Source organism: Dendropsophus ebraccatus, chromosome 2, assembly GCF_027789765.1.
Source record: "Dendropsophus ebraccatus isolate aDenEbr1 chromosome 2, aDenEbr1.pat, whole genome shotgun sequence".
NCBI classification, from domain to species: domain Eukaryota; kingdom Metazoa; phylum Chordata; class Amphibia; order Anura; family Hylidae; genus Dendropsophus; species Dendropsophus ebraccatus.
Window position 1 is genome coordinate 46,667,752 of NC_091455.1, and position 576,716 is coordinate 47,244,467.

A 576,716-nucleotide genomic window follows, 5' to 3' on the forward strand; every position below is an offset into this window, starting at 1 on the left:
TAAAATAAGTGGATGGCTGCCATTTTATGGCAAATAACGGACGTTGTTTTAAAATAACAGCAATTATTTGCCATTTAATGACGGCCATCCACTCAATTACAACAGTGTATGAACATAGCCTTTCTGTGTTTTCAATCTACTCCTGGTATTTTTGGTCAGTATTTTGCAACCAAAACCATGTATAAACATAGCCTAAGGGTATCTTCACAGCTACCGGATTCGCAGCGGATTTTACGCTGCGAGTTTGCAGCTAAATCCACTGCGAATCCATGCAGTGTGAAGTTGAATAAGGTTACATACTCGCAGCAGAACAACGTGACCAATGTTATAGTAATCCTATAAGAAAACAAACCCCTTACAAAAGTAATTTATTTTTCCTTAGAGGGAGGTTCTAGGTCATCTGGATTAAAAGTGAAGGGTCTATCGTAGCCCATAAGGTGTTGGTAATCACTGGAACTGGGAAATAACATTGGATTTATCAGCATAGACTTCTTTTTAGCATAGAAAGTTGTGAACATCTTGCTCACTCCGGGGACTTCAACATCCTGTGGCGAGAACTCAGTCCTTTTCTCTCGCAGAAAGACATCGTAAGTGACCGCAGTGTAAAGGTCTTTCTCCTTGTTGTAGTATAAGCGAGCTACATATCCCTTTGTCACATAATGCAACGTAACAGGAGTAACAAAGGTGAAGAAGCCAACCATGCCAAAGAAGGCTATTTTCAGTGGGAGACTGTCTATTCCGATGCCTGACTTTGTAAAGATCATCGGCAGGATAATCAGGCTGATCATGCTGGTGGAGTAGGAGAAGAACTTCACACCTGTACCAAACAGAAAGAGAGAGTTACCAAGATTAACCCTGACAACGCTCTCAAAGGCCACCTACTATGTTCTGTGCCGATACACAGGAAGATTAAAAAAAAAAAAAATGGTGCATTTACACAGACAGATTATCTGACAGATTTTTGAAGCCAAAGCCAGGAATGGATTTGAAAAGGAGAAATCCAGTCTTTCCTTTTTGACCTGTTCTCTTTTTATAGTCTGTTCCTGGCTTTGGCTTCAAAGATCTGTCAGATAAATCTCTCTGTGTAAACGCACCATATTAGTCTGGGATCACACACAGTATTTCGTCCAAAATCTCAGCTGGGACAGACGCAGAGGAAAACTATACAGTCTACAACATGGTCTGTGTTTCGGACCCACTCCTGATTTTGGCTAAAACACTAAACAAAATACTGGTCAAGGGCCATTCAGGCATTAATAAAATCAGTTGAGGGCCACACTCAATGTTAGCAGGGGCGTAACTACCACTATAGCAGCCATAGCGGCTGCTATGGGGCCCGCCGCATCAGGGGGCCCCATGGCCTGCTCCTGCAATACACTGGGCCCCCTGAGCCGTCATCATTTGCAGCATCGGGTGGCCCTGCTGGTCTCCTGGGTTTTGCAAATGTCCCTTTACCTGCGAGCACTCCTGACCAGAGCTAGCAGTTATGTAGTTATGACTTCACTTGACCGTTTAGTGGTCAGTCGGGGGGGAGGGGGGGCCCAATCAAAAGTTTGCTATGGGGCCAAGCCATTTCTAATTACGCCCCTGAATGTTAGACTGTGCGCGGCAGCGGGGTAGCGTGGGTGCACAACACCTGGGGCAAGGCAAAGTATTGTTCCCCATAGTGCCCCTGCTATTGTAGTTAACCCTCTGTGATGCCCTTTGTACGTGATGTGAATCCTAAGTGATGCCTGGTAGTCACAGTTAACTCCCAGTGATGCCACTGGTAACTGTAGTTAACACCTTATTGATGCCCCTGGTAGTCTAGTTAACCCCCCAGTGATTCCCCTGGTAGTTATAGTTAACCCCCAGTAATGCCCCTGCTAGTCATAGTTAACCCCCCAGTGATGTCCCTGCTGGTCATAGTTAACCCCCAATGATGCCCCTGCTAATCATAGTTAACCCCCCAGTGATGCCCCTGCTGGTTATAGTTAACCCCCCCAGTGATGTCCCTGCTGGTCATAGTTAACCCCCAATGATGCCCCTGCTAATCATAGTTAACCCCCCAGTGATGCCCCTGCTGGTTATAGTTAAACCCCCCAGTGATGTCCCTGCTGGTCATAATTAAACCCCCCAGTGATGCCCCTGCTAGTCATAGTTAACCCCCCAGTAATGTCTCTGCTGGTCATAGTTACCCCCCCAGTGATGGCCCCCCAGTCATGTCCCTGATAGCCTCCAGTGTCTGTCCCAAATAAAAAAATAAACATCCCACTCACCTTTCCTCCACTCCAATGCTGCCCAGGTCCTCCTCTCTTTCCTAGTCTGTGCCCGTCTTCTCCTGCTGGCAGCCATGATGAAATTATGTCATCGCGCACGGCCTGCAGGAGACAGAAGATGTGCACCGCTCTGGTGGGGAAGGAGCCGGCACAGACAGCCTCCTCCTGTGTCTGGCAGCCGTCACAGACACAGGAGGATACTATGTATGGCAGCTCCTTCCCCCACCAGAGCAGCACACATGACAGGAAAGCCGGGGGCCGCATCTGGAGGTCTCAGGGGCCCGATGTGGCCCGCGGGCCGAGGTTCCCCACCCCTGCTATATAAGAGATTTCTACAATTACTCTGCAGAATAAGAGAGATGTGTGTAGTATCACATGTCTGTATGGTATAAGAACGTACCAAGCACCGCTGTACCCAGGTTCCCAACATAAACCAGTCTGTCCTGCTCCTGGTCTTCTGGAGCGGAGGATGTGCTGACAAAACGAACAAACTTCACATCTGGTACAGAAACCTGTAGTAGAGACATGACCAAAAATAAATATATGGGCACAAAAACGGACACCATATGGGTGCAAAAGCTGGAAGATACATGAAGAATTGACATTGTTCCATATACAATCAGGAATGATTAGCTAAAGCTGCTCATAGACACCATCATAGCTGACATGTTTAGTGAACAGATATCAAGGCAAAACCCAAGATTTCATTAAGGCTAGGTTCACACTGCGTTTTCAGCATCCGTTTAACGCATCCGTTTTTTGAAAAAAACGCATGAAAAACGGATTGCAAAAAACGGATTCATTTGTGTGCATCCGTTTTTCCATTGACTTCCATTATAAAAAAAAACGGATCCGTTTTTTTTGGCGGACCAAAAAACGTTGCTGACTCTATTTTTCTGGACGTTAAAAAAAACGGATCCGTTAAACGGATGCTGAAAACGCAGTGTGAACCTAGCCTTAGGGGAGAGATACATGCTAGGAACCTGCTAGTATGAGCTAAACCCAAACCTGACAGAGCCTGATAGGAGAAGCCGGGGATTGTAAGCAGATCCCTTATAGCTTTACAGCTCAGTCCCATAGACTTTAATGAGTGTTAGCAAATATGGGCAACCTCTGCTCCAAACTCCGTTTCACCAAGGACATGTGATGGGCAGAAACAAGAGATCCAGAATCCTTATTCTAGTACTTCTGGGGGTCCCAGCTAGCATAAATATTGGTAATAAATGTATTTATTGGAGGAAACCGCTTGTGGTAAAGTTGGAATAAACTTTATTGTGACTAATTCGAAATAAAGAACAGATTCTTGGGCATTTTCTTGTGTTTAGAGACCCCAAGGTGCTGTGCGGCGGGGACCGGGTGTCATCAGCCAGGGAATCGGGGCCCGAAGCCGACCTGTCACTAATAAAAACATTTGACATGTCCTAGGGGTACAGCAAACATTTACATCCATCAGAACAAAGAGTAGAACCTGGGGAAAGACAGCTGCTGTAACATACCCTCCTCTCCCTGCTGTGAGTATATGCCACCTAGACAGGTGAGTGAGTATATGCCACCTGAACAGGTGAGTATGTGCCACCTAGACAGGTAAGTATGTGCCACCTAGACAGGTGAGTGAGTATATGCCACCTAGACTGGTGAGTGAGTATATGCCACCTAGACAGGTAAGTATATGCCACCTGAACAGGTGAGTGAGTATATGCCACCTAGACTGGTCAGTGAGTATATGCCACCTAGACAGGCCAGTGAGTATATGCCACCTAGACAGGCCAGTGAGTATATGCCACCTAGACAGGTCAGTGAGTATATGCCACCTAGACAGGTAAGTATATGCCACCTGAACAGGTGAGTAAACAGGTTAGGCGCATTCTTTCGATCCTGGTCCGAATACTGAGAGTCTGACCAATCAGAACCTTTATTGTCTCTGTGACCATGTTTTTCTTAAAGGGAACCAACCACCTAAAATACCGCCATTGAAATGTGCTGCAGCAGCCCCCAGCCCACTCCCCAGATGCGCTTTTTTAACTTTCCTCCCTGCAATGTATATTTCCCAAACTTACTTTATATTATTGGTGCGCTGTATGCAAATCCCCCGCAAGTAGTCATCTGGGCGTTACCCGTTGGCATCTAGTCTTGGTCCCCCCTCCACATCAATCACGCCCCTCTGGGTGTGATTCAAACTTAATAATTAGTCTGACGTCATTCAGGGACGCTGTACTGCGCAGGTGCAGGATAGCCTCTAACTCATTGCCAGATATCCAGCAACAAGTTCAAGGCTATTTTGCACCTGCGCAGTACAGCATGGATCGGGGCCGCTGTACTGTGCATGCCCGATGTAGCAAGAATGTGGGTGCACCCCTGAATGACATCAGCCTAATTGTTCAGTTTGAGCCACGCCCAGAGAGACATGATTGACGTAGAGGATGCTCTGGTGACCGTGACTAGATGCCGACGGCTCACCGCCCAGATGACTACTTGCGGGGGATTTGCATACAGTGCACCAAGAATATAATGTAAGTTTGGGGAATATACACTGCAGGGAGGGATGTCAATAAAGCACATCTGGGGAGTGCGCTGGGCGCTGCTGCAGCACATTTCAATAGCCTTATAGCGGTATTTTAGGCGATTGGTTCCCTTTAATGTCGGCTACACTTTGGGCCATGTTGCCTGGTGCTGCTGTATGATGGCAACCGGGCTGCTGCACAGCTCTTTGTGGTGGTCTCAAGAGACACAAGGAAATGCCCAGTGCCAGTCACTGCCTGAGGTGGCTCACTGCTGCCCCCAGTGGTTGGCCCACATCCTAGTACTGAGAGATCAGGCAGTGCTGGGCAGTGGGGACCAGGTGGTGTCAGAACAGCAGCAGCTGAGTACTGCTGACATTTCTTAGCCATCTTGGCCACTAATAAAAATGTTAAAGAAAATCCCCAAAAACCTGTAAATACTTGTTCTGTTCACACTGGATATAGCAGGGAGAAGAGTGTGGTTGAGCGCTTCTCTCCCCGGCTCTGTGATCTCCCTCCATTACACATCTATGTCTCCTGCCTCTTATACACCCCCCGGTCACACAGTGACAAGTGGCGCCCCCTATCATACACAGCCTGCAGCGCCCATCCCTCCAATGTCAGCGTCACCTGTCTCCCGGGCGGGCACCCAGCTCTGGGGTAGAGGACCGAGAGACCGGGGCACGTGCTCCCGACCCCCAGCCCCGCCGTCCTCCGCAGCCCCCAGCACACGGTCACCCGCAGCATGTTCGTCCTCTGCGCCGGTGACCCGGATGCGCTGTGTCTGTCATTCAGCGGCGCCACCCGGACACACTAGACATCCCCCGACTACACTACAGTGTGTGTGTGCCCCGGATGTAGTCACGTGCTGAGGAAGGCTTCTCTGCGGTCACGTGAGCGACCTAAGTCACGTTACCAGGGACGAAGCCGGGTAAAAGCTGAAAGAGGTTGGAGAAGCTGCGTATGTGCTGGGGAGTGAGGGGCTGCACAGGGAGCTAACATGGGGGAAGGCAGTCATGTGGTCGTGTATGTTGGGAAGCAGTGGAGTGATGTGATTTACATGGGACTGTAGGGAGGGAGTGATGTGATTTACATGGGGCTGTATGTTGGGAAGCTATGGAGTGATGTGATTTACATGGGACTGTATGTTGGTAAGCTATGGAGTGATTTACATGGGGCTGTATGTTGGGAAGCTATTGAGTGATGTGATTTACATGGGGCTGTATGTTGGGAAGCTATGGAGTGATTTACATGGGACTGTATGTTGGGAAGCTATGGAGTGATGTGACTTACATGGGACTGTATGTTGGAAGCTATGGAGTGATGTGACTTACATGGGGCTGTATGTTGGGAAGCTATGGAGTGATGTGATTTACATGGGACTGTATGTTGGTAAGCTATGGAGTGATTTACATGGGGCTGTATGTTGGGAAGCTATTGAGTGATGTGATTTACATGGGGCTGTATGTTGGGAAGCTATGGAGTGATTTACATGGGACTGTATGTTGGGAAGCTATGGAGTGATGTGACTTACATGGGACTGTATGTTGGAAGCTATGGAGTGATGTGACTTACATGGGGCTGTATGTTGGGAAGCTATGGAGTGATGTGATTTACATGGGGCTGTATGTTGGGAAGCTATTGAGTGGTGTGATTTACATGGGGCTGTATGTTGGGAAGCTATGGAGTGGTGTGATTTACATGGGGCTGTATGTTGGGAAGCTATGGAGTGATTTACATGGGACTGTATGTTGGGAAGCTATGGAGTGATGTGACTTACATGGGACTGTATGTTGGAAGCTATGGAGTGATGTGATTGACATGGGGCTGTATGTTGGGAAGCTATGGAGTGATGTGATTTACATGGGGCTGTATGTTGGGAAGCTATGGAGTGATGTGATTGACATGGGGCTGTATGTTGGAAAGCTATGGAGTGATGTGATTTACATGGGGCTGTATGTTGGGAAGCTATGGAGTGATGTGATTTACATGGGGCTGTATGTTGGGAAGCTATGGAGTGGTGTGATTTACATGGGGCTGTATGTTGGGAAGCTATGGAGTGATGTGATTTACATGGGGCTGTATGTTGGGAAGCTATGGAGTGATTTACATGGGACTGTATGTTCTTCTTGGTTGCTCTCTATTATAATCCTGTCTCTCAGCTGTCCTGCAGGCTCTGTTGTGTCCTGGAGTCGGTGATGTCACAGTTATCGGCCCCTTTTCTCCTCTCCTGGACGGGAATCTCAGCTGACGTATCACAGTGTTGCTGGAGCTCTGCGCAGGGCATTGGCCTATACCAGTTTAGCTGTAGCCCAGCTCTGGTGTAACCTCTGGGGCGCTGCCATTGTGCTGATGGGATCAGGCAGAAGGATCCTACACACAGTTTCCTAATTTCCCTGCTGCAGCTCACCTCACCAGCCTGACCCCTGCACTGTTACCCCTCGGGGTATGATTATGTAGGGAGGCCATTATGGATTCTGTGCAGTGTATTTAGCTGCTTGAAATCTATTGTAGATTTTCAACCATTGCCTTAGGGTGGGTTCAGACTACGGAATCCACGCTGATAAATTCCATCGCTAGTACCCGCTCACGGCCCCGCGTCTCTCCGCCGGCTCCATAAACACCATTCTAAGAAATGTCATGTCAATTCTTTCAGCGGAATCAGCCTGTGCATAAAATGGTGTCTATGGCACGGGTGGAGAGGCGAGCGGGTACTAGCGACGGAATCCGCTGGCATTTATCATTTGTTTATCATTTATCAAATAGCTGTCATAGTGACATGTCAGAGGTTTGTATTGGTGAGGGTCCGGGTGCTGGGACCCCTGGTGAACCCCTAGAAAAAAGGGACGGGCACTCTGCCTCTTCATCTCTGCTCTCACTGCTATAAAGCAGTGCTTGCTTCTGAGCGCTTCTGCCTTTTCATTCTAGCAATTGTCGGGAGACTCAGCACCCGGACCTTCACCAATACAAACCTCTGACATGTCAGAAGTTATGTTATATTGATAGGTGCACTTTAAATAGCAAATTTACCACTAACTTACACCAAACCTGCAGGTTCTATACATTGCTTTGCATTGTCTGTCCCACATTGCATAACAGTGATTGTACCAATTCACTACCTAAAATGTTTGGGTTTTTTTACATTATTTGCTCGGTGTCGGCACATAGATTGTGGTGGCACAGTACATTTTTCAAATAACCGCCTGGTTCATGCCATCTGCAACGGTTTCTTTATATATGCACATGGGGCTGCTCTATGCACTAAAGCAGGGGTGGGGAACCTCCGGCCCGCGGGCCGCATCCGGCCCCTGACACCTCCGGATGTGGCCCGCGGCTCCCCTGTGACATGCGCCGCTCTGGAGGAGAAGGAGCCGACACACACGGCATCCTCCTGTGTCTGTGACAGCTGCCAGGAGGATGCTGTGAGCGCCGGCTCCTTCCCCTCAGAGAGGTGCACATCTTCTGACTCCTGCCCTCCTGTGACGTGCGCCGCGCTGGTGAGGCAGGAGCTGGCACAGACACAGGAAGATGTGTTGTATGCCGGCTCCTGCCTCACCAGCGCGGCGCAGAGCAGCGCACGTCTTCTGACTCCTGCGGGCCGCGCGCGATGACGTCATTTCATTGCGCGCCCGCCTGCAGGAGAAGACCGGCACAGAAGAGAGGAGGGAGAAGAGGACCTGGACAGCGTGGGAGCGGAGGAAAGGTGAGTGGGATGTTTATTTTTTTCATTTGGGGCAGACACTGGGGGTTAACTAGGCCACCAGGGACATGACTGGGGGGTTAACTAGGCTACCAGGGACATGACTGAGGGGTTAACTAGGCTACCAGGGACATGACTGGGGGGGTTAACTAGGCCACCAGGGACATGACTGAGGGGTTAACTAGGCCACCAGGGACATGACTGAGGAGTTAACTAGGCCACCAGGGACATGACTGAGGAGTTAACTAGGCCACCAGGAACATGACTGAGGAGTTAACTAGGCCACCAGGGACATGACTGAGGAGTTAACTAGGCCACCAGGGACATGACTGAGGAGTTAACTAGGCCACCAGGGACATGACTGAGGAGTTAACTAGGCCACCAGGGACATGACTGAGGAGTTAACTAGGCCACCAGGGACATGACTGTGGAGTTAACTAGGCCACCCGGGACATGACTGAGGAGTTAACTAGGCCACCAGGGACATGACTGAGGAGTTAACTAGGCTACCAGGGACATGACTGGAGGGGTTAACTAGGCCACGAGGGACATGACTGAGGAGTTAACTAGGCTACCAGGGACATGACTGAGGGGTTAACTAGGCCACCAGGGACATGACTGAGGAGTTAACTAGGCTACCAGGGACATGACTGAGGAGTTAACTAGGCTACCAGGGACATGACTGAGGGGTTAACTAGGCCACCAGGGACATGACTGAGGGGTTAACTAGGCCACCAGGGACATGACTGAGGAGTTAACTAGGCTACCAGGGACATGACTGAGGAGTTAACTAGGCTACCAGGGACATGACTGGGGGGGTTAACTAGGCCACCAGGGACATGGCTGGGGGGTTAACTAGGCTACCAGGGACATGACTGAGGAGTTAACTAGGCTACCAGGGACATGACTGGGGGGGTTAACTAGGCCACCAGGGACATGGCTGGGGGGTTAACTAGGCTACCAGGGGCATCACTAAGGATTCAAATCAGGTACAAGGGGCATCACAGAGGGTTAACTACAATAGCAGGGGCATTAGGGGAACAATACTTTGCCTTGTTCGGGTGCTGCAAACCCCCGCTACTAACTGCCGCGCACGGTATAACATTGAGTGCGGCCCTCGAATGATTTTATTAAGGCCCGACCGGCCCTCGACATGGAAAAGGTTCCCCACCCCTGCACTAAAGGGTCCCGGCGCTACAAATACAGTGATATCCCTTCCCCATGATGACGCATTATTTTAGAATCAAGCCTTGCTGCATCACCAAGGGAAGGGGATATCGGTGTAGTGGGGGTGAGGGGCCCATCTCCAGTACATAGAATGTCAGGAACTGGGCAGTGATTTGATCTCTGTGCCGACCAGGTGATGTAAAAAAAAAATAATAATAATTAGGTAACGAATTGGTACATTCACTTTAAGTAGGGCCATATTTACCACTGGGCACTGGTTGTCCAGGACGGCACCGTTTCACAGATTTAAATGCCGAAATGCTGTTGATTTTTCACTGACAGAAATCGACCTTTTTTGGCCTATGGGAGCATAACCTAAAGGAGGCAAATTTTTTTCTGGTGCCTTGTGCAGCATGAGTGGTAAATACAGCCCTGGAGTTAAGGGATAATCTATAGCAGTGATTTTCAACCAGTGTGCCGTGGCACACTAGTGTGCCGCGACACATGGTCGGGTGTGCCGCGGGGAAAGTTCCCCAAACTATGGTGCCTTTGTGAAACAGGAGAAAACAATGGGGGAGAGAAACCTGGGGATGGGGGAGAAGCAGGGGGGAGAGAAGTTTGGTGGAGAGAAGCACAGGAGAGAAGCACGGGGGAGAGAAGCACAGGAGAGAAGCAGGGGAGAGAAGCACAGGAGAGAAGCAGGGGGGAGAAGTATGGTGGAGAGAAGCACAGGAGAGAAGCACGGGGGAGAGAAGCACAGGAGAGAAGCAGGGGGGATAAGTATGGTGGAAAGAAGCACAGGAGAGAAGCACAGGGGGGAGAAGAAAACAGGCCCAGGTTTCACACTGAGTTAATATAAATATATTTAGAATCTATATTATTAACTATATGTATAATATGTACTGTTTTAGTGCCATTTTGGTTGGTGGTGTGCCCCGGGATTTTTTAAGTATAAAAAGTGTGCCGCGGCTCAAAAAAGGTTGAAAATCACTGATCTATAGCAACATTACTTACCTCCCTGGGTTTTACAGAAAGGAGTGGTATATAGCGCACTCCTACTAACTGTATAGGAAATCCTGCACAGGGAAAGGGTTTCCTCAGGAGTAGAAGGTGAGCCGGACTTGTTAAAAAACACAATGTGAAAACACTTACAATCAGATATTGGTGTTGTTACTGGCTTATTCTGTATTTCTAACTATGTACAATGGCTGGACCATGGACAAATAAAGCACTTATGCCTGGTGTCAACCCAAGTTGTAGTCTGTAAGTTCCAACTAACAGGTCTCGTTTATACTTTGTATTATTATGTTATTTTTATTTATTCTAATTATTTAACTGTGTATTATGTACCTCTGTACTGTATGCATAGAAAATAGCGCTGCGGAATCTGTTGGCGCTATACAAATAAATATATTATTATTATTATTTTCTTTTAAAAGTACATTAAAAGTGATATAGGTTTGTCTATACAATGTATTTCCATATCTGTACAGTTCTGCCACACTGGGAGCTGATAGAAATCCAGGAAGTGAAGAAAAATGGCCTCTGTGCCAATTCACGTTGTCTCCTGCTCCTTCTGCTATCCCCCCCCCCCCCCCTAGGAGACAAATCTTCCATGCCTCTGTCTCACATTGTGTGTGTCTGCTGAGATCAGGCTGATGATGCAGACAGGGGGCAGGGTGTGATGTCACAGGAGGCTTGGCTGGATCCCCCAATCCCCTGAGTGATTCACCATCTCTGACCGGCCAGAAGCAGGTGCTGCAAGGACTGTGGACTGTGATGAAAAGCTGAGGGAAAGGATTGCATTCTGGAACCAGTACTGTATTCTGGGAACTGCTCAACCAGGAATTGCGGAAACAATACAGAACATCCCCCCCCCCCCAAACAAATGGATTTAGGGGGGTAGTTTCAAAACTGGGATAGATATATATTATAAGTAGTGTTATGCTTCTGCAGAAGTTTCATTTTTTTTTTAACCTCTACCTGGAGTTCCCCTTTAAATGCTGCAGAGCCAGGGGACTCCATCTGCTAAATGTCTATTATGCCATGCCAAAGGCACAACCTTGTACTTACCTGTCAGTGTACCAGATAGTATTCCAGAGCATTTTTATTGCCTTTAGGCTTCTATAGTGAATAAAAACATTAGAAACGTTATGTCTATATGCATATTGGTGTTTTTCTCCCAATGCTTAACCCCTTAACGACATCGGGCGTAAACTTACGCCCTGGCGCCCTGGTACTTAGCGCATCAGGGCGTAAATTTACGCCCGATGTTTCCCCGATCGCTGCGTGTTCACACACAGCGGTCGGGGAAGATGGCCTGCTATAAATCATAGCAGGCCATCATAGCTTCTCGGCACGGGGGGTGGTTAACACCCCCCGTGCTTACGATCGCTGCTATAGGCTGATCAATTCAGATCAGCCAATAGCGGCGATCGGAACCTTTCCGGGTCATCGGTGACCCGATGACCCGGAAAAAAATGGCGGTCGGTGCTGTCCGAGGACGGCACCGACCGCCATTACTGTAAAAAGTAATGTTGATCGCCGTGCCACCGGCCCGATCGCCGTGAACGGCCGGCCGGCCGTTCACGGCGATCGGGCCGGTGGCACGGCGATCAGAGTCCCACAAAATAGTAAATACCTGCCCTGGACCCCTCAGCTAGGTAGCCGAGGGGTCCAGAGCAGATATTTGTACATTACTCACCTGTCCCGGGCTCCTGATCGGCGGCTTCCGGGTTCGCGGCGTCCTCCGTCATTCCGTTCGGTCTTCGGGTCTTTCCGGCGGTCCTCGTCGTCTTCTTTCGGCTATTTTCGGCTCCAGCCTCGTCATTTTCCGGATTTTGCGCTCTGCTGCCCCCTAGCGGCTGATATGTGTAATACACTTATCAGCAGCTACAGGGATATTCAGAATATAGAAAAAGTGTTTTTTTTTTTTCCCCAATTTTTTTTTTCTATTTTCCGCACCCTATCGCCGCTGAGTGTTGATTAGCATCGCACGAAAGTGCGCTGCTAATCAGCAACTCCTCCTTTTTGGCGTAGGGTGTTTTTTTTCTATATTCTACTGCCACGGCCTGCTTATAAGTGCCGCACATAAGTGCGGCATTTATCAGCAACGCCTTTGTTGCCGTAGATTTTTTTTATACTTACTGTAAAAAAAACACGTAAAAAACACTACATTACACCACACTACATTGAATAAAGTTTGACACTACACCACTACATACCCCATATACTAGTCCCCATATAAAGATGGCCCCCAGGGTGTTTTCGGTGTCAGAGGGATACGTTATTATTGCCTCCGACACCGAAACAGCCAGTGAGGATGAATGGGGGGGATCGTTCTTTCCTCCATTCATCCTCATCATCCAGTGACGTGTCTGGGGGTAGCGTAGCGTACGCTGCCCCCCAGACACGTCTTTTCCGCCAGTACCGTCCCAATAAGAGATGACGGTATGGTGTGAAATTCTACAAACTCTGTGAGAGTACCTCTGGGTACACTGACAGATTTAGGGTACGTGCATTCCGCAGCTGGCACCCGCCGGCGGACTGATGGAGGCGCATGTCTCCACCCGTGTCATAGACTCCATGTTATGCACGGGCGGATTCCGTCGTCCATCCAAAGAATGAACACGTTGGACGGAGAGCGGAATCCGCCCGTGCATAGAATGGAGTCTATGACACGGACGGAGACGTGCGCCTGCATCAGTCCGCCGGCGGGTGCCAACTGCGGAATGCACGAAGGGTTATCTGTCGCGATTCCGCAGTGTGCATGTACCCTTAGAGTGTATGTAGGAAGGAACACCCGAATCCAGCCCCAGATGCCCCCCCCCCCCTCCCATCCTCGGAACAAGTGGGAAGATCGTCCGGGAACTGATCTTCCCACTGCTGGATAAAGGTCACCACCTGTACGGGGATAACATTTATACCAGCAGCCCCTCTTCCGGTCCCTCGCTGCCCGAGCTACTGTAGCTTGCGGCACGATCCGAACATATCAGAAGCAGTAATAGAGCCCTAATATTTAGCAGCCATGGAGCGGACCCAGCGCTTCTAGATATGAAAGACCCCGTATCGCACCAGGACAACATTTTCCAGGTGACGTCCCCCACACTGGAGAACAGGAGACCCCAGAAGAAGTGCAGAGTGTGGCGTAACAGGGGGATCAGGAAGGACACCATTTCCAGTGTGACGCCTGTCCTGATCCCCCCGGCCTCTGCATACTGGATCGCTCCAAGGCGTACCACACGTCACTGGGGTTCTACATTATCTAAATTCTGTCCCTTATTCCTATTTCAGGGGTCACGTTGGTCCGGGGATTATTCTGATCGCCATTATGGAGTCGGGAAGGAATTTTTCCCATTGATGAGGCTACTGTCGTCTGCCTCACGAGGGTTTTTTGCCTTCCTCTGGATCAACACAGGTTGAATTTGATGGACACCTGTCATTTTCAACCTTATAAACTAATAATTGGCCTAATACCCCCAAATAAATTAGAATTGTCCCTTTTTCCCAGCTAAATAGGTATGGCCGCCATTCCCATTAGAGGATGCCATGATGCAATTACAAAGCCTCTGTGCGGCCAGGACAGTAGAAACCCCCCACAAGTGACCCCATTCTGGAAACTACACCCGATAAGGAATCTAACAAGGGGGGCAGTGGGGATATGGCCCCCAAGTGACGGCCACATTTGGGACGTGAAAATGAAAAAAATGGTATTTTTTATTTTCTCGGCACATGTTCTACGTAAGTGCCTGTCACCAGTGGGGTCCATATGCTCACTGCACCCCTTGTTAGATTCCTTATGGGGTGTAGTTTCCAGAATGGGGTCACTTGTCGGGGGTTTCTACTGATCTGGCAGCACAGGAGCTTTGTAATTGCGACATGGCCTCCATCCTCCATTCCAGCCTCTAAATGGCGCTCTGTCCCTTTGGTGGCTTGCCCTGTGCCCATATGGCACATTATGCCCACATATGGGGTATTTTCGTAATCAGGGGAAACTACCCTACACGTTTTGTGTTAATTTTCTTTTTTAACCCCTTGTGGAAATGGAAAAAATCAAGGCTAGACCAACATTTAGTGTAATTTTTGTAAAATTTTTACTCTAAATCATTAATCTTGTCATGATTTTTTCATTTTCACAAGGGGCTAAAAGATAAAAAAAAACACTAAATGTGTAGAGCAATTTCCCCTGAGTACGGAAATACCCCACATGTGTACATAAAGCGCCATTCGGGTGCAGGGTAAGCCTCCGAAGGGAAGGAGCGCCATTTCGTTTTTGAAGGCTGGATTTGGATGGAATGGATTTTAAGGGGCCATGTTGCATTCAAAAGGCCTCTGTGTTGCCAAGACAGTTGAACCCCCCCACAAGTGACCCCATTATGGAAACTACACCCCTCAAGGAATGTAACAAGGGGTGTAGTGAGCATATGGACCCCACTGGTGACGGGCACAAATGTGGAACAATGTGGCGTGAAAATGAAATATTACATTTTTTACACTATAATGTTGGTTTAGCCTTGAATTTATCATTTTCACAAGGGGTTAAAAGAGAAAAAAACACACAATATGTGTAGAGCAATTTCCCCCGAGTCCGTAAATACCCCACATGTGGACATAAAGCGCCATGTGGGCGCAGGGCAAGCCTCCGAAGGGAAGGAGCGCCATTTGGATTTTGGAGGTTGAATTTGGCTAGAATGGATGATGAACGCCATGTCGCATTTACTGAGCCCTCGTGCTGCCAAAACACTGGAAACCCCCCACAAGTGACCCCATTCTGGAAACTGCACCCCTCAAGGAATCTAACAAGGGGTGCAGTGAGGATATGGACCCCTTGATGACGGGCACATTTGTGCCATGAAAGTGAAAAAATGAAATTTTTTACTTTTACGTCACATTGTTCCACATTTGTGCCCGTCACCAGTGGGGTCCATATGCTCACTGTGCCCCTTGTTAGATTCCTTGAGGGGTGTAGTTTCCAGAATGGAATCACTTGTGGGGGGTGTCCAGTGTCTTGGCAGCACGAGGGCTCTGTAAATGCGACATGGCCCTTGAAATCCTTTCCAGTGAAATTCAGCTTCCAAAAGCCAATTGGCGCTCCTTCCCTTTGGAGGCTCGTCCTGCGCCCCCTTGGCACTTTATCGCCACATGTGGGGTATTTCCGTACTCGGGAGAAACTGCGCTACACATTTTGTGTCTTTTTTTTCCTCTTATCCCTTTAAGAAAATGAAAAATTGAAGGCTAGAACAACGTTTTAGTGTAAAAAATAAATTTTTCTTTTTTCACACCATATTGTTCGGAAAATCTGTGAAGCACCTGTGGGGTCCAAATGCTCACCGCACCCCTTGTTACATTCCTTGAGGGGTGTAGTTTTCTAAATGGTGTCCCTTTAGGGGTGTTTTTTAGGTTTTGGCACCCCAAAGCCTCTGCAACCTGAAGTGGTATGGTCAAAAATGACCAAATATAACGGAGGCGTTGAAATTCACTAGGCGCTCCTTTGTATCTGAGGCTTGTGGTTGCGTCAAATAGCGCAATAGGGCCACATATGGGGTATTTCTATAAACTGCAGAAACGGGGCAATAATTATTGGGGTGCATTTCTCTGGTAATAGGTTTATAATTATGAAAAATATTGGATTACAATAAAATCTCTGCACAGAAAATTAAAATTTTCAAATTTCTTACACACTTAGCTTTTATTTCTGTGACTCCCCTAAAGGGTTAAAACACTTTCTGGATGTGCTTTGCAGAGTTTGGGGGGTGCAGTTTCTGAAATGGGGTGCTTTGTGGGGCTTTCTAACATACAGGCCCCTCAAATACACTTTTAACCTGAACAGGTCCCTAAAAATATCTGATTTTGAAATTTTACTGAAAATTTGGAAATTTGCTGCTAATGTTTTAAGCTTCCTATTGTCTAAAAAAAATTAAAGATCGTTTAATAAATGCTGCCAACATAAAGTAGACATGTTGCTAATGCTATTTAATATATAATTTATGTGGTATAACCACTTTCTGTATACGCAAAAAAGTTTCAAAGTTGGAAAAATGCAGTTTTTCACATTTTTTCACATTATTTGGGTTTTTTTCATAAAGATTTGTTATGATTATCGACTCCAATTTACCAGAAATGTAAAGTACAATATGTCACGAGAAAACAATCTCAGAATCAGCCGGATAGGTAAAAGCATCCCGAAGTTATTAATGACTAAAGTGACACTGGTCATATTCATAAAATTTGTCTCTGTCATTAAGGCCATTTCAGGCTCTGTCCTTAAGGGGTTAAAGTGTCACTGTCGTGAATTTTTTTTTTGCAGAAATCAATAGTCCAGGCGATTTTAAGAAACTTTGTAATTGGGTTTATTATCCGAAAAATGCATTTTTATCATGAAAAAGCAGTTTGAAGCTCTCCCCCCTGTCTTCATGGTTCTCCTATGGAGAGAGCTAAAGAAAAGACCAAAACAGGACAACAAAGAGTTAATCTACAAATCCCTCACCCGTTATCTGTTCTGACCATCACCAGTGACCTGTCTGAGCTCAGATTACAGCTGTCACCCAGCTCCGTGCCTGTAATCCTCTGTTATCTGCTTTCTGCTGCCGGCTAACTCCCTCCTTCCTCCTCCCCCCTCCGCTCTCCCTAGAACAGACAGGGGACGTCTCCTGCAACAAGTCACAATTTTCAGATTTTTCAGAGTGGATGAAAAAGAGGAAGGAGGGGGGGACCTGGGAAAAGGCTTTTTACATGCAGATAATGGCAGATTTGGCTAATAAACCCAATTACAAAGTTTCTTAAAATCGCCTGGACTATTGATTTCTGCAAAAAAAAAAAAAATACGACAGTGACTCTTTAAGTAGAAATCCCGGAATCACAAAGTGAAGAAAAAAAATCACATGACTACTGAAAAAACCCACTGTGCAAAAAAGAGAAACTTTATACCAGTGATCTAGGATGACAGAGCTACTAAAGTAGTGAAAATAATGTTTTCTAAAAGCCTACATTTCTGAAATCTGTGGTTTTATTTTCTAAAAGCGTAAAGAAAAAATAAAATCATATCACTTTATAGTATCGCTTTGATTGTAATGACGCAAAGAATATGGTTGGTTGTACAGCCCCTGGGGCACTGATCTGTGACCTGTCCTCCCCTCCTCATGGACATTCATCCAGTACTCTGCAGTGATGAGCAGCCGGAATGACATCACTGACGCCACCTCAATATTCATGGCAGCAGACATCTAGTGTCATCCCCTGCCCTGTGGGAAAATAACAGAAGGTTAGGTTCTTCTAGAGTTATTTTCTCTTTAGGGTGCGTTCACATGTACAGGATCCACAGCAGATTTTATGATGTGTGCAGTTATTTAGTTACATTGATCTCTGCTGCGCATCCTGTGTGAATGCACCCTCAGGTTAGGTTCACACTACAGAACCTAAGCGAAGAATTTCCAACAGATTCCGTAGCTCGTAACTGTTCACGGCCACGCGCCTCTCAGCCTGTGCCATAGACACCATTCCATGCATAGGCGGATTTTGCATTCCGCCGAAAGAACTGACATGTCAATTCTTTCTGCAGATAGCGGAATTGGGCCACCCATAGAATGGTGCCTATTGAGCCGGCAGAAAGATCCGGGTAGTATTCCTTCCGTGATGAGAGGGGCGTGAGGTGGATGCATGCTTTGTGTATGGATGAAGCTTCACGCGCACAGAACGTCCAATAGCTGCACTGTGTTGCCACAACACTGGTTCTATCAGACAGTTATTGGATATTGCATACAGGGTCCCCTCTCAGAAAGTATATGAGCCTCAGCAGTGTCAGTAATTTCTATAGAGTAGATCCTATTGTTCATAGTGACCCCATCAGTGCCAGGTCTCATCTGTGCATAAGTATAGGAGAAATACTTCACTGTGAATGTGCTAAATTCATCAGTTTAGCAGCTGGCCACTAGGGGGCGCAGCGATCCTTCCCAGTAACAGTCATAGTATTTTTAATAGCCTGACGATGAGGTCACGTGACGGCTAATTGCATCACTAATAAACGGCCGTAGACACAGCCCCCTATTATAATGCCCCGTTTTATTGTTATGACATGTAAAGCGTAGCCCACAGTCCTGACTATAATACAGCGAGCGCCGTATAGTACACTGCACGTTGCTGACAAGCCAGTCTCTCTAGCGTGAGGTAACCATGGAAACGCCAGAGCGGCCGCACGCGGGGTGACGTATTTCCGGATCCGTTGCGGTGACGAGACCTTCCGGAAGTGATTGTGCTGCCGTCCCTAGGTGGTCCGCGAGCCTGAGGTGGGAGAAGCGGCGGCCGGAGGGTGAGTGGCGGCCTTATAGCTCCGGGGCTGCGTTATATTGGGGGGGGGGTATAGCCGCCGCAGCTGTCTTACAGCAGAGCAGCCGGCACAGTGTGTCAGCCTCCTTTGTCTCCCAATACGCTGCTACCAGTATAATATGGAACTTATACTAAATCACTGCTACGTGTCCCATCAGCTACACCGGTATATACTATATGGAGAGGACTCCTATAGCATCCTCCCATGCAGAATCCATAGGGTGCCAATCCTTCTGTCTATATACTGGATATCAGCCCACAAGCTCAGGCTTTGCCCTATGTTGGGGTTTGAAGCTCAGCTAATACACTTATAATGTAACACCTGGAGTATTCCCAGCACATTACCCAAGAGGAAGGCACAAAATGCTGTGTGAACAGCGCAGAATGGATAATCAGTTTGATTATTGATTGATTCAGATTACGCAAGTACTTAAGTTCCCGCAGTTCCTGATATGAACACTAGTGGCAGCAGAGAGGCCCATGTCGCCCCTTAGGGTCTGTTCACATTACCGAATCAGCGCCGAATTCCAACTGGACTCCGCCCCATGGATGCTGCCTGTCTCATTCATTCAATAGGATGTCTCACGTGTCCGCCACTTGAAATTCCACTCTGATTCCCTATTGTGAATGTACCCTTACTGCCGCCACACAATGGATAATAAAAATGTAAGTCCAAAGAGAATCTATTCACCTGGCACCACCTGAGTCTATAGATTCTATAGGTGCTGGGGTGGGGTGCACACTTCCAATACGCTAAAGCCAAAGAGTCCAATTAAGCAAAATAGAAGAGGTGGCACTCACCAGTTTTCAGTTACAAATCTTTAATTACATGCTGTAAAGTCCATTACAAAAGCATGGGAGAGAGTGCAAACATAGTACACCTTGCAGTGATGGCCCGTTTCACGCCTATCCGGTGCTTCATCTGGCTGCGTCAATATATAAAAATGTATAGATCATAAAAGTAACAACTTTATTAAAGCAAAGTATAAAAACATTTCCTAAATTGTTACTGTTCATAGTAATCTTTAAAGGGGGACTGAGTAAAACATACTGGTAAGTTATCAACAAGATTGGTTAAAGCTAGACATGAGCGAATATCAAGCATGCTCGAGTCCATCCGAGCGTTCGGCATTTGATTAGCGGTGGCTGCTGAAGTTGGATAAAGCCCTAAGGCTATGTGGAAATCATGGATATAGTCATTGGCTGTATCCATGTTTTCCAGACAACCTTAGGGCTTTATCCAACTTCAGCAGCCCCAGCTAATCAAATGCTGAACAATCGGGTTCGGACGAATTCGAGCATGCTCAGGGTTTGCTCATCTCTAGTTATAAGTCACTGATGGGCTATTCAGCGCCCACATTACACAGTCGTCTCTGTTCACTGTGTAGTGGCTGGGCCTTGATACTGCTACTCAGCTGCTGTTGACTTTCCAGCTCTTCACAATGAAGAAGCCATCTGCTTCACACTGTACAGTACAGGTGTCATACATCCTATCCTGTGGAACACCCCTTTTAACTGTACATTCACAGGTAATTTATCTGCTGTGGATTTTAGCTATTTATATTAAATAAATCTGTACTTGGGAACATACCCTGAAGAGATGCTCAGGGCCCCACAAGTATTGGAAGTGAAGGGCCACATGAGCTTTCGCTGTATAGTTCATGCAGCCATTGACTTCTGTTATAGTCTCTAGCACATCCCCTGCTTACAGAGGAAGATATGCCACTAACTTTATTTAGTGGCACACAAAAGATGCAAATAAGCTAACACACGAGACTAATGGTGCGTTTACACGGAACGATTACTGTTCGAATTTTCGCAATAACGATCACATTTGAGCGATAATCTGCTCGTGGAAACACATCGAACGATCAAGCGACGAGCGAGAAATCGTTCATTGTGATCTTTCAACATGTTCTCAAATTGTTGTTGGTCGTTTGCAAAATATTTGCAGATCGCTTCATGTAATCACACTTTCAAAGATTCACTCTGTGTGAGATGGGCTTAAGCGATCTTAAAACGATCGCAATAACGATTTTTCTAACAATTTTTCTAACGGTTTATTCGTCTAAACACTGATCGTTATAAAAACCAAATCGTTGCTTTAAAATCGTTAAACGATTGGGCGAATTATCGATTTGTGTAAAGGTACCATTATGTTGCGTTTACACGGAACAATTATCATTCGAATTTCGCGATAACTATCGCATTTCAACGATCAAGCGACGAGCGAGAAATCGTTCATTTTTGTCTTTCAGCATGTTCTCAAATCGTTGTTGGTTGTTCACTAAAAATTTGACTTTCAAAGATTCACCCTATGTGTGAGATGGGCTTAACCCTTTGAGGACCAGGCCCAAAATGACCCAGTGGACCGCGCAAATTTTGATCTTTGCGCTTTCGTTTTTCCCTCCTCCCCTTCTAAGAGCTCTAGCTCTAGTTGTACTGTGTAATGGCGTCTTTCATTTTACCATAACATGTATGATGGAATCCCAAATATATTATTTATGAAGATATAAATAGGTGAAATCGTAAAAAAGAATGCAATATGGTAACGTTTGGGGGGTTCCTGTGTCTACGTAATGCACTATATGGTAACAGCGACATGATACTATTATTATATAGGTCAGCCCGAACACAACTATATGCAGGTTACTCTCTAATGTTAAATATTTTTTTTAAATGAAATCCTTTTTTTGGCAAATAATTATAAATAAAATAGCCCTATTGTGATGCTTATAACAGTTTTATTTTTTCACCTATGGGGCTGTATGGGGTGTCATTTTTTCCGCCATGATCTCTAGTTTTTATTAATACCATATTTGTGAAGATCGGACGTTTTGATCACTTTTTATAAAAAAAAAATTTAATATATAATGTAACATTAAATCGGTAATCCGCGCACTTTTTTCCCTCTATAGGCCATAGGCATAGCATTGATCAGTGTTATCGGCGATCTGCTCATTGAGCCTGCCTGTGCAGGCTTAGTGCAGCAGATCGCTGATCGGACCGCACGGAGGCAGGTGAGAGACCTCCGGCGGTCCGTTTTAACTATCGGGATCCCGCAGTCACACTGCGGGGGTTCCAATCGGTAAGTGACAGGGGACTCCCCCTGCCACTTACACTTAAATGCCGCACGATCGCTGCAGCGTGTCATTACCGGTGAGGTCCCGGCTGCTGACTGCTATGAAGCGCGCTCCGCTCCGGAGCGCGCTTCATAGCCGGAGAAACACCCAGGACGTATAGTTACGCCCTAGGTCGTCTGGGGACAGACTTCCATGGCGTAACTATACGCCCTGGGTCGTCTAAGGGTTAAAGAGGATGTACCACCAGGTACATCCTCTTGAATTTAACACACCGATAGGTCGGCGCCGTCATGGGGAAGCCTGTGCCATGGTGCTGTTCTATCCAGCGGTACCGTGGGAATTCCCTCCCCTCTATAACGCGGCTCCATTGATTCTAACAGCCGCGTCATAGAGGGGAGGGAATTCCCTTCCACTGAGGGTGGGCCGGCCTGCCTCCAGTGCTGGTGGTACATCCTCTTCAAGTGATCTTAAAACCGATCGCAAAAATGATTTTTCTCCGTCTAAACGCTGATCGTTATAAAAACCAAATTGTTGCTTCAAAATCGTTAAACGATCGATTGGGCGAATTATCGCTCCGTGTAAACACAGCATACCAGTGCTCACCAGCTGAATATTAGGCTTTTACACCTGAGAGTAATCAGCCCTGCAGTTTATTGGGCTTCCAGACTACTTAAATATCAGTGGAGTGAAGGTGAAAATCCCTGCAGCAATGTTAGATTCCTGTAAGGACATCTTCAGAAGCCGTGTCAGCAGTTTTAGATAGATCGATGTATTGTAGCGATAACATGCTAAAAGCAAAAATGGAATGAAACGTAACTGGTTTAACACTGAACTATTCTGAATAACAGTCAGTCTGTATGTAATGATAAAATAAAATTTAATCTCTTTGTAGAAGTATATACACAGAAGATACATCATCATCATCAGAATGGGTAGGTTCAGTATTTTCTGTACTTGTATTTTACTGTATACAGAATAAATGAAAATAATTTACTCATTTTACTCCATTTCAGCTGCTTCCTCTTCCTTTGAACCATAAAATAGGGGAATTATCTGAAGGGAAGCGACAAGTTCTTATTATTGGTGTCGTGGGCCGACAGATCCTCTGATGTCAGAGAAGGGCGAGTCCTACAATCTCTAAAGGAGTATTCGCTATTGCCAATAACCTATGATCTATGATGCTCATAGCACCTTGGACATATTTCTTGCAGACCACAGCCAAGAATTAAAGGGGTTTTCCAATTTAAAAATAATTGTCCGACCTTCATGCCCCCGGAGGATCTCTGTATTGGCCACCCAACGACTATGAATCAAGCTGTGGGTTTGCGCGTGACCCGCGGCTTCATTCACTCTCTGGAGCCTCCGGAGAGAGACAAGTACGGCACTCTGCTCTTTCCAGTGGCTCCATAGACAAGATGTTGTCCACGGCTAATAACAAAAGAGCCAGGTAGCAAACCCCTTTAATGCTTTTTTTATGGTAACTCGTGAAACAGACTTGTCAAAAGTTTTGCTAAGAAAGGGTCTGGGTGTTCAGATGACCTCTGCATTTTAGATAGCCATGAGATGTGCACTTCCCACCTTGCTGCCTTTTTCCATTATTTATGGGGCCTGTCCCCTGCAGAGAGCTGGGGAGCAAAGTGCACAGCCGCATGTCTCTTTTTTTTCTGAATCTAGCGATCAGTGGGGCTCTGAACACTCAGTGACCGAGCAAAACTTTTGACATGTCTGTGTGATGAGGACAATTCAGATACAAAAGCAAAACACAACCTGGCAATATACTATGTTGCGAGTACTGGGCATTATACTGTTGCCTTTGCAACTAGTCTGCTCAGCACTTGGATGCATATCTCCACAACTGAACTGAAGATGGGTTGGGAGAGAAACATTGGAGGGACATTTTAATGCTGCACCTACCCAATTGGGCCCAGTTTATATGGTATAGGCGATGATTACACAACGTCTTAAATAGAAGGCATCCAATTTTGATATTTAAAAATAACGTCCGTATTTGCCGCGATTTAGCTGACTGCAATGGCAATGCATTCAAGTCAAGGGGAAGACAGACTTCCAATGCGCACAATGTATTGAATAACGGACGTTTTTACCGCAGACATCAAAATAATGAACATGATCATTATTTTCGGATGTCTTTTGCAAACAGCTGCCTTTTTTTTTTTTTTTTTTTTAGTTCACAGTTTTTCTTTTGTCACTGTTCTTTCTCTGTTTTTACTATTAAATTTAATGGACTTTTCAATTAAGACACACCCAAAGGCCAATTAGTAACCAAACTAGAATAATGTACAAACACCCGTCATTGCACTAGGGGGAGGCTAGACAGCATAATGACGTCCGTTATTTTAGACTTAAAATAACAGACGTCATTTTAAACGGAGCTGCAAAAACGTTGTGTGAACATAGCCATACAGTGATTTTTATATGTTGTTTTGGGGAACTCATTCATGTCTTAGAAATTGATGACATTTCTAGGATACGCAGTTACTTTCTGATGTTGAGAATAAAAAGGCCACAACACTGGTTTAGCCCTGTGGCTCTATTACAGTTTTTACCTTCTTGGTGTTCATGAGTTGCAAGCTTCAAAAATTATTCATCACTAAATACCATGTTAGGGTGCCTTCACACCTACCGTATCGCAGCAGAAAATCCGCTGCGGATCCGCAGCAGATCCGCAGCAGATTTAACTAAATGAATGAACACAGCATTAAATACGCACTGTCAAATCCGCAGCGTATTTGTAAGTGCGGATTTGATGCTGTGTCCATTCATTTAGTTACATCTGCTGCGGATTTTCTGCTGCGATACGGTAGGTGTGAAGGCACCCTAAGGGTGCCTTCACACCTATCGTATCGCAGTAGAAAATCCGCTGCGGATCCGCAGCAGATCCGCAGCGGATTTAACTAAATGAATGAACACAGCACTAAATTCGCACTTACAAATCTGCTGCGGATCCGCAGCGGATTTGACAGTGCGTATTTAATGCTGTGTTCATTTATTTAGTTAAATCCGCTGCGGATCTGCTGCGGATCCGCAGCGGATTTTCTACTGCGATACGGTAGGTGTGAAGGCACCCTAAAGGCATATTCTAGTGTTAAAGTGGCTGTCTGACAAAGCAGTCCCTCCTGTATAGGATTTTCATAGCCCTTTAAATGATATGCAATAAATTGCCTTTCCAGACGGTGAAGAGAAGACCTATGGCGGCTGTGAAGGGCCTGATGCTATGTATGTAAAGCTTATTTCCTCTGATGGCCACGAATTCATTGTTAAAAGAGAACATGCTTTGACATCTGGAACAATAAAAGCCATGTTAAGCGGTCCAGGTATGTGCGATTGTGTCTACATTTAATGTTGTATCTTGTTTCTTCATTTGGATATTCTCAGATTCCCACACACTGTCAGGTTATGATTTATAGATTACCATCATATATTGCCTTTTGCTTACAGTGACATTCATAGGCTGATTTTTTTTTTTTTTACTGGATGCTTTTGGATTGTATTGCTTAGCCCAATAAATGCCTAAAGGACACACCTGTGGCCCCTATTTTGTGGCTTCCATACTTCAGCACATACAACGTGCAAACACAATACTATAAAAGACTCATAGAAGATTGTCGACAGAAATAGACCCCCTGTTCTATCTAGTCTGACCTGTTAGTATTTCCCTTATTATTATCTTAGGATAGATATGTTTATCACAGACAGGTTTACATTCACTTACTGTAGATTTACCTACCATATCTGCTGGAAGTTTGTTCTTGGAGGGATAAGCCAGCGCTAAAGCAGTATGGTTGCAGCTGACCCTTACCATAGAGAACATTTAATCATACCAAGTGTTCATGTATATAATGAAGTTTGGAGAGGGAATATATTTTTGGCAGAAGTAAGAGAGGATGACTGCATCAGTGGGGGTTAAAAACGTAACTTTATTCCTCCGTAATAAAATGTAAAACTCATAGCTGGTATTGTATTGGAGGATTTTTGCAGGATTCTTGACTGTTGTTGACCAGTTCTCTTTAAAGGAGAAGTCCGGCAAAAATCTTTATTTAAGTATTGTATTGCCACCCCAAAAGTTATACAAATCACCAATATATACTTATTAAAGGGGTAGTGCGGCGCTCAGAAATTATTCACAGAATAACACCCGTGTACCCGGAAGTGTTGGTGCATTATACATTACCTGATCCGTGTCAAGGGCCGTCCGCCATCTTGTGCCAAACATCATCTTCGGACGGACGGCCGAGTCGCTTCTTTACCGCCGCACTACCCCTTTAAGGGAAATGCACATAAATAGCTTTTTTTTCCCTGCACTTACTACTGCATCAAGGCTTTACTTCCTGGATAACATGGTGATGTCACGACCCGACTCCCAGAGCCAAGAGGGCTGTGGCTGTGGAGAGGATGATGGCAGGGGGACACTGAGGGACACAGGGCACTGGAGGGACACTGAGCACCCCCCTGCCATCATCCTCTCCAGCAGCCACAGCCTGCACAGCTCTGGGTGTCAGGTCGTGACATCACCATACCATGTTATCCAGGAAGTGACATCACCATTTATGGGAATGGAATTGTTCCCAGTGTTCCCCGGCAGGCCTTGCCCTTCTACTGGATATTAGGGCAGTGCTCTGTGCCGCACTTCTAATAAATAGGAGGGGCGGATCGGTGCACTAAGGGTTGTATCCCCACCTCCAGTGCACAGAAACACCTCATTTGCATATTAAATAAATTGCTAATATCCTGAAAACAGACCCGAGAATAAACTTACCTCTATCCTCTGCGCCCCTTTGTCTTGCAGGGACATATCAGCTGGTTAGATATTTAGATTACAGAGGAACGCTTTGCTAATTCTTTATTAATTTGTATTGCTTATTTTAGATACACATAATAAAGCATGAAATAAGCATATATAACTTAGGAATACTTAAGGGTGGTAGGATGACTGCAGGATCAGACAACATAGTTTGTAATTTGGAGACCTACAGTCATGTCAGCTAAGGTGAAAAAACCCAGTGCACATAACTGCACCAAACTGGATGGATTTTGGTGTGGAGTTTGTTAAAGGTAATTTAATAAAGCTGGATAATCCCTACAGTGTCTATAGAAAAAAATGGGTATATTTGATATCCACAGTTACGTTACCACAGCGAAACCCATAACAGCGAATTTTTTGCAAATTTTGACTTCCTTATTAAAATCGTGGGCTTATTCTTCTCCTTCCTGCTGGATCCATTTATATTTCCTCAGAGTTAACCCTACATTGAGTTGAGGTAGCAGCTATCTGTCACCTCAGTCATCTTCATATGGCAGGCTGCTCTCCACCCCTTCACCTGTTTGCAGTCTCTCTCCTACAATGACAGGTTTATTGCCTCTGGCTCTTACACTCTTCTCTGGTCTCCTGGTCTCAGTTTTTGATAGACGTGATTATTGTAGAAGCTTCTCACTCTGTCGTAAAGGGCACTCTTAAGGTCTTATTACACGGGTCAATTATCGTACAAAAAATCGTTATATCGTTCGAATTTAAACTATAATTGTTCTGTGTAATTGCAGGCAACGATTGAAAAATTGTTTGTATGTCCTTGATCGTTAATTTACATCTGAACCTAAAATTATTGTTAATCGTTCGCTGTAATTCCACATTCGTTCACTCAAGTTCCGCATTTTTTCACTAATCCTTTAGTGTAATTGCACACTGTTCATTGTTTTGCCGGGATCAGAAGGAATAAACGATCATAATAACAATCGTAGTAACGATCATATCTAATGACTATCGTTCTGTGTATGGTGAACGATTTCAGGTTAACGATAAACAATCTCGTTTTTCATTGTTAGTCATTAATCGTTAAAAATCGCTCCGTATAAAAGGACCCTTACTCTGAATCTCATCTTTTCATTCTTTAGATGTTGTTTTCTAAATTATTTTCCATTTTACATCCCACTTCCTGTGTTATCTCCTAAAGGCTGCAAAGGCTTCTGGGAAATGTAGTCTCCTGACCACTGGTTGGACCACATAATCTTTGTAACACTGACCAGTTTCACCTGTGACTATTGTAATTCTTACGTTGATATATGATTTATACCACTGATTAAATTAAGTATTTCTTACTCTTCTCTTTACAGGGCAATTTGCTGAAAATGAAACAAATGAAGTAAATTTTAGAGAGATCCCTTCTCACGTCCTGTCTAAAGTCTGCATGTATTTTACCTACAAAGTCCGGTACACAAACAGTTCAACGGAGATCCCAGAGTTCCCCATTGCACCGGAGATCGCGCTGGAGCTCCTGATGGCAGCCAACTTCCTAGATTGTTGAATAAAGTAAATTATGGGAAATTTACTATGTAAAATGTTTTCTTTTGTATTTAAATCCGCCTCCTGATAAAAAAAAAATTGGGGTCAGCTTAGCATGTTTGCACCTTTCTTTTTTTCCTGCGTGATGTACATTATGCAACAGTATCCCTATATTTCTCAGCAAAGCACTGAAATCTGCCTCTCTGCATACATTATTTTCCCACATAGAAATATGAATAAACCAGTATGAGAATTGGATATTGCAGTTATGGTCTACACTTTTTTTTTCTCACTTGTGGTGGTCAAGGTTATGTACTGTTAAAATATTAAATGTTGCCAGGGAGTTTAGTCTCCTTCTAAAAGTGTGAGGCCACAGCTGCTGTAGCACCTCATTTTAAAGGGAAAATATCAGCAGGTTAGAAAAATCTATCATGATAATATGTCCCTTTTATTTACGGAGGGCTGAGAATGAAAGTAAGTTTCTTACCCTCATCCTAATCACATTTTTTATGTAGTTTGTAGCCATGTCTACAGACTAATATGGGGGTTTGGAGCACTTGGGGCCAGACTACTGACCCTATGCACCAATCCGTCCCTGGCCATCCCACTTTATTGATAATTGTTAGGAAGAGTTGGCCGACCAGGGGCGGATTGATGCTCTGTTGGCGGTAGGTTAGAGTTGTCTAACCTGCTGATTGTTACCCTTTATAGAGTTAGGGTGCCTTTACACAGTGAGATTTATCTGACAGATTTGTGAAGCCTAAGGGCGGGTTCAGACTACGGAATTCTCGCGGATAAATTCTGTGGAATTCCGCCGCCTGTACGCGCTCACAGCCGCACGCCTTTCCGACGGCTCCATAGACACCATTCTATGGGCCGGCTGATTCCGCATTCCTCCGAAAGAATTGACGTGACAATTCTATCGGCGGAATGCGGAATCAACCGGCCCATAGAATGGTGTCTATGGGCCTGGCAGAAAGGCACGCAGCCTTGAGCGTGTACAGGTGACGGAATTCCTCTGAATTTATCCGCGAGAATTCCGTAGTCTGAACCCGCTCAAAGCCAGGAATGGATTTGAAAAGAGGAGAAATCTGAGTATTTCCTTTATGACCTGCTCTCTTTATAGTCTGTTTCTGGTCAGATAAATCTCTGTGTAAAGACACCCCAGCGGGGTAGGTTCCTGTCTACAACTCAGTGAAATTAAGGTCTGCAGCATCTGAACTGTGAAGTAAGTACACAATATTGTATAATAGACAACCTGGTTTGTCTATCAGGGTTTTGGTCAACTATTGGTTAATAAACTGGATACCAACACTAATAACTGAGGAGAATAATGGGGGTAGACAGAGGAGGCACATGGAAGGAAACATCTTTTAAGGGTTTTTCAGAAGATGAAACCTGTTTTCAACTGTCTAATAAATGAACATATACATATGGTGAAAGGGTTATTTTACTACCACTTTGGGTCTTTCATGCTTTCCATCTGCTGTAAAAAATTTGATGCGAAATAATGCTTGTCTTGTTTTTAATCCTATAACAGACTTTCTGGTCATGTTTATAGGGCACTCTAGTCCAGTGATTTTCAACCTTTTTTGAGCCGCGGCACACTTTTTATACTTAAAAAATCCCGGGGCACACCACCAACCAAAATGGCACAAAATGACACTAAAACAGGACATATTATACATATAGTTAATAATATAGATTCTAAATGTATTTATACTCACTCAGTGTGAAACCTGGGCCTGTTTTCTTCTACCCCCCCTGTGCTTCTCTCCACCATACTTCTCCCCCCTGCTTCTCTCCTGTGCTTCTCTCCACCATACTTCTCCCCCCTGCTTCTCTCCTGTGCTTCTCTCCACCATACTTCTCTCCACCATGCTTCTCCCCCCTGCTTCTCTCCTGTGCTTCTCTCCACCATACTTCTCCCCTGTGCTTCTCTCCACCATACTTCTCTCCACCATACTTCTCTCCCCCCTGCTTCTCTCCTGTGCTTCTCTCCACAATACTTCTCCCCCCTGCTTCTCTCCTGTGCTTCTCTCCACCATACTTCTCCCCCCTGCTTCTCTCCACCATACTTCTCCCCCCTGCTTCTCTCCTGTGCTTCTCTCCACCATACTTCTCCCCCCTGCTTCTCTCCACCATACTTCTCCCCCCTGCTTCTCTCCACCATACTTCTCCCCCCTGCTTCTCTCCACCATACTTCTCCCCCCTGCTTCTCTCCACCATACTTCTCCCCCCTGCTTCTCTCCCCCATCCCCATGTTTCTCTCCCCCATTGTTTTCTTCTGTTTCACAGGGGCACCATAGTTTGGGGAACTTTCCCCGCGGCACACCCGACCATGTATCGCGGCACACTAGTGTGCCACGGCTTACTGGTTGAAAATCACTGCTCTAGTCCATAATTTAACCAATTCTATCCCCCCTCTTACTGTCTGTCCTCTTGTCCATCCTGTATTAAACATTCACCAATATGTATTCATTTATTACACAGTTAAAAATAGGATTTACTGTGTGAAAATCCCTTTAAGGATAGTCACTGACTTTTGTATGTACATGGCCAGTGCACTATTTCCTTTCCTGTGCCTCTGTTTACTCCTTAAACTAAATCAAAATGTAGTAAGATTACCTTATTTACCTATATATCTTCATTTTTTTAGACAGTTGAAAACAGTTCATATTATCAGACAACCCCCTCTGTTTCCCAGACTCTCTCTATGGACTGAAGTGGACACAAGCTTTTCAAACAACTTGTGCTCATCGCAGGAGCGCTCAAAAGCACATTTACAAATCATTGTATGATTGTATGACAGTGTTTCTGTCATTTTTAACATTTTTAAATCTACTTATAAAACCGGTCTAGTTTTGTTAGATGAACCCTTCAAAGAGCCGACAGTGATTATAGTGTTGTCCTTGGTGCACAACTATTTCTCAGTCTCTCCATTTCAGGGGGTAAGCTGTATGCTAGTAGCGCGCACATTTTTTTTTTTCTGTAACCTTGTCACAGCACAGCATCTGCTCCTAACTAGAGATGAGCGAACCGGGTTCGAGTCGATCCGAACCCGAACGTTCGGTATTTGATTAGCGGTGGCTGCTGAACTTGGATAAAGCCCTAAGGCTATGTGGAAAACATGGATACAGCCAATGACTATATCCATGTTTTCCACATAGCCTTAGGGCTTTATCCAAATTCAGCAGCCACCGCTAATCAAATGCCGAAAGTTCGGGTTCGGATCGACTCGAGCATGCTGGAGGTTCGCTCATCTCTACTCCTAACTACTCTGCCTAGTAACATACTACTATAGATGACATGGGGGAGAAGGGGGTTACTTATTCATTTGTATAGCAAGGTAGTATTTGTGCAGAAATGAAAGAATTGGTAGCGGCCCAGCAAGTAAATAGTTATACTAAGCACTGAACTGCTCAGATGAGAAGGAAGCCTTGATTTATCTTTCGGGAAGAGTTCAGATCATCTAGAGGAAGCAGAGGTTTTTGTTAGGGTCCTTTCTCACTACGGAAATCGCACAGATAACTTGCCACGGATTCTGTGCACGCTCCCGCTTGAACATCTGCCCGTCCCTTAGGCTTCTTTCTAGGCTCTGGTGGATTCATCTGTCCGCCCAAAGAATTGGCAGTTGACTTCTTTGGGTGGACGACTGAATCCGCCTGACCATAGAATTTAGCCTATGGGATGTCAAGAGATCCGTGGCAAGCTATCAGTGCGATTTTCGTAGTGTGCAAGGGCCTTTACTTGAGATGCTATCACAAGGAGGGAAGTTAGAAATGACAATAACCATAGGGTGTTTTTTCAGCTTTCATGCCACCTAAAAATGTTCCAGCCACTAGGAGTCTCACTTACAGTAAATTTGCACTTCACTATCTCTAAGGGCAGGTTCAGACTACGTAATTTGCGCGGATAAATTCAGCCGAATTCCATTTCCTATGGGGCACTGCTTATCTCGTACTCTATTGGCTCATCTAACCTCTGCCTCAGCTTCAAGCTACAGGATCTCTGCTGCTGCTGTGGGTAGGTCACCTTACGATATGAAAATGACCCTTTGTGTTCTAGCTTTTTCAGCCAATTATTGCAGGTGAAAAGCCTGTGTAACACATACACTGCTGTGTGAGCTATAGGATCAAAGAGATACTGATTCTACTCAAGGAGAACGTCATGAAGATGCATGGAGACTCAAAGGCCACTCCTGCTCCACTGGGAATTGTGGGAACAAAGGATATGCAAAATAGCTCACACCAACCGGGAAGGTGGCGTTCCTTCAGTATTTTACTCCACCTAGAAGTCTTAGAACATTAACGCAGGATATATGCCGAGCCAAAATTGTTGTATATTTTGTTCCAGTATCTTGTGACTGATTTATTATAACGTAGCACTTCCTTAGTGAATGTATCTAAGGAAAAAGTCACAAAATTTGCGCAACCATATTCACCTGGTACTGGTATTCACCTGCTTGTGCGACGTTAAAAAGTTGCAAATGATAAATTGGGCGATAATTATCTCGGATTATACAAACTTTTTGGTGAATACTCAAAATAGGCAGATTAAAAAAAAAAGTTATAAATATCCGCCCGTCGAATACTGGTTCATAAATAGAACAAAAATGGGCAAAAAATCCAATTATTTAGGCGCAAAACCCTTGATAAATTTCCCCCAAAGTTTTTTTTTTTTTAATTACTATAAAGAGTATGACACCCCAACCAGCCCTGTAACTAAAAAAAAAAAAAAAAGCCCTATGGCAAGGAGGAACATTGCATTAATTTGGCACGAGTGACCTTGGTCTTAAAGGGGTTAAATTTGAAGTATCAAATCTGCAGCGTGTTTCCTATCTGCTCACATGGCTTTTTGCAAATCCAGAGCATCAGTAACCCTTTCTCCCCCACATGCCATCTAGTAGTCTACTATGCAAATAACCAGTCCAACACAGTGCAGCCTGTTCAGTCCAGTGCACGTTCTCCACAATAAGGGCGGGTTCAGACTGAGGAATTCTCGCGGAAAATGTCAGCGGAAATTCCGTCAGCTGTCCGCCCACACATCTGGGCGCTTTTCCGCCGGTCCCATAGACACCATTTTATGGGCCGGCGTATTCCACTATACGCTGAAAGAAGTGTCATGTCACTTCTTTCAGCAAATCGCGGAATACACCGGCCCATAGAATGGTGCCCGTGCGGGCGGACAGCTGACGGAATTCCGCTGACATTTTCCGCGAGAATTCTTCAGTCTGAACCCGCCCTAAGTCATGGAATAGCAGAGAGAAGAATGTGCCCATAGCTGAGAACAGCCTCCCTGCACCCCTGGTTCTCTTTCGGGAGTTACCACCTTTTTTGATTGGATATGGCGAATGGTGAGTGTCTGGGTGTGAAGCGTAGACGTTTCCTGGTCTGCTCTTGGCTTCGGCTGAGAGTGGACATCTGTCCTGGACCTTTGCACGTGCCTTTTGACCCAGAGGGGAAGGGAAAATTGGTGGATGGGGGGCCCATTCCGTCTCAGAATGGGCTTGCATAAGACCGCATCCTTGTGCTCTTTTATGTGTGGCATGCTACACTTTTTTTTTAGCGCACTCGGGTGATGAGAGCAAGTATCTCGACTCTCAAAAAGACAGCACCTTGTCACCACCCTATAGGGTTAATCTAACAAAATTATCAAGTTTTTAGGACACTTTAAAAAAAGAATTAGTGGTGTTTTTCCTCCTATAGTTGTCTATAGGAAGAAAAGAAAAAAACATACCAGAAAAAAACACCAAGGGGGACATGATGTAAAGTCAAACTGTCTCAGTTGCCCCTAGCAACCAATCAGATTCCACCTTTCATTTTCCAAAGAGTCTGTATAGAATGAAAGGTGGAATCTGATTGGTTGCTAGGGGCAACTGAGCCAGTTTCACTTTACACCATGTTTGATAAATCTCCCCCCATGTTTATATGCATATTGGCATTTTTATCCTCAACAGAAATGCTGGAATCACACAACTTCATCAACAATCACAAAACGCACACAAAAATAGTACAGAGATACACTAAAAGGAAAAAACGAAAGCTGCTTCTATTTTTTTTAATATTTCCTTTTTTGTATTTTTTCAGCCCAGAAAAATACATCATAAAAAGTTTGTGTCTGACAGAAGCTTAAAGGGACGCTGTCATCCCCTTTTTGCATTCTGACTTCTCTACACAAGTGTAAAGGATAAATGTAGCAGTTTTCATACCTTATTTTATATTATACGTCATGGTGCTTGTTCAAGTAAAAAGTCATCTTTTATCAACTGCAGATTGTGTTGAGTGGGCGGGGCTTCACAGCAACAGCGCCACTAAGCCCCACCCACTAAACCACCGCTGGCCCCCGCCCCCTCCAAGATGTCATAGGCCCCGCCGACCATTGGAACAGGCTGGCCTAAAGGTCTAGGTCCCACCCCCTCTAGGTCGAGGGGGCGGGGCCAATGTGCAGATGACATCACAGAGGGGTGGGAACACAATCTGCAATTAACCCCTTAACGACATCGGGCGTAAATTTACGCCCTCGCAGCCTGGTACTTAACGCACCAGGGCGTAAATTTACGCCCGATGTTTACCCGATCGCTGTTAACGACGATCGCTGCTATCGGCTGATCAATACAGATCAGCCGATAGCAGCTGAATACAGCTTTCCGGGTCATTGGTGACCCGGAAAGCAATGGCGATTGCAGCTGTCCGGGACAGCACCAATCGTCATTAGTGTCCCGAACAAAGATGGCGCCGGTGCCACCCCCATGATCGCAGTGATAGGCCGGCCAGTACCGGCCGGCCCATCACGGTGATCTAGCAGTTAAAAAGTGTCCAGCCGGGTTCTGCACCCCTCAGCTAGGTAGCTGAGGGGTGCAGAACAGGTGTGTGTGGTGCAGGTGTACCATACTCACCTGATCCTGGCCTCCGAAATGAAGATTCGCGGTCCCGCGCGTCCTCTTCTCCTCGTCGCCGCCACTTCCGGGTTCGTTCAGTCTTCGTTCGGTCTTCGTCGGGAATCTTCGGCTCTTCGGGCTTTTCCGTCGCCCCCATCTTCGGCCATCTCCGCCAGCTCCATTCTACTGCCCCCTAGCGGCTGATCATTGTATATTATACATTGATGATTTGCTTTGGGGTAAAAAGTTGTTTTTTTTCCAAATGTATTTTTTTCTTCTTATTCGCCCTAACGCCGCTGAGTGCTGATCAGCATCGCACGTAAGTGCGCCAATGATCAGCAACTCCTCCTTTTTGGCTTAGGGGTGTTTTCCCCCCCTATATCCTACCGCCACTGTCTGCTGATAAGTGCCGCACATAAGTGCGGCATTTATCAGCAGCTTCTTTTTTGCCGTAGGTATATTTTTTCTTACTGTCAAAAAAAACGTAAAAAAACACTACATTACACCACACTACACAAAATAAAGTTTTACACTACACCAGAACACAGTTACATCCCCCATATACTAGTCCCGGTATAAAGATGCCCCCCAGGGTGTTTTCGGCATCGGACGCATACGTTATTATTGCCTCAGACACTGAAACAGCCAGTGAGGATGAATGGGGGGGTCCTTCTTTCCTCCATTCATCCTCATCCTCCTCATCATCCAGTGACGTGTCTGGGGGTAGCGAAGCGTACACTCCCCCCCAGACACGTCTTTTCCGCCAGTACCGTCCCAATAAGAGATGACGGTATGGTGTTAAATTCTCCAAACGCTGTGAGTGTACCTCAGGGTACACTTACAGATTTAGGGTACGTGCACACTGCTGAATGGTGCAGGATAACCCTTTGTGCATTCCGCAGCTGGCACCTGCCGGCGGACTGATGTGGGCGCGCGTCTCCACTTGTGTCATAGACTCCATTCTATGCACGGGCGGATTCCATCGTCCATCCAAAGAATGAATACGTTGGTCGGAGAGCGGAATCCGTCCAGAGACGCACGCCTGCATCAGTCTGCCGGTGGGTGCCAGCTGCGGAATGCGTGAAGGGATATCTGTCGCGATTCCGCAGTGTGCATGTACCCTTAGAGTGTATGAAGGAAGGGACACCCGAATCCTGCATACCCCCCCCCCCCCCCTCCCATCCTCGGAGTTAGTGGGAAGATTGTTCGGGAATTGATCTTCCCACTGCTGGATAAAGGTTGCCACCCATACGGGGATAACCTTTATACCAGCACCCCCTCTACTGGTCCCTCGCTGCCCGAGCTACTATAGCTTGCGGCACGATCCGAACATATCAGAAGCAGTAATAAAGCCCTAATATTTAGCAGCCATGGAGCGGACCCAGCGCTTCTGGATATGAGGGACCCCGTATCGCACCAGGAAAACATTTTCCAGGTGACGTCCCCCACACTGGAAAACAGGAGACCCCAGAAGAAGTACAGAGTGTGGCGTAACAGGGGGATCAGGCAGGACACCATTTTCCAGTGTGACACCTGTCCTGATCCCCCCGGCCTCTGCATACTGGATCGCTCCAAGGCGCACCACACGTCACTGGGGTTCTACATTATCTAAATTCTGTCCCTTATTCCTATTTCAGGGGTCACGTTGATCCAGGGATTATTCTGATCGCCATTATGGAGTCAGGAAGGAATTTTTCCCCTGTGATGAGGCTACTGTCGTCTACCTCACGAGGGTTTTTTGCCTTCCTCTGGATCAACACAGGTTGAATTTGATGGCCACCTGTCATTTTCAACCTTAAAAACTAATAATTGGCCTAATACCCCCAAATAAATTAGAATTGTCCCTTTTCCCCAGCTAAATAGGTATGGCAGCCATTCCCATTAGAGGATGCCATGATGCAATTACAAAGCCTCTGTGCGGCCAGGACAGTAGAAACCCCCCACAAGTGACCCCATTCTGGAAACTACACCCCAAAAGGAATCTAAGAAGGGGGGCAGCGGGGATATGGCCCCCTGGTGACGGCCACATTTGGGACGTGAAAATGAAAAAAATTGTATTTTTTTATTTTCCTGGCACATGTTCGACAAATTTGCCCGTCACTAGTGGGGTCCATATGCTCACTGTAGCCCTTGTTAGATTCCTTATGGGGTGTAGTTTCCATAATGGGGTCACTTGTGGAGGGTTTCTACTGTTCTGGCAGCACAGGAGCTTTGTAATTCACTCGGGGCGGCCGCCTGAGGTTTGCCTCAGGCAGCAGAGACCCCAGAATCGGCCCTGGCTTGCCCTGTGCCCATATGGCACATAATGTCCACATGTGGGGTATTTTCGTACTCAGGGGAAGTTACTCTACACGTTTCGTGTTCATTTTCTTTTTTAACCTCTTGTGGAAAAGGGAAAAATCAAGGCTAGACCAACATTTAGAGTAAAAACTACACCCCTCAAGGAACCTAACAAGGGGTGCAATGAGGATATGGACCCCTTGATGAGGGGCACATTTGTGCCGTGAAAGTGAAAAAATGAAAAATTTCCCTTTCACGTAACATTGTTCCACATTTGTGCCCGTCACCAGTGGGGTCCATATGCTCACTGCACCCCTTGTTAGATTCCTTGAGGGGTGTAGAGAAGCAGGGGGGGAGAAGTATGGTGGAGAGAAGCACAGGAGAGAAGTAATTCTAATATGTACTGTTTTAGTGTCATTTTGTGCCATTTTGGTTGGTGGTGTGCCCCGGGAATTTTTTAAGTATAAAAAGTGTGCCGCGGCTCAAAAAAGGTTGAAAATCACTGGTATACAACATTCAGGAGGGAAAAGAATAACTCCTAACCATTAAGGGTCTCCGACAGGATTTGGCAGTCATGCCACATGGAATGTATCCACCAGATAACACATTTCAGAATTTCTGATATAAAAACATAGACGCTTTCTTTGAAAAAAGAGCGCCACCCCTGTCCATAGGTTGTGTGAGGTATTACAACTCAGCTCCAGTCACTTCAAGAGAATTGAACTGCACTACCACACACAGACTGAGGGTGAATTGTGGCGCTGTGTTGGGAAATAAGATGATGTTTTTCTAATCCTGGATACAGCAATGACCCGTAATAAACTCTTCACTAAATGTAACTTTACATGTTGCAATAACAAGTTTTAACAATATTTATTTTTTTCTATTTGTTTATTACACGATGGTTATTGCTCCTAGGGAAAGTTCTCAGGGTATGACGTAAGGACACCAAACCACCGCTGTTGTGTATAGTACCGCGCATGCGCAGAGCGCCGCAACCCATTACTTACGGAAGGTAACGCAGGCGCTCAGCTCGCGCTAACCATGCGCATGCGCGGAATGGCTTCAGGCGTCCAGGTCACGTGAGGCGTGACGTCACCGCAGGCGGGAGGGGGCGGGTTCCCATCATGGCGTCAATGCAGGTGAGTGCTGCGCGAATTTAACACCCGGCTGACCCGGATCCGCGCCCTTCCGGTGCCGCAGATTGTGAGGGGTCTGTTCTGGGTGGGGGGCCTGGGGTCACAGTCCGGGGGCTCTGCCGGTAGTTTCCTGTCAGATCTGTCTCTTCCGTGTTGTCAGCCTGTGAGAACGAGTGTGACTTATGACCTAATGGTTTCCCTACAGCTGTGTGCTGCTCAAAGTGACTTATAAGTGGCATGGGGCAGAGGCAGAACACTTGTCTTACTGTGTATACAGCCCCTACACCTGTCCTGTATATACAGTGTATACACCCCCTACACCTGCCCTGTATATACACTGTATACAGCCCCTACACCTGCCCTGTATATACACTGTATACAGCCCCTACACCTGCCCTGTATATACAGTGTATACACCCCCTACACCTGCCCTGTATATAGTGTATACAGCCCCTACACCTGCCCTGTATATACACTGTATACAGCCCCTACACCTGCCCTGTATATACACTGTATACAGCCCCTACACCTGCCCTGTATATACACTGTATACACCCCCTACACCTGCCCTGTATATACACTGTATACACCCCCTACACCTGCCCTGTATATACACTGTATACAGCCCCTACACCTGCCCTGTATATACACTGTATACACCCCCTACACCTGCCCTGTATATACACTGTATACACCCCCTACACCTGCCCTGTATATACACTGTATACACCCCCTACACCTGCCTTGTATATACACTGTATACACCCCCTACACCTGCCCTGTATATACACTGTATACACCCTCTACACCTGTCCTGTATATACACTGTATACAGCCCCTACACCTGTCCTGTATATACACTGTATACAGCCCCTACACCTGCCCTGTATATACAGTGTATACACCCCCTACACCTGTCCTGTATATACACTGTATACAGCCCCTACACCTGCCCTGTATATACACTGTATACATCCCCTACACCTGCCCTGTATATACAGTGTATACACCCCCTACACCTGCCCTGTATATACAGTGTATACACCCCCTACACCTGCTTTGTATATACAGTGTATACACCCCCTACACCTGCCCTGTATATACACTGTATACACCCCCTACACCTGCCCTGTATATACACTGTATACACCCCCTACACCTGCCCTGTATATACACTGTATATACCCCCTACACCTGCCCTGTATATACACTGTATACACCCCCTACACCTGCCCTGTATATACACTGTATACACCCCCTACACCTGCCCTGTATATACACTGTATACACCCCCTACACCTGCCCTGTATATACACTGTATACACCCCCTACACCTGCCCTGTATATACACTGTATACAGCCCCTACACCTGTCCTGTATATACAGTGTATACACCCCCTACACCTGTCCTGTATATACAGTGTATACACCCCCTACACCTGCCCTGTATATACAGTGTATACACCCCCTACACCTGCCCTGTATATACAGTGTATACACCCCCTACACCTGCCCTGTATATACAGTGTATACACCCCCTACACCTGTCCTGTATATACAGTGTATACACCCCCTACACCTGCCCTGTATATACACTGTATACACCCCCTACACCTGCCCTGTATATACACTGTATACACCCCCTACACCTGCCCTGTATATACAGTGTATACACCCCCTACACCTGCTTTGTATATACAGTGTATACACCCCCTACATCTGCCCTGTATATACACTGTATACACCCCCTACATCTGCCCTGTATATACACTGTATACACCCCCTACACCTGCCCTGTATATACACTGTATACACCCCCTACACCTGCCCTGTATATACACTGTATACACCCCCTACACCTGCCCTGTATATACACTGTATACAGCCCCTACACCTGCCCTGTATATACACTGTATACAGCCCCTACACCTGTCCTGTATATACAGTGTATACACCCCCTACACCTGTCCTGTATATACAGTGTATACACCCCCTACACCTGCCCTGTATATACAGTGTATACACCCCCTACACCTGCCCTGTATATACAGTGTATACACCCCCTACACCTGCCCTGTATATACAGTGTATACACCCCCTACACCTGTCCTGTATATACAGTGTATACACCCCCTACACCTGCCCTGTATATACACTGTATACACCCCCTACACCTGCCCTGTATATACACTGTATACACTCCCTACACCTGCCCTGTATATACACTGTATACACCCCCTACACCTGCCCTGTATATACACTGTATACACCCCCTACACCTGCCCTGTATATACACTGTATACACCCCCTACACCTGCCCTGTATATACACTGTATACACCCCCTACACCTGCCCTGTATATACACTGTATACACCCCCTACACCTGCCCTGTATATACACTGTATACACCCCCTACACCTGCCCTGTATATACACTGTATACACCCCCTACACCTGCCCTGTATACACATCCCCTGCACCTGCCCTGTATATACAGTGTATACAGCCCCTACACCTGCCCTGTATATACAATGTATACAGCCCCTACACCTGCCCTGTATACACACTGTATACACCCCCTACACCTGCCCTGTATATACACTGTATACAGCCCCTACACCTGTCCTGTATATACACTGTATACACACTGTATACATCCCCTACACCTGCCCTGTATATACACTGTATACAGCCCCTACACCTGTCCTGTATATACAGTGTATACACCCCCTACACCTGCCCTGTATATACAGTGTATACACCCCCTACACCTGTCCTGTATACACACTGTATACATCCCCTACACCTGCCCTGTATATACACTGTATACAGCCCCTACACCTGTCCTGTATATACACTGTATACAGCCCCTACACCTGCCCTGTATATACACTGTATACACCCCTACACCTGCCCTGTATATACACTGTATACAGCCCCTACACCTGCCCTGTATATACACTGTATACACCCCCTACACCTGTCCTGTATATACACTGTATACAGCCCCTACACCTGTCCTGTATATACACTGTATACAGCCCCTACACCTGTCCTGTATATACACTGTATACACCCCCTACACCTGCCCTGTATATACACTGTATACACCCCCTACACCTGTCCTGTATATACACTGTATACAGCCCCTACACCTGCCCTGTATATACACTGTATACATCCCCTACACCTGCCCTGTATATACAGTGTATACACCCCCTACACCTGCCCTGTATATACAGTGTATACACCCCCTACACCTGCTTTGTATATACAGTGTATACACCCCCTACACCTGCCCTGTATATACACTGTATACACCCCCTACACCTGCCCTGTATATACACTGTATACACCCCCTACACCTGCCCTGTATATACACTGTATACACCCCCTACACCTGCCCTGTATATACACTGTATACACACTGTATACATCCCCTACACCTGCCCTGTGTATACACTGTATACAGCCCCTACACCTGTCCTGTGTATACACCCCCTACACCTGCCCTGTATATACAGTGTATACACCCCCTACACCTGCCCTGTATATACAGTGTATACACCCCCTACACCTGCCCTGTATATACAGTGTATACACCCCCTACACCTGCCCTGTATATACACTGTATACACCCCCTACACCTGCCCTGTATATACACTGTATACACCCCCTACACCTGCCCTGTATATACACTGTATACACCCCCTACACCTGCCCTGTATATACACTGTATACACCCCCTACACCTGCCCTGTATATACACTGTATACACCCCCTACACCTGCCCTGTATATACACTGTATACACCCCCTACACCTGCCCTGTATATACACTGTATACAGCCCCTACACCTGCCCTGTATACACATCCCCTACACCTGCCCTGTATATACAGTGTATACAGCCCCTACACCTGCCCTGTATATACAATGTATACAGCCCCTACACCTGCCCTGTATATACACTGTATACACCCCCTACACCTGCCCTGTATATACACTGTATACAGCCCCTACACCTGTCCTGTATATACACTGTATACACACTGTATACATCCCCTACACCTGCCCTGTATATACACTGTATACAGCCCCTACACCTGTCCTGTATATACAGTGTATACACCCCCTACACCTGCCCTGTATATACAGTGTATACACCCCCTACACCTGCCCTGTATATACACTGTATACAGCCCCAACACCTCCCCTGTATATACACTGTATACAGCCCCAACACCTCCCCTGTATATACACTGTATACAGCCCCTACACCTGTCCTGTATATACACTGTATACAGCCCCTACACCTGCCCTGTATATACAGTGTATACACCCCCTACACCTGCCCTGTATATACAGTGTATACAGCCTCTACACCTGCCCTGTATATACACTGTATACAGCCCCTACACCTGCCCTGTATATACACTGTATACACCCCCTACACCTGCCCTGTATATACAGTGTTTACACCCCCTACACCTGCCCTCTATATACACTATATACAACCCCTTACACCTGTCCTGTATATACAGTGTATACACCCCCTACACCTGCCCTGTATATACAGCCCCTACACCTGTCCTGTATATACACTATATACACCCCCTACACCTGTCCTGTATATACACTGTATACAGCCCCTACACCTGTCCTGTATATACAGTGTATATACCCCTACACCTGTCCTATATATATATATATATATATATATATATATATATATACAGTGTATACACCCCCTACACCTGTCCTATATATACAGTATATACAGCCCCTACACCTGTCCTGTATATACACTGTATACACCCCCTACACCTGTCCTATATATATATATACAGTATATACACCCCCTACACCTGTCCTATATATATACAGTATATACAGCCCCTACACCTGCCCTGTATATACACTGTATACAGCCCCTACACCTGCCCTGTATATACAGTGTATACAGCCCCTACACCTGCACTGTATATACACTGTATACATCCCCTACACCTGCCCTGTATATACACTGTATACAGCCCCTACACCTGTCCTGTATATAAAGTGTATACACCCCCTACACCTGCCCTGTATATACAGTGTATACACCCCCTACACCTGCCCTGCATATACACTGTATACAGCCCCTACACCTGCCCTGTGTATACAGTGTATACGCCCCCTACACCTGTCCTGTATATACAGTGTATACACCCCCTACACCTGCCCTGTATATACAGTGTATACACCTCCTACACCTGCCCTGTATATACAGTGTATACATCTACTACACCTGTCCTGTATATACAGTGTATACACCCCCTACACCTGTCCTGTATATACACCCCCTACACCTGTCCTGTATATACAGCGTATACACCCCTACACCTGTCCTGTATATACAGTGTATACAGCCCCTACACCTGCCCTGTATATACACTGTATACACCCCGTACACCTGTCCTGTATATACAGTGTATACATTCCCTACACCTGTCCTGTATATATACAGTGTATACATTCCCTACACCTGTCCTGTATATACAGTGTATACAGCCCCTACACCTGTCCTGTATATACAGTGTATACAGCCCCTACACCTGTCCTGTATATATATACAGTATATACAGCCCCTACACCTGCCCTGTATATACAGTGTATAACCCCCTACACCTGTCCTGTATATACAGTGTATACAACCCCTACACCTGCCCTTTATATACAGTGTATACACATCCTACACCTGCCCTCTATATACAGTGTATACAGCCCCTACACCTGTCCTGTATATACAGTGTATACAGCCCCTACACCTGTCCTGTATATACAGTGTATACACCCACTACACCTGCCCTGTATATACACTGTATACAGCCCCTACACCTGTCCTGTATATACAGCCCCTACACCTGCCCTGTATATACACTGTATACAGCTCCTACACCTGCCCTGTATATACAATGTATACACCCCCTACACCTGTCCTGTATATACAGCATATACACCCCCTACACCTGTCCTGTATATACACTGTATACATCCCCTACACCTGCCTTGTATATACAGTATATACATCTCCTACACCTGCCCTGTATATACAGTGTATACAGCCCCTACACCTGCCCTATATATACATTGTATACACCCCCTACACCTGTCCTGTATATAGAGTGTATACAACCCCTACACCTGCCCAGTATATATAATGTATACATCCCCTACACCTGTCCTGTATATACAGCCCCTACGACTGCCCTGTATATATACAGTGTATACACCCCGTACACCTGCCCTGTATATACAGTGTATACAGCCCCTACACCTGCCCTCTATATACAGTATATACACCCACTACACCTGCCCTGTAAATACAGTGTATACACCCCCTACACCTGTCCTATATATACAGTGTATACACCCCCTACACCTGCCCTGTATATACAGTGTATACACCCCCTACACCTGTCCTATATATACAGTGTATACACCCCCTACACCTGCCCTGTATATACAGTGTATACACCCCCTACACCTGTCCTGTATACACATCCCCTACACCTGCCCTGTATATACAGTGTATACAGCTCCTACACCTGCCCTGTATATACAGCATATACATCCCCTACACCTGCTCTGTATATACAGTGTATACACCCCTTACACCTGCCCTGTATATACAGCATATACATCCCCTACACCTGCCTTGTATATACACCCCCTACACCTGCCCTGTATATACAGTGTATACACACCCTACACCTGTCCTGTATATACACTGTATACACCCTCTACACCTTTCCTGTGTATCCTGTATATACACCCCCTACACCTGCCCTGTATATACAGCATATACATCCCCTACACCTGTCCTGAATATACATGCCCTACACCTGCACTGTATATACAGTGCATACACCCCCTACACCTGCCCTGTATATACAGCATATACACCCCCTACACCTGTCTTGTATATACAGTGTATACACCCCCTACACCTGCCCTGTATATACAGTGTATACACCCCCTACACCTGCCCTGTATATACAGTGTATACACCTCCTACACCTGCCCTGTATATACAGTGTATACACCCCCTACACCTGCCCTGTGAATACAGTGTATACACCCCTACACCTGCCCTGTATATACAGTGTATACATCCCCTACACCTATCCTGTATATACACCCCCTACACCTGCCCTGTATATACAGTGTATACATCCCCTACACCTTTCCTGTATATCCTGTATATACATCCCCTACACCTGTCCTGTATATACATCCCCTATACCTGTTCTGTTATATCCTGTATATATATCCTCTACACCCGTCCTGTATAAACAGTATCTACATCTACATCTACATATCTACCAGTCATTTCTGTATAAACATCCATATACCTGTCCTGTTATATCCGGTATATACATCCCCTATACCTGTCCTGTTATATCCTGTATATACATTCCCTATACCTGTCCTGTATGTCCTGTATATATATATGCCCTAAACCTGTCCTGTGTATATATATATATATATATATATATATATATGCCCTATACCTGTCCTGTATATATATGCCCTATACCTGTCCTGTATGTCCTGTGTATATATATGCCCTATACCTGTCCTGTGTATATGTCCTCTATACCTGTCCTTTTATACTTTCTATATACATCTGTTATATCCTGTATATACCTCCCTTTTACCTGTCCCGTAATATCCTGTATATACATCTGCTACACCTGTCCTGTTATATCTTGTATATACATCTGCTACACCTTTCCTGTTATATCCTGTATGTACGTCCCTTTTACCTGTCCTGTTATATCCTGTATATACATCTGCTACACCTGTCCTGTTATATCCTGTATATACGTCCCCTTTACATATACTGTTATATGCTGTATATACATCCCCTACAGCTGTCCCATATATACACCCCCTATACCTGCCCTGTTATTCCTTGTATATACATACCTTACACCTGTCCTGTTATATTCTGTATATACATCTTCTGCACCTGCCCTGTTATCTCTCTCTCTATATAATGTCTCCTTTACCTGTCCTGTTTCCTGTATATACATCCCCATACCTATCCTGTTATATGTGTATACATGCCCTGTACCTGTCCTGTTATATCCTGTATATACATCCTCTACACCTTTCCTGCTATATCTGTATATACATGCCCTATACCTACCCTGTTGTGTCCTGTATAAGCACCCCCCATACCTGTCATTTTTTATTTGTATATACATCCCCCATATTTGTCCTTTATATACATCCCCTATACCTATCCTGTCTTCACATGCCCTGTATTTGTCCTGCTATATCGTTATATACATTCCCTACACCTGTCCTGTTATATCTTTATGTTTATTCTTTTCTATCGCCTGTTATATATCCCCCATTGCTGGTCTCTTATACACTGTTATCCCCCTGATGCTTCACCCCTTCCAGCTCCTCTTATATAGTAGTGAGTTATATCTTTGTAGCTGAATGCGGAGATATGTACATTGTAGACTGCAGAAACAGCTATGTGACTGTTCACACACGATTCATAGGCGAAATAACTCAAATAGGGGCCACAATGAAGCATTTCTAAGCGTTTACTGTATGTTTCCTCCTGTTTGTGGTTAATATATATATATATATATATATATATATAGTTAAAAAAAATAAAGGGAACACTTTAATGAGCAAATCCTAGATCTCACCGAACGAAATATTCCAGTTACCGATCTTTATTGATTACATAGTGGAATGTGTCGAGAACAATCTATATCATAAAAATCAAAGTCTGTCTGTCTGTCTGTCTGTCTGTCCTCTATAGACTTCCAAACGCCTGAACCGTTTGACCCCAAATTTGGCCCACAGATACATTGGGTGCCCGGGAAGGTTATTGCAAAGGTCCCGTCCCCGCCAGATGTACAGGAGGGGAGGGGGAGGGGGAAGAGCGGCGCCCCATAGAGATGAATGGGAAAATCTCCTCACTGCAAACACAGGTGATATAATTAGCTGCAGCAGACACGGCAGTTGGAGCCTTAGCAACCAATAGGATTACTGCTTTCATTTTCACAGGGAGCAATGGTTGCTAGGGAAGCTGCCTCACAACATCCACAGTAATAACTGGTAGGCCCCCTACTCCATCTATCTATACAGTACATGTATACAGGACCCCCTACTCCATCTATACAGTACATGTATATACAGGACCCCCTACTCCATCTATACAGTACATGTATATACAGGACCCCCTACTCCATCTATACAGTACATGTATATACAGGACCCCCTACTCCATCTATACAGTACATGTATATACAGGACCCCCTACTCCATCTATACAGTACATATATATACAGGGCCCCCTACTCCATCTATACAGTACATGTATATACAGGACCCCCTACTACATCTATACAGTACATGTATATACAGGACCCCCTACTCCATCTATACAGTATATGTATATACAGGGCCCCCTACTCCATCTATACAGTATATGTATATACAGGGCCCCCTACTCCATCTATACAGTACATGTATATACAGGACCCCCTACTCCATCTATACAGTACATGTATACAGGAGCCCCTACTCCATCTATATAGTACATGTATATACAGGGCCCCCTACTCCATCTATACAGTACATGTATATACAGGACCCCCTACTCCATCTATACAGTATATGTATATACAGGACCCCCTACTCCATCTATACAGTACATGTATACAGGAGCCCCTACTCCATCTATACAGTACATGTATATACAGGGCCCCCTACTCCATCTATACAGTACATGTATATACAGGACCCCCTACTCCATCTATACAGTACATGTATATACAGGACCCCCTACTCCATCTATACAGTACATGTATATACAGGACCCCCTACTCCATCTATACAGTACATGTATACAGGACCCCCTACTCCATCTATACAGTACATGTATACAGGGCCCCCTACTCCATCTATACAGTACATGTATATACAGGGCCCCCTACTCCATCTATACAGTACATGTATACAGGACCCCCTACTCCATCTATACAGTACATGTATATACAGGACCCCCTACTCCATCTATACAGTACATGTATACAGGAGCCCCTACTCCATCTATACAGTACATGTATATACAGGACCCCCTACTCCATCTATACAGGACATGTATATACAGGTCCCCCTACTCCATCCATACAGTACATGTATATACAGGGCACAACAGGTATACCAAACTGTGACTGGGTAACACTGCTACACCAGACCTTACCAATACCGCCATACTGTGCTGGATAACACTGCCAGACCTGACCAATACCTCCATACTGTGACTGGATAACACCTCCATACCAGATCTGACCAATACCGCCATACTGTGACTGGGTACCACCGCCACACCAGACCTGACCAATACCGCCATACTGTGACTGGATAACACTGCCACACCAGACCTGACCAATACCGCCATACTGTGACTGGATAACACTGCCACACCAGACCTGACCAATACCGCCATACTGTGACTGGATAACACTGCCACACCAGACCTGACCAATACCGCCATACTGTGACTGGATAACACTGTCATACCAGACCTGACCAATACCGCCATACTGTGACTGGATAACACTGCCATACCAGACCTGACCAATACCGGCAAACTGTGACTGGGTAACACCGCCACACCAGTCCTGACCAATACCACCATACTGTGACTGGATAACACCATCATATCAGACCTGACCAATACTGCCATACTGTGACTGGATAACACCGCTATACCAGACCTGACCGATACCACCATACCGTGACTGGATAACACCGCCACACCAGACCTGACCAATACCGACACACTGTGACTGAATAACACTGCCATACGGGTAAATACAACCCTGCAGGTATACAGGACACTACAGGTATACAGGACCCCAAAACTATACACTACAAGTGCACGGGACCTCCACAAAACTATATACTACAGGTATACAGGACCCCAAACTTTACACTACAGGTATACAGGACCCCCAAACTATATACTACAGGTATACAGGACCTCCACCAACTATATACTTCAGGTATACAGGACCTCCACCAACTATAAACTACAGGTATACAAGACCTCCACCAACTATACATTACAGGTATACAGCACCAACTATATACTACAGGTATACAGGACCCCCAAACTATACAGTACAGGTATACAGGACCTTCACCAACTGTACACTGCAGGTATACAGGACCTTCACCAACTGTACACTGCAGGTATACAGGACCTCCCTCAACTATACACTATAGGTATACAGCCCCCCCAACTATGCACTACAGATATGCGAGACCCCTAAAAACTATACATTGTGGGTATACAGAACCCCTCCAACTATGCACTACAGGTATACACTAATTCCACTGATTAACTCAGATGAAACAATACCTTTAGCTTGGACTCCTGGGCACCTTAGAACAAATCTAATTAACACACTGACACTTTATACCCGGGCAGCGCCGGGTACATTTTCTAGTAAAGCATAAAAATGGAATAATATCCCATGGAGGTCTGCATGTGGGATGATACTCGAAATCAAAGTGGAAAATCATATTACAGGCTGATCCAAGTTCAGTGGAAATGGCTCAAGATGAGGAAATGAGGCTCAGTAGTGTGTGTGTCCTCCACGCGCCTGTATATGACCTCCCTACAACGCCTGGCCATGCTCCCGATGAGGTGACGGATGTTCTCCGAGACCTGGATAAAAGCCCCGGTCACCTACTGGACAGTCTGTGGTGTTACATGATGTTGTGGAAGGAAGGAGACCTAATGTCCCAGATGTGCTTGATTGGATTCAGGTCTGGGGAACGAGCGGCCAGTCTATAGCTTCAATGCCTTCATCTTGCAGGAACTGCTGACACACATCTGCCACATGAGGTCTAGCATTGTCCTGCATTAGGAGGAACCCTGGGCCAACCGCAGTAGCATATGGTCTCTCAATGGGTTTGAGGATCTCATCCTGGTACCTAATGGCAGTCAGAGTACTTCCGACTAGCACACTGGGGGCTGTGCGGTCCTGCAAAGAAATGCCACCCCACACCATTACTGACCCACTGCCAAACCAGTCATGCTGATGGATGTTGCAGTCAGCAGAACATTCTTCATGATGTCTCCAGACTCTCATGTCTGTCATGTGCTCGGTGTGAGGACAGAGGTAGCGGTCCTGCTGCTGTTGGGTTGTTGCCCTACTACAGCCCCCTCCACGTCTCTGGTGTACTCACCTGGCTCCTGGTATTTGCTCCATGCTCTGGACAATACGCTGACAGACGCAGCTAACCGACCTGCCATAGCTCACATTGGTGTGCCATGCTGGATGAGCTGCACTGCCTGAGCACATTCTGCAGGTTGTAGACACCACCTTATGCACCTCTAGGGGTGAGACCAATGACAAAATGCAAAAGTGACTAAAACAAGAGCCAAAAGGGATGAGAACAGAGCAATGGTCTGTGGTCACCAGGACCGCTGCAGGACGGCGCCTTTATAGGGGCTGTGTTGCTTATTGCCAATCACTTCTACCTGTTGTCTGTTCCATTTACACAACAGCAGCAGAAATGTCTTCACAGTCAGTGTCACTTCATAACTGGACAGGTTGTTTTCACAGAAGTGTAATTGACTTGGAGTTACATTGTGTTGTGTGAGTGTTCTCTTTATGTCTTTCTGAGCAGTGTATATGGCGGAGTGATATTGTGCTTGTGTAGATTAGTGATGTCACGATACCAGAATTTTGAGTTCGATACCAATACCAACTTTTTTTTTTCAATGCTCGATACCAATTCGATACTTAATAAATTATATTTAAAAAAAACAAAACACAAGAGTAGAGATCCCCCCCGACTGTCAGGTCTGTACGAACCATATTACTTTATAAATAAAGTTTCCATTATTTAAAATAAATGTTCTTAAAAAAATAGCCCTATTCTGATTCTTAACATGGCTATGGGGCAATCTGTAGTTTTATTTAGTACCACGTTTTTATGTGGTACTGAATTTGGTGGTTTCTCCGCTTGCACCATTTACCGTGCGTCATCAGGAAGGTGATAATCTTATAATATGCACAATAACACTTCAGCTATCAGGGGGGATGATGGGAACTGTAGTCATGTGATACACTTCAGCTATCAGGGAGATGATGGGAACTGTAGTCATGTAACACACACTTCAGCTATCAGGGCGATGATGGGAACTGTAGTCATGTAACACACACTTCAGCTATCAGGGGGGATGATGGGAACTGTAGTCATGTAATACACTTCAGCTATCAGGGGGATGATGGGAACTGTAGTCATGTAACACACACTTCAGCTATCAGGGCGATGATGGGAACTGTAGTCATGTAACACACACTTCAGCTATCAGGGCGATGGTGGGGGTTGTAGTCATGTAACACACACTTCAGCTATCAGGGCGATGGTGGGGGTTGTAGTCATGTAACACACACTTCAGCTATCAGGGATGATGGGGGTTGTTGTCATGTAACACACACTTCAGCTATCAGGGGGATGATGGGAACTGTAGTCATGTAACACACTTCAGCTATCAGGGGGGATGATGGGGGTTGTAATTGCACTATTCCAGCTGGATTCAGGCGGCAGAGTAATGTGCAGGCTACCGCCCCCCTCCCACTTCCCTTCACAGTCGCAGCCAGGCCGACCTTTTGTTCACCCCCCACATTGCTGATGCCGGCCCCGGGGATGTCCTGACGGCCCGGCCTCACAGCTATCTCCTGTCAGATCTCCTCCCTCTCCTGCTGCCGTCCCTGTGCTGCCCCTCTGCCCTTGTCAGACACTCACCGGCCCAGCTGTGTCTCATGCTCGGTGCCTGTGGAGGGGGGGGAAGGTCCTCATCTTAGCCCATAGGACCCGCAGTGACACACACGTGTCCCGGGGCTGGCGATGTCAGAGGCAGGAGCGGCGACCTAAAATTTGCCGGCGGCAGCTGCATGGTAGGTGGATGATCTGGGCCCAGTGAGCGCGCAGGGTCCCGGGTCTGTGTTCGCAGGGGTGGCACAGAGAGAACATGACAGGCGCTCAGGTAGCCGCCTGTCATGTTCTCGGCACTATATGTTAAACTACGCTATTTTGTAGTTTAACATAAAGTATCGATACCAGGAAATCCTGGTATCGAACCGTTTTTTTGCCCCGAAAATCGATAGTAGTATCGATTTTTCAGTGCATCGTGCATCCCTAGTGTAGATGAGCAGGGACAGTCATTCTGTGGTGGGTGGTGAATCTGCGATGCTGTCAGACATCAGACTAACCTCGCTGACATTATGAGAGGAGAAGGCAGCAGCGGACATCTACAGTGACACTGGGTGGTGGTGCAGCATTGCTACACGGCTAATATCATATTACGTACATTTGCTTTTCGTGTAGATGAAGGTTTAGAAGGAAAAACATTACTTTGCATGCCGCTTAGTTCTGCCCCATGTAGCCCTGTCCTGGCTGCTCTTAGCACGGAAAGTCCATCACATTCACATACTGTACTTATTTTCTTTCTGAATGCAGAATTTCCAAAGTATTGATAGTGACAAACTATTGAGGAGATTTCACATAAATCAGGATCCTGCCATGTTACAATTGGCCTATATATTAGGGTGCACCAGCATTGTGAATGGGAATCGTAAGATCTCTCTTACATTGTGAAAACAAATCTGCATGTAATATGCTTTGCTGAGTGCATGGGGCATGTTATATCACAGATACTAAATATGTTGTGTATTTTCTATATTGGCTATAACCATGAAGCCTGTGGATCCACCACAACCAATTGGGGATTTTTTTCCACAGCCTTTTAAAATTTCCCATCATGAGTAATATTAGCTACTGATGGGGGGTTGTTTTACCTTCCTCTGGATCAACACTGCAGGAGAATTGGATGGACGGCTTCTCTTTCCTTACTTGTTTTACTGGCCCTAAGCAAAGGACACCCTTTATTCTCCATTTGGGCTGGGGGGGGGTTACTAACACAGGCATATCACATGCTGTTCTTAAGGTCCCCATACACTTTACAGTTTTTTTGGCCGCATGCAACCCTTCGGCTGTCAGTATAACACATATGGGATTTCCCCACTGTCCACCGACAGATGATGGGCAGAGATAGGGGGTCAAGCAAAATGGAAATCACCACCAGCCCCTTTGTTCTGGGAGAGATAAGACTCCTCTAGAGCTCTCTGGCTGCGTCTAACCCCTCTCCTTAGAGAACACATGATCGCTCAGCCATGTCGAACGCTCTTGCGTATGGGGAGGATGGGGACCAGACGAGAGAGATAACGGACGGAGGATTATTCGGCCTTCGGTTATTGAAGGTGTATGGCCAGCTTTAGGGGGCTATCACACAGGGAAGCTTTTTTGCAAAACTTTCACTGTCCTCCTTGACCCAAAGGCAGAAGTGGGTCCAGCAGGAAGCAGAAGTAGTAGTATACATCCTTCCTTTATATTTCCTAATCCTTTTGAATCAGTTCTAAGTTTCGGCATAAAAAACTGCAGTGGCAGGCTACCAAAAATCTGTGTGTGTGACAGCAGCTGTAAAGTGAGCCTGTCAACTCTGTATCAAGTATAGTGCTACATATCCTGGCAGAGAGGGGGATAAAATGAACCATACCTTTTAACTTTACCAATTGCTGTTTGTTCAGCACTTTATAAACCACCAAGAACCATTTGTTTTGGGGTTCTTATTCCTGTACTTCCTGGTTGAACAGTTACTCCGTACTACAATTACCAGAATGCATTACTTTCCATTAGCTCTTTATCATAGCCTACCCACCCTGCATACCCCCTCCCCCACCACACCTGCCATCATCCTATCTCACTGCAGACTGTTGCACATGAAGTGAAGTTGCAGCACCTGCTGCATTCATTCCCTGTTTGCTTTTATTTCCGTGGTGTTTCTCAGCACAAGGCAGCATGCTGGAAACACTGTATTAGTAAGTTATATTTTGGGGCAAGTTTTAGTCATGTGACACACATAACATACTTAGGGATAATAATTATTTTTCACAATTTACGGATTACATTTACACATTACAGAATTGAATGATTAAAATAAATGAAGATACGGTAGGAGTGAGGGAGCAGCTTGCAGAAGCTTACAGACTATGAGGACTGGGGGACACAAGGCAGGAAGTGCTTTATTTGCCGATGGTCCAGCCATTGTGCATATATGTCCTGTAAGCAGTCTATGTCCTATGAGACTACTGAACGTGACGCCTCAGCCATTACCATATCTTCAGAATTACATTCTCCTCCTTCCAATAACCTTGAGAAGTGTTCCCAGGCTGACGGATTGTAGATTATGCTGGTAGTCAGCCTGTGATGAGGGAAGCGTACCCTGGCAGGGTGTCGGCTTCTAACACAATAGCTTCCATACCAGACAGATCTGCTCCTTTAAATACAACCTTACCTGTGGGCTTGTGTGTCTACATCTCTCAGTATAAGGGCATCCATTACTAAGCCATTGCATGCTCTGAATGCCCCTCTGTACTCCTCTGCCGGGGGCGTAAAGTGTGAGCTGTATGTTGGCATATTTATGTAACAATGCAGTTTTCTATTGTCAGAGGCCGAGCACCATATCCATTAAGCCCCCCGCCATTTTTTCCACAGTGTGTGAATCATTTACTAAAGATTGCTGCCCCCGTGACCCCTGGGTGTGAGCTGCCCTGGAGAGCCTGCACTGTATTTCAGGCAATATGGGGGGCACTATAGTTCTTGGGAGAATCACTCACAGCTTTCTTTTCACTGGTTTCACATAATCCAGGTTTGGGGCACTTAGGCTGGGTTTACACCGCGTTTTTGCAAAAAAACTGATGGAAAAACAGATGCATTTGTGTGTATCCGTTTTTCTATTGAGTTCCATTATAACAAAAGCATCAAAACACATCCGTTTTTTTAACATACACAAAAACGTAGCTGACCTTATTTTTGAGTACGTTAAAAAAACGGATGCGTTTAGATCCGTTTTTTTTATATAATGGAAGTCAATAAAAAAACGGATCAAAGCGCATGCACACGGGACAAGGTCTTAGAAATCTACAAGTCATATTCTGGATAGACTGTTGTCAACTCTCCTCAATTAGCTTTGTTGTCCAAACTACCAGGCCCTCTTTCCAAGTCTAAAAAGGGAATCTTGCGGCACTTTTTAAAAGCTGCCCGCATGGTTATCCCCCGGCATTGGAAACCACCCCTTGTGCCTACCATTGCAGAGTGGATTGGTGAACTTGGGGATCTTGGCAGAATGGAGAAATAAGTTGCTGAGACCCATAGGTCTGACAAATTTGAGAAAGTATGGTTCCCTTGGCGCATGTTTATGGACTCTTTTATGGACTGGAGTTTCTTGCTCTTATTCGTTAGCTCCTGGCATCCTGAGCCTTTGAGCTTTTGGGCTTGTGAGCTGGGCTGGCTGCGGTGTCTGTCTCCCCTTTCCCCTCACCCTCCCCTTTCTCTCCGGTTTTTTCTTCATTCTTGGCTCTTTTCTTGTCTTTTCTCACCTTTTTCTCTATGCTTGCACATATATTGTTGCTACTTTTGATACTGTTTTCTTTTTGGTGCCTTTGGGCGCCTTTGGCACAATAGTTCTTATTACTAGTTGTTTCTACTTACTTTATTCTATTGTATAGATAAAATACCTGACACCGTGCGACTTGGAGGTGGCATATTATTGTGTAATATTTGATCTGTAATTGCTATTTTTTTTGCATGGCTGATTACACAAAAAAAACGCATGCACACAAATGCATCTGTTTTTTGCTAAAATGCAGTGTGAACTTTGGGGCATAAGTGCTTGTGGTTGGTTGTCGTTATGCATAAAACCTGAGGCCGCAGCAAGCTGTGTGATCCTTGGCCACGCGTCAAGCTTTCACTATGTTGATGCATTGTCCGCGCCCAGCCTTGTAGCCCGTGCTCAGGTGCTTGGTAAGTTTTTTGTAGCTAGCATTGTGCTGCTGAATACATAGAGGGAAGAGGTTAAGTACAATGAGAAATCCCCTAAGGCCCTATTCATTCTTACAGCTGAGGAGGAGAACGGCGACCTTCTCGGGGTCTGACGAAACCATTACATCTTGTGTCCTCACTTGGTTTTATTCCGAGGATCTTCTGCTGTATTAGGAGAATAGCGTCTGAAGGAAAAGCTATTGCACACCTCACAAACATGAATAAATAAGAGGGAAAAGAACTGAGTATACAGACCTGGTACTATAGTACAGTGGTGGCAGGATGCTGTTTCCCAGCCTGTGACTATCCAGACATAGGATACCATATAGGAATATCCCTCACCAGTAATATATATGACCAGGCAGGCCACATTTTAAGCCCTGGACATTTCACACACTGTCATTTGCGGCTGTCTTTTTGCACTGACGTAATTTTGATGATCCTGAGCATTATTTCCGGCTGTCATTCTCAAAGTGACAGCCACAAACAACCGTGTGACATTGTAACATACTAGACCCCTGCCGATCTTCTATTAATAGTCTACTGTGAGGGTAGACCCCCAGAATTTAAAGGCTTTATAACCCTTTATTATAAATACATATATATACACTACCGTTCAAAAGTTTGGGGGTCACCCAATTTTGTGTTTTCCATGAAAAGTCACACTTCTTCACCACCATACGTTGTGAAATGAATAGAAAATAGAGTCAAGACATTGACAAGGTTAGAAATAATGTTTTGTATTTGAAATAACATTGTTTTTACATCAAACTTTGCTTTCGTCAAAGAATCCTCCTTTTGCAGCAATTCCAGCATTGCACACCTTTGGCATTCTAGCTATTAACCTGTTGAGGTAAGCTGGAGAAATTGCACCCCACGCTTGTGGAAGCAGCTCCCACAGGTTGGATTGGTTGGATGGGCACTTCTGGCGTACCATACGGTCAAGCTGCTCCCACAACAGCTCAATGGGGTTCAGATCTGGTGACTGCGCTGGCCACTCCATTACCGATAGAATACCAGCTGCCTGCTTCTGCTGTAAATAGTTCTTGCACAATTTGAAGGTGTGTTTAGGGTCATTGTCCTGTTGTAGGATGAAAATGGCTCCAATCAATCGCTGTCCACTGGGTATGGCGTTGCAAAATTGAGTGAGAGCTTTCCTTATTCAGAATCCCTTTTACCCTGTACAAATCTCCCACCTTACCAGCACCAAAGCAACCCCAGACCATCACATTACCTCCACCATGCTTAACAGATGGCGTCAGGCATTCTTCCACCATCTTTTCATTTGTTCTGCGTCTCACGAACGTTCTTCTTTGTGATCCAAACACCTCAAACTTGGATTCATCCGTCCACAACACTTTTTTCCAGTCTTCCTCTGTCCAATGTCTGTGTTCTTTTGCCCATCTTAATCTTTTTCTTTTATTGGCCAGTCTCAGATATGGCTTTTTCTTTGCCACTCTGCCCTGAAGCCCAAAATCCCACAGCCGCCTCTTCACTATAGATGCTGACACTGGTGTTTTGCAGGTACTATTTAATGAAGATGCCAGTTAGGGACCTGTGAGGCGTCTGTTTCTCAAACTAGAGACTCTAATGTGCTTATCTTCTTGCTTAGTTGTGCAACGCGGCCTCCCACTTTTTCTACTCTGGTTAGAGCCTGTTTGTGCTGTCCTCTGAAGGGAGTAGTACATACCGTTGTAGGAAATCTTCAATTTCTTAGCAATTTCTCGCATGGAATGGCCTTAATTTCTAAGAACAAGAATAGACTGTCGAGTTTCAGATGAAAGTTCTCTTTTTCTGGCCATTTTGAGCGTTTAATTGACCCCACAAATGTGATGCTCCAGAAACTCAATCTGCTCAAAGGAAGGTCAGTTTTGTTGCTTCTGTAACGAGCTAGACTGTTTTCAGATGTGTGAACATGATTGCACAAGGGTTTTCTAATCATCAATTAGCCTTCTGAGCCAATGAGCAAACACATTGTACCATTAGAACACTGGAGTGATAGTTTCTGGAAATGGGCCTCTATACACCTATGTAGATATTGCACCAAAAACCAGACATTTGCAGCTAGAATAGTCATTTACTAAATTAGCAACGTATAGAGTGTATTTGTTTAAAATTAGGACTAGTTTAAAGTTATCTTCGTTGAAAAGTACAGTGCTTTTCCTTCAAAAATAAGGACATTTCAATGTGACCCCAAACTTTTGAACGGTAGTGTATGTATGTATATATATATATATATATATAAATATATAACTTTCTGTACTTGGCTCATTCCGATGCCGTCATGTCGGAGGCATTTATCTTCTGGTGCTGCCCTGCTGTATTTACCTTGTTTCCAGTCCTTTGCTTGCTAGCATTGTTACCATTCACATTTTATTGTGCTGCATGTGGAATGTTTGTAGTTTTTTGGAGATTTTTTTTAAAGGGATTTCTTAATCAGAAACTATATTGCTTATTTTTTTGTTAGTTTTGGGGGGACTTTTATTTCTTTTTGATGAGCCTGTTCTTTAGAGCTCACCTTTTATCTGTCATCCCTTTGCCATTGACAGAAAAGAATACACAATTGACCTCTACATAGGTCACAGCGCATGCCCACAACCCTCTTCCATAGAAGTCAAAGGGTTATCTCCAGACTACAGGCTTCTTTGGTCCTTGTGGTGGCTGTGAATGATTAAGTATCCGTATCAGTTTTTATAATATACACGTGATGCGTTCCTTTTAATGTCAGTAAATGTGCTTTTCTCTGTAGGATTGGTTGACGTAACTCAGGCCCTTGTAGTGATTAGCTATTATAATGTTTGTATAAGTTATAAAAAAAATACAGCTACGTCAATGCAAATGGCCTTATTAATGTGATGCTCTTTTCTGCCTTACAGAAGCGGCTGCAGAAAGAACTGTTGGCTTTGCAGAATGAGCCTCCACCGGGGATGACCCTAAATGAAAAGAGCGTTCAGAATTCCATTACACAGTAAGTGAAATGAAAAGGATCCCTAACCGCTGTATCTAAATGCATGGCTGGCATAAATAGCTTATGCTTTAATGGGCTTTTCATTACACATATGAAGTAGTTGGGGACGTCTGATCTGGGAATAGGCAAGCGTAGCGAGCACTGAAGGGGATTCAGCAGTGGTGAGGCTAGCAACCGAGAGGAGCCGTCACTCATGAATACCATTAGATTACAGATCTTGTTTGTTTAAAAAGATTGTGAACTTCATAAATGATAATGAATGTTGTCCCCCATCCTCTGTAGATGATGATACTTGCTCATACTAATATTATACAGGCTTTATGCATGACGTTTTTTATACATCAGTTAGGTGAGTCACTGACCCTTACTGTCAGAGCTCGGCACTCACTTCCTGCGCTGCTCTGTGTAAACCCAAGCTGCCCTATGAGGGATGGACGCTCTAGGTCAGTGCTTCTTAAAGTGTGACTGTAGTTTAAATTTTTTTTTTTGCAGAAATCAAGTCCAGGCAATTTTAAGAAACTTTGTAATTGAGTTTATTAGCCGAAAAATGCATTTTTATCATGAAAAAACAGTTTGAAACTCTTCCCCCCTGTCTTCATAATTTTCTATGGAGAGGGGAGGGGTGGAGGAAGATATGGCACCAAAACAGGACAACAAAGAGTTAATTTACAGCTACATCACAAGGCTATCTCCTCTGACAGTCAGCACTGACCTCTGAATACCGGCTTTAACACAGCTCCCACTGTATAACCCTTTGTTCTCTGCTCTCTGCTATCGACTAATCTCCCTCCTCCCCCTCCCCTCTCCTTAGGTTACACAGGGCTCATGTAAAAGAGTTGAGATTTCCTGATAATGAGCAGTGAATGAGAGAGATGAGGGGAGGGGGGGGGGGGGCGGGAAACCTGGGGAAAGTCTTTTTGAATGCAGATAATGGCATATTTGCCTAATAAACCAAATTACAAAGTTTCTTAAAATCGCCTGTACTATTGATTTCTGCAAAAAAAACTTTAAACTGGGAGGCGCCCCCTTGTTGCTCTTGAGGCATAGATTCGGGGGGGGGGGGGGAGTTCTTACAAAAGTGACTATAACCTGTACAGTCCTTCACAGTACTGGTGACAACAATCTCTGGTTTAGGAACATCATTAAATGTTATGCAGAGTTTAGGAGACAGATGAGGGGTAGACTGAGCAGTAGTTGTTATTTCTGTCTGGACTTCCCTGGCATCCTCTTGGTCACTCTGGTGAGGCCCAGGCAGCACTTTGCACTGGGTGAGGCTTTATATTCTTTTTTTGTGTAGTATTTGCTCATACTGATAAAGTGTATCTGTCATGACTGCCCTCTGCCAGATCAGCAGCAGGTTCCTCTGCTAATCCAGAAGTTGAGGTCTCTTTGGATACCAACACAATGAGACCCTCAAAGGATCCAGTATGTGTGTGTAATGCATTACCATCTCATTGTGTCTTGGTATCCAAGAAGACCTGAACTTCTGGATAAACAGAGGAACTTGCTGCTGATTTGGCAGTGGATTGGTGTGACAGATACACATCAACCTGTCCTTTCAGAAGATTTTGAAAAAACCTGCATGTTTAGTTGATTTTAGTGCGGTCTCTACTATTATTAAAGGGGTACTCCAGATAAAAAAAAAAATTAAATCAACTGCTGTCAGAAAGTTATACAGATTTCTAAATGCTTCTATTTAAAAAAAAAAGTCTTTCAGTTTTTATCAGCTGCTGTATGTCCTGCAAGAACTTAAAAAGAATTTTTTAAAGTAATTTACAAACTTTCTGCCACCGGTAGATTTAAGACATTTTTTCCTCCAGAGTACCCCTTTAAGTCCCTAAGAGCACAGCTTCTTCTTTTTTGAGGAGATTGAACCAGAGCTGGACTGTTTGCCAGTATTACATAGCCAGGCACTTCCCTTTCTGTTACCTGTATTACACAGCCAGGCACTTCCTCTCTGTTACCTGTATTACACAGCCAGGCACTTCCTCTCTGTTACCTGTCCAATCAGAGCACAGCACATTCCGTAAAACTCTGCATGCACACATTGTGGTTGTAAATTGTGGGATTTTTTTTTTTTTGCTGTTGTTTTGTGGTGAATGCTCACACTATTATAAGCCAACTTCTACTTCTGTGATCATTGACTGTTCACGCTCCCTAATGAATAAGTCTGACAAGCTCTATGCTCAGCCTAGCAACTAGCTACTTCAAGAGGAGGTGATACTGCTGGATGTCAGCGCTCCTATGGAGATCAGGATGACAGTCACTACACAGCAGAACAGCTGGCCGAGATACACATCTCCTCCCCAGTTATACTTATAATATGTCTGATCATATTTCTGTAGCCCTCTGTAAAAGCTACCAGCCATTCTCAGACCAAACTTTTAATACTAAGCTGCCCTGCAGGTATAGCCAGAATGTTAGTTCTATACAGTAATGTGGAGGCCGGTAATGTAATGCGATGTGTGTGTGAGCTGCTCTATTAGAGAGAGAGAGGCGGCTTATATATCACATTGTCAGGGTGGATATCGTAGTTGAACACGAGCCGAGTTCTACCTTCTAACATGAAGCTTAGTTTCGATGTTTTTCTGGAGGTTTTTTTTTTTCTTTATTAAAAGCTGGTTTGTCATTTCTTGAGGAAAGAAAGAAAACGTCCAGCCATGTTAGTGCAAGTCTTTGCCAGTCCTGCAGGAATTACATCCGTACATCACATGACACTGCAGCCAGTCACACTCTTACACCATAGAGGCCACTGCAGCTTCATGTGAGCGATGTATGTGATATCCTCACTGCAGGGACTCTACAGCTGGGGGATTTACAGGTGAGTAATAGAGGATATATATATATATATATATATATATATATATATATATATATATTTATTTATTATATATATACCCAGTGGTGCCTTGGATTACGAGCATAATTCGTTCCGGGACCGTGCTTGTAATCCAAATCCACTCTTAAACCAAAGCAAATTTCCCATAACAAATCATTCAAATGCAAACAATTGGTTCCACACCCCAAAAATAATGATTTATTATTCTGAATAACATGTAAAACAAATGAAACAAACATTCAGAAACAGCAGAATATGTGATATTATAAGTTACTGTACAGTAATGGAGAGGATGGGGCACACAAGGGCTGACAGAGACTGCAGGGAGTATGAAGGAATGAGCAGGGCAGATGTGGGCACAGTATAGCAGCACTCACTGTCCGGGGAGAGAGGGGTTACAGCTATGAAGAGATTACCTCCACAGTCCTGTCCCCTGATGCAAGCCCCAGCCTGAAGTTGATCTGCTATGATTTGGAAGGTGAGGGAGACTTCCTGGGTTAGAGTACAGAGCTGTAGACCCCGCTATGCAGACCATGTCCCTCCCCCACTTGCGCTCCCACCCAGTACAGGGAGCTCTTAAACCAAAGCAATGCTCTTTAACCAAGTCACAATTTTGAAAAACTGTGAGCTCTTAAACCAAAACGCTCTTAAACCAAGTTACTCTTAAACCAAGGTACCACTGTGTATATAATTTTTTTTTTTTTTTTTTATAACCTTTCCCAGTCTTTGGTTTTCAGAGACAAAGATCTTTTTTTGGCCTTTAAAGAACATACCTGCAGGCTGGCGGGTATACTCACCCATAACTATCACTTTTCCGCAATGTCATTCCAGTGCTCTGACGCTGTTCAGATCCCACTGGCTCCTACGCATCCAGAGAGGCTGGAAGTCAGTGTCTTTAATGGTGCAATGTAAGAACACTCCTATAGAGATGCATTACAAGACACTGATTTCCGGTCTTCAAAAGCCCTGAGGAAGAAGAGAGGTCAGAAGAGATGTGACGTAGGTGACAGCAGGATCCAAATGACACCGGAGCAGCAGATCAACGCTGTGCCGCGGGAAAGTGTTTATCATGGCTGAGTATACCTGCCAGCCTGCAGCCGGGGAGAAAATTTAAAAAAAGGAATGCTACTTTCAAAGTGACACTGTCACCCCCTTTTTGCATTATGACTTCTCTACACAGGTGTAAGGGGTAAATTTAGCAGTTTTCAGACCTTATTTTATATCATACGTCATGGTGCTTGTTCAAGTAAAAACTGATCTTTTATCAACTGCAGATTGTGCAACAGCGCCACTTAGCCCGCCCACAGCACAACTGTTGGCTCCGTCCCTCCACGACATCATCGGCACATGGGCCTTCAGGCCAGCCTGTTCCAATGGTCGGTGAGGGGGCTGGGCCTATGTGCCGATGACGTCACGGAGGGGCGGGGCCAACAGTTGTGGTGTGGGAGGGGCTAAGCGGAGCTGTTCCCGTGAAGCCCCACCCACTTAGCACAATCTGCAGTTGATAAAAGATCACTTTTTACTTGAACAATCACCATGACGCATGATATAAAATAAAGTATGAAAACTGCTACATTTACCCTTTACACCTGTGTAGCGAAGTCAGAATGCAAAAAGGGGTCGCGTCACTTTAAGACCACTTATAATTTATGCTAATTAGGAGAAAAAGCGCACAGGGTGTTTCCCTAGGCTACAAAAGCCCAGCAACATTCAGATTTTTGCAGTCCAAGGAAGTGCCCCATTATTCCTAATTTTTAGAAAACCTTATATCTCAGCACTAGAATGAAAAGTCATAAAGGGTAAGAAGCTCTATTCTACACTGCTGTTGTCTTGCCAAAACTTTGTGTGTTTTTTTTCCTATTCAAAGATAGATCATAAAAGTTTTGACAAGTTGTAGACCGATAACAAAAGTTTTGATGGCTCAGGAGACGCTGGAGATGATGGCCGAGACCCCCACTGATTTTCTATAAAGAGCAGGGGGAGGTGTTAAGCTAAGCACTTCACCTCCCCATCTATCTCCTTATGGATTCCATAGAAAGTCTAGGGAATATGTCTCCTTAATGGAAAAATAAAAGGCGCTTATGTGAGAGCTTCACTGACCATTTATAACCTTTGACTCTCTGTGACGTCAGATGAAAGTAGCACTTAGTTACTGGACCCTCCACTGTTTTGTTGAGCCATACCTATATACTCCTAGATCCTGGTGATGGTCAGTAAAGCAGAGGGTTCTGGCCATAAGTCTATAAACTTTTATGTGTTGGGATTCATATTTGTCATTTTCCTTTGCTCTTTATCTCTCTGAATTAACAGCGTGTTTAAGTCTGTCCAATCTGTACTTTGTGTAAGCGCTCGTCTGATCAGGTTTGTACCTTACCTATCAGTCTGATATCTGAATAGATCCTCTGTTTGGTACAATACTTGTCCTTGATGAACCACCAATCTAACAGGTTTTTGGTTCCCGTAAAGGTGCGTATACTACTACCCTGCAGTAACAGCATACAGGTGGCTTTATTACTATGTTGTACCATTTGTACAACCTGTTCTTTTTTTCTTGTACTACCTTGCTTACTGCATTATATAAGAGTAAATTGATAAAATTATTGGAGTTGGAGGGAGGCGTTAGTACCCTTTTGGGCCTCCTCTAGCCTGGATACAAGATGTGATATGGTTGGGGATGGAGGCATACAAGTTCCATATGGCATTCTGCGATACTTATACCCGCAGATGTTGTGGATGGGTCTGTACATTGTGTATGTAGATTTCTGACATTGGTTTCTCAGCTGGTCCCATAAATACTGGACTGATGATAAATCTGACAACCAGACAGGCCGGTAGCAATATGGCAGAGACATTCCTATGAAGCATTCTGTGGGCAACCATTATAATGCTGCCAAATTTTAGTTGGGTGCCATGAGAGACAATGCATGTGGCTGCAGGATGTCCTGTACATATCGCTGAGCTGTTAGTGTCCCTTGTAATCCTTCTAGGGGTGGCTGACTGTCATATACAATGGCTCCCCAGATCTTCCAGTGTGTTGTAGAAATGATTGTTTCTACTAGTGTCTGTCTGGGCTAGACAAACTAGAGTTTGTTCACAGTGTGCGTACCCTTATGTAATACGTGCCCAGGACCTCATAATGGCTTGGTCAGAATGGCTAGGTGGCATTTAGTTCTGTGAAACAACCATCATACTTCTCTTAAAGGGAATCTGGCACTAGATTTATGTTGCCTCAAATGAGGATAACATAAACTAGTGGCAGAAATGGGTGTATTACTTACATCATTCTGTTCAGCCGTTCTCCTGATATGCAGGAGAACGGGCTTTGTGCTGCGCCAATCCCCCCGCCCTCCAGCTGATGATTGACAGCTGTCTGCTTATTTACAATATAGATAGACAATTACCATTCAGCATCTGATGTGCTGGTGCTCATGAATATCCAGGACGACTGAGCACAAGCACATCATGAAGAGGAATAAGTTGCGATGCTGAGAGTCATTGTTCAGGGGGAATATGACTGAATCAGCTGCACAGAAGAATATGTGATACATCATTCTGTTCAGCTTCTCTGTCACTAGTTTATGCTTTCCTGAGATAGGGCAGCATAAACCTACTGACAGTCTCTTTAAGGATGTCAGCTGGATTGGCGCTCACAAACTGTGCCTATTACACGGCTTGATAATTGTTTGGACAGGGCTATAGGAAAATCCCTATTGAATGGGTAAAATAAAGATTATACTTGGCTCCTGCTCTCTCTCTGCGTTCCCCGCAGCCGCCACTGATACTTCTGAAGCAGTCTCTGCAGTAAGGGGTGCCGCTCAGCCAGTCTCTGCAGTGCTGGGGCCGCTCATGCCAGTCTCTGCAGTGCTGGGGCCGCTCAGCCAGTCTCTGCAGTGAGGGGGGCCGCTCAGCCAGTCTCTGCAGTGCTGGGGCCGCTCAGCCAGTCTCTGCAGTGAGGAGCCTCTCAGCCAGTCTCTGCAGTCAGGGGGCCACTCAGCCAGTCTCTGCAGTGCGGGGGCCGCTCAGCCAGTCTCTGCAGTGCGGGGGCCACTCAGCCAGTCTCTGCAGTGCGGGGGGCGCTCAGCCAGTCTCTGCAGTGAGGAGCCTCTCAGCCAGTGTCTGTAGTCAGGGGGCCGCTCAGCCAGTCTCTGCAGTCAGGGGGCCGCTCAGCCAGTCTCTGCAGTGAGGAGCCTCTCAGCCAGTCTCTGCAGTGAGGAGCCTCTCAGCCAGTCTCTGCAGTCAGGGGGCCGCTCAGCCAGTCTCTGCAGTCAGGGGGCCGCTCAGCCAGTCTCTGCAGTCAGGGGGGCCGCTCAGCCAGTCTCTGCAGTCAGGGGGCCGCTCAGCCAGTCTCTGCAGTCAGGGGGCCGCTCAGCCAGTCTCTGCAGTCAGGGGGCCGCTCAGCCAGTCTCTGCAGTCAGGGGGCCGCTCAGCCAGTCTCTGCAGTCAGGGGGCCGCTCAGCCAGTCTCTGCAGTCAGGGGGCCGCTCAGCCAGTCTCTGCAGTCAGGGGGCCGCTCAGCCAGTCTCTGCAGTCAGGGGGCCGCTCAGCCAGTCTCTGCAGTCAGGGGGCCGCTCAGCCAGTCTCTGCAGTCAGGGGGCCGCTCAGCCAGTCTCTGCAGTCAGGGGGCCGCTCAGCCAGTCTCTGCAGTCAGGGGGCCGCTCAGCCAGTCTCTGCAGTCAGGGGGCCGCTCAGCCAGTCTCTGCAGTCAGGGGGCCGCTCAGCCAGTCTCTGCAGTCAGGGGGCCGCTCAGCCAGTCACTGACCAAAACAGGACTGCGCCACTAGCTGTCACTGCAGAAATAGGATCAAAGGTGTCAGCATTAAACGAAGGAGGACGCTGGGGGAGGTGAGCATCATCCTAATTATTTTCTATCCACAGAGTACCGCTTTACCCAGCCGTCGGCCACACATCACCTATTACACAGTGCAGCCACACATCACCTATTACACAGAGCGGCCACCCATCACCTATTACACAGTGCGGCCACACATCACCTATTACACAGTGCGGCCACACATCACCTATTACACAGTGCGGCCACACATCACCTATTACACAGTGCGGCCACACATCACCTATTACACAGTGCGGCCACACATCACCTATTACACAGTGCGGCCACACATCACCTATTACACAGTGCGGCCACACATCACCTATTACACAGTGCGGCCACACATCACCTATTACACAGTGCGGCCACACATGACCTATTACACAGTGCGGCCACACATGACCTATTACACAGTGCGGCCACACATGACCTATTACACAGTGCGGCCACACATGACCTATTACACAGTGCGGCCACACATGACCTATTACACAGTGCGGCCACACATGACCTATTACACAGTGCGGCCACACATGACCTATTACACAGTGCGGCCACACATGACCTATTACACAGTGCGGCCACACATGACCTATTACACAGTGCGGCCACACATGACCTATTACACAGTGCGGCCACACATGACCTATTACACAGTGCGGCCACACATGAACTATTACACAGTGCGGCCACACATGACCTATTACACAGTGCGGCCACACATGACCTATTACACAGTGCGGCCACACATGAACTATTACACAGTGCGGCCACACATGACCTATTTCACAGAGCGACGTGCAGCCAGCAGCCGATGATTTTTTATTACACATTTTGAAAGACAGCATTCAGCTGACCATAGCTCGGTCCTTGGCTGATCATTGTCTTTATCACACAGAGAGATATGTGCCCAAATTGCCCCCATAACCGCTCTGTGTAATAGGGCCCTACAGAGTGTAATGGGGCCCTTTGTCCGCGATGTTAGCTAATCCAGCTTGAGTTGCTGTACCTAAATCAGTGGGTGCTGTGTAGAGAGACAACACAAAATTGTACATTTTATTTTCATATACTGAGTACACATTACTTTGGCCACTGACCCACCAATCATACAGATACGATACATACTGATGATGATGAGATATAGATATGTTATATGTCAGCAGAATACTGCACAGCAATGCTTTTTTTCTTTGGATAGCACATAGCTCGACATTACCATGTAACCGTTCCTATAGATTGGCTTCTTGGCTCCTGACGTCTGGACAGCATCGTCCATGTGCGTCAGAACCTCCTCCATTGATGCCTGTCAGACTGGATTTACAGTAATTGGCTGGTTGTCTGTGTAGGCTCTGGCAGCTCCAGGTTCTGTCCATAAAGAGCAACAAGGAACCAGCACGGCTTGTAGTTGTGAATATTTGTCCATAATTACAGCCCATACAGTCACCATAATAACATCTTAGGCCGATCTGCTCATAATAATTATAGCTGTGGTCTCGTGTAGGATGGTAACCTAGAATGTGCTGTTATTCTCTCTATTATGTCATAAATTATACTATACACTGATCAGCCAGAATATTCCTGAGCGGCAGATAAATATACGGCTATGAAACAAGGATTTTCTAACCCAGAAGATATCTCCATTTGCCATTTCTTACAAATGTTACTTGGCTGCTACCATGTATTGAGAAATTGCATGATCAATATTTGTTCTGTTGACTGTACAAGCACAAGTGAGTCATTACAAGTGGTACAATAAGTTTATACAATGAACGGGCTTATGGCAAAACACAGGAAACCTATTCTGTGCAATCACCATGTGGATGCTATGTGTGCGTCTGAAAAGGTCAGACTGGAGGAACCACACAAGGCTTCTGTGCAGGGAATAGAAGATTTCTCGTTTAATGTTATATGTTCTCAGTGTCCCTCGGAACTTACTTTTCTTTATACTCTTAGGTGGATTGTAGACATGGAAGGGGCACCGGGAACACTGTACGAAGGAGAAAAGTTTCAACTTTTATTTAAGTTCAGCAGTCGATACCCTTTTGATTCTCCTCAGGTAAGATACCAGGGACGTCATCATGGGTTAAGGGATGTATAGAGAGGGCTCACAAAGCGAGCGCCCCCGTATGCTATCAGCAGTGTGGCCTGATCAATGCACTGGCTAATTAACCATTTTAAATGCTGCTGTCAAATCGGACAGCAGCATTTAAATGGCTTGAAAAAGCCACCAACTGGGGTCTAGTGGCCCCAGCGCCCCATAGTAAACAAGCACTGATGTCAGAGATCAATGCAGAGATCAGTGAGAAATCAGTATAGTTAAGATAGAAGTGCCTCAAGGGGACTTCAAGTTACTGTACAAAAAAAAAAGTTGTTTAATAGATAAATAAATCCCATCCATATCAAAAATGTAAATAACCCCCCTCTTCCCATTTTATAAATAAACATATTTGCTATCTGCATGTTCATAATCGCCGGAACTATTAAATTATCAGATCCCTGACCTTGCACGGTAAACGGAAGAACTTCCTATCTTCGTGAAGTCATTACCCCTGGTCAGAATTAAAGCATTGCATCTATGGGGGAATACTCTGCAGTAGGGGGTCATATGACAAACATATCCAAAGACCCCTTTCATTTAACTTGGGACAGAAGCTTGTCACTTTAGAGCCTCCAATGTAGATATGAGCAGTTAACTTGCTCTCCGTCACACATCATCTTCAAAAGAGTTATAGTTATTTAGTCTTTTTTAGAGGATACTCTTTAAGTGTGCCTTTAAGTCTTAGAGACGTGTCAATCGGTTTAAACAATCAGTGTCTGGTTGTTCAGACTCTCACAGATTGCTAGATCCAGGAAAAGTGCTCAACTTACTGTTCCCTTTGGCTTGCAGTGATCCTCCAGCCCCTTATTCATATAGCATCTTTACCTTTTCCAGCCCCTGGCTACACTTTCTATGATCTGGTGCCCATAGCTTAACAGTATATTCCAGATTTTCCACATGCTTAGTTTGTGCAATCACTGGGTGAGTTGCTGCAGGACTCTTTGCTGGACTCATAACAGCCAACAACCTGTGTGTTAGGTCTGCCCCCTGACAGCCAACAACCTGGATGTTAGGTCTGCCCGTTGACAGCCAACAACCTGCGTGTTAGGTCTGCCTCCTGACAGCCAACAACCTGCGTGTTAGGTCTGCCTCCTGACAGCCAACAACCTGCGTGTTAGGTCTGCCTCCTGACAGCCAACAACCTGCGTGTTAGGTCTGCCTCCTGACAGCCAACAACCTGCGGGTTAGGTCTGCCTCCTGACAGCCAACAACCTGCGGGTTAGGTCTGCCCCATAATTCCTGCAGCCCACCTGAATGACGGCTGACCTTCACACATTGGACCAGGAGGTTACTGAGGGGTGGGGGTGCTGTTGTGGGTATTTAGTTTAGGTGACATTTTCTCTTGCTACCTTAAATACTAAACTTTGTGGTTCTTTTTGTTGCAGGTCATGTTCACTGGTGATAATATCCCTGTCCATCCTCATGTTTATAGCAACGGTCATATCTGTTTATCTATTTTAACGGAAGATTGGTCTCCTGCGCTGTCCGTGCAGTCCGTCTGTCTTAGTATAATCAGCATGCTGTCCAGCTGCAAAGAAAAGGTACGAGAGCCTGGATTCTGACCCTCACCAACATTACAGCGCTGCAGTAAAGCATTCTATTAGGGAAGTGCATATGCAACGATTGTGATTAATATAATCCCTTTCAGGATCAGCACAGTGTCCCATGCTTTACAAAATCTGCCTATACCGCCTGGCTCTTCTCAAAATTCACTTTAAACATATTGAAGATGTAAAAGCATCCCGCTGAGGACCGCTGCATGAGGATTGCAGGGAATATCTTTCTTGTACGGGGGAGATTCTAATAGATTGTAATAGACATTATGGAAGGAAATTGCTTGTTTTAGAATCACCTAATCGGTAACCTCCGGCAGAATTCAGCAGTTTAATTTTTAAGATCACTTTTATTTTTTATTTATTTATTTGTTTTTTTATGTGACTGTATGCAGACTTGTATATCGCAGGACAGGTTGTACTTTTTTTTTTAACAATTGTAATTTTTTTTTTTTTTTTTTTTCCAACAAAAAGGCAGACAGACATAAAATTGTACAAACTGGGTGATGCATATGTAGAGGCAGCAGAACATTGTTATAATGCATAACGTAAAATAAATGTCGATAAGACAGTTTAGCCCCTCCACAGGAGCAGGCAGGAAATTCAGAATAATAAACCGTAGCAAAACAGCAGCTACCAGATCCCGGTCAGGGTTCAGAGAGAACAACGTCTGCATGGGTAGGGTTCTGAGACCATACTAGTCCAGTAGCAAAAACAAGACAGGACAAGACATAGACGCGGGACAAGAAGGGAGCAAGAAATGATGGGGGGGGGGGGAGGGGGTGGAGGGGGAGACAAGGACAGGGGAAGACAACGACGGGAAGAGACGGACTAGGGAGGGAACCTAGGATGAACCAGTGGCAGATGCTGCCGGGGAGGAGTACAAGTCCCAAGGGGCCCAGATAGAGTCAAAGGCCTCCAGCCGATTGTTCAGGGATGCCGTAAGGCGCTCCAGGGAGCGTAGCTCCCTGACTCTAGCCTTAAAGTGTATAATGGAAGGGGAGGACGATTGCCTCCAACCTTTAGCGATTAGGGACTTGGCTGCAGTCAGGAGGACCAATAGCAATTTGGCTTGTTTTTTCCTGATAGTTTTAGGGAAAAGGTTAAGGAGGCAGAGGCCTGGGTCCCTATGGATTGTAACACTGAGGATAGTGGATGATATCTCGCACACCTCCCTCCAGAATGGTCGGATAAGCTCACATTCCCAGAATATATGGAACTGGGAGCCTAATTCTCTAGCACATCTCCAGCAGTGAGGGGATATTGAGGCATTGAACTTATGTAACACCTCCGGAGTGCGGTACCAGAACATCAGGACTTTATAGTGGGACTCCTTATAGGTAGTACATATGGAGGAGGTGGCAGCCCTGTCCCATATAGTGGCCCAGCACTCCGGAGGCAAAGTCCTCCCTAATAGCGTTTCCCATTTAGACATATAGGCATGCTGCACCAGGGTTCCTTCTACAGGGGAGCCAAGGATGCGATAGATGTCAGAGATAAGGCCCGAAGTGGAGGTCCCCATTCTGACTAGTTGCTCGAAAGCTGAAGGTTTAGAAACTGTGAGAGCCCCCAGACGTGTCATCATAAAGTGTCGGAGTTGGAGGTACATAAAGTGCGCCGAGGGAGGGAGAGCATATTTGTCAGTCAATTTATCATATGGGAGGAGTGTACGAGATATGGGATCAACGATGTCAGCAAACTGAAAGAGTGCCTTAGAACCCCAGAGCTTGACAGTATGGGACTGAAGACCAGGAGGGAAGTTCGGGAAGAGCAAAAAAGAGTTCAGGGGGGAAGCAGAAGAAGTGAGCTCAAACCTGGCAGAGCACGAGGACCATATGTGGAGGGTGAAACGGATAGGTCCCAGGAGTGAGAGATGTGAGGAGCTAGGCGGTGAGGAGTGCCACAGGAAAGAGTTAGGGTGGAAGGGAGCTAGCCATATTTTTTCAATTTCCGCCCACTTCTTATACGCCAAATATTTGGACCATGCCGTGATTTGGCGTAGGTGCGCCGCCCAATAATAGTGAAGAAAGTTAGGGACCCCCAGCCCTCCTCGAGATCTGCTACTCATCATTACCGAGTTGGGGATCCGGTGCCCCTTGGACGCCCAAATAAACTTAAATACTGCTCTTTGGACACCTCGCAGCTCTGAGAGAGGAATACGGACTGGGAGCGTCTCAAAGTAGTATAGAAGTTTAGGCAAAATGGTCATTTTTACTGCCGCCACACGGCCTAAGAGCGAAATGTAATGGGGGGACCATTTAGTTAGGAGGTTCCGTATATCTCGGAAGAGGGCTGGGTAGTTAGCTGAGTATAGGGACGGATAGGAGGGAGTAAGGCGGATACCCAAATATTTAATGGAGGTAGAGGTCCATTTAAATTTGAAATTTGAGCTAAGCTGGGCAATCAAGGGGGCCGGCAGATTGAGAGGCATAGCTTCAGATTTAGAGGTATTGACTTTGTACCCTGATAGGCGACCATATGTACCCAAGAGGGAATGCAGGTTCGGGAGGGAGATGAGCGGGTCTGACAGGGTGAGGAGGACATCATCTGCGAATAACATGATTTTAAACTCCTTGCCTCTGACCGACACACCTCTGATGTCCGGGCAGTTTCGAATCGCCGCCGCCAGGGGCTCAATGCAAAGGACAAAAAGAAGGGGTGACAGAGGGCAGCCCTGGCGGGTGCCATTCGAAAGGGAAAAGGTCTCAGACAACATATTAGGGAATTTAAGTGCTGCTGTGGGATTGGAGTATAAGGCCCTGACCGCTGTTAGGAAGGGCCCAGAGAAGCCATAGCATTGCAATGCCTCAAACATAAAAGGCCACCCAAGGCGGTCAAAGGCCTTTTCCGCATCCAGGCTCAGCACAAGGGCACTCTCCTCTTGTTGATTAACGACATCAATGAGGTCAATGGCCCTCCTCGTGTTGTCCCCACCCTGTCTCCCCGGCACAAACCCCACCTGGTCTGCATTAACAAGGGAAGGTAGCCAATACCCCAATCGAGTAGCCAGCAATTTAGTGAATATCTTAAAGTCTGAGTTTAGAAGGGCGATCGGCCGGTAGTTGGAGCAGTCCAGGGGGTCCTTGCCAGGTTTGGGGATAAGAGTGATGAAAGAGTGGGACATAGAAGTAGGGATAGGAGAACCCTGGAGAAAGGAGTTGTAGAGGGAAAGTAGTTTAGGGGACAGTTCAGAAGAGAAGGTTTTGTAGTAGAGGTAGGAAAAGCCATCCGGCCCAGGTGCCCGCCCCGATGGAAGGGCCTTAAAGACCTCTGTAAGTTCCTCCACTGTAATCGGTGCATTCAGTTCCTCGAGCGCAGTAGCGGTCAGGGAAGGCAGATTACACTCGCTCAGGAAATCAGAAAGGCATCGGGTTCGGGCCTCCGGGTCCGATGGTAGGGTTGAGGGGAGGGAGTAAAGTTTAGAATAGAATTGGTGGAAAATGGAGGAGATGTCTTTAGGGTGATAATGTAGGGTCCCCTTTCCATCCCTGAGAGCCTGCGGAGACTGTGCGGCAGCCCGGTCGTTGAGCATCCTTGCCAGGAGGGTATGAGCCTTATTGCCCTTTTCATAGAAGCGTTGCCTAGAGTAGAGGAGAAGCTTCTCCACCTTTTGCAGCAAAAGATCTTTGAGTTGTTCACGGGCCGCCACAAGCCTCCGCAGGACACCCAGGGAGGGTCGACGGGCCAGACGCTGTTCTAGGGAAGCTATGGCGGATTTAGCATTCTGAATGGCTAACATGGAGTCTTTTTTCTGGCGGGAACCTAGCGCTATGCAATGACCCCGCACAACTGCTTTGTGGGCCTCCCATAGAACCCCTTCAGAGGTTACAGACCCCTCGTTTTCCGAGAAGTAATTAGAGATACTAGTCTTGATAGAGTCTCTGGTGATCTGATTTTTTAAGAGGGTGTCATTCATACGCCAGTGACAGTGTCGCGTAGGGGAGAGAATGGCCTTGAGGTGAACTATCACAGGGCCATGATCAGACCAGGAAATGGGGTCAATGGTCGCACTCTGGAGCAGTCGGACAGTGGGAATGTTGCCAAAGAGGTAGTCAATACGAGAGTGGAGTTTGTGGGGGTGGGAAAAGAAAGTATACCCCCGCTCCGTAGGGTGGTCAAGCCGCCAAAGGTCATAGAGCTTATGAGCACGTATGAGCTTGCGGAATTCTGCTGATAGTTTAGCCTGTTCTGTAGGGGTAGGCCGGCCGTCTACGGTGTGCCTATCCATTATCTCAGAGAACGGTAAATTGAAATCTCCCCCAAGGATCCGTGGAGCCGGAGGGTACTTTGCCAATCGGTTGAGAACCCTACGGAGGAAGGGTATCTGGGAGCGGTTAGGGGCATAAACGTTGCAGAAGATAAATTGGCGGCCTTGTAGGGTGCCGTCTACAATAACATATCTCCCCCCCGGGTCAGAATAGGAGGAGGAAATCTGTATGGGGCACCTGTGAGAGAATAGGATGGCCACTCCCGCCGTCTTATTGCCTCTAGAGGCCGAAGCAACAGTGGGATAGGAATGGCGTGCAAACCTAAAAGTTGCCTCCTGATCAAAGTGCGTCTCCTGAAGGAAGGCAACGTCTGCATGTAGGTTGCGGAGTTCCCTCAGGAGAAGGCGTCTTTTGGTGTCAGAGTTTAGGCCCTTGACATTGAGGGATATACACTTAGCCATTGGGAGGGGATAAAAGAATACTAACGCAGATGAGGGTACTCACTCCGTCCCAGTGGGTGAAAGGAAGCAGTCTCCAGAGCAGCATCGGCCAACATGGAACCCTAGGGGGCAAAGGAGAAAAAAGGGGGGGGAGGAAACAAGAGGGAAAACACAGAGACACATATACACAACAAAAAACAGGAACGAGAAACCAAGAAAAGGAAGGGCGCAAGGCCCAAAAAACAAGCCTAAGCGGCCTGCAACGAGGCAGAAAAAAATGCCAAAACAGCACCATGGCTGTCAACTGGCAGCCCCATGGGGGAAGAGGGCGCCACCTGAGGGGAACAAAGAACATGGGAATACTCCGAAGAGGAGGGTCAAATACGACCACACAGCTACATATAACAAATGAGTAACGAAAAGAAGGGACCCAGAATATCAGCAACAATGTAAATCACTATAACAGATCATGGAGGGGGGGGGGGGATCCTCCCTCAGCCAGTAGGACCAGGGGGGGAGAGGGAACTCTCGGATCTGGGACGTCGCCTCTTCTGGCTAGCCGAGTGCCAGATGGATGGTGGGGGAGGGGGGGGGGGAGCCACCGTCCAGTCAGAGATTTTGGGGACTGGAAGGTCCAGGGTGTCACAAAACACAGGCAAATCCACCAGACTGCGGAGAACAGCAGAGCGTCCATCCCGTCTTGCAGTAAGGCCAAACGGGAAATTCCATCTGTAGGAAGCATCATGGTCCTTGAGGGTAGTCAGCAGAGGCCGCAGGAGCCGTCGCTTTTGGAGGGTAATCCAGGAGAGATCCGGGAAGAGCTGTATTTGGGCACCGTAGAAATCCAGCTCACGGAGGGAACGGGCCTTGGCCATGATGCTTTCCTTCAATGTATAATCATGCAAGCAGCAGATGACATCTCTAGGTGGGCCGGAAGAGTTCCTGGGTCGTAGGGCCCGGTGAGCTCTATCAAACTTAATTTTGTGGGTAGATGGCTCGCCCAGAAGCATATTGAAGAGGCCCTCCAGGGTAGATTCTAGGTCATTGTCCTGTGTCGCCTCTGGGAGACCCCTGACCCTGATATTATTGCGCCTGCCTCTGTTGTCGAGATCCTCAATGTGGCGCTGCATATCATCCAAAGCAGAAGCTTGTGAGGAGGCAGTGGAGTGCAGGCTAGAAATGTATGCCCGGGTAGAGTCATGGTCATCCTCCAGGGTTTCAACCCTTAGTGCAATGTGCTGAATGTCCTTCCGGACAGCGGCGATTTCAACCCTTAACGCATCTTTCACTTCAGTGATAAGGGTTAGTAGGTCACTCTTCGTAGGCAATTGTGAGAGCATGTCCCGAACACCCTGGGGGGATGCAGGCCCCAGTAGGGAAGCTTCAGAGTCCGAGTCAGAGTGCCGTCCCCCCTGATTACGCGGGACCCCAGATCGGGCGACAGATTGAGAGGTTCTAGGCAGGGTGACATCCTGGTTGTTATTGCCAGCCTTAGTTTTGTCCTTTTTAGGCGGTTTTGGGGTCGCCATCATGTAGGCAGAAATGCGTTGCTGGCCCTTTAAGAGCCCGTGAGATTTGGCTGTAAGGTCACTGGGGGGTGATGGAGGATGGTGGGGTTCTAAGGCACTGGGATGGAGAGTCTCGGGGGTGGGATGAAGCAGGGATATCTTCTGGCTGCTGGCAGGCCGCAGGGAAGGGGTTAACTCACCCACCAGGCCGGAGGCGCGCTCCGGAAAGCAAGATGGCGCCGCGGCCTCCTCAGGCTGCACAGAGGACTCTGCAGGGCAGCGTGGCTCCAGGGTCTGGATAGACAGCGCCTGCGGTTGTGGCTCAGCGGAAAGGCCGGCGAATGGGAGCGGGTCTCCAGGCCCCCGGTTCCCAGGTGAGTCTCGGGCCTCCGGAGCGGCGGGGAAAGATGGCCGCGGTCGCGGCGTGTTAGCAGCGGCGCCCCGTGTGAGGTACGGGGACGCCGACGGAGCCCCGGAATCCGGTCCCGCTGGAGGCGGCCGATGTCTGGGGGTCCCCCTCTTGCCCCTCCACATATGCTGGGGGTGCTGGGTCGGGTAAGGCAGGTCTGGGTCCCTGTAATGCAGCTGTGTGGCTGAGGAGCTCCCTCACTGCACGTCCATTCTCCTCAGCGGCTCGCCACGCCCCCCGAGGGTTGTACTTTTTAAGCTTTACTATTATAAAAATTTTTTTATTTTTTTTATGACACATTTTGAGCACACAATCAGCGAGATCGGTGGCTTGTTTGCGGGGCCTTTACATGGCAAGAGAAATCAAGCACATGGGCTGCATGAATTAACCTTGTATCGTTCATGCAGCCCTGGAAACTGACAGCACAGATATGTATATAACCGTGCTGTCAGTTACCAGATCACAAGCAGCAGTCTATACATGCCAGCCACACTGCTTGTGATCCAGTATCTGTCTCTCTGGTACTTGCGCCAGTTTTTTCTTCAGGCCCCAACTTCTCTGGTTATAAGGTATTCCAGAGAAGGTGGTGGACTGAAGTTACAGCAGTGACCGGAGGACCAGATGCCAGATCACAAGCAGCGCAATAGGTATATACTGACTGCGGGGATATATACATATCTGTGCTGTTAGTTTCCCTTTATCTTTCTCGACTGCACAAACTCTGTTTAAACAGGATCATGTGCGGCCGATAGATACATTTGAAAGCAAATGTACCACTAGGTACATCACTTTGTGTTTTTTAAACGAACATACTGGCGCTGGGATGCTGAACTACTCCCTGGTTCCCACGCACGGTGCTGGTCTCTTCCCAAGCACCGTCCCAGCATGAAGCTTTTGGGGCAGGCCCGCCCCTCCCCTCTGCGACGCAGCTCTATAAGAATCAATGGGGCCACTTCACAGAGGAGGGAAAGAGATTGTCACACTCGGGGCTGGCAGGCCTGCCCCTGTGCTTCATTCCGGTGCTCAGGAATAGACCGGCATCATGCACGGGAATTGAGCAGTGGTTCAAAAAAAGGATCGCTGCATCTGCACCGCTTGTCAGTGCCAATCTATTCATGTAAAGAACACAAAACGATGTACCTAGTGCTACATCCGCTTTATAGCAGACTCAAACGATGCAATCAGTCGATAATCGGGCCAATAACTCTGGCCGATTGTCTGCTGCAGGAGTGTTTCTAGCGATGCTCATGGTTCATAACCGGTCCTATGTAAAGGATCCTAAGGGTTATGGCAGATTGGTCCAAGCGATAAATGTGAGAATTTCACTTCAAACTCCCGTGAAAAACTTTTCCATTTATTGAAACACATTACAAAGTTAAATAACTTTGCAATGTGCTTCAATCACCTATCCCCATTTGACCCCCCCCCCCTCCCGGAAGTGTAGGAAACTCACACATACCTAATTACTGTCGACACCAGGCTGCTCTCTCAGCTCCATCTTGTGATGATGTCGTCATCAGGAGGAGGGCTGGGCTAGGTCCTGTTACACCAGCCTCCCACTCTCCTGCCTTGTCAGGTGACTCAGCTTGCTCAGCTCGGATTGGCTAAGCAACTGCAAGCCATCTGACCTTGTGCAGAAACAGAGAAGGCTGCAAGTGAATGATTTCTTCTGCTTCTCTTCACTGACTTCTACCAGCACATAAGCTACACAGACCCCCCTCTCCTCTCTCTCTCTCTCTCTCTCTCTCTCTCTCTCAGCCATGAGGACAGTCAGTGAGTTGCTTTGTTTGTTTATCTTTGTCCTCTGAGACTGTCTCCCAGCAAGCTGTTATCCCCCCTCTGAAACATAAAAACTCTGAAACTGAGCTGCTGTGCAGGCTGAGACCATGTGTGTTTTGGGGCATGATTGAATAAAGAGAGAGGGCAGTGTTTAGTGCACCAGGGGAAATGAATGAAGGGATAGGTACTTGCAAGAGGGGCGGGACTTAGACATCACAGGAGCCAAAGTGCATCATGGGAAGCCTTAACCAGGAAGTAAGGAAGAAATGAAGATGCAGACCTGAACTCATTGAGGCTATGAATGGTGGGAAATTCAAACAGAGACGGACTTAGGAGGAAAGGTAACTATGAAAACTGTGTTTGTAATAGTTTTTTTTTTTTTTTACTAAGCGCGGAAGTTGTCCTTTAAGTTAACTATACAATTGTAAAAGCCTGAAAATCTTCTAGTGTTAAAGCGACTCTGTATCCACAATCTGACCCCCCCAAACCACTTGTACCTTCTTATAGCTGCTTTTAATCCAAGATCTGTCCTAGGGGCCGTTCGGCAGGTGATGCAGTTATTGTCCTAAAAAACAACTTTTAAACTTGCAGCCCTGTGTCAAATTGGCATGGCCTAGAGTGTCTATGCATTAGGCTTGCACCGCTTCTCCGTTCCTCCTCCCCGCCCTCTTCATCATTAGGAATGCTCCAGGCAGATTGTCTCCCATTCATCAGCTGTGTGTAAACTTCACATGAGTTGGATAGTTAAGGCACCTGTGCAATGTTCAGACAGGTGAAGAATAGAAGAAATTCTGTCAGGGCCATTACTAATGGTAAGAGGGCGGGGAGGAGGGACGGAGGGGCGGTGCAATGTTAGGGCAAAGACACTCTTGGCCACACTAATTTGATACAGGGCTGCAAGTTTAAAAGTAGTTTTTTAGGACAATAACTGCATTCCCTGGTACAAGCGGTTTGGAAGGGTCAGATTGTGGGTACAGAGTCGCTTTAGTATGATATTTTAATTCACATTTAATTTAATAAAAATATTGCTAGCAAGGTGCAGATCAAAGCCCAGATAGTTATCCCATTACATACAGCTTATAAAGGCTCTGATCTTGTGAGGTCTTAGCATCTGTGCTCATAGCAGTGTCGAGTCAGCGCTTTTCTCTGTAGCCTGAGGATTGTCCGGTGCAGGGCAGTGTCTTTTATCTGTGTAAAGACTAAATAGGGTCATTTCATTTATAGCACCGGAATGTAACCTAGTTTTCCCTACTTACTCATATGATTGTTTCTCAGCATGAGACCTGTCCACTTGATAAGTAATCCCTTTGTACTCTGCAGGCATCACTTGGGTCAGTCCTGCCTGAGATCATAGCATTCCACTGACTTTCTATTAACAATGAGACATGAATAATTCTAGGTGCACCTCCTAGTTACAATGATAAATGAGTATGTTCAAGACTTGCCAAGATGTATAATTTCAGGCTTCATCTCTGTAGTTGCTTTTCCTGTCACCTTGTTCTATTATTGCAGCAAGAATCATTAAAGGGAACCAGGCACTTGGTTTGGGGCCTACACCACCACTGTGTTATACTGCCAGGGATTAGGACACCTGTTCACATTTATAAACTAATATTATAGAGTTTACATTGAGCAGATACACCACAGATTTTCTGTGTTCTCCAAATCCACAGCCTTAAAGTGACTCTGCACCCACAATCTGACCCCCCAAACCACTTATACCTTCGGATAGCTGCTTTTAATCCAAGATCTGTTGTGGGATCCGTTCGGCAGGTGATGCAGTTATTCTCATAAAAAACAACTTTTAAACTTTCAGTCCTGTGTCAAATTGGCGTGGCCTGGAGTGTCTATGCCCTAGGATTGCAACGCCCCTCCTTATTACTAGGAGCACCCCCGGGCAGGATTTTTCCTATTCCTCACCTGCCTGAACACTGCACAGGTGTCTTAACGATCCAGCTCGTGCAGTGTTCACACAGGTGAGGAATAGGAGAAATTGTTCTAGGGGCATTCCTAATGATAAGGAGGGCGGGGAGGAGGGACTGAGGGTTGTTGCAATCCTAGGACATGGGTATTCTAGGTCACGCCAATTTGACACAGGGCTGCAAGTTTAAAAGTGTTTTTTAGGACAATAATGGCATCACCTGCCGAAAGGACCCCAGGACAGATCTTAGATCAGAAGCAGCTATCGGAAGGTACAAGCGGTTTGGGGGGGTCAGATTGTGGGTACAGAGTTGCTTTAAAGTAGCAGTGAAGTTAGTGAGATATTAACAAATGTCCTTCAGGCTTTGGTACAAAATGTACAGCATGTCTTTGCACCATCCATGAACTAAAGGTGGGCATAAACCTTCAATAACGGTCATCATTATCTCTCCCATCCCCCCCATACACACATTCTCTCCACCCAGTGTTGCTGTTCTCTCTGTGGGGATGGATAACCTGCAGTCAGACGGCTCTGACGGCCTATCTTACCATGAACAAAGAGGTTGGGCGGTGATTTGCCATCATGCCTGACTCCCGTTTCCACCGTCCTCATCTGTCGGCTGAGTCTCGTAAGAGTCCACAAATTTTTATACCCCCGTCGATTGATATAACATACTGTTCAGACGTCAGTGTGAAGTGTATAGGGACCTTAAAGGTTCTCAGATGATCTCTACTGATACCATTATGAATATGTGAGGCTATTTCTACAGTTCCCAGATTTTGTATCAAGAACAGCCCCAAAATGCTTCTCTATTCATCAGGTCTGAATTGTTGTTTTTAGCTAATTATATTTTGTTTTTTGCAGAGACGACCTCCAGATAACTCATTTTATGTAAGAACATGCAACAAAAATCCAAAGAAAACAAAATGGTGGTATCATGGTAAGTGCACAAATATATCATCTATATAGCCAGTTATCTTAATTATGACAAATATATTCACATGTCTCCAGTTCTGATAACATCAGAAACATTTACAACTTGGCAAAAGTAGTAAGGCTGAGTTCACACCCATTCTGTTACTCTGTCATTAATTCAGGATGATGGGGGAAAAAAAATAGCTCTGGCAGATCTGTCACGCACCAGACACAAATGGTACCTGATGGCCCATGTTGACTTAGCATGGTGTTTGGTATTTTTGTGAGATCTTGAAAGGCATCCAGCGCAGACCCCTGTATTATGTATGGCATGCATGATTCAACTCTGAATTCAGCTACCCTTTACAAAGACAATCATTTAGTCCCCCCTCCCCCAGAACAAGATTAAACCAACAATTTAGGCTCATAGGATCAAGTTATCCACCAATAAAGTTACGTTTATAACAAGGACATCCTGTCATTCTGATCCCAGTAAAACATCCCCTCCCATTTAGGTGTACTGGGAGGGGGGGACTACTGCCCCCAGTGCACCGATCAGGCCCACTCTGCTGATATTCATTAGGAGTGACAGTGCACCAAAACGACTTACATGCATCTATTATCTGTCAGCTACAGCTTCTAGGCACTGAAAGGGATAGGCCACACGGAATTACTGAATGAGCAGTGAAGCATGGTGTATAGCGTGTGAAATGTGTCCTTTGGGAGCTCAAGTCTCTGCCTCAGGAGCATCACTGAGCGGTTTCCATGGCTGAGCAGCCGCACACACCCTAACATCAGGCATTGGCTGGAGGAGTGGGAACGTGTTATCGGGAGTTACGTTCTGCTTTACTGTTTGGCAGTCTGTCAGACTAAACTGGAATTGGCAAATGCTATAAAAATGCTTCTTGCTCAGAGTGAGGAATGAGGAAGGATGATGGTCTGAAGCTGTTCTTTGGGATTTGGCAGAGTCCCTTTGTTAAAGGAAAACTTAAACAGGCACTTTAAAAACCTTTTTGAAAAACTTTAAACTCATTAAAAAAACCTTTTCACATGTTACAGGGACAAATGAAAAGTTTTGATCAATCAGGGTCTGACAGCTGAGATCCTCACCAATGCAGAGAATGAGCCAGGAAAAGTATGGGGGACATTTATTAAGTCCGGCATTTACGCTGCGCTTACAAATGCCCCCGCGATGCTGGAGCTCTGAGGATTTAGGTAGAGGTGCTCTACTCCTAAAAAATATCAGTGCGATGTTATAATGTAGTGTACCTTGTATAGTTTGCTGTAAGCGATTCTAAAGGCTGTAACATGTAGGTTTCACATTCACTTCTCATTTGTCAGCCTCTGTATAATGTATAGAGCTGGATATGGGTTACCTACTAACAAAGTGTTTCTCTGCCTTTCAGTAAGCAAATCCTAGTCCCTGTGTGATGTAATGAAATATTATCATATACTTTGGGAGAAATAATCAAAAACTTCCTAAAAATTAGTGTAAACCTAAAGGCTTTTTACACTGGCCAATTATTGGCCAGGAGTGTTGCTAGAAACGCTTCTGCGGCCGATAATTGGCCTGTGTGAAAGTGACGGCAATCGGTTAAGGTTGGGGAAAACGCCAATCAGGTCTTTAGAGCAGGCTTTAAAATTTAAAAGTGACAACACAGATATTTATATAGGATACACTGTACATATAGGATATGTACTGTATATATCTGTGCTGTCATGCTGTCAGTTTAAAGATCACAAGCAGCAGTGTATACTTACATCCACACTGCTTGTGATCTGGCATGTCTCTCTTGTCCTCTGTCTGCTGGCTGTAATGTCAAGCCCCTCCTCCTCCAGAATGATTGAAAAGCGTAGTAGGCGGGGCCTAGAGATGCAGACAGGAGACCTGGATGCTGTATCACAAGCAACGCAGATGTACGTATAGACTGCTGCTACAGACAGCACATATACATATCTGTGCTGTCTCTTTCCTGGGCTGTACAAACGATGCAACGATCATTCGTGCAGACTGCGAACTTCGATTTGTTTTATGCCATGTAAAGGCCCCTTTACCCGAGTGCCAATCTCAAAGATCAGTACTTGTTTTTGCCCACTGCGCCCAACAGTTTGCCTGGTCTAAGTGTCCTTTTAGATTTAGCAATTATTACATTTTTATTAGTTGGTCAGGCTATTTGAATATCTGGTTCATCTTCAAACTGTCTAGTCTTAGTAGCCTGTCTATTAAAGCAGAAGTCCGGCGAAATCTTTTATAAAAGTATTGTATTGCCTCCCAAAAGTTATACAAATCCCCAATATACACTTATTACGGGAAATGCACATAAAGCGCTTTTTTCCCTGCACTTACTACTGCATCAAGGCTTCACTTCCTGGATAACATGGTGATGTCACTACCCAACTCCCAGAGCTGTGCGGCTGTGGCTGCTGGAGAGGATGATGGCAGAGGGACACTGAGGGACATAGGGCACTGGAGGGACACTGAGGGACACAGGGCACTGGAGGGACACTGAGCATCCCTCTGCCATCATCCTCTCCAGCAGCCACAGCCCGCACAGCTCTGGGAGTCAGGTCTTGACATCACTACGTTATGTACACAAGACTGATTTTTTTTTTATTTTTTTTTTTTAATGTGGCTTTCATGTTGCAATGTGTGTAAAATCTGTATCCCACTATTTTCTGTGCAAATCCACACTGTGGGTAAAATATAGTTAGTCCCATTGCACGAGGCCATGTTCTGCATTCCAGTACACAATGTGAAACTGCAGATCCATGGAAAGAATGTGTGGGCTCGCCTTTATGCACTGAACATTTTGACACATTTCTCAGACATATTTACTGCAGGAAAATATCCTAAGAGTGTATGATTTAAAGGGGTTGTCACTTGTCAGGGCATGAGAGTTTTTAACTCCCACTCAGTCGTAGTGTATTGCTCGGTCCCTATTGGTGCCTTTCTCAACCCATAACCAGATGCAGCGATAAGTCACCTTAGTCACCGATTGGTTGCTTGCAAATGTACACAGGAAAAAACGAACAATACATAAAGGATTATGCACACCATACCACCATGACAGAAAATATTAGAATATACAAATAATTTTGTATTAGAATTACCACCAGCAACGAATTTTAAAAACAATTAAAATAGGGCCAAACGGTCTGAACAAGCTGGAGAGCCCCTACAATACTCAGGGTCAAACCAAAACACCAGGAACAAATATGATAGGAGTGACTCACATGCAAATACTGGAAATAATCTAGACGAAACCAATGTAAAAAAATATATATAAGTATGAATAAAGAATATATGTAATCAGGTCCTGTCAATAGATGTAATAATTACCAAATATATACATATACATCCAAAACTAAACACATAAATAAATCATAACAAAAGAGCAGTGTGTCAACTCATCCTGGTGTAAACAAGCCAACTGATTGGTTGCTTGCGACATCGTGACCCCAGAATCCGGTAGTGAGACCACTGCAGGGACGTAATGGTACATTAGTGCCGGTGGCATGGGAGCCAGGGAGGTTAGTGCAGTTTGTTTTTAATTACTCCCTCCCTGGACGTATAGCTACAAAGTCTCTCTCCCTGCTCGGACAACACATTTAAAGTGGTTTGCCAGAAAGATTATTTTTCTTTATCCCAGTCAGGTTCAAACATAAAAAGAACTTATACTCACTTTAAGTGTTCCCACATCACTGCTATCTGGCAGTTGCCTGGTTACGAGCCAAATATATATTTTTTCAGCACTAAGATCCTTTAAGAAGAGTGCCCTCCATAGATACTTTCATGGCTTGTTTTCTTGTCTTTCTTGCAGATGATACATGTTGATGCCAGCCTCATGCCCCTCTAGAAAGAAGATTAATCCTGCTGAAAAACAAGCACTTTGATCCTTCGAGTCTTTGAACTTTTACCTTGATCGAGAGGTGACTGAATTAAAAGAAGACTACTTCCTTTTTACTGCATTTTTACTAGTGTGCATTGTGGCGCATGGTGGTAGCTGTCTGAGCACATGCAGCTGACATGCTTGGTTAGTCATACTGGATAAATGCAGGCGTCAGGACGAAATTCCATTTTACTTTCTCTTATGCTTTCCAAGATTTCCCAGGTCCTCATGTATTGTGCAATAACAATTCTAAATGCATGATAGGGCCTACTGGATGTGTTTACCAAATGCATTGGGATAAGAAGGAACACTTCCATTACATTGCCATCCATGACATCAGGATACTATGCACTGTGATTCTAAAAAAAAAAAAAATGGCAGCATGGCTCCACATGCTTGACCTGAAGGACTGCGAAACAGGAACTCTGTATATTTATTCTCTTGTTTCCTTTATGTCAGGTTGTTTCTGAATGTCTTCTGACGAGTGCAATGGACAGGTACAAAAAAAATCTCAAACCCAGGAGGTAACATGCATAAGTTGTATATAGCTATTGATAGTATAGAGAAGAGTGTGTGTGATACGCTAGGATATAGGCAAAGTGTACTTGCTGCCTATAGAAAACCGAGGCAGCCCTTTTGTTAGGATCTAGTTATGATTCCATAGGGCATTCTGCAATTTATTATCTGGACTAGTTACATTACTGAATGAGACAGACAGTGCCTCATATATCGGTGCAATGTCAGGAACCACCTGCAAAATGGCTGCCTCCGCTACACGTAAGTGGTGGATACACTTTGATCAGGGCTTTGTACCAGGAGGGGAGGTGATCTGAATGTGCTGCGGACTTTAGGTAGGCCTGAGTACCACATTATAGCTTTCTTTTCTCTCATTTGAAGCTCCTAGTTCTGTTTTCTAGCCATCGGCATGGGCCCTGCTTAGTCTCATGTATTTATGTTTGAAGAAAAACACATTTTGTCACTTTTTTTTGTTTATTTTGTTGTTGTGTTGTACGTCATGTTTAATTAATACAAAACTTAGACCAACAAACTTTGTCATTTGGTTTTTTTTTTTATTTCTTGGTTTATTTCTTGGTGCCTGCAACTATCACTAGAATATAAACTTTACTGTGCAGCCATGGGGGGGAAGGGGGAATATATTTTCTTAGGCCGCACTAAGTCTACAGTCCTCTTCATCCAGAGCTTAAAGGGGTAGTGCGGCGGTAAAGAATTATTCACAGAATAACACACATTACAAAGTTATACAACTTTGTAATGTATGTTATGTCTGTGAATGGCCCCCTTCCCCGTGTCCCACCACCCCCACCCGTGTACCCGGAAGTGTGGTGCGCTATACATACCTGTCACGTGCCGACCCCCGCCTCCGATCTTCAGTCAGTGACGTCTTCTTCGGCCGGCCGGCGAACAGCTCCTACTGTCCCAAATGCCGGCCACCCTCTGCAGCGTCATCCGATGCTCAGCAGCGATTGGCTGAGCATAACTGTGCTCAGCCAATCGCGGCTGTGCACAGTTATGACGCGGCAGAGGGGGGACCGCGGCAGAGATCCGGCCGGCCGAAGATGACATTTGGCACAAGATGGAGGACATGCGCGACACGGATCAGGTAATGTATAATGCACCAACACTTCCGGGTACACGGGTGGGGGTGGTGGGTCACGGGGAAGGGGGCCATTCACAGACAATAACATACATTACAAAGTTGTATAACTTTGTAATGTGTGTTATTCTGTAAATAATAATTTACCACCGCACTACCCCTTTAAAGAGAACCTGTCACTTTAAAATTACTTTCCAGTACTACTAGCTTCATCTTTTAGACCAGGTTGAGCTGCAATTAATATCTAGATTTTTTGAGAAAGATTTAGTAGAACTTGGAACGTATTGATTTAATTCCCTACTAAGTCTGGGTTTAGGCGTCCAGTGGGCGGTCCCACTTAATAACTGACAGCCTTCTTAGTACAAGCATGCACACAGCGGTAGCTGTCAATCATGAAATAGGACAGCCCACTGGACTCCTAAGCCAAGAATAAGCAGATAATTTATTTAGTCAGTTACAAGTTATACTGAATATTTCCCACAATAATCTATATCAGTCTGCTCGGCTCCCCCTGCTACATAGCATACTGTATGCAGATCAGCTTGCATATTCAGTCTGTGCAGATTTTGTCAGCAGTTTTTTTAAATAGGGCTTGGTTTACCTTTCTGATCTCATCAGTATTGCGATATGCCTTATATATGACTTTTTTTTGCCAGTATTGTGCAGGTTGATCTCTTAAGTGTCTGCTGGGTGTTTCTTTAACAGACAAGTGTCCTCTGATTTTAGCATCAATTGAGGGTTGGTCAATGTGTCTGTAGCCTTCTGTGTCATCTGCTGCCCCCAGGCCGAGATGAGAACAGTTGCAATGGGAAGAAATACCCAGTAGACACTTAAAGATTAATATGCATGTAGTGCAGAAGCTGTTTAGGGTGAATTCACCAAGATTTAATTCACATTAATTCACACACAGATGTGTTCTTCCAAAATATAGTGGGGTCAAAACTTCCTTTTTAATAATTCAGTAAAACAGTTCTCCCTTTTTTATTTTTATTGTAACTTTTTTTAAAGAGGTATTTATCGTATTGACATTTATTACCATCCACATAATAGGTGGTAATTGATTAAGTACAGGGGGCACCCATCACTGGGACCCTCAGCAATTATGAGAATAGGGGACATGTGTCCTTATTTTCTCCTTTATAAATGACTGTACTAATTCAGAGCGGTGGTCAAGCATGTACACCTCTGTTTTTTAAAAAACATGGTACTGACAGATGGTCAAGTGCTGTGGATAGGTGAAAAAGGTCTGTTCTGGGAAACCTAACTCTTAAAGGAGAACTCTGGGCTGAGATGATTTTTGGCAGAGTGCTGGGGAGGGGGATGATGAAAAAAGTAACTTGCTCTCAACTTCCCCACTCCAGCGCTGGTGCCTGTATACCACGACTCCAGTCCCCCGGTCCTGGATGCTTCTGGGACATGATGTGTTAGGCCTGCTCAGCCAGTCAGCAGCTGAGGCGGGACCCTGCTACGGCCGCTGACTGGCTAAGTGGGCCTGGCACGTCCACACTCTAGTGGGCCAGTCCAGCACTAGCCAGTATCCCCTTTCCCCAGCACTGTGCCAAAAATCGCAGCAGCCCGGAGTTCTCCTTCCATATTTTAAAACCGGACGTTCCAATATTTGCTCCAACAATTATATGAGGTCAGGTCCTTACTGATTATAATGCTATCACATTAATTAAAGCGACTCTGTACCCACAATCTGTCCCCCCCCCAAACCACTTGTACCTTCAGATAGCTGCTTTTAATCCACGATCTGTCCTGGGGTTTGTTCGGCAGGGGATGCAGTTATTGTCATAAAAACAACTTTTAATCCGGCAGCGCTGTGTCTAACGGCCGGGGCTTACATTTGTATATGCATTAGGCTGGCACCACCTCTCCGTCCTTCCTCCCCGCCCCCCTCATAATTAGGAATGATCCAGGAACATGTTTGAGCTTTGCACAGGTGTCTTAACGATCCAGCCCATATTCATTATGCACACAAGTGGAGAATAGGAATCAATCTGCCTGGAGCATTCCTAATGATGAGGAGGAGGAGGGACAGAGAGGTTGTGCCAGCCTAATGCATACACAATGTAAGCCCAGGCCGTTAGACACATGGCTGTAGGATTAAAAGTTGTTTTTAGGTCAATAACTGCATCATCTGCCTAACGGACCCCAGGACAGATCTTGGATTAAAAGCAGCCATCTGAATGTACAAGTGGTTTGGGGGGGTCAGATTGTTAGTATAGAGTCGCTTTAAGGTAAGCCCTTGCACCTGTGGGTTGCTGTTGCACCTTTTGTTTTTTTGTCTGTACTTAAGCCACAAGCAGCGTGTAACCTGCAGTGTGAACAGAGTGATAGATGTGCTGTCAAAATTTCCCCTTTTTTTCTGTTGATTGTGGGGGGTGTGGCTACCTCCTGTTTGCTTGCACTCCACCCATGTCCCAAGGCTGCTATAAAAGAGATCATTTGGTTCCTATCTGCCCAGTTGTAGGCTCATTCAGCCCAGGAAAGGCCATTGCTAGTGTTAAAATGCTAGAGTAGGGACCATGTCTCGAGGACGCCTTAACGTGGCAACATGGTACACTCTGTTTGATCAAATAGTTTGCTAAGATCCTCACTTTTCTAAAAAAAAAATATATATATATTTTAATTTTTAATATCTACAGAGCAGGTGTTTACCATGTGTTAGCTGGGAGGAGTATATACGGTAAGCCCTTGCACCTGTGGGTTGCTGTTGCACCTTTTGTTTTTTTTGTCTATAAATTAAGGTTATGTCATAACATTATCAGATGTGAATAACCATTTTAAAGTATTCCAATACTTTATTAAAAAGAAAAATAACTGCTATTGTTGGGGGGAGGGGGGCAGAGGTTGGGGTATTAAAGAAAAAGAGGAAAAAAAGGCATACTTTCCTAGCCCTGGTCCTCCGCAGTGCCCATTGTTTTTTTTCAAGTCCCTTAAACTTTCTGCTTACAAGATGAGCGTTTGGTGCAGGATGGTGTCTCATCTCGGCTAGTCATTGGCTGAGGTGGCAAGTCCTGCACTGAGCTCTCGTCTACCAGGAAGTAAAGAGAAGATTGGGGGATTAAAAAGAGAAAACTGAAGCAGCAGGGGGTCAAGGCCAGGTAAGTATGCCTTTCTTCTATTCTCCCTGCAGTTTCCCAGCTGTTGGGGTAATTTTTTACATTTAGTGATAAAAGGGGCTCTACTGATTTTATATGAATAAAGACATATGTATTCCCTGGGTATTGACACAACGGTCTTCATAGTTATGGTCCTTGAAATCTTATTTTGGAATTTTAGCAGGTAATTTGCTTATTCCACTCTAGGGGGTAGACTCATGGCAGTGGCTATTTTGAGGTGAAGACTTCTCTGCTCACAGTGTTCAGCTGTTATTACTGGGTTAAGTTGTCTCTAAGCCCTTTGAGTGGGCTCTGTAATCCTTGCACACCATAGTATCTTGTAGGGGGGGACCCTTTATGACACCCACAGCCATTAGCAGGGCAGTATTTCTCTTGATGCAAGTCTGTTGGGAGGCATAGACAACCTTTTAACTTAAACTCAGAGAACCCCTTTAAGGGTATATTCACACGGGCGGGCTCGCAGCGAGATTCTCGCTGCGAGCTCGGCAGGTCCTGGCAGTTCCCATACACTACATACTTGCTGCGGTCTAAACGACCGCAGCGAGTATGTAATTATACCGCCCTTAACCCCTTCTGCTCCCGGCCGGCTCCCCCGCTGTAAGCATACATTACCTGTCCTTGCTGCACGGGTCCGGCGTCCTGCTCTCCCGTCCGGCCAATTAGTGTGTCGCCCAGCCGCAGCCACTGATTGGCCGGACGGGAGAGCAGGACGCCGGACCCGTGCAGCAAGGACAGGTAATGTATACTTACAGCGGGGGAGCCGGGCGGGAGCAGAAGGGGTTAAGGGCGGTATAATTACATACTCGCTGCGGTCGTTTAGTATGTAGTGTATGGGAACTGCCAGGACCTGCCGGGCTCGCAGCGAGAATCTCGCTGCGAGCCCGCCCGTGTGAATATACCCTTAAAAGAAACCAAATGCTTACTTTGAGTCTAATATATTGTACAACTTATTTTTGTGTGTATAAGTTGGGATTTTAACATTGTGAGCTGTTCTTGAGTTGACCTTCAAAGTTACTGAGCACCAATAAACCTTTCCATGAAGGATATGGAGTCAGCATAAGAATTATTTCTTTTCCAACACGTCATACTGTTGCACTGAGTTTAATCGATTATTCTTGGTCAAATAAATCAGTTTTCCTTATCTAATTGTTTGTGTTATTAATATTTACTCATTCAATACATCGCTCAGATACAACTATTATATATTTTAGGACGGGCCTTGAAGTCTGTCATACAGAGGCTGAGATTCATGAACATCCATGTGTGCACTAGATTATTAGACATGTAGCACTCTCCATAGCAGCTCCTGAAGATTATGGAAAACTAATCACTTTAGCCGGTCACTGGGCATGTGAGTTTTCAGCAATGTAGTAAAGTGCAGAAAGTAAATATTAGACACCAGGGAATTTGAATCAAAGGCGTAGATGTGAAGGCAGCCTCACTTTTTTGAGTAGACTAGTAGTATTAGGCTAGGTTCACACACAGTATTTTTGCTCAGTATTTTGGTCAGTATTTTGCAACCAAAACCAGGAGTGGATTGCAAACACAGGCTATGTTTACACACTGTTGAAATGTGGTGGATGGCCGTAATTTTTGTAACAAATAATGTCCATTTTTTCATAACAACCGTCAATGTTTTAGGTTATGTTCACACACTGTGAGAGACCGGCCATTCCCTGACCCCGGCACTTAAATACCAACCGGATGACCTTTCCAGCCACAGGGTTCTGATGCGGGCGCATCAGCGCGCACCCCCATTAAAACCTCCCACAGCACACAATGAAACAAGCCGCTCGCTTCATTGTGTGAACTGACAGGTCTTTCTGCGGCCGCAATTTACTGAATTGCGGCCGCAGAAAACTGACATGTCAGTTATTTGCGGCCCCGTACAGAATCCCAGTCGGAGCATATACGATGTGTATTCTCCAGCCGGGAGCCCACAGAAGATAAGGCTATGTCCACTCTGCACAAAGTACAGCCGTTGTCGATGGCAACAACAGCCGTACTTTTACGTAGTGTGAACATAGCCTTAAAATAACCTCAATTATTTAGCCTTAAAATAACCTCAATTATTTGCCATCCACTACATTTCAACAGTGTATAAACAGAGCCTTTCTATGTTTTCAATCCACTCCTGGTTTTGGTTGCAATATGAGGACCAAAATACTGTGTGTGAACATAGCCTAAAGTGTAACTATCATTGGTAAAAACTTCCGTCCGGAAGTTCCATAGGCTCCCATTATAATTGTGTAGACTACTTGTATGAAGAGGCAGAGAGTGGAGTGTGCTGCTCATGCCCTTCTGCCTCTTCATTGTAGCGATCGGCAGTGGTCTCAGCCCCCACCGATACGCACTTCTGACATGTCGCTATGACATATCAGAGGTTTTTACAAATAATAGTTCTGCTTTAAGCTTAGGGCCCTGTTACACAGGATGATTATCGTGCGAAAAATCGTTTTATCGTTCAAATTTAAACTATTATCGTCCTGTGTAATTGCAGGCAATGATCAAAAAATTGTTCGTATTTTGTTGATCGTTTATTTAGATCTGAACCTAAGATTATCCTTAGGGTCCTATTACACTGAGCAATTTTTAACAATTAACAATAAACGATCGCAAACTAGATTGTTTATCGTTAACCTGAAATTGTTCACCATATTACACAGAACGAGAATCGTTAGTTACGATCGTTACTATGGTCGTTATTGCGATTGTTATTATGAACGTTTATTCCTTCTGATCCCAGAAAAACAATGAACAATGTGCAATTACACTGAACGATTAGTGAAAAAACACGGAACTTGAACGAACGTGGAATTACAGCGAACGATTAGCGATAATTTTAGGTTCAGATATAAATAAACGATTTTTCGATCGTTGCCTGCAATTACACAGAACGATTATCGTTTAAATTTGAACGATTTAATAATTTTTCTCACGATAATTGTCCCGTGCAATAGGGCCCTTACACTAATCCCAAAGGTGATATATATATATAATGTGTCAGATAGGCCAGTTTCTATTAATACCCAGTGTATGCGTGTTTTTATTGGGAAAAGCCTAGATTATCTTAAAAAATAGTCGGAGTACCCAATATCTCTGCCTTTTTATTTTGGCAACCATATCAGGCAGATATGTCCGTGTAATAGAGCATGGGAGGGGGAGCCTCCTTTATTGGGGCCTGGCAAAAATTTACTTTTAATGGTTAAAGTGTCACTGTCGTTAAAATTTTTATTGCAGAAATCAATAGTCTAGGCGATTTTAAGAAACTTTGTAATTGGTTTTATTAGCCGAAAAATGAATTTTTATCATGAAAAAGCAGTTTGAAGCTCTCCCCCCTGTCTTCATGGACCTCTCTGACCACTAATTAGGGCTCTGAATAGCTCCCCTGCTGAGCAATCCTTTGTTCTCTGCTCTCAGCTGCCCGCTAATCTTGCTCCTCCCCCCTCCCCTCTTCATAGACCAGACAGATCAGATTGATGAAAAAACAGTCGAGATTTCCTGATTCTGAGGAGTGGACAGCAGAAAGGAGAGGAGGGGGGGGGGGACCTGGGGAAACGGCCTTTTACATGCAGATAATGGCATATTTGGCTAACAAACCCAATTACAAAGTTTCTTAAAATCGGCTGGACTATTGATTTCTGCAAAAAAAAAACAAAAACATTTTAACGACAGTGACACTTTAATTTATCTTTAAAAAAAGTAGAGAAAAATGTATTAAAAACACAACAGAAATTAACCATTAAAAGTTTTATTTTAGCAAGGTCCCAATAAAGAGGGCTCCCCAGGCGGCTGATTGAAGGATTGGAATTGTATAGTAGTATGCAACCCTCCGGCCTGTGACTAGAGCATGGGTCTCAAACTCAATTTACCCGGGGGCCGCTGGAGGTAGATTCTGGGTGAGGCTGGGCCGCATCAGGTTTTCCACAACTGGGGACTGGGGGGAGCTGGGGGGTGACACAGGGGACTGGGGGGAGGAGAGGGTGACACAGGGGACTGGGGGGAGGAGAGGGTGACACAGGGGACTGGGGGGAGCAGGGGGGTGACAGGGGACTGGGGGGAGCAGGGGGGTGACACAGGGGACTGGGGGTCTCTGAGAGGGGACTGGGGGGTGACACAGGGGACTGGGGGGGAGCAGGGGTGACAGAGGGGAGCTGGGGTGTGACACGGGGGACTGGGGGGAGCAGGGGGTGACACAGGGGAGCTGGGGGTGACGCAGGGGGGTGACACAGGGGACTGGGGGTCTCTGAGAGGGGACTGGGGGTGACAAAGGGGACTGGGGGGGTCTGAGAGGGGACTTGGGGGAGCAGGGGGTGACACAGGGGACTGGGGGCAGCAGGGGGTGACACAGGGGACTGGGGGTCTCTGAGAGGGGACTGGGGGTGACAGGGGACTGGGGGTGACAAAGGGGACTGGGGGTCTCTGAGAGGGGACTGGGGGTGACAAAGGGGACTGGGGGTCTCTGAGAGGGGACTGGGGGTGACACAGGGGACTGGGAGTCTCTGAGAGGGGACTGGGGGATGACACAGGGGACTGGGGGGAGCTGGGGGGAGCTGGGGGTCACTGAGAGGGGACTGGGTTGAGCTGGGCAAACACCCCTCCTCCTCCTCCTCCTCCTCCTCCTCCTCCTCTCACCCCCATCACCGGCGCTCTCCTCTCAGCCGCACATGCAGCTCCTCAATCTTTGGAGGAGGAGGCCGCGGGGACTGCAGGGTGAGGTGATCGCATCGCTGCAAGTCCTGAGGCTGTAAAGCAGGATCAGGGGTCTGCACTGCATCCCCCGATCCTGCTGAAAAGCCCCAGGACTTGCAGCGATGCGATCACCTTGCAGTCCCCTACTTGCAGGCCGCCTTGCAGAGCCGCCGCCTCCTAGCATCCCTGCCGCACATGCAGCTCCCCGGTCTCTGGAGGAGGAGGCCGCGGCTCTGCTAGGCGGCTGTAGGCCCCTGCACCGCACACCTCCCCTCCCACCACCGCTGCCGCCCACCTCTCCGTCGTCTTCGGGAGGCCTGCCGTACAGCTGCAGCCGTCCCTGATGCCGGCCCCCCTCTGCCGCGTCATCAGCTGCTCAGCCGCGATTGGCTGAGCAAAAAGTTAAGCACAGCTAATCGCGGCTGAGCAGCTGATGAGGGCAGCACTTACAGGAAAGCTACCATTGAGGTGGGGGCCGCAAACTAGTGTCCCGAGGGCCACAGTTGGCCCGCGGGGCGCGAGTTTGAGACCCCTGGACTAGAGGGTCAAGTAGTTTTTGGTAATAGAGCGTGCAATCAGCCATGTAAGGCTCTGTAAGCGAGCACTGATCTAGGAGAACGGCACTCGTTTCCACTGCTGCTCTGCCTGTGTATTATGACCATTAGCCCTCATTCACACGTTTAGGGATTTATTTATTTTTTCCAGGTCTGCTATTTTTATTCTGTGATCCGTAAATAATGGTCTGTAATTGCATCCATAGTGCATCCACTTCTGCTAAAATTGTACGAACTGGTTACATTTTTTTTAATTTTTTTTTACCAAGCTTGCCTGTATGTGACATCCGGAAAAAAACATGGATCTTATAGACTTCTATTGGCTAATCCGTACCAGGATCACGATCCACACTAGGACATGTCCTATTTTATTATATGGTATGGTGAATAGCACAATAGAAATCAATGGGCAGTAACAGGATCTGTGATTGCGGATCCACAATAGCCGACAACTTTGCGGGACGTGTTAATAAGGCACAAACGGATGTGCAGATGGCTGCACAAACACGCCCCCCCCCACTCCCGTCACCACTCCCATCTCCCCTGCTCCCGTCATCCTTCCTCGCTCCTGTCACCGCTCCTGTCACAGCTCCCCCATCCCCCAACATCCAAACTGATGCAAGACTGTTTTTCATGGAGCAGACAAAATCACGCTCTGTGAAAAAGACTGGACATGTGAATGAGGCCTAAGGCAGCAGAAATGTTGTTGGATTAGACCAACAACAGATGTTATTAAAACCACTGCAATGAGGCAGATCGGATGCTAGAATATAGTTTTCCAACATGTGCTGTAATTCAGAACATATGGAATCCTATGAGACATGGAATTCTAAAGCAGCCCTTGTGAAACTAGTAAGCAAACAAGCAAAAAATTGGCTGCACCTCTATGCCTCTGTTCACACTGCAGGTTGCATGCTGCATGTGGCTTAAGTACTGCCAAAAAAAACAAAGTGCAACAGCAACCTACAGGTGCAAGTGCTTACTGTACATACTCCCCCTGGTGTACACATGATAAAAACCTGCTCTATAGATATTAAAAATTGAGGATCTTAGAAAAACTTTTTGATCAGAGTGTACCATGTCACCATGTTAAGGTGTCCTCAGAGACATGGTCCTACTCTAGCATTCTCACAGTAGCAATGGCCTCCTCTGGGCTGAATAAGGCTACAACCAAGCAGATAGGAGCCAAATCTCTATATGTAGCACTAAGCGTCCATTTACACAGCAAGATTATCTGACCGAATATCTTCCAAAGATTTGAAGCCAAAGCCAGGAACAAACTATAAACAGAGATCGGGTCATAAAGGAAAGCCTGAGATTTCTCCTCTTTGGCAGATAATCTTTCTGTGTAAATGGACCCTTACAAGACATGGGTGGAGTGCAAGTCAACAGAAGGTAGCCACATACCCCTTATACAACAGGGAAAAAAATGGCAGCACCTCTAAGCCTCTGTTCACACTTCAGGTTGCACGCTGCATGTGGCTTAAAGAGGATGTACCATCAGGTACACTCTCTTTAAAATCACACATGAATCAAACGGCAGGGGGTGCGGGGAAGCCAGTTCCGTGGTCCTTTTTTTGAACCGTGGCCCGGTTCCTGCGTACAGCGCCACTCTATTCATGGTTACCGGGACGGGGGTGAAGCACTGGAGGCGAATGAATATTTATGCAGTGATAAGCAGCAGAATGATGTCATTGCTGAGCGCCGCCTCTTTATTCAGGAGGGGAGGGCCAGCAGGTGGATTAGTGCACAGCGGGTGGTAGTCCCGCCTCCAGTGCACTAAACTGCCTCATTTACATATTGATTAAAGTGAAGATTTACTGAAACGCCATTGTGGATGAAGGTAAGAAAATGACCTTCCCTCTCAGCGTTCTGTGTGCTATGGGAACATAACAGCACGCTATCTATCTAATCTTCTAGGAGAACTGAGAGAGCACAATATCAGGAGAAATAAACAGGCACCATGACGGGCCAGAATGCCAGCAGCAGACTCTGCAAGATGAGTAAGCTGTATTTTATTATTTCACACCATTAGCAGGGCCATTGTTACTTAGTCACTAATGGCTATGTCAGAATATGCAGTGCATCACCCCTGAAAGCTCATGGGCATGTGATCATAACAACTGGACCATGGAGCAATGGAAGAAGGTGGCTTGGTGAAGACCAGTTGGTGAACCTTCTTTGCCTAGAGAAGAGATGGCTCTAGAATGCACTATGCAAAGAAGGTAAGCTAGTAGAGAAGGTAAGATGTGCTGGGCAATGTTGTACTAGGAAATTTTAGGTCTGGAATTTATGGGAATGTTACTTTGACACATAATACCCAACATAAAGGGGTGTTCTGTTATTTTGAAAAAAAAAAAAAAAAATACTACATGTATTATATATGTATATTTTTCTGGGACTATGGGAAAAATAGAAATAAAAGCTGTACTTACATACCCCTGATTCCCCATAGTTCCTATTTTGTCTGCTTTCAGTCCCAAGATTTATCTATATCTATAATCATTGTGCAGGACAGCCTGCACAGCCAATCATTGGCAGCAGCAAAGTCTATCTTGGACAGTGATTGGCTGAGCAGGCCAGTCCTGCCAGAAGCAGGAAGAAGAAGAAGACAGGAGTACTGGGGGAAGCTGCGGGAATTTGTAAATATAGCTCTTTCCCCCCTTTTTCTTCATGGCAATGGTATCCCCTGTTGTCTGTGATTTCATTCTGCAGAACAATGTGACCTGCCAACCTGCAAAAAGGTAAAGAAATAGTTCGAGGAACATGACAAAGAGATCAATGGCCTTCAGTTTTCAAGATTTCAGGCTGATTTAGCATGTAAAGTATGGGCTGGAAAAACAAGTCCTATCCATGTAGGCCTTACCCTGTAATATACACGTCCTAAATCAAGGGAAACCCACGGCCCTCCAGCTGTTGCAAAACTACAATTCCCATCATTCCTGGATAACCAAAGCCAAATAATCTACTGCTTATGTCTTGGTGGTAAATAGCACAGGACACCCTAGAGACCTTGTGGAGACCATGCTACTATGTGTTAGTTCGGAGCTGGCCACACAAAGGGGATCTACGTATTATTAGTCAGATGGTGTTATGTTATGGCTGACTTGTATACAGTATTCATATTGTCTTCACACATGACAGGCATCGCTAGCACCTAAACCTCCACCTGTTCTCTCTATGATTTATGACAATTGTCCTTGTGCTTCCAACAACTCACCGCTCACACTCTATTATTATCCCTTCAGCTTGGGATATTTTTGTCTCTCTCCTTTATTTTATCAGCTGTAACAGTTACTTGATCGTGGATTCACATGATGTAATGGATTATACAGTACTTTATAATAAGAGTGAGCACATTTATAGATATAGATTTGGTTATAGGTTAAATCTATAACATGACGACATTTTTATAGGGTATAAGACCATCAGACCATAATACAGTACCCCACCTTCATTTAAGGGGAACAACAGCAAAAAAAACAACAACCTTCAAGTCAACTGGTTATATACATTAGTAATTTACCTCTCTTTACAAATCTCAAGTCTTCCCATACTTATCAGCTGCTATATGTCCTTTCTCTTTCAGAAAGTGTACTTATCAACTGCTGTACGTCCTGTCTCTTTCAGAAAGTGTAAACAGCTGCAGCAAATGCCCATAGAAAACCTCTCATGCCCTAGACAGTTCCTTTCATGGTCAGAGTTGGCAGCAGAGAGCACTGGGTCAGACTGGAACGAATACACCACTTCCTGCGGGACATACAGCAGCTGATAAGTGCAGGAAAACTTGAGATTTTTGTCATACAAGAAAATTGCAAATCTCTAATCACCAATTGATTAGAAATATATTTTTTTTTTCTGGAGTAACACTTTAAGCTATACCTCTTTTATGTTGTTTGGTTTTAAGTCTATTGCAGGAAGTGGGAATTATTGCATTAGAGCTTAATAAACGTTGCTAGTACAGTTATTTGCAAAAAGTCTGTTGTATGCAGAATACCCTAATAGTCCTTTCTGCTGTATGCAGAATACCCTAATAGTCCTGTATGCTGTATGCAGAATACCCTAATAGTCCTGTATGCAGAATACCCTAATAGTCCTGTATGCTGTATGCAGAATACCCTAATAGTCCTGTATGCTGTATGCAGAATACCCTAATAGTCCTGTATGCTGTATGCAGAATACCCTAATAGTCCTGTATGCTGTATGCAGAATACCCTAATAGTCCTGTATGCTGTATGCAGAATACCCTAATAGTCCTGTATGCAGAATACCCTAATAGTCCTGTATGCTGTATGCAGAATACCCTAATAGTCCTGTATGCTGTATGCAGAATACCCTAATAGTCCTGTATGCTGTATGCAGAATACCCTAATAGTCCTGTATGCTGTATGCAGAATACCCTAATAGTCCTGTATGCTGTATGCAGAATACCCTAATAGTCCTGTATGCTGTATGCAGAATACCCTATAGTCCTGTATGCTGTATGCAGAATACCCTATAGTCCTGTATGCTGTATGCAGAATACCCTAATAGTCCTGTATGCTGTATGCAGAATACCCTAATAGTCCTGTATGCTGTATGCAGAATACCCTAATAGTCCTGTATGCTGTATGCTGTATGCAGAATACCCTAATAGTCCTGTATGCAGAATACCCTAATAGACCTTTCTGCTGTATGTAGAATACCCTAATAGTCCTGTATGCTGTATGCAGAATACCCTATAGTCCTGTATGCTGTATGCAGAATACCCTAATAGTCCTTTCTGCTGTATGCAGAATACCCTAATAGTCCTGTATGCAGAATACCCTAATAGTCCTGTATGCTGTATGCAGAATACCCTAATAGTTCTGTATGCTGTATGCAGAATACCCTAATAGTCCTGTATGCTGTATGCAGAATACCCTATAGTCCTGTATGCAGAATACCCTAATAGTCCTGTATGCTGTATGCAGAATACCCTAATAGTCCTGTATGCTGTATGCAGAATACCCTAATAGTCCTGTATGCTGTATGCAGAATACCCTATAGTCCTGTATGCAGAATACCCTAATAGTCCTGTATGCTGTATGCAGAATACCCTAATAGTCCTGTATGCTGTATGCAGAATACCCTAATAGTCCTGTATGCTGTATGCAGAATACCCTAATAGTCCTGTATGCTGTATGCAGAATACCCTAATAGTCCTGTATGCAGAATACCCTAATAGTCCTGTATGCTGTATGCAGAATACCCTAATAGTCCTGTATGCTGTATGCAGAATACCCTAATAGTCCTGTATGCAGAATACCCTAATAGTCCTGTATGCTGTATGCAGAATACCCTAATAGTCCTGTATGCTGTATGCAGAATACCCTAATAGTCTTGTATGCAGAATACCCTAATAGACCTGTATGCTGTATGCAGAATACCCTAATAGACCTTTTTGCTGTACACAGAATACCCTAATAGTCCTGTATGCTGTATGCAGAATACCCTAATAGTCCTGTATGCTGTATGCAGCATACCCTAATAGTCCTGTATGCAGAATACCCTAATAGTCCTGTATGCTGTATGCAGAATACCCTAATAGTCCTGTATGCTGTATGCAGAATACCCTAATAGACCTTTCTGCTGTATGCAGAATACCCTAATAGTCCTGTATGCTGTATGCAGAATACCCCATAGTCCTGTATGCTGTATGCAGAATACCCTAATAGTCCTGTATGCTGTATGCAGAATACCCTATAGTCCTTTCTGCTGTATGCAGAAAACCCTAATAGTCCTGTATGCTGTATGCAGAATACCCTAATAGTCCTGTATGCTGTATGCAGAATTCCCTAATAGTCCTGTATGCTGTATGCAGAATACCCTAATAGTCCTGTATGCTGTATGCAGAATACCCTAATAGTCCTGTATGCTGTATGCAGAATACCCTAATAGTCCTGTATGCTGTATGCAGAATACCCTATAGTCCTTTCTGCTGTATGCAGAATACCCTAATAGTCCTGTATGCTGTATGCAGAATACCCTAATAGTCCTGTATGCTGTATGCAGAATACCCTATAGTCCTTTCTGCTGTATGCAGAATACCCTAATAGTCCTGTATGCTGTATGCAGAATACCCTATAGTCCTTTCTGCTGTATGCAGAATACCCTAATAGTCCTGTATGCAGAATACCCTAATAGTCCTGTATGCTGTATGCAGAATACCCTAATAGTCCTGTATGCTGTATGCAGAATACCCTAATAGTCCTGTATGCTGTATGCAGAATACCCTATAGTCCTGTATGCTGTATGCAGAATACCCTATAGTCCTTTCTGCTGTATGCAGAATACCCTAATAGTCCTGTATGCTGTATGCTGTATGCTGTATGCAGAATACCCTAATAGTCCTGTATGCAGAATACCCTAATATTCCTGTATGCTGTATGCAGAATACCCTATAGTCCTTTCTGCTGTATGCAGAATACCCTATAGTCCTGTATGCTGTATGCAGAATACCCTAATAGTCCTGTATGCAGAATACCCTAATAGTCCTGTATGCTGTATGCAGAATACCCTAATAGTCCTGTATGCTGTATGCAGAATACCCTATAGTCCTTTCTGCTGTATGCAGAATACCCTAATAGTCCTGTATGCTGTATGCAGAATACCCTAATAGTCCTGTATGCTGTATGCAGAATACCCTATAGTCCTTTCTGCTGTATGCAGAATACCCTAATAGTCCTGTATGCTGTATGCAGAATACCCTAATAGTCCTGTATGCAGAATACCCTAATAGTCCTGTATGCTGTATGCAGAATACCCTAATAGTCCTGTATGCTGTATGCAGAATACCCTAATAGTCCTGTATGCTGTATGCAGAATACCCTATAGTCCTGTATGCTGTATGCAGAATACCCTATAGTCCTTTCTGCTGTATGCAGAATACCCTAATAGTCCTGTATGCTGTATGCTGTATGCAGAATACCCTAATAGTCCTGAATGCAGAATACCCTAATAGACCTTTCTGCTGTATGTAGAATACCCTAATAGTCCTGTATGCAGAATACCCTAATAGTCCTGTATGCTGTATGCAGAATACCCTATAGTCCTTTCTGCTGTATGCAGAATACCCTATAGTCCTGTATGCTGTATGCAGAATACCCTAATAGTCCTGTATGCAGAATACCCTAATAGTCCTGTATGCTGTATGCAGAATACCCTAATAGTCCTGTATGCTGTATGCAGAATACCCTAATAGTCCTGTATGCTGTATGCAGAATACCCTATAGTCCTGTATGCTGTATGCAGAATACCCTAATAGTCCTGTATGCTGTATGCAGAATACCCTTATAGACCTTTCTGCTTATGCCGAATACCATAATAGACCTTTCTGCTGTGTGCAGAATACCCTAATAGTCCTGTATGCAGAATACCCTTATAGTCCTGTATACTGTATGCAGAATACCCTATAGTCCTGTATGCTGTATGCAGAATACCCTAATAGTCCCGTATGCTGTATGCAGAATACCCTAATAGTCCTGTATGCTGTATGCAGAATACCCTATAGTCCTATATGCTGTATGCAGAATACCCTATAGTGCTTTCTGCTGTATGCAGAATACCCTAATAGACCTTTCTGCTGTATGCAGAATACCCTTATAGACCTGTATGCTGTATGCAGAATACCCTATAGTCCTGTATGCTGTATGCAGAATACCCTAATAGTCCTGTATGCTGTATGTAGAATACCCTAATAGTCATGTATGCAGAATACCCTATAGTCCTTTCTGCTGTATGCAGAATACCCTAATAGTCCTGTATGCTGTATGCAGAATACCCTAATAGACCTTTCTGCTGTATGCAGAATACCCTAATAGTCCTGTATGCTGTATGCAGAATACCCTAATAGACCTTTCTGCTGTATGCAGAATACCCTAATAGTCCTGTATGCTGTATGCAGAATACCCTAATAGTCCTGTATGCTGTATGCAGAATACCCTAATAGTCCTGTATGCTGTATGCAGAATACCCTTATAGACCTGTATGCTGTATGCAAAATACCCTAATAGTCCTGTATGCTGTATGCAGAATACCCTAATAGTCCTGTATGCTGTATGCAGAATACCCTATAGTCCTGTATGCTGTATGCAGAATACCCTATAGTCCTTTCTGCTGTATGCAGAATACCCTAATAGTCCTGTATGCTGTATGCTGTATGCAGAATACCCTAATAGTCCTGTATGCAGAATACCCTAATAGACCTTTCTGCTGTATGTAGAATACCCTAATAGTCCTGTATGCTGTATGCAGAATACCCTATAGTCCTTTCTGCTGTATGCAGAATACCCTATAGTCCTGTATGCTGTATGCAGAATACGCTAATAGTCCTGTATGCAGAATACCCTAATAGTCCTGTATGCTGTATGCAGAATACCCTAATAGTCCTGTATGCTGTGTGCAGAATACCCTAATAGTCCTGTATGCTGTATGCAGAATACCCTAATAGTCCCGTATGCTGTATGCAGAATACCCTAATAGTCCTGTATGCTGTATGCAGAATACCCTATAGTCCTGTATGCTGTATGCAGAAAACCCTAATAGTCCTGTATGCTGTATGCAGAATACCCTAATAGTCCTGTATGCTGTATGCAGAATACCCTATAGTCCTGTATGCTGTATGCAGAATACCCTAATAGTCCTGTATGCTGTATGCAGAATACCCTTATAGACCTTTCTGCTTATGCCGTATACCATAATAGACCTTTCTGCTGTGTGCAGAATACCCTAATAGTCCTGTATGCAGAATACCCTTATAGTCCTGTATACTGTATGCAGAATACCCTATAGTCCTGTATGCTGTATGCAGAATACCCTAATAGTCCCGTATGCTGTATGCAGAATACCCTAATAGTCCTGTATGCTGTATGCAGAATACCCTATAGTCCTGTATGCTGTATGCAGAATACCCTAATAGTCCTGTATGCTGTATGCAGAATACCCTAATAGTCCTGTATACTGTATGCAGAATACCCTATAGTTCTTTCTGCTGTATGCAGAATACCCATAATAGTCCCTGTATGCTGTATGCAGAATACCCTAATAGTCCTGTATGCTGTATGCAGAATACCCTAATAGTCCTGTTACTGTATGCAGAATACCCTTATAGTTCCTTTATGCTGTATGCAGAATACCCTAATAGTCCTGTCTGCTGTATGCAGAATACCCCTAATAGTCCCTGTATGCTGTATGCCGAATACCCTATAGTCCTATATGCTGTATGCAGAATACCCTATAGTGCTTTCTGCTGTATGCAGAATACCCTAATAGTCCTGTATGCTGTATGCAGAATACCCTAATAGACCTTTCTGCTGTATGCAGAATACCCTAATAGTCCTGTATGCTGTATGCAGACTACCCTATAGTCCTTTCTGCTGGTATGCAGAATACCCTAATAGACCTTCTGCTTATGCAGAATACCCTAATAGTCCTGTATGCTGTATGCAGAATACCCTTATAGACCTGTATGCTGTATGCAGAATACCCTATAGTCCTGTATGCTGTATGCAGAATACCCTAATAGTCCTGTATGCTGTATGCAGAATACCCTATAGTCCTTTCTGCTGTATGCAGAATACCCTAATAGACCTTTCTGCTGTATGCAGAATACCCTTATAGTCCTGTATGCTGTATGCAGAATACCCTTATAGACCTGTATGCTGTATGCAAAATACCCTAATAGTCCTGTATGCTGTATGCAGAATACCCTAATAGTCCTGTATGCTGTATGCAGAATACCCTAATAGTCCTGTATGCTGTATGCAGAATACCCTATAGTCCTGTATGCTGTATGCAGAATACCCTATAGTCCTTTCTGCTGTATGCAGAATACCCTAATAGTCCTGTATGCTGTATGCAGAATACCCTAATAGTCCTGTATGCAGAATACCCTAATAGACCTTTCTGCTGTATGTAGAATACCCTAATAGTCCTGTATGCTGTATGCAGAATACCCTATAGTCCTTTCTGCTGTATGCAGAATACCCTATAGTCCTGTATGCTGTATGCAGAATACCCTAATAGTCCTGTATGCAGAATACCCTAATAGTCCTGTATGCTGTATGCAGAATACCCTAATAGTCCTGTATGCTGTATGCAGAATACCCTAATAGTCCTGTATGCTGTATGCAGAATACCCTAATAGACCTGTATGCTGTATGCAGAATACCCTAATAGTCCTGTATGCTGTATGCAGAATACCCTAATAGTCCTGTATGCAGAATACCCTAATAGTCCTGTATGCTGTATGCAGAATACCCTAATAGTCCTGTATGCTGTATGCAGAATACCCTAATAGTCCCGTATGCTGTATGCAGAATACCCTAATAGTCCTGTATGCTGTATGCAGAATACCCTATAGTCCTGTATGCTGTATGCAGAATACCCTATAGTCCTGTATGCTGTATGCAGAATACCCTATAGTCCTGTATGCTGTATGCAGAATACCCTATAGTCCTGTATGCTGTATGCAGAATACCCTATAGTCCTGTATGCTGTATGCCGTATACCATAATAGACCTTTCTGCTGTGTGCAGAATACCCTAATAGTCCTGTATGCAGAATACCCTTATAGTCCTGTATACTGTATGCAGAATACCCTATAGTCCTGTATGCTGTATGCAGAATACCCTAATAGTCCCGTATGCTGTATGCAGAATACCCTAATAGTCCTGTATGCTGTATGCAGAATACCCTATAGTCCTGTATGCTGTATGCAGAATACCCTAATAGTCCTGTATACTGTATGCAGAATACCCTATAGTTCTTTCTGCTGTATGCAGAATACCCTAATAGTCCTATATGCTGTATGCAGAATACCCTAATAGTCCTTTCTGCTGTATGCAGAATACCCTAATAGACCTTTCTGCTGTATGCAGAATACCCTAATAGTCCTGTATGCTGTATGCAGAATACCCTATAGTCCTATATGCTGTATGCAGAATACCCTATAGTGCTTTCTGCTGTATGCAGAATACCCTAATAGTCTTGTATGCTGTATGCAGAATACCCTAATAGACCTTTCTGCTGTATGCAGAATACCCTAATAGTCCTGTATGCTGTATGCAGAATACCCTAATAGACCTTTCTGCTGTATGCAGAATACCCTAATAGTCCTGTATGCTGTATGCAGAATACCCTAATAGACCTTTCTGCTGTATGCAGAATACCCTAATAGTCCTGTATGCTGTATGCAGAATACCCTTATAGACCTGTATGCTGTATGCAAAATACCCTAATAGTCCTGTATGCTGTATGCAGAATACCCTAATAGTCCTGTATGCTGTATGCAGAATACCCTAATAGTCCTGTATGCTGTATGCAGAATACCCTATAGTCCTGTATGCTGTATGCAGAATACCCTATAGTCCTTTCTGCTGTATGCAGAATACCCTAATAGTCCTGTATGCTGTATGCAGAATACCCTAATAGTCCTGTATGCAGAATACCCTAATAGACCTTTCTGCTGTATGTAGAATACCCTAATAGTCCTGTATGCTGTATGCAGAATACCCTAATAGTCCTGTATGCAGAATACCCTAATAGTCCTGTATGCTGTATGCAGAATACCCTAATAGTCCTGTATGCAGAATACCCTATAGTCCTGTATGCTGTATGCAGAATACCCTAATAGTCCCGTATGCTGTATGCAGAATACCCTAATAGTCCTGTATGCTGTATGCAGAATACCCTATAGTCCTGTATGCTGTATGCAGAATACCCTAATAGTCCTGTATACTGTATGCAGAATACCCTATAGTTCTTTCTGCTGTATGCAGAATACCCTAATAGTCCTGTATGCTGTATGCAGAATACGCTAATAGTCCTGTATGCAGAATACCCTATAGTCCTGTATGCTGTATGCAGAATACCCTAATAGTCCTGTATGCTGTATGCAGAATACCCTAATAGTCCTGTATGCTGTATGCAGAATACCCTAATAGTCCTGTATACTGTATGCAGAATACCCTATAGTTCTTTCTGCTGTATGCAGAATACCCTAATAGTCCTGTATGCTGTATGCAGAATACCCTAATAGTCCTGTATGCTGTATGCAGAATACCCTATAGTCCTATATGCTGTATGCAGAATACCCTATAGTGCTTTCTGCTGTATGCAGAATACCCTAATAGTCCTGTATGCTGTATGCAGAATACCCTAATAGACCTTTCTGCTGTATGCAGAATACCCTATAGTCCTTTATGCTGTATGCAGAATACCCTATAGTCCTTCTGCTGTATGCAGAATACCCTAATAGACCTTTCTGCTGTATGCAGAATACCCTAATAGTCCTGTATGCTGTATGCAGAATACCCTTATAGACCTGTATGCTGTATGCAGAATACCCTATAGTCCTGTATGCTGTATGCAGAATACCCTAATAGTCCTGTATGCTGTATGCAGAATACCCTATAGTCCTTTCTGCTGTATGCAGAATACCCTAATAGACCTTTCTGCTGTATGCAGAATACCCTTATAGTCCCTGTATGCTGTATGCAGAATACCCTTATAGACCTGTATGCTGTATGCAAAATACCCTAATAGTCCTGTATGCTGTATGCAGAATACCCTAATAGTCCTGTATGCTGTATGCAGAATACCCTAATAGTCCTGTATGCTGTATGCAGAATACCCTATAGTCCTGTATGCTGTATGCAGAATACCCTATAGTCCTTTCTGCTGTATGCAGAATACCCTAATAGTCCTGTATGCTGTATGCAGAATACCCTAATAGTCCTGTATGCAGAATACCTAATAGACCTTTCTGCTGTATGTAGAATACCCTAATAGTCCTGTATGCTGTATGCAAGAATACCCTATAGTCCTTTCTGCTGTATGCAGAATACCCTATAGTCCCTGTATGCTGTATGCAGAATACCCTAATAGTCCTGTATGCAGAATACCCTAATAGTCCTGTATGCTGTATGCAGAATACCCTAATAGTCCTGTATGCTGTATGCAGAATACCCTAATAGTCCTGTATGCTGTATGCAGAATACCCTAATAGACCTGTATGCTGTATGCAGAATACCCTAATAGTCCTGTATGCTGTATGCAGAATACCCTAATAGTCCTGTATGCAGAATACCCTAATAGTCCTGTATGCTGTATGCAGAATACCCTAATAGTCCTGTATGCTGTATGCAGAATACCCTAATAGTCCCGTATGCTGTATGCAGAATACCCTAATAGTCCTGTATGCTGTATGCAGAATACCCTATAGTCCTGTATGCTGTATGCAGAATACCCTATAGTCCTGTATGCTGTATGCAGAATACCCTATAGTCCTGTATGCTGTATGCAGAATACCCTATAGTCCTGTATGCTGTATGCAGAATACCCTATAGTCCTGTATGCTGTATGCCGTATACCATAATAGACCTTTCTGCTGTGTGCAGAATACCCTAATAGTCCTGTATGCAGAATACCCTTATAGTCCTGTATACTGTATGCAGAATACCCTATAGTCCTGTATGCTGTATGCAGAATACCCTAATAGTTCCCGTATGCTGTATGCAGAATACCCTAATAGTCCTGTATGCTGTATGCAGAATACCCTATAGTCCTGTATGCTGTATGCAGAATACCCTAATAGTCCTGTATACTGTATGCAGAATACCCTATAGTTCTTTCTGCTGTATGCAGAATACCCTAATAGTCCTATATGCTGTATGCAGAATACCCTAATAGTCCTTTTCTGCTGTATGCAGAATACCCTAATAGACCTTTCTGCTGTATGCAGAATACCCTAATAGTCCTGTATGCTGTATGCAGAATACCCTATAGTCCTATATGCTGTATGCAGAATACCCTATAGTGCTTTCTGCTGTATGCAGAATACCCTATAGTCTTGTATGCTGTATGCAGAATACCCTAATAGACCTTTCTGCTGTATGCAGAATACCCTAATAGTCCTGTATGCTGTATGCAGAATACCCTAATAGACTCTTTCTGCTGTATGCAGAATACCCTAATAGTCCTGTATGCTGTATGCAGAATACCCTAATAGACCTTTCTGCTGTATGCAGAATACCCTAATAGTCCTGTATGCTGTATGCAGAATACCCTTATAGACCTGTATGCTGTATGCAAAATACCCTAATAGTCCTGTATGCTGTATGCAGAATACCCTAATAGTCCTGTATGCTGTATGCAGAATACCCAAATAGTCCTGTATGCTGTATGCAGAATACACCTATAGTCCTGTATGCTGTATGCAGAATACCCTATAGTCCTTTCTGCTGTATGCAGAATACCCTAATAGTCCTGTATGCTGTATGCAGAATACCCTAATAGTCCTGTATGCAGAATACCCTAATAGACCTTTCTGCTGTATGTAGAATACCCTAATAGTCCTGTATGCTGTATGCAGAATACCCTAATAGTCCTGTATGCAGAATACCCTAATAGTCCTGTATGCTGTATGCAGAATACCCTAATAGTCCTGTATGCAGAATACCCTATAGTCCTGTATTGCTGTATGCAGAATACCCTAATAGTCCCGTATGCTGTATGCAGAATACCCTAATAGTCCTGTATGCTGTATGCAGAATACCCTATAGTCCTGTATGCTGTATGCAGAATACCCTAATAGTCCTGTATACTGTATGCAGAATACCCTATAGTTCTTTCTGCTGTATGCAGAATACCCTAATAGTCCTGTATGCTGTATGCAGAATACGCTAATAGTCCTGTATGCAGAATACCCTATAGTCCTGTATGCTGTATGCAGAATACCCTAATAGTCCTGTATGCTGTATGCAGAATACCCTAATAGTCCTGTATACTGTATGCAGAATACCCTATAGTTCTTTCTGCTGTATGCAGAATACCCTAATAGTCCTGTATGCTGTATGCAGAATACCCTAATAGTCCTTTCTGCTGTATGCAGAATACCCTAATAGACCTTTCTGCTGTATGCAGAATACCCTAATAGTCCTGTATGCTGTATGCAGAATACCCTATAGTCCTATATGCTGTATGCAGAATACCCTATAGTGCTTTCTGCTGTATGCAGAATACCCTAATAGTCCTGTATGCTGTATGCAGAATACCCTAATAGACCTTTCTGCTGTATGCAGAATACCCTATAGTCCTTTATGCTGTATGCAGAATACCCTATAGTCCTTTCTGCTGTATGCAGAATACCCTAATAGACCTTTCTGCTGTATGCAGAATACCCTAATAGTCCTGTATGCTGTATGCAGAATACCCTTATAGACCTGTATGCTGTATGCAGAATACCCTATAGTCCTGTATGCTGTATGCAGAATACCCTAATAGTCCTGTATGCTGTATGCAGAATACCCTTATAGACCTGTATGCTGTATGCAGAATACCCTATAGTCCTGTATGCTGTATGCAGAATACCCTAATAGTCCTGTATGCTGTATGCAGAATACCCTATAGTCCTTTCTGCTGTATGCAGAATACCCTAATAGACCTTTCTGCTGTATGCAGAATACCCTAATAGTCCTGTATGCTGTATGCAGAATACCCTAATAGACCTTTCTGCTGTATGCAGAATACCCTAATAGTCCTGTATGCTGTATGCAGAATACCCTAATAGTCCTGTATGCTGTATGCAGAATACCCTATAGTCCTTTCTGCTGTATGCAGAATACCCTAATAGTCCTTTCTGCTGTATGCAGAATACCCTTATAGACCTGTATGCTGTATGCAAAATACCCTAATAGTCCTGTATGCTGTATGCAGAATACCCTAATAGTCCTGTATGCTGTATGCAGAATACCCTAATAGTCCTGTATGCTGTATGCAGAATACCCTAATAGTCATGTATGCAGAATACCCTAATAGTCCTTTCTGCTATATGCAGAATACCCTAATAGTCCTGTATGCTGTATGCAGAATACCCTAATAGTCCTTTCTGCTATATGCAGAATACCCTAATAGTCCTGTATGCTGTATGCAGAATACCCTAATAGTCCTGTATGCTGTATGCAGAATACCCTAATAGTCCTGTATGCTGTATGCAGCATACCCTAATAGTCCTGTATGCAGAATACCCTAATAGTCCTGTATGCTGTATGCAGAATACCCTAATAGTCCTGTATGCTGTATGCAGAATACCCTAATAGTCCTGTATGCTGTATGCAGAATACCCTATAGTTCTTTCTGCTGTATGCAGAATACCCTAATAGTCCTGTATGCTGTATGCAGAATACCCTAATAGTCCTTTCTGCTGTATGCAGAATACCCTAATAGACCTTTCTGCTGTATGCAGAATACCCTAATAGTCCTGTATGCTGTATGCAGAATACCCTAATAGTCCTGTATGCTGTATGCAGACTACCCTATAGTCCTGTATGCTGTATGCAGAATACCCTAATAGACCTTTCTGCGGTATTTTTTAGTACTCATCCAGCAGCCTTTATTGTTGAGGTCAGGTGCCTCCATATGGCATATTCATCATGAGGATGTTTCACTAGTGCAGTGGCAGACAGTCACTTTCCTTATGCTTTAGATAGATCTAAGTCCATACAGTGCTATGGAGCTGGAGAACTCACCCTAAAATTGTGACCCCAATACTGAAAGAAGCCAGTTTCTTCCTATAATACCCTAACAGTAAGGTGCTATATCATGTAAGGCTGTCTCCTTCTTGTGTTTAGTTTTAACAGACTGGCTGTGGAGATGGCAGGAGGACAAGATGTCAAGTCATCTTTCCACCTGCATCCTGAGTCAGCATAGCAGGCCATCTGCTTCCTCCCTGGGCCTCCACCTGAGCTCACAGTGACACCAGGAGCACTCTCCTTACCCTAGCAATATTAAAAGTGTTAAGTTTTTGGCATAATAGAACCACAATAGTGCAATAGATAATAAGTGCACCATGGCTTACTATTACAACCTGGCGATTCGGTGGTCATTGCTACTGTGCCCATTTAATCAACAGTAGATGCCACAGTCAGTGTAAGCTAACAGTTCACACCGATCCCCTGCTGATTATGGAACGAAGGAGGTATTTCTTTGGTGGGCAGATGTCTGGCTTTATGGGTGTACATTGAAATCAAAGAACACAAAGACACAACACATTGTAATCAGGTGTCACGTGGTCAAAATTTTTTTGAAATGACGTGACACTAAAAAGAACTACAGACCCCCGACTAACAAAGAGTCACCCTCCAGCACTCAGGCTAGGAAAAACCCCTGTGGAGGAAACCTCAAGGGAGCCATGGCTGGAGAGTTACCCCTCTCCTGGGCTTAGAGGGTAAAATCAATATTGCATGGTTTAATAATTTGTACATTTTTAGTGACCTCTGATGTACAAAGGTCATAAGAAGGGTAAATTCTCAATGCTCACACAAAACTTTTTTGATGTCTACATCATCCGCTAATAAGAAGATCATACTTTACTGGCAAACCTGGACTTCCTCATCCTTTGCAAAATGACTGTTTACTTTCATTGTAACATTAGATGTTTGGCTTGTATACAATATCTATGCTGCATTTACACGGAAGGATTATCGTGCGAATTCGCACAATAACAATCGAATTCGAACGACAATCGTACGTGTAAACGCTGTGAATGATCAAACGACAAACGAGAAATCATTCATTTTGATGTTACATGTTCTAAAATTGTCGTTCGTAAAAAAAAATCGCAGATTGTTCCGTGTAAACAGTCGTTTGCAGATTTAACCGTGTGAGATAGGCTTAAGCGATCGCAAAATGAATTTTTCGTACGATATATCATACCGTCTAAACGCTGACCGTTATGAAAAAAAAAATTGTTACTCCGACATCGTTAATCGTACAATCGGGCCAATTATCGTTTCGTGTAAACGCAGCATTACAGATCCACATCCAATTTTCATGAAGGTGGAGACTCAGTTAGAGGGGTAGTCTATGACTACCCCCTGCTAGAGCCTCCAAATGACATCAGGTGTAGGAGAGAGTAAAGTAGTGAAGCTCAAGGTCCTCTGGCTCATCCAAGATGGCGCTGATCCAGGCAGCGGGCCTTTCTTTTATGGAATCTTCTTGATGACATAAGTGATTGTCCTAATAGCTCACGGTTGCCATGGTAACTACAGGTGCACACAATGACATATTAACCCTTTAATAACTGGCGATGCACTTTACTGCAGAGGTCATAAAGTGACCAAGCGAACAGCTTATGGTTCGGGCACTGAGAACTTGGAGAAATAAAAAGCTTAGTGGTTACACAGGTAGCTGTAGATTTAATATACCTGAGACCGGCCCTGTAACCAGCACATAGCTCCTAACTTTTTGGATCACCAAAGAGCAGTGCTTCTCAATTCTAGTCCTCAGGCCTCAGCAACAGGTCATGTTTTGAGGATTTCCCATAAAAAGAATACCTGATGCACTGAGTATAATTATATCACCTGTGAAATACTAAGGAAATCCTCAAAACATGACCTGTTGCTGAGGCCTGAGGACTGGAATTGAGAAGCACTGCCAAAGAGGGGCACATAATAATAAAGCTTTTATTTGTATAGCGCCAACTAATTCCACAGCACTTTACATAGTTTGATAATTCTTGGTCCCTGTTCCCAAGGCTCACAGTCTAAATTTGTATGTTTTGGGTACACATATGGTCAGTACACTAACACAACCTGCTCACGTCCTACAACGGCCCTGTAACTGTCAGTGACTGCACTACATACAGCGTCTGTGGTTGTCATGGTGATGCTGCCATAACTAAACATGGCCGCTGTATGGGACCTTGTGCTGTTAGTGCTGCCCTTACATGAGATGGTGGATAGATAGGAGATACAGTCACAGAAGTCATTATACCCATCACATTTGTGTAAATGTTTTATTTTATGGGAAAGCACTGAAGATATAGATATAACACTGATACAATGTAAAGTAGTCAGTGTACAGCTTAGTGTAGATATGGTGTGCCCTCAAAATCACTCAACACACGGCCACTAATGTCTAAACCTGGCAATAAAAGTGAAAATAAGGCTGGGTTCACACTATGTTTATGCAATCCGTTTTGTTATGTTTTTTTATTGACTTCCATTATAAAAAAAAAGAAAAACGGATCAAAACCCCTCCTTTTTTCTTTTTTTTACGTACACAAAAATAAGGTCAGCTACGTTTTTGTGTATGTTAAAAAACAAACAGGTGCTTTTTGAACCTTTTTTTTTAATCATGGAAGTCAATGGAAAACGGATGCACACAAATGCATCTGTTTTTCAATCCGTTTTTTTGCAAAAATGGATGAGAAAAAAAAAAAACAGATTGCAAAAATGTAGTGTGAACTCAGCCTAAGGGTATAAACACACACACCGTATATGGAGCGTATTTACTGCTGCGATATGCAGCAAATACGCAACTAATACGCAGCAGATTAGATCAACTGAACACAGCATCAAATCTGCTGGGTATACGGTGTGTGTGTTTGTACCCAAATTCTGCCCAAATAGTTATTTTCCCTCCCTGGTGTCATGTGACTCATAAGTGTTACAAGGTCTCAGGTGTGAATGGGGAGCAGGTGTGTTACATTTGGTGTGATCACTCTCACACTCTGGTCACTGGAAGTTCATCATGGATCCTCATGGCAAAGAACTCTCTGAGGATCTGAGAGTTGGGAATTGATCTACATGGCCTAGGCTATAAGAAGCGTGTCAGCACCCTGAAACTGAGCTGCTGCATGGTTGCCAGGACCAGAGAAGATGATCGCACGTGCTTAGCGTCCTATCCAGAGGTGGTCTTATATGACTGCTGTCAGAATTGCTGCATAGGTTAAAGGTGGGGGGTTGGCCAGTGCTCAGCGTCAGACCGTATGCAGTTGTCACATAGGGGTGTACTCACTTTTGTGAGAATATCAGATTGACGGTAAGAGCAGAAACTGCAGACATAAGTAATGATAGGGCACCTGCTACAGTGGCATCAGGTCTCCTGCAGCTTTGCATTGCAAAACCTGCAAGAATAGCTGCATGCTGGGGTAAAACCTGCAGTGTATGTCATTGTGGGTTTTGGTTGTTTGCAGCACTAGGCAATATTCACACAACGTATGTTTTGTATAAATTACGTCCGCTGTTGTAACTTGCCGTAACGGCCATGATTTGTACAAAACATATGTTGTATGTGCATGAATGGAATCCCGGAAGCAGCATATACACAAAGTATGCGCTCCGGCCGCACTAAAAAGTGACATGTCAGTTTACACAATGGAGCAGTGAATTGGGATGCGGGCACACATGAGTGCGCCGCATGCAAATTCACCAGGAATGAAGATCATCCGGACGATGATCTTCAGTAACACCAGCCATTCTGTGACCCGGCCTGGTCACAGAAGGGGTGGAATAACATTACCATGAGCCCAGGGCTGTTCACCAAGCTTGGGCCTCCCCCAACCCACTGTAACTATGGCGGCACTAGCTTTAGTCTTTTTCTTCCATAATGCAGCCTGCGATGACATCATTGTCACATAAGGTCGTTCACTATGTTCTCTAATGTTGCTGCATTGTCTCCTGTCTGCAGTTTTGCCCTGATTTGTGCAAAAGTGCGGTACAAACCTGCAATATTTTTTTTTTTTTTTTTTTTTTTTGTTCTTGCAAATCATGGCTGAACTGTAGCCTGGAGATAATACACCACTGAAAGTATGCCTGTTTGGGGGGCCATGAGCCCCCCAGGAACTCACGGCCCCAGGCTGCCGCCCAAAATGGACCTATTATAATCCGCTACTGTGTGAACATGGCCCTACACTGCAACTGTAGATCAGGCTACGTTCACACTGAACGACTAGCAGCGAAAATCTTGCTGCAAGTTTTGCAGTGAGATTCGCTATGAGGTAAGGTCCTGGCAGGTCCTGTGCATACATATCCGCAGCGGTCTGTAATTCAGCCGTCCCCTTAACCCCTTCATCGGCTCCCACTCTCTGTATACATTACCTGTCTCCTTGCTGCACGGGGTCCCAGCTTCCTGCTCTCCCTCCCAGCCAATCAGTGGCTTCGGCTGGGCGACAGAGCAGGAAGCCGGGACCCTGTGCAGAAAGGCGACATGTAATGTATACAGAGAGTGGGGGCCAATGAAGGGGTTAAGGGGCGGCTGAATTACATTCTCGCAGCGGTCTTTAAGACCGCTGCGAGTAAGTATGCATAGAACCTGCCAGTACCTCGTAGCGGATCTTGCTGCAAAACTCGCAACGAGATTTCCGCTGCAAGTCGTTCCGTGTGAAGGCACCCTTACAGCGGATTAGGTATTACCAAAAAAAATAAACCACATTTCATCATAGAACTCAATGGCTATGTTAATGCAAATGTATTCATAACTTTTTTTTTTTTTAAGAGAAATGAAAGTATGAACCCAGCTTAGTGAAAGTTGTGAAGATGTCTGCTGTGAGTGCTCCACCCAGAGGCAGCTGCAGGTTAGCACTGTCATTGTGAGACAGAAAGCAGGGCTAAAAGTTTTATATGGTAGTTATACTACTGACTACTTACGTTCCCTAGTATGACAGTGTTTTCAGCCAATGTGTTAGACCTTGTAAACATGCATATGTATACCATATGAGAAGGCTTTGACCCCCAAAATGGATGCTGTACTGTTACACTTGGGGAATTAGTGGGTATAGAAACAGGCCATGCTGCAGGTGGTATGGATGGGAGCATGTGCCAGGTGGGCAGTATCTAAAGTAACCGGCCCAATAATCTATGGGGACGTGAACCACCCATTTACTAGCTGTTTTAAACTTGTGAAGTTAGGGTGCTGTGGTTGGTGGGCAGCTAAACAATCTTTTTCTTTGACGAAATTTTTTTTTTTTTAATAAACTGGTTTCAGAAAGTCTCCACTCTACCAGTATTTATCAGCTGCTGTATGTTCTGCAGGAAGTGGTGTATTCCTTCCAGTCTGACAAAGTGCTCTCTGCTGCCACCTCTGTCCCAGACAAGAACTATCCAAAGCAGTAGCAAATCCCCATAGAAAACCTCTCCTGATCGGGACAGTTCCTGTATCGGACAAAGATGTCAGCAGAGAGCGATATGTCAGACTGGAGAGAATACAGGACATAAAGCAGCTGGTAAGTATGGAAAGACTTTAGATTTTTAAATAGAAGTAAATTACAAATCTGTGTAACTTTCCTAAACCAGTTGACTTGAAAGAAAAATATTTTCACTGGGGTACCCTTTTAACCCCTTATTGACCAAGGGCGTAAATGTACGCCCTTGCGTCCTTAGGGGAGTTCAGAGGGGGGGCGTGCGGCGACCCTGCTCTGAACCACTGCGATCCCAGGAGCTGTCTGCAGCCCGGGACACTGGCAATTAGCAGGCACGGTCTGATTGTCGTGCCTGCTAATTAGCCTTTTAAATGCAGCTGTCAAAGTTGAAAAACAAGGGCTCATGTGGGTCTCTTGGTGAAAAAATGCAAGTGCTATGGTCTGTTAAGCACAAGGAAGAAAAAAAGCGCAAAAATGGAAATTCTCTGTCCTTAAGGGGTTAATGCCGTATTTATCTCCATAAGGCTAAATACACACTAGATGGATTTGCTGCAGACATTTTCTATGACATATCAGCTTGAAATTATGAGGATTCGGTGACTAAGGGTACTAACACACACACCGTATACGCAGCAGATTTGATGCTGTGTTCAGTTATTTAGATCTAATCTGCTGCCTATTGCAGCAGTAAATACGCAGCGTATATGCCGTGTGTGTGTTTGTACCCTTAGGGTACAAACACACGCAGCAGATTTGATGCTGTGTTCAGTTATTTAGATCTAATCTGCTGCGCATCTGCTGCGTATCGCAGCAGTAAATACGCTGCGTATACGGTGTGTGTGTTTGTACCCTAAATGGTATACAGTTGCTGAGAGCTTGCAGATTTACCTTCCCTATTAACTTCAATGGGGATAATGTGTTTGTTGCAGTTCTCTCCCTATTCAGAGCACATGGACACTCAACTGAGGGTGTATGTCTATTGGGGGGGATCCAGAGGGAAACTTGAGCATTCACTTCTGTGTATCCCAGCTACGCCGATAGGTTATCTTACAATAAAATGGGTAAAGACAGGTGTGTGACTATAACCTGTGTGCAACGCTGTGAAATGTGTTGCCGCTATTTAAAAAAAACTGGAAATAAATCAAAAGGCATGCTGGGAATTGTTGTCCATAACCAAGTTGCAGAGACCAGTGATGCCCTCACAGCTGCCTTCTATTTGACATCAGTGTCAGAACACTTGTCACCCATTCTCTACAGATTTCAGGAATGTTCCACCAAAGAAATGACCTCCATGTTTCCTCCTCATGCCCTGGCTGTCTTACATGTGGATGAAGGAAGTGGCTGGGTGTATTTATTCCAACTATTGTTTAATGCTGTGCCTGCTTTTCTGTGCTTCCAGCAACTTCTTCCCCCTCCTCCTCCTTCCCTTTATCCCACTGCTTCTGTGCTTTTTTGCTTCCTAGCTCTCCAGTAAGCAATTATTCTCTGCACTACCGGGCCTGGCCATCTGGTGTCGCTAGCGATGTGAATAATGGCTGCTTTTCAGTTGCCGACGAGCGTGAGGGCGGTGGACGATACCAACGTACAGACAGGGGGGAACAATTCCTTTATTTAATCGCAAATACCTATAAACATTTAATGTAAGAAGGTATAAAATAAATAAAACTTTAATAAATTATACTGAGTCGTCTTGTGCTTTCTGCTGAGTAGTAACGCCAGTGTTTCGGAAGTGCACTATACAGATGTGTTAGGGTGTCCCCTTTTTTGCGGCTTGGTCTGTGCCGCCGCTGTCAGGGGAGGGGGCGGTGCGTGGACGCTCATTCTCTTTAGTGTTTGTCAATGTTGGAGGTGTGAGCAGCCCGGCCCGGGACAGCCAGGTAACTGTGCAGCACGATAGCAGGGCTGCTGATAGTCGTGTCTGCAGCACCGCCGATAGCAGCTTCTACCCGGGTAGCAATGCACTTAGCAAGCTGGTGAATGCATCATGCCAGGGCATAGGTACCCAGTGCATCCCAGGGAACATGCATGGAAGGCAGGGTATACCATATACTGTAATGTCATGTGCACTGCTCTATATGTTTGTAGTATCTGCATGGGGAGCCCTGCAGCATCACCCTGCTGCATCATGTCATCTGATGTGTATGTATATACTGCATATATCTAGTAAGGGGCTGTATACAGGCATGCATCCTGTATACACAGGCGTGGGGTTATATATACAGACAGTATAGGTATGGCACAGTCTGTTTGCATGTGAACCTCTGCTATACTATAGCAGCGGATGCAGAACTACAATTCCCAGCATGCCTGGGCAGCTGGCATACAGAGAGTTGTAGTTTCGCAACAGCTGGAGAAGAGCAGGTTAAAGGGGCTGTCCATTTTAAATACCTTGCTTGTACCACCGTATAAGGTAATGTTTGTACCCCCTATTGGTCAGGATCAGCACCCTTACATCCTGGTCAAGGATTACAAAGAGTGTCTCTCATTCTGGAGGACCTGACCTGTGCTGTGTCACACAACCAGTTCATTGATTTGAATGGGAAATGTGATATTTAATTTCACCAGCGGTGGCGCTGCAGAGAAATCAAACCACCGTACTTTAGCAGACTGTTTGGCACAGAGACCTCCTTTAAAGGGGTTATCCAGCGCTTCCAAAACTTGGCCACTTTTCCCCCTTTCTTGTCTCCAGTTTAGGTGTGGTTTGCAATTAAGCTCCATTTACTTCAATGGAACAGAGTTCCCAATCTGGAGATGAAAGGGGGAAAAGTGGCTATGTTTTTGTAGCGCTGGATATCCCCTTTAAAGACCGCTGCTGTAGAGACAGGTCATGCAGTTGCTCGTAGGCCCCGAAGAAGGATAAGCCCCGTAGGTTGTGATGACACTGACATGAAAACGCCCTGAATTTCTATTTCTAGAACACACATCACTGGCCAAAACCCTGCTCCCATTGACTCAAGGGGAATGGGGAAACGTACTGGAAAGAAGTGACAAGCTTCTTTTAAGTGATGAAGTGCCAGCTGAAGTGCCAGCTGAAGTTATTGGGGGCTTCGGGGCCTCCCCCCATGTTACTCTGTCCAGTGGAGGCCTCACAAGTGCTTTACCTGCACTTACCTTGGGCCCATGTGACCAGACCCTTGAAGGAGTTTTCTTGGATGTTTTTTTTTCTTTTTATTGATAGGCTGACCTCAGATAGGGTCATCAGTATCAGATCAATAGGATGCCAACACCCAGATCGCCTGCCAATGAACTGTGCAGAGCTGAATCTCTGTATACTGGGGAGAATAAATAAAGCTTACTAATTCTCCGCTTAGACAAGACATTGGTCTAAAGTGATGCATTATATGAAATTAAACATTTCAAAGGTACAAGCACTTCCTAAATGTACTAATCCACCATGGGCCTGCATTGTTTTGATAATCTGCTGCGCCCCTTGGTTACAACCTCTTAAGGTGGACCAGGCATGCTCAGTTCAACTGCTGTGTTCAGGAAATGCTGGCAGTTGGTCTCCACTGAGCCTGCAAGCAAGGGGGATTGTGGGAAAGTTTGCACTAATACAAAACAGCAGCAGAGTCTAAGTTCAGAGAGGAAGCCAGAATAATGGCTCATCCATGGGGGAGAAAAACAGTACAGTGATGTTAGTTTGCTCATGTCTAGTGGTGACCCACCACAGCTACTATACTGAGGGAAAAGAAATGAGTTCTTTAAAGCAAGTGCACCAGTGGTACATTGCTTTTCTTTTTTACCATGAATAGACCGGTGTCGAACTGCGACTAGGCGCACGGCGGCGATCTATTACCAGCAACAGCCTGGCCTGAAGCACTAGAGACGGACCAGCCCGCATCCAGTGGGAGGAAACCCCCTCCTCTTTATGACGTTGATCCATTGATTCTAATGGAGCCGCGTCAGAGAGAAGGTGGTTTCGTCCCACTGGGGCAGGCAGGCCCATCTCCAGTGCTTCAGGCCAGGCTGTTGCTCGTAATAGATTGCCGCCATGCACGGTTCAAAGGAAGGACTGTGGCACCGGTATCCCTGTGCCGGCCTATTCATGGTAAAAACAGGAAAGCAATGTACCACTGGTACGTTCACTTTAAGGGTATGTTCACACTGAGTAAATACTGCAGAATTCCCCGGCGGATCTATCCGCTGCGGAATCCCGCTGTGCTCAGTGTCCCGATGTGAGTGAATGAGAGGGCGCGTGCTCCTCCGCTGCCGCCGCTCTCCGCTCCGCTCTGAATGACATGTTGCTTCTTTGGGGGTAGAGCCGCAGCTGCAGAGGAGCGTGCGCTCTCCCATATGGCACATGGAGACAGGCGGGATTCAGCGGCAGAAAGTTCTGCTGCGGGATTCCACCTATTTTACTCAGTGTGAACATACCCTTAGGAATAAGAGGGATGTAACCAATAACTAGCTGACTGGGCGAGGTGATGTAATGACACAGAGCCATCAAATAATAATAATAATAATAAATTTATTTGTATAGCGCCAACAGATTCCGCAGCATTATGAGTTTTGCTCTGCACACCCTGCACAGTAGAGGCTCATACTATGTTTTGGTGCAAACCAGGTATGTAGCTTCGTAGATGACAAGTGTCAGGCCATGTTATATACTGGTGTCTCAGCACAAGGAATGCCTCTATAATAGCAGACCAGTGGCTGTAGAAGCCCAATGAGGTGTTGTGTACAAGTGCAATCCTCTACTAGGCCTGACCCACATGGATACTTTATAGAGTTATGGTGCGTTTACACGGAAAGATCATCATGTGAAATTGTGCGATAACGATCGAATTCGAACGATAATCGTACGTGTAAACGCAGCGAACGATCAAACGACGAACGATAAATCGTTCATTTTGATCTTTCAACATCGTTATCAAATCGTTGTTCGCAAAAAATTCGCAGATCGTTCCGTGTGAACAGTCGTTCGCCGATTTAACCAATGTGTGAGATAGGATCGCAAAACGAATTTTCCATACGATATATCGTACCGTATAAACGCTGATCGTTATGAAAAAAATCGTTACTCCGACATCGTTAATCGTACGATTGGGCCAATTATCGTTTCGTATGAACGCACCATTACTCTATTGATTTAACTACTCGCAGCTACAGTCCACAGAATTTCAGACAAATTCCCCTATACAGCAACAGGGATGTGTTTAATTTTAATTTTAATTTTCAAGCACCTGTCTATCTGTATCTATCTACCTGTAGCTTAATAGGAGAAACTGAGAAGTCAGTTCTGCTTCTTGTAGCCCAGGCCGAACATGTCAGCCAATAGAAATCACAGCTGGTAGAAAGTCTTGTGTGATCTGACTTTGTTGCATGACACCAAAGTCAAAGGACATCGACCCTGGTGTGTGACGCTTTTGTTGGCTTCTGCAGGGACAACAAGAAATCTGAGCAGCTGTAATGGCAGATAGGTTGCATCATATCACACAAGGTGATCCAGTGTGGGATTCACAATATGCACTCGCATATTGCGTTCAATGATCATGATACTGTAGTCCTTTAAAGGTGGATATCAACTCATTTTGACCATATCTGCAGATTAGCTTACATAGAAGACGGTACACAAATAATTACGTGCCAGGGCCACAGTATCAGGTAAAAAGATGGCTTATATCAAAGCCTTTTCTGGTATATACTTTGCATGTGCTCTGTGCTCACATGGATCATACTTGCTGCTTTTGATGTAGAAACTGCTGTGATTTCGGTATCTAAAAGCCCTATTTCACAAAACTGTTATAGTCCTTACTTACCGGCCTGATTATCGGCCGTTCGTTTCGAGTAATGTTGAAAGGTCATGATAAGCCGATATGTACAATGTATGCTGATCGTGATCTTTCAACATACTAAAAGATCCCAGTTTTTACAGGGGCGGTTTGCTGCTCCTTGCAGCATGTTATAGGGTCAGCGGCAGCTGGCTTCAATGGGCAGCCCGAACGATCTAAGGATTGTTCAGGCAGCTCCTCCCTTATCGCTGTCAGTGCATGTAAAAGCACAGGCAGAGAGCGTGGAAAGAAGGGGAAGCAAGCGCTGAGCTGTCTGGTCACGCTCATTTCCCACTTCGCTCATTACATCGTGCCATGTAATATGGATTTAAAACCACACAGACCCACTGCACAACTTCCATCTCCCAATGACTTTAATAGGAAATGGGGAACCACATGGAAAAGATGTAACGTCACTATAGTGATGCATGATGCACCGAAATGTCGATACTACTATCGATATTTCGGGCAGAAAAACGGTTCGTACCAGGATTTCCTGGTATCGATACTTTATGTTAAGTTGCGTAATAGCGCAGCTTAACATGAAGTATAGTTCAGAGAACACAGCCGGCAGCTAGCTGAGCGCCGGCCATGTTCTCTGTGTGCCGCCCCCGGCCCCCTAGTGTCACCTCCTCCGCCCGCGCGCTCTCAGCTCCCGACGGCGCCAAATTCAAATAGCCGGCACACAGCGATCGCTAGTGTCTGCTATTTGTACAGGCCGCTGTCACACCTGACAGCGGCATTTAACCCCTCCCAAGCCGCTCCATATGCAGAGTCTGCTGCATATGGAGCGGCCACCACAGCTAATGACTGCGGGCCGCAGTCATTTAACGATTATCAATCTCCCCACCCCGGGACCCGTCAGTGCAGCGGGGTCCCCCACACCCTCCAGTTCCCCACCTTCCAGGAGACGCTGGTGCAGTGGGGGTCTCCCGCACCCTCCAGGACCCGCTGATACAGCGGGGTTCCCTGCACCCTCCAGCTCTCCTACCAGAACTTGCCGCTGCAGTGCGGTCCCTCCACAATCCTGTCATCGTCCCCCCTTCCCCCAGGGCCCGCTGGCACAGTGGAAAAACAACTCCCAGCATACCTTCTTGTGGGGAGTTGTGCACAAGGAGGGAGTTGTGTCAGGAGGCTGCTGCACTACAACTCCCAGCAGCATACTTCATTGTGCACTAGTACAACCCACAGCATACCTCTTTATGCACAAGGAGGTATGCTGGGAGTTGTAGTGCACAAGAAGGTATGCTGCTGGGAGTTGTTGTGCCAGGAGGCTGCTGCTGCACAACTGCAACTCCCAGCATACCTCCTTGTGCACTACAACTCCCCATAAGAAGGTATGCTGGGGGTTGCAGTTGTGCATTAACAGCCTCCTTGTGCACTACAAGTTCCAGCATACCTCTATGTCCACTACAACTCCCAGCATACCTTCTTGTGGGGAGTTGCAGTACACAAGGAGGTATGCTGGGGGTTTTAGTGCATAAGAAGGTATGCTGGGAGTTGTAGTGCACAAGGAGGTATGCTGGGAGTTGTAGTGCATAGGGAGGTATGCTGCGAGGTAGAGGGGAAATAAAAAGTGTTTTTTTTTAAAAAAATAATAATAATAAAGATTCCAATAATCCCCCCTTTTCCCTTTTTTTTTTTTCAAAATAAGTAAAAAAAAATAAAAAAAGGAACATACATGTATTTGGCATCCATTGCATACAAACATTTTAAGTTTTAGAAATGCAAATATACAAATCTTGTAACAGAAATGAGAAATAATTAAGAAAAAACAGAATATCATGTAAACTGACCATTTGTTTTATGACTAATCATATGGGGGTAAATTCTTTTGATCAAAGTATTTAAGTGAGTGAGTGAGTGATACCTTTTATTGGTCAACAAAAGATTGTTAGAATTGTGAGCTTTCAGGATTCTAAAGATCCCTTTGTCAGAATTACAGAAACAGCACAACATTCTAGGGATGTCTGACGAATGCATCTGTTAAATCCTAAAAGCTCACAATTCTAACAATTTTTGTTTAGTTGGCCAATCAAGGTATCACTCCTAAAATACTTTGATCAAAGGTATTTACCACCATATGGATTTTTCTGGCTAATGCTACGTTTACATGGAACGATAATTCGCCCGATCGTACGATTAACGATGTTGGAGTAACGTGTTTTTTTTCATAACGATCAGCGTTTAGATGGTACGATATATCGTACGGAAATTCGTTTTGCGATCGCTTAAAGCCTATCTCACACATTGGTTAAATCGGCGAACGACTGTTCACATGGAATGATCTGCAAATTTTTTGCGAACGATCAATGACGATTTGAGAACCTGTTGAAAGATCAATCGTTGATCGTTCGCTGCGTTTACACATATGATTATCGTTCGAATTTGACCGAATTCGCACAATAATCGTTCCGCGTAAACGCAGCATTACACGTTATCATACTATCTTCCCCCCCCCCCCCTATGATTAAACATAATAAGGCATTCAAAAAGACATAAAGTATAAAAGGGAAGAGAGAAGAGTAGGAAGAGAGGTATGAGAGGGTGGGAAAGATATTGGACAAGTTACAAACAAAAACACAGGGCCAGGAAGGATGTGGGAGCAGTACAAGACCAGGAGGTATAGTGAAGCAGATACAGGGACAGATAGCCCGCCAGCTCTCTGATTAAAAATCATCTGACTACAGCTAAGAATTCAGCTAAGCTAAGAGTCCATAAACAGATGCAAAAAAAAAACATATTAGATCATTTTTTTTCAGAGCAGTCATGAGCCTCTGCAAGAACTTCCTCCATTCTGCCAATTTAAAGGGAGGGAGATCCAAAGTTTTCCAGTGTTTGGGAATAACCATGTGTGCCATCATGAAAAAAGGTGTTTGTTTGTTTTTTTCCCTGTGGCAATCGATCCGGGAAGTAAAGACATGATTCTGGTCTGTAAATCCAAGATTTCCTACAGACCAGAATCACGGACCTCCTGCCATCATTAAAATAATCAGGTGGAAATTTTTATGTAAGTATTGTATTGCCCCCAAAAAGTTATACAAATTACCAATCTGGGAAATGCACATAAAGCGCTTTTTTCCCTGCACTTACTACTGCATCAAGGCTTCACTTCCTGGATAACATGGTGATGTCACTTCCTGGATAAAATGGTGATGTCACTTCCTGGATAAAATGGTGATGCCACTTCCTGGATGATGGCAGGGGGACACTGAGCATCCCTCTGCCATCATCCTCTCCAGCAGCCACAGCCCGCACAGCTCTGGAAGTCGGGTCGTGACATCACCATTTTATCCAGGAAGTGAAGCCTTGATGCAGTAGTAAGTGCAGGGAAAAAAGCACTTTATGCATTTCCTGTAATAAGTGTATATTGGGGATTTGTATAACTTTTGGGGGGCAATACAATACTTTAATAAAAACTTTTACCGGACTCTGCTTTAATTTCTTATGAATCGGTTTAAATCTTCGCACTACAGTACTGACACAGCTGCAGTACATCGTCTATATCAGTGCTTCTCAATTCCAGTCCTCAGGCCTCACCAATAGGTCATGTTTTGAGGATTTCCTTAGTATTTCACAGGTGATATAATTATACTCAGTGCATAAGGTATTATCACAGGTGATCTTTGTATGGGAAATCCTCAAAACATGACCTGTTGGTCTATACGGACCGTGTGAATGCCTCCTTATTTGTAAATTTTCAGCTTAGTTTTGTGTGGATTTGTGCAACATTTTGTATATTATCCACATTATAACATAGATATGGCTGATAATGCATACGCCACAAATGATAAATTTCCTCAATGCGTATTGGCTACTGGGAATAAGAACTTATAACTGCAATATACCAACTATTCAGCACAGATCGTGTTCGAAATTAAAATTCCTGTTTAAACATTCATTTACAAGTGGGATTTCTCAGTTCCGTGGCTATTGCTAAGCATCTGGTGTCTTACATCAGTGGGAGCCTTCACTTTAATGTGGTCACTGGTGGAGTGGCTGGTGTTTTCCCTGACCACATATATAAGCTCCTCATGTCAGCTGCACTGTCTGATGGTGCATGAAGTGTGCTGGGCTATTTCAGTATGGAGATGGGAATGAGCTGGGAGGATTCTTGATCTTTTTTCACATGTCCCAAAATTTTGGGGTAAGGCGGGATAGCGTTATACACATTTGATTGTTGGCTGATGGTTGCAGAATTCCAGGCTTCATCCCACTATAAATCAGATCTGTCAGCAAGTATTAGTGGTTTTGTATGGCTTGTTAGGATTTAAGCCATAAATTCTATTCGTACTCTGTCTCTGCACCAAGATATTCTTCTTAACATGCTAACTAGGCTCAAATGTAGGGCATAGGCAGGTTTAAATGGTATTCCTCCCCCCCTCCAAAAAAAAAAGGCAAAAAATGAAATGCTTCCAAACCTAGCCAGTCTTACTCATCAAGGCTATGTTCACACACAGTATTTTTGCTCAGTATTTTGGTCAGTATTTTGAAAGCAAAACCAGGAGTGGATTGAAAACACAGAAAGGCTATGTTCAAACACTGAAATTGAGTGGATGGCCGCCACCTAATGGCAAATAATTACTGTTATTTTAAAGCAACGGCCATTAAATGACAGCCACCCGCCCAATTTTCAACAGTGTTTCTATAGCCTTTCTACATTTTCAATCCACTCCTGGTTTGGCTCTCAAAATACTGAGCAAAAATAGTGTGTGTGAACATAGCCTTAAAAATAATAGAATAGTGAGAGAAAAAAAAAATAAAGACCTCTATTTAATTTTCATCAGGGGATTTGAACCAGAGAATGAACTGCTGGGAGGTCTCTAGACAGGAGAGTTACCCCTAGACCACAGCTCCAACAAATTTGGGCTGAGAGATTCAACTATATCTGAGTGTTTATTTTAGACATAAACTGCCTACAGAGGACTGATCTGCAATCAGACACTGGCTGACAGCTGAGCAAGCAGGAGGCCGGGCAGCATTGACTATTTGTGAAGGAGTGGTGAGGTGTGGCACAAACAACTCCTCTTTGCCTCTTCAGTACAGTAGGAAATGTGAGATGGATGTTGTAATATTAGTGTGAGCTGCAGGTTCCTGCTTGCTAGGGCAACATGATTCACTATAGCTGCAGGTGTAGCAGAAATAATATTGTAATAATAATTATTAAAGATTAGTAACTTAATTACATGTAATTACTGCAATAAAGAGTCAAAGAGGAGTTGTGCCTCATCGTTTGTGCCACACTCTGGCACACCTCACCACTCCTTCCTCCTCCCTCTCCTTCATGATTAATCAATGCTGCCCGGCCTCCTGCTTTTTTAGCTGTCAGTACCTGCTAACAGCATTCATCTGCAATCAGATATAGTTAAATTTCCTAACCTATTTATGAGCTGTGGTTCAGGTGTAAATCACTTGTCTAGAGACCACCATCAGGTCTTTCTTTGGTTTACATCCCCTGATGGATTTGAAAGAATTTCATTTAGCAAGAAAGGTATATATTATTATTATTTTTTTAAATAAAAGTAAATTATAAATCTTAAGTCTTCTAGTATCAGAATTTCTGTATTCTCTCCAGTTTGACACAATGCTCTCCGCTGCCACCTTTGTCCGTGACAGGAACTGTCCAGATCAGAAGAAGTTTTCTATGGGGAATTGCTAATGCTCTGGACAATTCCTAACATAGACAGAGGTGGCAGCAGAGAGCACTGTTTCAGAATGGAATGAACACACCACTTACTGCACCACATACAGCAGCTAAGTACTGGAAGGCAGAATAGGGAAATATTTTTTTTCACCTTTTGAAGTACATATTTAAACGTTGGCCACAATTAAGGCTATATTCACACGTCCGTTGTTCTGTCGCAATTGCGGGCAGAACATAGAACCTATGGTATTTAATAGCCCCGTTCACACGGCCGTACGTGTGTACGAGGTTGCAACCTATGCTGCCAAAAAAAGGACATGCTGTAATGCAGACAGCATTTTGTAGCACGGATCACTACGCTAATGAAGTGAGAATGTAGTGCTTCCTGGAGCACGGAGCACTACAGATGCACATTCGTAGTGCGGGCCGCGGGTTCGCAGTCACAGGCTGCACTATGGATGTGTGAATCCAGTCTTAGTTGTCTTTTTTTCATCCTGCTAAGCACTAGTAGTGACAGAGTGATCATGAACCTTGTTAGTGTGAGTAGATCCTTGTAGTACACGTTACATGCAATAATCCTGTGATACATTGTACACAAGCAACATTAGTGCAGATTATCACATCAATAAAATAAACTCTGCGTCTTCATGTAAGGACGCAGTGATTCAGCATTTGTCTTGCAGGTCTGAGCTCTGGATGGGATCTGTTTGCGGTCAGAGCAGCTGGTCCTCTGTGCCCGTATGTGCCTGGTTTGTCTGATGACTCAGTGTTATGACACTGCACTTGGTATTGTACTATTCCTAGCCTGCACAGAACTGACCAGGAAACATAGGAGGTGGTCTCTGTATATAAGCAAGGTGGTTTGAGGCAATAGTGTGCATATTACTGACCAACCAACTTTTTTTTTTTTTCCTTCCACTAAATGATAAAGCATAGCTGGGTTCACCACTTTGGACAATCTCCACCTTTTGGAAGAGTTTTGTGATAGAGAAGAAAGTGTCCTGGGACGTCCGGAAATCAGCTGTAAACTGTGTGAAAACCAGTCAGTCATGGTTTACCCTTCCTGCAGCGCCATCACAGGAAAAACTAAGCATTACACAATGTTCAGTGTTTTGGCCAGCTGTCATTTGGCGCCAAAACTTGACAGTGTTATGCAAATTACAACCATCATTTGCATAAAAACGGCTGCGGTTTGGCCCAAAAATGACGCCCATCCAAAAAAAACGGTTGTGAAACGGCCAGAAAAAAAATGTGTGAACACTGCCTCTAACTGGGCAACCACTATAAGGCTGTGTTCACACTACATAAAAAACATGGCCGTATTTGATAACAAAGCAAATATGGACGTGTTTTTTTACGTAGTGTGAACATTGCCTAATGGGGTATTCCACATAAATATATGTCTTACTTGGCTGTTTCTGTAATTTCCATAGAACAGAATAGGATCTGTGCACATGAACAGACAACTCTCCATTCTTATATTTATTTTTGATCATTTAGTAGGTTGGGGGACTCCATGGTAATGCCAAAATATTGTATTATTACTATAAAGCAGATTAATAGTAGATGCTGTGGAGAGCTAAGCTCCTCCTCTCCATTGCTGCACTGATCATATCTGTCACTAAGCATGCCCACAACACTCTAATGTAAGAGTCAATGCTCTGGAGCCTGCTGCAAAGTATATATTTGTGTCTAAACTGCTAATTGTGGGTTTACACCACATTTGTTCCCAACGAGGCACAGATACGTTGGCAGAATGTCAAATTTGGGCCCTGTTCTGATACGCTCAGGAAAGAACCAGAACATAGTCACTAGCTGACTATGTTCAGGCCATTGAAATGAACAAGGCCTGTCTCTCTCCTTGTTCAAATACCTCGGCACCCCATTTTGACATTTTGCTGACATATATTTGCCTCAAAAAAACGCAAAAAGTGGACTTGCAGAGGGAAAAGCTTTTTGACCGGTAGTGGTATTGCAGCTAGGGTCTATTCACTTCACTAGAGCTGGGCTGCAATACCTGACACAACCCAATTACAGGAGAGGTGCTGTTTCTGGAAGAAAGTAACCATATTGTTCACATCCTGTACAGCCTCTTTAAGGATGCTATTTACTATCTGGAAATATGTTTTCTAGTTCAATCTATAATACGTAGGCATCACTTTACTTTTAAGCCATTTAGCAAAGCGGCAGTGTTAACACAAGTCACTTACTATGTGCGCTTCGGCAGTGGGGATAGCCGCCTTCCTCTCTAGTTCAGGAGGAAGTGCCCTGCAATGGTGTCACCCACCGGCAGCTCCGTTTGTTGCTTGGCACCCGCTATAACCTGTGCTATACCATTAGACTATTATTTTCAAGAACCGATCTCGGAAATGATGGATTAGAGTGTTGTCGCTGTACAGAGTATAAAATGCTGAACTGTGGCAGCCGTTTTTCAGTAAAGCTTTTATATGTGTATTATCTGTCAAAACAGCAGGTCAGTCTTGTCGGAGTGATGTAATATACATAGTTTCCATGGTGATGCTGCATATAACCTCCTTAGGGAGGACTTGGATGCATCTCGCCTCAGAGTTAGACCTGTGGATTGAAAATAGTCCTATGTCACAATCACACCATAAGCATTTTTCTTATACCCATGGCCAATATTGCTTAAGGCGCAAAGCTATTGTATGTCACCAACAGATGGGCAAGCTGAAACCTAGAAACGTAGGCCTCATGTAATAACTGCAGCATGTGTCTTGTATACATGTATATCTGGAGGCACTTGTACACAGGGCGATCAAGTTTATAGGAACATTCCTGTTAAACCTCCATGTAAAATGTCCGGCTATACGCACCTTTTGTGCAGGGCCAAAAAAATTGTGGTTTGTTGGTGGTGCATCCCATGCTGCAAAGAGGTTGTGCTGCTGACATGTTCGTGCAGTGGTTCAGCGCCTATTCAGACCCTATTGACTTATAATATCGTCTGGTAAGGAGATACCTTAACAAGATCCCCCCCCCCCAATATATATTTAAAAAACTTATTGAGTATAAGTAAAAATAAGTGCGTTTATATAAATGTAACTTGCATGCATTCAACAGGCACTGTTCCAAAAAAACCTTTTGATATGTCCCATCAAAATGAGCACAGAGAAGTCTCCACGTTCTCTCCCGGCTTTGTGTCATGTGACTGAGATGGCCGCACTATGTATCTTTATGGTGCAGTCTCACTTACAGACACAGAGCACCGCCATGTGCCTCTCTACCGGCTTATTTTCCTGATTGGTTGCGGCCTGAACACCCATTTTTGTCATGTCTGTCATGTCTGTGCTGACCGTTAAGGCCCTTTCACACGTGTCAATTCTTTGAGGCGGGGAGAGCCCTCCCATTCAAACAGATAGCAGGTAGCATTCTGCACCGATTCCTTAGTGTAAACGGGCTCTTAAGCTCTAAAATTATGTGAGCGGTCCATTAAGTTGTCCCTGCCATTTAAAACTTTTGACATGTCACAAAGACTTATCAAAAGTTTTGATAAGTCGGGGTCTGAATATTCAAACCTCCAAGGATCACTAGCCGGAAGATACACCATTTTTCACCCGGCTGCAGGAGTGTGGCCCCAGTGTAAGGGCTGTATCATACAGCCCGCCACTCACCAATTCTTAGTGTTCTTTTATTTAGGTGTCACATAGTACAGGTACAAACAGTAGCTTGTGGCCTTCATCAGCCAAAACGCCACGTCCTCCTGTTTGTACCTGTACTATGTGACACTTTGAGGTTATGTTCACACTACGTAAATTACATGGAGCTATTTTTAACGACTAACGATAAACGATCGCAAACGGGATTGTTTATCGTTAACCTGAAGTCGTTCACCATATTACACAGAACGCTGGTCGTTATTGCGATCGTTTATTCCTTCTGATCTCAGGAAAACAATGGGCAATGTGCTATTACACTGAACGATTAGTGAAAAAATGCGGAACTTGAGCGAACGAACGTGGAATTACAGCGAACGATTAACGATCATTTTAGGTTTAGATCTAAATCAACGACATACGAACGATTTTTCGATTACACAGAACGATTATCATTCAAATTCGAACGATATAACGATTTTTCACACGATAATCGTCACATGTAATAGGGCCCTTAGTCTCCCTGACCCCTAAGTTGGACCTTGCCACTCTCGCCTTCCTTTCTACCACCCTATCGGTGTGATTCATACACAATAACCAATGTATTACTTATCTGTAGTGAAGCCCCGACGTCTGCAGAAATAGAGTACAGGGCCTTCCATAGCTTTACCTGATGCTTTTTTATTACTTTCCCTGCTTCACATCTTGTTTTTTTTTTCCTTGTTAAAGTCAATGGAAGCAAAAGTGGCCTTTACAGTCCATCAGATGGTGGCGCAGAACTCTGCTATTTTCAAGCCTTTCAATCAAGAAATAGTCTTGCACAAAGCTGTGAGCGGCCGTCAGTCTCTTATTATCCAGAAGAAACATTTTGTTCTTCTAACTATTGATCTAGGTGTAAGCAGGGATAATGTCACCACCGCAGTTTCATATTTTTTCAACGTTTTAGCAGGAATAACGGAGATGCCAGCTGGAGGGCCGCAGTTTGGAGACCCATGTGCTAGACAATGACCTTTGGTGTTAAGAGTTTAGGGCAAATTAATCAACATGGTGTTAAGCTATGGTTACTATACGTGTAGAGACTGTTTCATACAAGTGTTTTACATGTTATGGTCATGCTCATGGCCAGGCCAGGATTACGATCTGTGATACGAATGCAAAAACATGCATGTAAAATAGGCCTAGCATTGTATCTGTTTTGTAATATCAAATAACTCTACAGTGATGTAACCTATGGGGGATACTGGGAAATGAAAGCCATATGAACTGTATTTAACCAACTGGTCCTTATTTTACAGAGCTAGAGAATGGCACACATTAAGGCACCATCATCTGCATCCATGTGTGACTCTTCTTTTTCTTCTGTGCTACCCGCTCCTACTACAACTGGCAGTCAGCTGAGTGTTCAAAGCTCCCTGAATGGATCCGCAACAGAAACAACCACAGAAAGCCCCTCTGAAAGTCTGGTGGATTCATCCTCCTCTGTTAGCTCGCCAGGAGTGGCCGCTGATGAAGGGCAAGCCAAATTCTTGGAAGGTACAGTACCACCCCTATTCACTGCTTACTGTCACCTCCTCATACTAATATGCTGCAAAAATAAACAATTCTAGTAAAGCTGACAGAAGTGCCACAAGGTGCGCTTTCACAGATGTGATGTAGACGCTCCTCAATAAAATGTCTGTGTCTGTGAAATGTGCCAAGTGGTGCGAGAGGCATTGTTGATAATCGGTGGATGTGGTTTAAAGAGGATGTACCACCAGGTACATCCTCTTTAAGCTGAACCCACGGATAGATTGGCACGTGCACGGGAACCGGGCCGCGGTCCGAAAAAAAAAAGGAATTCCCTCCCCTGTATGACACGGCTCCATTCATTCTAACGGAGCCGCGTCATACAGGGGAGGGAATTCCCTCCCACTGGGGGCGGCCCGGCCTACCTCCAGTGCTTGAGCACCGGCCGATTCCGGTGAATAGAACAGCGCCATGCTCGGGAACCGGGCCGCGGTCCGAAAAACTAACCGCGGCTCCGGCTTCCCCGTGACGGCGCCGTTCGATCCGTGGGTTCAGCTTAAAGAGGATATACCTGGGGGTACATCCTCTTTAAGGGAATCTATCAGCTGCAATTCATGCTCCAAATTGCTGATACTGTTAGCTAGCTGTTAGGACAAAGAGACAAATACCTTTCATATATATGTCTGTGCTTCCAGAATGTAGAAAAATGCTTTTATTCAATAGAATGAGAGTCAGTCTTTCCTGAGCCACCAGGCTGTAACAACTTCACTCGCCCCTCCCATACCTGACCCTACTTTGGGCTCAGGTTCCAGGTGTCAATCATGCAGGGAGGAGGGCGAGGGGATGCATTGCAGCTTGCAGCAGATCAGGAGCTTGGAAAAGCCTCTTTGAGTCTTTCTACATCCTAGAAGCATAGCTGCATATATGGAAGCTACTGTGTTTCTCCTTCACCTAATAGCTGTCTAATGCTGCGTTTACAAGGAACGATTATCGTTCCAATTTTCGCAATAACGATCGCATTTGAGCGATAATCATACCATGTAAACACAGCAAACGATCAAGCAACGAGCGAGAAATCGTTCATTTTGATCTTTAATGTTCTCAAATCGTCGTTCGCTGAAAATTCGCTGATCGCTTTGTGTAAAGATTACCCTATGTAAAAGATGGGCTTAAGCGATCTTAAAAGCAATCGCAATAACGATTTTTCTTACGAATTTTCAAACTATGTTTCTAACGATTTATTCGTCTAAACGCTGATCGTTATATAAAAACCAAATTGTTGCTTCAAAATCGTTAAACGATCGATTGGGCGAATTATCGCTCCATGTAAACGTAGCATAAGTGTCGACAATTTGGAAAGTGAACGGCAGTTGACGGATTCCCTTTAAAAATGTGGTAATTGATTGAACTTCTTTATCTGCCACTATGGTTAGAAATTCCTTTATATGGGTAGCAGCGGGCATAAGAAAGCTGACAAGTTCTGGGTTGTCTCACAAAGAAAACTAAATTGAAAAGTCAAAAGCTGATATAGGGTATGTTCACATCTCGTTTTTCTCCACACGTCGGGCTACACGCCAGGAATCAGGGAAAAAAGGATGCGGACGTACAGCCCAACATGCAGCCGACAGCCACATTGACTTTGATGAGCAGGACGGAGTCACTATGTGACTGTGTTCTGCTCATTTGCGGGACGTACACGGCTTTTGTGCAGGACTCAAAAGCGTGGTCGACTACGCTTTTGAGTCCTGCACAAAAGCAGTGTACGTCCCGCAAATGAGCAGAACACAGTCACATGACTCCGTCCTGCTCATTAAAGTCCATGTGGCCGTCGGATGCACGTCCGCATCCTTTTTTCTATGATTCCCGACGTGTGGAGAAAAACGAGATGTGAACATACCCATACATGGCAAAAACATCATGCAAGTATTCTGTTTCATTTTTCCCCATTGACTCTTAGCTAACATCTGTTCACAGCGTTTTTGAATCCCTCCAAAAAAGCCATGCTCCAATTTTGGTGTTTTTAATATCTTATCTTCACTGATGATTTCTAGCATCTTCCGGTGTGTTCCAGTGTCTATAAGATATGTTTGCTTTTATAATCAAATGAATAATGAAATGTTTGATAATCATCTTGTAACCAACTTGTCTCTCTGTTTAGTGCCTCTCCATGAAAACATGACAAACCCCAAAGAGAAAACGCCAATGTGTTTGGTGAATGAGTTAGCCCGCTTTAATAGGATTCAGCCACAATATAAACTTCTAGATGAAAGAGGACCAGCGCACTGCAAGGTAAGGAGACTGCATCTGCTTAAACGTATCATAAGCGTACTTGCTACTTCTACTGGATTTATAAAATGTTATAATTTTTCTTATGTCTACCAGCCTCCTCAGTCACCATAGGCTTCCTCTTAAGCTATACAGTTTAAGGGGTTATCCAAGGTTTGAAAAAGCACAGCTGCTGTCTTGCACAAACAGCCACATCCCTGTCCCATGTTGTGTGTGGTATTGCAATTCAACTCCATTCACTTCAGAGGAACTGTGCTGAAAACCCCAAACCCAAACTGAGGACAGTAGAGTGGCTGTTTCCGCAGGAAAGTGGCCATGTTTCTCTAAGCCTGGGTAGCTACTTTAATAGTAGGAGGGGGTGCACAAAGTGTAGTAGTGTTGAGCAGACTTGCAGAACTGTTTGGAGAAGTTGGATGCCACCCTAGGGTTTACAGGAAAACATGCCTACAGCTTATGGCTGTACCCATTTTTTCCAGGACTCCCTAGGGCTGCATCCAGCTTCTACAGACTCCAGAAGTCAAATACCTAGCGTTTGGATTCGGAGAATGTTGCTGAACCCAAAAAATTCTTCAAGTCCGCTCAACATTATTTGTATGTCCTCCTTTTGCTATAGAAGTGAATTAAGGCAATTTTGATATGTGGGGGAAAATGAGAAGCAACAAAATATTACTTTAGTGAAAGATTAGTAGATTCCACAAAATTAGTAGATTCCACAAACTTCAACAAACTTTCAGCAGATGGGGTTGGTAAACCTGCAGTTACTAAATTTACACAAGCATATATCTATCCTAAGTATTGATCTTGTCTGCATTCAACCGACAGGCAAACAATTGTCAGGTGCCGCCAGCATGGGCCATGGTAACTAATACAAATATATTTTCATATAGAAACTAGTAAACCAGGCCAGTGGTCTCAGGTTGTCAGGCCTAGCTCTGCGGCACCACAGGACCTATATGCAGCTTTGATAATTCACCTAGCAGAAACTGAAAAAGTTTAATGAAGCCAAAAGGGCACAATGATCTGCCAAGCGCCTCTGTTCCTTCTGTCTAGCGATCTGTAGGAGGTCTCGCCATTCCCACGATCAAGTCTCTTAAAATTACAGTACACTTTAATACATTGGCCACATTTTTCTCATTTCTAATATATTTTGTTTGTGTGACTTACTAGTAGTGTATTGTTTGTTTCTTTACATTTTTTTTCTTCTTTTCAAGTTATTCACAGTTCAGCTGACACTAGGCGATCAATCATGGGAAGCCGAGAGCACTAGCATTAAGAAGGCGCAACATGCTGCAGCCAGTCTAGCATTATCTGAGACCACGCTCCCCAAACCTGCTGCGAGACAGACAAAAAATCTTATTAACAATAACCCAAGTAAGTGTATCTTGACTTAACGTAAAACCTTTTGTCCATTGGTACTATATATACTGGTTAAGACACTTGATGGGGCTTAGAGTAAATCAATCCATTTGGATGCAGCCATATAGTGGCCTGACCAATACATATATGAAGAATATTAAGCTTATTCTATCATTCAGTAAGGATCGATGGTAATTGTTTTTATCTGCCGCTACACAGAAGCTGCTCATCTGCATCGAATTAAATATTCTCCAGCAAGACTCTCTGCTAAAGGTAAATAGAATTGGTTTGCTATGGGATATACTTTGTCATCCATGCTGTAGTACATGCACATATGGTCTTAGGCCTCATCCACACCTCAGTTTTTTTTTCTGTCCATAAATCAGGATCCTGATTCACAGATTGGTTGATTTGAATGTGGTCAGCCACACATGCGTTTTTGAAAACAGATCCGTTTTTTGACGTCCATTTTGCAAATAATTAGGACCTGCACTTACATGGTCTTTTTTTTTAGACAATATGTCCAATAAAAGTCAATTTAAAGCCATTTATGTGCTACCTGTTTTGACTAAAACATTGACTGGTAACCCTTGGACAGGCTCCACCCAGTGACTATTTATTACTCTTCTATCCTTTTTTGTAGATCCACAAAACGGATCCATCACTAATGGGCTATTCACACATTCGCAAAATACTGTCTGTGTACGGACTGTATTCTGTGGGCTGCATCTCTGAGCTCCTGGCAACAGCATTCATTATAATGCCGGGAGCTGCACAACAGCATGTCAGTTCAGTAGTGGGAATATTCAAACAGTTGTGGAGCTCCTGGTACGGACAGTATTTTACAGACATGACAATAGCCCCTTATGCCACTGTTTTCATGTTGGTCTCTTGCTAAACTGCACTTCCTTGTGTCTGTCACAGAAGGAACTACCTGCTCGGCCAGTCAAAGGCTGCTATGGTGCCCTGCCATCCACCTTTGTGGCTAAGCTTGAATGTCCTTGTGCGACACAGACACAAGGACGATAGGCTATCAGTAACTGATTGTTGTGGTGCCAACATCTGCTACCCCTCACTATTCGGGCAGTCCACAGTGCACAAAGCTGCCAGACTCAACTCTGTGAGTCCTATGCCCCTGATATGTAATGTTTATTTCACAACCTTTGGTCATAGATTTCCTTGAAAGGTGCAGGACAGTCCAGGAGCTTCGTATGATTATAAACCCTACATCACAGCTCCAGTGTCCCTTCCCCATACCCATTCTCCTAAATACAGGCTTTCCAATACTTTATTTAAGCAGTGCAAACATTGTATTAGCTATTTTAAAGACATAGGCAGGAGAAACATACTGTACAAACCAGGTGCAGGTTACTAAAATCTAATGTCTATTAGTCCACAAACACTGAGATTTATTAAGTTTGTTTATATGAAAAAATTCTTTATTTGTGTGCACCAAATGTATTAAAAGGCACATGCTGGTTAGGGCCCTATTACATAGAGCAATTATTTGCTGGATCAGGCGAACTCACATATCACTCAGTGTAGTAAACACATTGATCAGCCGAGGAGCTGATCTTTTGCTGATTGCTGTCTTTCAGCATTTTTAAAAATCATCGGCCCCCATTTGCACATCGCTATGTGCAATAGCAATACACAGTCGACGGCTGATGACAGTGTAAAGAAAATAGTTAACATGTCTACTTACCTCTCAAGGTTCCTTTGGTGCTCTGCTGCTTTTTCCCCACTTACCACAGCTGCCACTGAAGCTCCTAAAGTGCTGACCTCACAGGTCGGTGCTCGCTTGCTCCTCATATCTGGCTACGTAATAGGGTCTTAGGCTATGTTCACACTACGTGAACAACCGGCCGTTCCGTGACCCCGGCCGGTCTCAGCCCGCATCATCCCGGCCGGTGTGTGCGCCCGCATCAGAGCTTCCCATAGCCCACAGTGAAGCAAGCGGCCGGAGCTGCACGGTTTTTCCGGCGCTGCACGGGATCCCGGCCGGAGTGTATACGATGTGTGTATGCTCCGGCCGGGATCCCATTAAAAATAAAGCTATGTCCCACCCTGCAAAACTACGGCCGTAGTTTTACGTAGTGTGAACATAGCCTTAATAAGGATGTATTTTTATATCTTTATTAGGGCTACAAGTTTCAACAGTCAGGCAATGATTAGCAGCCATTATATAGATTTAAAAATATGTCTGCATATGTATATGTTATACACAGTGGGGTAGATTTTTTAAACATGGTGTAAAGTAGAACTGGCTCAGTTGCCCCTAGGAACCAATCAGATTTCACCTTTTATTTCTCACAGACTCTTTGGAAAATTGAAAAGTGGAATCTGATTGGTTGCTAGGGGCAACTGAGCCAGTTTCACTTTACACCATGTTTCATAAATCTCCTCCAGTATTTGAATAGTTTTTGGTTTTTTTAGGAAATGTTCCAGAATAACTAGTAATTTTGTCATGTAATTCCCTCCTCCTTGTGGGCTTAGTAGTCATGTGGGTTGTTCTACTCAGTGACTGACAGCTGTCTGGATAAGTGTGCATATAGAGAGCTGTCGGTCACTAAGTACCTGACTACTCAGCACAGAATGAGCAGAGAATTGCATAAATAAATTACTAGTTATTCTGGACCTTTCCCCCCCAAAAAAGATTTATCAATCTGTTCATCAACTGCTGTATATCATGCTACCTGCAGACTAGAATGCATTTTTAATGCAGCAGGTTCCCTTTACAATGTATTGGGATAAAGGGTTGGAAGGGTTGATGAAGACGTTTGGATATCCATGATGATAACCATGCCAAGCGACCCAAATTGCTTCAGAATAGGGAGTCACAAGTATTACCGTCACAGCATGGTCTTCTCCTTAGATAGCTAAACTTCTAGCTGCCGAGTGGAATCCGTTCCTGATCAGGTCAGCAGACATGGTAACAGGTATGCTTTAAAGCAACTCTGTACCCACAATCTGTCTCCCCTAAACCACTTGTACCTTCGGATAGCTGCTTTTAATCCAAGATCTGTCCTGGGGGCTGTTCGGCAGGGGATGCAGTTATTGTCATAAAAACAACTTTTAATCCTACAGCGCTGTGTCTAACTGCCGGGGCTTACATTTGTATATGCATTAGGCTGGCACCACCTCTCCGTCCTTCCTTCCCACCCTCCTCATCATTAGGAATGATCCAGGAACATTTACTGCTGTTTGAGCTTTGCATTAACGATCCAGCCCATGTGTCGGGCTGCCACAGGTGGGGAATAAAAAACAATCTGCCTGGAGCATTCCTAATGATGAGGAGGGTGGGGAGGAAGGACAGAGAGGTTGTGCCAGCCTAATGCATATACTAATGTAAGCCCCGGCTGAAAAGAGTGATTTATATAGTTTTGTGGAAAAAGTTTCAGGATAATTTTGTCTTTTGTCATTTGTCATTTTGTCATTGTCATTTACCTTTGTAAATCTCTGCTTATGTGGGCGGTCCTAGTCGGTAATTGACAGCTATATGTATGTATATGTGCATATAGAGATAGGTAGGACCATCCACTTGATTACTTTGCTCATTCACTGCCAAGTGGGTGACCATACTCTGTAGGTGACACCTCTCTGTATGCACACTAATCTGTCAGTCTTGGAGGAGAACCTCCCATATGGCTATTTAGCTAAGAATAAAAAGATTTTTACGTGAATAAATGACAAGTTATCCTGAAACTTTTCCCACAATACTATGTATCAATCTGCCTAGCTTCTCTTGCTCAATAACAAGTTGTCTGAAGATTGGACCGTTCTGTCAATGTGACTGGTCCCCTTTAAACAGAAGACCTGTATGGGACAAATCCTATCTGTTGAATTTTTTCTTTTCTTTCCGTGACCAGGTAGTAGTCCTAAGATAGACATTGTTGCTAGAACCTGCTGAAATAATTTCGATGCGCCTACAACAGTGTAATGTCATTGAGCAGTGATAAAGTATATGGCCACCAATGTAACCTATAATTACTGTAGTTGTCCCCAGCTTGTGGCAACCACCTTGTGAGAGTCTCGGCTGTGTGATTTGCATTTAGTACCTTAGACTAGAATGAGATTTCCACATTGACTGCATTTTATTTTCCACTTAAGACTAGTGATATGGATTATACCATTTCTTCACTTCAACCAGACATAGAAAGTTAAAACCTGAAGCTCACGGGGCTGAGAAATGTGCTGAGCACCGAGTCCTGTGTTAGAATATTTACCTGCAGATTTCAATTGTGACTCATAAGGCAGAAAAACTTAGCGTCCTCTGTAAAAGCCCCATTCACATCACGTTTTGGAACTCTCTTGCAGGTGTACATTACAATGCTGTAAGGTCTCTCTTGTTTTTATTCCCTGCAAATAAGTCATTTACTGTCTGAAGCAAACCAAGTGTAGTCACAAATTACATTTGATTAATTTAACCTTAAGGGTAGCTTCACACGTACCTGATCCGCAGTGGATTTCACGCTGCGAGTTTGCAGCAAAATCCACTGCGGATCCTGTACTGTGCAGCTGAATGGGATCCGCTGCGTGTATGGGACCCGGCCCCTTTAAACCCCCCCCCCCGCCACTAGCCGCCCGCAGCCCTGGCCCCAAGCATACATTACCTGCTTGGCGCCGCGACTGTGTGTGACGCTAAAGCGTCCTCTTGCACCCCATCAGCTGATGATTGGCTTATGAGGAGCGAAGGGAGCCAGGTAATGTATACTCGGGGCTGCAGCCGGCCGGCGGCAGGGGGGGTTAAGAGGGCCGGGCTCTATACACCCATCTTAACGTATTGTATTATGCACAAGACACCGAATTAAGTCTGCATGGCAGCACAAAGAGGTCATATGGCTGTGCAATAGGGAGCTATAAAGGGCACACAGCTCTGAAGCCTAATGGAGCCTTCATGCACAGCCATTTCACTACTGGGGACCTGGCATCCCATTTACAGGATGGAGGAAGAGTGCCAGAAGGTCAGACAGTTATGGCATATGAAGTCATTAAAGGGGTATTCCCATCTCAACATACATGGTTAAGCTTGTAGGACACGTCAAGTGAAATAATTTTACAAATACATTTATTTAGCGAACATGTCTCCTCCTAATATGCTGCCCTTTCCCTCTCATTTTTGACAGCTTGTTTCCTAGGTCACAACAGACCACCTCTCTGCTCTAGAAGCAGTGGTCTGGCTTGTGTGTGTGTGTGAGATATACAGTATATATATATATATATATATATATATATATATATATATATATATGTGTGTGTGTGTTTATTAGTTGAGAAAAAGAAGTATTTGATACACTGCCGATTCTGCAGCAGTGAGAATCTATAAAAAAAAATACAGAAAATCATAAAGTGTGATTTTAAAATAATTATTTTATTCATTTGATACAGTACAAAAACAGAACTTAATATTTGATACAGAAACCTTTGTTTGCAATTACAGGGGTCAGACATTTCTTGTAGTTGTTGACCATCTTTGCACACACACTGTAGCAGGGATTTTGTCCCACCCATTTATTATTCTTTTAGGTTTTGGGGCAACATTGAGTTACGGCTCCCTCCAAAGATTTTCTATTGGGTTCAAGACTAAAAACTGGCTGGGCCACCCCAGGACCTTGAAATGTTTCTTACAGAGCTACTCCTTTGTTGCCCTGGCTGTGTGTTTCGGGTCATTGTCTTGCTGGAAGACCCAGTCACGGCCCATCTTCAGTGCTCTTACATGGGCCCCAGTTATGTCCCCTTTGCAGAAATGTACCCCCAAAGTGGAATGATTCCACCCTCATTCTTCACAGGACTGTGGGACTGTATTCTTGGAGTTGTACATATCCTTCTTCCTTCAAACATGATGAGTGGAGTTGATACCAAAAATTTGTATTTTGGTCTCATCTGACCACATGACCTTCCATCATGCCTTATTTGGATCATCCAGATGGTCATTGGCAAACTTCAAATGGGCCTGGACATGTGCTGGCTTGAGCAAGGGGACCTTTTGTGCACTTCAGGATTAATTAAAGCGACTCTGTACCCACAATCTGACTCCCCCAAACCACTTCAGATAGCTGATTTTAGTCCAAGATCTGTCCTGGGGTCCGTTCAGCAGGGGATGCAGTTATTGTCATAAAAACAACTTTTAATCCGGAAGCGCTGTGTCTAACGGCCGGGGCTTACATTTGTATATGCATTAGGCGGGCACACCCTCTCCGTCCTTCCTTTCCACCCTCCTCAACATTTACTGCTATTTGAGCTTTGCACAGGTGTATTAACGATCCAGCCCATTTTCATTATACAAACAGGTGGGGAATAGGAAGCAATCTGCCTGGAGCATTCCTAATGCTGAGGAGGGTGGGGAGGAGGGACAGAGAGGTGGTGCCAGCCTAATGCATATACAAATGTAAGCCCCGGCCGTTAGACACAGCGCTGCTGGATTAAAAGTTATTTTTATGACAATAACTGCATCCCCTGCTGAACGGAGCTCAGGACAGATCTTGGCTTAAAAGCAGCTGGAGGGGTCAGATTGTGGGTACAGAGTCGCTTTAATCCTTGGCTGTGTTGTGTGTCCCTGACAGTAATCTTTGAGACTGTGGTCCCAGCTCTCTTTGGGTCCTCCTGTGTAGTTTTGTTCTGATTCCTGACCTTTTTCACGATCATCCTTACCCTTTGAGACAAGAACTTTGATTGAGCCCCACACAGAGAAGGATTGACAGTCCTCTTGTGTTTCTTTAATTTTCTAATAATTTTGCCAACAGTTGTTGCCAAGCTGCTTGCCTTTTGTCCTGTAGCCCATCCCAACCTTGTGCAGGTCTTCAATTCTATCTCTGGTGTCCTTTGACAGCTCCTCTTCTTGGACTGTTATTTAGTGTGTGGACAGATGGTTGTTTTTTCTTTTTCTCTCTCTTTTTTTTTTTTTTTTTTTTTAAATACCGGTAACAAGTTCAAACAGATGCAATTATTACAGGTAATTGTGACACTGTCACCCCCTTTTGTGCATTCTGACATCTCTACACAGGTGTAAAGGATAAATTTAGCGGTTTTCATACCTTATTTTATATCATACGTCATGGTGCTTGTTCAAGTAAAAAGTCATCTTTTATCAACTGCAGATAATGTTAAGTAGGTGGGGCCTTGCGGCATTGGCGCCCCCCACCCCCCCTCACCAGCCATTGGAACAGGCTGGCCTAAAGGTCTAGATTCCACCCCCTCTATGTTGGCCCACCAATGGCCGCCAAGGGGGCGAGTCCAACTGTGGTGTTGTGGGCGGGGTTAAGTGGCGCTCATGCCATGAGGCCCCGCCCACTTAACACAATCTGCAGTTCATAAAAGATCACTTTTTACTTGAACAAGCACCATGACGTATGATACAAAATAAGGTATGAAAACTGCTAAATTTACCCTTTACACCTGTGTAGAGATGTCAGAATGCACAAAGGGTGTGACAGTGTCACTTTAAGAACAGGGCCAATTGTCACTTTTGCGGGGTTTTTTTGCGTTTTTTCCTCCTCGCCTTCTAAGACCCATAACTCTTTCATTTTTCCACCTACTGGGCCATGTGAGGGCTTGTTTTTTTAAGGTTAACTTTGTAGTGGCATCTTTCAGTCTGCCATAAAATGAATGACTGAACCCCCAAAATATTATTATGGGGTGAACTTGGGTCAAAAAATGCGATTCCACATATTTTGGGGGGCTTCAATGTTTATGTAATGCACTTTACGGTAAAACTGGAATTTTTCTTTTTTCTATAGGTCAGTCTGAACACAGCAATATGCATGTTTACTAGGTTTTTCTAATGTTTTACTATTTTTATTAGCAGAAAACTTTTTTTTTTTTTTTGCAAATAGGCATATTTAAAATGGCCTTATTGTAACTCCTATATCGCATTTATTTTTTCACCTACGGGGTCGTACGTTCTAGATCAAACGTATTGATCACTTTTTATTAATTCTTTTTATACATAAAATTTTATTTAAAAAAAGCAATCTCTTCGTTTTTTTTTACCACTTTTTGTTCACACTGTTTACCGTGTGGGAATAATATTGTTTTATTTTAATAGATTGGACGATTACGCACGCTACGGTATATAATATGTTAATTAACTTTTTTATTTTTATGTGTTGTATGTATAAATTGGGAAGGGGGGGGGGAAATTCACTTTTATTGGGGAAGGGGCTTTGGGGCATTTTGTAAAACATATTTTTATTTACACTTTTATAGTCCCCTTAGGGAACTATTACATTCATACATTGCATTGTATACACTGATCCCTGCTATGCCATAGCATAGCAGGGATCAGTGTTATCTGCGATCTTCTGATAGAAGAGTGAAGACCTGACTGCTTGGAGGAAGGTAAGAGACCTCCGGCAGTCAGGCCATGCGATCCGATCACTTATATTTAAATGCTGCGATCACATTGTTTAAGGAATTAATGGCGGCCCGCCATTGAGGGTGAGGGCCTGGCTGCAGATAGGAGATAGCGGCTATGGAGCGAGCTCGGCTCGTGAGTCCCCTCCACAGCACAGGACCCCGGCAGGACGTACATTAACGCCATCCTGCGTTAAGGCACAGGCAGTGGGGGCGTTAATGTACACCTATGGTCGTTAAGGGGTTAAAGAAAAACTAACAGGTATGTGGGAGACGGAATTCTTGTTGGTTGGTAGGTGAGCAGATGCAGTCATACGTCTGTTCTCGAACTTAATCTGTTCGGGTAGGCGGTTCCAGATCCGAGCAATTTGAGAACCAATGCAGAATTTTTCCATAGGAAATGATGTAAATCTATTTAATTGTTTTTTACTTTCCATGGGTCAGGTGCAAAGATCCTGGCCCATGGAGTGTAAAGCATTAAGTGGTAATGCAATAGCATCACCATTTACCTCCTATGCGCACACAGTAAGCAGCAGTGCATTGCACACTGCTCCTTACTGCAAGAGGGGGCATCCCAGTACAAACAGGGTTCCCCAGTCTAGTGCAGAAAACTTCTGTACTGCTGCTAAGACAGCTCAGTTTGCTAGCTGAGCAGGGGTTGTGATGCTGTTCACAGAATCACCTCTTAACCCCCTAAAGGAGCAGAAAACCAAAATGATGGCTACTGTGCTCCTCTTTGGAAAGGATTCACTTACTGTTCCTGCTTCCTCAGGTGTTTACCAGTGATGAACTATATTGGCCTATTGGTTGGGTCAATGTATATTAGAGTAAGGACACATAAAGTAATCAAATGACGATATATTTAGATCAATAATAAAAACATACACTACATAGTGTTATATATAAATCATGATGGATACAATATAGAAAATAGCGGTATTAAAAAAGGAAAAAAAGAGGAAAATGTGAAAAAAAATATATAAAAGACGGAAAAAATACAATAAAAAATACAATAAAAAATACAATAAAAAATCTCCTGTGGATAAAAAGAAAGTCTTAGTTCATATATGTAGTTAATCACATCCAAATGATCCCACTTATTAGTAACGATCCTTAATTGGTTGAAATGATAGACTCATTAGTATAGTGCCAGTTAGTACATGGTTATAGATATAGTAAACAACGTAGAATATTGTCGTGATTGAGCCGTAATTGCTGTATTGCTGGAATGTCTTAACAGTCTTATTCTAAAGCTCAGTTTAGGGTGCTGTTTTGCCGGATCGATTCAGTACCGTTCATACACAATTCACAGTGGTTAGTTGAACTGTTTTACTGATTGGACTCATTGGTATACGTTAATTAGATGCATAGTTATAATATATTGCATACTTTAGTTGGTATCCATAGAGTAAGGTTATTGTTAAGATATCTCAATAGGCGCTAACTGTATTCAGTAGCGATACCTCCGGTACTTTACAAGCCGCCTGATAGCTGTGACAGCATGAGTTGTGATAAACACGGCAAATGTAATAGTGTTGTGTCGTCTGACACTTCTCACCCGTCCGGCGGTAGTTGGATCTCGGTCGTTGAGAGGGGACCGTTCCGGCAGCAGTGGTTCTTGCGTCCTGGCTGTCAAGCGCTGGACGCGCTGGTGGGTGCTCAATAAATAGGTGAGCTGGCTTGCGCTTGCGCAGATGGGCTTGTTGCCCGCGGGACCTCGTGTGTTTTTTTGGCGCCAAAATTCAAGTGAGGAATGATGCCTATACTGGACACTTGTATTGGATCAGATGGATGCTGATGATATAAAAATGGATTATGTGCAAGAAAAAAAGGAGTTTAAAATAGCTGGACGCGTTTCAAAGCCTTCATTGGCTTTTTCTTCAGCAGCAAAATGAATGTCCATGTAACATATGTCCAGTCTTTTATAGGCTTTTGTGCAAGTAGTTAATTGATGAGTGGGTTGCCTCTAAGATCAGGAATGGACTCGTACACCGATCTGATATGAAAATATGCGATATATACAAATTCTCTATATATATATATATATACATTACTAGAAACCAAGAGAAATAATGAGAAATGAATAATAAATACATAAAAAGGAATCAGAATAGAGATATAATTACATAAGTATACAGAATAAATTACAGTACTCATAAGTATTGTTTTTTTAGTGTTTTTATGTTGCAATGAAGTTTTCTTAGGGTGTTCTTCAGTATAAGAATGGTGTGCTTGTATCTGCTAGGATGTGTTTTGTGCTGCGGATTTGTTTTGGACTGCCTTTATAAAGTAGATGTTAGAAAGCCATGGGGAGACGGATCTCGGGGTCCGTCATGGCGCTAATATAACAGCCAGGCACATGACGGGCCGCGAAAAAGGTCCACCCAGGCAGGTGTCTAAATGAAGCCAAATACCTCTAGTTCATCATTCAATCCTGCTGGTGCAATGGTCTCAAAATCATAGATTAATCTAGCTTCCGCCCTAGACATAGCTGCTATGTAGTCTCCTCCTCTCCAGTTGGTCTTCACTGTATGTAATGCTGTATATACGATACCCTCAGTTTTCATGTTGTGGAACTTCTTGAAGTGTAGGGATAGGGGATGGTTCTCATTTCCCTTCCTGATGTTGTACAGATGTTCACTAATTCTGGTTTTCAGTTCCCTTTTTGTGCGTCCTATATATTGTTTGTTGCATGGACACTGTAGGATATAGATAACGCCTTTAGTATGGCAGGTCAATAGTTCTGAAATTGTCCATTTGAAGTCATTACTCGTTGACTGGACTTCAATTGTTTTTTTTGGGAAATGTGTGCATTTACAGCAGGAACAGGTTCCACAGCGATAAAAGCCCTTGGTTGTAAGCCAAGTGGGGTTCTCTTGTTTATGTGAGGGATTCCTGATTGTCGGAGCTACTTTGATGGCTAGATTGGGAGCTCGTGTGAATACAATGGGGGGTCTTACTGGTAGAAGTGGGGCTAGGACTTTGTCCTGACAAAGTAAGGGCCAATGTTTGGCAAAGATTTTTTCTATTTTTTTGTGTTGGGTATTGAACGGTATTATGATTTTGGATGTTTCTGATGTAGTGTGTTGGTTTGGGATGCCTCGCTCTGTGTGCTGAAAGAATTGGGTTCTGTCTAGTTGCTGAACTGATTGTAGGGATTTTTGTATTATTGGTTCAGGGTATTTTTTTGCTCTGAATTGATCAGAGAGATCTTCAGCTTCTATAAGGAATTGGTCATTAAAGGTGCAGTTTCTTTTCAGTCTACGGAATTGACTAGTGGGTATGTTGATGAGCCATCTAGGGAGATGGCAGCTGGAAAAGAGTATATAGCTATTTTTGGAGGTAGGTTTTGTGTAGGTGTGACATGTTAGTTTATTGTCCCTAACGGTAAGGTTGAGATCGAGAAATTCAACTTGTTCATGGCTGATGTGAGGGGTAAATTTGAGATTGCGGTCATTAGTATTGAGTTGGAAAAGGAACTGTTCTAGTTGAGTTTGAGTGCCTTTCCAAATTAAGATGATGTCATCTATATATCTTTTCCAAAAGAGAATGTTATTACCTACATGTGGCATGATGGCTAATTCTTCCCAGTGGGCCATGAAAAGGTTAGCATAACTTGGAGCAAAACGAGTTCCCATAGCTGTACCTGTAATTTGTTGGTAGTATGAATCATGAAAGTAGAAATAGTTATGAGATAGGATGAAAGAAATGGCTTCAGTTATGAATATAATTTGGTCTGGTGGAATGTTGGTTTTTTGTAGATGGTGTTTTGTGGCTTCTACTCCTTGCTGATGGTCAATGATGGTGTATAGGGATTGTACATCTAATGTAGCTAAGAGGTAATCGGGTTGCCAACTGAAAAATTCTAATTCTTTAATGACTTGGGTGGTATCTTTAAGGTAAGTAGGGGTAGACTGAACCAGAGGTTGGAGAATTTTGTCAATATACTGTGAAAGGTTAGCTGTAAGGGATCCAATGCCAGAAATGATGGGACGGCCTGGTGGGTTGTTCGGATCTTTGTGGATTTTTGGAATAGTGTAGAACACTGGAAGTCTACGTTTATCGGCCATGATGAACTCATATTCTTTTGTATTTAATATGTCGGATTCTAAAGCTGGTTCGCATAGGAATTTCAGTTCTTTTTCATATTTTTCCCCTGGGTCAGATGTAAGTTTGATGTAGGTGGAGGTGTCTTCTAATTGTCTATTGCATTCTAAAATATATTTAGAGGTGTCTTGAACTACAATGCCTCCACCTTTATCCGCAGGACGAATGGTTATGTCGAGGTTATCTTGCAGTTGCTTAATAGCGTTTCTCTCTTTGTTTGTTAAATTGTGAGTAGGTTTTTTAGTAGTTTGTAATTTCCTTAGATCTATTTCTACCGATTTTTTGAAGGATGTGATGTCAGGGCCTGCTTCATGGCGTGGGTAGAATTTGGACTTAGGGGCACAACTAGTGTGGTGATATTGGTCCTTAGATGTTTGAGTTTTCTCTAGTGGCTTTTTCAGAAAATATTTAGATAAACATAGTTTGCGAATATACTTTTCTAAACCTATATACGTATCAAATCTATTGAGGGAGTTGCTTGGGGCAAATTTCAGACCTTTTTCAAGGAGAGATTTTTGTGATGTAGTAAGTTCAGTAGAGCTGAGGTTGATAATTGAGGTAGCTAGTATGTTTTCCCTTGTTTGGGTTTGGGTTGTAGACTTTCGTGATCTTCTTCTCCTGATTCTCTTATGTGAGGTCTTTTCCGGGGGGTGTTGGTTATTGAGTTGGTTCGGTTGTGGGTTGAGTGGTGGTGATTGATAGTGGAGGGGCCGGGTACTGGGGATCTTGGAACGGGATGTGGTGGGTGTCTGGGGGATGGGTTGTGGGATGGGGGGTGAAAGTGAGTAGGATGGTGTCTGTGATTGGTTGAATAGTTGGTGTTGTGGTAGTGTGGTCGTTGCGTGTTGTGGTGTTTGTGGTGTTGGTATTGGCTTGGGTAAGGAGGTTGGTGGTTGTTGTGGCGTGCTTCTAAAAAATGGTTGGTTGTGTTTCTAGGAGATGTATGGTGTTGTAATGGAGTGTATCTGTTCTTGGTAGTTATGTTGAACATCAAGAACAATCCTTCAACATAACTACCAAGAACAGATACACTCCATTACAACACCATACATCTCCTAGAAACACAACCAACCATTTTTTAGAAGCACGCCACAACAACCACCAACCTCCTTACCCAAGCCAATACCAACACCACAAACACCACAACACGCAACGACCACACTACCACAACACCAACTATTCAACCAATCACAGACACCATCCTACTCACTTTCACCCCCCATCCCACAACCCATCCCCCAGACACCCACCACATCCCGTTCCAAGATCCCCAGTACCCGGCCCCTCCACTATCAATCACCACCACTCAACCCACAACCGAACCAACTCAATAACCAACACCCCCCGGAAAAGACCTCACATAAGAGAATCAGGAGAAGAAGATCACGAAAGTCTACAACCCAAACCCAAACAAGGGAAAACATACTAGCTACCTCAATTATCAACCTCAGCTCTACTGAACTTACTACATCACAAAAATCTCTCCTTGAAAAAGGTCTGAAATTTGCCCCAAGCAACTCCCTCAATAGATTTGATACGTATATAGGTTTAGAAAAGTATATTCGCAAACTATGTTTATCTAAATATTTTCTGAAAAAGCCACTAGAGAAAACTCAAACATCTAAGGACCAATATCACCACACTAGTTGTGCCCCTAAGTCCAAATTCTACCCACGCCATGAAGCAGGCCCTGACATCACATCCTTCAAAAAATCGGTAGAAATAGATCTAAGGAAATTACAAACTACTAAAAAACCTACTCACAATTTAACAAACAAAGAGAGAAACGCTATTAAGCAACTGCAAGATAACCTCGACATAACCATTCGTCCTGCGGATAAAGGTGGAGGCATTGTAGTTCAAGACACCTCTAAATATATTTTAGAATGCAATAGACAATTAGAAGACACCTCCACCTACATCAAACTTACATCTGACCCAGGGGAAAAATATGAAAAAGAACTGAAATTCCTATGCGAACCAGCTTTAGAATCCGACATATTAAATACAAAAGAATATGAGTTCATCATGGCCAATAAACGTAGACTTCCAGTGTTCTACACTATTCCAAAAATCCACAAAGATCCGAACAACCCACCAGGCCGTCCCATCATTTCTGGCATTGGATCCCTTACAGCTAACCTTTCACAGTATATTGACAAAATTCTCCAACCTCTGGTTCAGTCTACCCCTACTTACCTTAAAGATACCACCCAAGTCATTAAAGAATTAGAATTTTTCAGTTGGCAACCCGATTACCTCTTAGCTACATTAGATGTACAATCCCTATACACCATCATTGACCATCAGCAAGGAGTAGAAGCCACAAAACACCATCTACAAAAAACCAACATTCCACCAGACCAAATTATATTCATAACTGAAGCCATTTCTTTCATCCTATCTCATAACTATTTCTACTTTCATGATTCATACTACCAACAAATTACAGGTACAGCTATGGGAACTCGTTTTGCTCCAAGTTATGCTAACCTTTTCATGGCCCACTGGGAAGAATTAGCCATCATGCCACATGTAGGTAATAACATTCTCTTTTGGAAAAGATATATAGATGACATCATCTTAATTTGGAAAGGCACTCAAACTCAACTAGAACAGTTCCTTTTCCAACTCAATACTAATGACCGCAATCTCAAATTTACCCCTCACATCAGCCATGAACAAGTTGAATTTCTCGATCTCAACCTTACCGTTAGGGACAATAAACTAACATGTCACACCTACACAAAACCTACCTCCAAAAATAGCTATATACTCTTTTCCAGCTGCCATCTCCCTAGATGGCTCATCAACATACCCACTAGTCAATTCCGTAGACTGAAAAGAAACTGCACCTTTAATGACCAATTCCTTATAGAAGCTGAAGATCTCTCTGATCAATTCAGAGCAAAAAAATACCCTGAACCAATAATACAAAAATCCCTACAATCAGTTCAGCAACTAGACAGAACCCAATTCTTTCAGCACACAGAGCGAGGCATCCCAAACCAACACACTACATCAGAAACATCCAAAATCATAATACCGTTCAATACCCAACACAAAAAAATAGAAAAAATCTTTGCCAAACATTGGCCCTTACTTTGTCAGGACAAAGTCCTAGCCCCACTTCTACCAGTAAGACCCCCCATTGTATTCACACGAGCTCCCAATCTAGCCATCAAAGTAGCTCCGACAATCAGGAATCCCTCACATAAACAAGAGAACCCCACTTGGCTTACAACCAAGGGCTTTTATCGCTGTGGAACCTGTTCCTGCTGTAAATGCACACATTTCCCAAAAAAAACAATTGAAGTCCAGTCAACGAGTAATGACTTCAAATGGACAATTTCAGAACTATTGACCTGCCATACTAAAGGCGTTATCTATATCCTACAGTGTCCATGCAACAAACAATATATAGGACGCACAAAAAGGGAACTGAAAACCAGAATTAGTGAACATCTGTACAACATCAGGAAGGGAAATGAGAACCATCCCCTATCCCTACACTTCAAGAAGTTCCACAACATGAAAACTGAGGGTATCGTATATACAGCATTACATACAGTGAAGACCAACTGGAGAGGAGGAGACTACATAGCAGCTATGTCTAGGGCGGAAGCTAGATTAATCTATGATTTTGAGACCATTGCACCAGCAGGATTGAATGATGAACTAGAGGTATTTGGCTTCATTTAGACACCTGCCTGGGTGGACCTTTTTCGCGGCCCGTCATGTGCCTGGCTGTTATATTAGCGCCATGACGGACCCCGAGATCCGTCTCCCCATGGCTTTCTAACATCTACTTTATAAAGGCAGTCCAAAACAAATCCGCAGCACAAAACACATCCTAGCAGATACAAGCACACCATTCTTATACTGAAGAACACCCTAAGAAAACTTCATTGCAACATAAAAACACTAAAAAAACAATACTTATGAGTACTGTAATTTATTCTGTATACTTATGTAATTATATCTCTATTCTGATTCCTTTTTATGTATTTATTATTCATTTCTCATTATTTCTCTTGGTTTCTAGTAATGTATATATATATATATAGAGAGAATTTGTATATATCGCATATTTTCATATCAGATCGGTGTACGAGTCCATTCCTGATCTTAGAGGCAACCCACTCATCAATTAACTACTTGCACAAAAGCCTATAAAAGACTGGACATATGTTACATGGACATTCATTTTGCTGCTGAAGAAAAAGCCAATGAAGGCTTTGAAACGCGTCCAGCTATTTTAAACTCCTTTTTTTCTTGCACATAATCCATTTTTATATCATCAGCATCCATCTGATCCAATACAAGTGTCCAGTATAGGCATCATTCCTCACTTGAATTTTGGCGCCAAAAAAACACACGAGGTCCCGCGGGCAACAAGCCCATCTGCGCAAGCGCAAGCCAGCTCACCTATTTATTGAGCACCCACCAGCGCGTCCAGCGCTTGACAGCCAGGACGCAAGAACCACTGCTGCCGGAACGGTCCCCTCTCAACGACCGAGATCCAACTACCGCCGGACGGGTGAGAAGTGTCAGACGACACAACACTATTACATTTGCCGTGTTTATCACAACTCATGCTGTCACAGCTATCAGGCGGCTTGTAAAGTACCGGAGGTATCGCTACTGAATACAGTTAGCGCCTATTGAGATATCTTAACAATAACCTTACTCTATGGATACCAACTAAAGTATGCAATATATTATAACTATGCATCTAATTAACGTATACCAATGAGTCCAATCAGTAAAACAGTTCAACTAACCACTGTGAATTGTGTATGAACGGTACTGAATCGATCCGGCAAAACAGCACCCTAAACTGAGCTTTAGAATAAGACTGTTAAGACATTCCAGCAATACAGCAATTACGGCTCAATCACGACAATATTCTACGTTGTTTACTATATCTATAACCATGTACTAACTGGCACTATACTAATGAGTCTATCATTTCAACCAATTAAGGATCGTTACTAATAAGTGGGATCATTTGGATGTGATTAACTACATATATGAACTAAGACTTTCTTTTTATCCACAGGAGATTTTTTATTGTATTTTTTATTGTATTTTTTATTGTATTTTTTCCGTCTTTTATATATTTTTTTTCACATTTTCCTCTTTTTTTCCTTTTTTAATACCGCTATTTTCTATATTGTATCCATCATGATTTATATATAACACTATGTAGTGTATGTTTTTATTATTGATCTAAATATATCGTCATTTGATTACTTTATGTGTCCTTACTCTAATATACATTGACCCAACCAATAGGCCAATATAGTTCATCACTGGTAAACACCTGAGGACCCCATCACCAATTCCAATTCTTTGCATACTTCTTTTCCCTCTGGTATAAGGGTAGGGGGTTAACCTCGGCAAAAACCAGTTGCAGTCGATCTCGTGCTATTGCCCTATTTGTTCCTGCTTCCTGTCTATGTATTCATGTGCACAGCAGCCTCTAGTAGCGATCATGTGACCCTCACTGGAAGCTACTGTGCACATGAATACACAGACAAAAGCCAGTAACAGTAAGTGAACCCTTTCCAAAGAGGAGCACAGCTGGCATCATTTTGATGATCTGCTCCTCCTAGGGGTGATTCTGTGCACAGCATCACAACTTAACCCCTGCCCGGCTGGCAGACTGAGTCTGCCCAGCCGCAGTACAAACAGGGCTCCCTGCAGGGCAGAAGTTTTCTGCTTCTGGCCGGGAAACTCCATTTAGAGGCACAAGGAATCTCTTCATAATAAATGGGATTCTGTGCTTTAAACAGCTGTACCCAAACACCTCTGATAACCATTGGTTGTGCAATAGTTCAGCAGACAGTTATCTCCCCCAGTTTTGTTCGAAAACTGAGTAAAGTTTAAATACCGAACAAAACTTTGGGGGAAATTGTGTGTTAGAAATGTTTGAACGCAGAGCTGTTTGAGAACCAAGATACCACTGTACTTATCTAATGGAATAAAATGCTAATATTTAAAAAATCATGCAATATGATTTTCTGGTATTTTTTTAAATAGTTTCTGTCTGTCACAGGTGATATGTACCTACGATACCTATATTTGTGTATAGAGAGAGTATGTGTGTGTGTGTGTATACTGTATAATATGATATGTATACTAAATAAAATAAGCCTTTATTTTTAAAGGGAATCTGTCAGCACCTTTTCGGCTTCTAAGGTGCTGACATTGTGAGAAAGGTGTGTGTGTGTGTATTACCTTTCTTTTTCTAGTAGCTGCTGTACTTTTTCCATAATCTGTTCTATAACTTGCGGCACAAGTGCCAAAGAGGAGTCTTCGTCCCGCCTCCAACATGCGTGCTTCTGATGAAAAATATGCGCATGCGCCGTAGAGCATCAACTGAGGGCATAGGCTCCGGTCCTCAGCGCAACTGCGCCTCTACGCCGCATGCGCACATTGTTCGTCGGGAGCGAGAGCTGCACAGAGCCGGGCACATGTGCGAACTGGCAAGTGTGCGCGGGGCCTTTGCCGTCAGATGACGTCGCTAGGTAGGCCGCAGCCAGCCCCCAATGAATATTCAGGTGAAGCTGGGAAGAGGAGGTAGTTGGAGGCGGGACGAAGTGCGGCACGAACGCGGCACCAAGACTCTTCTTTGGCACTTGTGCCGCAAGTTACAGAACAGATTATGGAAAAAGTACAGCAGCTACCAGAAAAAGAAAGGTAACACATACACACCTTCCTCACAATGTCAGCACCTCAGAAGCCGAAAAGGTGCTGACAGATTCCCTTTAAGTATTTTTTTTTGAACCGTAATATTTGTGTCTTGTACTATGCACTTACATCATAGTGTTCTGTTCTTACAGGTAGCATAACACCAACAGTTGAGCTGAATGGTCTGGCAATGAAGCGTGGTGAGCCGGCCATCTACAGGCCCTTAGATCCAAAACCACTACCAAATCACCGAACTAACTACAACTACAGGGGGATGTACAACCAGAGGTTAGTGCGAGCTATCATTTATTATAATATATATATATATGTGTGTGTTGTTGATAATTCTGCTATCACGCTACAGTAACTGCCTGTATGCAATGTCATTGTCATAAAAAAATCAGACCGCCATCTCTTGTATATTGTCTTGGGTTTCAGGGAAGGGAATTGGGAACTTATTGGAAAGATAATGGTCATTAAAAACTGTGGCGGTCAAGCTGCATAGCTAGGTATTGGGTATATTAGATGATGCTGATCTGATTGATTCTACTATGCTAGTGATTTAGCGAGTGCTTTATCAGGTACATAAAGCCATTGGGGAAATTTATTGAACAATGTCCTAAAATGTAAGAATGTCCTGGAATGTTCTCAAACGCTGGAGAAAAAAAATGGCAAAATTGTCCCCACTTTGTGGCTAGTTTAAAGGGAACCAATCAGCACGATTGTGCTGATATGGTTCCCTGCTGCACAGTAGTGTTGTAACTAGAAAGGGCTGGGCCCCACAGCAAATTTTTTTTTTTTTTGGGACCCCCCCTACTCCCCCATCCATATATACTTACACCCCCCTGCTTGTTAGCCCTCTGCCCAGTAGATAGGGTATGTTAGGCCTCTCCCCTTATACCCCTCCCCCCCAGTACATGGTGCCCCCATAGTAGGCATCTCTCCTTGTATCCCCCCATAGATAGTGTCCCCAAACTAGACATCACCCCTAGTATCCTCTCTCCCCATTCCCCCCAGTACATAGTGTCCCCTGTGGTAGGCATCTCCCTTGTTACTATGATGACAGCTCAGGAGGCCCAGTGTATTGCAGGGATGGGCCCCATAGCTGCCGCTATGGCTGCTACAGTGGTAGTTACTAGAGATGAGCGAACCGGGTTCGGGTTCGAGTCGATCCGAACCCGAACGTTCAGTATTTGATTAACGGGGGCTGCTGAACTCGGATAAAGCTCTAAGGTTGTCTGGAAAACATGGATACAGCCAATGACTATATCCATGATTTCCACATAGCCTTAGGGCTTTATCCAACTTCAGCAGCCACCGCTAATCAAATGCCGAAAGTTCGGGTTCGGATCGACTCGAGCATGCTCGAGGTTCGCTCATCTCTAGTAGTTACGCACCTGCAGCACCTAACTGTTTTGTCTGCAGTACCATCTCTCGCCATTAGGGGTTGCCCTTTGCCTGTGTATTTCACAGTACATTGCAGCCTAGATATGCGAGTTAGGCTTGCTTCCCTCACACATGCAGGTTTTGAAGGGGAGATCTCCTAAATTTGTCAGTAGCATTCATGAAAAAATTTGTTTTCTATAGATTATATTAAAGTAACCTTTGTTTCATATATTAGCCTATACGTTTATCTGTGGGTGTGTATATAATGTATGTGTGTGTAAGTGTATATATATATATATATATATACACACAGACACACACACACATAAATTACTGTACACTATAGCAATCAGCATGTGGAGTATGATGTATAGTAAGTGCATAAACCTGGGGGGGGGGAAACAGTAGCAGTTTGTACACACAGGATGGAGCTGCAGATCCCCATAATGCAGTAGCAAAGAACAATAGGCTAGAATACAGAAGCAGGGCTGCTTTCAGAGGTCTGTGTGGTCACATGACAGCAATGGGGAAGGGGTGTGTGTTGAGTATGGACCAATCAGGAAGTGAGAATCACAGAGCTGTGCAGGAGGACAGTGACAGAAACTTTTCTATACAGCAGTGTGAATAGCTGAGTGTGAGTGCAGGCACATTATGGCAGCAGTGTGTATAGCTGAGTGTAAGTGCAAGCACATTATAGCATGAATGGAGAGGCTGGGAAACATCATATGCCTTGTGCTTGTGATGTCATCATAACTGACACGGTTTATATATCAAGCTTACAATCAGTGATAAGTGTGTATGTATGTGTATACATATGTTAATCAATTGTACATATTTATGGGGTGTAAACTGATTATTCATTTATTCATTCATGAATGTCAAAGGGGTTATCCAGCGCTACAAAAACATGGCCACTTACCCCCTACTGTTGTCTCCAGTTTGGGTGGGGTTTTGAAACTCGGTTCCATTGAAGTAAATGGAGCTTAAAGTGACTGTACCACCAGGCCCAGGCTGAAGCACTGGAGGTGGGCCGACCCACCCTTAGTGGGAGAAAACCCCGCCCCTCTATGATAGGGTTCCATTGATTCTAATGGAGTCACGTCATGGAGGGGCTGGGGTTTTTTCCCACTGGGGTTGGGTCGGCCCACCTCCAGTGCTTCAGCCTGGGCCTGGTGGTACAGTCACTTTAATTGCAAACCACACCAGAACTGGAGACAACAGTAGGGGGAAAAGTGGCCATGTTTTTGTAGCACTGGATAACCCCTTTAAAGTGCTAACAATGCATAGAAATCACACACAAACACACAAACACACACACACACACATATATACACACACACACACACACACATATTTATATATATATATAATATCTCAGTGCCTATATAAACTTTGAGACATTATTAATGATTGTTCAAAATATGCACTGATTTGAAGAATAAAACCAATGAGTCCACCGAATGAACCAATAAGGATGTTGGCAGATCTGAAACACTCACCACTTCCACAGGTATAGTAACAACTTAGAGCAACATTTTTCAACCTGCGGTATGCGTACCACAGGGGGTACACGGCTCAGGTTGAGGGGAACTTGGGGACATACCGGGTATCGAGGCATAAGTCACTGCAGGGGCCATACTTAGCAGAAAGGGTCATATTCATGTACAGGTGGCATATCTGACTCCAGGGCTTGGAGTATATCCGGTTTCAGGGGGCATACCTGGCTAGGTGAACATCTGGCTGTGGGGGACATATTCTGCTGCAAGGGGCATATATGGCTGCAGGGGACATACCTGGCTAGGGACTTATTCTGCTGCTGGGGGGCATATCCAGCTCCATGGGACCTATGGCTGCAAGGGGCATATGTAACGGCAGGGGCATATCTGGCTGCAGTGGGCATACTTGTCAACAAGGGGCATATCTTGCTGCAGTGGGCATACCTCTCAATAAGGTCATATCAGGCCGCAGTGGCATGATTGGTTGTATGTGTCACACTTGGCTGAAGGAGGCATAGTTGGCTGCAAGAGGCGTACATGGCATATGGGGCCTTTCTGTCTAAAGGGGGCATTTCATCTGGCTACAAAAAGCATTTATTCTAGCTACAGGGTGGCCTTTATTACTGGCCACAGGGGTGCATTATTACTAAGGAGGGTGGATTTATTATTGTGGAAGGGGGCATCATTATTTAACATTACTTGAGCATTATTACAGGGTCCTACAGATCAGTCACATTGTTATGGGAGGATCTAATCTGGGAATCAGTTGCTGACAGAGATTTCATACAGAGCCTATGGTGGCAGTGTGATCTCTGTCTTATTAAAGCGACGCTTCTAACTGGGGTACCTTGGGGGTACTTGGCTGAAGCATCTCATCACATGGGGGTACTTGACTTGAAAAGGTTGAGAAGCACTGCTCTCCAGTACACCAAGAGACGGTATAGCTTCTGTTATTTTTTTTAAGGGTTTGTTCACACATGGTGTGAACCCCACACCCCCCACCGAATTCTGCTTGCTATTTGTTCGAATGGGAGGGCTCGCCGGTCTGTCTATTCTTTGAGCTGAAAGGAGCGGAGGCACGCTAGCCCTCCCATTCAAACAGCAGGAAGGTTTTGCCACAGAGTCCCCGCACAGGGGTTCCGCACAGAATTTTGTCCCCGATTCCGTAGTGTGAATGGAGCCTTATAGGAAAACAAGTTTTTGCCATAATTTTATAATACAGGGAGATGACAATCTGATTCTAGAAAGAAGTCCAGCTGTTCGGCATTTTGAATACTAGCGGGTGAAGAGGTTGGATGCAGCCCTAGGGAGTCCTGGAAAACAGTGATACAAAGGGGCTTCGTCCTATGGCTGTATCCAACTCAAGTTGCACTAATCTCTAGTTGATTCCCTTGTTCTCTGGGAGATATTAGCTGATGAAAAAGCTGATTTTTGTAAGGGGTTATTCTGCTAGAGTAGGACACCACTGCATGTAAAATGTCAGAGGTGTTTTTTGAATGCCCATTATTTTGAGAAGCAAATATGTCCGTATTTTAATAGATACGTCCGTAATTATCAAAATACAGCCTTTTTTTCCCTCAAAATGACAGCCGGCTGAAAATAGACATTGTGTGATCAAACCTTTAAAAGTAATCTACATTAAATAATAATACTACTTATAATTTGAGGTTTCCCAGGAGGTAATGGGTTCTCTTTAAAATCTACAGATGTGGGTTTTCCGTATAATTATTGCAGATTTATCTATAGACCTTGCTGTGGATAAAAAAAAACAAAAAACAAAACATGTGATCTTTCAGATAGGGTTGAAGGGATTTCTGCAATATATCTTTGCTTTGTTATTACTGTAAATTCCCTCATCTTTAGTGAGTATACCCTTGTATTTACACACAGAAAATACCTTCATCATAATAGCCAACAGTGTCTGCAGTTACTTAATTACCCACTTGGTGGCGCTAGACACCGTTCAGTTAAATCACCTACAGAGTTATGTAACTTTCTTTCCTGTGTACGGACACTATTAGGCTATAGAAGTAAATGCATACTGCAGGTTTCCAGGAATAGCTATGAATAGTTTAGCTGTGATATTGACAGTGTACTTGTCTTCATTTGTATTGCAATTTTACTAGTAATTTCAGATTAAAGAGTTTTATTCTTGGGTATTAAAACTTTGCCTTAATATCATCTGTTACAGTCCTGCCATATGGTTATATAAAGTGGCATATAGATGGAGGTCTCCGAGACTCCTCTATATTCCCAAATAGAGCAGGTGTTGTCTTCTTGAAGTAACCAATTCAATACAATACTCATGTCTGTGCAGCCTTTGGAAAGGTGCCATCTTGTTTATAGCAGCAAGTAAAAACCTCCTGTACAGAATGGCAGGACAGTTTTGTGCCGGCCGTCACGTCTCTCTCTGTTCTGTGGGTGAAATAACATTACAGTCAAGTGATTTTATAACCAGTCCTTGAAGAGGCCTTCCATAATCTGCCGTAGATCAGACAGATGGTGGCTATTCCTGAAAGACCTTGGCTTTGTTCACGACAAACAGCTTCAGTTTATGGCTTTTATCCGGATTGGCACAGGAGGACTGTAATCCTGTCTCTGCTCATCTTGATGCCTTTAGCAGCTATTTTTCTGGATGCGGTCCAGCATGGTTTTGAGTAGACCGTGCCAAAACCGTCCATTCTCCTCTGTGTTGTAGCGCTGGCTGAGAAGAAGATTGTGCTTCTACGGGAAGAGATTTCCCTCCACCACTCCGCAGATAGGGTGCTGACATGAAACTTGGACATTGTATAGCGAGATGCCCATCTCTGACTTCTATGTTGTTCCTAACACTTGTTCAGCCAAGACAACTAAGACTTTGACAAGCTTTGAGGCCTTCAGTTCTAGAGATGTCATAAGATCAAAGGTGGATACACTATTGTAGACTTTGGGATCCAGATAGAGCACACCAGGAGCTAATAAAGGGACAGCAATGTGGATATGTGGTCTTAGAGTGCTTCATTAAAGGGGTTATCCAGGATTAGAAAAAGCACAACTACTTTTTTAAAAAACAGCACCACCCCTGACCTGTGGTATTACATTTTAGATCCATTCACTTCAATAAAAATGAGCTGCAAAACTACACCTAAACTGAGGACAAGAGAGGTGCTGTTTCTGGAAGAAAGCGGCCATGTTTTTTTTAACCCCAGTCACCACACATCCTCCCCTATAAGTATCTCAATGTGGAGTCAAACTCTTGCTACTGTATGTAGAGACGGGGAGTTTGTAGCCCTCAAGCTGTTGCAAAACTACAATTCCCATCATGTCTGGCAAGCCAAAGCTTTGGCTGGATGGCTGCAGGTTCATTGTCTTTACGGCAGTAGGATTGTGATCCCAATTAACAGGTTCTCCATCCCTGTGCAGAACGACCTCTATAAAGGTCACTGAACACTCTCGGAAGCCGTTCTCTGTAATCTGAATGGGAAAGTTCCTGTTTTTTGAGTCCTATGGTCCATGGATCTTGCTGTACAGCTTATCTTTAAATGCTGTTAAAATAGCTGAGACAAGATTATTAACAGTCTCCATAATAATGTATAAAGAAAATAGACCCAGAGAACATGTAATAGTAACTGGCTCTAATCATGAACAATAATTTGGGGCACAGTATAGAATGTGTTTTTAGTGTAACTGCCCTTTTTATAAAAAAATTTTTGCACAAAATAATTAAAGGTATTACACCCAAAATCTTTTTTGCATTGTTAAATAGTCCACCCACCGCTCCATATATTGCTCAAAGCAAGTCATTCCCTTTTCTGAGATGTTTTGGTGTTATTTCTCCCAACTTACCCCCTCTGGATACAAAAAATGAGCTAAATGGAGTCCACTCCGACACGCTCCTTCTTCCTGGACCCAGCCTTCGCAGTTGGGATCATGTGTCCTCCTTGAATGGGCTGGGTTAGCGATTATAACCCTGCCCTCTGAAAAGATGGAGGATAGGTATGACACAGTCGACAGTCTCCTTCAGCTCTCCTTGGTGCTGTAACCCCCCCCCCCTCATTCCCTGTCAAACACCTGACCGTGTTAACACAGCCGCTAGCACCCTCCTGTTCTGCGAACCCCCGACACACAGCTGACCTTGACAGCATAGTGCCTGATAGTCTCTCCTCTCTCTCCCCTCTCACCCTTACCTCTCCCTCCATAGTCCTGCAGCTGAATTGGCCCCCAAGCACGTAGTTGACATTGGTGGTGATTGAGTGCATCTAAAGCATTAGTCACTACCAATGTTTATTATAGTGGGCTTTGTCAGTAGTATTGCCATGAGGGGTTTAATGGCTTTAAAGGTATATAATAATATGTTTTATTTCTTTATGTCATTGTTTACTATTGTCAGCGATTGGCCTCTGTCAAGGCTGCTTTCTTTCAGTTGCACGTAGTAATGGTGAGCAGTGGGCAGGAAAGAAAGCTAAGGGGCGGTTATGCAAATGGACCAATCAGGGAGAAGCGGTGCATGATGGAAAATGTAGTTACCTGGCTGGCGCCATCTTGGACATAGACCAGCTTTTAACGTGTAACTCAGGAATGGCGGAAGCTAGAAGGACAGGAGAGTGCTTAAAATACTTGGTAAGACCAGCCAGGTTTGGGACAATTACATTTTTTTAGATCTTGGGCGGAATACCCATTTAACAACTGTACTTACTTCTGCCATAATAAAATACTGCATTCAGAATGATGGTCCTAACAAGAGGCATTTAGGAATGGTCTATAAAAATTTCTGAGAACCGTGAATAGTTTTAAAAAAGTCATGTTGCTGTTTAACTTTCAGAGAAGTTGGAATGTGGGTGCTGTGTGCAGCTACTGCAGTTACCCTCACGCCGTCTTTCATAAATCTCCCTCTTCTGTATACACTTGGAATTTGTTACATAGATTTAATTCCAAAGTGCTGATTTACCCAATGCTAATGTTATATCATTTTTTCATTTAATTTCATTTTATCATTTTTATACAGTACATTTTTTTGACAGCATCATTCCAAAAATGGAAATAAAATCTTGCATCTGAATTGTCCCTCTTAGCACTTGGCCCATATAATAGCTGACCTAGTTGCCACAGCTGTATTTGCACCCACATTTTGTCATTGACACTTAACACTTTTGGAGACAGAGTCTGAGAGACATTAAACAAAGGAAAGAAGATGGTCAAGGATTAAAGTCCCTATTCCACGGCCCGACTCTGAGGAGCAAACGAACGCTTTCAGCGCTTGTTTGCTCCTCGTTCCCCGCTCGCTGCCACCGCTATTCCGCACAGCAGCAGTGAGCGGGTGAGTGTGTGAGGGGCCGTGGGGAGCTGCAGGGGGGCTGCCCATAACATACAGCAGCAGTCTCCTGCCGCCGCTTCTATTCCACGGGGTGACGGCAGCAGATCGTTGCTGTATAAGTCGTTTGTCTTTCAACATGTTTGAAAGACAAACAACGCAACGATCAGCCGACATGAACGATGTTGACTGATCGTTGCCTTCTATTCCACGGGAATACGGCCGATAATAGTTCCGTGGAATAGGGCGTTAAGGAGGAGGGCAGGCTTGCTGATATGGAGAGTAAAGAGCAGAGGGACACTTAGCCTTTCTTCTGGCCAAGGTGAGCACAATATAGGGCAGGGATGTCGGACAGAGAATTTTTTCACTAAATAACACACATTACAAAGTTATCAGCATTGTAATGTGTGTTATTTAAGTGAATGGCCCCCGACCGTGGACCCGGAAGTGTGATACAGTATACTCACGGGAATCACTGTCTTCCCTGGCTGCCATCTTGGGACGATCATGTCATGTTCAGGAGGCTGGCCTGACTGCTCCAGCCCTCCCTCATGCCGGCCCCCCTCCAGCGCGTCATCAGCTGCTCAGACGCCATTGGCTGAACATAACAGAAGACGTCTGGGCCTCAAATGCTGCTACATTTCCTATGAAACCTCTGTCAAAGGGGTAATAACTCTCCTTAAGGGTCCATTCACACAGAAAGATTATCTGACAGATTATCTGCCAAAGATTTGAAGCCATAGCCAGAAACATACTATAAACAAAGATCAGGTAATATAGAAAAACCTTAGATTTCTCCTCTTTTCAAATCCATTCCAGGCTTTGGCTTCAAATCTTTGGCAGATAATCTGTCAGATAATCTTTCTGTGTAAATGGACCCTTATGGTGTGTTTACACAGGCAGATTTATCTGACAGATTTTTGAAGCCAAAGCCAGGAACAGACCATAAATGAAAGACTGGAATCTCGCCTCTTTTCAAATCCATTCCTGGTTTTGGCTTCCAAAATCTGTCAGATAAATCTGCCTGTGTAAACGCACCTTTACAGGCCATTGCTGCTGCACTAAGAAATCTGGGAAGAAACAATATCAAAGTGGTTCTCACACCTGTTAAGCAAAGAGATGTCCCTTCTGTGAAACCTCTGTCTTTGTACATAGCAGTGGTGGAGTCGCATCAAGAGATCGGATAAGGGCCCTATTCCACGGGACGATTATCGTTCGCATAATCGTTAACGATAAACGATCCAAACGACCACTATTGCAAAAGACCTGAAATCGTTCACTCATTTACATGGAACGATAATCGTTACTTATGATCGTTCTTGCGGTCGTCTTGTTGTCGCTATTGCGTTTGTCATTACTGCAAATGACCGAACGACATCTTATTCAATGCGAACGATTTGTGAACGAGCAACGATAAAAATACTGTAGGTCCAGGTTTTAATAAACCAGGGGTGGGGAACCTCCGGCCCGCGGGCCGCATCCGGCCCTGAGACCTCCCGATGCGGCCCGCGGCCCGCGGCTCCCCTGTGACACGCGCTGCTCTGGAGGAAGGAAGGAGCCGGCGCACACAGCATCCTCTGTGACAGCTGCCGTGCTGTCTGTGTCGGCTCCTTCCTCCTCCAAAGCGGCGCGTGTCTTCAGTCTCCTGCGGGCTGCGCGCGATGACGTCATTTCATTGCGCGCCGCCTGCAGGAGAAGACCGGCACAGAGGACCTGGGAGAGAAGAGGACCTGGACAGCGTGGGAACGGAGGAAAGGTGAGAGGGATGTTTATTTTTTTTTATTTGGGGGTTAAATAGGCTACCAGGGACATGACTGATGGGGGGGGATAACTAGGCTACCAGGGACATGACTGATGGGGGGGGGGGGATAACTAGGCTACCAGGGACATGACTGATGGGGGTTAACTAGTCCACCAGGGACATGAGTGATGGGGGGGGGAGATAACTAGGCTACTAGGGACAAGACTGTTGGGGGTTAACTGGTCCACCAGGGACATGACTGTTGGGTGTTTACTGGTCCACCAGGCATATGACTGTTGGGGGTTAACTGGTCCACCAGGGACATGACTGTTGGGGGGGGATAACTAGGCCACCAGGGACAAGACTGTTGGGGGTTAACTGGTCCACCAGGGACATGACTGTTGGGGGTTAACTGGTCCACCAGGGACATGACTGTTGGGTGTTTACTGGTCCACCAGGCATATGACTGTTGGGGGTTAACTGGTCCACCAGGGACATGACTGTTGGGGGTTAACTAGGCTACCAGGGACATGACTGTTGGGGGTTAACTAGGCTACCAGGGACATGACTGTTGGGGGTTAACTAGGCCACCAGGGACATGACTGTTGGGGGTTAACTAGGCCACCAGGGACATGACTAATGGGGGTTAACTAGGCCACCAGGGACAGGCCTGATGGGGGGTTAACTAGGCCACCAGGGACAGGCCTGATGGGGGGTTAACTAGGCTACCAGGGACATGCCTGATGGGGGGTTAACTAGGCTACCAGGGACATGACTGAGGGATTAACTAGGCTACCAGGGACATGACTGATGTGGGTTAACTAGGCTATCAGGGATATGCCTGATGGGGGTTAAATAGGCCACCAGGGACATGCCTGATGAGGGTTAACTAGGCTACCAGGGACATGACTGATGTGGGTTAACTAGGCTACCAGGGACATGCCTGATGGGGGTTAACTGGTCCACCAGGGACAGGCCTGATGGGGGTTAGCTAGGCCACCAGGGACATGACTGTTGGGGGTTAACTAGGCCACCAGGGACATGACTAATGGGGGTTAACTAGGCTACCAGGGACAGGCCTGATGGGGGGTTAACTAGGCTACCAGGGACATGACTGATGTGGGTTAATTAGGCTACCAGGGACATGCCTGATGGGGGTTAACTAGGCCACCAGGGACATGCCTGATGGGGGTTAACTAGGCTACCAGGGACATGCCTGATGGGGGGTAACTAGGCTACCAGGGACAAGACTGATGGGGGTTAACTAGGCTACCAGGGACATGCCTGATGGGGGTTAACTAGGCTACCAGGGACATGCCTGATGGGGGTTAACTAGTCCACCAGGGACAAGACTGATGCGGGTTAACTAGGCCACCAGGGACATGACTGATGGGGGTTAACTAGTCCACCAGGGACATGACTGATGGGGGTTAACTAGGCTACCAGGGGCATGACTGTTGGGGGTTAACTAGGCCACCAGGGACATGACTGTTGGGGGTTAACTAGGCCACCAGGGACATGACTAATGGGGGTTAACTAGGCCACCAGGGACAGGCCTGATGGGGGGTTAACTAGGCTACCAGGGACATGCCTGATGGAGGGTTAACTAGGCTACCAGGGACATGACTGAGGGATTAACTAGGCTACCAGGGACATGACTGAGGGATTAACTAGGCTACCAGGGACATGACTGATGTGGGTTAACTAGGCTATCAGGGATATGCCTGATGGGGGTTAAATAGGCTACCAGGGACATGCCTGATGAGGGTTAACTAGGCTACCAGGGACATGACTGATGTGGGTTAACTAGGCTACCAGGGACATGCCTGATGGGGGTTAACTGGTCCACCAGGGACAGGCCTGATGGGGGTTAGCTAGGCCACCAGGGACATGACTGTTGGGGGTTAACTAGGCCACCAGGGACATGACTAATGGGGGTTAACTAGGCTACCAGGGACAGGCCTGATGGGGGGGTTAACTAGGCTACCAGGGACATGACTGATGTGGGTTAATTAGGCTACCAGGGACATGCCTGATGGGGGTTAACTAGGCCACCAGGGACATGCCTGATGGGGGTTAACTAGGCTACCAGGGACATGCCTGATGGGGGGTAACTAGGCTACCAGGGACAAGACTGATGGGGGTTAACTAGGCTACCAGGGACATGCCTGATGGGGGTTAACTAGGCTACCAGGGACATGCCTGATGGGGGTTAACTAGTCCACCAGGGACAAGACTGATGCGGGTTAACTAGGCTACCAGGGACATGACTGATGGGGGTTAACTAGTCCACCAGGGACATGACTGATGGGGGTTAACTAGGCTACCAGGGGCATGACTGATGGGGGTTAACTAGGCTACCAGGGACATGCCTGATGGGGGTTAACTAGGCTACCAGGGACATGGCTGGGGGGGTTAACTAGGCTACCAGGGACATGGCTGGGGGTTAACTACAATAGCAGGGGCACTAGGCGAACAATACCTTGCCTTGCCCTGGGTGCTGCAAACCCCCGCTACTAACTGCCGCGCACGGTATGCGGCCCTCGAATTATTTTATTAATGCCCGACCGGCCCTCGACATGGAAAAGGTTCCCCACCCCTGTAATAAACGATCATGATTTCTCGTTCGGGCATTAATCGTTAACTGCTATTCAAACGAACGATTATCGTTTAGATTCAAATGATTTAACGATAATCTGAATGATAATCGTCCCGTGGAATAGGGCCCTAAGCAATGCTGTCATCCTGTAGTTCACAGGACTGGGGACAGACAACTTCCTCTGACACATTAAGCACTGTTATACTCTGTTAGTCAGACTGGTGATCACCTGACCCAGTTACAGTAATGAAACCCATAGATGCAGCTGCCCTGTAAAAAAAAAAAAATAGGTGGTACTGTAGGACTAGTGACTGTGAATGTGCATGACGGGCAAAAAAACAACAACAAAAACTGGAGTGCTTCTTTAACCCCTTCGGGACCAGGCTAATTTTCGTTTTTGCGTTTTCGTTTTTTCCTCCTTGTGCTTAAAAGGCCATAGCACTTGCATTTTTACACCTACAGACTCACATGAGCCCTTATTTTTTGCGTCACTAATTGTACTTTGCAATGTCAGGCTGAATTTTTGCATAAAGTACACTGTGAAACCAGAAAAAAATTCAAAGTGTGGTGAAATTGAAAAAAAAACAACATTTTTTTTATTTGGGGGGAATGTGTTTTTACGCCATTCGCCCTGGGGTAAAACTGACTTGTTATGCATGTTCCTCAAGTTGATACGATTAAAACGATATATAACATGTATAACTTTTCTTTTATCTGATGGCCTGTAAAAAATTCAAACCATTGTTAACAAATATACGTTCCTTAAAATCGCTCCATTCCCAGGCTTATAGCGCTTTTATCCTTTGGTCTATGGGGCTGTGTCAGGTGTCATTTTTTGCGCCATGATGTGTTCTTTCTATCGGTACCTTGATTGCGCATATACCACTTTTTGATCGCTTTTTATTACATTTTTTCTGGATTTGATGCGACCAAAAATGCGCAATTTTGCACTTTGGGATTTTTTTTGCGCTGACGCCGTTTACCGTGCGAGATCAGGAATGTGATTAATTAATAGTTCAGATGATTACGCACGTGGCGATACCAAACATGTTTATTTATTTATTTACTTTTATTCAAAACCTGGGAAAAGGAGGGTGATTCTGACTTTTATTAGGGGAGGGGGCTTTTTATTGACAACACTTTTTTTTTCTTATACACATATACTAGAAGCCCCCCGGGGGGACTTCTAGTATATACACTTTGATCTCTCATAGAGATCTCTGCAGCATAGATATGCTGCAGAGATCAATGAGATAGGCACTCGTTTACTTCCGGCTGCTGCAGCCGGAAGTAAACGAGTGCCGAGCTGGGGATGGTGCCATCTTGTAGCGGTCCCCGACAACGTCCCGGAGGAGCGATCTCCGCCACTAGACACCAGGGATAAGCTGCGTCCGGTAATCGGATGCAGCTGTCATGTTTGACAGCTGCATCTGATTACTGTATTAGCAGGCACGGCGATCGGACCGTGCCCGCTAATACCGGTCCCGGGCTAAAAGCGGCACCCAGGACTGCCGCGGTTCAGAGCGGGGTCGCCGTGCGGCCCCGCTCTGAATGCCCGCACCCGCGCGAGGACGTACAGTTACGTCCTCGTGCGGGAAAGGGTTAAAGGGGTTATCCACTGCTACAAAAACATGGCCACTTTCTTTCAGAGACAACACCACTCTTGTCTCCAGTTCAGGTGGGGTTTGCAATTAAAGGGGTTATCCAGCGCTACAAATACATGGCCACTTTCCCCCTACTGTTGTCTCCAGTTTGGGTGGGGTTTTGAAGCTCAGTTCCATTGAAGTAAATGGAGCTTAATTGCAAATCACACCTGAACTGGAGACAACAGTTGGGGGAAAAGTGGCCATGTTTTTGTAGCGCTGGATAACCCCTTTAAGCTTCATTCACTTCAATGAAACTGAGCAGCAAAATCCCGTCCAAGCTAGAGACAAGAGTGGGGCTGTCTCTGGAAGAAAGTATCCATGTTATTGTAGCGCTGGATAGCCCCTTTAATTTATAGATTAGATACTGGGAAAATTGGCAAGTTTGTGGGAAACACTATGACAACAGTCCTGAGGGTCTAAAATACAAAAAAAAAAAGGCACGCTCACATATAGGTATAGCCTATAGAGAGTTAGAAAAATAATTTTTATCCTATTGACTGTGAAAAAGCCAGAAACCTGTATTATTTTAGCTGAAAGTTGAGAGTACGTTACTGAATAGCGTATTATTTGTCATTATACCTCATGTTTTCATACATTTTATATCCACTAGTTTTTGACTGAATTATCGGTGGGGCTCTGAGCCGTAATTCTGTCTGTGTGGACTCCAAAGTCATAACAAAGCGCAGCCAATAATGCAGCTTGGCAACTGAGGCGATGTTAGAGAAAGGTGGAAGGTTGATTGCTTCCAACGCTGAACACATGCACAAAGCTGTCAAACATTCTAACAGTCTTTACCAAACTAAAGTCGTCTTGTCGGCACAAAAAAGCTTGATGAATCGGGAATGTTTATAGAACGCATTCCACAGATCTTATCTCCTCAATTTAATACCTGGTTTATCTTAAAGGGGAAAAAAAAAGTTGGCACAGTAATTTAATAATTTTGAGTCTTTGAAGTAACATTGGTGAGTGTGGGATATGAGATCCTATATTGTATGGTCATAATGAGCGTTCTGAGTCTGCCTTGTTATTTGGATGGTGCCTTCATGTGCCTGTTCATGCTTCAGTGGGTAGAGTATGCCCTAGATGTCTTATTCATATAGAACGGGAATCTGCTTTTTTTTATGCTAACCTTAGTCTGGTCAGATTGTGTCCGGAGTTCTATGGGAAATTTTGTCCCAACCATGGCAAGTATATGTTGGTAATGTTAGAAGGGTAGTCTCATCTCAATTAATATAGTTAATGTATAAGGCTGGGTTCACACTGCTTTTTTGTAGTATATTGTTTTTTTGTTTTTTTTTTGTTTTTTTTTTCATCCATTTTGTGCAAAAAAACTGATGAGAAAATGGATATATTTGTGTGCATCCGTTTTTTCATTGATGACCACATTTTTGTGGGGTTTTTTGTTTTTTAAAAAGTGTTTTGATCAGCGATTCATTCCTTCAAATTTTTTTTCATAGACTTAAATTAAAAAATATTGACGAAATGCATGGCCGGCCAGAGACTTGATCGTGCTGCTGCACTCTCTCCACAGCTATGTCTTCTAATTAGAGTGGGTTTCAGCAGTGAGAACTGCTGTAATCCAATGACATGTCAAAAGTTATTTTTAGCGGCAGGTACTCTTTAAAGCGGCTCTGTACCCACAATTTGTCCTAAATTGTCCTATTGTCCTAAAGAAACAACTTGCAGCCCTGTGTCAAATTGGCATGGCCTAGAGTGTCTATGCCTTAGGGCCCTATTCCACCGGGTGATTATTGTTCGCATAATCGTTAACGATTAACGATCTCAAACGACAACTATTGCGATCTCAAATGACCACTATTATTCAATGCGAACGTTTTGCGAACGAGCAACGATAAAAATAGGTCCAGGTCTTATAACACGATCAACGATTTCTTAATCGGTCGTTAATCGTTAACTGCTATTCAAGCGAACGATTATCGTTTAGATTTGACCGATTTAACCAGGGCCGGATTAAGGTTGGTGGAGGCCCTGGGCAACAATTTTGTTGGGGGCCCCTCATTTTCTTCCCCCACAAATAAACCATACAGCAATCTATATAGGTGGCTGATGACTGTAGGACTCCTGGCTGTATGGCTCAGCATCCTCCTCTGTTCTGCATATGATGGTCCCTAGAGGCTGCAGTCCAGAGGAAGATGCCAGGCCCTAGAGACAGGATGGGAGAGGGGTGAGCATTGCGGTATGTTCCCACTTAATTTAATGTGAGAACAAAGCACTTTAGCACTTTCTGTGCTCTCCTGCCCACTGTGTTAGCCCCCACAGCAGCATATGCAGTTGTGAATCGCAGGCAGAACCTGGACTTGCAAGTCTAGGTCCCATCTTCATTTCCCAACCATATAAACTACCTGAAGCAGTAAAGAGCACCCAGAAAGTACTTAAAGGTTGTGTAGAATCTATAGCGGATATGGTACATGTGAATATACCCTAAGGATCATGGCATATTTAGCTGCACACAGGCTACATGTCATATGCTGCACACAGGCTATTTATCATACACTGCACACAGGCTATATGTCATATGCTGCACACAGGCTATATACCTTATGCTGCACATAGGCTATATACCATACACTGCACGCAGGCTATATATCATATGCTGCACACAGGCTATATACCATACACTGCACACAGGCTGTATATCATACACTACACACAGGCTATATGTCATATGATGCACACAGGCCATATACCATACACTGCACACAGGCTGTATATCATACACTGCACACAGGCTATATGTCATATGATGCACACAGGCTTTATATACCATATGCTGCACACAGGCTATATATACACCATATGCTGCACAAAGGCTACAAGTCATATGCTGTACACAGGCTATATACCATACACTGCACACAGGCTATATATCATACACTGCACACAGGCTATATATATCATACACTGCACACAGGCTATATGTTATATGCTGCACACAGGCTATATATATCATACACTGCACATAGGCTATATGTCATATGCTGCACACAGGCTATATACCATACACTGCACACAGGCTATATATACCATACACTGCACACAGGCTATATATCATACACTTCACACAGGCTATATATCATACACTTCACACAGGCTATATATCATACACTGCACACAGGCTATATATATCATACACTGCACACAGGCTACATGTCATATGCTGCACACAAGCGCTATACATATATATATATATATATGTATATATATATATACCCCTGCTCTGATATATGCCCCCATAATATATACCCCTGCTCTGATATATGCCCCCATAGTATATACCCCTGCTCTGATATATGCCCCCATAGTATATACCCCTGCTCTGATATACGCCCCCATAGTATATGCCCCCTGCTCTGATATATGCCCCTATAGTATATATCCCTGCTCTTATGTGCCAATACAAAACAAAGCCTCATACTCACCTGATCTGGGCAGATGACAGGTCTTCTCTCCTCTGGCTCTTTTCTGTTACTTCAGCCTGAAAGCCACTGTGACAGATCCTCCAGCATGCTTCATGATGTCACATCCCTGCTGGAGAGATAAGGTTTCCTTGCTGAGGTCCCACGCTCTCCTCTCCTCAGTGAGGGGGAGGGGCGAGTGAGGTTACTGATGTATTAGACACAGGAAGAGAGTAACCGTGTTTTTCCAATACAATTGACTTTCTGTAGTGTATGGATGACACTATTACTGGACAAAAAAATATTTTAGAGATAAATATAAAGTAGCAACAATTTATCTGACCAGACGGTAAGATTCTGTTTTCACTATGAACGAAGCTCAAGATAAATAACTTGAAAGTGTGATAAATTCACATAGTATAACATGAGCTCTGCTTCTGCTTCACTACAGTCTAGCCGCAGCTCTGATGACTACAAAGGTATATAGGTCTGTGCTGCTGGTAGTCCAGACATGAGACCAATAGTCAGGCTTAAATTGGCGGCCATATACTGGGCACAGAAATGCACCTCTATTACAACTGGAAGAAATTGGCCTCAAACATTTAGCATTGTTTGTCAGTAAGACTCCAATATGGCAGCTTCCCTATTTTGTCTGTTTATCTTTGTTTCATCTGGACATCAGTGGTCATCCATTTTCTTTCTTTCATGGCTATGTCCTATTATTTCATCATGGCTCATTGCCTCTGCCTTAGATTTATGACAAGAAAAAAAAAAAATGAACCGTGAACAACATACTTGGCGAAAGACTAAGCATCTGTTTGTCATTAATGTTTGTTCTCCGTTGGCTTGATGGCAAAATAACCTGTTGAATGTGACTTCTGTCTAGCGAGATGCCTTCATTCTGGTTGCTTTTCATTGAGGGGGCTCATATAAGAGATAATAGCTGTGTACATAAGGCTACACTGCGAGGTATGTCAGGAATCAGAGATTGTATGGCTCCGTACTAGGGACACTTGAAGGGGGTTGTCTGGATATGCAGGGGTTATGTAGGGAGTGATTTAGGTGCCTGGCCAACTATGGCTTCAGTGCCAGGTTCCAGAGTGCTCTGTCGCAGCCGTGATCCTGTTCTTCGAGAACAAGAAATGCCCACTCTACGGCTGATCAGAATTTACAGCAGAGAGATCAGCAGCCGAGCGGGCGTTTCCTCACCACACAGAACTTCCCTGGAACTAGAATAGGGTCATAGTGGGACAGAGCACTGGGAAAACTGATGGCTGTGGACCAATTAAGTATACCACTTTGTTTTCTGAACAGCACAGGCGACATAAATAAAGCTATCTCTGCTTAGGCAACCCCTTTAAGGATGCGTTCACACGTACAGGATCCGCAGCAGATTCCATGGTGCAGATTTGATGCTGTGTTCAGTTGTTTAGTTACATTGATATCTGTGCCATCAAATATGCTACATTACCTCAATTAATTTTGAATAAAACAATTCAGATGCAGATAAAGTTTAGACTTTTAGCTTTCATTCAGTGGGTTGCATCAAAATGTGAGGACCTAAAGGATTTCCTATACACAGGCCCTTCATTTCAGCCGATCAAATGGTCAAATGTAATAATTGTAAGTAAAATGTTAATTTGTAATACTTGGTTGAAAACACTTTGTTGGCAATGACTGCTTGAACTCATGGGCATCACCAGACGCTGGGTTCCTCCTTTTTAAGGCTCGGCCAGGCCTTCACTGCAGCGGTTTTCAAAATACCTTAGAATTCATCTGGCTGCTTCTGTCCCGTGTCATCATCATCAATTAAGACCAGTGATCCAGGTCCACTGGAAGCCATACATACCCAAACCATCGTACTACCTCCACCATGTCTTACAGATGATATGGTATGCTTTGGATCATGAGCTGTACCACACCTTCACCATATTGTTTTCTTTCCAACATTCTGGTAGAGGTTGATCTTGGTTTCATCTAAAGAATGCTCTTCCAGGGCTTTATAGACTTTTTAAAGGGGTATTCCCCCCAAGAGCTAAAAAAATGAAATGCTCCCAAACCTAGCTGGTCTTACTCACCAAGTCCCTCTGAGTATTTTGAGCCGTCTCCCATCTTTCTAGCTGCTGCCGTTCCTGAGTTACAACTTTTTCTAAAACATGGTCTATATCCAAGATAGGAAACTACATTTCCCATCATGCAATGCTTCTGCCTGATGATGGTGAAGTAGCAGAGCTGAGACAATGAAGGAGATGATGACAGTGTAGCAGAGCTGAGATGGCTGTGTCGGTGTAGCAAAGCTGAGTTGGAAGTGACGGTGTAGCAGAGCTGAGTTGGGGGGACGGTGTAACAGAGCTGAGTTGGCGGGGACGCCGGTGGAGCAGAGCTGAGTTGGCGGGGACGCCGGTGGAGCAGAGCTGAGTTGGCGGGGACGCCGGTGGAGCAGAGCTGAGTTGGCGGGGACGCCGGTGGAGCAGAGCTGAGTTGGCGGGGACGCCGGTGGAGCAGAGCTGAGTTGGCGGGGACGCCGGTGGAGCAGAGCTGAGTTGGCGTGGCCGTTGGTGCAGCAGAGCTGAGTTGGCGGGGCCGCCGGTGCAGCAGAGCTGAGTTGGCGGGGCCGCCGGTGCCGGGCCGTTGGTGCAGCAGAGCTGAGTTGGCGGGGCCGCCGGTGCAGCAGAGCTGAGTTGGCGGGGCCGCCGGTGCAGCAGAGCTGAGTTGGCGGGGCCGCCGGTGCAGCAGAGCTGACTTGGCGATGCCGGTGTAGCAGAGCTGAGTTGGCGATTGCGAGGGGCGGAGCTTGTCGCGGGGGGCGGAGCTTGCCGTGGGCGACCGCGGGGGGCGGTGCCGCGAGTGAGTGCGGAAGGTTTTGCTGCGGGTGAGTGAGGGATGCCACGGGTGATGGGGGGGGGGCAGTCGGTTGTGGGGTGGGGGGCTGTGTGCTGCGGGTGAGTGCTGGACGGTGCTCCGGGAGGCTCTGGGCTGGGGGTGACCGGGTGGTTGCTGTTAGAGAGGGATGCAGTCACAGCTGCGCTGATCACTGTCTCCCTCTGTAACAGCAGCCACCCCATCAGTGTTCTCAGTCACTTCACTGTGCTGGGACTGAGGACACTTGATGCCGTCTCAGAGGGTGGGGGCCAGGAGCAGGGAGCGTGTTGGAGTGGACTGAGGTCTGATGATTCTATGCCATCCGTGGGGGTGAATGCAGCTGGATAACAGCAAAACTGTGCAGAATCCATAATAACTTTACATTGGAAAGATGGAAAGCTAGGGGTGGGCAGCGTATTAATGCAAAAATAATTTTGGGGGGAATACCCCTTTAAGCCTTTTTTTAAAAAAAAAAAAAAGAAAAAAAGTGTCCAATCTAGCCACCTTATTCTTGAGTCATATGAGTGGCTTGCACCATGCAGTGAACCCTCTAGGGGGGATTTATGAAGAACGGCATAAAAGTACGTTGGTCTTATATAAAGCCTTTTCGTGGCAGGATTCACTAAGAGGCGTACGCTACTTAGTGAATCCGGCCGGCCGGGTGCCCGAATCTGCACCCGGCATACCAAATCTAAAATTTGTTTTTATGATTTGCACTTGCAAGCAGGTGTAAATCAAGATAAATAAGGCACGGGAGAAGCCTGCCTCATCACACCCACGCAAGCTCTGCCAGCCCGCTTCTCCCTGGCATTCGCCTGTGGCGTGCCCTTCGTAAATCTCATCCTATGTGTTTACTTTTACGTAGTCTTCTCTGGTAGATTTGGATATTGAAACGCCTACATCCTGAGGAGTGTTGGTCACTTGGTTGGCTGGAGGGGTTTTTCCTTACCATGTAAATTCTGTGATCATGCCTCATTGTTGTCGTCTTTGGGCATCCAGGTCTTTTTGCATTGATGCGGTAACCAGTGCTTTCTTTCTCAGGATGTACCAAACTGTAGATTTTGCCAATCCTAATATTGTAATTTCTTGGGTGAGTTTTCTCTTTTTGCAGCTTAAAGTGTATCTGTCATTTTAAAAAACTTCTGACATGTCATAGTGAAATGTCAGAAGTGTGTATCGGTCGGGGTCTGGCTGCTGAGAACCCCGACGATCGCTAGAATGAAGGGGCTGCCGCGCACACTCTGCCCTTTCATCTCTGCTACAGGGAGCTGAATCCCGTAGACTGCTCGTATTACCAGTATTAGCCGGACCCTGACTGATATACACTTCTGACATGTCAGAAATGTTTTAAAACTCAAAAACACTTTAAGGTTGGCTTGTTTCACCTTCACCATTGACCACATGTTTTCTTCACAGTAAAATCTTCCAAATACCCCACCTCAAATCAACTCCAGGCCTTTTATTTGCTTAATTGAAAATTACATGAGGAATTGCCCATAACTGCCTATGAAACAGCCCAAGAGTTGCACACAAGTACACTTGTTACGTAGGGAAGCTCCAGGGTTGTTCAGGTTGGTTACAGTCACTTATCTTCCCCTGCAGCAGCTGTGAGGTTTCTCCACCCCCTCCTCCTCTGCTCCAGTATCTGAAGGGGAGCTAGAAGAAGCCTGAGTTCATAGGCCCATAGTGAGAGGGCCCTGTGTCTCTACACCTTCCTGCCTGTTATAATCGCTGTTTCTATATAGTAATCTTGTGGTTATCCAGCTTACTGTGTAGATCCTGTGACTGACGTGACAGGCAGGAGTATACTGAGTGGCCGGGCTCAAGGACCTTTTGAACTAGGAGGACGGCCCTGCAAGGCCCCCTGACGCTGTGGGCCTGTGACTGATGTGACAGGCAGGAGTATACTGAGTGGCTGGGCTCAAGGACCTTTTGAACTAGGAGGACGGCCCTGCCAGGCCCCCTGACGCTGTGGGCCCCTTAGCAGCCGCTATGACGGTAGTTATGCCCCTGAAAAGGAGACAAACAGCCACACAGTTTGGAGACTGTTGGGGAACACAAAAAGATGGATTCACAGGTCAGAAAGCTCAGTGCTGGTCTGGGAACTTGGTGAGATAAGATTGCAGGATGTTGAGTTGTGCGGTGCTACCTTTTTTTCTCTCCATACAAACTCATCCCCCCTCAATCATTTCCCCCCCACCTCCATCGACCATAATGGGTACAAAAATCCTGCTTCTTCTAAAGCGTGTGTGTGTGTGTGGGGGGGGGGGGGGGGGGTTGGTAGAAAAATCGTTTTTATGTACTGAAGAAAAGTCTCTTTCTTAATAAAACCTACTATTACAGTGTTTCTTAAAATCGCTTGAACTAATTGACATTTAGAGGGAACCTGTCACCCCCTCGTGCCGGGGTGACAGGCTCCCAACCCCCAGCTACAGCCCCCTATACTCACCTGATCCTGCCGGGTCCCGCTTCTGGATCCGGTCGGGTCACAGAGATATCAGGCGCTGCAGCCCGGCGCGCGCGCTGAGAGATGAGCCCAACGCTCATAGAGAAGGACAGAGCGTTGGACTCTCCGTCATTCTCTATGAGCGTTGGACTCATCTCTCAGCGCGCGCGCCGGGCTGCAGCGGCTGAGATCTCCGTGACCCGACCGGATCCAGAAGCGGGACCTGGCGGGATGAGGTGAGTATAGGGGGCTCTAACGGGGGTCGGGAGCCTGTCACCCAGGCAGGGGGGTGACAGGTTCCCTTTAAATGATCATTAGGCTTTAATGTTCTACCAATATTTGTAGATGCTTTTTATTCTATTCTGATGAATCACAAATGGAGCATTTTTTCTTTTCATGATATGACGGTCTGGAATATAATCTGCCACTTTCCTATATTGTTAATTTACTTACTGCAATTATCAGGTACTTTCATACTTTTACCTTCCCCCGATACGCCATCGTTTTAGTTGCCAAAAAGGCTCTTGCAAAATGTTTTCAGAGACAAGTGTACAGCGTGAATATCGTCTTTCATTAGCGAAGCATTCATTTAATTAGAGAACTAAAATGACTGTGGGAACATTTCAAAGGCCCACTGGGCTTAGTGGCTACTTGCTAGAATTTTTTTCCCCTCCTCTCTATTTTTATCTCTCAGCAGAACTTCATGAACATTTTCATGTACTTTGGGAAATTAAAAGCCGAGCGACATGCCAGTTCCAGGCTTGTTATTGTCTGTGCAGATGAAGTATGTCAAAAGGATTTACGCTTCCACCTTCCTGTGCCATAATGGTTGATTGAGTTCAGTTCAGCTGGCAGCCGTTCTGGACTATACGTAGAATAGCTGTAATTACTCTACGCTGCCTAATAGTTTTTCATAGTTCTTACTATTGTATTGAATTTCATTACCAGAAAATTGGTGAATACCCGGCCTGTTTCCTGGTTTATTTATAATCTACAACAGATGGAAGTGTTAATTGGGCTCAAGTGACTGTCGAAGTCCAGTCTTCACCGGCCCAGACGCTGTAATGTGTGGCCGCGCACAACTGTTTGCTTGATGGTTTTTTTTTTACTAATTTTACTACAGTGATTATTATGTTGAACATCATCAATATGTGTTCGTATTTAGAGCTCCAGTCACAGCCTACGTTGGCAGAGGAACAAAGACCAGCCTCTTTGGGCAGCTCTTGTAGAACTGCTTGTGTAACCTGTGCTTTCCTGGATTCTTTTCTATCCGTTCTGCATGACTTTTAGCAACTTTGAATAGACAGGTTACTCCTAATATGATAATGCTGTGCTTGGCCAGTGGCAAGCTACCTACCCAGTTGTGCTCTTTCTCCTCTTCCACAGCATTCAGTCTACTAGTACATTGCTTTTTTTGTTTTTTATATGAATAGACCGGTGCAGGGATGCCAGTGCCGCAGTCCTTTTTTTGAACTGTGGCCCAGTCTCTGCGCATGACAGCGGGCTATTGCTTAGCACCTGCCGGGCGTGAATAACTGGAGGCCGGCGTGAAACACTGGGGGCCGGCCGGGCCACCTTCCTTGCTTCATGCCCGGCCAGTGCTTGGTTACGCGGGATCCGGGATGCTCTTTAAAGAAAAAAAAAAAAAAAGGGATTGCAGCACCGATGCAGGTCTATTCAGGTAAAAAACAAAAAAGCGATATACTAGTGGTACATTTGGTTTAAAAAGATTTCCTCCCTCCACCTGCTGATTTTGCTGGCTCTCACAGTCAGAAGGAGACCAAATCTGGTAGCTGCATGCCCTTTTGCCAAATCCCCCATATATATATATATATATATATATATATATATATATATATATATATATATATATATATATATATAATTTATATATAATATTTGAGTGGTCTGACCACTAAGACCCCAAGACCGTTGATAGTGCTACAGCATGGGGACTGTCAAACTCTGCTCTTGCACCTTTTTAACCTTCTTATATGTATTTTTAAATTAGTGTATGTTGGCAATACCCATTTTTCAGATGGTTCAAATATTTGTATAACCATTTCTTAAAGGGTTACTTTGGAGACCTGTGTCAAAAAAAAAAAAAAAAGTTTCGTAGAGTAACATGGGCTTTTTGATGTGTTACTTCCCTGTAGTCTTTACAATCGGAACTGCTATTGGCAAGATTGTGGGGTCATGTGATGCAGTTACGTCACACTAGGGACCTGGTATCCAGAAGTGATGAATATAAGACGCCCGCCTTACACAAAGCAAGGCTCCAAAGCTGAGACGGGAGTTTCAGTCACTTCCTGATGGTGTTTTAACCAGAACGGTACAGAACTGATAGTACGTTATATTCACTAGTTTATTTGACTGACTATGTGGGTTTAAATAGCCACATTTTCCCATACCTGGAGTCCCCCTTTAAGTTCTGTTGACAAGTGCGTTGTTGCCTCTTTCATTACCACATACTACATACTGCTACGTTCTTGTTCGATCTGATGATAACATTGATATGTTTTTTAATGGAGACTCTAACAGCAGCGCGATCATAGTCTTTGGTTGGGTCCACAGCATGTTCGAAGTGCATTTAAAGTTAGTTTTTTCTTCTTTTTTTTTTTTTTTTGTCTCGTTAGACTCAGTGGGGTCTGTTGGACCGGTAATGTCATTGGTAAACAGTCTGTTTGGTCCCTTTGCCAGTGCTGAACAGCAACTGCGACTGAAGCCTCTTTCCATGAAAACCAAATCAAATTCACTATGTTAACCATTACAGCCTTTTTTGTGTGTTGTCCATCTGGCAGTTTTTTAACTTTGAAGATCCCCCTATCTCACCTAAAGGTAAATAAAGAATTGACTATGCAAGCTTATTTGATCTTCATATTATTGGTTACTAGAATTTTTCGATCTCTAAAAAGGAATTTGGTTGAAACCTGTGGATATGTAAGCTTCGGTAACCAGATCTCCAAGTAAAAGGAGCCACATTTGTCTGGTGAAATGGCCTATATAAAAGCCCCGGTTGCTGATCCTAAAGATATGCACTTAGCTGAACGCTTTCCTTTCAACTGTACGATAATTGTTGGACACAGTTAAATGATTTATTCTAAATTGCTGCTGTTTTACGTGGAATTCTTGCTCCAGCTTTATGATGCTTGAGCCGCTGAGTCAGATTGCTTACGTAAAAGGCAATACAATGCAGTGCATTTTGGTTGTGGGTAGGAAATTGCATGACAGATTAGAGCCGCTTTCCTTGTAACATTTTGTTCCGCTTGTCATGTTGGTAAATTTGTAAGTCTCAAGTAGTGGGGGGGAACAATGTCAGACCTGCTATGTGAAACATAATTTTGCTCATCTGGACAACTAATTTTCTTTTTTCTAAAGGAAGACATGTGCTATTTTTGTTAAAAACCCAAATAAACAAACCATAAAACCTAAGCACTTCCGTCATTTCAAGGGCATGACGTGTATAGCCTTATAGTGGAAAATACCTCTGTGGCTAGATGCTGTTGTTCCTTTAAGGACAAAGTCCATAAAAACAGACTTCTAATAGTCATGCATACATTTTATTTTTTATATGTATAATATGTATATATATAATATATACACACACACATACACACATACACACACACACACACACACACACACACACACACACACACACACACACACACAGTGGTACCTTGGATTACGAGCATAATTCGTTCCGGGACCGTGCTTGTAATCCAAATCCACTTTTAAACCAAAGCAAATTTCCCCATAAGAAATCATATATTTAGAGACAATTGGTTCTACAATCCAAAAATAGATGATTTATTATTCTGAATAACATGTAAAACAAATATTCAGAAACAGCTGAATATGTGATATTATAAATTACTGTACAGTAATGGAGAGGATGGGAAACACAAGGGCGGACAGAGACTGCAGGGAGAATGAAGGAATGAGCAGGGCAGATGTGGGCACATACATGCAGCACTCTGTCAGGGGAGAGAGGGGTTACAGCTATGGAGAGATTACCTCCACAGTCCTGTCCCCTGATGTAACCCCCAGCCTGAAGTGGATCTACTATGATTTGGAAGGTGAGGGAGACTTCCTGGGTCAGAGTACAGTGCTGTAGACCACGCAATGCAGACCATGTCCCTCCCCTTCTCTTGCTCCCACCCAGTAAAGGGAGCTCTTAAACCAAAGCAATGCTCTTAAACCAAGTCACAATCTTGGAAAACTGTGAGCTCTTAAACCAAAACGCTATTTAACCAAGTTACTCTTAAACCAAGGTACCTATATATATATATATATATATATATATATATGTATATGTATATGTGTGTGTATATATTTTCATATTTTCACACACACACACACTCTCTCACTCACACACGGGCAGCAAGCGATGATATCCATAAGTTGATTCTTGACTACTGCCGAATGTCCGTCAAAAGATAGCCCTGATACTGGAATTCTCCCTGGAGAGTGTAGGTTTCATTTAAAGGGGTAGTGCGGCGGTAAACAATTATTCACAGAATAACACACATTACAAAGTTATACAACTTTGTAATGTATGTTATGTCTGTGAATAGGCCCCTTCCCGTGTCCCACCACCCCCACCCGTGTACCCGGAAGTGTGGTGCGCTATACATACCTGTCACGTGCCGACTGGTCTCCGATCTTCAGTCAGCGATGTCGTCTTCGGACAGGCGGGCCGAATCCCTCCGAGCGTTCTGAGTGCCGGCAGCCCTCTTCAGCATCATCAGATGCTCAGCCGCGATTGGCTGAGCACAGTTTGGCTCAGCCAATCGCGGCTGAGCAGCTGATGCCGCGGCCGGCACTCAGAACGGACGGAGGGATTCGGCCGAAGACGACATTGCTGACTGAAGATCGGAGACGAGTCGGCACGTGACAGGTAAGTATAGCGCACCACACTTCCGGGTACATGGGTGGGGGTGGTGGGACACGGGGAAGGGGGCCATTCACAGACATAACATTCATTACAAAGTTGTATAACTTTGTAATGTGCGTTTTTCTGTGAATAATTGTTTACCGCCGCACTACCCCTTTAAAGCGCTTGAAAAAATTATAATCCGTATTCTTCTTCTTCCGTTTCGGTTTCTTCTTCCAGCTATTTTTCTGCGATTAATACTGCCCGAATCGCTTTGCGCACAGACGCCATTCAAACTGCGTTTCGAAGCCCTCGGCAGTGTGAGGTGTGCTATCTATTTTTCGTTTCGATCGAATTTGTCGTTTTTAAGAAATTTACGTTTAAAGACCCTGAATTTCCCATAGAAAATAATGGCCAATTAAAAATAATGGCCACACAGCCAATCACAGCACATATGTAAATAGCTGAAATATAGAAGCCAATAGGAACTCTAAGGTCTTGTCAGGCAATGTATCACAACATTCACACAGTCACATGTCCACTATTGGCCAGTAGAAGATGGAAGGTCCTTAACGATTTTGTCTCACTGACATGAGTAAGATTGTCATGGTAACCGAGCAATGATCTTTACCATTATAAGTAGCAGAGTTCAATCAGTAGAATAGCAGAGCTGAGGGGACGGTACCCAAGTCACTCTTACAGGGACGGTACCCAAGCCGCTCTTAATGGGACGGTACCCAAGACGCTTTTAAAGAGACGGTACCCAAGACGCTCTTAAAGGGACGGTACCCAAGCCGCTCTTAAAGGGACGGTACCCAAGCCGCTCTTAAAGGGACGGTATCCAAGCCGCTCTTAAAGGGACGGTACCCAAGCCGCTCTTAAAGGGACGGTACCCAAACCGCTCTTAAAGGGACGGTACCCAAGCCGCTCTTAAAGGGACGGTACCCAAGCCGCTCTTAAAGGGACGGTACCCAAGCCGCTCTTAAAGGGACGGTACCCAAGCCGCTCTTAAAGGGACGGTACCCAAGCCGCTCTTAAAGGGACGGTACCCAAGCCGCTCTTAAAGGGACGGTACCCAAGCCGCTCTTGAAGGGACGGTATCCAAGCCGCTCTTGAAGGGACGGTACCCAAGCCGCTCTTGAAGGGACGGTACCCAAGCCGCTCTTGAAGGGACGGTACCCAAGCCGCTCTTGAAGGGACGGTACCCAAGCCGCTCTTGAAGGGACGGTACCCAAGCCGCTCTTGAAGGGACGGTACCCAAGCCGCTCTTGAAGGGACGGTACCCAAGCCGCTCTTGAAGGGACGGTACCCAAGCCGCTCTTGAAGGGACGGTACCCAAGCCGCTCTTGAAGGGACGGTACCCAAGCCGCTCTTGAAGGGACGGTACCCAAGCCGCTCTTGAAGGGACGGTACCCAAGCCGCTCTTGAAGGGACGGTACCCAAGCCGCTCTTGAAGGGACGGTACCCAAGCCGCTCTTGAAGGGACGGTACCCAAGCCGCTCTTGAAGGGACGGTACCCAAGCCGCTCTTGAAGGGACGGTACCCAAGCCGCTCTTGAAGGGACGGTACCCAAGCCGCTCTTGAAGGGACGGTACCCAAGCCGCTCTTGAAGGGACAGTACCCAAGCCGCTCTTAAAGGGACGGTACCCAAGACGCTTTTAAAGAGACAGTACCCAAGTCACTCTTACAGGGACGGTACCCAAGCCGCTCTTAAAGGAACGGTAACCAAGCTGCTCTTAAAGGGGCATTACATAAGTCACTCTTAAAGGGACGGTACCCAAGTTGCTCTTAAAGGGACAGTACTCAAGTTACTCTTAAAGGGACAGTACCCAAGTCGCTCTTAAAGGAACTCAAGTCGCTCTAAATGGGTCCCTTTAAGAGCGACCTGGGTCCCTTTAAGAGCGACCTGGGTCCCTTTAAGAGCGACCTGGGTCCCTTTAAGAGAGAACTATGTCCCTTTAAGAGCAAAATATGTCCCTTTAACAGCAAAATGGGTCCCTTTAAGAGCGACATGGGTCCCTGTAAGAGCTAAATGGGTCCCTTTAAGAGCGACCTTAGTCCCTTTAAGAGTGAAATATGTCCCTTTAAGAGCAAAATGGGTCCTTTTAAGAGTTACCTAGGTCCCTTCAAGAGTGACCTGTGTCCCTTTAAGAGTGACCTGGGTCCCTTTAAGAGTGAAATGGGTCCCTTTAAGAGCTAACTGGGTCCCTTTAAGAGCGACCTGGGTCCCTATAAGAGCGAAATGGGTCCCTTTAAGAGCTAAATGGGACCCATGTCGCTCTTAAATGGATTGGACCCAGGATTAAAGTTTCTCTTAAAAGCAAGTCACTGGTAAAGGGGCACTCTTTTCAAGCACTATGCATTTCCCTGTAATGCAAATCTAGTTATTACTAATATCCTAGACATGTACCCACTTTCTGCGCAGTGGGTTGGGAAATTTTTGAACAGTGACCAATGCACCTTCACACACCTCCAAAGTTGCTATGCCAAATTAAAGACCATTGGTTTCGAATTGGTCCACCATCCCCTCCCCATTCCCCTGACCTGGCCCCTTCAGACTACTATCTGTTTCCTTACTTGAAGAAACACCTAAAGGGTCTTAAATTTGACAACATTGCTGATGTCACACTGACAATTGATTTGACTACAATGGACTACGAAAGCTGAACCAAGGATGTAACAAGTGCTTTAGTCTGAATATGTTGAATAAATGTGTACTTTAAAAACTGACTCAATTTGTTCTGTGCAAAGCTAGGAACTTGTCAGCACCCCCTCTTGCATCTTTGTACATGTATATATTTCTGTGTCTACATAGACTACAAGAGCCTACAGAGGTTTTCATTCTGATGTATAATCAAACATGTTGCTGGTACACACATTGGGGGAGATTTATCAAAGGGTATAAAATTTAGACTGGTGCAAACTGCCCCCAGCAACCAATAACAGCTCAGCTTTCATGTTACCAGAGCTGAAAGCTGAGCTGTGATTGGTTGCTTGGGGCAGTTTGCACCAGTCTGAATATTATACCCTAGTCTAATTGTGACAACATTTGGTCTATTTTCCTGTAAGTATCTGCTGGTCTACCATACGTTTGCGCAGGGCTGTATAGTCAGATTCATGGATTAAGAGTTCATTTTTGCTGGGTCGGTAGATTTGTACTTACTAGGACATAAAAAAATGGATAGATAAATAGTATGGCGGTGAGTACTGAGGTAATAACGAGGAGGTAAGTGTTAACTGTTTTTATAGGCTAACGCTAACCTTCAGCTTAGTAATAAAAGCCATCAATCTGACTGCTAACCCTGTTGTCTACTAACTGAAAAGTTAGTAAAAAGTACACAATACACCATTAAAAATATTTTTTTCTTTTTGACAGGTATTCTGCTTCTCTATGGTTAGCAGTGATCTGTATAGATTGTTGCTTACTGTTTGGTCCTTTGGATTAAGTGCTGATGCTGTGCATCACCGCTTAACCCATTCCTTGCTGGGTCAGATACAGTGCACTTATCCCAGAAGGTGGCGGTGTGTGGACAATAAGCTGTCATCTATACAGCTTATTGTTCATTGGCCCCAGATGAGTGCTCAGTGTAGTATATAAAATGTGCATATGGATCATAAGAGCAGTATATCATTTTTATATCAAAAATTGTGATACTAAAATAGGTATCAGTATTAATGTCAAAATTCTGGTATCATGACATCCCTAATAATAGTTAGGGTCCTATTCCACGGGCCGAGGAAGACCCGATCAACGATGTAAACAAGCGGTGATCTGCTAGATCGTCGCTCGTTTACTGGGCCTATTCCACGGCCCGATGATCGTTGAGCGAGGGCTGCAAGGACATCGTTACCGATGTCCTTGCAGTCCTTGCAGAATCATACATTACCTGTCAGGGCCCTAGCTTCCGAATGGCCGGTCAGCTGACAGGCCACACTCAGCCAATCACAGGCCGCGGCGGTCCCGGCCTGTGATTGGCTGAGCGCTCCGGCCATTCGGAAGATAGAGCGCGCGGGACTTGGGGATGAAGACAGCGTGGAGAAGAAGCCCTGCAGGTAATGTATGATGCTGCGCTTCTGAAATCGCTGGTCGCCCGCTGCGCACCGCTATTCAACCGTAGCGATGTGCGGTGGGGGAACGATGATTTTAGGTCTGGCCCTAAATGAACGATCAGCCGATGAAACGATCATCAGCTGATCGTTCTCTCTATTTCACCAAACGATAATCGGCTGAATCGGGCCAAATGGGGCCGATTCGGCCGATTATCATTACTGTGGAATAGGGCCCTTACACTATGTTTAGCCCATTAAAGTCAATGGGCCACTTGCAGCATGTCGACCTATATATTAGCCTACCTTTCTGACAGGCAAACCAGTGTGAAGAAAAAAGAAACCAGATCAACTGGGCCTAACAAGATATACTTTTTAAAGGAAAAATTCCCCAAAACATCTTGAAATTCTTATGCTAAGTCTTCCCAAAAAAAGAAGCATGCATATTTCCTGTTTGCTTGATGAAGAGGCATAGTTGCCTTGAAATGCGTTGCCTATGTGCTATTAAAGATTACTATATGCTAACTCCACTCATCGTGACCTCCTTGCGCCAAACAAGCTCCTTGGAAGTGTGTACTTTATGAGTCACATCTCCGTTTCTGAACTACCTACCATAACTGCAACGGGGGGAATCAACGTCATATTACATCTATATATTTAGAATAGGGTATCCTCAACTTTCTTTAGGTTGTTCATATAGTGTACTTCGCAGCCTGAATATTCAATAAGATGCCCATAATCTTTTAAAAGAGCAATGTGTAACTCAGAGACAAAGGGAAAGAGAAGTTCTGAAACATGAGAAAAAAATTAAAATGAAAAGATAAGCCTAGTTGCCAAGTCATTGAAGGGATCAAGTTAGATAAAATCAGAAAAGACAGACAGGAAATGACTAAGGAACGATCAAGGAACACTAGGACTGTCTCAGCTCTATTTCAGACATGTGAAAAGCTTTTCACCATATGGACACGGCACTCTTTTCTGGGATGGATAAACTTATGGGATTTCCTTAACTTTTTCTGCTGTGAGAAGGTAAAGTGGATCCGGCAAGATAGAAAGTGGCATCCTTTTTGTAGCATTACTGCCGTTCTGTAGCCATCCATGTCCGTCCTGGGAGAAACTTTTTCAGAAGAAACATTTCACCATATCAAATCTCACAAATATATGAAATATATAAAGTAAGAAAAAAAGAGTAATGCACTGGCTTGTCTTCATTTTGCCAAAAATACATAAAATTTATGTTTTAGTATGAAAACTTTTTTCTGGTTTCCTAATTTTTGGGTTGCAGTATAAGGGCTATGTATCACCCAATGCATTTTGCTCAACTATATATTGCACTTCTTCCAAAAATATTTGACTGATTTTGTCTATGAGGTGTCACCTTCACCACTTTTAAGCTTCTGCGTGTTCTTGGCTGTCCAGTGTGAATAAACACGTTTGACTTGAGCTAATAATGGCTCCTTCCCAAAGGGAACACTTGTGGTCGCGTGATGGTCACATCCTCATTTATGAGGAGTTCATTTACAGAAGTGTTTTCAGAAGCTTAAACGTCAAATCTGGGGATCCAAGGCTGAGGTTTGTCTATGGCCATCTTTATTCATTAAGGCAGACTGGACTGCACAGAAACTTTGACCACCAACACTTACTTTCTAGGAACGCCAACAACAAAGATGGGAATAGACACGGTTCTATATAAATTTTTCTACACACTTTCTCCATTATCCAGATCACAGTTTTAGTCTTCCCGACATTATGTATAGTGGCCATAGTCTTTGAGAAGAACACCTCAATGGAAGACTGACTAGACCACCCAAAATTGCATTGACAAGCAGAGAGGTTTCACAGTATGTACAGCAAATGGTAGTCATTTAGTAGGCTTGACATTTATATTTATGATATTATAGCACTTCTAGTGCATTCTTTAGTGACGCACAACTGAGAGTAGTGGTGATCCATCTAATCCTTATTTATGGTATTGGTGATATGTTTACCATATGTGTCTTCACAAATCACAGGAGCCAGGTAGGCCGGTGACCCTAAAAGACATTACTGCTGATATATTGTTTTGAATTATTTTTGCTTTACTCATAGTGTGTACACATTAAAATGACAATCATTTAAAATTATTTGAAAAACTTCATAAGTTATAGACTTGAGTGTATATTTTGTTTTTTTTTACACAAAGAATACACTAAAACCCTATTGTAGGTATATTCCAGGAACTTGTGCACTGTAAATAAAACTTTTGACCAATCTTAACAGTATGTAAGTTTTTTTTTTTTTCTTTTTTTAAGAAGTAGACAGATCCTATAAAACTGTCAGGGAAAAATAAAGTTTTAATTTAAAGTTTCATTCCCAGAGACCGGATACCTGAGTAATGGCAATAGAAGTGACCCAGCTCTTTGTCGTCAAAGCTCATGTTCCACCACTAGCGCGTTATTAAATCGTGACATCCAGAAATCATAACAGTGCACGCTTTTCACTCAAAACCGAAATATCTGCCATCTTAGAAACAATATAAGTGTTATTTTTGGACCTCCTTATGACCTCTTAATGAAACCCAGGGGCTTCACGCACACAGGGAGTTTGATGGCCAACACACATCTGTCACGATCTCAGGAATTTGCTCATTGATTTATAAGTGTTGTATTCACCACATGGAGTGCCATGCCTCACAGAATACCCTTACAAGCAGCCTTTTGTACATCCCACCCCCTGTGTGTTTTGATGCCATTTGATTTTGTCAGGATGCACTGTATTTGTTTTTAAGAATTTTGGGAGAAGAACTTGGTGGCCAGTGACAATAGCAGCTGCTGCGGAAGACACTGTATAAATTATGACACCGAATGTAGTTGCGCGTCATGGGGTCTTAGTGTAAATAAACATTTGGCAGAGGCTCTACAGCTTTTTTTTTTTTTTTACTAAGATATATAAACCTAAATTTTGTAAAACTTCTAGCTTAAAGTTTGTGCAAAAATATATAACTAAATTAAAACTCACCTCTGTATTACACATGGTGTTTTATTATGGTTACATTGCTCATTCAGCTTTTGGAGGTTTAGGATGAGGAGTAGGATATACCTTGTGATCTATGACAGCTTTAAGCTATTCAGCAGTTGTGTTTGGTCATCATTATCTGTATTGGCCTTCTTCACCCACAGTGATTGAATTCACACAATCTTGAGTTTGTGCTGGTCCATAAATTTTAGGTTGATGTCTTTGTCTTTTTTGGAAATATTGTAGTGTAGCTCTCTGCTTTTCACACAAATGGGGCGTTTAGCAGGAGACTCGTGTAGCCCACCCAATAAGTAATTTGTAAAGAAGAAATAGACAACCAGATTTAGAAATAAAGGAGCCACCGTATTGTGTTTGTGTCTCCAAAAAGTTATATAATGCTGTTGCCACATCTCTGCCAGCAACTGGCAGGTCCTACTTAAAGGAGAAGTCCGGTGAAAATATTTATTTAAGCATTGTATTGCCCCCCAAAAGTTATACAAATCTCCAATATACACTTATTACGGGAAATGCTTATAAAGTGTTTTTTTCCTTCCACTTACTACTGCATCAAGGCTTCACTTCCTGGATAAAATGGTGATGTCACGACCTGACTCCCAGAGCTGTGCGGGCTGTGGCTGCTGGACAGGATGATGGCAGGGGGATGCTCAGTGTGCCCCCCCCCCCCCCCCGTGCCCTGTGTCCCTCAGTGTCCCCCTGCCATCATCCTCTCCAGCAGCCGTGACATCACCATTTTATCCAGGAAGTGAAGTCTTGATGCAGTAGTAAGTGCAGGGAAAAAGCACTTTATAAGCATTTCCCATAATAAGTGTATATTGGGGATTTGTATAACTTTTGGGGGGCAATTCAATACTTTGATAAATATTTTCTCCAGACTTCCCCTTTAAACCATCTTGGAAGCAGGGGACCAGAAAAGAAATGCAACAGGACTTGTGAGACTGAAGTAGGTAAGTATAGGTTTAGGAGACTCTAAAATTCAGTCTGTAGGATAATTTAAAGGGGTGGTCCATCAATATAATACATTTTACATATGGATGTAAAGGAGAAGACTACTGCTTCATGAGCCAAAATGCAGAGCAGCTACTAACGGCATCCCACTGGTCCCAGTGTGAGAATTTATTACATTGTCACCCATTGATTACTTGATCATTAACACAGCTTCATTCTAATGAAGGCCTTGTGCTTACGATTCCTCCAAACTCAATGGTTCCAGTTAGACAAAAACGATTTTTTGTTTTCTCTGTTTAACGGTAAACTATCGCGAATGAGCGCTTTGGCACATGACCTGAAATCGTTCACCATAATACACAGAATGATAGTTATTAGTTACAATACTAATTACAATAGTTTTACACACTATACTCATGATACCAAGAAAAGATGTGTATGTAGACCAAAAGATTTGTGCGTGATTAACAATGATTTTATAGACTGTTCAAAAGATGCGATTAATGACACACAGACAAATTTTCGTTGGTCGTTTGATTGTAGCCTGCATACACACATGAATTATCTCTAAATTTACCAGTTTTCATACCTTATTCTACATCATATCTCATGGTGCTTGTTCAAGTAAAAAGTGATCTTTTATCACTTGCAGATTGTGCTAAGTGGGTGGGGCTTCATGACAACTGTGCTGCTTAGCGCCGCCCACAACACCACCATAGGCCCTGCCTCTCTGTAACGTCATTGGAACTTAGGCCCCGCTCCCTCGCCTGACCATTGGAACAGAGAGGTCTAGGCCCCACCCCCTCTACATCGGCCCATTCCAATGGATGTCGAGGGTGCGGGGCCTATGTGCTGATGACATATGATGGCGTTGTGGGCGGGGCTAAGTGGTGCAGCTGCCGTGAAGCCTTGCCCACTTAGCACAATCTGCAATTGATAAAAGATCACTTTTTACTTGAACAAGCACCATGACGTACCATGATGTAAAATAAGGTATGAAAACTGGTAAATTTACCCATTACACCTGTGTAGAGAAGTCCGAATGCAAAAAAGGGATGACAGTGTCACTTTAAATTCAAATGCTATAATGATTTTTCATGCAATAATCTTTCCATGTTATAGGGCCCTTTAAATATACATGCTTAGCCAAGAGCCCTCCCTTTTCCTTTTCTGCAAAACACCTCTGGCAGTGGCTTATCTTTCATAGGCACAAGGAATGAGACATGTTGAAATGCAACCTTCAGTCCTTCTTGCTCCTGACATCTGCTAAGAAACGTTTTTTGGACCTATGATGTCACATTCATATCAGATTGTGCTAGGACTCCTGCATTGATATACCGAGTAAATTTGTCTCATAGCGCATATTTCTCTAGCACGTCTCTAAGATGCATTGAGTCATCAGTACATAGTCACCAGGGTGGTCTTCATATATCATAATTTGTAGACTCAGATCTCTCCTTAGACAGCATCGCATTTGAAAGAAACCAAATGGACCACATCTGAGATGCACATTATCCCAACCTATGTTGCAGATTAAGAAAATTGAACATACAAGAAATTGGAACCAGCTCCACTATTGTAAGTTTCCCCTCTCTCTCGTGTAAGGTGGAGTCTGTAAACTGCAAGGCTACATATACAAATATCGATTAAAAAAAAACCCAATAACGTCGGTTTGGGAGACCATGCCAAGACATTCTTGTACATTTTTAAGATAGATCGCAAACTAATACAGGTTTGCCATAGTGACGGGAAAATTTGTTGCTCATTATGTTTCTACTGAAGCATGATGTCATATATAAGAGCACGCTGAAACAATCTGCTGCTTTATTAATTGCACTCCAAAAAAATGGACCCCTGAGGGCCCCTCTTCCCAACCAGCATTGTGTCTAATTCTAGATCAGAGAGATAAATACCCGTCTGGAAATCAAATACTAGTGCAATAGTCCTTACGTGATAACAGAACCATTACTCACCACTGCTCCAGGAATGCACATTTGGTTGTGTTACACTTGGACAGTTATCTTGTACTTACTACGATGAATGACTTTACATCAGATTTTGATGTTGTGCAGTAGTGTAAAATATTCTTCAGGGATCTCCAGAATCCAATAAATTTAATTTTTGTTTATTTTATTCTTGTTGTCCATTTAGAGAGATTTTTTTTTTTCCTTTTTGTTTCTTCTCTGGGAAACTTGACAACAATATTTGTTAGGCCAGATGGGTAATACTTACTTTTTTTTTGTATGTTGGTTTTACAAGCTGTTTATATAGTGTTGATAAATTCTGTTGATATATTCTGCGTACAGAGAAAGCTCTTACAGAAGACGTCATCTTCAGGCACCCACATATATACTCGAAGGCCAATTTCATAGCAGGACTTTTATGCCAAGCATTTTGGAGTAATGGAAAGACTAAAAGTTTCTATACCCATGGGATAGGTGTTGGCCAACAGTTATCTCCTAATCCCTCCATACACTTGAAAGTTCATGTGTTTTGGAAGGGGAGAGGAGGGCTAAGCTGATCTCCAAAAGAACAAAGGCATCAGGCAGTTGAAATCTAACATGCCCGATCCCAGTAAATTGGCAGGTTTGACTGTCTTTTCTTCCTTATGTTCTTAAAACTTTTAAAGGGGTTTACCCCTATGTAAAGGATAGCAGAAAACTAGCAGGTTACTAGCTGCCCCTGTGTCTTGCCGACCCGTTCCCTGATGTCACCCCCCTGCAGCTCGGGTGACATCAGGGAACGAGTCGGCAAGACACAGGGGTGGCGGTGAGCTCTGCAGTCCCTGGCAGGGTATGTGAACTGCAGTGCTGGGGCATTGGCGGTGGCAGGGGGTGCTGGTGATGAGGATAGCCCTGGTACTACTCCCCCATCATCTGCTCCTACTATAAGCAAGTGATGGGTGGAGTAGTACAGTATATATATGTCCTACTGCACCAAGCAGGGAGGGAGGGGGGAGATAGTTAGATGCACAGGCACCTCTCTCCCTCCCTGCTCGATGCCCTCCAAATGTATCACAGTGTGTTTGATAGATAAGCTTATAGGGTGCGTTTGGTGAGAATGGATTCTTTAAGTTTATAGGGGTCTGGGTCACAAACACCTCTATCATATTTCTACACTGCCATGTTGTATGGTAAGGCAATGTTCCCACACAGTATTTTTGATCAGTGTGGGAACATAGCCTTTCTGTGCGTTCAATCCACTCCTGTTTTGGTTGCAATATACTGACCAAAATACTGAGCAAATAAACTGTGTGGGAACATTGCCTTATCATAAAACATGGCAGTGTAGAAATATGATAGAGGTGTTTGCGACCCAGACCCCTATAAACGTAAAGAATCCTTTCTCACCAAACGCACACTATAAGCCTAAAAGTTGATGATGCACATGCTGCTACATGTGGACTTGACCATGTTAAATATTAGCCTAGAAAAGATACTTATAAAGCATAAGCCATGCGTTGAGTAAATCATAGCCATATGTTCTTTGAGAACTGCTAATTTATTGAATGTTGGTTAAGCCGGGATGAAGCTCACGTTATCCTAGTATGGCAGGTCTTTCAGATCACTTTTATTTGAGGTATTCCAGAAAACTCCCGGTGCCCTTCCAGACAGATCTTCCTTTCAGATTAGCTGATGGGTATTTTTCCAGATACAGTAAGTATTTTATAAATGTATAATGCCAGCTGTCTTACTATTTATATTTCAAATGCCTTACAGAAAAGGTCTACACATACTACTTCAGCTAAAAATTTTTACAAAAGTGTAACAAAAGTGAAAGAATTTACTCTGATAGCGAGTCCCACTGGGGACAGGGATCATTGTGAGTGATGCTGCAGAATATGTTGATGCTACATAAATAAAGTCATTACTACCAATATTTTTTTTACTTTAAAACCACTGCACAGAACAAGTGGAACAAAACAAACTTAAAAAAGCAGTTCACAAAAAATAATATTGAACTGGTGTGTACCTGTAATTCTAGACGAAAAATGATTATAGTGCCCCACTGTGCACAATAATAACTTTTCTTAATTTCTTTAATTGGTCCATGCAACCTCCAATAATACCCATAGCCCAAGTGAGACTCATTGCTGTAAGGCGCAGGAGGCATGGAGACACAGCAAGGTGTTCTGTCACCTAATGCATAGCTATGAGTGGCTGGTAGCATGGCCCAGTGCACCTGTTCATAAGCTGATTAGGAAATAAAAGCGGAAAACATCTGAGAGCCCTGTATAGAGGGTTCAGAAGCCACATTTATGGCTTTCAGGCCAAGTGAGTGTTTATCTGCCCTTCTTTTTAGACAAATTTCAAAGGCAGGCAGCAAAAAGAGAGAGGCGCTGCAGGCCTAGGGCACGAACACTTTAGGCTCTGCCTCATTGACACTGCGTCTCCAAATTAAGAGTTTGTGGTGCTGTCCATTACTATTTGGACCCCGAGACCGCCGAATAGAATGACTGCAGCAATGTAAAGGTACCAGCGGTTTGGGGGTGGCTGGGGGAGCCTACAGATTTGCTTTAGTTCAGGAGTGAGGGGAATGCTGATGGTCTTTGAAAAGATCCAGTGTGTCTTCTGTTTTTTTGTTTTGTTTTGTTTTCTTTTATTTATTTTTTTTGAGCGTTGAGAAGTTACTAACAAACTTTTATGTTTAAAAATGCAGCACCTCTTCCTATTGGCGGATTGGGGTCCTCTTGCTGAGTCCACTAGAGACATTTATATCCATTACTTTCATTGTCTGCAGTGTTTGGTTTCTAGTGCGCCTCCTGATTTTATTTTTTTTTTTGTTTGATTTATTTTCTAGCTGTAGAGTTTTGGATCCTTGTAATAATGCTAGCAGATGTGGGAGTGAGGTAAATGGTTTTCTTGATGTCAGTCGGACAAGACCACATGTGTAGACTTATCTCTGTAATGAAATGCTGTGGGATATATTATTGTTACATTATAAACAGAAGAGCATTGTAAGAATTTGAATAAATCTTTTTTGGCTTTCTGTAATGTGGTAGATGATTTTATTTGTCTACAAAAAAAATGGAAAATGAAAAGCAAAGGATGTTTTCCCTCATTTTAGCTTACAGTTATAGATCTCAGTTAAGTTTTTATTGTTTTTTTTTACATAAATTGTACCAAAAACACATTGTCATACAGGATCAATAAAACTTATCTTACTGTCCTGGATGAAGAACATATTTATCTATACAAAAAAAGGAAAAATAGTCCAAACTAGTACTTTGATAATAGCTCAAAGAGATACTACTTAAATTTAAATTACTTAAAAAAAAAAAAAAAAAAGTTTGTCTTCCAGGAATTGAAGTTTTGTTTCCATTCTGACACAGTGCTCTCTGCTGCCACCTCTGTCAGTGACAGGAGCTGTCCAGTGCAGTAGCAAAAACCTATAGAAAACCTTTTCCTGGAAAGAACACACAACTTCCTGCTGGATATACAGCAGCTGATAAGTACAGGAAGGCTTGAGATTTTTTTAATAGTAGTAAAATTTACAGTTTACCCCTTTAAGTTTAACAATTTGTATACTTCACGTTATTTTTAGTAGTTTGTGGTAATGCATTCCCCAACATGTCTTGTGAGCGTCACTTTTCTGACATTTAAATCCACTGTATAGCCATGCTGTAAAATAAATGTCACTGTTGTGAAACCATAGCTTTGTGTGTACTGTGTTATTATTGAGTTTGATGTACAAGCTGTATGTAGTAAAGTCCCCCTAGTGGTGACAGGATTGGGAGCAATTTCCATCCTCCTCCCTGCAAGGAATACAGGTAAATGTTTTGGCTGCTCTCTTGCAGATGAGATCCTGACTATACTGTAAAGGGCCCTATTCCACCGGATGATTGTCGTTCAGATTTTCGTTAAATCATTTGACTCTAAACGATAATTGTTCAGTTGAAATGCAGTTAACGATTAACGACCGAACGAGAAATCGTTGATCGCTTTATAAGATCTGGACCTATTTTTATCGTTGCTCATTCGCAAAACGTTTGCATATCGTTCGCATTGAATAAGACGTTGTTCGGTCGTTCGCAGTAGATACAAACGCAATAGCGAAGAAAAAACGATCGCAAATACGATCATAAGTAACGATTATCGTTCCATGGAAATGAGTGAACGTTTTCAGGTCTTTCGCAATAGCGGTCGTTTGAGATCGTTAACGATTATGCGAAAGATAATCGTCCGGTGGAATAGGGCCCTAACTGTGCAGACTGTACCTACTAACAGCCATTGTATTGATGGTGATAACAGGAAAGTTTCACCAGGTATAGATCTGTATGTTTTTCACTTAGTTATAACACCAGCTTCAAAAAAACAGATCTGTGTTTCTCCAAGTAAAATTATTTTCTTCTTTATGTATCATAGGTACCTGTGCCCAATGCTTAAGACTTTTTATGTTCAATTAACTGTGGGAAACAGTGAGTTTTTTGGTGAAGGAAAAACTCGGCAGGCTGCAAGACACAACGCAGCCCTGAAAGCTTTGCATGCACTGAAGAACGAACCTATCCCAGAGAGGTCCTCAGTGGTAAGTCCATTGTGTTCATTGTGTAAGTCTATTGTTCTTCTCCACTGCTGTGGTGGACACAGCTAACTATACCAGTCAGGCCTTTAAACTTTTTTTCACCCCTGAAGCTCAGTGTTGTTAACTTTAACAAGATGACAGGCAGCCCATAAATGGCATTTTATATATATATTTACCTATAGGAGCCTCAACTGCACCCAGCAGGAACACTTTTTTTTTTTGGTGGAGTGTGGCTCTAAGTATCTCAATTACATAAGAACATTAATCAAAAGTAACTAGTCCCAAGTCTAGCTTATTGTGAGTTCTCTAGAAATCCAGTCAAAATAAACTTTGACATTGTTATGTGAGAACTTGTGATTGAAGGGCTTGGCCACTTTGTGTTAAGATTGTTCAGCGTACAGTATTAGTACCTGTACTTACTGCACTTACTAACAGCAGCTTCCTGTGTACCTCATAGAGCAAAAAATTTTACCCCCTCCTCCAGGCTGTGCAGCCCTACTCTGTGGTGAGTCTGTCCATAAGATGGCCGACATGGAGGAGCATGTGACCATGCCTGCCCTCTGTTACCGCCATAGGCATATACAGGCTCAATGAAGGATATAGAGGGCGGGGCAAGGTCACATGCTTCTCCATGCTCTGCCATTTTATGGACATAATCACCGCAAAGCAGGACAGCACAACCTGGAGGAGCTCTGAGGTTCACAGAGAGCTGCTGTCAGTAAGTGCTGTGAGTTCACTTACTAATACTGAACACAAAGCAGTTTTACTATAAAGTGGCCAACCCTTTTAAGCCTTTGACTAATTTGCATAAAAGTTGATCTGTAAAGGTCGTACAGATAGGTTGTCTATGTTTTGCAGGGGTGGACACAGACTGCATAGGGCCCCTGTGCAAAAAAATGTGCCCCTGCCCACCCACAGTAATAATGCCTCTACTATGCACCCCCACCCCCCATAGTAAAATTGTCCTCTACTATGTACAGCTTCCCCCTACCATAGTAATGATGACTCCTGCTGTGTACAGCCGCCCACCCACAGTAATAATGCCTCCTGCTGTATACACCCCCCACCCGTAGTAATAATGACTCCTGCTGTATACACCCTCCACCCACAGTAATAATGCCTCCTGCTGTATACACCCCCCACCCGTAGTAATAATGACTCCTGCTGTATACACCCTCCACCCACAGTAATAATGCCTCCTGCTGTATACACCCCCACCCATAGTAATAATGCCTCCTGCTGTATACACCCCCCACCCATAGTAATAATGCCTCCTGCTGTATACACCCCCACCCATAGTAATAATGTCTCCTGCTGTATACACCCCCCACCCATATTAATGATAACTTCCATGCTGTGCTCCAACATAAACAATCACATCATACTCTCCTATTCCTGGCAGGGAGCAGCTCCTCTACATCTTCTGGGCTCCAGTCTGTCAAGCATGGGGAAGGATCCTTCAGTAGGCACGTTGACATGCCATTGCGCCTGATGGAGAGATTGCGCCCCGGCTTGTTAAGACAATGAATAGAACAGTGGGACACCAACAGGTCCTACTACTCTATTCTGTACCTTATATTCAGCCGCCTCACCCTACAGTGAGCGGGCTCAGCATTACAAGTGGCGGAGCACCCCTAGAAGCTTAAAGGGGACATTCCCAATAGAGTGCTGTGACACTAAGCCAGTGTGGGCTCCTCTCTGGGCCCCTATGCAGCCAAACCAACTATACATGCGGTAGGGGATTATTGGGGATTATTTGTCATTGGATGCATGCAAGAAGTGGTGACAAGCAGCTACTAGGGGTCATTGTAAGGGCCGCTTTGGGGTAGGTGAGTTTCACCAGCAGTAGAACATAGAAAACCTGTTTGTTTTTTCTTTCACATGTGTAGAACGGAGAGGCTCGAGGCCCTGATGAAGATAAAGATGCCAACAAGTCAGAAATCAGTTTGGTGTTTGAGATCTCACTGAAGCGTAACCTGCCTCTTAGCTTTGAGGTAAGAGCTCGGTTATATGTCTGTCCTCAGAGTCGTCGGCTTTTGATGGGAGCTGTGACATTCTCTGTCAGCGTCTTGGCAATGTCTTCCATACGTAAAGATGCTTTATGTCCCCTGTTGTGGAGGAGATTCCCTAACCTACTTTCTAAAATATAGTAACCCTGCAAAGGATAGGGCAATAAACCTCTGTGTAGCCATTACCTTTTAAGATATAAAGTGAATGGTAATGTGTTAGAATTTATATATACATTAAATGTATATGGCTTTCTGTCAAGACTCATTGATTTTTTTTATTAGTATGCATATACCATGATGCAACTGTCAATGGAAGTTGCCCTGTTATGAAGCAATGATTCAGTATGTGCCATCAGCATAAGAGGAGCAGCCGCTCATAAAACATTCCTGACAAAGAATTGCTTTCTTGAAGTTATTGAATTGACAGCCATAACTGAGACCTGACACTCAGACTACAACTGGTTTACCTTTTAGGGATCCATTCACACAGTCGTCACTGTTATTCCGTTCTATCGGAAATGGAAGCATCGATGCAGATGCAAATAGTCCTGACCGCATGATTGTCACACCATTTGTTAGGGTCTATGTAATAAGTAAGACGGATACGTTCGCTTCATGTAAGCCATTGTTGTGCCTGTCACTGTGTTGAGAAATGTCGAGGAGGGGTTTAAGGAAGAAATATGTTGTTATTGACTGACTGACAGGTTATGTAATATTACTAAGTTATTTACCTGAGTTACAAGAACAGAGGTTCTCGCTATAGCTTTTATCTTTTTTCTTTTTTATTGTGAAGGGAATATATTAGATAATGCCGGAGGCGTCTTTTGTTCGTTTTCTTCTGTGGTTTCTCTTTTCAAGCAGGCAGTATGCAGGAAGCCTAGAGGCAAGATGACATGGCTGTTTCTCATCTCATCTATAAAAATTTGATCATGGTTTAATAATGTTTTAAAGAAACTGTCCGCCCCCATCCCCGCTGCTCCCTCTGTGTTATTTTGCAGTCACGGCTGGGTTCTGCTGACACCCTGCTCCTCAGCTCTGAGATTGCCCGAATGGGCAGTGGGACTCCTTTCACAAGCTTTTATAATGGAATCCACAACACCGTTAGATCCCACAATATTACACTACATTTTTTTTCCACCTAAAGGGGCACACCTCATCTCAGAGGCTCTTATCACATATGAGAACAGAGTCCTAAGACATGAATTATTACATGAACAATCCGGCAATTGTGGGGCCCTCCCAACACGATAGAGTTATTTACATTGCGTGTCAGGCCATCTAATATGACCCTTTCAGCAGTTTATGGTTTTTCTGCTTAATAAACTAAATATATCTATATACCTTAAAGGACAAAGTAGAGTTCGGAGACAGCATCCGTATAGTGAAAAAAAGCGTTACTTTATTTTGCCATTTGCATATAAAAAGACGACGTTTCGGCTCTCAACAGCCCTGAGCCTTTCTCAAGTCGACTTGAGAAAGGCTCAGGACTGTTGAGAGCCGAAACGTCGTCTTTTTATATGCAAATGGCAAAATAAAGTAACGCTTTTTTTCACTATACGGATGCTGTCTCCGAACTCTACTTTGTGCTAAATTGCGAATCAGGTGGTGGCCGACCTGTGGGGACTGTGCATCTAAAGTGGAGATTCCGCTGTTCCTACCGGTGGAGAATATATACCTGGGGGCTAGGTTCACACTATGTAACTGTGCGGCTGTATTTTTTATGCGGCTGTAAATGTGCGGATGAAACTCCGGCCGTGGGAAAAAATAGACATGCGGCTCAAAACATACGGTCATTTACTTGGAAATCTGGTTCAACTAAAAATAACAAATAAAATCTTAAGAAAGTGATGCAAACACCTCTGGATGCATCTGGGAAAGCAGGGAACACAGTTTACATGAATTGCTATTACCGGGGTTTGCGATCCTCTGCACTAATGCCGATGTCTCTCATGGTTAATCTATTAAAATAATAAAACACATTTTCGTTGTAATAAAGTGCCTTTCGTTGTTCACTAATTAAATTTAAACGAATCCATCATTTTGCAATTAAATATACTGTTAAAATAAATAGATATATAAATAAATGTATATTTATATATATATTTATATTTTGACAGTATATTTAATTGCACAATGATGGATTCGTTAGAATTAAATTATTGACCAACGAAACTGAATTTATTTCATCGAAAATGTGTTTTATTAATTAAATATTAATTAGTACAGGAAGCTCCATAAGCTGTTAATTCATATTGCCGGCAAAAGAGCATTCTGTACTAATCATCACTTTACTTTAATGAAAACATCAAATGTTTCTTCTAATTATGTTGTGACAATAACATTATTAGAAAAAACATTTAGAATTATATGTGCGCTCAGCTGATTGGCTGATCGGCTGAGCGCACATATAATGAGCCGGTCCGCAGCACAGTGACTTCATTGTGCTGCGGACTAGCGAAGAGGACACATCGGGGTGAGTATAGAGCTCTCCCCACCCCCTCCCCAGCACTGCACCCCTCCCAGCAAGGAAGGGGGGTCACTTAACCCCTTCCTTGCTGGGACGGGTGCAGTCTGACATCAGTCTGGCCCCCAAGGGGTTAAGGGGGATGCGATATCATCCTCCCTTAACCCCTTGGGGGCCAGACTGTAAGCAGCGATCTGTAAAGATGCTGCATACTGTAAGGTGCACAACACCGCTCACAATGATGGGTGTTGTGCTCCTGTTTGTGTGTTTTTTGTGTGTTTCTCCCTTTTTGTTTTTCAGATATCGGTATCCTGTGGATTACGTCGGATTCCGTGGACTACGTCGATGACCAGCGTGTTTTTAATGTTTTTTTTTTATAAAATGGTCAATGAGGGGTGTGGGGGTGTTTTTATTTGAATAAAAAAATTTTTTAACTTGTGTCTTGTCTTTATTTCTTTACTTTATAGACTTAGTAGTGGAAGCCGTCTAATAGACGGAATCCATTACTAAGTTGGGGCCTAGTGTTAGCCGGTATAAAATGGCTAACACTAACCCCCCATTATTACCCCAGTACCCAATGCCACCAGGGGTACTGGGAAGAGCCGGGTGCCAGTGGTCCCGGAGCGTCAAAATTGGCGCTCCTGGACCGGGCGGCAGCAGGCTGGTAAGATTTAGGCTGGGGACGGCCTAAACCAATGGCTCTTCCCACCCTGGTGTTACCAGGCTGCTGTCGTTTGGTTTTTAACCCGGCTGGTTATAAAAATAGGGGGGACCCTATGCGTTTTTTTTTAAATTATTTATTTATTTAAAAAAAAACGCATAGGGTCCCCCCTATTTTTATAACCAGCCGGGTTAAAAACCAAACGACAGCAGCCTGGTAACACCAGGGTGGGAAGAGCCATTGGTTTAGGCCCTCCCCAGCCTAAATCTTACCAGCCTGCTGCCGCCCGGTCCAGGAGCGCCAATTTTGACGCTCTGGCACCCGGCTCTTCCCAGTACCCCTGGTGGCATTGGGTACTGGGGTAATAATAGGGGGTTAGTGTTAGCCATTTTATACCGGCCAACACTAGGCCCCAACTTAGTAATGGATTCCGTCTATTAGACGGCTTCCACTACTAAGTCTATAAAGTAAAGAAATAAAGACAAAACACAAGTTAAATTTTTTTTTATTCAAATAAAAACACCCCCACACCCCTCATTGACCATTTTATTAAAAAAAACCATTAAAATAACGCTGGTCATCGACGTAGTCCACGGAATCCGACGTAATCCACAGGATACCGATATCTGAAAAACAAAAAGGGAGAAACACACAAAAAACACACAAACAGGAGCACAACACCCATCATTGTGAGCGGTGTTGTGCACCTTACAGTATGCAGCATCTTTACAGATCGCTGCTTACAGTCTGGCCCCCAAGGGGTTAAGGGAGGATGTATTGCATCCCCCTTAACCCCTTGGGGGCCAGACTGATGTCAGACTGCACCCATCCCAGCAAGGAAGGGGTTAAGTGACCCCCCTTCCTTGCTGGGAGGGGTGCAGTGCTGGGGAGGGGGTGGGGAGAGCTCTATACTCACCCCGATGTGTCCTCTTCGCTGGTCCGCAGCACAATGAAGTCACTGTGCTGCGGACCGGCTCATTATATGTGCGCTCAGCCGATCAGCCAATCAGCTGAGCGCACATATAATTCTAAATGTTTCTTCTAATAATGCTATTGTGATAACATAATTAGAAGAAACATTTGATGTTTTCATTAAAGTGATGATTAGTACAGAATGCTCTTTTGCCAGCAATATGAATTAACGGCTTATGGAGTTTCCTGTACTAATTAATATTTAATTAATAAAACACATTTTCGATTAAATAAATTCAGTTTCGTTGGTCAATAATTTAATTCTAACGAATCCATCATTGTGCAATTAAATATACTGTCAAAAAATAAATATATATATAAATATACATTTATTTATATATCTATTTATTTTAACAGTATATTTAATTGCCAAATGATGGATTCGTTAGAATTAAATTATTGACCAACGAAAGGGACTTTATTACAAAGAAAATGTGTTTTATTAATTTAATATATTAACTATTAGAGGCATCGGCATTCGGCATCATTGCCGGCTATTTTTGAAGTACTCCGTACGGACCGCCTGTCAATCCTCGGCCGCATGTCCAGCCGCAAACAATGGTCTTGTTCATTTTTTACGGGTCCATTTACGATCGGGCCGTAGATTCATACATAGTGTGCACTGTGCAGCCGTATATCCTATACTTTCCAGCGTACGCATGAACCACCAAAAATACCGCCGCACAATTACAGCCGCAAATACAGCCGCACAGTTACATAGTCTGAACCTGGCCTAAAGGGGTATTCAGAATGCAGAATGCAAAAGTAAGCAATTTTGAAAATGCATTGCATTAGCAAAATTGCTTAGTTTTCACTTTTTGGCCCCTTTTCCTCTCCCTATAGTTGATAACTTATTGCCTAAGTTCCCGACCATCGTTCTGTGGTCGGGACCTTAATGAGTGGTGGGTATAATCCCCAGCTTTTATGTCTCCCACTCAGATCCCAGATGGCTTCAGGCCTTGTAAATTGTCCCTGGGGTTATCTCGGATCAGCTTGGCACTGCTGCGTCCTGTCCTCAACCCTTCCCTGGCAAAGAGGGTGTTGAGTGGAATCTAGGAGATGAGAAATGCCCTTTAAAGGGGAACTAGATTTGGCTAACCTGCTGATAGCTCCCTAGTGGATATGGTACTGCCGCCTCTCAGCTCCGTTTCAGCCTTAGCCCTGCCCCTGTATGCCGAGCCGCCCTCACCAATGATCATCACTGGAGGGGCCATCTAGAGACAGGATGTATTGGTGTTCCGGGGAGGGGGTGGGGTGTGATAGCCCTGCCCTCAGTGCTGCTGGCAGAGGATTTCAGAATGAACAGCACGGTAACAGCGCAGATAATGAAGGTAACGGACATACCTCCATCCTCAGCGCCCCGTGCCCACTAGAGAATTATTAGCTGGTTAAAATCGTCTAACCTGCTTATAGTTCCCCTTTAATCTATGTATCCATTGTGTGCATTAGGTAATAGTTATAGAAGCCATTAGCATACACACTGTATATATAATTTATATGGTATCAGTATCTGATACTGATACTTTGAATGCAGAGATATAACACAAAAGGAACATGGTTCCAATCATGTACATACTTACACTACATACAAAACTTATAATAGAAAGATTGATGGCGATTTCTGGCACCTCATCCGGATAGCGGATGACACTATAGGTACATAGTATTTACCTGCGCTTGTCCTTGTATCTCTTTACTTTTTGTAGCAGCAGTGCAAGAAAGTAAAGAGTTGTTTATTCACTTCAATGGAAGATAGTCTATCAATTTTTATATGCCATGTGAGTATTTTTAGTGTGTTTGCTGGGGAAGCTGTAGTGGCCATGGGCTGATATTTGTCAAGGGGGAAGAAATCTAACTTGCTGATGGCTCCCTAATGGGCACAGGGGCTGAGGATGTAGGAATGTCTGTTACCTTCCATCCGCTTGACCCCCATCTGCATCGGCATCATTTGTCGTGGAGTTTGGCGGGTTGTGTCGACATAAGTGTAAAGTGTTTGGGGGGCTTTAGGGTAGCACATATTTCTGTGGGTGTGCGCACTGTGCAGTACCCACATTCCAGACCATCCAGTGGGGCATACTATCCAATATCTTATTTGTGTCATGCTCCCTGTAAACCTCTTTTTGAAGGCATACAGAGGTATACTATGGACAACATAAGAATTCAGGTTAAGAAAGGTATTTTCATACAACTTGCATCAGGATATAAGGAAATTCATTAGGTTATTAAATGTTCAAGTGAAATGGAGGCGGCCAGACTTGTCTGCAATTCAGATGATTTATGATGAAGTTTTACAGTAAATCATTCGCCATTAATGAGGTCACTGATGATATCCTGGTATAAACCACCTTGTATTATATCTATAGGCGCAAAACTTGCCAAGATTCATCTTCCAGGCCAATGGCCAATTCTGAATTATGCCATAAGGATAAGTAATCAGGGCAAAGTTACAGATCACACCTATTTGGATAACAGAATGTGTTCTCAAGAGGACCTGCATCTTTTGCAGACTCAGAAGTTGTAACCTTGAAGTGGGAATTATTGTATTAATTGTTACTGATAGAAATATGTTTGAGACTGAATTTGCTATGTTAAAGGGACACTCCGCAATATAAAAAAAAAGTTATATTACTTTGTACTATAAAGTAATTGAAATAAATGTACACCTTTTTATTTATTCTGCAGTAGTAAGGGGTGGCACGGACCTCTTCTGTCATGAATGTTTGTGTCGGGAACTGCAGGGCTGCCGTTTCTGCACGTCACTCCTATGTACTGTATGTTAGAATATACAGTACCTGGGGGGGAAGCTGCCTGTCGCTATCGTTGCGTGCGGCACTGTTCGCTGTCTACAGGCTGTCGCTTAAATTTCCTGCTGAATTACAGCAGGAAAAACGTAAGAAACGAGGCACAAAAATCTATTTAGACCTTGTCCATGGCTTTTGGCAGTGCAGACACCTTTGCAGCACAGTGACCCATATCCACTTTAGACCAGTTTTATCCTCAAAGGATGGAGGCTCTTATGGCAGATTGTGATGCTTCACGAGATTTATAAAATTATTATTTTGTACTTTAAGGAGGTCCTTCATCCAAATTATTTCTTAATTGTTACACAGCTCTAGTTTCTGTGTTGTGTGGAAAGCTCCCTTACTAGATTTTGCAATCAACATTTTGTTCTTTTTGTCTCAATTTTCTTGTTTAATAGTTTAATGAGAAGGCAGCGTCTTTTGTATCTCTGCCATGCAGATTATCGGGATATGTTTGTTTACAAACTGTGGCACCCCATGAAAGTCTTCAGTGTTTTTACTCACATGCTTTGTCTTATAGTAATGGCCTTGAGGGCATAATGTGTACTTACCATTTTCCTGGAATCTTTTTCTATCTACGATAGAAGAATATGATGACTTGTCTGACTGTCTACATTTTTCTTGACTTTTACTGACGTGATGCTGTGACATTTTCTGAGAAGAGTGGGCAGAGTAATGCTTTCCTGCTACCTGCGCTCTTATCAGGCCACATGTGAAGGGGATTCACACAGGCACATTCCCACATAGTGATCATCACCTTCTCTTCATGTAATCCAGTCTCATTCTTTCTCAGCTACCGGACCTATTCTAGCCTCCAGGTTGTGGCTGTGAATTGTAACCACCTTGTGGAATGAATGAGTTGCATTTTTCAATGGTACCATGTCACCCATGGGGATAAAAACCTTCCCCGCCTTTCTTTTTTTTTCTTTTCTTTTGATGCACTGTATAAATATAATTCCTCACCCACTCTTGTGGGTGAAATTTTTGAAAGCATAAAAAGTTCCCGTTCCGGTGATAGTATAACAAGAACGTCGGGCATTTATGTAGAAAATGTCTCAATAACTTGTTAAGTGTCCTTGAGCATCAGTTACAGCTTTACGATGACGTCTCATGGTGTTCACAAGTGGACTTATTGTCTGCTGAGGCATGGCATCCCACTCTTCTTGAAGGGCGGCCCTCAGGTCATTGAGGATTTGGAGTAGGGTGTTACAAGCCTCTGCATGACGATCCCATAGGTTTTCCATGGGATTCTGGTCTGGAGAAAGGTGCAGGCTGCTCCATGTGAGGTCCCACAGTCTCCAGCAACCATTCCCTAATGAAATGAGCTAGAGCGTTGTCCTCTATAAAGATATTAGGTGTTGTTCATGCAGAAACACACTGAATGGATTAATGATGTTATTCATGTAGTATGGTGGTGTCACTGTACCATTCACATTGTGAAGGGCAGATCTGTATTGACTAGACTCACCTGCTGACACTGTAACACTACCTCCACCACTAGACTCACCTGCCGACACTGTAACACTACCACCACTAGGCACACCTGCCGACACTGTACCCCACCACCACTAGACTCACCTGCCGACACTGTAACACCACCACCACTAGATTCTCACCTCCTGACACTGTAACACCACCACCACTAGACACACCTGCCGACACTGTAACACCACCACCACTAGATTCTCACCTCCTGACACTGTAACACTACCACCACTAGGCACACCTGCCGACACTGTACCCCACCACCACTAGACTCACCTGCCGACACTGTAACACCACCACCACTAGACTCACCTGCCGACACTGTAACACTACCACCACTAGGCACACCTGCCGACACTGTAACACCACCACCACTAGATTCTCACCTCCTGACACTGTAACACCACCACCACTAGACACACCTGCCGACACTGTAACACCACCACCACTAGATTCTCACCTCCTGACACTGTAACACCACCACCACTAGACACACCTGCCGACACTATAACACCACCACCACTAGATTCTCACCTCCTGACACTGTAACACCACCACCACCACTAGATACACCTGCCGACACTGTACCCCACCACCACTAGATACACCTGCCGACACTGTACCCCACCACCACTAGATACACCTGCCGACACTGTACCCCACCACCACTAGACACACCTGCCGACACTGTACCCCACCACCACTAGACTCACCTGCCGACACTGTAACACCAGCGTATAGAGCGCTAAGCATCAGCCACTGTTGCCTTTGGTGGTGATGAATGCTCTTCCTGAGAAATTTGAGCAATGAAATTGCTTTCTTCAAGCATTGATAGCATCCATATCCATTGACAATCTGCAGTAAACTCTGTCTGTAACAATTGCAGGAGTGTCTGTGTTTGTAACAGAATTAATAGCAGAAGGAGATTGATCACATTTGAACTCGCCATTAATGGTTATCCCTGAGGCATGACTGTGTAACTAATTAACAATTTAATATTTTGGCTTATAAAAAAAACCTTTTTTTTGGATTATCTTAAAGGAAACCTGTCAGCCAGGTCAGCTCCGCCAAACCCACCCCACCCCCGGACTGGGCAAGGCATACATACCGACTCCTGCGCTTCCCTTTCCTGATAAAACTTTATGGTGGTGTTAAAATCTGTTCGGTGGATATTCTCAGCTTGCCTTGAACCGGCACCCATAGCCATTCTTATAGAAGGTTATTGGCTGAACACTATCAGTATATGGTGGAACAGATATAACTTGAATGGTCTGACTGCAGTGACACAGGCTGTGTTGTTGCTTGCTACTTTTCCACAGAAATGGGTTTATGAATTTTTTAAGAAATGGCATGCCCTGTCTTTATGCAGTGCAGAGTACACGGACTTACCTTGCTATGTACATTTTATAGGATGGGCAAATTCTGTTAAAGTTAAGTTAAAACGACACCAATATCCTGATGTACAAGAAATTTATCATTATAGCTTTGCTTTCTTTCCTCCAGGTGACCAAGGAAAGTGGACCTCCACACATGAAGAGTTTTGTTACAAAGGTAACAGTGGGCGAGTTCACTGCTGAAGGTGAGGGGAACAGTAAGAAGCTGGCAAAGAGACGGGCAGCTGCCGCTGTACTGCAGGAACTGAGAAAACTCCCTCCTCTCCCTGTGATTGAGAAACCAAGGCTTTACATAAAAAGACGCCCCAAAACCATAATTAAGGTAATAACAATTAGGTAATGTGATTAATTTGCATATGACTTTTCGGAAAAATACACTCACAGAGACCACATTATTCCAATAGTTTTTTTTTCTTAACTCTTCATGAACACAAAAGAGTAAATGAAAAAATACAGTACGTGGGTGGGTGCATCTGATAAAGGGAACATACAAAAGTAAATTATACTGACATTTGCGTACATTTAAGCATCAAATATGGTCATTGATTGTAAGGAGAATATTTAATACAAACAAAATAAGAGTACAAGAACTCCATGTGGCCGAGAGAGCATAGATATTAAAGTGACTCTGTACCCACAATCTGTCCCCCCCAAACCACTTGTACCTTCGGATAGCTGCTTTTAATCCAAGACCTGTCCTGGGGTCCGTTCGGCAGGGGATGCAGTTATTCTCCTAAAAACAACTTTTGATCCGGCAGCGCTGTGTCTAACGTCCGGGACTTACATTTGTATATGCATTAGGCTGGCACCACCTCTCCGTCCTTCCTCCCCACCCTCCTCATCATTAGGAATGATCCAGGAACATTTACTGCTGTTTGAGCTTTGCACAGGTGTCTTAAGCCCATGTTCATTATGCACACAGGTGGGGAATAGGAAGCAATCTGCCTGGAGCATTCCTAATGATGAGGAGGGTGGGAAGGAATGACAGAGAGGTGGTGCCAGCCTAATGCATATACAAATGTAAGCCCCAGCCGTTAGACACAGGATTAGGATTAAAAGTTGTTTTTAGGACAATAACTGCATCACCTGCCGAACGGACCCCAGGACAGATCTTGGATTAAAAGCCTCTATTCGAAGGTACAAGCGGTTTGGGGGGGTCAGATTGTGGGTACAGAGTCGCTTTAATAATGTATTTGTAATTTACCAAGTGTGCCTTTAAAGAGAAGCAGTGAGCACAATTGTGCCGATATGGCTCCCAGCAGCACAGTATACAGTAGATCTACTGTGCAGCTTGCCGAGGCTACAAACTGCGTCTGCGGCGGTAGCTTTACAGCAGGAAAAAGTAGTTTTTATTCCAGCACGTGAGGTTGGGAGGGGGGTGGCAACTAGTCATCTTGGTGGGGAGACTAGTCACGGCTATGCCTATCAGCACGCTCTGCAGGGATGATATGCAGAGAGACCAGTTAGTGGCCTTTTTGCCTGTCATTCATCCCTGAAGAACGCACTGACAGGCAGAGAACCGTGACTAGTCACAGGTGGCCCCCCCTTCCAGATTCCTAGTTGCCACCCTTCCTACAGCCTCGCGGGCACTATTAAAACTCCTTTTTTGTCAGTGTAAGGCTATGTTCACACTATGTATGTGTGCGGCTGTATTTTTTATGCGGCTGGAAATGTGCGGCTGAAACTACGGCCGTGGGAAAAAATAGACATGCGGCTGAAAACATACGGTCATTTACTTGGAAATCTGGTTCAACTAAAAATAACAAATAAAATCTTTAGAAAGTGATGGAAACACCTCTGGATGCATCTGGGAAAGCAGGGAAACAGTTTACATGAATTGCTATTACCGGGGTTTGCGATCCTCTGCAGTATGCCGATGTCTCTCATGGTTAATATATTTAATTAATAAAACACATTTTCGTTGTAATAAAGTCCCTTTCATTGTTCAATAATTAAATTTAAACGAATCCATCATTTTGCAATTAAATATACTGTTAAAATAAATATATATAAATAAATGTATATTTATATATATATTTATTTTTTGACAGTATATTTAATTGCACAATAATGGATTCGTTTAAATTAAATTATTGAACAACGAAACTGATTTTATTTCAACGAAAATGTGTTCTATTAATTAAATATTAATTAGTACAGGAAGCTCCATTAAGCCGTTAATTCATATTGCCGGCAATAGAGCATTCTGTACTAATCATCACTTTACTTTAATTAAAACATCAAATGTTTCTTCTAATTATGTTATCACAATAGCATTATTAGAAGAAACATTTAGACTTATATGTGCGCTCAGCTGATTGGCTGATCGGCTGAGCGCACATATAATGAGCCGGTCCGCAGTACAGTCACTTCATTGTGCTGCGGACCAGCGAAGAGGACACATCGGGGTGAGTATAGAGCTCTCCCCACCCCCTTCCCTGCACTTCACCCCTCCCAGCAAGGAAGGGGGGTCACTTAACCCCTTCTTTGCTGGGATGGGTGCAGTCTGACATCAGTCTGGCCCCCAAGGGGTTAAGGGGGATGCAATACATCCTCCCTTAACCCCTTGGGGGCCAGACTGTAAGCAGCGATCTGTAAAGATGCTGCATACTGTAAGGTGCACAACACCACTCACAATGATGGGTGTTGTGCTCCTGTTTGTGTGTTTTTTGTGTGTTTCTCCCTTTTTGTTTTTCAGATATCGGTATCCTGTGGATTACGTTGGATTCGGTGGACTACGTCGATGACCAGCGGTTGTTTGGTTTTTTTTTTTTAATAAAATGGTCAATGAGGGGTGTGGGGGTGTTTTTATTTGAATTAAAAAAAAATTTCACTTGTGTGTTGTCTTTATTTCTTTACTTTATAGACTTAGTAGTGGAAGCCTTCTAATAGACGGAATCCATTACTAATTCGGGGCCTAGTGTTAGCCGGTATAAAATGGCTAACACTAACCCCCCATTATTACCCCAGTACCCAATGCCACCAGGGATGCTGGGAAGAGCCGGGTGCCAGTGGTCCCGGAGCGTCAAAATTGGCGCTCCTGGACCGGGCGGCAGCAGGCTGGTAAGATTTAGGCTGGGGAGGGCCTAAACCAATGGCTCTTCCCACCCTGCTGTTACCAGGCTGCTGTCGCTTGGTTTTTAACCCGGCTGGTTATAAAAATAGGGGGGACCCTATGCGTTATTTTTAATTATTTATTTATTTATTTAAAAAAAAAAAGCAAACCAAACGACAGCAGCCTGGTAACAGCAGGGTGGGAAGAGCCATTGGTTTAGGCCCTCCCCAGCCTAAATCTTACCAGCCTGCTGCCGCCCGGTCCAGGAGCGCCAATTTTGATGCTCCGGGACCACTGGCACCCGGCTCTTCCCAGTACCCCTGGTGGCATTGGGTACTGGGGTAATAATGGGGGGTTAGTGTTAGCCATTTTATACCGGCTAACACTAGGCCCCGACTTAGTAATGGATTCCGTCTATTAGACGGCTTCCACTACTAAGTCTATAAAGTAAAGAAATAAAGACAACACACAAGTGAAAATTTTTTTTTATTCAAATAAAAACACCCCTACACCCCTCATTGACCATTTTATTAAAAAAAAAAAACACCAAACAACCGCTGGTCATCGACGTAGTCCACGGAATCCGACGTAATCCACAGGATACCGATATCTGAAAAACAAAAAGGGAGAAACACACAAAAAACACACAAACAGGAGCACAACACCCATCATTGTGAGCGGTGTTGTGCTCCTTACAGTATGCAGCATCTTTACAGATCGCTGCTTACAGTCTGGCCCCCAAGGGGTTAAGGGAGGATGTATTGCGTCCCCCTTAACCCCTTGGGGGCCAGACTGATGTCAGACTGCACCCATCCCAGCAAGGAAGGGGTTAAGTGACCCCCCTTCCTTGCTGGGAGGGGTGCAGTGCTGGGGAGGGGGTGGGGAGAGCTCTATACTCCCCCCGATGTGTCCTCTTCGCTGGTCCGCAGCACAATGAAGTCACGGTGCTGCGGACCCGCTAATTATATGTGCGCTCAGCCGATCAGCCAATCAGCTGAGCGCACATATAATTCTAAATGTTTCTTCTAATAATGCTATTGTGATAACATAATTAGAAGAAACATTTGATGTTTTAATTAAAGTAAAGTGATGATTAGTACAGAATTCTCTTTTGCCGGCAATATGAATTAACGGCTTATGGAGCTTCCTGTACGAATTAATATTTAATTAATAAAACACATTTTCGTTGTAATAAAATCAGTTTCGTTGTTTAATAATTTAATTCTAACGAATCCATCATTGTGCAATTAAATATACTGTCAAAAAATAAATATATATATAAATATACATTTATTTATATATATATTTATTTTAACAGTATATTTAATTGCAAAACGATGGATTCGTTAGAAATAAATTATTGAACAACGAAAGGGACTTTATTACAAAGAAAATGTGTTTTATTAATTTAATATATTAACTATTAGAGGCATCGGCATTCGGCATCATTGCCGGCTATTTTTGAAGTACTCCGTACGGACCGCCTGTCAATCCACGGCCGCATTTTCAGCCGCAAACAATGGTCTTGTTAATTTTTTACGGGTCCGTTTACGATAGGGCCGTAGATTCATACATAGTGTGCACTGTGCAGCCGTATATCCTATACTTTCCAGTGTACGCATGAACCACCAAAAATACCGCCGCACAATTACAGCCGCAAATACAGCCGCACAGTTACATAGTGTGAACCTAGCCTAAAGGTGTAAAGCTACAGCCGCAGATGCGGCTGGAAGCCTCAGGGAGCTGCACAGTAGATCTACACTATGCAGCTGGGAACCATAATAGCACAATCGTGCTGATTGGTTGCCTTTAAATGGGTACTCCAGCAGGGGGCTATTTTGGGATCTGGCCGGGGAGGAGGTGGCTGAGAGAAAAGACGTCCACTCATCTCCCTGGATCCAGCGGCGGGTCGCATATCGCGGCGCTCCGGTCCCCGGTTCCCGGATGCTTCCTGGTGTCTGACGCGGGCTTGAGATGTGACGTCTCAAGTCCGCTTAACCAGTCAGTGACAGAGGCGGGATCCGTCACGTCTCGAGCCCACGTCAGATACCAGGAAGCGGCTGGGAACCGGGGACCGGAGCGCCCTGATACAGGACCCGCCGCTGGATCCGGGGAGGTGAGTGGACGTCTTTTTACCTCCTCCCCGGCCAGATCCCAAAATAGCCCCCCGCTGGAGTACCCCTTTAAGTTCTATGAAATACCAAGTTGTGTTGCTAAAACGTGTCGTCATATATTGTCTCTTGTCTGTATTTAAGATATTTTCAATAAAGAGTCTCCATTTTCGAGTGTACTCCAGTCTCCTCTTTTGAGTGTACGCAGCCATTAAAGATGGACAACCTTTTTAGGTAAAGTTACCATCAGAGAGACACAGGGTATAGTGGGCTGTAACTGGCTGTAGAGCCAGTAGACCAAATGAAAGGCCTTCCTGTCTGTGCAACAGGCAACTCAAAGGAGAGGGCTCTATATCATAATGTCATGCTTGGCATCCAACCTGTAGGACTCTAGATAGGGGCATTAGCATAAATAAATTAGGGCAGTGGTGTGGGTAATGGCTGGGTTTGTTGGTATGTAAGAAATCGAAGGCTTTATGGAATATACAGTTATATTTTCCTCCAGTTTTAAATTTGTATTGGTGAACCCGGTGTAACCCTGTTATCAGTTTAGATGTTTTTTGACCTAATAAGGAAAGATAATGATCTCCATAGGGTGAAATACTTGGAAAAAAGTTTGGAAACAATATCCTTTGTCTGCTTTGTCTAAGTAGCAGGCATAACACGTGAAAGAGTACTACCTTTATTAGTCCTCTATCTTTTGCCTGAGGACCTGATTAGATCTGGTGACTTGCTAGAGCTTAGTTTTGGTGTGTATAAGTTCATCCTCTAAAATTGTCATGTCTATTTCTAGTTTAGAAATCTACATAGAATGTGCTGGAAAGAGGCTGCAATATTGTGTTTCACTGCGGCTATGATGGCAGGGGACAGTATCTGCACTACCCCTATGGCTAGGATTTTGCAAGGGATATTTAAATTTGTAAAAAGTTGTTCCCCTTCCTGTTGTTCAGTTTTAGGTGGCTTAGAGAGGGAGTTGTGGAGGTACCTGTAGCTCAAGTACATCTGCTGCTTTCTCTGCCATCTTGCTCCTGTGCTTCTCTCATTGCAACTGGGAAGATGTAAGAGGTGGGTCACTGCTCTAGTACCCGCAGCACTCACCAGTTCTATGGTAAAAAGAAAAAAAAAAGTCCAAACTTTATTCCAAAAAAGTTCAGTAGGCCTGGAGACACAGCTCCCATTACCAAACAAAGCTCTTTCATGGACCAAACTGTTATCTAAAACCTCCAAAACAGTGTTCTGTATTCAAGGATGCTTTAAAAATAAATAATGATTATATAAAACTACACTGGGTGCTCTCAGTCGTACGCTGATCTTTGGGAGGAGCACTTGAAACTCTTTCCATATTGTTTGCTATTTGATAACTTCCTGTGGTTATCTGCTGGCTTTACAATGTTAATGCACCCAGTAACCAACATGTTTTTGTATAGGGCTCTGGTTCACACATGTTTTTGATTCTATGCCTTACTAGTCCTTTCATTATCTGTAGTGGTAAGGATTTCATATTAACTACCGGTGGTATAGCGAAAAACAGGAGTACTGAGAACAATAATCTATTTCTATTTTCTTACTTTAGTTTTTTTATTTTGCTTTTTTTTACATGGTTGTGGAGGCTGCCATATTGCTTGGGCTGTTCTTTTCAGCATTTAGTAAAATGTGAAACATCATTAACCCCTTAAGGTCCAAGCCAATTTTCGTTTTTGCGCTTTTGCTTTTTCCATTTTATGTTTAAAAGTCCATAGCGCTTGCATTTTTTCACCTAGAGACGTATATGAGCGCTTATTTTTTGCGAAACCAATTGTACTTTGCAATTACAGGCATAATTTTTCCATAAAATATGTTGTGAAACCGGAAAAAAAATCATTTGCGCTGTCAAATTGAAAAAAAAAAACGAATTTGTTTTGATTTCGGGGAGTTTTGCATTTACGCCGTTCGCCCTATGGTAAAACTGACTTGTTATGCATGTTCCTCAAGTTGTTACGATTACTATGATATATAACATGTATAACTTATATTGTATCTGATGGCCTGTAAAAAATTCAAACCATTGTTAACAAATATATGTCACTTAAAATCGCTCCATTCCCAGGCTTATAGCGCTTTTATCCTTTGGTCTATGGGGCTGTGTGAGGTGTCAGTTTTTGCGCCATGATGTGATCTTTCTATCGGTACCTTGATTGCGCATATACGACTTTTTGATCGCTTTTTATTACATTTTTTCTGGATTTGATGCGACCAAAAATGCACAATTTTGCACTTTGGGATTTTTTTGCGCTTACGCCGTTTACCGTGCGAGATCAGGAATGTGATTAATTAATAGTTCGGGCGATTACGCGCGCGGCGATACTAAATATGTTTATTTATTTATTTATTAATTTATATTTATAAAATGGGAAAAGGGGGGTGATTTGGACTTTTATTAGGGGAGGGGATTTTTTATTAATAAAAACACTTTTTTACTTTTTTTTTTACATGGACTAGAAGCCCCCCTGGGGGGCTTGTATATACATAGCACTGATCTCTCATAGAGATCAATGCTGTGTATATACACAGCAAAGATCCATGAGATCGGTCATAGATTGCTATGGCCTGCTGCAGGCCATAGCAATCTACTGCCGAGCCGGGATCAGCGCCATTCCGACGCTGAGGCCCGGCACGGCCAGAAGAACGCATCGCGGGGGGGAGATCCGACCCACTAGACACCAGGGATGTTGTGCATAAAGCACTTCAATGCAGCTGTCAGGTTTGACAGCTGCATTGAAGTGCTTAATTAGCCGGCGCGGCAACGGGACCCGCGCCGGCTAACAGAGGCACTGCCCGGCTGCACGTGTCAGCCGGGATCAGCGCTGTTCAGAGCGGGGTCCCGGCGGGACCCCGCTCTGAACACCCCCCGCGGCGCCATGACGTATCAGATACGTCATGGGTCGCTAAGGGGTTAAGCATGCTCTGTGACCTTTGAAGAGGTCATTCCTCAGGGAGCCGCTGTTATTGTTGTCTTTATCTACTGGTGTCACATGTCGCTGCAATGCTGTACAGATTACTTTACAGCAGCTTCCTCTTATCACTATAGATACAATAGGAAGTCTCAGCTTAAGGCCCTATTACACAAAATGATAATCAGCCGTATTTGGCCCATTACTGTCGATAATCGTCATGTTGAAAGAAAAACGACTAAGATAGCAACAATCTGCAGCCGTCGTCCTGTGGAATAGGAGCAGTGGCAGCAGAGCGCTATTATATTCTATGGGCTGCCTGGACGATCTAGCAATCACCCGGGCCAGCTGCGGGGGGGGGGGGGGGGGGGGGGGGGGGCTGCCCGGGGGGGGGGGCTGCCCGCCCGCCCGCCCGCCCGCCCGCCCGCCCGCCCGCATGATTGCTAGATCGTCCAGGCAGCCTATAGAATATAGCAGCGGTCTGCTGCCACTGCTCCTATTCCACAGGACGACGGCTGCAGATTGTTGCTATCTTAGTCGTTTTTCTTTCAACATGTCGATTATCGCCCATAATTGGCTTTATATATTTTATAATATAGATAGAAAAATGGAAAATTAAAAAAAGGCACCAAAAATTCTTTAAAAATATGTTTAACATAAAAATTGTTTAAACAATAATGATAACACATTTCTTTTTAGAGAGTACCTAACATTCTGCTCACCATGGCTTGATATTGTTTCAAAACTTACACACTCCGCTTCTAAAGCCAACAGTATACAGTATCCAGTACTTCCTTACATCACTCGCTTAGAAGCGGACTGTGTACCTGCAAGTTTTTCAGGAAGGTATTCTGTCACGTAAGCCGAATGGTAGGAAATTCCCTCTAAAAAGGTACCTATCCGATAATACCATATGTAATATACAGACTTTGTTTGTTTGTCTTTTTTGTTGAGCTGCATATAAAATTTCCAGTGTTCACAATGTCATCCACTGCTGACACATCCTGTTTTCTGTAGCTCATTTGTCCAACATGGCCTCCTTTGGGAAAAATGAATGGCTGTTACGTAAAAATAAAGAGCATTCAAAGATGTGAATCTAACATTTGATCTTTCCAATTCAGTTTTTTCTTACATGACAATTACAGCCCCTATTACATGGGGCGATGTGGGTGATCGTCAGATCATCCGGGCAGCCCATAGGGACAGCGGCCATCTCTTGCTGCTGCTCCTATTACACAGAACGACTGCAGCACACCTCTAACATGCTGATCGTTGGCGTTTCAGCCTGTTGAAAGACAACGATCAGCTGACATAGTGCATGTCAGCTAATCGTTGTCTTCTATTACACAAAGCGATTATCAGCTTTAATGGTCGGTATGGGCCAAATGAGGCCGATAATCGCTTCATGTAATAGGGCCTTACGGTAGGTTTTTGAGTTCCTTCAGCTGCCCAGGACAAAATACTAATGCTGTTTTTGTGTTCCTTATAGCATCACTGAACACACCATTTCTCTTCTATCTACTTTATTTATTTAAAACTAAAGTAAATGGTTAAAACCATACAGTTTTGTAGGGCTGTAAAATACGGTATGCTCACCTTGCTGAGTCCAGCGCCAACACTCGAGTCTGCCCCTGTTTCCTTAGTTTACTTCCACACCCCATTCGCTCCCACAGCTTTGCTGGTAATGCCCCAAACACAGTATTTGTCCCAGTGATTGGCTGCAGTGGGTTTGAAACCTCATCAGGAGTCGACCAGTGTGCTGGTGCTGGACTCTGCAAGGTGAGTATGCAGTATTTAATACTTTTTACACCCCTGGCAGGCTGTAAATTTTTATTTGGTTATCCCAGAAAACATTCCACTTAATGGGATCGGTAAGAGGAGAGGCTGTGACTAAAATGCCCATAAATCAGCCTGCTGTTCTCTAGAGCTACTAATCCCAAAGTCTGGTGCTCTTCATTTCTCTGCAACAGCTTCTCCTCTGCAAACAGTCAGTAGACATGTGGGTGGTCATGTACTGGATCATCACTCAATTAAATGGGGCAGAGGAAAATAATGGGGTAAATATTAAAGAACTGTTTGCTTAGTAATTTGAACTGACTGCTGTTTTTAGCGATACTGATATCCCCGGTCAGTATACAAACTGATCTAGAGAAGTCTAAATGTGGATTACATTTGCAATCTATTAAATGGGTACTCCAGAGACGGTTTAATAAATATATATATTTTTAGCTGTTAATTTGCAAAGTAATATAACTTCGTTAAAGCAACCTAAGTTTATCTTTAAAAAAAAAAAAGGGTATTTTTAATTTCTATATGTATTTCCAGCGACAAAGCCCCCTCTGCGGCCACCACTGTTTGAGTTTCCGATCTCCTGCTATGTTCTAGTGCTGTTACACCCCCCCTGTACTGTATATTCTTATATACAGTACACAGGGGGAAGAGGCTGCCCGATGCGATTGCAGTGTCTGGCAGTCACCACTCACTGTGCTAGAATTGGAGCGAGCTGTTATAGCAATCTTGTCCCCTGTATATTGTATATAAGAATATACAGTACACAGTACTGGAGATATAGGAGATATGAAACTGCTTGGCCTATAGCCCTGCAGTTCCTGCCCCAAATGGTGGTGGCAGCAGAGGGGCCGTGTAGCCTGTGATTACATCCAGTGACTGGCAACACATATACAAATAAAAAGCTACACATTCTTTTTTATATAACGTCAGTAAAGCGGTCTTTAAAAAAAATTGTCTCTAGAGCACCCCTTTAACTACTATAAAAAATAATTTATAGAAAGATCCAGTGACTTATGTTATACATTTCCTTTCTGCATTTCTGATCTGATGCACCAGATAGTTTTGTACTTGGAGGTCGTGTAGGTCAGCTTGAAAACCCGCATCTGTTTTCGTGCCCTTCCTGCAGCGATTAGTGATTTAAATTGTCAGCTACAATGTACAATATATGGACTAATTTCTAGTATTGGCTTATAATGGAATGCCACTGCTACAAGAAGTCAGTTCCCTGGTTCTTCCCTGCTAGATCGGATACAGTCAGCTGTGAGTGAAAGCGGATAAGAATCGTGGCAACTCAGCCACAAAGTAGAGTCCACATAAAATTATAGAGGGGGGGGGGGGACAAAATGCTGAGGCACATAGGGGGAGATTTATCAAACATGGTGTAAAGTGTAACTGGGTTAGTTGCCTCTAGCAACCAATCAGATTCCACCTTTCATTTTCCAAAGAGTCTGTGAGAAATGAAAGGGGATATCTGATTGGTTGCTAGGGGCAACTGAGCCAGTTTCACTTTACACTATGTTTGATAAATCTCCCCCGCAGTGTATAAAAGTCAGATGAATTAATAACTGCAGTGTTTCAAATCTTATACAGTATAAACATTGTCCCAAAAGCTGTGCCATGCCTGGAACTGAATGTTAGGGTTTTCCATGGCTGAGCAGCTGCATGCAAGCCTTACATCATTTGAAGTGACTCTGTACCAACAATCTGACCCCCCAAACCACTTGTACCTTCGTATAGCTGCTTTTAATCCAAGATCTGTCCAGTAGTCCGTTCAGCAGGTGATGCAATTATTGTCCTAAAAAACTACTTTTAAACTTGCAGCCTGTGCCAAACTGGAGTATCTGTGCCCTAACTTTGCACCACCCCTCCAACCCTTCCCCTCACCCTCTTCATCATTAGGAATGCCACTGGAACATTTTCTACATGCTGGACACTGCACAGGTTCTTAACGATCCAGCTCATGTGCCGGCCTGACACAGGTGAGGAATAGGAGGCAATCTGCGTGGAGCATTCCTAATGAAGGGGTGGGGAGGAGGGACAGAGAGGTTGTGCAAAGTTAGGGCACGGATATTCCCATTTGGCACGGGCTGCAAGTTTAAAAGTTGTTTTTTAGGACAATAACTGCATCACCTGCCGAACGGACCCCAGGACAGATCATGGATTAAAAGCAGCTATCTGAAGGTACCAGCGTTTTTGTGTGTGGGGGGGGGTCAGATTGTGGGTACAGAGTCGCTTTAAGTACAATGCCAAATGTCTCGGTGGGTGGCGTAAATCATGTCACCACTGGCATTAAAGCCATAAGATTCATATAGAAATGCTTAACTCCATCCAACATCTCTGTCTAGCCTCACAAATGCTGTTCTGGATAAATTGTCATAAGTTCCCACAGACACCTGCAAATTCTTAAAGACAGTCTTCCGAGAAGAGCAGAAACTGGTAGAACTGCAAAAGAAGCCTAGCTCTATATTATCTGTGGATCTAGAATGGGATGTCATAAAAGCTCTAGTTGTTGTCCTAATATTTTTGTTCATAGAGTATAAGGTAGGATCATGCTTTCTATTGGGGGCAGAACCAGAAGTGTTTTTTTTTTGCAAGAGAAGCTTTCTTGGGAATAAAACATACGGGAACAGCATTCATTTCTTGGAACCCCACTTGCAGTCCAGCACAGATGCTGTTTACAGGCACACTAAGCCAACCAGTGGAATTAGAGGCCGAATGCCATACTACTGGCATCACCGTTCTACCATGATACAAATAGTACAGCAGTCACTTGGTGACCACTTGTAAACAAAGACCACTGTGACTCTCAGAGCATCTGCATTGTATCCACTTCAATTACATTTTGGGCCTTATACAGAACAGACTTAAAGGGGTACTCTGGGGGGGGGTTAATCAGCTGGTGTATAGATTTTGTGAATTGCTTCTATTTAAAAAGACAAAAAAAATGTACTCCAGTACTTAGCTGCTGTATGTTCTGCAGGATGTGGTGTATTCTTTCCAGTCTGACTTAGTGCCCTCTGCTGCCACATCTGTCAGTGACAGGTGTTGTCCAGATTGACAATCAAACAACTTGATATGCATTTGTGTAGGTCTGGATAAAGTACTTATTCAGCATAGCTATCCCTCACTTGATACAGCAAGTTTGTCGGATTGAAGATTACTACTATTGGCAAATTCATTGTGACTAGAGATGAGCGAACGGGTTCGGGTTTGATTCCATCCGAACCCGAACGTTCGGTATTTGATTAGCGGTGGCTGCTGAAGTTGGATAAAGCTCTAGGGTTGTCTGGAAAACATGGATACAGCCAATCACTATATCCATGTTTTCCACATAGCCTTAGGGCTTTATCCAAGTTCAGCAGCCCCCCCGCTAATCAAATGCCGAAAGTTCGGGTTCGGATCGACTCGAGCATGCTCCAGGTTCGCTCATCTCTAATTGTGACGGATGATATTTTGCTTAAGGCTGGGTTCTCACACAGTATATTTCAGGCAGTATTTGGTCCTCTATGTTCACACAATGTTGAAATTGAGTGGATGGCTGCCATATAACGGTAAATAACTGCCTTTATTTCAATATAACAGCCGTTGTTCTAAGATAACAGCAAATATTTGCCATTAAATGACGGCCATCCACTTAATTACAACATTATGTGAACAGAGCCTTTCTGTGCTTTCAATCCACTCCTGGTTTTGGTTGCTATGAGGACCTGACATGAGGATCAAATACTGCCTGAAATATACTGAGTGTGAACCCAGCCTAAGACCGTAAGCCAGGGAGCGGACAGGATCCCAATGCTACATGGGATCAATAGTGTTGTGCCCATTCTTTGCGCAACACAGTCCGGTTAGTCTGACCAATATCTGTTCTCATACTTATGCGTTTACATGTGTTCTTTTTCAAGGAACTGTCCAGAGCAGCAGCAAATCCCCATAGAAAACCTCTCCTACAGTTCCTGTCACGGACAGACGTGGCAGCAGAGAGCGCTGTGTCAGACTGAAAAGAATAGGGAGTACCCCTTTACTTCGCAACACGGTTATACACAACTTATACACAACTGTTGGGTGGTGGTATGGTTTCCAGAAACATGTCACTGATGTCAACAGTCAGCCAGAAACCAATATCATTCCTGCAATCACATGTTCTATGTAAAATGTCGTGTACAGATGAAGCTTTCTGGCAGGGCTGCTCCATTTAACTGCGGGATGAAAGTTAGAAATGAAGCTTGAATCTTGGTTCCTGGACTAATATCATTTTTCAGAATACACTTGATGTTTTCCGGCACAAAGGTGGGCCCTGGCTGAAAGCTATAGTCAGCCCGGACATGTGACATTTGTTTTGTTTTCCATGTATGTCTAAAACTTTATTAACCACACATGGTTTCAATCGAATATGTGCAATGCCATCTGTGAGGGAAGTATCCTGTCTGTAAGCCACTGCTGTGGTTTTCCACTGACATGAAAAGCTTGAGACTTATTAGAAGGCCAACATTTTACAAGCAAGGCTGCTAATGCAATGGGGCTTATACTGTGAGCGCATAGCTGGAGTGCCGGCCATGATGTCTGGAAAGCTGTTGTGGCAGAGTTATTCTGTGTGCTGCACTAGTGAGGGCTGAATGACGTGGTCTTATATTGATCTTTAGGTTGTATATGGATCTTTAGGTTGTACAGCATTGGAATTTGAATAAAAGCAACCTGTCCCCACGAGGTATACACTGACATTAAGTAATGGGACTGAGAGTCAGACATTCACTGATCTAATATTTTAAAGAAAACACCTGTAGTCACCAGCATGCAAATCCTTGAAGCATAATAAGCCGCCATATGGGCGAGATTTCAGACCGTGGATCCCTGTCGGTCTATGGCCATGTTCTCACTTTATATGACACCGGCCGATCCGTGACCCGGCCGAGTGACAGAATGGCCGGTGTCAGAAAATATCATCCCGGCTGGTACTGCAGTACCGGCCAGATGATCTTTACTGTCGCTGAATTCGGATGCGGGCGCATCTGTGCACGCCCGCATCCGAATTCCCCGCTGCTCACAGGGACTGTGTGAACTTAAAGGGTTTTCTGCGGCCGCTAGGGATCCCGGCCGGAGTGTATACCATGTGTATACATTCCGTCCGGGATTCCTTAGAAGGCAGCGCTACGTAATTTCCGTAGTAAACAACGGCCGTGATTACTACGGAACTTACGTAGTGGGAACACGGCCTAACACAGCATATAAAAGAAAAATGGTGGACGACTGCTTTTACCTGCATTGGACACTGTTATCCACCTTTTTTCTCTAATATTCTAAAGAATGACTATAAATATTAAAGAACCAGAAAACCTTTAGAAGCTATAAACTCCTATTATTTTGTTTTATTATTTTATTTTTTATTTTTTGTAATTAATATGGTGCAACAAAACATTCTCCATAGGACTTAAAAAAAATCCTACAACCTCTGCAGGTTGCTGCATGAGCTTTATATTCAGTTTATTCATACAGTTTGTATAATCCTCAACTGCAAAATACCTTTTGTCTGCTTTCCTCTCTTTCTACAGTTTATGTGAGCGCTGCCCTCAAAGGATTCTCTCCCCCTTTACTTTTAAGTAACTCTTCCCCCTGCTGCAATCTCTAACATTGAGATAGGGTAAAAGTCCATCTCAATGACTTATCTTTGTCTGTATCACCGATAAATGGTATGAAATTCTTAGCACTGTATAGAAATGTTGCTTATTTTTTCATTTACTAAATAAATCGACAATTAAACAATGTAAAGATGTCTGTAGACTTTATAACCAGCAGATAGACCACTGTTAGGGATAATAATTGACATCAAGGGGTCAACTTGGTTTGCAGCAAGGATAGGTAGGTTTAAAGAGGGTTATCTAGTGTTAGAAAAAGCACAGATATTTACTTGCAAAAAACACACTATCCCTGTCCTCAGGCTGTGTGTGGTATTGCAGTTCAGCTCCCTTCACTTCAATGGAACTGTGCTGCGATACCACACCTAAATTGAAGACAAGCGTGGAGCTGTTTTTGGAAGGGGCCATACTCTGCTAAGCCCGGATAACCTCTAACCATTCAGTAACATCCATGAAAATGCCAAAATCTGAGGTTTCCCAGCAGAACATTGTCCAGAGCATCACACTGCCTCTACTTTTAATAGTATATTTTGCTGCCGTTCCAGTGGCCACCTATATACAGTACATTGCTGTGTGGTCCATTTCTGATGCTCAGGTACCCACATGATGCTCTATGTCCCCTGATAGCCATCAGTAAAATTTTTCAGCAGTTTGTGCTACAGTAGCTCATTGATCTGACAAGCTAACCCTTAGTGCTCATGCACCTTGTCTTACAAAAAGCCCCTCTAACTTATCCTACATGTCCCTTTCCCAGTCTCTGTACATGGATTTTGCACTATAACGCTCCATGCATTGTTACTTATTAAGTCCCCCGGACCCTCCAGTTTGTGGCCAGCACTCTCCTTTCTAATCTTCACCCCACATGCCCTGTACTGTAGCCCCCTGCCCACTTAAGTAAAATCAGCTATTTTATAGAAGAACGTATTACGTGACTTAGTGAGTTGTTCTAGTGCCAGGCTTATATTTGGTTGCCGTACCCAGCTGTTGTGGTTGTTGCACACACTGGTGGGTATGTTACACTTGCCACAAATTTCCCTTGTTTCACATCACATTTATTTTCTTTAGAAACTTGTGCAAATAACCAATAGCCATTTACTGGTTCCCAGTTGTTAATGGCAGTCTGCTGGCTTTTCCATTGCATGGCTAAAAATGTTTTTCGTTCCAAATATTGACTATAGAAGAAAAGAAAATAATTTCCTTCCATCAATTCCATGAGTTTAAACATTTTACCCATGGAAACATTACAAAACAAATACAAAATGTATTTCCCATTTCATACTCCAACTGTTTGATGATGCCATGTTATAGGATTCCAGCAGAACAATGTGTTACAATGTCTAACGTTTAGTGCTATGTAATATTAAAGGGGTTATCCAACATTAGAAAAACATGGACATTTTCTTCCAGAGATACCCCACTCTTGTCTCCATGTTGGGTGGGGTTGTTTCATTGAAGTAAATGGAGCTTTACCTGAACTAGAGAGAAGAATGGTGCTGTCTCCGGTAGAAAGTGGCCATGTTTTTCTAACTATGGATAAAGCCTGTTTCACATGTGTATTCAGTCTACATTTGTTGAAAAAAAGTGGACCCATTCATTTCTATGACCCTATATACACAGCTGTACGTGTTACCATTGTGCGTCTCCCGTATTTTCAGCACAAATTGCTAAATTAAGGGGTTCTTGCAACTGCATCTGTAGTCCTGTCCATATCTGAGAGTCCTCAATAATGAGGGCTACGGATGTGTAAATCGGGCCTAAGTCTTGCTTTATGGTGAAGTTACCATAGACTTTGGTTATGATGTGCAAATATTTCTGTTCTTCCTTTCTTATCTCTGTACATGACCTTTATATACACCAGTGACCTTCCTCTGCTGGTATCAATATGGTTTTATTAACCCACTGATACCATAAGCTCTTGGGGTTATTCAGTGGTTTTTAGTTTTATCCAGTCATTCACTAAACTGGCTATATATTGGTAAGACTCTGTATACAGTGCTATTTCCATTGAAAACAATATACTGTGGTGCTTATTGACCAGTAAACTCTACACATTGTTTTCAATGGGGCATGTGTAGAGTTTACGGGTCAGATGTTTGCCCTCTGTCATGGTCATGCCAAAAAATCTGCATGTAACATCTTTTTGATCCAGCACAATTGCACAAAAGGCTAAATATGCTCTACATCTGGGTTGGGGAACCTTCAGGCCTTCCTTTAGAGCAGGGATGGGAAACCTTCGGCCATCATGCTGTTGCAAAACTTCAATTCCCATAATGCTAAAGCTTTGGCTGTCCAGTCATGATGGGAATTGTAGTTTTGCAACGGCTGGAGGGCCGAATGTTCCCCATCTCTGCTCTAAGGATGTGTACAGCTCCTGTTGAAAACGATTAAAAAACTGCATGATAATGTTAGTCGTGAAGACCGTAGGTGCAGTGCCAGGCAACCCGTCGTCAGGTTCTCCGGATATGTTTGACATCCTCATCCCACCACTGATCAGGTTAGCTCTACTGAGCCCACCCAATCACCAAAGGTGCACTAGTACTTCATGGAGCGGTAACTACTTTGCTGCCAGGATGTACTGATATGCCCTGGTGCGCAAATGGTTTACTTCTTTTAAAAAGAAAAATACTTATTTAAAACCTGTATCACCAATATACATAATAGACAAAATATTGCTGCGTCTTTATCACATTAAATGCTGGTATTGGTATGCCCTTTTGAACGCCCCATTCTTTCACAAATGTCTGCAGACTGCAGTAGTACAGGCAGGATGTTATACACCTGTTGCAATAGGACTGAATGGAATACCTGATTTCAATGATTGAGAGGTTGGGCCCAATACTTTAGTCCACATAGTACTTTGTAAGCATCCAGAAATTCTCTTAGACTTTTCTGCTTTCCAATAATGGAAGTCGGCGTACAAAAGGGGGGTAAGAATTTGAGAATTACTCCATGTATTACGTAGCGATGTCACAATATAATATTGTTGTGTGGTGTTTTTGTGGTTGTAGACGGGGCAGCGATGTAAAGTCTTTGTGTGCAGGAATAACTTGTCCTTACAGCCACCGATTATCTAGACAGATGTAAATCACAGCTGAGGTCGGTGCTGCTTTGATCTATGCAGTCTTCCAATGACCTTGAAGGACTATTCTTCTAGTGAATAATAACTGGCAAATGTACTGTAAAAGGGCAGACATCTACACATGTTTCTTTTGCATTGAGGGTGACCTGGTGTTTTGATGTCTAGTGAAGCAGAGTGTTGCACAGGCTATGCGATTGCCATTGTGCAGCCTAGATAAAAGCAAAAAAGCACATGGGCCAGATCAGGTTTCTCAGGACAGTTCTATGTCTAGACCGTTAACTCTTAGTATGATCACCCCAAGTAACTTTTTCATGACTTATTTGTGGATTCAGATGTACAATACAGGAAAACAGGGGCTAACCTAAACCATACCACACAGATATGGGATTTAGAGCAATGTCATAAACACATGGGTACTGTACCTGTTATGTATCGGGAATCCATTAATCCAGTCTGGATTCCAAATGTATGTTTTTATTGGTATAAGATATTGTGGGTTTTTTGTTTGTTTGTTTGTTTTTAGTATTTATTACATTGTATTTACCAATAACTCAATACAGTGGTGCCTTGGATTACGAGCATAATTGGTTCCGGGACTGTGCTTGTAATCCAAATCCACTCTTAAACCAAAGCAAATTTTCCCATAAGAGGTCATAGAGATGCAGATAATTGGTTCCACACCCCAAAAATAATGATTTATTATTCTGAATAACATGTAAAACAGATGAAACAAACATTCAGAAACAGCAGAATATGTGATATTATAAGTTACTGTAAAGTAATGGAGAGGATGGGAAACACAAGGGCGGACAGAGACTGCAGGGAGCATGAAAGAATGAGCAGGACAGATGTGGGCACATACATGCAGCACTCTCTGTCCGGGGAGAGAGGGGTTACAGCTATGGAGAGATTACTCCACAGTCCTGTCCCCTGATGTAAGCCCCAGCCTGAAGTGGATCTGCTATGATTTGGAAGGTGAGGGAGACTTCCTGGGTCAGAGTACAGTGCTATAGACCCCGCTATGCATACCATGCCCCTCCTCCACTCGCCCTCCCACCCAGTACAGGGAGCTCTTAAACCAAAGCAATGCTCTTAAACCAAGTCACAATTTTGAAAAACTGTGAGCTCTTAAACCAAAACGCTCTTAAACCAAGTTACTCTTAAACCAAGGTACCACTGTACCTCAATGCAGTGTGACCTTTAAGAATAAATTATTCTTTCACCCTTTTATTTGGACGTGAATCTAGAAAAGGGTTAATTTCGCAGCCAATTATTTCGTTAGGGAGCATTCACAACACGTCTGTGCTCTCCGTGGCACATGTATGTCAGTGTGTCGTCACAATGGCATGCCAACGTAACTGGGCTAGAGATGAACGTAACTAGAGGATGCTTAAGTCTGATCATCCGGCATTTGGATTTGGAATGCGGGAAAACATGAATATGGCTTGTTGGCGCAATCCATGTTTTCCAGACATCATTAGTACTTCAGTACTTCAGCCCTCTTCTCTAATAAGGGCCTTATTGATTTCAGGGGCCCAAACACAATCCTCTAGTAAGTTACTATATTTAGGATATTTTTAAAGCATACATGTGTTTTATGTAGACTGTAATGCATGGTCTGATGCACTTTTGGGTCAGAATAAGTACTCTATACAGCAAATGACAAGATTTAAGACATTTGAAGACCTTTTAAGACCTAGGTACATGGAAATGGTTTAATCTTATGGAAAGTGTTTTTAATTAACCGTAATCAAGTGAAATGTGCCTGTTGCTTCAAGTAACATTTCAAGATAAGCTTTTTTGTGTACACTAAGGTTTGCACAATTTATGGCCATTATACAACTTGTATATGACATTTTATCCCTCTTCAGTTTCCATTTCTATGTCTTAGCTTCCCATGAGATCTGCTCCACATTATGTGGAGACTAGATTTTGCGATTTTTTTCTAATGAGAAAACACAAACAACAGTAACAGCATGGAGAACATTATCGAGCAGTATTGAGCAGTCTTAGCTTAGAATCAAGTGCTGCGGTGAGACTACTCCCTTAATCTCTCTGCAGTCCAATTTCTTTTCTCTCCAGCTATCCCCACCCCTTTCCCTTCTCTCTATATATACTTGTATAGGCAGTTTTTAACCATTTGTGAGCTACTAGTCCATATTGCCTCCCAGGCATGGTTTGAGTTTTTGTTAACCTTGAATGATGAGTTTAGAAAAGGGGAGACAAGATAGGAGCCTGATTTTATTTTTATTTATTTATTTATTTATTTTTTTGGGGGGGGGGGGGGGGATGCATTTTTCTCTGATAAGATTACAGTATTTCTTATATTGCTTGTACTGTTTGTGTAAAGCTTGTTAAATACTCATGGGGGGCTTAAAACAAACTCTACCAGGGCTTTATAGATGGAGCACTTAGCAGACTTAGCCATGTCTCGCCAGTCGCTAAAGGAAAGCAAGTCCTGTAGATTCCCTTTCAATCTCCACATATAAGAAAGTGTAAGTGCATCTATATACATGATTTTTGCCGCAGCTTTGAATATAAACAGTTCTAGAACTATTTTCTTAGGGTCGTGTATGAGAATTATTTCCACTCAAAACAGCGACCACAATTGCAACAAGTGAAAGAGCATAATTCAATTACGTCCCACAAGCACATGTATTGCAATTTTTGTGGTGGGCTAATACGCTTTCCTGACCACCATTACCTCCATGTGTGAATGCACGCTTAGGCTTTCAGCTAAATGATGTGCCTCTGGCTGAGCTAAATAGGATTGGGGTGTTGTGGTTATTATTGGCCGCAGTCCTCTTAGTTATTGGATGCCTATGGCCAGCTTCAACTGTTTTGAGCTAATCAGCACAAAAGCGCCGGCTTTAATGGTTATGTTTTATCTTTCGGATCTATTTTTCCCCTTTATCTTCACGAGTTTCCCAAAAGAGAACTTTAGAGCTATGAGTAGTCGGTAAAGAATTTGCTTTTAAATGCAGAGCATCAACAAGATTATAGTCTGTATCTTGGCAATTACACCCAGATCCATGTTTCTTCTCATGTGAGGCAATTATTGCAGTATTACTAATGCTATTAGAGTACCAGACTCCGAGAACTGGATGTCTCTTTCAGCCCACGTGCAATAGCTAATTTTGTGCCATTAAAGCCAAGCTAGACATGATTTAACAAGAAGGTGCCATCAGGTTCGGTCAGCGCTGAAGCTCAAGCGGTCTCCAGTTTTTCATTTTAACGAGACTGCCTTCTTAATGTCGTATATTTATTACGGTGCGTCTTCTGCCGCAACTCGCCCCCTAAAGGAATCATTTTTGTAATGGGCCTACAAAGCATGTTGCCAATGCTGGCTGGTAATGGCGTGTCGTTATGAGATATACAGCCCACTAACAAACCCATAAAAAAGTCCATAAAACAGACATTAGCACATTCACTGAAGTCTTCCTGGTCAGTTACATTGAAATACAAGCGGAGCTTACAGACTGCTACATTCAAGCTGTTATAGGGGCCTGTCATCGGAAAATAAAGGATTTACAACGCCATTTAAAAGTCAATGATCTATTCCCTGTGCAGAGCTTTGCCTAAGTCTTGGAAGGTGTCCAATACAAGAACACATCTAAATGGCCCTTGTCTGAATTGACTTCATTTTGATAGAAATTCATTGTTTTTTGTTTAAAAATGCTGCTGACACCCAACAGCGGAATCATTCCTCTTCTCTTATTACTGCTAATGCAAGTCACCTCTCGTGGCCTTTCCTGTGTGATTCGATCTCCTTCCCCTGACCACATTCTGCATTTCTCCATCACCTCTTTAAAGTGTCTGTCTCCTTCCACCAGGATTATAAGCTGTTTCCACTGTCGTGTTTGCCCCCTTATCACTAAGAAATATTTTAATGAGGTATCAGGAGTAAACGCTTAGAGTTTTGGACTTGTTTACGACCCATACTTTAACGTCCTTTTGATCCCCTTGCATATGGCTAATGTAGTAGAAGATTGAGCTTAGCGTATCTTATACAAGGCAACTTGTTGCTATTGCGGTCTTCAAGTTCTCAGAATAGTGACTTGCATGTATAGAGGTACTAAGATTTGAAGTCATCAGCCCAGGTTTACCACTACTGTATAATTTTTATACAGTGCACAGTCTAACAATACGTGCATTGCTATTACACATAGCGATAAGCAGTGGGCAGCTGATTTTTAGGCAGGACCAAAAAACACAATTAGCTGATGATCATTTTCATCGGCTGATTGTTTCATCAGTTGATCGTCCTGATTTGGCAGATTATCGCTCCGTTATAGGGCCCTTTAGGGTGACAGTACAACTTCCATAACTGGAGAGTTACCTCTCCCAGCACAGCCAAGCATTCTTGTGTTCTCAATGGGGAGGGGTACATCTTATACTGATGCATAAAGTATACAGGGACCTTAAAGAGGTTGTCCATGCAAAATTTACAATGGAACTGTGGATAGGGGACAGGTAAGAGATCATGGGTGGGGGGGAGGGATCCAACCTCTGAAACCCCTGCCAACCTTGATATCAGGCCCCCAGAATGAATTGAGCTGTGGGTCACGTACCGTAACCACATCTGTTTTCGTAACAAAGAAGCTGTGGACCCAATATGGAGGGGGGTACAGGGGTCGGATCCTTAGGTGGACAACCTCTTTAGGCCAGTTTAGACCAACTATATATGGGCTTATTTTACTCCAAAAATGTTACAGCATAATCTTTGGCACACACAATCCACCCCCCGATGGTTCTCAATGTGTTCAAGTGATTTATACAGCATATAGACCCAGATTTATCAAACTGCTTTAAACAAAAACTGGTGTAAACTGTCCACAGCAACTAATCACAGCTTATCTTTAGTTTTACCATAGCTGAAAGCTGAGCCGTGATTGGCTGCTGTGAGCAGTTTAAGAAGTTTGGGTCTTTCTGTTTTCAGTTGTAAATGGATGGGTGAGTACTAGAATTGAGCGAATCGCCTGTCTAAACGGAGCAAAGTGCTTTGTTTGATCAGAAAGCCGCTTATCAGCCCGCTGCCTTTCAACTCTGCCACTCTACCTTGGGTGTTGGGAAAAAGTTGATCCAGTCCTGGGAAACTGGAAGAAGTTTCCCAGGAGCTTTTTCCGACACCTGGGGAGGAGTGTCAGGGAGTGGAACAGAGTAGAAAGGCAGCGGGCTGATAAGCGGCTTGCCGATCAAACAAAGCACTTTGCTCCGTTTAGACAGGCGATTTGCTCATCTCTAGTGACTATCTATGTTGTTGTTAGTTATCTACCAATTCAGTTGTCACATGTTTTTTCTCCAATTTGTTATGTTGCATAATGTTGCAACAAGCTGATTCTTGGTTATATAGGTTTCTGGATAAGCAGGGTGACTAGAGTTGCCTTCCAGTTTTTCTAGAGCCCTAAACACCAGGGGGACATTTACGAAGCGTCCGCCCAAGGCGTACCCCAGGGAGAAGGTGCAGATTCACCCCTTCTCCCTGGCGTACACTTCCCATACGCCCCACTTGCCCAATGGGTGGGCTAGGGGAGCTTGGGGGGAGTGACAAGGCAGGGAGGGGGCGTGGCCTCATCCCGCGCCTCATTTATCATGATTTACGCCTGCTCGCAAAGCTGGAAGCAGGTGTAGATTTAGTAGGCCGGGGCAGGTTCGGGCGACCGGCCGGATTGACTAAGAGGCGTGCGCCTTTTAGTGAATCCTGCCAGGGAAAAGGGGGCGGGGCCTTATATAAGACTGGCGTGTATAAGATCGGCATACCGGCTTGGGGAGCTTGGGGGGGTGACAAGGTGGGGAGGAGGCGTGGCCTCCTCCCGCACCTCATTTATCATAATTTACGCCTGCTCGCAAAGCTAGAAGCAGGTGTAGATTTAGTAGGCCTGGGCGCAGGTTCGGGCGCCCGGCCAGCCGGATTCACTAAGAGGTGTTCACCTTTTAGTGAATCCTGCCAGGGAAAAGGGTGCGTTATATATATATGAAAAGGGGCCTTATATATGTACGCCCGTCTTCATAAATCCCTTCCCATATCTCCATAGACATGAAGCGATGATAGGTGTAATGGTGGCAGTATTGTTGTTAGTAGCTTGTTCAAATCTCCATAACTGCCGCATAGCGTTTTGCACCACTTGACATAACTGGTCAAGGTGCATTAAAATGTGTGAATGCAGAAGACTGGCAGAGAACGACCAACCACTTCTGCCCTATTAATTACCTTTTCTTTTCAACACAGGAAAGATATATATATGAGAGGAGGTCTTCAGAACTGACCCCAGTTTTAGATGCTGGCTCACTAATGCTCCAGGGTCACAATCTCTCTTCTGGTTATACCTCTATCTATGCAGCCCAGAAGTTGATTAGCTTTCCCTACTACTGAGCTGCACTGGGGACTTATGTGTCAGAAATCCCTACCCCTAAATCCTTCTCTTCTGAAGTCTTGTCTAACACAGAACTGACAGTACAATAAAATAAAACCTTATTTACAGGTAGTTCCAGCTATGGGACATTTTTCACAATTTTGAATGTGATTTCCACAAATCTAAAGGGCGCTAAATAAGTTTGGCATTCTACACATTTTGTAAATCTATAAAAGTTCAAGGATAAAACCCACTATGATGGGATGTCCTGATTTGTTATTTGTTTCTATATCAAATAAGGTAACTTTTTGTGGACGTTGCCTTTTAAATTCTACTAGTGGAAAACCCTCATGGTTTTATACAGTGTTGCACCTCTCCTTATTGCCTTCATAATGATAGAGTTTCCATATATCTAATTACATTGATGTTTTACTATAGGCCTCCCCGGAATATGGCCAGGGAATGAATCCAATCAGTCGTTTGGCTCAAATCCAGCAGGCTAAGAAGGAGAAGGAACCTGAGTATGTATTGCTGTCAGAAAGAGGAATTCAGCGCAGAAGAGAATTCATTATGCAGGTAATGTATCAAATTTACCTTTCTTTCTGCCTTTTGACTTGTGAACATTATTGCTGCTATATAGAATTAGGAATCTAAAATGACACAGTCTGTTCTCTATTCTTCAGTAAAATGAGTCATTTAGTCATAATGACTGGTGCATGGTACATGGCGAAAGCCTTTATTGTCCAATAAGCCACCTGTAAATTCTGTGGGGGAAGAAATGTCCATGTTTCACTACATCTTAACAACGAAACCATTCCTAGAGAAATAACCATACTGTCTTAAAGGAACCCTAGAGTAAAATGCAAAACTGGACATTTTATAATAAATTTTAATAGGAGGAAAAAAGTGTTGTTTTTTTTTTATTGTTTTTTTTTTTTATGGATTTTTTTTTTGTTCCTAAACTGTAACTTTTCAAAGTCCTATTGAGACAAAAAGGCATAGCCAGTAAGGTGGGGTTTACAGTTCTTGCAGACAGTATTGGGGGGAGGCTCCTGCTGCACACTCTTTTATCACAGCAGACACAGGAGAGTGAGAAGGAAGAGGATAGTAATGGTTGGTTTTTATTCGGCACACAGAGATTTGGTTTTATTTATTAAAAACAGAGTAAAGTACTGATAGAATGAAATTGTAGAAGACTGAATCATTGCTACATCAATTAAAAAAATTTTTTTGACATGTTAAGGCAAATACTGAAATGTATATGAATTGAAGTCGCTGATCTTAAGATCTGGGAGAAACATTTAGTTGTTCGCTTCACTTCCTGTGTCACTGCTTCATCTGGCAGATTACAGGAGATGGGCTTCCTTGTAAGTCTGTGAGTCCTTCTACTGCAACAAATCTAATCGAATGGGAAATTAAGGAAGTCAAGTGCACAAACCTGCGCTACTCCTGGACATATCTAGAAGTTGGTGGGGGACTCAGCACTGAAACCTCAACTAATCAAAGCTTTTAACATGTCTGTTGACATATCAGTGACATATCAAAAAGTGACATATCAAAATTAGTTTTTTTTTTTTTTTTTTTTTAAAAGAACAACTCTGGTTAGTGACATTTTCTTCAAAATTGCTGGGGAAGGGGCAGGTGCCTGCATACTGCCTTTCCAGTCCCCGGCCTCTTCCTGATCTAGAGATGGGATGTGACGTTCCAGGCCTGGAACATCAAGTCCCCCGTCCTGTCTCTAGATCAGGAAGTGACCAGTGACCAGAGCGGCAGTATACGGGCACCAGCGCTGGAGTCGGGGAGGTATGTACATGTTGTTTTTTTTTCGTCCACCCTGGTAGTTTTGAAAAACGTATCTCTGCTTGGAGTTCCCCTTTAAGTGACTGTACTACTTTAAGTAAAGGACTGCCAAGATTATTTTCTTTTCTTTTTTTTTACTTTCATTAGAAGTCCACATTCAGTGCCCCCTCACACCCCAACCCTTTTCTATTATCTGCGATATACTGTACTGCAGGGCATGGGAAAGTGTGCTGTGCTACCTGGCTTCAGTTGTCTATACACAGGCTCGGACTGGCCCACAGGGGAGCAGGGGAATCCTCTGGTGGGCCCTACCCATCCCTGTTTAGCAGCTTCAGGATGACATATAATCCCCCAGTTAGTTTCATGGGACTTCACCTTTCAAGAAACTTAAGTGGACGGCTGTGCTGTTTGCGTAGAGCAGGGATGGGGAACCTTCGACCCTACATCAATTGCAAAAAAAAAAACCTCCCATCATGCCTGGACAGCTCCTATACACTAGAACAGAGATGGGAAACCTTCGGTCTTCCAGCTGTTGCAAAACTACAACTCCCATCATGCCTTCGGCTGTCCAGGTCCCCATCCCTAGCATAGAGTGTCTCACCAGTTACCAGTGAGCGAGCATTGCCGGTCACATACACAGCACTGTGCTGTGAAATATATAGTAATGTAATGTGAAAGGTTAGGCGCTGGGTATATCTGGTGTATATAGGGTGGGCCCCTGGAATAAAATATTCCCTGGTAGGCCCAAGGTACCCCAGTCCGACACTGTCTATACATATCTGTTAATATCAGTTATTCATTGTGTTAGTGGATCTATATCTTTTATCTCGTGTGAATGTGTTGGTTTTTTTAATTTTTTTTACACGCCATTGATTGGATACCTATTGATTGTAATAAATTCCCTGTGCTTCACATTGTATATCTATACTATTTTCTTATCTTTCTCCTTTGCACCAGCACGGTATAAGCTTTGTACCCAGAATGTATACATATTTGTGCTTAAACCAGGGCTGATGAGTCACTTACAACTTTACAAAAACATTACATTATAACTACTTCATATTAAATCGAGGTCATGCTTTTTACCAAAAACTGAAGTGGAAAATAAAGGATTGTGAAGTATTCCTATAAAAGCTCAACTACTTTCTTGCAAAAAGAGCATTACTCCTGTCCTCAGATTGTGTGCGGTATTCCATTTCAGTTCCATTCACTTCCCACAAACCCACACCCATACTAGAGACGAGTCATGCTGTTTCTGGAAGAAAGCAGCCATCTTTTTTCCCAGCTTGGATATTCCCTTTAAAGAGGTGTTATTCAGCTTTGTAAAACTGATATTGTTACCTTGAGAGGTCATAAATATTAGATCAGGTTGGGGTGTGTAGTCGGGCCCTAGTCAATCAGGTATTGATTGCCTGCCTGACCTATTGGATAATTATGGATAACCCTATTGAGCCTTCGGTATACCTAAAAACGAACCAGATTTATACCGTCCTATCTAAGGGCAGCGTATACCATATAATAAGCTGTGGGGCTGACACCCTTTGAAAGTCTTATATATTTTCAAGTACAGTAAGCAGCCACCCCCTTCATGAATAGCTGGCATGTTGGTGGCCACCTCTTAGTATATGGCACCGGTGTACCTCCCCCATGTAAGCTTTGTAGCTTGCCTGCATCCTGTTGGGATTGGCTTTTAACCTGCTCCCAGATAGGGCAGCATAAATCACTGTCAAGTTTGCTTTAATTGTGATGATTTATAGTGACCTTTGGTGTAGTCTTTCATCCTAAACCCAGCATAGAATGCCTCAGCCGTTTGGTAAAGGAACATTAAAGTCCCAGACTATAACTCCTCCAAAGTTTGCCAAGGGAACATCAAGACCCATGTGTACAGTTTCTCAAACATTATCATGGGAACACAAAGAGCTTCGCTATCATAATAATCCTTCAATTGTGTTGCAAGAACAAGATTCTTACCATTTTAACAGAAATAACGTGACTACATTTTGTTTTTCTTCATTATAAACTTATTTTTGTTATATTGTTTTGTGGGATTTAACCATGTACCAAACCTGAAATATTGTACTTTTTATATCGCTCACAAGAGTGCCCAGGTTTGAGCTGACTCTTTTATAAAGCTCTCTTTCCAGTTTAGTGTTATAGGCTATGTTCACACTCTGTAAGAGACCGGCCGTTCCGTGACCCTAGCGGATCACGGAACGGCCGGTCTCTGCGCAGATCATACAGCAGTACCGTCCGGATGATCTTTATGGCCGTAGTTTTCTGATGCGCGCGCATCAGCGCGTGCCCGCATCAGAACACTTCACAGCACGGAGCCGCTCGCTTCATTGTGTGAACTGACAGAGCTTTCTGCGGCCGCAATTCACTGAATTGCCGCTGCCGAAAACTGACATGTCAGTTATTTGCGGGTCCGCATTAGATCCCATAGCAGATAGGGCAGTGTTCACAGGCGCATAAAGTACGGCCGTTGTTGCCGATGGCAACAACGGCCGTACTTTTACGTAGTGTGAACATAGCCATACACTGTATTGGAAGTTTTTTTAGAGATATCTTTCTCCCTACCTTATCCCAGAGATCCTCTATAGGAGTAACGTTGGAAAACTGTGAAGGCCAGGAAAGTAGACAAGTCCTACTGTCCAAATAACCATTCACAGGTCATAGAAGACCAGGGTGTGCAAAATAAACATTCCCCACAATATTATGCCATCTTCACCACCCTGTTCATGGATTCATGCTGCCTTTCCCAATTCTGACCCCTCCATCAGCATGTCACAAGAAAAGCTTTAAAGGGAACCTTTCACCCCGGCTGCTGGGGTAGAGCCCACCCGACCACCTGGTGGAGCCCCATATACTTACCCCTTCCACGAAGTCCCGCTCCTGGACCTGGTCTTGCCACCGAGAAATCGCCGTTGAATGCCCTGCGTGCGCATTATGCTAATTACCAGAGACCAGAGTCCAACGTCAATAGAAAATGACTGCTCCAACTGTTCTCAGCTAGTGACTATATTCAGGTTGTTATCCAAGCATATATAAATTTTGGCGTGGACTGTAAATTGTGATGTGCTTTTCTGGGTATTCTTCTGACACAGCTATGGACAAAAACCCCACAAAATTGGCAGTTGTTGAAATCCTGGCCCTGGATATTCTAATACTGATGGCCCGGCCTTGTTCATGACTCTCAGATCAGTCAATTATCCCTTTTTAATATTGATTCACACTTAAAGGGGAACTATTAGTAGGTTAGACTAATCTAGCCTACTGATAGGCCCCTAATGCACACGGGGCTCTGAGGAGTAAGATATGTCTCTTACCTTCCTCCTCAGCACTGTTCATGTGCAGTTAGTAGTTGAATCCATGGCCGGGAGCACCATTAGGAGCAATGCTCTCCACTGATGTGCGCGATGTGTGCAGAGCATTGCTCTTAACTACCAACTGCATGGGAACTGCGCCACGGAGGAAGATAAGAGACATACCTTCCTCCTCAGCGTCATGTGCACATTCGGGAACTATCAGCAGGTCAGATTTGCCTAACCTGCTGATAGTTCTCCTTTAAACTTATATGCTGAAAACTTGCTCATTTTCATGTTGTACGCTTGCTGTTTGATCATACAATAAGTACAATTATAGCACCGATAACATTAATTGTAATGGAAATCTGAGCTGCAAAGTGTTAAAAGTAAAATCTGTGGGATGGTAGTGGAAGTGATCAGCAGCGGGATATACTGTGAGAAACTTTACAAGTCTACAAGTAAGCATGCAAATACTGTCTGGGATTCAGCACTGGACTACTAAGGCATGGAATGGTTGATTCAGCTGTCTGATGAGTATTCCTGGGTTTTACCCAGAATTGAGTTAAAGCTGTGGTTATAACAAGCCACATGTACTGTCAGTGTTGGAGCCCTCACCGGAGCTGCCTGCTGTCATGTGGTGGACTCACACCCACAACTTGATGGATGTGTCGGCATTATTTTTTCCTTTTTTTTTTTTAAACTCTAAACTGAATTGTGCTTTCATGAAATGTTCAAGCTATTGCCGTCTGTAGCTGAAACGCAAGATAGAGCTAAGCTTGCCCAAATGACATCTAAATGGCTGATTCTGTTGCGTTGTCTCTACATTCTGACTATGTAAATTTAAGCCTTTAAAGTAAAGCTGTCATCACTATCATGCTGCCTGAACCACAAGACATCAGGGTGGTCTCTGGTGGCTTCTCCCTGCTTTGCCAGCCTTGATTTATTGATCTCTTGCAGTGACAAGTCTATCAGTAATAGCTTGTGGGACCAGGAGAAGCCATGCACGACCCCCATATGACACGTGGTACCTCCATTAACAAATTTCTGTATGTAGGTAACAAATAAATATTTGACACAATAGGTACAAAATATAGTCATGTGCCCAAATGCTTGCTGCTATTGGTACCCTGTGGGGTCTCAATAATTTTTCATAATGCCATGGAAGTTCCCAGGTTGTAATTTTTCCATAATGGCCCAGATTTACTAATACTGTGCGACATTTAATGAAAATTAAACGCTGGACTGTTTATACTGACTCGTGCTGTTTGATAGATTGGGTGCATCTTTAGATAGTTCACACCAAATATTAGTTGGCTTACTTCACTTCAAAATGTTAGCCCACAGTTTTAGTGTACAGATATGGATATGAACCTTCCCCCTTCCCCCAAAAAAACACAACCTCTTTCTGCTAAGGCCCCCCCCTTCTTTTCTAATAATGCACAGAAATATCTAAATATGGTTTAAAGGGGTTATCCAGTGCTACGAAAATATGGCCACTTTCATCCAGAGACAGCGCTTTCCTGTGTCTGGTTCAGGTGTGGTTTGCAATTAAGCCCCATTTACTTCAATGGAACTAAGTAACAAAATGCCACCCAAACTAGAGACAGGAGTGGTGCTGTCTCTGGAGAAAGTGGCCATGTTTTTGTAGCGCTGGATAGCCCCTTCAAGTTATTAAATAACATAAAAAAGGAAACGAAATAAAACCATTCTTACTGTACTGTCTCCACTTACTGTACTTGCTTCACAGCAAACCAAAGCAGCATACAGTGTGCTTAGCCCAGGGAACCTATTCTTGTAAGCTAGGGATGCATTAAGCATGCCTAGCTTATTGTATGAGCAGATTCATCTGTACTACCTGAGATTTGTGTTCATGCCGATCCTAATTTTTTGCAACCTTCAGGCCAAATTGGAGTTTGGTTTGTTTTACACTAATTAAAGGGGTGCTCCAGCGTGGGGGCACTTTTTTGGGGGGACTGGGGAGGAGGTGGCTCAAATAAAAGACGTCCACTTACCTCCCCGATTCCAGCGGCGGGTCCCGCATCACGGCGCTCCGGTGCCCGGTTCCCGGCCGCTTCCGGGTGTCTGACGCCGCCCGAGACGCTACGTCTCAGGGCCGCTCAGCCACTCAGTGAAGGAGGCGGGATCCGTTTGAAGTCCGCTCGGATCCCGCCTCCTTCAATGAGTGGCTGAGCGGCCCTGAGACGTAGCGTGTCCCCCCAAAAAAGTGCCCCCACGCTGGAGCACCCTTTTTAATGTTTTTTTCAGAGAGAAAAAAAATGAGAAACTGCAACATATTCTAATATCTGTTCACCTAAAGGTCCCTTATACACCTTATGCTTTTGTTGACCAAACTTGCGGTTTGTATGTAAGGTGTCGGATGACGGTACAAGGCGTATGGTGATATCGGTGGAGATAAGGGGTGGGTGTTATGGAAATTACTGCTGACACCTTTGTTCTGAGAGAGATAAGCCACAGCTCTCTGGCTGCAGCCTGAAGCCACCTCAGAGAACACAGGATCGCTCGGCCTTGCCAAAAATTCCTGTGTATGGGGAGGACAGAGGCCGGACAGGAGATAACTGACAGCTGAATAATTGCTTGGTCATCGGTTATTGAAGTGTATGTTTAAATATGGCTTTTTTTTCTGAGCCCCTTTTATATAACTCCAATTTTTCACTTCTACATAACTGAAGTTACCTTACATATTTTCCATCTTAGGGCCCTATTACACCGACAGATATCTGACAGATTTTTGCTGCTAAAGCCAGGAACAGACAATAAACAGACACCAGGTCATAAAAGACTGAGATTTCTCCTCTTTTCAAATCCATTCCTGGCTTTAGCTGTAAAAATCTGTCAGATAATCAGTCAGACATCTGTTAGTGTAATAGGACCCTTTTAATTCGGAAAATAGCGGGAGAAAAAAAGCACGTTCAGCGATCTTTAAAAACCCTTAAAACGTTGTCACTTTAACATGTTAAATTTTATTAAAATTCTAATTTCAACAGGTGAAAGTCGGGGAAGAAACAGCCACAGGGACCGGACCCAACAAAAAGACTGCAAAGCGAAACGCCGCAGAGGCCATGTTACTGCAGCTCGGCTATAAAGCTTCAACACCTGTTGCAGAGAGCAACACAAAGGTAGAAGTACCGATGTATACCTTATAACCATAGTTAGGTGCTGGCAGTATTTTGGACTTGGGCTATGCTGGTGTATTCGCATGCAACATGTTCATCTTATAACTAAAAATGCATCTGAATAGATTGGTTTCTGGGCATGTTTTTGGGTTTCTACAGTCTCCATTTAGATGGATAAAACAGTCGCAGAAAATATGCCAGGGATGATTTTACACGTCGGCCAGCATCCATTGCTCATGAACATGCACGCTTGTATTGGCCTTGTGCATGTTTATTTCGGAAGGGAGACTGACATAAGCCGCTGACAGTGATTATATCTTGGGGGAACAAAGGGTCGGGCAGGTTGAAGTTCAATGTGCCTGATGGCTTTTTTCCCCCTGACGTCAGGGAAGATGTCGTCTTAGGTCAGTGACAGCTTCATTATGGGAGAACATTACATTCTAATGACAATAATGAGGCCGTTTTCACTATAGTCACCAGAAAGTTTGTTTTAGAGAAGATATGGGGGGGAGATTTATCAAACATGGTGTAAAGTGAAACTGGCTCAGTTGCCCCTAGCAACCAATCAGATTCCACCTTTATTTTCCAAACAGTCTGTGAGGAATGAAAGGTGGAATCTGATTGGTTGCTAGGGGCAACTGAGCTAGTTTCACTTTACACCATGTTTGATGAATCTCCCGCATTGAGTCTAGAGTGCACAGGAAGGCTTCTTGGCTGGTGGGGGTAATTATAAATGCACCAGGATATAGTCAAACCCTACAGGAAAACTTTATGCAGTCTGAAAGGGAAGGGCAACATTAGCAAACAGTAGTTACTCCGGTTATGGATATTTTTATCTTTTGGCACCTGCACTAACCTCCAGAATGAGGGTCCCTCCACCCATATTTATTAAAAATGATCATTGCTTTATCCCTTTACACTGGGCAGTTACCGGCTCATTCAGCTGATAAATGCCGCAGGTAGTAGGTTCTTATTTAATATAAAATGTTCTTATTCAAAACTTGAAATATGAAGTTTATGCTTAAAGAGACTCTGTCAGTAGATTTATGCTGTCCTATCTCAGGGTAGCATAAACTAGTGACAGAGAGGCTGAACAGAATGATATATCACTAACATTGTTCTGTGCAACAAATTCAGAGATATCCTCCTGAATACCATAAACAATGAGCCATTATGTGCATGAGCCCAGTAGTCCTGGATATTTATGAGAAGCAGAAAACCCCGCCCACCAGCTGCTGATTGGCAGTTATCTATGCATGCTGTGTATAGACAGTCAACGTTCAATCAGCAGCTGGAGGGTGGGAGGGGAGGGGGGGGAGGGGTGTGGTAAGAGTCCAATTCTACTGTATATTAGGAGAATGGCTGAACATAATTATAAAAGTAATACTCCCATCTGTTCAACATTTCAGTCAATAGTTTATGCTGTCAATGCAACATAACCCTAGTTACAGATTCCCTTTAAGAAACCCTTTATTAATGGTATATTCTGCATGTTATTTATGGGAGTAACCATATTTTATTAACTAAAGCTTTTTTTTTTTTTTTTTTTTTTTTAGCAAGGTGATGTTCAGGCCTGGACAGACCAGGGTCCTGGGGCTTCTGATCAATCAGGCAGTAAGTTTCCTTTCTTTATTTGGGTTTCTTAGAAAACAAGACAAAAGTTATCAAAACTATGATACCTCCCAATTGTACAATGTTAAGGCTTTCCCAAAGATATCTATATGCCCTATTGGGGCAATTTTTCAACATTGAGGGGGTTCCCTTGTTAGAGCAGATTTCTTTACAGTGAGGCCCCTTTTACACATCCATTAATGCAGACTGAATGAAGACCTATTTATTTCTGTGGTCCCATACATAGTCTTTATAGATACAGGGCACAAGTTTTTTTTTTTTTAAGATTGTATTTACATGACCCTAATATGATCATGTAATCCCTTGTTTGGTCCTTAAGTAGAATTTTTATGATATATTGTCTAATAATGTAGTTGCGGCAAGTCTCTTAAAGGGGTAACCATGAATTAGAAAAAAACAGCAGCTTTCTAGCAAAAACAGCGCCACACAGGTCCCCAGGTGGTAGTACAATTCAGTTCCATTCACTTTAATAGAACTGAGCTGAAAAAACCCACACCCAAACTGAGGACAGGAGTGGTGCTTTTTTTGGAAGTAACCTGTCATTTTTTTCTTGTCCTGGCTATCCCCTTTAACAATTTATTTACCTATTTATACCTAACCTATAGATTAGGAATAAGCTAATCTTCATAGGTCATCAAGATGAGAGACTCTCCATTGTCAGCCATTATGCAAATGAGAAGTTGTACCTCAGAATTTAAGGACATTTCGTATAGATTGGTTCCACCAAATAAGTTATGTGGTGGGGAATGGATTGGAGTATATAGGGTACGCCACGTGTAAATTGACTTTTTAGTGAGAATGGACAAATCACAGGAGACAGGGGGAAAAAAGTGTTAGATGTAGAAGTGTTGGGCCAAATTGTGCAACTAGCTTTATTCCTATTCTAGCGGTTATTGTGCACTTCCCTTGATAAGTATGTTTATATTCCTCCAGTAGTGTGTTATTAGCTTGTAATCGCTGGGTGATGTTTATTCGCTGTAGTCCTCAGGCCTTCACATTCTCATTACCTAACTTGACTTTGGCCTCCGTGTACGCCAGATGGCCGTAATGTTCTTATTCTGCCTCATTATGCTGGAATGTAAGAAAGTGTTACATAAAGTGGAGACCTATTGTGTCTGTTTAAAGTACATCAGCCGCTAATCTATTTTGAATCATTAAGAAAGCCAAAAAATTAATTTGTTTATTTGTGTTCCTTGCTCATGTCACGTAAGGATATAGAAAACGCTGGTCTGGTGTTCCCATTGCTGTATATTAAATGTTGTACATTCCCATTTTAGACCATACTCAGTCTAGACCGTCCACGGCAAGTATGGGGAACTTTCGGCCTACCAGCTGTTGCAAAACTACAGTTCCCATCATGCCTGTGCATCAGCTGGAGGGCCCAAGGTTCCCCACCCCTGGCCAAGAGTTTTATTTTCCAGAGACTTTCCTTTGATTGTACGTTTGATTGTGGCTGGTGAGTTATCTTTGCTGTAGCGTATGATGATTTTGGAGAGATTCCTGGAAAACTTTTCTTTCCTTCACGCTAGCAGAGTAGTTATTTAGTAGAAATTACTTGTCTTAAAGCCACTAACTAAAAGCTGTATTGAAAACTTTGCTCTTCTTAATTTAAAGTGTACCTGTCATTATAACTTTTTTAATCTAGATCAACATGGGATGTGATACACAGCATGTTTGCAATTTATATTATTTTTTTTTTTTCATACTTTAAGTCATAACACTTACAAAGCTTGTATCCAGTCTTGTGTTTGTTGAAAAAAAAAGAGACAAAATGCTGTACAGTGTCATGGCCCAATGCCCAATGCGTCCATCAATCAAATAATTGCTGCCTTCTCTGTGCGCTGGAAAAAAAAAGAGTCTACACACAGGAAGTCCAATGTTTCCAATGATAAATAATATTAATAATAAAAATAACGTAAATTGCAAACTTGCTTTAGGGTCCTATTTTGCATTTTTGGCAGCAAAAATCTGTCAGACATCTGCTGGTGTAATAGGGCCCTTATTTTACATCTCCTGTTACATTTTGAAAGTTATAATGATTGTGACACTTTAAGGGAACCGTTGGTAATTGAAGACTTACTTGAAAAATTCCAAAAGGAAAAACACCAGCAGTGATCTGTCAGCTTAGTCTGGTGTGTTTTTAGTCCTGATCTTCTATTCACATGAACGATCCCAAAGAACTTTGATTGGCCATGTTTTACCAATCAAAGTCTGTATTAGACAGCCCATCCGCCATCCAAGCAAGCGACAATCTGCTAGATCACTCTCACTTAAGGCCCTATTACACTTAACTATTATCGGCTGTATTCAGTGATCCGATGATCGTCTTGTGTAATAGAAGACAATGATCAGACAAACTAATATAGCATGCTCCCATGTGCATGTTAGTTATGATGTACAGAGATATCTGCATACACTTACGTTATTTCCATTTCAAGGCTTATAGCCACGGAATCGTTCCACGGAACGATTATCGTTCATAAACACACTCCAACGACCGCTCGTTAACGATAATCGCTTTGTGGAATTGGTGTAAATGAGCGAACGACAAAGGCGAAATCGTTATACTGTTGTTCAAAATTGTTTTTCAGCATGTCGAAAAAAAGTTGTTGGTCTTTGAAAGATAATTCGCTAATCGGTTCGTAAAATTAAAAATCTTTCAGTTGTTCATAAAAAGGTTTAAAATAAGTAGGTGTGTTGTATGGTCATGATCACCCCGGCGAACGTTTTAAACGACCATGTAAGGACCGCAAAATAATTGTTACACTACATATATCGTTCACGTTATGTGTTATCGTTCGAAAAAAAAAAAATAGTTTAGTCATCGTTAACGAGCGGTCGTTGGAGCGAGTTTATGAACGATAATCGTTCCGTGGAATAGGGCTATCAGGTGATGTATAGGCGACCTATGCCACTGCCTTCCACCCTACAAATCAGACTGCGTCCCCCCCCACACACACACATTTAGTACATATATTATTTCTCTATGATTTTTTCGGTTTGCCTCCTACCCTACATATCCGCTCGGTAAACCAGGAGTATTCTACCACCGCCCACGTTATTTGTTCAAACATTTGGACGCACTTCCTTTCGGTGAATGCGTCTCTCGCCACCCTGATAACTGCGTTCATCCTATTCCTGAGTTCAGTTATTGTAGGGGGATCTGCCTGTACTCTTTGTACCACCAAAGCAGTATATTCGTCCGTTTGTATAAACTCTAATAAACCCAATATGCAGTGTTTAGGTGATACATTCAAAGCTATACCATACACCTGCTTTATCAAATCCGCTATGGCTTTCCAGGAGTTTTCCGACTCCCGACATCCCCAAGTTGTCTGATAGTTAGCTGAATTTACATCAGCAGATAATTTGCTAAATATTGCAAATTTCTGAATGATAATTAATACATGTAAAAGGACCACAAGTTTTTAAGTTTCCGAAATAACTATTACAGATTAACATACTTATCTGGTCAATGTAAACCTTGGGGCCAGAGAGGCATGGCTGGTTGTCTTTTCCTAATTTGGCAGTATACATTCAGACCTCAGGCGAGGGGTTTCCAGGCCGCTGCATTGTTGGCAGATCCTATCTTTACTACTAGTTTTAATTGCCCTATAAACAGATTAACAAGATTATGTGTGCTTGCTGTTTTTTTCCTGCAGTGGTTTACACCTTCAATTTGGAACCGCATTGGTTACTATAGACAAATCTGATCTGAAAATGTCTTTTAGGTCACTAAACTAGTCCAAGAGGTGTCAGCCCGTACTGTACACAGCTGATCAACCATCTGCAGTGATAACTTGTTACTTAAAAAAGAAATCTTTCATTTGTTGCTGTTTATTTAATTTTGATTTGTTTGTTCGACTGTTAGGGTCATGAGCAAAATATTTTTTTTTTTAAATATATATATATATATATATATATATATATATATACATATACAGTATATATATATATATATATATATATATATATATATATATATATACATACATATATATATATATATATATGCTCTCTGCTGCCACAGAGAGCTGTGTCAGACTGAAAAGAATACACCCCTTCCTGCTGGGCATACAGCAGCTGATAAGTACTGAAAGGCTTGAGATTTTTTTATTTACAAATCTGTATATAATTTAACTTTCTGGCATCTGTTGATTTGAAAACATTTCGGGGTACCCCTTTAAGCTGGTCATAGAATTGAGTACGCCTCCACCATACAACAAGCCTTCCAATATTTTTACAATCACAGCCGTCATTAGGAAGGTCGGTCCTGACCCTGCCCTGTCTTACGTTACACAGACAACCTATTGATTTCCAAAGGCACTGTGTATTGTGATAGCACTGCAGGGGACCTGAACACCTAGTGCCAGGTTACCCCACAGATTGCAGCAGGAAGACATGTGTAATCAGCTCATTGTTAAAGAATCTTTCTTGGAAGGATAGATTGGTCTTACTGTGCACACTATGCTATAAGGCACCTGAACCCAACAATTTCAACAGGACCGGACAAATTATATATATATATATATATATATATATATATATATATATAAAACCTCCCGATCTCTCCCAATGATCATATTGGGTGAGAGAAGGGTCTGACATTTTAATGGCTGCCCATTCCTTTTGTTCTTGGGGGAATAAACCATTGCCTAGGGCTGGCTGATATGGTCAAAAAATAAAATCTGGATTTTATTATTTTTATTATTATTATTATTATTATTATTATTATTATTATTATTTAAAATTTCTTGATTCTTGATTTAAATCTCTTTTTTTTATGTATTAAGTTTTTTGCTAATTATGATGGGTGTAGTAACAGTAGAGGTTTAAAAGGGGTGTAGTTGTAGGTAAGGGGAGTAGTAGTATCAATAGTAGTGGGCGTTGCAGTAGCAGTTTTGGGAGTAGAAGTATCAGGAGTGGGGATAGTAGTAGCAATGGTAGTAGGAGCAGTATTGGGAGTAGAAGTATCAGGAGTGGGGATAGTAGTAGTTATAGTAGTAGTGGTAGCAGCAGTTTGGGGAGTAGTAGTATCAGGAGTGGGGATAGTAGTAAAAAAGGTAGTAGGAGCAGTACTGGAAAGTAGTAGTATCAGGAATGGGGGTAGTATTAGCAATAGTAGTGGTAGCAGTGTTGGAATTAGTAGTAGCAAAGGTAGTAGGAGCAGCATTGGGAGTAGTAGTATCAGGAGTGGGGGTAGTAGTAGCAATAGTAGTGGTAGCAGTATTGGAATTAGTAGTAGAAAAGGTAGTAGGAGCAGCATTGGGAGTAGTAGTATCAGGAGTGGGGATAGTAGTAGCAGTGGTAGTAGGAGCAGTATTAGGAGTAGTAGTATCAGGAGTGGGGGTAGTATTAGCAATAGTAGTGGTAGCAGTATTGGAATTAGTAGTAGCAAAGGTAGTAGGAGCAGCCTTGGGAGTAGTAGTATCAGGAGTGGGGATAGTAGTAGCAGTGGTAGTAGGAGCAGTATTGGGAGTAGTAGTATCAGGAGTGGGGATAGTAGTAGTAATAGTAGTAGTGGTAGCAGCAGTTTGGGGAGTAGTAGTATCAGGAGTGGGGATAATAGTAGCAATGGAAGTGGGATCAGTATTGGGAGTAGTAGTAGCAATAGTAGTGGGAGCAGTATTGGGAGTATAGTAGTAGTAGCAAGGGTAGTGGGAGCAGTATTGTAAGTAGTAGTAGCAATAGTAGTGGCATAGTAGTAGCAGTTTTGGGAGTAGTTGTATCAAAAGTGGGTGGAGTAGGAGCAATAATAGTTTTGTGAAGTAGTATTAGTTACCTGGTATATTACTCAGAGCAATAATCTGGCGAATCAGGCCGAAATGTAATAAAGGCACCAATCATTAGATCTATCAGCGCCCGTTTACTATAGTGATGGGGTCAAACTTCTCCCTGTATCTGTATTCTTACAATAAACTATGTTAGCGGATTAATCTTCATTACAGGCTGCTATCTGGTTTGCCTTTTGATATGCCATGTCAACAGAAGAGATTGCCAGCTAATCCTTTTTCTGTTAGATTACATACAGTCACTGGCCTCACAGGGTGCATGGTTGCATAATGGACACCAAATTGTGTTCACACCCTTTGATTTAGTGTCCCCTCCCAGAGTGAGGATGTGTATTTGTACCCACAGGGGGTAAGATTCTGCTCCTTACTCTTTGATAGGCTTTCCAATGTTTTATCAGCTGAATATCTGCCGCATTGATCTGTGTGTGTTTGTGAAGGTGTTTCCTAAACTGTTTTAATGAGAAGCATCAGAATGAAATGTCCTTTGAAAGAAGCTTTTATCAGATGCCTTTTGTCAGGTGCCCAGTTCTATATGCACTCGCTATGTGGTCCCAGGTATCCTCCCATATAACGTCACATCCATGCGTCAAACTATTGTGGTATGACAGCCAATATTTACCACTGTTTGGGTCTGTTCATGTTATACATCATCTTGGGATCTACAGTATACTATAGAGCTGATCATTATTTCCATGTTGTTTTTGTGGTACGACACAGGTATACTGGCATTGGCATGCTGGCAAAAAAGGTATTCCAATATTTTGACGTATACCATGGTACACACATTGGGGGAGATTTATCAAAGGGTGTAAAATTTAGACTGATGCAAACTGCCCACAGCAACCAATCTCAGATCCTCTTTCCTTTAACCAGAGCTGGAAGCTGAGCTGTGATTGGTTGCTGGAGCCAGTTTGCACCAGTCTAAATTTTACACCCTTTAAAAAATCTCCCCTATTGACTTTAATAGCACACAAAAATTTTGAGTCAAACAAAAAAAAAAAGTCTACCTTGGGAAGCAGACGGAGCATAGTCACTAGTAGACTGCATTTGATCGACTAAAGCCATTAGGTGTTCCATGAGTATGCTGCTGTATACATTGGAATGCTATGTTTTGCTGGTAACTTGACATATATTTGCAATATACCCAGAAAACTTATTATAAATGGATTTTAGTCTTTTTACATCCTGGATTAATGGGGCAAGGTCCTCTAGTCAGTATCCATAGAGCAAAAAGAGTGTCTCTTGCTTTAGAGCAGTGGTTCTCAAACTGCCCTGTCCTTCATTACACAGACAGCCCATTGATTTGAGTGGGCACTGTGTAATGCTTGGTAGTTTCCCCAATGGTGGCGCTGCAGGGAAATTAAAGTGAACCTTTACTCAGATTTTCCAGGTAACACTACTTCCGTGTTTCCTCGAAAATAAAACACCCTCCTAAAATAAGACACCCCAACTACCCTACCCTCTAGCCTAAAGTAATGCACCCCCTACTCTAAACTAGGGAACCCCCAAAAAGTAAGGCCGCCCGTTGTCACCCGCCGCCACCTAGGACCACCCCTTGTGGACCCCTGAAGCCAGTGCCGCAGGCATGCTGGTCCATGGCCACCATGTCCTCCACAAGTCACGCCGCCGCACGCCTGACCCAAGTCACGCTGCTGATGCGCTCTTGGTCCCAGGCTGAGTATTCCGGGGAGGTCCAGGTAGGATGCCTTATTTCTCTTCCCCTGGCTGGGGGGAAAGAAGTAAGACATCCCCCAAATATAAGACATAGGGGGAAATTTATCAAGGGTTTTGCGCTTTTTTTGTTGTTGAATAATTAGATATTTCACCCATTTTTCTAGTTCTATTTATGAACCACTATTCGATGGGTGAATATTTTTTAGATGCAACTTTATTTTTATCTGCCTATTTTGAGTATTCACCCAAAAGTTTGCATAATCCGGGATTAGCACCCAAATTATCAATTTGTCACAAACAGGTGCAGGTCTATGTCTGCTCAGTACCAGGTAAATATGGTTGGGAAGCCAGGAATGGATTTGAAAAGAGGAGAAATCTCAGCCTTTCCTTTATGACCCGTTCCCTGTTTATGGTCTGTTCCTGGCTTTAGCTTCAAAAATCTGTCAGATAAATCTGCCTGTGTAAACGAAGCATTAGATACATTCACTTTGGCAGTGGTACATTTTAATGAATTAGTCACAAGATATTGGAACAAATTATACACCAATCCTCATTGGAAGGGTCACACAAAGTAGATTCCTTAGTAAATGTCCCCCATAGTGCCTGTTTTCGAGGTAAAAAAAAAAATATATAAGGCACTGTCTTTTTTGGGGGGAAACTTGGTAGCAGCACCCAGAAGACATGCTAAAGCGCTGCCTTAGGCTGCATTCACACGTTCCGGGAAGTTGTCCGATTTTACAGCCCATTGTTTCCTATTGGGCTATTCAGACGTTCCGTGATTTCACGGATCCGTGATCCGTTCCGTTTAAAAATAGGACATGTCATAATTCGGAACGGAAGCATGGAACGGATTCCCTGTAGAAATCAATAAGATCTGTGTTTTTCACAGATTTACATGGATGTGACATCCATGTTCATCCGTGAAAAACACGGATGTGATGTAATCAATGTAATTTAAAATGCTGTAAAACAGATCCGTGAAAAAAACGGACACGGATGCAAAACGGCTCCCAGCTCTCTGCCTGTCTCACTCACTGGAAAAAAAGTCTTAGTTTCATCAGCTAAAGTTTCTACAGAAGACATAGAACACATGGTAAGGCTGCGTTTTAGCGCGTTTTAGCACGTTTTCTGGGCACTGCTAGTTGCCTTACCTGGAAAGTCTGAATGATTGGTTTACTTTAAGTACTTCCCCACAGCAGGGGGACACTTTGTGATCATCTTATAGCCATTAGACCTTCTAACAAGTAGTAATTGTCCAAAGCATAGATTGTAAGCCCTCGCGGGCAGGGTCCTATTCCCCATGTATCAGTCTGCCATCTGCCTTCATGTAATGTGTTTTGATCTTGTAATGTTCTTGTTTGTTACCCCTGTTGCCTGTATAGCGCTCTGGCATTAAGTGCGCTTTATAAATAAATAATAATAATAATAATAATAAAAAGCAGAGGACCCTTTTATGCACCTTATGACTGTACAAATGTTCTGGCAATGGGTTTTCCTATTTAGCTCTACAGTATATGTTTAAAAAATCCAACTTTTAAATCCTGCATTGTTCCTACACTGCCTTTGCCACAGCCACGGCTTCCTTGTAATGCCACAGAGGCCAGTCACTGTGATATGTCCAGAATAACACATCAGTAAAGGAGTTTTATAAGGCTGGGCTGCACAAACAATGGTTGATTGGTCGTGCAGCCTTTTAACTTTTTTTTGTTGTCTACAGAGAACAATTTAAACATCTGCACAAATGATCTTTTGTAGAAAAACATTGACGTTTCCACCCACCGATTGGAGGCTTTATAAAAGCCTCATCAAGCTTGTTATTTACCATCACATTGATGCAAGAAATTCTTACTGAACCCTGCTGGCTTATTGATCAGATATTGATGGCCTATCCTATAGACTCTATTAATATGAGAAACACAGAAGACTACAAATACATGTTTGAAGAGTCAGAACTTCTACACATAGAGGAATCAATTCCTGCACACAACAGACGTCCTGTCTGGTGATTCAAGTACAAAGAAAGAAGTACAAACAACAAGCCGGCTCTCCCGTCTGAAACGGCAGATAACATCTGATGGTTTTCATCTAACAAAAACTAACAATATTCCAGGAAGCAACAAAAGACTGAAAATAAGCAGCAGAGAGTTAGGGCCCTATTCCACCAACAGATCTGACGACAGATTATCTGCCAAAGATTTAAAGCCAAACCCAGGAACAGACTATAAACAGAGATCAGGTCATAAAGGAAAGACTGGATTTCTCCTCTTTTCAAATCCACTCCTGGGTTTGGCTTAAAATCTTTGGCAGATAATCTGTTGTCAGATCTGTTGGTGGAATAGGGGCTTAAGATCACTGTCCGTCAGATACTTCGAAGACTTTCCAATTAGAATATAACCTACAAAAGGGTTCATCGTGGTCTCCATGGTTTAGGAGTAAAAAGATGTAGACTGCAGTACAGACTGTGTCCAATAGGAGACAGATGTGAGGGCATCGTAAGGCTGTGTTCATATTTGTTCAGTCTGTAATGATGGAACAATCGCAGTGATCCTCAGCCGAGGCTTGACTTGTCGTGATAGGTCCCTGGCTAGTTGCTGGGACCTGCCACCACTCGCTGACATCACTTAAACTGGTGACAGATTATCTTGTACATGTACTTGAAAATGCTTGAGTTGTTTTTCTGGTACAACATACTGATGGGCTATCCAACAGATAAGTCATCAATCACTTATTGGTGGGGTGAACGGAGCTAGAAGCAGATTTTCCACGTACACAATGTAGTAGTGGCAATATATACCTACAGCTCAGCTTCTGTTCAAGTGAATGGCAGCTGAGCTGCAGTAACCAGGTCTGGCCATTACAATGTGAACAAAGACCACTGATTCCAGCCCCTGTTTACAGCTCATCACACAGTGTGCGTTCACTCGGCACAGCTCACAGCCGCCACGCGCTTTCTCAAGCTATTTTATTCCTCCCAGTGGTAATCTGGACCTTATTAAGGTTTTCTGCATTCTGGATACCAAATCACAGCAAAAAATCTGATCTCGGCTGTATCCCATTATGGACGCTTAATCCATGCGAACATAGAAACATAGAAGATGGATGCTCAATCCATAACATAGAAGATTGTCAGCAGAAAAAGACCACCTGGTCTATCTAGTCTGCCCTATTAGCATTTCCCTTCTTCTTCTTATCCCAGGCATGTTAAAGTTCATTTATTGGGGATTTACCTACCACATCTGCTGGAAGTTTGTTCCAAGCATGGACAACTCTTTCAGTAATGGACATCCATAAACCTCTCATGAGTCTGATAAAGGTCTAGTGATTGAAACGCTACTTATACTTGTTGACTGAAATTCTGATTCCTACCTACAATGGACAGCTCATCGGTATGTTTTGACCTGTAAATAAGCACCGATGGGTGTGTAAGATGTCATTAGACTGCAACCAATCAACTATTGATCCTGGGGAAAGGCCATTAATTTATAATCTTTTTTACAAAACTTTTTAAACATATATGTTAACTGTAAAAAAAAAAAAGAGGAGTTAAATGTTACCATATGCGTTAGGTGAACATGTTTGCAGAAATTTCTGTGCCTGATAATCCATTCCAGTCGTCAAAGTGGGGACATTTTAAATCTGCTTTATGTCAATTCACCTTGAAGAGAACCTCTTCTCCCAAGCCATGGGATTATCCAACGAAAATCTCTTTCTTTCAGATTAACTGGTGTCAGAAAGTTTTATATATATATATATATATATATATATATATATAGATTTGCAATTTGCTTCTATTAAAAATATCAAGTCTTCCCATACTTATTAGATCCTATATGTCCTGCAGGAAATGTTTTCTTTTCAGTCTGACACAGTGCTCTCTGCTGACATCTCTGGCAGAATCCCCATAGAAAACCTCTCCTGCTCTGGACAGTTCCTGTCTCGGCCAGAGATGTCAGCAGAGAGCACTGTGTCAGACTGAAAATAAAACAACATTTCCTGCAGGACATATAGGAGCTCATAAGTACTGGAAGACATGAGATTTTTTAATAGAAGTAAATTACACTTTTCACTGGACAACCCCTTTAAGGCTTCACTAAAGCTTCTGGAAATCACTCTGGAGTCACACAAGTGTACAGCAGCCTAGTACTTGAGCATGTATACTACCGTTCAAAAGTTTGGTGTCCTTATTTTTGAAGGAAAAGCACTGTACTTTTCAATGAAGATAACTTTAAACTAGACTAAATTTAAACAAATAGACTCTATACATTGCTAATGTGGTAAATGACTATTCTAGCTGCAAATGTCTGTTTTTTGGTGCAATATCTACATAGGTGTATAGAGGCCCATTTCCAGAAACTATCACTCCAGTGTTCTAATGGTACAATGTGTTTGCTCATTGGCTCAGAAGGCTAATTGATGATTAGAAAACCCTTGTGCAATCATGTTCACACATCTGAAAACAGTCTAGCTCGTTACAGAAGCTACAAAACTGACCTTCCTTTGAGCAGATTGTGTTTCTGGAGCATCACATATGTGGGGTCAATTAAACGCTCAAAATGGGCAGAAAAAGAGAACTTTCATCTGAAACTCGACAGTCTATTCTTGTTCTTAGAAATGAAGACTGTTCTATGCAAGAAATTGCTAAGAAATTGAAGATTTTCTATAACGGTGTGTACTACTCCCTTCAGAGGACAGCACAAACAGGCTCTAACCAGAGTAGAAAAAGAAGTGGGAGGACAATTAAGCAAGAAGATAAGCACATTAGAGTCTCTAGTTTGAGAAACAGACGCCTCACAGGTCCCCAACTGGCATCTTCATTAAATAGTACCCGCAAAACACCAGTGTCAACATCTACAGTGAAGAGGCGGCTGCGGGATTTTGGGCTTCAGGGCAGAGTGGCAAAGAAAAAGCCATATCTGAGACTGGCCAATAAAACAAAAAGATTAAGAACAAAACCTTAGACAGAGGAAGACTGGAAAAAAGTGTTGTGGACGGATGAATCCAAGTTTGAGGTGTTTGGATCACAAAGAAGAACGTTTGTGAGATGCAGAACAAGTGAAAAGATGCTGGAAGAATGCCTGACGCCATCTGTTAAGCATGGTGGAGGTAATGTGATGGTCTGGGGTTGCTTTGGTGCTGGTAAGGTGGGAGATTTGTACAGGGTAAAAGGGATTCTGAATAAGGAAGGCTATCACTCAATTTTGCAGCGCCATGCCATACCCAGTGGACAGCGCTTGGAGCCAATTTCATCCTACAACAGGACAATGACCCTAAACACACCTCTAAATTGTGCAAGAACTATTTACAGCAGAAGCAGCAGCTGGTATTCTATAGGTAATGGAGTGGCCAGCGCAGTCACCAGATCTGAACCCCATTGAGCTGTTGTGGGAGCAGCTTGACCGTATGATACGCCAGAAGTGCCCATCCAAGCAATCCAACTTGTGGGAGCTGCTTCTAGAAGCGTGGGGTGCAATTTCTCCAGCTTACCTCAACAGATTAATAGGTAGAATGCCAAAGGTGTGCAATGCTGGAATTGCTGCAAAAGGTGGATTCTTTGACGAAAGCAAAGTTTGATGTAAAAACAATGTTACTTCAAATACAAATCATTATTTCTAACCTTGTCAATGTCTTGACTCTATTTTCTATTCGTTTCACAACGTACAAGCGCTGATCTGCTAAATCTGCTGAGCCTCTTACACTGTAACGTATACAGTTTATTATATTCTTTAGATATTCATTAGCCATTGGTTGCGCATCACTCTTACGTGTAGCATACACGTTTAGTGGCCGATTAATTTTAGGTCAGGACTAGAGATGAGCGAACCTTGAGCATGCTCGAGTCCATCCGAACCCGAGCATTCGGCATTTGATTTGGCTGCTGAAGTTGGATAAAGCCCTAAGGCTATGTGGATATCACGGATATAGTCATTGACTATATCCATGTTTTCCAGACAACTTTAGACCTTTATCCAACTTCAGCAGCCACCGCTAATCAAATGCCAAACGCTCGAGTTAGGATGAAGTCGAGCATGCTCGAGGTTCGCTCATCTCTAGTCAGGACATAAAGACATGATCAGCCGATGATCGTTGTCTATATTGTGTGAAGCGATGATCTGCTAAATTAGTTTGATTTGGCAGATTATCACTCCATGTAAAGCCCCTATTACAGGGACGGAGAGGAACTCACCTGCTCGCTGCCAGAGCTATTACAAGTCGGCAGCGAGCAGGTGAGTGCAGAGGGGGCCGCAGGGAGGCTGCCTGGGTGATCGCCCGAGCAGCCCATAGCAGAGCTCGCTGCTCCTGTTCCACGGGGCGACAGCAGAATATTGCTGCTATCTTAAGTCATTTGTCTTTCAACATGTTGAAACACAAACAACAGCACCAATCATATGACATCGTTCATGTCGGCTGATCGTTGTCTTCTATTACACAAGACGATTATCGGCTGAATACGGTAAGCAGTTATTCACTAAATAACACACATTACAAATTATGCAACTTTGTAATGGATGTTATGTTAGTGAATGGCCCCCTTCTCCACGTATCCCCCCCCCCCCGGAAGTGTAGCGCTCTATACTCACCTGATTCGTGTCGACCCCCGTCCGCCATCTTGTAACAATGATGTCATCTTCGGACGGACGGCCGAACCGCTCCGACCGCCCCTCGTGCCACCATCTGCCGCGTCATCAGCTGCTCAGCTGCAATTGGCTGAGCATAACTGTGCTCAGCCAATCGCGGCTGAGCAGCTGATGACGCGGCAGAGGGTGGCCGGCACTAGGGACGGTCGGAGCGGTTCGGCCGGGCGCCCGAAGATGACATCATTGTCAAAAGATGGCTGACGGGGGTCGACACGAATCAGGTGAGTATAGAGCACTACACTTCCGGGTTTAGCGTGGGTGGGGGGAAACACTGGGACGGGGGCCATTCACTTACATAACATCCATTACAAAGTTGTATAACTTTGTAATGTGTGTTATTTAGTGAATAATTGCTTACCGACGCACTACCCCTTTAATACATTTTCCCTTACGAATGTTCAGAACTTCATCCATTTATTTCCATTAGGAATTACATAAAAGAATAGTGTTGTGTTATGTCATTACCTGGGTTTGGCGGTCTTTTCACATAGCAGGAAGCAGCACCCGTTATATATGAATTATGGCCCTGCTCTTTTATTAGCACAGTTTGGCTGCTCATGAGTCTAGTTCCTAGCCGGCACTTGTCAGCTTGCGGGGCATTGCCCAGCGTTCTTTTGGACTCTCCCGTGTTGGTGGTCCCATTGACTTTTATCCCAAACGCTCAGCTAAAAGAGAGCTGTATCCGCTCATTATTTGAAGCTTTGTTGTTTTAGTGGGCAGCAAAGTAAAACGATCTAAAACAACTTTTGTAAATGGAATTTCACTTTTCTAAACAAGGCGTGCTTTTAATTATACGTATAATCTACTTGTGTTGTTGCACAACAATGCTGTCCACAGGATGTACTTTTTTTTTTTTTTTTTTTTTTTTTGTGTCCAAGTCCATGTCCTAGACATCAATTTGATGCTTGGGCGGATCACACAAAACCACGGAAAGTGCTTGAAGGCCAATGCCTTGTTTGTTTTTCGTTATTAATACATCAAACAGACACACATCTGCTGCCTGGTATTGGCTGTATAAAACACTTTACAGTGTCTACAATCAATCACATTTTGCTCAGATGGGGAGCTTTCATTCAAAGCTATCGCCCTCATTCTCCCCACTCAGGGCTGGCACAGACCCATAGTAAATGACATGAAGCACACTGTATGCTCGGCAGAACTGTGCCATTTAGACCAGCGTGCACTAAAAGCTAACAGAGCATCTGTACAGCCAAAGAGTGCTGCCATCTATGTGCAGCAAAGGGAGTATAGCAGAAGAAGGGATTCTCTAATAATATCTAGTGAAAAAAAACTCAAGTCTTCCAGTACTTATCAGCTGCTGTATGTCCTGCAGGAAGTGGTGTATTCTTTCCAGTCTGACACATTGCTCTCTGCTGCCAACTCTATCCGTGTCAGGAAATGCCCAGAGCAGGAGAGGTTTTTCTGTGGGGATTTGCTACTGCTTTGGTAGTTCCTGTCACTGATAGAGGTGGGAGCAAGAAGACTGGACCAAATACATCACTTCCTGCAAGACATACAGCAGTTGATAAGTACTGGAAGATTTTTTTTTTTTTTAAATAGAAATAATCTGAAATTTAAACCTTTTTTTTTTTTAAACCGGAGTAGCCTTTTAATATTATATTTGCATGGATCAGATCTATATTTGATGCAGGCAGAATGCATGAGCATGTAATCTCAGCACAAAAGGAATTTTATGGTTGGCTGACACTTTTTTGTAAGAGCCCTTCCAATAGGATGTCCTAGCCATTGGTGGTAAATTGATATCCCCCCATCCCTTACCCAATGTGCTGTTCTTTGCACCATCCACAAGCTTAGTGGCTGCACATTTCATATATACCTGTATAACACTTGTCTGTGTCTTCTTTCTGCTCTAAAATCGCCTCACTTCATCGGTGGACAGTGTCACCTAGGCGGGGCTTCTTGACAGTTGGGCCTTCTCCCCAGCCAGGAGATGGGGCCCAACTGCTGTGAAGCCCCACCCAGTTGACACTGTTAACCAATGAAATGATGCAAGAGTAATGGGGGTGACAGTATCACTTTAAACTTTGGGGAAAAACAGGGGAAATGAAGTAGTACACACTTTCCACTAAAAGAATGAGCTTGACATCTACATCAGTCAGCTTGGGCTATGCTAGGCAAGAATGAGTAGGAATGAGAGAGATGCTATCCTATATAGTAGTGTTTGAAAGTTTTTATGTACGGTTGTCTTCATTGATCGGTGTGTATCATGTGATTAGAGAGTATACCTCAAAATATATATATTATATGCATCCCGTGCTCCTACCTAGAACTCATATGTAAATGCTACGATGTTCTGAAAAAAGTTCTCTGTGACGGTCACCTGTTTTACCTGCAAATTCCTATGTGTTGGGACTGAGTGATCATAAATATACATGTATTTTTTTTTCTCCCCATTTACTCAGCCCCAAAAGGAATTCTTCATCTTTCTCCTGATGTCTATCAAGAAATGGAAGCCAGCCGCAGTAAGACGGTCTCCACTCCCGCTCCCGTCAATTATCTATCACCCAAAGAATTGAGCCAGACATCCAGCTCATATTTTAGCACATCTGTAACCCAAAGTTGCACATCTGCAATTGCCAGAGAGCTCCTGACCAATGGCAACTCCCCCACCGCAGAGTCTGTAGGATTTGCAGGCAACAACTTGACATGTTCCAGCTCCACCGTACAACCTTCCAAGCAGCTCGAGTATTTGGCAGGCATTCAAGGCTTACAGGTGAGTCTTTATCTCTGAGATTGTGCAGATGTGTCTGATCATTGGCAGATTCTGTATGCAATTCCTATAGAAGCTGACCGCCTACTGTTCTATGTGCTGACACACACTTATTGTAGGTTTTTCCAGTTATATTGTGTGCAAGTAACTTTTTCACCTGCTAGTGGCTATGTATCATCATAGCTGACATTCACACATGCTGTGACCACATGAGCGGTCATCCTTGTAGGCCTTCCGAGCTTTATAAGGAGTCTGCGTGCTGCTTGTTTCTGCTTTCCTTCTTAAAGATTTATCTTGTGGTCGCTTAAATGGTGTTAGGTCAAAAATAAGTTGCTGAAAATAATGTCTTGGGTAATTTTTGTTTTGTTTTGGGAAATCTTACCCAGTCATATCTTATGGGAAAGATAGCCGATCCTCTTTAACTACCTCATACAACTTTTTCAAAAAGTTCAGTCATGACTTAAAGTGGTTATCCATGTTTAGAAAAACATGTTTGCTTTCTACCAGAAACAGCACCACTGGGTTTGGTATTGAAGCTCCATTGTGGTCAATGGAGCTAAATTGTAATACCACACACAAGTTAAGGGCAGGGATGGTGCGGTTTTTGCAAGAAGTTGTGTTTTTATGTAATCCTAGATAAGGCTGGGTTCACACTACGTTTTTGCAATCAGTTTTTTCCATCTGTTTTTTGCAAAAAACGGACTGCATTGTATGCATCCGTTTTGATCCTTTTTTCCATTGACTTCCATTATAAAAAAAAAAAAAGGGTCAAAGCGGATCCTTTTTTTAACGTACACAAAAACGTATTATAATTTATGATTTCTGCTCAGGATAAGTAATACATAGCTGATTGGTCAGGAGGACAGGGGTCTCAGCATCAGAATTTGAGCTTGCAGAATGCCACTTCATTTATTCACCAAAGAACTGACAAAGGTAGCCAAGATAGCCAGGTTATAATATTAGGATTATTATAGCTTAAATAATGACATGGTTCCAAAGCTCTTGTTTCAGCCATAGAAATACCAATTAAAAGGGTCAGATGTTCAGTACTTATTATAGTGTTAATACCAGATCTAGGTGTCTGGGTTGAAGCTAATCCTTAAGGTCCTCATACAATTACCTCTGATGTCAGAAAAAGTCACCTCTGGGTGCGGGGGCCTCCACCAGCAAATCATGGGGGTCAAGCATGATCGAATTTCACTGTCCGACCTTTTTGTTCTCTGAGAGATAAACTGCTGCCAGAGCACTCTGGCTGCATCTAACCCCTCCTCATTGAGAACACAATTAGAGTGGTGGATTACGAGCATAAATAGTTCCGGGACTGCGCTTGTAATCCAAATCCACTCTTAAACCAAAGCAAATTTTTCCATAAGAAATCACTGAAATGCTGACAATTGGTTCCACACCCCAAAATAATGATTTATTATTCTGAATAACATGTAGAACAGATGAAACAAACATTCAGAAACAGCAGAATATGTGATATTATAAGTTACTGTAGAGTAATGGAGAGGATGGGAAACACAAGGACTGACAGAGACTGCAGGGAGCATGAAGGAATGAGCAGGGCAGATGTGGACACAGTATAGCAGCCCTGTCTGTCTGGGGAGAAAGGGGTTACAGCTATGAAAAGAATACCTCCACAGTCCTGTCCCCTGATGTAAGCCCCAGCCTGAAGTGGATCTGCTATGATTTGGAAGGTGAGGGAGACTTCCTGGATCAGAGTACAGAGCTGTAGACCCCGCTACGCAGACCATGCCGCTCCCCCACTCCCCCTCCCACCCAGTACAGGGAGCTCTTAAACCAAAGCAATACTCTTAAACCAAGTCACAATTTTGAAAAACTGTGAGCTCTTAAACCAAAACGCTCTTAAACCAAGTTACTCTTAAACCAAGGTACCACTTGTATGTTTGGCAGTGCCAAATGTCTACACTCACCGGCCACTTTATTAGGTACACCTGTCCAACTGCACGTTACCACTTAATTTCTAATCAGCCAATCACATGGCAGCAACTCAGTGCATTTAGGCATGTAGACATGGTCAAGACAATCTCCTGCAGTTCAAACCGAGCATCAGTATGGGGAAGAAAGGTGATTTGAGTGCCTTTGAACGTGGCATGGTTGTTGGTGCCAGAAGGGCTGGTCTGAGTATTTCAGAAACTGCTGATCTACTGGGATTTTCACGCACAACCATCTCTAGGGTTTACAGAGAATGGTTCGAAAAAGAAAAAACATCCAGTGAGCGGCATTTCTGTGGGCGGAAATGCCTTGTTGATGCCAGAGGTCAGAGGAGAATGGGCAGACTGGTTCGAGCTGATAGAAAGGCAACAGTGACTCAAATAGCCAACCGTTACAACCAAGGTAGGCAGAAGAGCATCTCTGAACGCACAGTACGTCCAACTTTGAGGCAGATGGGCTACAGCAGCAGAAGACCACATCGGGTGCCACTCCTTTCAGCTAAGAACAGGAAACTGAGGCTACAGTTTGCACAAGCTCATCGAAATTGGACAGTAGAAGATTGGAAAAACGTTGCCTGGTCTGATGAGTCTCTATTTCTGCTGCGACATTCGGATGGTAGGGTCAGAATTTGGCGTCAACAACATGAAAGCATGGATCCATCCTGCCTTGTATCAACGGTTCAGGCTGGTGGTGGTGGTGTCATGGTGTGGGGAATATTTTCTTGGCACTCTTTGGGCCCCTTGGTACCAATTGAGCATCGTTGCAACGCCACAGCCTACCTGAGTATTGTTGCTGACCATGTCTATCCCTTTATGACCACAATGTACCCAACATCTGATGGCTACTTTCAGCAGGATAATGCGCCATGTCATAAAGCAAGAATCATCTCAGACTGGTTTCTTGAACATGACAATGAGTTCACTGTACTCCAATGGCCTCCACAGTCACCAGATCTCAATCCAATAGAGCATCTTTGGGATGTGGTGGAACGGGAGATTCGCATCATGGATGTGCAGCCGACAAATCTGCGGCAACTGTGTGATGCCATCATGTCAATATGGACCAAAATCTCTGAGGAATGCTTCCAGCACCTTGTTGTATCTATGCCACCAAGAATTGTGGCAGTTCTGAAGGCAAAAGGGGGTCCAACCCGTTACTAGCATGGTGTACCTAATAAAGTGGCCGGTGAGTGTATGAGGAGAACAGGAGAGATAACTGGTGGCCAAACCATCATTTGACTGACAGTTATTTATGGTGCATAGGCTTCTTATCACATTGAGAAATAAAATTTGACCAATCTTCCATCAGTCCTACCAGCAACATGCCTGACAGAACTGGTGAATTTAGCACTAAAAAAAAACCCAATTCAGTCTTGCAAAATGGTGAACGATTTTGGTGGCTTGTGTTATGCTCATCTAGTTTTAGCCGTCAAATGAAACTATAGATGATTATTACCTGGAACGGTCAAAATCTGCCATTTTGCTAAATGTTTATGTGCTGTTTTAGGCTATGTTCACACTGCGTATATGTCCGGACGCATATTTTCACAGCGGGACATATACGCGGTAAACTCCGTCCGGAGATTTACGCTACTTGCGGCCGGCTACGTACGGACCGCGAACTTACGCCTGTAGTCTACTTACGCCTCCCGAGCGCCCTACGTAGCGATCTGACAGCGGTCTTTTACTTGGAAAGCTTCGCCTAGCCCCGGACACCCCACAGAACCTTTTGGATCGGCACAAAAAGCTGCAAAAATGAAGAAATCACCACTACGTACGGGACCGCATGTAACGCTACAGGCGTAAGTTACGGCATTTTCGTCCACAAACAATGGTCTGGTTCATTTTTACGGCGCCGCATACGATCCGGGCGTAAGTTTGTACGTAGTGTGAACTGTGCAGCCGTACATCGTATACTTTCCATTGTACGCAAACTACGTAAGTCTCCGGCCGCTTATTCACGGAGCGCGCTACGGCCGGAAACTTACGTAGTGTGAACATAGCCTAAAGGCTAGTGTAAATTGCAGTAGGATTAGCTGGTGATTGGCACGCTTCACTTATGATCTTTTCTACATCCATATTGTTAAAGGGGTTATTCAGTGCTACAAAAACATGGCCACTTTCTTTCAGAGACATCACAACTCTTGTATTCAGTTCAGGTGTGGTTTGCTATTAAAGGGGTTATCCAGCGCTACAAAAACATGGCCACTTTCCCCCTACTGTTGTCTCCAGATTGGGTGGGGCTTTGAAACTCAGTTCAATTGAAGTAAATGGAGCCTAATTGCAAACTGCACCTGAAATGGAGACAACAGTAGGGGGGAAAGTGGCCATGTTTTTGTAGCGCTGGATAACCCCTTTAAGCTCCATTCACTTCAATAGAACTGAGCAGCAAAACCCCGCCCAAGCTGGAGACAAGAGTGGGGCTGTCTCTGGAAGAAAGTGGCTATGTTTTTGTAGCTCTGGATAACCCCTTTAAATACTGGCTGTATAGGGGTTGCAGCATTATTTGGATTGCAGTATTTTATCAGTCCTTATCCAAGATCCTTAAAGGGATTATCCGGGGAGCACAAGAGGGCTTAAGCCTTCTGCTCCCTGGGCTCTCTTCAACGATTCCACATCTTGGAAGTAAACATGAAGGGGGCCGGTGCATATCCCAGTGTTGCAGCGACATTGTGCAGCAACACATTTATTGAGATCTACGCCCATCCCCTCCACAATCCGGAAAGGTTTACTTTCGAGAAGTTAAATTGCGTGAGTGCCGGAGAACAGAAGGCTTCAGCCCTCTTCTGCTTCCCATACAACCCCTTTAAGACTGAGCACCCTATCCCTCGTATAGACTTGTTTAAGTGATAACAATATGACTATTTGTTGAAGTTTATTGAAGACTCTCTTTACGTTAGCCTGGCTCGTGGGAAATTGGCAAGGTGATTCTGACCATTTAAAAGTACCTATTTATACTTACAGAAATCCATGGAAGCACCCCACCAGATATGGGACATGATTGTTAGCGGTGGGGATGTATCCTGTAATCTGTAAGCATTGATAAAGGACGGCAAAGACGCTTCAGCTACCTGTCTATATACAGATCTCTATCCCATCATTCAGCCTTTATATCACAGCAGCATAGTTCTGTAATGTGACACTTTGGCTTAGATACCTCTCCATGGATACATGCATCCAGTAGTAAGTGTCGATTCAGCATGAGAAGCGCTTTCCATCACCCTTGCAGTTTTATCTGTTTCTCAGCCCTGAGTGACCATGAATTTCCCTGCCCTTCTCATCTTGGACCCCAGCCATGTGCTGTCTCTCTATAACAAGATTGTTGCTTGGCTGAGCACCCAATATGCCTTTGCCTTAATTCTTGTGGGAAAGCGATCTGTCCTGATTACCTGCCGGTTACATCTGGGCCGCTCCGCATCTCCGCTGCTTTGACTAATGAAGTGAGAAATGATCCTGAGATATAATGCAGCGCCTACGTGATTCCTGCTTACCGTTCTAGGTCGTGCCCATCTCACAGGAGACGTTTAACATCCCTAACTTTTTGCTTTTCTGTGAAATTTTTTTTGCTTGTTGCAAGTCCCTTACATGCATAGTATAAGAGCTGTAGACTTATTGGTGCAGTATGTACTTATAGGGGCAGTTATAAAAAAAAAAATATCTTTAAAAACAACTAGTCCCAGAGATTTGTAAAAAAAATTTTGTATTTCCAGTCCTCCATTACTTATCAGCTGCTGTATGTCCTGCAGTGGTGTATTCTTTCCAGTCTGAAGAGGGGGATTTCAATTTCTCTGGACAGTTCCTGTCATAGACAGAGGTGGCATCAGAGAGCACTGTGTCAGACTGGAACCCATACACTGATTCCTGCATGACATACAGCAGCTAATAAGTATGGGGAAACTTGAGATTTTTTAAATAGAAGTGAATTACAAAGTTCTGGAACTTTCTGATACCAGTTGATTTGAAAGAAAAAATAGTTTGCTGAACTACCCCTTTAAATGTGTAGCATATTCTGTATATGACTAGATGGCTTTCACTGTACACAAAGAACACAGCAGCGGTTACCAGTTCAGCCTATGTTCACACATTGTATGACACCGGCCGTACCATGACCCGGTCGGGTTACGGAATGGCCGGTGTCAGATGAGATCATCTCGGCTGGTACTGCGGTACCATCCGGATGATCTTTAGCACCGCTGAGTTCTGATGCGGGCTGCACACACACACTGCACACAATGGGGCATGCGGCCGGAGCCACGCACTTCATTGTGTGCACGGACAGGTTCTCTGTGGCCGCTATTCAATGAATAGCGGCTGCAGAAAACTGACATGTCAGTTTTTTGCGGCGCCGCTAGAGATCCTGGCTGGAGCGAATACTGTGGGTATACGCTCAGGCCGGGATTCCATAGACGGCAACTAACATATATTTTCATATTAATTACGGCCGTTGTTGCAATTGGCAACAACAGCCGTACTTTTACGAAAATATACGTTGTGTGAACATAGCCTCAGGTAGAATCCAGCTGACTATATCTACTACAAGGTATAATCGTGTGATTGGACATACTAAATATCCCCACCAGCTTTAGAGAACTGTGTGGTGCAGATACTGAGAGATGGAGCTCTTGCTCAATAACATCCTTTAGTTGTTCGCCTGCCTGAATGATAATCCAGGCCCCTGTTCACACCCTGAGGCACCTGAACAAGCAGGCCATCATTGCAATGCATAACTAAGTTGCAGTCGTGATAATTAGGGAGCTGTTAATTCCCTGTTTATTAGCAGAATCTTGTTTATTTACATTGGAGTAATCCCTAACTTCCCATACATTGGGCTCCTTACACCAAGTGCGTGTGTGGAGGAGTCCTTCATGTCCAGGAAGACTCCCTAAGGGGATGGAAAACAAACTCTGTGGGGCTTAGAGTCTTGTCAGCTATGTAGATGAGACAGAGAAAGTGTCAAGCAAGAGTTATATATCTATCCTGTAAATTTTACGTATTATTACGTATTACGTTGTAATCTGGCACCGAACTATATACTATATATATATATATATATATATATATATATACACATATATACACACACACACACATTTTTTTTTCCACATTGACTGAATACCAAACATTAATAACTTTTAGAATTGGTGAATATATTTATTACTGTTAGTCCCAGATTATTTCCAGGGTTGCTCTCATCAGTTGGTGGTATACCATTAGGATATCCTTGTGTCAATTTTTGTGGTTGCCCATGTGGCCATTTGAATGACGTGGCACAGACTTTCTCAGTTCTGCCGTCACTTCTCCCAGTGATCAAACATTGGTGCCACTTTTCTTTGTTTAATGTAGTAATATTTTTTCTTTTATATGAAAATTGTATTGCATCTTTTATGATAGTCGGCTGTCATTTGTAAATTTGGTGAATTTTAATTTTTGGTTTATCCTCACTGCTATAGTAGTATTATTGTAGTAAGAATATGCTGAGAAGCCAAGCCGGCTGGTAATAGGTTCTATGTTAGAGCCTGAGCCTGTGAACTGAATCTCTGTGGGAAATGGCTGGGTAAGGAGGCAGTTCTTATTACATGACTCCCTCGTAGAAAGCAGCCTGTGTTTTAGCCTATAACAAAAAAAAAAAAAAAAGCACACACATTTGCTTTGTTTGTTCTGTGCACGTGAGAAAGTTGTGTTTCAGAGAATACTGTGTCTTCAAAGCAGAGGGTGTATATGCGTCTGTGCATATGAATGTGTATTGTCTATATATATATATATATATATATATATATATATATATATATATATATGTATGTTCATGTAGACGTCAAAGACACATACCATTGACAGATATGTCATAGCCACCACAAACAGCAATCACCCATATCAAACAAAATATATTTCTGTGTCTGGCTGTCCACCCCATACATGGTTACACTAGCAGCCCATATAGATAGGCCTATATCATCTATCTACATTTGGTCACTTTGCTAATTTTGTTCTTGGCACAGATGACCAAGTTTTATGAGGAAAGGCAGCAATCACGCGTCTGTAGATTGTGCCGACCTACGGACGGTGAATGCCTGTCCTGCATTGTTTCCATTGTATCAACATCATGCCGGCTTCGGGGAAAAAGTTTGAATCTCCGCGGCACTGTAGTGACACCCGCACCGCTGTGTCACTACACCGCCCCCCCCCCCCCCCTCTACATGACAGAATAGAAGTATTAACAAGAGATTGGCCTTAGATGCCAATAATATGCGTAATACTTATTATGTGCTAGAATACCTACTGGCCATCACCTCCTGTGCATTAGCGCCTATGTTATATTGGGCACTTCAGAAGTAGTTTGGGTGGAAGCAGTTTTTACATTTGGGTGGAAATCCTCATTAATTTCAGCAGGAGAAAGAACGAGAAATGTGTTACAGCTGCGTTGTAAGACTGGATGGATGTTTGACGTTGGACCATGTGCAACGTCTTATATAACACCATCAGTAGCTACACACAAACTTCCATGCAGTGAATTACCAAATTGGAACAAGTATCCTGGAAGTGTTGTCCCTGGATCTTGATTTGGCCGTAGGCTTGCGTACTCCAGGGTACCCCACTTCTTGATGCCTCTATGCTCTAGTGGGACAATATATATTGATTCATTTAAACGTGCCACGAATATCGTCAGTCTGTAGTATTCGCATTACCCAGGTTCCCATACTTGAAATGTTACGTTACATAAACCTGCCATTGTCATGTGGTCCAGTGCAAATGGCTTATTTATGTGTCCAGACTTAATGCACTATAACCAGGCAGGTCTTGAGTTGTTTTGTTGCTCTTACAATGGCAGGTTTACCCTCCGCTGAGACTTGGACATGCCAAATAATGATGGTTTAAGACACTAATCAAACATATGGTTCACTGACACGATGATTGTGTTATAGATCATTGCTGGATATGTCTGCCTTTCTGTCCCTCCAATGATGGAGTAAGCTGGCTTTGTCACATGTGTGGGTTTTCATGCTCTTCTTGATTTGGCACCGCAGGGGGGGTGACCTCCACAAACATTGCAGAGCCAGATTCCCACTGAGACTAGGAACATATTGGAGGAAGGTCGCACTTGTGGTTGCTAGAGATGGGGTAGTAGTGAGGGGATCCTTACACGTAATGATAGAAGAAATACTCGGAAAGATCAGGCTGGTATACTGAGAAACTGATAGCGTTACTTGATAACTTCATTGTGGTTGGGGCATTTAGTAAAGTTTGTAATTTCATTTGCCGATAAGTAGAAGAAATGCAGAATTGTATTGGCTGTGGAGCACTGCCCGGCCAGGTGTGACTTCCATTATCCTCAGTGTCACAATTACAGATGTTCAGGAGATATAGAGAGTAGTTTGGAGGGGACTCATACCGGAGAGCCGGATTGTACTATAATGTAGCTCATTAAGATGCATCAAGCTTTGTTTTGTCAAAGACTTGGCATATGCCATACGGTTGCATGTGTCATCCAAGGCACCAGTGTAAGGCCTCATTCACACTCTCCATAGTGAACCCATAAGTGAGGACCCGCAATTACGGACTGCTCTATGGAGCCTTTCCTTTAAATGGCCCAGTTCACATTATGCCCATGTTGTGGGGCTGTGATCTGTGCCGCAAAAAGACAGGTTCTAGTATTGACCTATAATTGCAGTTGATACCCACAATGGATCACCATTCTTTTTTTGTGGTTTGTGAATGGATGTACTTTTTATACGCCATCTATAGCAACAGTTCTATGCGGACCCTATGGAACATGTGAATGAGGCCTTAAAGAATGTATACTGCATTGTATAGTTTTTGTTTCTTTTGCAGTAGCAGGACGCATTGTTTTTCTTAAGCAGAAGAAGAAAAATGCATGCACATGCATAATAGCCAAGCAGAGGACACATAATAGGGGGCCTATTGATATATTTGACATAAGCACCTAAAGCTTTCCAAGCCGATACGTCAATGTGTGATGAAACATACTAGCCAACCTGAGGGCAAAGAGGCACTTATCTTCCATTGGGTAAATGGGGGTTGAGGACCTATGCATAGTGAATACCATAGTGTAGAGTAGCATGATCTACTGAGTCCATCTGCCAATGATATTTAAGGAAATACACCAAATGGTCTAAAGTCAATACCACTAAAATACCTGGTATTGATGTAATATTTAATTCTTCCCCGGCCCCAAGCAAAAGCCCGCTATCCTTTTATTAAAATTAAAGAAACACCGTCTGGAAACAATTTGTTACTTAATGAAACTTTACAAGCAGTTAATAAATCTAACTCTGCACTTTCTGCCCTTTCATCTAAAATCTTGGAGATAAAACCTGTTGTATCCTTATGTGCTGATATGAATAAGCACCTCGCCAACAGAGGAGATATTGGGTCAACTTAGGACGCCTTTTGACCCTTTGCTTAAAGTTATAAAAGAAGATTGCGTTAAAACAGCGACAAAAGTTTAACTGATACAGAGGACGGGTCAAAGAGATCCAACGTGAAGCAAATCGGGGGTATACCTGGGTTGATAACGTTTCTGATTTATTACTAAAAGGGCTAATGGAATCCCATAAAAAGGCAATATACCAATTGAAAATCCTAAAATTGTATAAGATTCCGAGTTTCAGTGATAGGGACAATTAAATGGGCACTGTCGCTTTGAATATGTAGAGAGAGACATGACATGTCAAAGGTTTGGGTTTGTCGGGTTCTAAGTGCTCAGATCCGCATGTTAGAGGTTCTTAGACAAGGGAACATGACTCCCTGCCTTGCTAATTTTCCTGTCTCGCTGCAGGAGGAAATCTTCATTGAATGTCTGCTGGCTCTTATGGTCCCCATATACCTTAGACTTTGACCGTCTTGCGGCGGATTTGGCCATCTAGAACCCATTTAGAATCCCTTTGTTGAGAGAGAACGTTTCCCTCCCCATAGAGAACATTCCTGTGTATGGGGAGCATGGGCAGGGATCTCCAGGGTACCTACGTCACAACCCAGCTGATGGACTGGCCACTCAGCCAGTCAGTGACTGGGGTGCAACGCCGCTCCAGTCCCAGATTGGCTGAAGGCATTTTCCCCCTGAGTGGTGACCGCAGGCAAGTTCCTTCTTGTAATCAATTTCCCACCTTCCCCTGCAGGCTGCCAACTTTAAGAAATCTCAGGACTTCTTCTTTAAAGCAATGTGTCATCAGACAATGATTTGGGTTATTTTTCATTTTTCATTTTACTGCCTTACATTATAAAATGATTTTGAAGTCTTGCACTTTTCATTTGAACCACTAATATTAATCTGTGACAATGTGTTCTGTGCAGATGACTTTTTGTTACAGCCAGTATTACAGTGAAACGTGACCCCAGTATATACAATAGATAATAGTTTCACAATAGCTAAAGCTCAGACTCCCTGTAGGATAACTTCTGAACAATTTACAGAGCATGCCTAAAAACATTACCATTGTAGTGAATAGGGTCTGGCCCAGTTTATTGTGCTTATTCCCATGGGGCATGCTGTAAAGGATATCTCTAAGTACTGTTAGACAGCACAAGTCAGATGGCTGCCCCCATAATGTACTGAAAATAAAATAATGTAAAACATTGTAGTGTTGCAGCAGCTGGAGGGTTGCCAGTTTGACACCGCTGGTCAAGAGAAACTAGTAGCTTACAGAGGGATGTAAACTCTATGAAGATGCTGCCCTTGGTGGGATTTCATACCGGAACCAGTGCTACAAGGCTACAGTGCTAACCACTGAGCCACCGTGCTGCCATGTATCTAAGATTCAGTGTTCTTGAATCTGCCCAGAATCTTACATATGGCGACATATCGCTTAAATTCTTTTATCGTGGAGACCAGAGAGAGGGAGGAAAACGTTTACATATTCACTGCTTGCACATTGCCACACACTTCTCCAAATCCTCTCTGCTGGCACCAGATCCTTTAGAACCAGCCTTCACTTCGTAATCCATGGTTGGATGTCTGTAATGGCTTTTGTTTTTTCTCTGTGGGAATAGTCAAACTCGTGAGCCCTTTCTCGAACAGATGTTCCAAATCCATGAGCGCAGCACTTCACACTATGCACGCATCCTAACTGGAATTAATTCGTAGGTTTGCAATTGTCAAGTTCGTGATTTCCTAAAACTCCTTCTAATAAAGAAATTGACTTTCACAGAGGATGTGCTGCTTGCCAAAGCAACCTGCAGCTTGCCAGTAGTCGGGGGACCATCAGGCTGGGCCTGCCTCCTCACACTAGCGGTTGCCTAATTCTGAATTCTTAATAAAAGTGACAACTTTCCCTGTAATGACTAATATATACTATACTAAAAATTTCTAGCGTGTTTGGCGAGACATATCTGTAGGAATACAAAAAGAGGATCAGCTGGACAAACATGACTGTCAGTCTTCTTTTGTCTCTAGAATGGTTGGCACACTGGTATTCTTATACATTAGATCATCGGGATATCCAGCTAAATACAATGCAGTCTGCTGACAGCAGTCATCACTATTGTGTCAAGAAGATTTCGTAGAATGTATGGAAAAAGGCTTGTTTAAAGAGTATCTAGTATTTGCACTCATCACTCTGATCACTTTGGTACTTTTCTCATCTTCCTTTTATCTTGCACCATTTTTTTGCAGTCTTCAAAGATTGGAGTGTGCAAATGATGTTGTTTGGTGCACTCAGGCCTTTCCTTGACTCTAAAGGCCCTATTCCACGGAACGATTATTGGCCGTACTCGGCTGATACTTGTCCCGTGGAATAGAAGGCAACAATCAGCCGACATCGTTCATGTTGGCTGATCGTTGCAGTTGTTTGTCTTTTAACCATGTTGAAAACAAATCACTATGATAACAGCGATCTCCTGCCGTCGCTCCGCGGAACAGGAGCGGCAGCAGACTTCCACTATCCTCTATGGGCTGCCCGGATGATCTAGCGATCACCCGGGCAGCTCCCCGTGGCTCCTCCTGCACTCACCGGCTTGCTGCTGCCACGTTTAATAGCGGTAGTAGCGAGCGGGGAACGAGGAGCAAACGAGCACTGACAGCGCTCATTTGCTCCTCACAGTTGGCCCGTGGAATAGGGACTTTAGTAGTGTTGAGTGAACTTGCCGAACTGTTTGGGTTCGGCAACATTCTCTGAACCCAAACGTTAGGCATTTGACTGGAGAAATTGGATGCCACCCTAGAGCTGCCAGGAAAACATGGATACAGCCTATAGCGGTATCCGTGTTTATCAGGACTTCTTCAGACAGCATCCAACTTTTCCAGCCGCTGTTTGGGTTTGGAGAATACTGCCGAATCCGAACATTTTTGCAAGTTTTGCTTAAAACCACCCTTTGAGTGCCCTGCTATGCCTGCCCAGCCACTCCTGTAACTATGCCTCATTATAAATTTTTATAGTCTCCCCCTCAGTAATGTGACACGTTCAAGCATGAAAATCTTGTGATTACACACTAACAAACCAGGGCTGCTGGACTGGAGATGTTACTGCGCAGTCACTAGATAAACACAATAAAGAGAAATGTAGAGGACACTCACCAATAAAATCAGCGTGATCCTGATTAGAAGGATTAGGCGTCTGCTCTCCAGCTTGTCCTGCTATGGCGTTTTTAGATATGAATAATGAATACGTTTTTATTGGTGAGTACCCTCTACATTTTTTTTTTGTGGATATCTACTTTGCAACATTGCACATATGGTAGAGGTGAGCACCCCATATTTTTGTACAAACTCATTTCGTTGGTAAAATTCACACCAAGAAAAATTACCTGCTTGTATTTCAGTAGTGCCGGTAGCTGTATCTGCATTTTATATGCGCCATCACTAGATTTCTGTGTTTGAACGAGCTACATCACTACAGGGGAAGAATGTGAATATTTATAAAAATGCATTGTTCTTGGTGCTGCTGGTGGCATAGCAGAGCACTTAGGGGCAAAGGAATGGCTGGAGTGCACCAGGTCTTCATAACAAATATTCTAATTTAGCTGCTACTCTCTCTGATGGAGCTGTCTCTCTTATGAACGGGGGGATCCTATGAGTTTAATAGCAACAGTAGTTGCCACTACTGTGGCATAATGCTACCTCTGGCCAGAGGAGAGATTGACAGGGCGGGAAGCAAGTGGCTCCTTGCTCTGTCAATCACAGAGCTATATTTGCTGATTAGGATCGCATATAGTTATAGATCGCATATAGCAGCACCCAGCTGTTCTTTTCCAGGTGCCGGCCCTGGCCCAGGCTTGGTAGCAGCACATGCGGAATTCGGAAAAGTTTCTAATGTGGCAACCGTGCTGAAATTCTGGATTAAATAGAACAGGATCTATAATTCCTAACCTATTTTTCAGAAAGAACAGCCTTCAGGAAAAATACTGACGGGTTTCCGTGCCTAATGGAAGCCTATGTGTCCGGAAATCTGGATGTGTGCATGAGACCTTAAACATTTTAATTGTGCAATTATTTTTTTTTTTTTCTTTTAAACTTGTGAGCATGGGTACAGCTCACTAGGTAATAACGGTCTGTACTTTATTTTGTGGCATTCATTGACTTTACACTAGTCTTCCATTCACTTAGTATAGACTCTAATGTATCAGGAGGCCATTCTTAGTTGAAAATATAAATTTCTCATCCATTCCTTACTGAGGTCAGTTACATAATGTTATTCTGCCTTGAAACCAATTGCGATCTTCGTTGGTTTTGGAGCCCAGTATCCTAAGCTATACGTTGAATATGTCTGTAGGTTGAAAGGAGCAGACCGTAAGCTTCGTCAGAAGAAATACTGTTTAATTGCCTCATCACAATGAATTAGCAGCCACATTTTTATTTACAAGGGAAGGATGTTCCACAAATCTTCTCTTTATTTCAGTGGCATTTACAGGTTTGTGTAAATTCTCGGGAAGCATTAAAGAGGAACCTCAATCTTTTGTCCACCCTTGAAGGTCTCATCCATTTAATACAGGAGATTTGCAAGGAAGGCTGCTTTCATGGTTTTTATTGCCTGATATATTTCTGTCCAGTGGCGGAGGACTCCTGCTGCTCCCTGTGTTTCTTTGAGCAAGACTTGTATTAGAGAACATGAACACCACTTTGTTAGGACATGTTTTTGCTGTTGCCTGACCCTACAAGCCCTCTCCCTCCATCTCATTTTTCTTTTCACTTAATAAATGCACATCGGTGAGAGAATGGATGGTGGGGAGCTTTTGCCAGGCAGGGTTCCTTTCATACTGTGAGCCCAGATATCCCGAGCTCACGCCTGGTTCTTTTTCTTCCCTCTTTTTAATTATGCTGATTTATCTCTGTTAATCCGCTGGCATGAAAACCGAAAACATAGAGCAATACTATAAAGAGCCATTGTCTAAGATGACTCGATGAACAATAGCCTTCCTGAAGATATGATAAAGCTACAGCTCTTTGGTCTTTAACTTATCGTGCTCTAAATGGAGATTTTTTTCCCTCCATTTTGGAAGGTGTGTGGAATACCTCTGAATACACTGATGTCCTGTATGCTATGCTTTTGAAACAGCAACAGTTTCCATTTCGTCCTGTCATCTATTTCTTTAGTATTTTTAAGGGATTAGATGCACTCCAAAAATGAGAGTCGCCCAACCTCTTCCCACCTGGTCAAGAGTCCACCTCCTCTAGATGGAGAATGAATTGAGGAATGCTTCACAATAAATAACCAACACTGCACTAAATCTATAGAATGTAAAGTCCATCCACATCATACCGGACACCCACTCTGTCCGAAATAACTCAGCAACAATATACACCAAGATGTGTACAGCGTACGAGAAATACCTTGTGTAGCAGTTCCTCTGTGTTAGCTCTCCGTAGTCACGAGAACATATACTCACACGAGTGCTGGCTTAGCAAGTAAACTATAACTGTTTATTTCGGTTACTCGTACAGGACAAGGTAGTAAGGTGCTCACAGGCTGTACGAGTAACCGAAATAAACAGTTATAGTTTACTTGCTAAGCCAGCACTCGTGTGAGTATATGTTCTCGTGACTACGGAGAGCTAACACAGAGGAACTGCTACACAAGGTATTTCTCGTACGCTGTACACATCTTGGTGTATATTATTGCTGAATTGGGGAATGCTCATGTGTTTGGTTGGCTTCTACTGGTGTAGGACTCTTCATATCTTGGGAATAACCAGTGTCGGACTGGGGTATCTGGGGCCCACCAGAGGAAATGATCCTGGGGGCCCACCAATGAAGAGCCAGTAAGAAACGACATGTCAGTCTATGTTAGTACAGGTTCTAAAGCTGGGGGCCCACCGGAGGGCCAGTGGTGGGCCAGTCCGACACTGGGAATAACCCAGTCCGACACTGGGAATAACTTAAAGAAAGAAAGAAACCTTTGACATGTCTTTGACACATTAGGGTAAAAAACAGTGGGGGTGTACTCGAGCGCTTTCTGTGTGAACTAGCTGCTTAATAGGGACAGATGGAATCACCTGAATATCCCAATAGCGGTCCCAACAAATAACAAAGTAATTGTACCTGTTCTGCTCATATGATGTATAGAATCTAAAATACACAAGTGAAAACAGCCCTACACTATAGCCATGTATATCCAGTACTGACCTCCAAGTTGACGTTCTTTCCAGGTTGAGGTCTGTCAGGAAACCCACTACGTGTATCCCCTCTGGGATCATTAGGGAAGAATCTGGCAATCCTCATTCCAGATGGAGGTGTAGCTATCGCTGAAGAGAGTTGCAGCCTGTTTGCTCCAATTGAAGTATCCTCGTTAGAAGGGACACGCTCCGGCTGGTAGCGCGTCCAACATTTGCAGTGCAAATCAATTAGGCATTGTATCCGTTCGTCCTGGTTTTTGCATTCAAGTTCCACCTGTTGTCTGTCTTTTGAGCATTCAGAGAAACAACCAACCAATGAGAATGTTCACCGTGGAGTCGATGGTGACAGATGTAAACTAAGAGAGTTCTGTTTGTTATGGCCCTGTTACACAAAGCGATTATCGCCCGCATTCGGCTGATATAGGCACGATGTCGGCTGATCGTTGTCTTTTAACTGGCCAAAAGGCAAACAGTCAGCCTGGCTACGATCTGCTGCCGTTGCTCAATGTAATATAAGCAACAGCATTAGACTTCCGCTATCTTCTATGGGCTCACCCAGGCAGCTTCCCAGGGCTCCCCCACACTTACCCGCTCGCTGCTGGCGTGTGTAATAGTGCCAGCAGCAAGCGGGGAACGAGGCGCAAGCGAGCCCTGACCAGACAGGTCGGCGATTGCTTGCTCCTCTGAATCGCCCCATTTAATAAGGGCTTTAGGCTCCATTGATATAGCTGACTCAAACAGATATAGTGTTACAATTAGACTGGCACCGTGTTAAACAATATTGTGGTGAGTGCAAGCTCTGACAATCCAAAATACTAACATCCAAAACAAGAAGAAGGATTGTAAAAGGAATGGACTGCACCTCACAGATAACTAAGAATGAAATACAATTTATTTCACATAAATGCTGGGGACAAAAAACTATTAAAAACATTTAAAATACATACACTCCACTGGCCACAATACGGCCCAGTGGATCCAAACCCACCAACTCTGAATCTTAAGTGGCGACCATACTCAATACCATGAAACATGCATGATAAATAGATAAGTAAATATCAGATACACAAGAGAATACATAAATGTAATACTCAAAGAGGTATATATATACACACACACACACACACACACAAGTGCAAAATGCTAATAAATATACTTCCCAAAATTGTAATACCAATGCAAAAGTTTAAGGTCAAGTGTAAAAGGAAAAGTGCATTCAGAATAAATGAGTACAATACAACCAGTATGGCCGTCGCATGGTGGGTTAAGAGACAGAGCATTCCACGAGTTCCGTCACACAGACTTCCTCAGGGATGACTCACATAGATATGACGTTAGAATTTCTCATCACTAGTTTGGAACTGAAAACCTTTTTGACATCAATGCTAATAATGTCTACAAAATAAATTGTGCTATAAAAATCACCAGAATCTTGAATATCCCTATTAACGTCAGAGTTTTGTTGGTGTCTATTTAGAAGACGTAGTTGTTGATTAAAAAAAAAAATACAAAAAAATGTACACATTAAAAAATAGTCATAGATGCTGAGTTGCATGCCATGGAAAGTACAGGCCATATAGCAGGCGGTAACACATCCACGGTTTCCATTCATGCCATTATGTTGGTGCTACACGTCGTCATGTGACGTCAATCGTGCAATTGTATTTATTTTCCGTGAAGCAGCAGAACATGGTGTCATCAGAAATAATTGTGGCTCAAATACAGATGTTCAGACAGGGCTTAAGATGACGATCAATAAGATTTCCTTCTGTTTTCTTCCTTAGAAGAGGGGCTTGACTGTAAATGTGATACGTGCAATCGCCTTGATTGTGCACTTTGTGCATTTAATCCTAATTATTTACTGACTCTTTAAAGGGAAACTCCACCCAAAACTAAAATGTCCCATGTGTTCCGTTAAAGAGTTCCATGTGTCAGTGGGGATCCATCGATCGAAAACACGCACTAGTACTTCCTGTATGATATCATTATGATGTTGTTGGTTTCACCGGCTTAAGTGCTTCTGTGTTGGAGCATAATGGAATAAGTAGATTGGCACATAAAACATGATGAAATCTCAAATTCAAGATGGCATCTCATCAGAAGCTCATAAGAAGTAGAAGAGTACAATAAGATGCTGGATACAGTGCTGAAATGTAGTTTTATATTAAATCCATACATTTGTTTAGAAATTTAGATAAGCAGTGCTATTTTTTTAAGTATTATGGCCGAAATCTATAATGAATGTGGTATAAATAAGTAATAACTGCAAGGAAAGTCTGATTATCATTCATAAGTCAGGAGTGTCAGTAGTGACACATGATACGGCATTGCTTTGTACTGCGGGGATCGCACTGATCTCTCTGGCGCTTGAAGATGTGTCAGGCAAACAAAACCTCACAAGTTTATGGGAGAAATCAAGATATAAGGAATAGGAGAACCCGAAGGAGTTTGAGGGTTCATTATAAACTATGACCTGGTATTCGGTCTTCGCTTTAATCTGCATCATCCTTCCCTGATACATACAGCTGCACATCTATATTCATGATGTTCTATTATCTGGGCCTGGACAGATAAAAGAGAGAGAGGTGATACATAGAGGAGGGTCAGGTCTGATGGGACGCAGCTGGTGGAAGACAAGGCTTTCATTAGTAATCCGCCAGTGTTCATGTTTTCAGTGTTAATGTTATACTTGTCCATTATCTTTAGTTTCAAGTAGAGGAAACCGGCTTGGTAAAAATATCACTTTTTTCGAGAGCATGTTATTACAAGCGAAAGCTCAAAAATGTTTATGGTTTCAAATACATACAATACATTGCCATAATTTTCATACTTTACATTTAACCACTGTGTATGTTCGCAGCTAGAGATTATCGAATCACTGATCTAAACGCTTCATTTGATCTGCGCTCCACTCTTCAAACCATCTGCCTTTCAGCACTGCTCCGTTCCCTGCTGCTCCACTCCAGGTGCCGGGGAAAAGCTGGATCCAATCCTGGTTTCCCAGGATTAGATTCAGCTTTTTCGGGCATCCTGGGAGGAATGGCAGGGAGCGGAGCAGCACAGAAAGACAGGTGGCTTGATGAGCGGAGCGCAGGTCAAATGAAGCGCTTTGCTTTGTTTAGATCAGCGATTCACTCATGACTTCACAGCTAGGGACTAGGGATGGTCCGAACCTGGTTCGGGTCGGGTTCGTATGAACCCAAACCCTCGGCAATGATTCCCGCTGTCTGCCCGCTCCGTGCAGCGGGCGGATCCAGCGGGAGGACCGCCTGGAAAACTGGAATACAGCCATAACCATAGGCTGTATCCCAGTTTTCCAGGCGGTCCTCCCGCTGTATCCACCCGCTGCACGGAGCGGGCAGACAGCAGGAATCTGATGCCGACCGTTCGGCAGATTCGAACCATCCCTACTAGGGACCCTATTACATAGGGCAGTTTTCAGCACGATAATCAGCTGATCAATAACTAAACGCCTGTTTGTCAGCTGATCACATCGTTTTAGCAGGCTTTACAAACATTAGTCAACTACAAATTGTCCATAGTAAATAGGGGATATTCAGCTGATCTTTTGGCTCCACCTGCACAAAACTGAGACCAGTAAGGGTTTTTAAAAGCTAGTCTGTACCGCCCCAAACAGCCCCCCAAACCACCAGTACCGTTTTGATGTCCTGTCCCAACCATATCTGGTCTCTAGGTCTGCCTGTCTCTTGGGGGCCGGTATTTGGCGTAAAGATAACCTTTCTTCCTGCAGCATGTCAGGGGGTCACTGAGCTGGGGTATTGTGCATCCATGCCCTAGACCTGCAGCACCTCTCTCCCTGCCTTAATCCAGCCCAGGGACATGCTAAAAAGAAGAAGGGCAGAGGGAGGCACGGCAGGATACTCTATGTCCCCCCTCATTGACACCCTGTGTTACATCGAATACAGGGCGCAAGAGACAGACTGATCCCCAGACTAGACATCAAAACGGTACCGTCAGTTTGAGGGGCCACCTCTTGTTGTACAGATTCACTTTAAGCAATCAACAAGATCAGTGCTTGTACTTTGCACCTAAAGGGGCCTTAAGAGGGTTATCAGACACTTAAAAACTTTTAATATATTACTGTCCTTTTATAAAATCTACTAAACATCTTATTCTTATGTCTCCACACTCCTCCTGTGTTCTTTTGCGGTGTCACCCCCCCGGGTTCCTCACTAACCGCAGCTGCTGCCTCTTCCAAGACAAACTTGTCTCTGCAGTGACAGCCAGCTCAGCCAATCAGTGACTGAGATGGGACTGTGCCCCAGCCAGTGACTGGCTGAGCGGGCTGTCACTGATGAGATGACTTCGTCTCAGGAGTGATGGCGGCTGCAGAGTACATGGGAAGAATGGAGAGGTACAGTAAGGATAAGATGTTTATATACATATACAACGTTTTTAAGTGCCAGATTAAAATGTCATAATTCTTGAGATCAGTGGGCATTGCAGTAGTTGTTTCCACTAGATTGTGTCCTGTTAAAATGTCATGAAAACACTAGAGAGGGATTTCTTACAGACACGTACCTATTTCCGTTCTCTAAGGAAGAAGAGCGTTATGAGGCCAAAGGTTCTTGACATGGAAAAACATACACAGAAAGAGCCCTTGTGATTTGAATCTGAGAGTCATCCAGGACCCCTTGTCTTGCTGAATTGGTGGTTGTATTATTAGTATTATTTTTTTGTCACTGGGTTCTGTATCTAAATAGTGCTATACAATAAGCTCATCACCTTCCTACCTACTTACAAGCTCTAAACTCAACTAGTTAGAATTGGGAATAAATTACACTAATAGAATGAACTTTACTTTCTAGGTTATTTTTCTCTAGACTGTTTACTATGCATTTTCATAATTTGATTCATTTTTTTTTTTTTTTTTTACATTTTTTATGCGCTAAAGGTAAATTACAGTGATCGACAGAGTGGGAATGAGTTCTTGACATGCTTGACTATTTCGCCGCTGCAGATGACATTCCATGGCATTGGCAACTCTGTGGAAACCAGCCATGATCAGGTACCATGTTATATGTTCTCAACCAAAGAATGAATGATGCGCTTGAAAAAGCTGAAAGGTGTACACCCCGAAGTTATACTTAGGGTAGCTACACACGTACAAGATCCGCAGCAGATGTGATGGTGCAGATTTGATGTTGTGTTCAGTTATTTAGATCAAATCTGCTGCGGATCTGCTGCGATACGGTGTGTGTGAAGCTACCCCAAAGTATACCTGTCACAGAGACATATCAAATGTTTTATAGGTTAGGGTCTGAATGTTCAGACTACGCTCAATCAGGAGAATGAGCAGGAAAAGGTGCACATCACTGTACTCTTCTCTTACTGCTCTGGGTCTATGTAAGCAAGCGAGCCCTATAGACTTATGTGGCCATATCAGTCACATGCCAAATGAGAACGTCCTATGGGTGCCTTTCTCCCGGTTCGTTCTCCTGATCAATCTCTTACATATCAAAAGCTGTTGTTGTTTTCTTTTCTTTTTTTTTGCTCATTTAAAGGTCCCTTGTCAGTCCAACAATGGGCGTCTTCACATGGTTCCTTAAGGCCCTATTACACAAAGCAATTATCGGCCATGTTCGGCCAATACCAACCGTTATGGCCTTTGTGTAATAAAAGACAATGATCAGCCGACATGTACAATGCCGCTATATCCTATGGGCTGTCTGGGCGATCTGACAATTGCCCAGGCAGCCTCCCCGCGCCCCTGGCTCTTTAGGGCGGGGGAACGAGGAGCAAGAGAGCGCTGACCTGACAGGTCGACGTTCGCTTGCTCTCCACGTCACCCCGTGTAATAGGGGCTTTAGTCTTTCACAGTCGCACTGCTCACAACCTGACCAGGCAGTTATGATGGAGCCAACCATGTGGATACCCCTGTGGATCTCCAGGACAGTGAGGACCAGACTGGTATATTTTGTGAGGTGTGATGGGCTCATTTTTCCTGGGAAAAAGCTGCATTCTCACCTTTTTGCCAGAGGGCCAATTTGTTGGAGAGAATTTATGATTTCCTGCATCAGCATTATTACTATTTTATTATTATTATTTATTTATAAAGCATCCTTAATTCCAGAGCGCTATACAATAGATAGGCAACAGGCAGGAACAATACAAGATCAGAAAACATTACATGAAGGCAAAAGACAGACTGGTACATGGGGGAAGAGGACCCTGCCTGCGAGCGCTTACAATCTATAGCATGGAGAGGCAAAGGTGTTTTTTTTTTTTTTTTTTTTCCGTGTGTAAACTGCCAAAAAATATTTGCACAATTTTGACAGCAGGGATGATTTTTTTTTTTTTTTTTTTGCAAATTCTATAATCGTTTCAGTGTTTTTGTTATATTTTCAGATTTATTTTTTAATTCTTATTTTCATATTTTTAGGACTAAATGAAGACAGACTTTTAGGCTATGTTCGGACTTTGGGAGCATATCGGGCAAGATCATGATCATTACTAGACGGCTGCCTTTACCCGATTTGCTCCCAAAGTAGGATCTACCTTTTCAGTAGATTTTACCATATAATTAAAACTCACATTTCAGCTGTAAATACATATTTATAAAATCAAATTTATACAAAGGTTATTGTAAAACAATCAGTCCAGTCATGGGTTCATCCCTCGTATAAAGTCTATCCTCTGTACTTTGAAATTCACATTGGTTTCTATAGGGCAAACGTGTTTAATGCACACCTTCTAACATTTCCATTGGGGTGCTATTTGGCATTTGAATCATTACCAAAAATGACTCAGATATTTATGCAAAACAAGATGTGCAAACTGAAGACCATAGGACAAAGTCTTGGCTTGGTTGTCATATTGATGACAGAGCATTGTTCTCTGATAACACAGTGAAGACTTTGTTGTGGTTCCTAATGTAAGTAATGTATAGATTGTTAGCTCTTTGGGACAGACCTTTATTTCACATGATAGCGTTGTTTACTTGCAGATTATTTTGGAGACTTTTTTATGCTTCCTTGTTTGCACTAACATAACATTGTGAGAAGCTCTCTGAATGGCAAGTGTTGGAGGATTGCATAATATGTTTTCTTTTTCCTTGGTCTCATTAAGTTGGATTCTGCTCCTTTGTACTTGGTTCGGGAAGCGTTAAATGAGTTGTTTATGTTCTACATTCTATACACACAGGGATCTTATTGGGTTGTTTAATCCCTTGTTGTACTGATGGATTTTATTATGTTTATCATAAATAATACCTTGGAATGAACAGATTATACTGTATACAGTCACACAAGGTGACCTGGTTTTTATATGAATTCCGTCTTAATTTATCATGTGTAACAATTAATTACTAATTAGATTAACGGGAATTCTGAATGATCTGTTACAGAGATAATAAAATATTTATTGGTAAGCTTCTGTTCATGGCCAACCTAAAGGGCCTTGTGCGCGTGCTGATGGACTGCAGCAAGTGAGCGCTGAACTCTCAAGGACGGCTTAATCAGGCAGCCGAGCCACATGAGCGATCGCTGCATCTTTCTTGCTGCCGATCCTGTGCATCACTGTCACTCACTAGAGATGAGCACAACTCAAAATTGTTTAGGATTTGACTATCGGTGGCAGAAGAAGTTGGATACAGCCCTAGGGAGTCTGGGATAACATGGATACAGTTTGTATTGATCAGTCACACATTACTTGTCTGCACTGGGTGATGTGCAGCCAACAACTATGCATTGAATGGGCTGCACAAAAGATCTAGTCAGCCTAAACGTGTATTTGCCCGATGACTGGCCCCTGTGAAAGGACCCTAACATTGCCAAAAATTTTGAATCTAAATTCAAACCCAAAACATCAGCCAATGAGCAGTGTAAGAAATGCGATGGACGTATCCAGGAAAAAAATAACAATATGGGCATTATGGATTGATATCCCTGAAGATAGAAAAGTAAAATTGGCATTACATTTTTTTCCTTCCATTTTGGTCGGTTGGGTAATAAGTTGAATCCAAGTATGCTGTATAAGTATGAATCCAAAATCCTGTATTCTGCAATAAAATTTTTGCTGTAAAATGTTTTAAACTTTTAATGAAAGAAAATAATAATAAAAGTAATTAATAGAAAAGAGAGCACAGTGCTGTACAATAGTCATTTTTACATAAACAATCTGTATTACAGTAGAGGTACACTTAAAATGTAATGGGCGTGTTGTTTTTTTAATTTAGTGCTAAAAAAATTTAAATCCATTTGTCTGGCACTTGTTTTTGCAGATCTCTCTTTAAAAATTACCCTACATTATAATGCCTTAAGTCCAGTTTTATGATGATGTAAAATATTGTGTGAAGTTAACAGTTGTTTAACCCCTTCACGTCAGCCATCTGTATATATACGTTCCTATTGCACATGCCCCGTGCAGTAGGAATGTACATATACGTTCCTGATTTGAGGGGGCTTTGTGATGAGAACGGGATCGCTGCAGGGACAGCGATCCCGCTCTCATCTGTGTACAGCACCGGAGATAATGAGGATCAGCTGCAATTCCGCAGCTGACCCCCATTAACCCCTTAGTGACCGCCGAAACGGCGGTCACTAATGGGCCGGTGCCGCCGCTGTATTTCATCTCCCCCACCGTGAATCCACGGTTGGGGGAGATGAAATAAGTAAAAATCAGACCCCAGATCAGCCCCTAGTGCCCCAGTCACTAACCCCCCCTCCCGCGGCGGCCATCGGATCCAAGATGGCCGCCGCGATCACTGTGAACAGACTAATGTCTGTTCACAGTGATCAAAAAAGAAAAATGAATGAAAGCCCCATGCTCTCCGCCACCGGAGGTAGCGGAGAGCATGGGGCAGTCATCGGGACCCCCCCCTGTTGGGTCCCGGTACAAGCGATCAGCGGTATATACTATATACCGCTGATCGCTTGTGCCATGTGCCGCCGGCAATTTTTATCCCCTGTCACCATGAATGATTGGTGACAGGGGATAAAAAGTGATGTCCCCCCACCCCCCAAGTCGCCCCCCCACCCCCCCTGTCACCCCCGTCCCCCAGTCACCCCCCCTTCCCCATATACTTACCTGCTCCTGGAGCTCCTTCCTCTTCCGTGTCCTGGCTGGTTATGAAGTGCGCATGCGCTCCACAACCAGCCAAGCTCTGAAAATTTAAAGTGACAGAGACCAATTTGGTCTCTGTCACTGAACTATGATTACTGTGATAGAAAATATCACAGTAATCATAGTAATACAGTGAAAATGAATGTATAAAGTACAAAAAGTGACAAACATACAAAAAAATAAAACACACACTTTTTATTATAGTAATAATTGCAGTTTACTCCCAAATTACCCCTAACCCCCCCCCAGATTACCCGTAACCACCGCAGGTTGCCCGTAACCACCGCACGTTGCCCGTAACCACCGCACGTTGCCCATAACCACCCCAGGTTGTCCATAATCACGTCGGATTGCACGTAACCCCCCAGATTACCCGTAACCACCGCACGTTGCCCGTAACCACCGCACGTTGCCCGTAACCACCACACGTTGCCAGTGACCCCCTCCAGATTGTCCGTAATCACCCCAGATTGCCTGTAACCACCCCAAATTACATGTAACCACCCCAGATTAGCTATAAGCACTTCACTCTATCCGTAACAATTCTAGATTGTCTGTAACCCCTCCAGGTTGCCCGTAACCACCGCAGGTTGGGCATAACCACCCCAGATTGCCCGTAATCATGCCAGATTACATGTAACCCCCCAGATTGCACGCAACCACCGCAGGTCGCCTCTGACCACCGCACGTCGCCTCTGACCACCGCACGACGCCTCTGACCACCGCACGACGCCTATGACCACCGCACGTCGCCTATGACCACTGCACGTCGCCTATGACCACTGCACGTCGCCTATGACCACCGCACGTCGCCTATGACCACCGCACCTTGCCTATGACCACCGCACGTCGCCTATGACCACCGCACCTTGCATCTGACCACCGCACCTTGCCTCTGAACACTGCACCTTGCCTCTAACCACCCCAAATTGCCAGTGACCCCCTCCAGATTGCCCGTAACCACGCCAGATTACAGGTACCCACCTCAGATTACCTATTAGCACTTCAGTTTATCCGTAACCACAGCAGGTTGCCTCTAACCACCCCAGATTGTCCGTAACCACCCCAGATTGTCCATAACCACCCCAGATTGTCCGTAACCACCCCAGATTGTCCATAACCACCCCAGATTGTCCGTAACCACCCCAGATTGTCCATAACCACCCCAGATTGTCCGTAACCACCCCACGTTGCCCGTAACCACCCCACGTTGCCCGTAACCACAGCAGGTTGCCTGTAACCACCCTAGATTGTCCGTAACCACCCCAGGTTGCCCGTAACCACCCCAGGTTGCCCGTAACCACCCCAGGTTGCCCGTAACCACCCCAGACTGCCCGTAACCACCTCAGACTGCCCGTAACCACCTCAGACTGCCCGTAACCACCTCTAGATTACCCGGAACTACCCCAGACTGTCCATAACCACCCCACATTACCTGTAATCTAATTTTTTTATTGTATTTTAGTAACTGCGCTATTCTAATAACTGTTACTAGCTGCGGTTTTGCTCCAGCAAATTGGCGCTCCTTCCCTTCTGAGCCCTGCTGTGTGCCCATACAGTGGTTTATGCCCACATATGGGGTACCGTTGTACTCAGGTGAACCTGCGTTACAGATTTTGGGGTACATTTTTTCTCCTGTTCCTTGTGAAATTTTGAAATTTCAAACTAAACCATCATATTATTGGAAAAATTCAAGTTTTTCATTTTTACTGGCCAATTTTGAATACTTTCCTCTAATACCTGTGGGGCCAAAATGCTCATCCTACCCCAAGATGAATTCTTTGAGGGGTGTACTTTCTGAAATGGGGTGACTTTTGGGGGGATTCTATTCTGTAGACATTACAGGGGCTCTGCAAACGCACCTGGTGCTCAGAAACTTCTTCAGAAAAATCTGCAGAGAAAATGCTAATTGGCGCTCCTTCCCTTCTGAGCTCGGCTGTGTGCCCATACAGTGGTTTATGCCCACATATGGGGTACCGTTCTACTCAGGAGACCCAGCGTTCCAGATTTTGGGGTGAATTTTCTCTCCTGTTCCTCGTGAAATTGAGAAATTTCAAACTAAAGGAACATATTATTGGAAAAATTCGAGTTTTTCATTTTTACTGTCTACTTTTGAATACTTTCCTCTAATACCTGTGGGGTCAAAATGCTCACCACACACCAAGATGAATTCTTTGAGGGGTGCACTTTCCAAAATGGGGTGACTTATGGCGAGATTTTACTCCGCTGGCACTACAGGGGCACTGCAAACCCACCTGGCGCTCAGAAACTTCTTCAGCAAAATCTGCATTGAAAAAGCTAATTGGCGCTCCTTCCCTTCTGAGCCCTGATGTGTGCCCATACAGTGGTTTATACCGACATATGAGGTACCTTTTTACTCAGGAGAACCTGCGTTACAAATTTTGGGGTAGTTTTTTTTCTCTTGTTCCTCGTGAAATTGAGAAATTTCAAACTAAACGAACATATTATTGGAAAAATTCGAGTTTTTCATTTTTACTGTCTACTTTTGAATACTTTCCTCTAATACCTGTGGGGTCAAAATGCTCACCACACCCCAAAATGAATTCTTTGAGGTGTGCACTTTCCAAAATGGGGTGACTTATGGCGAGATTTTACTCTGCGGACACTACAGGGGCTCTGCAAACACACCTGGCGCTCAGAAACTTCTTCAGCAAAATCTGCATTGAAAAAGCTAATTGGCGCTCCTTCCCTTCTGAGCCCCGCTGTGTGCCCATGCAGTGGTTTATGCTCACATATGAGGTACCGTTGTACTCATGAGAACCTGCGTTACAAATTTTGGGGTACTTTTTTTCTCTTGTTCCTCGTGAAATTGAAAAATTTCAAACTAAAAGAACATATTATTGGAAAAAAATTTGAGTTTTTCATTTTTACTGTCTAATTTTGAATACTTTCCTCTAACACCTGTGGGGTCAAATTGCTCATCCTACCCCAAGATGAATTCTTTGAGGGGTGTACTTTCCAAAATGGGGTGACTTATGGGGTTTTTTCTCTCTGCTGACACTACAGGGGCACTGCAAATGCACCTGGCGCTTGGAAACTTCTTCATCAAAATCTGCAATGGAAAAGCTAATTGGCGCTCCTTCCCTTCTGAGCCCCGCTGTGTGCCCATGCAGTGGTTTACGCCCACATATGGGGTACCGTAGTACTCAAGAGAACATGTGTTACAAATTTTGGGGTGCTTTTTCTCTCATGTTCCTTTTGAAAATGAGAAACTTTAATCTAAATGTATATATTAGGAAAATTTTAATTTTTCATTTTTTTACGGCCTAATGGTGAATACTTTCCTCCAGCCCCTGTAGGGTTAAAATGCTCATTATACCCCTAGATTAATTCTTTAAGGTGTCTAGTTTCCAAAATGGGGTCACTTATGGGGGTTTCCAGTATACAAACCTCCTAAATCAACTTAAAATAAGAACTGGTCCCTAAAAAAATCAGTTTTGGAAACTTTCACGAAAATGTGGTAATTTGCTGATACATTTCTAACCCCCGTAACACCCTAAAAAAGTAAAATATGTTTATGAAATGAAGCCAGAATAAAGAGGACATATTGGTAATGTGACTTAGTAACTAATTTATGTAATACAACTTTCTTTTTTTAGAAGCAGAGAATTTCAAAGTTCATAAAATGCTAATTTTTTTAATTTTTCATGATATTTTGATGTTTTTCACAAAAAACACACAAAGTAGTGACCACATTTTGCCACTAATATAAAGTGCCATATGTGACGAAAAAACAATCTCAGAATCGCTAGCATACGTTAAAGCATCACTGAGCTATAAGCGCATAAAGTGAGACAGGTCAGATTTTGAAAAATGAGCCTGGTCTTTTAGGTGCAAATAGGCTTGGTCTTGAAGGGGTTAAAGGTTATTGTACACATGAAACTAACTTAAAAAAAATCACTGTCATTAAAAATAACTTTTGACATTGCATTAGGCATGAAAGTAAAGGGTCCAACTGCATCCACATATGTCAATCTTCAATCTTTATTTGAAAACCAAGCTTACAAATATGAAATTTTGACCCCTGCTTGAGTCTTTGTTAAGTACTTGTAGTATACTTGACAAAGACTCCAGCAGGGGTCAAAATGTTGTATTTGCAAGCTTGGTTTTCCAATAAAGATTGAAGATTAACATATGTGGATGCTGTTGGACCCTCTTCTTACCTGACTTACCAGTCCATTACCTGAGATTGTGGACTCTTCAGTGGGCATTCAGCTACTTCTACTACTGACCAGAATCTGTTGGTGCTGCTGGGCTCCTCTCCAGGTTAACATTTCATTAGGCATGTCAAAGGTAATTGATCACTGCTGAGACCTGTTGTGATCAGGAGATTTAGCTGGGGACACAGCGCGGCTGCAGCGTGATCCACGCTTGGCCGTATATCCACAGGGGCTAATTCTTAAAATGTAAGTCTATGAGGCTACATTTGTGGAATTAGTGGCCAGGCAGGGAGTGGATCACTCTGCTGCTGCGCTTTCTCCCTGGCTATATCTCCTGATCCCAGCTGTGATCAATAACTTTTAACATGCCTGACGACATACAAGTATAGTGCCTGTGGGGAAGGACGAAGAATGGATATCTGATCTTTGGTTGTCCTAGGTAACTATCCACACTCTTTGTAGAAATAAATCTGCATGTATCATTCCTCGGTATTCCTCTCACCAATGCTAACTAAAAATTACAAATTTTCTAATTACAGCTGTACATCCCCTTTTTCATACCAGTGCTTAAAACGAATGAACCATTAGTACTTTAACTTTAAGTTCTGTACACTGATAGAACGACGCTGGTGCACTAGAGGTGGTTCGGCCCGCCCCTCTATGATGTGGCTCCGTTAATATCAGTGGGGGGCTGGGGTTTCCTCTCACTGGGGACGACCTCCAGTGCTTCACCCCCGGCCAGTGCCTGGCAAAAGAATGGCAACGTACATGGTAACAGGGCCTCGGTTCAAAAAAAGGACTGCAGCACCATTCTATCCATGTGCTAACCTTAAAGCAGATGTACTAATGGTACATTCGCTTTAACTGCACATATTGTTGTTAGAAAAGATGGATGACAAACCCTTGTTAAAGTGGCTGAAAAGTTGGGGTCAATTGGTTACTCTGCTTCTGGGTGTGGTGGTGGTGTGTCGCTGCCTGGACCTGTGCAGTTTAAGGCAAACCTGTCATTAGAAAAAAACTTTGACATGTCATAGAGAAATTATAAAAAGGAGATCCAACAGCACCTGTAGTGAAGAACAAGGGATTATTTACACTGCTAAATACAGACAGCGTGGACGTGGAAGCCCTGCAGTGGATTTTTCCCCCGGCTGGCATGATGTATCAATATCATGCTGAGAGCGGGGAAAGTGTTTGAATATTCGCAGCATTGTAATGACACAGACGCGCGTGAATATTCAAACACTTTCCTTGCTCCCAGCATGTTATTGACATATCATGCTAGGCGCGGAAAGAATCCACTGCAGGGCTTCCATGTCCATGCTGTCTGTGTTTCATAGAACGTGTGAATAAGCCCTAAGTCCAGTTTATCTACCTATTCAGGTACAGGAAAGCAACGTTTCAAACTTGAGGTCTTTGTCAAGCATTGGTTGGGGTTTGAGTGTTTAGACCAAAACTGATCAGGAGAACAAGCCAGAAGAAGTCTGCAGACAGCCCGTTCTTTCCCGGCCCTGTGTTAGGTCACCAGGACAGCCACATAATGTAGGGGTCCTTTTAGATGCACCAATCTTCGAGATCAATCCGCAAGATCGGCGCTCGTTTGCAGTGCCTTCACACAGCACAGCTAATCGACCAGCCTGGCTGCAAAACCATTCCTGTATCGTTCGGTAGGCCATTTAAAATGTCACTGTCGTTATCATTTTCAAAATCTGAATCAACAGGGATTGTGAAATAAAGCAGGTTTGCAATTTAGCTAATTTTATAAATATTTTAGTTAGTCATGCTTTGTACTTAGGGCCCTATTACATGGGAAAATTATTGTGCGAAAAATCATATTTCATACATATTGGTGTGGTTGGTCTCTCTCTTTTTTTAAACAGCACAAGACGAAAAAGCTGCCTTAAGGAGCCTGGACCTGGATACAAGTAAGTATAGCTTTGTTTTAAAGCATGGTTTAAAAAAAAATGAATGAATCTTGCTTTATTTCACATCTCCTACTGAATTACATTTTGAACGTTATAACCAGAGTGACACTTTAAATTCATTGCTATAAACAATGATTTTAATGCCTTCTCAAAAGATGCGATCAGCCGAGGATTGGGCATTTTCCTTCTCCTTGGCTGATCACTGACACTTTTACATGGGCCGATTATCGGCCAAAGTTGCGGTTCTAACAACGCTCGTTGCCAGTAATCTGCCTTTGAAAAAAGGCCTTAATTCTATGAGGCTGTCCAGCTCGGACAAACACACAGCAGTGTGAGGAACGCACAGCAGTGTGGACGTCTTCCAACTTGTTTTCCTAGTTTTGCTGAGAAGCAATATATCAATCTATAACAAGTAAATGATCGGTCATCGGTTCTTTCAGTCTATGTGGTAGACTGAAAGAACAGTGCTACACCTGTCTGCTGGCTGTGACTGGTATTGCAGCTCCATTTTACTGAGGTGAACAAGGCTGATGTGTAAAACCACAACCTAAGGACAGGTATGCTGGTTTTTGTTTTTGTTATCCGACCCCTTTGAGTATCCAAGCTCAGACGACCACACTTTATACACACACAGAGGAATAGTCTAAATATATTTGTCTATATATTGCAATTTTTTGTGGTCTTAAGCGAGCTTACTTGAACTGTACATTTTATGTAAGTTCCCTTGGCATTTTTTAATTCCGTTTACTCGTAATAGTAGTTGAGGTTTTCCCTTTCATGTGAGACGACTCTAAGAATTTTTCAAGTGATATTTGATCCTCATTTTTTGTGTAGCCGTGTTCCTTGAAATAGGTGGTAAACCTGTCATTTATCGATGTTACAGATAAGAGGCAGCCCAAGTATATTAAGAATATTAAATCTCACATGATGGGCTCTACAGCTTCACTTTTAAGTCAGCCAACAGTGCGGAAGAATCCTGACATTTAGATGAAGTCTTGAGCAAATTGACCATATTTTTGTTGTAGAAATGACGTAGCCCCTGCAGCATTTGGAAGCAATAACTGCAAGTGTGGTTTTAATAAAAAGAAAAAAAAAATACTATGTAAATCATAATTGGCAATGACTACTCTACGTTTTATTTTTTAAACATATTTTGTGATCCCCTACACTATATTGTGCACATCAAACTATGTACTTTTATGTTCTAGTGTATATTCAATTCCCTAATAAAATTTAACTAAGGTTGCTAGTGAACACTTGGAATAGTACCCCATCTCGGAGAGTACCCTTAGCCAATCAGTCAAGAGGGTTGATATGACATGTTATTTTATTATTAAAGAAGTTTTCTTTGTTGACTGTTTTGGAGATTTTGTCTTATAGACTTTCTGGTTATAATTTATATTGCCCTTGGGTGGTCATAGACTGAAAGCTCATGAGAATTTTTCTCTATACGGTCTTACCTGTACAGTCCTCTTTATTCTGTTCCTTTGACAAGCTCTATGGTCAGTGCAAAGGAAAAGGGACGTTGAACCATTGGCGTCCAAAGACATTGTTACAGCTAGGCCAGAGCTGGGACATGTAGAGGTGTTTCACCCACTGGACCTCACCAAGGCCCTTAGTATTAACCATTTGACCGCCATAGATCGCTAGGGTTCATATGTTACGGTGAAACCCCTGCTTATCATGGGATTGCTTGTGCAGTCCTATAGAAACCTTACTGTCTAAATATGAGAGGAGAAACTCTTAACCTCTTTTCTCTTTGGAAATGGAAGAGCAATGGTCATCACTCAGAGACTGCCCAACGTGATGAGTGCTTCTAATGGTTTGTCTCCTAGTCCATAGACATAAGTAAGTAAGGACTACATTCTATATTTTTGCTTACATGTTATCGTTAACAAAGCTAGAAAGACAAGTTTAAGGTGGCCATTTTCATTTAATAATTCAGTATATACCCCTCTTAGCTACAGTGGTTTGTTAGTCCATGGAATAAGTGTAGATTTTTATTTTATTTTTTAGAAAAATACATTAAAAGCTTTGAAAAAATGTGACTTTTCTTTTTTTAAGAGTCTCATATGTCATTCTCTATAGACACCATATTGGAAATCATGAACAGACTAATCATGAAGATGTTGTTCAACTCTCTCCTGGCCTTATCACTCTGTATTGCTCCCTGAGGGCAGAATCAGTTGCGGGATTTGGAGTTGACACCTCTAGATAAAGTGCACAACAATTTACAAGACTTTCCAGTACGTGAGTGACCACTGTACTCCTCTGCAACATATCCCACACAGAGAGAACCCTGCAAGACCTGTTTGATGTTCCCTAACATTTACAAGACGTTAATTCAGCAGGATATCCCCACTGGAGTTCTCAGTGATACCAAGCCCGGCAGCTGTTACTATTCATTCTGTCCAGCATGACATGTTTGGGTAGGGACTCCTTTTTTGAGACTGTGACAACAGGAGAGTAAACAGTCCACTGATATCCTGCTGAATCTTGGGTTTGCTTTAGTTAACTCCTTGATAATTTTACTGATAATAAAACTACCTTACCAGTTAATGACTTTAATGGCTGTTCAAGGTGCTTGGAAGTAAACTTACTTTTTAATTTATAAACCTAAAACAGGGGGTGTAATCATGTTCTTTATTTATATAGCGCCAACATATTTCATAGCACTTTATAATTCCAAGGTATCCTATACAAGCAAATCTTCAAATTCAAACTAGAAAAATAAGGACCCTGCATGCAAGACCTAGCAATCTATTCCCACAATCCTGCCCCCACTGTTAAAAAATAATTGAAAAAAAATTGTTTTGTAAAAATGTTCACGCTCCGATGCAAAATGTACCGGTTATACAGAAAACGTAATATATTGGAGGATATTTGGGCCTATAAATTTAGACTCCTTATAGCGTTCTATACATGTCAGTGAAAGAAAAGAAAGTTAGTGTAGCCTCTGGCCTCAGCCCTCGGTGCAGCAGTTACCTCAGGATGTGTTATGTCCTGGAAAATGTTCTATAAAATGAGGGATTTGATGGATTACTAACAGGGTGTGATAGACAGCGAGCGCTGTAAGCCCCCTCCAACTGTGCATCCTTTTTGTTTTCAGCAGTTTTCTTATTTTTAGCATCACTGCCTACAGTGTTTATGTAGTGATCACAGCTACCAAATCCAAGACCATCTGACATATGAAAACATTTGTTTTACTGGACTCCGATTTATCCTGAGGATCATAGCAAATAAAAAATGATTAGGAAACGTTAGTACTGTGCTATAACTATAAGCAGCCATTCTGTGGCTAGAGGACTGCTATTGGGGCTATAGATGCAGCATTATGTGATGCAGCTTGTGTGATGGTGAAAAAAAAAGGATTGTATGAGTTATTCTTTTTTCCTGCCTTCTTATATGGCTAGGCTCTTCATCTATAGCCATTTTCCATGATAGGCTCTGTATGAAAGCATGAGCAAATGTAAGGCCCTAATTAGAGATGAGCGAACCTCGAGCATGCTTGAGTCCATCCGAACCCGATCTTTCGGCATTTGATTAGCGGTGGCTGCTGCTGGATAAAGCTCTAAGGATGTCTGGAAAACATGGATACAGCCAATGACTATATCCATGTTTTCCAGATTCCAGCCTTAGGGCTTTATCCAACTTCAGCAGCCACCACTAATCAAATGCCAAATGATCGGGTTCAGATGGACTCGAGCATGCTCCAGGTTCGCTCATCTCTAGACCTAAGGGCACTATTACACGAAACGATAATCTGCCGAATCGACCCAATTCGGCTGATTATCCCTCCATGTAATAAAGACAATGATCAGCCGATGATCGTTGTCATTGGCTGATCGTTGCTATAGGTTAGAACCTATAATTGTCGGGCACCGACCGCGCACTGCTACATGTAATAGCGGTGCGTGGACGGCGACTGACGATCTACATTACCTATCCACACTCCTGCGCACTCTAGCTTCAGAGCGGCCTGTTAGCTGACAGGCCACTCAGCCAATCACAGCTATACAAGCAATACAAGCTGATATCGCCCAGTGTATTGGGGCCAGTGAGCATCCAACAAAGAAGCAGATGTTTATTTGCCAGCTGATTGTGCCCCTCTAACCTAATTAAAAAAAATTGTCAATCAGCCACATTTCTCCCAGTGTGATAGGGATGTGCTGTGCCCATTGGCTGATTGAAGCAAAGGGCTATGCAAACGATTAGAGATGAACGAATCACATTTGTTTTGCTTTGTACTAAGCAAAACTGATCTGCGCTCATATCCCCCAGGCTGCCTACTCCATGCAGAGGGAGGAGACTGCCTGGATGACATGGATACAACTGTGGCTGTATCCATGTTTTTTGGGGCAGTATCCTCCCTCTACACGGAACCAGCAGCCTGAGGGATATGAGTGCAGATCAGTTTTGCTTCTTTCAAAGCAAAAATAATCTGATTCCCTCTACAAACAATCTAGCAATCATTTGTGCACCCCTAGCCCTGTGTAATAGAGTCAGTAAACAAGTATCGATCAATGGGATCACTGATCATTTGCTTTAATAAAATGAAGGACAGCAATTATATGATTAATTACTGCAATGGAGGGATGCGGGTAATGGTCCTTTTACACGGAGTGATTATCATTTGAATTTTCACGATAACGATCACATTTGAGTGACAGCAAATGATCAAGCGAGGAACGATAAATCATTCGTGATCTTTCAACAAGTTCTCAAATCATTGTTGGTCGTTCACTGAAAATTCGCAGATCGCTTCGTGTAAACAGTCTTTCAACGATTCACAAAAATGCAGCGTTAAATACGCAGCGATACGGTACGTGTGAAGCTACCCTTAGGGAGTTTTTGGAAAACATGGATACAGCCATTGTCTGCATCCAACATTTTCAGCCACCAGTAATTAAATTCCAAACGATCAGACTAGAGTATGCTCAAATTGGTCTCATCCCTAGAAATGAACAATTACTTCAGTTAAAGGATGCATTCACATTGGATTTTCATTGTGTTACTGCATGTGTGAACACAGCCTAAGGGACTCAGGCCATGTAATACAGCCCTTAGATTACTGAAGAGTTACCTGATGGGTTCACACGTACCAACTCACAGTTAAGCAGCGAGATCCGCTACGAATTAAGGTCCTGGCAGGCCACTGGGACCGCTGCGAGTATGTAATGCAGCTGCCCCGTTAACCCCTTCTGCTGCCGCTCGGCTCCCGCACTGTCTGTGTATACATTACCTGTCTCCTTGCTGCATGGGGTCCCGGCATCCTGCTCTTACGCCCAGCCAATCAGTGGTTGCGGCTTGGCTACACACTGATTGGCTGGGCGAGAGAGCAGGACGCCAGGACCCCATGCAGCAAGGAGACAGGTAATGTATACACAGACAGTGCGGCAGCCAAAGGGGTTAACGGGGCGGCTGCATTACATACTCGCAGCGGTCTTTCCGACCACGGCAAGTATGTAGTCCCAGGGGCCTGCCAGGACCTTAACTCGTAGCGGATCTTGCTGTTAAACTCGCAACGTGATTTCCGCTGTGAGTCGGTGTGAACCCACCCTAAATTGGGGTTATCCAGTTGGTAAAAATAAACGCATACCTACGTACCTTCCTTGCTCCCCCACAGCCACCATGGTTACTAAGCTGAGGTGGGATGCTCAACTGTTTTATTTCATAGGTTTTCCTATATGACAGATCCTCAATAACTCGATCCTCGATGAACGGAAAAGTTAGCTCCCGTACTATACTAAATTTATTATTATTTGCAAGTGGGTAATCTAATGAATTTATTTGTGGCTTGTGATCTGGCCAGCTTTTAACAGCTTGAAATCACAAAGAAAAAAAAAAAGCAGCACTCATTTGTTCCATCTGTCTCCTTAATGGGCTTACATTCCTTAATTGTGGGGACTGGCCAAATAAACAATGCTTTATATTGTGTTTTTGCTGTTTTAATTATGATAGTGAAGTGTATTATTTTAGCGTTCCTCAGTTTATCCCACCCTGTGGGTTCATTTTTTTTTCCCAGTATGATCAGATTTCAATATATGGGAAGAATTATCAGATCAGTTTTTTTTTTCTTTTCCAGCACGATAAGTCTGTCTGGAATTCGGGCTTCCCTCACTTTGCAGAATATTGTGTAAATTAGGTTCTCGGGTTTCAGAGTGAGGCACGGGGTTGCACTGCATCCATTTGTCAAGTTGATTGCACATCGGTGAACTAGCATTAGATCTTCTTTGAACAGATATGAAATGTAAAGCTCTTCTTTCTGTCTTTCCCTTCAACTCTGCTGTCTTGTAAAGAAAGACTTCTTAGAAAAACACGCCAATGCCACGGTAGAATCACTCACTCAAGTTGTCTGTCTGGTTTTGTTTAGGAAATGGCTTTTAAGTTGGCGGAGGCGAAAATTAGAGAAAATTAGCAAAAGACAAGAACGTATAGATGTTATCCAGGTTGGTGGCCTGTCATGTCACCAAAGTCAGATGAATGACATTTTTTTTTCTGTAACATTGTGACTTCCACAGTAACATTTCTGTTAATCTTTTAGATTGTTTTTATATTATGTATAAATATATATATATATTTTTTTATGGTATTTTTAAAAACCATTTACTAAAATATTTAGATTGGGCGATAATTATTGGACAAGGTCTTTTTCTTTTTTTTTCTTTTTTCTTTTTATTTTATTCTCTCCGATTCCAGGTTTCTGGAAGCCATTAGTGCCCTATTCAGTTACCATGTGCATCAATCCCGGCTAGATTTGGAATGTATATGGGGAAATTGGACATTTTCTTTTTTTATTGTCATCCAGTTTGCGAATGTCTCTGGCTGATGATCAGGGTTGTCTTGTTGCAGTTATGTCACTACTTTGTACAAAACCAGTTTCATCATGTTTCTCCGTCACTGCAGATTGTGTAGCTTGGCTCCACCGAAACTTTCTGTAGTTAGACTGTGCAGTTCCTAATAGACTTTTGGCAAATCCATCGTCCTCTGGGCTGCAGCTGTAGCTCTATAGTTATAATTGGAAAATGGTGCTGTGGAGATTTGCCACCGAGCCGAAGCCTAAATGATGAATGAGTTTGCAATGGATAAATTATTATTTTTCATTAATTTTACAATCATATAGGCAGTGTAAAAGTCTTATTTACTACCATGCTATGCATCAAGAGTCTCAGCCTACATTGCGGTATGTCCATCAGAGCTATGTATACATAGTCCGTGCATTAACACAATGGTTCTCTGTATAGTATATCCTCAAACGACTTGTGTTTAGAAGACTATTTTGTTGAACACTGGCCCAAATTTACTATTGCAAATGAGACAGAGTTCTGGGTCAGTTTGTGCTGAAAAGCTGGATTAAAGGGAAACTATCAGCAATCGTACATATGAACCTATTGATATGTATCTGTTGCTGCAGAGCTTCTCATTCTAGCATCGGTCTTCTCATTCTTCCTACACGTTTTAGGAGTTATTTCCAAAACAAACATCCTAGTTAGTCCCTTTGGTGCTCTGGGAACATTTCTCAACTCCTCTGCCTACGGGCCCATAAGTCCCCTCCTACTCTTTTGGAAGAAATAACTCCTAAAAAGTGCCATGTGAGAAGAATAAGAAGACCAATGCCGGCATGAGATGCTCTGCGACAACAGGTACATGTCAACAGGTGGGTAGGTTGGTTAAATAACTTGTACCACATATAGTATGAATCTTTAACAGTTTTTCATTGCATTGGAACAAATGGTGTAGCTTAAAATGGGCACCATGTATCAAAAATAAAAAATCCTGACTAATAATTGGTACAAACTTAGACTAACATTTATTAGACAGCATATTCCTAAACTGTTAGGTCTAAGTTTACATTGTCTAAGAATAAAGGCCCTATTACACAGAAAGATTATCGTCTGAAAAATCGTTTGAATTTCCGTGTGCATGCAGGCAACGATCAAACGGCTAACGGAAATCCATTCACATGCCGTTGATCGCATCTTTTGAGCTGACCATAAGATCATCGCTTAGCGTTTGCTAATTCTTTGCAAATGTTTCATTGTATGTACACACCGTTCATTCTTTATTACAATCATTTGTATACTAGAGCAGTGCTTCTCAAACTGTGAGGCCGGCCTCACCAGTGAGGCGCCCCCTTGTTGTTGGTGAGGCCCAGCTGAGGAGCCAGTTTTTTTAAAGTAACTATAATCTCCACAGTCCTTTTACTGTTTGCAAAAATCTCCATTTTAGCAACATGATTAATTTATTTTGTACTTGCTTTATTAGTGTATATAGCTTGGGAGACAGGTGAAAGGCGGCCCTAGTATTATTTTCAGCTTTTAAATGGACTTTCACCACAGATGGTGAGGCCCAGGCACCCTCTTGGTCAGTCTGGTGAGGCCCAGGCATTGCCTTGGTCTGTTGGGTGAGGCTCCAGTAGAAAAAGTTTGAGAAGCGCTGTAGTAGAGTGTACAAATGATTGTAATTAGGATCGTAACTAACCACTATTGTTCCATGAATTATAGTGAATGGTTTCAGGTCGATCGCAAAAGTGCTTTTTTTGCAATTGTTTATCGTTAATCAGAGAAAACAAAAAAAAAAAGCTTCATCTAATAGGACGCCAAGACCGATTTAGTAAATCTGGACCACTGTACTGTTCCATACATTGAGCCCTGACGTATACCACCCAATCCAAGGCCAAAATGTCTCTCCTGACCTGTGTCCTTGGTGGGGTGTCTGTCTACCTTTACCTTATACACCTGGAATTTAAGTTAAGACCTTCCTTTTCTTTTAAAGCTTAATAACGCTGTTTATAAAGCTGAAGATTTATATAGAACATTTACTATAATAAGATACATGTGGGCTAGGCTGTCAGCAACCTAGTAGAAAATCAAGTGTCCATTGTTATTCTACACCTATTACCACTGCTAGACAGCGCTCTGACCCTGCTAGGTCACTGTGATATCTTGGAGTTGGACCTGACTGCCGCTATAGCTAGATGTTCTTCGTCCCATGACTAGTTATCATCGTTTTCCATCATGTTTCTGCTGACTCAGCTCTTTGGCTCCAGTACAGGCAGTCTCTGTGTAATGTGAGATGGGTCTTTCAATCCAATTATACATGGTTGGTATTAATCACTATAATTTGTCATTGCACTTAAGTGGATTTCACCTGCGACGTCCTGCATACCTTTTAGTGCCATCTTCATCATCTATTAATTGTAATGGCACGGGCTCTACGTTCCATTCTATCCTATTAATGCTGATCAAGCTTTCTATTTCTCCTAACTCAGACACTCACATTTTCAGCAAGTTATAAGATTTGAATGATCATTGATCAGAAGCTTGTAATAATTCTGAATTATACGGCAATTGCCTTGTGGTTCAGAGCAGAGCCTTACACAACGGTCAGTTAGTGTTAATTTTTTAGGGTTAAAAATCCATATAGTCCACGATGTTAAGCATGCTATAAATCAGATGATTCTATAAGTGCAGTATATAAATATTTATGCACCATCTATAGGAATGGACATGCAATTGAACAACTAAATGAGAAGAACACTATAGCATACCATGTGTGTATATAATAAAAGCTAAGCTCGGCAGGCACAGGCTGGTTCCCCCAAGAGTTTTCCTTTTAACCTCGCACTAATCGTATACCATAGTACTTGTCGTCTTGCTGAAAGAAATGTAAAGATTTGCATACCAGAGAGAACTATAAAACCTGTACCTCCATTAATTACATACAATTTGTGCTTTATAACCTGGCCTGGATCCAGGGAGAAATGCCTGTGGCGCTCTGCAGTACTTTCCCACTCGTTCACTCTTCACTGTGGATGGGGAATGTTTAACCTGAAGTTTCCTTCATGGAGAACAGTTGACAGTACACATTCACAGACTTTCATATCACACACACCGGGCTTGGAGAAAAGGAGCAATATGATACATTTCAACACTACCTGCATTATGTGTGCAGTGAATTGACGGCTAATTAGAAATTAATAGTAGAATCACCTGATCTGGTTCCTAGCCAACGCATTGTGAAATACAGGTACGGCAGCCTGAGTTAACATCTTCATTACCAGATAGACCTGGGCCTGAGATGAAAATTGAAGTGGCGCTCTTCACCCTCCGGGTCCCCATATAATTATACACTGGCAGTGAATATACTGTGCACATAACTATATACCAGCCACGGATATGCCGCACACATAACTATATGCCAGCAGTGTATGTACTGCTCATATATCTATATGGCAGTAATGTGCGTAACATCGAATTAACAGAGAAAAAGATAAGTAGCAGTCTGTCATTTCAGCTAAGTGTCAGTGCCACCTGAGGCAACATGCTCATCTCGCCTCATGACATACACTACCGTTCAAAAGTTTGGGGTCACCCAAACAATTTTGTGTTTTCCATGAAAAGTCACACTTATTCACTACCATACGTTGTGAAATGAATAGAAAATAGAGTCAAGACATTGACAAGGTTAGAAATAATGATTTGTATTTGAAATAATTGTTTTTACATCAAACTTTGCTTTCGTCAAAGAATCCTCCTTTTGCAGCAATTACAGCACTGCACACCTTTGGCATTCTAGCTATTAATCTGTTGAGGTAAGCTGGAGAAATTGCACCCCACGCTTCTAGAAGCAGCTCCCACAAGTTGGATTGGTTGGATGGGCACTTCTGGCGTACCATACGGTCAAGCTGCTCCCACAACAGCTCAATGGGGTTCAGATCTGGTGACTGCGCTGGCCACTCCATTACCTATGATAGAATACCAGCTGCCTGCTTCTGCTGTAAATAGTTCTTGCACAATTTGGAAGTGTGTTTAGGGTCATTGTCCTGTTGTAGGATGAAATTGGCTCCAATCAAGCGCTGTCCACTGGGTATGGCATGGCGTTGCAAAATTGAGTGATAGCCTTCCTTATTCAGAATCCCTTTAACCCTGTACAAATCTCCCACCTTACCAGCACCAAAGCAACCCCAGACCATCACATTACCTCCACCATGCTTAACAGATGGCGTCAGGCATTCTTCCAGCATCTTTTCATTTGTTCTGCGTCTCACAAACGTTCTTCTTTGTGATCCAAACACCTCAAACTTGGATTCATCCGTCCACAACACTTTTTTCCAGTCTTCTTCCTCTGTCCAATGTCTGTGTTCTTTTGCCCATCCTAATCTTTTTCTTTTATTGGCCAGTCTCAGATATGGCTTTTTCTTGGCACATACACCAAAGCACCACCACTTCTGATGGGATTTTTTTGGTGCTCACCAATGATAAATGTAGTCTAATTCAAAATATAGAAAAAGACTGGATCTTACTTAATGGCTACAACACGTTTCGAGATCGATTCAGCTGCTTCATGAGGTACAACTACAGGTATTGTACCTGATGTATATAGAGGATAATTCTTACTAGTGTGACACTCTACTATGCAGCTCTTTGCTATATGCTGATGGGATATTTTACTATATAACATCTATAATATGTTTTTAATTCCGATATACACATTCAACACTTCAGTTAATAGCATGGTGAGGAACGGGCAACAAATACTTGGGAATTTTCTTTGACAATTTCAGTAAAGTCTTTTTATTATATGTAGTGGCAACAAATGACTTGGCCTCTGGTTACCAGCCACCACTACAGATGAGCGTACCTTGAGCACGAGCGTGCCTGAGGTTCGTTCATCTCTAGTCACCACACCTTTTGGGGTTATTTGCATTAATATTAATTGTGTACATAATGTACAGGGTATATTTTACGTTTAAAAAGGAACTCTTCTCATTGCTTTTGTGCGTTCTTATACAAAGGGACACAGATTAAAAAACACTATTTAGTATATTTTTTATTACGGTAGCAATCGATGAATTATATAATGTAGTATGTAAAAGAATTATATGTCAGGGCATATTCCAAAAGTATATCTCCGATAGCGAGACAGGACATGAACACAGCCTGCTAGATGGATGAATAGATGCCACCAGAGCGGTTTCCCACCCATTTTCACTATGGAACAATAGCTCAGCCAGCTCAACAACCTTTCCAATGATCTATTTCTTTGTTTATTAACACATTGCTCCTTGTCTGTTCTTGTCTTTGTGACAGTCGCTCAGTTTTCCCAAAGCTATTCATTGTTACAGGGCTGCTCTGTGTATAGGGGCTTTTAATTGCTTGGATAAACAAGGCTTTGACAATGCAATTCTATTTCATCCACCAATTCACTTTACATTATAATGACCAGAATCAAGCCTCCCTATCTAGAGCTTTTACTGTAACTGTGGTGATGATGTTAGACTAATAGGGGCTCAGCTTACCGTGTAGACACAGTTGTCTGTTCACATGATTATTCCAGTGGAAGGGGAACCTTGTTGCCTTTTATAGTCTTATAAGTAAATGTACACAACTTGTACTGACTGGCTGTGTTGGGCTCCGTGCAGAGGTGGGGTATGTGAATTTCAGTGTGGCGGAGGTGGGTGTCTACATAGATCAATCCTGATTAGTTTATTTTTCCTATCAAGCATTTTGATAGCCCCGCAAAGCTTTGCTATGGCACAGCATCCCTCATTTCCTCTGTTGACTGACGCCTTTTATTGCTAACAGAGACTATATCGGCATATAGGAGCATCTAAGCATTTTTTTTCCGTTGATTTACTTTTGTAGTAAATGTGATTTTTTTTTTTAAACGACTTAAGAAATTAAAAAAATACCCTAAGGAATTTTTTGGGAGTGCATAAACTGCTGCATTGCCTGCAACTTAGAGTTCAGTTCACAGTTTATACACACAATGCAAAAAATTAAGTTTGTGCATACAGTAAAGTTATGTGTGCTTGCTTTAAAGCGGTTGAGTGAGTATTAATAGAAAAGCGTTAAAAGCACTCTTCAGGAACAAGTAGAACGCAACCTCCTCCCCTGGAGATCATGGAGTGTCAGAGAAGCTACTGACAGAGGACAGCACAGATATGGCTCTGTATGCAAATCACTAACCTTGTAATGAAATTGTCATGCCTCTGCTGACTCTGTCACAGTCTACACTGCAAAGCAGGAAAGTTTTCTGCATACATCATGAATTATTAGCTTATTCTACGAGCTCCAGTGGTATAACTACTGAAATAGATTAGTGTATCATTTTGCATTGATCATCACAACGCATTGAATAAAAAACAGCTCCGTGTTCTATTTATATATATATATATATATATATATATATATATATATATATATATATATATATTTTGGGCCCCTTCACATATATCCGTCAGTCTGGCTCGGTTACCAAAGTGCTGGAAAGAAACTGTTGCTCAAGGTGTCTGGCACTTCAATATGGATGCCAGACATGAAGGACAGAACAATGTATTATGCAGCGTTCTTCTTCCGTCCAACAACTGATGGTCAATTAAAAAAAAAAAACGGTAGTTCATCTGATGACAACTTATGCGTTTCAGTTGTGGCAACAGTTGTCCTTAATAGAAGGATGCAGGGTCGCCTTATATATGTAAACCCGGCCTTACAATATATGTTTATAAAGTAAACTTTTTTTTGTACTTTACATATAACTGTAACTACCATGAAGATAATGCCTCCAAAAAGTCCTGTTTTGATCCAGTTCTTTTTTTTTTATTTATCGCCAAATTTTGCTGTGAATACAGAGAAAAAAAAATGATGCAATGTTTTAGACTAAAACTGCACCGTGTGAACTTGGCCTAGGACTGACCAACGCAGGTACTGTATGCTCTTCTTTCTATAGACTTTCTACTAACATTCCTTATAGTTTAGTCATGTGAACTTCCCTAAAATTCCAGGATTTGTTTATAAAGTAGTGCTATCTAACAGTGTCTGCCCTGAATTAATGATTAGCTGTCTTCATTCATTAACCAGCCTCTTTACTGATCTTTGTCTGGGATTTCCATCACTTTTATCTGAGATCTGTAAGTAAATCCTGTCCGTGTACTGTACTGGTGCCTTTAAGAAAGAGACTCAGCCACTATATTTATGCTATATTGTATGAGTGCCAAATAGACTAGGGACAGAGAAGCTTGCTGTAACAATAAGTGATGAGCGAGCCTCTAGCACGCTCAGGATGTCCGAACCCGAACTCTCTGCATTTGATTACTGGTGGCTGAAGAAGTTGGATACCTGCTTGGTCCTGACGCGTGTAATAGCGCTGGCAGCGAACGGGGAACGAGCTGACAGACGACTGTCGGTCACCAGTGGGCACTGATTGGTTGTATTAAACAGTGTGAGGGGTTCACTGTTTCACGCATACTGTCGGTGTGTTGTGTTAAGTTTCTTTCACCCCAGTTCACGGTTTGTAGGACCATTTAGAGGGTGCTCCCATTAACAAACATCTCTTGTGACATCTTATAATAGTTGTTATATAAAGGGCCACGTTTGTACTCCTCAATATTAAGGAATTCCTCTGCATTAATATAAGAGGCAACATGTCTTCTTTGGCAGGATCCTGTTGCATTAGTATTGTTTGATGCATGGCCCTTAGTTAAATTTAAAGCTGACATAGCCATAGTAAAACAATACCATCCATTAATTTTATTGCTGATGTTATGGCTGTAATGAATAGGCTGTAAATTAGAATTGGCATTAAAGTCTCCTAACATTATGCACAGGGCTCCGTACGTCTCCGTTGTTCTGTATTGGAACTCCTGCAAATCAACCAAGATGAAATCCAAGTGACCAAGCGGATGACCACTGAAAGCTTTCTTGCCCATAACTTTTCATGAAACCTTTATTATGTCATGTAGCTTTAAAAATATAGGACCATCATAAAATCTAATTTTACAGCAAATTAAAGTGCCAGTTTTATTGTCCTCGAAGGATTTATTGATTTACAATCACTGTGTTTAGGGGAGACATCTTGTCTCGGTGAGATCCTTGGCTTCAGCTTCTCTCTCATTACAGAACCTTCTATCTCTTATTTATCCGCATAAGGATAAGCACATTTCTGAGCATCATGTCTTTAAACAAAGTTCTTTCAGTGTAAGTGGATTCCGTAATAGCAAAGGACCTGTGTGATAAGTGACGCTTGTGAGATGTAGCAGTGTAGTGCACGGTGGACAGAGCGGACTTGTTTTTGGTGTTTTATATGGGGAATAAAATAGGTAAAAAATATTATAGGATAAATAAAATAGGTTATTTTTTTCCATGTTCAGGGACTTAATTTTTACATTGCCATATAAATAGTCTAGTGGTTAGCACATGAATAATTCACATGATACAAACCTCATGGCTGAGAAAATCCTCAAGGGAGTGAAGGAGGAATCTAGTCATTATTGTCTTATCCTAAGATAACTGCATTATAGTGTCCCTTTGTGTATACCAGGGGGCTATAACTATTGGGGCTGCAGATGCTCCAGTTGTATCCGTGCACCATGCTTAATAGATCCCAGTGGCCCTCCTTCCACATAGTTCTGAGAATCTGTGCTATGTTATGCTAGTTGTGTTAATGGGAATTTCTAAGGGGTGTTCCCATCTGGAGTAGTAATCTATAACTAGGTCGCTAAGGACCCCTGCATTTAAAAAAAATTGGGGACCTCAATCTTGACAAATGTGGTCCCCGAAATCTCCCAAAATCTTTGCATTCATCTCTTTCCTGCAGCTCCATACAGAATGAATGGAACTGGGGCACACCAGCTCTATTAGGGTAAGTGCACACTACGGAACAGCGACGGATAACCCGTTGCGCATTCCGCAGCTCGCACCCGTTGGCGGACTGATACGGGCGCGCGCGTCTCCGCCCGTGTCATAGACTCCATTCTATGCTTGGGCGGATTCTGCCCTCTGTCCAAAATGAACATGTTTCATTCTTTGGATGTACGTTGGAATGATAATGATGGAGGATGATGATGGACAAGCCAGTGAATGGGCCATCAGTTTTGTAAAGCTGGATATCCCTTAAATTTATGGGTTAGAACCGAGAGGGTCTGGAATGTCTTCCCAGTTCTGTCACCTGCACCAACTGGACATCAGAATATAGTGGACCCCGGACAAACCTCCCTACAAGAGAATGTGTAATATAGAGATGAGCGAACCTCGAGCATGCTTGAGTCGATCCAAACCCAAACTTTCGGCATTTGATTAGCGGTGGCTGCTGGATAAAGCCCTAAGGCTATGTGGAAAACATGGATATAGTCATTGGCTGTATCCATGTTTTCCAGACAACCTTAGAGCTTTATCCAAGTTCAGCAGCCCCGGCTAATCAAATACCGAACGTTCGGGTTCGGATCGGCTCGAACCCGAACCCGGTTTGCTCATCTCTAGTGTAATACAATTCTCTCATCTATAAGATGAGGTATTAACATTTTAAACTTTTTAAATAATCTTGAGGTAGATGTTGCCCTGTTGTTGGTTAGGCACCTGCCATAGCCACATACAGGGAGGGACCATGTTCGACACTTCAGTAATTCGGTGCTTTGGTTTATTTCACTCCACAAGTTACAAATCTGTTTTCCGCCGAGTGCTGATTGTGGCATTACCAGCGCTTTCTAAATTAAGATTTTTTTTTCTTCCTTTCCCCAGGGATATTTGTGGCCGCTTAATAAGGCTTTTGTTGTGTTCATCCGACAGGAATGTGTGAGTTGTCTAAAGTGATAGGCATTCATGTGTAGCCAGACATCCACATGAGCTAATAGTTTATCCTCTTTTCAAGTTTAATTTCAGTACAGACTTAGAGGAGTCGGTCGTCCACCTATGTCACTGTCAGTAGGAAGGAAGAAAGCAGATGTAGGGATTTTATTTGACTATAGAAGTGAAGTTTTCTTGAAGATTTCGGCTGTGGGGAGGCATCGAAATGTCCGCAAATTAAATCCAGAAAGTCGTTATGTTTTATTATGTTTTTATAGCGTTCTCCTTGTCACTTCCGCTGCCATCAGAACTGTCATACATGGCTATACATATTACATCATAGATTAACCTAAGAACACTAATATGACATATAGGTATAATCCCCATGCAAAGTTGACTTTCTTATCTTGCAGCGATCCGGAGTTACATGTATGATCGTCCATTTTCATCCACAGCTGTTGCTGATAGATGAGCTCAAGTCTCCCAGCGATTCTCGCTGGCAAAACATATGCACAGACCTTGCTGTAGTGATTTACCTTCTGATAAGTCCTTGTGTCTTTGTATTACACTGCACAGTTATAGTAGTCTGTAAGCTGATGCATGCGAGCAGGGCCCTTACTCCTCATGCATGGATAATTATATGTATCTCTGTAACGTCTATTTTGTCTATGTATGTACCACCAAAATTGTAAAGTGTTGCGGAATTTGTTGGCGCTATATAAATAAAAATAGTAATAATAATAATAATTATTATTATATGAGAATAATAAGGATTGCCTTGTTTATATAGCGCCAACATATTCCACAGGACAGTACAGAGATTTGTCCTCAGAGCTAACACTAAAAAACTACAGTGCAGAACAGGGCATCATGAAAGTGGCTATCTACAAGCTATTGCATGGGCCCACAGCAAAATCCAGAACATTTAGTGAAATATGGATAGCAAATGTCCTACTGCATAAAATAGATTTTTTTATTTAACTCCTGGCCAGGTCAACCCAGGTTTTGGTCTCCAAAATGGTTAAGGGTCCTATTAGATGGGCAATTATCATCATCAAAACAGGCTGATGTCACCTGATAGTAGTGACTGAAAAATAAGCAAACCCGTTTAAGGGGTGATCAAGTGCTGCGAAATCTGTTGTCGCTATATAAATAAATATTATTATTATCAAAAAATGATTGGCTGTCATCCACACGTCTTCCCATGTATTAAGGGATGAGTTGCTGACAGCCCAGTGAAGCAAAGAGACGCACAACTACCAAGCTATTCAATAGGCTCGATAACTAAGCACCAGTCTACAAGATGGACACTAGTTTACTGACCAGCTTTGGTAATATCTGTTCACGCTGCCATCATGGAATCCGTGCCAGAAGTGCAAGTTATGTCAAACAACAGACACCGATTTCACCTGACAAATTGCATTGACTTATAATATGGTCTGTTGGGTTCTGTTGTTTTGTCCATCATTTGCTCTGCACGTTACACTCTTTTTCCTGTCAAATCTGACAGAACTACCATCAAAGCCCCCATACAGAGCCAGACAAACAAGATAAGAGTGTGTCATCCACTTAGCCCCATTATAGTGCTGACAGGAGTCGGCACCCAAGTTTACATAGGCCCTAAATTGCATATACGTATGAATCGTTATACAGTAGTATATCCAGCCCCACCATACACAATCTTATATGCTACTGTAATAGTCATTACTGTACTTTAATATCCTAAATCACCAGGGAGTGGAAAAACTTTAAAAGTTCACACAAAAATGTCAAGCAAATAAAATAGGTCTATAAGAAATATACATTAATAGACACTAAACATTAATGATGTATTATAAAGATTTTCCAGGATTTTGATGCCGTCCTATCCTTTACTGACTGAGCGCAGTTTTGTGACATTGCCGCCCAGGACGATCAAAATACAAGCGCTTACTGTTGATTCAACAGATGGAAACAACAATCTAATAGAAAACATGTCATTGTTTGAAGCCTAGTAAAAAGCAATTGACCATTTCTTGACAAGTCGGGGGGAAAAAAACAGTACATATCAAAGGGATAGAAAATGTACTTTGTGAGCCATGTAATGAAGCGGCTAAGCAAAAGTGACAGCAACATTTATAGGAGAAAAATAACACTGGGATTGTTCCTGTCGTGTTACTAGTAGTCGCTGCATAAGAAATGATGTGCTTAAGTGATTCAGAGGTTCATTACAGACGTGATGCTGACATGGCCTTCACTTCTCATTCACAAACTTCTGTCTGACAATCTCGCCTCTTTGTACGTTGTAATGACACAATGAAGCGCTCTTAAGAAAGCTCCGTTAATAACAAAGACAGGCAACTGTGAGACCGACTCTGTAAATCCTCACAAATAAAATAAAACCTAATATGTCCGGATACGAGGAAGAAGTGTCGGTTTAAGCGAGTCACTCCCGAATTTAACATGTACATTCCTAATATTTCAGCCAGTCAGTGCAACTGGAGCATGGACACCAAGCAAGTCCTAACAAATGAAACAATCATAGGAAAATAGGGCATTGATATTAGATTGACGGAGAGCCAAGACTCTATTATACCCTGTAAATGCTTTCACAATGACAGCCAGACGGAGCAGCTTCGCTGCACATTTCCCTCAAAGTCTAAAACTTGCCAAGAAGCATAAGTTGTTTTCTTATGTCAATTTAAAAGGGTCATCTGTTTAAAAGAACCCATTTTGAATTACTCTATTAAGAGTTGGTAAAGGACAGGTGCTTATTTAGAAGCCTCGTATTTTAGCCAGTGGCTACAAAGAGTGGTTTTTACACTGCATGACCATACAGTACATAAATTACTGGAAACTGCACAATGCTAAATATTTGCTGTGGTGGCACTGCAGAAAAGTATAAAACCTGCTGATAAGTTAAGGAACGATTATAGTGCAAAAAGTTGTTCGGATTTAAAGGGGAAGTCCAGGCAAAATAATTTTAAGATATGTTATTGCCCAACAAAAATTATGAAAATTACCAATAGACACTTATTATGGGAAATGCTCCAGTCAGTCCCACCGCTGCAGCAGGTGTCGGCAGTTTATGTGATGTGACGTCAACTTTACAGAGACCTGAACACGCCATGCTGTAGTAAGTGCAGGGAAAATGCATTATAGGTGCATCTCCCATAATAAGTGTCTATTAGTAATTTTCATAACTTTTGCTAAGCAATAACGTACCTTAAAATAATTTTGCCTGGACTTCCCCTTTTAGTGATCTTCTGATGTAAACGCGGCAGCGATCAATGAAAGAAAATTTGTTCGTATGTCGTTGGTTGCATCTTTTGAGCTGACCTCAAAGTCATTGGTAATCATTCTCAAGACTTACCGTGTAAACACTCATCACTCACAGTGTATAGATACGAACGCAGTTACGATAACACACAGTATATATAGGGACACAATTTCTGTTGTAATTACAATTGTGTTAATGACTTTTCATAACGATTTATCATCTAGTCTAAATGCCTATTGTCGTTGCTAAACAAGTGCGTAAGCGATTTATTTATACATGTAAAAGGACCCCTACACATTGATTGCCGAAGATCCCAGCAGCACAACTCCTTTTGATCAGTTTATCATCGGATCAACTACTCTTAAAGGGGTTTTACCACTAGAAATATTTATCACCTATTTACAGGATAGGTGATAAATACGTGATCACTGGGGTCTGACCGCTTATGACTTATCCCCACCAAGCAAGAGAGCAGAGGTTCCCAAGTAAATGAAGCTGGCAGTGAGCTTGTATTGCTGCTGCTCCAATCATTGTTAGGGGACTGAGATTGATCTATATAAGGTATGAAATAACAGTGGTCACACAAGCTAATTGCCACTCCATTTACTTGGGAACCTCCATTGAGTTGGTTGGTAAGGGTCTCGGTGGTCAGACCCCCAGCAATTACTTGTTTATTATCTATCATTTACATATGTAATAAATGTTTCTAGTAGTTAAAGAGGTACTCTGGCAAAATGTTAAAATCCAGTGCAGACAGGGGGTGGTGGAAACGTAATAAAGTTAAGTTTTCAAAAAAGAAAAGTAGTGGCAGTCACCACTTTAATGTGCATGGTTTCAAGTGAGCTGTTTCATGTGAAAGCTATTTCATGTGGTAGCTGTTTTGCCCTAAACGCGCTTTTCCAGCGGTCTTGAGAAGTGCATTCAGCGCAAAACAGCTGTCTCCTGTTAACATGCTGTAACACTGGTGTCTGCCCTGCAGTTATGGATACTTTGGAATAAAGCACATGAAAACTTGCACATTAAAATGGTGAGTGCCTCTATTTATTTTTTTTTGGGATACTGATGAGCTTTCTAAAACGCTATGTATGCTGAGCACACCACGTTTTAGGCAATGCTCCCCCGTTAAATGCATGTGTTCGTCCTCCACGTGCCAGTGGTAGATGATCTCCTTGAAGAGAACCTCTGCTGTGCCGGTGAATGTCTTGTTTGCTATAATATAGACGTTATATTTACCCTGCTGTGGCTAACAGGACCAGGAGCTACAGGAGGCTGTTGGGGAGACGAGTAAGTGTAACTTTTTTATTTCTACCACCCCCTGCCCAAGTTCTACTTAAACTTGCTTTGATGGAGAATTCCAGACAAAATTGATGGCTTATTTCCAGATAAGCCTTAAAGTTGATCTGAGGAGTGTAGGCACCCGACTGTGGCCCCTGCACTATACAGTGGACAGACCTGGAAGCGAAAGGCTCCATACATTGTGTAGTGACCCAGTGCAGCCTTGTGTTTTCTGCGCTGTACGCTGTGTCTTAGCTTGTCCAAACAGCTGAACAGCGGGGATGCTGATTTATGATACTGATCAGCTATTAATGGCCCATCCTGAGGATAGGCTGCCAATCAATTTTGCACAGAAAACCCCTTTAGGCTCTTTATGTTGTCTGAGCAGATCTGTAAATCACAGTTACATATGCAATGATACAACCCTTGGCGCCCATACTTCTGCCTAGCAGGTTTGCCATTTAGAAAATGAGAAAGGTTGGGTAACAACCCTATAGGGAATTGTAATGGTGGATGCATTGACTATCACCTAGCTAGGAAAATGTAAGTGCCTTCAGTAATCACTAGTATATACATATAAGACACATACATGAAAAGTAGAAAAAATATATATAAAGGCACAGTTAGCGAAAATATGTTTAATATAGAGAAAAGTGGAAAATATTTTTTTGCATAGGCAACCGACAGCTGTTACATGAACGCCACAGTCTGAAATATACAATGTCCTCACCTTAGGTCTCCATGTGACCTGCAAGCAAAGGTTAAGAATGTTGTCCAATAAAGTCTCCCTGAAGATGTGACCAGGGCAAAACAAACCTATTTAAGATTATTATTCACAGGGTCCAATTTAGAGAGTGACAAGCGGATAGAAGGCATTATCTGCCAGTGCTCATGTGTGGAAATGAGCAACGTTACATGGGAGTTAGTCAAAATGTTATATTTTCCTACTATTAATACAGCCCATAAAAGAACCCAATAATATACTTCTAAAGTGGTGAATGTGTGGTGATAAATATACTTTTGTTGTATACATTTTGATATACAGAGATTATGCAAAACCACAAATAAAAAAAAAATATAGCAAATGTATATCACAAGGATGATACCAGCCAGAGAAGCACTGTACCCCAATGTACATTTTACCCATTGTTGCATCAGGGGGATGAAGCTTTGGGGTATAGGGCTCATTGTTCCAACCACATTTATGGGTTTTGTATTCTTCTTAGCAGTTGTTTGCATACAGTCAAGATGCACTTGCTGAGTGAATGTACTTTTGTGCGTCTTTTAGTGTACATTTACATTTGTTGTATTGCGATGGATTTCTAATTAGCAATAAAAGTCTATGGCACTCCATTCTCGCAGTTGATTTTCATTCCAGTGAAAGAATGGGAGTCCATAACATTGTAAGGCTGGGTTCACACACAGTATATTTCAGGCAGTATTTGGTCCTCATTTCAGGTCCTCATAGCAACCAAAACCAGGAGTGGATTAAAAACACAGAAAGGCTCTGTCCACACAATGTTGAAATTGAGTGGATGGCCGCCATATAACAGTAAATAACTGCCATTATTTCAATATAACAGCCGTTGTTTTAAGATAACAGCAAATATTTGCCATTAAATGGCGGCCATCCACTCAATTACAACATTATGTGGATATAGCCTTTCTGTGTATTCAATCCACTCCTGGTTTTAGTTGCTATGAGGACCTGACATGAGGACCAAATACTGCCTGAAATATACTGTGTGTGAACCCAGCGCCAAAGTGAATATATAGTTCTGCTGTTATGTAAAAAATAATAAAGAGCCTATGCTTACCCATGTCCTCCTGCTCCCTCACACGCCGATTCGGCAGATTATTATTCTGTGTAATTTCCCGGTGTTGTTCTCGCTTCTGCCCTTCACCCAAGCTGATCCTTTTCCCACAGCATGGATTTCTTTCCCTCTTCCCCCATAGATACATAAAAGACTGTGACTTCCAGTTTCAGAAATGGCATTGTTTATTTAGGAGAGTCGAAGGAGCAGTAACGGGACCTGAATGGCAAGGGAACAGGGAGTAAGGGTTAGGGTACTATTTCACAGGCCGAGGAGGGCCCGATCAACGATGTAAACGAGCGCCGATTTGCTAGATGGCCGATCTGCTAGATGGCCACTCCTTTACTAGGCCTATTCCACGGCCCAATGATCGTTGAGCGAGGGCTGCAGGGACATCGTTACCGATGTCCTTGCAGCATACATTACCTGTCAGGTCTTCTGCTCCGCTCTGTCCTCCTCCCCGGGTCCGGCGCGCTCTAGCTACAGAATGGCTTAAGGCCACTCAGCCAATCACAGGCTGCAGGGGTCCTGGCCTGTGATTGGCTGAGCGCTCCGTCAGCTGACAGGCCATTCTGAAGCCAGAGCGCGCGGGACCCAGGGAGGAAGACAGAGCGGAGCAGAAGACCTGACAGGTAATGTATTGCTGCTGCTGCTTCTCAAATAGTCGGTCGCCGCCGTGCACCGCTATTAAACCGTAGCGATGTGCGGTGGGGAAACGATGATTTTAGGTCTGGCCCTAAATGAACGATCAGCCGATCACACGATCATTGGCTGATCGTTCTCTCTATTTCACAGAGCGATAATCCGCCGAATGGGGCCGATTCGGCCGATTATTGTTACTGTGGAATACGGCCCTAAACATGCAAGCTTAGTGCTGAGGGCCAAATAAAAAACAGAAAACGGACTACAACCTATGGTATAACAAAGTGGTCTACCCGTAACCACCCATTTCCCCCTCAGTGCTTCTTAAAAACTTATCTAGAACACTTAAGTTTATTCCTTCAGTATTCTATTGTGAAATGTCATTGAAAATCTTACATAGTGGCTACATAGCTCATCAACGTATTTTCCCCATGGGCAATCTACTCACCCTGGCTTGCACCAGGTGTGGGGTTGCCACTGCTGATCACTTCCATTGGCTATGGGACTGTTCCCGAATTAAATCGTTCTGGCATCTCTTCGCCACTACACATGTTCCTTATACATTTTCCTTGCAACCAGCTTGGGCCATCTTTGGTCATCTTCCTGATACTGATATTCTCCCCCACAAATATACTCTTCTACATTTCCGCAGCAGGTAGGAAAACAATACTACAATCGTGGTCAGCACCAATTACACCTACTCTATATATTTTTCTAGGAAAACTCACCTTCCTGCTAAGGATGGATTGGGTGGAGGCGTCTCTGCAAAACGAAGCCTATGATCACCCATCATGAGATTGCCTCCTCCCCACATAAAGGACCGAATCAAAAGTTGTTTTAATACAACCACATGGTTTCTAGAACAGAATCTGATAGGAAATGGTCCTTTTAATCTAAAATCATTTCAAGCCCCCTATGCTCACCTGTTTCACCTTCTTATTGGCATCAGGCTCCGTGTGTCTTGCTCAGAGGGCGGACCGGGAAAAACACAGTGTATGAATAATGCCTTAGGGGCCTATTGCACTGAGCGATAATCGTCCGAATCGGCCCCATTCGGCGATTATCACTCTGTGGAATAGAGACAACGATCAGACGATGATCGTGTCATGGGCTGATGGTTAATTTAGGTGCAAACCTAAAATCACCGGGCACTGACCGTGCAACACTACGTGGAATAGCGGTGCGCGGCCCGCGAGTGACATTTTCACAAACAGCATACATTACCTAACCATGCTGCAGGGCTCCTCCTGTGCTCCTTCTTCCTCCCGGTCCCGCGCACAGCAGCAGCTTTGGTGTGGCCTGTCTGAGCTGACAGATCGCTCAGCCAATCAATGGCCAGGACCACCACGGCCAGTGATTGGCTGAGTGGTCTGTCAGCTCAGACAGGCCACACTGAAGCTGCTGCTGCGCGCGGGACCGGGAGGAAGAAGGAGCACAGGAGAAGACCTGCAGCATGGTTAGGTAATGTATGCTGTTTAAACAAGGGCTGCAAGAACATTGGTAACGATGTCCCTGCAGCCCTCGCTAAACGATTATCGGGCCGTGTAATAGGCCCAGTAAACGAGCGCCAATCTAGCAGATCGGCGCTCGTTTACATCATTGATCGGGCCCCCAACGGCCCGTGGAATAGGACCCTTACAGTGGCCATGTATTGGGTCCTTACACTCTGTCAGTAGAAAGAAGCTGCAGAAGACTTACAAGTTTGTTCATCTAATTCTGGCCTCCAGAGAAATAGTCAAATTAGATTTATTCAAGTCCAAAATGAGACTTGTGCTTCAATGTTCTACGTAGATAAAGTGAAGATTTGGGAACAACCGCTGGCAGCCCAAGGCTGAAATTTCATAAGTTCTGTATCTCCACTTTATTTTTGCATCACTCCTGATTTTTTGACGTTCTTGCATGAAAAAAAAAGTACTTTTTCATCCTGTTATAAATACAAGTCTCCTATGCTTATCTCTTCAATCTGGTTTGAAGCTTGAAGGAATGATTTAGACGCCTTATGACTCAATCTTCAATGTCCACGTAATTTTGTTTTCAGCGATGAGATATGGGTTGGATCGAGGGACAAAGAGAATAGTTGTCCATGGGACCCTTTGACTCGTAGGACTTTTCTGAGGTCAGGATATGTTTTTCTCTTGAGTGCAGAGTAGCGTACGGATGGGTGGTTTGGTGGGGTCGATTTGCAACTGGTATAGTTATATGCTGTCATAGCAATTTTCTTGCATCTTAACCCCTTAGTGACCGCCGATACGGCTTTCTACGGCGGTCACTAATGGGCCTTATTCTGCTGCCATCAGCTTTTTACGGCGATGGCAGAGAATAAGGCTGCGGGGCCGGGACGGCCCCCACCCCATCCCCCCGGCTACCGGAGGTAGCTGAGGGGTTGGGGCAGTGTGTGAGGTCCGTCCCGGCCCCCCCCCTTACCGACGATCGCCGCTATTAACGTTATAGCGGCGACCGTCGGTAAATGAGAGTACCGGTGCCGCCGCCACCTTTCATCTCCCCCCGCCGTGAATCTACGGCGGGGGGAGATGAAATAAGTATCCCCCAGACCTCAGATCAGCCCCCCCTAGTGCCCCGATAACTAACCCCCCTCCCCCGGCGGCCATCATTTCCAAGATGGCCGCCGCTATCGCTGTGAACCGACTAACGTCGGTTCACAGCGATTAAAAGGTTAAAATGAATGAAAGCCCCATGCTCTCCGCCACCGGAGGTAGCGGAGAGCATGGGGCAGTCATCGGGGACCCCCCTGTGGGGTCCCGGTACAAGCGATCAGCGGTATATACTATATACCGCTGATCGCTTGTGCCATGTGCTCCCGGCACTTTTTATCCCCTGTCACCATGAATGATTGGTGACAGGGGATAAAAAGTGATGTCCCCCCACCCCCCAAGTCGCCCCCCACCCCCCCTGTCACCCCCGTCCCCCAGTCACCCCCCCCTTCCCCATATACTCACCGGACCGACGGAGCTCCTTCCTCCTCGACGTCCTGGCTGGTTATGAAGTGCGCATGCGCTTCACAACCAGCCAACTCTGAAAATTTAAAGTGACAGAGACCAATTTGGTCTCTGTCACTGAACTATGATTACTGAGATAGAAAATATCACAGTAATCATAGTAATACAGTGAAAATGAATATGTAAAGTACAAAAAGTGACAAACATACAAAAAAATAAAACACACACTTTTTATTATAGTAATAATTGCAGTTTACTCCCAAATTACCCCTAACCCCTCCCCAGATTACCCGTAACCACCGCACGTTGCCCGTAACCACCGCACGTTGTCCGTAACCACCGCACGTTGCCCGTAACCACCGCACGTTGTCCGTAACCACCGCACGTTGCCCGTAACCACCGCACGTTGTCCGTAACCACCGCACGTTGCCCGTAACCACCGCACGTTGTCCGTAACCACCGCACGTTGCCCGTAACCACCGCACGTTGCCCGTAACCACCGCAAATTGCCAGTGACCCCCTCCAGATTGCCCGTAACCACCCCAAATTACATGTACCCACCCCAGATTACCTATAAGCACTTCAGTTTATCAGTAACAATCCCAGATTGTCTGTAACCCTTCCAGGTTGCACATAACCCCCCCAGGTTCCCCGTAATCATGCCAGATTACATGTAACCCCCCCAGATTGCACGTAACCACTGCGCGTTGCCTCTGACCACGCCACAATGCCTCTGACCACGCCACGATGCCTCTGACCACGCCACAATGCCTCTGACCACGCCACAATGCCTCTGACCACCGCACGTCGCCTCTGACCACCGCACGTCGCCTCTGACCACCGCACCTTGCCTCTGACCACCCCAAATTGCCAATGACCCCCTCCAGATTGCGGTGCCCATGTCAGATTACAGGTACCCACCCCAGATTGCCTATAAGAACTTCAGTTTATCCGTAACCACCCCACATTGCCCGTAACCACCCCACATTGCCCGTAACCACCCCAGATTGTCAGTAAGCACTGCAGGTTGCGCGTAACCACCCCACGTTGCCCGTATCCACCTCAGATTGTCTGTAAGCATTGCAGGTTGCCCGTAACCACCCCACGTTGCCCGTATCCACCCCAGATTGTCTGTAAGCACTGCAGGTTGCCCGTAACCACCCCACGTTTCCCGTAACCATCCCAGATTGTCTGTAAGCACAGCAGGTTGCCCGTAACCAGCCCACGTTGCCCGTTACCAGCCCACGTTGCCTGTAACCAGCCCACGTTGCCTGTAACCACCCCACATTGCCGTAACCACAGCAGGTTGCCCGTGACCACCACACGTTGCCCATAACCACCACACATTGCCCGTAACCACCCCGCGTTGCCTGTAACCACCCCACGTTGCCTGTAACCACCCCAGGTTGCCGTAATCACAGCAGGTTGCCCGTGACCACCCCATGTTGTCCGTAACCACCCCAGATTACCTGTAACCACCTCAGGTTGCCCATAACCACCCCTGGTTGCTTGTAACCACCCCACATTACCTGTAATCTAATTTTTTTTATCTTATTTTAGTAACTGCGCTATTCTAATAACCATTACTAGCTGCGGTTTTGCTCCTGTAAATCGGCGCTCCTTCCCTTCTGAGCCCTGCTGTGTGCCCATACAGTGGTTTATGCCCACATATGGGGTACCGTTGTACTCAGGAGAACCTGCGTTACAGATTTTGGGGTACGTTTTCTCTCCTGTTCCTCGTCAAATTGAGAAATTTCAAACTAAACCAACATATTATTGGAAAAATTCGAGTTTTTCATTTTTACTGGCCAATTTTGAATACTTTCCTCTAATACCTGTGGGGTAAAAATGGTCACCACACCCCAAGATGAATTCTTTGAGGGGTGCTCTTTCCAAGATGTGGTGACTTTTGGGGGGAATCTATTCTGCTGACACTACAGGGGCTCAGCAAACGCACCTGGCGCTCAGAAACTTCTTCAGAAAAATCTGCACTGAAAATGCTAATTGGCGCTCCTTCCCTTCTGAGCCCGGCTGTGTGCCCATGCAGTGGTTTATGCCCACATATGGGGTACCGTTCTACTCAGGAGAACCTGCCTTACATATATTGGGGTGACATTTCTCTCCTGTTCCTCGTGAAATTGAGAAATTTCAAACTAAAGGAACATATTATTGGAAAAATTCGAGTTTTTCATTTTTACTGTCTACTTTTGAATACTTTCCTCAAATACCTGTGGGGTCAAAATGCTCACCACACCCCAAAATAAATTCTATGAGGGGTGCACTTTCCAAAATGGAGTGACTTATGGCGAGATTTTACTCCGCTAGCACTACAGGGGCGCTGCAAACGCACCTGGCGCTCAGAAACTTCTTCAGCAAAATCTGCATTGAAAAAGCTAATTGGCGCTCCTTCCATTTTGAGCCCTCCTGTGTGCCCATGCAGTGGTTTACGCCCACATATGGGGTACCATTGTACTCAGGAGAACCTGCGTTACAAATTTTGTGGTACTTTTTTCCTCTTGTTCCTCGTGAAATTGAGAAATTTCAAACTAAAAGAACATAATATTGGAAAAATTTGAGTTTTTCATTTTTACTGTCTACTTTTGAATACTTTCCTCTAATACCTGTGGGGTCAAAATGGTCACCACACACCAAGATGAATACTTTGAGGGGTGCACTTTCCAAAATGGAGTGACTTTTGGGGGGGTTCTATTCTGCAGACATTACAGGGGCTCTGCAAACGCACCTGGCGCTCGGAAACTTCTGCAGCAAAATCTGCATTGAAAAAGCTAATTGGCGCTCCTTCCCTTCTGAGCCCTCCTGTGTGCCCATGCAGTGGTTTATGCCCACATATGGGGTACCATTGTACTCAGGAGAACCTGCGTTACAAATTTTGGGGTACTTTTTTCCTCTTGTTCCTCGTGAAATTGAGAAATTTCAAACTAAACGAACATATTATTGGAAGAATTCAAGTTTTTCATTTTTACTGTCTTCTTTTGAATACTTTCCTGTAATACCTGTGGGGTCAAAATGGTCACCACACACCAAGATGAATTCTTTGAGGGGTGTACTTTCCAAAATGGGGTGACTTATGGGGGGTTTTCTCTCTGCTGACACTACAGGGGCTCTGCAAACGCACCTGGCGCTCAGAAACTTCTTCAGCAAAATCTGCATTGGAAAAGCTAATTGGCGCTCCCTTCCTTCTGAGCCCTGCTGTGTGCCCATGCAGTGGTTTACGCCCACATATGGGGTACCGTTGTACTCAAGAGAACCTGCATTACAAATTTTGGGGTGCTTTTTGTCTCATATTCCTTTTGAAAATGAGAAACTTTAATCTAAACGTATATATTATTGGAAAATTTAAATTTTCAATTTTTTTACTGCCTAATTGTGAATACTTTCCTCCAGCCCCTGTAGGGTTAAAATGCTCATTATACCCCTAGATTAATTCTTTAAGGTGTGTAGTTTCCAAAATGGGGTCACTTATGGGGGTTTTCAGGATACCAGACTTCTAAATCCATTTAAAAAAAGAACTGGTCCCTAAAAAAATCAGTTTCACGAAAATGTGATAATTTGCTGATAAATTTCTAAGCCCCATAACACCCTAAAAAAGTAAAATATGTTTACCAAATTATGCCAGAATAAAGAAGACATATTGGTAATGTGACTTAGTAACTAATTTATGTGCTACGACTTTCTTTTTTTAGAAGCAGAGAATTTCAAAGTTCATAAAATGCAAATTTTTTAAATTTTTCATGATATTTTGATGTTTTTCACAAAAAACACACAAAGTAGTGACCAAATTTTGCCACTAACATAAAGTGCCATATGTCACGAAAAAACAATCTCAGAATCGCTAGCATACGTTAAAGCATCACTGAGCTATGAGAGCATAAAGTGAGACAGGTCAGATTTTGAAAAATTAGCCTGGTCATTAAGGCCCAAACTAGCTGCAGCACAAAGGGGTTAAAATCATTCATGATAGATTTATCTGCTTGTATCTTTGGCTGAATAGTTATTTTGTCTTCTACTATACAATGAAACCATGTTGACTGATATTTTGGAACTAATCTCATTCAGTATGCACTAAGATACAGTCTCATGTACAAGCCTGGATATTGACACATATTACGTAAGTTGTACAGGTGGCCACGAAAACACTGGGGGTAATTTATCAATGGTTTTTACATAGGCTTTGGTGTAAAATTTTAAAGTAGTTTTCAGCAATCACTCATTTGCTCAAAAATTGCCACTTTTCCTGTATTTTGTACAAAAAAAAATAGTACATTGCACAGAAATTGACAGTTTTGGAATTCATTTCCTGATGAAAGTATTGATATATCACATGCCTATAAACAAAAAAGGTAAACGGAACGGCAGTTTTCAGTGGTTTTTATCCTCTGATAAAGTGATGGAATAATGATAGGGTATGCCATCACTTTATAATCAGTAGGGGACCAGTCGCCGGGTCCCTCACTGATTCTGAGAGATGGGGACATTTATGTAGGGCCACATCTCTTGAGTTTCTCCTGCACAGTGTGACCTCATTTATTTGAATAGGGCAGCCCTGTAGTAAGGATTTGCCCTCCTATTAATATATGCCATTACTTAAAATATATCTCTGCTGCCAGTTTCCAGTAGTCGATTTCTCAAGCAGGTAATGTATGCTGTCGGCAGGTGGGGGGGGGGGGGGGGAATAGCTCACAGCGGGATGTGTTCTCATAGGGATGAATGGCACTGGATCCGCTGCAAATTCGCAGTGTGAAATCCGCTGTGGATCCGGTACGTGTGAAGGCACCCTAACAGTAGTTTTTTAGGACAATAACTGCATCACCTGCCAAATGGACCCCAGGACAGATCTTGGATTAAAAGCAGCTATCCGAAGGTACAAACCGTTTGGGGGGGGGGGGTCAGATTGTGGGTACAGAGTCACTGTAATGAGATCTGAGTACAGTTTCTGATATGGGAGAAATGTATCAGGCCTTACACTTTTACTATGTAAAAACCATACTGTAACAATGAAAACAAGAAGCACAAAGCCTTACATTGTGCACTGGGGGTACGGGTCATAATTCCATGATATCTGAGTGACAGATAGTCGTGTAAATTCTGTAGCCTGTCAGCACCTGATCATGTCAGATTCTCTGTATTTTACCCACTTAGTACACACATGACTTTGCTGAAATGTTCCCACTGACTAGGTAAGTATCCCACATCTGGAGGGCTCTATGTTTCAGAGGCGGAATAACACAAAGATCATTAACGTCCTACCTAGAATTATGTCAGGCCGTTGTCTGGTTTCTCTCCCAACATCTGGCACTGTATGAATCTGGAAGGGACACAAGCTCCAATTAACTCCACAATGTGTTTTTTTTAATGCACTCTTCCAGTTTGTGTTAAATAGTAAATGGTCGCATGTATGGAAACATATAGTGACCTCCTGCGTTACATCCATGTCTTTTCTTCCATCTCCATGCTGTTTGATCATTCACTTAAACAATGTAGTTCTAGTATCGAGACTTCATATGTTTACTATGTGGGGAAGCAGCTTTAATTTGACACAGACCAGTTATGTTGAGTGTTTTCACAGCATGCTTACATTACAGCCCAGCTGTTCAACTACTACAGTAAAAAAAGATGGCTATCTTATTTTCAGTGCACATGCAAGAAAAACGTGTACCCCCCCCCCCCCCCCCCCCCCCTTCCCCATTAACTTCCAGTGTTATAGACAAGTTCCATCTGATTGTCTTCCCCACAGTGTGTTATGGCATGCTGAAGCAACTAGTGGATTTCCAGCTGTTCTTGAACTACAGCTCCAAGGAGGCTCTGCCACGCACACATCACATGCTGTTATGGAGGAAGATAGCCATACAGCATTTTCACTTGATATAGACATGGCAAAAATAGCAGAGCATACATCTACGTTCTTGTCATTCAAGCTATTTGTATCTGTAATACATGCAGAAGCTATAGAACACATGGAAATAGGTTTGCCAGGCATCTGATTGCTCCCGGAGGTCCTGCACAGCCAATCAGATACTGCGGCGGGGCCATGCAGTGATTTGCTGCGCAGGACCTCCGGTAGCTGGGAGCATCAGATGCATCCAGAGCGTGGAGCAGGTAAAGTATATTCCGGCTGGCGGGGGGGGGGGGGGGGTTGGGGTGGTTGGGGGGGTTAATGGGGGCGGCACTTACATACTGTCATCCCGCTGCAAGTATGTAATCACATTGATTCTAACAGGAGAGGTAGCCGCTGCGGATACGTTAACGTGTGAAGGTATTTTGCTGATACCATGTATCACTTTACTATGCAGCTATTTTACATCACGTGTGGGCCTATTTTCACAACTTAGCCGACTATTGCCATCAAGTCTATGGAGTCTGTCTCCTGCAGCAAGACAGGGAGAGCAGCAACTAACACATTGCTCTCTACTGCCACCTCTGTCCTTGATAAGAACTGGCCAAAGCAGGAGAGGTTTTCTATAGGGATTTGTTACTGCTCTGGACAGTTCCTGTCTCAGAAAGGGGTGGCAGCAGAGAGCACTGTGTCAGACTGGAAAGAAAACTCCACTTCCTGCAGGACATACAGCTGCTGATAAGTACTGGAAGAATTGAGATTTTTAATTAAAAGTAAATTACAAATCTGCATAACTTTCTGAAACCAGTTAATTTTAAACAAAAAAAACACACATTCGCTGGAGCACCCCTTTAACACCAGCCAGTTTAAGGGGGCCTAATGAGATCAAAAAAATCATGACTGTTTTCTTCCAGAAACAGTGCCATCCTTGTCCATGGACTGTGTGCATCTGGTATTGCAGCCAAGCCTTTCATTTGAAAGGAGCTGATCAGCAATACTATATACAAGCCATGTTTTCTGATTTGAAACAACACTTTGAGGGATGCTTTCAGAATGCGTCAGCAATGTCCATGTGTCGGCATAGCTGAAATGCAACCATGGGGTCCCCACACCTGATGAAGGGTGAAAGTGTGTGTGCTTTCTGTCTCTGTTGGGCCTGGATGCTTTGGATTTTGTGTCATATAGGTGATGGATGGCACTCAGTGACGCACATCTAACAAATATGTCTGAGATTTCCGTCAAGAAATTTTCCCGACGGGCACCTGATAGGGTCAGCATAGTAGACGGGGACATACCGTCCCTAAATTGTGTGCTTTGTTTGCACTGTTTTATATATCCTGGCAATACCCTGGAGCTGCGTCTTGCATTATACGCATTGTGTGTGTTTGTCCACGTGCCACCTTTGCCAAATGATTGTGTTCACACTGAGTCACTGTTTAAAATCTGGAACCAACTAAGAAATTTTTTCTGTTCCTCTGGCATCTGGATAAACACAGATGTGAGCGTTATGCATTTTATATCAAGTGAAGTCACCAATAAACAACAATTGTCTCGATGTATCCAGCCCGAGATGCGGATGCCTTACATTTCCTTTGATTCATTTGCTCTTTAATTAAAATAAATATTTTATTTCGAGGTGAACCGCTTTTTTCTCTAGTTAGCGGGAATAAATCTTCATCCATCCTGAGCTTTGGGAATATTGGTACGGACTTGCTGCAAACTCCCCCCCCCCCCCCTTTTTAATCATTCTTTTTTTAATAGGAGTGTACACATCTGTCTTCATACCCAGCAGCTTTTCTGGCCCAAAACAAGTCCTTTGTGAGTTTCCCCAACTGAGCTCAACAGGATCTCAGTCAGCTGCGAGATTTATGTCATCTTTTTCAGTCCTGAGAACCGTTCCTCCAGCCTCATACATCTGGACTTCATTTGGAAGACATTAAGTGTACTAAAAAGCACATTTTGGTAAAGATCTTTATAGATGATTATTTGAAGGAAATAGAGATTGTTTCACATGAAGGCTGGTGATGAAATTGTCTTTTTTTTTTTTTTTTTTTTTTTGGAGAGGGTCTCTTCTCCAGACCTCGCAAGATCAAAAACATTTCTGAATAGTCAACTGTTGCTAGGTGTCCGGCGAATTTCACCACCATATATCTTGTAAATGTTCTGTTGAGAGTTTCTTTCATGCGCCCAGGTGCTGCGTGATCCCACTTTATTAGATCGACTTAACGCATTGATAATCATCACAACAACTCAAGAATTGTGAGGGCAAAGAATGAGAATTTGATGAAGTGCGCTCAAAGGCGAGCTATCAAAATATGTATCCTTATCACAGAGTAATGAAAGCAGTATATCATCTTTTTTTTTCTTTTTTTTTTAGTGAGAGAGGGGGCTCCATTAGAAAATTCACAGCAGAATAGACCTGCAATACTTTATTGTGGTCTTTAGTCGCCCAAGAGAAATTGATTTTTCAGTTGTTGAGGAATTGATTTCCTTTATGAATATGGTCTCTGTTGTATTTCAACATCTTGCCATGCCCTCCTTCCAGCTTCTTAGGACACGTAAACCATCATAGCCTCCAGTGATGAGGAATATATAACTTTCATATTTACTGTGGAGCTCCACCTTTGGTTGCTATATAGCCAATTGTATTTACATTTAATGATTTTAGTTTTGTTTGTTTCTCACTTTTATTTATTTTTTCATGTGTTACTCTGTGGTTCTGAAAAAGGTCATAAAGGAAAGACTGAGATTTCCTCTCTTTTCCGAACCATTACTGGCTTTGGCTTCAAAACTCTGACAGATAAATCTCTCTGTGTAAAGGCACCCAAAGGGTCCTATTCCACGGAGCAATAATCAGCCGAATCGGATCGGGAATCGGCCCGATTCGGCCGATTATCGCTCCGTGGAATAGAGAGAACGATCAGCCGATGATCGTTCATTTAGGTTCAGACCTAAAATCATCGTTCGCCACCAGCGCATCGCTATGGTGGAATAGCGGTGCGCGGCGGCAACCGACAATTTCAGCAGCATCATACATTACCTGTCAAGGCTGCAGGTCTTCTCCTTCTCGCCGATCCCGTGCCGCAGCAGCTTCGGAGCGGGGCTGTCTGAACTGACAGACCGTTTAGCCAATCACTGGCCGGAACCGCCGCGGCCAGTGATTGACTGAGCGGTCTGTCAGTTTTGACAGCCCCGCTCCGAAACTGCTGTGGTGTGGGACCGGGAGGAAGAAGGAGAAGACCTGCAGCCCGGACAGGTAATGTATGAAACAAGGGCTGCAAGGACATCGGTAACGATGTCCCTGCAGCCCTCGCTTAACGATCATCGGGCCGTGGAATAGGCCTTCGTTTACATTGTTGATCGGGCCCTGCTCGGCCCGTGGAATGGGACCCTTAGACGTAAAACCACAGGTGAAGTGAATAAGGATAGGTTTTTTTATTATTATTATTATATTATTATTGTTACAATGTTGCAAGTAAACAGTCAGTTGAAGTTGATGTGTTTTAACAAGAAAAATAGACAAATATAAAGCAGTTCAGTGCCTAACAAAAGTGGTTAAAAGAAGGACAACCAGTAAACTGACAATACCTGAATGGTGCCCAAGGTTCATTGATTTTTAAGGGTTAAAGGCTGAACTATCTGGTCCCAATCCCACAGTATAGCTGCAAAATTTCATTTTGGCTATGTTATTAGAACACATACTGCAGTGGTGGTACAGTAGCAGTGTGATACTGTTGACGATGATCTACTTGACTCCTGGTTGTTAATAATAATAATAATTATATATTTATATAGCGCCAACAGATTCCGCAGCACTTCTGGGGGGACATACATAGCCATAAAACAGACATTACAGAGATATACATATAATTATGTATACATGAGGAGTGAGGGCCATGCATGAGCTTACAAACTATTAGGAGGGGGTTTTAGACAAAATGGCAGAGGGGCAAAGTCCTTCCTTTTTAGCATGGTCCGGCCAGCTTTATAAATAGGGCAGTGCAGGTAAAGGTGGGTAAACCAGTCACCAACCAATGCCTGTATGTACAAGTCTAAGTGCTTAAATGCCTGGCATGTATTGGGTTAGCATTTATTTAGATGTTGCTTTGATCACATTCTTTAACATTTTTGTATCTAAAGAACACCCCCCGGGTCAACGGTGTCCTCAGATGTCATTGATGTCTTATAGCAGGATAATATTCCCTGGCATACTGCTAAATCTGTTTCAGAGACAACTCAAAAACCATGACAGAGTTCAAGATGTTGACTTGACCACCTCATTCTCCAGATCTTGATGTGATCAAAGTTTGTACATTATAAGTTCTGATCCATAGGTAACCCACCTTAAAGGAGACCTGTCACCCCCCTTGCCGGGGTGACAGGCTTCCGACCCCCCGTTACAGCCCCCTATACATACCTCATCGCGCCGGGTCCCGCTTCCTGATCCGGTCGGGTCACGGAGATATGAGCGCCCGAAGCCCGGCGCGCGCTCACAGGAGAGTCCGACGCTCATAGAGAATGAATGGGGAGTCCGATGCTCCGTCATTCTCTATGGGCATCGGACACTCGATCCGGATCAGGAAGCGGGATCAGGTGAGTATAGGGGGCTGTAACGGGGGGTCGGGAGCCAGTCACCCCGGCACGGGGGGTGACAGGTCCTCTTTAAGGCTAACAGGACATAGAGGATCTCTGGCAAACATCTGGTTGCAGGATACCATAAGAAACTTTCAGAGGTCTTGTGGTGTCCATGCCAATTGGTCAGCGCCATTCTGGCAGCATGAGGGTATCTACACAGTATTATTAGGATTATTATCCTCCTATGGAAAGAATTCTAGTAAACAAAAAGTACATTAATGTCAAATTGTAAAATAAAATTCCTTTTTCCGATTTTCGTTTCCTCAGAAATTCTCAGGGGAATGGCATTCTTTACAGCCACATGTGCACCATTGTGGACATGAAATTCTGGTCATCGACCTCAGGCATCAGTACTATACATCCCTAATGCAGCTGTAGCTAATCAACCTGCATTATAATAAGGAATGAGAATTGTTTGCCATCAGTTATCCTAATATCTTAAGCTGCCCATAAATAAGAAAAATGTTATCCAAGCCATCTAGTATGGGGGGGGGGGGGCTGACTCTATACAGTGGACAGTTGAATTTAAAAGTTAAGTGTATGCCCTTACATTGTAAAGGAAATCCCCGGACGTAGGAGGCGGTGTATGTGTAAATATTTGTACTTGTTTGTGTTTAATTATTTGCACATATAATTTTGGCAGCGATGAACAAATGTTTAGTGACGCACATAGCTTTGGGCGCTAGACGACTTGTGATCTGGTTTCCAAATATCACATAGATAAATGGTATACCATCTTTATATAGATGGTAAAAAGATTTTTCAGCCTGTTCTAAAACTTCTGAGCTCTTACCATGGTCACAAGTGCTAATCTGTGTGTCTGTGGAAACAAGAGGAAACGTTCTTAGTTTAAGCTGATTACATCTTTGTTCATTGGTCATAAAATTTGTTGGACGAGTTTCTCGTTATTATTGAGTTATGGCGTGTAAATGAAAATCTGCCAATAATTTTCTATGAATAATTCTGGTGTTAATGTAGCTATTAGAGGTGGCAGATTCACGTCGCTGTGGTGTGTAGTTTCCTGCCAAAATGGTAGTGGATTCCATGGGAACAATGAAGGAAGTGCTTTCCTGCGAGAAAGTTCTCTTTATATATGTTTTTGGTCTTAAGACCATTTTAGCTTTATGGAAAATATATATATATATGTGTGTGTGTGTATATATATATATATATATATATATATATATATATATATATATATATAGTGGTACCTTGGTTTAAGAGTAACTTGGATTAAGAGCGTTTTGGTTTCAGAGCTCACAGTTTTTTCAAAATTTTGACTTGGTTTAAGAGCATTGCTTTAATTTAAGAGCTCCCTGTACTGGGTGGGAGGGGGTGGGGGAGGGGCATGGTCTGCGTAGCGGGTCTACAGCACTGTACTCTGACCCAGGAAGTCTCCCTTACCTTCCAAATTATAGCAGATCCACTTCAGGCTGGGGCTTAGATCAGGGGACAGGACAGTGGGGGTAATCTCTTCATAGCTGTAACCCCTCTCTCCCCGGACAGAGAGTACTGCATGTATGTGCCCACATCTGCCCTGCTCATTCCTTCCTGCTCCCTGCAGTCTCTGTCAGCCCTTGTGTTTCCCATCCTCTCCATTATAGGGATCTGCAGTTCCATCCTGTATCTACAAACTGCTGCTGTATTATCAGGTTTATGCACTTACTATACATTATACTCCACATGCTGATTGCTATACTGTACAGTAACGTATAATATCACATTCAGCTGTTTCTAAATCTTTGTTTTATTTGTTTTACATGTTATTCAGATTAAAAAAATATCTATTTTTTGGGTGTGGAACCAATTGTCTGCATTTCAGTGATTTCTTATGGGAAGTTTTGCTTTGGTTTAAGAGTGGATTTGGATTACAAGCACAGACCTGGAACGAATTATGCTCGTAATCCAAGGCACCACTGTATGTATATATACAGGTCCTTCTAAAAAAAATTAGCATATAGTGCTAAAGTTCATTATTTTCCATAATGTAATGATAAAAATTAAACTTACATATAGTTTAGAATCATTGCATATCAACTGAAATATTTCAGGTTTTTTATTGTTTTAATACTGATGATTTTGGCATACAGCTCATAAAAACTCAAAAATCCTATCTCAAAAAATTAGCATATTTCATCCGACCAATAAAAGAAAAGTGTTTTTAATTAAAAAAAAAGTCAACCTTCAAATAATTATGTTTAGTTATGCACTCAATACTTGGTCGGGAATCCTTTTTCAGAAATGACTGCTTCAATGCGGCGTGGCATGGAGGCAATCAGCCTGTGGCACTGCTCAGGTGTTATGGAGGCAATCAGCCTGTGGCACTGCTCAGGTGTTATGGAGGCCCAGGATGCTTTGATAGCGGCCTTAAGTTTATCCAGAGTGTTGGGTCTTGCGTCTCTCAACTTTCTCTTCACAATATCCCACAGATTCTCTATGGGGTTCAGGTCAGGAGAGTTGGCAGGCCAATTGAGCACACTAACACCATGGTCAGTAAACCATTTACCAGTGGTTTTGGCACTGTGAGCAGGTGCCAGGTCATGCTGAAAAATTAAATCTTCATCTCCATAAAGTTTTTCAGCCAATGGAAGCATGAAGTGCTCCAAAATCTCCTGATAGCTAGTTGCATTGACCCTGCCCTTGATAAAACACAGTGGACCAACACCTGCAGCTGACATGGCACCCCAGACCATCACTGACTGTGGGTACTTGACACTGGACTTCAGGCATTTTGGCATTTCCTTCTCCCCAGTCTTCCTCCAGACTCTGGCACCTTGATTTCCGAATGACATGCAAAATTTTTCATCAGAAAAAAGTACTTGGAACCACTGAGCAACAGTCCAGTGCTGCTTCTCTGTAGCCCAGGTCAGGCGCTTCTGCCGCTGTTTCTGGTTCAAAAGTGGCTTGACCTGGGGAATGTGGCACCTGTAGCCCATTTCCTGCACACGCCTGTGCACAGTGGCTCTGGATGTTTCTACTCCAGACTCAGTCCACTGCTTCTGCAGGTCCATCAAGGTCTGGAATCGGTCCTTCTCCACAATCTTCCTCAGGGTCCGGTCACCTCTTCTCGTTGTGCAACGTTTTCTGCCACATTTTTTCCTTCCCACAGAGTTCCCATAGAGGTGCCTTGATACAGCACTCTATTTGTTCAGAAATTTCTTTCTGGGTCTTCCCCTCTTGCTTGAGGGTGTCAATGATGGCCTTCTGGACAGCAGTCAGGTCGGCAGTCTTACCCATGGTGGCTGTTTGGAGTAATGAACCAGGCTGGTAGTTTTTAAAAGCCTCAGGTATCTTTTGCAGGTGTTTAGAGTTAATTAGTTGATTCAGATGATTAGGTTAATAGCTCGTTTAGGGAACCTTTTCATGCTATGCAAATTTTTTGAGATAGGATTTTTGGGTTTTCATGAGCTGTATGTCAAAATCATCAGGATTAAAACAATAAAAGACCTGAAATATTTCAGTTGATGTGCAATGATTCTAAAATATATGAAAGTTTAATTTTTATCATTACATTATGGAAAATAGTGAACTTTAGCACTATATGCTAATTTTTTTAGAAGGACCTGTATATATATTTATACAGTGTATTATATATGGATGCAAGTCCTGGCCCAGCTAAAGGTTGAGAGACCCAAATTAAAAGTATCACAGTATTCTATAGTGTGCTCAGTTCGATCTGCAGTCCGGCCAGGACCTGTGTCCTTTTTATGCACATGTGACAACAGTCTACCGCTATTATTCAAGTTTGGGCAAACCAAAAGTGCTTATCTAATGAAGTATTACTGGCTAAAAGTGTGTTGTTATGTTATTGGATGGTTAAATGTTTTCATAAACAAACCAGGCATTAAAGTAATTGTCTCTTTAATGGTACCCAATGTAGTACATAGGGTTTTTGTGTATGCATAGTTCTACCGGCTCCTCCAGAACAAGATACACTCTTATTTCAATCTTTTGCTCCAGTGCTGAGATATAAGCCTTAGGGCCCTATTATATGGGACGATTATTGTGCGAAAAATCGTTATATCGTTAGAATTTAAACAATAACCGTTCTGTGCAATTGTAGGCAACGATTGAAAAATCGTCGTTGATCGTTGATTTAGATCTGAACCTAAAATTATTGTTAAACGTTCGCTAATCGTTCGCTGTAATTCCACATTTATTCGCTCAAATTCTGTATTTTTCACTAATCGTTCAGCGTAATTGCACATTGTTCATTGTTTTGCTGGGATCAGAAGGAGTAAGCGATCATAGTAACGATTGTAACTAACGATCATCGTTCTGTGTAATGTGTAATGGTGAATGATTTCAAGTTAACAATAAACAATCTCGTTTGCGATTGCTTATTGTTAGTCGTTAATCGTTAAAAATATCTCGGTATAATAGGACCCTTAGAAGCTTTATGCAAATTCCCCCGGGCTGCAAAAGCCCAGCAATGCTCACCCTCTTGTATTTAAAGTAATATCCCTATGCCCGCATGTAAACACCCACTGCGCACACTGTGAACATTGCTGGGCTGTTGCAGCCCAAAGGAACATTCCGTGGGTTTTATCTGCCAATTTGTGTAAAACTTCTAAAGCTTATATCTTATCACTAATGCAACAGACTGAGATAGGAGTTCTATCCACTTATTCAGGGTTATAAGCCCTATTACACACTACTTTAAAGGAGTAGTCCAGTGAAAATTTTTATTAAAGTATTGTATTGCCCCCCAAAAGTTATACAAATCCCCAATATGCACTTATTATGGGAAATGCACATAAAGTGCTTTTTTCTCTGCACTTACTACTGCATCAAGGCTTTATTTCCTCGATAACATGGTGATGTCACTTCCTGGATAAAATGGTGATGTCACGAACCGACTCCTAGAGCTGTGCGGGCTGTGGCTGCTGGAGAGAATGATGGCAGAGGGACACAGGGCACTGAGCATCCCTCTGCCATCATCCTCTCCAGCAGTGGTATAACTATATTGGTGGTATAACTTTTGAAGGGGCAATTAAATACTTTATTAAAAATTTTCTCCGGACTTTTCCTTTAATTTTAGTCAGCAAAAAGCTTTTTGCTGACAGGTCTGCTTTAAACTTTCCATAAAGCAGTAGTACACGTGAATGTAAGAATGCAGTTTATCTTATAAGATAAAAATGCTTATTTCTTTTATTAAGCTTCTTTCCTCTCCTCCATCCCAATATATTTAAATTCACACTGAAAAAGCAACTAAATAGTTTTGATATTTACAAAACAGCTCACTCTGGAATCAAATTACAAGCTGCCAATACAAGTCTATGGAGAGGGGAGGGGTGAAGGGTAAAAATCTGATGGAAAAAATACCTTATCTGTAAAAGTTTAATAAAGTGACAGGTACTTGTTAAAGGGATACTGTCATCACCCTACACCCTCACCCTATGTGCAATTTTCCATTCCACCCAAAATTGTAGATGCTGCACATTCAATATATAACTGTATAAAACCTGTCTGTGTCCTATCTCTGCTCGAAAATTACTTTTATTTATAGGTGGACAGTGTCACATAGGTGGAGCTTCACCGCAGTTGGGTCATCTCTCCCCCTACAGTTTGTAGATATGCAGACAAATCTGTTTAATAACCTATGGTCATTATTCTAAAGGGATATAAAACAAAAAAAAAATAAAGATTTTTAATGTTAATGATATTTCAAGTTGAATAAAAACATAAAAGTTCACTGGTTACTAATCTTGTGTGGAGCTTTGGGATTATAATTGCTTGTTTTATTTCTGTTCTGGCTCTCACAGTACGATCTGAAAACACCGGACAGGTTTGACACATAGCTTGATGTCCATTTGTTAATAAGCCCGGTGCGGCACAACTTGCACCGTTGACATTTTAATTAATCATGATTAACCCCCCTAAGGACGTGGCCTGTTTTGGCCTTCACCATGCGCCAATTGTTTTTTGTTTTTTTTTATCCCTGCATTCCAAGACTTAAGTCTGTATAGTTATATAAGGGCTTCTTTTTCTGCAGGACAAGTTGACTTTTTCAGTGGTACTATTTTGGGATGTAAAGGACTATTTGATCAGTTTTCAATGAAAAACAAGAAGTCTGGTATTGTGAAATTGTCACCCCACTTTCCATATATGCAGTTCTCAGCACCATTCAGAAGCTTACATGCTGCACAATGCATGTATATATCATCTTTCTGGTCAAAAATTGCATTTTATAATTGGTGGACAGTGTTATCTGGGCAGGGCTTCACAGGCGCTGTGCCCCCCACCTTCCCGCCTATGTTGGCGCTGTAGTCTCCGCCCCCTCCATGACATCATTAGAATGGTCCGTTCCTACAGCAGAGAAGCACGGGGATTATCATGCCGGGAATCAGTGATGTCACTGATGCCATATCCTCAGCTGGCCATCCGCACCTGCACCTACACTTACGTCTGCCTTCAGTCATTTTGTTGCCGGGTAGCCCAGCAAGATGATTTTGGCCACTTTGCAGTAGGAGGAGACCATTCTAATGACGTCACAGAGAGGCGAAGATTATGGCGCTGACGATGACTGGCAGATAGGCACAGCAGTCGTGAATTTCTGCCCTTATGACAATGTCCACCAATGATAAAAAGCAATTTTTGAGCATAAACAGTGCAGGCAGGGAGTGAGGTAAAGAATGTATATTTACCCATCCCAGCTCTGCATCACCAATCACGGACCCCCGTCATCTTCCTGAAGCTCCTGCAATGTCACAACCCAGCTGATGTAATGTGCAGGTACTTTTTTTTCATGATGTACCAGGAAGCTGGGGAAAAAATTATGTCAGACGGCTGTCAGTGATCTGTTAACGCAGCACTGCGGGAGCACGGGGATGGGTAAGTATACATTCTTTATTATGTTCCCGCACCACCTGCCTGCACCATGCACCTACATATATTATATTTCTTGTATTGTATTTCCTTATGAGGGAAGCGTTTTAGATTTTTTAAAAATATTCTGGGATACTAATTCTTAAGGAGAACATCATAAAGACATGTGGGAACTCAAAGGCCATTTCTGCTCCACTAGAAATTCTGGGAAGAATTTTTGGAAACTCTTAGGACTAGTAGCATACATGTCATACTTATTTTCTCAGCCCAAGACAGATGTGTAATGTCACAGTCCTTGCCACCTCACTGTCCGCCCATCAGGCGAGCGAGTGTTACTGCTGGTGTACACCAGGAAGAAAGCAAGAATCTGCACCTTTTGCCTTGTGTACGCCAGGAGCGCAATAATAATAAATCTCCCCCAAAGTATTTTCCGTCAGTCTTTTCAACCAAAACCTGGAGTGGTTTAAAAACTATGCAGAACTGTTGCCCTGTTTCCATTTTTGATTTTGGATGCAAAAAGACTGACAGAAATAGGATGTGTGAACACAACCTTAGGCTATGTTCACACATCGTAAGAGACAGGACATTCTGTGACCTGGCCGGTCTCTCAAAAGATCATCTGGATGATCTTTATGGCCCCAGAGTTCTGATGCGGGCGCATCCGTGCGCGCCCGCATCAGAACTCCCCAAAGCATAAACAGCAATGCAACGTATATTCTCGTAATAATCACGGCCGTTGTACAACGGCCATAATTTTACCAAAATATACGTTGTGTGAACATAGCCTTATACTGTAATTCTTACTCTTATATGGGTGTATTCTCATAAAACATCACACAGTGACTAGAGTCCCATGTCTTTATTATTTGTTGTGATCTAATTCATTTTATCAGTTTTTTTTTTTAATGGTTTACAAATAGACTTCCTTCTTCTCCCTTAATTTTCTACACTAGTAAAACATCTTTTTTTTTTTTTTTTTTTTTTTTTTTAATAAAGCTGTAACACAAACAGATTGTCACTGAGTTGAGATACAAACCAGTCATTGCTACTTTTTTTGTTGTTTTTTGGCTGTAGAGTGTACTCTAGTTATAGCAGATAAGCAGGACCATGTGTATCTAATTAAACCCATGAAACCTCGTGCAGAGTCATTTTTTCATGTACTTTTACTTTGCAGTACCGGTTGTTCTTATGAATGTCTAAATACAACTTACGTAGATTAGTACAAAAAGTCTCCCTAAAATTCATTAGAATAGATAATAATAATCTAAAATAATCATGAGCTACTGCAGTCCAAAGGAATTCAAATATATTTTACACGATGCCTGCAAAAATCTGTTTACGGAAGACACTCTTTAGAGATCTTTTTTGGGATTTCCAGGCTTCCAGTATGTAAACTAATTATGACATTTCCCCTCAAGTCCACTAAGATAGTCCACTTCAAGGACCACCATGCCAACAATTTTATAAACTAATATTTGCAAGACAGCTAAGATTCCCAGACGTGTATATGTGAAAAACTAGTTTCATAAAGATGTTACATGAGTGGGACAATTTCCCCAATTTATTTTATTTTTTTTTTCAGTTGAATTGCAAATAAGTTTATCCTCAGCAAGATATACAAATGCAAATAAAGTTTAGCAAACCTAAAGTACTCTGTTTAATGCATCTAAAGATTTGAATAGCTTATAAAAATTTACTGAAAAAATATTATTTGGTATGTTTGCTTAGAAAGAAAGAAAAAATTGTGGATTAGACTGGTGATTTGTGGCCATTTATTATAGCCTATAACAAGAGTGATGGAAGGAAACACCCAAGTAAAAGGTGTTTGCTTCTGTGTTACCTATAGATGTTAGACTTTAATATAGACTTCATTGTTGCTGGTCTTTTTCTATTTTTCTTATTAAGTTAAGGTACCTACACACTGTAGTTGCTGGTGAGGCACAATTTTCACAAAGGTTGTCTATAAGGGTATGTCCACACTACAAAATCCCAGCGGATTCCGCCGCTCGCCCCTGCTGGGCAGATTCCGTCGTACCTTGTTGAATGAACCCGCTCATTCTTCGGGCGGATGATGGAATCTGCCAAACCATTGAATGAAGACTAAGGGACCAGCGGAGATGCGAGTGGGGGCGAGCTGCAGAATCCGGCGTGCGTGATCCCGCCGGGATTCCGTAGTGTAGACAAACCCTTAGCTGCACAGTCCTGTCCCTGACTGCAATAATATCTGGCTTAGGAACATTAGTGACTCATGTTTTACTTATTTTAATGTTATACAAAGTTTAGAAGACAGATGAAGGGTAGACTGAGCAATAGTTTTTATTTTTGCATGGACTTCCACCACAGATAGTGAGGCCCCGACATCCTTTTGTTCAGTCTGATGAGGCCTGGGTATCACTTTGCTCTGTTGGGTGAGGCTCAAGTGAAAGAAAGTTTGAGAAGCGCTGTTCTAAAGTGTATGGCATCCTTGTGACCCACTCATAGATGTCAGGGAAGAGAAGGATCATGTTCATTTTCAACTGCCAGATCCTATTGTTTAGGGGGAGTTAAGCCGCTGCCAGAGCTTACCATAAAGGAGTCGTCAGCCAAACAAACATTCAACCAATAGTTATTGCCCAGTCCCAACAAGTTGCTTTGCCTCATATAAGGAGTACGGAACATATAAAGATGTGTAATAGTTGAGGAGGCTCCATTTCTTTCCCGAATGTGCACCAAATTACACCACTTTCTTCCGTGAGATGAAAAGACATTGCAGTTCACTGACAGCATGCAGGGTGTTTAAAATTGCTTCATCTGAACATAACAGACCCTGTTGTAAGCCAATTGGGTCTATTGGACTATCATGATGTGTACTCAACAGACCCAGCTACACCTTGTGATCTCTGTTTACAGCGCCAGCCAGTGGTGTATGATCAGTTTTATAACACAAAGATTTATCTGTAGACCAAAAAGTGATCCTAATTTTTAAAAACCTTTTTTATATGGGTGGGTTATTTACAATGGGAGAATACTGCAGCGATTCCATGTGGAAATACACAGACATAGGGCTTTATGTTCAGTGCTAAAACACTTGTGAAAAAAAAAGAATTTTTCATCATTGCGTGAACGCCGATATCGACACATTTTTTGTGTGCAAATCAGTGCACAAAGGAAATGTAACATTGTAGTCCCTTCTAAACCTTGCTTGGACGTGATTTAGAGGCCCGGCATGACACAGTGAAATATATAGAGCATGCCCTATAAAACATGAATTCAAGTGGACAGTTTTATTGTGTCCAAACATACATTAAGCACACACTGTGACCGCTTGATTGACAGAGGGAGAGATAGAAATGAAATTCCCTGAAGGAAAATTTTTACCTCGTGCTGATACGTCCGCATATTCATAAGAAGAGACGAAGCCAAAACAAACAGCGTCCTGCTGGCATCGGCGTTTTGGCACCACTGAAATGTCTAAAACAAGTAATACATAAAAATTTTAACAACATCTGTTTGAGAACCTGGGGGAATTAGCTCACGATGCAATTGTAAAATGTTTGTAGAGTGAAATATCTCTATGTATTTGTGTAAATAATGGCAGAGTCATGCGTCTTAATGAACCGGAGGGCGCGAGCATTCCCCGCCATTTGCCAATCAGCTATTAACCTTTCCTCTGCTCCGGAAAATGCCAGATGAATTTTGTTGCTCTTCAAGGTTTCAAGGCTGAACATTTCTCATCAGCAGGAGACAGCTTTTCAAACACTATTCAAGTGGTATCAGGTATAATTAAAAAGCTTTACCCTTGCGGAATTTTTGACACTGTTGTGCCTTTGGCACCTTGCTCCATTTTGTTTCAGGCCGTAATCATTGGTTTGACTCCTCCAGCGTTGTGTTAATGACTCCCCCGGGTGTGGGCATTGCCTTTTAGAATCTTGTTACCTTATTTGCCCCTAACATATTACTAAGGGTTTTAGCAGCGTAATGTGAAAAATAGAACTAAATATTGCATCTGTATTTTATCTGTTTAAGCAGTAACTTTCACTTTAAGGGCTTCTTTAGCTTTATATAACAAACAATGCACCACTTTGCTGATGTACAGTACTGCTTGGAGAGAGACGTGTAATATAGACTTTACTCCAAACCGATTATACAAAACTATTTCATGCTTTCATATTTTTGGTGGATGTTGTCTTAGTCACCAAGTATTCTTACTTTACATTGTCCAATATATACTTCCACTTATGTTTCTAATTACACTATCAATTTCAGAGCTCATGAATTGCAACCCCAAGGATCAAAGAGGTCCACCTATATTTTAACTTTTGCCATCAATATTTCACTTCTCCAACATGCACCATACTTAAGACACCCCTTCCCCACACACACACACACACACACACGTGCCCACACACACACCACCACCAACCATCCCACAGATGAAGCTCTTGGTGGCCACTACAAGTTTGTGATAAATAAGGGGATCTCATGAGCCACCTAAGTGATTGCATAGAAATCACAAAATGCATTGTTTTCCCTCAGGTGTTCGTCACAGTCCTCCCACCCTGCCTGCTTCCCTCCCACAGCACTCCAGCCAGTTCCTTGCCCAAGGTTGTTGCAGAATATTCAATTTCACTGCAGACCATCTCACAATCAGTGGAGCAGCAGCTGCATCATTCGACACAAGGCAGCATTCTGTAACCACAGTTCAATCGCCTTAAATGTTCTGATAAAGATATATTCTTCTTGTTGGAAAAAATATAGTCTCGTTACGGACATTAATGGGTGTTTATGTAACCTCAGTCTAAAAAGAGTTAAATCTTTGCAGGATTGTGTGTATTTTACATTCCTCTATTATTGTGCAATGAACTGACATTTTGTACTGTATATACCATGTTCATATGTTCATGAGAGAATTCTCTTTTTTTTTTATTGTAGATGGATTAGACAAAGCCAAATATGAGAGAGATAATGGTAGTATGAGATAAGTAGCTAGAGAATTATAGATCTATATAGAGAGGAAGATAAGATAAACATTGTGATTGTCATACATGATAAGATGATGTATATTATAATAGGCCAGCTAAAATGTATTACTACACTTTTTCGCCAAACAAACAGAGATACAGCAGATTTTACCTTGTAGGCTTTCCACCAACAGATCTGACGACAGATTATCTGCCAAAGATTTGAAGCTAAACCCAGGAGTGGATTTGAAAAGAGGAGAAATCTCAGTCTTTCCTTTATGACCTGTTCTCTGTTTATAGTCTGTTCCTGGGTTTAGCTTCAAATCTTTGGCAGATAATCTGTGGTCAGATCTGTTGGTGGAATAGGGCCTTTAGAATGGATGGCACTATACCTGGTCCATGCAATAGTCCACATTATGGCTATGAAATGTCATCACACAGCATTGCAATGTGACGTTAATAGACAGTCCCCTGTCCTTTCTATAGTGTCCTCCCACTACAGCACCACTTAGCCTAGACATCATTTACATATGAATATACAATCACTGAACTATCCTGGGATCTAGTTTCTATTAACTTTTCTGTCTGCATTTTATGGGAAGGGGGAATTATATCAAAGGCTTTGCTGAAGTCCAGATGGGCGATATCCACGGCATCACTTTCATCCATCATTTTTATGACATAATCAAAGAAACCAAGGAGATAAATCTGACATGGTCGGCCCTCAGTAAAAGCCATGCTAGTTTGGATCCATCTAATTGTTGGTTATTAGGTGATCCATTATCCTCTGTTTTTAAAGATTTTCCATGATTATATTCTTTCAAAGAGCTGCATTATTTGGCCATTCTGATGCCATTCCCATCCCGGTGACTGTCCATGTGACTTGGTCCCTGACTCTCTCTAATCTACTGTGCTTTGCCCTAGACCAGAGGGCACTGCTAGTTATGTGATCACATCTCATAGAGAGGCATAGGTAGCAGTGCCTTCTGGTCTACGGAAGAAAAGCTATCGATTAGGACTGAGCCACATAAGTATCCACCGGGACTGGAACCGTATGAGAACAGGCAAATAACTCAGCACTTTGAAAGATGGACATGCTGACATAAGTAAACCTGACAACTGAGTGCCATACGTCCAAAAAATTAAGAGAAAAGCCAAACAAGCCCTGTTAGCGGTCGGCTAGATTATTACAGGTTTATTGGGTCCAAACAGGATAACACGTTCTGCAGCAGTATTGCCTCTTTAACTTTTGCTCCTTTACTATGTGTACTTTGGATGACTATGTGTACTTTGGATGATTTTTTTTAAAATATTTAAAGTTTATATCCTAATCCACTTCTCATTTTTGTATTGTCTCCAGGCAGCTTTAAGTGCCTTGAAACAGTTTTCAGAACAAGGACTAGATTCTGTGGAAGGTGCTCTCATGAAAGAAAACGGACCATTTGAGTGAGTATATTCATTTACTGTTCTATATTTTATTAATTGTCCAGCTGTTTAACGTGTTTCACCCCTTTCCCTGGCATACATTTTGGGACTTCTTGTTGTGTCTGTGGTGATAAGAGGAGACTGCTGTAAAGTGATCTGTAAAGTATTGCAGCGACATGTGACACCAGTAGTTAGAGGAGACAACAGCAGTTCCATGTGGAATGACCTCTTCAAAGGTCACAGAGTATGCTCAGTAATATTTCACATTCATCCCAAGGGGACTGAGTCTGTCTATTGTTGTCTATGACCATGAGTCTTGCTGTAAAGCATGCCACTTAATGCTGTTAAAACAGCCCAGGTAAGATAACAGCCCCCTATAAGAAAGTACAAAAAGTAAAAATAAAAAAAATTACAATCAGAAACTAGAAACAGATTGAAGTATAAGAACAATTTTTAGTTTCTGACCCTAATTAGTAAAAGAAAATTTAGGTGACACATTCCCTTTAACCTCTTAACGACGCATGACGGGTATACCCGTCATGCGGCCGTTAAGAGTAAACAGAGAGGGCTCCCGGCGTGAGCCCTCTCTGCAGCGCGCGGTCCCCGGTTGCTAAGCGATCGCCGCGGCCGGCTAATTAACCATTCAAATGCCGCTGTCAAAGCTGACAGCTGCATTTGAACAGTGAATGTGGCCCCTCTCCATGGTGTCTAGTGGGGGATCTCCCCCCCGCGATGCGATCGCGGCGGGGAGATCCGTTGTACTGAGCCGGCCGGGCTCAGCGTCGCTCCAACGCTGTTCCCGCCTCGGCAATCTATTTAGATGGTCTGCAGCAGACCATTATAATAGAGCACCGATCTGATGGATCATTGCTCTATTATATACACAGGATTGATCTCAATGGGAGATCAGTTCTGTGTATATAGAAGTCCCCCAGGGGGCTTCATATTACTGTAAGTGAAAGTAAAAAAAAGTGTTTTTATTAATAAAAAATCCCCTCCCCTAATAAAAGTCTGAATCACCCCCCTTTTCCCATTTTACAAATAAAAATAAATAAACGTAATCGCCCGAACTATTAATTAATCACATTCCTGATCTCGCACGGTAAATGGCGTAAGCGCAAAAAAATCCCAAAGTGCAAAATTGCGCATTTTTGGTCGCATCAAATCCAGAAAAATTGTAATAAAAAGCGATCAAAAAGTCGCATATGCGCAATCAAGGTACCGATAGAAAGAACACATCATGGCGCAAAAAATTACACCTCACTCAGCCCCATAGGCCAAAGGATAAAAGCGCTATAAGCCTGGGAATGGAGCGATTTTAAGGAACGTATATTTGTTAACAATGGTTTTAATTTTTTACAGGCCATCAGACACAATAAAAGTTCTACATGTTATATATAGTTTTAATCGTAATGACTTGAGGAACATATATAACAACTATGTTTTTCCATAGGACACACGGCGTAAAAATGAAGCCCCCCCCAAAGAAAAATAATTGCGTTGTTTTTTTTCAATTTCACTGCGCATATAATTTTTTTCTGGTTTCGCAGCATATTTTATGGAAAAATTCAGCCTGTCATTGCAAAGTACAATTAGTGACGCAAAAAATAAGGGCTCATGTGGGTCTGTAGGTGTAAAATGCAAGTGCTATGGCCTTTTAAGCACATGGAGGAAAAAACGAAAACGCAAAAACGAAAGTTAGCACGGTCCTTAAAGGGTTAAAGAAGCTGTCTGTTTTTTTTTCCTGCCCCTCAGTACGGTGGTATGCATACTTACATGGGCTGATACCTCTTTTTACAGTGAAGCATTATTTCCAGTTCTGATGTTGTTCTCTGCAACCTACAGCCACTTTGTGTAGACAGAAAATCACTGTCCTCACTGTAGATACTTAATACAAGTCTAGAATGTAGAGATACCGAGAAGATACCCGGTGTTCTCCACTCAATGCACAGCAGCTGTAATATGTGGGGCGTTAGACATGCAATCTCATGGGCACTCTCTGGGAACAGAATGGCATCCAAACTGGGGGGGATGTAGAGTGCTTCTTTACACTCCTTTATAAGACAGTAGGTATGGGAGATGGCTTATTAATAAGCTAAGGGATTTTATTTTTTAAATGTTAATATTTTTTATTAATTAAACTATTTTTTTAATATTTATTAATAATGTTGGGTTTTATCTCAGAGTGTCCCCATTTACATCTTAATCGTGAAATGGCACATGGTAGTATATTAGTATACACAGGTTTGGTCTCCACATGATCTCATCATCATGCTATCTGAACATAAATATTGTTGTTTCCTTTCAAAATGTCACCCCTTAGGTTGACCTCTGAATCTTCTGTGCCATCAGCTAATAAACATGTCTTGAGATGTACAGCCCTGGACCCTAAAGCCTCTTGTTAATGTATTAATCTTTCAGACAAGCCAAGCACCGTGGAGAGAAAGCAGACAATACGCAGGCTAACTCAGGCACCAGCGCTCAGGACTGCAAGGATTCAAAGGCCGTCGTCTAGGAGCTTCACGGCGGCCGCTGCATCCTTATAAACCTGTCAACACGCAATAGGGTGTACGTGTACAAGGAAACGAATCACTAATACCATTAAACAAGTCTTATGTGAAGACAACACTATCCTAAAGCAGGAGATAATACACAGTACTGTTTATATTAAGAGGGGGATATATTAGCGTAAAGCACTTCCCCTGCAATTTGAGACCACATCTTTAATTTAATTGCTTTGAGACAACCGAAACCTGATCTCACTAGTGCTTCAACTTAGAGTTTATTAGCAGAAGTGTTAAGAGAAATGAAACTTAACTTTAACCAGCTAAACGTTGAAAAAAATATCTATATACGAAAAAAAAAAGTTAAGAAAACCACATTGGTTAGCGTTTTAGTGTTCTGTTTTTACCGATATACTCATTCTTTTTGTTTGTTTTTAGTAACCGCTTTGATATTTTAAGACTTTAACCAATGACAGTGCTTAGTGCTTGTGAGAGTCGTAGTTGTTGTCTTCATATATATTCACTGCTTATCTTTTTTCTAAAGCAAAGTGCAGTCTGAAATACATTTACGGCATTTAGCAAGAAGATCGGAACTAACAGAAAAAAAAAAATACAAAAAAATAAAATAAAAGTACGAATCAAATCATGACCGACATTTGCTTACAAAAACATGAGCTGATGTTTGTAGCATTAAGTCACAGTGTGCCCCGGAGTCTGCAGTTTAGGTACTACCCACCCCGTAACTGGAAGAAGTTTCTTTTCAAAGTTTTACGATTTTATTTGTCCTTTAGCCTGCCCTTCACGCTGTTGTGTGAAAAACATTTACACCCATTGTGTTGTATTGACTCACAGTTACATCAACTGAGTGTTTTTAATACCTGCATTCTGCGCTCAGACATCAGCTAGCCCAGTGACGACGAGCATGTATTAAATGAGCAGAGAGAGAGTTAATATGGCTGGATAGACACTGTTCTATGTAACAAAAAGTTTTGTTTATGACTGTTGTACCGTCTTGATGCGGGACAGTATATTATGGCCAAATGCAGTAAAACCACATCAGTTCATGTCTAAACTGGCTTTGTCTGTTTATTTCATTTCCTCATATGTTCTATATGTCGGAACTGGTGTTGAGCTGTAGCAAATGTTACCCTTCGACAGCTAACTGGGTTTCATGACCGGGGACACGCAGTTGTCCCATCTACGTTATTTTGGTGTTCGACAGAGGCTTTAGATTTAAAAAAAACAAGCAGATTAGTGGGGGTCAACAGGGATACCCTCCGATCCCAAGAAAGGGGACATAATTGTCCACACAATTGAGAAATCGGGTCCGGCACTACACACTAAGGAGTACCTGGTATAGCAGAGCTATTAGTAGGCGGAGGACACGTAAACTGCTTTTGGGTTGCTCTGCCACCTATGTAGATAAGCCACTGTACAATGTAATTTGCTGAAAAGAAATGTTATTGCTGAAGAGGTGCTGAGAGTGCAAAACAGCCATCCTGGTGATACGTCTGCTGCTTGTACTCTTTCCCCTGTAATATCTTTGAAATCTTCAATAAAGCAAAAAATGTTTTGCCAACCACTGAGTGGCAAAAATTATCATCTCTTTAACATTATACAGGGATATTACTAACCATGAAATTAATGGCTGCCCTCGCAAGGCCACTGCTTCTTTCATATTCTGTGGGATCACAGAAGTGGATTCAGATGGGATGGAAAATATAAAGGGTAGACTTGTACTTCTCTTTCCTGTTGGATCCTCTCCTGGTTTTGGCACAAACACATGCCGACAGTGGGTAAAAGCGAGGAGCTGCAGGAGGGGCTGCCCGTACGATCTTTAGATTGTCCGGGGAGCCCATAGGAGATGGTGGCGGTCTGCTGTCGCCGCTCCTATTACACAAAATGGTGACACAAAAGACCGTCATCATCGTTGTAATTTTTTTCAACGTGGTGATAGACAAGGATCAGCCGACATTGTGCATGTCAGCTGATTGTTGCCTTTTAACACTAGCTATGACACCAAGCGATTATAGGCCGTATATGGGCCGGCTGGCAGTCGTTGGCGTAGTAGGGCCTTTAAAGTTACTGCAAACTTCCAGTTACTGCTGAACCAGTTAACAAGTTACGTTACAAGCATGTTATGTCTTGCCATGACTAAGGGCTCTTACGAGTCCAACATTTTTGGAGGTTTAATCTACCACCTGAGCTGGACACAACTTACCCTCTAACACACTAGCACCTGCTTAAACTCAAAGCTATAAAATCATGAGGTATGTATTGCACTGGGAACGACTTGAGCAAAATCCGTATGGAAGGTTTTTTGTTATCTTGTTGTGTACGTTGATTTCTTTTTTTTTTTCATCTCTTCCCGAAAACTAGCTGACAAGTTAACTTCCTGTATAGCTAACCCTGTGTGTGCGTGTGAGAGCGCGCTGTAGTGAGGACATGGCCTGTTATGAATATGACAGTTCATATTCAGCACAAAAGAATACATTGCTCCTTTAAAAGTAATGGGTAATAAATAGGGATGGTCCGAACTTGGTTTGGGTCGGGTTCGTATGAACCCGAACGCTCGGAAATGATTCCCACTGTCTGCCCGCTCCGTGGAGAGGGTGGATACAGCGGGAGGACTGCCTGGAAAACTGGGATACAGCCATAACCATAGGCTGTATCCCAGTTTTCCAGGCGGTCCTCCTGCTGTATCCACCCGCTGCACGGAGCGGGCAGACAGCGGGAATCTGATGCAGAGCGTTCGGGTTCACACGAACCCGAACCTCAGCAGGTTCGGACCATCCCTAGTAATAAAGTTAAAAACCTCTGACAAGCACCTCATTGTTTCCATTATGCTATTTGCACAATAAAAAGTAAAGGATAATAAATAAAAATTGAGGTTCTCTCATAAAGCGCACTCTCTAGCATGATGTGAAGGAGCGTAAAAAAGGCAGAACAGGATGTTCTCTCAGGAATATTCAGTGCTATGGGATCTAAATGAGGTGATCCAGAAAAAGTTGTTTAAAGATACTTTGAAGGAAGCCAGATGAAAACAAGATCATCCTGATCTCAGAAATAATGAGACCTTTCCATGCTAATGTGTGGGCTGATATTCTACAAATGCTCTGTCTGTAGTCGAGGAACACTGGGGACTTACAGGAAATGTATCCTCAAAAAACGACCCATTGTTTAAATTAAGTTTTTATGTTAAACTGACTTCTATACATTTTGGGTGTGTGGGTTTTTTTTTTTTCCTTCTTCTAACTTTCATACTCTCCCATAGAAGTCAATGAATCATCTCCAAGCGCCAGTTTCCTGTACTTGTGTCGCTGATGTAAAGCACATCTCACTCAACTCAACAGAGCAGGGTAGCTGTTCAAGCAAGATGGCTGCCTCCTTAATTAATTTATATATTCATTGAATAATTTTATAATTGGAAAATAAAAACTGACAAAAAATGCATTTCAGTTGCTTGGTTTTAATTGGTAAAAATTTTAAACTCTCCTTATAAATGAAGTACTTTAAATACTTTAAATACATTTTCTGACCTGTCGTGTAATATTTTATCCTTTCAATGATCATTATAATTTCTACATCTGACAAAACAATAATACTTATTCCTTTCCAGTGCTTTTATTGTAAAGGCAGGTTCTCTTTATGTCTCTTTATCAGTTCATTAGTTTCTTTTTCTCCCCATTGTAGTTTATCTGAGCTGTAAGTAATCACCACAAAAGAAAATTACCGCTTCTAATATATCATATAGCATAAAATTATAATGGCCACTGCAACACCATTAAGGAAAAGAGAAACAGAAGACACGCAGCATGGGCAATGTAATTCACAACTAAGAAAAATAACAGGGTTCATACTTTATTGTCTTCACATACACGCAAACAGACACTCTCCTTGTTAACCCAAAGTGAAGAGAAGCACTTGATACTCAGGACAAGGCCCTAGTTTCCCCAAATGCCATGCGTGTCAGAGCAATTCCTGATAAGATCCCAGTCCTTTTTCCTGAAATACAAGGCCACAAAAAATAAAAATAGATATCAAACAGCTGCTGGTGTCACACATTGGTTTTCAGGTAGTTGTCCATCAGTACACCTGGTGCATGAATATTTTCTTATAATTTTTTTTATTTCCCCTGGTGAATCTGTTTAGAACTCATGCAATTGGGAAACATGTTGGGATTATAATGATGTTGCATTAACCCTTTTGGGATCTTAAAGGAGAAGTCCAGTGTTTTTTTTTAATTTGACAGCAGGCAGAGGGGAACATAATAAAGGACCACAGACCACAACTTACCTCTCCCTGCGCCCTTGAAGCACTGGGTCACAGGCTCCGGGAACCCGCCTGAAGGCATTTTCCCCCAAGTTGTCATCACGGGGGAAAATAGCTGACCTGACTGGTGCCCCATCAGCCGATCAGTGACTGCAACTGTGTCCTGCCCCAGTCACTGACTGGCTGAGCGAGTTATCCATCAATTGGGTTGTGATGTTAAAGAAGGAAGAGCTAGAGAATGCCGGCTGGGGCCCTGGAGTGGGAAGTGGCACTGCGCAGGGACGGGGAGTGGTAAATATAAATCCTTTATTATGTTACCCCCGGCCCAAACTGAATTTTTTTTTCCCAGCTGGACTTTTTCAACTTTTTTCACCGAGGACTGGCATGAGTGCTTCTTCTTTTAGGGTATTAGACTATTCACATGCCTGTAAGAATACACTCCTCTAGTTTCTTTAGTTGTGAAGTTTTCCATGCCGTTCTGAACACTTTTGATACATGCAGTTGTCTTCTGTTACTCTTCTCTTTGATGCTGTTGCAGTGGCCACTATATTAATATTTACTATTGGTCAGACTTTATTCTGATAAACAGAAAACTTAGGCGAGGTGTTTCAGAGGCGTTTCGAGTTTGGTTTTGGAACGTTTCTACCATCACTATACTAAAAGTCTGCAGATATGAGTATTGCACTCGTATCATGCTTTTCTATCTGACTCGGTGCAGGATTTCCCTAGCTGCTAAGTGTCAAACAGTTTATTTTCTCCCACCGCCTTTGCTGACAGAATTTCAGGAAGCTCGATGTGGTCTGACCTTTCTGCCTGTCTCTGGAATTAAATGTGCAACAGACCTGTAGGACTTCATGAAATTTCAGATTTACTTCTTCACCTGGAAGAAAAGACTGAGAGTTTTTACACCAGAGAGAAATGCAATAAAAATAAACTGGAAGGTGTTGCCTCCCTTGGTGGTTGTAATTTAGGTTTATAGAAGTGATAAAAATCTATATCCTGAGAGCACGTGGGAGTTTCTGGGGCAGGGAAAAGCTCTATGCCTATTTATCAGAGTGCACATTTCCACTGTACGCACCTGGTCCTCGGTGCACTGGCCTATGGCAAAGTACTCATCTACGAAGCCGATATCTATGGATGTAATGCATAGTAAACATGGACATGTAATGTGGCCTGAGGCTGGATTCACACACATGGTATTTTGGGGGTCAGGCACAGAAGTAATTACAAGTGAAAGAAGTCGTCTTAGATCAAGAACCTCATATGTATCAGAATGATACATGCTACATGGGAAAGTTACTATGCATGTTGTACACCAGTCTTTTGTCTGTGCTATCTCATGGCTGATACAATAAACCAGTATTTATCATTATGTTCTTTTTAATGTTCCAGACTGTGTTTTAAAAGAATAAAAAAAAGTCTTTACCCTCTTATTCTGCCACTGACAGTTTGGCACTTATTGAGTCCGCACAGCTCACTTCTTCCTGGTCCTAGTCTCAAAACCCAGCGGATCCTAGCATGGCCTATTGAAAAAAAAATGACAACCCCCTTTAACCAGGTCCCTTTTATTTGCAGTTATATTTTGTTGCAAAACTCTCTTAACAATCTTTTGACACACACTGATCCAGTCTCTTCCTGTTTTCTAAAGTAGTTGCATAAAAAAACATGACTTTCAAGCCCTATGTCATAGTGCTGAAACCCCTGTGCCACTTATTCAGGGACATACAAGTGTGTGGAAAAGACAAGACCCCCGGTATGTTCCTACACTCTGTGCAGCCACAACCTAATTTAGCTCATAATGTGTGTACCTGGTTTGGTGGCATTTGTGGTTTTAGGCTACGTTCACATAGTTTGCTTTTGGCCAGATGTTTGGGTCCTCGTCATTTTGAGGTGAAATACAGCCGTAATTTTGTCTCAAAATGACAGGTGCCCAAAAATAAGTCCGAAAACAAAGACATACAGATAGGTGAAGCGCTGCGGAATCTGCGTGCACTATACAAATAAAAACATTATTAGGCTATGTTCACACTACGTAAAAGTACGGCCGTACTTTATGCAATGTGGAGCATTGCCGACATTACTACAAGATCCCGACCGGGGGGCGCTGCAAATAACTGACATGTCAGTTTTCTGTGGCCGCAATTCAATGAATTGCGGCCGTAGGAAACCCTGTCAGTTCACACAATGAAGCAAGCGGCTCCGGCCACTTGCTTCATTGTGTGCTGTGGGAGGTTCTGATGGGGGCGCGCGCTGATGCGCCCGCATCAGAACACTGCGGCCGGAAAGATCACTGGGATGATCCGGGCAGAGGCCGGCCGTTCCTTGACCCGACCGAGGTCACGGAACGGCCGGTCTCTTACCCCGTGTGAACATATTATTGTGTGAAGATAGTCTTATACAGTTATACTGCCTTAAAAGGGAAATTTATTGTTGAGTCTAAAAGTTGCAATTCTTCTAACTAGTTTTAGCCTTTTGTATTCCTTGTGCTTGGTGAATTTATCAAAAATTCTGCATGTCCTGAAAAAATGGGCACAGCATTTTTCAACTAAGAAATTTGAATTGTATTCACCTGGTCCAGACCAGACATAGGTCTGCACCAGTAGATGGAAATTTTTTATTTTTTAACACATGATTAGGCGCAAATCCCAAATTAGGCAAATATTCAGGAGAATACACAAAACAGACAGGTTTAAAAAATTACATTTAATTACCGGTTTATAAATACCATTCAGGCCACAAAAAAAAATGGTGCAACCAAAACTATTCACTGAAAAATAGGCGCAACACCCTTGATAAGTGTCCCCCAAAATGTTCTAGCCTTTTTATTTACGGTATACTTTGGTACAATTTCTAATCGGATGAATTATGATGAATGGATATGTTTGGCGCTCTTCCCAGCATGTACGCCAAACTTAGGGCTAAAGCAGCATGCACAGATCACTATGGGATATAACAAAGTTACATTTAAGGACAAAGGACGATAAAAGGGAAAAAATCACTTGTAGTATGTCCGTACGTTTGCTTACTCCATAGATCAGTTGCAGGAATTATTATGACATTAAAGCACGTGCCGTCCGTTCTAAATGTCCCCCGTCCAGTCCACCTGCACGTCAGGCAAGCCAGCTAATGGGATTGATGCATTAGAGAATGTACAGACTTCAATTAAAGGTGCCTGAGGAAAAATTGCATAATCAATGACACGATTCATCAAGTAATAGGAAATCAATGATTAACAAATAAATTAATGGCTGATAGTTACTATCCGTACAATTTATCAGGGGCTGAATACTGTAAGCCATTGAAGAAATCAATTAATGGTAGAATGGAGTGATGCATTAGAATACATAGTCTTCAATTAAAGGTAAATGATATAATCAATTGGAAACATTTCTGTGTCATTGGGCGATAAATGAATTTAAGAATAAAGTGTCCATTTATATCGTATGCTAAATGGGATTATGTACGTGGAGAGAATGAAGCTTTTCAGTATTTGAAGGGTGTCATCTGTGAGACAGGAGATTGGATAGTATAAATCCTCACACTCGCTCCAGTGACAGCGATATGTCACACCTTAGGAATACGCCATTGTATTGGATTAACGTGTTAGTGTTCACTTACCAATAAAGGCTGAAAAACAATCTATAGTCTGCTGAAGAAAAATATAGAAATACCGGTGAATTCGATGACTCTTCAAGAACATAAAACCCCAGGTCCTATCAGTATAAAGATACTGTCCAACATTGACCAGGACTATATTTTCTTGGACTGATGTACAAAGTTTACTATCAAATTTATTATTGTTAGGCTTATGCAGATGCCACTGATAAGGCTATGCCGGATCTGTTTAGACCCATGCACGCTCTACTTCCAGGACAGCACTTAGTCCATCTCATTACAGGAGACGGACTCTGTCTATGGAGCCCATCTACTGCAATAAGATAGATTGAGCACCAAGCTGGGGAGTAAAGTGTCTTTCTCCTTAGCACTGACTAATCAAAATGTTTGACATGCCTGTGTGGCGTCAAAAGATTTTGAAATGACAGTAATATATTCATGCTAAATAGTTCTTTAACTTAAAGTGTACCTGTCATTTTAAGTTTAAACATAATATAACTTGTATATGACTTTATGACTGCTATGCAGAAATCATCTCTAATTTTTAGATTTTCAGGTGACCCTGAGCTGGTGGATACAGCCTAACCTCATTGATGACCCCCGTAGACTGCACTCACAGGGAAAAGGGGGTCCTTCTCCCCTATATTTCTATAGCACACTCTTATAAACAGCAACAGCATGGGAGACATTGTACAGCAGTACTGAACAGTTTAAGCTTTGAATCTAGCATTGCGTTGACCTTTGACTAAATCATCTTTTGCCTCTAAATTACCAGCGTTTTCCCCTTCCCTTCTCCATTGAACTATATGGATAGCTATAACCTCAGCTCTCAATGATAAGTTTTTGAATGATTAAATTTTGTGTGTGTGTGTGTGTGGGGGGGGGGGGGGGGGGGGGTAAGGAGGAGATCACATGACCTCCGTGAGGCAAACTGCAACACATCTTCTGTAACTGACTCACACCTATAGTGATCACCAAAGCAGAAGCAGAATTAGCCAGTGGTTGGATTTTCACAACTTTTGTTAGGCAATAACATATCTTAAAATTATTTTGCCCGGACTTCCCCTTTAAGGTAATTAGTGACAGGACAAGCTCCTGTCACTGACTGATCGGGACTCCGGCAGCCAGTAAGCCACTTACTTCCGTCCTGTCGGTTTTGCCATCTATGTATAGGGTCTGCTCTCAGGCAATACGTCCTTACCCGTTATAAAAATTAAAATATAAAAAAATAAATAAATAAACATATATATAGTAGCGTGCAGAAATCTATTAAAATATAACATTATTGTTCCTGCATGGTGAACGGCGTAAACGGAGAAAAAAAAAAAAACAGGATTGCTGATTTTTTTTTTTTTTTTCAAATTATATATCAGAAAAAAATGTATAAAAAGCTATTAAAATTTTTCTTTTACACCAATATGATATTAATAAAAACTTGAGATCATGGTGCAAACAGTAACACCTCAACCAGCCCTTTAGGTGGAAAAATAAAAGCGCTATGGCTCTTAGAAGGCGGAGAGGAACATTGCATTAATTTGACCCGGACATCCATGCATCAATGGGCTCGGTCATGAAGGGGTTAACTGGCTGTTAATTTTCTTTGTAATATATTATTTATTACATTACAATGGCACCATCTTGCATTTTTGGCCACCTGGGCATGTACATTACACTGCTGTCTCTCCTGACTGCCCCTTTCTATGGGCGAGAGGAGAAAAAACATCACCTGTTACCCATATCACTGCTTATCTCTTTCAGGGGATCAAAGCATCAGGCATGTTGTAATCCAAAATATCCCCATTCCGATTGCGGCCACAAAAGGGTGCTGTTGAGCGAGAAGGAGGGCATGCTTAGTCGAGCAGCTGGGCCACACAAACGATCACTATCATTTGTGCGGCCATTTAAATATATTGCTGCACATTCCGTATAAACAGGGAGGTGCGTGGCCGATAGCAATACATTTTGAAGCAGTGCAAAAGATGCCATCAGCGGGCGTTTACCTGCTCCTCTGATCTCTGCCACTTTTACACAGGCCAATTATCGGCCGAAGCAGCTTTTTTAGCAACACTTCTTGTAAAAGAATCTTTAGACTTGTACCATCTACAAATTCAATTTTCTACTAATTTGCTAAGTTTTAACACTGTTCACGTAGTCTGCCCGGGAGCTGAACAGAAAAAAACCGAAAGACCTGTTGTACATCAGTGGGTTTTGTTGTTATCCATTTCACAATGTATCAGTCATAGCTGAGAATGAAAGCCATGACACTGATGTAACCAGAACCAAAACTGGGAATAGTTCCCTTAAAAGGCCCATAGGGTCAAACCCATCATAGACTTGACCACTTAGTCTATGTACATTTAAACAGTCTATGTATAGAGAAGATTTTGAATATCAGTTTTTTAGTTATCTTTTAGGTTCTATATGTATAGAGAAGCTAGAAGAGGTCTTCGTCATATGTTTTAGACTATCTGTCTTGTGAAGAATAGCTCCCAGGCTTCTTTAGGGCTATTAAATTATGAAACAATTAAAAAAGAGAAAGCTAAGTGTTTTTTTTTACTTTATTGCTGCTTCAATATATGTCCCTAAGTGGAAGAATGAATGAAGTCATGCCAAAAGTTCTCATGTAAATGAAATGCCTCCTATGGGTGACTGCCTGTGATGGAGTGGCTGACATCCATGCAGTATGGCTTCCAGGAACATCTGGTCTATTACTTATTCAAATGATATATTACAGATAATAGTCTCTACCTTGTATTATTGCTGTGATTACTCTTGACAGACAAAGTGATCATAATGTTGCCCCATGAGCAGATGAAGAATGGGGAATATGATTTAGGAGTGATAAAGAATCTGGTGGACAAGGTTATGGCGGCTGTAGGAATCATAATGGAAAATGAATGTTTCAGGGTGTGATTGGCCACTGAGATGGATTGTGTTAGATAGACAATATTTGTATAAAGAGAAAATTTATTTCACATGGTATAAGGTGAAATGTATCCCCAGAGTATCGCGAAACCAATCACCTCACTCTTCCTTTCATGTTGATAGCTCCGAAGTGATGGATTTCATTTTTGGTGACCAGTGATTACAAAGCTGATGTTAAATTAAAGGAGAATTTCAACTGAAATTTTTATTTAAGTATTGTATTGCCCCTTAAAAGTTATACAAATCACCAATATACACTTATTATGGGAAATGCTTATAAAGTGTTTTTTTCCCTGCACTTACTACTGCATCAAGGTTGATAAGTATGGGAAGACATGAGATTTTTAAATATAAGGAATTTGCAAATTTATATGATTTTCTGAAACAAGTTGATATGAAATGCAAAGATATTAACTGGAGTACCCCTTTAAGGCATAACCCAATACCACCAGTCCGATCTCATAAGACTTGAGAAAAGACAGCTGCAATCCCCTAAATATCATTGCATATGTGTGGGGGCGGGCTACCAGTGATAACAAGGGACCCCAGAGAGATAGTCAGGAAACTTTATTTATTGTTGCTGACCACCTAAGCACAGCTGTACAACATTCAATAAAATGCTCTGGAGGTTTTTCCGAATTCTTTACTTCTGCATCTATTTTATGATACATCTACTATGAGATGACCAAAGCCTCTCCCCCACAGCAACCACTTTACTCTATGACGGGGATAACAGGCTAAAGATGATGTTACATGAAAGATTTTAAGAAGATCATATGATGTCTTGACAAACCTATTGCCCAACTGAGTTACATATACAATATGAGTCACCAGTTTGGAATTACTGGTGTTTAACCCTAATTATTTCCTATGGGGAAATAAGTAACGTGGCTTTATGAGTATGGCAAAATGTGGGACTCTCATCCCAGCGGATAGCAGAGGTCAAATTGCAAATGTAATTCTCAGTGGTAGAGACCGGGTTTGGAGCGCTACATCACAGAAATTAAAGGGGTAAAAATTCACTTTCTCCAGGATAGGGGAAAAGTAGGAGATCACAGGCGATCCAACCCCTGAACCCCCTGGTGTTCTCCATATCGGACCCCGCCAACTCTGTTATGAATAGAGCCCCAGGTCGACACATGGTTAAACACCAGTAGTTTTGGACCTTTTTTCTTTTTTTTTTTTTTAAATCATGTGTTTACTGATTTTTGATTTGAGATTTTTTGAGCAATCTAAACAGATTTTTAATGTGCACTGGTATCCAACCAGACATTTTCCATAAGATTACATTGAGTTTAGAGAAGTTTTACTTCAAAGTGTAAGAGCTGCACAGTAAACGGTGTGATTCATCATTTACTTACATGGCATCCGTATCACTTTAGTTTCCCGTGACATATATACCATTCATACCATGTTATTTACACACCTGCATTTTTTTTTTACTGTGTGTGGTATAATAGTCAATGAGAACAACCTATTGTATTCCCATGACAATGCTGCCTACTACAGTCACGTGATCTGAAACCTTTTGTAGCTTACACTGGAAGTGACTTTGCACATAACAAGCGCGAGAAGGGAAACTTGCACAACACATGAGGTCATTCTTCTAAGTAACAATTTCCTTGTATATTGGAGGTATACTGTAATACAGAGTTTCGGGGGAATTATATATAGCTTCCTTCTTACCTATCAGCAGTATAAAATCTGTCAACATTTACTCAGGGCAATGTTATATCCTTCTGCCATTATTTAGTATAAGTGTCTCCATTTTTTAAAGAATTTTGTAGTGTTCACCTCTTTCAGTCTCTCACATTCCAACCTATCAAGGAAGAGATAATGTTTCATCTGTGCCAACACTATAATGTTCTTCATTTTAAATAACTTGCAGCTGTTTTTTTTTTTCTTTTGTGGACAGCCATTATGTGACTGCAAATAACGTCCATTTTATCTATAACAATGACCGCTGTTTTAGATAACAGACGTTATTTGGCATTAATTGACAGCCGTCATTTTGAACATAGCTCTGGGGTTTGTGCACAATACGGAATTAAGCGAGGAATTTCAAGTGGAGTCTGCGCAAAGTTCCGCCTGTCTATGGGAAATTGTGATTTTTCAAGTGCAGATTCTTTGGGCGGATTGCACTTCAGAAATCACATTGAATCAATGGGACAGGTGGAATTTCAAGTGGAACCTGCAACGTAGACTCCGCTTAAAATTCCTCACTTAATTTCGTAGTGTGCACATACCCTTAGGCTGGGTTCACACTACGTATATTTCATTCAGGGCCCTATTCCACCGGACGATTATCGTTCAGATTATCGTTAAATCGTTCGAATCTGAACGATAATCGTTCGGTTGAAATGCAGTTAACGATTAACGACCGAACGAGAAATCGTTGATCGTATAATAAGACCTGGACCTATTTTTATCGTTGCTCGTTCACAAATCGTTCGCATTGAATAAGACATCGTTCGGTCGTTCGCAATAGATACGAACGCAATAGCGAATAAATAGCGAAGAGAAACGATCGCAATTACGATCATAAGTAACGATTATCCTTCCATGGAAATGACCGAACGTTTTCAGGTCTTTCGCAATAGCGGTCGTTTGAGATCGTTAATCGTTAACGATTATGCAAACGATAATCGTCCGGTGGAATAGGGCCCTCAGTATTGTGGTCCTCATATTGCAACCAAAACCAGGAGTGGATTAAAAACACAGAAAGGCTTTGTTCACACAATGTTGAAATTGAGTGGATGGCCGCCATTTAATGGCAAATATTTGCTGTTATTTTAGAACAACGGCTGTTGTATTGAAATAATGGCAGTTATTTACTGTTATATGGCGGCCATCCACTCAATTTCAACATTGTGTGAACAGATCCTTTCTGTGTTTTTAATCCACTCCTGGTTTTGGTTGCAATATGAGGACCACAATACTGACTGAAATATACGTAGTGTGAACCCAGCCTATGATAAAGTGTAACTAGGTTCCCTTTAAGAAGTTTAAACTGTGACTGTCATCACACAGTGGGCAAGACATCAGCAAGAACACTAACTAGTCACGACTGCAGCACTGCCCCGATGACCATTTGTCACAGTATTATAGCTCTAATAGCTTCTTTTCTCCCTACTAGTAAAACAAGCGTTTTCACTTAGGGTACAAGTGCATGGATACTTACAAGCCCTACAGCGGCAGCGTGCTGCTGGCCAAAACAGGTTCCTCTAATAACTGGTTGCTGCACTTTTACCAGAAATAATTACTAGCAAACACTTCCTATAATTTATCTAGAAGTCATTCACGTAATTCTTAAATCACAACGTCACTCCAGGTTTAGCTTTACTATGGCAGCGTCATCACAAAGCTCCTGCAAGAACACTGCGGCTGTAAGAAACTGAAGAAAAAAAATATGTTGCTATATATCAGCCAGTAAATTTACATTTCTGTGGCTCTCCACCAAACCACAGCAAGAGCCGTGGAAGAGACGTAGAACAGTGATGTGTTGTCCAAGGAATGGCCAGACTGCCAAGATCACTCCAAGCATGCTGTACACTAAATTACAGAACCTCTAAGGAGAACATGCAGCTAAGGCCAGTCTTCATTACTCTGCTAAATTGGCCACGTGAGAATATCAGGCAGAAACCTCAACAATGTACAATAAAAACCTGAAAAATCATCATTTAGATTGGGTTACTGTTGTATGACATCCAAGTCAATTGTAGAACTCTTTGCAACACATCTATGATTATGTCTGGTATAGAGGTAAGTGGTCACATTTTCTCTGCCTTCAGCCACCACCAGGGGGAGTGTAGTAGCTTACCGTATACCGTTTTATTTTTTATTTCAATTTGATTTATCTAATCTGTTTACCCCTACCTGACATATATAAGCTGAGCTCGCTCCATATGGAGGATGATAGATATGAATTACAGCTGAGACCTGCTGGTTAGACACTGGTGGCAGTCATTTGTGTTATTGCTCCCAACCCTGTTCCCTTAATACGTCATCACAGGGTGTGAGCTGTTAAGATGGCAACCATCTTGGTACACCCTACTGAAAGAAAACCTGTCTGAATGTGGTGCTCTGCAGGATCGCTTGTTCTACTGAGGGACAAAGTGTAAGTAAAAATGTAAAAAAAAATACGTAATTGTATGAAAAACACATAAATGTCAGAACTACTAAAATAGGTTATTTATCCTGTAAGGTGAATGCCGCTAGAGAAAGAAATGCCCAGTGTCAGACTTGTCACCTTGTCAATAAAAAGAAAACAAATTATCAAAAAGTCACCTGGCAAAAAAACTATTTTAATGTAATGAATGCAAACAAAATACAATGGAAGAGAACAACCCAAATCATATCTTCTTTAAGTTGGAATTTCTCTGTCTTTCCCCTCAGAGTCCCAGAGTCCTTTTCTTTCTTTTTCTCAAAAAAAACTAAAGAAATAAATGTAAATTATATAACTTAACAAGAGTTAATGAAAAGAAATACATTGTCCTTCTTCTTCTTCTAAATACATTCATGCAGTGTCTGTAGTTTTCTGGCAACCAGGGTTGCTCTTGGCTACTCCTCCTGGCAGTGTATATCCTCACCCTGCTCCCTGCACCCTCTCCTCCTAGCAGTCTATATCCCCACCCTGCTCCCTGCACCCTCTCCTCCTAGCAGTCTATATCCCCACCCTGCTCCCTGCACCCTCTCCTCCTAGCAGTCTATATCCCCACCCTGCTCCCTGCTCCCTCTCCTCCTAGCAGTCTATATCCCCACCCTGCTCCCTGCACCCTCTCCTCCTAGCAGTCTATATCCCCACCCTGCTCCCTCTCCTCCTAGCAGTCTATATCCCCACCCTGCTCCCTGCACCCTCTCCTCCTAGCAGTCTATATCCCCACCCTGCTCCCTGCACCCTCTCCTCCTAGCAGTCTATATCCCCACTCTGCTCCCTCTCCTCCTAGCAGTCTATATCCCCACCCTGCTCCCTGTACCCTCTCCTCCTAGCAGTCTATATCCCCACCCTGCTCCCTGCACCCTCTCCTCCTAGCAGTCTATATCCGCACCCTGCTCCCTCTCCTCCTAGCAGTCTATATCCCCACCCTGCTCCCTCTCCTCCTAGCAGTCTATATCCCCACCCTGCTCCCTGCACCCTCTCCTCCTAGCAGTCTATATCCCCACCCTGCTCCCTCTCCTCCTAGCAGTCTATATCCCCACCCTGCTCCCTGCACCCTCTCCTCCTAGCAGTCTATATCCGCACCCTGCTCCCTTTACCCTCTGCTCCTAGCAGTCTATATCCCCACCCTGCTCCCTTTACCCTCTCCTCCTAGCAGTCTATATCCCCACCCTGCTCCCTGCACCCTCTCCTCCTAGCAGTCTATATCCCCACCCTGCTCCCTGCACCCTCTCCTCCTAGCAGTCTATATCCCCACCCTGCTCCCTGCACCCTCTCCTCCTAGCAGTCTATATCCCCACCCTGCTCCCTGCACCCTCTTCTCCTAGCAGTCTATATCCCCACCCTGCTCCCTCTCCTCCTAGCAGTCTATATCCCCACCCTGCTCCCTTTACCCTCTCCTCCTAGCAGTCTATATCCCCACCCTGCTCCCTGCACCCTCTCCTCCTAGCAGTCTATATCCCCACCCTGCTCCCTGCACCCTCTCCTCCTAGCAGTCTATATCCCCATCCTGCTCCCTGCACCCTCTCCTCCTAGCAGTCTATATCCGCACCCTGCTCCCTGCACCCTCTCCTCCTAGCAGTCTATATCCCCACCCTGCTCCCTGCACCCTCTTCTCCTAGCAGTCTATATCCCCACCCTGCTCCCTCTCCTCCTAGCAGTCTATATCCCCACCCTGCTCCCTGCACCCTCTCCTCCTAGCAGTCTATATCCCCACCCTGCTCCCTCTCCTCCTAGCAGTCTATATCCCCACCCTGCTCCCTGCACCCTCTCCTCCTAGCAGTCTATATCCCCACCCTGCTCCCTCTCCTCCTAGCAGTCTATATCCCCACCCTGCTCCCTGCACCCTCTCCTCCTAGCAGTCTATATCCGCACCCTGCTCCCTTTACCCTCTGCTCCTAGCAGTCTATATCCCCACCCTGCTCCCTGCACCCTCTCCTCCTAGCAGTCTATATCCCCACCCTGCTCCCTGCACCCTCTCCTCCTAGCAGTCTATATCCCCACCCTGCTCCCTGCACCCTCTCCTCCTAGCAGTCTATATCCCCACCCTGCTCCCTGCACCCTCTCCTCCTAGCAGTCTATATCCGCACCCTGCTCCCTTTACCCTCTGCTCCTAGCAGTCTATATCCCCAGCCTGCTTCCTCCCACTATTACCCGGAGCACTCAGCATCCCTACCCTGCTCCCTCCACAACTCCTCCTTGCAGTCTGAATCCCGGCCCTACTCCCTCCACTGCTCCTTCTAGCATCCCCAACTCATCCCATTGGCAAGTTTCATCTCACTAGAAAGAAATATCATGTGCTTCGCCTTTTAGATGTCAAAAAGGTCCCACCAAATTGAAAAACACGGCAGATGGGCAGGGGGTGCTGGAAAATAATAAACAACCTAAACTCACCCATCCCCGAGCCTCCGTTGCGCTGCTCCTGGATCCTGCTGACTGCCACCGGAAGTCATTTTCTGCTAGATACCGGGTCACGTACCTGGCTCTTCCAGCTGCAACATCACAGCCTGGCTAAGTGATTGCCCGCTCAGCCAGTAAGTGACTGGGGTGGTGTCTTGTCCTAGTCACTGATTGGCTGAGGAGGCAATCACTCAGCTGGGCTGTGGCATTGCAACTGAAAGAGCTCCAAGTCACAGGCGGCTATCAGTGAGACCTGGGAGCGGTGCTACGGGCACAAGGACAGGTAACTTTACTTTGTTTATTGTTTTTCCCACACCCCTTGGCTACCTGACTTTTAAAAAAAATTTTGTGGGACTTCTTCTTTAAGCTGTGTTCAGCACCAAACGGTAGAGAACTTGTCTTTGTCTTATAACAAAGTATCTATCCATCTATCTCCTATCTATCTATCTATCTATCTATCTCCTATCTATCTATCTATCTATCAAAACACAAATACCGCAGAAGATTCCTGGCCCGGTGCCGTAGCTCACACCCCGATCCACAGGTGTCTATATAAATATTCAAAAAGTAACCGCAGCACCGCAAATAACAAACAGTATTATTTACAACAAAGAGGTACCGCGATGGGTAGCCCGGTAGCACCTACTTACGCAAATCTGTTTGTAGCGCAGTTAGAGGAGACGTACATCTATGGATCTGACCATGCCCAGTATTTGCTGGGATGGTTCAGATTCATAGATGTCGTCTTCATCATCTGGAATGGCACTGAATCACAACTGATGGATTTTTGGAAATACCTTAACACCATTGACAGAGACATACAATTCACCATGTCACATTCATCATCTGAGGTTTCCTTTTTGGACACACGAGTGTACAAAATAGGGAACAAACTAGGAACTGATTTATTTGTGAAGAGTACAGATAAAAACACACTGTTGAGATATGAATCAAATCATCCTCTTAAGATGATTCGTGGTCTACCCAAAAGCCAGTTTCTAAGAGCAAAGCGCATCGTAGCAGAGGATACCAAATTGGACCAATCAGTGGAGTTGCTGGCTCGTAATTTTCAGACAAGGGGATACCCTAGGAACCTGATACAGCAGCACATTGAGACAGTCAAACCCATGGATAGAAATACACTATTAACTACACAAAGACAGAGACATAGTGAACAACGGATTCCTTATGTATCTACTTATAATTCACTTAGCCCACAAATCTCTCAAATCATTAATAAACATTGGCACATCATAGAACAGAGCTACCCTCATATTTCCACTCTGAGGAATAGACCGTTGATGTCTTACAAGAGAGCTAGGAATATTAGAGATATAGTGGTTAAGACCGATGTAAAGATAAACAGCTCTGTACTTACCTTTTTAGGTCCTCGTACCGTGGGCAGTTTCCCGTGTGGTAGTTGCGTCAACTGCAGATATGTTCAGAGGGGACAGGTGTTCGTACATCCGGGCACTGGAAAGACATACGGAATCAACAAATTCATTAATTGCAATACCGAATACATTATCTACGTCCTATGGTGCCCTTGTAATCTGATATATGTGGGGGAAACCACTTATGATGCCAAAACCAGAATAACACAACACAGATACACCATACGCAAAGGAAAACTTGATCTCCCAGTCTCTAAACATTTTGCAGAGGCACGACATAGAGAGAGCGATTTAAAATTGATGTACATTGATCACATCCCCCAACCATTGAGGGGGGGTGATCGCATATCTATGTTAAAACGTAGAGAATTGGAATGGATATTCCGGCTTAATTCTTTAAAACCCCATGGATTGAATGTGGAGTTCAAAATCCTACCTAAATATTGTTACATTAAATAAATTATGCAATATATGATCATGCCTGAAATGCTACTTGAACTATGCAGTTCTGTCCAATAGCGCGGTTGCCGACACATCTTAGTATGATGAATACATTTTAACAGAGAATGATAATATTGATTTGGACATATTTGTTATGAGTTATAATGATACTAATATAAAATTTTCATTATTTCAGATTAAACTATTGGAAAGCCTATCACTCGGAGCAGAATAAGTGACAACTCAGAAGTAGTGAAATGGCAGCATCAACATCTATTAACACCCCGAGATATTATGGATCCTGGCTAGTACTTACGAGACATCTATGGTCTGAACAATCACCTATACCGTTGAGCCCCCACAGACGTCCGCGGACATCCCACGAATGGGTCATCAGAGACGGTGGATACTGTCTAAGTGGGCTCTGTCCACCGTATAATACGGGAGAACGGATGAATGTGCTAATAGGTCGGTCTCACGGTACATTATAAGCTACTTTACACTCTAATCATGTTTACCCCTGACGTCACGGGTTACTCTAGCAACAGGACGCTACATCTCCGGTGGTGCAACCTAAGATGGCCGTGCGTTCCACCTACGGCGTGCGGTTCAAGTATCCATTTCCTGGTTGATGCTGCTGATCACGACGTATGAGTGAATCACAACTGCTCCGATATGTTTTTCATTTTGTATATTTGTATATAATTTTGTTGACCGTTATGAATTCTGATATAAGATAGATTCACTTTGTCACTTTGGAACTTGTTGTTCCCTTATTATTTATATATATATATTCACGTTAGCTAATTTGAATATCATGTGTGTGGAATGAACACGTCATTAATTGCTTTGCACAGGATATATAAATCACATGTTTTCTTGGAAATGTATTCACTGGCTTGAGAAAGACGTCATTGAGACGTCGAAACGTCGCTTTCTATTTTCCCGTGTGTTTTGTATGGAATAATCACCAATACAGATTTATTTTTTCACTAAAGTCCTGTGTGCTGCGGTTACTTTTTGAATATTTATCTATCTATCTATCTATCTATCTCCTATCTATCTATTTATCTATTTATTTATTTATCTATCTTCTATCTATCTATTTATCTATTTATTTATTTATCTATCTATCTTCTATCTATCTATCTATCTCCTATCTATCTATCTATCTATCTCCTATCTATCTCCTATCTATCTATCTATCTATCTATCTATCTCCTATCTATCTATCTATCTATCTATCTCCTATATATCTATCTATTATCTATCTATCTATCTATCTCCTATATATCTATCTATCTATCTATCTATCTATCTATCTATCTATCTATCATTAAGGGGGATCCTCACCTCTGCATATTGTTACCATTAGGAGTCCCAGTGATATTAGTAATAGTGAAGGACTTCTTCTTCCTTAAATTCCAAACATAGCTTAGTAAGTGATAAAATATATTGCTCCTTCCTCCCACGGGGTAACTTAATAGATCTCACTATTTTTAAACCCAAATGTATTTAATTGTTAGTTTTACAGTAAAAAAAGAAAAGAAATAAATAATGCCCAGACCAGATGTTCTGCAGCAGTGTTTGCACACCTGTTTTCTGTACTGTGTTTTTTCTCTTAATTTGTATTGTATCCTATGGGGATTGGGATTGAGAAGACAGGTGCCTAACAAGCTCATGAATGGGGTTATTGTAGAACGCACAGAGCATGTAAAACAGAATGGGTTACCTACTCCTCGCACATGACACAGGTATAGTTGCACACGCATGCACTCATTTTGGAAAACATCGGTAAGAAGCAATAACTAATGTAACAATAATTCCTCCACAATTCATTTATATGTGGTTATTGTTGTTACAATATGTAAATGATCACAATGAAATTACTGCTTCAAAGAATACGATACCTACATCAGCAGATAAATAATATATAGGTGTCCAATCAAGAAGGAAAATCTCCTGGCACTACCTGCACAGGCTTGGGTGGGGAACAAGACACAGTCCGCTATAGGAATGACTCCAAAACACTGCCGGTGGTGCTCAACAATAGCTTACATATTCCATAAACAGTCTAAGTAAAGAATTTGTGGCACTCGCCGTCTTCGTGAAATAAAATAGCCTTTATTGCATAGCGGCTTGGTCAGGACGCTGACACTGTGACTGGTCTACAGCCGTTTCACGCACATGCGCAGCGGGCTTCCTCAAGGCCGCTGCGCATGCGCGTGAAACGGCTGTAGCCCAGTCACTGTGTCAGCGTCCTGACCAAGCCGCTATGCAATAAAGGCTATTTTATTTCACGAAGAGGGTGAGTGCCACAAATTCTTTACTGAGACTGTTTATGAAATAATATATAGGGATTGTGTCACTAAGGAATACCTCTTAAGGGTCAGTTCACACGTACACACTCGCAGAGTAAATCTGGCTGCGAGTCTGTCAGGTCCTTGCAGTTCCCTGTCACTACATACTCGCAGCTGTCTGAACGACCGCTGCGTGTATGTAATTCTGCCGGCCCCTTAACCCCTTCTGCTGCCGCCCGGCTCCCGCTCTGTATACATTACCTGTCCTCGCTGCATCGGGGTCCCGGTGTACTGCTCGCCCGGCCAATCAGTGTGTTGCCCTGCCGCAGCCACTGATTGGCCGGGCGGGAGAGCAGTACGCTGGGAACCCGTGCAGCGAGGACAGGTAATGTATACAGAGTGGGAGCCGGGCAGCAGCAGAAGGGGTTCAGACAGCTGCGAGTATGTAGTGACAGTGAACTGCCAGGACCTGACAGACTCGCAGCCAGATTTACGCTGTGAGTCTGTACGTGTGAACTGACCCTAAAGGGGTTTTCCAGGCATTTCAAATTGTAATTTATGTCTATTTCATATTGATCCTTCAGGGTTCAGGAGAGGCTTACATGATCCTATATGTAATCTTCTGGTATCTGTAACTACTGAAGTCGTGGATCCACTGGACCACCTCTAGCGATGGCGAAAGTTGCACCAGGGAGCAGAGTCTAAGGGGCTTCTGGTCTTTACCAGAGCCCGCCGCAAGGTGGGATGGACTTGCTGCGGCAGGCGACCCTCAGGTCGCTACCCCTGGCTTGGCTTGCTAGAGGCGGCGGATGAGGTGTAGCAGGAACCAGGTATTGTAGGCAGGCAGGAGCACAGCACACGGAAGCATGCATAGGCACCAACAGGGAAGATCAGGGAAGGTGTCCATTTATAGGCAAGCTGATTGGTGAAACTACCAATTAGGGATGTACTGTCCCTTTAAATCGAAGCAGAGCCCTAGGAGCCAGGAATGCGCATGCCGGAGCGAGCAGGCCGGGGCAGCATAGGAAAACACAGAACAGCCGCGGCCAGGGGTGACAGCCCGGCCGCGGCAAGAGGTGAGAGGGGACTGGGGGCCACTAGCCACAGCGCGGCAGCGGCATGCCGCAGCTGCCACTGTGACAGTATCGCTGTAGCTCAAGTACCTAAATCTACTCTGTTGGTTAAGGGTAGACCATGTGAACATCATGAGGGCAATCTTTAATGTCAGTTTTTTCAAATGGGAATGCTGGTGTGCATTGTGGTATACAGGGTTGATTCCAGGTTCTCTGTGGCCCTGGTGGTATATGTTAAGGAGGTTCTCTGATTTTACAGTTCTGCCTCTCCACACAACACTACTAGAAATCCAACCCATTTTGGTGTACAAAACCTGACTTTGTTTGAAAGTATGCAGTACATAGTAAAAACCCTCAATATACAGTATAGTAATTAAAGGAGAAGTCCAGCCACGGGGCAAAAAAAATGTAAACAACAGGGGGATCATAAAAAACAATACCAAATCACCTCTCTCTGTGCCTCTCTAGCACTGGATCGCCGATCCAGGATCTCGAGCAGAGCCGACGTCATGACCCAGCTGATGGGCTGGCTACTCAGTGGGGGGGCGGGATGCCGCTCCAGTCACTGATTGACTGAGCGGGACGTTCATCAGCCAGGACAGGCATTTTCCGTGAGTTGTGACGTCATCACAAGGGAAAATGCCTTCCAGTGGGGGTCTCAAGGCTGGTCAGGCGGCACATCGTGGGCACAGGAAGAGAGGTAAGCAATGCTTGCTTGTTTTCCCTCCTGACGTCTGTCACATTTTTTAAAATGGCCAGACTTCTCCTTTAAAGCTTTTTAGTGGTTTTAGTGGTAAGTATGACCTCTATGGTAACACTAGAACATATAAGGAGGTTTTCCAGTAAGGGCTATGAACAGTGCAGAAATCTGACTTCCCTGACAATCAGCCGCCACTACAGTGACATCTGCAGGAAGTCAATGGCTCCATTCTCTATGTAGTGGTGGCGCCGGTGTACTGCAGCCTTGCCTTCTATTGAAGTGAAACAGTAGTACCCTGGTGCTGCTACACAGGAAAAAACTGCTTCTGGAAAGGGGTGCAATTTGTCTTTGAGGCTCAGACATCAGAAAAAATATTACCATTACCATAGAAAAGCATTTTATTAAAGCAACATGTTGTTTTATAAGGATATAACTTCCACCAGACAGGACTCATTTATGAAACCTTTGCAGTCCATAAAGTGGAGGTTTTTACCTGTAGCCACCAATAAGAGAAATGCCTCTAGCTCTTACTCTGTGCCATATCATAAATAGAGATGATCGAACACTGGAAAAAGTTAGGTTCTATCGAAATCGAACCTTGTCGACCTTCTGCATTTGATTCCCGATGCCTTCCTGTTCCGTGGGAAAGGAGGAGATTCCGGAATTCCAGGCGGTACCCGGGCTGTCTCCTCCTTCCCCACGGAACGGGAAGGCATCGGGGATCAAATGCGGAAGGTTCAACAAGGTTTGAGTTCTATAGAACCTAACTTTTTCCGGTGTTCCATCATCTCTAATCATAAAACCTGGACTCTGGTTACAACGATCATATTTTTTCATCAGAGTTTCCATCATATTCTTGGTCCCGGCTTTCTGAACCATACGACGCCGCTTCCTTACATATTATTCCTTGCTGCTCAATAGAAGTCAGCTGGTCTCCTGACTTTATACACAGCAAGTGGAAATAGATTGTGGGATAAAATCAAAGGCAAAATGTAGCAAAGTATTAAAACATCATCCGTGACTAATCCACTTTTCATTCATAAAACGGCAGAGCAGATTTGGGAATATTGGCGTAGACGGCTCGCTCACCACAAAGAGGAGCTTTGTTCAATTATGGTCCTGACAGATATGTCACTTTTACTCAGTGGTCTTAAGTCGCGGAGATTACTTCTTTAACACATCACTAAAACCTGGTCTCTAGTTCAGCAAATTTGACTGAGGCATGACTAATCGCAGGATGAAAGTGTCTTTGCAGGGATTAGGTGGAATGAAAAGGGATAGTTATTTTAATGGCTTTGAATCTTCTGTAAAACAAAGGGGAGCCATACAGAATAGGTTCATGTGACAAGAATGAAGCCCCTGTGAATGTGATTAACAGAACTACTAGATTTATATAACTCATTAGTCCAGGATAACAATGGTGAAGAAATGTAAGGAATAAATCTGATCCACCTAAGAGGTGTATACTAGGCAGGGCATACGAGGAGAGCCTGGCAGCACAATGCCCCCCAGACCACTTCCTCTGTGATCGGGCAAAGCAGACATAAGGCACAGTGCCCAGTTAGAGACACAATGTCCACAGTCTAATCTGTCTCTGGAAGTCTATTATTCTCTTTGAGCAGGGCAGGAAGAAGAAGTGAACTATGATCAGCCAGAAACAGGTTTGTAAAGAAGACAAACATGTATTCCACACCTGAAAGACTGTTCAGGAGTTTAGGAAAGTGTCCATAGCTTTATCATTATTATTAATAATTATTATAATGCTTGCTGTGTGCACAAAGGAAGAAAAAACCAAACAAATAGTGCTGCATGTGCAGATCATTATAACCAGAGCATTCATGTTTTGGCGATCACAAGTGTATGCTCACCTGTTGGGGTCATACATGCACAGGTACGACTCTAATGTGCACAAAATGGGGGACATTTATCAATGGAAAAAGTTGTATTTTTTGGCGTAAAATCGCCGAAAAATGATAAGGAAACCTACGCCAGCTCTGAGCTGGAGTAAGTTTCCTGGCGCACACCCTGGTGCACGCTGAATTTATGTAGAGGCAGTGCCCCTCTACATAAATCTCCATTCTGTCGGCTCTGCAGGGACATTTTTACGCTCGGCGCAGAAAACGCTGCACTTAATAAATGTCTCGTAATGTGTTAAATCAGAGCTCTGCTGCCATCCACCTCCCAAGGGTTCTTTTTGGTTCCTGGTGTAGGAATCACAATTTTGTAGAACAATGGTGATCATGGTGAGCAATGGTGAATGATCACACATAACCTTTTTTTGAAAGCCAAGTTCAGATCTCCCGATTCAGAGGAAGACACTGTTGGGCTTTTTGCAAATAAGTATTCTTCTTTATTGCATAGATGTTACGGGTTTCGGGGGTCCACCGCCCCCTTCATCAGACTTCTGATGAAGTCGACGGTGGACCCCCGAAATGTGTAACATCTATACAGCAGTACCTTAAAATCAGGTAGATGGACCCCATTACAGAAAAACATTTTCAGTAACTGTTGCGCATGTACAACAACCAAATAAGAAAAGAACATTAATAGGTGCATCTTAAAGAACCATAATGCAAACTGGGAATAAGGAATGCTTTATTAAGTACAATTACAATTATTATGTGGCCTGAGGGTCTTTAATCTTGGAAGTACAAACTATATATATACTATATATAATCTTATATTTGTGCTATACTTTTTGGAAATAGTCCCAACCTATTATTGCCATGTGCGAGAGCTTCTTCATATTTATAAGTCGTATTAGCTGCCTAGATAGTTTTCATAAATCGCGGTACCTCTCCAGATTTCCAATACTGTGTCAAGACTAATTTGGCTAAAGTGAAGACTATAACTAGTAGGATACAAGTATCAGGTGGAAAGTCTCATATTCCCAACATGCCTTTTCTGCTCTCAGCTAGCAAGAAGAGGAGGTGCCAGTGTTTGCTTGGATCAGGTCAATGACATTGGTGTAACTGTTGTGATGCTAGAGGACTCGGCCACAATGTTAATGGTAGGAGCCAGGAGGAGTGAATAAAATTGTAATAGTAACACTTTTTTCTGTCCAGATGCAGGAAGGAGAATCTAGTTACCTATAACATGGACGTACTTTATATTCCTGTACCACAGCAGAGTAAAGCTATGTTCACACTTGGTTTTTTAAGCTGTAAATGAGTGTAAAAATGGACCATAAGCAAAAAAAACATCTGAAAAAAAAAAAAAAACACAGTATGAACATAAAAAATAAGGATGCAAATAAGGCAAAAAAAAATCTGTGTGTGAACATAGCCTGACTTTTAGACTTAGGCTGGGTTCACATATATTCAGAGTCCGGCTCAGTTGTTTTTATCAGAAACTGATGCCACAACTGGTGGCAAAAACGCATCAGTTGTCGTCTTTTTTTTTCATCAGTAACCATCAGTTCTTTTACAGGACAGACAGAAGAATGATGCAAGATGCATCCCCCTGTCTGGCTTATCCAGTGTCCATGTTCTGTTCCCGCTGCTGAATGCCTATGGATGACAAATAAAGTTGCTTGAAATATGTACCATTGAGTAGACATTTACAGTTTACTCCTTAGCTGGAGGGAGATTAACCACAATACATACGTAAAGGGGGCCTTACAGTCCTGGATCACTAGTTCTTTTCCCCTGCTGTTTGTAAGATAAACCTTATTTGTGTCCCTTTGACTTATCTAAATGAACTACCATCCAAGGTACAATGGGTTAAGTTGGTCATATACATGTCAGCCAAGTTCACTGATTTTTTTAGGAACCATCTAACGTGTATGTGGCCTCTTGGCTCTCCCTCCACATCTGCTGTCAGTGGAGAGTAGAATTAGAGAGTAGGGGCAGCCAGGGGCAGTGGTGACAACACAGTTTATTGCTGCAGAAGCGGGATGGCTGGACAGAGGACAGCAGGTACATATTCATATTGAGCCTGCTGTCTATGCACTCTATCTCGCAGCGCAGGTGTATTCAGAGAACTCTGACTGCTCTGCTCATCCCAGTTAACAAGGTATGAGGCTTGTGTCATCCTCTAGGACGGGTTGCCCGACACTGGTGGGCAATAGGTGGTGCAAAGACCAAAGAGTCAAAACACAGGCACAGGTATTTTCTCTATTCTCAAGTATTCTTCTATTTTCTAGACTGGACCAAAACAAGACTGAACTGACTTGTCCCGGACAGGGGTCATGCCCTGTCCTGTCTGCCCAGGGCTGCTTCTCTGATGTGCTAAGACATGCCCCATACACAGAATGCCATTGGTGGGACAGACTTGGCAATAAAAGCAAATTAGAGTTTAGGAGGGCTAGGCAAGGTAAGGGGGGAAAAAAAATTAAAGTGGAAAAACCCCTTTAAGTAAAATAACTTACATCCATGTACTGCCCAACACCCCCCCCCCCATAAATCTGATGACTTCATGATTTCTCTTCTGAGCTTTGACCCTACTGTTATGATGCAATGGAGCACACACTTTTCCCCAATCCCCCTTGCTTACATGTGCTGTGAAGACCAACTGCCAGTAGTATTGGGACAAATCAGGAGATTGCAGTTGAGTATGAATTCCCCACCTAGTGGTTGGTTGTAACCAAGGGAAACAAATTATCAAAACAAAGCATGTAAATTGGATGTATTTCTCTATAAGTATATCTAAAGAACATAGTTTTGCAATTGTTTTGAGCCAACCTGTGGTGTCCTTAGATCTTTGCTTGTGTGAAATTCCCTTCAATGAAGAGTCTCCACTAACTCTTCTAGACTGGGTGGATAAAGTGGCCCAAACTGTGTTGCATAAAGAGACATGGAATCAATCAGGGTCTGGAATCTCTGTGAAGAGCCTGTAAGACACCACTCTACAATAACAATACTTTTATAACTGGAACACTTTGAACCGTCAAGATAAAGTCATTAAACCCAATGAGTCACTGACATTCTTCCAGACGTAGTAATGTTTGGTAAACATGTTCTTAGGGCAGATAGGGCTGTTTGTATGATCTCCAGACTTCTTCTTCCCTTTCCCTTTATCACATTTGTTTAATTTCAGTAACAGCAACAATCTCGTCAAATTCATTAGGCGCTGGAGTTTACATTAACATGGGATAATGTTACTATATCCAGCGCTTTGTGAGACTGCCCGGATGTCTCTGTAATATAATTTCCCCGCTGGATGTTGCAGCAGATCGTAAGTTCTCTTTTTTGTTTAATTTAATAAATTTGTGTTTTGGGTGGGGTCCATCAAGATACTAAAACATCAGGATGCCTTGAAATGTACCAGAACCATGTGGCGTCTTACGTCAGTGGCTGAAGATGTCCTACTAATGCAATTACTATGTTGCCAAGTGGAATAATGATAATAAATAGAGAGAAAACATTACAGTCAATTCAGATTAGTCTCTAAAACTAAAAATATACATCAGGCATGGAAATGTCATGTATTTACCATCATATAAGGTACTATTACATGGAACGATAATTGGCCGAAACGGCCCTATCTGGCCAATTATCGCTCCGTGTAATAAACACAACGATCAGCTGATGACAACGATCATTGGCTGATAGTTGATATAGGTTTGGACCTATAATTGTCGGGCGCCGACCGTGCTTCGCTACGTCTAATAGCAGTGCGCGGCTGATGATTTCCAGACTGTATACATTACTTATCCATGCTGCAGGGCTTCTCTGGCGCTCTGCTTCTCCCTGGGTCCCACACACTCCAGCTCAGCCAATCACAGACCGGGATTGCTGCGAGCCCTGCAGCATGGACAGGTGATGTATACAGTTTAAGCAAAGGCTGCAAGGACATCGGTAACAATGTCCATGCAGCCCTTGTTAAACGATTATCGGGCCGTATAATAGGCCCATTAAACGAGCGCCGATCTGCACAGATCGGCGCTTGTTTACAGTTATCGGGCCCCCATTGGCCTGTGTAATAGTACCCTAAGGCTACATTCAAACGTCAGTATTTTTTATTCGTTTTCACTGACCAGGAAACACGGAATCCATAACAACCCATTAATTTCAATGGATTTATTCATACATCCAGTAAATTTTCAGATCCGCAATCCGTGACAAAAAAAAAAAAAAAAAAAAAGACAGGTTATAACACAGTCCGTAATTGCCGAATGGACACCCCAATAGAAGTCTATGAAAAGTGAAGAATTTGTGGAGAGCACATTGCAATCTGCAAAGCCGTCACAGATCATTTTTTTATGACATCACCCAGCTCCTCCTGACAGCCATTTCTCTCAGTAAACAGGATAGAAATGACTAAAATGGCCCCCAGACGACCATGTTGGGGGGTTGGGACAGCTAATGACATCATTTTTGTCATCCTCTGTTCTTTCTTCACTACACCAAAAACGGATTACAATACGGTACACACTACGGATGCACAACGGATAATTTTTGCGGACTGCGGATAGAAAATAGAAGATGCAGATTTTCATCCTTGAAAATAAATGGACATGTGAATAAGGTCTCATTCACACGTCCCATAATCTACGGATGCTTATTTCCGTATTCAAGTTAGTGCACATTGTTGTCTACTGGGCTTTTCACACGATCAGTAGATTACAAGGACGCAAACCAATGCTGGAAAAAAAGGACATGTCCTAGCGGGGACCTAGATTTTTTTTTTTACAGATCCTCTCATAGAAATCAATGGGATCCACTACTATTTTTTACGGATTGTAACCTGTTTGGCATCCGTATTTTCGTAAAAAAATGGATGAGTTATAGTTAATATGTTGGGGGAAAAAAAAAAAAAGATTTACAGAAATACAGATGCACTTTATATGCCCAATTCGTAATTTTTAGCAGATTGTACGGGTGGATAGCGGAAGGAATCTACGGATAAAAAAAAAATACTGAACATGTGCGTAAGGCCTTAGTATTCAAAATGGCATTTTCTATATAAAAATAGGAAACCGTTGTTCTAATAGTGTTTTACCCGATCAACTAAAGATTCAATGAAAAGTCATTGAACTCTTCTGCATTACCTGGATCTCAGCAATACAATATGCTCTGGTTGTTATCTATGTCACAATTACAGACATATACTGGCTAATAGCCTGAAGTTGTCACATTCATATCTGCTATTGAGTACATTGAGGAAACATCCATAAGACAGGGAGAAAAAGTGAACCCTTAAATTTAACGGTGTTATCCAGGCTTAAAAAAATATTACCAGTTTCCTCCATAAACAGCACGGCTCTTGTCTCCAGTATGTGTGTGTGTGTGGCGGGGGGGTTACAACTCTATTCCGTTGAAATGAATGGATCTGTATTGTAATACCACACACAACATGGGAACAGGGGGTGGTAGTGTTTTTGCTAGAAAGTAGCAGTGCTGTTTATAACCCTGGATACTAATATGTAGACCCCCCATTTAGAAGCAAGTATCTGTATCAATTATCTCCTATAGCTACAAAAAAAATTTGCACAGTGTTGAAGAAAAATGTTAAACTATTCTCCCCGATAAATGTGTTTTAGTTCACCAGTATTTCTAGGGTCTCCTGAAGAGATTAAAGGGGTATTCCCATCCCAAATTGTTATTCCCTATACATAGCTGATCTGTGGGGGTCCATTACCGGAACCCCCCCACTAATCCCAGGAACAGGGACATAATTGTCCATGAATGGAGCCACAGCCACTACTCCATTAAGTCTCTACGGGACTGCGGAACATTTCTGAGTTTAATGTACTGGGATAGCAAGTTGGAAATACAATTTTAAGAATCTGACTTGGTCGTTCCAAAACACAAATCCTTCTGCGTTTAAAACCATTCATTACTTGATCTACTTGTGTTCTTCCGGTCACAGGGCATCCAAGCCCAAAGGCAAGAAACCCACCGCAAATTACGAGGCTCACCTCCATCATGCTTCACAGTTAGAATAAGGATTTAGGCCAGATTTATCAAAGCGGGTAAAACAGAAACTTTCTACAGCAACCAATCACAGGTCAGCTTTCAGTTCTGATAAAGTCAAAGCTGAGAAGTGATTGGTTTCTATGCTCAGTTTATATCAGGCTCTATTTCACACACTTTGATAAACTTGGGTATAAGAAGTGGATTCAAATGGGATGGAAAATATAAAGGGAGGACTTGTTCTTGTCTTTTCTGTTCTGGATTTGGCACAAAAACTGCTATGGCAGTTAAAAAAATAAAAAAATAAAAATAAAATAAAAAAACTGCTGTGTGTTATTACAGCATAAGTGTTGGGGAGGGTAATGTGACCTAGAACTGTTATTAGAGTCACCCATGTTAATGGAGTGTTGCCGAGCTAGTTGCATTGATTGTCTTCATCCAAAAACAGCTATGTGCACTTCCACATTTTCCTCATTTGTTCATACTACTTTTTCATAGTACATTTTACTTGAGGTGGTTTTTTTTTTGTTTAGCAGCTTTCTTTGTTGTGTTTTCCATTAACAACATTTGTGTTCTGTGTGGACATATGCTTTTTCAGCTTGTAGAACCTTTTGTAGGTGTTTAACTCTTCAGTTCTTTAAGGGGGGGGGGGGGGCTGGTGGGGTGCGGGAGTTACAAGTCTTAGAAGGTTAGGAGAAAAAAACAAGTGAAGAATCTAAATTCACTGTGCCAGGAAGGGGTTAAGAAATACATACTGTATATGAATACTTTCACATATTTTGTGAACATGTTTTCTAATTAGTCAGTAAATGGGACTATTGGTATGGCGAAAATATTTTCCTTTAGAAAGTAATTTCCTGTAGCTCATAGAGATGTAACTCCGTGTGCTGGTATCTTCACATACTTCATTCAGATTCCATGGCTAGTTCTCCTTTCATAGAAATACTTCAAGGGACATAACAGGGTAGCAAAGTGTCTAGTAATTGCCTACAGCAAGTGTGTTGTCATAGCAATATCGACAAATTGTTGTCTATCTATTGTCTGTACATCTATTTATGTATATATAATAATATATTTCTGTACACCAAGAAGCATCGCATGTTAGAACATGCAAAGGGGGGTCATAAACACTGTGGAAACTCAAAGGGGGATATCAGTACTGTGAGGGCACAAAGGAGACAATTGGCACTGTATTGGGGCACACAAGAGAGTACTGCATGGTGGCACTTACTGTGTAGGGGCACTAAAATATCGCTGTAAGGCTATATTCACACAACGTATATTTTCATAAAACGATATAAAAGTGATTATTACGAAAATATACGACCACAAAGTATACGCTCCGGCCAGGATCCCTAGCGGCGCCGTAAACAACTGACATGTCAGTTTTCTGCGGCTGCTATTCATTGAATAGCTGCCGCAAAAAACCATGTCAGTGCACACTATGGAGCGAGCGTATCCGGACGCTCGCTCCATAGCCTGCAGTGTAAAGTTCTGATGTGGGCGCGCATAGATGCACCCGCATCAGAACACTGTGGCCCGAAAGATCATTTTTTTTGGAGACTGGTCGTTCCGGATCACGGAACAGCCGGTCTCTTACGCTAGGTGAACATAGCCTTACTATGTAAATTACTGTTTGGGGTACCAAAGGGGACAAACTACATTATACAGCACTATTCCACGTAGGGTATGGGGATCGGGAGGTTATATAGAGGGTGAGGAAAAGGTAAGGAAGATACTGAAAAGTGAGGAGCAGCAGATGGGTCGAATCTAGAAGAAAGAAATCTTATTTTCTGTGCAACATAGAGAAGAAAAGAGAAATTGAATAACTCAAGAGAAGGTTTCACTGGTTAAGGTCCCCATACACTTTATACTTTGCTTGTGGCGGGTTTGGCCTTTAATATACGGTATATGGGGCTCTCCCGACCTTCCATCAACAGATGATGTCAGTGGAGATAGGGGTCAGGTGTGATGAAAAATCACAGCCTGACCCCTTTGTTCTTGGAGAAAACACAGGAACACTCATCTGTGCTGAACCTCCCTATGTTTGGGGAGGCATAATGTTAAGGCCCTATTACACACAGCTAGAGATGAGCGAACTGGGTTTGGGTTCGAGTCGATCTGAACCCGAAAGTTCAGTATTTGATTAGCTGGGGCTGCTGAAGTTGGATAAAGCTTTAAGGTTGTCTGGAAAACATGGATACAGCCAATGACTATATCCATGATTTCCACATACCCTTAGGGCTTTATCCAACTTCAGCAGCCACCGCTAATCAAATGCCGAAAGTTCGGGTTCGGATCGACTCGAGCATGCTTGAGGTTCGTTCATCTCTACACACATCGATTATTGGCCGTATTTGGCTGAAACCTACCGTTACGACCCATAATCGTCTTGTGTAATAGAGGAAAACGATCAGTCGACATGCATGTTGTCGGCTGATCATTGTCTTTCAACATGTTGAAAACGATCACAATAGCAGCGATGTGCTGCAGTCGTCCCATGTTATAGGAGTGGCAGCAGTAGACCGCCACTATCTTCAAAGGGCTGCCCGGACGAACTAACGATTACCCGGGCAGCTCCCCGCAGCCCCCTGGCTCTTACCCGCTCGCTGCCAACGTGTGTAATAGTGCTGGCAGCAAGTGAGGGACGAACCTTCTCGTCGCCCCGTGTAATAGGGGTTTTAGGCACCTGGTTTGGTGGACCATATAGTGCAGACACTTTCCACATTTTGTGTGAGGAATGCATCTTTGGCGCTGTCTGCCAGACCAATCAACACTACGGCCTATTCTGTACTCCGATCTTTTCATGAGACTATGTAACGTAGTACCCTCATCTGCCAACCCACCTTACTGTTAGATGAGACTGTGGTGACAAGTTTTATCTATTAGACATCAGACTAATCAAATGATATGATATCCCAATCCAAATATTTCAACTACGAGGATGGACGTCAGAGCTGGGATTATATGTTCTGCTATAAAACATGTTGTTTAGTCACAAAATTACATATAATTCGTAATATTTAACAAACCACAAGCCTTAGGCTGAGCTCATAATAGGTTAGGTTAATTTAGGACTTAGTGCCTTCACTTCTTCATACAGGAAAATGGTAAAACTATGGGAATCTCTTCAGAGATACTTACAAAGAATGCTGCACAGTTCTTACTGTACTCATTTTGGGAATAGATAGATAGATAGATAGATAGATAGATAGATAGATAGATAGATAGATAGGAGATAGATAGATAGATAGATAGATAGATAGATAGATAGGAGATAGATAGATAGATAGATAGGAGATAGATAGATAGATAGATAGATAGATAGATAGGAGATAGATAGATAGATAGATAGATAGATAGATAGATAGATAGATAGATAGGAGATAGATGGATAGGAGATAGATGGATAGGAGATAGATGGATAGGAGATAGATAGATAGATAGATAGATAGATAGGAGATAGATAGATAGATAGATTATAGATAGGTAGATAGATAGATAGATAGGCGATAGATAGATAGGAGATAGATAGATAGATAGATAGATAGATAGATAGATAGGAGATAGATAGATAGATAGATAGATAGACAGATAGATAGGAGATAGATAGATAGATAGATAGATAGGAGATAGATAGATAATAGATAGATAATAAATAAATAGATAATAGATAGATAGATAGATAGATAGATAGATAGATAGATAGATAGATAGATAGATAGATAGATAGATAGATAGATAATCAAATCCCACCCACTGTGTTAAACTCTGGGGATCACAGTGTCTGTGATAATAAAAATATATGTGAATTGACCACTTGGAAAGGGTTGCATAACAGGCAGCCCCTCTAAGATACATCAGGATACATTTGTATGGGAGAAAAAGATCAAGTTTGTGCTGTAGCCAGATCGGGACTCACCACTCGGCTCACATGATCAGTTGGCGCATGCGTATAGATTGAGAAGAGGAAACCTGCGACCTGTGATCTCAAGGTGCCAAGAAAACTAAGCGCAACTGGAGGATCACTGATTGGTAGTTAATAACCATAGCTGCAGGAAAGCTGGACTAGGCCACAGGACTTCACACTCCACATCAGGGTATTTTTAAATCCTGTGTCTTCCGGACTTGGACATCCAACCCAGAAACAGGAGGGCATCCAACGTCTTCCAGACAAGGCCAGTGTCCTCGGACCACTCCAGGTCCTTTTTGTGGAAACCGATCACTAGCGTCACATGTGAACACCTCCCAACGAGATCAATCCGCTCCACAGGTAATGTCAGGTGATTGTAGAAATTAAAGGAAGAGGAGAAAAAGAAGGCATCACCAAGTATACGAGTGTGTGGTGAGACCCGTCCAGCAGCAAGATGTTTGATCTGTAAGGAAACAAAACAATGGTAAGTATATAAGAACTTGTACATAATTATGTTTCACAATAAGCCAAACCACAATAAAGTGAAGAAGACAAGTGTTAGAGAGGCTGAGCATCTCATTGCTCATCTTATACTCTTCCTTAAGTCCATAAGGGGCCAGTGAGCCCAATCTGTGGATCCACTCTAGCTTGCTTTTTTAAATAACATTTGTCTGTTACCCCCATATTTTAGGGGAGGCCCTCTGTCAACAATCATAGTCTTGAGGCACGTTCTGTATGATTTATCTCTACACAATGTTTCGGTATCGGGAGATCTAAACGTTTCTTCCTTACTGAATATCTATGCCGTCCAAAGTGAGTCCTGAGGTCATGTGTCGTCTCACCCACATATATCATTCTGCATGGACACCAAAGGACATAAATAATCCAATTGGTAGTACAAGTGAGAAAATGTTTAATCTTATAGCTACTTGAAGTAAGGGGATGTACAAAATGCCTAACCTTAACAAGCCATCTACATGTCACACAGCCTACACAGGGAAAACAACCCATTTTTTGTGGGCCTAAAAACATTTGGCGTTCAGATTCAGATACATCAAATACACGTACGTATTTAAACCTGGTTTTACATGTTACACTTGAAAATGGTAGCGTGAGGCTACTGAAACTTTGCGTCTTATGGAGTGTTGTACTATGAATCATTGAATAACTCAGACTTTCTTTCACCGTTTACCCTTGGAGAGCAGTGGACTATCTTTTTGCTATATTACTACGATCTGAAGTCAGGACTTAGGTCCGCTGGCACCAATATTGTCCTACAGTCCTGTGCTGCTCTTTTTTTCTTATTTCTAAATAAATAGATAGATAGATAGATAGGAGATAGATGGATAGGAGATAGATGATAGATAGATAGATAGATAGACAGATAGATAGATAGGTAGAGCTTGAAAAAAGACCGCTGGTGCGGTCAGAAACGTCGCTTTCTTTGCTTGTTTTTGGGATGTGAATAAACTTCTTCACGTATTTTCATTACCTGCTGGAGTGCCGCTGCCTTTTTGGAGTTATATATGTCTATGCCTGGTGGACCCCCGGCATGCTTGCTGGCACACACATTTTTTCTCTGAGTGCCACGTACATTATTTGCATTTTATAGATAGATAGATAGATAGAGATAGGAGATAGATAGATTAATAGATAGATAGATAGATAGATAGGAGATAGATAGAGATAGGAGATAGATAGATAGATAGATAGATAGATAGATAGATAGATAGGAGATAGATAGAGATAGGAGATAGATAGATCAATAGATAGGTATAAGATAGATAGATAGATAGATAGATATGCATAATTATGCTGTTTAGGAAGCTCATCAAAGATCTGCTGACATGAATATACATATATCATTATGCATAGGGAAGCCATAACTGAAGGAGGTGTCATGAATGCTGGGGGGTGCTCTGTAGTGCTAAGAAACTACCCCCGGTGCTCCTAACAAGCACATTTGCATATTTGAAGAAAATGGGTGGGGCTGACAGAGACAAGAAGCGCAGCGGTGCGATCATCAGGTACGGAGCTGCAGGGGGTATCAGCAGGTCTGTTTGCACGATAGTTTCCCCTTTAACAATTATCACCTATCCAGTGGGTAAGTGATCATTTTTAAGCAGGATACCGCTTTAAACCTTATCTCTTGGTTCTGTGACAAACTTTCCTCAAGGAAGAATTCCCAGTGTTGTATAAAAAAGCCCCTTACTCTACAGGAAGATATAGTTTCCTCCCTTTACGGGTTATCAGTCCTTGGAATGACATCTCATGCGTGTAGCTTCTCTGATGTTCACTGTTCCTGTAATGAGCTCTAGAAGACATTGCCAGCTATGCAATCATTTGTGCAAAGGAAATACAGTATCTGCCCCCCCTCCCCCGACCGCTCATATCATAGATGTCAGGGAACAATCTCTGCCCACACTCCCCATTTATTACATCACCGCGCTGGACTCACTGTGGAAACTCCTGCTAACCGTGAAGCAACAACAAATCCTCTCCTCACTATCACTGACTATCACCTCAATGACTCAGAATAAAAAGACAGCATAACACTTTATCCACTTTATCTTTACCACACTGAAGTTTACTGATATTCCGCTTTATCTGTTTCCATCTTTTGGTGCACAAAGGGTTAAAGTAGATAAGACAATCATGCAGAACAAGCGAATGATAATAATGCTAATCAGGTAGATAAATGCAGGAGGTTACATGGATCCCAGCTGTTTATCTTTACTACAATGAAGTCATTTAAACAGTGATAATTCATCCTGGATTTACAGATCTCCCAGATCTTGTATATACAAGTAGAGATCTACAGATACATGGCCTGTTAGCGTGTAAAAGTGTGTCTGAAACCTGCTCCTTACCTTCCATAATAGTCATCTTTCCATCATGTTGAGACCAAAATTCTATGCAGTACATGACACGTAGTATCCCTCTATACTCTGGAGAATCACTACTAGACAGCCAATCAGTGCATGCATTTCACCAATACTGGGGTTTTATCATTAAAGAAGCAGTTCACCCCAAAAAATTTTTGCCCCCCCCCCCCCCCCCCCCGGTAGCCGCTGGCATGTATGAAGATGATCGATGTCCAGCGGCGTCGCTCCGTTCCCGTCCCACGGTGCCGTTAAAATCTGGCGCGCGCTCACTTCCGCCGGTGCTGTGACTCCTCTTCTCTCCCTTCTAATTTGAATGCCGGAAGTCACGCGCTTCCATAGAGAATGCATGGAAGCGAGTGACTTCCGGCCTATAATGACAGCTCAGAGAAGAGGACTCACAGCGCCGGCGGAAGTGAGCGCGCGCCGGATTTGAACGGCACCGCGGGACGGGACCGGAGCTATGCTGCTGGACATCGATCATCTTCCGTGAGTATACATGCCAGCGGCTACCGGGGGGCCAAAAAAGTTTTTGGTGAACTGCTTCCTTAAAAGGCCAGTTTCATTGGTTGCTCATCTAGTTATTCACATGTGCCACAGATCTGGACTGTCCATAGCATTGTATGTTGAGTCTGGACTCAGGTTACGATGGTCCAGAAAGGACCATTGTATGTTGAAAATATTGTATCCTGAGGCCATTGTAAGTTGAGGGATCACTGTACTTCACCATTTACTACTAACATCAGGAGCTAGTTACATTCTGATCAAAAGGCATAAGCCCACACACCACATCAAGGTTCCTGATAAAGTGTGGGTCCCACGTGGCGACCACCACCACCACGACAACAAGAGCTGCCCCATGGGAGGGAGTGGCCCAGTTGCCCAGCAGTCCCAATGCTGCCAGACATAGCCCCTCTGGGCTCCGGGCCACACCACCCGCAGAGACACAGTGCCGCCACAGCAGGTTTACGTTCACTTACTGTAGACTTACTGACCACTTCTGCTGGAAGTATCTACTACTCTTTAAGTAAAGTAATATTTTACACAGGCGTAATGTCCTACTAGAGTATGCACAGGGCAAGGAGCTATTGGGTCTTTGCGCCTTCACAGCTTTCAACTGCATGAGCATCCTAAAGAGGCAACAACAGTTAAAAGTGGCACTTGTTTGCCTAGAGATCCTTGGCAATAGCCCCGGATTCCCTGGAGCTAGAAAATGCTAGAACCCATACAGGTGAGACATTGTCTTGCTGCAGCTTATTCTTTATCCATCCCATAGAGAATACAGGAACATTTCTGTGTATAAGGAGGATGGGAGCCGGTCGGGAGAGATAACTGACGGCTGTCAGTTATTGAAGGTTTATGGTCATTAGCGCATTGCCCAGGCCCTATTACACAAAGTGATTATTGGCCGTATTTGGCTGAGTATCGGCCTTTACTGCCGATAATCGCTTTGTGTAATAAAAGTCAACAATCAGCCAACATGAACGATGACAGATGATCGTTGTCTTTCATTGTCTTTCAACATGTTGAAAGACAAGCGAGGTGGAGAGCAACGATTTGCTGCCATCGCTTCGCGTAATAAGGACAGCGGCAGCAGACCACCGTTATCTCCTATAGGTTCCCTGGCACTTACCCGCTCGCTGTCGGCATGTGTAGTAGCGACGGCAGTGAGCGAGGAACGAGGTGCAAGTGAGCGCTGATCTGACAGGTCGTCACTCTCTTGCTCCCGGAGATCGCCCCATGTAATAGGGGCTTTAGTTTTATACATGGGATAATTGGCCTGTTGAGAGGGATAGACAACCCATACAAAAGGCCCTTTGGTTTCTGAAAGAAATCCCATTAAAACCAGAGAACTCCGTGACTGGTAATGTAATGTGTGTAATGTGTATGGGCACTTTTGCTTTCGTTATCTCATCACATAGAATTTAATCTAACAGACTAATTTAGCAGAAATGAGTGGAGACGGAAAAGATTAGTTTATCTCCAGTGATAAGATATGTCCTTGTGCCGTACACTCGGGGAATCCATGCCGGTTGGGTCTCTATTTATCTATGACTAATATTTGCATTTTTCTGCAGTGGGGATCACCTAAAATCCTCTGTGATGCCGGTTCCAGGAATGATGTGTGAACCAGCACTTTATGCTAGCTCATTCAGAAAAAATTTACAAGTGAGAGCAATTTTTCCTCCTCCTCACTAGGCAAAATCCCTGACATGCTTTGCCTGAGAATTCCACAGAATTTATCACTGTTGAGTAATACTTTTAATTCACACTCCAGCTATTGTGTGTCACTACTCTCTCTTTCTCGCTTTCTAACTCGTTCTCTGGTTTCTTTTATTCACATAAAGTAGACATTACACACAGTATTTTAGTGAGTCGCTTTGTGTTGACTGTGGGGTTTTTCAATGGAAATACTGATGGGAGATTCAGAACTTTTTTTATTTCTTTTTGACTCCATAAGGTCTACTTTATCTCATCCATCTCAACCTCTAAACCACTCCATACCTATGTATTATAGAACCCAGGAGTGACTAATAATCGGGCACTGGTCACAATCTAAAAATAAAGATTTGTTGCCTATACTGTATTACCAAACATTCCACATAATGTAAAGGGCATACATTTTATGATACACAGCCCACATGCACTCCCGTTGAATGTCGATTGGAGTGATAGAAAAAGCCGGCGCAATGTTGGGTGGGTGACCACTGTATGGAAGAAGGGGCATGATCAGAGACACAAACCCTAATGCATACATAAAGAATTCATCCCCATGTTCCCAATCCCAAAGACAAATAGAACATGCTAGGCTTAAAGTGTCACTGTCATTATAACTTTCACAATCTAAATCAACAGTAGATGTGATATAAAGCAAGTTTGCAATTTACATTTATTATTTTATTTTTTTTTTGTTATCATGGAAAACACTGCACTTCCTGTTTTCTAACGGTTTTTTTTTTTCTCAGAGAACAGGAAACAGTTAGAAAACAGGAAGTCCTGTGTATCTCAGGCCATCTGAGCGCTCACAGAGAAAAGGCAGTCATGTGATTGACAGACATTTTGAACCGTGACTCTCTGTACTGGCTGGGATTCCTGTGTTTAGTCTGTTTTTTTCAACCAGCAAAAAAGTAAAAAAAATCTGCCTTCAGGAGACTGGACCTGGATTTCTGGTAAGTTCAGCTTTGTGTTACAGTATGATAACAACAAATAAAATAATGAATGTATATTGCAAACTTGCTTTGTATCACATCTACTGTTCATTTAGATTTTGAAAGTTATAAAGACAGTGACACTTTAAGCCCCTATTACACGGGGCGATGAGAGAGAGCAAGCAAGTGCCGACCTGTCAGGTTAGCGCTCGCTTACTCCTTGTTCCTTGCTCGATGCCGGAGCTATTACACGCGCTGACAGCGAGCGAAAAACACGACCTGAAAAACATTGTGCATGTCAGCAGATCGTTGTCTTCTATTACACAAAGCTCTGTGCTACGGAAACTGACAGCACGGATATATGTATATCTGTGCTGTCAATTTCCATGGCTACACGAGCGATACAGGGATCATATGTGCAGCCTAGCCACTAGATTTCTCATGCAGTGTGAAGGCATTGCAAACGAGCACCAATCTCACCAAACGTTTGTTGTTGGTTGCCCCTGTGGCTGAGAAATCTTTTAGGCCAAAGGGACCCTTACAATACAGCACTAAGTACTACAGACCATACAGGACAATATGGAAGTCATCAGTCACAAGCAAATTACACAATTACATCACAACGACTCACAGATCACATCTTCTCTGACTGCATCTTCTCTTTTCTCATCTTCTCCATCCAATCCATATGGCCATGATTGTGTTTTCTAGCTACAACATTTCCCAGACATTTTAGGTTCCTCACTCTTCTACAATCCTTCCGACCTTCTCAACACAAACTCCCCTTCCTAGTGCCCAAGAGTGTCATCCTGCTGCAACCTCCACTACTGTGCTGTGCTGCTCAATGCTCCTGACAGTAAATAGTGCTACACAGTGCCTCAAAAAATAACTGCTAAGCAAAGTAACAGCGCCAACTTACTGTGTTTCACCAAACATAGGACAGGTATTATTTATTTGTCTCAGAAAAAAGGGCTAGGGCTTATTTTTAGGGTTGGTCTACTTTTTTAAGAAATACCATATACCCCTTCACTATATCCCCACAATATATTGTAGTAAACTCCCATACTGTATGTCCCACTTTTGTTACTCCTATACTGTAACTTCCCCTGTTAGGCCTCTATACTATTTATGACCCCGGCCCACTCCCCCCCCCCCCCCCCCGTAGATCTTCCCCCATACTGTATACCTCCCCCTCTGCAGGTAGTCCCCATACTTTATAGCTCCCTCCCCCTTCTGTAGTTCTTCCCCTATACTGTATACTCCCCTCCCCCTGAGGGATATAGTCAGCTGCCTGTAAGGCTTATTTTTGGAGTAGGGCTTATATCTCAAGCCTACTCCAAAAAGCCCAGAAACACGTTAGTACCCCGAAGTAGTTGTACCTACGAGTGGGCCCTCATGGTGGCTAGAAGCATTCCTCCCCCCCCCCCCACCCCAACAGTACAGGATGGAATAGTGTTTCCAAAAATAAGTTCCCCCCATAATGTCGTGAACACTAATAATGCTCCATGTGCCCCAAAAATGAATGTGTCCCAAGTAAATAGCCTGAAGCTTTATATGTGAAATTCATGTGTACAGCAAACCCCATTCCCATACAGACTCTTTCCAGCCTGGGTGGTCTGAGGGACATCTGGTGGGTTTGATATTGTAATCGTTACTGGGCTATAGTGGACTGCAGCGTACGAAAGTGTACCATGTATGCTTCCTGAGCTCTGCCACATAAAGTTAGAAGTGGAGTCATGAGTCTTGGATACCTGGTGCTAACAACGTCCCTGTAGAGAGGGACCTAAACCTCTTTGGTTGGCCTTATACAGTACAAAAGATACGTGTTGTTGTTTTTTTCCCTAGGACGCCCACCGATCTTAAACAAAACCTTAAGGTGCAGACCAGCACTATAATAATTGTGACTTTATTAGGGGCCCCTATGTTTTTTCACTATAATAGAGGCAAAATTACACATTCTGACCCAATTTTTATATTTAATTCTGATTCATAGTTATAGCATCATGATGAAAATATGGAATTTTGGAAGGGGAACAGACTACAGCCTTTATGTCACCAAGTATCTCCCACCCTCATGATTAATACCCATGATTATTCCGACCTCAATGAACATCAATGAAACATCACAACTGCTTTTTGGGAAATCTGCAATGTAAAATCATTACACAACAGCTCTGAGTCCTCCAAGAATAACAGATAAGAGCCGTGACTGTGCTCTCCCGTACCATTCATCGGCCTGCAGGGGAACTTTCCCACATTTGTTATTATTCCATATGAGTAGTTGATCGATGTTGCCCAAAAAGAGAAACTTTTGTTCTTCCCTATCAGAATTAGTAACAAATCCATAAGTGCGTATTTAGAGTTCAAGGTTCTGCATAATACTTTCTCCCAGGCTGAAGTCACGTTAATCGGTAACTGCCCAGAAAAGGTTATCACTACGCTTACTGTAATCCTCAAGAGCTGAGTTTTTCCCTTTTAGAACAGAGATATACGACTAAATATCATCCTGCCTAAGTCCGAACACCTAGGGAATGCGGAGTTTGATTCCTTTTCACAAATATGCAATTGTCTTTCCCTTTCTGGTTTAAGCATTACTTAGGTTATAAATAAGAAAAGGATAGAGACACCAATTAAATATTAGTAAAAAAAAAAAAAAGTAAAGCCCAAGCTGTCCATTATACAGGGGTCTCCTCTTCTCAATGACCTTTTAACTAGATGCAGCTTGTAGTTCAAGATATAGACGTAGTTATGCACTGCCTATAGCTGGACATATACTTCAGCTATCTCTCCAGATTCCCTAGACATATGAACGCTAGGGTTTGGGGAGGGGGGGTTAAGCTGCTGCCAGACTTTGCTTATCTTTCAGAGAAAAAAACAATTGGGCCGCTGAGGTCAAACATACCCAATTACTTCATTTGTCAAGGGAGAATCGGAAGATCCCAATGCACAGCAAACAGTCAGCCATACCAGCTGCAATAGGTGGGTTTGGCTGAATTTTATTTATTTAATTCACTCTTAAAAGACAGCTCAGCTCCATCTTTAGCTACAAAACTAGCAGCTGAGAGATCAGGTTATGTGCTGCCCCCCCCCCTATGCATGTTTATGGAGAGGTGAGAGGTGAGAAGAGAGCTGTGGGAGGAGGTAAGTTAACAGAGCAGAGGCAGAGAGATAAACACACACAGCTTAAGCCCCTTAAGCAAGCAAGTGCCAACCTGTCCGGTCAGCGCTGCCTTTCTCCTCGCTCCCCACTTCCTGCCTGCACTATTACACGCACCGACAGAGAGCGGGTCAGAGCGGGGGGCAGCTGTGGGAGAGGCTCCCTGAATGATCTTTAGATCGTCTGAGGAGCCCATAGGAGAGAACAGACTGTCGCTGTTGTTCAAAAATGTTTCGACTTGTTGAAAGACAAGAATCAGCCGATATTGTGCATGTCGGCTGATCATTGCCTTTTACCAGGAGTAGAGATGAGCGAACCGGGTTCGGGTTCGAGACGATCCAAACCCGAACGTTCGGCATTTGATTAGCGGTGGCTGCTGAACTTGGATAAAGCTCTAAGGTTGTCTGGAAAACATGGATACAGCCAATGACTATATCCATGTTTTCCACATAGCCTTAGGGCTTTATCCAAGTTTAGCAGCCACCGCTAATCAAATGCCGAAAGTTCGGGTTCGGATCGACTCGAGCATGCTCCAGGTTTGCTCATCTCTAACCAGGAGCTATTACATCAAGCCATTATTGGCCATAATGGCCTTTACTGTGAGTATTATCTCTCACCTAGGGGCTCAATTCACAGCTTAGACTGCTCTATAATGTCCACCATGCTGCTGTTTCTTTTGGTGTTTACGGAAAGATAGGAAAGCAGGGTCGCCTCTTGTGTGTGCAATGTATAGGAGCCGTCATATTGGCTAAGCTACAACCACAGCTGAAAATAAGAAATAGAGACAGGGCAATTGCTCAGGCTATAGCTCCAAAAGGGACTGTACATCTCCACTGTCAACTTTATGTGTGTCGTTAGGAATCACATACAGCTGAAATGTGAGACAGGCTCCTTGTCCTGTCTGTAAACTATTATAGGCTGCAGGCAACTTTATGTCTGCAGCCTATAGGAAGACAGAAGTTATGCAGGACAATAGCATCCTGGTGTTAGGACACATCATCGCTCATGAACATGTCTCCATTAAAACAAAGAAGACAGAAGATAAAATCCCAAGTTATCTGCATGGGAGCTGGGAAAGGTAAGTTTCTCTATTTTGTTGCAAACCATGCCATTGCTATTGGTGAAGGGGTATTAACCTGATTAGGGGATATACTTACCTACTGGGAAATCTAACTACTAAATAGGGGGTCCTGACTACCAGAGGCCTTAACTATTTACCTATTTGGAGGGTTTACATACCTAATAGGGGGCCTTACCAAGGACCTTATTGACCTACTTTGAGATCCCAATCTGTCTGCTGGGTCAAGGGACAGATTGTAATGTAGGTGGTTTGGGTAACTCCAGGGGGCCCATGGATGTCCAAACTGACCACATTATCACACACTTCTGTTAAATGGCACTGCAGTGCAGCATATAACTCTGGGGCCCACCGGAGGATCCTCCAATCCAGTGGTGGGCCCCAGTGGAGTGGCAGGAGGAAGGGAGGCCTGTACTCCCTGTCCTGCCACTTCCTATGTAATACAGAGCAGTGTGATTAGCTTTACCTACATTATACAGCATCCAGAATTGGACAGAAGAGTTCAGAGCATCGGAGCACAGCAGGAGCCTGGAGAGGTGAGTATTACTGGGGAGGCAGTCTAATATGGGCTGTATTCCCCAACCTGTGGCTCTCCAGGCTACATAACTACAACCCCTATTGTGATCTTCTGGCAGTCCATGATGAGAGTTGTAGTTCTGCAGTCTGTAGCTCTCCAGGTTAAAGAACTACAACCCCCATCCTGTCCTCTTGACAATTCATGATGTTTTGCAAGTTGTAGCTCTCCTGTCTGTTCATTCTGCATCTGACTACATCTGATTGGGGAGGGGGAAGTCCATGCTGAAATTTTGCACCTACAAGCCTCTAGCTTTGCCCCTGGTGTGGTGGTAATGTTTGCATCTAGTATACAGGTATTTTTGGTAATATCGAGCTAACTCTGCTGAATTATGTCTCTTTTTGTGTATGCACCATTGCTAGTGAGGGGGTGCAGGCGCACTGATGCAAAGCTTGTGTGTGTATGTATGTATGTGTGTGTGGGGGGGAACAACAGGTTTCCAGGCTGGGCAGACAGCCCGGGGGCTTAAGTACATTTAATCCACTCCTAGGGTGGACGTACCTAGTTACATGAGTTTGGGGGATAGTGCTACTCTTCATGTTTACACATGACAGCTTATCCTGAAAGGTTAACTGGAACGACAGGTACTCTTTAAATGCAGTAAGTAGAAGGTATCTGGTATTTTCATATTGCCCTTGTATTTCTATTGGACAGTTATGTCACTATAAAAGAGAATGATTATTTTTTTTTAATAGGTAAGACTAGGTTCACACTGCGTTTTCCCTTCCATTTCAGTGCTTACGTTTCAGTACGTTTAATTTTAACAGATCCTTCAATCCGTTTTTCTTAAAAATGTAAGTTAATGGAAAACGTATTCTGCAGTACGGCAGACAATACAACAGCATACATTGTTATCATCTTTTTTTTCCTTTTAAAGTTTCTAAAAGCCGGCAACTTGGAAGGTGGAAATTGATTTCAAATAAGAACTTACCTCTCCCTGTGCCTGCGGTGACTGGCGGGAGCCGCTGCGGGACCCCTGCCGGGATCTCCACGTCACAGCTGGCTGATGGAGTGGCTTCCCACTGGGGCAGGACACTTTTCCAGTCACTGATTAGCTTAGCAGCCAGTCCATCAGCCGGGACAGGTATTTTCCCCCAAGTCGTGACGTCATCAAAACTCTTCCAGAGGGGTCATGGGGCCGCTCCAGCTGCTGCACGGGAAGAGGTCACGCGGGCACGGGGAGAGGTAAGTGCGTACTTAAAATCAATTTCCCACCTACCCCGCAGGCTGCCGGATTTTAGAAAACGCCAGGCTTCTCCTTTAATGTACACGTTGAAAGGACTGCAAAAAAGCAGTGTAAACCTAGCCTAATCCATAGAGATCATACATAGCGTGTTACTGCCATATGTAATGTAGCATGTGACCCATAGAGGTCATATACAGCATGTTGTTACCAAATGAAATGTAGCATGTGACGGCACTGACAGTAACATACTGTGGTTCAGCACTTCTCAAACTGTGAGGCAGGACCCACTTATGCGGCGCCCCCTAGTTGTTGTTGAGGCACAGACAGGAAGGCAGTTTTGACAGGACTGATCACATGATGAACAGGCCTGATAAAGAACAGGCCTTTCTCTGGATGCAATTGTGTATTTATTAGGCATAATTGCAATATTGTTGGAACTTCGTGGAAGGTTCAGCAGCCTTTGTACATGTACAAGAAGATACATAGCATTCTGACAAATAAATGCTTCAACATGTTATTCTATTCCAACAAAGTGGACATGGACATCTTACAGCACTCAACAATTCAGTCTATTACCGATCTTTATCAAGAGCATCTGTCTCTGGTGTTGGTGAGGTCATGTGCGGCATGGGTGGTGGTGGTGATCATGTAACACCTGAGAGTAGAAGACCCCCACCAATACTACTACTACTACTACTAATAATAATAATAGTAATTTATATAGTTATATATAGTTTATATATATATATATATATATATATATATATATATATATATATATATTATCATAAATTCTATAATTTTATGTATATAGTACTAATATATTCTTTAGTACTGTACAGATCTTTCCATTACTTATGTTGGATCTTGGAAACATTAAGTATTACTATCCCTCCATGTTTGCTTTGTCATAAATAAAATCCCAAGCTAAAGCATCTGTTGCCCACCAGAGTGCCATGGATCTTATTCAGCAACATTACTGACTCTCTTTGTGTTTTTATTTATATTATACCTGATTCAGTCAACAAAAAAATGAATAACTTTAAATTGCTATATAATCTACTATATTTTTTTTTCACAGGAGGCATGGATTCCTCTTTAGCTCCATACTTGATACTAAATGGAAGAGGGGGGCCATGGTGGAACCTTTATATATGTTTCAGGCCTAAATAAGGTTCAGGAGGGAAGTGGTTTTAATAAAAAAAGACTGAACTCAAAAAAAGAGGACACAGTGAGAGGTTAGTTAGGCGAAAGATCAGGAGCAATGTGAGAAAATTTTACTTTACTGAAAGAGTAGTAGATGCTTGGAACAAACTTCCAGCAGATGTGGTTGGTAAATCTACAATAACTGAATGTAAACCTGACTGGGATACACATATAGAAAGGAAATACTATAAGGACAGACTAGATGGACTAGGTGGTCTTTTTCTGCGGACAATCTTCTATGTTTCTAAGCTACTAGGTCACTTCCCAAGAGGTCCTGGTTGGGTAGCATCTGACCCATCAGTGCAAGAAACAGCAGTGCATGACACCAAGGGGTCTGGCAAGAGCAAGTCCTGAAGCAGTACATAGTCGTGGGCAGGCAGCAGGTAATATATTGGCAGGCAGCACAGGTTTATTGTCGTACACTTGAGGATCAATGCAGTACACAGGGGCAGGAGGAGGCAGAGTCTGGCCATCAGACAGGGTCCAGAGGGGAAAGAGCCTTAAAGGAGGAAGCAGCCTGGGCACAGGAGGAGGTTTGGGCCAGACAGTAAGATGCCACCATACACCTTCAGGCTATGTTCACACCTTGTAAGAGACCGGCCGTTCCGTGGCACGGCCAGGTCACAGAAAGGCCGTTCTCAGAAAAGATCATCCCAGCCGGTACTGCAGTATCAGCCGGATGATCTTTAGAGCCGCTGAGTTCTGATGTGAGCGCATCCGTGCGGGCCCACATCAAAACTCTCCCCTGGCTCCATAGTATGCACTGACAGGGTTTTCTGCGTCCACTATTCATTGAAAAGCGGCCACAGAAAACTGACATGCAACAACAGCCATGATTACCGCAGAACTTACGTTGTGTGAACATAGCCTCAATAACCAACAGTCAAACAATTGTCCGGCTGTCAGTTATGTCGCCTGCCTACCGCCCGACCTCCCCATACGCAGTAATGTTCGGCACACCCCAACATTTCTGTGTTCTTTATGGGGAGGGGTAAGCTGCAGTGAGAGCACTCTCGCTGCGACTTATCTCTGACTGAACAAAGGGGTCGGACGTGATTTTCCATCATGGTGAACCCCTATCACCACCGACATAATCTGTCTGTTTTGGTTCTAGACAGCCCCACACACCTACACCGCCAACTGATTGGTTCGGGCAATCAAAGTCTAAAGTGTATGGGCACCTTTCGTAGGCCACTGTGTCATACACTAATGGGTAAAAGCCACCAGCTTAACACACAGCCTAATGTCTTACAGTGGATTATTAAACCCCTATGTCAGGGGTAGGGAACCTTGACTCTCCAACTGCTGCAAAACTACAACTCCCATCATGCCTGGACAGCCAAAGCTAAAGCTTTGGCTGTCCAGGCATGATGGGAGTTGTAGTTTTGCAACAGCTGGAGAGCCAAGGTTCCGTATCCCTGCCCTATGAGCTACTTCCGTTAGTTCTTTGCGGTGATTTATCACCACGCTGTTACCTTCTTATAATATATGATAATATATGGCAATTATGTGCCACGCTATTAAATTATAAGCAGATATAGCACGGTTACAGGCTCCAAACGGTTCCTCTAACAAATATTAAATTTAATTTTTTTTTATCATTAAACTTTTTGGTATCTAATGTATCTACTCCCTGGAAGTATTTTACTCTGGAGTTTTACAACTGTAGCTATTAGAGCCATCATATTGTAGATTTTATGTTCTGCGGTCTTTGAAACTACAGCTATAATATCTAATAAACCTTGAAAGCCATGTATTCATTGTGCGCACAGCTTGAATGTTCATGAAAAACACATTACTGCTCCATAAATTATAACTTCTGGTTATCAGGCCCTCCAATGTTTGATACTTGAAGAACTGAACAAATAAATCTGCTTGCGATCTATTGCCGGGAGTTACCCGCTGCAAGCAGAGTAATGTATAGTCTGAGCCAGGGCAGATGTTTCTCCTAAACTTTTAAAACATACCAGCAAAGCTTGATATATAACATTATGTTTTTATTTGCACACCCTTAATCCATTTGTTATCGGAATATCTAGAAATGCCTTGTGTGAATTGGTCTTTTATGAAACACAAATTCCTATTAATCATAATTAATGTATGGGATGGCAGAGGTTATGTTGTTACTGACACAGATTTATGTGGCAGACTTAATCCTACAGACCGGATAGGAATATGGAAAAGCTAGATCCACCAACTATTCAACCCCCCCGCAAAAAAAGTTTAAAAAAAAAAACACATTGAAATCTTTCCAGCTGTGCCTGTTAATATCTGTCTATCCAGGGACTGGTGGGCCCCAGCAGAATGGGTCCAATTAGTTGGGCGGTAAAATACAGATAGTTAACAAAGTTGATTAGATTACCATATTTCATCAGTCCGAAGCTGAATGGAGAAGAATGTGTTGTGTATGTGTACGGCCTAATCCCAGTTACTGATTGAAGGGCGTTATACATAAAACCCATAGTATAATGAATACAAAATAACTGTGGTAAACATTTACATTAATCATACTGCATGTCTACACTGGGCCAAACATATTACGTTCTATCCCAGAGATTTCCCGGATAGTTTTTAGATTATTATTCTTTATATTTTTATATTTCAAAAATAAATAAATATTAATAAATCTGCCATTTGTTTCAATATGAGTTAATGGGCTCCTTTGTATTTTGATATGAATAGGAAATCTGATTGTGTTATTTCTTGGAGTCTTGTAGGCCAAGCAATGTCAATTTAGAAAAAGCTGTGTAGATTAGGCTTCCTGTAGTCTAGAAGAAAAAAATGTTACTCTCTAGTGCCACCTATTGGAAGAATCTACCCTGTAAGCTAATGTCTGACCATGAAAGAGCCTTGAAACTTAAAAAAGACTTATCGGCTAAACCAGGATGCCCTCCAAAAGGAAGAGGAGCCATCTGTAAAAAATATTCTTGTGAGGGATGTTGTCAGTACGGCGGATTAGATCTTTTGTGCGGCCATAAAATTTATTACTGTCAGCTGCACATCTCTGTATGTAAATAGGAAATGTGTGGCCAATACCAATGACTGTTAATAGTCGCATGAATAGCATGGCAATCGATTAACTAAAGGCCCTATTCCACCAACAGATCTGACGACAGATTATCTGCCAAAGATTTGAAGCCAAACCAAGGAACAGACTATAACCAGAGAACAGGTCATAAAGGAAAGACTGGATTTCTCCTCTTTTCTAATCCACTCCTGGGTTTGGCTTCAAATCTTTCACAGATAATCTGTCATCAGATCTGTTGGTGGAATAGGGCCTTAAGCCTTGCAAAGGCACCGCAAAGAAGCACCAATCTTGCTGATCTAGGCTTATTTGCGACCACGGAGAGCCGAAGATTATAAAGGACCCTAAGGGAGATAAGGAAAGACATCTGGCTGCCAGGTGAACATTAGGCCAACATCTGTGGAAAGTGTATGAGCACCTTAAGAACTCCAATTTCTCATTAAATTAATTTAACACAATATCAGAATACACAAACCTCATTAACAATTTTTAATGGAGAAGTCCGGCAAACACCACAGTGCAGGAAGGGGGTGGTGGTGGTGGTGGGGGGGGGGGGTGTATAATAAAGGAGGTATACTTACTTATGCCCATGCCCCTGCAGCACATCCTTACCAGCTGTCTGGCCGCTTCTGGAACTCAATTACTCCTGGCTTCCTGCTACATCACGGCCTGGGGAAAGTCAGTGACTGCAGCGGTGTCCTCCCCCAGTCACTGACTGCCTGATCATGCAATTCATTCTCCGGGTCGGAACATTGCAGGTAGCCAGGGACGGTCTTGGCATTTCTGGGGCCCCAAGCGAAGCTATGTCTGCCCCCCCCCCTTGACACGCGTTCCAAAAGAATAGACCGCTGTGTATTGCTCCCAGTAGTATATACCCCTTGTGCGCTACCGCCAGTAATATATACTCCTTGTGTGCTGCCCCCAATAGTATATACCCCTTGTGTCCTCCCCCAGTAGTATATACCCCTTGTTTGCTTCCCCCAGTAGTATGTAGACCCCTGTGTGTTCCCCCAGTTATATATAGCCCCCCCGTGTGCTCCCCCAGAAGTATCTAGACCTCCTGTGTGCTGCCCCAATTGTATATAGACCCCCTGTGTACTTCCCTCAGTTGTATATACCCTCTGTGTGCTCCCCCACAAGTATATAGGCCCCCTGTGTGCTCCCTCAGGGGTATTTAGCCCCCCTGTGTGCTCCCCCACTTGGATATAGACCTCCTGTGTGCTCCCCCACTTGGATATAGACCCCTGTGTGCTCCTCCAGTAGTATATAAACCCCCTGTGTGGTTCCCCCAGTAGTATATAGACCCCCTGTGTGCCCCACCAGTATTATATAGCCCCCCTGTGTTCTCCCCCCATTTATATAGACCCCCTGTGTGCTGCCCCCAGTAGTATATAGACCCCTCTGTGTGCTCCCCCTGTTATATAGCCCCCCTGTGTGCTCCCCCCATTTATATAGACCCCCGATGTGCGCTCCCCCCAGTTAAACAGACCCCTGTGTGCTCCCCCTCCCATATAGTATATAACACAATAAAACAAACACTTATACTCACCTGGGTCCGGGCGTCTCCTCTTCTCTTCACTCTTGTGGCTGCAGGAAGGGTTTTCCCTGCGATCACAAGAGGCCGCACTCCCCTTGTCCTGGCGCCGATGCTCCAGTGATGTCACTGGAGCGCCGGCACCACAAGGACAAAGCTGCCACTTGTGACCGCAGGGAAAACCCTTCCTGCGGCCGCAAGAGTGACTGACAGGAAGAAAGCCAATGTCTCCTGCCCTGTCAGTGCTGCTGCATGTAACTATGAGCGCTCATTACGAGTGCTCATAGTTACAGTTCAGATGGGAGCAGCAAGCGGGGCAGCGGCCCTGTCCAGCGGTCTTGAGCACAAGAGCGGGGCGTGGGGGGCCCCCTGGATGTTGGGGGCCCCAAGCGATCGCTTGGGGTGCTTGGTGCCAAAGATCGCCACTGCAGGTAGCTGAGCTGTAGAAAGCCAGAGGAGGTTCGGGAGCAGCAATGAGGCGCTGCGGGGGCACAGGGATGGGTAGGTATACATTCTTTATTATTTTCCTCCCACTCCCTAGTTTTTGAATATACCAGACTTCTCCTGTAATATTCACTGGATGACCACAAGTCAACTAGTACAGCATATCCACATAGCTGACAAGTGAGTCCAGAAAACAGGTCTATCTATTTTGTGTGCTCTAGTAGTCAATGTGAAAACTGGCTCCGGGCATCTCTGACCTTGTGGTTAGACAAATTTCTGTTGCTAAAATTAGACATAGAAAGTATTCTAACACTAAAGTTCTATCTCTATTCTATCTCTAAAGTCATATCAACCAAACAGTAGTGAAGATTAGGTAGATTGTTCTAGGTTCTAGAGCAGGTATGAGGCACTTGTGGCCCTCCAGCTGGCGCAGAACTTCAATTCCCATCATGCCTGGACAGCCAAAGCTTTAGCTTTGGCTGTCCAGGCATGATGGGAATTGTAGTTTTTGCAACAGCCGTAGAGCCACAGGTGCCCCATCCCCGATTTAGCAATCCTAAATCCTGCAGACAGGAAAATGATATCCATGGGCATTGAGGAAATTGAAGGTTATGGTGGTGAAAATAAGATGACATATGTGAATTGCACAAACTATCTAATCCCTCAGACATATGAGTCAGGCAATGCAAGTGAAATCTAGTACTTAATATTTTCAATGATAACTTAAATGGAACATTTGTAATAGGTGAAAGTATATAAAAAGACACAATTAAAAAGATATTAGAGTTGGCAGGCCGGGGCTCATTGGCTTTTTACAAGGCGATTACATCATTAAATTGTAACAATCTGGGATAATAAATAACTATTATTATGGACTTGTCCAAGGAATATAGTTCAACTTGGGCAACTTAATGTACAAATATTTCTGTTTATGATTAAGTGTCAGGAATCTCAAGGTTTAGACACATAAAATGTCTGTAATGCGTTAAGGAGCCAACCCGGCATTACATATTGCTTGAAATATGCTCGAGATCTTACCACATAAATATATATACTACAATGACCGGGTTGTTAATAAGTTTATGAAAGCAACATTTTGTTAGCGGGCCAAGGGCGATTAATAAAGGAACAATAAGGGTAGAAAAATATATAGAGTCATGCACTCCACAAAAGCTGACTGGGTACAAAAGAAATTAATAAAGGAATCAGACTGGAAGACTAATCCGGAGACAGATGATTCATTATTATCTAAATTAAAGTCTCTTTTAAGTCTTTTTGCTCGGTGTCTGCTGTGTGTAACCACTATGGCCGGATTATTCATACATACTACACAGATTGCTGAAAGTATCTGAGGAATAAATGGGACTTTATATAATGTGATTAACTGTTACAGCGGAATCATAGGGTTGGATGGCACTAATTCCCGGGAACCTTCAGCAACGGACGTCAGTGACTTTCTCATATGGGACTGACCCCATTCTTAGGGCCCTATTCCAACGGACGATTATCGTTCGCATAATCGTTAACGAGCTCAAACTACTGCTATTTTGAAATACCTGAAAAAGTTCACTCATTTCCATGGAACGATTATCGTCACTTATGATGGATTTGCGATCGTTTTTTCTTCGCTATTGCGTTCGTATCTACTGCGAACGACCAAACGACGTCTTATTCAATGCGAACGATTTGCAAACGTTTTGCGAACGAGCAACGATAAAAATAGGTCCAAGTCTTATAAAGCGATCAACGATTTCTCGTTTGGTCGTTAATCGTTAACTGCATTTCAACCAAACGATTATCGTTTAGATTCAGATAATCTGAACGATAATTGTCCAGTGGAATAGGGCCCTTACGTTGTCCTGCAGGTACAAGGATGCCCAGTATGGACTAGGGGGGAGAGTTATCAAGACTGGCGTACTCGTCATAAATAAAGAACCACTGCCATGATGAGCAGGTGCAGATTTCTGCCACAATGAACACTTTTTTTTCCAGGTGTAAATCATAGTGTTGAGTGATTATTTTTAATGCTCAAGTGCTCGACTCGAGTAACGAATCCTATTGAAATGAATGGGAGACTTGAGCATTTAACCAGGTGACCCTTGCTCAGCAGAGTGGAGGGTGTTTGGTTAACCTATTACATTTTTTCATTCTAATTTTCGTATATTTCGTCCCTTGAAGAGATGTTTAAACGAACAATTCAAAAGTTAGAATGAAATAACGTCTTTACAAAAAAAAAAAGTTAGAATGAAAAAATGTAAAAGGTTTCTGCAAGACACATTAGAATTCAGACAGTCTGTTTATTCGTTCTAATATTTGTATATTTGTTTTATTTGTATTATTTTTCAAGGGCCGAACTATACCAAAAATAGAATGGAAAAATGAAATAAATTAACCAGACAATTAATGATAACTGATGGCCAAACTGTTAGTTATTAAAGGTGTATGGCCACCTTTAAAGGGAACCTGTCACCCCCCGTGCCGGGGTGACAGGCTCCCGACCCCCCGTTAGAGCCCCCTATACTCACCTAATCCCGCCGGGTCCCGCTTCTGGAGTTGGTCGGGTGACGGAGATCTCAGCCGCTGCAGCCCGGCGCGCGCGCTGAGAGATGAGTCCAACACCCATAGAGAATGACAGGAGAGTCCAGCGCTCCGTCATTCTCTATGGGCATCGGACTCATCTCAGGAGCGCGCGCGCCAAGCTTCGGGCCCTGAAATCTCTGTCTCCTTCACCGGACCATATCAAGAAGCGGGACCTGGCGCGATCAGGTAAGTATAGGGGGCTCTAGCGGGGGCCGGGAGCCTGTCAACCCAGCACGGGGGGTGACAGGTCCTCTTTAAAATATATAAGTGTGTATCAGCTCACCAGAATATTGCAGTCCTCCAGTGCTCGGATCCACACCTGGGTGGTGTGCACTTGTACAGCACACCAGTCACCTTTACCTGAAAACCACAAAGTGCTCAGCACTATGCATATGTGTATTTTGTTTATTGTTTTACATATTTAAACACTCCTTCAAGGGACAAAATATTCAAAAATTACAACGAAAAAATGTAATAGAATAACCAGGCATCCTACACTCTGCCGAGCAGGGGGCACCTGGTTAAATGCTTGAGTCTCCCATTGATTTCAATGTGGTTTGTTGTTGTGCACTTACAAAAATTAAAACGAAAAAATAAAAATAGATAAAGCTGATGGCAGAATGATTAGGCTGGGTTCAAACTGCGTTTTTGCAATCTGTTTTGCATTTGTGTGCATCCATTTTTATCTGTTTTTCAGTTGACTTCCATTATTTACTGGCCACAACAGGCCTCCTCGGGCTACATAAGAAACCATCACAGCAGTTGCATAGTGCTGGACAAAGTTACCAAACCCCTTCAAGAACTGTCTGCCGAACAATCGTTTCTACTGACAGTTATCTCAGTCCTCCTCCCCATACACAGGAATGGCAAAGTCGCATTCTCTGTGGGGACAGGAGGGGAAAGTCCCAGTCAGACAGCTTTAGCAGTGGCTTGTCGCTGCCATGAAAATAGGCCGGGTGGCAGAAAGCTCCACCAACATAATCTATATACACCTTGTGGCATCGCACCAACCTACAGGCAACAGGTTCAGTTGACTTAAGTATAAGGTGCAGGGACACTTTTAGCCAGGTTGTAAGTTGATGAGTTTTTCTCCTATTATTGATGCAGACAGATTTATTTTTTTTTATAAAAAAGACCAATCCATGTCATAAATACTATGATGCCGGGAATGTGAGCTCCATAAAAGTCTGTGTTAGACGTAACATAATCCACAAAAAATTGGTAGCAGTCCACTAAGTAGTGTGAGTCAGCAATCATTAGAGCTTAAGTTTTAAGTGTTAAAGTAAGTATTTTTGTTAAAGGGATGCATCACATTGAAAAAACAGTCATTCTGTTATAGTACAGGGAAAACTGAGCAGACTGATATATAGCTTTGTGGGAAAAGATTCACAAGAACTTGTAATTTATTCAGTTAGCCCTTCTGCTCACTTTGGGGAAGATTTCTGAAGGTCTGCGGCTGGGACGTACACCAGAGAGAAGGTGCAGATTCACCCCTTCTCCCTAGTGTACACCTGCTGTATTCCCCCATGTGCCGGGGAAAAGGGGGCGGGCTGTATTTAAAACGGGCATACTCGTCATAAATGTCCCCTGTTGTGTTGAGTGGTCAGCCCCAACAAGTGACTAACAGCTAGCTATGTATGCACACTCCTACAGTGAAGGCTGTCAGTAACTGAGCAGGACCGCCCACTGGACTGCTAAGCAAAGTGAGCAGAGGTTTAAAGCTTATTGACTTTGGTCGATGATCGGGTCATGTAAAAGTGAGGAAAACGCTGGCTCCTCATCTGATCGCATCTTTTCAGCCTGCTTTAAAGTTAAGCCGCCACAAATCTTCCTGGGTAAACAGGAGAAGTGCCACTGGTAGCAAAGGGAAACTGACGGTATGGAAATGCATATATCTTTGTTGTCAGTTTCCAGACCATACAAGCAGTGCATACTTACCTCCTGTGTCATCTGGCATCCAACTCTCCAGCTTTACTGTCTAGCTCTGAACGCCACTGTATCTCAAGATATAGCAGCAGGATGGGAGAGCCAGAGAGTGGGGTGCCGCATCACGCAGCAGCACAGAAGGTAAGTATGCACTGCTTGTGTGATCTGGAAACTGACAGCATGGATATATACACCCTGGCGATCTCTGTAACAGCCCCCATCTTCTGTGTTATGACTAAAGCCGCGAGTCATGTGCTGTACCCGCAGCTCTATTCAGAATGCAGAAGCCAGGGGGTGATACAGATCACTTGGGGGGGGGGGGGGTTCAGAGGTCGGACCACCATGATTCCTTTCTTGTCTCCTATCATGTGGATAGGGGATAAGGTAATTTTTCTTTGAATACCCCTTTAAACATGAAGCCCACACATTAGTTGGCGTTTTCAGTGTGGATGGTCTCCTTTAAATGGGTTGGAACTGTCCGCAATACTTTCAGAATAGGTGGGTTCACCTGCTATTATTGCCAGCTGGAGAGTTAAAGCAGGTGACCTTCCCTGTAAAAAGCAGGTTATATTGTAAAGTAATAATCCCTTTTGCTTGCTCTTGCACCTTGAAGCTAAAACCAGGAGTGAATTTTTTTTTTTAAAATTGATATTGTAACTGTATTTTATGCATTGCCATACATGAAAAAAAATGATCAAGACCTGTAAGAGGAGCGCCCCATAAAGAGACTGTTATAACCTAAATCAATTAACTAATATAGCAAATCTAAATAGATGACATTAATCAAGTATTAAAGGGGCACTCCAGAGAAAAAAAATTGTTTTTAAATCAACAGGAGTCAGGAAGTTATACAGATTTGTAAGTTACTTGTATTAAAAAAATCTTAAAGTGTATGTGTCATAACTTTCAAAATCTAAATCATCAGTAGATGTGATAGAAAGCAAGTTTGCAATTTACATTCATTATTTTTTTTTTTTTTGTTATCATGGAGAACACGGTACTTCCTGTTTTCTGACTCTTTTTTTTCTCAGAAAACAGGAAACAGTCAGAAAACAGGAAGTCCAGTGTATCCCAGGCCATCTGAGCGCTCACAGAGAAGACAGTCATGTGACTGATGGACACAGTAAGCTGAGACTCTCTGTACTGGCCGGAATTCCTGTGTTTTGTCTATTTTTTCAGCCAGCACAAGTCAGACAATCTGCCTGCAGGAGACTGGACCTGGATTTCTGGTAAGTTCAGCTTTGTTTTACAACATGATAACAACAAAACATAATGAATGTATATTGCAAACTTGCTTTATATCACATCTTCTCTAGACTTAGGTATTGAAAGTTATAATGACAGGTACTCTTTAAGTCTCCCAGTACTTATTAGCTGCTGCATGTCCTGCAGGAAGTGGAGTATTATTTCCAGTCTGACACAGTGATCTCTGCTGCCACCTCTGTCCATGTCAGGAACTGTCCAGAGCAGAAGAGGTTATCTATGGGGATTTGCTACTGCTCTGGACAGTTCCTGACACAGACAGAGGTGGCAGCAGTATCTGACTGAAGAGAATACACCACTTCCTGCAGGACATACAGCAGTGGAGAAGTACAGGAAGCCTTAAGATTATTAAATATAAAAAGAGTCATCAAAATTACCCAATTTGTCCTTTCTAAATGGACCCCATACCATCTCTACATGGAATGCACAACTTTGCTTTTAGATGAAGCCTATAGAAATTAATGTCCCTGCTTATTTGGTGTGCTTGTGCACCCTGCATGATGTACTGTGTGCCTCTTGTGACTGTTTCCACCTAACTGCAGTCTGACTTATAATACTTCTGATGAAGGTGATGTTCAGTGTCGGACTGGCCCACCAGAGGACCAGAGGATCCTCCGGTGGGCCCCCAGCTTTACAACATGCACAAGCACTGATTCATATGTCTTTTCTCACTGTTTCTTCATTGGTGGGCCCCAAGGATCATTTCCTCTGGTGGGCCCCAGATACCCCAGTCGACACTGGTGATGTTATACTAGGACAGTAGAAAGAACTCTCTTTTTCCAATAAATCCAGGATGCTGCAGCTATAATGAGTGGACAATTGCTCCTTGGACAGTGCAATACAATTGGGCCTGGTTATAGCACATCCATCAGATCTGTGGACAGCCAGTTAGTTACACTCCAGTAGAGAAGATGATGCATCACTATAGTGTCATGGGAGACAGGCACAATAAACTCTTGGACATTTAGCTCTGTAATAGTACATGCTCTAATTATTTAGCTGTTTTTCCACAATCAGCCAAAGGACGCAGACTATGAAACGTCATGGGGTTAGTGCTTTTCTATTTGTTAGGGTTTGTTTTTATTCCACCATGTTTTTAAGCTGCATCCCCAATATATTGCACCTAGCACAACATTACAAGCTGCCTACACAGTTGTACAAAGCAACGCTATAATAAACATTAAAGAGTTTTAAATAATTAGTGTCATACAGATTTTTAAATTATCTATTCCAGTACTTATCAGCCGCTGTATGACCTGCAGGAAGTGATGTATTCTTTCCAGTCTGAAGAGCACAATAGTTTTTTTTTTTTAATGGGGATTTGCTACTGCTCTGGACAGTTTCTGACACGGACAGTGAGCACTGTATCAGAGTGAAAAGAGTACACCACTTCCTGTAGGACATACACCAGATGATAAGTACTGAAAGACTTGAAATTTTTTCTAAGCAATTTACAAATATGTATAACTTTCTGACACCAGTTGATTTGAAAACTTTTTTTTCCTCTGGAGTGCCCCTTTAAGGTATATAAAATAAAGATATTGCTTAAAAAAATACATTAATAAAAATGAACACAAAGGGGGAGATTTATCAAAGGGTGTAAAATTTAGACTGGTGCAAACTGGCCACAGCAGCCAATCACAGCTCAGCTTCCAGCTCTGGTGAAAGGAAAGAGGAGCTGTGATTGGTTACTGTGGGCAGTTTGCACCAGTCTAAATTTTACACCCTTTGATAAATCTCCCCCATAGACTATGAAATATAGTCATCCTAGGAAAAGTGTATCACAATTCACCATCTGGCAGTCAGATGGATGGACCATGGTCTAGTGGATGCAGGAACACCGTCTAGATATCTAGTGCCATTTGTAAAGTTTGCAGGATGAGCACTAAAGGTCAACTGATAAAGCACACGCCTGCTAAGGCTATGTTCACACAACGTATCTTTTCATTTAATAATGGCCATTGTTGCAGACTGCAATACTGGCCGTTATTAAATAAGAAAATACATTGCATTGATTTCAATGGAATTCCGGCTGAAGTGTATATACTCTGTATACACTACGGTCGGGATTCCTTGCGGCCGAACAAGATACTGACATGTCAGTTTTGTGCGTCTGCTATTCATTGAATAGTGGCCGCACAAGACTGACAGAGCAGACAATGTACAGTAAAGTGCAGCTCCGGCCATACTTTACATTGTCAGCTATGGTGAATTGGAACATGGGCACATCTGCATGCCCCTGCATTCCAATTCAAAAGAAATGAAGTTCATCCTGCCGGTACTCCAGTACCAGCCAGGATGAACTTCACTGACAGTGGCTGAAGAATGTGTCACCGAACGGCCGCTATCATACATAGTGTGAACCCGGCCTAATACTGCAAGTGAACAATACCAGGTTGTGGAAAATCACAGAGGCAAAGACAAAAATGTGGAGGTTTTTGATAAAAATGGCGGTCATGTGTTTGTGCATTGATAAATCCTGACTGTTATGTGAGCCAGGCCTTATTACCCAACATCATCGCCCCCGACCTCACTAATGTGCTTGGGGCTGAATAAATAATAAATCCCCACAAACATGTCCAAAAATCCAGCGCCAAGTCTTACAAGGTGAGGCAGCACAATTCTACTATTGTTCCTGTTTCATAACAAACACTGGCTACATTTGTAAGATTAGCAGATTACATCTAATTGGTGTTATGAATAAAGTGTCAGAATTTTTGGGATTATTCTAACATTCCGAGCTCTGAAGTCTGTTCCTTCTTATGTAAGGGCTGCAAAACAGTTACACAACATTATTACACCATCCGCGCAAGAGAATTATCTCCACCCAAAAGACCTCATTCTCCTATTTTTGTTAGTTTATCCTTAATTTACCTGTGCAGCCATTTTGAATGGTATTCTTCATCTAGATTTTACCTGGCTTGGCACTTTTTACAATATAGGAGCAGCTATTTATACATTTCCATACATGCACCAAGCTTATAGCAAATAAGGATGAATGATAACATTTCTGTGGCTCATTTGTACGGTTGCAGCCAACACAGATTTATAAGATTTTAAAGCGATTTCATTAAATTAACTTTATTTACTGTATACTGAAAAAAAAAAATGGATTAAATCTATATCATAAAAATCAAAGTCTGTCTGTCTGTCTGTCAATCTGTCCCGTATAGACTTCCAAACGCCTCAACCGTTTGACCCCAAATTTGGCACACAGATACATTAGGTGCCTGGGCAGGTTAGAGCGAAAGTCCCATCCCCGCCAGATGTACAGGAGGGGAGGGGGAAGGGGAAGAGCGCCCCATAGAGATGAATGGGAAAATCTCCACACCTCACACACAGGTGATATAATTGGCTGCAGCAGCTTGCCAGCAGAAACGGCAGTTGGGAGCCTTAACAACCAATAGGATTACTACTTTCATTTTAACAGGGAGCTGTTGTTGCTAAGGCAGCTGCCTCCCAACATCCACAGAAATAACTAGTAGACCCACTTTTAACACCGCCATATCAGACCTGACCAATACCGCCACACTGTGACTGGATTACACCACCATATCTGACCTGACCAATACCGCCACACTGTGACTGGATAACACCACCATATCAGACCTGACCAATACCGCCACACTGTGACTGGATAACACCGCCATAACAGACTTGAGCAATACCGCCATACTGTGACTGGATACCACCGCCATACCAGACCTGACCAATACTGCCATACTGTGACTGGATGACACTGCCATACCAGACCTGACCAATACCGCCATACTGTGACTGGATAACACCGCCATACCAGACTTGACCAATACCGCCACACTGTGACTGAATAACACCGCTATACCAGACCTGACCAATACTGCCATACTGTGACTGGATGACACTGCCAGACCTGACCAATACTGCCATACTGTGACTGGATAACACCGCCATACCAGACCTGACCAATACCGCCATACTGTGACTGGATAACCCTGCCATACCAGACCTGACCAATACCACCATACTGTGACTGGATAACACCGCCATATCAGACCTGACCAATACCACCACACTGTGATTAGATAACACCACCATACCAGACCTGACCAATACCGTCATACTGTGACTGGATAACACCGCCACACCAGACCTGACCAATATCGCCATACTGTGACTGGATAACACCGCCATACCAGACCTGACCAATACCACCATACTGTGACTGGATAACACCGCCATACCAGACCTGACCAATACCACCACACTGTGACTAGATAACACTGCCATACCAGACCTGATCAATACGGCCACACTGTGACTGGATAACACTGCCATACCAGACCTGACCAATACCGCCATACTGTGACTGGATAACACTGCCACACGAGACCTGAGCAATACCACCATACTGTGACTGGATAACACTGCCACACCAGACCTGACCAATGCTACGATACCCCCCTTTCGAAAAGACACTAGATTTTCTGGCAAGTCTGAACAGGAGGTGGAAGACTAGAAAAAAATAATTAAAATGTTGTTTCCTTCACCCTGCTCCCTGGTGCTGCCCCCATGCAAGGTGCTGCCCTAGGCAGACAACGAGTGCCTAATGGTAAATACAACCCTGCAGGTATACAGGACACTACAGGTATACAGGACCCCAAAACTATACACTACAGGTGCACGGGACCTCCACCACCTATATACTACAAGTATACAGGACCCCAAACTATACACTACAGGTATACAGGACCTCCACCAACTCTATACTACAGGTATACAGGACCTCCACCGACTATATACTACAGGTATACAGGACCCCAAACTATACACTACAGGTATACAGGACCTCCACCAACTATATACTACAGGTATACAGCACCCCCACCAACTCTATACTACAGGTATACAGGACCCAAAACTATACACTACAGGTATACAGGAACTCCACCAACTATATACTACAGGTATACAGGACCCCAAAACTATACACTACAGGTATACAGGACCCCCAACTATATACTACAGAACACTACAGGTATACAGGACCCCAAAACTATACACTACAGGTATACAGGACCTCCACCATTTATACACTTCAGGTACACAGGACCCCAAACTATACACTACAGGTATACAGGATCCCAAAACTTTACACTACAGGTATACAGCACCCCCACCAACTCTATACTACAGGTATACAGGATCCCAAACTATACACTACAGGTATACAGGGCCCCAAAACTATACACTCTAGGTATACAGGAACTCCACCAACAATACACTACAGGTATACAGGACCCCTGAACTATATACTTCAGGTATACAAGATCTCCACCAGCTCTATACTACAGGTATACAGCACCTCCACCAACTCTATACTACAGGTATACAGGACCCCAAACTATACACTAAAAGTATACAGGACCTCCACCAACTATAGATATGCAGGACCTCCACCAACTGTAGATATACAGTACTTCCCAAACTATACAGTACAGGTATACAGCCCCCCCCCCCCCAATTATACACTACTGGTATACAGGACCTCCCACAACTATACACTACAGGTATACAGCCCCCCCAACTACACACTACAGGTATACAGCCCCCCCCCCACCCCAACTATACACTACAGGTATACAGGACGGATGTTTGAAGTTTTTAGTTTACTTCTAATGTGCATAAGCTACAATTTACATAAACAGTGCAGAACTGTCGGGTATATAGGAGAGCACTGTACTCGTGTCTCTCCAGTGGCATTATAGGAATAAATAGAGCTGCCGGAAAAAGCCAAGTAAGCCGGAAGAGTGCTTACTCGTCTCTCTCTGGCACCGCTATAGGAATGAATAGAGCCGCGGGTCTCGTGCTATACAAGTGTCTCTATTCAGAACTCAGAAAAAAAATGATGGTTTGAAATAGAATGCGAACTATTTCTACAAGTATAAGAAGTTATTAGATATAACCAGTGTTGATATAGTCTGTATTACAACACTCTTCAGGACAGAGCACATTGCTATCATACAGGCAAAAAAGGCAATTATCAAAAGAAGACTGACAAACAATAATAACTGTTACAAGTAAAGTTCTGTCCTATGGATCATATAGTAAAGGCTGAAAGAATCTGATCCCATTTCCTGTTCTGATCCCAGGTACACTGGCATCACCATCCACATAAATATCTACATATTTCAAAATTTATCATATGATGGTTACATGTGTATGCTGTATCCATTAGTTAGTTGACATAGCTTCCTAATAAATTACATTATTGTATATTATCTTTTTATTTTTTTTATTGTGTACTAGATGGTGCTTTAAGGGGAACTATCAGCAGGTTAGACAAATCTAACCTGCTGATAACCCCCTATAGCGCCGGGGATACTAAGGAGGAAGGTATGTGTTTTACCTTCCTCCTTGGAATTGGTCCCACACTGTTAGAGTAAACTCCGAGCACCCATAGGAGCACTGCCAGGTTATCCAGCCCGAACTTTCTAATGATAATCAGTAGAGGTGGTGGACTGAATGATGCCGCAGTGCTTCTAACAGTGCACCAAAGCGAAGATTACTCCAATTAACAGCGTGAGACCGGCATTGAGGAGGAAGGTAACACAAATACCCTCCTCCTCAGCGTCCCCGGTGCTATAGGGGACTATCAGCAAGTTAGATTAGTTTAACCTGCTGAAAGTCCCCCTTTAAGACGAATGTACCACCAGGTACATTCGCTTTAAGTGTAGCACATGAACAGAACCGCCAGCGCGTGGAAGCCGATACCGCAGTCCTTTTTTTTTTAACCACGGCCCGGTTCCCACGCCCGGTTCCCACGGCAGTCTATTACCGAGCATCGGCTCGAGCTGAAGCACTGGAGGTGGGCCAGCCTGCCCCCAGTGTAACGAAACCCCTTCCCCTTTGTGACACTGCGCCATTAGAATCAATGAAGCCGTGTCATAGAGGGACGAGGGTTTCCACCCAATGGGGGTGGGCCGGCCCGCCTCCAGTGTATCAGCTTGGTACAGTGCTCGGTAATAGACCGATGCTGTGCACGGGAACTAGGCTGCGGTTCAAAAAGAGGACTGCGGTATCGGCTTCCCCGCCACCATTTAATTCGTGTGCAACACTTAAAGCAAATGTACCTGATGGTACATTCACTTTAGATAAAGATTGATATTTTATATAACTTACCAATTTGTATTGTGTGATTATTATACTGTGCAGATTTTGGTTACATTTCATATAAAGCTTGCCTGAGACACCCGGCTTTCCTTGAGCTTTCTGTAGGCGCTCTCTCCTCTCCTAAGCCTGTCTGAGCACCAGGGCCGTCTTTCCCATTGGGCAGGGTAGGCGGCTGCCCAGGGGCCTATGACTCATGGGGGGCCCCAGTGGCAGTCGCCTACCCTGCAGAAAGGGAAAGACCAGGGGCGGGCTGGGCCGGGGGGCGTGTGCCCCCCCGGGCCGGTCTTCCTCACCATTGAGTGGTGCAGTAGTTGAGAATGAAAGAATAGCGCGGCTGGCCGCCACGCTATTCCCTCAGTCTCTTCCTGGCCTCAGTCTGATCCCCCCAGGAGCCGCAGACGTGCCACGCGCAGGCACGTCTGCAGGAAACTACATTAGGTCCCCAGCGGTGACATCACTTCCCTGACGCGCCGCTGAGGACCTGAGAGTGGAGAGAGGAGCCGCTGTGCTACAGCAGCAGAGAGAAGCTGCTGCAGACTGAAGGTCCGGCCAGAGGAGAGGTGAGTTGTATTTTTTTAAAAAACCTCTTCACATGTAGCCACATGGGGGGGGAGGGGGGGTTTGAGATGCACAGGGGGGCTATTTTATATGGGAGGATGCACAGGGGGGTCTATTCTTTATGGGAGGATGCACAGGGGGGCTATTCTATAAGGGGGAATGCACAGGTAGGACTATTCCATAAGGGGGAGGATGCACGGGGGGCTATTCTATAAGGGGGTGATACACGGGGGGCTATTCTATAAGGGGGGATGCACAGGGGGGCTATTCTTTATGGGAGGATGCCCGGGGGGGGGCTATTCTATAAGGGGGGATGCACAGGGGGGCTATTCTATAAAGGAGAATGCACAGGGGGGCTATTCTACAAGGGGGGGATGCACAGGGGGGCTATTCTATAAGAGGGGATGCACAGGGGGGCTTTTCTATAAGGGGGATGCACAGGGGGGCTATTCTATAATGGGGGGATGCACAGGGGGGCTATTCTATAAGGGGGGATGCACAGGGGGGGGCTATTCTACATAGGGGGATGCACAGGGGGGCTATTCTATAAGGGGAGATATACAGGGGGCTATTCTACATAGAGGGGGTGCATGGGGGGGCTATTCTATAAGGGGGTATTCTATATGGGGGGATGCACGGGGGGGCTATTCTATAAGGGGGGATGCACAGGGGGGGGCTATTCTATATGGGGGGATGCACAGGGGGGGCTATTCTATATGGGGGGATGCACAGGGGGGCTATTCTATATGGGGGGATGCACAGGGGGGCTATTCTATATGGGGAGAATGCACAGGGGGGCTATTCTATGTGGGGGGATGCACAGGGGGCTATTCTATATGGGCGGTGCACAAGGGGGCTATTGTATATGGGGGGATGCACAGAGGGGCTATTCTATATGGGGAGATGCACAGGGGGGCTATTCTATATGGGGGAATGCACGGGGGGGCTATTCTATATGGGGGAATGCACAGGGGGGCTATTCTATATGGGGGGATGCACAGGGGGGGCTATTCTATATGGGGGGATGCACAGGGGGGCTATTCTATATGGGGGGATGCACAGGGGGCTATTCTATATGGGGGGATGCACAGGGGGGCTATTTTATATGGGGAGATGCCCGGGGGGGCTATTCTATATGGGGGGATGCACAGGGGGGCTATTCTATATGGGGGAATGCACAGGGGGGCTATTCTATATGGGGAGATGCACATGGGGGGCTATTCTATATGGGGGGATGCACAGAGGGGCATTTCTATATGGGGGATGCACAGGGGGGCTATTCTATATGGGGGGATGCACAGGGGGGCTATTCTATATGGGGAGATGCACGGGGAGGGCTATTCTATATGGGGGGATGCAGGGGGGGCTATTCTTTATGGGGGGATGCACAGGGGGGCTATTCTATATGGGGGGATGCAGGGGGGTATTCTTTATGAGGGTACGCAGGGGGGCTATTCTATATGGGGGGATGCACAGGGGGGCTATTCTATATGGGGAGATGCACGGGGGGGGCTATTCTATATGGGGGGATGCAGGGGGGGCTATTCTTTATGGGGGGATGCACAGGGGGGCTATTCTATATGGGGGGATGCAGGGGGGTATTCTTTATGAGGGTACGCAGGGGGGGCTATTCTATATGGGGGATGCAGAGGGGGGCTATTCTATATGTGGGGATGCAGGGGGGGCTCTTCTATATGTGGGGATGCAGGGGGGGCTCTTCTATATGTGGGGGATGCAGGGGGGGCTCTTCTATATGTGGGGATGCAGGGGGTATTTTATATGAGGGTACGCAGGGCGGGGCTATTCTATATGGGGGATGCAGAGGGGTATTCTATTTCTTTTTACCCATATGGGGCTGCACAGCACAAGGTTAGGGGGAGGGGGATGCGGGGACTTGATCCTGGGTGGGGGGGCCCAGTCTACAGCTGTGCCCAGGGGCCCATAGTTTTGTTAAGACGGCCCTGCTGAGCACCAGTCATAGTCAAGCAGCTCTGTATTTTGGACGCTCTGTTTTAACTTAAGTTGGCCATACACTTAAGATAAAAATTCTCTGATATGAGTAGCATTGGCCAACAATATACATATAAAAGGCTGAGGTGGGGAAAAGAGACATGCATGGTAAAGGGGTTGTCCAGGCTTAGAACAATATGGCCACTTTCATCCAGAAACAGCACCACTCTTGTCTCCAGTTTGGTTGTGGTTTTGCATATCAGTTCCACTGTAGTGAATGGAGCCAAATTGTAATACCACACACAACCTGAGGACAGGTGCGGCGCTGTTTCGCTACAAAGTAACTGTGCTTTTGCTAATACTGGATTACACCTTTAACAGCGATGTTGGGAAAATCATCTCTTGTGCATAGTTGGCTTTAAAAACATAAAAACACATACATTACATAGTGTATAGAATACCAATATACCTGATAGCTAAATACTTTGATTTGTTTCAACCTCAAGAATAAGCAGCTACATGTTCTCGATAATTCAATGTTACACGTCTACTGTTAAGCCTGGTAATTCTCCTGAGGATTATAACAGTGTGCTAGCAGTCTGCTGAAATTTGGACTCCAAATGCTTCATAAACTGACAACAAAAGTATTACCGGAACACACTAGAAGGGAGATGAGAAGAGTTTCCATGAAGTGCACCTCAAGCAAAACAAAGTTCTAAATGATTGCAGGAATCAACCATCTCAGTCTAGAAGATCTCTAGTTGTAATGGTAGGAATGTCTCGGTCTTCTAACAGATGGAAATAACATAGTCTACCATAAAGTCACATGTAATGTAATGTAATGTAGACCAAAGCTTCTTGACTAATATTGTATGAAGAGGTCCCCATTTGTTATAGCAGGGACAGTGGTTTCAGGGCTCTTACCCATCCTCGGTACAGAACAGGGTGCTGGTGGCTAGAGAGATGCCCCAGATGGAAAGTGGGGATGGGTTACTGCTTCAACATATCTTAAAGGGGTACTCCGGCAAAAATCTTTTTCTTTCAAATCAACTGGTTTTAGAAAGTCTTATAGATTTGTAATTTACTTATATTTAAGAATTTCAAGTCTTCCCATACTTATCAGCTGCTGGATGTCCTGCAGGAAATGGTGCATTCTTTCCAGTCTGACACAGTGCTCTCTGCTGACATCTCTGTCCATGTATGGAACTGTCAAGAGTATTAGAGGTTTTCTATGGGGAGTTGCTACTGATCTGGACAGTTCCTGACCTGGACAGAGGTGGCAGCAGAGAGCACTGTGTCAGACTAAAAAGAATACACCACTTCCTGCAGGACATATAGCAGCTGATAAGTACTGGAAGACTTGAGATTTTTAAATAGAAGTAAATTACAAATCTATATGACTTTCCAAAACCAGTTGATTTGAAAGAAAAAGATTTTTGCAGGAGTACCCCTTTAAGACAACTAGTAGCCTGCTAAGGGCAAGAGCCCTTAAATAGTTGTCTATAGATGGGTGACTCTTTTGGAGGAGACTTTGGTTTAGCTGGTATGTAAGTTCTTCCTTATAAAGTAGTTGTGTACTTTTAGCATTGATTTAAAATCAGTATACCATCCCCATCCCATCCTGAGCTTCGCGAGGGGACTCCAAGTGGGGGGAGGGGGGTGGGGGCTAAATATCGTGGCAGCTAAAATATCCTCTTTTCCTTGAAACAATGGACAGTTTATATGTTTATACTCAATATTAAACACAAATCATCAGGCTAAGGCTACCTTATCGGACAAATATTAAGGAGATCCAGCAACCTGGAAGAGATAAGAAAGTGAAGAGTGAGAAGGAAAAGAAAAAAAATTAACATCCCAAACCAGGAACATGAGAGATCAGCAGATATTATTAACAATATTGTGAATATGACAAGCTTAAAGGCCCACAGCGTACATGCTGTGCTGCTACTGTTTCTTTCCTTTCTGCTCACCTAGCACCTTGCAAAACTAGCTCATATATAGTTGTATACTGTGTAAATCATCTCCCAGCATATTGCCAGCCTGTTCCGTCCAGTGCATGGCAGAGAGAAGAATGTGTCTTGTGATTTCCCAGGTAAGTAAGGGAAAGGAAGTGCCACTGTGTGTACTGCAATCAGCTCAGGCCTGGCCCCACCCCCTGAAATGCAGAGGATGAGTAACACCATGGAGGAGACTCTTAGGGGCTCAGTATTGCTACTCTGTGGGGTTAATTTAGCTGCGCTATGCAGTTTTTTTTTTAAATACTTTCAAACATCAGGTACAATCTGTATGTTGCTATATATGGCTACAATTGTCCTTAAAGGGGTACACCTGAGAAAAAATGAACCATTGCCAGAACAGATTAGTAAATTACTTCTATTTTAAAAAAGAAACTCAAGCCTTCCAGTACTAATCAGCTGCTGTATGTCCTGCAGGACATGGAACTTTCTTTTCAGTCTGACACAGTGTTCTTCATCTGTGACAGTACTGTCCAGAGAATTTGCAAATCCCCATAGAAAACCCCATCTGCTTTGGACAAAGGTGGCAGGAGAGCACCGTGTCAGAATGGAAAGAATACACCACTTCCTGTAGGACATACAGCAGATGATAAGTACTGGATGGCTTGAGATTTTTAAATGGAAGCAAATTACAAATCTATATAACTTTTTGAAACCATTTAATTTTAACGATTTTATACCTGCTGGAGAACCCCTTCAAATAAAGTGTTTCAGTTTGTAATATTGCCCTTTCAAATGAAAATTAGAAGGAGAAAAGTAAGAAAAAAACCTCTCAAAATGTATAATCCATATACATACAATTCTAAGTTGAATTTGAATTTACTTCATATATATATATATATATCTAGTTGACCATTTTCCTGGACCAGACTTATGAAGATCAGGAAACCAGAAAAAAAAATGTATGCTGCAAATATATATATATATATATATATATATATATACAGCATAATTTTTTTTTTTTGTTTCCTGATCTTTATAAATATATATATACTATCCGTTAATTTGTCAGTTCCGATGCCCCCTTTGACCACTGTTCCCACAGAGTGAAGAATTAGTAGAAAAGAAATGAGTAATAACGAATCCTTGAAAAAATAATCGTCAAACTATTTTGGGGGGTTTTGGGTGGAGAAAGTGAGGTTGTCCACAATGAGCACACTGTGGCGAAACCCACAACTCCTTTAAATCTTCCAGCTGTATTCCCTTCTTTAAAACAGTAAAGAAAACAATGACACATCTAATGTAAATGACCATTGTATACACAGGATTCAGGAAATGCTGGAGGACATTTAGAAGACAATGATGAAGCAAACATCCAGGAATGAATTAGCCTGTTGTAATTGCAGCTGTAATGTCTGGGGCAAGTGTGATTCTCCATTGGGACGTAACTCCTACTCTATCTGACTCCCTCTGGCTCCTACTATACTATTAGGTCCTCTCCCTTCTCAGCTCTGCTAATCCTCTAGTCTGCTTAGTGTAAGAATTTCCTGGGCGGAAGATTGTTAGTTCCATGTGAAAGAATAATTTTTGGGTCAAATTCAAGAATGTTTGATATATTAAGTAACACAAACTTGGCTTTCAAAGGTAAAGTTTGAACAATCATATTCTATTTCCCTATCCAACATTTCATGTCATCTAGTTGAAAGATGATGGAGTACTTGGCATATCTCTTCATTTTCAGGAACTGGTACCAGACTGGTGAGGTTGTATCCGTACGTCAATTGGTTATCGTCCAGGACATAATTTACAGAGATAAGACTTATTTTTATTGCACAGACTATAATATATAATCATATAAGTGTTTTTAATTATTTTTATTACCGATAGGAATATTTCTCATATTAAATGTGTGAGCGCACAAGCAATCTTTCTTTCATGCTCCCTGCCAAGGACGTTCGCACCTAGTTTTATAGAGCATCTATACATTTCTAATACAAAAGGGTATCACACTATAGGAATCACATATTGTGATGTCCTGGCTGAACTATGACATCATAGCAAAGGAAAAAATGTACACAAAGATATCATCATACACATGATGACATCACAGCACAGCACTGTTTGATGTCACACTGCAGCGATGATGCATCCGCTTATGTTATGTATTACGCAGAGTAAATATGGCAGTGAGGCAATGTGTAGCCATAAGGCTTCATAACAAAACATGGAGGAAGCCCTTAATTTCTGACACTGCTCACTACTTTCCATTATCAATAGTTATCTCTGTCTGCACCTAATCTTTATGTGAGGTTTCTTGCTAGCCTGGTAGTTATATATATGTATATCCGCTATCCGGTGGGGGTCCAACAACTGGGGCCCAAGAAAAAAAAATCTCCCTGACATGATTGGTGTGCACCATGTGGTCAGTGCTCCATCTATTCTCTATGGGACCATCAAACATTGTTGAGTGCTGAACTTAGCATTATATCAGTGGACACATTGGGGGCATTTATGAAGGTCTTAACTTAGGCTCTTCCCCTTTTTCCCCGGCCGCATTCACTAAGTGGAGCACGCCTCTTAGTGAATCTGGCCGGGTGCCCGAACCTGCGATCGGTCTACCAAATCTACACCTGCCTCCAGTAGGTACACATTTGGATCATGATTTACACCTGTGAGCCAGGCGTAAATCCTCTCTGGCTCCTCCCTGCCTTGCCACACTCCCCCGAGCCCCACCTGCCTGTCCATTGGGCGAGCGGAAGATATGGCTAATCCGCGCCTTTTCCCTGACGTACGCCGCTGCCATACTTTTCATACATGTCCCCCATAGAGAATAAATGGAGTGCTAGCCACTCATGTGATAACCACCATTCTGTTCTTGGGATGAGCTTTGTATCCCCTATTCTGTTGATAGGGGAAAGATCCTTCAGATAGGAAGTGAGTGAGTCCAAGTGAGTAATGTCATACACAAATGTGTATGGTTTGTGACAGGAAACTGTAAAATATACATTATCATGACATAAATAACTAATAGAGAGGCACACATATTTTAGAGCAGGGGTGGGGAACCTCCGGCCCGCGGGCCGCATCCGGCCCCTGACACCTCCGGATGTGGCCCGCGGCTCCCCTGTGACATGCGCCGCTCTGGAGGAGAAGGAGCCGACACACACGGCATCCTCCTGTGTCTGTGACAGCTGCCAGGAGGATGCTGTGAGTGCCGGCTCCTTCCCCTCAGAGCGGTGCACATCTTCTGACTCCTGCCCTCCTGTGACGTGCGCCGCGCTGGTGAGGCAGGAGCTGGCACAGACACAGGAAGATGTGTTGTATGCCGGCTCCTGCCTCACCAGCGTGGCGCAGAGCGGCGCACGTCTTCTGACTCCTGCGGGCCGCGCGCGATGACGTCATTTCATCGTGCGCCGCCTGCAGGAGAAGACCGGCACAGAAGAGAGGAGGGAGAAGAGGACCTGGACAGCGTGGGAGCGGACGAAAGGTGAGTGGGATGTTTATTTTTTCATTTGGGGCAGACACTGGGGGTTAACTAGGCCACCAGGGACATGACTGGGGGGGAAGGGGTTAACTAGGCTACCAGGGACATGACTGGGGGGTTAACTAGGCCACAAGGGACATGACTGGGGGGTTAACTAGGCCACAAGGGACATGACTGGGGGGTTAACTAGGCCACCAGGGACATGACTGAGGAGTTAAGTAGGCCACCAGGGACATGACTGAGGAGTTAACTAGGCCACCAGGGACATGACTGAGGAGTTAACTAGGCCACCAGGGACATGACTGAGGAGTTAACTAGGCCACCAGGGACATGACTGGGGAGTTAACTAGGCCACCAGGGACATGACTGAGGAGTTAAATAGGCCACCAGGGACATGACTGAGGAGTTAACTAGGCTACCAGGGACATGACTGGGGGGGTTAACTAGGCCACCAGGGACATGACTGAGGAGTTAACTAGGCTACGAGGGACATGACTGAGGAGTTAACTAGGCTACCAGGGACATGACTGAGGGGTTAACTAGGCCACCAGGGACATGACTGAGGAGTTAACTAGGCTACCAGGGACATGACTGGGGGGGTTAACTAGGCCACCAGGGACATGACTGAGGAGTTAACTAGGCTACGAGGGACATGACTGAGGAGTTAACTAGGCTACCAGGGACATGACTGAGGGGTTAACTAGGCCACCAGGGACATGACTGAGGAGTTAACTAGGCTACCAGGGACATGACTGGGGGGGTTAACTATGCCACCAGGGACATGGCTGGGGGGTTAACTAGGCTACCAGGGGCATCACTAAGGATTCAAATCAGGTACAAGGGGCATCACAGAGGGTTAACTACAATAGCAGGGGCATTAGGGGAACAATACTTTGCCTTGTTCGGGTGCTGCAAACCCCCGCTACTAACTGCCGCGCACGGTATAACATTGAGTGCGGCCCTCGAATGATTTTATTAAGGCCCGACCGGCCCTCGACATGGAAAAGGTTCCCCACCCCTGTTTTAGAGCAACAACCATTTACTTGATCCCAACAGACATTATGATGCTTCCATCTGTGCCTTATACAGTGAATGTGATTACAGTTCAGCCTATAGGAGGTCATACCCAGGGCCAATGTTAAAGAGGACCTGTCACCCCCGGTGATGGGGTGACAGGCTCCTGACCCCCCCGTTAGAGCCCCATATACTCACGTGATCCCGCCGGGTCCCGCTTCTGGAGATGGTCGGGTCACAGAGATATCGGCGCCCGAAGCCCGGCGCGCGCTCCTCAGATGAGTCCAACGCTCATAGAGAATGACAGGAGAGTCCAGCGCTCCGTAATTCTCTATGAGTGTTGGACTCATCTGAGGAGCGCGCACCCCGGCACGGGGGGTGACAGTTTCCCTTTAAGCTTTAAAGAGAACCAATCACCTAAAATTAATTCCTGAAGATACAGACTGCCTGTGCAGTCTGTATCTTATGCTTTTACCTAATCCTGTAAAGCGGAGCAGTAAGGACGGGGGCGGCCATCTTGATGACGTCACAGTGATGCGTTCCAGCGTTGGAACGCAAGGGACGTAATCAAGATGGCGCCCGGCTTTACTGCAACGCTACAGAGGACTGGGTAAAGTATAAGATACAGACTGCAAAGGCAGTCTGTATCTTCATATAGTTTATTTCTGAAGATATAGACTGCCTGTGCAGTCTGTATCTTATACTTTACCCAGTCCTCTGTAGCGGTGAGCAAAGCCGGACTCCATCTTGATTACGTCCCTTGCGTTCCAGCGCTGGAACGCACCAGTGACGTCATCAAGATGGCCGCCCCCGCCCTTACTGCTCCGCTATACAGGATTAGGTAAACGCATAAGATGCAGACTGCACAGGCAGTCTGTATCTTCAGGGACATACTAATAGGCCGAGTTAGAATAGACATACACAGTGATCTCGCACTGTATAGCGCGGGATCACTGTGTATTTACAGAGCGGCGGCAAAGGCTCATGGGAGCCCTTCCCACCGCTCGGCATGCCGGGAGCTTCCTGTCTCGCGCCGGCTCTTTTTAAAAGAGCCGGCGCGAGACAGGAAAAGAGAATGTGTATATTGTAAAATCACGGGAGTAAAATAAAATAATTCCAATTACAAATATTAATAAAATATTAATTTACAGCTTATTAGCAAAAAATTTTTTTTTAAATTTCGGCCATGATTGGTTCTCTTTAAGGTGCCCTTTGCAAATTTGTACTTTGGTGTACCCACCTCCACCCCACCTTTTTCCCATACTGATGAATTTCAAGTTTGCTTAGTTATATGGTGATAAATACTCACATATACAGAAAGAGGAAGATGGTGTGACAAAGTAGTATTTCTTTGTAGGGCAGATGTCCCCAACTCCCAAGCAAAAAGAATGAAACCAAAGAACACAAAATAAAAACACAACACATTGTAGTCAGGTGTCAAATACTCATAATTTTATTTAAAATCACATGACACTAAAAATGGTTGACCCCTGACTCACATTCAGGTAAGGAAAAACCCCTGTGGAGGAAACCTTAAGGGAGCCATGGCTGTAGAGTTGCCCCTCCTCTGGGCTTAGAGAGTAATAGCAATATAACAAAGTGTAATATTTGTACATTTTATCTGATTTACAGGCAATAATATAAGAAAAGTAGACTATGAATACACTACACTGGATATAAGAGAGATCTGGCTGCGATATCTGTCACCATAATAACGGCTAGGCGGATGTATATCTTCTCTTCTCAGATCCAGGTAAATCTCTCAAGAATGTGGAGACTTGGTTGAAGGGGTAATCTAAAGCAGACACCCCCTGTTCCCCTGATAGAACCTCCAAATGACATCAGGGCCAGGAGAGAGTAAAATAATCAAGCTCAAGGTCCTCTGGCTCATCCAAGATGGCGCTGATCCAGGCAGCGGGCCTATCTTTTATAGAACCTTCTTTATGACATAAGCGATTGTCCTCACGGCTCATGGTTGCCATGGTAACTACAGGTGCCCAGAGTTATCTGAAGTATTAACTCTATAATGTCTAGAACTGTGCTTTACTGCAGAGGTCATTACACATATGTAACCAAGCAAGCAGCTTATAGTTCGGGCACTGAGGACAATAAATAATATAGAGATTACACAGGTAGATGTAGATGTGATATACCAGGGACCGGCCCTGTCCCCAGCACATACCTGCTAAATTTTTGGACGATCAAAGAGAGACACAAATGGTCACTACACTACACAGATACAATACTAGATAAATAGAAAGATAGATAGATAGATAGATAGATAGATAGATAGATAGGAGATAGATAGATAGATAGATAGATAGATAGATAGATAGATAGATGGATAGATAGATAGATAGAAGATGGATCCAGCTCCAGCTTCACTAAAACTCATGCAGTGCTAATAAAACAAAAACTCATAGACACCTGCTATAATCCCATCAGGTCTCCTGCTACTTTCAACTTTTACTTTGCAAAGATAGGAAGTAAGTAAGCCTCCACCAGTAAATAGCAACCACCATGTTGGTAATGCCCCCCGTGATGTAAAAACAAACAAACAAACACACTCATTACAAGCACTTACAGTTGAAGTGCTAGGCAGGGCACCCGGTTCTATCACTCATTCATCCCAATGTCACCAATGTAAGTTAAGTAGTCTGGCGGCTGGCACCCTTTGCGACTGCACTGTTTGCACATAAGCTAAGGCCATGGTCATACCCCTTCAATACCTGTCACTTGAGTGTCTGTTCAGCCAACAGCCATGTTTCCTGATCTCCCTACAGACATATGTTAAAGCTGAACATTATTGTGAGAGAGGAGGGGTAAGCCGCTGCCAGACAGCTCTGGTGGTGGGTTATTACTCAAAGAACTAAAGGATTAGGCAGTTGACATCCGAAATTACTAACCCTTTTCTCTGCCAACATTGTCTGTTGCAGAAAGCTGGGATGCCCCCATAAACTTAGTTAGCTGGTCCCACCAAAGTGGTCAGGTTTGGCTGACTTTTGACTAAAATGTACATGCACCTTATTAATCTATGGTTTTCATTGGCTACTGCTAATTGGTCTACAACTTATCTGTTGGCTTCTGTCACGTATAGTCTAGTCATTGAGCAAAACAGGCGGTAATTCCAAGCAGGACTCGTGCTGCAGACTTTGGTTGGAATCCCGCATGCCTCACTGTCTCAATGTGATGTCTCGTGCGCCTCCGCTCAAACAATTGACATGTCGATTCTTTGAGCAGAGAACAGAGGCACGCAAGACATTACATTGAGACAGCAAGGCAGGCGGTATTCCAAGCGGAGCCCAGTGTGAGTTCCACTCTGAATTTCTGCCGGTTTTGGTCAGTGTGAACAGGCCCGGGGACCTCCAGCCCTGTATGTCGCAGCACAACTAGCAGATAGAAGTGCCGCACTACAGTACCAGAATCACAGGCTTAGCTCCAGCAAGGGCACAGTGAACATGAAGAATGAAGTCTGCATTGTGGTCTTCCCTCCAGAGCCTTGCTGGGTGGTTAAGGGATTGGATACGGAACATTGTACAACATGTCATTGTAGTAGCTTTCTGTTACCTACAATAAAAGTTTAGTAATAATGTAAATAATGCAAAAAAATACAAAACAACAACAACAAATAGATCAATCAATCTGTCAATGACGCTCATCCAGAATTATTCACTATTCGGTAATGAACTTGTTATCAGTTAAAAAACGTTCTAGAACCTTCCCTTAACATTTTCACTTACACAAGACCCTTTGTGAATGGGACATAAGGGATTGTGTTTAATCTTTAATCTTTCATCATGTGCAGAACTTTGGCCGCCATATACACGCCACTAATGAGAAAACACAATTGTGATGGGAAAAAAGAGCATTGTTTCTTAAGAAAATAGCAATGTTACCCCATAATCCAGACACAATTTGCTAATTGGTAATGCCGTAGGATGAAAGACGAAACAACAAGAAATAACTTTGCTTTGGCCAAAACTGGTGACAGGCTGTTCTAGTTTCCACAAATAGAGCGTGTTTAGTGTTCTTCTATATTTCATGAGTTCATTGTTTAGTTTTTGAGATTTCTACTTGCTGCTTAACACGCTGTAATACACCGCAATTGTTTGGCACATAAATCCACTCTGCAGTGTAGCCGACATGTATGAAAGTACACACACAATACAGTAGAGTACACACCATACACACAGTACACACACAATACAGTACAGTACACACCATACACACAGTACACACACAATACAGTACAGTACACACCATACACACACAATACAGTACAGTATACACCATACACACAGTACACACACAATACAGTACAGTATACACCATACACACAGTACACACACAATACAGTATATACCATACACACAGTACACACACAATACAGTACAGTACACACCATACACACAGTACACACACAATACAGTACAGTATATACCATACACACAGTACACACACAATACAGTACAGTATATACCATACACACACAATACAGTATACACCATACACACATACAAACACAATACAGTACCGTACACACCATACACACAGTACATAGAGTGTCGGACTGGGGTATCTGAAGCCCACCAGAGGAAATTATCCTGGGGGCCCACCAATGAAGAAGAAGCGAGAAACAACATATCAGTCAGTTTTTGTGCAAACTGGAACTTGTGCTCCCCGCATCTGCAAGTAGTTTTTCAAGTTTTTTAGTTTCATGTATTTAAAGGGGTATACTGGTGAAAATGTTTTTCTTTCAAATTAACCGATGTCAGAAAAGTTTTAAGATTTGTAATTTACTTCAGTTTTAAAATCTCCAGTCTTCCAGTACTTAACAGCTGCTGTATGTCCATTAGGAAGTGGTGTATTCTTTCCAGTCTGACACAGTGCTCTCTGCTGCCATCTCTGTCCATGTCAGGAACTGTCCAGAGCAGTAGCAAATCCCCATTGAAAACCTTTCCTGATAAAGATGGCAGCAGAGAGCACTGTATCAGACTGGAAAGAATACACCACTTCCTGTAGTACATACAGCAGCTCAAAAGTACTGGAAGAATTGAGATTTTTAAATGGAAGCAAATTACAAACCTGTATAACTTTCTGACACCTTTTAATTTCAATGATTTTTTTTTCCTGCTGGAGAACCCCTTCAAATAAAATGTTTCCGTTTGTGGTATCACCCTTTCAAATTAAAATTAAAGGGAAAAAAGTAAGGAAAAAAAATCTCCCAAAATGTATAATCCATATACATACAACAATTTTGTGTTGTCAACACAGCGTTTGCTTCTTACAGTTTCCAGAACATAAGCAGTGAAGTGCAGATTATTCCTATTACAATGCATTGGACGCTAGGTTTCCCCTCTCTGATATACAATACCTAATGATAATTTTTACAGAGTATCTCCTCCTCCCCCTGTGTGAGGCCCACAGCAGTGTGTACTGGGAACAATTACCTCATATTACTAGCTTCTGATCCCTGACCCTCAGATTTCTCATTTCAACATTGTTGGTTTGGGTTTCCAAGGTAAATTGTCTTTTACTGTTTCCTCGGATGTGGGAGCAGAGCTGAATGTTGTGGATGAATCAGCAGAGATCTGGTGGCCGTAATATCCACACACTGTTAGTTATAGCCTCCCACTGCCTATGTAATGGGAATGGCAGAAACAGATAGTAGCGGTGTGAGACGTCCCTGTCAGGTGTCCTTCTATTAGCACATTTCTGTCCCATGCCTCTCATATCAGGCAGGCAGCTTTTCTTGACTTGGAGTCCAGGCCCATTGACAACTAATTTATTAATTGTACAGAGATTGTCATCACTCTCATTCATCCCTGTAACTGTTTCCCCATACCCCATCTATTCAGTCTCATTCTCCCAGTTCTCAGCTGCTGCTTTCTGCTGAAGACACAAAAAAATCTGTGTGTGAGCTTATCTCTCCGTCTCCCCCTCATTCCCCCTCCTTTCTGAGACGGCTGATGTAAACAAGTCCCTGGCAGGCTTTATCTGCAACTCTGTAGTTTCTTTGTAATGTTGATAAGGTTAATCTGAGGTCAAGTTGATGATGCAGCGAGTTTTGACAGTTCACTCCACTGCATACAGGCTGGGACGTGGGAATGAAGCGTAAAACTACGGACAGCATGAACAGCCCAATTGAAATCAATGGGCTCTCATTTTGCCCATAATTACGGATCCGCAATTATGGACAATATTACGGACCATGTGAATGTAGCTTTAGTCTCACCATAGGCAGCAACATATGAAAAGTTATGTTTAAGTGGAATACCCCTTTAATCTGGCTCTGGCCTTAAAGTGTCACTGTCGTTATAACTTTTTAAAATCTAAATCAACAGTAGATGTGATATAAAGTATGTTTGCAATATACATTTATTTTATTTTTTTGTTTCTATCATGATGTAAAACAAAGCTGAACTTACCAATAATCCAGGTCCAGTCTCCTGAAGGCAGATTTCCTGACTTGTGCTGGTTGTAAAAAACAGACTAAACGCAGGAATAACAACCAGTACAGAGAGTCACGGCTCAATGTGTCCATCAATCACATGACTGCCTTCTCTCTGTGAGTGCTCAGATGGCCTGAGATACACAGGACTTCCTGTTTTCTGACTGTTTTCTGTTCTTTGAGAAAAAAAAGTCAGAAAACAGGAAGTGCAGTGTTTTCCATGATAATTTAAAAAAAAATGAAAGTAAACTTGCTTTAAATCACATCTACTGTTGATTTACATTTTGAAAATTATAATGACAGGTGCACTTTAAGAAGTAACCATGGCATGTCAGGCTGATCATCCTTTGGTTACTTTAAATGCAATTCTATATACACTTTTTCCTGGATGCTGGTATGTACGGAAAAAAATACCTCACCATTAGAAGGGGAAAAAGCAAGAGCACAGAATGTGTGGATGAAAGAATACTTTTAGTCACCTGCAAGTTGTGCACAACTTCAGTGCTTTATGAGTGCAACAGATGGAAACAACATTATATGTCAAACTATTTTTGTTCCCTCATAGGAAAACAATGGGATCATACACTACTCATGACTGACCAGAAATGGCCATGGAGCCGTGGCCCTGTTGAATACATTATTGTCATAATTAGGAACCAACTAAGCACCCTCTGGTGGGATGGTCTAAATCCTCACTTAACAAGGACTGTGCATATTATTATGGACAAATTCATTACACTTAAAGTGTCCCTGTCACAATCGGACAAAAAGGTTAGACACTGCTCGGCCAATCAGTGGCTGCCGTGGTGTCCCACCTCAGCCGTTGATTGGCTGAGCAGCAAAAGTGAAGGCAGATGGAAGATTGGAGCAGTAAGTATAATTTCCCTGCTTCCCTTCCCACCAATAGAGCACAGTCTGGCCACCAGAAGGTTAAAGGAATAGTTCACAAAAAAAAAATCTTAAAAAAAAATAAATCTCAAGTCTTCCAGTACTTATCAGCTGCGGTAAGTCCTGCAGAAAGTGGTGTATTCTTTCCATTCTGACACAGTGCTCTCTGCTGCCACCTCTGTCCATGTTAGGAACTGTCCAGAGCAGCAGCAAAACCCCATAAAAACTACTAGAAGACTTGACATTTTCTAATAGAAGTAGATTACAAATCTCTGACACTTTCTAGTACCAGTTGATTTGAAAGAAAAAAGTTTTGGTGAACTACCATTTAAACTTAAAGAAGCACTGCGGATTTTTTTTTTATTTGTCCTGCTGCTGCGAAATGGCATGTATACTTACCAGCGATGATCGGTGTCCCGCGGCGCAGCTTTGTTCTAATCCAGCGCCATTAAAATCCCGGGCGCATTCACATGACCACTCTTCACTCTCCAGTCTGACACAGTGCTCTCTACTGCCACCTCAGTCAATGTCAGGAACTCTATCCATGCATCTCTATGGGACAGCTTGACTTCCGGCCTTCAGTGAACATGGAGAAAGAAGAGGGGTTAGAAGAGCGGTGACGTGAACGCACACAGGATTTGACCAGCGCCGCAGGACCGGAACGAAACCTGTGCCGCGGGACAACCATCATCGCTGGTGAGTATACGGGCCAGCATGTAGTGGGTGGACGAATTAAAAAAATTCCAAAAAGCTTCTGTAACCCCCTAGAGGCCAGACAATTTTAAATTAACCAGGTACCGTCCACTCTGCTGGGCGAGGGGCATCTGGTTAAATGCTTGAGTCTCATCTCTTCTCGGCCTTTTGGATCAAGTGTAGTATCTGTTCTTATCAGTTTAATATCTGATACATCCCCTATCTGGGGACCATATATTAAATGGATTGTTAGAACAGGAAGATGGAAAAAGAGCTTGCTCTGTCCTCTCCAGGCATTGACCTTGTATTGCAGTGCCTAAAGGTTCAGTGCACAAAAAAAAAAAAAATGCTCAAGTCTCCCATCGATTTCAATGGGGCTCGTTACTCGAATCGAGCTAACAAGCATTCAAGTATTTTGGTGCTCACTCATCTCTAGTGCAGACCATGGCTGCCCATACACACCTAAATGAGAAGATCTACAAACGGCAGTATTATGGGATCAGGAAGACATGATAGCAATAAATATTACCTACCGTATTTTTCGCTTTATAAGACACACTTTTTTTTCCTCCCAAAGTGGGAGGAAAAACTAAGTGCGTCCTATAAAGCGAAGGCCGCTCCCAAGCAGTGCCGAGCACCGCATGGAAGCCGACCCGCCCGCCCATATGCATAGTGAGCGGCCCTGAGCGATCCCCTCCACCCGCCCAGCCCGCCCCTTCTATCCCCGCTCAGCTGAGCCGATCAGAAGCCCGGAAAAGTGCAATGAGCAGCACTTTCCTGGGCTCCTGATCGGCTAAGCGGCGATGGAGGGGGCCGGCTGGGCGGGCGGAGGGGATCGCTGTCCTACTCACCTCTCCGCCGGCCCCAGCAGCTCCTCTCCCAACTCTCCGGTCTCCCGTCATCCTCCGGCCTCCCGTCATCCTCCGGGCACAGGCAGCGAGGTACAGAGAAGCTGCCTGTGTCCCGGAAGTGTTCTGCAGCTGCAGTCTCTCTGTCCCCCGCTGCCTGTGCCGGAGGATGACGGGAGACCAGAGTGTCGGGAGAGGAGCTGCTGGGGCCGGCGGACAGGTGAGTAGCCTGTTTGTTGTTTTTCTGGTCGCAGGGGGGATTGGCTACTATGGGGGGCATTGTATGGGGGCATTGGCTACTATATGGGGGCACTGGCTACTATATGGGGGCACTGTATGGGGGTATTGGCTACCAAGGGGGGCATTGGATGGGGGCATTGGCTACTATATGGGGGCACTGGCTACTATATGGGGCACTGTATGGGGGCATTGGCTACCATGGGGGGCATTGTATGGGGGCATTGGCTACTATATGGGGGCACTGGCTACAATATGGGGGCACTGTATGGGGGCATTGGCTACTATATGGGGGCACTGTATGGGGGCATTGGCTACTATATGGGGGCACTGTATGGGGGCATTGGCTACTATGTGGGGCACTATATGGGGGCATTGGCTACTATGTGAGGCACTATATGGGGGCATTGGCTACTATGTGGGGCACTATATGGGGGCACTGGCTACTATATGGGGCACTGTATGGGGGCATTGGCTACTATGTGGGGCACTATATGGGGGCATTGGCTACTATGTGGGGCACTATATGGGGGGATTGGCACCAATCACACTGCTGCTATCTCCAAACTGTGACAATGGGCAAAATGTTTTTTTCTATTTTTCCCCCCTAAAATCAAGGGTGCGTCTTATCAAAAGGTGCGTCCTATAAAGCGAAAAATACGGTATATCATTGTGCTTTCTATGGACATGACTAGTGATCATATGTTGGGTATGAAGGACTGTGTAACTCTAAGATATTGGACGGATGAAGGCGTCTTGAAGGAGTCAGACATTGTTCTGCCCTTATTTGTTGTATCAGAATGTCTTATACCTTGCCCATATTCCGCTTGCATAGAGGACACCTTGGTTACAATGATGGCAGCATTTAGAGGGATAATTAGACGGCTTGTTAATAAAGAAGAATACAAAAATGTAATGGCTGAAAGAGGAAGCAGGACAAGCGATCGCACAAAGAACCTTGAAGTCACTTTCCTTCTGTAGATGTTACTGGATGATTTAGTATCCTGAGAATTACATATTGCTTATGGATTTCATTTCCTCACTTTCACTATGTTTTCCTGTGAGTTATTATTCATAATTACACAGTCGTTTATAATATCCAGCACACTCATCAACTGGACACCATAAATCCACTTCAAAAGACGTGACCAGCATCGGAGGAAACATGAAAGGAAATTGTTCTCCGTCACTATGTAAATCACTTATAGTGTAGTATGTGCCGCCACTGGCCCAAACACTTCTGAGGACAGAGCCTCCCCCTTTGTTCTTGGGGGGTGGGGGTGCTTGTCAAGTTCCTGTCTTGGACAGAGGTGGCAGCAGAGAGCACTGTGTCAGACTGAAAAGAAAACACCACTTCTTACAGGACATACAGCAGCTGAAGTATGGGAAGACTTGAGATTTGTAAATAGAAGTAAATTACAAATCTATATAACTTTCTAAAACCAGTTGATTTAAAAGAAAAAGTTTTCTTTTTTTTTTTTACCAGAGTAAAAAGAATGTTAAAGTGAAACCTGTCACTTTAAATATGGTATCTGATCTGCATGAATCATATTATAGAGCAGAATAAACTGAGTAGTTTGAGCAGCCTTACCTGTGTAAATGTACTTAGAGATATAACTGTCAATTACTCAGAAGATCCACCCACTTGACTCCTAACCAGAAAAACAGGAAGTTAAACATATAAAATATAATTTATACTAAATATAGATCTGCTGAGTTTCTCCTGCTCTATACCAGGCTGCTCATGCACAGGACTACCTGGACAATGTGAAACGTTCCGTAATAGATTTCTGCAGGAGATTTACCTTCTATATATTCTCATGTGGAAGGAGAAGTGTTACTGCTGTTTACAAGTCAAGAGTCCAGTTTTGTTCTGAGCATTATGTCGCCTCGGGTGTGTACTGTACATCTACACTGATGTTCCAGATTTCCTCCAGGAGATACATTGATTAATAATACATCTGAATAAAGTATGATGGTGAATTATATATGTGGCAAGTGCACTGCCATTTATTAGGTTCTTGGAAAAGTAGTGTCTTTCTTTTCCTTTGCATCCTTTGATGTCAGAGCCAAGATTGTAGAAAATGCAGGTGGAACTGAAAGTAATAACCCGCATTTAAAAGCACATAGCTTCCCGTTCTCTATAGGATCCTGTATTACCTTTCGGAATAAGTACACGCTTTAACTGCAGAAAGGATGGGCATGGTATATAGTGAAAGAACTAGACATGTTACCTCCACAGCCTAATGACCAACACAAGCTTATTAAAGGCTATTGCCATCTTTGTCATGGGCAGATAAAGATTTGTAAATTACTTCTATTTAAATGAATATACCAAAAAGAGCCAGTGGAACCTCATTTAAGAGTATATAAACACAGGACTAGTCCTGCTCCACACTGATGAGGGGCAACATCCTGAAACAGCTGTATGTGGATGGATACCTGGCCTTGGTTATTCCCTTGTCATTACACTGACTTATAGGGCCACTTCATATGGTGGTTTTGGTAGTTTCCCTACAGGAGCCACCCCTTGGCTGGGCCCTTCCCTCAGAGATATGTCTAATCCTGTGTTTTGAGACCCCTAAATGAGGCTCCTCAGGCTCTTTTTTGCACATTCGTATTTCCCAGGAAGCATTGCACCTAGCATTTCACTGTATTGAGCCCTTTAACCGGCAGCCGACAGTGTTTTCTTTGGCTGGTCTCCCTGAGATCAGTGATCTATTTCTATGTAAACGAACACTGTTGTTACCAATAATTCATTTTAAATTAGCCGGGGGGGGGGGGATATACTACATCTTTGCAATTTACTTCATGTGTTTTTCCTTATAGCATATTCTATTTAAAATACAATGCTATACATTTAGCTACTAGGTGTCTCCCTTACTGGAAAACTGCAGTCCAGGCTCCGTCACTAGGGCCATTTGGTCTTAAGTAACAGCAAAAAAAGAGACAGAATGCAGCCAATCGGCTGAGATACTGTTGTCGGCACCCTGACAATCAGCGATAGTCGATTCAACTCTATGACTGTGAGAGTACCATTGAATGCTGTATATTGGCTCAGATTCTAATCTAGAAGTACTACTCTAGTAGCAAACAAAGGCATGTGGCCATCAAGTACAAGGTGATACTAGTTAGTATGTTTGACACCCGCCTTCTCCCACCACCACTCCCCCCCCCCCCTCAACTTACCCACCAAAAAAACATAAAAAAGCATTAAAGAATTATGGATAAAGGAAACTCAATTGTATGTTATTATCTTTGCACAGTGTAGTTTCTGAATGGCTTACAGAGACAGGATGAATCACATTGGCCTGTCTGTAAGGAGACGCTCAGCGTTGGCACATAGGCGGTATCATGGGCTGCTGCTTTAGAAGAAGCCATCAATTGTTACCGATCCCCGGCAGCATTATGACCACAGCAGAAAACGTCGGCAATCTCATCATCACACACACCGGCTTTTGTCTTCTCCTGAAAGATGAAGAAGGGATGCACACAGACAGACTTTCTGATATTCTCTCTTAGCTCCTTTTGATCTTTCCAATTACAGGTGGGGATTTCTCAAGCTATCCACAGGCCTTTTTATCCTCTCTGCTGAAAAAATGCACAAATGATGTCCCCCCCCCTAGAAACAAAAGCCGCTCAAACCAGCGTAACGGGATATATCAAAATCAGAAAGACAATTTGTAGCCATAAAGAGAGCGAGATACTGTTCTCAGAGTAGATCCTCTACCAGCTTTGATAGACACGGGAGCTACATTTCCCTTTCCATATGCTCGGGGACATTGTTGGATCTCCGAAGGGATAAGTTTTGCCTTTGTAGTAATGGTTTGCTAAAGCCAGTGATAAAATATACAAAAGTATATTTTTTCATCTTATGTTTATTAAAGCATTAGCACATGTTTCCCAGATTGCTTAAACTGCAGAAAGTTTAGTCATACTGCTGTGAAAACAGATCAGGGATTCCTTTCAAACTGAGCCAATACTTCATTTGTCATATCAGAGGGAAAAACAAACCATCTAAACAGTAATCTAAAATTTCCCTGCTGTAAGAAGTACAATGTTCTTACCGCCACTAAGTAATGTACAACAACAAACCACCTTTGCTTCCATTTATTTTCTTGGTTGGGCGGGTAAAATTATGATTTTTACCTCCATATATTTCCGAGGATGAAAAGCTACACACCCATCACCTGCTGGAAGACAGTGAGAGTCCAGGTTTACGATTGCTTTCTAGCAACTTTTCGGGGGTGGGAGAGGCAATTATCAATAAAAAATAATGACAATGGCAAAAAAACGCTCAATTTTTCCAATTGTGATTTTCAATTTTTTTGTTGCTATTGTCCAGTCATATACTGATCCTGAAAATATGGCTCTTACTTTTTTGGGGAAGAAGTATGACTAGCATGAGATTATTAATAAGTACGAAACAGCTACCGTGTTTCCCCAAAAATAAGACAGTGCCTTATATTAATTTTTTACTCAAAAACAGGCACCATGGGGGATATTTACTAACAAATCTAAAAAAACGATTTTGTCAAAGATGTTTTGGCATAATTTCCAATCTAATGTGTTTAGTCAAATTTATGTAAATTGTCTAATAGCATAGTAAATGTGTCTTAAAAATAATGGTCTTTTAATTAGTCTAATAAATTCACCTGGTTCGGAGCAGCCGTAGCGACGCGCCAATATATGCGACTTTTAAAAGAATTGCGCAGTTAATAAATTTAGCTAAAAAAAGAATTCTGGCGCACTTTCAATCTAATTAACAATAAAAAATCTAATTCAAAAAGTCGTATCTAATTTGGATAGTCTTGCCTAAAAAAAGCTTCATAAATTCATATTATATTTATTTTGAGCGCAAACTAGATATATTAGACTAAAAACAGGCGCAATTAGATAAATGTCCCCCTATGTCTTATTTTTGGGGTATGTCTTATAAGACATTCCCCCGGACCTCCCCAGATTACTCACAAGAGGGCATCAGCAGCGGGACGGGCAGCATTAAAGGCGTGTGGCGGGACGTGCAAAGGAAGTGGCAGCCAATAGACCAAGCTGCATGCAGTCCTGGCTGTTAAGGTCCACAAGGAGGTAAGGTGAGTCCTGGGTGGTGGCAGGTGGACTTACTTTCAGGGGGTGCCCTAGTTTAGAGTAGTGGCGCCATAGTTTCGGGGGATGCCTTACTTTAGGCTAGTTGGTAGGGTAGTTGGGGTGTCGTATTTTAGAAGGGCGTCTTATTTTCGGGGAAACACGGTAAAAAAGCAATAGCAAAATTGTGGGAAGTGCACGTCTCACGGGATGGGACTCTTCTTTCGGGAATAAATCCAATTGATGATGGAGACAGCAGATAAAGTGAAAAAACAGTTACTTTTATTCGAATCCTGGTGTGAGCATTGTCTGAAAATAAGTCTACATACACACTGGTCTTTTCAATAACAGTCATACTTACCCATACTTACTGATTGCACCAGTGGCTTTTTGCAACTATCATGATCGTAGTAAACTGGGGTTGTACGGACCATACAATCACATTGTGTGCATTCTATTGAGCAGTTTTAGAAAGCGGAGATGAACACAACTCAAAGCATGCTCGAGTCCATTTGTTTGCCAATTGAATACTGATGGCTGAAGAAATTGGATGCATCCCCAAGGGAGGCTGCGAAAACATGGAAACAACCTATGGCTGTATATATGTTTTTCCGGACTCTTGATGGCTGCATCCAAGTTCTTCAGACCCCCGGAATTCAATTGTGAAAGATCAGACTCAAGTATGCTTGAGTTGCACTTATTTCTAGGGCCCATACATTTTATGCTACAGTCAGCTATATCTGCCACTGCCAGCAGGTTTTGCCAGCCCTCTAAGGTGTATGGTAGACTCTCCACCGGCAGATGATGTTCTTTAAGAGAAGGGTCCAACTGGAATTTTGCCACCTGATACTTTTGTTACCAGATGAATAAACCAGCACTGGAGCCGCCTGATTGTGGCATGTCCATCCTATCCACATAGCCCACAACAAAAAGTTAGCCATGCCTAATGATCCTGTGTATTGGGAAGTTGAAAACTTGATAACTGTCGCCAAGATGAATGATCGATTGACAACATGCATGGAAGCCTTTTAGCAACACCACATTTTTATGGGGTTATCCAGAGAGCAGAGAAGATCCTACCTCTTATGCTCTCCAGTGCTGAACTTCCTCCTCCTGGCTGACTCAGGCTGACAAGAAGAGGGTTGGGCATGAGAATGTCGCCAACATTGTGTGCGTCCAAGAGCTGTCCGATGTCACAGCAACATTGGGCAGCTATTAAACATTGGCCACAACACGCTCCCGCCCTCCTTGTATCGGAAGTTATCAGCCAGAGGGAGGAAGAGCAGCACTGGAGAGCAGAAGAAGTAGGATGTTCTCTACTATCCAGATACCCCCTTTAATCTTTGCTATAGGGCCTTTTCCACTTCTATTTTTGCCCCTGTTTGAGCCTGATTCGCCAAAGCCTAAACTCTGTCTGAAACAGTGAACTTGTCCCTCCCTTCTTGCTGTACCTATTATCCCAAAGCCCTATATCACTAGCATGACCACCTTAAACGTTTCCTCCAGGCTTTAAAAAGCATGGCGACTTTCTTTCAGAAACAGCAGCAGTTTTGTCCTCAGTAAGTAGTGGAAGAATCTCTACAATTCCAAGCATAGCTTAGCTTCTGAGTTTTGTTCGGCACATTGTTTTACATTTTGATTAGTTTTAGCTCTTCTATGGTTAAATGTAACAGGACTAGAATATTCATTGGAAAATCATATTTCTCTTATATTCATGGCGGTGATTGTAGTGACTCTTGATGTCTCTGTTTTCTCTATTCCCTTTGTGACCATCTCAGACTTCTGTATTGATTTCTGCTCTCCCCTCCGTCTGCCTCGTGGTCTCTCAGCAATCATTTATATTATACAGTTGCCAGTCCTCTAGCTAAAAGGACAATCTCACAATCAATGTGACACGCGTTCTTTATAAATGGTGAACATTACAGAGATGTTAAGGTAATTGCTCCTTCAAAAAGGCGCATGGTCTTTCTCCAAAACAAACATTTTTTTTTTTAATTATAGATTAAACATAATAGGACATTTTGTACAATTGGAGCTACATGGTGAACACAGCCGAGGCTTCTGGTTTTATTAACAAGATACATCTGAGTGCAGCAGCTTTGCCGATCAGGTGAGAGGCAGGAACGCCACTGATCAAGTACTGATGGCCCATTCTGAGGATGTAGCTACTGGCTGTCATCTATCTTGTGTGTATATCAAAAGCTTTGCTGAAGTCCAAATAGGCAATATCCACGGCCCCACATTCATCTGACACTTTTGTGACATAATCAAAGAAATCACTGACATTAGTCTGACATGATCGGCCCTCAGTGAAGCCATGCTGGTTTGGGTTTAACAAAATGTTGGTTTCAGGTGATCAATAATCTTCTTTTTCAAGAGGTTTCCATCATATTTAATACTCCAAAAGCTAACTGGCCTGGATACTTCTCTAAAACCCTTCTCGTACTCTCATGGGACATTTTCGAATCATCAGAAACATGTCCTGTTAGGGTGGGTTCACTCTGAGGAATAGGTGAGGAATTGAAGCGGAATCCGCTCTTATTTCAGCTCGAAATTACTCCCGTAAAATATGTACAGAGCAATGTCCCATTGTGTTCAATGGGATTTCTGCTCTGTCGTTCACACTGAAGAATTTCCGTGCAGAATTTTCTGCTGCTGATCTGCTTTCTGCCCGAAGAGTGGGTTCACATTGAGGAATTCTCACGGATAAACTCTGCGCACGCTCACGGACGCGCGCCTTTCCGCCGGCTCCAAAGACACCATTCTATGGGCCGGCTGATTCCGCATTCCACCGAAAGAATTGACATGTCAGTTCTTCCAGCGGAATGCAGATTCAGCCGGCCCATAGAATGGTGTCTATGGAGCCGGCGGGAGGGTGCGTGTACGTGAGCGCGTACAGCTGGCGGAGTTCCGCAGAGTTTATCCGCAAGAATTCTGTAGTGTGAACCCACCCAAAGAATTGATATACCAATTCTTTGGATGGATTCTGCTAGAGGAATCCTATAGAAGTCAAAGGGGGGTTAAATTCTGCTTGCATTCTGCTTAGATTCTGCTCCTATTCTGCCAGAGCTGAATAGGCGAGGAATTTCAAGCAGAAAACTTTCCTCTACAATTCCTCGAGAATTCCTCAGTGTGAACCCAACCTAACGGTGCATTTACACAGACAGATTATCTGGCAGTTTTTTGAAGCCAAAGCCAGGAATGGATTTGAAAAGAGGAGAAATTTCAGTCTTCCCTTTATGACCTGTTCTCTGTTTATAGTCTGTTCCTGGCTTTGGCTTCAAAAATCTGTCAGATAAATCTTTGGACCCTGGACAGCAATTAAATGATTAATTACTGCAATAAAATAATCAATTACTGCAATTAAATGATGCGTTCACATTGCATTTTCATATGTGAACACAGCCTCAAATAGACCTTGTTAGGGTGCTTGTTAGCGGATTTTACGCTGCAAATTTTCTGCGTATACCTGCCCATTTACTTTAATGGGATATTATCCCACTGCGAGTATGTCAAAGTCAGCACCCTTAACCCCCGCTGCCTGGGTACATACTTTACAAACTCTCCGCGCTCAGCCAATCAGTGGGCTGCCCCGCCGCAGCGCGCTGATTGGCTGATCGCTGGGAGCCCCCAAAGCAAGCCGGAGCGGGGACCCGGTAAAGTATGTACCCTGGCCATGGGGATTAGGGGTGCTGACTTTGACATACCCGGAGCGGGATGACAATTGCGCAGAGAGTATGTCATCCTAAGTGGTTGGTATTTCCCATTGATACTGTCACTTATAGGCGGTCTGGCATTGGTTTAAGTATTTTTTTGGCCTTTGCATTATGTAGGATTTATTGTACAAAAACATGGTTGGGTGGCAGGACTGGGCATGCATGTTTGTTGTAAGGCCGGCTATAAATATGCAATAGCTGCCAGATAAAAGTTGTCACCATCCCAAACCCTCATTAGGAGACATAAGTATCTAATACTTATATCTATGGCCAGCATGGGCATGCAACCAGGGCCTGTTATTACTGTCTCCTGGTTACCCAAACTGCTGTAAACATTATGCACCCACTGGGGGTGTAAAAGTCACACTACATCATACAATAACTTTAAGTTATAAATCGCCCCTGTAATAATGAAAAATCCATGTACAAAGCATGTGCATGAACCAGCAGAACAGGGACTGCATATGGTATTACAGACCATTCGCTACTACATGTGCCTCATAATTTATTTTATTTTTTTTTATCTTGCTCTGGATCAACACAGTAGGATTATAGGTTGAAGTTTAATAGGCTTTTTCCCCCCCAACTATATAACAATATGAGATCAATAGATCTCCATAAACGCTTTTAAAGTAAATTATGGGTCTAACTATTCATTTGTAGGAGACATGATGCATACTGTCAATTATGTTATTTTATGCTAAGTAAGAAAAAATGGTATTAGTCTTACCGGTAAGACGGTTTCTCCGAACCTTCATGACGGCACCATAGGAGTTAACTCAGCCCTGAGGGACAGGAAAAGCACAAACACGAGAGGTTAAAAGCCCCTCCCCTTCCCACTTACACCAGTGATTTTATAACAACTCTAGCACCACGTGAGTACTTAATATTTAGGGAGGGATGGTGGTGCCGTCATGAAGGTTCGGAGAAACTGTCTTACCGGTAAGACTAATACCATTTTCTCTCCTCACCTTCATGACGGCACCACAGGAGAATACCAACAATTTACCTTAGGGTGGGACCACAGCTTGCAGAACTTTTCTGCCGAAGGCAAGATCTTCATTCCGCTGTAGCTGAAGTCTGTAGTGCCTGGTGAACGTGTGAGGCGTTGACCAAGTAGCAGCCCTGCAGATCTGTTCAATTGACGCGCAGGCTCTCTCCGCCCAAGAAGTGGACACTGCTCTGGTGGAATGGGCTTTGATTGGTAAAGGACAAGGTAAGTTCATTAATCTGTAGACCTCTAGAATAGCGTTTTTTATCCAGCGAGATATTACACTTTTGGAAGCCTTTTTGCCCTTATTTTTCCCCTGGAATAGAAGAAAAAGGGCTTGATCTTGTCTCCAAGAACTGCAGGCTTCTAGGTATTGGAGTACTGCTCTCTTAACATCCAATAGATGAAATTTTTCCTCCTGGATATTTCTAGGTGTTTCACAAAAGGATGGTAGGTATATTTCTTGGGAACGGTGAAAATTAGAGACCACTTTGGGAAGGAAATTTGGATCAGTTTTGAGAATTATGCAGTCTGATTGAAGAATAAAATAAGGTTCCCTAATAGTGAAGGCTTGAATTTCTGAGACCCTACGGGCCGAGACAATAGCCACCAGGAAGGCCGTCTTCCAGGACAGAATTTTCATACTGGCCTCTGATAATGGTTCAAATGGAGGACGAGTTAGACCTTCTAGGACGGTGTTGAGGTCCCAAGGTGGAACGAGATTTTTTAAAGTAGGATTAGATCTGGAAGCACTCCTCATAAATTTTTGTCACCCACCTATGGTCAGCTATATTAGTATCATATATGGCCGACAAGGCTGATACCTGCACTTTTAAGGTGGCGGGTTTTAGTCCCTTCTTCAATCCAGCCTGTAGGAATTCCAGAATTAATGGTATGTCAGGATCAGATGGAAACGGTGGAGGAGATGGACACCAGGATGAGAAGACCTTCCATACTTTTAGATATATTTTAGCAGTTACCGGTTTCCTGCTTTTTTGTAGGGTGGTAATTACGTCATCTGAAAGTCCCCTACTTTTTAACATGGACCTTTCAGGATCCATGCAGTCAACCGTAGATCTTCCAGGTTGGGGTGATGTAATGGACCTTGATGGAGAAGATCTGGGAGGAAAGTTGTATCGGTGGTTCCAGACTCATGGTTTGTAGTAGGCCGAACCATGCCCTCTTTGGCCAGAATGGGGTCAGAAGAATCACTGTTATTTGTTCTGTCCTGATTTTCTGGAGTGTCTTGGGGATCAGAGGGATAGGCGGAAAGGCATAAGCCATTTTGAAAGTCCATGGTTGTGCTAGCGCATCCACTCCCAGAGGTCTGTCCTTGGGGTTCAGAGAATAAAACTTCTCCAGTTTCCTGTTTTGTCGGGTGGCAAAGAGATCCACTTCTGGTGTACCCCATTTCTTTATTAGCATCTGAAAGATGTCTTGGTTCAGACACCATTCCCCGGGGTGAATGATATGGCGGCTCAGGAAGTCCGCTTGGACATTGTCTGTTCCCTTGAGGTGGGTTGCTGAAAGGGAAAGAAGGTGTTTTTCTGCCCAGGAAAATATCTGATCTGAGATAGATTGAAGAGAATTCTGTTTCGGACTCCCTTGATGCCGTAGATGAGCCACAGTTGTCACATTGTCTGATAGAATGTGAACATGCGAGCCTTTTAGTATAGGACTTGCCTGCTTCAAGGACATCAGGACGGCCATGAGTTCTCGAAAATTTGAAGACTTTTGAGATATTTCCGGAGGCCAAGTACCTTGTAGAGGTAGAGAGTTAGCCTGGGCTCCCCATCCTGACAGACTTGCGTCGGTGGAGATGACTATCCTGGGTGTTGGGTTCCAATGAACTCCTTTTTTCAGATGGGAGGGAATGGTCCACCATCGGAGGGATTCCTTGACCTGTTTGGAGAGAGACATGACTTTGTCCAAACCCGAATCTTTTTTGTTCCAAGATCTGAGCATGGCGGCTTGAAGGGTTCTTGAGTGGGCTTGGCTCCATGGTACAGCTGGTATGCAGGCTGTCATTGACCCCAGTATTGACATGGTCTCTCTGATCCTGCAAGAGTTCTTTACTCTGAATTGGTTGATACGCTGAATGAGAGCAGATCTTTTTTTCTCGAAGTAGGAAAGACATTTGTTTGTTTGAGTCCAGGACAATCGCCAGAAAGGTCTTTTGGGTGTCTGGGTTTAAGTCTGATTTTTCCTGGTTTATAATCCAGCCTAAGGAAGTCAGAATGTCCGAAGTTACCTGAAGGTCCTTGCGAAGTTTTTGTTCTGATTCCGCTATCAGAAGGAGGTCGTCCAGGTAGGATACCACGTTGATCTTTTGTAGGTGGAGGTAGGAGATTACTTCCCCCACGACACTGGAGAAAATCCTTGGTGCGGACAAAATTCCGAAGGGTAGAGCTCGGAATTGAAAGTGGCGGACCTGATCCTCCATCTTGATGGCAAATCTGAGGAACTTCTGAGATGCTGCCTGAATGGGAATATGGTAATAGGCATCCTTCAGATCGATGGATGCCATTACCGCATTGTTTGTTATTAGTGGCGTAGTGGACTTGATTGATTCCATCTTGAACCTCAAGTATTTGATGTACTTGTTCAACGGCTTGAGATTTATAATCAATCTGTGGGATCCATTTGGTTTGGGAACCAGAAAAAGATTGGAGTAATGACCCTTCCCTAGTTCCTCCACTGGGACAGGAATCACTACATTTAAAGATATGAGCTCGTTTACATTTCTCACGAGTTCTTTTTGTAGATGCCTCTCTACTTGACGGGAGTTTAGAAATTTCCTTGTGGGGGGGCTCCAGGAATTCTATTTTGTATCCTAAGGAGATGATCTTGAGGATCCACTGGTTTTTTGAGATGTTGTACCAAGCCTCCCGAAACTTGGTCAGCCTCCCCCCTACTGGAATGTCGTCATTGCTTGTCTTTTGAGGCCTTGGGGTTGAAAAAAATATTCTTCCCCTTCCCTCCTTTATTATAGCTCCAGCGGCCAGTTTTCCCTTTACCCTTATAGTCTTCTTGGAATCTGGGCCGTTTGTATTGTTCCTTCTTTTTGGGGGTCTACCCTTCGGGTAGAGCCTTCTTTTTATCCGCCGTTTTTTCTACAATTTTATCTAAAGCTGAACCAAACACATAGTTCCCTTCAAAGGGAATGCCACAGAGTTTTGACTTGGAGATATTATCTCCAGTCCAGCTCTTAAGCCATAGGGCTCGTCGAGCCGCAGTGGTCAGTGCCCCATCTTTGGCCGATATTCTGATAGCTTCGGCTGTTGAGTCTGCCAGATAAGCTGCCGCATCCTTCAAAAGAGGGAGTGATCCAATTATTTGTTCCCTCGATTTCCTATTCCTTAGGTGATCTTCTAATTGTCCTATCCAGACATGTAAGGCACGGGCTACACATGTAGCTGCAATGTTATTTTTCAGGGATATAGATACTGTATCCCAGGATTTTTTCAGAAGGCTTTCTGCCTTCCTATCCAATGGGTCTTTCATTTGAGAGGAGTCTTCAAATGAGAGTGTAGTTTTTTTTAGTAGTTTTAGCTACTTGGGCGTCAATCCTAGGAGCTTCACACCATTTTTCAATATCTTCCTCACTAAAGGGGAGACGTCTTTTTATTTGGGACGGAACTATGAGCCAATTCTCTGGGTCTTCCCATTAATCCTGTATTAGTTGATGCAAAGACTCATGAATAGGAAACACTGTTTTCTTTTTTGTTTTTAACCCTGCGAAGAGATTATCTTTGACTGATAATTCTTCTTGTACATCTTCCATTCCAAGAGCGCTCCTAACAGCTTTAAGGAGAGCTCCAGTATGGTCTGTAGGAAAAATATATCTTCTAGCACCCTCCTGAGTATCCGAGTCCTCGGAGTATATTACAGGGGAGTCAGATAATTGACCAGATTCTGATTCAGAGTCAGAAGATATAGATACAGTCTTACGCTTTTTTGGTCTCACTACTAGTTCTCCAAAAGAGCTAGGACCCGCAACAGCCACTGGATTACAGTCAGGGGGGAGTGATGGAGTAACTGTAGCTGGAGTGTCAGGCAGACCTGGTGTTATAGGTAGCACATTAGTAGGTGGTATATTTACAGGTTCTACAGGATCCATTTGCAATGGTAATGGTGCTGGAGATACAGTAGGAATAGGAGGAGGTGGTTTGACAGCTGCTATTTCAGCCTTCATCATGTCTTTTATATCAGACAGAAATGAGGCTCTATCTTCCTTTACAATATCGCCTATGCAGGCTGCACAAATGTTTTTTCTATAAGACGAAGAGAGCCTGGCGCCACATAGGTTACATTTCCTTGCAGGGCCCTTCTCCTTCTCCTTTTCCTAGAAAAACATGCATATGGATTCTTGTAGTAATATATAACCAGCAATCCACCCAGTGCTATAGCAAACATAGTCAGTGACCCAGGTGAGACATATTATAATAAATAAATAACTCACCCCCGGCTGCGGTTGTGGGGCTTTGTCTGTGGGCATAGCTTTTTCCGCCATAGCGGACCTCTTTGATGCGGCACCCTCCATGAGAAATGCAGACCTCAGATCAGCTAACCCTCTCCTGCACTCACCTTTTAAACAACCGCGCCGGTCCCGGAAGCACGCTCCGGCGTGTGACGTCATGACGCGACGTACGCGTCACTTCCGGATCTGCCGCGTGACTCGCAGAACCCGGAAGTAGGCCGCAATCCGCGCGCGGCCTGAGTAGAGACGCGAGGGGGGGGGGGAAGCAGCAGAGGCTATCAGCGTGCAGGATCCCCGCCTCCTCACTGTATGGAGCAGACGCGCCATGCGGGCCTGCTCCCCTCCGGACCGAAGTCCCCAGCTGCCCCTGGGAAGGAAGGAGACCTAGGCCCCGATCGATCCCCTGGAAGGAGGTATTTTTCTTGCTTCTATTTTCAGGAATCCTCATCTTCATGACGGACCCCCGTACTCTCGTGCCTGCCCTTACAGGGACAGGAAAAGCACTGGTGTAAGTGGGAAGGGGAGGGGCTTTTAACCTCTCGTGTTTGTGCTTTTCCTGTCCCTCAGGGCTGAGTTAACTCCTGTGGTGCCGTCATGAAGGTGAGGAGAGAAAACATGGCTTCTTTCTTCCAAAACTATTGCACACCTGTCAACAGAGCATGTATAGTACTGCAGCTTAGGCCTATTTATTTCAGGTAGGGCTTTGGCAGAAAGCATCCCTCTATTCAAATGCTGGACAACTGCTAATCCTACACTTGTGACCCTATTGATCTTTCATAATCTGTGAGGGAGCCTGGCACCAAGGGCAAAGTCCAGGACTGTATGCTATATCCTAGCACGTCTACCATTAATGTACAGCGAGTGGGGACTAAAAAAAGTGAAGATGACCACACACACACTACGGTCAGGCAAACCTACGTATTTGGCAGGGTTGGGTGATGAGGAAGACTGGCTATGTTAAATTTTAAGTCTTGTCCAGGCAGGGGTCTTCAGCCGCTGGGCAGGCAACAGAACCAGCTGCACAGTGGGGATGGAGGGGCAAGATACCAGCAGCAGAGGAAAATCCTGGAAGGTATTATTTTCAAGTACCCCCTCCTAGAGCAGATTAAAAAAAAGACCCCCTGTTCACAAACATAAGCCACTGGCAACGATGCCCTGCAGCAACCTTCCACATTCACTCAACTGAACCTACATATACTTATCAGTATCAAGAGTTATAGCTGGTGCAGTCAAAGGCTAATCTGAAATGTACAGATCTGTAATATTAGCCAACCATACGACCTTTGACATATCAGCCTCTAACAATCACTGGGGTCACAATGATCATTTGCTAGCATACCCTAGCAATACACCAAGCATTTTTCCTAGGACAACCCCTTTAAATAATTTCCCAATATACAGCCCATTCTTCGACACACCACTTCCTCCAGTAAGAATTTTCTTTAATAAAACCAGACACTGGTCAATATTTAAGACGTCAATGATAATAAAAAAAAAAATAAAAAAAAAATGTAAATCACAGAGGGTCGATAGTAATTTACAAGACAATTGAATACATTTTGATACAGAGGTAGAAATTCGCTATACAATGTTCTCTAACTATATTTTACTTAATTCAAGGCACAACTGTAAAAGGTTCTCTATACAAAAACATTTAAAAATGTCGTTTAATTTTGTAGAACACACACAAAAAAAAAAACAAAAACAAAAAAAAAAACACAACAAAAAAAAATTCTTTACACCTCTACACATGTCACATGTACAAGTAAAGAGCAGAATCACTGGGTCTGTTTCCAGCAAAGATGTTACATCCTGTCCTGAAGCTGAAGGTACCATCCGCCATCCTGACAGCAGAATCCTGCACACAGGTCAAGCAGCCATAGCAAGGTGGAGCAATGTTCAGAAAAATGCAGAATAAAATGTACATCACCCCATCAGGTTATCAGATTTGTTTCCACAAGGCGCAATTTCCTGCATTTACAAGAATACTGGGCTCAACCGTATGAACTTTTGCCTTTGCTGTGATAAAATACTAACAGGTATGTACAATTTTGCAAAAGCATCCTTCCCATAAATCAACTAAAAGTGATTCTTCAGATCAGCGTAACAAAAAAAAGTGCAAAAAAGAAAACATTTGAAGATCATGAAGTTTGCAGTAGTGTTGAGTGAACCCATCACAATGATTGTGTTCAGCAACATCCAAATCCAAATGCTCAGCGTTTGACTCCCCGTGGCTGCAGAAGGTGGATGCTGCATTGACGACACCCAGGACTCCCTTGGGCGGCATCCATCACCAAGCGTTCGGATGACGTTGCGGAACCCAAGCTTTTTGACAGGGTCGCTCAACACTAATTTGGAGATCGGCAACATACTGGCATATTCGTAAGATAGTCTACAGCCTGCTGACATAGAAGCCAGTGGGAAATTTATGTAGTTGATAATTATAATAGATTATACTTAGGAACTGCTTTTATTTATTTATTTTAATGGTGTGTGGTTCCTTTAAAAAAGGATCAGCAATAAAACCCAGTCACAGCACATTTTACTATTTGCATCATGTGCCCATATTTTTAGCCTACAGAGAGAGCTGAACTATACAAAATATATATATATATATATATATATATATATATATATATATATATTTATATATATAGCGCCTCAGCTGTCTCCACTTAGAAGTGGTCTGTAAGAAGACTGCTACTCCGATATAAACATTATAGTGATTCAAAGAGTCTGATCAGGTATATTTCACTATGGGGGAGATTTATCAAACTGGTGTAAAATAGAATTCTTAGTTGCCCCTAGCAACCAGATTCCACTTTTCAAAGAATCTGTGGAATGAAAATGGAATCTGATTGGTTGCTAGGGGCAACTGAGACAGTTGAATAAATCTCCCCTATGTTTCTAAAAGAATAGCCAGGTGACTAGTTGGGTCTTGTCCTTATATTGTCCAGAGCAATAGTGGTCACTGAAGGCAGAGTTCTACAATTTAGTGATGAACTTAACATGATCATGCTCTTCCTAACTCGCTCTCAATCCTCGGCCCATATATATTTAAAAAAAAAAAAAAAAAAAGGGAGAACACATGCATGGTCAACCATTGCCGGGCAATTCACAAATCGAGAATAAAAGAATTGGCAAGTTAAAATATAACAATTCAGCACCTGATCCTCATTGCCATTGGGGTAAAAGCTTAGATACATTAGATGATTAGCCAATCCTAACAAATTTAGGGGGAGATTTATCAAACATGGTGTAAAGTGAGACTGGCCCAGTTGCCCCTAGCAACCAATGAGATTCCACTTTTCATTCCTCACAGACTCTTGGAGAATGAAAGGTGGAATCTGATTGGTTGCTAGGGGCAACTGAGCCAGTTTCACTTTACACCATGTTTGATAAACCTCCCCCTTAGAGTGTATTGCTTACACTTATCTTATGGCAAGAACTACATGGCCCTTACACACATTTGTAAGTGTGACTGCTGCCATGCCTGAGTTTGTAGGAGGGAGTACATTTCTATTCGGCATACCCTTTAGCCATTGGCTTATGTCACCCATAACTGTCTATGTGCAGATAAGCAGTATACTGTAGCATATTTTGTTTTCTGACAATATTCAATGAATATTTGCATTTGAACATTTGTTGATTGAAGATCCTTCACCGTTTTATTATTGCCACCTCCTTTAATATAGAAACAGTGCATTTAGGAAAACCAGCTTGCCTTGGTTTACTGTTGTACAGTAGCTCTACAGAAACTTTATTGCTACATTTAAGCCTTTTTGTACGTCTTTAGTTGGTCACATTTACAGTGTGTAAAAAGACTGGAGGAGTAACGTACGACTTATATCCCACCACAGGCCGCAGTGGGGAAAAAAAATAAAAATATATATATCATAACGGAAAAAAAAAAAAAAAAAAAAAAGTCGATGCACAAGTGCCTTTCCCAATTCAGTCTTTAAGGTGTTGACTGTTCAAATACGGTCAGTCTAATCATAGGAGTTAAACTAAACTAAATAAAAATGTTATATTCCATTTTTAGCTTCATTGTTGTTTGTGGCTTGTTTCCTTTGAGCAATGAAGGGGTACATGCACTTGTCTGCTCCCAGGAACCGGTACATACAGACCACAGCTTCAAATGGCAGAATGCTGGAAACAGAAAACATAGCCTGAGTTAGTATACATGTATGGATCATTAACCTGATATAATGCAACTAGAAGACCTAGTAAACATTTGTTTAGGGTTGGGCTGGAGCTAGGTGAAAATTTACTGAAGAGCAAAAGACTAGCTCAACACTGGTCAACCTGATAGATCCCTCTATCCATCGTTTCGATAACCTGTTGCCTTTGGTTATGGCTACTGATGAGCAAACTTGAGTGTTGGAAGAACCTAAACTTTTGGCATTTGACTCCTGAAGCTGGAAAAGCTTGAGGTCATTGATTCTATCCAGGTTTTCCTGGCAGCCCTAGGACGACATCCAACTTCTCCAGCCACCGGGAGTCAAATACTGACCGTTCTGGTTCAGACAAACCTAGAAGTTTGCACATCACAAGTTACGACCCACCTTTGAACATCCACTAAGGTGCGTCACACATGTTTAGTTAAAAACTACAATCCTCTTATGTGATACACACATGGGTTTTACCAACTTTGCTTCATGGAAAAACCTCTTTATTAGGAGTTGAATCAAAAAACTAGTAGTGATGTAGATATCTTTAAGATTTACTAAACTGAAATCTAGTCAGTTGATAGAGTCACTCCAGTTTCCATATGTATTTCGATTCTTTGGAACAGCTTTGAAAGGGTCAGACCACAAGTGTCAAACCTGCGGCTGTCTAACTACTGCAAAACTACAATTCTTAATCATACTTGGGCTGCTACATCTTTGGGCATTGTAGTTGCGCAACATCTGGAGGGCTGCAAGTTTGACCTTTGTGGTGTAACCCTTTCCAAACTCTTCCAAAGAATGGAAACCCACTTGGAAACTGGAGCGGCTTTAGTGAACCAGTCATTAATTGATAGATTTGGTGAATCTTAATGCGGACACTCTAACACTAGTTTCTTGATCCATTTCCTAAGAGGTGATGTCTGATGAAATGTCAAAAGGTATTGATCAGGGTGGGTCTCACTGCTGACACCTGCTCTAATTAGAAGCTATAGCTAGGGAGAGAACACGGCAGCGCAATCCCAATTCCTGGCCAGCAGTTCAGAATGTCAAAATTTCCCATAGAGTTCCATTATGAATTCTGATGTGCGATCTCTCCTTGGCTATATCTTCTGATCAGAGCTGGAGTCAATAGCTCCACACCTGTTTAACAGAGCTGCAAAACCCAAACTAAAGACAAGAGCCATGCAGTTTCTGAAAGAAAGCGGCCATGTTTTTTTTCCCTAAGCCTGGAAAAAAAAAAAAAAAAACACAACTTTAAAGCTAAAGCCTATGTACAGTCACCAGTAGCTCCTACTACTGCATTGAATGGACACCGTTGTGCAGACTGACACCCCACCAAGTTGGACCCAATTTGAGCCACCAGAGTGTGCAGCCATTGTAAGTTTATAAGGGAAAATGCTTGCAGCTCCATGTTGAGAGGGGATTTTTGTTTCGCTCTATGCAGAGAGTGACAGGAAACATTCTAGACACAATAGTTACGTCTCCCAGTTACCTTTTCATGCAGGTCACAATGTACATGAGTCGAGGCGTACAGATCATCGGCTGGTCTGTAAGAATGGCTCGCATGGCCTGCTTCACACAGTAATCTGGTTTCAGGGGCGGAAGGAAGGGCTCGATTTCTTTTCTGAAAGATTAATGTTCCAGTGAGTTTTATTTACACATTCCAGCTCCATGTCTGTCCTCATACTTCATAACAGCGATAGAATAATGAGGTGCACCTGGATGGGAGCCGCGCTCCTGCCCGCCGGGTACCGTCTGCGGTTGCTCAAAATAGAGGCAGACTGCAGCGGGTATCCAGATTTCCATAGTTTATTTGCTTTTGGTAACTGCAATGCGTGTTTATAACCTGGTTCAGGTTTTACAGTAAAGCATTAGATACACTTTGGTAATTAAAGGGACGTTACAACTTGTGCCAGCGCACGCTTCATAAAGCTCAGAAGATTTCCTGCAATTTATTCTGGGAGAATCATTATTCTAAATTTCAGCAGTGGCGCTTTGACAAAGACAAAACTTGGACAATCGTACAAAAGAAAAAGGCTTGTTTTTCGTAAAGATACTGCTAGGTGAAATAGTAGTACACGTACTGGGCTCTGCTCCCTGTAATCCTGATAATCCTTTGGATTCTTATAAAATAAGCGCCCAACATGGGAATCCCATATGTCCAGTTCTAATTCTGGACACTACACATAATGCTACATGAATTTATGCTTTGACAGCCTGCCATGTCTAACCTCAGCCGTCGAGAATTGGAGATGGGGAGGGGGTATATTTTTCAAGCGGCTATCGACTACAGCTTTCCGCTTCCAAGCAATTGCTATTTTCGCTAAAGGCTGGGCACAACAGAAAGGCGTTGCATTATGGTTGCAGTGTGAACATGGGAAAAAGGTTTGATGCAACAACACTCACAAATGTGTGTGCAATTTGTGGTTGGAGTTTAAATTCTTTATTTCCATGACTGTGGTCACCTTGTAGAGACCTGACATTAAAAACTGGCAGCCCAGCACTGTAAAAAGCAACTGTGTAGTTCAAGGGGTAGGATGAAGCGGGGTTGGGTGTCCACCTTTTATACTTTGTGCAGTCACCTGATGGAGCCATGGGGTGCAACCGAAAAGGGAAGGAAATGAGACGGACAGGGAACATTAAATTCTCATAAGATTACTAACCTGATTCTGCAACCCCGGAACATCCCCGTGTCCACTAGATAGGGACAGACCAGAGTAGCTTTAATCCCATCTTTGTCTGCAGCCTTCAGTTCATGGCTGAGAGACTCATGGAAACCTACAACACCGAACTTGCTAGCGCAGTAATCCTGTTGAAAAACAGACAGTGAACACATTTAGATTTTAGCAGTTTATAAAGTTGCTGAAAATACAGATAAAATACTAAATAGATAAATGAAACACACAAAATCAACGTCAGGCTATGAATTTAGAGGTGCATTTCTATCCAGGATCCCAATGCCTTCTGGCCTCCTTAAAGAAACTGAAGACAAAACAAATACACTGTTTTATGCAATTTGGGTAAATCCCATTGACTTTATTAGGTACCATGTAAACAGCATAGCACCACAAACTAGGAATTATATCTAAGGGGCATTTATGATGGAAGTAACCCTTTAACTACAAGGTGCCATTTAAAGTTTCCTTGAACATTCATGTTTCCTCTATGGAAAGGGGGGGGGGGGGGAGGAGGAGAAGAGAAGCTATAGACAGCGGCTTAGTAGTCCCAGAGAAATAGGGTATGGGCACCTTAAAATCCCTGCTGATTGTTAGGTCAACTTCCCTTTATTATAGTGTTATCTTAAAGAGATAGGCCCTTAATAAGCAACTATTACCACATTATAACTTACCTCTACCCCTGCGGTGCTGAACAAACCAAGAGAACTGGCAACCGTAACAACGTGCCCATGATTCATTTCCATCATTTTTGGAAGGAATGCCTTTGTGGTCTGTAATAGGAGAGAAAGCAGCAGTGAGTGGACAATCCTGCATTTACACTGTTATCTAAGACACTGCAGGCAGCCAAAGGCAGATTAGCTAAACAACAGCTATCAATGCGTTTACCATCTGCCGTCTATGTAACAATAGCATGTAAAGTGACAATGCCAAACGCCACCGTCCACTCTTCTATTCAAGCCAATTTCCTGGCAGCGAAGCAGATAAAAGCAGACGGTGGTGCGTTACAATGAAGAGGCCAAAATGTGCTGCCTAAACCTACTGCAGATTCCTTCAGTGTCTATTATACGGAAATCTCCGATGGTCACATGTGAACTGCTTGAAGTCAGAAATTCCCTGAATTCCCCCCCGCCTCGGTTGAAATGTTGCATATTTTAAGAACATAAAAATTACAGATGTGAATAGGATGAACAAAGTCACACGACAAGACGAGATGCCAGATTAAAATCAAAACCAGACTGTGCAACCTGCTGCACAAACTGTGCGGAGGGCTGAAGCTGGGTGTATGCGACACAAGGTTCACAATATAGAATATAGTAATGGTACCGCATCCCAAGGTCAGAATAACCCCACTACTTTAGATGAAAAAGTTTTAGATCCCTCAAGTCACAGAGTATGACAGTACAGTGATGAGTCTAGGACAGATGTTATGTAATTCAGTGAGGCATGCCATGCTAGTCAAATAGAATTAAGAATCAGGTTTTATTTTTGTATTGTTTTTTTTTTTTTAAATAAGAGGAAGAAGATAAAATCAGGGGACAGGATGTATGCCCCCCCCCCCCCCCCCCCCCCCCCCCCCCCCGCAAAGAAATTTTAAATGTTCCCCAATGTCATCTTATACAAATTATCTTCACGGAACCTCCTTAAGAGGAAATGGAGAAAGGCCACACAAGTGCGTGCGGGGGTCCAGCAGATTTCAGCTACAGTTTAACAAATGATAGTACATCTACACCAGGAGAAATAAACCCATGATTTACCCCAAAAGTACATTAAAGAATAAGGGGGAGATTATTTATGTAACGTAGAATTGTCTCCGTTGCCCCTAGCAACCAGATTCCACCTTTCATTTTTCGAAGAATCTGTGAGAAATGAAAATTGGAATCTGATTGGTTGCTAGGGGCAACTGGGCCAGTTCTACTTTACACCCCCTTATCTTGTACAAATTTAGGGGGAATTACAAGAGGAATGGGGGTCTGGAGACGCTTACTACATTGTGCATTTAGAAGACAACCCAACTTTATTTTCTTATTTTAGACCCTTTAAAAGACTTGGCCTGGTCGTAACGTTTCAATAAAACCCATTTAGGCCAAGAAAAACAGGTAGTTTTCAGATCTCCTTGCACTTTTAACAATTTCCAAGATTTTCTTTGAAGCATTCTTAATTTCTGACTAACAAGATTATCACTGTGTCCCCTGAAATCAAATCTGCTGTAATTTCTAGGTCTCCTGGTGCCAAGTGCTGAGCACAGAGTAATCATTGTAACTTCATCAACAAACTCCTGAGAACCATCTTGTGTTTGTTTAAGATCTAACAAAGTTCTGTGATCGAGCCATGTCCTTCCTTCCAACACAGCTTTGTTACGACACTTGCCAATGCAAAAACAAAGTGATTGGAGGGGGGAGGCTGGGATGAGACAAAAGTACTGATCATTTTATTACGGTCGGCTAATGTTAAGCATCAGATCCGGCACTTCGATTCCAAAACAAACTTGTGTCTGACCATCTCCGCGTGTCCTTTCACAGAGCAGGCCTGCAGGTGTTAAGTGTCTAATCCAGGCTGGCTAATAGTATGCAAGAGGAGAAACGGAGGTTATGACGACAGAGCTGCCAAAACCCCCGGATCAGCAAGGATCTTTAGAGTGGCTCGGTTTTCTAGGGAAAAATTTTATAACCAGGTTCAAAGACGGGAGATTCTCTCTTTTTCTACTAATGAGATTGCAGGATCGACAATAGATTCCTCAATCCATGGATAACAAGACTCATTCTAGTGCTAGGACTACATGGCGGATTTGGAGGCAATACAGGTCACATGGCTTCATATGAAGCAAAACTGATGTGTTTGGATTCCGCAGGCTGGCAGCTCCGGGAAGGGTGTAGATACAGCGTGAGCTATGGCTGTATCCAGGTCTTCCGGGCAGTCCTCTGGCTGTATGCACTCCCTTCACGGAGCCACCAACCTGCGGGTTTTGCTTTGTACGCAGCAACTTCGCTCATCTCCAATCAAGAACACCTTTAACAAAGCAATACTTAGGGCCAGTACTCAGCACTAATATATATTTATTTATTAATTATATAGAGCTCCTCCACAGTCATTGTGTAACCTGCTCAGGCCATGTGTAAATTTTACAAGCCATAGGGATGAACGTATTTTGTCTTTCCAGACACATAAGACGCCTGGATTTGGCTAATGTTCATATTTTATTAATAATTTGAGATATCCCCATATAGGGGTTTTAGACAAGGCTATAATGTAATGGGAGAAAGCTTTCACAATGAGTGAAACGAAACAAACAAATACAAAGCCTATTCCCATCTGTGGCATGTATGAGGCCGGTGTACTCGCATTGTGCACAGACTCTTATTACACTTCTTATGTGTGCACACAAATCAGTAATTACTTATTAGGCACAAATGTGTGAAAGCGGACAAGCGGTTACATGTCACTTCATAGCTTTAGTAATTGGTTCTCAACGTTCTTGTTTATGGCAAATTAACTTCTAACAGTCCAGAGCTTCTTCCCATCCCTTCCCCAGAATTCTTCAGTGCTTTTCATGAAACACAACAGAGGAAAGGTTTAGCCGCACAAAAGGCCGCCACAGCTGCGGTGTCAGGACAGATTAGGCAAAAAGTAAAGCAAAAAGGGGGGGGGGGAGAAACAAGGAAATAACATATTGAGAACTATGGGGCAGTTTCATAATTACATTTTAGGATAATGACTTTTACAGGCAGATTAACAAGGGTATTGTTTCTCCCCCTCCTCCCCCTTCTTCCAACTTAACCCTTTCCAGTTAAGTCAACAGTAGAGCCATTTTCTGAATCCTTTCAGGGAAGGAAATGAAGACTGTTCCAGGATGTCACATGCATCCATAGAAGAAACTAGAACGTGGGATAAAATCAAACCCAAAGTGGGCAATGGAGTCTTATGGTGCGTTTACACAGACAGATTTATATGACAGATTTTTGCAGCCAAAGCCAGGGACTATAAACAAGAAACAGGTCATAAAAAGGAAAGACTGAGATTTCGCCTCTTTTTAAATCCCTCCCTGGCTTTGACTTTTATCGGTCAGATAAATCTGTCTGTGTAAACGCACCATTACAAGTGTAAGGAAAGCAAAAACACATTAAGGGTGCCTTCACACGTACCGTATTGCTGCGTTAACATCAAAACTCGCAGCAAAAAAAAAAAAAAAAAAAAAACCCACACCCCACACACGTCTTGTCCTTACACTAGGTTTGAATTTTAAGACCTAATTGGCTTCCTTTAAAGACAGAAACAAGCACCAAAGTTCGAGCATACAATGTTGCATGTAGGCCACACCCCTTTAAGGCCATACCCACTTTCTCCTAACTCCACCCCCTTGTCAAGTAGGGCATAGATTGTTCTTTTTAGCTAATGTATCTAAGGGTGGGTTCACACCACGTTTTTGCAATCCGTTTAACGGATCCTTTTTTTTAACGGCCAAAAAGGCTGTGTCAACAGTACTTTATTGTGCGTAAAAAAAAAAAAAAAAAAAAAAAAAAAAAAAAAAAAAAACTCAGTTTTGATCCGTTTTTGTTTTTTTTTTATAATGGAAAAAAAAAACAGATGCACACAAATGCATCCGTTTTTTTTTTTTTTGCAAAAAAAAGGATCAGTAAACGGCAGCTAAAAACGCAGTGAACCTAGCCTAACACAGGGGTGTCAAACTGCAATCCTCAAGCTGTTGCAAGACTACACATTTCCCATCAAACCTGGACAGCTAAAGCTTTGGTTCTCCAGGCAAAACCGGAATTGTAGTTTTGACACCACACAATGTGCCCCAATTATACAGCACAAACAATGGCAAAATTCTAGTGAGCACACTTCTTCCCCTTAAAGATTTGCAGTCTTTGGTAGGCCCTGGCTGTATAAGTGCTATCTTCATAGACATCTCAGGCAGTACCTTAAGTTAAAGAGAATCTGTCAGATATTATATATCATAATGCAAGCTCAAGTGGCAAGTAGTTATTGCCAATCCAGCATGACCCCTTCCCATTCACCACCTTGACTGATTAAAATACAGGGCTTGGCTTCCTTTGCTGAGCACTGTACATCAATCACGGGTGGAAGGTATAGAGGGGTGGGAGAGCAGAGAAGCAATTCCTTGAGCATGACACATAGCCGACAGTCGCTTTAAAGGATCAATATAAAGGAGGTCATACACTTTCAATTACTGCAAGCTGAACAACTGTTCGACTGGCAGCCATTTCTTCCAACAGTTACATTTCCGCTATTGGGAATGCCCTACCCAGACAGCACTGGTGGCTGCTCAGCTCTCCCAGATCTATATGGTCAAGTGGTTAAAAGCCAAATGCACCCAACCACTCTCTTTAAAGGCATCACCTGTCGGAGTCAGGAGACCACTATAGACAGCTGGTGGGTTTGGATGACTTTAGTCTAAGGTATACAGACACCTTTCATGGAGGGATATGGAGTGGATACTGACAGTTTAACCACAAAAATAAGTACTTGGAGGCACCGGGTGGCCCCCTACTCTATAGCAGCTTACCAGATTAAGATACCAAAAGAATAAGTAGTGGTCATAAAGGGAGATGCCAGTCAGTGCGATGACCACTTTACTGAAACAGAAGTATATTGGATAGAATGGAGAGGGGGGTGGGTAAAGAAAGTTTCGGCCATCACAATTCAAAAGAAACTTTCTAACTACAAGTGTTGTTATAATGCCAAGAAGTGACATAAGATAGCTGCTGCGTGGCCAAGATGTTGCACACAAGCAAGAAATTTATGACGACATACAGGAACTATGTAAATAATCAGAAGCGTGTAGATTGGACCTACTGGCCAAAATCACAATTTATGTGCCAAGGAGGATTCATATGTACGGACAATGAACACGTACTGGGATTTTACATTATGAGTGTATTATGCAATTACTGTAAGATCGATCACTTGGCTGGTGGTTTATTAGAACGAAGCACAGTATCAATTATGGCTCCTCATTTACCCTCCACCCCAATTCCTGTGCTATGGACAAGAATAGGATAGAAGTCACCATCAGTTTGAGCAATGCAACAACAAGGTTAAGCCTTAGGGCCCTATTACAAGGGACGATTATTGTGTAAAATAGTTATATTGTTAGAATTTAAACAATAATTGTTCTGTGTAATTGGAGGCAACAACCAACAAATTGTTTGTATGTCGTTGATTTAGATCTGAACCTAAAATTATCGTTAATCGTTTGCTGCAATTCCACACTCGTTCGCTTAAGTTCCGCATTTGTTCACTAATCGTTCAGCGTAGTTGCACATTGTTCATTGTTTTGCTGGGATCAGAAAGAGTAAACGATCGCAGTAACGATTGCAATAACGATTGTAACTAACGACTATCATCCTGTGTAATATGGTGAATGATTTCAGGTTAACGATTCTCGTTTGCGATAGTTTCTCATTAAAAATCGGTCCGTAAAATAGGACCCTTAGTTATAATGTTAGTGTCCCCCCACCCCCGCAGGCCTATACAACTATATAGCTTGCCATTGTTTGCTGCACTACTGTTATACATAGGGAGAAGACATGTGAAGTGTACGAAGAGCAGCAGAAGTGGATCACTTGCTTAGGTTTATACTAGGAAAACTTCTGCCATGCTGAAACTGGTGATTGTTCGGAAACAATCACTCCGAATGATGGCCCTTTCTCCCAGAAACATAGCCACCATCATCTATGGCATTTCAGTTCAGCCTATTCAGCTAAAAGGCCTAAAACTCCATTCTAGCTCTATAGTCAAGCCCTAGTACTCGTCTGCACCTGCACCATGTGATGCTTGCATTCTCCACGTTTCACAGTAGATGTGAACAAGTTTCTACCATACTGCTCGCAGCTGCTGGGGGTGGGAAACTTTTAGAGATATGAAAAACTAGTTACCACTGAAATTGGCTGCCTCCATTCTACAGATGGCTCCCGTCACTGGAGGTGCTAGATGACATCAAGACATGCCTGTAGACAGCTGTTCTTTGCCCAGCGGAGCATGATCATTATATTTCACAAATTTACGTCAATTTCCTCTCATATGGGTGTATGCATCCCCCCTTAAAGGCCGGTGTTCAAATGACATATGGTTTGCAGTCAGGGGATTAAACCCAGAAAGAGATCACTACTAATAGTAGAGCGAGTGTCAATTAAAGAAGTGGGGCAAAACCAAATCCACAGCAATGTGATCTATGAGACAGTGGTCATTTCAGTTAATACTTATCAGAGTTGAGTAATTCTTGTATTAGTTTTAAGTGTAGTAGACCCTTATCCATAACGCTCCAGAACTAAAGAAACAGGACTAAGAGGAGCCTTCCCGGCTCATTAAGTACTCGGCCGTATGGACCCGAGGGGCTCCTTTCCGGGATAGTCACTTTTTCATTACAGTGTAGTCAGCCATTGCACTGCGGTATGGGTGTTTGCTATAATAGCAAGTGTCAGAGATTAAAGGTGTGGTGGGGCACATTTAGGCTAGGTTTACCAAAACTGCTGTCATGGTTTGAAGGGAAGGGGGCGGAATTTGCACAATGACAGCCACTCTTATGAAAGTTTATAATGTGAACGTATCACATTAGGGCCCTATTACATGGAAAGATTACTGAGCGGAAAATTACATTGTTTGAATTTAAGTGATAATCCAGGCAACGATCAAACAACTAGCGAAAATCTGTCTGTCGGAGATTCCACGGAAAAAAAAAAAAAAAAAAAAAAAATCTTTGTTAATCGTTCACAAGTCTTTTGGTGTATGTACACATCGTTCAATCGTATTATGGTAAATGACTTCAGGTAGTTTCCAAAAATGCTCATTCATAATTTATCGGAGGGTGTGTGTGGGGGGGGGGACCCCATAACACTTCATGTCTTACAGGACCCTTATACTTTCTTCTATATCTACACTGGTGAGCGATGGAAGGCTTTGGGCCAGTTTCACACACGTAATATGGATGCAAAAAGTAGCCTATATATTACAACTGCAGGTCCTGACCAGAGAGCAGGTCTACAGACCCAAACACTGCAGCACAGGGAGATCCCTGTGATGAACCCCCAATATATGGACGCAAGATGGGTGTTAGACTGGTCCTACATATTATACATATGTATTGGCTCAACCCCGCTAATTTTGACAAACTTTTTGTAAATCTGGGACAGTGTATCAGGACGATTGATAGTATATAGATCTGCCATACGTGTTAAGACTTTAAAACCAGCTAATATTTGGAGAGATAGTCACTGCCAGAAGAGTCTGAAAGCCGCTTTCTTCTATATGCCTACTTAGAATGCATGCACAGCTTACAGCTTACTTCACTTACAGACCTAAGCTTGGCAAGTTACTGAGTCTGTATTTCACTTGATCAGTAAAATCCCTCAGCCCCTTCAAATCAGTTCTGTGATGTATGCTATCTGTTTCCTACACAGTTATACTAAAGCTCACTTACAGTTTCCGCACTACAGAGGCAGAACACCCGCAAAACATTCTAGTAAGGCCACTGCCAACATCATCCAAGCAATCCTGACCATATAACATTAACTACCTGCTGGAGGAGACAAGACCGATAAATTCATGTTCATCATAAGCAGCACTGTAAAGATTCTCATAGCACATCACAACAGCTGAGACCACGAGAAACTCATTCTTATCGTGCAAGGAGATGGAAAGCAGACATGCATCTGACTTCTGTGATTTTGCCAAAATTTTATAATTCCCATTTAACGGGCTATAAATTAACTTTGTAAAGACTTGACCTTGTGTGTCCTTTAAAGGGGTTATCCACAAAAACATGGCCATGTCTTTAAGAGACAATATGACTCGTCTTCATTTCAGGTGCGGTTTACAATAAAGCTCCATTCACTTCAATGGAACCGAGTAACACCCCGCCCAAGCTGGAGACAAGAGTGGGGCTGTCTCTGGATGAAAAGGGCCATGTTTTTGTAGCGCTGGATAAGCCCTTTAAGGACAATGCTGCTAATAGATATTTAGCAGTGTGTGTGTTTTGGGGGAACAGTTTTGTTAAGAGATTCAGTTATTCTGTAATATCTGAATATAAAGGAGATATTAGAAAAACACGGTTTCTTTTTCCCAGAATCACCACCACTCTTGTCCTCAGTTTGTGGTTTTGCAATTCAGTTCCACTGAAGGGAATGGAGCTTAATTGTAAACCCACACCCAAACTGGAGACAAGAGTCATGCTGTTTCCGGAAGGTGGCGGGCATGTTTTCCTAATCCTTGATAACCTCTTTAACCCATTCAGGACCACATATAACTGTACATTCATTTTAGCAGGGCATCCCTGCAAATGGATGAATAGTTATGTCCATGGATGAGACTGGCACAGGAGCTTTGCCCATGCCATGTACGGCAGAGCCCTGTCAGGGATAGCAAGTCATCAGTGCGACCGCAGTATCTATAGGGAGCAGAGGGGCTCCCTCTGTTTACCATCAGGACTCTGCAAAGAGATTGCGGAGTCCCCATGGATGCTATGGAAGCTGATCAGTGCCTGCACACAATCTCAGAATTTCTAGGATAAGTTAAAGCCTCACAGAGCTACAAGCACATAGAGTGAGGGTGGGTCAGATTTGATAAGGATTAAAAGTACAGTGTAGCCCTAGTCCATACCCTGGCAGGATAAAAATGACAATCATAGAAGGAAGCATCAATAAAAGCATGAAGCAGATCCCACTATAGTTTAGTAATGCAAATCACTTTCAATGACTAGGGACAATAGAATGGAATATCGCCAGTTCCACATCTAACCTAGGGAGTTTAGCATTGAAAAAGTTGGTTCACCCTAATATTGCACCTCCTACTGAACACATGCCACCGACTACAGAATGATACAGTCTATAAAGATTACAACTAGGTCTTAGAATTTCCTTGATTCTCAGGAACTTGTTGCTTCCATCTAGGATCAATATTTAAAAAAAACAAAACACACACAGGTAAAGACTGTTCCCACAGACAGGGAACCTACTCCGTCACTTGTACTGAGTGAGGATGGGCTGCATGGCTACGGAGATCCTATGCCCCATTACCAATAAACAGACACCTGATTGTTTAGCTACAGGGACCCTTTACATACCTTTATGGTCCTTTTACACGGAACGATTGATCGTTCGTTTTTGCACGATAAAGGTCGCACTCAAACGACAATCGTACGTGTTAAAGCAGCAAACGATCAAACGATGAGCAAAAAAATTGTTCATTTTGATCTTTCAACATGTTCTCAAATCATCGTTGATCATTCGCAAAAAATTCACAGAACGTTCAGTGTAAACAGTCTTTCAGCGATTTCACCTATGTGTGAGATAGGCTTAAACGATCGCATAGCGAATTTTCCGTACGATGTATCGTTCCATCTAAACACTGATCGTTAAAAAAAAAAAAAAAAAAAAAAAAAAAAAAAAAAAAAAAAAAAAAAAAAAAAAAATTGTTCATTCAAAATCGTTAATCGTGCGAATTATCGCTCCGTGTAAAAGTACCATTAGTATTAGATTATATAAGGGGGTCCCTACTGATAAAGACAGGTGTTACGCAGCCAAATATGATTATAATAAAGGCTGTTATTTATAATTTCCTTTTAATATGTGCTATGTAGCATCCATGGTAGATATATTAGACATATGGTATAACTTGAGGAGTCCCCCAGCATATGCAAGCTTAATGGACGCAAACAGTCGATCAGAATGAGGGTCATGCATGTTGTAGTCTCATGTATATTAGAAGCGATGGAGGCCCAGACTTCCACCTGAACTGATGACAGACACTTTAAATCCCTGACAGAATGAGTGTGCTACATCTGATAATCCACAGCACGCTCAGATCCCCATGTGGGGGAAATATCAGCCACATGTGGGAGATTAAAGTCTCATTGACTTTCCTGCTACTGACTGGTCTCCCAAAAAAGACCATTTTCCAAATACAAGAAGTTTAAATGAAGGAGGTGAGAATCTTCACATGGGGCCTCCTAGAGTTCACCTCTGTCCCAGTAGTTTTCAGTAGAGCACTTCTAGACCACCTCAATGTACTTTGTTCCGGAGAACGCTACTGTGTTATGCTCTAATGTTATGTGGATAGGCACTTCTGTGCTTACTGGAATAAGGTAGAATGGAAGCAACCTGCACCTATGCCAGCCGCAGTACCCTCCATAGGAGGTAGATACAGACTAGAGATGAGCGAACTGGGTTCGGGTTCGAGTCCATCCAAACGTTCGGCATTTGATTAGCGGGGGCTGCTGAACTTGGATAAAGCTCTAAGGTTGTCTGGAAAACATGGATATAGCCAATGACTATATCCATGATTTCCACATAGCCTTAGGGCTTTATCCAACTTCAGCAGCCACCGCTAATCAAATGCCGAAAGTTCGGGTTCGGATGGACTTTAGCATCTTCGAGGTTCGCTCATCTCTAATACAGACATATAGAACCCTTAAAAAGGAGAAGTCCGGTGAAAAATGTTTATTTAAGTATTGTCCCCCAAAAGTTATACAAATCCCCAATATACACTTATTACGGGAAATGCTTATAAAGTGTTTTTTTCCCTGCACTTACTACTGCATGAAGGCTTCACTTCCTGGATAACATGGTGATGTCACGACCCATCTCCCAGAGCTGTGCGGGCTGTGGCTGCTGGAGAGGATGATGGCAGGGGGACACTGAGGGACACAGGGCACTGGAGGGACACTGAGCATCCCTCTGCCATCATTCTCTCCAGAAGCCACAGCCTGGGAGTCGGGTTGTGACATCACCATTTTATCCAGAAAGTGAAGCCTTGATGCAGTAAAAAGAGCAGGGGGAAAAAAAAAAAAAAAAAAAAAAAAAAAAGCACTTTTATAAGTGTATATTGGGGATTTGTCTAACTTTTGGGGGACGATACAATACATTAATAAACATTTTTACTGGAATTCTCTTTTAATGCCCAAGCTTTGAAATAGTTTATTTTTGCAATTTTTACATTAATGGATGACTGCAACAACTGGCCACACACCTATACATGTACTTACCTTTACATGGAACACATCCCCCCCCCCCCAGATACTATGTAAAGCTATAGAAACCTGTACAGGATCACATAACTTAGACTGGATTGTGAAATCTGGTCACATGAATGGAAAGTGCTAGAAGCTGGCTATCAGTGACCCAGCTAACATAGTACACTCTCATACCACAGGGAATATGACAGGAAGAACATACAAGGACATAGAGGGTGGGGTGCGTGCCAGGTCTTACCCAGAAGTGTGCATGGCAATTCACCATCATAGTCCTTTCAATCAGCTCATCTGGGCACTCGAGGAGATGGTGTCCCGAGACAACACCGGCGTTATTCAGAAGGAGGAAGACGTCTCCGACCTCCCGGCGGACCTTCTCGGCGGTGGAGTATACGCTCTCTCGCTTGCCTACGTCACAAGTGTACGTATAAACCTGGAGATTGGAGCAGGGCAGCACCTCTTCCTCCACTGGGTTCCCGGCTGTTCAGAGCAAGAATGAAAGGAAAAAGCAAGAGGGAGGTCGTATTAGACAATGAAAGGTCCTGGCAAGCATCATGGTAACATTCAGCACTATGATAGCCGGCCATTGGAGCAGGAAGGCGGCTTTAAAGCTTATACTTGGAGCGAGCACTTCCGCGGCAGGCAGCGGGAGCATGGCCAATGCAAACTGTGCCTGCACTTTGATCATAAAGACAAAACACAGCCAAAAAGCTTACAGGCTCGGGGGCAAATCTGTTCTTCGGATACATGAAGCGGGCTGAATGATTAAAACTCTGTCACAAGGTTTACAGTGCACGGGCAGCATGTTCTATAGCTGGTACACATGCCTGGGATCCTGCTGCGGCTGTAGCTTACTACACTAGAGTTATTGGCACCAGCAAAGGGCAGATTCTAAGATTTGGTCCATGTCGATTTATAGTGGTTTTATTTACTAAGACTACTATATACTAAGTAGCTGCACAGTGTTATTCTGCATCTCTATATAATTTGTAGCATCATAGACACCCCGACATCTGCAGACAGGTGACCAGACGCATCTTCAGGAGAGAGATGACTGGTCGGCTATTGTTAAGAGAAGAATCACTCTATATAACAGACATCACACTGAAGAACACCAATGTTTATGGACACTGGTCACTGACTAGGAGAACCTGTAAGACTCCATTAGAAGCAGAGACCGGGTCCAGGAGAGCGCGGCCCCTCCTGCTACAAGACTACAACTATGGGGATGACAGGGGTTGTAGGTCTGTAACCACCAAGAGTGACAGATGACCGTCTGACCCAAACACTTTACTACTAGGACTTAGAGGGAAACACATTCAAATTACAGGGGAAAATATATATAATAAATAATATTATATCCCCCTCCTCATTCATCTATTTGCAGATATGAATACAGCAGGTGTCACCAGCAATCAGCTCTCCAGCTACAATATGACACATTGTATATTAGAAGTTATAAATATACAATAGACAGGTCAATACTCAGTATAAGAAGCCTGGGCCACAACCCATTATATAACCCTATATACAGTGCATCATCATATCAGCTAGGTGTTCCCAGTCTATGGCACTGCTGTGCAGAGTATTTAAGCACCACTCGATACTGTATACATTGTACAAGGATTATAAAACAATATTCCCCAACCTGTTGCCATCTTACAGCTTCCATGTGCAGCAGAACCCACAGGCATGCTGGTAGCGGCAGCTTTGCCAGTGTCGGGCACGCTGGTAGCGGCAGCTTTGCCAGTGTCGGGCACGCTGGTAGCGGCAGCTTTGCCAGTGTCGGGCATGCTGGTAGCGGCAGCTTTGCCAGTGTCGGGCATGCTGGTAGCGGCAGCTTTGCCAGTGTCGGGCATGCTGGTAGCGGCAGCTTTGCCAGTGTCGGGCATGCTGGTAGCGGCAGCTTTGCCAGTGTCGGGCATGCTGGTAGCGGCAGCTTTGCCAGTGTCGGGCATGCTGGTAGCGGCAGCTTTGCCAGTGTCGGGCATGCTGGTAGCGTCACACACGCTGCGGATTGTGGGGACTATGTGCGGCAGATCCGCAGGCTGTGAACACGCGCTGTAGAAGCACCCACTCACCCCGTAGCGCGTCGTCCGCCTCCAGCTCCCGGTAGATCTGCCGCACCATGCCCGCCGTCTCCTCGTTGCTCTCCGTGTTGATGTCCCAGAGCACCAGCTGCGCGCGGCGCCGGGCAAACTCCAGGGCGAAGAGCCGCCCGAGGCCGCTGCCGGCGCCGGTGATCAGGCACACCTGTCCGGCCACACTCTTCTCCTTGGGGCGCACCAGCCACTTGGCCGCCGCCAGCACGAAGGCCCACAGGACCTTAAAAGTCACCACGAACAACTCCAGGACTATGTTCATATTGTGCGGGGAGGAGCGGCTGCTGCTGCTGCGTTCTGTCTCCGGTTGTGGGCTCTGAGGAGGGGCGCGGAGTGCGGTCAGTGGCCGGGCTGTGTGCGGGTTACTGGCGGCTGCGGGGCGCTCTCCTCCTGCCCATGTCCCGGCGATCACTCGGTAACTTGCTGCAGGGTCGTCCCGTCCCGGGGCCGCACGGACGCTCACACGCCGGGGAGTCCTCCGCCTGTCTGGGATGACGCCTGGAGAGCTGCGGGCCCCTGCACTGCATGTTGTGCCCCGGCGGCGCGATATATACCCGGGCACCGGCCAGGAGGTAACCCTCGCCCCGCCCGGTGCAACCCGCACACAGTCAGCGCACACGGGAGGGGGCGGGGCCGCAGCACGGGACAGGAGGGCGGGGCCGAACATTAACTCTACACTGCCCGGGCGGCTCCGCCACCTGCTGCTGTATGTGCTGCCCGGCACACTGGAGGGGAGATGCCTCCTAATAATACTGCCAGATAGTGACCCCCATAATGCTGCCAGATAGTGACCCCAAAATACTGCCAGATAGTGACCCCCATAATGCTGCCAGATAGTGACCCCAAAATACTGCCAGATAGTGACCCCCATAATACTGCCAGATAGTGACCCGAAAATACTGCCAGATAGTAACCCCAAAATACTGCCAGATAGTGACCCCAAAATACTGCCAGATAGTGACCCCCATAATACTGCCAGATAGTGACCCCATAATACTGCAGGATACAGTGACACACACACAGACACACCACCACCATAACACAGCTACACCCTCACAATACAACCAGCCACAGCACGTTCATGACACAGCCTTGGTGTGTGCCGGACAAGTCATTTCCCCAATGACATCATGAGCTTTTGGTAATTTATGGGGGCTGTAAGGAAAGGGCTGAATGGTCAGTATCAATACAATACAATTGCAGGCTTTCCTTTATCACCTGATCTCGGTTTATAGTCTGTTTCTGGCTTTGGCTTCAAATCTTTCGCAGATAATGTCAGATAATCTTTCTGTGTAAATGGACCCTAACTCTAAAAAAATAAAAAATAAATAAAACCGCTTACTGCACTCTCCCGATGGCTGATATAACACACGTCATACATCCTACACTATAGCCTGTTTGGGTTTTTCTGAAAGACAACCTATTAGATGCTGCGTATTGGAAGAATCTCTGATGTATACGTCTGACAAAAGATGTATTGCACTGTACGGGTATATAAGGGGATATGTCACCCATAGGATGACATTGTAAAAAGAAAAAATGTATACTGCTCTTTATTATACATTGACGGCCATTATTTGCCATTACTAGATGGCCGTCATTTTGGAGTATGGAGTGTGAACATAGCCCATAGGTGCCTTCAGTAGCTGTCAGCTGTAAGATGGTTCCGCATACAGTTCTCGCTCCCTTGTGGCACGGCCATGTCTTCATGCGTATGGCAGGATGCGGGGCTGCTCTGGCCTTGCATCCTGCTCAGCTCGAGTAGTGAGAATCCACAGATGATGTCAGTGGAGAGATGATGCCGGGGGGCCCCTTTAACTGATGGCTGACTATAGTATAAAGTGTATAGGACTCCCTCACACAACCTTATTTTCAGGCCTGCATACTGTCTATAATGGCGGATAGTACAGGACCCATTGATCTTTGTGGTGCCATCCATTCTGCCAAAAAAGAAGACCTGAGCTTATACAATTCATATTTGTGGCATGAAGATTCCCACAGAAGTCAATGGTGGAGAATACAGACAGCACACGGGTCACCATCTCTACCCCACATGAATTTTTGGATTGGTTGCCTAGCAACCCCTGTCCAGGCTCTTCCTGACAGCCATCTTGTGCAGCCCTTTTTCCATCAGGTATAGCTCCTGCTCTGGCTCCTGCCCCAGCCCTCACACTATGTTCAGCGTCTGGTCCATGCTGGCTCCCTTCCCCTCCGGCCTGTGCTTCATTCCCCACTTGGCCACTTCTGCCATTCTCTTGCTGCTCCTTCTGTGGCCTATAGGCATCAGCCACCTGCAGTTCACAATATTTAATGGACATGTGTGTGCTGTTTTTAGTCTTCCCCCACCGATCAGTGTTCAGCATCTTCTATATAAGGAGGATGATCCTGTGTCTGCTGTTGTGTCCTTGAGTTCCTGTTGAAGGTGCGCTACACTGATCCCGATTTCCATGTTTCCTGGCTTCCAGTTCTGGCTGACCCTTATTATATTGCTCTCCTGCCGACCCGGACTACTGACGTGAACATGTGCCACCTGCTCGACCACTGACCTGTACTTGACTAGATCATCCCTGGGTACCATTCTGGCACTCCTGTGAACTGCATGGATGGAAAAACTACTACTTGGTTGGCAGAACAACTGGGTGGAATGTATACAAGGTCGGCCAGCCCATCCCTATCACCCAGCTAATCTCAGATTACTCTGGTCCTGAGTGAAAGGATGAACTGGCAGGAATCTGAGGGCCGAGAGAAAGCAGCCATACTCAAACCCCTATAGAGGCCAGTCCTCATACTGCACACAGCTCTAAGGACTAGCTGACTAGCAAGAGATCAATCTACATAGTTCATTTATAGGATATTTTGATTCAAGCAGAAACTACTTGTAGGATGGATCCACATCTGCATTCTCTCTCATCCATTCAGGAAATGAGCAACAGATTGGATTGGTTTTAAAGGATCAGTTTTTGCGTCTATTTACTTCACCTCCTGTTTAACAAAGAGAGAAAAAAAACTGCTATGCAAAAAATAGTCCCCCCCCAAAAAAAAAATAAGGGAAAGTCCAGGCATGATGGGAATTGTAGTTTTGCAACAGCTAGAGGTCCACAGATTCCCCATCCCTGATCTATATGAGTGAATTCTAAATGTCTGACACAACGTGACACAAGCAGGTGTAAGCCCACCCTGGTCATGGAGGTATACGTTTGCTGGACTTCCTGCATTGAAGAACATTACACCCTATTGGCCACATGTATCATCCGGCGAACAGATGATTTTTGGCGGAAAGTGCCGATTTGCGTATTTTTTTATTCGCAAATGGCCGATTTGCAAATAAAATATTTGCAAATCGGCACTTTCCGCCGAGTACGCCAGGGGGGCGGAAAGGGGGCGTGTAGTGGGCGGAACAGAGGGCGCGGACTCAGAGTCCGCGCGATTTACCATCCGTTCTGCCCAAATGTACGCCGAAAACCTACTCCAGTCCTCAGCTGGCGTAGGTTTTCGGCGGCGCCTCCTGCTACAAGACTACAACTATGGGGATGACAGGGGTTGTAGGTCTGTAACCACCAAGAGTGACAGATGACCGTCTGACCCAAACACTTTACTACTAGGACTTAGAGGGAAACACATTCAAATTACAGGGGAAAATATATATAATAAATAATATTATATCCCCCTCCTCATTCATCTATTTGCAGATATGAATACAGCAGGTGTCACCAGCAATCAGCTCTCCAGCTACAATATGACACATTGTATATTAGAAGTTATAAATATACAATAGACAGGTCAATACTCAGTATAAGAAGCCTGGGCCACAACCCATTATATAACCCTATATACAGTGCATCATCATATCAGCTAGGTGTTCCCAGTCTATGGCACTGCTGTGCAGAGTATTTAAGCACCACTCGATACTGTATACATTGTACAAGGATTATAAAACAATATTCCCCAACCTGTTGCCATCTTACAGCTTCCATGTGCAGCAGAACCCACAGGCATGCTGGTAGCGGCAGCTTTGCCAGTGTCGGGCACGCTGGTAGCGGCAGCTTTGCCAGTGTCGGGCACGCTGGTAGCGGCAGCTTTGCCAGTGTCGGGCATGCTGGTAGCGGCAGCTTTGCCAGTGTCGGGCATGCTGGTAGCGGCAGCTTTGCCAGTGTCGGGCATGCTGGTAGCGGCAGCTTTGCCAGTGTCGGGCATGCTGGTAGCGGCAGCTTTGCCAGTGTCGGGCATGCTGGTAGCGGCAGCTTTGCCAGTGTCGGGCATGCTGGTAGCGGCAGCTTTGCCAGTGTCGGGCATGCTGGTAGCGTCACACACGCTGCGGATTGTGGGGACTATGTGCGGCAGATCCGCAGGCTGTGAACACGCGCTGTAGAAGCACCCACTCACCCCGTAGCGCGTCGTCCGCCTCCAGCTCCCGGTAGATCTGCCGCACCATGCCCGCCGTCTCCTCGTTGCTCTCCGTGTTGATGTCCCAGAGCACCAGCTGCGCGCGGCGCCGGGCAAACTCCAGGGCGAAGAGCCGCCCGAGGCCGCTGCCGGCGCCGGTGATCAGGCACACCTGTCCGGCCACACTCTTCTCCTTGGGGCGCACCAGCCACTTGGCCGCCGCCAGCACGAAGGCCCACAGGACCTTAAAAGTCACCACGAACAACTCCAGGACTATGTTCATATTGTGCGGGGAGGAGCGGCTGCTGCTGCTGCGTTCTGTCTCCGGTTGTGGGCTCTGAGGAGGGGCGCGGAGTGCGGTCAGTGGCCGGGCTGTGTGCGGGTTACTGGCGGCTGCGGGGCGCTCTCCTCCTGCCCATGTCCCGGCGATCACTCGGTAACTTGCTGCAGGGTCGTCCCGTCCCGGGGCCGCACGGACGCTCACACGCCGGGGAGTCCTCCGCCTGTCTGGGATGACGCCTGGAGAGCTGCGGGCCCCTGCACTGCATGTTGTGCCCCGGCGGCGCGATATATACCCGGGCACCGGCCAGGAGGTAACCCTCGCCCCGCCCGGTGCAACCCGCACACAGTCAGCGCACACGGGAGGGGGCGGGGCCGCAGCACGGGACAGGAGGGCGGGGCCGAACATTAACTCTACACTGCCCGGGCGGCTCCGCCACCTGCTGCTGTATGTGCTGCCCGGCACACTGGAGGGGAGATGCCTCCTAATAATACTGCCAGATAGTGACCCCCATAATGCTGCCAGATAGTGACCCCAAAATACTGCCAGATAGTGACCCCCATAATGCTGCCAGATAGTGACCCCAAAATACTGCCAGATAGTGACCCCCATAATACTGCCAGATAGTGACCCGAAAATACTGCCAGATAGTAACCCCAAAATACTGCCAGATAGTGACCCCAAAATACTGCCAGATAGTGACCCCCATAATACTGCCAGATAGTGACCCCATAATACTGCAGGATACAGTGACACACACACAGACACACCACCACCATAACACAGCTACACCCTCACAATACAACCAGCCACAGCACGTTCATAACACAGCCTTGGTGTGTGCCGGACAAGTCATTTCCCCAATGACATCATGAGCTTTTGGTAATTTATGGGGGCTGTAAGGAAAGGGCTGAATGGTCAGTATCAATACAATACAATTGCAGGCTTTCCTTTATCACCTGATCTCGGTTTATAGTCTGTTTCTGGCTTTGGCTTCAAATCTTTCGCAGATAATGTCAGATAATCTTTCTGTGTAAATGGACCCTAACTCTAAAAAAATAAAAAATAAATAAAACCGCTTACTGCACTCTCCCGATGGCTGATATAACACACGTCATACATCCTACACTATAGCCTGTTTGGGTTTTTCTGAAAGACAACCTATTAGATGCTGCGTATTGGAAGAATCTCTGATGTATACGTCTGACAAAAGATGTATTGCACTGTACGGGTATATAAGGGGATATGTCACCCATAGGATGACATTGTAAAAAGAAAAAATGTATACTGCTCTTTATTATACATTGACGGCCATTATTTGCCATTACTAGATGGCCGTCATTTTGGAGTATGGAGTGTGAACATAGCCCATAGGTGCCTTCAGTAGCTGTCAGCTGTAAGATGGTTCCGCATACAGTTCTCGCTCCCTTGTGGCACGGCCATGTCTTCATGCGTATGGCAGGATGCGGGGCTGCTCTGGCCTTGCATCCTGCTCAGCTCGAGTAGTGAGAATCCACAGATGATGTCAGTGGAGAGATGATGCCGGGGGGCCCCTTTAACTGATGGCTGACTATAGTATAAAGTGTATAGGACTCCCTCACACAACCTTATTTTCAGGCCTGCATACTGTCTATAATGGCGGATAGTACAGGACCCATTGATCTTTGTGGTGCCATCCATTCTGCCAAAAAAGAAGACCTGAGCTTATACAATTCATATTTGTGGCATGAAGATTCCCACAGAAGTCAATGGTGGAGAATACAGACAGCACACGGGTCACCATCTCTACCCCACATGAATTTTTGGATTGGTTGCCTAGCAACCCCTGTCCAGGCTCTTCCTGACAGCCATCTTGTGCAGCCCTTTTTCCATCAGGTATAGCTCCTGCTCTGGCTCCTGCCCCAGCCCTCACACTATGTTCAGCGTCTGGTCCATGCTGGCTCCCTTCCCCTCCGGCCTGTGCTTCATTCCCCACTTGGCCACTTCTGCCATTCTCTTGCTGCTCCTTCTGTGGCCTATAGGCATCAGCCACCTGCAGTTCACAATATTTAATGGACATGTGTGTGCTGTTTTTAGTCTTCCCCCACCGATCAGTGTTCAGCATCTTCTATATAAGGAGGATGATCCTGTGTCTGCTGTTGTGTCCTTGAGTTCCTGTTGAAGGTGCGCTACACTGATCCCGATTTCCATGTTTCCTGGCTTCCAGTTCTGGCTGACCCTTATTATATTGCTCTCCTGCCGACCCGGACTACTGACGTGAACATGTGCCACCTGCTCGACCACTGACCTGTACTTGACTAGATCATCCCTGGGTACCATTCTGGCACTCCTGTGAACTGCATGGATGGAAAAACTACTACTTGGTTGGCAGAACAACTGGGTGGAATGTATACAAGGTCGGCCAGCCCATCCCTATCACCCAGCTAATCTCAGATTACTCTGGTCCTGAGTGAAAGGATGAACTGGCAGGAATCTGAGGGCCGAGAGAAAGCAGCCATACTCAAACCCCTATAGAGGCCAGTCCTCATACTGCACACAGCTCTAAGGACTAGCTGACTAGCAAGAGATCAATCTACATAGTTCATTTATAGGATATTTTGATTCAAGCAGAAACTACTTGTAGGATGGATCCACATCTGCATTCTCTCTCATCCATTCAGGAAATGAGCAACAGATTGGATTGGTTTTAAAGGATCAGTTTTTGCGTCTATTTACTTCACCTCCTGTTTAACAAAGAGAGAAAAAAAACTGCTATGCAAAAAATAGTCCCCCCCCAAAAAAAAAAATAAGGGAAAGTCCAGGCATGATGGGAATTGTAGTTTTGCAACAGCTAGAGGTCCACAGATTCCCCATCCCTGATCTATATGAGTGAATTCTAAATGTCTGACACAACGTGACACAAGCAGGTGTAAGCCCACCCTGGTCATGGAGGTATACGTTTGCTGGACTTCCTGCATTGAAGAACATTACACCCTATGGGCCACATGTATCATCCGGCGAACAGATGATTTTTGGCGGAAAGTGCCGATTTGCGTATTTTTTTATTCGCAAATGGCCGATTTGCAAATAAAATATTTGCAAATCGGCACTTTCCGCCGAGTACGCCAGGGGGGCGGAAAGGGGGCGTGTAGTGGGCGGAACAGAGGGCGCGGACTCAGAGTCCGCGCGATTTACCATCCGTTCTGCCCAAATGTACGCCGAAAACCTACTCCAGTCCTCAGCTGGCGTAGGTTTTCGGCGGCGCGCACGGGATTTATGTAGAGGCAGTCCGCCTCTACATAAATCTCCGTAGCGCCGGAGCTGCGGGGGCATTTATAAGTCCGGCGTAAAAAACGCCGGACTTAATAAATGCCACCCTTTGTCTTCATCCTTTGAAACATGTGAGCGATGCACTGTACTAAACTGCACATAGAGGCATGATGAAGCTTAGGTCAAGCGTCTCTTTATGGGTATATTCACACGAACAGACTCGCAGCAACATTCTCGCTGCGAGTCCGGCAGGTCCTGGCAGTTCCCACACACTATATACTCGCTGAGGTCTGAACGACCACAGCGAGTATGTAATTCTTCCGCCCTTAACCCCTTCTGCTCCCGCCCGGCTCCCCCACATGACCGGTGCTTTTCAGTGTTACAACTGGGAGAAGTTATCCAGGAGTGGATCCATCTTTTCCCAGCCCCCAGAAAGAAGCAGCATGGAGCGGCGCTGAGTTAGAAGGCAGCAAGCTGATGAGCGGATTGCAGGATGAAGCGCTTTCCTTTATTACTGTAAATTTGCTCATCTCTAGTCACAACACATTGGTCTTTTTGTGTGAATTTTTATTTCAGGTCCATAAACGTGCCCTACATGCATATATGACGTATATGACATACAGACGCCGATGTCTGTCATCTGAGAACATACATAAATCTTGCGCATCTGTGCGGACATGACGCTTGTTGCTGCTTATGAATAAAATTATGCATGCAGACGTAACAGCATGCATTGAGAAAGCTGTCCCTGCCCTGCTTACGCTCAGTGAAGCTTTCAGATTTGTGGGAGGGGCCAGAGTTTTATGATGTTATTAGGATCTTACACCTGACACGTTTTCCTTCCTTGACATCTTCTCCACCTGATAAATCACACAACTCCACCTTTTCGGAATAGACACCACAAAGCTAGACAGAACTGGCCATATGTATAATAACATTGTTACATGTGAAACAAATGCTGGTTGGATGGGGATTAAGTAAGAAAAATGAAGACATGTACAATCATAAGAAAAAAACTTTTTCTAAAGTTTTACATATGAGAATATAATTTTTAAAAAATCTCTTCCTTAGAAGATCTTAATGTTAGATGAATACAACCTTGGATGAACAACAATACCCAGAAGATTCCACCATATATTATTAATTTAACAAGCACCAAGCTCAGGTCCCCTACTCAGTGACATCTTGCTCAACCAATCACTGGCTGTGGTGGGACAGAGCAGTGATTGGCTGAGTGGGCTGTCACTGCGAACTGTCACTCCGCAGCTAGTGCCGGAGAGCATCTGGAGGAGTGCGGACAGGTAAGTATGGCTTCTTTATTTTTCTTTACTATAGCGGCTGCACAGCATCTTAAGTTTTACATTTTTGTATATTTTGTCTCTTGAAGGGAAGGTTAAACTAAGGGGGAGATTTATCAAACATGGTGTAAAGTAAAACTGGCTCAGTTGCCCCTAGCAACCAATCAGATTCCACCTTTCAATTTCCAAAGAGTCTGTGAGGAATGATGGTGGAACCTGACTGGTTGCTAAGGACAACTGAGCCAATTTCACTTTACACCACATTTGATAAATCTCCCCCCTAAATATACAAAAATTAGAACAAAAAATGTAATTGGTTTCTGCAAGACACATTAAAACTCCTGACAGGATACCAGCAAGAGTTCTTATGTGTCTAGCGGAAACCTTTTACATTTTTTCTTTTCATTAAAATTTTTGTATATTGAGTTTGAACATTCCTTCAAGAGACGAAATATACAAAATTTAGAACAAAAAGTGTAATAGATTTACCAGAAACCCTCCGCTCTGCTTGGCAGGGGACACCAGGTTAAGAAAGCTTGAGTCTCTCATTGTTTTTTATGGGGCTTGTTACTCAAGTCAAGCAGTCGAGCATTGAAAAATACTCTACTCGAGTAATGAGCATTTCCGCATTTTGGTCCCATCTCTATACAGAACAGAGGAATGTTCACCGGTGCCAAAGGGAGGACAGGAGAGATAACTGTCGGCTGAACAATTGTTATTAGAGGTATATGGGGACCTTGGCAGTCTATTATCGGTTGGCTAAAATGATCATTTAAGATGGTCAATGTCACATCCCTGTGGCTCATTTGTCACAGGAACAAAGGATCACTTTGCTGGAATCCAATATCTCTGACCCTTTATATCCTTTTACATTTCTAATTGGGGTGTTGGGAGACCCTTACACATATTAGTTTGTTGACCTCCCCCCCAAGAGAAAAAAAAATGGTACCCTGTCAGCCACATTCAACTAATAAATGAGGGACACTAGTATTATACCATAGAATTTGGATAAAATTTGTTTGTGATAATGTAAATTGTCAATGTACACTGTCATAATTCAGTAATTCAGGACTAGTGTTAAAGTGTCGCTGTCGTTATAACTTTCAAAGTCTAAATCAGCAGTAGATGTGATATAAAGCAAGTTTGCAATATACATTCATTATTTTTTTTTGTTATCACGGAAAGCACGGCACTTCCTGTGTTCTGACTTTTTTTTTCTCAAAGACTCAGAAAACAGGAAGTCCAGTGTTTCCCAGGCCATCTGAGCGCTCACAGAGAAGGGAGTCATGTGATTGATGGTCACATTGAACCGTGACTATCTGTACTGGCTGGAATTCCTGTATTTAGTCTGTTTTTTGGGGTTTTTTTTAACCAGCACATGTCTAAAAATCTGCTGACCTGAATTTCTGATAAGTTTAGCTTTGTTTTACAAACAATAATAACAACAAAAATGAATGAATACGGCAAACTTGCTTTATTTCACATCTACTGTTTATTTAGGTTTTGAAAGTTATAAGGACAGTGACACTGTAAGCAGACTTGCCAAACTGTTCGGGCTGGGCAAAGTTCTTCAAACCCAATGGCTGCTGCCCAAGGGCTGCCAGGAAAACATAGATACAACCTTTAGCCCCTGAGGATGCTGCTCATGGCGAAACATGTTGGGGAGGCAATTTTTGTCTTTACATAAGCATTCCTTAGCAGTTGTGCTAAGCTTAAGAAATGTGTACAAAGTGCCTTAAGGGTGCCATAGTGAAGAGGCAGGTTATTGTTAATACCGACCTTATCTGCATATCGCAATGAAAGCATCGTAGCAGCAACATTTGAGAGTTAGAGAATTATAGGTGTAATGATCACAATTATCGCCCAAACTGTTAAACATAATATAAGCTATGTTTTATTAAAATTTAGTGAACCAGGGGAAGAGAGGTTCTTTCCTGTAACTTCAAAGTTATGTTTTGAGCATTTTGTCGCTACACCTCAACTATGGTTTACAGCTAATTCTTATGTGCAAAAAGCTGCTCCAGGTTTCTAAAATCTAGTCTCTGCTCTTTTTGTATACTGTGAATAGGACACAAATAAACCATATTTCAGTGTTCAGTAATTCCAGTAATGGTTGGGTTCATGGAGTTTTCCCAGAACACATTTCAGAGAAGGTTGGCATTTTTACTTTTTTTTTGTAAAGATCTGAAGTACTCAGATCTTTACTCAGATCTGACGTAGAAAGTTATGCTCAGTGCTGCTACACAGCACATTTTGACATATAGTTAGTGAAAAGTATTTGATGTCAGTTGCATGGTTTCCGGGTAGGGATGGTCTGAACCGAGTTCGGTTCGGGTTCGTACGAACCTGAACTCTCGGCAATAATTCCCGCTGTCTGCCCTCTCCGTGGAGAGTGGATACAGCGGGAGGACCACCTGGAAAACTGGGATACAGCCATAGCCATAGACTGTATCCCAGTTTTCCAGGCGGTCCTCCCGCTGTATCCACCCGCTGCACGGAGCGGGCAGACAGCGGGAATCTGATGCCGAGCGTTCGGGTTCATACGAAACCGAACCTCTACAGTTTCGGACCATCCCTTTTTCCAGGGATGAGCTTCGAAATCTTCTCATTCCAAGTATTCCAAAGTATTGTTCCCCTAGTGCCCCTGCTATTGTAGTTAACCCCCAGTGATGCCCCTGCTATTGTAGTTAACCCCCAGTGCCTGTCCCTTGTAGTCTAGTTAACCCCCCAGACATGTCCATGGTAGCCTAGTTAACCCCCAGTGATGCCTTTGGTAGGCCTAGTTAACCCCCCCAGGCATGTCCCTGGTAGCTTAATTAACCCCCAGGCATGTCCCTGGTAGCTTAATTAACCCCCCAGGCATGTCCCTGGTAGCCTAGTTAACCCCCCCAGTCATGTCCCTGGTAGCCTAGTTAACCCCCCCCCAGTCATGTCCCTGGTAGCCTAGTTAAACCCCCCCAGTCATGTCCCTGGTAGCCTAGTTAAACCCCCCCAGTCATGTCCCTGGTAGCCTAGTTAAAACCCCCCCAGTCATGTCCCTGGTAGCCTAGTTAACCCCCATCAGTAATGTCCCTGTTGTCTAGTTAACCCCCATCAGTCATGCCCCTGGTAGCCTAGTTAACCCCCAAATTAAAAAAAATAAACATCCCACTCACCTTTCCTCCGCTCCCACGCTGTTCAGGTCCTCTTCTCTCCCCTCTAGCCTGTGCCCGTCTTCTCCTGCAGGCGGCGCGCGATGAAATGACGTCATCGCGCGCGGCCCGCAGGAGACGAAAGACGTGCACCGCTCTAGTGGGGAAGGAGCCGGCACAAACAGCATCCTCCTGGCAGCTATCACAGACAACGGAGGATGCTGTGTGCGCCAGCTCCTCCCCCTCCAGTGCGGCGTGTGTCACGGGAGCCGCGGGCCGCATCGGGAGGTCTCAGGGGCCGGATGCGGCCCGCGGGCCGGAGGTTCCCCACCCCTGCTCTATGTCCTAATGCACACATATGAGCCAGGATATGGCCAGGCTAATTCCTATGTATATAGGTGAGAAATCAGAGGTCTCAGGATAAGAGGACATATTAGGGTTATGATGAAAAAGCCCACATGGTTCACCTTGTTATTATATTGTTTCTTTTTTTAATATATGGTCCATTCCATCCAAACTGAACCTTTTCGTAACACCCGTAACACCTAGTTAAAACTGCAATTTAAACATAGTTATAAAATATTTATAACAAAGTTATAAATATACATTAAGAGTCTTAGGCCTTATTCACACGTTCCGTAATTTACGGATCCGTATTTCCGTATCCGAGTTAGTGCACATTGAAGTCTATTGGGCTATTCACACGATCAGTAGCAGAAATGGATGAAAATCAATCCGTAAAAAAAAAAGGACATGTCCTAGTGCGGACCTGGTGCGGACCCATTTTTTTTTGCGGATCCTCTCATTGAAATCAATTTGTTACGGATTGTAACATGCTGGCATCCGTATTTCTGCCAAAAAATACGGATGAAGTGCATTGAAAAGCAATGAGTAGTAAAAAAAATGGAATTACGGAAATACGGATGGAATACGGATGTGCAATCCGCAATTTCTCACGGGCTGTTTCAGGACCAGAATAAAATACTGAACGTGTGCATAAGGCCTCCATGTATATTTATAACTTTTGTGGTTAAATTGCATTTTTTTAATTAGCCGTTAAAAAAAAATGTTTAACTAGGTTTTACGGGTGTTACGAAAAGGTTCAGTTTGGATGGAATGGCCTATACAGTATATATATATATATATATATTTTTTTTTTTTTTTTTTTTTTTTAATGTAAGTATAGATGTATGTTTATCCCCTGCATGTCTAAATTCACATCTGTAAGAACATGGTTCCAGGTAACTACTACTCTTTTGCTCATTGTTTTCAATCTACAACCCAATTATAGTTAGGAAAGGTTTGTTAACTAAAGGCCGAGCGAGCACCAACTGCTAGATCGGCGATCACTTACAAAGCCTATTACTTGGTTCTATTATCGTGCCTGGACATTGTTAACGATGTCTGTGCAGCCTTTGCTTCATACAGAAAATAATAAACATATATACTTACCTGCCCATGCTCCCTGGTGTCCTTCGGCCTCTTTCCATTTGACCAGAGCCACCGCTAAAGCTTCTGCATCCGTCTATGAAGTGACAGGTGGATCAGCTAATAACTAATTGAGACGGGACAGTGCTGCGGCCAGAGACTGGCGAAGTGGCTTGTCACTTCAGAGACGCGTGTAGAAGCTTTAGTGCAGACATGTCAAACTCAGGCCCTCCAGCTGTTTTAAAACTACAATTCCCATCATGCCTGGACAACCAAAGCTAAAGCTTAGGCTGTCCAGGCATGATGGGACTTGTAGTTTTGCAACAACTGGGGGGCCTGAGTTTGACATCCCTGCTTTAGTGGCTCTGGGCAGCTAGGAAGAGGCAACAGGACACCAGGGAGCATGGGCAGGTAAGTATACGTTTATTATTTACTATATACTTTGGTCACACCTCCTATTACATGAAGCGATGCTAAGTCGTCAATGATTTTTCAACATGTTTTAAGACAACAATGCCTGCTATAACTGGAGTCATTAGCCTGGTTAACACCCTGTGGAGTTTCTGGACACTGAACCATTTGATGTCACACCACTACAGGTACTTTTCTATTAATTGTAGGGTGCAGGTGAGAAGGTTCCGTCAGTGAAGTGCACTTACACGTCACATTTGCTCGGTATATTCTAGTTCTAGGTGATGCACTGTGACACGCTGAGAGGAGTGTGATCAGAAGTTGATTGTGAAATACATATAGCTTGCTGGTACAAGTTCTATATTATTTATCGCTATGCCATGCTAAAGAACAGCTCCGCATCACACTGGAAACAAAGGTGAAAAAAAACAACTAACATATATACAGTATTTAAAGGGCAACTCCAGCGGAAAAAAAAAAAATCTTTAAAATAACTGGTATCAGAAAGTGCCAGAGATTTGTAATTTACTTCATTTAAAAAATCTCCAGTCTTCCAGTACTTATTACCTGCTAAATGTCATATACATAGACCGTATATGTAGGACATACAGCAGGTAATAAGTACTGGACAAATTTTTTAACAGAAGTAAATTACAAATCTCTGTCTCTTTCTGATACCAGTTGATTTGCAAGAAAAAAAAAATCACTGGAGTTGCCCTTTAATCTCCTACTCAAATCTAATGACTGGGGGATTGCGGATTTAGTTTGAGAAATTCATTAAGTCAATGGGACAGGTGGAAGCTCCGCCGTGCGGCCTCTGCTTGAAATGTCCTCGCGTATTTTGTAGTGTGAACATACTTATTATTGAACTTTTTTTCATTTTGGTAATTTTTTTTTTATATTTCTAATATTTCAAATATTCCTGAAACCTTGCAATTCTAATTCTTGCCTTTAGGCCTAATAATAAGATGACATTTCCTGTTCTGCACAGATCACTTTCCAGCCGTCTTCTTTCAGGGCCGGGCCTTAGGGTAAATGGCGCCCTGTGCGAAACCTTTTTTCGGCGCCAGCCTTAAGGTAACTCATCCAGCCTTTCATGCCTCCAGACAACACCCATCAAACGACCCCCCCCCCCCAGCCATTTACACAACTACCACCCCCGGCTCCCCAAACTACCACCCCCGGCCCCCACACAACTACCACCTCCAGTCCTCCACCACACAACTACCACCCCCAGTCCTCCACCACACAACTACCACCACCAGCCCTCCACCACACAACTACCACCCCCATCCCTCGCCCGCACAACTACCACCCCCATCCCTCGCCCGCACAACTACCACCCCAGCCCTCCACCACACAACTACCACCCCCAGGCCTCCACCACACAACTACCACCCCAGCCCTCCACCACACAACTACCACCACCAGCCCTCCCCCACACAACTACCACCACCAGCCCTCCACCACACAACTACCACCACCAGCCCTCCACCACACAACTACCACCACCAGCCCTCCACCACACAACTACCACCCCCATCCCTCGCCCACACAACTACTACCCCAGCCCTCCACCACACAACTACCACCCCCAGCCCTCCCCCACACAACAACCACCCCCAGCCTTCCCCCACACAACTACCACCCCCAGCCCTCCCCCACACAACTACCACCCCCGGCCCCCACACAACTACCACCTCCAGTCTTCCACCACACAACTACCACCCCCAGTCATCCACCACACAACTACCACCCCCATCCCTCGCCCACACAACTACCACCCCTGCCCTCCACCACACAACTACCACCCCCATCCCTCGCCCACACAACTACCACCCCAGCCCTCCACCACACAACTACCACCACCAGCCCTCCACCACACAACTACCACCCGCAGCCCACCCCACACAACTACCACCCCCAGCCTTCCCCCACACAACAAACACCCCCAGCCCTCCCCCACACAACTACCACCCCCAAACTTCCCCACACAACTACCACCCCCAGCCCTCCCCCACACAACAACCACCCCCAGCCTTCCCCCACACAACTACCACCCCCAGCCCTCCCCCACACAACTACCACCCCCAGCCTTTTCCCACACAACAACCACCCCCAGCCCTCCCCCACACAACTACCACCCCCAGCCTTCCCCCACACAACAACCACCCCCAGCCTTCCCCCACACAACTACCACCCCCAGCCCTCCCCCACACAACTACCACCCCCACACAACTACCACCCCCAGCCCTCCACCACACAACTACCACCACCAGCCCTCCACCACACAACTACCACCCCAGCCCTCCACCACACAACTACCACCATCAGCCCTCCACCACACAACTACCACCACCAGCCCTCCCCCACACAACTACCACCACCAGCCCTCCACCACACAACTACCACCACCAGCCCTCCCCCACACAACTACCACCCCAGCCCTCCACCACACAACTACCACCACCAGCCCTCCACCACACAACTACCACCCGCAGCCCACCCCACACAACTACCACCCCCAGCCTTCCCCCACACAACAACCACCCCCAGCCCTCCCCCACACAACTACCACCCCCAACCTTCCCCCACACAACTACCACCCCCAGCCCTCCCCCACACAACAACCACCCCCAGCCTTCCCCCACACAACTACCACCCCCAGCCCTCCCCCACACAACTACCACCCCCGGCCCCCACACAACTACCACCTCCAGTCTTCCACCACACAACTACCACCCCCAGTCATCCACCACACAACTACCACCCCCATCCCTCGCCCACACAACTACCACCCCTGCCCTCCACCACACAACTACCACCCCCATCCCTCGCCCACACAACTACCACCCCAGCCCTCCACCACACAACTACCACCACCAGCCCTCCACCACACAACTACCACCTGCAGCCCACCCCACACAACTACCACCCCCAGCCTTCCCCACACAACAAACACCCCCAGCCCTCCCCCACACAACTACCACCCCCAAACTTCCCCACACAACTACCACCCCCAGCCCTCCCCCACACAACAACCACCCCCAGCCTTCCCCCACACAACAACCACCCCCAGCCTTCCCCCACACAACTACCACCCCCAGCCCTCCCCCACACAACTACCACCCCCACACAACTACCACCCCCAGCCTTTTCCCACACAACAACCACCCCCAGCCCTCCCCCACACAACTACCACCCCCAGCCTTCCCCCACACAACAACCACCCCCAACCCTCCCCCCACAACTATTACCCCAAGTCCTTCCCCACACAACTACTACCCCAAGTCCTTCCCCACACAACTACCACCCCAAGTCGCACACCCAAAAGGCCGGCCCTGTCTCCTTCTTATCAGACAGGATAATGGTCAAAGAGGATACCAATTTATAGATAGCACAGGATCCACTACTATTCCCAATAGCTGGTCTTCACATCTCAGCCCCCCCCTATCTACTTATTGTGCCTATTAGAGGATGAATGAAAAAAAATTGAAACAGATTAGAATATAACAAGCTTTAGTAACTGTCTCTACCCAGTAAAATGAAAAACTAGTTATTATCAATTGATCTCCCCCTTATAATTCTGCTCTCTTTATAGCTATACCACTTAAAATAGGTCACTAATTACCTGCTTTTACTTTTTGTTAAAGCTTAACCCACTTTGTAAAACTCTATAGCTATACAAAGTTCTTTCCATTGGCTTCCCATAGTCATAAATCCTGACTTCTCAGCCTATTGTACAGTAAATGTGAAATGCGGGATCCCACCTCCTTCACTGAGTGGCTGAGCTGACCTGAGACGTCACGTCTCGGGCCCGCGTCAGACACCCGGAAGCGGCCGGGAACCGGGCACCGGAGCAACGCGATGCGGGATCCGCCGCTCGAACCGGGGAGGTGAGTGGACGTCTTTTCTTTCAGCCACCTCCTCCCCGGCCATATGAAAAAATAGCCCCCACGCTGGACAACCCCTTTAATGGGAAAACTCCCCCATTCTTATTGTTTTTAACCCGCCCAATTTTCCCAGAGCTTATTATTGAGCAAAGAATTATAGTTCCCAGATTGCCATGGGGATCACCCAATATGTGTGATCAATCAGGACTGATGTCATGTATATGAGCAGGCTTGAAGTGCAGATCTCAGCAAGCATGGGGGCTCATGCTACGCCCATGTGAACTCCCTGCCACATGATGGCCAATTCATTAAACAAGATTGGGCCGGACGCCTTTCTTGAAAAATATAATACTCAATTTTTTGTGATAGGACGCTGATTCGGGGATTTATTCGGATTGCCATATTTGGAGTCGGGAAGGAATCCAAAAATGGAATGGTATGAATGGTAATACAATTTAAGCTGGTGATATACATAAAACAGGAATTGGTCTATATGGTTTATTGGCAATGTTCTTCCAAAAAGTTGGTCATTTATGTTGGAATTTATCATTACTTTACTATTGACTTGAAATGATCTTTCTTTATCTGTGCTTTTGTATGACTGCAATGGGCAATACCATGTGGCATTTCTGAGGAAAAGGCTCACATATAAAGTATCCATGGTGCAGAGATTTAGGCTATGTTCAAACAACGTAAAATACAAGTAAATTACAGACATAATTTTGAGGTTAAAATGCGGCTGTATTTTTAAATGTAATAATGTGCTCCAGTAAAGTCACTGGGAAATTAGTCGGTCGTGCACACACTGTAATTGACTACAACCGGCCAAATAATGACCATGCTCATTACTTATTACGACCCGCTTTTGCAAAATATGGACATTTTTCTTTTCATCTATTTGCACGTTGTTTTATTTTCACTCAAAATTATGTTCGTATTTATCTTTTATTTTACAGTGTGTAAACCTAACCTTAGGTTCACGCCTTACCACTTATGTGTCTTATGTGTATAACTAGCTGTCTACCCACATGGAGCAGGACACCGTCCAGTATTCACATGTTGCTGCTGGGCACCATCTAGTGGCAGAAAAACAATAGTTTCAATGTCCGGTGACTATATAAAATAGCTCTAATATTCCCCTCGGGAAGTAACTTTTCTTGCTCCAGTACGCTATGTATCACTTAAGCCCTTTTTCCTCCCCTTCAACCTGTCGTAACCTGTAATAAATAGATCAATAATAATTATATGGTTTTGGCTTTATGAATAACAGACTAATTATTTAATCATATTATTTTTGCCCCCTTTTGTCTTCTTAGTGGTCCTTATTCTCTTTTTGTATGCTACAACACTGTTCATACACATTGTAATGTCCCTGTGCCCAATGGGCCTCATGTTGTATTTCCTTATCTCAGACACATGCGTGGTAGGGCTACTTTCCCTGGAAGACATGTAACCTATGAGAATATTTTTGGAATACGGGATAAAAACAGAGAATATGTAGGAAGCAGCCACACATATGGGGAAAACATACAAACTCAATAACTATACTGCCCCTCAGAGAGATGTGAGCCCAGGAGCCCAGTGCTAGCCTTCCAATCCTATGTATGTACATGGATTAAATAGTTACATTCGACCATTCAGGACACCCACAGACCACTTTCGGCACTTTGGAGCCAGTAACGGTGTTTAATGAGATGTGAAAAGTCTCACATCTACTTGTCTGACTGGCAAATTTTAAGGCCCGTCTGCCCCACTTCACACTTTAAAATGCGCATGCGGAAAGCTTGAAATGCCATTACAGAGTCCAACCCACTTACACTATAAGTCCTTTGTCTTTATTCATTTAGCGTTTTCGCCTCTAAAGTTCCCTGGTACTTTTAGGATTAGGTAGGTTAATGTCTTATATTAAGAGTGTGAAGGATCGTGGGGACTGTTTGTATTAGAGGAATCACTTTGAGGGATAGAAGGCATCTAGACTTGTAGTACAGTAATACAGAACAACCGCAGAGCTACTGACCACCCAGGGGCTACTGTACGTTACATAGACGGATTATCTGCCAGGATTGTGTACTACGTGAGGACCTGACAAGTAATAGCAATGAGATTATTACAATGGGATAAATAAAAACAAAATGGAGAAGGTGAATTACTATATCATAGCCCTTCACTAAAGCACAAATGATTCCAGTTTATTGGCAATGCGGGGCATCCAGACAAGTTCTAGGTAATCCTTTTTTTAGTCTAAGGGTACAACTTTATTAAAATATAGAAATTCTCACAAAAACCTAATATAATCTAAAGTGTTATCATTATCACATTAAAGAGAAACTATCAGCAGGTTAGACAAATCTAATCTGCGCAGAGCCCCCTAATGCGCATGGGGTGCAAAGAAGGAAGATATGTCTCTTACCTTCCTTCTCGGCGCTGCTCCTGTGCAGTTAGTAGTTAAATCCACAGCCCGCCGGAGCACTGTTAGGAGCTCTGCCCCCCCCCCATCGTGCATAGCTGGCCGGCTCCTTCTAATAATAATCTATGGAGCAAAGACAGGGCAGTGCTCCTATCAGTGCTCCTGGCCATGGATTCAACTACTAACTGCATGGGAATAGCGCTGAGGAGGAAGGTAAGAGACATACCTTCCTCCTCTGTGAACAGTGCGCATTAGGGGGCTATCAGCAGGTTAGCTTCATCTAACCTGCTGATAGTTCCCCTTTAAGAATTGATGCACTTTTCCAGATTGATGACATATCACTACAGGGATGAAGAACACAAACAAAACATTCAAAAATCAAGCCAGAAAAGCATTGCTCCAATAGGAAAGACTCAATATAAATCTCAACCTATTAGAAGGCACTGTATAAGTTTTGCAGACCACTGGACCATGTCTCTATACAATTTTGAGCTGTACACAAGGCCTTCTACTATTTTGCAGACACACACGCACACACACACGCACTCACATACAGTATATATTGCAATACCTTGCACTGCCACTAGCAATAGTATGGTGATACAGATACAAGCACGTCACATTGAAGAGACCCCTCAAACAGCTGATAGTGGGGGTACTGGGAGCTGGTCCCCTGCAAATCTCACATTGATGGTACATCTCAAGAATAGGGCATTGATTTTAAAATCCTAGATAATCACAGCAACATCATGCGGCTATTGGTGAGTGCATGGGGCCATGTTTTTATATTTTTTAAAGGTAATTTTTTTGTCATTAAACTGTAACGATTTTTACAATTTTGTCCATTACATGAAATCTAAATTAAAATATTTTATAGGGGTTATCTGGAGAGCAGAACACGTCCTACCTCTTCTGCTCTATGGCGCTCATCATTTTACCCTTTGACTGTCTCTGGTGATAACTTCCAGGACGAGAAGGTGATGGCGGCATATTGTGGGCAATGATCGACAGCTGGCTGATATTACCAATGTCACGGTGACATTAGGAAGCTTATGGGACATTGTTTGCCCGCAACATGCACCTCACCCCTTATGTCTTGGAAGTTATCACTAGAGATGATCGAACAGGGCCGAGGTTCAGGTTTGTAGGAACCCGAGCCATTGGCATTTGACTCCCGCTGCCTTCCCGTTCCGTGGGGAAGGTGGAGACAACCCGAGTACCGCCTGGAAAACAGGGATACAGCCTAGGTAATAGGTTTTCCAGGCGGTACTCGGGCTGTCTCCACCTTCCCCACGGAACGGGAAAGCAGTGGGAGTCAAATACAGCCCTGTTCGATCATCTATAGTTATCACCAGAGACTGTCAGAGGGAGGTAGTGGAGCACTGGAGAGCAGAAGAGGTAGGACTTTTACTGTTTCCAGATAACCCCTTTAATTCCAGCTTGCAATACAACAAAACAGTGAAAAACTGAGTGTGTGTGTGTGTGTTGGGGTTAATACTTTTGCATGGAAGCGTATATATGCATACATTATAGTGATGTTACCTATTAATATTTATGCTGCTGCAAATAATATAAACTTATATGGACAGTTTCCAAGGTTAGAATTGTAGCCAAGGGTAACATTAGCTGGCCTATAGCCATTCCAAGGTTAGAATTGTAGCCAAGGGTAACATTAGCTGGCCTATAGCCATTCCAAGGTTAGAATTGTAGCCAAGGGTAACATTAGCTGGCCTGTGGCCATTCATAAAAAGGCACTGATGTCTGTGATTGGCACTCATCACAAAGTGCTCAATCGTTGGTCATTGGTGCAGCCCTTCCTGGCACTCAGCCATACATCCCCTATCACATGGCGAGATGTGTGCCCAATAACACTGTGTATAACAGGGCCCTAAGCCTTCCCTAATCCAGGGCACATATTTGGTTTGTGGTCCTAGCCAGGCCGTAGCCACAGTGGCATGTTGGGCACACCCCTTCCCTGGAAGACATGCCAGAAGACTTCTAGCCATGGGTAACAGACATAGCAGATGCTATGGGGGACAAAAGCAGGGGGGTACATTTTATTTTATGATACTAGGAAACATTTTAAAATAGGGACCATAAAATATATCCTAAAGCCTCCCATTCCTATTTCCCATTGAAAAAATGGTGGCCAAATCCAATGGTTTTAGCAGGACGCTAATATGTATGGGGCTTCCTCAATCTTTCCTTCTTCTTTCCATTTCCAACACATGAAAGCTTGGCCAAGCCAAATGTCCATGTGTATAGCGGCAGCGGTTAGCCGACATTCACGTTGTGTGTGGGTACAATTAAAACACCTGGAATAGCTCATCTCTTGATCATGGCAGTCAGGCCTGGTTCCTGCAGTGTTGCATGGGGATCCACTACTGGTAGAATGTATGAGAGATGTCACGTAATCCCATAAATGAATTAGAAGGTGCAAACAGCGGCAGGAGGACCACTGATGTGTGTAATGCGCTTATCACGTGCTCCGCTGATTAATGAATTAATTGCCTAATTCCTGTGTTGTGTTGAAGAGCTCTGCGGAAAGCAATTTACACAGCTCCAAACCAAAGCCTTCCGAAGTAACATACTGGGGATCAATGTCACCGAGTCCTACCCTGTGGAAAATGCTGAAGAATGAGGAATTAAGACAATTAGCAATTGCTTGTGAAGCACAAACACCTATAAAGGAATTAGAGGATTACATTAAGGGATCATTGACATTGAGTGAAGGGAATAAGATGGGCAGAGACAGTGCTTAGGACTTTTTGTTTATTGAAACGACTTTTATGGCTGCTGCGGATTTGCTGCTATTGATGGCAACTTGTCACCTAGTGTGTATGTTATACACAGATAAGCTGTCTACATAAGAAGTGCATTTTATTTGCAGCATGGTTGCTGTGAGCCGGACGGTCCTCTCCTGCTGACTGACTGATTTCTCCCTATGCAGTTAGGCAGGGCTCACAGTAGCGGAATCCATATTACAGCCACATAACTGTGATGACCCAAACTGAGTCACTAGTAATTTTTTGATTTTTAACGTGAAGATGATTGTGGTCAATGCCATCCGGCTTACTGAACTATGAACAGCGGCTTTGGAGGTCTGTCTTACAGCAGGTACCTGGATATAGTAACACTAAAAAGTCATTTTACATGGGCTGACTACTCTGTTCTACAAATTAGGTTCAGATATGAAATAAGCCGCTTCTTAATGGTTTTAGTTTTAAATCTGACAATGGCTATGTTCACACAACATCAAAAATTGAGAAAAGGCGCCCGATTTTGATATTTAAAAAAAAGTCAGTTTTTGCCGCAATTTAACTGACTGCAATGGCAATGCATTGAAGTCAATTGGAGGACGGACGTCCAATGCACACAATGCATTGAATAACGGACATTTTTACCGCGGACGTCAAAATAATGAACATGATCATTATTTTCTGACGTCTTTTGCAAACAGCGGACGTTTTTTTATTAGTTGTTCTCACACAGTTTTCCTTTTGTCACCATTTTTTCTCCATCTTTACTATTAAATTCAATGGACTTTTCAATTAAGCCGCATCCAAAGGCCAATTAGTAACACCAAACTAGAATAATGTACCAACACCAGTCATTGCTCTAAGGGGAGGCCAAGCTGCTAAATGACCTCCGTTATTTTAGACTCAATAGGACGGACATAATTTTAAACGGAGCTGAAAAAAACGTGTGAAAGTAGCCAATAAAATTTTTTAGTTGGATCTTGTTTCTATAATATAAAACAGTTTTCCTTCTACTGCTACATATAACTAATGCATCAGTACCTTGAAACACCATTATTTTATGCTAATAAAGTATAGTGTCATATAACAGTAAACAGCAGTTCATCAGGGTAGAAACACAGGGTTAAACACACACATGGTGGATCCTGCACGAGTCCCCGCCCACTGGCCTCTGTCAGCCCTAGGTGGTTGCTGGCATCTGGGCGACAGTCCCTGACTTAAAGTGGTGCTCCAGCGTGGGGGCATTTTTTTGGGGGGACCGGGGAGGAGGTGGCTGAAATAAAAGATGTCCACTTACCTCCCCAGTTCCAGCAACGGGTCCCGCGTCATGGCACTCCGGTGCCCGGCCGCTTCCTGGTGTCTGATGCCGCCCGAGATGCTACGTCTCAGGGCCGCTAAACCACTCAGTGAAGGAGGCGGGATCCGAGCGGACTTCAAACGGATCCCGCCTCCTTCACTGAGTGGCTGTCGGCCCTGAGACGTAGTGTCTCGGGCGACGTCAGACACCAGGAAGCGTCCGGGAACCGGGCACCTATACAACTATAAAGGCTGGTCAGCATTCCGAGGTCACAACTAATGGGAAGCAGGTACAGAAACTAAATCCAGAGAATACTCAAGTAACAAATCCAAAAGGTCTGGGCAGGCAGATAACCAGAAAAGTCAGAGTACAGAAAGCCGGATAAAGCCTAGGGAAAACACCATGGGGAACACTGAGCACGCTAGATAAACTATACTTAATAGCCAAGAAGGGGTTAATGCACTAGAGATGTTTTATAGGAGGTCAAGGGTCTGGGTCCGGGACGTTCCTCGTTGGAACACTTGATAATCTGCCGAATTGCCCTTATTGGGCAGATTATTGCCCTGTGTAATATTGCCTTGGGCAGATCCAAATCTGTAGTAAGATCATTCAATTCACTGTGTTATAAGGTGCGGCTCAGAGTAAACAACAACCAAGGTCGACACTTCTTAAAGGATTCCCCCACACTGGCAAGCTTCCACAATAATCACTGTCAATGCCCATCAATATATATAGAGTGTTGTATGGGCTAGTGGTCACACCGCTGTATACGTATGTACCTTCTTTTGCTATGAAAGTGTAATGTGTCAGCCTGTGAGCAGTGTACGGTGTACCCATGAAATCATCCTTGCATTGATGAACTGTGTGTGTTTTCTCCAAGAAAGAGTGACACTACGTGAATGAGTAAAGTAGTAAAAGAAGGTACATGCGTATACTAGCCCTTACCACTCTATATATTGATGTGGTTCAGTTGAGGTTGATGACAGCAAATCTGTGTTGTGAGAGGAAGATGCTTCATGACACAAAGCACCCCTTTCTTCCTCACTTAAAGGAGAAGTCCGGCCAAAATTTAGTTATTACTTATGGAAAGTTATACAATTTTCTAATGTACATTAATTATGGGAAATGCTCATATACTGCTATTTCCCTAATTTAGTGTATCAGGAAGTGTTAGAATTCTCTCAGAACCAGTGACGTCACGACGAACGGTGTAATTCCTATGGAGTGTCCAGCAGGGGGCGCTCTCTATATAGAAGTCAATCAGTACCATTGACTTCTATATATAGTGCGCCCCTGCTCGACACTCCATTGGAATTACAATGGATGTGTGTATGTAATGTAATGTACTGTACTTTGCGATTGAATACATTTATGGAATACTTTGGGGAGCAAGTATCCTTGCTCCCCAAAGTATCCCATAAATGTAATCAATAAATACATTTGCTGGGCACCGAGCAGGGAGGGAGAGAGGTGCCATCTACCTCCCCCCTCCTTGCTCGGTGCTGGGAACATATACAAAGTACTACTCCCCCATTATCTGCAGATAATGGGGGAGTAGTACCTGTGCTATCTTATCGCCGCCTGCGCCGCCGCTCACATAAGTGCCGCACGCTCTGCCGCCGCTCACATAAGTGCCGCCTGCTCCGCCGCCGCTCACAGAGGTGCCCCCTCCTCCTCCGCTCCCCCTCCTCCTCGAAACACTATGGCCCCGCTGACTCCCCGCCGCCTGCCCGTGCCGCTCCTCACACTATCCGGCCGGCCACCGCTCTCTGCTCCTGCAGGCCGGCCGCGTCAGCTCTCACCCACACCGGCCTGGGACACCAGGAAGCACCAGGAGCGCCGTGCTGCCAGCCGGTGTGGGTGAGGGCTGATGCGGCCGGCCTGCAGGAGCAGAGAGCGGTGGCCGGTCGGATAGTGTGAGGAGCGGCACGGGCAGGCGGCGGGGGGTGAGCGGGGCCATAGTGTTTCGAGGAGGAGGGGGAGCGGAGTAGGAGGGGGATCCTCTGTGAGCGGCGGCGGAGCGGGCGTCACTTATGTGAGCGGCGGAGCGGCCGGCACTTATGTGAGCGGCGGCGCGGGCGGCGATAAGATAGCACAGGTAGTACTCCCACATTATTTGCAGATAATGGGGGAGTAGTACTTTGTATATGTTCCCAGCACCGAGCAAGGAGGGGGGAGGTAGATGGCACCTCTCTCCCTCCCTGCTCGGTGCCCAGCAAATGTATTTATTGATTACATTTATGGGATACTTTGGGGAGCAAGGACACTTGCTCCCCAAAGTATTCCATAAATGTATTCAATCGCAAAGTACAGTACATTACATTACATACACACATCCATTGTAATTCCAATGGAGTGTCCAGCAGGGGCGCACTATATATAGAAGTCAATGGTACTCATTGACTTCTATATATAGAGCGCCCCCTGCTGGACACTCCATAGGAATTACACCATTCGTCGTGACGTCACTGCTTCTGAGAGCATTCTAACACTTCCTGATACACTAAATTAAGGAAAATAGCAGTATATGAGCATTTCCCATAATTAATGTACATTAGAAAAATGTATAACTTTCCATAAGTAATAACATATAAAATATAAATTTCGGACGGACTTCTCCTTTAAAGGAGATGTCCCGCTATTTCTGAAAGCCAGCCTGCAGGGGGAGGGGGGAAATTGATTACAAGTAACAACTTACCTCTCCCCGTACTCGCGGTGAGAGGCGGAAACTGCCGCGGGACCCCCGCCGGGCTCCTGGATCTCCACGACCTGGCTGATAGACTGGCCAATCAGCCAGTCAGTGACTAGGGCAGGACGCCGCTCCAGTCACTGATTGGCTGAGTGGGCTGTCCATCAGATAGGACAGGCATTTTCCGAAGTCATGTAGTGATTATGGACTAATAATAGGTATACTATTTTTGTCAATTGAACACAGTATAGGTGGGATCTCCCTGCCAAGATACAGTCTGTTTTTTAAGGGGCTATACAGCTATATAGCCTCATTCCTTTACACAGGGCCATAACTCACTGCAGAGTGTGTAATATAGAAAACATATCTGTATGCCCACATTGCCACCCAATGTGAGTAGGGCCAGCCTGGCATAGGGGATACCCAAACCAGGTGGTTTCTAGCCGACAGACAAAGATGACTAGGGCGGGGATGCCGCACATATCATATACATTATTGTCTTTTCTGTTGTACTTTCATCTACTTTGTTCCATCTGAAACCTCTGATGTAATGATGGCACATTCCTTATGAACTTTTTGATTAAAGGCTAAGGTTTATCAGTACGTTTTTTTTTAAGTTGTTGGTAATAGACACTGTGGAGACATATACATCAATGACCAGTTGGTCCTCTGTCTCCTATGTTAGGGGTCATTCGCACGTCCGTAGAATTCCATCCATACACGGACGGTGTTCTGCGGACTGGACTTGAGAGCTCCCAGCATCATGATTAAAGGGGTTGTGCAGTTAAAATATTTTTCTTTTAAATCAACTGGTGTCAGAAAGTTATATAAGTTTGTAATTGTCAGGAACTGTCCAGAGCAGCAGCAAATTACAGTGGTATCTTGGTTTAAAGGGGTGCTCCAGCGTGGCGGCACTTTTTTGGGGGGACCGGGGAGGAGGTGGCTGAAATAAAAGACGTCCACTTACCTCCCCGGTTCCAGCGGCGGGTCCCGCATCACGGCGCTCCGGTGCTCGGCCGCTTCCTGGTGTCTGACGTCGCCTGAGACACTACGTCTCAGGGCCGCTCAGCCACTCAGTAAAGGAGGCAGGATCCGAGCGGACTTCAAACGGATCCCGCCTCCTTCACTGAGTGGCTGAGCGGCACTGAGACGTAGCATCTCGGGCGACGTCAGACACCAGGAAGCGGCCGGAAACCGGGCACCGGAGCGCTGTGATGCGAAACCCGCCGCTGGAACCGGGGAGGTAAGTGGACGTCTTTTATTTCAGCCACCTCCTCCCCGGTCCCCCCAAAAAAGTGCCCCCACGCTGGAGCACCCCTTTAAGATTAACTTTGATTAGAGCGTTTTGCAAGAAGAGCTCCCGGTTTTTCAAAATTGTAACTTGGTGTAAGAGCATTACTTTGGTTTAGGAGCTTCCTGTACTGGGTGGGAGCGCGATTGGAGGAGGGGCACTGTCTGCATAGAGTGGTCTACAGCCCTGTACTCTGACCCAGGAAGTATACCCCCCCCCCAAAAAAAAATACAAATCCCCAATATACACTTATTACAGGAAATGCACATAAAATGCTTTTTTTCCCTGCACTTACTACTGCATCAAGCCTTCACTTCCTGGATAACATGGTGATGTCACTTCCTGGATAACATGGTGATGTCACGACCCGACTCCCAGAGCTGTGCGGGCTGTGGCTGCTGGAGAGGATGATGGCAGGGGGACACTAAGGGACACAGGGCACTGGAGGGACACTGAGGGACACAGGGCACTGGAGGGACACTGAGCATCCCCCTGCCATCATCCTCTCCAGCAGCCACAGCCCGCACAGCTCTGGGAGTCGGGTCGTGACATCACCATGTGATCCAGGAAGTGACATCACCATGTTATCCAGGAAGTGCAGGGAAAAAAAGCACTTTATGTGCATTTCCCGTAATAAGTGTATATTGGGGATTTGTATAAAAATTTTTTGCCCGACTTCTCCTTTGAGGGTGCGTTCACATGTACAGGATCCGCAGATTTGATGCTGCAGATATCAATGTAACTAAATAACTTAACTCAGCATCAAATCTGCTGTGGATCCTGTACGTTTGAACACACTCTAAAAGTTTACGCTAGTGTACTGACACAGACGTTGGCTCTGTCAGTACACTAGCGTGAACTTTTAACCTGTTAAGGAATTCCCAACATCATAAATTAATCACGATGCCAGAAGTTCTCAGGTCCAGTCCACAGAACACTATCCGTGTATGGCCCCTTTCACACTGAGCAAGAACATCGCAATCCTGCCATGCTCAGTGTCTCACTGTCAGTGAAGGAGAGGGCGCACGCTCCTCCACAGCCGCCGCTCTCTGCTCAAAGAAATGACATGTCACTTCTTTGAGTGGAGAGCGGCAGCTGCGGAGGAGCACATGCCCTCTCATTCACTCAAAGCAGCACACTGAGCATGGCGGGATTCCGCCGCTCAATTCAGATGTTCTTGCTCAGTGTGAACCGGGCCTATGGATGGAATTCTACAGACACGTGAATGACCCCTAACTTGTGGAGTATGAGACAGGATTTCACTTCTTTAAATGGCTTGTCCAGAGAAAATCTTTTTTCTTCAAATCAACTGGTGTCAGAAAATTATATAGATTTGTAATTTACTTCTATTAAAAAATCTCAAGTCTTCCCATACTTATTAGCTGCTGCATGTCATGCAGGAAATGTTTGATTTTCAGTCTGACACACTGCTCTCTGCTGCCACCTCTGGCCGAGACAGGAACTGTCCAGAGCAGGAGAGGTTTTCTATGGGGATTCATAGAAAAGCGAGACAGAGTATCGGCCACAGGTGTCAGCAGAGAGCACTGTGTCAGACCGAAAATAAAACACTTCCTGCAGGACATACAGCAGCTGATAAGTATGGGAAGACTGGAGATTTTTTAATAGAAGTAAATTACAAATCTATATAACTTTCTGACACCAGTTGGACAACCCCTTTAATTTATGGCGTGACCCAGCCTATAGCCCTGCAGCAGCTGAGAGGGGATGCTGGGATTTGTAGTGTTAGGACAGCTTGAGAGGCACAGGCTGGATAACACTGAGATGGTGATGTAACTAGCATAGGCCCCCCTAGCTTTTATCAGCAGGGGTCTATCCGAGGCTGTCTATCCGAGGGGTCTATCCAATGACAAGGCTGCAGTGCTGCTTTAGCGCCCCCTTGCGCAGCTTGTCGCCCTCTCACAGGGCACTGTATCCGGGACAGCGCAGGTAACTGCCGGCAGTGATAACGTGTTATAGTAATATACGGTGCTACTGCGTGAAGTATAACCAATACCCAAACTCTAGCCACCAGATACGAGCTACACGCTGACATCCCATCGCGCACTCTCACTTCCACTTTACGTCTTTGTAAAGCGCCTCCTGTCGCGCGAGAAGATGACGTCATCCAGCTGCGTGCTTAAGTCTTTGCCGCGCATGCGCGTTACCCTCTTTTCCGGTGGTGAACATGGCGGGGACAGAGTGAGTAGATCATGGCCTCTGAGAAATCCGCCGTCATCATCCCCTCCCGGGGGTTTATCGCCTCGTCTCTTCAGCCTCAGAGGTGTCAGAGATTACGGAGATGACTCCGTGCAGTGTATTGATGGAGATCGGAGCGTTTCTGCTCTTGATTGTCGGCAATGTGTGAACTCGCTCCTAGCCGGCAGTGCTGCGGCCTGGTGCTGGCTGAGCCCTGCTGTTTCCTGAATAAATGTCAGTGTGAGCGGTCACCTCAGCTGTGTGTACAGTGCCTTAGCTGTATCTATATATACATAGAGAACCTGGTGCTGTGTATTGTGGCTTGGTTAACCCAATAGTCCCCAATATTACCATATTAATATATACTGTAAGGCTGTGTTCACATTGTGTTCTTGTGTAATCTCCAATAATATAGTGTCATTCAGTGATGTGTTAGATGCCGCTCTGCTATTCCATGGAGTAGTATACAGTGTATACAGTGTGTGCCATACACCCGCATCATGTAGGACATGTTCTGGTCTAGAGATGTCATGTACATATATCTCCAATGGACAGTATGAGGTTTTTTTTTTGTTTTTTTTTTATTGCAGGCTATTATGCTGCGTTTACACGGAGCGATAATTTGACCAATCAATTAAAGATTTTGAAGCGACGATTTGGTTTTTATAACTATCTGCATTTAGACTAATAAATCGTTAGAAAATTAGTAAGAAAAATAGTAATTGCAATCGTTTCTAAGATCGCTTAAAGGGGTTATCCATTGTTACCAAAACATGGCCACTCCACCAGGAATGTCTTGTGTATGATCCCTGACTGTAATGCACTGTGGATCAGGCTGATTCCCCACGGGTGCAGGAGTTGGATGCCCCCCTAGGGTTGCCCAGACTCCAACTTATGCAGCTGCGGGGAGTCAGACACAGATTTGTTGAACTCCAATCCTCAGCACAGAATTTACCCAACCTGTGGTAGAGCTACAATTCCCGTTGTGCCCCGATAGCTAAACCATTTAGTTTTGCCACACAGTGGGAGACGGTGACTTGGATCAGGGATGGGGAACCTTCAGCCCTCCAGCTGTTGCAAAACTACAACTCCCACCATGCCTGGGCAGCCAAAGCTTTACCTTAGATCCCTAACTTAGATCCTCAGCAGTAGTATCTGATGTCTATAGGTAATGATGGTGGCAGATTATATCATACAACTGTGCTCTCCTTCTCTTACAGAGGAAAACAGGAGAAAAAGCTGCCAGCCGTTCCAGAAACCCTCTTGAAGAGGCGGAAGGCTTTTGCGGCTGCCAAGGCCAGGAGGATCAGGAAGATCCTGAAAGATAAAAGGGTAAGGGGTGATTGTTTTGTGGTGTAGGTGGCGATTGTGTATATACTGTATGTGTCTTACCGTATGTTTCTGCCATTTTCAGTCCCGTAAAGACAAAAGGAAGATCATCTACAAGAGGGCAGAGCGCTACTACAAGGAGTACAGGCAGATGTACAGAAAGGAGATCCGCCTGGCTAGAATGGCCCGTAAAGCTGGAAACTACTATGTCCCCGCTGAGCCCAAATTGGCTTTTGTCATCCGAATCCGCGGGTAAGCCACGCTCCTGTGTTCACACCTACACAACCTGTGACAGGGACGAGTTTGTGGCAGTGCTACAGTGAGCGAAGCATTAGAATTTTATTGTTAAGAATACTTTAGACATTGCAAAAAGGTATGGGCCCAGGGACCCCCACCATGCTGCAGGAGATGGGTTCTATAGAAAATGCGGTGCCTGTCTCTTGCAGTGTGCAGAGAGAAGCTCTTAGCTGAGTTCTTCTCCCTACTTGTCATGGTGAAAGGCCAAGACTCCAACTGACCAAAACTTTTGGCAGCTGATAGTAAGCAAGGGGGCATTCACATGTTCTGTGCTTAAGCCCATGCATGGAAGATGAGCCACAGACCTCCTGGCATCTTGTATCATTATGATGCTTGGAGCTCCTTATCTTCCAAACGTGTGAATGCCCCCTAACGATTTATGGGAATTCTACAGCCATCTTCTGATAACTGTATGGTTAGATTATTCGCTTAAAGGAGTTTTTCCATCTCCAAAAGTTATTTACTGGATAGAGGACAGCAAGCTAATCTATGGAGGTCTGACCACTGGGACCCCCAATGATCATGAAATCAAAGGAAAATTTCAATACTTTCATCTCCAATCTGGGTTTGTGTAACCTTTGTATCTCTAAGGCCAGTGTCCCTTAGCAGGTGTCATTTCAGGTTACCAGACCTGCAGTAAGGCTGGGGATTTCAGCCATAATACAAACTCTGATGTGTCTGTGATGACATCCGGGTGAAGCTGGTCCTTAGAAATTAAAAAAACCTAAACTTGTTGTTCCTTTACTCCTATGTGTTTACTAGAGCACAAACTTTGTCCATTGACAGGTCATGTGACCAGCGAGTGGGTAGAAATGGGCAGAAACGGTCTAACATGCTTGTCTGTTGTAACGGAGCACTTCTTTAGATCTTATGTTGCTCTTGAAAAATGAAAGCCGTGCGGTGATTGGTTACTGTAGACGACAAACCCGTGTTTTTGTTTGTTTTTTTTTTCCAATGGTACAACAGATTTGACACAACAAAATATGCTTTAGAAAACTTATTGGATATCTTGAGTACTTTAGTAATTTGTGTGTCTAGATGCAAATAGATATGCCAGCATCTTTCCCCAAATACCCTTTAAGAGTGCCTTCACACCTACCGGATCCGCTGCGGATCCAGTCCCATTCATCCCTATAGAGCACATACTCGCAGCGGGATTGCTGTGAGTATGTGCGTTAACCCCCTGCCGCCCGCAGCCCTTCATAGAGAGCATACATTACCTGCTCGGCGACGCGGCTGCATGTCCGGCTCCGGTCACGCTCAGCCAATCAGTGCATGGCAGCACTGATTGGCTGAGCGGGACCGGAGTCTGAAGCCGCGTCGCCAATCAGGTAATGTATGCTCTCGGTTGCAGGGGGTAAACGCACATACAGCGAGTATGTGCTCTTTAGGGATGAATGGGACTGGCTCTGTAGCAAATCTCCCTGCGAATCCGCAGCATGAAAGTGTATGAATAAGACACTATGGGGGAAATTTATCAAACTGGAGTAAAGTAGCAGTGTCTTAGTTGCCCCTAGCAACCAATCAGATTCCACTTTTCATTCCTCACACATTCTTTGAAAAAAAAAAGGTGGAACTAAGACACTTCTACCTTACACCAGTTTAATATATCGCCCCCTATGTTTCTGTGCCCATTGACAGGCTGAGAATTGTATGGTGAGTGGATATAACAGCATATGATGGCTGCAGAGGCTCTTACTGACTGTGAATGCAGCCTCTAGAGCATGGGTCTCAAACTCGCGGGCCAACTGCGGCCCTCGGGACACTAGTTTGCGGCCCCCACCTCAATGGTAGCTTACTGTAAGTGCGGCCCGGGGGCGCTCCGGCAGAGAGCTGCACTGCACTGCACATGTAACTACAAATAGAAGATAGGTGTGCCGTGTTTCTGCCGGAGCGCCCCTCCCCCGGGCCCTGGCAGAAACACGGCACATCTATCTTCTATTTGTAGTTACATGTGCAGTGCAGCTCTCTGCCGGAGCGCCCCGGCCCCTCTCCTCCCGCAGCGCTCAGCTCCACTCCTGCGCGGCGCCAGAGCATGACGCCACCCGGACCGCACGTCCAGCCAATCAGTAAGGGGATGTGCGGCCTGGGTGAAGTCATGCCCCGCCAGCCCTCAGGTAAGAGTACTCTCGGCGGGGGGTGATAGTGGTGTGTGGGGGAGAGCTGGGGGTGATAGTGGTGTGTGGGGGAGGGCTGGGTATCATAGTTTTGTGTGTGTGGGGGGGGGCTGGGGGTGATAGTTCTGTGGAGGAGGTCTGGGAGTGATAGTTCTGTGTGGGTGGGAGGTCTGGGAGTGATAGTTTTGTGGGAGGGGGGAGGGCTGGGAATGATAGTTTTGTGGGAGGGGGGAGGGCTGGGAGTGATAGTTTTGTGGGGGGAGGGAGGAGGGCTAGGGGTTTTACAGATGAAAAAATAAAAACATTTGATGACATTGGAATGTTTGTGTAAGAGCTTTTCTTGTGGAAACCCTGATGCAGCCCAGCCTCACCCAGACTCTACCTCCAGCGGCCCCCGGGTAAATTGAGTTTGAGACCCCTGCTCTAGAGGAGTAAGCCAGGATAGCGCTGACATCGGTGGATAGAGGCGCTTTTGTCATATAATTCAGCTGTCAGGTGGACATTTATCCTGAAGATCTGCACTGTATGGCAGTGAGGTCCTGAGTCACATGCTGCTGACTTCTTTTTAATGTTGCTGCATAAGATGTCTTTATAAATGTTAAGATTTGCTATAACTCTTGCTTCTCTGAATTGATGGATCTTCGTAGGCGACTCGACAAATAACTTTTTTTTTTCCCCCCCCTTCTCCCCTCTAGTATCAATGGTGTCAGCCCAAAGGTGCGTAAGGTATTGCAACTCCTCCGTCTGCGTCAGATTTTCAATGGCACCTTTGTGAAACTCAACAAGACATCTATCAATATGCTCAGACTGGTGGAGCCCTACATTGCCTGGGGGTGAGTGACATGGTGCTGGCTTCGGACAAATATGGGATATTCAGGTCAAAACTAGGAGAAAGCTCTGTCCCTTTGAATTGTGTGTTCTATAAGGTCAGCATAATACTGTTAAGTTAATGGAAAAACAGACCCAAACAGTTGGCACACAATTGCATCCCCTTTTTTTTTTTTTCTCCGTGAAACTGATGCGTTAATCAGACTGCAAAAAAGCAGTGTTAACCTAGCGTTAGGAGTCTGCTATATTGTGAGGGGAGGAAAGGGTGCTCTGTACATCCCATCAGCGAATGACAAGCTGCTGTACATCAGCGTAGAAAGCATGATAGCAATACACTGGGGATATGTCTCTTCTAGGGGGCGTTATATATTTATATATATATCCATGTGTTGTGTAGATTTTTAATATGGCTTTGTTGTGGTCTTTTTTTTTTGCAGTTATCCTAACCTGAAATCAGTTAAGGAATTGATCTACAAGCGTGGTTACCTGAAGATCAAGAAGCAGCGTATCCCTTTGACTGATAACTCTCTTATTGAGAAGTTCCTTGGTATGTCATACATAAAAGGGCTGTTGGCAGAAAAAGGCCACCTAGTATTTTTTTTTTTTTTTTTTATGGTAGAAAGATGTTGATTCCAAACAGGCTTACATTCATTTACTCTTGACTTTACAAAGTTTGTTCCAAGTATTTACTACTATTTCAGTAATATTTTCTCATTTTTCTGATCTTTTCCGAACTAACCTTAGATGTGGTCTCACTAGAGCTCTATACAGTGGGATCACAGTCTCCCTATTACTGGTTATTCTATATACACACAAAGCCCAGCATTTTTTTTTTCTCTAAAAGAGTTTAGAGAGAATATATTGTATGCTTTCAGATTAGGCCTGTGTATTTAGGACAATACCTAGTACTGAGCTTTTTCTCTAAACATCTGTTTCTGTATTCAGGATTCTGTGTCATGGTGTTCCCCCCCCCCCCCCCCCCCCCCTCAAACTTTTACTGAAAATTTTAAGGTGCAAAAGAGATGAAAAGGGGCAGAGGGAGGTGTTCAATACAAAACAGCAAGTCAATCAGTCAAATAAGACCGATATCAGCAGAGACATCAATAGTGAGGGTTTTGCTTTGTCTTGTAGGCAAGCGTGGCATCATTTGTGTTGAAGATCTGATCCATGAGATCTACACAGTTGGCAAAAACTTTAAAGCCGCAAACAACTTCCTCTGGCCCTTCAAACTGTCCTCCCCCAGGGGTGGTATGAAGAAGAAAACCACACACTTTGTGGAAGGTGGTGACGCTGGAAACAGGGAGGACCAGATCAACAGACTCATAAGGAGAATGAACTAAGGTAAAAAAATTTTTTTGATTTAGACTGGTGTCTGTTTCTGCTGTGCTTACAGACCTATGGTATTGTAGCTGTAAGCATACTGTTGTGTGAATTTGTTTGACGCATTACTGTTACCTAACACAACTTTTAACATGTCAAAAATTGAGGGTTCAGAGTCTGGCCAGCAAGCCAGGAGGAGAAGCGCACAGCCGAGTTATTCTTGCAGTCGGTGGAGTTCTGACACTTGACAACCAAAACTTTTGGCATGTCTGTGACATTTTGAAAGTTTTGTTAAGTGAGATGTTACCTAAGCTATTGGCATTATGCTATAGAGCAGAAGGAGCTGAGCGGATTGATATATATCATAATAGGGAAAGGATTCAGTATAACTTGTAATTTATTGATTGAAGTTATACTGAATCTTTTCCCAGAAAGACATAAGTCTGCTCAGTGCTATCTGCTCTATAGCATGATGGCGATAGATTTGATAGCATTGTCTTGGTTGCTAATTGCTCTTAATATGATCATACACAGTTTTGTAAATATATAATACCAGAATAATTAATATAGATACTTAGTATTTAGTGGATAGTGTGGTAGTGTAGTATAAAGTTTAGTATACGTTCACACCAGCATTGTCCCTAGAATCTTACACCAGTGCATTGCGCTGTTTTGGGGGAGTTTGATCTTATTTCACATCTGGATGCAGACCAGGTTAAAAAAAGCTACGCGTGCCTCCTCTACTCACTATGTTTCTTACATTGTGCACATCATTCTGCACCCACATGCAGCACATACGGTACTTGAAGAGATTTCTGAGGCCAGTAAATTGCTACAGCATCCCCTGCTCAAGTATGGGGAAGCCATTGAAGCATTTCAAGGGGGAACACCAAAGCAAGAGCAGTGCCAGGGAGTATTCTTTATGCTAGTTTGCTTTTACAGATTCATTCATACTTGAAGTTTCTGACCAGGTCTGATGGTAGTATTGCTAGCCGATATCTGGTCCAATGTTGTAATAAGTCTTTGTATAGCATTTTATTTCTAATATTACAGTGGTTGTGCCAAAAAAGCCAGACATTTCCCAGAAACAATCTGGTCTCTTCAGTCTCCTGCAGATCCAGGGCAGCCGTGCCAGTGGTCACCAGTTAGTCCTTCATTGACTACTGCAGCAAAGCATGGACATCAGCAGTCGCACGCCTTGCTTAAGGGGCTGTCTGGCCAAAGCGACTAATGTACCTTGCTGCCCTAGGCTGTGGGGGACTTAGCAGTGCTATACTTACCTGTCCATATCCTCTACAACTGCTGCTTCTTGAGCCTCCTGCTATCCACCGCTCCCTGCCATAGTGATATTTTCCACAACTTTTCGTGGCGTGCTGTTCTTATAGGAAATGGGTGCTCAGCATAGACTATATAGAGCGGTCTATGCAGAACGGCCAGCACGTCACCAAAAGTTGCAAAGAAGATAAAAGTGGGAGGCTCTGGAACCAGCATTTGTGCAGGAGCGGGACAGGTAAGTATATAGCACAGGTAAGTCCCCTGCAGCAGCATTCATTAGTCGCTTAGGCCGGACGACCCCTCCAAGGAGTGGGGATGCCAGCCTAGTACATGGCCTCTAAGGGCAGTGCTTGACTGCAAGTCTTTTTTGAGGTGGTGCACTACATTATGACTGGTAACCTCTAAAATACCAGCAGATACAAGATAATCTGCACTGGATTGGCATGTGGTTAAAGAGCTGGATGCTAAGGGAGGGAATTTATCATTATCACAGTTGTATTTTTTTGTATTCTTCCTCCTGTTGGTATTGAACGTGTGGTTTTCACTTTGCTCAAGATATATACTGTAGTTCAGAAAAAGCATGTTGGTGAATTTGTGCAGAAACTTAAAGCACGAGGGGAATTTTCACCAGTGCAAAAAACACAGCCGTACATTTGAACTGAATCTGTAGCTGAGCTTACTAATCATACACTGTATGGCACGTTTATAAAGTCTGTGTAGTCCTGTACTATAACTAGTTAATAACCTATATATTTTATCTTTTTAGGTTTCGTATGACTGCGTCCCTCTTTGGTCAAGTAAATAATAAATATCCATTTACAAAATGTTCTTTGCATTGTAATTTTTATTTGTCCAGTGTTGTGGTTGATTATGAAAACTTGTACAACTGTGAATATTGGGCATGAAGAAGGGAATTTATAATTTGTGATTTTTTTTTTTTTTCCTCATTGGCACTTTTGTCTTTGCATATAATGTGCCTTAAAGGGAACCAATCACTATAATGTATATAATGCTGTTAGCAGCTCCTAATAGAGATGCTACAACATGGTCTTGCCATGCTTGGTGTATATTGGAGAATTTTTTTTTTATTCTGGCGCATGCCGCAGATGGTTAGGCCATAACTTGTCGTCTGGGCCGTGACTAGTCATGGCTCTCTGCTTGTCAGCACGCTCTGCAGAGATGATTGACAGGCAAAGAGGCACAATAGAAGCTTGTTCGCCTGTCAATAATCCCTGCACCTCTCAGATGACTAGTTATGGCCTGACTGCGCCAGAATAAAACAGCGTTTTCTCCAGTATACTCCCTAGTATGACAGGTATGATAAGACAACGCTTAGCAGCTCTATTAGGATATATGTATAATAGTGATTGGTTCCCCTTAACTTTCTGCACTTAAACCTCCCCTTTTAGAGGAAGTGCAAACGTGACACCCACGTCTCAAAACATGGGGCAGTAATGAGTAACATTTTTTTAAGATATCAGAAAATTGGTTTACAAGCCCCTATTGTGTATTCTTATCAGCAAATTTACTTTTGTAAAATTGAGTTTACGGCCCTCTGATGACAGGGACTCTCCTCAAAACCCTTAACTAAAGTCATCTGTAAGTAGGGTAAAGGATGCTGATTCCAAATCTGTAATTTGTGGCTTTGTACTCCTTTTTGTTTTTCCTGCTGTAAGTCTACAAACTGCATGTTGACATCTCCCGGGCGACATCTGGTGACTATGACGTCAGTCGGGGGGGCAGTCCGGGTCTTCTTCCTCCTCGGCGTCTTCTTAGAAAGTTAATGGGATGGAAAAGGCTGCTGGTGCACATGCGCACCAGCAGCCTTTTCATTGGCTGGAGCGCATCACATGGCTTCCAGCTTGCTCAGCCCTGATTGGCTGAGCTTGCTGGAAGACATGTGATGCGCTCCAGCCAATGAAAAGGCGCTGGTGCACAAGCGCACTGGCAGCCTTTTCCATCCCCTGGACCCAGAAGTCCGAGACATCGCTGGACGGCGGGCGAATCGAGTGGGGATCGTCACCGGAGGGATGGTGAGTATGGTGTCTGTTTTTTTTTTTTGTTTTTTGTTTTTTTTGGGGGGGGGGGGGGTCCCGCGGGAGTTGTCCTTTAAATCTGATTGATATAACGATTTTTCGCACGATAATTGTCCCGTGTAATAGGGCCCTAACTCTCCAATAGCCAAAACATTAGTTGCCGGGATGCCCTGATATCATCTATTTACAGCTTCTCAATACATCCTTTCGTTCCTGAGATATATAGGTTTATAATTTGACAATTTTACTCAACCCCTTCAAGACAGAGCCCTTTGATGCACAAAAGTCCTGGTCAGATTAATGCAATGTTCCTCCCCACCTTCTAAGAGCCATAGCGCTTTTATTTTTCCACCTACAGGGCTGGTTGGGGTGTTATTTTTGGCGCCATGAACTCTAGTTTTTATGAATATCATATTGGTGTAACAGAAAAATTGACTTTCAATCGTTAGTCGTTAAAAATCGCTATGTGTAATAGGACCCTTACAATGGTCATCTAGCATTAGAACAAGAACTTTGCCCCCACCTGAAGTAGTGGGACTTCTTTATCTAAAGGATTGCCTCATTCATGTGACCACATTCCCACATAGTGCCATTATTTTAAATTTCTACTGTTTCTGCCTATGGTGTTCTGAATATTGACAAATCAGATGTTCCAGAGAGGCCGTACTATTCTTTGGAGAACGTTGTTGGTCAGACCCAGGAAGGTTATGTAGGTGATGTGGTTATTTAAACTGTGGACTGTCGGACTTTTGGTCCGACGGCATCGGCGCTCTATTATGCCGGTGATCCCGGCCACATAGTTGCGATCCCGCGAATATGCGGCCAGGATATTCCAGGGATTTCAACATTTGATTCCCTGGAATATCCTGGCCGCGTATTCCCGGTAGCACAACTATGCGGCTGGGATCACAGGCATGACGAGAGAGCGAACTGCTTTCGGACCAAAAGTCCAAACAGTTCGCTCATCTCCTTACAATATCATCCATCTGTAAACCTACAGTGTATGCACCTGCTGCCAGCCGATTTAGAATCAGTACTGTAGGTATGGAGGGAGTGCAACAAAAGACAATAAGACCTTTGTATGCTTTCAATTGTTAAAGGGAGGTCTACTGTTCCAGCATTACTGTGCCCCTATACACAACACCAGTGTCTAAAATGTATGAAACCTTCTTGTGGAAAGCTTTCACAGTAGAAATGGTATTTTAACTGCAAAAGGAGGCTTAACTCCATTTTAAAGGGGTCTTCTGATTTTAAGAATACTGTCACCTATCTACATGATAGGGAACACTTATGAGATCGCAGGGGTTCGACCTCCGGGGTTATGAAAAGAGCCATGGGTCAGCATGTGACCTGTGGCTATATTCATTCTCTATGGAGCCACCGGAGAGAGCAGAGTACAGCACTTGGCTCTTTCAGAGAGAATGAATAGAGGCGGGGGTCAGGCGGCCGACACACAGATCCCTGGGGGCCAGGGAGGTCAGATCCCCGCGATCGTATACTTTTACAGAAGTATTCTTAAATCGAATGCCCCCTTTATTGGCTGTGGGTCTGGAATGTAATATCCACCAAGATGTGATAGTTGGACACACTTCTCAATATAGTGGAATCATAAAGGACACCTCCCTTATCCTTCAGGAGTTAGCAAAGCAAATACAATCAAGTAAAGCAGCACGCTGCACATGGTAAAATAGATTAAGTTGCCATACTGCTGCAGAAGAAAAATATGGTTCTTAGCATACTATGTAATGAAATAGTGTGTGTTATGGTGACCTCAGCAGGATAGGCCATACACTATGCATGTGACTTTCCTGGGCTACCAGTAAGCCTACAAATTCTGGCCATGTAGGGTGAACATAAATTCTAATGAGGTCTCCTTACCATGGTGGAATAGTACACACCATTTCATCTAATGCTAAGAACCAGGGATGGTCCGAACGCTCTGCATCAGATTACCGCTGTCTGCCCGCTCCGTGTTCAAATGCAGATCATGCGAACCGGAACTTTTGCTTCTGTATTTTATCCATGGCAGTGAGCACCTGTGTGGCCATAAGTTTTATTGTGTGCGCCAGACAAGTTTTTGTTCTGAGATATAAAAACCGGATCTGCCTGCTCGTCCAATCAGTAGCTGCAGTGGTGTCCTATCTTAGTCAATGATTGGCTGAGCGGGCAGATGCCTCGTCTTGGAAGCATGCATAAGTGATAAGCAGCAGGGACTGGAAGGAGCTGCATTGGACTGAGGTAAGCAAGTACAACTTCTTTCTTACACCTGCTCTAGCAAACTTAGTTTTTATACCAGAATATCACTTTAAAATCAAACACCAAATGAAAACCCATCTGGTGTTTACATAAGTGATTCACCTGTGCTGATCTACCTAGCAACAAGTGGCACAATGCCAGGTGGCACTTACTGCCCTATTGAGCAGTGCCCTGAGTTATGGGCAGGTGATGTAGCTCTTGAATATGTGGCTTTCCCTTTCTTTTTGTATTTACTGTACATGTTCCTAGTGCTCGGTCACTAGGAGGCTGTTACTAGGATTCTTTATAAATAGGATTCTGCATTCTGTATCCATCACCTGCGTGCAGTGTGACTGGGAGGGGATGAGTGCCAGGACACCTATTGTGTGCAACTATCTGATTACATTAAATATGTTCAATAGACCTGTGACTATATAAACACCAGTAGTTCTGTATACCTGCACAACGGGGGCTGACTATACACTGCTCCATACCGCATCAACATAATATGAAAAGGCAGAGCTCGGGGACACAGCAGCACAGTGAGTACAGGAGACAGGCACTGCCTGAAGCTATACCTATATGAGGGGAAGATCTATGCATTGCAGGTCAGGGTCCTTGCATGTAATATACACGTCATATTTCTATGATTGTATTCTTAGGGCCCGCTCACACTGAGTAAAACAGCTGGAATTCCCGCCCTAGAATCCCGCTTGCCTTAGTGTCGCACAGTGTCTCTATGGGAGGGCTTGTGTGCCTTCGCTTCAGTCGCTTTCCTCTCAAAAAACTGACCTGTCAATTCTTTGAGCGGCAGAGGTGCATGAACCAACCCATAGAGCTCCTGAGGCAGGCGGGAGTTCTGCCTGTTTTGCTCAGTGTGAACATACCCTTAGGCTATGTTCATATTACAAATGGAGTGTGTGGCCGGTGCCGCTCGCTCCATAGTGTGCACTGACAGGGTTTTCTGCGGCTGCAGAAAACTGACATGTCTGTTTTCTACGGCGCAGCTAGGGGTCCCAGCTGGAGTGTATACGCTCCGTCCGGGATTCCCTCAGAAGGCAGCACTATGTAAGTTCTGTGGGAATCACGGCCGTGATTCCCATGGAACTTACGTTGTGTGAACGTAGCCTAATACTGCAAATATGAGGCTGCATTCATACGTTTCTGTGTTCCTCACGGAACACGGACGTGGAATGCCTGTAACAGACTCACATGCCTGAGGAACACAGAGCGTGTGAATGCAGCCCAACATTCTTTAGTAGTAAATTCAAAAAGTTGGTGGCAACTATTACAGTGCACCAGATCTTGTTTCTGGATGATTTGTAGTTTGGCATGTGGCCATGACATAAAAGTACTGTATCTCTAAAGTATGAGAATACCGTCTAATGGGGGTTTTATACATTTTCTGAGAATAGGTTTTGTTCTGGTTTCCTACCGTACATAGTCTCCTCTTGATTGGTCACTACCTATGGACATCTGTGCAGTATATTGGCCAGAGGCTGCTACCAAAATTATTCTGTAGGAAAACTATGAAGTGATGAAGAAAAAAAAGGGTAAATATTGTGTTTATTGCCATTAAAACCAAAAACCTTGCGAAGAAGTTTCTTTCTGTGGTTGCAAATGAGTAGGATGTGGTCATATCTATTGGGGTGCAGGTCTATCAGTCATACCCAGTGCCTGAGGGGTTCAAAAGCCCCATTGTCATGTAAAAAGAAACCAGTATTATAAATAGCACATGGTAGGGGGGTAACCTTGTTACAGTAACGTATAGTGATGTCTCTGTAGAAGCTTGTTTGCTTGCTGCTTGGAGACGTAACCTAAAGACTAGAGATGAGCGAGTGCAAGGGTTTTTTTTTTCAATGCTCAAGTGGTTGATTTAAGTAATGAACCACATAAAGTTGATAGGAGATTAGAGCATCTTCAGTTTTTAAAAAATTAATTTTTTTTTTGTAAATCAACTTTTAATGAAAGGTTTTACTTTATAATAGAAAAGAGAGAGAATGCAGGAGAAGGGACATAGTCCCTGCAATAAGAATCTGCATACAGTACAATCCAAGAAAATAAAAAACTGGAAGAACCAAAGCCATCACAATATCACGTTAAATAGGAGGAAGCAGGTAACAGAAATCAATATAACAGAAATATTGACATCTATCTATCTAGGGAAATGACTGGTGTATTCTGATGGTACGTTCGTAAAAAGCAGAGCAACAGTGTGCATATTGATATAAAGCACATTTTAGTTTAGAAGATTAGAATAAAGAAAAAAAGAAATAGCAGAATAGAGTCGTAATGAAAAGAAAGAGGAGAGGGGGAGGGAAGGTACTAAAGGGGAAGGAGAGGGAGAAGAGGGACTGTATCAGGAGAACTGTGTTCTCGTTCAATCAGAGTGGGCAAAGGTGCACCAGCGATGCTCATGCAAGGTGCAAAGCAAAGGTAGGGCTATCTTTGTAGGAGGACTAAGGGAGCCACAAATGTTCAACTTTAGACCCCCTGTCATGATCTTCCGCCATCAGGGACTCCATACGGAATAAGTCCATTTCGGTCACCTGTACCATCTGGTCAGAATCTTAAAATTCTTTTCCTGTGCAATGCAGGCAGTAGGTAGCCTATGAGTCACGGTAAAGATCTTTAGCTTGTTGGCTTCAGTAATGGATACACTGAGGTCACTTTCCCATGCCGAGATAAATGTAAGGGCAGATTATTTATACATAATTAAATAAATATAGTCCTGAAAAGGACTTTTTGATAACTAGCTATTAATACCTAATGCTATATACCAGTATACTATTCCCTACTATACTAGTATATTGTATTTAATTAGCTCATTGTCAGTCACACTGACTGACTGCTAATCCTTAAAAGGACAGTTGGGTGTGTATGTAAGCTACCTACCCAACTATATAATCTAAGTCCTATATCTGCTCTAACACAGACAAAAACAAAAAAAACAGGCAGAGCGCCTGATCGGGTAGTACGCTCAGGACCACGGTAAGGCAATAATGTGACGCTGGTTGAAGGCTCACCTGATTAGGTTGTGTAAAGCCACAACCACTTCAGAGCACATATGTGAGTGAAGTATAGATATCAGCCGCAGCTCCACAGTAAGGCTACGTTCACACAGAGCAAAAGGAGCGGATTACGCAAGGAAATATTTCCGCCTGAAATCAACTGACGCTGAATTCCGAGCAGAATATAAGCAGAATGCAAGCAGAATCCCTGCGTATTCTGCTAGGAAAGTGTTCAGCTCGTAATCAGCTCTTGACAAATTCAGCGCGGAATACTCGAGGAATCCGCGCTGAATCCGCATGCATTCAGCGCTGAAATTCAGCGAGTATTTGGTGAGTAAACTAGACTATACCAGAACATATACTAGAATCCTCCTCCCCCCCCTTTTCCCCATTTCCGCGCTGATTCAGCGAGTAATTTCCGCTTGTATTACGCTTGTATTCCGCGCTGAATCCGCGCTGAATCCGCGCTGAAACAGAAAATCAGAGCCCCATTGATTTGTATAGGCTTCCGCTAGCGGAAGAATGAACATGTTCATTCTTCTGGCGGAAAGCGGATTAGTTCAGTGCGGAAATTCCACTGTGTGAACTGCAGAGCAGAATTTCCATTCAACACAATGGAAATTAGCTCTGCACCTATTTTAACGGCTGAAATTTCAGCGCTGATTCAGCGCAGAAATTCAGCTGCTTTTGCTCAGTGGGAACGAGCCCTAAGGCCCTATTCACACATCCTGCTCCTGTCCTCAATTGCGGAGCCGCAGAAAAATAGGACCAATGTATTTCAATGGACCCATGCACACATCCGTGTTGTGTACTGGGCTGCAATCCGGCCAATCACTGCTATGTTGCAGGACCTCCCAGCTCCCTCCCCACATGTTTATTGGCTGATTAAAGCCGCCAAGCATACAGGGAGGAGACTATCAATGTTATTCAAGCACCATAAAGTACTGCAAATGGTGAGCTCCAATGAGTATACTTGCTCATCTCTAGTAAAGATGTCTTATGTGGTTAGGTTCTGATGACCACTTACCCGTCTGTCTATCCTGTAATCTGAAACCTGACTAGTCTCTTGCAGATTTACACATTAGTGGATTCAATCTTCTAGACTCTTCATCTAGTAAAGAAAGGTATGTTCTGCATACAAATGACATTAAAGGGTCTTCCCATCTCCAGACATCACCTAGTACATACTATTAAGACTTAGTACATACTGTTAAACTCCTGAAGTCTCTATGAAAGACACTGCAGGAGCTTAAAGGAGAAGTCTGGTGAAAATTTTTATTAATGTATTATATTGCTTCCCCCCCCCCCCCCCCCCCCCCCAAAAAAAAAAAAAAAAAAAAAAAAAAAAAGGTTATACAAATCCCCAATATACACTTAATATGGGAAATGCACTTACTACTACATCAAGGCTTCACTTCCTGGATAAAATGGTGATGTCACTTCCTGGATAAAATGGTGATGTCATGACCCGACTCCCAGAGCTGTGTGGGCTGTGGCTGCTGGAGAGGATGATGGCAAGGGGACACTGAGGGACACAGGGCACTGGCGGGACACTGAGCATCCCTCTGCCATCATCCTCTCCAGCAGCCCGCACAGCTCTGGGAGACCACCATATTTTACTGTTGAATTCATGTTGCTGCTGGATGTTGTATGTTTTAGGTCCGTGTTTTAGTTAACTTATATCTTGCTGTATGATGTAACTGAATGTGTTTAGTGAAATATGTGATGAATTACTTCTGGCCTCACTATACTTTTCTTCTATGGACAGGTTCATGATCACCACACCACTATCTAACCATAAACTCACAAGTCCTATAGGGCTTCCAGCTCTAAAAAGTAAAACTCTGAAACTACCATCATACATTGCTAAGCCACATGTATCAGAGCTGACCTTAAAGGATTCATCCGCAATGGCCGAGAAGGGTATGCTGTTTTTATTACACTAGAACAATAAGTCTGTATAAAGGTAACCTAACTTGGAACCAACTTCAGTACCTGGCGGTACTAAATTATCCCTCTTCACACAGTGCCATAAATGTACAGCACGGTGATGGTGCAGACTCTGGGCCTGTGCCGCCCTCCTCATATGTACCTACCAGCTGCAGTAAATGGCATTAAGCTGCAAGACCACGAATGACCCTGGATAGGATTGGTGCTGTTGAGTAAAAAAAAAGAGCAGCTACTGTATGCTTATGTAATCCTGTGCAACCTCTTTAGGGTTCTTTTCACACTACATTTGTTGGGCATTTTTGCCATATGGGTTAGAAACTCTCCATATCCATAGACTCCTGCTACTGAAGAGGTTAAATAAAGTGGTTTTTGGGCTCCATTTGGGTGGTTCCATTGAGCTGTATACTGTGTGCCAAATACATCTTTGTATTACACGACTGGATGTGAGATGAATTGCATCAAAAAAACACATTTTTAGATAATTCTGTCAAATGTCGAAGAAGTGTGAATAAATTGACGTAATATGAAGTAAGGTTATATCGATGACAGATCTAACTTTTCTCTGTCTTTTGGCATTAAAAACAGACCGGCTGGCCCCTTGACATACACATTCCTTGTTGGGCTAGATAATGCAAACCTCCAGTCCCAAGAGAAAAATAACACGCCACATAGAGATGTAACAATGTAACGTAATCTGTCAGGTTGGATCCAGACCGATTCCTACACAATCTCCAGTCTCCGGAGGCGTCTTTAGTCCCACAGATTTGGCTGTCTCATTGTTATCTATTGCTCTCAGAATTTGTGTTATGAAATTTAAATACAGATAAGTAACATTTAAAGTGTGTTTTACCTTAAAGGGGTTAGAAAAAACACAGCCACTTTTTTTGTTGTTGCAAAAACAGCACAACCCCTGTCCATTCATGGAACTGAGCTGCAAAACCACATTCAAACTGAGGACATTTTTTAACCTTTTTGTGTTTTTTTTTTTTTTTTTGCTGAACTACACTTTTAACAAAATACACTATAGTCACCTATCAGGTCCATCCCAATGCTTCTGTGTAACTCTACTAAATGGCCCGCTCTCCCTGCTCTACTGCTCCATCTGGGAAGATTTATCTTTGGTAACTGATAGATGAGGAAAAATTACAGGAAGTGTGCTATGTACAGTACCCAGAGAGAGTCTGTGCCTGAAATGTTTGAGTCCCACTGTTTACATTGTACCTGAAAGGTAAAGTAAGGCTTTCGTCTCATCTCTTATCACTTATAAAGTTCTGGGTAGCTGTCCTTTGTATAAATATCAGTGTATCTAGTGTATCAGATCGCCCCCACCCCACATACCTTTAGCTGCTCAGCAACAGCAGCATCTTATTGCTGTGGTGCTGCTGTTCTTTATTACCCAGCACATCTGTAATACCCCCCACATGTCATCTAGTACTGTATTGTATCAATCATCAGTCCCACACAGTGCCAGCCTCTTCAGTCCAGAGCACCTTCTTTCCATCTTCTTTCTTCTTTTTTAATGGGTACTTCAGCTCTGCATATACAACAGAAGAGGATGGAGCTGAGGTGGGCGGGCCAGTGCTGAGGTGGACGGGGCCAGTGCTGCTAACACGTCTAATGTACTGAACAGGCTTACTATAGATATGGTCCAAGATAAATTAAATAAACTCAAAGTAGCCAAAGCTCCAGGGCCTGATGGATTACACCCTAGAGTTCCAGATATTCAGTGATTCTTTGGTGGCTGGTATTGTTCCGAGGGACTGGCGTAAGGCAAATGTAGTGCCGGTCTTCAAAAAGGGCTCTAGGACTTCCCCAAGTAACTATAGACCTGTAAGCTTACAGGACAACTTTTAACGAATTTTTCTCTCCTCATCTTCACGACAGCACCACAGGAGTTAACTCTACCCCCTAGGGACAGGAAAAAGCACAAACACGAGAGGTTAAAAGACCCTCCCCTTCCCACAATCACCAGTGCTTTTTCCTGTCCCTAACAGGGCAGGCACGAGAGGTGGGGAATCCGTCGTAAAGATGGGAGACCCCATGAAGAAAAGAAAAACAAGCCTTTACCCCGCAGCTGGGTCGATCGAGGTTCGCCCTCCTTCCTTCCGGGAGCAGCTGTGGATCTTCGGATCTGGGATAGCGGGGTGGTCCAGTTTTTTGGCCCATCCTGGTGTGCGGAGTCTGCGGGGGTCCCGTCCTCTTAGGTCAGCTCCTCGGGCGCACGCAGACTCAAAATTGACCCGCCACCAGGTAAGTAGTGCGGGCTTACCCTTGCGGTGAGTTCGGGATCCTCTTCCGGAAGCGGGGCGGCGGGTCACGGTGACATCCTCACGATGCGTGGGGACGTACTGACGTCACACCCGGAAGTCTTGGACTCCCGAAGCGCGAAATTCAAACCGCTGGGACGGCATAAGAAGATGCGGGTTGTCTGTTCTGATGAGGTCTGATCAGTCAGGATGGAGTCCTCTTCTTCCTCAGCAGCCGCTGCTACACCGGATAAGTCTCCCAAAGTGTCCCATGCGGTGAGTACTCAGATGTTACCTGAACTACTCTCTTGGGGGGATTCGGTATATATATATATCTCACCCTCTCCTACTCCTTATAATTTTTACACTGGGTGTTGGCCTAAAGTGTATTAACATCCTTATACCTTTTAGGATAAGGATAAAGATAAGGACAAGGAATCAAAGGAAAAATCTAAAGCGGTCCCTGCAAAGAGATGTTTGACTTGCAACAACCGTCTATCATCTTCATACAAAAAGAACATCTGTTCCACCTGCATTAGTGATATTGTTAAGGAGGACAGATCTTCATTTCTGGATGAAATAAGAAAAATGATGAAGGATGAAATAAAAACATCCATGATACCTGCTCCAGCAGCAACCCCTGCTCCTCCTACGATTCCTCTTATCCCTCCAGTATTGCCTGGTCAGATCTCCACTCCCCTCAACCTAGCCCCGCAAAATCCGGCTCCGGCTAGTGTATCAGGGGACTCTTCTAGATCTAAAAGACATAGATCTACGTCATCAGAATCTGAACATGAGTCAGATCAATTATCAGATTCAGTAATTATCTGTGAAGAAGAAGTTATCACAGAAGAACAGCCCAAAAGATATCTTTTTCCTACCGAGTGTACGGGACCCTTTATTGAAGCGGTTAGACAAGCCCTCGGTATGGAGGTTATACAACAGGACATTAACCCCAAGGACAAATTGTTCGCGGGACTTAAAGCAAAGGATAAAACTGTATTTCCTGTTCATGAAACCCTTCAATCTCTGGTCCTTGATGAGTGGAAGGAACCAGAGAGAAGATTCCTTATCCCAGGGGAGATTAGGAAAAGACTTCCTTTTAAGGAAGAAGATATAGAGAAATGGGATGAAGCACCAAAAATTGATGCACAACTAGCCAAGGTGTCAAAAAAGATGGTGCTCTCCTTTTGAAGATTCCTCGCAACTTAAAAGATCCCATGGATCGTAAGGCCGAGAGTTTACTAAAAAAGTCCTGGGATATAAGTTCCTTCTCCATAAATAATAATATCGCAGCTACAAGTGTTGCTCGCGCTATGCAGGTGTGGTTGGAACAATTGGATGATAATATAAAAAAGAATGCTAAGGAGGATATTTCCGATTCTATTACTTTGCTTAAAGATGCAGCAGCTTTCTTAGCTGATTCTTCTGCTGAATCAGTAAGAGCAGCAGCCAGAGACGGGGCCCTTACTACAGCTGCTCGTAGAGCCTTATGGTTGAAGGACTGGGGGGGGGGACAATACGTCTAAGTCCAAATTGGGTGGCATCCCATTTGAGGGAAACTATGTGTTTGGAACAGGCCTGGATAAAGTCTGTGAAAAGACCTCAGACACAAAGAAGGCCTTACCAGAAGTTAAGCCCCCCCAAAAAGAAGGAACCTTATAAGAAGCCTAGGTACCAGGACCAGACTAGAAATAAAGGCAAAGCTGGAGGTCGTTGGAGCTATCAAAAAGGGGGTAAAAATAAAAATATTTTTTACCCCGCCAAGGCCTCTCAAGATAAACAATGACAAGGACCCGGTTGGGGGAAGACTGTCCAGGTATGGGGGAACCTGGAATTCAATAACTCACAATCCATGGATTTTGGACATAATTCATCAGGGATACAATATAGAATTTTCCCAGTCTCCTCCCAAGAGATTTCTAATCTCCCGCCAATCCTCCCCTCAATTACAGGCGGAACTTATCAACAGTGTCAAAAAACTTATTTTTTCAGAAGTGGTATCTCCTGTCCCAGTGACGGAACTGAGAAAGGGACACTACTCCAACCTGTTTCTGGTGAAGAAACCGAACGGGTCCTACAGACTGATCATAAATCTGAAGCCCTTAAACAGGGCTGTAAGATACAAAAGATTCAAGATGGAATCCATAAAATCCACCACTCCTCTGATATCAAGAGACGCGGTGATGGCGTCGATCGACCTTACAGACGCGTACTACCATGTTCCTATTCACGCATCATCTCAACGCTACCTGAGATTCGCATTGAGGATGGACGGTAGGGTCCAACACTTTCAATTTAAAGCCCTTCCGTTTGGGATCTCCTCAGCTCCCAGAATTTTTACAAGTGTCATGGGGAGGTTGCCTCTTACTTACACTTAGACAATGCTTATACCTTTTGTTATCTAGATGACCTTCTTCTGATTGCAGATACCCCTCAAAAGCTTCTACAAGACCTAGAGGTGACATCAGACCTTCTAAGGAACCTGGGATGGCTCCTAAACGAACAAAAATCGGACTTAATCCCAAGCACTCAAAAGGTATTCTTGGGGATCCTTTTGGATTCCTCCAAACAGATGTCTTTTCTCCCTACAGATAAGAAATCTTCCTTAATAGACAAGGTCAACAACTTCAGAGATAAAAGATCCTGTAGAATTAGAGAAGCCATGTCGTTGATGGGATCATTCACAGCCTGCATCCCAGCCGTACCCTGGTCCCAGGCACATTCCAGAATACTGCAGAGTCTGATTCTGTCTTCTTGGAATCATCATAAGTCAGGTCTGGATAAACTAATGACTATCTCTCCACAGGTACGCAGGTCCCTCAGTTGGTGGCAAAGCCCAGAAAACCTATCAAAGGGCGTCCACTGGAATCCAGCTCCCAAGATAACAATGACCACCGACGCAAATCAGATGGGATGGGGAGCACAAGTACAAGGCAGTCTCCTTCAGGGACTATGGTCTCCAGAAGTAAAACTACGATCCTCAAATTACAGGGAGTTATTAGCAGTGCTAATGTCCTTGAAACGGGCAGAGAATATGCTAAAAAATTGTCGTATACACATTCTCTCAGACAACATGACAACAGTCGCCCATCTTCGACACCAGGGCAGTCCAAAGAAAAATGCGCTGCTGGATATCTCATCCAAGATATTTCTGTGGGCAGAAAGGAACATTCTTTACCTCAGTGCCACTCACCTCAAGGGCTCGGAAAACATTGGGGCAGATTACCTGAGCAGGCACACAATCCATCCAGGAGAATGGTGCCTCAAAGACAAGACATTCCTACAGTTGACCAACAGATGGGGTCAACCCCAAATAGATGTGTTCGCCAGTGCACAGAACAGGAAGACGCAGGACTTCTTCTCTCTAGATCTCAGAGACGGTGCACTGGGAATAGATGCGCTATCACAACCTTGGAACTACAGTCTGGCATATGCCTTCCCTCCTATCCCTCTGATACCCAGAGTTCTACAAAAGATCTTACAGGAACAAACATCAGTAATCCTAATTGTTCCTTACTGGCCGAGGAGGTCTTGGTTCGGCCTACTCCAGAGTCTGGCAGCAGAGCCTCCGATCCATCTACCTCAGGAACCGGATCTTCTCTTTCAGGGCCCTCTTCTCCATCCAGATCTTCGGTCATTGAGACTGTCAGCATGGATCCTGAGAGGTCCATGCTCAGGAGTAAAGGTCTGTCAGAAGATGTAATATCTACAATTCAGAAGAGTCGCAAACCTGTTACAAACAAGATTTACTTAGAGGTATGGAAGGTGTTTTCATCTTGGTGTCCAACCAAACCTCTCTTTCCAGCTGATCCAAACATTGCATTAATCCTAGAGTTTCTGCAGGCGGGTCTCAATAAAGGTCTAAAACCAGCTACCCTAAAGGTCCAGGTAGCGGCTCTCTCAGCCATCTACGACTATCCCATTTCGGAACATAGATGGTTTAAAAGATTCCTTAGAAGCGCTCAGAGACCATCTCCGTCTATAAGAAATCTTCACCCACCCTGGGATCTCAACACAGTCCTCGAAGGCCTTACTCGAGTACCCTTTGAACCATTGGAAGAGACAGATATTAACCCCTTAAGGTCCAAGCCAATTTTCGTTTTTGCGCTTTTGCTTTTTCCATTTTATGTTTAAAAAGTCCATAGCGCTTGCATTTTTTCACCTAGAGACTTATATGAGTGCTTATTTTTTGCGAAACCAATTGTACTTTGCAATTACAGGCATAATTTTTCCATAAAATATGTTGTGAAACCGGAAAAAAATCATTTGCGCTGTCAAATTGAAAAAAAAAAAGAATTTGTTTTGATTTCGGGGAGTTTTGCATTTACGCCGTTCGCCCTATGGTAAAACTGACTTGTTATGCATGTTCCTCAAGTCGTTATGATTACTATGATATATAACATGTATAACTTATATTGTATCGGATGGCCTGTAAAAAATTCAAACCATTGTTAACAAATATATGTCACTTAAAATCGCTCCATTCCCAGGCTTATAGCGCTTTTATCCTTTGGTCTATGGGGCTGTGTGAGGTGTCAGTTTTTGCGCCATGATGCGTTCTTTCTACCGGTACCTTGATTGCGCATATACGACTTTTTGATCGCTTTTTATTACATTTTTTCTGGATTTAATGCGACCAAAAATGCGCAATTTTGCACTTTGGGATTTTTTTGCGCTTACGCCGTTTACCGTGCGAGATCAGGAATGTGATTAATTAATAATTCGGGCGATTACGTGTGCGGCGATACTAAATATGTTTATTTATTTTTTTCATTCCGACGCTGAGGCCCGGCACGGCCAGAAGAACGGATCGCGATGCGATCGCGGGGGGGGAGATCCGACCCACTAGACACCAGGGATGTGATGTCTGAAGCCCTTCAATGCAGCTGTCAGGTTTGACAGCTGCATTGAAGTGCTTAATTAGCCGGCGCGGCAACGGGACCCGCGCCGGCTAACAGAGGCACTGCCCGGCTGCACGTGTCAGCCGGGATCAGCGCCGTTCAGAGCGGGGTCCTGGCGGGACCCCGCTCTGAACACCCCCCGCGGCGCCATGACGTATCAGATACGTCATGGGTCGCTAAGGGGTTAAACTACTTTCCTACAAAACCGCGTTTCTAGTAGCCATTGTTTCAGCTAGACGAGTAAGTGAACTACAAGCTCTTACTATTCGGGAACCTTATTTCCTGATCCAGGACAATAGAATTACACTAAGAACAGATCCCAACTTTCTACCGAAGGTAGTATCATCTTTTCATCAATCTCAGGATATAATCCTTCCGTCATTCTGTTCCACTCCTAAAAATGAACTAGAACGTAAATTTCATACATTGGATGTAAAACGAGCAATCATACAATACTTAGATGTATGTAGCCCCTGGAGAAAAGATCAATCCTTGTTTCCCTTACGTCCTCAGCAGCAGCACAAATGGGGAAGATCCTATCTTCCTGCAATGGTAGGACAGATGGTACTAATAAAAGATTGATTAGGAGCCCTATAAGAAGGCCATACAGACCCCTCCTCCTTGTGTTTTTTTCTGTCCTCCTGTGGGACAGGTGGTAGGAGAGGGAAGCAGGCTCAGGCCTATGTTTGTGTCTGACTTTCCTTTCCAAAGATTCTTCCTTTCCACATGGTCGTGTGGAGAGGGGAAATTTATAGAAATGTTGTTTTTCCTGCTCTGCTGTATCAGAGAGGAGATTATTTACTTTTTAGTAGAGTTATCGCTCAGCTTCTCTGCTGTATGGAGCCGCTGTGTGAGGGAAGCCATGAAGCTGCTGCAGTAAGTATCATGGTGCTGCCAGACCTGTGTCCTCACCTGGGCGGCTGCTGCAGTAAGTATCATGGTGCTGCCAGACCTGTGTCCTCACCTGGGCGGCTGCTGCAGTAAGTATCATGGTGCTGCCAGATCTGTGTCCTCACCTGGGCGGCTGCTAATGTTTCTTGATACTTCAGCAAGGTAAGATATGCTGTTTTTTCTTTTGAGCTGGAAGCCTGGCCTGTGTATCAGGAGGATTATTGGATATATATATATATATATTGTATGAGGCTTTTATGCCTCAAATGTTTCGTTTCAATGTTTTTCACTTTTTTTAACATTGGTTGTGCAAGTCCTGTTAGACTGCTTCACTATATGAGTGACCTATGTAACTATAGTGTGTATACATGAACACAGCTTTAAAGCTGCTAGTTGGGTATTTAGTACACCTGCTGTCTCATTATTTTCTCCAGTACTGCTACAATGAAACTGTGTATGTGTGTGAACACAGCCCTAGAGCTGCTAATTGTGTACACCTGTTGCCTCATTACTTTCCATAGTACTGCCATCGGATGATGCAGTGAAGCTATAAAACTGTGTGTTTGTGTCTGCACACAACCCTAGAGCTGCTATTTGTGCATTGTGAACACCTGCTGACTAATTACTTTCTATAGTACTGCTACCAGATGATGCAGTGAAATTGTGTGTGTGAACACAGCCTTAGAATTGTAGTTGTGTAGTGTGTATACCTGCGGTCTGATTACTTTTCCAGTATTTCTATCAGATGATACAATGAAGCTATAAAACTGTGTATGAACACAGCCTTAGAGTTATTGTGTAGTGGTAGATACACCTCCTGTGTAATAACTTTCACTAATACTGCTAACAGATGATGCAGTCACCCTATGGAGCGTCTGTGTGCTACTCCAGTGCTGCCATTTAAGAATGCAGTGAAGCTACTGTGTATGAACACGGCCTTAGAATTGTTAGTTGTATACTATACACCTGCTGTCTATTTACTTTCACTATACTGCTATCTGATGATATAGTGATCATGTGGATCTTCTGTGTGCTGACATTTAAGAATGCAGTGAAGCTACTGTGTGTGAACACTGCCTTAGAATTTAGTCGTGTACTATGTACACCTGCTGGTTAATTACCTTCACTAATACTGCTATCAGATGATGGTTATCATGTGGACCTTCTGTGTGCTGCTATTTAAGAATGCAGTGAAGTTATGAAGCCACTGTGTGTGAACATTGCCTTAGAATTGTAGTGTACTGTGTAACACCTGCTGTCTGATTTCTTTCACTATACTGCTATCAGATGTTGTAGTGCCCTGTGAAGCTACTGTGTGTGAACACAGCCTTAGAGTTGCTAGTTGTGTACTGGATACATCTCTCTAATTACTTTCCCTAATACTGCTATCAGATTATATAGTGACCATATGGAGCTATGTGTGTGAGCAGATGCTTAGAGCTGCTGGATGTGTACTGGATACACCTGCTATCTGATTACTTTCCCTAATACTGCCATCAGATGATGCAGTGATTCTATGGAGCTTTTTGCGCTGCTCCAGTGCTGCTATTTAAGAATGCAGTAAAGCTACTGTGTGTGAACATGGCCTTAGGATTGTAGATGTGTACATCTGTGTACTATCTGATTAGTACTGTTATCAGATAATGCAGTGACCTATGAAGCTACATGCTTAGAGATGCTGGATGTGTACTGTATATACCTACAGTCTAATTACTCTGTAATACTGTGTACACCTGCTGTCTAGTTACACTCTGTAATACTGATATCAGATGATGCAGTGACCCTATGGAGCTTCTGTGTACTGAAGGATGCAGTAAAACTATGAAGCTGCTATGTGTGAACACTGCTTTAGGATTGCTGGTTGCATATTCAGTGCACCTGTGTGTCTGATTCCAGGCACTCTGCACTAGTCTGTTAGTCGGCCGGTCAGTCTGGCACAACTTCCATCCTTGGATGTAGCAGGATTCTGGTAACAGAACTTCTGGAGGCGTACAGATCCTGCAAGATTCCACTTTCAGGTGGCAGAGAATTCATTTGTGGATTCCAACTTTTTCTCAGAAGAGACAATGACTGCTTAAGATTTTACATCTGAATGATAATCTACAGGCTGAACTGGATGGAGTCCGAGGTCATGGCTCCTTCAGATGAACAAAGACCTTGTTCAAAAAAAAAAAAAAAAAAAAAAAATTTCTTAGTAATTAAAAAAAAAAAAAAAAAAAATAATAATAATAATAAAATAAATAATAAATAAAATAAATGTCTATATTACTATAGCTGAGCAGTATACTTGGCTGCCCGATCCCCACAGTTTGGAGACTGGTCCTTCGTTGTAAGGGGGCAGATGTTCACTCCAATATAAAGATGGTTGGATCTGTATTGGACATTCTAATGAAAGTCTAATAAGAGAAGGAACTTCTCCTTTTGTTCCACATTCCGTAGGAATTCTAGTATGGAAGGTAAAGGAAAGAATCCTGCACAAGAAGGACCAGACGTCTCGGAGGCCTTGGGGATGGGGACAAGAACTTGTGACTACGTCTTTTCTGATAATTTATTTCCATAATGAGAGAGGTCTGTACCAGTGTTATATGATAGGAAAGGCTACCATATTGAATTTTGATCTGTGGGTCCCTCCTAGAGCGATGTTATCTGACCGTGTATACCTGTATACAGCCTCCTCTGAGGAAGGTGCTGTATGTGGGATCTATGATCTGTAGGTCCCTCCTAGAAGAAGGATGTTATGTGACCAGGTATACCTGCATGTACCTGTATACAGCCTTCTCTGAGGAGGGTGCTGTATGTGGGATCTATGATCTGTAGGTCCCTTCTAGAAGGACGTTATCTGGCCATGTATACCCACATGTACCTGTATGGAGGATATATGATCACCTGACCATGTATACCCACATGTACCTGTATGGAGGATATATGATCACCTGACCATGTATACCCGCATGTACCTGTATGGAGGATATATGATCACCTGACCAGGTATACCCACATGTACCTGTCTACAGACAAAAGCTGCATATTCCTTTACATCAAGACCTTTTGTACAAGGCAATTGGAATTCTTTTCAATTTACAGCCCTTCTGTTTGGAATCATCTCGGCTCCATCTACAGTCACCAAGCTGATGTCTATTGTACTTTGACTGTTTGAGAAAATTGAAGCTCATCATTGTTTTCTGGCATGGGACAATTCCTAGGGAGGAGAATAGATCCCCAGTCTGTGACTTTCTTCCTCCAGAGAGATTACAGAAGTTGACACAAGTCGGGGTTCTCGGCACTCCCCAGTTGCTGTCACTTCATCTGATACCCTTGGGTCTTATGTCTACACTGGAAATAACACCCAGAGACAAGGATAGCTTTTCCTGCTCAATGGCAGCAGTCTCCCAATGAAGTGGGTAGAGAAAACCATTGATATATCAAGCAGTGGGGCGCTTGTATGAGCAACGGGCAAGGAAGCCTTAATCCCCATCAGAAATGTTGCTGGCATCCAACATATGAAGGGAATACTAGTCCACTCCAGCACACCAATCTATGGTAAGCTATCAGTATAAGATCAAAACCGCATCTAGGATGGCGCATACCGATCTTTATAGGGGCACTACTGGAGGCAGGGGCATTTTGTCTGCTGGCAATCTATGCTGCGATGTAACCCTGTCGGAAGAATGGTCTCTGGACCAGAAGCTTTCTGGTAAATCGCATGGAGAATAGACCTATTCCTATTGAAGGTTCAAATTGGAAAACCCTTTTTTCCTCACTCCTATAAAGCCCAGAGTCTTGCAGAATCTGAGACAAGGTTGGGCCTTGGTCGGCCTCATTTGCCCCTATTGACCCAAGAGGGCATGGTTCACAATGGTGAGCCCCCTGCCTAAGAATCTTCTGGGAAGTCTCCCAGTCTCCCCAGCTACTGACACAGAGTAGCAGAGATTACTCCCAGCGTCCCTGCCAGGTGTGGGCAGAGTCTAAAAATCTTGCAAGTAGCAAGTCTCTGGTTTCATGATGGCCTCTTATTATGTAAAAGCATGGCGCTAATTCCATAGGAATAATCTGGAGGCTTCTGTATACCCTCAGTTAATAACTCAAGAGGGCAGGCTTGTCCGAAGCTTGACTGCCGTCAACAAGGTGGGAATTGATATGCTGTCAAAGTGGTGACCGCTCTTCTGCTGTCCAGAGCCACAACTGCCTACAGAACCTACCTGAAGGTAAAGAAGATGAAGCCTGGTGGGTGAAAGTCTCTTCCACATCTCCATTGTTACAATCCATTACTCCTGCCAACACGGGAGAGAAGGAGCTTCATCCCTTAGATGTGGGAAGGGCTTGGAGCATGTATATTGAACGGACAAACTCCTTCAGGAAATCTAACCACTTGTTTTTATCCTTTGCAGGGAAAGACAAAGGATGCAGGTCATCCAAAGCTTCTCTGTCCAGATGGATAAGGGAAGTCATCTCCATATGCTACCAAGAAGCTGGATTACAGGTACCTGGTGCAATCAAGGCACATTCAATGAGGGCAATATCATCCACATGGGCTGAAAAAAGATCTGTACCCTTGGAACAAATATGCAGGACTGCTTCATGGTCGTCCGTCAATACCTTTTGTCAAGCACTATAGACTAGATATTCACGAGTCAACCAGTTTTTGGCTCAGCCATTCTGTCTTCTGTAATGTAATGGCCCTCCCTAGTCTGTTTTCATAGCTTGCTATATCCCCATTTGTGCTGCTGCTGAGGACGTAAGGGAAAGGATAATTTTTTACTCACCGTAAATTTTCTTTCCTGTAGTCCGAAGCAGCAGCACAGACTTCCCGCCCTGATTTAAACAAACTATTATTTATGCAGCATACCTTGATTGTTTTAATGCCTTATTAACTAAGATTTTATTATGAATTTTAAATTTTTTTCGTCGTTAGAATTAACACAAGGAGGAGGGGTCTGTATGGCCTTCTTATAGGGCTCCTAATCAATCTTTTATTAGTACCATCTGTCCTACCATTGCAGGAAGATAGGATCTTCCCCATTTGTGCTGCTGCTTCGGACTACAGGAAAGAAAATTTACGGTGAGTAAAAAATTATCCTTTATTCAATTTCAAGGGAAAAATAAAGGCAAGAAAGTTTCTAAAAGCGTTTTAGCACGTTTGATCAGAAATGCTATTGAACAGTCCTATATCCATAAGAATCTCGCTTCTCCACTGAAAATCAGAGCCCATTCCACCAGAGCTGTATCCACCACCTGGGCAGAAAGGGCCTCAGCTTCAATTGACCAGATTTGTCGGGCAGCCACTTGGTCCTCTCCGCACACCTTCACGAAGCACTATAGACTACAGCTTCAAAAGAATGAAGACCTCACCTTCGGGAGAAGGGTTCTTCCGGCTGTGGTCCCACCCTAAGGTAAATGGTTGGCATTCTCCTGTGGTGCCGTCGTGAAGATGAGGAGAGAAAATAGTATTAGTCTTACCAGTAAGACTGTTTCTCCGAAATCTTCACGACGGCACCAACACCCTACCCTATACTGTGTATAAGATTATATATATATATATATATATATATAGTACTCACGTGGTGCCAGAGGTTGTTATAATACACTGGTGATTGTGGGAAGGGGAGGGGCTTTTAACCTCTCGTGTTTGTGCTTTTTCCTGTCCCTAGGGGCTAGAGTTAACTCCTGTGGTGCCGTCGTGAAGATTTCGGAGAAACAGTCTTACTGGTAAGACTAATACAATTTTTTTTTTTTTTTGGATTATTCAACACACATTACAAAGTTATATAACTTTGTAATGTGGTTAAATAACCGGTCTGGCCCCCTTCCTGACTACATCAGAGCAGAGGGGCGGTCCGGGTCTTCTTCCTCCTCTGCGTCTTCATAGAAAGTGAATGGGAGAGCTTGCTGGAAGCCATGTGATGCGCTCCAGCCAATGAAAAGGCTGCCGGTGCGCAAGCGCACTGGCAGCCTTTTCTCTCCCATGGACATATGACATATGACGGCCTAGAAAAGATCTTAGACCAAAATAACAAATGCATATGTATAGAATCTTATCATCATCTGCCCCCCTTCCCTGTATCCATCCCCTCCTTGTATATCCACCTTCCCTTCATCCTTCCCCTCCTTGTATATCCCCCTTTTCCTGCATCCATCCCCTCCTTGTATATCCTTCTTCCCTGTATCCATCCCCTCCTTGTTTATCCCCCTTCCCTGCATCCATCCCCTCCTTATATATCCCATCTTCCCTGTATCCATCCCCTCCTTGTATATCCCACCTTCCCTTCATCCATCCCCTTCTTGTATATCCCTTGTATATCCCCCTTCCCTGCATCCATCCCCTCCTTGTATATCCCCCTTCTCTGTATCTATCCCCTCCTTGTATATCCTCCTTCCCTGCATCCATCCCCTCCTTGTATATCCTCCTTCCCTGCATCCATCCCCTCCTTGTATATCTCCCTTCCCTGTATCCATCCCCTCCTTGTATAGCCCCCTTCCCTGTATCCATCCCCTCCTTGTATAGCCCCCTTCCCTGTATCCATCCCCTCCTTGTATATCCCACCTTCCCTTCATCCATCCCCTTCTTGTATATCCCTTGTATATCCCCCTTCCCTGTATCCATCCCCTCCTTGTATATCCCCCTTCCCTTCATCCACCCCCTTCTTGTATATCCCTTGTATATCCCCCTTCCCTGTATCCATCCCCTCCTTGTATATCCCCCTTCCCTGCATCCATCCCCTCCTTGTATATCCCCCTTCCCTGCATCCATCCCCTCCTTGTATATCCCCCTTCCCTGTATCCATCCCCTCCTTGTATATCCCCCTTCCCTGCATCCATCCCCTCCTTGTATATCCCCCTTCTCTGTATCCATCCCCTCCTTGTATATCCCCCTTCCCTGCATCCATCCCCTCCTTGTATATCCCCCTTCCCTGCATCCATCCCCTCCTTGTATATCCCCCTTCCCTGTATCCATCCCCTCCTTGTATATCCCCCTTCCCTGCATCCATCCCCTCCTTGTATATCCTCCTTCCCTGCATCCATCCCCTCCTTGTATATCCTCCTTCCCTGCATCCATCCCCTCCTTGTATATCCTCCTTCCCTGCATCCATCCCCTCCTTGTATATCCCCCTTCCCTGTATCCATCCCCTCCTTGTATATCCCCCTTCCCTGCATCCATCCCTTCCCTGCATCCATCCCCTCCTTGTATATCCCCCTTCCCTGCATCCATCCCCTCCTTGTATATCCCACCTTTCCTGTATCCATCCCCTCCATGTATATCCCCCTTTCCTGTATCCATCCCCTCCTTGGTTGAACTATTAACTATGTATTAACTTGGTATGAACTATGTAACTACAGTGGTGCCTTGGATTACGAGTATAATTTTTTCTGGGACCGTTTTTGTAATCCAAATCACTCTTAAACCAAAGCAAATTTTGCCTTAAGAAATCACTGATTATGTAGACAATTGGTTCCACACCCCAAAAATAATGTATTATTCTGAATAACATGTAAAACAGATGAAACAAACATTCAGAAACAGCAGAATATGTGATATTATAAGTTACTGTACAGTAATAGAGAGGATGGGAAACACAAGGGCGGACAGAGACTGCAGGGAGTATGAAGGAATGAGCAGGGCAGATGTGGGCACATACATGCAGCACTCTCTGTCCGAGGAGAGAGGGGTTACAGCTATGAAGAGATTACCTCCACAGTCCTGTCCCCTGATGTTTTCCGTTTTGATGCGTTTATTTTTTATAATGGAATTCATCCGAGTTTCATCCGTTTTTTGCAAAAACGTAGTGTGAACCCAGCCTTAGACTGCGGTCTGTGCATTGAAATCAATGGGCCTTTTGCGAACATGTAGCGCTATACATTGGCAAACCTTTGCTCATATATACTAATAGCATGTGCATAAATCAGGATGGGAATGGCTGCTGTCAGAAATATATATCTCACATCGTATAAACACGTTACAATATGGAGCTTGTTAGGATATTTGCTCCCATAATGTTTGTTCTTCCTCATGTGTAACCTTAATTTGCAATTTCTAGCTGTAAAGTTGCGTGCAGTCCACCGCCATCCACCCCCAAGCAGAAATGTAAGGTTTACACATTCTATTACTGTATAGTCTTAATGAATATTCCTACATATAGGGGATCATCAGAGGCTTCATATAGATAACACAGAGGAAAGTGCTAGGCTGGGTTCACACTACGTTTTTGTAATGCGTTTTTTTAAATCCGGTTTTTTCAAAACTCACACAAAAATAAGGTCACGTACGTTTAAAAAAACTAATGTGTTTTGATCAGTTTTTTTATATAATGGAAGTCAATGAAAAAATGGATCAAAACGGATGCACACAAATGCATTCGTTTTTCCATCAGTTTTTTGCAAAAATGGATGAAAGAAATTTATTGCAAAAATGTAGTGTGAACCCAGCCTTAGGGACAGAACTAAAATCATTGGCCGCCGAACTCACATCGCTACATGTAATAGGGATGGGAGGCCAACGCCTGACTATTCAACAAACAGTTTACATTACCTCTTCACGGTCCCCGTCTTCTCCTGTGCTCTGCTTCCTCCCCGGTCCCACGCGCTGCCTGTCTGAGGAGGAGACAGGGAATGTGGTCAGCTAATTTAAACTGTTTGGGCAAGGGCTGCACAGACATCGCTAATGATGTCCGTGAAGTCCTTGCTAACAGTGTCGGACTGCGGTATCTGGGGCCCACCAATGAAGAACCAGTCGGAAACATGTCAGATAGTGTTTGTGAAGGTTCTAAAGCTGGGGGCCCACCGGAGGATCCTCCTGTCCTCTGCTGGGCCATTCCGGCACTGCTTGGTAAACAATTATCTAGTAGATTGTCGCTCCTTTACAGCATTGATTGGGCCGTCGTCAGCCTGTGTAATAGGACCCTTACTGTACTCAGTTGTAGATTTTAGAGTACAGATATTATTTTAAAGGTCGCATAAGCAACTTTAATGTTTAATGATTAACATGTCTATGACTTTTAGAACTTCATTCACTGCACTGAAATGTTTTCCTATATATTTTATCCAGTCTTTTCAGGATACTCAGACCCACTGAATGGCGCTTCCATAGATTACATTCAGAGACTGTCAGCTATTGCCTCCTTAGAAAATGAGACAATTCGTCAAGAAAATCTGAGAAAACTTAAAGCAAAAAATAAGACAAAGAACAATAAGAAAGATGAAGACAATGTTATTTGATGTCTGTATTTTTTGGATTATTCATAATTGGACTCTATGCCATAATTCATACATACCCCATGGTGTTTGCAGTGAAATCTCCTGTGATTCCCGTACTGTCAGTTTGAATAGGTTTTTCATTCCACTGCGAGTATGTAAACGCCATCCCCCTTAACCCACGGCGGCCTAGTGAATACTAAAAATTTTTTTTTTTTTTTGTGGAGATTTTCTGGCCTCCAAAAAATGCAAGAAAAGTGTTTTTTTTTTTTTTTTTTGTTTTTTTTTTCTGGCATTTTTGACTTTGTGTGAATATTCTTTTTTTATGGTTTAGGAGTTTTTGTGTGCACCACGATGGCTGAGCTTGTTTTCCTCTTCCATTAGGTGTTGGACCAAAATGGTAAAAAAAAAGCCATACACACAGTAGTGGCGTTTTAGAGCCAACCAGAACATTCCCATTAAAGGCTAGGGGAGAAAAAAATGTCACAGTTTGCAAAATAAATCACACCCTTAGCATGCTGCGTTTTGGGAAAAACTGCCAAAGAACCTCAAAAATGGCAGAGAGGTGAGAAAACAACCCCCCCCCCCCCTAAAAAAAAAACCCCACTGTGTGTGTAAGGTAGATGATAAACTTCCATTGACTGGCCGCTGGCATTTTTTGCACACAAAAAAAACCACCAAAAAAGTGTGAAGCCAGCCTCTGGGCTGCATCCAACTTCTTCAGGCATCGGTATTCAACTGTAGAGTGTTCAAGGACAGATGAATCCGAACATGCTCAAAGTTCTCTCATCTCTAGTTCCCTACTAACCTGTGTCCCTATAGAGAAAATAAGGTTCAGGAGGGAAGTGTCTTTAGTTAAAAAAACAAAAAACAAACTGAACTCAAGAACAAGAGGACACAGTGAGAGGTTAGTTGGAGAAAGATCAGAAGCAACGTAAGAAAATATTACTTGACTGAAAGAGTAGTACATACTTGGAACAAACTTCCAGAAGATGTGATAGGTAAATCTACAATAACTGAATTTATACCTGCCTGGGATAAACATACATCTATCCTAAGATAATAAGAAAGGAAATACTAAAAGGGCAAACTAGATGGACCCAGTGGTCTTTCTGCCGACAATCTTTTGTGTTTCTAAAATGATGTAAAACTTTTGTAAAATGATTAAAAAATAAATTAAAAAGAGAAAAAATAGTCCCCCAAAGATATTACATTGTCTCTTTATTCAGGGTAGATTAACAAAAAACAAACAACACAAGCAATATTTCCAAACAAGAATTATCCAAGCCTATCCAGAACCTGACTGTATGTGTTAGCTCAGTAGAATGTTTTGCTGGGTGGTAGTTGCAGTTACACATGCCACCAGCAGATGGCACACAAGTCTCACACTTTCTATTACATGCGGTAGATTGAGTCTGCTCCTTCAAGCTGTAATGTGGAAGCTAAGTTAAATAAATTGTATGAACTATTGAAATCTTCTACTACCATTGAGGAGGATGTTACTGAGATCCAGTCGTGTGATATTTTTGGGACACAGATCACTATTTGTAGGCACAGTGTTGTGAAAGTTGAATTTTATTAGACTCTAACATATAAGAGGAGAGATCAGAGAGATCCCATAGGGATCCCATAGGCACCTTTCCAACCTGTGGAATTTGAAGCACAAATTGTGTGTGTGTGTGTATATATATATATATATAGATCACACAACAAACACCCCCTAAAAAGATTGCAGGCCACACAGTGATCCCTGAGCTGTAGCCCAATTGCTATATCTTAGGAGAATATGTAGGGTTTCCAAATGATTTTCACATAGTATACGCTCCGGCCAGGATCTCAAGCGGCGCCGCAAAGAACTGACATGTCAGTTTTCTGCGGCCGCTATTCATTGAAGAAAACCATGTAAGTGCACTCTATGGAGCAAGCGGCTGCGGCCGCTATTCATTGCGGCTGCTTCCTCCATAGTGTGCTATAGGAAGTTCTGATGCGAGCGTGTGCCGATGCGCCCACATCAGAACTCTACGGCCATAAAGATCATCCCGGCCGGGTCACGGAACGGCCGGTCTCTTACGCCATGTGAACATGGCCTTAAAAATTTCTAAAATGGTGTAAAAGTGAACATTTCAGGAAATTTTTTAAAATGTTTCTAAACATAGCAATAATACATACGTATGGGTTAAATTCAGAGGCAATGGATTTAGTACAGGGTAGAAGGGGTCAGTAGTGGTGACTTCTCATTTCTTCGCCTCTGAGATTCCGGACTATCTGAGATTTGTCTGTAGCCTACACAGGAAATTCACAGCTGTTAACAAGAAAGATAAAGAGAATATCCATTTCATGTGGAAGTAGCTCTGTGAGAAGTGTAATTGTACAGACACCTAATGGAAGGACAGTAATTGAGTCCATACTGTATAAGGATGTGTGCACCAGACATTTATCAGCAAGACCACTGGAAAATTCATCTCCTCTTATGGCACAGAAAGTGAAGGCACATTCAATCCAAATTCTGAATACAACAGGCTCATTGATGGAAGGTGCTGTTACGCACTGTGCACAGTCTCAATGAAACCTCAATTAGGAGCTGAGAGAGATCCAGGGATGTTGGACGGTAACACAGTATGTGCATGTGCAGACATCACTGATCTCCTGAAGTACCTGAGACTGCAAGGGTTTGAGTAACCTGTCCTTATATTAATATAGAATTAGTATAAATGCAAATGTACCAGTGGTATAACAAAGGATATTGTACAGTGTCTTGTCTTACCTAATTCATTCTCCGCCGGAAAGCCGCCGGAGAGATCTGAGTGCTGTACTTGGCTCTCTCTGGCAGCTCCTTAGAGAATGAATAGAGCCGCAGGTCATGTGTCGTACCCCGGCCCTATTCAAATTAAAGGAGCCGAGTGCTGATCTGGCAAGACCCCCTGCGATCCCTTATTTGTCCTTTAGCCTGTGGATAGGGGACAAGTCCCAGTCCACAGTTGGCTATCTCACCGGCACTGCTGGTCCCAGGTGTTTGTGCTCAGTCAGGTGTGCAATCACATCTCAGTGCTGTAGGTGGTGCTCAGCTTAACTCATAGGTCCATGTAGGTATGGACCTATGTACGTTCGGCATTTGATTAGCGGTGGCTGCTGAACTTGGATAAAGCTCTAAGGTTGTCTGGTAAACATGGATACAACCAATGACTATATCCATGATTTCCACATAGCCTTAGGGCTTTATCCAAGTTCAGCAGCCACCGCTAATCAAATGCCGAAAGTTCGGGTTCGGATGGACTCGAGCATGCTCCAGGTTCCCTCATCTCTAACTGTAATCATTTAGGCCGAGACTGCCCACTGCTTCTGTCTCTATTACATAGGGGGCTTCTGCTTGTAGAATTTTTTTTTTACAGAGATTCCCTCTTCCATCCGTTTCACCCTCTTCAGACCTGCAAATTTTAAAACATTTCTATCAGATCTGTGGAACTCTCTCATATGCGCTATTAATCTGGCGTTAATCGAGTCCATCCGAACCCGAACATTTGGCATTTGATTAGCGGGGGCTGCTGAAGTTGGATAAAACCCTAAGGCTATGTGGAAAACATGGATATAGTCATTGGCTGTATCCATGTTTTCCAGACAACCTTAGAGCTTTATCCAAGGTCAGCAGCCACCGCTAATCAAATGCCAAATGATCGGGTTCGAAAGCACTCGAACCCGAACCAGGTTCGCTCATCTCTAGGGACAACCTGTACCAATAGTAAGTGAACGTATGTGTTCTTTCACCCTTATCTGTAATTTTTTAATGTTTCTTTCCAATGTAATAAAAATTACAAGGACAAAAGAGTACATATACAACATTTTGTGTTTGACATGTGATGAAATCCTTTATCATATATTCTTTACCTCCTACCCTTATATATGATTTCTCCACCATCTGATCACATATCTTACAGGTTTTGCACTTCTAATTCCCCTGTGGTACCGCATCCTCTAACCACGTTCTATTCCGCTTTGTGTCTTTCAGTGTCCCTTTCACTAATTCATCTCTCAGATTCCTACTCCTGTGAAAGGACACTAGAGGGAGTAGTTGAGTTCTTTCCCTAAGGTGTTCGTCCTCTCTAAGTAGATACTAATTCTGATGAATTATGTTTTTATGTGGTCCAACATAGGACAATATTCAAAAGAAAAAATAAATCTATCATGTTTCTTTTTATCCTTGTTCTTAAGAATACGTTCTTTTCTCCATAAGAAACTTCTACAAGTGAAAGCCCACTATATAATAGAGACAGAAGCAGTGAGCAGTCTCGGCCTAAACGATAAAAATGATTACAGTGATTATTTCTCTGAGGTTTTTGTATACATGCTTTTATGTAATTGTTTTTATGCAAATGGACTGTGATTATGAATATTTAATTGGGAGGAAGTGCCACTACCCATGATGCCTTGAGAAAGCGCTTGATAACGCAAAACAGTCGGCATGGAGTGTGTGATCCTCTATGTCCTCTTATGTGTTTTTTGACACCATAAAGATGAAGCTTTTAAGGTGAAGTGCAGTGGTATATAATCTTCTTGTATATAGTTATAGGGGACAAGTTAGTTTAGAGTTGGAAAAGCCCTTTAGGGTTCGGTTCGGGCGAATCCACATTTTGCTTCAAAGTTCAGCAAACCTGCCGAATTGAACTTTAAAAAATGTCCGCAGTTTTGTATATGTATGTGATATTGTTGTCCTAATTTAAAGGATGAATGTCAATGGTTTGTAAGGAAAATTAAGAAATAAAGAAAAATGTGCGCTCATCTCTAGTTAAAAGCATTCTGGGGAGACTATGTAAACTTAACAGTCAAACAATGCCGCAGTCTATCACAGTGAGGTAAGGTTCAAAGTGCATCAGTAGCTCTGTCATAGTTGCCATTTAGCTATGACAGATTCCAACAGACCGCACTGACTTTAATGGGGTCAGTTGAGTTCTCCATCTCTTGCGTGTCATTTTACAGTTGTGTTGCAGTTATGTGATGCTTCCTTTTAGGTTTTAAAGGGGTATTCCACCCAAGAGCTAAAAATTACGTGCTTTCAAACTGTACTCATCAAGCCATCTTGAGTGTTTTGAGCCATCTCCCGTCTTTCTAGCTGCCACCATTCCTAAGCTACAAGTTTTTCTAAAAACCGGTCTATATCCAAGATGGCACCATCCAGGAAACTACATTTCCCATCATACATTGCATCTCAGAGCCAACTGCCAAGTAGCCGCCTCATCTTGAAATACCTGCCTATTGCTGGCTCAATCTGCTTCTGTTTTACACTGTAAACAAAATATCTATCTATTATCGCCAGCTAAGCGTAAACTTATCACTGATAAGTTTACAGGTACCTGAGTTTACTTGTCCCCTGCTGTGATCCATCTGATTCCCACTGGGCTGAATTCTCTCCCCTTGTGGCAAATCCAGCTTCTGTGCTGTGATCTCTGTCTGCTGTTCTCACATAAATCTGGCTTTCTCTGTCACTGTTTCTACCTCACACACTGGACCTTTTTACCTCACAACACATTGACTGGACTCCCTTCCTGATTCTTCTATGCCCCTCCTGTCCCAGCATGCACAGCAAAGCTCTTACTGTTAACTACCTCACTTCTGGACAACTAGCAATGTTTTATGTTTGCACTTCTGGCATTCTCTAATTGCCAGACAGAGGTAATTAATTAATTCAATCAATCAATCAATCAATCAATCAATCAATCAATCCTTGAGAGTGACAGTCAAGCTCACCCTGGGCCACATGTCCATCTACATAGATAGATAGATAGAGATAGAAAGAGATGAAACAACTTTCCCCTATACTGCTCAGGAGGCTGTCACTGTTCTGTTGTTTCCCCGCTCCTTGGCCAAGTTCTCACTAATTGGTGGGACGTCAGTAGTGGGCAGGGTTAGAGATGAGGTGTTACAGCTTGCCTGGCAACAGAAGAGACAGAGATCATGTGACTTTGGTCTCAGAAGGGAGGGGGAGGACAGAGGAGCCAAGACTATGTAAACCAGGAAGTGAGGATTTTTCTACAGCTTCGGGGTGTGAGTCAGTATGTGCTGCAGACACTGCCCAATTTATGTAATAGAAACCTATTTCAAACGTATTTCAAATGTAATAGAAACCTATACAAACGAGCTTAGATTATGGGTAGGAATTCAACAGGGTATATTTTTCTTAAGTGCAGCACCCCTTTAAATGTCCTTTCCAGTAAGCCACACCCTTTTTAGTCCTGCGAAAATGTTTATTAAACTAATGTATTGCTCCCATTATACCCTTATTACGGGAAATGCTCATAAAGCGCTTTTTTCCCTGCACTTACTACTGCATCAAGGCTTCACTTCCTGGATAAAATGGTGATGTCACGACCCGACTCCCAGAGCTGTGCAGGCTGTGGCTGCTGGAGAGGATGATGGCAGGGGGACACTGAGGGACAAAGGGCACTGGAGGGACACTGAGCATCCCTCTGCCATCATCCTCTCCAGCAGCCACAGCCCGCACAGCTCTGGGAGGCGGGTCGTGACATCACAATTTTATACAGGAAGTGAAGCCTTGATGCAGTAGTAAGTCCAGGGAAAAAGCACTTCATAAGCATTTCCCATAATAAGAGTATATTGGTGAGTTGTATAACTTGTTGGGGGCAATACAATACTTTAATAAAAATTTTCACCAGAATTCTCCTTTAAGCATAGCACAAATGTTTTAAAAGTCATGTAAGCTATTTTTTTTTGTTCATGTTGTGCCAATATTCTGGGACATTTTAAGAAATGTAAGTCTTATGAGCTTCTCCTGCTCAAGTCTGATCGTTTCTACTATAGTTTCTTGTATAGAAAATGTGCAATTCCAGATTGATCCTCATAATATTATATGCCCTCTTTTATGTTGTTCTGCAATGCTTCTGCTCTAACCTGTCACAGTTCCCGAGTGCCTGAACACTAAATTCTATTACCATTAAGAGTGATGCTTCTATTTATGATCTATTTATGTGCATAATGGGAACTGGCATATAGAGTTAATCCCTAAATCGGACCATTTTACTGTAGCACAATACTGATGAAGATAAGAGATAGAACATGAATTATTTAGTCCAGGTGAGTCCCCTTAAGGCTCTAATGGTGCAGCAGACTTCCTTTCTTGGCTGACTGCTCTGGGGAAGCTGGCAGCCATTCAGCTAGGAATGTAGTGTATTGTCTCAGCTCATACACACGTTCTCTCTTTTTTTTGTCTTGACCTTGTTTTGACTCTATAGACCTTTTACATGAGCCTCCATTTGTTGACGCTTAATAATAATTCTTAAAAAAAAATAATCTTCTTTCTGCTAGGTATATCTTATAGTCAAGGGCTGTCACAAGGATATAGGAGAAACAGCAAGGTTAGCTTGGTGATAGGTTACAGTTTAGTTTGCTTCTGTAATGTCGCCTTCTGCTTCATTCCTGACTAAACACAATCATCATCATCATTCATTCCATCATCTCCATTCCCAGTTATTGAGTTGAGTGAGCTGCTATTCTTATTTGCAATACCTGCTAGTAATGGTATATGCTGGTAGGTTTTTCTTATGACTATCTGCCTAATATCACACTTGTCTCTACTGTAAGTCCTGGGGGTATCTGAATACTGTGAGCTAAAGTTAGAACAAAAGAAAGAACAAAAATATTTCAATTCTTATTCCCTTAACAACAGCATAAAAACAGTAAGGGCTTATTTCCACATCCTGTATTTTATGGACGGGCAGCCCTGTAGTGGAGTCTTTATACATCATGCCGGGAGCGAGAAAAGTGTTTAAATCTTTGCGGTACTGTAATGAAGTAGCTGTGTGTTTAAAAACTTACTGTCATTTGCTGAAACCTTTGATATGTCATCAAACATAACCAAAAGAAAGAGTCCAACAGCACCAAAGTAGAATCAGTATGGCAAGGTAGTGTAAGGATGTATGCCAATAGGAAAACAATCGTTCTGTGGTGAACCCCCGGATGATGTTGTAGCGGTGGGACGGCCGGTCACTTGCTAGATGGAAGTGTGACGCTACTACTGTGGTGGATGGCCGAGATACAGCCGGACCTTAAGGGTTTCACCTGACGCCAGTGCTTGTGAGCACACAGGTGTGATGGCACACCTGCTTTTAAGGTGTAAGGCCGGTTGTACCCTTTTCCTCTGTGGTCGATGTCCTGTTGGGTTGCTGCCGGGTCCCTTGGGATAGTATAGTCACAGATGTAGTCACAGGTGGCCAGAGCAGTGTAATGACCCTCCCGAATAATAGTACAACCCACCACCAACAGAAAGGGGAAATGTCCCAAGGTTGCGGTGAATATGCTGTGCAGGTGGTAGAGAAGAATCACAGATTCCGTTAATAACGTTGACTTGCTTTACTATTTGCAAATGTGCAACAGGTAAATACAGAAGTGCGTAGATATACACTTGACTGTTCCAATGAATACTGAGACGTAAAACCACCAGATCTGCTTGATAAGTGCTGAATAGGATGTAGTAGAGTTGATAAGGTTGTACTGAGGTAGTAGAGAGGAGGGTACCGTGAGAGTCTCAACCCATGTAGAAATGTGCTCTGCCAGGATGTTGGAGTTTATAGAATAGAAGAAGGAGACAACCTGTGCCAGCGTATTGATTTTCCTATAGTCTTCACACCACCTTATGCCCACTAGCATTGGCTGAACCGTACTAATGGGTGACACAGGACCCAGACCTTGTTACCTGGGAAGAGCATGGGGAGAGCATGAGGCAGCAGTACAATCCACTCCTGGCCGCCTGCTCTGTCCATCTAGGTAGTCCCATAGACTTCCATTGATGTAGATAGGGTCAGGAAGTGAGTGGATGTCACAGCTGCTGCACTTTCTCCCCAGCTGTTCTGTTAGTTGGGTCTTTATCCAGAGGCTCAGACAGTGTTGTGAGTAGCAGACATTTTATTCAGTGCACCAGTTAGCTACCATTACACATGAGGTAAACTACTGAACAACAACCAACAAGATATCACAGTACAGTTAAACAATATGAACAATATAAGTAATGAGACCCCTTGAGGCCATACACAGCATATACATATTGCTACACCAGCAGTATCTACTGATCACAGCAGGTCTCAGCAGTGACACTCGCTCTCCTCAATGACTGATGACATCTCAAAAGTTATTTTTCTTGACAGGTGCACATTAAACCAGACAAACTCCTGAAAATGTATTCACTTTAAATTAAAACCAGGAACCAATACATTACTATTTTTCCATCTATTTTCTGTTTGCAGTTTTGTTTATTCTGCTTTTTGTATGTGATTACGGGGCCAGCCATCATGTCTGAGCTCCTGCTTATTTAACAGCAATGCAGTGCTTGACAGGAGTCACATAGACATGGTGTCTGGTGATGGCTCATTGACTGCTTTAGAAATGTCTTCTGAGCATGCTCTGTGACATGCGCAGAGGTCAGTGTGCAAGGAGAAAACATCACTAAAAATATTTTAAAATATTTGACAAAAAAAAGTACATTTAACCCCTTAATGACCAGGCCATTTTATTCCCGTTGATTTGTTTTTTTTTCTCCTCACTTTCAAAGAGCCATTTACAGGGCCATGTAAGGGCTTGGTTTTTTTTCAGGAAGAAGTGTACTTTGTAGTGGTGCCTTTCAATAAACCATAAAATGTATGACGGAACCCCCAAAAATATCATTTATTGGCTGAAATTTGACAAAAATGCAATTTGCTATTCCATAGCATTGATCAGTATTATTGGTGCTCTGAGGCAGGCTCTATGAGAAGATCATCGATCGGACCGCACAGAGGTAAGTCTTCTTACTCTGGCAGTAAGGAAAAATGATCAGGGCCTTTGCAATGATACTGCAGGAGTCCCGATTGATAAGTGACAAGAGCTGCTAAGTACCTGAGCTCGCTTTATAGCTCTGTAGCAAATAATGGCATATGGGTATGGCATAGGTTGTCTGGTCACAGGCCATGGTTGTCTAAGGGTTAAACAATGTAATTTTCTGAAAATACATTCCTTTTAAAGGGGTAATTCTACCTTGTACATTTATAGCGTATGCCTAGGGTAGGCTATAAATGGCTCATAGATGCACATTTTACCTCTGAGGCCTGCACCTACAGTATGTTGTTGAGAATGGAACAACAGATGAGTACAACATGCATATAGGTTAAGGGATGCAAACAGCTTGTTGTTAGTAAAGTAACTCAAATTTTTCTTCCCCATGGATTTGAAGGGAATTTGTCAACACCCAGGCCCTACTTGAGGTGCTGACAGAGTGCTGTAGTTGGTAGTCCCTAGTGAGTATGGTGCCTTTTGGTAATCTGTCTGTGGAGTGAATTATGTTCAATATCAGATCTCCTACTGTAATGAAGAGTCAAAGAGCAGTTGTGGATCAGCGTTTGTGCCGTACTCTGGCACTCCTCACCACTCCTTCCTCCTCACTCATCTTTATAAATAATCGATGCTGCCCGGCCTCCAGCTCATCTGTGCAGTCAGCCAGTGATGAGAAAAAACAAAAAATAAAAAGAGTGCATTTCCATTAGGAGAATCAAACATAGGAAAAAACTGTCCTTGGTCTCTAGACAGGTGATTTACCTCTAGACTACAACTTCAACACAGATAGGTTTGGAGATCCAACTATATCTGATTGCAGATTAGTCTTCTGTAGGCAGTTTATGACTGAAATAAACGCCTAAAGACACTGGCTTACAGCTGAGTGAGGGAGAGGCTGGACAGCAGAGATTATTCATGAAGAAGAGGGAGGAGGACGGAGTGGTGAGGTGTGCCAGAGTGTGACACAAACGCTGCACTACAACTCCTCTTTGACTCTTCATTACAGTAAGAGAGGCGAGATGCATAATTGACTCCAAGGACATATTACCAAAAGGTACCATGCTCACAAGGAGACTGCCAGCTACAGCACACTATCAGGACCAGTGGTAGGGCCTGGGTGCTGACAGATCCCTGATTTTGCTTGTTTTCTTGCTCAGTGGAGACCTACTGCCAATAGTTCCTGTAGTTTGCAGTTCAACTGAGCATGCCTGACCACTTTAGTGATGTGTAACCAAAAGCAACAGGTTATCAAAACAATGCAGACACATGGGGGATTAGTAATTCTATATCTCTCATACAGTACAGTTTCAGAAATTCTTGTATATATAAAATATGATTAATTTCTAAAAAAATATATATATTTAAAAATATATATAATTGATTTCACATAGTTTTCTTATTGGCATCATCCCTTTAACTCTTGCTTGAAGGAAAATATTTAAATACAACAACAATTTGGAATTCAGTTATCAGTAATATCAGAGCTGTACATTTGCCATTATTACCCATTATCTATCTAATCCTTGCCAGCAGGGCCGGTGACAGCACTGGGCTTACCCAGCAAGTGCCAGGGCCCACAGTGCCTCGAGGAGCCCAGTGTTCTAATGTTCATCCCATTCTTTGTAGTGCAGGGTGAGGGGCTAAACATCAGAAGACAGAGAAAGAGCAGGACCTGTAAGCATCCTGCACAGAGAGAGAGAGAGGAGGGGGGGGTGAAGGACCTGATCACATGACCTGCAGAGCCTCAACCTTACAGTGTGGACATCAGCCCAAGACTGATCTGTAAGTGCTGTGTTTGTGTCAGTCAGTCAGTAATGTGTGTGTCAGTAAGTATCTTTGTCAGTAATGTGTGTGTGTCAGTAAGTATCTGTGACAGTAATGTGTGTGTGCTTGTGTGTCAGTGGTGTCTCGAGTGATTGTGCATAATGTGTGGATGAGGGGCCTGCTGATGCTCTGTCGCCCAAGGGCCCACAAAAACCTGGAGTTGACCTTGCTTGCCAGCCATAGACACAGGCGTTGCCCGTATGACGTCACAGCTACAATCCACTTCTTTTTAAAACAGTTCTCAGTTCCTATTAATTTCAATGTCCCATCTCTCTGCTAAACAAAGTGTACTTGTCAATAAAATCTTCATCATGTCCTGGTACCGCTTGACCATCAGAATTACAGAAGATGCTAAATAATTCTGTAAGCAGAATTAACCCTTTATTTACTTTAGAGCGTCTGTATATTAGGCCAGACTATGATGGTAATAATGTGTAATTCACTCTTTGTGAACATATGTCTGAAAAAAGATTAAATAAGATTACGTGTGCTAGGCTGAAATCCACAGCATTTCTATAAAAGGAAGCAAAAATGTTGCCGGACGGTGACTGCCAACACCAGAGAGAAATGATGGGCTGCTATGCCGCTCTCTGTTATATATGCAGCTCAGTGCCCATTTTAGGATCTTATCATAAGTTTATTTCTTAGTTGACAGTTTCACTTACATAAGGAGGGGGATTTTCAACTAAACTTTCACTTATTAATACACCTCTTAAAACTAGTGCTGTGTCGCCATATTTCTTTTTGTAAAACAAGGTTCTCTACTCCACGTAGGACAAATATGCAGGTATGGACTGTTCCCGCTTGCAGGGATGGCTTGTAGAATTCAACAGGTTATTCAAGAAATTATTTTTTATCTTAAAGGGGTAGTTCAGCAAGAAAAAATAAATAAATAAAAAAATCTTTCAAATCAACTGGTTTCAGAGATTTGTACTTTAGGTCTATTAAAAAATCTCAAATCTTCCAGTACTTATCAGCTGCTGTATGTCCTACAAGAAATTATGTATTTCCAGCAGTCTGGAAAGCAGAAGATGTTTTCTATGGGGATTTGCTGCTGCTCTGGACAGTTCCTGTCTTGGACAGAGGTGGCAACAGAGAGCACTGTGTCAGACTGGAAAGAATACACCATTTCCTGCAGAATATACAGCAGCTGATATGTACTGGAAGACTTTAGACTTTTTTTTTAATAGAAGTAAATTACAAATCCGTTTTTTTTTGTTGAATTATAATTTACAGCAACTTCTTAGTACTGCAGCTAGGGGGCAGGATTTGGACAAAATCAATCTGCTTTCCCCTATGGCAGCTGAGAGCATAGTCCTGTTTTAATTTACAATCCTACAGGCTAAGAAGGAGGCGTCTTCTCTGCTATACCACCATGTTACTGCAAAGGCTCTGGTCCTTCCCTGACAAGCAGGGCAGAGAGCTATTTGTTTTGCTTGCCCTGGGGTGTACAGAGGATCACTATACAGAGAACTGGCTGTAAGGAGTGTGACTGAGCATGTGTGTCCTCCAGCACTCAGCACATATGGGGATATACACATTGCTATACAATTTGAACACTAGGTGGCACCATACTATGTAAGTATGAATTATTTTTATATTCTTAAATAATACTAATGCGTTTATAACTCGGTGCCTCATTTAAATAAACATAATCGTCTTTATCAGATAACCCCTTTAAATTCCTAAACTGCTTTTCATCACATCTGCTGGTAGACAGAATTTTATCAGTTATCTTTATGTGAACTGCTGTAAAGAGGAAGAAAATGAACACAGAATTCTGGTCTTAAAAATTATAATAAAAATGGTAATGTTAACATTAGGAAAATGGATTGATGTAGTCTAGTTATAAGAAACTTAACCCTTTAAGGACCGGGGCAATTTTTATTTTTGCGATTTTGTTTTTTCCTCCTTGTGCATAAAAGGCCATAGCAGTTGCATTTTTTCACCTAGAAACCCACATAAGCCCTTATTTTTTGCGCCACTAATTTTACTTTGCAATGACAGGCTGAATTTTTGCATAAAGTACACTGCAAAAGCAGGAAAAAATTCAATGTGTGGTGAAATTGAAAAAAAAAACACATTTTGTGTTTTTAGTGGATGTGTGTTTTTACACCGTTCGCCCTGGGGTAAAACTGACTTGTTATATATGTTCCACAAGTCGTTACGATTAAAACGATATGTAACATGTTTAACTTTTCTTGTATCTGATGGCCTGTAAAAAATTAAAACCATTGTTTACAAATATACGTTCCTTAAAATAGCTCCATTCCCAGGCTTATAGCGCTTTTATCCTTTGGTCTATGGGGCTGTGTCAGGTGTCATTTTTTGCGCCATGACATGTTCTTTCTATCGGTACCTTGATTGCGCATATACGACTTTTTGATTGCTTTTTATTAACATTTTTCTGGATTTGATGCGACCAAAAATGCGCAATTTTGCACTTTGGGATTTTTTAGCGCTTACGCAGTTTACCGTACGAGATCAGGAAAGTGATTAATTAATAGTTTGGGCAATTACGCACGCGGTGATACCAAACATGTTTGTTTGTTTGTTTATTTATTTATTTACTTTTATTAATAACCTGGGAAAAGGGGGGTGATTCTGACTTTTATTAGAGGAGGGGACTTTTTATTAATAGCAACACTTTTCTTTTTACTTTTACACATATACTAGAAGCCCCCCGGGGGGACTTCTAGTATAAGTTCTCTGATCTCTCATTGAGATCTCTGCAGCATAGATATGCTGCAGAGATCCATGAGATAGGCACTCGTTTACTTCCGGCTGCTGCAGCCGGAAGTAAACGAGTGCCGAACCGGGGACGGCGCCATCTTGGAGCGGTCCCCGGCCGGCTTCAGTTACGGAGATCGCTCCTCTGGGATAATATCCCGGAGGAGCGATCTCCCCACTAGACACCAGGGATGACGCTGCGTCCGGTAATCGGATGCAGCTGTCAACTTTGACAGCTGCATCCGATTACTGTATTAGCGGGCACGGCGATCGGACCGTGCCCGCTAATACCGGCGGTCCCGGGCTACAAGCGGCACCCGGGACCGCCGCGGTTCAGAGCGCGGCCGCCGCGCGGCCCCGCTATGAACGTCCTTACCGACCGCAGGGCGTAAATATACGCCCGCGGTCGTTAAGGGGTTAAAGGATTTGTGGAATGCATGGAATCCTAACCAAATGTAATCTTGCATGTAGCACCAGTGTAAATAAGATTACAATACACAGGTAGGAACGTGAGAATCTCTTGTAGTTAAAATATGATCCTTTAGGAATGCTAAGAAATATGCCCACAAATCCTTAATCTTCATATCACATCATCATCATTTAGGCGATAACAATGTATAGTCTTCTGTATACCAAATTATCACATACATGACATGCCTAGGATCCTATTTTGTATGCATTATAGCTGTTATATTTGTTTATATTGAATACCCATTATAACTGGAATTTTAATAATGATTTTCATTGGTATCAAATATTTGGTCGTCAAAGTAACTGGTTAAAGATTCTCTTGTGTAGCTCTATTATCTGTATAGTATATTATATTATATTATATATGATATATATATATATATATATATATATATATATATATATCTATATATCTATATATATATACACACACACACACACACACACACACATTCATGGCCAAACGTTTTGAGAATGATACAAATATGAATTTTTACAAAGTCTACTGCTTCAGTTTTTAAAATGGCAATTTGCATATACTCCAGAATGTTAGAAAGAGTGATCAGCTTAACAGCAATTACTTGCAAAGTCAATATTTGCCTAGAAAATGAACTTAATCCCCCAAAACACATTTTAACATTATTGAAGCCCTGCCTTAAAAGGACCAGCTAACATCGTTTCAGTGATTGCTCCATTAACACAGGTGTGGGTGTTGATGAGGACAGGGCTGGAGATCAATCTGTCATGATTAAGTAAGAATTACACCACTGGACACTTCAAAAGGAGGCTGGTGCTTGGCATCATTGTTTCTCTTCTGTTAACCATGGTTATCTCTAAAGAAACACGTGCAGTCATCATTGCACTGCACAAAAATGGCCTAACAGGGAAGAGTATCGCAGCTAGAAAGATTGCACCTCAGTCAACAATCTATCGCATCATCAAGAACTTCAAGGAGAGAGGTTCCATTGTTGCCAAAAAAGGCTCCAGGGCGCCCAAGACCAGCAAACGCCAGGACCGTCTCTTAAAAGTGTTTCAACTGTGGGATTGGGGTACCAGCAGTGCAGAGCTTGCTCAGGAATGGCAGCAGGCAGGAGTGCATCTACAGGCACTGTGAAGCGGAGACTCTTGGAGCAAGGCCTGGTCTCAAGGAGGGCAGCAAAGAAGCCACTTCTCTCCAGAAAAAAAACATCAGGGACAGACTGATATTCTGCAAAAGGTACAGGGAGTGGACTGCTGAGGACTGGGGTGAAGTCATTTTCTCTGATGAATCCCCTTTCCGATTGTTTGGGACATCTGGAAAACAGCTTATTCGGAGAAGACGAGGTGAGCGCTACCACCAGTCTTGTCTCATGTTAACTGTAAAGCTTCCTGAAACCATTCATGTGTGGTGTTGCTTCTCAGCCAAGGCAATCGGCTCTCTCACCGTCTTGCCTAAAAAAACACAGCCATGAATAAAGAATGGTACCAGAATGTCCTCCTAGAGCAACTTCTCCCAACCGTCCAAGAGCAGTTTGGCGATCAACAATGCCTTTTCCAGCATGATGGAGCACCTTGCCATAAAGCAAAAGTGATAACTAAATGTCTCAGGGAACAAAACATAGAGATTTTGGGTCCATGGCCTGGAAACTCCCCAGATCTTAATCCCATTGAGAACTTGTGGTCAATCATCAAGAGACGGATGGACAAACAAAAACCAACAAATTCTGACAAAATGCAAGCATTGATTGTGCAAGAATGGAGTGCTATCAGTCAGGATTTGGTCCAGAAGCTGATTGAGAGCATGCCAGGGAGAATTGCAGAGGTCCTGAAGAAGAAGGGTCAACACTGCAAATATCGACTTGCTGCATTAACTCATCCTGTCAATATAAGCTTTTGCTACTCATAATATGATTGCAATTATATTTCTGTATGTGATAAAAACATCTGACAAACACACATAAAAACCAGAGGGCAGCAGATCATGTGAAAATATAATATTTGTGTCGGTCTCAAAACTTTTGGCCATGACTGTATATAGTGTATATTATATAGGTAGAACATAACTTGTACAATTATTAATACAGAACTTTTATGAAAATAATTTTTTTTACATGTTTTACACCTTTATCATAAAATATATTTTAGCCCTTTTTTCTAGAAGAACTGTAGGTACATTCCCAGGCTCTCGCCTGACAGGCTCATGCTCCACAAGTCAACCTTTGCTGTAATCCCTCTTTTCTAAGTATCAAGTTAAATCATCTGAGTTATTGGTGATAAAAGCCGCCTTCTCCTGACCTTGTACAATGACGCTACTTTTAATTAGTCAAAGTTTTATCTTCACAAATCTTCTGACAACTAAGATTTCTATAACAGATTACACAGTCATATAAGATAGGTCAGAGGTTCCTCCGAATTTAGAGTCACCTTAGTTCACAATAAAATGTGACTATGTGACTAGTGTGGACCTATGTGACACCAGTTCTCTAACTATTTTTTAGGTTGTGCTTCTGCCATGTCCTCTTCTTCTGCTTTTATGTTTATTCAGCTACTGGTAGCAGTTCTAGTTTTTGCTGGAGCTAAAATATACTTATTTTTTCAAAAGTTTTTAGAAACCTGCATGGTTCGTGTACATTAACCCTTCAAAGTAGTGACAAGGTAATTTAACTGCTCTCATTTCTTATTCTCTCCATTTTAGGGGCGAGCCCAGAGTTCTGCTGTTTACCAGTAGAGATGAGTAAACTTGCCATGTTTTCCAGGCAGTCATTGGTCTGTATCCATGTTTTTCAGGGAGTCCTCGGGCTGGATCCACCTTCTCCAGGCAGCGGGATTCAAATGCTGAACGTTCAGGTCCATGCGAACCTGGGCTTTCGACAAGTTTGCACATCTCTATTTACCAGTAGTACACACACAGGGCCTTTCTCTCCTGCACACCACAGCACCTATTCTCTACTGCTATATCATGACATAGTGCTAGTGAAGGTGCACTGGACTGAACAAGCTGGCACTGTGCTGGGGGATGATTTACAGCATACTACTATACTGACATGATGCGGCTTTGTAAAGTGCTATGTGAACACACATAAAATGAAACCCCATTCTGTCTCTCTGTCTTCTGCACATAGCATTTTCTGTGCTCTGTCTTGGTGTTTCTGTTACTAGAGATGGATTGAGCCTAACAACTTAGAGCCCTATTCCACCGGACAATTATCATTTAGATTATCGTTAAATTGTTTGAATCTAAACGATAATTGTCCGGTTGAAATGTAGTTAACGATTAATGACCGAACGAGAAATCGTTGATTGCTTTATAAGACCTGGACCTATTTTTATCGTTGCTCATTCGCAAATCGTTCGCATTGAATAAGACGTTGTTTGGTCGTTCGCAGTAGATACGAACGCAATAGCGAATAAAAGGCGATCGCAAATACGATCATAAGTATCGATTATCGTTCCATGGAAATGAGTGAATGTTTTCAGGCCTTTCGCAATAGCGGTCGTTTGAGATCGTTAATCGTTAACAATTATGTGAACGATAATCGTCCGGTGGGATAGGGCCCTTACAGTGAACAGCAGATTGCACAGAAGTGAGAAACCTAGTGGCCGAGACTTTACAGCTGTTTTTCTGGGGATAGGAATAGATTTTTGGTATATTAAAGGGGTTATCCGGCATGGGAAAACTTTTTACATGATGTTGTAACTATAAAGAAAATAACAAAGAGCCTATGCTTACCTCCCTGCACTCCCCTGGTGTCCTCGAGTCCCCCACTGATCAATCCTACTTTAGAGACCAACTTATCTCGGCAGTGACAGACTACTCGACCAATCACTGACCACAGTGCTGTGTCGTCTCAGTCAGTGTTTGACTAAGCTGTTACTCCTGAGATAAGTTTGTTTTGGTAGTGGCATGGCAGTGTACTGGGGACGCAGAGACACTGCAGGAGGACACCAGGGGAGTGCAGAGAGGTAAGGGTAGGCTCTTTTTTATTTTCTATATTTTCTTGCAACAACACACAACATTTTTCCCATGCCGGATAACCCCTTTAAGTGACATACAAGTATGATAAGAATCACAAATGGAGGGAAATAGTTTGAAACGATAATTACCATATACAGGTCCATGTCCACAACTCTATGTCTATATCACAGAGCCATTTTCTGTCTTGTCCACATTGAATTGTTGGAGATGGATTGATTATTTGTTGCTATGGGATTTCTGGTGTCTCTGTTTTGTCCAGTCTGGTTATATTGCTTGTTATGGATGTTTTTGTTCGGTTGCTACTGTATGTGCTGCTATGTCTTATCCAGTCTGTCTCAAGTGGGTTTTAGCATTTTTTATCTGACGTTTCTCTGATGTATTGCAGAATTCTGCCTATAGCTATTTTTGGGACTGCTGGTGTCGGATGTTTCCTTTAGTCCGTGTTATCATGTTGTGTGTTTGTTGTTTGGACAATGTCTTGGCCATACTGCAAAACTACCACTTCCATCAGATACTGACTAGAGATGAGCGAACCTGGAGCATGCTCAAGTCCATCCGAACCCAAACTATCGGCATTTGATTAGCAGTGGCTGCTGAAGTTGGATAAAGCCCTAAGGCTATGTGGAAATCATGGATATAGTCATTGGCTGTATCCATGTTTTCCAGACAACCTTAGAGCTTTATCCAAGTTCAGCAGCCCCAGCTAATCAAATGCCGAACATTCGGGTTCCGATCGACTTGAACCCGAACCTGGTTTGCTCATCTCTAATACTGACATCTAAAGCTAAAGCTTTGGCTGTCCAGGCATAATGTGAATTGTAGTTTTGTAAGAGCTGGAGGCCTGAGTTAAAAACCCCTGATGTAAGTGATCGCTAACAGCTTTACTCCTAGCCCCCAAAAATGAACTTTGAAAATATCTTGCACCGTATGAAAATTAGACTTATGCAGGCATTGGGGTGTTCCTCTAGTGCCGAAATACTTATGGCTTTTCGCACCAGCCATGACTTCTTTGGCCCTGGAGGAGGGTAGGAGGAAAACTGTTGGCGATAACATGTTTGGGAACAATGAGGGGGGCTTTCTGACACTCTATGCATAGCTGCATGGTAGATTTGGCTGTGATTGGTCCTACTATTCTGTCCTACCATAAGTCCAGGTGGTATCTGAATTCATTGTTAGGACCCAGGAAAGGCGATTACTGAAGGTAAAGGCTTGTCCTTCATTTTTATACCCATCAGCCTTGTGAAAACAATAATTTTTTTTCTACAATACAACAAAGTACATACCTAGCTACTAATATATATATATATATACAATAAGTACACTACCGTTCAAAAGTTTGGGGTCATATTGAAATGTCCTTATTTTTGAAGGAAAAGCACTGTACTTTTCAATGAAAATAACTTTAAACTAGTCCTAACTTTAAACAAATACACTCTATACATTGCTAATGTGGTAAATGACTATTCTAGCTGCAAATGTCTGGTTTTTGGTGCAATATCTACATAGGTGTATAGAGGCCCATTTCCAGCAACTATCACTCCAGTGTTCTAATGGTACAATGTGTTTGCTCATTGGCTCAGAAGGCTAATTGATGATTAGAAAACCCTTGTGCAATCATGTTCACACATCTGAAAACAGTCTAGCTCGTTACAGAAGCTACAAAACTGACCTTACTTTGAGCAGATTGTGTTTCTGGAGCATCACATTTGTTGGGTCAATTAAACTCTCAAATTGGCCAGAAAAAGAGAACTTTTATCTGAAACTCGACAGTCTATTCTTGTTCTTAGAAATGAAGGCTATTCCATGCGAGAAATTGCTAAGAAATTGAAGATTTCCTACAACTGTGTGTACTACTCCTTTCAGAGGACAGCACAAACAGGCTCTAACCAGAGTAGAAAAAGAAGTGGGAGGCCACGTTGCACAACTAAGCAAGAAGATAAGCACATTAGAGTCTCTAGTTTGAGAAACAGATGCCTCACAGGTCCCCAACTGGCATCTTTATTAAATAGTACCCGCAAAACACCAGTGTCAACATCTACAACTCTCAAATTGGCCAGAAAAAGATAACTTTTATCTGAAACTCGACAGTCTATTCTTGTTCTTAGAAATGAAGGCTATTCCATGCGAGAAATTGCTAAGAAATTGAAGATTTCCTACAACGGTGTGTACTACTCCTTTCAGAGGACAGCACAAACAGGCTCTAACCAGAGTAGAAAAAGAAGTGGGAGGCCACGTTGCACAACTAAGCAAGAAGATAAGCACATTAGAGTCTCTAGTTTGAGAAACAGACGCCTCACAGGTCCCCAACTGGCATCTTTATTAAATAGTACCCGCAAAACACCAGTGTCAACATCTACAGTGAAGAGGCGGCTGCAGGATTTTGGGCTTCAGGGCAGAGTGGCAAAGAAAAAGCCATATCTGAGACTGGCCAATAAAAGAAAAAGATTAAGATGGGCAAAAGAACACAGACATTGGACAGAGGAAGACTGGAAAAAAGTGTTGTGGACGGATGAATCCAAGTTTGAGGTGTTTGGATCACAAAGAAGAACGTTTGTGAGACGCAGAACAAATGAAAAGATGGTGGAAGAATGCCTGACGCCATCTGTTAAGCATGGTGGGGGTAATGTGATGGTCTGGGGTTGCTTTGCTGCTGGTAAGGTGGGAGATTTGTACAGGGTAAAAGGGATTCTGAATAAGGAAGGCTATCACTCAATTTTGCAACGCCATGCCATACCCAGTGGACAGCGCTTGGAGCCAATTTCATCCTACAACAGGACAATGACCCTAAACACACCTCCAAATTGTGCAAGAACTATTTACAGCAGAAGCAGGCAGCTGGTATTCTATCGGTAATGGAGTGGCCAGCGCAGTCACCAGATCTGAACCCCATTGAGCTGTTGTGGGAGCAGCTTGACCGTATGGTACGCCAGAAGTGCCCATCCAACCAATCCAACTTGTGGGAGCTGCTTCTAGAAGCGTGGGGTGCAATTTCACCAGCTTACCTCAACAGATTAATAGCTAGAATGCCAAAGGTGTGCAATGCTGGAATTGCTGCAAAAGGTGGATTCTTTGACGAAAGCAAAGTTTGATGTAAAAACAATGTTATTTCAAATACAAATCATTATTTCTAACCTTGTCAATGTCTTGACTCTATTTTCTATTCATTTCACAACGTATGGTGGTGAATAAGTGTGACTTTTCATGGAAAACACAAAATTGTTTGGGTGGCCCCAAACTTTTGCACGGTAGTGTGTATATATATATATATATATATATATATATATATATATATATATATATATATATATATATATTAGTGTGTTAATCCCTGGTGCTTCTAATGGATTTGTCTTGCTATGTCTGCAGACATTTTGGTAACTTGCGGTAAAGCAGATGTGTTTGCAGTGCTGAATATGCATTTTGCCTGGATGCCAAGATACACTGAAGCCAAAACTCAGGGTCAAAAGTTAGTAACAGTTGGCACATGGCCGTGGCCGGCTTTGACTGAATTGTCTTGCTAATGCCCATGGTAAGCCTCAAATGAACTGATTTATCTCCTACAAATAAACAAATGTCATAATTAATTTTTTACTCCTCGAATAATTTCATCCAGGGAGCAAAGTAAGTAAGGTAAAAAGGTAAAAAGCTGCCATCGCTTCATTAATAATGTGGCGACTACTGAAATTATTGCTGGTCTTTATAACCTGGATTCACAATTCTATAAACCACCCAGTGTTAATATCCCATATATAGTCACCGTTTTTTCTGCTGGTTGATAACTATATGGCTAATTTTAGGAGAATTACCGATAGACACTTACGTGCAATGAGGTAACTAAGTAGCATTAGACTATTTAATGGATGTCCTATGCCATCCTTTTTGGGTTATTGTAGTCCTTTTGCTTATTATAAACAGGAACTTTGTTGGTCACCCATTGTGTAATAAAGGGCCCCATGAATAAGCTGTTCACATGGTGTCCCATTGCTGTAATCTGTGAGAGAATCACGGTCCCCATATAAATACATGGACTGTCTTTATGACAGGGTGGGTGGCACAGGGTGGGTTTTAGGCAGCTCGGTATCTTAGAATCACTCGGATAAGTTAAAGCCTCCCAAAGATATTACAACAAAAAAGAGACTCATATCAGATTTGAAAAATGGGCCTTTGTCCTTATGGGGATGAAAGGGTTATAATACAAATTACTATGAACTTTTTTATAATTTCTTTATTATTCAATAGTTATATAACTTTGTAATTGACCTTTATTAAAGAAGATGTGTGTGTTTGTGTGTGTGTGTGTGTGTATTATTCACATTAGCATTTCTCAGCTTCCCTTGATGTTTACACAGTATATATACACAGTATAGACAACTCATCAGCAGCCAGTGGGAGCTGGTGCTCATGAATATCGAGGATTATTGAGAGCCCTCATTATTCAGGAATAGGCTGCACAGAACAATATTCAGCTTCTCTGTCACTAGTTTATGCTTAGATAGGGCAGCATCCTACTGCAAGAGTGTCTTTGAAGGGGAACTATCAGCAGGTTAAACAAATCTAACCTGCTGATATATATATGTCTTACCTTCCTCCTCGGTGTCGGTTCCGCGCTGTTAGTCAGCACATTGTTTGACCGGGAGCACTGTTAGGAGCAATGCCCTGCCCCAGAGCGCCATCTGGCCCACCAGCTCCATTAATTATCACTGGAGTGGGTGGGATGGATGACAACGGGTGGGGGGGGGGGCAGTGCTCCTAACAGTGCTCCCGGCAGAACATTATGCTGACTAACAGCGTGGGACTGGCGCCGAGGAGGAAGGTAAGACACATACCTTACTCCTCAGTGTCCATGGCCCTATAGAGGGCTATCAGCAGGTTACATGCGTCTAATCTGCTAATAGTTCCCCTTTAATAGTGTGTCCTAAGCCAGACAACCTCTGTAAAGGTTTCATTCATCATGCAAATATTTTTACAACTACTTATGACGACTGTTATTACACACAGCTTATCTCTGATCGTTCCTGTTACATTGATGGATATGGTTTAGGTACATTTTTAGTAGTAGTGAACCGGGTCCATTATTAATGTAAACATAGAAGACAATCCTTTAGCGCTCCTGAAGTGCCATAAATCCAAATATTTAAGTAGAGCATATAGGCGGTGTATGTTCAGCCCATGTAACTTATCAACCTTCTGCTTTTGAACAAATGGACTGGTTTCGTAAATGCACATCGACTATTAAATAATTCTAGTAACTTCTGTGTAATGGAAAATAACAAATAAATATAAATAAAAAAAATGAACATAGGATTTTAACTTGTCAGTCAAAGGCTAGGTTCATACAATGTTTAACAGTGTCCGTTGCATAGCAATGGACGCAGTTAAACAGCCGGCCGTCGGGCTGCACCTCCCTATCGGCTGCAGGAACGTTCTTTTTTCACAATTGATTTGCGGGCACTGGCGGCTGTGCCCGCAAATCAATGAGCCATTCACTCCAATGCAATGTGCGGCCGTGCTGCACATTGCGTTGTGTGAACAGCTGATCTAATTGACAGGCACATTATTCTAACGCCCGTTCTAAAGATCGGGCGTTAGAATAACGATGTGAGAACACAGCGGGCGGCATTGCATTGACTTCAATGTAATGCCACCCTTGCAGTAAAGAACGGAAGCTGAGGCAATTGCAATCAGCGTCCGTTCGTTACTTAAAAAGAACGTTGTGTGAACATAGCCTATCAGTGAATATTTATATGTTCTGCTCTGTTTCAACATAAAAGTTTGATACTTTTATGGGAACTTGCACCCAATTTTCATGTAACTGAGCCGAGTAACAAGTGTTGCCACTTTACTACCTCAGATTCAGGTGTTATGTATTCAGGATTGTAATTTCTTTAATAATAAAGTTTATTACTCTGGACTACAGAACACTTGTAAACTCTTACTCCTCTAATTCAGGACCGCCCATCCACCAATGATTGATAGATTTCGGTCAGCACTGTGCATAGAGAGTCATTAGCAGGTGCACGAACTGGAGCAGCAGCTCTTGAATATTATAGGCTAAAGGGTTAACAAGTTCTCTGTAGTCCAAGGTAATAAACTGAGATTAACAATTTATTCCACACTTGTTATTAGTTATTCTCTATTCTATTAGTTAATATCTTTTCTCTTCTGAGACAGCTGATGTAAACGGGTCCCTGGCATGCTTTATCTGCACCTTTGTAGCTTCTTTGTAATGCTGGGAGAGTTAATCTGAGGTCAAGTTGCTAATGAACTCACTGCAATTTAATTGTTACAAAGTTGCAGATAGGGTTTACATCAGCTGTCTCGAAAGGGAGGGAGGAGGAGGGGGAGACAGAGCGAAAAGCTCACACACAGATTTTTTAGTGTCTTCAGCAGAAAGCAGCAGCTCAGAACTGGGGGAAGGAGACTAAATAGATAATAACAAGTATGGAATAAATTGTTAGTCTCACCATGGGTGGCAACATATAAAAAGTTAAGTTTGAGTGGAATATTCCTTTAAGCAATTCATGAAACAAAGCACCGCAGTCAGGGTCCCTGACACCAGGTCTATGCTGATATTTTATATTTCTAAAATATTACTTATTCTTTATTATGTATCTTCATATAGGGAGGAGGGACCTTTCAGCCCTGTCAGGTTCCAGGGTCAGGACCCCCAGTATCTCCGATAGCCATAGATATCTTACAGTAGCGCATAGTCCGTGTATGGGACCATAATCTCAAAAAACAGTACTGGAAATGAGCATCAGGCAATAACAGGAAATGCTGCAAACTAAAAATTAAGTGCTGGCGCCACGTACTACACACTATCTATGGAGCAGAATGAGGTCATGTTATGAGTAGAAACATCTGCTGTGTTTGTTTACCGGCTTACAAACATTTCGGTGTTTTGTTTAGAGTTTTTGGGAATTCTGGAAGTCGCCTATTGTTTAGTTGCCAATGACTTTCTTTGCTTCCTTTCATGAATTTCATGGAGGTATTAAAAAAAGGGAATGGGTTAGTGCTAACTTTCTGTTTTTTTGTCAGATCAAATAGCGGGATTTTTATGTGCCACATGTGAAATTCATTTCAATTCATTAAATGTTACATGGTTCCTCACGACTTCACTAACATGATAGATATGTGGACTGCAAGTAAACTTCTTGTGACGTATATTCTCGTCATGTTTTGAAGTTTAGATTATGGTGAGTATAGAAACACACAGGGAGAGATTTATCAAACATGGTGTAAAGTGAAACTGGCTCAGTTGCCCCTAGCAACCAATCAGATTCCACCTTTCATTTTCCAAAGAGTCTGTGAGGAATAAAAGGTGGAATCTGATTGGTTGCTAGGGGCAACTGAGCCAGTTTCACTTTACACCATGTTTGATAAATCTCCCCCAAAGCTTTTTATCATTAGACATATAACATTAAGGCTGGGTTCACACTACGTATATTTCAGTCAGTATTGTGGTCCTCATATTGCAACCAAAACCAGGAGTGGATTAAAAACACAGAAAGGATCTGTTCACACAATGTTGAAATTGAGTGGATGGCCGCCATTTAATGACAAATATTTGCTGTTATTTTAAATCAACGGCTGTTGTATTGAAATAATGGAAGTTATTTACTGTTATATGGCGGCCATCCACTCAATTTCAACATTGTGTGAACAGATCCTTTCTGTGTTTTTAATCCACTTCTGGTTTTGGTTGCAATATGAGGACCACAATACTGACTGAAATATACGTAGTGTGAACCCAGCTTAAAGGAATAGTCTCATCTTTTACCATAGTGAATGGGGTAATGGGGTAGTGGGTACTATTATGTGTAGCTTCTGGGTCGTATTACGGTGATCATAGCATTGTGTGGAGTTAAGGCGGTTTCATCCAAATCTGTCTTCAGACCACACTGAGAGGACAGTTCTACTATCAAGCACCAGTTCCTAATCCAGGGAAAATTGACAGGTCTAGAGAGGTAAAAGCTTTCAAGGACTCTCTTGCAGTAAGGGGAATGTAATTTACTTTTATTTAAAAATCTCCAGTCTTTCAGTACTTATCAGCTGCAGTATGCCCTGCAGGAAGTGGTGTATTCTTTCCAGTCTGACACAGTGCTCTCTGCTGCCACCTCTGTCCGTGAGCAGGAAAGGTTTTCTGTAAGGATTTGGTACTACTTTGGGGTCTGTCCTCTGGGACACTCGCAGATTTGGATAATGTAGCAATGGTTTATTGCTGAATATCTTTTTATTGCTGCCCTTGGTCCCTCTAGTCACCAGGCCATGCAGCGAACTGCTCTTAACCTTATAGGTCTCCACTTACCTGCTGTGAAGGAAAAAATAACCCATACTCCTTCGCATACGTTCTCAGGATCGAAGTGATCAAAGTGATCAGGGTCACAGTGTTAGCATTCTCTAGCAATGTACCATCAGTTTACACAATGGGAATACCCCTTTAAATCATGAGCAAAAAAATAAAAAACTAATGATTCTTCAAATGGTTCCTGTGCACCAGCCCTGAAAACATATCAGCTGACATGTTCCAATCATGCAAAGTCTAATGCCTATCATGAGCTATGGAGTCTGGGCATGAGGAAGCAGACATAACTTCATCCCCAGTCTATAATAGACTAGTTGAAATGCAATCATGGGAGTTACTAAAGGATTGTCTTTATTACTACCATCACAGTTTTTGCTTCTTTCAGGGGCACAGTGCTCTTTTATACTGCTTATATGTCACATAGGCTACCACCTCTTGTAAGGGCCACAGAATTTATAGGTGAACGCTTCCACTCAGTAAACAGTAGTGTTTGAGGTAGCCCACACCTAGCTATGAGAGTCAACAGAAGGCATGTCAGTCAGCTAGCCGTGCTAGTCCTCAGAACAGAGAAATTACTAATTTATAATATGCAACCTTTGTTCTTTCTGCACAGGAAAAGGAGTGTCCTTACTATTCTGATATTGCCCTATAAATAGGACACAGGTGCACATGCACGTCCCTGGGAGCACGCTAGATAGCACGTGTTTGCAAAGGGCTGACGGACATTGTCGGAAATACTTCTCAGCTGAAAATGTAATACATATGATGAAGCTGGTGACATGAAGCCCAGGCTCTTAAAGGGGTTATCCAGCGCTACAAAAACATGGCCACTTTTCCCCTATTTTTGTCTCCAGATTGGGTGGGGTTTCAAATTCAGTTCCATTGAAGTAATTGGAGCTTAATTGCAAACTGCACCTAAACTGGAGACAAGAGAGGGGAAAAAGTGGCCATGTTTTGTAGCGCTGGATAACCCTTTTAATTTTTTAAACTTATTAGTCTATGTTAAAAATATATGTGACTTTTTCCACGCTACCAAGTGAAAAATATAATTATTCAAAAAGCACTCTGCCTTCCCAGGTACAGGTGTATGAGATCACATAGGTATCTGTACATAGGTAGCGGCAATTTAGACAATTATCCTCCACTAGAAAATGTACCCGGAGCTGCCCGGCCATAAAGTGTCACAGTGTGTTTGTCGGATTTTTTTCCAAGGTTGCCCAGGTTTTTTTTTAATGTATTTATTTATTTATAGGGAAGGCGCCAGGAGCCCTATATACCCTAACAGTTATGGAAATTGTAACTTATGCACAGTACAACCTGCAGCTGATTTTACTGATTACAGTGGCATCTTCTGCCCTCTGCTCGCTTCCCAGAGCAGAGGGCACTGACAGGCCGCTCAGTCACTTGGCTTGGCAGTCTTGTTTACTGAATGGCTGAGCAGCCTGTCAGTTCAGAGACCCGCTGTAAAGCTACAGCCGTGTATCTGGAAAGCGAGCAGAGGGCAGAAAAAGACCGGGGGCCGTAAAGAAAGCATGTATGGGCTGCATGGATATTGCTAATGTTGTCCGTGCAGAACTTGCTAAACAATTATTGAGCAGTGTTAAAGGGGTCGTCCAGCGAAAAACTTTTTCTTTTAAATCAACTGGTATCAAAAAGTTATATAGATTTGTAATTTACTTCTACTAAAAAAATCTCATGTCTTCCAGTACTTATCAGCTACTATATGTCATGTAGGAAGTGTTGTTTTATTTTCAGTCTGACACAGTGCTCTCTGCTGACATCTCTGGCAGAGACAGGAACTCTTGTCTCGGTTTTCTATGAATCCCCATAGAAAACCTCTCCTGCTTTGGACAGTTCCTGTCTCGGCCAGAGATGTCAGCAGAGAGCACTGTGTCAGACTGAAAATAAAACATTTCCTGCAGGATATACGGCAGCTAATAAGTATGGGAAGACTTGAGATTTTTTAATAGAAGTAAATTACAAATCTGTATAACTTTCTGGCACCAGGTGATTTGAAGGAAAAAGATTTTTGCTGGACAACCCCTTTAATAGGCTCAGTAAGGGGGCGCCAATCTAGCAGCTTAACGTTGGTTTACCAAGGTCAGAATTGACTTACAGCCACTCTGTTTATGAGATTTTACATTTGTAGAGTGTATAGTACTTCGGACAGGCGTGAGTTTCCTGAGGGGTTTCAGCAGCCCTAGCAGTAGCATCATGCATCTGACCAGCTTGCAGTCAGGGCTCAGTTTCCTGAGGGGTTTAAGCAGCCCTACACCCTCCTTTATCAGGGATACTGTATGCTGGCATGTATTGTCCTTATATAAGCTGCAGTACTGCAGTATTCTCATTTCACAGAAAGGCAAATGATCGTTTCTATGCCCCTAAACGTAAACTGGCAGTTTTATTTAACTTCTAGTAGGACTCAAAGGGTAAGACATATGGAGAAACAATGGGCAACTTGAGGCCTGGTTTGTAGTTTATTAAGGGTTGTGAAGTTTTACAGGTAAAACTGCTCTTTATCTTCAAAACTGTGCAAACTGTGAAAAGTGACTTAAGTGATTTAAAGGGACTGTGATCAGTATGATAACCGATCGTTGTGCATCTAGAACAAGTGCACTCCTAATCCTCTACCCAATCCTCTTCTCCCATGAATGAGATAATATCGGGAAGGCGTGATGTTGAAACAAATTTGAACAGCTGAACTCTGGGGTAGAACCGCAGCACTTTTGCTTAATATTTAACTTGTCGTCCGTATGTAAAGTTTACTTTTCTATGGTGGTTCACACATGAAGACAGAGGCATTTCCAAATAACGCCATTGAGATGTCAGCCTCATGTTTAACTACTCTATAAAAGCGTTGTTAGGGCTCAATCTCCAGGAAACATGCCGGCACTTTGATGATGGGACTCACATGAAAGCTTTATTCCAGACGGCTTCACATCCAGAGATGGATTTACCTATGTTTATGGAGACTTTCAGATCAGGCATATAAATTCCTGCTCTCACATAGTAATGTTATGTTGGCGCGGAGGTAAAGAGGTTTTATATCCTCATCGAACTCTCGCTGATTGTTGTAACCTCAAATTCCTGACTTCTTGCCAGTAATGTTTACGAGGTGAATACGGTTTATTCAATTACAATAACACTATGGTGGTGATAAGAGATTCCTGGTTCTATGAGAAATACCTGGCTGATAAAGGCATCTATGGTCCTCGTGGGACTGATAAGCTAACAATATAAGACGTGTTTTCTTATTCAGTGTGTTTTCTATAATGTTACGGGCATATTGGCACTTTTCTAAAAGGTTTTTCAGAACAGTGAAGGGATACTCCGCCCATTCAGATTTTTTTTTAAACATATTTTGTTGTGGCTGAACAAAGAATAACAACCAAGCCATAATGACCTAACACGCACCCTTGGTGGCCGATCTTTAGGATCGAAACCAGTGTTACTCTGAGCATTCCGCTTTTTTGCTGGGGGTACACTACTTCTGAGATGGACCCGCTGGCAATCACTGGCTGTAGAGCAGGCATGTCCAAACTTTTTTCGAAGAGTGCCAAATTTGATGAAGTGAACATGTGCGAGGGCCGACCATTTTACATGCTATATGCTTTATAACACAGGCAGATAATAGCAAGCTGGATACCTGGGGGGCCGTAAAAGTTCGGAACGCGGGCCGCAAATGGCCCTCCGGCCGGACTTTGGACATGCCTGCTGTAGAGTAATCCTACACAACAGGATCACACACTAAGGCTGCATTCATACATCCCGTAAAATTTTCCGTGGTCACAGATCTGTGACCACGGACAATTTTTGGAGCCATTAAAGTGAATGCAGCTATTCACATGATCCGTGCCACAACCCCCACCGCGCTCTGCACCGCAAAAATGTCCTAGTGTGGATTGCGGCAGCAGAAATGACAGGGGCGCATAATGTGCACTCCTGTCATCACATCTGACCAGGGCCGATTCAAGGGTTTCTGCCGCCTGAGGCAAACCTCAGGCGGCCGCCCCGAGTGATAGCCGGCATCCCCCTGGACCCCCCCCACCCCGCCGCCGCAGCAGCAGCCATCTACTCACCTGTCCCACACCGCAGCCGGGCCCGCGATCTCTGCTGTCTCCACATCCCGTCAGGTCCCGTGATGTCACCCTGCAGCTGTCACGGACCTCCAGGCTGTGGTGAGTGAGTGGGGTGATCGGGTCGCGCGGGGCGGTCCCGCGCGACCCGATCACCCCAGCACGTCCCCCACCGACCCCGGGCACTCACCACAGCCTGGAGGTCCGTGACAGCTGCAGGGTGACATCGCGGGACCTGACGGGATGTGGAGAGCGCGGGCGACGGGACAGGTGAGCGGCCGCTGTCATTTTTGTTAAGTGATACTTAACAAAAATGACAGCAGGGGGGACATAATGCCGCCCCCTGCCGGACCGCAAAATCTGCCGCCTGAGGCGGAAGGCTCATTCCGCCTCATGGCAGAAGCGGGCTTGCATCTGACTACTCACCTACTTCCCCATGCCGGACGGCTTACTTGTTCACCAGAAGTGGCCTGGACTACACTCCCTTCTCCTGGCAGCGTAGTCCAGGCCACTTCCGGACGGCACGAGGGAGTAGGTGAGTAGTCAGATGCGATATGCATCATCACGCATAATGTGCACTCCTGTCATTTCTGCTCCCGAGTGGTGCACAATGTGGCTGGGGGAAATCAGTGCCGGGCGGCGGGGAAGCTGCACTGCTTGGGGGTCCGTGCCGTGATCCGGAGGAGGAATGAGGCCTGAGCTGAGTGAATGACAATTTGACAATGGATTGGGCTGTAGAAGCAAGAAAGAAAATCGAAATGAGGAGAAAGAAGCATTTTTATCTGATAAGATATTTTATACTGTTTAGTATATTCACGTGTAGTATTGCTTTATGCAAACTTTGTTGAAAAAACTGTAACCATTTAATAAATTTTCTTAAGTTGGTTTTGTTAGGACTTAAACATGGAATTTGCTGTATGGGAGGCAGAAATACTAGATATTAGCCACATGATATTTTCTTTGCTGAAAAATCTGCCAGCAAAATGTGCTGATATATAGATATATCTATAGCTGCTTGTACAATATAGGTAAGAAAAAGGATGAAAATGATTAGCAGTCACTGGCTGCAGAAATGACTGGGTGAGTGTGCATTTTCTGCAGGGGTGAAACATCAGAGGAAGCAGTTGGAGCACAGCGGGGACCGAGCCCCAACAGAATGGCAGAGGTGGGGGAATGGGGCAGGTAAGTATACTGTTCTTTTTCATTTTTAATGCAACCTGGCTTTTTAAACAGTGCTGAAAAATGGACTTTGAAAAGGTGTGAGGCAGCTGTATGCCATAGTTTTTAGTGAAACACCCAAAAAAATGCAACAAAGCACTAATGACATGTATGAAATAACTTAAAGGAGAAGTCCAGCGAAAATTTTCATTAAAGTATTGTATTGCACCCCAAAAGTTATACAAATCACCAATATACACTTATTACGGGAAGTGCTTATAACGCTTTTCCCTCCACTTACTACTGCATCAAGGCTTCACTTCCTGGATAACATGGTGATGTCACTTCCTGGATAACATGGTGATGTCACTTCCTGGATAACATGGTGATGTCACGACCCGACTCCCAGAGCTGTGCGGGCTGGCTGCTGGAGAGGCTGATGGCAGGGGGACACTGAGGGACACAAGGAACTGGAGGGACACAGAGTATCCCTCTGCCATCATCCTCTCCAGCAGCTACAGCCCACACAGCTCTGGGAGTCGGGTCGTGACATCACCATTTTATCCAGGAAGTGAAGCCTTGATGCAGTGGTAAGTGCAGGGAAAAACACTTTATTAGCATTTCCTGTAATAATTGTATATTGGTGATTTGTATAACTTTTGGGGGGACAATACTGTACTTTAATAAATATTTTCGCCAGACTTCTCCTTTAAGGCATAAAGGCACCAATGTGACTTGCTCATCGCTCAAGGGCCTACATAACCCTGTAGCCGACCCTGCTTGTGTCCATGACGCCTGTTGGGGTCTACTTACTGCGAAAACTGTGTGTTCTTAACTGCAAAACCCATCTGAAAGCAATTAGAGAAATTTGAAGTACTGTAAAGTAGATGTGTAAGTGGCCTTTGTTAATAAAGAATCTTGTGTATAGGTATTTCTTGTTACTGACTTCATTGTCTGAGTTACGTAATAAGCCTTATGAATAACATTTTGTGTGGGATGTTCTGTCCACAAAACACAGCTGCCTGAAATGAAAGAACACTATGAAGAAATCTTGAAGTTATTACTTTATTCCCAACCCTGTTATTGTGTATTGTGGCAGATTGATTTTGAGAGTTTTATTACATTCAGCTGATCATGTGGCACGTAGCAAGCTGTTCTGTATAGTATGGTAGTATATCTGTTATCTCTCATTATAGTTATAATAGTACTAAAAACACTGATTGTCAGCTACTAATAATGGATTATATGTGCCGCACCCATAGAGGAAGATTGCAGATATTATGGTGGGCCAGCTGGGAGTTGTAGTTCTCCAGGCAAAGGTTATAGATGTAACAGTCGCTGGACCCTGGGTGCCATCCTTGTGACTACATGAACTCTTATTAATTGGGGTCTACACTTAGATAGTCTATGACCCCTGGTATAGTGTCTGGGTGCAAGAATAGAATGCCGTGACATAGTGCATATAAGTAGTATTCCATTTTTTTTAACTTGAAAGTTTAAGAAGTTATCCAGCAAAAATCTTTTTCTTCAACTGGTGTCAGGAGGTTATATAGATTTTTTTATTTACTTCCGTTTAAAAAATCTAAAATCTTCCAGTACCTATCAGCTACTGCATGTCCTGCAGGAATTGATGGCTTTTTGGTCGGACACAGTGCTCTCTACTAACATCTCTGTCCAAGACAGGAACTGTCCAGAGCAGGAGCAAATACCCATAGAAAACCTTTCTTGCTCTGGACAGTTCCTGTCTTGGACAGAAAGCACTGTGTCAGACTGAAAAGAAAACAGTTCATGCAGGACATACAGCAGCTGATAAGTATGGGAAGACTTGAGATTTTTAAATAGAAGTAAATTACAAATCTATATAACTTTCTGAAACCTGCTCATTTGAAAGAAAAAGATTTTTCGCTAGATAACCCCTTCAACCCCTAAAGGACAGTGCCCAAAATGGCCTCAAGGACCGGGACAAATTTCAATTTAGCGTTTTTGTTTTTTCCTCCTCGTCTTCTAAAAGCTATAATTCTTTAATTTTACCAGCTACAGGGCCATGTAAGGGCTTGTTTTTTTTCAGCAACAGGTGTACTTTGTAAAGGCGCCTTTTCATCTACCATACCATGTATAATGGGAGCCCCAAAATATCATTTATGGGGTGAAATTGGGAAAAAAAACTACAATTCTGCAAATTGTGGGGGGTTCCCTATTAACGTAATGCACTTTTTACAGTAAAACTGACATTTTATCTTTATTCTATAGGTCAGTCTGAATACAGCGATATGCAGTTTATATAGCTTTTACACAGTAATTTTTTTTATTAACAGCAAAACTTTTTAATGCAAATAGGTGTGATTACAATGGCCCTTTTTTGACTCTTATAGCTTTTTCATTTTTTCACCTATGAGGCTATATTCGGGGTGTCATTTTTTGCGCCATGATCTCTAGTTTTTATTAATACCATATTTGTGTAGATGAGACATAATTGATCAATTTTTATTAATTTTATTTTAAATGTAATAAAAATAATCAATCCTGGTGTTTTTTAACTGTTTTTGTTTACGCCGTTCACCGTGAGGGAACAATATTGATTTATTTTATTAGATCGCACGCTACGGTATATAATATGTATATTTATTTATTTTTATTTGTTTTATTTATAAAATGGGAAAGGGGGGGGATTTAAACTTTTATTGGGGGAGAAGCTATGTCATGTTTTTTAAAACTTTTTTTTTATTTTTTACACATTTTATGTCCCCTTAGGGGACTTTAACATTTTTACATTACATTACATATACTGATCATTGCTATGCCATAGCATAGCATCGATCAGAGTAATCTGCGAACATTGCATAGAGAATGCCTGTGCAGACTCTATACATGGATCGCCAATCTGACTGCCGGGAGGAAGGTAAGAGACCTCCGGTAGTCAGATAGAACAATCGGAGCCCCTGCAGTCACACTGCAGAGCTCTAATGAGTCAAAGACAGGAGCACAGCTCCTGACACTGATGTAAGTGCTGCGATTGCGGCACTGCAGGGGTTAAAGGTGTCATTAACCGTGAAGATCTGGCTGGATATGAGCTCACTTTAAAGCACTGCCGGACTCCATGACTAACGGGTACGGCATGGGTCCTTAAGTGACAGGATTCCATGACGTACATGGGTCCTTAAGGGGTTAAAGAGTCACTGGGAGTGATAATCACTGAATTATCTTCTTTAGAAATTTAGGATTAAACTTGAAAATACAGCCCAAATGACTACTCTACTTAAGATTGACATTCATGAGTTGATTCCCCATTGTAGTAGTTAGTTTAGAAGACTTGCGTGACTCATGGTTTTGTGTGCTATAATTCCCTATGTCAGGATGTAGGACAGCAAGGTTCTTTGTGTGGAAGTCATGTAGCACTGACTCCGGATGGAGGCCCGCTAGGTGTCCATGAGTGTGTACAAGGGCACTTGTTCCTTTAGATAATTCTCTCTGAGAGGAAGATAACACATTTTAGAGACATCCCTTCAGCAGGGACTGCTAGTAGCTCCTAGGTGTAATTATACTTTATACTATGCTATGAGAATCACTGTGAATAACCCACACTGGACAGACTTGACCTTAAAGTGTTACAGTCATTTGTAATAACATTTGACATGTCATCAGAATAAAAAAAAACAAAAAAACAACAAAAAATGGTCAGCACATCCAATACCACTATTCACACTATGCAGGTGCAGGTTGCCATGGCTGAAACACAGACACAAAAGCAGAAAAGTGCGACGACACACTGCAGATGTCAAGATATATGGTTAATGCTGATATTTAGAATTGCAAAACTGTCGATATCCATTGAACCGTCTGCATGGCTCAGATTTTTCTAAGAATCCTAATAAACTTTCTATACATTGGATGTCTCACTAACAGGAGGATAGTCAGTGAAAAAAAAATCAGTGGATATTTTTAGTGTGTAGGTCTTTCATTTCCTTCCATGCTATGTCTTGACAACACATATAGCAATAACTGCTATCAAGCCACAGTTTTCTGTATGAAATGTGTTGTGATACAATACATTTGCAAAGGGCATCTTATAATATGTGAGATGAAGGGGGTGCAAGTTGCTAGTTATGAAACACTACTACCTTTGTCTACTATGTTTGATGTCATCAGCAGACTTTGGCATTGTTTGCCCTTTAGATGCAGCCATCAGCAAAAATGTGAAGACACTGGAGAGAATGTGCATACTGATGTGTCGCCCAATGTACAATGTCTTAACATCTTGTAAATGTTGGGCTCTTCTCTCAGTCATTCATTCCTGATAAAGGGGCCTCAGTACTCTTGTAAACCTAATTTTTTAACTATGTCTAATATATATATAATGATTTACAATTACATAGGTCAGGTGAGAAGTACAGTGCAGGCTATCTGCAGCCGATGTCCATTGGTGTAATATCTGATATCAGAGATCACTCCAACGTCGGTCATTTAGGTGTTTAAGGGGCTATTCCACCCAAGAGTTAAAAAATGAAATGCTCCCAAACCTAGCTGGTCTTACTCAGCAAGTCCCCCTGAGTATTTAGAGCAGTCTCCCATATTTCTATTTACCGCCATTCCTGAATTACAAGTTTTTCTAAAAGCTGGTCTATATATTTTTGCACTTGCACTTTATTGTGTTTTCTATGTAACCATGCTGCACATGAGGTACTGGACAATTATCTGACTTGCACTTTACTTGGTAACATATACCTCGTCCTCCTATGTGGTCTCCCACCTCCCAGGTCTTTGTTTTTAATTATTTCTGTTTTGTGATAATTCTAAATTAAATTTTTGATAATTATATTGGAGATTTCATGAGATTGGTTTCATTTCTGGTGCCGAATACGTTTATAGGTGTATGGTCTATATCAAAGATGGCGCCAGCCAGGAAACTGCATCTCCCAGTATGCATTGGACCTCAGAGCCAACTGCCAAGCATCCACCTCATGTTTTAGTATCAGCCCATCGCAGGCTCAATCTGCTTCTGCTTTACACTGTTAACAAAATATCTATCTATCCATCTACATAGATAGATTAGAAAGAGAGAGACCAAACAAATGTGTTTCCGTTCCCCTATACTTCTCAGGAGGCTGTCACTGTTTTGTTGTTTCCACTCTCCTTGGCCAGGTGCTCACTGATTGGTGTGATGTAATTGGTGGGCGGGGGTTACAGATGAGGGGTTACAGCTTGCCTGGAAACAGAAGAAACAGATCATATGACTTTTTTCTTGCAAGGACAGAGGACAGAGGATTGAGACCAGGAAATGGACCAGTTGGACAAGGAAGTGAGGATTTTCAGCAGTTTCGGGATGTGCTGCAGACAAACAGCCCAATTTACATAATAGAAACCTATTATAAACAAGCTTAGATAATGGGTAGGAATTCAACAGGGTTATATTTTCTTAAGTGGAGTAACCCTTTAACCCCTTAAGGACAGCGGGCGTAGATTTACGCCCCCGCTGCCTGGGCCTTAAGGCAGGAGGGCTTAAATGTACGCCCTGCCGCTGTCCCAGGCTATGGAGCGGGCTCACAAGCTGAGCCCACCTCACAGTGGGTGAGGATCGGCTGCTATCTGCAGCCAGGCCCTCACCCTCAATGGCGGGTGACCGCGATCTCGTGGCCGCCCACCATTAACCCCTTAAACACAGTGATCGCGACGTGACCGCAGCGTTTAAGTGTAAGTGACCGGAGCAACTCCACTTATTGATTGGGACCCCCGCAGCGTGTCTGCGGGGGTCCGATCCTATGGCCTGACTGCTGGAGGCATAGTCCTTACCTCCGTGCAGTCCGATCTTCTGGTAGAGTCTGCCACAGGCCACAGGCAGGCTCTATCAGAAGATCGCAGATTACACTAATCTCTGCTATGCTATGGCATAGCAGTGATCAGTGTGTTCAATCAAATGTATGTAAGTAAAAGTCCCCTAATGGGACTATAAAAGTGTAAAAAAAAATATCAATAAAAGTTTTAAAAAATGCCCCAAAGCCCCTCCCTTAATAAAAGTGAAAATCACCCCCTTCCCATTTTATACATAAAATACATAAAAATAATAAAGTTAATTAACATATAATATAGCGTAGCGTGTGTAATCGTCTGATCTATTAAAATAAATCAATATAATTTGCGCACGGTGAACTGCGTGAAAAAAGCTGTAAAAAACCGCAGAGATTGCTTTTTTTAAATTACTTTTCATGTATATATAAAAAAAAAAAAAGAGTGACCAATATGTCTGATCTAGAAAAAGATGTTACTAATAAAAACTAGAGATTCTGGTGCAAAAAATTATGTCCCATACGACCCCATAGGTGAAAATATAAAAGCGCTATAAGAGTCACAATAGGGCCATTTTGAATATACCTATTTGCAAAAAAAAAAGTCTTACTGCTAATAAAAATAGTAAAATGTTAGAAAACCTAGTAAACCTGCATATCGCTGTGTTCAGACCAACCTTTAGAATAAAGAGCGTTAAAAAAAAGTGCATTACCTAAACATGGAAGCCCCCCAAAATTTGCGGAATCACATTTATTGACCCAAATTAACCCCATAAATGATACTTTGGGGGTTCCGTCATTCGTTTTATGGCAGATTTTACACCCGTTCCTGAAAAAAAACAATACCTCACATGGCCCTGTAGGTGGAAAAATAAAAAGTTTAATGGGTCTTAGAAGCGAGGAGGAAAAAACGAAAACGCAAACGTAAAAAATAAGGGTTGTAGTCGCAAGTAGCTTTGTAATATATAGGTTTTTTTAAATTATTTTTTTATGCTTACATCAACCTTAAAGGACAACTCCGGCGGGACCCCCCCCCCCCCCCCCCAAAAAAAACACAGACACACACAGACACCATACTCACCATCCCTCTGGTGACGATCGCCACTCCATTCGCCCGCCATCTGCCTCACCGTCACCTGCCTCCGCCGTCCAGCGATGTCTCTTGCTTCCAGGTCCATGAGAGAGAAAAGGCTGCCAGTGCGCTTGCGCACCAGCAGCCTTTTCATTGGCTGGAGCGCATCACATGGCTTCCAGCAAGCTCAGCCAATCAGGGCTGAGCAAGCTGGAAGCCATGTGATGCGCTCCAGCCAATGAAAAGGCTGCTGGTGCGCATGTGCACCAGCAGCCTTTTCTCTTCCATTCACTCTCAATGAAGACGCCGAAGAGGAAGAAGACCCGGACCGCCCCCCAGCTCTGACGTCACCCGACACCAGAGAAGAGGACCGTGACGACCATAATAGGTAATGTATATATTCTTTAACTTCCGGGGTCGGGGGTCGGAAAGTGGGGGAAGGGGGCCAGACCGGGTATTTAACCACATTACAAAGTTATATAACTTTGTAATGTGTGTTAAATAAGCCAAAACATTTTTTCGCCGGAGTTGTCCTTTAAACATGCAGGCACTAGGCATCTCCCTTTTTCTCAAACTGCAGTCCATGCTCCTCCGGATGATATTTGGTCTTTTCTCTTTGAAAAAAAGAGACCAAACATAGGAAGTGACCTGTGCAGTCCCAGACATGGTTCACAGTAAGAATGACCCCTTTTTCAAGCTGTGAGTGACTGCTTGCTATGCAATTGTCCTTCTGGCATGGCTAGTGTGTCAGTGTCATGTGTGCATGAATGGGCTTGTTTAATGGAGACAAGTTGGAAGAGTTTCAGTTTTATTACAATGATGAGGGGACATTTTACTTTTATGCAGCAGAAATATAATTCCTATAACACTTGATGACGGTTACCCCCTCTCCTGCTCTCCTATATAACATTATTATTATGTATGCTGGCAAATGCAGCATTTAAAGTGTAACCGTCATCAAGTGTTATAGGAATTATATGGCTGTTATCCCTGTTGCACTTTTAGTGGTCGGTGTACTTTGGTTTAAAACCCAGATGCAGAATGCAGGCAAATATAATCAGCAATATAACTAGTATTTGGTACGGGATATTTAGATATTCCTGATTCTTTGTTCCTATGAAAGACAAGAGGGGTAATAATTCTCCTTGAGGAAAGTGTCATAAAGAAGTATGGAGACTTTTCATGCACCTCTTGAAATTCTGGGAAGAAGGATATACAAAGCAGCTCTCTGAAGCTTCCCACTGAAATCAGTGTTTTACTCTATCTAGAAGTCTTAAAACATGACTGGGAATGTATGACAAACCAGAAATGTCTCCAGAAGGAAGGATTAGATGTAGCTGTTATTAAACCCTGCTCTGTACTGACAAGGGGCACTAACCCCAAAATAGGGGTTATTTTGTCATATATCCCCAGTCATGTTCTAAGACCCCTAAGTAGAGTGAAACACTTGAAGGGAAAGCCACCTCTGCTTTGCATATCCATCTTCCTGTTGGAGATGGGCCTCACTAAAGGCTTTATTACATGGCACTTTTTTCGGGGGACGCAAGCGCCAACCTGTCAGTTTAGCGCTTGCTTCCCCCTTATTCCATGCTCACTGCCTGTGCTATTATACGTGCAGACTGCAAGTTGGAGGAAGCCAGAGGGGCTTCCCGAATAATCCTTTGAAGTGCTATTACAGCAGACTGTCGTTGACATAATTATCAATTTTTAGCACGTCGAAAGACCACGATCAGCCGACATTGTGCACGTCGGCTGACCGTTGCCTTTCAACATGCAATGTTATACTAAAACATTATTAGCCTGAAGGGTCAATAATCTGCTTCCATGAGTCCATGTCTTAAATGGCACTTGAAGCTCTTGTGTGGAGGTGTCTATCATCAAAAGTAGGAGACCAAAACAATTGTTGTTTTCTTTGATGATGGAGAATACCATGGGGGACATTTATCAAGACTGGCATACTCGAACACCAGTCTTAGATAAAGCCCTGCCCCTTGTTCTCCAGCCGGATCTACTAAGAGGTGCACGCCTCTCAGAAAAGCTGGTCGGCCCTACTCTTGGTGCAGGCATTGCTTAGGAGCAGGTGTAGGTTTGTATCATGATTTACGCGTATGAGCAGTAAGGAGGCCATGCGTCCTCCCCACTTTGTTGCGCCCACCCATCAGGCAAGTGGGCTATATGGCTGATGTCCACCACAGGAAAGGGGCTAATCTGCCCCTTTTCCATGGCATACGCAAGGGGTGCATGTTGATAAATGTCCCCCCATGGGTCTGTTACTGCAGGCACTGTGGTAACATGGTAGAAATTTTGATGGATCCCTGACTGTTCTGACCCCAAACAAGTTTACATCCTATCTTGTTATCTTGAACTTGGCCATAATGAATGTTTTCGTGTACGAAAGCAAGTGACCAGTTCTATACAATGCTTAACACTCTGGACAGTGATTCAGTGTACATAGTCACTGCACATTGGCTGACCAGGTACCCTCTTATCAGTTTCAGCATAGAACAGACATATAAAATATGGAAGAAAGCGGATCTCTCTGTGTATTTTTTTTCTCATTTGTTTTAAGCTGTAAATGAATAATGCTGAGAACAAGCCAAGCAGCCCCTGTTCTATTCATGAATGGTGTTATAGGAATTTCAGTCATTGTATGAGCTCAACAAGGAAGTGGATCATTTTAAAGTGTAAAGGTCAAAGAGAGTGCAAATGTGACTACCGCACTTCTACTGACTTTAGGCTTCATATAAATGCAGCATTTGATACACAAGCATCTCCCAGATTCCAGTACAAAGCCATTTATCTTTATTTCTCCCTCAGACTGATCATCAGTTGGGTTTTAGTGACTGATTTTCTGGTTTTGTACATATCACATTGATAATAGCAATTTAGTTTAATTTTAGAATAAGGCTGGGTTCAATCTACTTTTTTTTCATCAGTTTTTAGCAAAAAATGGATGAAAAACGGATGAAAAAAACTGTGTGCATCTGTTTTGATCCGTTTTTCCATTATAAAAAAAAACAAAACGCTTCTGTTTTTTTTAGCGGACACAAAAATGTGGTCGACCTCATTTTTGTGTCCTTTAAAAAAACAGATCCATTTTGATCCTTTTTTTTTTATAAGTGAAGTCAATGGACAATTGCATCCTTTTTTTTGCAAAAACGTAGTGTGAACCCAGCCTAAAGGTTCCATAGCAGAAGAATTAAAGTCAAGCCCTCTGCTGCCCCACCACCAGCCAACCTCCAAACCATTGCAATAAAAAACATCAAAAAAATCCACAAGCCAACTTCTTTTCCAGGATCCGGACTTTTGGTTTTCGCTGTGTCCTATATACGTTCCTTCCTTAGTGATGTGCAGTCATTTAAGGGAATGTGTCATCAGAAAATTATCTATTGTTTAATTATTTAGGTGAATGTACCATTTCCCTACATAAATATTTTTACATGACCTTGTTGGCGCCAGCACGTAGATCCCAGTGTTGCAGTCTATTTTTAAATCACTGCCTGATTCCTGCCCGGAGCCCCAGTATCCCCTCCCCTCGATACATTCAGACTAGATTCTGAAGGAGGCGCGTCACTGAGAGGAGGGGATATTGGTGCACTGGGGGCCTGCAGTGCACCGAGCACCTCTATTTGCATATCAAGAAATGTAGATGGCAGGCACCGGACATCAAATTGAAAGATCTATACGCTGGCACTGACCTGATCATGTAAAAAAAAAAAAAAAAAATTATATATGGAAGTGGTACATTGGCTATAAGCATCATATTTATTAAACAATCCTAAATTCTTAGCATTTTTAGTCTGGCCTAATAATAAGATGACTAAATTAAAGTTGTAGTGCAGCGTTAGAAAACTTTGTAATGTATGTTATGTTAGTGAAAGGCCCCCTTCCCCGTGTCCCCCCACCCTCGGAAGTGTAGTGCACTATACATACCTGATTCGTGTCGACCCCAGCTGACATCTTGGGGACAATGATGTCGTCTTCGAACCGCACCAGTCCTCCTTCATGCCGGACCCCCTCTGCCGCATCATCAGCTGCTCAGCCGCGATTGGCTGAGCTTAGTTATGCTCAGCCAATCGCAGCTGATGACGCGGCAGAGGGGGGCTGGCATGAGGGACGGCTGCAGTGGTTCGGCCGGCCTCCCGAAGATTACATCATTGTCACAAGATGGCGGCCGGGGGTCGACACGAATCAGGTGAGTATAATGCACCACACTTCCGGGTTTAGCGTGGGTGGGTGCGGCACGGGGAAGGGGGCCATTCACATACATAACATACATTACAAAGTTGTGTAACTTTGTTGTGTGTTGTTTTGTGAATAATTACTTAGCGCTGCACTACCCCTTTAAGCAGTTTCTCCTTATCATCACAGGCAGGATTAGAGTGTCTAGAAGACATAGATGTCAGTAAGGTCAGCTCCAGTCTATTCTGCCTATTGTTCATGGAGCTTGCTGTGACACATATCTCTAAGTATTGTTAAAATCAGATCAGGCAACATTGCTGCCCCCATAATAATGTACAAGAAAAACCCTAAAACTAAAAACTGTTTAGAGAAAAGAACACGTTCCTGATCAGTAAAACACATTCACTAGTCTTGCCTCCCATAGCAGCGCCCATGTGATCAGCTTTGCTAGTGTGCTTGTCATGATGTGCTATTTCTTCTTGCTTATGATGAGAATACCCATCATGTCACCAAGAAGCTGAGTGTGCTGCTTACATGTTTGTGATTTATGCAGCATAAAATGAACACGCATAAAATTCCAAGTACACAATATAAGATTTATAATAAAGAAAGAGAGAGAATAGCTATAGTGAGTCATTGCTTCGGCGTATTCCACAGAGGTGCCGACAGTGTCAGACTGAGTGGGATTGAGGAAACGTATTATGTACTGTAACATAAATGTAAAGTTCTGATGTAGAGCTACAGATAAATTACATACTATCCTAATAGGAAATTACATTATGTGCAACCCCTTTAATAGATCTATTGTTATATATGGAGTGCAAAACATAAAGTTTGCACCTAGAGAATTGGCTGCTGCAAATGTGTGTAACTGCTATGGAAAAAGTTAAAAAGAGCAATGATGGAGCAACAAGGATAAATTATTGAACTTATTCACAATTTAACCCTCTTCCGCCGCCGCACTGTGAATTAACGTCGCTACAGCCTATGCCTGATGCTGCAGCGATGTTAATTATTGATCCAGGATGACACAGGCGCAGAAGCTGCGCCCGTGTCATCCGTTGTGGATCCCGGTTATCAGTGATAGCCGGGGACCCGCCGCAACTCTCAACATCGCTCTCAACGGGCTCCGGTGCTGAGAGTTAACTTTATAGATACTGCGGTCAGCATGACCGCAGCATCTATAGGGCTCCTGACAGAGAATTCTCCCTCTACAGAGGGAGAATTCTCTGTCTGCTGTCCATCGGTGCTCTGCGAAGTGATCGCAGAGCTCCGATGGTAGCCATGGAGACCGGAAGCCTCAGGCCTCCGGTTTCCTGGCTAAGGAAGCCGGTGGGGGTCAGGAGGGAAGGCTGGGCGCGTGCCCGTGAGCTCTGCCCCCTCCCCTCTCTCCCCTGTCGCTGTTACAAGATAGTAACAGCGGCAGGGGACATTGGAGAGGGGGCAGACATCGGGATATCAGCTTATGGGATCATTATGATGTCCTAAAACGACCTGGGCATTGAGGAATCAATGACCCCAGGTCGTGAAAGGGTTAATATTGTTATATACATTAAATGTGAAGTTCTTAGTGATTAAATTCTGTGCGTCCCTCTGCATCATGAAGCAGGTGAGTCTCCTGTGTACAGGTATAGCATCTGGTATACTGGCCCATACAATGTTTATTTGCCTAAGGATGTATCTATGTTTTCCAGGACTTCCTAGGGCTGCCTCAAACTTCTTCAGCCATTGGTTTTTAAATCCTAAATGATCAGACTCCATCATGCTCGAGTTGCGCTCATCTTTACTACTGACACATGTGACATGATGATTTTGAAAACATATTTGATACATATTTGAAATTAGTAACCAAGAGGCATAGCGGTACTACAGAAGGGTGTTCACATGCAGCGGTAAGTCCCAGACGTGAACGAGGTAGACGTGTGGTGGTGCTAATTAACAAATGCAGTCATTGGAACCATAGGCAGTAGTAGTCTTCACAAACCTTTATTACTTCATATGATCAGAAGGATAAAAAAATGACACAGTGTGGACATGGATGAGCAGACGCTAGACAAACAGACACAGGCTCAGGGCAAATGCTTCAATTGCATATAACACATACTGATTTTGCAGGGTCAATTCTATGATGGCAAAATACACTACTTACACTACTATTCACATATGGCAGGAGTAGCAATAATATCTGCAAC

General features: G+C 43.5%; 6 protein-coding genes and 1 non-coding gene across 11 annotated transcripts; 5 read left to right on the plus strand and 2 right to left on the minus strand.

The window, feature by feature from the left end:
* Positions 1-351: 351 nt before the first annotated feature.
* On the minus strand, positions 352-5,611 carry TMEM70 (transmembrane protein 70). 2 transcript variants are annotated; one of them, XM_069959963.1, is made up of 3 exons: positions 5,495-5,611; positions 2,659-2,770; positions 352-817 (listed from the first exon to the last, which is right to left on the minus strand). In XM_069959963.1, exons 1-3 carry the CDS (start codon positions 5,501-5,503, stop codon positions 369-371), a joined length of 570 nt encoding a protein of 189 aa, XP_069816064.1. In that variant the 5' UTR covers positions 5,504-5,611; the 3' UTR covers positions 352-368. The 2 variants fall into 2 exon arrangements, with proteins under 2 accessions (XP_069816064.1, XP_069816063.1); XM_069959962.1 differs by having other exon boundaries at positions 5,387-5,611.
* Positions 5,612-18,819: 13,208 nt separating this feature from the next.
* ELOC (elongin C) lies at positions 18,820-28,371 on the plus strand. The gene is made up of 4 exons (XM_069959964.1): positions 18,820-18,927; positions 22,920-22,959; positions 25,219-25,362; positions 28,157-28,371. The coding sequence occupies exons 2-4, from the start codon at positions 22,956-22,958 to the stop codon at positions 28,345-28,347; spliced, it is 339 nt and encodes a 112-aa protein (XP_069816065.1). The 5' UTR covers positions 18,820-18,927; positions 22,920-22,955; the 3' UTR covers positions 28,348-28,371.
* Positions 28,372-38,532: 10,161 nt separating this feature from the next.
* On the plus strand, positions 38,533-87,007 carry UBE2W (ubiquitin conjugating enzyme E2 W). The gene is made up of 6 exons (XM_069959965.1): positions 38,533-38,627; positions 59,478-59,569; positions 69,192-69,294; positions 70,722-70,877; positions 82,019-82,094; positions 85,891-87,007. Exons 1-6 carry the CDS (start codon positions 38,613-38,615, stop codon positions 85,902-85,904), a joined length of 456 nt encoding a protein of 151 aa, XP_069816066.1. The 5' UTR covers positions 38,533-38,612; the 3' UTR covers positions 85,905-87,007.
* Positions 87,008-119,672: 32,665 nt separating this feature from the next.
* Positions 119,673-348,413, plus strand: STAU2 (staufen double-stranded RNA binding protein 2). Of its 4 annotated transcripts, XM_069957463.1 has the most exons (16): positions 119,673-119,762; positions 134,207-134,444; positions 136,576-136,706; positions 137,915-138,074; positions 138,279-138,332; positions 157,367-157,502; positions 199,345-199,504; positions 201,391-201,495; positions 211,397-211,609; positions 236,675-236,812; positions 244,347-244,478; positions 246,032-246,089; positions 262,632-262,942; positions 284,375-284,488; positions 344,773-344,858; positions 347,259-348,413. In XM_069957463.1, exons 2-16 carry the CDS (start codon positions 134,216-134,218, stop codon positions 347,350-347,352), a joined length of 2,121 nt encoding a protein of 706 aa, XP_069813564.1. In that variant the 5' UTR covers positions 119,673-119,762; positions 134,207-134,215; the 3' UTR covers positions 347,353-348,413. The 4 variants fall into 4 exon arrangements, with proteins under 4 accessions (XP_069813564.1, XP_069813566.1, XP_069813565.1 ...); XM_069957465.1 differs by lacking the exon at positions 284,375-284,488; XM_069957464.1 differs by lacking the exon at positions 138,279-138,332.
* An 82,274-nt stretch (positions 348,414-430,687) lies between these two features.
* LOC138784966 (U2 spliceosomal RNA) lies at positions 430,688-430,873 on the plus strand. The gene has a single exon (XR_011361989.1). It is a non-coding gene; the product is annotated as a U2 spliceosomal RNA (small nuclear RNA).
* An 18,652-nt stretch (positions 430,874-449,525) lies between these two features.
* On the minus strand, positions 449,526-469,765 carry RDH10 (retinol dehydrogenase 10). Its single transcript, XM_069957467.1, has 6 exons — positions 466,804-469,765; positions 464,964-465,202; positions 453,411-453,509; positions 452,725-452,870; positions 451,554-451,685; positions 449,526-450,041 (listed from the first exon to the last, which is right to left on the minus strand). Exons 1-6 carry the CDS (start codon positions 467,693-467,695, stop codon positions 449,918-449,920), a joined length of 1,632 nt encoding a protein of 543 aa, XP_069813568.1. The 5' UTR covers positions 467,696-469,765; the 3' UTR covers positions 449,526-449,917.
* Positions 469,766-497,463: 27,698 nt separating this feature from the next.
* Positions 497,464-505,526, plus strand: RPL7 (ribosomal protein L7). The gene is made up of 7 exons (XM_069959967.1): positions 497,464-497,539; positions 498,757-498,868; positions 498,951-499,117; positions 501,975-502,112; positions 502,545-502,654; positions 503,239-503,448; positions 505,469-505,526. Exons 1-6 carry the CDS (start codon positions 497,526-497,528, stop codon positions 503,445-503,447), a joined length of 750 nt encoding a protein of 249 aa, XP_069816068.1. The 5' UTR covers positions 497,464-497,525; the 3' UTR covers position 503,448; positions 505,469-505,526.
* The last annotated feature ends 71,190 nt before the right edge of the window (positions 505,527-576,716 follow it).

Bases quoted from the DNA above. Each gene is read 5' to 3' on its own strand.
- TMEM70 (XM_069959962.1), bottom strand. From the start codon at position 5,503: ATGCTGCGGGTGACCGTGTGCTGGGGGCTGCGGAGGACGGCGGGGCTG. The intron at 2,771-5,386 runs GTGACGCTGACA...TCTCTACTACAG, and splicing joins GGTGCCCGCCCGGGAGACAG to GTTTCTGTACCAGATGTGAA. The intron at 818-2,658 runs GTACGTTCTTAT...TGTTTGGTACAG, and splicing joins CCTGGGTACAGCGGTGCTTG to GTGTGAAGTTCTTCTCCTAC.
- UBE2W (XM_069959965.1), top strand. The intron at 59,570-69,191 runs GTAAGTGAAATG...TTATACTCTTAG, and splicing joins GTTCAGAATTCCATTACACA to GTGGATTGTAGACATGGAAG. The intron at 69,295-70,721 runs GTAAGATACCAG...TTTTTGTTGCAG, and splicing joins ACCCTTTTGATTCTCCTCAG to GTCATGTTCACTGGTGATAA.
- RDH10 (XM_069957467.1), bottom strand. From the start codon at position 467,695: ATGGGGGTCACTATCTGGCAGTATTTTGGGGTCACTATCTGGCAGCAT. The intron at 465,203-466,803 runs GTGAGTGGGTGC...TGCTCTGAACAG, and splicing joins GGCGGACGACGCGCTACGGG to CCGGGAACCCAGTGGAGGAA. The intron at 451,686-452,724 runs GTTAGTAATCTT...TTAATCTTTCAG, and splicing joins TTCCGGGGTTGCAGAATCAG to AAAAGAAATCGAGCCCTTCC.
- ELOC (XM_069959964.1), top strand. The intron at 25,363-28,156 runs GTATGTGCGATT...TTCTCTTTACAG, and splicing joins AGCCATGTTAAGCGGTCCAG to GGCAATTTGCTGAAAATGAA.
- RPL7 (XM_069959967.1), top strand. The intron at 498,869-498,950 runs GTAAGGGGTGAT...TGCCATTTTCAG, and splicing joins AGATCCTGAAAGATAAAAGG to TCCCGTAAAGACAAAAGGAA. The intron at 502,655-503,238 runs GTATGTCATACA...TTTGTCTTGTAG, and splicing joins TCTTATTGAGAAGTTCCTTG to GCAAGCGTGGCATCATTTGT.
- STAU2 (XM_069957463.1), top strand. From the start codon at position 134,216: ATGGCACACATTAAGGCACCATCATCTGCATCCATGTGTGACTCTTCT. The intron at 134,445-136,575 runs GTACAGTACCAC...CTCTCTGTTTAG, and splicing joins GCAAGCCAAATTCTTGGAAG to TGCCTCTCCATGAAAACATG. The intron at 344,859-347,258 runs GTGAGTATATTC...TTAATCTTTCAG, and splicing joins AAAGAAAACGGACCATTTGA to ACAAGCCAAGCACCGTGGAG.